The sequence below is a fragment of the Diprion similis genome, chromosome 8, assembly GCF_021155765.1.
Source record: "Diprion similis isolate iyDipSimi1 chromosome 8, iyDipSimi1.1, whole genome shotgun sequence".
In the NCBI taxonomy this organism is placed as follows: Eukaryota; Metazoa; Arthropoda; class Insecta; order Hymenoptera; family Diprionidae; genus Diprion; species Diprion similis.
This window is the reverse complement of record NC_060112.1, coordinates 26,312,669-26,889,384: the sequence shown is the minus strand read 5'-3', so window position 1 is coordinate 26,889,384 and position 576,716 is coordinate 26,312,669. Positions and strand designations below refer to the sequence as shown.

Here is a 576,716-nt window from a genome sequence, read left to right as displayed (position 1 = left end):
TTCAAAAATCCAAATGCAGAATTTCGAAACTGTGGGAAGAGGATTTTCAACGATAGTTATAAGCGCGCCTTTGAGTTCAGATCATTCTTTTTCACACCGAATTTTACGAAGCTGTTCGGTATGCAGTTTTTCGAGAGAACTTCGAGCGAATTCTTACGCAAGGCACTATGGGACACTATTATTCAACGCATGAAAAATGGGATTCACAGGAATGATCTAATAGACACTCTCATCCAGCTAAAAAATGATCAAGCCGAAGCCGGCCTCGACGATGACGATAACAATTCGTTCAGTAAGTTTCTCTCGATGTTAACTTAACCAGTGATCTGGCGTGTTAGTAAATTTTTGAGAATCGTAGAGTTCGATGGCGACAATCTGACCGCCCAAGCAGCCGTTTATTTCACTGGGGGGTCCGAGACGACATCAGTCACAATAGCCTTTACGCTGTACGAGCTCGCTCTGCAACCGGATGTTCAGACAAGACTGCGCGAGGAGATAAATTCGGCTCTCGAGGAAAATGAAGGAAACATCGAGTACGAATGGGTGAGTACTTCCGTAGATATATATATATATATGTTCGACGTTCATCAAACCCCACTACACCGCCATTCAAAAACTGTTCAATTACTCATCCCCGCTACAGGTGATGCAGCTTCCTTACCTCGGCATGGTCGTTTCGGAGACGCTTCGAAAGTATCCTGTAGTCTCGTTCATAGATAGAGTGGTTAACACCGACTACAAGATACCCGGCAGTGATACGGTGCTTGAAAAGCTTACACCAATCTTCATATCTGTCTCTGGATTTCATCACGATCCACAATATTTTCCGGACCCTGAAAAATTCGACCCGGAGAGATTCAGCAACGAGAACAAGCAAACGCGTCCCTCTTGCGTTTACATGCCATTCGGTGATGGTCCCCGTAACTGTATAGGTAATGGACCAAGCTAGTCCTTAGTTTTCATGATTATATGTCATGATGAGAATGTACCATTTAATATTTGTTTTGATAGGCTTCCGTTTCGCACTGGTATCACTCAAGCTCGGCCTCATCAAGATAGTATCAAAATACAAGCTATTTCCGAGCAAGGACACTGTGATTCCACTGCGAGTGAATCCAAGGTGTCTTTTCACAACAATGGATCATGATCTGCTCCTCAAAGTGCAAAAAATTTATGACTGAGTCACGTCATTGAGACTTAACGCAGCCTTTTTATCAGTGTTTGTCCGACTTTGAAGTATCATCAACGAGAATACTGTTAATATTTTGATAAATGCTGATATCTTTGAAGGTGATTCAATTTCGAAGTATTATGAAAACCTTGAATTTCGGAAAAATAAATACATACCGAAGCGACTGTGGCATTGCAATTGAATATTTTCGATATGATAGCTTTGATAATAATTTTTTTGTAATTTAATACAAATTTCATTTATTTACTGAATAATAAATATTTTATTTCTCACCAATAACAATACAAACAATTGATATGGTAGCGCAGTCGTTATTTTTTCGAATTTTTTCACTTCACACCCACTAAGCATAGAATCAAACTTACGTCCGCAAAACATAAACGTTTTCTCAGACCGTACTTTACGCCAACTGTGGTTGAAAAATATTTCAAACAACTGTTAATTGTATTAATTTGACTGTAATTGTATTCTGTAATTATATCCTCCAGTGTTTAGAAAGTATAACTGTCCGAAGACTGTTCTGATTATAAAAGTCACGAGTCGCTATGAAATCGGTATGAAATGAAAGTATGCCGAGACCAATAAAAATGGGACCAATCGTCGCCTTCACCGAATACAGCTGTATCTAGAAAACATCACCTCGGTGCAACCAAGTTAATCAACATGGATTATGGCTGCTGATCAGTTGAGTAGATTCAGGGAAGATGAGCCAAGGATTCCGATTTTTATCGTTATTCTATCAGTAATCACCATTGAAATAACGCAGCTGGAAAATAATCACGGAGTTTTGTTGCGGTCAATTGTGATGATAATAACCCCATTCCATAGCTAACAAGAATTTTCAGACGATGTATGCAAATAATGAGCCCTGGGCAAAAGCTGATTGTGAGTTGAATTTGTTCTAGAATTAATTAGGTTCAAAAAACGAATCATCCCTGCGGTAAATAGTAATTAGTTGGTTTACTTCAAAAGGAAGTTCAACAGTTCAACTTGCTATCCACTCGACGCGACGAGATAATGCGTAATTTAACGTCCCAGATAACAATACAAGACGTGTACAAAGTCGTGTCATATAACATAACGCAAACATAACAATATTATGTAAGTTTGGCTAGAAACGTATAATTATAGTAACCCTTGCTATTAGTTACTATATATTTGGTATCACTCAAAATTTTTATGGTAACAATTTTTCTTATTTCGTATTTAATTAACACAATTATTCACGTATTATTCTTGGAATGAAAACAAACAACGACTATGGAAACGTTGCATATATGCAGTGAAAGAACAGATAACAGCACGCGATTTCACATACTTGGTTTTACTAACACGTACTTGGCAATTATTATTGCAGACTGAAGGACAGCTTCATATATTCCGAGCTCGAAGAGAGGGAACTGCACACTGAAAAGGAACCGGTCCGCTCAATTAATGCAGCTCAAGTAGTACGAAAACTGCTTCTTCCATCTCAGTTTCAAAGCATCAGCTTGGCTCGTTGGAAACTGTCAATTCTGCTCTCGTTTTTACTCAAAACGTGGAATAAACTTACTGTCAATACCAGGTAAGTGCATCTTAAACTTTAGTGCATTTTACGGATGGTAGTGCTACGCCGAGTATTTAGACATTTTCGGGTTTGATAGACGACTTCAATTAGTTGATGATATTTCTCTAATTTTCTACATACAACTAAACAAACACAGCAGACAGAATTTTCAATGCAGTTGTCTAGAAATTAGCGCTAGTATGAGGATCGCATTCCGCTGCTTCGTTAAAAGTTTCACTTCGACGACATGCTTAGAATAGGATGTCAAATAATCTGGTGGTTTGATCGTGATTAGACAGGATTAAAATGGCTCTGCTGACATGGTACTGGGGACTCGACGTTGTCGTGATGTTACTGACGCTGATCGTTACGGCGTACCTTTACATGACCCGGAAGTTCAAATATTGGGAGAAAAGAGGAGTGTTCGAACTACAACCGACGGCTTTCATCGGGAACTTTAAGGACTGCGTGCTCTTCCGGAGATCAGCCGGCGAATTTCTCAAAGATATCTACGACAAGGGCAAGGGCTTGAAGTACTTGGGCTTCTACATTTTCGACAAGCCAGCCCTCCTGATCCGGGACCCTGCGATAATAAAAAATGTGCTCATCAAAGATTTCAATTACTTTTCGGACCGACATGTTGCCGCAGTCGACACCGACACCTTGGGCACCGCAAATCTCTTTACAATAAAGAACCCGCATTGGCGGATTCTACGCAACAAACTGACGCCAGTTTTCAGCTCTGGAAAGATGAAAAAAATGTTTCACTTAATGGTTGCCGTGGCCGAGGATCTGGACACCCACCTTGAGGCCCAGAACTTGCATGGTAGGTTCGAATTCAGATTTCTTCCCTCAGACCTCCACACGTTCGTCCAGCATTCAATGTTTTTCTTTTTCTCATTTTCGCGAAGATGAAGGCCGAGTGATCGAGCTTAAGGAGACTTGTGCCAAGTACACCACAGACGTGGTCGCCTCTTGCGCATACGGCCTTCAGGTTAATTCCCTGAACAATCCGGAGGCAGAGTTCAGAAAATTCGGAAGAAAAGTATTCACCTTCAACTACAGACGCGCCGCGGAGTTATTTGCGTTCTTCTTTATTCCTGGTATCGTCAAGCCATTGGGATTCAAATTCTTTGAGACGAGCTGCTCTAACTTCTTGCGAAAGGCTTTGTGGGGCGCTATCGACGACAGGATGAAAAGTGGCGAGCACAGACACGACCTCATCGACACTCTCATCGAGCTAAAGAAAACCCAGGCCGAGAGTGACGTACAAGATCCTGACGCATTCAGTGAGTTTATTGTCCACCTAGCTATAAGCCAAAGCGTAGTTGATGGTTCTGCTTTCCTCTTACACTCCCTGGCTTTGTCTTGGGAACCAGCACACGAAACTTTAGAACGAAACACCTTCGGCAAAGGTTTAGTAACTTCGTATACCCATTCGTTCTGTTCATAGAATTCGACGGAGACAACCTGGTGGCCCAGGCAGCGGTCTTCTTCACAGCAGGCTTCGAAACATCGTCTACCACGATGTCCTTCTCGATGTACGAACTGGCCTTGCAGCCAAAACTTCAGCGACGGCTTCGCGACGAGATCAGTTCAGCTCTCGATGATAGTGGTGGAAAGCTCAGTTATGAAACGGTGCGTATCATTCCTTGGATTTGCTGACATTTGATGGTTTGAGTGGTTTTATCCATGAACGAATTGTAGGTAATGAGTCTTCCGTACCTGGACATGGTCGTGAAGGAAACCCTCCGCAAATATCCGCCTCTGCCATTCCTCGACAGGGTTGCAATGGATGATTACAAAGTCCCGGGGACTGACCTCGTCATCGAGAAGGGAACACCAACTTACATTCCTATGTTCGGACTCCACTATGACCCGGAATATTTTCCGGAACCTTTTAAGTACGATCCGGAGCGTTTCAACGAGGAAAACAGGCAGAATCGTGCCTCTTGTATCTACATGCCTTTCGGAGAGGGTCCTCACAACTGTATCGGTAAGGAATTAGTGCTAAAAATGGAGAGCTTGGTGTGACGCCGGGCGACACGATATGACATTTATCGGATTAATAACTTTAAGGTCTTCGGTTCGGAACCCTCCAAGCCAAACTCGGTCTCGTCAAGATCCTCTCCAAGTACGAGGTGACGCCCTGTGAGCAAACCCTGATCCCGATGCGCCTCGATCCAAAGGCTCTTATTTTGTCATCGGATGGCGGTCTCTATTTGAACGTGCGAAAAATCACGACCGTTGCTGTATAAATAGAGAAAAATGCAAGCCGATAGTATCAGATGGATTCAGTTGGCATTAAAGAACTTTTCTGTATAAATATTGTATACTTCATATCGACAAATATGATCCGAGAAATAAAACATGTAACTAATGATGATTTAAATCTGTAATTAAGTTATAGTTCGATAGTTCGACATACATTGCAGCGATCATCGTTATGTGCTATCAAATGTACACGACATTCGTCAAATCTGGATTATCATCCCGTTACACTAGTAATTTCATGACTAGGTGTTTCAGTGCCATTATTTTGTGGCAACCCGTGGTTAGATAACATAATGAACAAAATGATTTGACTATAATTTTCACTGTCTTCGGATTACGTGATAACTAATTATTTATTACTGATGAGTGAAATAGTTTCTCGGTACTTAACCATCGTATAGGATTATTTTCAGACACAAATTACACTTGTTACAAGCATTTTCATACCATGGAGAGATAAGTGAATAATGACGCCTTTTAAAAAGTGCACTGATAAGACACGGTTTGCTGTATGTCATCGTCGACACGTTGTGTAATTGCACTTATTACAATCGCCAGTGAAGTAATCTCTGACTTTACGTGATCGACATACTATTCAAGCAAGATATTCGTTAAGACATCTTATTCCATCTTATGAATATCTTGAAACGGAATTCACGCAGAAACTGAACTGCATAACTGCTTATTTCGTTTTTGGATCATTCCAAAAATTTTACCGATAGGATTTTCTTTTCCGATGATTGTCATTGATTTTCAACATTATTGAGAAAAAAAACGGAAAAAAAAGGATAAAAATCAATGAATATATCCGCACAATTAAATGGGTTCTCCATTGTTGATTATTTTGACATTCATACTTCTCGCCGTTTTGAAATCGACACGAAACATTTGTTCAAAGACTTTATTATTCTCTACATTTAATTCATGGGCGAAATGTGAAGAGAAGCCATCAACGACCGCCGGTAAATCTTTCCTATATAATATATATATATATATATATATATATATACTCGTACATATATATATATACCTGTTACGTATTACATATTTAATATTCATACATGTTTTCTACACTCAGTTTTTCATCAATTATAATATGTATGTATATCGATTCATTTCACTCGCCTGCGAGCATATATTACATCCATCAATTTATCTTGCATTCGATTATTTTATCATTTATGTTTGTTTGTTTGCTCATTATTTTTATTTCTTGTCGATATAATTTTCTGTGTTTCCATAATAATATTTGTGATGATAATAATAATAATATTAATATCAATAATAATTAACCGTTACGATTATGCAGTACTCTTACCTGTTATTACAATTAACGTTAAACGTAGGTCATTATAGATGGAAGTTTTAGTATATACGAGTCACGCGTTATTTGCGTAAGTGGAGTATATCGTTAGCTTTGATTTCTTTTTTCATTTTTATCATAAGTTCGCCATCGCGGTTTCCGGAAAGCTGCCATGCGAGTCTGATACTGCAGCAATTGACCGATATAAGCCATGTATTCGATATATATGTATGTACCTAACAGGTACGTGCAGTACTGACGTGAATTAACAACATCTTCAATTGACCGGATATCGAAATCGAAACGCATGTTCAAAGATGCAAATTCAAGATCAATTTTTTTTTGCATTTCACATTTTTTGTATATCCCATCACGTACAAAGTACGCGATGATGTATGAATGACGAGCGCAGAAAAGTAAAGCAAACAAATATTTTAGTGAGAAATTAGTTTTCCAAATTTTAGTGTTTCATCGCGTTTTCAATTTATTTATTTTTGACTGTGATTGAATAAAATTAAATAAAAATAATATGAACTTATATTGTTATCATCATTATCATTATTATGACAACCGTTATCGTCATCAGTTATTCAATGCCGTTTCATTCTTCACTTTATTTCGTTATTTATTCTATTTTATTTGGATAGCATTTTGTTCTTACAAAGTATATCGCCAATTCGACTTATAGGTACGCAGTGTCAGAAATCAGTATTCCGATAATTGGATAACTGGTTTGATTTGAATAAATTTCAAGACTATCGCTACGTAACGTACAGTATATGTATGTATTTATCTATATTATGTAACACGAACATGCATGTGGCAAGCGAAGGATACGGTTCGCCTCTTCTAATTCACTTTTACACTGATAGTGAGAACGAATTCTCTTGGCTTGAATCATGCATGTTCGTGCTCACGTCTGTACCCGCCCAAAGTTCAAATCCCTCGCCTGATATGATCAATTCGCACGTGACGCGTAAAACAATATGAAATTACTGGAAAATTTGATAATTGAAATTTTATAGAAAAATTGTCTAATATAAATTACGGAGTTGTTATTACATTTGAATTTGTCTAATCAGTTTGTTGATCTAAACGTAGAGTTACAGTTATATATACTTATATATAGATAATACATAATTATAGATATACGATGATTTAATTTATTTGATAAAATTGATAATTACCGCAACAAAAATAACGAAACTAACAAGAATAATGATAAATTATTGAATGATGATGATGATTCAACCATGTCCCAAATAAATAATAATTTGGGTGAAAATAACGTAAGACTAGAGATCAACAATACATGCGTTTTGATCGCGCGTAAAGACACATCGATATAGAGTATAAAAATATAAACATCAAAAGACAAAAGCACAGTGATAGTTGTATTTTGTATTTGGGATCGGGTATAATATTAATAAATTAAAATTGGTTCTAAAAGAAATATGATGACAGATTACATCTTGTTGTAGATTTTCTTTCGGTGACTGTAGATGAAAAAAATTGACTCGACCATTTTACAACTTATAATTAATATGCGGTTGATATGCGTTACGAGTGAAACTATTTTCACACGTCTGTCGAAAAATCTTTACTTTCTTGTGCCAATTGTGAAATTCTTTTCTTCTTGCTTACGAATGCTTTATTTATCGATCATGAGGTCGTTCCCGACTCAAAGTAAAATTGATACTCTCTCGACTGGCAATCCAATTCCTTTCCGCGATAAGTTAGAAATTATTACTTGAAAGTAATCGGCGTGAAGATATTTGTTGAGAATTTGAAAGGAGAGTATCGAGTCAAAGAAAGAATGTCACTTATTATAAAACTGTTAAGTCTGACGCAACAGGACGTAACTATAGTAGAAATAAATCTTCCTATTACATAAATAATTTGTAGGAGATTTAATCCTTGATTAGAAAAAATATGTTTCTTTTCAATGAGAGGTATGTTCAATATAAAATTGTAAATATTGACAATTTCATGAAACGAATCTCCTATCGTGTACGTTATATTATATTATAAGGGCTAAATGATGAGAGGAACAACCAAGAATTTATCTAGACTGTGCGCAATGGGTTTCTTATACGTATAACTGACCTGAATAATAGGTCAGGTTCAGGGAATGGAATTCGGAAAGTTTTTCACCTAATGTAACATTTTTCCGAATCACCAGAGAATATACGCATACACTTGTGTATATATATATACATATATATATATATATACATATACATATAGATAGATAGTATGTATACAGATATACATTATACAGGTACCTATACGATGTATACATTGCATATTTGCAGCATCATTATACTTTACATATATTTAACGAACAACATTAATGATGATTATTATTATTATCAATATTATTGTTAATTAGGCTAATTGTCATTATAGGTTTTGGACAATAAATAAAATAGTCTATAATTGTATTATTGTGTTATGTATAATATAATATAATATAATATAATATAATATACTATATTCCGCCAATTAATAAATACCGAAATTACGAGGCGAATTCGGCTGATTTTTTTTTTTTTTTTTTTTCATCATCTTTGTATTTAATGTATGATTTATTCATTGGCATCGAGAGATCGGAATTGACCATTTTTTTAAATATTTTGTTTTGTTTTTGTTTTTTTTTGTAAATTATTCTTTATTCAAGTAAAACTTGATCCGGCAACTTTTAATGAAACATTGAAATTTTTGGCAGCGGCACACGGCCCCCTAATTTACGAGGGATGCTTCGTCAATCGTAAAATAAACTCAATCACGTCTCTCCGCTGCTCTCGATCTCTGATCGTCTAAGTGAAATAAGCATCCCCGTTTCAGGGGACATATGCCACCTCGATATTGGTGTGAAAATCGATTTTCCGACGCTCCCACACTTATAGTCATGATACACATCTATATATGTTTTTGTGATTGCAAAACGTAGGTAATACATTCACTGAATATTCATTTGAACGCTAGCTACAACCATTTATTTTTTAGACACCGTGGCTTTTTCAGTAATCCCTCAGTTTGAGGACAAGTTAAAAGCAAAATAACCGTATTACATGCGCCACGTGATATTTTTGTTCAAAACCTCGTGTTTCTGATAATCTTTATCGTCAATGTCAACTAATATAAGAGGTTTCAGAATACCATAAAGCATTGAGAGAGTAGCTTGAAAATTTTTAAATTTTCATTAACTTTCTCCCTTTCCGGTTTTTTTCACAGTCAAGAATTGTCTGAATACAGTTCCATTTCGAGATGACTGTTTTTTTCTTTACCAGTGAATTGCTATTAAATTACTCTTTGGGAAAATTTAATGTAATTCTTATACACTTTATGTTACTTATCTACTGCAACGACTCGAGCACGCGTTAACGAAAATACGTCATTGAAGAAGTAGGTTGGTGACGTCCAACCGTCGAACACGAGAAGATTTTGAAAAAAAGTTTACGATTTGAATGAAAGAGCAGTCGTACGGTTGCCGGGGGATTTCCATTCCGATATAAAGTTATCGTCTTACGTCTGCACTTGAATAAAATTTTCTCGCGACGTTCAAGACGGCAAATACAATTACGATTACGATTAGAGTATTTTTCCTTCCTTTCTTCTTCTTCTTCTTCTCCATAGAAATGCTCTGATTGAGAGTTTTGCATCGAAACACTTTATCTTTGGTACGAAGTTGAAAAACCTCTTTGAAATTCGGTCTAGAGTAGTTAGCACGAGTGAAAATAAGAGAGAGAGAGAGAGAGAGAGAGAGAGAGAGAGAGAAAGAGAGATAGAAAGTCGAATCGATAATACTCTAGCCAGTTCAGGTTTTCCCATTAATTTCATCTTAAGAGTAATAAATTTATCGAGGGCCATTGCGTATACTCTCTATTGTGTTTTTGTTAACCCTCGGTGAACTGTAATCGTGCGATTGCGTCCCTAGAGCGATAATGATCCGATATAAATTATTCCCTTGAAAAGGAGAACAAATTTTCGTCACCGAACGTACGAGTATATGCATGCATCATCATCAATAGATAAACCTACGTATTTCACGCACGACATCAGGCACACAGCCCACCGTTAAAACCATACCTACCTAGCTTAATTTGTCGTTTTTCTTTACCAAAATTTGATACCAGTCTGTTCACTTGAATCCGTCGTGATTCGGGTAGTGGGAACGCTGGGGTGAGAATTGTGCCTCACTACCCTGTCTCTTAGGCCTGAAGCTAGCTGCAAGTGAAGATATCCAGCCTCCTTGGAGTTGTTGTTGTTGCTGTTGTTGTTGTTGTTGCTGCTGATCGTTGAGAGGACCGCTGTTGCTTCTGGCACTGTCGATGCTCATGCCGGATTTGAATCGTGAAAATATACCGGCGCTGTACTTCTTCGAAGTGCCGGGTGATGAGAAGGCGAGAGTCTTCTTGCAAGCCTTGTCCGTCTCCTTGTGGAGCATTGAGTCGAGGCTTCCGGTGTGCTGAAGCTCCTCCGCATCCTTGCTCTTTTGAGACCCAAGGAATATCGACTCGTTCTGCTTAGTGATCTTCGTTATGTCCTCCATGCTCGCCGAGCTCCGCCGTATCTCCACCTTTCCAATCTCCTTGTCAAGGACGTTCGTACTGATGCTCGGGTTCAGGACGATTTCCGGTTTGGTTCGCACAGCTCCGTCGATTCCCTTGAACTCGGCGTTGAACCCCTTATTCCACTCTTCCTCCTTGGGGTTCGTCTTGACCGTTGCCAGCTTTCCCTCCGGGTTCGAGAAGTTTCTCTTGTGTTTAGCGAGTGCGACGTCAGCGTCGGTTGCCGGTATCGCTTCGAGGGAAACCGAGGGTCGTTTGTCCTTCGCGAACACCGTCTTCCAGCCCTTGTTCCTTCCTTCTTGATTCTTCTTGGCCTTCGGCAGGGTCATAGCGCGCTTGTCCTCCACGGAAAGTTGACTGGCTTCCAATCCCTTCCGCGTGTCCTTCGTCTCTTTGGTTTCCTGAGGCTCCCTCGTCTCCTCGAGGACTTTATCGACCTTGGTGAGGTTGCACCGCTTGCAGAACGCCCCGACGTGTCTCCCCGGACTAGTCCCGGTTACGGAATTGCTCTTGTTCAAGCTCTTTCCGGCACTCTTTCCGGTCTGTTTGACGCTCGGCGATTCCCTCGAGTCAAAGCTGATGCTCAGCCTATCGGTGAACGTCCGCAGCCTTGAAAGGAGCGATTTATGGTGGTTAGGGGTCGACTTGTCGCGCTCCTCACTGCACGAGCAGCTCTCGGGGGTTACGGAAACGTCCAGGAGGACGTTCCCGTTTTCATTTCCGTTCCCTCTTCCTTCCTGGACGACCGTGTCATCCCGTTCGAGTTCCTCGACGATCCTTGAGTCGTCCAAAGACCTCGCGCTGACCGGCGAGCTCATGTCGCTACTGAGGTTGTCGCCTCTGCCGCGATGTGCTTCGTACCTCTCAAGGTCACGGTCGTGCTCCCTCATAGCCTTGGCCAGATCGTGGTGATGGTAGTCGAGGGTGCTCCGCTCCCTGCTGCCCTTCCGGCTGCCCGGGTAGCTCTTCCTCCCGGCGGTGCTGCCCTCCGTCGATATTTTGAACTTAAGTGTCTTCTCGCTGACCTCGACCTCCGTTGCCGTTTCGGGATCCGAACTCTCCCCAGTCTCGACCTCCTCGATCGTCAGATTCTCAGAGGAGTCCTCGATCGAGCGTGACCTCGACCTCAGCGTGCATCCGGACCTTTTCGAGCGCACGCTCTGCGCCGATGAGGACTTAACGACGTACGTCGACAACGATGTCGTATTCGACTCGCCGAGGTCCACTATGCTCTTGCGGTGCATTCGCTCGTCCTTTGCAGCCTCGTTCAATCGACGGTAGTACTCCAGGGCGTCCCGTACCGGGCGGACTATGAATTCCTGAAGGGACAAGCTGGTCGTTAGTTTCCTGGCATTCGCAACCTAGATTAGGAATAAAATGGGTCGAACCTGCAGCTCCGGAAGTAGTTCTCCCAAAGCCTCGAAGAGCGGAAGAAGGACTAGCCCGATAAAGCTGCACTGGGAAGAAGGCTTGGTCACCTTGTCCCGGTCCATAAACGGCGTGACCGGAAGTCCCTCGAGCTTTTCAGCGTCGCTCTGCTTGAAGAACTCTTGGAGAAGCCTATCGAGCCAAGGCTCAGCCACATCCATCGGCCTCGCCTCGTTGCTGATGTCCGCTACCTTGATGAGGATCATTGTCAGCTGCGGAAAACAATGGCGGATCATTTGTTGATAATTATCGCAAGTACACGGTATAAAAATTAATTCTGATCCTCACTAGATTGGTGTGCATTTTGTTGGAGTAATCGAATTCCGGCGTGATATCCCTAAATTGGCCGAGTATCTCGTTGTGTCTAGCCATGTCCGTGGCGAGTATGCATCTTATGATACCCTCGCGAACGGTTCTGAAGGTGGCGGTGTCGAGGGAAGCGAGGATGTTGCACTCCGGTGATTCGAGGACGCGGAAGGCGACCGAACAGTGATGATTTTCGAGAGGAGATATGTCGTTGTACCTGAGCGCCAGCTCCGTGCGAGCATTGATCTGGTAAATATTGTTGTAGCCGGGATGATCGAGGTCGTGGCAAATGCAGGATACCAGCAGGACGAAAACCTCGAGGTCGCCGATCTTCGAGGGAAGGTTCGCAGCCCACGCTATCGCGTACATCTGAAATCAATCGATTGTTACACAGGTATTCGTGTAAAGCGAGGCCCGATTTTACTCTACCGCTAATGTGTCAATGGCAGCAGAGCGTTTCCTACCATTTGAGCAACGCAGAAGCAATGCCTGAAGTTGTGAAACGGCACTTCGTTGTAGTTATTATACACTTCGTAGAGGAAGTTCCTAAGCGTTGACAGCGGTATGGAGAATTTTTGGAGAAGATCAAGCTCGACGAACATCGCCTGGAGCATCAGCAGCAGCTCTTCGTCTTCCCACTGCCGTGCGTCGAATGCCGGAGAACGAAGCCACTGACGAACATTCGACGACACAGACACGTCACTGAAATACATTCGTGAAATAAGTCATAAAGCTAGCCGAGACTTGAATTTTGTGTTGAGACGTAGCTTCATTCTATGAATATGGCAGGATACGAGGGAAGGAGAGAAAATTTAGGTATTCCTAGATCTCTCGTCTCGGACCTTGAAACTTTGAGAGGTTTTCCGGGTGGCAATTGAGGATATGCAGACGCAGAATCCACGTCACGCAGATGCACGTGGAGCCTGAAAGCCACGCATTGCAGTAATTGGAATCCTCCGTATAGTAATGGATCGATCTGTGGCGGCCAGCCTCCAGGTTATATATATATAGCTCGTCGAATTCCGGGAAACATGCTTTACTCCCTGACAAGGGCAAATACGCCTGTCTATGTTTATTGAATCGAATTCGCTTCGGTTTCTCAATTAAAAGCTATGCGCGCATTACACAATTATTGTATGATAAACGTGAAGATTAATTTTATCTTCAGCAAGGCTCCAGCTTCGAGATTGTTACCTGAATGACAAAATTCGTGAATTCATCAGCTGAGATATATAGACGAATGAATAAAATGTGAAAGCAAAAATCTAACAGCTGAAGCAATTTTCATCGAATTTTCGAAGCGATAAGCTTTATAAGGGTATTATTACTTGTTCGAAGTTCGATTATAAATGTGAAATAATGAAGTCAAGTATAGAACTTCTTTGCTTCGTATGTATTATATTGATTCAGTGAGCCGGTGCGTAATTGGTAATCCCTGCTTGAATTTGTGCATTGAATTACGTGAATACATAAAGCCGCCGATAATACCTCTTCGTGGCAGCTTCATAAAGGTATTGTCCACACGTACCTGACAGCGTTGAGATAGCTCGCTATTTGGCCTGATGAAAGATACCATTGAATCGCTCATGACCAGATATTAGACTGGCATACCGAACCGCTATCGTTCACTCGCCAATGAATATTTACAACAAGCTACGGCCTTCAGCTTTTCGTCTTTGCAGATTACGACTCTATAATCAATATATCATCAAATGATGGATTCAGTGGGCACACGTGCACTCGTAGCACGGAATAGAGATTATATGTTTACACGACTGATATTTTTCAGCGACGACGAGTCGCACTCAACTTTTTACGGGAACGGCTTAAAAATAGGTAAAATAAAAAATTAAAATCAAAAAATGCCGCCCGGTCATATAATAATATCAGCGTCCACCGGGATTACCATGCGAAATAGATGGTGTAACAGAATTGAGCTGCAAAGCGTGTGTTGAGCCGGGAACCGGGGCCGCCGGAGCGATACATTCATACATCCCAGCAATAACCGTTTGTAACTATAAACGAAGCTTTATGAGTAAACTAACGCGATGGAGCGCTCTGCTTAACGCACCATGCTGCGATGCCGTGCAAAATTCAACGAGCCAAATGTACCGGAGATAATCATATTGCCTATTATGAGCAAATCGAGTCCATATATATATATATATATTATATATGTATATATATATATATAAATATGTATACAATAATAAAACACGTATATTAAACACAGTATGTGTGCACAGGTTTATATTGCTTCTGTCTGGACAAAATTACATTACTTTTGACGCTGTTGACCTGCACCAAAATACTCCTGCAGTTTATCAAACGGTTCAAACGGTTGATAAAATTTAGTACAGCACTCTGGGATGGTTTACCTTTGCAAAATCGAGATCCATCTCGATTCGACAGACGATTTCGAGACAAATGCGCGGGCTGAGTATTATTCATCACAATAAATGTGTCCTGTGGTCCTGTCGGCGTTATTCTATGCGCGAAACACAAGAGGAAATATATGAGATCCACGTTGCGGCTGTGTTCGTATAGACGGAAAACTACATGTATCAGAACGCCATCAGGAGTGACAGTTAGGAAATAACTTTATCGTTGCTTGGAAATTACCCGCCGTCTATTGAAAGTATTCCGTTCTACTGTATCAATTCCAGTCCGCAATCTCGTCCATTTCTGTCTCCTTGTGCACGGGTTGAAAAGCAACGATTTTCAGTCGGTAACTTGTCGGTAAGAATTTCTATATAAGTATAACGAGAAAATGTCGCTAGAAGATAAAGTCCCGAGGATCTCAGCTTCTTTTCGCCTTTTTTTTCCTTTCCAATTTTCTCCCGACGTCTGCGTCTCCAAGTTCAACGCAGACTAATGAGAGACGCCCTCAATCTTGGCGGGCTTGACTCTGCAGGATCAGGATTTAGGATTTGAGGGCTGTGCTTTTATTCAATTTACATAAGCATCCCCAGCTGAGATGACCTAGTGGGTAGGATTAATTGAATAAGACTGGGTATACAGACGTACACCCACTCGGGTAACCCCAGATTCGGCTAAACCTATCAACCGTAAACCGTGAAAGCTTAGGACTCTCTCGCTCTTCCCTTGCCGAAAGCTGTCGCGTAGCAATCGGTCTGTGGCAAATAGGCGGACGGCCGCATGGCTATGCAGTATTTCGTACACATTTCCATTAGAAATGGGCCTCAAATTTCTTCCTAAATTTATCCACAACTTTTCACAAAAAAATTAAGTTGGGGGTATAAATTTAACCCAATTTTTCAGACTCACCGCGGAAATTTTGAGCAATCATTCGCAAGGTTGACGGATCAGGTTTGGGAAAAAATATGTTATCACCATTAAATTCAGGTGTTTCACTCAAAGTTGAGGATCTACCCCTCAAAAGCAGTTGGATTATAGTTTCAGGATTCTAATCAAAGTTGAGGTTGATTTCCGATATTTCAAGGATGTAACCCCAGCCCTTAGGGCTTAACCCGGGAAGTTCTGCCGTCGAACCCATTTTCAGAGATCTTAAAAAGTACAACCAAAACATCGTAAGATCTTGTGTGAGGTAGTGCTCTACTACTGTTTAGAACAGATGATCGTAGCCAACTTTGTTTTCTCCCGTAAAATTGCGTCAAAATGCAATAAAGGAACAAGTACCATACCTAACCTAAGGATTGGCCGTTAATGTGCCTGAAGGTCCGTACTAAGAATAAATAAGACTTTTATGTCCTCATCTTCACATTAAAATGTATAAGTGTAACAAGTTTCTTGACCACATAACTTGCAGAGCAGCAAACGTGGTGTGGATTTCAGCGTCTATGCCATCCTCAAGGAAAAAATTAATTCTCGAAGCGACTGCGAATCGTAAAATTCTAATGTTTTTCATCCGATCATCTATCCACTCTACCCAGCCATGCATATGTACCCAAGCACAGTAGAAGCTACGTGCGCACTCATGGCGCACCTTGTTCATTTACCTTGACTTTAATTCAGTTTATCGCTGACCCCCGACGGACCCGCAGTGCAGAACCTTGCTGGGCAATACGTTTCGAGGTGTTACTTTGAGGTTAACAGCTCCCTTTAGGAGGAAAGCCTGCATACGGCGCCGTTACCATTTTTACTCATTAGCTTCGTTTTTCTCTGCGTCTCTCGCCCAGTTTCCGTTCTTCTTCTGTTCATTACCGTTGTTATTTACACCACACCAAATAGAGGATAGTCATTAAAGAACCCCGCAGAATCCTTACGGAAATTCACTCTCGGTCAAATTGTCTGGATTTTCAGTAAGTGTATAATAGTACTTACATATTCTTCCGTTTAAAAGTTCTCATGGGCACACATTCCAAGAATCACGAAATCTGACGTCGCACCTTCTTCCGGTAAACCAACGAGTTCGTGGATGGAATCATTGCATAGATAGAATCAATCACAGCTTCCTGCCTATTTTTTTGAATCAACCCCGCAGTTTTTTGACTGATTTGTTTGATATTAAATCCCCTTGAAGCTTCATAATTCATAAAAATCGAGAAACCATAGATGGAAAAAATCTGAACACCTTTCTTCCGAAGCCTCTATCTCAGAAACTACTGATTTTTCGGACCTTCGTCGACGAGAACTTTTCATCGGCAGGATATGTACTATAACATACCGGAAATTGAGCCCATTTCCATGAGGATTCTGCAGGATCCCTTGTCATCAAACCTCTCATACGCTCGTTTACTGGAAATAATGAAATGATCGTCGACGTCGACCTTCTCTACAATACACTTGGCCGATACTGTCGGAATATTTTTCTAATACTGCTAGTTTTACCTCGGAGTCTAGCTACATGGGCATATCTTTGATGATTCAATTTTAACGACAGTTTGTGTTTTCTGCACTAACGAGTCCGGAATAATGTCATTAAGCAAAGTCTCGTCACGGCATTGGTAACACGTTCTAGGTACACGTGCCTGTTCTTCCCGCGTTTAGGCCAACCAACCCACGACCGAATTATGGGACGGATAAATTGAGACAAGACAAACAAACTAGGGGTGGCCATGCGCTCTGATATTTACACGCGGAAATGACGACAGCTTTCACTCCCCCCCCCCCCCCCCCCTCGCCCCTCTCGCTGTATGTACCTTGACATTGATGTTCTCCCTTCCATTCTCACAATATTTTACCGCTCTTCTTCAACTCTCCAATAAAGGTATGATTTTTTTTACCGGAAGAAATTCTTAAAATGTGATGCATTGGATTTTAGTTCATCATTTTACCCGAAAGGTGGAAATAAGCCGATATTCTGGTCTGCTTGCGGAGTTTGAAAACGCTTGGATTAAAACTTTCCAAATGTATGGATGCATGTTTATAATGCAAGCTTTTCTACCTATAGCGCTGAGATTAACTTGAGAAGACGTTGGGATTATAACTGTAGTATGAACGACGGGATGAAAAATCTTCCATCCAGTTATCCAACTGTACTGCTATTCGCAACACGTAACGAATTACGCCGTACTACTTTACAAAAAAAACGTCTTATCTTACTTTTTCATATGTCAGTTCCTGCTTCTACTCTTCCTCTTTAATTCGAATAGTTTTCTCTCGGTTCTCAGCCCGCAGTCGTCTCGTTATTACTTTCAATTTTCTTCTCTCCCGGAGGCTTACAACTCAGTAGGAAATAGGTGACAAGGAATTACCGAGGGAATTACGTATACTTTGTCGGAAGGAGAAGGAAGGACACTTTAAACCGTGCTGTCTGCAACTTTTTGCAATACCACTAAATTGCCCTTCTTCCTCCCTTGTGGAGTTGTTGATCTGTTTCAAGTAACCTGTAGTTTATCCGTTTCTACTCTTCAGATGTTGCAGAAGAAACTTTCCCATATTGAGTCACTCTAGGTAATGGATATGTCGGTTTAGACTTGTCGTTAGATTTTTGTGGAGAACTACAGATTCATCAATTGGTCAGGGATGTGGGACTGGGATAAAGTTCCGAATTTGAAAAGTTCCGAAAGTGCCCAAGTCCGAATTATTTGATGGCGAAACTTGAGTAAAGAAATCAAACTTTTACGAAACACCAAAGTTTCGAATGGTCGGAAACTCGGCAGTTCAAAGTGCCGACACGCAAGATTCCGGAAATTCAAGTTACGGTAGAGCGAAGTTCTGAAAATTAAAACATACTCACGCATGAGTTTTAAGGTGCATATAAAGACGCGTTGTACACCTCGAAAACGCGGAGTTGCAAAACTCCTATATCGCTCAAGCGATCAGAGTGAAACTTGGGCAGTTAATGGTTTATGTTGGCAAAAAGTGGAGTGCCTTTTTACTTTTTCAAAACTTGAAAAAAATATTTACAAATTGGTTACCACCCACAGAAATTGGCCAAATTTTCACAGTTGCGCTGAATGGATCGAACTATCCGGTATGATGCCACTCGGCGGTGATGAAACACACATTTTGAGCCCAGTCCCATGAAATTTGATGGTGAAATGACGAAATGGCAGCTGATCTGGTTTTCGATTACGAAGTACACCGAAATCTCATTTTGGCGACATTTGTTACCGACATTACGCGCATGCCGATAATGTATGGGTGTAATGTCGGTAAAAATTTACTGACATGCGTGGAAGGTCGGTAACAAATGTCGCCAAAATGAGATTTTGGTGTACTTGGTAATCGAAAACCAGATCAGCTGTCATTTCGTCATTTCACCATCAAATTTCATGGGACTGGGCTCAGAATGTGTGTTTCATCACCGCCGAGTGGCATCATCCCGGATAGGTCGATCCATTCAATGCAACTGTTAAAATTTGGCCAATTTCTGTGGGCGGTAACCAATCTGTAAAAATTTTTTCTAAATTTTGAAAAAGTAAAAAGACACTCCACTTTTTGCCAAAATAAGGCATTAACGGCCCAAGTTTCACTCTGAACGCCCGAGCGGTATGGAAGTTTTGCATCCCCGCGTTTTCTAGGTGTACGACGCGTCTTTATAAGCACCTTAATTTCAATTTGCCAAAGCCTCGGGCGTCACGAAGAAAGGAAGGTGAACCAAAGTGAAAAGCAACGCAGAGTATACTACAGGTAGAGATTGGAATTCTACGTGGAACATAAATGTTTACTGCAAGCATTTCGGATTCTAAGATGAAGAGGCGAAGGAAACGGCAGGAGTTAGTTAATAAATGATATTCAAAGATTTCCCCAACCTTGGCCTTCTGGTTTATTGAATTTTCAATCCCGCTCCGCCCCCAATCATTCGATAATCTGTTACTCGATTTGATACCAGCGACTTAATACGATTCGACAAATGTTGCGGATTCCATGGCGTTGATTTTATACGGAAACGCAATTTCAACGCAATCTTGTATCATATTTTCCCTTTTGGCATCGATAATTGAAGCTTGCGTTGGAACTTATGCATCCATGTATATATGTATGTAGTCAATCGGGTCTCACTGATTTTGGTCTCAATCGACGCTGCTTTTCCAAATTTGGAACTGATTGGATTTTGGCTTTGTTCAGTTCAGTACTTTTTTAATTGTTTAAATAACAAATTTCCAAAAAATAAAATAAAAATCATTATATCTTGAGATTGGATGAATGGTTCAAATGAAAATTGATACTGTAAGATTATTTGGGCCATTGATCACGAATCAAAGGTCAGAACCCCATTTGTAATGGTGAATCCATTACAGTGGTTAAAAATAAGAATAATAGTCAAATTATCATGCAATATGGTACCTGAAGGTTTTTAAATTGGTAATCACGGATCTTAATTTGTAGTTCAAAATTTAAATTAAATATTAATATTTTATTCTCCCTGTGAAGTCGGAACCTGCAGTGTGAAGCGGGAAGTTCAAGGACTGGCTTACAGCCAGTCTAAAGCCACTTGTTTTCTCTAAAAACGGAGAACCTCAAGTTAAAAAGGTTTTTGAAGATCGTTATTGAGCGGCGCGCTGCGTCGTGAAAAACGACAGAGATTAGTGTGTAATTAGCTGCCCGAAGGCTTTTCCGGGAAATTAAACCGTGGATACGAGCGGCAGAAGGGAATCGAAGAAAAAAAAAAATACAAGGTGGAAAGGAAGCAGTGAATAGAAGAGGAAAAAGCACACTTCCATTAAAACCATTCCCCTCTAATCCAAAGCAGAACACTGGGGGCACGGAATGGCAGCTTTCTGAATATTTGATATAGGGATTAACAGTGGCTGAGTAAAAAAAAAAAAACTAAATATATCGATGATGGGAAATCAGAAAACGTTTGAATAACAACGGAATATCTCCAATATCACCGATGCATAAAATATTCGTACAAGGAAGACCTGTTGAGGAAGGAAAAAATTCACATTGCAGTGCACTCCACACGCAAAATGTTTATTCCTTAAGAAATAATTGTGTAGAGAAAAAATATATTATATAAGTTTAAAAACTATCTGCAAATTCTTGAGTTTCTTTCAACGGAGTCTGAATTTTCAGCAATACGAAGTGGAGTAAGCAAAGACTACTGCAGTGTCCCGTTTCCGGTTTTTATTTCGACCCCAATGCATGGCTGTTATACAATTTGATCTTAATTTTGCGCAGTGGGAAAGGAAATAAAACTAGGAAGGTTTGAAAAATTGTGGGGAAAAATAATTAATTTGATCGCGTACTCGATCGATCGGACTCACCAGATGTTGAGGAATTTTTCACGGACTGTTCGTTTGACCGTGTCACTTTTCCGCCGGTACTGAAGTCTCCGACACGCCTCGGTCGAAATTGGTTCTGGAAGCTGCTTATAGAACCCTGCGGAAAATCGATAAGAAAAATATATAAAGGTCAAGCTTAAGCTGTGATCATCGACGAGTATAACAAGAGATTATTAAATTCACAGAACTTTGAATAGTGCTACTACGTGTGTCGGTGTAAATCATTCGGACGAATGCGGCAAAGAAGAATAATAAAATAAAAGCGAAGGGACCGGCAACAAGCTTACGCGCCGAGAATATCTTTTGCATGCAAATTCGCTGGGCTTAAATTTGCAAGCTGCAGTCTGGATATGCAATTCTTATGCACGGCACACGTAGCGTAATTTTATCGCCATCGTTCTCAACATATTCAAGTGCGGCTTCGTATTACATTGTAATATAAAATTCTCCTCGCGGTCTCTTTGCGAAACTTACATTTGAGAAAATTCTCCCGGCTCTGAAAGCCGGAATCTTTTTACGTGCAACGTCGCTATGAAAATAGACATTCAGTCTTTTCCGAACAAAATATCACCCTAAACATGTCGAGAAACGTAAGCTCAGCGTTTTTCAAATATCCCACCAATTCATACATCCTTGTTTTATTTAACCCAGTGTTTCCATTTTTTCAGAAGATTCTTCTACGCTCCGGTTAAAGGCGCGTTGGGGTCAAAATGTAATTCGAATCACCCGGAGCGTAAACGGGTAAGAAAAAAAAAGACATTAAAAAAATTATGAAATTATCCCTTCCTCGGTAAAGAAGAGGAAATCCTTGGAGGATTACAGGTGGAAATTAAATTAATTCTCTTGCTTGGTCTCGTTTGCTGTACTTTCGTTGTTACTTTTTCTCCCCTTTTTCGCCCGGATCTTGGCAGAGCTTCGCGATGATACAGAGCTTCAATCCGTCCCGGATTTGGCGCCGACGAATAAGCGGGAAAAAATATCGCCCGACGGTTTGAGCCGTGGTGTATGTGGACAAATATTTATTCACCGGTAGAGCGCATCAACCCCGTATATTTAGGATCGTTGTTGCTATTTACTGACTATCGTATATCTGTCAGATGCCCTCGCGGATCCCCGAAGGATTTCGTCAAGACGCTGAGAAAAACCGGATTCGCTTCTCACGAGTCGTCTACGTCGCGTCGGTGAAAACATTTTTATTGTAATCATGTTTCCATCCCCACAGATGACACGAAGTGTTGACTGAAGTAAAATTTATGGAAATAAAATATTCCTTATTTCCTTCGACAATTTGTGTAATTTTTAATAAATTTGCATAAGAGGCGAAAGGAGCTTGATGTACATGCATAATTCAAACCCTCAACGAGACACCTGTTGATTAAAAATTTTAACGCTTAAAGAACGGGGAATCTTTGATACTCAAAAATATCGTAGCCGATTTTAAAACGTAATAATCTCACGCAAAATAGGGGACAAGGTTTCGACGTGGATATTGTTCCGACTTAAATGCTGGCCCAACTCGACAGCCCTTCGTTTTGAGGGTTTCTCTCGCGATTTAAGGGGGTATTTCCATATTTTTCGGAAGGACGACGAGACCTGCGGGAATTTTTATACACCTCTGGTGCTTTCCTGTATTCGGATATTATACTTATGTACAGTTACACGGTACATATATCGATTTGGCAAACACGCAACATCAACTTTTTTCTCGCATTCCGTTTTTTTCTTACATTTTTTAACTCGGTATACACCAAGCAATAAGCTGTGAACAACGCGTAATTTGATTACGATTCAATTCCCACTTATTGCTATATTTCAAAAAGATAACAAGCTTCCGCTCGGTGAACCAAAAACGCGAACCAAACCGGAGATAAATTGATGCTGGAAGAGAGAAAACGTTTTTACGAGGGGACACGTATATCTTCCTTTTATCGGTTCAAACTAAGGCATGATTGAGTTAACTTCGAGGTAACTCTAACAGTTGGTTAGCTTCCTGAAAACGTGCAGTAAAGCATAAAATATGTGTGGAAATATACCAAAATTCGGCAAATAACGGGTTTAATAACGATCATGAAACGTGTAATTGCAAATTCAATTGCACACGATAGAACAAAGCTCAATTTCTTGTGACTCTGACATTTTTCTATTCAATCACATATCGACGATGAATGGGAAAAATTAATGGCTCTGTCAGTATGCTGTGATTGGAACGGTTTCATAGGTAACAGCTGTGGACCAGTTTTATTTTCATATAAAATATCGCACAATGGCCGTGCAGCAGTACTCGATGCTATAGACTAACCAATTTCAGACCTCGTCAGGCTGCAGCGTGTAATATTCTACTTTAGGGATGAATCCGAGAGGAAATGGTGAAAGTTGCCTGCAGGCTGAGTGACCGAGTCGCGCATGCGCAAGATAATTCAACTTCATTGGTCAGCGAGATCCTACCGTTGCAATATTCGTGTCTATCAGGCAGAGCAGCCAACTTATGAAGAATTGATCGCGAATTGAGGTTATGTTATTACGGTGACTCGTAGCAGTCAGCAGTCAACGGCCAGTTGATAATAAAAGTTCAAAGCCTTTTCGAATGACTACATCAATTATTATTTGAGATCTGCTACGTAACCTGATCTACAAGCTACGTTTGACAGCTGAAGTTTAGACTGGCCAGCTTGCGTAACGCAAAAAAAGAAAAGCTCGCGCATGTGCAGTTAATCGCTCATCCTGTCCGCTTTCACAATTTTCTCTCGGTATTTAGTTCGCGTAATTCGATACGTATCTTAGTCGATTTATAGGTGATCGTTGAGGGTCGAGACTTTCCAAAGTTATCTCGTTACCGGAGGGAGATAACAACCCTCTACGACACACCGGGAGTAAAATACGTTCAGGCGGCTTCGTTCGCATGTAGGTAAATAATTTGAAACAAGAAATAGGGACACTCGTCAAATGATTAATTTAAACTTGTTCGAGCTTCCGTTCAACGGAACAGATCTGTAGACTGTTGTTCTGTAAATTTGTTCAGCTTTGTAGCCGCCAATTCGAAGCCTACGGTTGTACTATTTTTTAAAGGAAACTGTTTTTCCTCGAAATCTGCAATGCATGGAATTTCGCAAGATGCGATCATCACCTCATCGTGTGCGTGTAGAAATATTAGCGCAAGCTCACCCAGCCAGCTGAGGTGCTCGGTAGTTTCGAGCTTTTTCCTGAAGGCGTCGACCTGCCTTTTGAGCTCCCGGAGCGGCAGAAGCGGGGCCGAAACGGCGACCTCCTGGTGTTCCCTGAGCTCGCGTTCGAGGGCGGAAACCCGGCGCTCGAGGGCGCGGAGCAAGTCGGCGTCCAGCATTCCGGTGCTCCCAGGATGAGCCCCGACCACCTTGTTCATAACCGAAACACGCGCGGGGAATTAGGGAGGAAGAGCTTGGTTGGCACTCGAGAAAATTGATCAATAATCCTTCGGGAAGTTACCTGCAGCGAATACGGAGTCTCCGGAGTGTTCGACGGAAGGTGGGGCGAAATGTTCAAGAGCTTCTCTCCCTGGCGAAGCTTCACGATGTCCAGAGGTCCAGCCTCTGCCGCGCTTCGAAAGAGTTCTGCAACATCGACATCGACAATCAGTTTGACAAATTTATCGGCGTTCCACACTGTTTACAGGAAAATCATTCGATTTGCGATTTTAAACGAGGTCAATGAGAGCCAAACGCGCTGTGAGCGCTTCGCGCGTAGCGCCTAGGGCGAAATTAGCTTCCATTCGGTAACGAGTGAGACACTTCAAAGCTCGCAATATCATCGTGTCATTTCCATGCAAAATCAGCAATCGAGTTACGGAATGGAAGAATCCGGTTTTCCTATATATCAAAAACTTGTGTCCCCCATAGGATGATTTATTTTCAATCCAACCTTGGGTTTCAAAAATATATGGTCCTGCAAAAACACCAGACGGGATGTTTTCGGTCCTTATAATACCAGGTACGTGAAATTTATGATGAAAGGAAAAGTAACGGATATTTCTACCTCCGCTGGATGAAAAAAAAAAATAAAAAATTCTCCGCCTCTTTGTCACGGGATTTGTGTGCGGAGTTATGGAGCGGAAAGTATAACGTGTTTTCAATTCAATTTGCAGATCTGTCGACTCACGCCAGCTGTTTTCTCCGCTCAAGGGTTCACCTAATAACGGGCAAAAGTTCAAGGAGCTTAAGGATACGCGAAGCTTGATTAAAAAAATTATCGAGTCACCGCTACCACCGCAGAGCTTGAATACTTTGAATTCTTCGTCGCACCTGCAGTGCGTAAGTGCAATTAGATTTGTCTCGCATTTCTGCGGCTTCAATTCGTTTTATCGAGCCCTGACAGTCGCAAATTCGCATTCTGCATGATCCTGACGAAGTATAAAGTTTCAGCTAAATGACAGTTACGACTGCCACACGAATCCTGCAGTTTCTTGCGAGGAAATCATCTTTCCAAAAATCCTATATAACGCTGGAATCGTTTCAAGTATTATTCATAAGTCATTATCCCTATATACTCGAGAAAAACAGATTCACTGAGTCTTTTGTATTCGAATTACCGTTTCGTTCTTCAATTTCTGGTTGTAAAAATTTTTTTGAGGAGAGACGGTGAAAGGAAATGAAAAATTGCTCGCGCTCACGAGGAGTCAAGATTATCTTCGGAAGGTTCGGTCTATTATACGCAGTTATATGCACATAACGATTATTACCTGCACGTAAATTGTAATGCGGGTGTCCACGTGTAGCGGGTGTCATTGCTCGACGAAATTTAGTATTCCGCAAAAGTATTTCGACGCTACCTTTCAACTGCTTGAAATTCTCTTAAGCCTTATACATGCCGAGCACTAATTCAAGTGAAATGACGCACGTGCCACTGCTAATAAAAGAAAACCTCTACACGTATCTGAGAAAACCGCGATAATCTGACTAATTGAACGCCTCGACATAGATTAAGAAGTACCGCAAACATCGAAGAAGTGCGAGTCGAGAGAATAATTTTCAATGCGTCGTCGCTCCTTGGGTCTAATCAGCTAATTTCACAGACAAGTCCCAACGACGAGAGGAAGAATAGCCATAAGAAGTTGAAAAAATGGTAGCTCGTTTTTCGAGGCATAGTTTTAAGGTCGAAAGCTCTTCACTACGACGAGCTTGCAGAGCGTCTTAAACGTGAAATTTGCGACGAGGTCTTTCCCGCTAATTAGAAGATCGCGTGAATAGGGAAAAGGAAGACGACGATAATCTGATCGAGACAGTTTAATCTATAATTCTCCGGGTGATAAATCACCCCGGCTAAACAGACGATAAATAATCTTATGTAGGTGAGCTTAATTATCATTCCACTCGCGTTTGATCAGATTCTAGTCTAGTCAGTTCCCCTTTGTGTCAGCACGTCGTCGCGGCTACCGCGGCGGGTTGCGGTTACATCGCCTTCAGCTTCGAGGAAATGAGATGTATAATACGTTGCTGGTTTGTACGCGTCGGAGCACGCTGGCGGTAAATCATTGAAAACGCCACCATGGATGCTGAAAGCTCCGCAGGGCATCCCGGGATTATTACCCAATCATCGATCCTTCAACGTTTCCCGAGCTCATCCACGTGTCAGGCTAATCATTTTTAACCAAAGTAATTGCAACAGCTGCGGCCAAGTAATTACGTTACGATAACTAGCGGTCGGAGAAAAAGCGCTCCATTATTCTTCATCCGCAGTATTCCCTATTCATTAATAATTATTCGCCTCTTATTATTCGCCTATTTGTCAGGCCAAATCCTCGCTTTACGGACAAAAACGTGGCGAAGATTCCTGCGTATAATAGATTATACGTGGAGGGTGGATAAGCGGATAATGTGTTATAGTATACTAAAAACTAAGCGACGCGTATTTTTTTTATCTGCCATTACACACTTTGAAGGCTTAAACGACCCTCCACAGTAAGGTGTGTCAAGGGATGATTTGGCGGTTTTACCCGCGAGAACTGGAAATGTTTTTTTTTCATAACAAGTGTTTTCTCAATTAAAGAAAAGAAAAACATAGAAAAAAAAACTTTGGAGGGTGGTTTCACCCACTTACAGTGTTTAATGGCAGGTAAAAAAAAACACGTGTCGTTTAGTTTTTAGTCTACTATAACATAATACAAAAGAAATGCAATCGGAGAGATCGACTTGGGATACCTTCCTCGTGACAGGTTCACCGACCGTTGAATTATAGAGCAATCCTGAAGCATCCGTGAAACTGTATCATCCCTACGGCCAACGACGCCAACTCGACGCCACTCCGTCGCGTCAAGTGTCGCTCATCTACTGCAGATCGATCGCTTTCCCGAGCTTTATATGCAGCTGCCGGTTTTAGTGGTGCATCTGAGCGGCCATTGTCATTCCGGAAAGAACGGCGTTTGGTCTGAGATCTGACTAGCCGTGTTATAGAGCTTGCGAAATTCATTGGGAACACGGTCGACGAGCCATCTAATGCGGAAATCGTGTCTTTATGATCGACTTCACGATCTTTCACGGATAGTTGGTGAGGAAGAAAAGCTTTTATTCATCCTGGAATTTCTGTTCCTCGTTCGTCGGAGTCGGTGAAGAAAGAAGTAAAGCTGTAGTCTGTTCGTCTAGGAATTAGGGGTTTAAGAGCTTTCGAGAATCTAGATCGAGCGTGGAAATAAGTTTAATTTGAGTCTGATGGTTGGATAATCGATTGCGACTAACGTAATCTTGTTCGAACCCGTTTCATCCCACTCTTACAAGCCCCGAGCTTCTAAGCTCTTGCAACCACTCGTGTGTCTCTTTGCGTGTGAAAATGTCGTTCCGATGGGGCTGAAATTCGCACAAATAATAACATGAAATTTATCCTGAACTTCGGATGAGACTTGAATTATCGGCGTGACGCTAGACGCGACTTAAGTACGCGTCAAGTTTTCATTCCCTCCAATTTTCTCGCGGACGTAATCATCGTAATGGCACCGACGGTCCAAGGGAGGGAGTCCATTAATCTTAATACACTCGAATTGTAAATATTTTACGACACGAGACCGACTGGGTGAAGAAACAAAGCGGCGACGACGACGTCGCGACGCTTCCTCGGATGAAACAATGCGCTCAAGCTGCGAGATGGACGCGTAGGAAGCAGCTAGCCGACGACGACGGCAACGTCGTCATTCGGAAGCAATTTGTTGCTGGAAAAATCCGAGACACCGGGTAAAACTCGGTTGCTCTCATTCCTGCTTAGTGCTTATCCCTGGCTCACAAGGTGAGTATCAGAGATCCTTGGATCATGGATTCTGCCCCAACTCCTAGGACCATTTCCTTGGCCAGAAATATGAAACCTGTGATGTGTAATTCCATCTCACAGGCCTCTCTTCACTCTGGTGGTGAAAATTGATAATATCAGCTATTTGACGAGCAAAATGCTGTGACAAACGAAATATGTTGTGTATTTTTACCTCAAACATCAATTTTTGTTTTTTTTTTTGTCAAAGTTTCAATGACGGGATGTTATAGATTCAAGTGTGAACGCATCTTAGAAGTTTCGGTAGGATCAGACGATAAGTATTGAATCGTTTGTGTGTCACAATTTTCGTATAAAAATAAAGATCTTTTGAAGTTGAGAGATCCAATTAAGTTGGGAATGCAGCTCGAACAAGGATGAATGTTGTATGATGAATTCATCAACAGACGACGAATCAATGTAATCAGTCACCTTTTTTGAATCCGTGAAATCTGTTTTCGTCGATGTTTCCTTTCCAGCAGTACAAAGATAACACGCAGACCCGTTTTTCAGGACAAATACTCTCTACACGGTAGAAAATGCCAGTGTTTTGTGTTTCGTTAAATCTTTCGCAAGCTCCGCACATCCCTCTGAATTAAGTCACAATTGAGGGCTCCCCTTACTTGAATTCAAGCCCTACGTTGCGCCGGTACGGCGGAGAGTAGAACGTGAAGAGGGTTTTTTTCATTTCGCGTGGGTCCTCGGTATAATGAAACTTTTATTAGATTCTGCGGTTTTTCGTGCATCCTCACATTTATGCGACCATTTAAACTCAATTTCGGGTGTTTCTTTTATTTCTGCTGTCTTCAAATTATCCAGGGCTACAGCTCTACTAGCTCCGTACATGCCTTGGTTATTATCCTGTATGTTGTTGTTTAATCTATTTGCTGGCAAATTAATAGGCATCTGTAGCAAGTAAAACCGTGAATTTCTTCACAGCCATGCAGGCTATCGAAACGGTTCTCACTGAACTTTCAATCCTCCCCCCCCCCCCCCCCCCCCCAAAAAAAGAAAAACTTATTTTTGCGAATTGGAACAAGCACTTACTTATTTCTTATTTATGCACAGAGAAAAATGATACCCGATTTCTCTCGCAGGTATTCTTTTCTGTTCTTCGTTCATTTCTTTTTTTATGCTGAGTGAGAATTGAAATAATTGATGTCAACTTTTGTCCAGGCGTCGGAAATATTAACAAAGTCTTTTTTATGCTCTTATGAATCCTGCCAGATGCGTAATACCTTTCCGTCCGTCCCCCCCATTTCACTTTCGTATTTTTATTTTTTATTTATTCTTTCTCTTTCTTTGCACTTCCCTGTTTCATTCATTATTGAATTCCCTTGGCCAATGAAACGGGATGATGAAAGAGTGGAGATGAAAGCGGGCAGAACCTCCGGGTGGTATTTTCTTTCGCTGTAAATGGTGATGATCAAGCGGCGGGTGACTTCTCAATTTCTCCCTTTAATTAATTGCATCACGAGGCCGAAGCAAGTAGGTAGATACGTCTCGATCGAAACTACGAGGGATTCCTGATTGATACGGTAATCGATATCGACGACTGAATTTGGCTAATTATTGAAACGCTAGGTATGATTACTAAGATGCGAGGAAGATGGGAGACGGAGGGGGAAGCCAGGCACACGATACCGGATACTGCGCCATTGCAAGCGAATAATTATAATATCGAAATCTTTCCTGACATTCATACGTCGCGAGGAATAAGCGGATGAAAATTAGTGCGGATTGGAAACAATATTCATGATCTTACATAGCGAATGGAAAAGAAATAGAGTACCTAGGTTAAATAGTAATTAAGTAAACATCAAATCGTAGGATGAAATACAAGGTGAAGGTGCAATCCTACGTAAATACATATGAATTTAGGAATCTGTCTACCCCTGATTCTCGTTTACCGGAAGAAAATTTCTTTCAGATGAAATGGAAGGTCGTTCAAGGAGTAAGAAGTGAAGAATCAGCTTGCATCCGAATGGAATAGACCAAAAAATATGATTGCCTTCAATGGAATAACGAGTCTAGAATCACGACGTTCCTCGTCTCGATTTGCTGTGGCTTAATATTTTCTCTATTGTACCGACGCACGTGGTTCACGTACAATAAGCGTGTGCCGCCTTGTCTACGATTAACAAGATTCAAGGATGATACAGCAGTGACTTGAGCGAATCCGGCGTAGAAGTCAGTACGCTGAAAAATTAATGACCATAGCCTGCGTGGCAACACACCATATATACATAATTTACGGTGTTGACGAATCTCCCCCCCTCCCCCCCGAAATCGACTTTAAAAAATTCAGAAACCAATTGTATAATAAGAAACTTGGATCGCAAAGCGAACTATCTTGGAATTGAGGTAAAAAAAAATGCCTGTATTACCGACAAACTTGTCCATGTCAAGCAAGGATGAAATGTTTGAGATGCATTTCGAGATTTTCATCTTATACCTGCCAGGAATTTTTGTAAGTTTCGGAGATTAGTGAAATTAAATCGAAATCGAAAGTCCATTAGGGCCTGGAAAGTTCTTCAGCCCGCTTAGTTGGCTATGACTCGAAATCATACCAAGTTTGGAATGATAGTAACAATTGATGCCTATCTGTGGACGGAAGTTTCGAGTAGCCAACGAGCCGTGGTTCGCCACCCGGCAATTAGAGTAAACAGGACCTAGTGCAGCAGGATCTGGTTCGCTTGCTCCAGGCATTTAATTAAGTGCGACTACACGTATCGCTCTGGCATTACGCCCACGCAAGATTGTTGCCGGATCAAGTAACGGAAGGTGCGATTTGGTGAGGCTGAAGTTCTTAACGTGAACATAGCGAAGCGATTGAACAAAGAAATAGGTATTTTCACGTCCGCAAATTTTTAAACGAACAGAAAACTAAGTCCGACGACTCGAATGTGGTTCAACGTGTTCGATTTAAAATCGCAATCCCTCAAAACTACTCTCACACGTCGAGACGTGTCAGAATCGACGAAAACATTGAATTGATTTATTCGAATTTAAAGTGAAAAGGAATATAAATCTCGAGTGCAATTAAAAAATTTATAAATCTCGAGTGCAACTAAAAAATTTATAAAAATAAAAATAAACGATTTGGCCACCATGAGACCAACACGGAATTGTTTTTCGGATCTACAGAAGCTAAGAAAACAGGATTCAGAAAAATTCACTTTTCGGAAGGGGTTGTTATTTCCGATGTATGCTTATGGCTGTTTCAAGTTTGCACATGGATTTTAATGCCATGTTCGAATGGTGCCGAGTTTCCGAATCTCTCACAGGATCATCACTGTATGTTAATTTTTTATTTTTGTTTTTTTCTTGTATTTTCACTTTCATCCCTGACGCGATAATCAGACAACCAACTGCTACTCAACCTCTGCCGATATTTTCAATCATTTGGTAATCATATGCATGACGCACACGGAATGGTGAATTTTTCAACTTAAAAAGCGAGTACTTATTTCTAAATAAATTAAGAAAAATGTTTATTACACCGAAGTGATGGTATATTTGATGTAGAAAAATTGCGATGCTAATTTTGTGCTATTTTTCTCGAGACTCAGCCGCAAGGAGACCGCGAGGACGTCAAGGTGTTCTTAACCCCGCAGACGGGAGTAGTTACAAACACCGTCTACGATGCCGACTGAAGGTGTGGCACGTCCATTAGGGGACGAGAAATGAGTAAACCGATTAACGATTAACGAGCCCCGAGTCGCCTCAGACTGATCGATTAAATCGACCCCCATAGACGATTCGTCGCGACGTAATAAACATTGATTAAAGCTCGGCCGAACGAAAATGATTGTATTTTTTTCTGAAGAAAAAAAAAATAAATAAATAAATAAATCTCGTCTTTTTTATTGAGACCATATAATTTCGACAGTGATTTCGGTGCTGGAAGACTGACGAAATTTCGCCAGACGTTGAAGGCTCTATCTCTTTGCTAAAAACAACACTTAAGTGCAAATTCTGTTTTCGTGTTTAAACACTTGCAGTCTTTTTCTGCATGGGCTACCAGTGAAATATAATGAAAAATCGTTCGTTCCGGGTAACGTCGCACAGCGTCATATGCAATCGTTGACTAAATCTCTTCGTCAAGCGGAGCAAAGTGAATAAATGAATAAAATATGCGACGCGCCCCGCAGTATCAAGTGTCGGGTTGGACAAACAGAGAAATTTAATTGACCCTTTGGTTCTGCCCTACGCCAGCACAGAATGTTCATCTTTGTACTTACCCGCGACATGACAGTATAATTTCATTCAATCCCCAAAGCGCTGCGTCGAATCAATACGTGTACTTCATATTCTGACATAACCAGTTTTACGGGCAAAGTTTAATTATCAACGGTTTTTGTCGTGTAATATATGCACGGATTGACGACTCATCGCGAAACTTCACTGCGAAGTCAGCGGTTTCCGTTTCCAGATCGAATTTCCATGACTAATAGTTGCGATAAGCAAATAGTGAAACCCTAACTTTTACTCCGGTCGTAGATTTGAAATGTATGACTAAAATGTAGTTAGAAAATTGTTTATCGAGTTCATTTTCAAGAAATTGTGTTTTCAAAAGAAATGTTATAAATAATCAATCAATAAAAAAAAATCAATCTATAGATATTATCGCGAGCTGCTTGGAGATTTATTTTTTCCCGGTATCCTACACCCACGTGGTAAAGCTCTTCGAAATGAGTTCTAAAGACGAAAAAAGTAATCAAAGGTTGACGCAAGTCCGACCATTAAATCAGGGTATTAACAAACGCGATAAAATAATGACGTTAAGTCCAAGTATAAGGTATGAATGGGGATATCATTACGAGATCAAGGGTCTTATATTTTACTAACCTGTTAGAACTTTCCAATATTTTCAATAAAAGCCCGTCTCTCGATCATGATGAGCATTAAAGCTATCAATATAGATTGTCTCAGGGAAATGCCACTCGCATTTCTTCGTCACTCGTGTTACAGTCAGGAGAAAAAAAAAAAAAAATCGTGCAAAACATTACCGAAGATCATTTCCCTGATAAACAGTATAATTTCGATAATGTCATACAAGTGGTGGACACTGGAGACTCCCTTTGTGCCAAACAGATCTGACATTACAATCATCGTGACTGCGCACCTAAATGACAGTCACGTGGATGCATACAAATGCCGCGACGTCAAGGGAACCGTCAACCTTTGGAACCCTTGGCGATGAGCATCGACTCACCCTTGATCTCCTTGTGCGTGACTTGGTCCGGGTGGAAGGAGGCGACCTCGCACCGATCGCCGACGAAGAAGTAGATGCTCGTGAGGTTCGCCTCGCTCTCGGTACTGTCGGTGGTCCCGTTGCGCGGCTCGCGTTCCATGGCCCGAGCTGACATGAGCCCGGTGCTTTCCTCGTCCTAGGAAAAGGTGGGTCAACTTGGGTGACGGGTTGCCCGCCGGTTGTCGGGCTCATCGCATCGCCACCTAGGCACCCCGGGCGCCTCTCGCCTCGGCCGACCTCTCGAGCCCCTCTGATCGACTGTCTCTGAAGCACACCGAAGACCTTGAACCGCGGGCGACCGACGACCCTTCGAAGGAGAGCTTCCAACGGCGCGGAGACCTCATGCCGTCATCACGGGACCTGCAACATTCCAGTGGAAAAAACCTCGTTTCATTTCCAGAAAGGCTCGGATCGGGTGGGGATCGAAAGTTGGTAGATTGGAACCACTAGTGATGACTACTGATCAGTGACATTTTCGAAAATCAAGATCTCGGACAAGTCACTCGATCTTCGTCATTTCATTTTTGTATGTTTGAAATTTTGGTACATCGGTTATTCGGAATATTGACCCTTCCAAGTTTTGACATCAACTTCTCAGATCAGGTTTCTACTTTTTCGGAACACGTCAAGGATATTAATCATTGCTTATACTTTTGTCAGAGGGGTGTGAATTCCTTGCAATTTTAACGAGACTGAAAAGATGATATTCAATGTACGACTTGACCCTTCAAGAGCCTCGTTAGAATTAAGTCAGCGTTGTAGAGTTGACGGAGAGGCATCTGATAAGTTTTCATTCGACGGTACTCGACTCGTCAAATACTCCTCAAGTCTTCTCGAAAGATTATTTGGGAGATTCTTGAATAAAATACCTATCCTGAAATTGTACGCGGGATAAAATATGTGTGAGAATCACTTGAGTCTGATATAACGACAAGCTTCCTCCCTTTACCTTCTCAGTTCGACCCCACGGCGTGATCCAAACGTAAAAAAATGTGTCGGTTACATCTGGTTCGCCCGATTCGACACTTTTTATCAGCAGTTTTGCAATAATTCTCGGTACAACGTCTGAGCTCGCCATCTGCTTACTTTCTCATGATAGTGTTTGTGCAGAGAAATAGAAAAACGATAGAATTGGTGATACGAGAATTGTTAAAATGAATTACTTGTACCGAGTTACCAAGAAGTACCTGCAGATTTAGATGAAGATTGGGGAGGGTTATTTTTATTCTTCCAGCAATGATAACTTTTTCGATACTTTCTTCATCTCAACTACGGAGAAGCAATCGATTTCGTCGAATGTTCACAAGAGAAGGCTTGGTGATTGACGACTTAAGTTTTACCGAAAGAGAATTTCAGGCGTAGCTTGGAGGGAGGAAGATTTTTTTCAAAGACTCCAAGACGCAGCTCGGTTTGACGCTCAGATTGTGTCATTGTGTACTACGGTGATCAATTCTCATCAAGACTAAGCGAGACGCCTTCGCAAAATTAAAATGGACCGAAGGATGGGAATCAGCATCAAAAAGAAAAAAAGATGAAAATATATTCTGGCACGATTATCGACTTGCGAAAATTTCTGGAAGGAATTATTTACGATATCTGTTGTGTATTATGTCGAAGAAAAAGTAGACGAAGAAAGCGAACATCATCTTCGCTTAGATTTTCACTTACTTTTTTCATTCTATTCGCATTTCCCAACCATCTCACGGTGAACAGACTCTACGAAATATCTACGTACGATCTGCGTGCAATTTTCAAGATGCGGAATTTTACTGTCCGCATGGGAGAAAACTGCTGAAAATAAAATAAAAAATCTTCATCCCTCAGCATCAGGTAAACGTTGTGCAAAATTCAAGCGGCAATTTATTATTTGGCACATAGCGATGCACGCTCGATGACTCAACCAAAAATTCGTTGGAATCCTCTGCTTTTTCCTCATCTCATGAAAAATGAAGGACTAATTGCATGCTGTTCATTTCAGAGGCGGTTCCGCGTTCCTGAAAGTGGCGAACATCGTCAGCCCTCCTCGACAAGCAGTCATAGATCACCGTCAAACTTTTTACAGGCTCGTTGAATCCTAAATTATTCATACATACGGAAGGCCCTGACATGAGTTTCAATACGACGAAAGGATTTACTTTTTGCACGTACAAAATTCTTCTCTCTGGTCGATGAAAACCATCGAATTCAGATTTGCGAAGATCAGAATTCGGCAAATAAGCTACGCAAGTAACCAAAAAATAACTTTAAGCACGATTCAAAATTCTGCATCATATTTCTTGCATAAGTTTGGTATGAGGTGAAACAAATGTCACGATTGTTTATTTCCACTCTGTTTGCACGTATAATGTGAGTTTTGTGAGCAATTACCTGTTGGACCCGAATGCATTTGAACATCCTATAAACTAGTTTACCGTACTGACGAATAAATCCCTCACAGTCAGATTTTACTCGGTAATTTTTTAACTCACTAACTATTTTTTCAATACTTATCCTCTTGAGAAACAGTCCAATATAAAAAAAAAAGTTAAACTAACGACTACCTTCTTCTATCAACCTACTACTCAACTCATCATTTTTATGTCCACACCATACCATGATATAAATTCTGACGATTGTTTATCCGATTTAAATTGACGTAAAAAAAATTGAAAATATGCGGCAAAAGAGCAGCCTGTAATTCATGGACTTCTTTTCTGTCAGCATATTATTTCACGCCCAGTACAACGACGATGTCAGGCATTACAAAAGGAACCATTATCGTCCGCGTGAACTGGCAGACGCATAATTCGACCGGCAGCGGCCACGCGAGGCGATCGATTCGAAGAGGCGTCGAGGAGTATCGGCAACCCGGGCCCAGAAGCGTGGTTACGGAGAGTGAGAAGTCGAAAGTAGTACGGAGGGTGTTCGTTCAGGGTGTACAGTCGTGACGGCAAATCCCCAGCCGACAATCGATAAGTCGTGTGCGAGCCTGGGGCTAGTAAGTGACGTAACCTGCCAAGGGGTAGTGGTGTGGAGGAGGGAGGGGGGGGGGGGGGGGGGAGGCGAGAGCCTCTCCAAGAACTGGAATGAAGGTTCGTTAACGGGGAATGATTTCCACAGCTGATTGTAAGCGAAGGTGGAGCAAGTCACCGCGCACCCAAAGGAGGCAGCGTTACGTGTTTTGTCGCGTCCATCGCTCTTTCGTGCTCATCCATTTACCGAAATCGCTCCAACTTGTCCGCCGGTATATACCAAGAGGTTTTCCGGAAATGACTTGATCATCCTCTAGTTTGTATGCGGAGCCAACCTCGTGAAAATGTCACTAACATGGCAGGCAGAGTGATCGATCCGTGGTGGATTATGGTTAAACGTCAACCGGTCGATCTAGGGAATTTATTTTTGTAAGTGAAAGCTTGCTTCAGGCTAAGAGCATGGATGTCAGTCAATCAAAACTTGATTTTCGTTTCCTTAGAATGACTTGATGATCGTCTACTTTATACGTGTAGCCAACTTCGTAAAAATGTCACTAACATGGCAGGCAGAGTGATCGATGCGAATTGGATCACAGCTGTGCCGTGAACCTACCAGCCAACCCTTTTTCAACAAGCGAGAGGTTATGGTCAACCGTCACTTGTCAACCGGTTAATTCTAGGGAATTTGTTCTTGTCAGGTGAAAGTTTGCTTCAGGCTGCGAGCATGGATGTCAACCAATGAAGACTAAGCAAGTCGAATTGCGCGCGCTTCTAGCAGGTCCTTTAAAGAAAACCTCTCGTTACAACTGTGTGTACTTCACGAGCCTGCGAGAAGCACGAGCGGGGAGAATCGACGTGGATCCGCATGTTTCCTCCGCATCTGACTAGGAAAGGGGGAGGGAGTTTCAATTAAATGTGACGAATATATCTGGGGGTTTTTAATCTGATATTGACACCCGGGAGATTTTTGCAGATTGAAACGAGGAACAATTATCCGGCGCGACAGGTGACGCAGGGCATGGAGAAGGCAGAGGCGATTTTATGTCCGGTCGAGTGTAGGCTATTGGCAGCTGTGATTGGTTCACGGATTTTTTTTTTCACACTATTCAATTATACACGTGCCGGAGGCAGCGTGGCAATCACAGGGCCAATAAAACTGGCAAGTGCACCTTTATCAGATTATCAACGTCACGCGTACCTGCCTGCCTAGCAATATTCCATAAATAATTCACGCTTCGGCCAATACCGTATAATGTTTATTGAAAATCAATTTTACGCTGGATAACGCGTAGTTAGGAACGCGAGGAAACTCGTCGGGTGAAGTAACATCCGGAGATGCGTATCGTGCACGAATCAGCTCTGCACTCGTGCCTTTTCCAGGGCTGAATTTAACCCTAAAAAACTAAAATGAACAGGAACCGACGTTAAATTAGCCAATTTACATTGAACCCCGCCTCAACCTAACCAACGCGTGATCAGGGTTTACAAAAAATTTGCAAAAAAAGAGCTGATGGATATGCTGAATGCCGTTACAGGTTGTAAACACATTTCACTTCAATCCTGCGTCAGGGCTCATGACCAGCGGTTCAGTATTATGGCTGGTTTGTGCATTGTATACACGCATCAATATTTGCACTTTGCAACCTGCCGGGAGCCCGGCAATGAATGCACTGCAAATTTGCGCTCAGCTTTAAGGCTCCGAGGGCACAGTAGTAACAGTCAAACCGATGACTGGCGCTATGAATCAACCCCATTTATCAGTATAGACGCGTATCATTGGCGCTGCAGTCTGTTGCCATTAATGCTTGCTGAGCTAGTTGAGAATTGTACGTCATACAAGCAACGAGAATCAGAGCATTGGTCAAAATTTAAACCGAAAAGAGAAGTGGGTATTAAGGATAGTCTGATACATACTAAACATTGGACTGACTATCAGTTCCTTCAACCGTTCATGTGGTTTTGAAAGCGAAACACCGCAAAGTGATCCAGCTTCGTCTAATACGTGATGACATTACGTTGACCACGTCTTCTCCTCTGCCGTCAGGTTTAGAGTTTGTTCAATTTTCTCTTGTAATCGAATCGTTTAATCGCATTTCATCAATTACCGAACAATTATCTCGATAAACTTTCGTTACTTACTTCCAAGGCTCATGGGACCGTTTCCCACATGCTCGCTACAACCACGCAATACCCGGAGCCACCCTTCTGATGCGACCACGGGCTCCACGATCAAGTTATTAAAGTAGCTGCCTCCCCTTTTTCCATTTCTCACCCACCAACCAATAAAGAATTTCGCTTTCATCTATAAGTCTTCATTCTGTTCTCACGACGGCGTCTTGACATTCGAAAGTAATTGGCTGATGATCGTTGTCACCGCTTCCCCCCTTCTCTCTCTCTCTTCCACACATTACCAGTAGAACGACTAACTGTAGAATGAAGCGGCTGTATAAAAAAAGATGTATTCTGCCCAGATTCTTCTATAAGGTGAACAGAGCATTTTGACTTCTTCGAGTTGCAACTGAGGAGGCTCAAGGCACTTAAAACCGAAAGGAACACATGCGGGACATTTAGAGGGACATTTAGAAGGAGAGCCAACGAAGGCGGGAAAATGAAAGGTGTCGGTGCCGTCAGAGGAAGAGGAAGCAGCGCGACTAAACTGGTCTTGGCTCGCCACTAATTGCGACATCCTCTTATGCGGCGTTAAGCACTGGGAACTTCCGTCGCATCAGCGAGCCTCCTCGTCGCGCCGTCACCGAAGGAAGCTGCCAAGACGGTCTCACCCACGCTCATCTCCGGTGTCCGAGCGATTAGGGGTCTTCGCTCCGCGCTTTCATCGACTGCAGGACTCCAATTCTCTCCTCTCCACCTTCCCCTCGACGTACGCACGTCGGTTCGTCAACCCTTTGTCTCGTCCCCAAAGCTTATAATTCTCTCACAACACGTGTGCACACATCGACAAATTCTTTGGACAATTTCCGTGTCACGACGCCAACGCCGCGCTGAGAATTACGAGGATCCACAGAGAGTTTGGGAACAGAGCCTTCGACGATGACGTATATATATCCAAATATCGATGTCCATGTATCTCAAGCACCATCCCGATATCTGGTCGGCTTTTCCGAGGATTCTCAGAGGTTTCAGCATTGCCGGGTAGCATTGGCATGGAATTAACGGGTGTTTGTTAGCTATCACGTGAATGCGAAATGAAGGCGTGTTCGTAAGCCTGTCGAGCACCTGCTACAGCGGTTGGGTGTAATTTATTTAGAGCAAAGGTGCGCGTGGCTCGAGCTTCATTCAATCAACCTGTATTTTCATAATTAATTGGTTATTGTGCTAAGCCTGGTGGTGCGAATTGATTATTCAAACCACGTTCCAACGTTGCGTCCTGGTGTCAGTCGATGTCGTCAATTCGACGAACGCATGCGGGTTGCATACACGGTGAATCGGGATGCAAAAATGGAAGAAATCACAACTAGAGAGTATAATATGCAAACAATATGATGAGAAAATTCTGTGTCCAAATGGAGTCAATTTTACAAGGGGGTTGGATAATTGTTGCTTTTTAAGATATCTCATTGTGGGTAGATGCAAATGAAGTTTCTTGTATTCCGTCTTGACTAGTTGAGTTTTTGCTGGGTGGCACAAAAGATGACAAAAGCGACTGCGGAAAACCTTCGTTGTTAACGTTCATCATGAATGTAGGATATCTGCAAGGTTTCGGAAATCGACGATCCAAAAACTGTTCTATTATGATGTGAGGGCACCTTTACTGTGGCGCCAAAAGCCGCAACCAAGAAAGGAGTTCACTGAAGTTCACCCAGCACAGTGAGATCGATGATTCCACGTCGTGCGAAGAGGTCGGTGCCTTCGTGAATGTTGAAAATAATTCGGATCAGCGTAGGACTAACGATGAAACCAGTATACCAGAAGGGGATGCAGACAGGGTTACATAATTTTAACAATTCAACATCATAAAAGCGTAATGAACCTGCCTTTCGCAAAGTTTTCTGCGATGGTCGGTAACCCGGAAAGTTGAGAGTATATAAGGTATAATAAATTATTGAACTGCCTGCGCCCGAGCAGCCGCTACCCGTTGGTTGTGGGCGCTACACATATTATCGAATCAATGTATCGATTTATTCCTATTTTTCCCCCGGCGGCTTTTCACAGTGCGCCGATTCAAACGAGCTGATGTGAAATAAAAGGTTGCTACGTAGAATTTTAGGTTGACTCTCGTGACAAACCACAACGTTTGAGTCAAGCCACTTTCCCCGTTTAGTTCATCGGGTAACATTATTTCCGTATTACTTTACGTTGATATCATCACTACATTATCATTACATTAGAATTCCTTGTCTGCATTTTATCAACATTAATTTTTTTTTTATTCTGTATAGTATTTTATAGTTGTGGGTGAAATTCTGGGACCATTTTTCTTGCAGCTTATTGTTAGAAGTGCACTAAGTGGCTCGAAGAGGTGGTTGAAATCACGCCAATGAGGATGAAGAGTTCCGTTAAACAGCGAAGCTGACTTCCGTTTCAGGATTTTCGGTTCAAGTTTTACATTTTCTTTGTATACTGCCCGCTTGTTTTCACGCAACTGCGTCTTCGACCGCAAACGACGAATGAAATGAAATGATCCCTAGCAGCCTTGAACGGTCATTTATTACCACTGATATGATAAACGTGGATCGCAAAACAGTAATTACAAGTTTACAAATACTGTTGTTGTTTTTTTTTTGTTTTTGTTTTTGTTTTTGTTTTTGTTTTTTAAACGACGATGTAACCGTAACTTGTGGCTATTAGTTCCCGTCTGACCATCTATACATATATTTCCCCCCGCATAACGGTTTCAGAGGTCAACTGCACGCCGCGATGTAATCTCCGTCGTTATGTTGTTATTAATTATCGTAACATCATTATCTTCACGACGTAATTACGTTGAGTATAATTTCATTCGCAAACATGTTGTACGGGGTGGGCATCAGCGTGTGAGGCAATGGCGCCGACCTCACGCTCCCAGCTTATAGGCATTACTGATTGTTATAGCTGCATGGAGATTGTCTTCCGTCGCTCAAATTCTGAACACACTGCCGTGTGTCGAAGCTATATTACGTGCACCACAATTGGGGGACCCTGCAAGTATACACGTGCAACAGCAGCAGTGTAATCCTGTTCGGATCAGGAATGGATCTGATCATGACGTCAGTCCTGAATCCTGCATTAATTGATCATTAAAATCTGGCTACTTTGCAAAAATTTGGCGAGGAAGATTAACGAGTTACGTATAGAGACGAGTTTGGTTGACGCGAGTCAAACCCAAGCCGCAAGATCAGCGGAGGAATTATTATCGGGATTCTCTTTTAGGTTTCAGAGAGAAGAAGCTCTACCAATAATACGATAGCAGACGGAATATGTAATGAGACTGGTGCCTATGGTGACACCTGCCATCCGAGAAAAGGACACGAAACAAAGTTACCTAGAGACAGCAAGTGTCGAATAACTGCTTATGGGAACAACTGCAGTAATAGATGACGGATTTCCCGAGCTTAGTCTCTTGAGTTATTATAAGTGTTGTCTGTGAGCTACAGATCAAATCTACTCTCATCGTTATATAAAACATGTCACAAATGTCATGATATTAAACATAAATTAACTCCGGATCCTGTGATACAACGGTGAAGACTGTTATCGACAACCATATATCAACTCCGAAGCACGTAGCAGATCGTCAAAGATCTCCACCTGCCATTACAAATTGTAGCTGTATTATGTCACAATTTTTAAGGATCGTCAATTTATTGAGTTAAGTATTATTAATTTACGAATATGTCAATTTCAAATTCCAACTTTACTGAAGCAAATTTAATCACGGGATTTAAACTTTCTAGACCGATCGACGTGTTTTAAAGTATGTGAATGAATGAATGATAGTAAGCTTATCTTTTTGGTACCATTATCGGATTTGGTGTCGAATTGATTAATAGTATCATTCTTTGGATCGAAGAAACCAAATACACATTACATATATTGCAATGTTTTCTTCCTTCTTGTTTAAAAGGTAACTAAATATAAACCTACGTCTGAATTTTAATTATAGTAATTCTCATTCTCTTTCTTCTTTCCTTAACTTCGCCTTAGGCAAGTAATAATACCGTTACAGTAAGCAGAGCTGAGATTGGGGCTTCAATTCGATTTTTCCAACCAATTAGCCGCATGTTCGAAACGGCGTATAATACGTTTCTTGTATGTATATATTACATACATACATCTATACACACGTGTTTCGTATTTTCCCATGCCCACATGCATGTAATGTCAAATCAGCGAAAGACGCCTCAAGATGTGCTCACGAATCATGTATCTCGGGTTTCTTGGGTTCTCGATGTTCCTGTAAGAGGTTTAAGAAGATGAACGGAGTAAAATGGGCTTTTGTTGGCTCGGAAAAAACGGGAGAACTCGTCTCCTGAGACTCTCCGAGTCTGAGAATCGATCATCGCATAGCTGTAGGTTTGATAAGAAAGATAAACGGAAAATTTTACTCAATTATTGCTGGAAGTAGATTGGAAACTCTTCTTGAACTTTGAGGTGTACATCCCACAACATTCAATTTATATTTCATTACAGATCCTTCGTTCCCCCGGGAACGTTTGAAATGTACTGTGTTAGATATCACCCGACTGTTCCTCAATGTCGAAGACAGTCCACAAAGTTTTTCTCAATCCTCTTTTATTTTGTCCATATAAGATACTTGCGATACTTGGACTGATAGTAACTCGGTGTATGGATGTGTCAAGTGACGAAGGTGCAATCTTTTGTGGTTGTGACCTCGAATCGGTACATATCGCATGCAGGTGAGACGACAAAGTAACCCTAAGGCTTTTGGAAAGCCAATATCTTTGTCTGTCACTGTGAAGGCGTTTCAAATATTTAGGGACTCTTAAGTCATGTGACACGTAACCCGAACATTCGCTCGGTTTGAACATTCGTGAATTCTAGGCACACCTACTGTCTCCCTGTCTCTCCGTTAGCGTTCCCTGTGATGTTTTATTTATCGCACTGAGCAGCCCACCATCTTACGAAATTGATGCGACGTACGAATATTGGTATGGAGCTATAGGTTAGAGAGGATAGACGAGCACGTCGTTCATGTTTCTTGACACTTACTCGTCTCAAATTTGGGCAAGTGTCTTCGAATTGCGCATTTCATCTTTCCCGCCAATTCTAAACCCCAGTGGCGAGGCGCTTCAATGCTCAGTTAATAACTCCGCCATTTTGCAACAATTTGACGATAAAAAAATTTTCTTGTACATGTCAAATGTATGTTAAAATTAAAATTTGCATTCAAATCCATAACGAGATTACCTTGACTCAAATCCCTGAACCAGATGTGAATGTATTTTGCACTCGGAACAAACAATTACAATCAATTCAAACAGTTTCGTGGACATTAGTTTCTGGGCTATTGTAACCGCGCTGGTGGATGGCGATGAAAGAGGAATTGAAATTTTTTTCCGAAATAAAAACATACCGTGATGGAGCAGCGATTCACGGTTATTGATGCAACGATGTCAGGTCCGAAATCTATAACACCGTTGAAAATTTCAACTGACAGATGCTTTCATACCGCAGAACGTCGAAGCTCCAACACCGACGGAGCCATTTGCGGAAAATACCATCAGGTGGTAAAAATGAAATCTACTCGTCATGTCCTCTGCATGAATATGACCCTTAAAAGATGAAAACGGAAAAAGTATAAAGAGAAATGGGCCGGCAGGAGAGCGTGAAAGCGTAAAAATACTCGATGCATGCACTTCGCGCGTCACTAGGTTATATCGTCGTTGCATTGCCTGTGGCTACAGCAATATCGCGATACATGCTGTAAAAGCATTTTAACCATCGATTGCCATGGTCTTCGAGTGTAAATTGCTTTTTGCTTTTCACGAGTAATAGTGATTGTGGATAGCGAAACGTATTGTGTACCCTTCATGTATCGCATATCGTCATTTTGAGTCCCGAAGTCTTCAAAGTAACACGATTCACCAAACTAAACTAATGATTACAAATTGAATTTTGAGTAATTGAGTGAGCCGTGATTCACCTAAAGAAAAAAAATGTCCACCATTTGTGATTCATTTTTCACCAACTACCTTTAAAAGGCCACCATTTTCCACAATTGTTATTCATTTTTCACATACTACTTTTGAAAAGTCAACTCTTTGTTACCCTACCTTCGCCTAAGCTTTCGCAACAAAGCGGACGAAACTGGATGAAGATTTTTTTTTATTTTAACATCACTCCTGTACCAAGTTACTTCGCAGTAAAAAATTACTCACAAAATCCGTCAACTCACTCAGTCGCGCCATCCTGCATTCAGAGTCAGTAATGTTAGTGAACGAGATAAGCCATCAACGTCAATTTTCAACATGCACGATCAGTTACATTCTATTCATATGGATGAAGCACGTACACGTGGAGTTGACATAACGGGGCTCGTGGCGTTTTCGATTTGCGATGAATTTTCGCGAGCGAGCTGAGACACATCAAACAGTGAGCGTTGATTCACGCAGGCAGCTGCCTACATGCCTAATCTTCTCAAAATATAATATTCAGTGCTGTTCGAGTCGCGTATACGTCAAGGCACGGGAAAGGCGACTCTTCGGCAAAAGCTGAACGGGAAACCTTTCATCCCTTTAATAAAGGTTGGCTGAACTCCCAATCTTGAAGATTCCTGTAAAGTTGACAAGGAGATTCGTACGGGAGTAACGAATAGACCCGACACGGCGACTGAATCCGTGCTTCGAATACGATGAAACTGCTGAATTTTTACGTCATCCATAAGTCTCGGTCATGACAGTTTTAATACGAGTATAGAATGAGAATACGAGGATCCACGTCGAAATAATTGAGAAAAAGAATGAGCTCCGGAAATTACCAGGTGTTGTGACGGAAGTCACGGTTAAATTGAGTTGAATAAAAGCAGAAGGAAACCCTTTCGCGGTGTAAGCTGCACGCAAAAAACAAAGAACTTTGAAGACTGCTGGGGACGGCGAAAAAGGCTAAAAAATTTTAAGGTGAATGTAGCGGGTCCATGAATCATAATATACCCATCACCAGCCCTTAGCAATAATTGGGACTATCGTAATAGTCAGAGACGAAATGGACATGGTGAGAGAGAAGTTCGTACTTAACTGGGTTACGATGACATTGCATTTGAGGTGAACAAGCACCAATGGTCGATACACTTTTGCCAGAAAAACAAACTCAAACTTTCTAAAACGGACTCAAGCCGTCATAGAGAACCAACGACGCTATTTCGAACGGTTTATGAAATCGGCAAATGCTTTGCAGAGTCAAGTTACTCTCATAATATTTTTAAAGATAGATTTTCGCGGTCATTTTTGTTTCCTTTTCGTCCAGTGTGTTCGGGGTCAAGAATGTGACAGTTGATCATCACTCCCACACGTGATTAATTTGGGAAAATATAATCGGGTTGGCACTAGAAACGAGAAAACGGATGAATCTGCTGTAGCTTTACTGAGTGGTTGGTAAAGTGACAGAGACAGGCGTATCGACACGGAAGAAGAACGGTCTTCGACTATACACATGGCTGGGTTATCCCATGCCTTTTTCCTTTTCTGCTTCTTCGTCTCCTTCTCATTACACCACGTCCTTTATCCCCGCTCAATCCTTTCAGTCTGATGCATCGGTTATGGACTGCACAGAGAGAGGTTCGTTCTTCCGCAAAATTAAATCTAACTAGATACGACGTAGCCAAAAGTTAACGATCGCTTTAGAGACGGTTCAACTGCCCGTGAGGATCAGTATCCCAAAGGACGGAAAACGCATCCGGTATTCGGCCGACATTCGACGAACATTAGACGGAAGACGTTCAAGGAAAGATCGATCACCGTGACGACAGTTGAAATACCGTTCTCCCTGTCTCTGGCTACAACCACGGTATCCATTCAGTCCTCTGCTGCAGGATTTGGATGACGAAAACAAATCGACCTCACGTGTTCAATCGTCGCAAGATTTTTTCTCCAGTCCCTCAACTTTCGCTACGCGGAACGTCCCGAGAGTAGGATTCGACGGTTTTAAAAAATACTCGTTATGGAGACGTCACTTTTCACTTTCAATACGACGACTTTGAGTGCTGTTGTTACACGCGAAACTGTCGTCCTAACACCTCTACACGAAATTAGTTGAACTTTACGAGGTAAAACGTCGAGCTTTACGACGCGTTTTATTGCCTCGAGTCTGGAGGGCCAAATGGTCGAATTTAACTAGCACGTTGCCACTCGTTTGCGCTACTCTATTGTTTTGCCGAAAGTGGCACTATTGGGTATAAAGTCAAGTTCGATTGGATTTCAAAACAGATTTTGATAAATTGTATCTAGTATTCTCTTCCGAAAAATTTTGATACCCATTTAGTTTTACCGGTACGGTAAGTTAGCCGCTAAACAAAGTGTGTTTTCCGAGATAAAATACAGAATTTTACAACAGCTACTCCGTCGAGTGAGTCAGTGTGTTTTTGCCTAAAAAAAGCCGGGGAATTGGATCAGCCGGCATTGTATTGGATTTAACAAGACGCCCGCTTCGGCTGAAAAAGCTGAAGAATACACAGTACAGATCCTAAATCTGAAATCTGGCATAAAAAATTGAAAAAAGCTGCAAAAAAGAGAGTCACGTCTATGGAAGGGGTACCTGCTCCACAAATATTAGTGCACCCATATTTCGGCAAAATGTTCACTTACACGTCTTCCCGTGAAACGAGAAGGGCTGAATGTCACGCAAAGGCGAGGAAGAAGGAGATAAAAGTCAATCCCGTCCCAAAGAAATGGCTTCTGCCACGGTGTGCAGAAACGCCGAGCTCTACTCAGCCCGAGTCAATATTATCACGGTATAATATATCCTGATGGCGATATTATATTTGACTCGTCCCGTCGTAATAAGCCGGGCTTCGTATAACGCGGTATGCTTTAGCGGAGTAAAATGGACCTGGAGGAAAGAGATTGCGAGCCAGATGAGCCGGCATCAGAGAAGCTGCACGCCCGGCAGCTGGGATGCCGGACTCGTGGCTAACCCCCGCACTCTAACGGCTATAGATGCTATATTGGATCAGAAAGAAGACAATAGGATTACTGACAAGGCGCTTCCTACTCAGAGGGACTCAATCATAGACTTAAGGGCCACGCCGCTGCAGCTCAAAGCTGCTGGGCAGAGGCTCGAGCTTTTAAGTTCCATGCCCGAGCTTAGCGCAACATCAACGACCGTTTCGAAAACTTGAAAAAAAGAACCGTCTAGTCTCACTTCCAACTTTGACTAGCAATCTCAGATTGCTCAGGACGTGGAACTTCCACAGGTATAGATATTCATTTCGCAGAAGTAAATTAAAAGCTAATTCCTTCATCCGCGATGACATTCGCAAATTAGACTTTCCATCGTGATTTCTCTCTAATGTAAGGCAATCGGATCTGTCAAAAATTAGCTTTCATTCAAAGAAGATACTAATCTTCAACGGAATCTGGGGTTCGCAGGAAATATTTTGACATATACATCCGAGAAGGAGAAAGCAATTATACTCGGCTTTGATTCAATTAACTGTGATCTTGGTTGTCGAAAGTCTTGGCAACCTGGGATATATTTTCATCAATGTAAAGACACGAAGCTTGTCGAAGATCCGTTCAGCGTAGGTTTCCCGCAGCTGTGCAAAAGCTGTGTGAGACAGAAAAACGCTCGTCCCAACAAGACGGCACTCGCAGCTCGACTGGAAGCTCCAGACGTTAAACAGTGCAAGTATGCCAAGTGCCGTCCAATTAACGCTGTCTTCAGCGACTGAAGTTTGGCACTCGACGAGCTGAAACTTTTGCAATTTCCACAAGAGCCTAAGGCGCAGAGGGGGGCGTGTGTCTAACCATGCGTATTCATAAGAGGTTCCAGCCCAACGCCCGCACGCATATACCTGCAAATACCGTCCTTATCTAATCTGGCGCGAATCAATTAGTTCAAATTTACCCAAAGTTTAACTTCACACATCAGTGAACACCGCAATGAACACAACGTGCTTCCTAATCCACGTCGCGATTCGCGAGCTTGTTTGCCTGCCTCGACATGCGTGGTTATTGAAAAAGCACACGCAGGAAATGAGTCTCACCCACACGTTCAGCTTCTCGCGATTTCATCAAACACGTAGCCACTCTACCCAGCTCAAAATCGAAAGAAACTGATTTCAGGGTTTGCTCAATGAAAGTATATAATCAACTGAACCGGAAACTCGGGAACGTAGTACCTGCGGTATATGGCCATTAAAAGGAAACTACCACCAGGCCATTGGTCTACAACTGACGACGTTCAGTCAAACACGCAACTAAAATAGAAAAGTGTGCTTAAAGTTTGACCAAGCAGCTGCAATTCACGTATCCATAACTCTAATCCGATACAACTATACAATAGTTGGAGAAAAAAAAAAAGAAATCAGGATCGAATTGATCATTTGAAGAAGAATATTGAGCTCTTCATCATATGTCTGTTACGAAGAACAATTTGCAGAGTCAAGGTCAGAATAAGGTGACAAGTTTCTATGAGCATTATACTTGATATGTCAGATAGTGCGCAAAGACGTTAATCCGCTTAATTCAATTCAATTCTCAGCTCAGGCCGCATACGTCGGTGGTTATTCGTCGAGCCGAGATTTAACCGCTTATTAAGATAAATCGCCGCCGAGTGTCGTCGAGGGATGAAGAGGTGGAGAGAGACGAGGGTTGCCTCGAAACGGGGCACTTCGTCCATCGGTTGACCCTAGTTTCGGAGAGCTTCCGACTCCTCTGCAGCCTCGCACATGTATGTCCAGGGACTAGATAGACGACATTTCAGGCATACACCGCGCCATTTCTTCGCCCACGGCCGACATCCAACGAGCAATTAGGGACTGCAGACCTCGGACAATTACGACGAACATGAAGCAATGATACAGCCGAGAGGGAAGACGAGCCAAACGAGTCGAGAGATGGGCTGATAACTTGAAGAGATTTTGTGTGCACAGCCAAGGATCGTAATTCTTACGATGCCTGTACTCTTCGAAGTCCTACCGATGCTTCTGCCACTGTATTCACGGCACTTCACTTTTTCCCTTTTTTCCTTTTTCGCCGACTGTCACTCTTTCAGACTGTCAGCCAGGGCCAGAAGTTAATTGCGCTCAATTAACCGTGGTTCAATTGTGTCATCAGCCAATCTGTGTTCGGTGCTCGGATTGATTTGTGCACTGGTCAAGAAAAATTCAATTTTTCTGTGTTCGTGAACAGTCTTAACTGATTATGTTAGGAACAAGGTTTAATACAATAGAATTGATATTAGAATATTTTAGAGACGAATTGTTTTATTGTAATATGATTTTTTTCGTTTTTCTAAAAAAATAGTTCTTTGGTCAACAAAATTTTGTAACAAGGAAGGTGCTTACTAATTTTGAAATACCTACTTACCCTCGTTATAAAACCATATTCATTTCGATTAGATCAAATCCAGTTTTTGTGTTACAGCTACTACCAGTAAGATTGAATGTTTGTAAATTTTGACTTACGTTTTCGAATCTAAAAAGGTAAGTCAAAACGATAAACATTTAATTTTACTGCTAGTAGCTGTAACCCAAAAACTAGACCTGATCGAATCAAAATAAATATGATTCTGTAACGAAGGTAGATGGGTATTTCAAAATTAGTAAGCACCTTCCTTATCACACAATTTGTTTGACTATTGTTTTAAATCGAAGTTGCTTACGAATCTGGTACTCCAGGGTAATCGCTTTGCTTTCGACGCACAACTGTCCGTCACCTCGCACGTGAACAGATGTCGAATCTATTACAAATCTGCGTAAAACTTCAGATTTCATTTTCTCTTCCTCTTTCTTGTATGTATTCCTGAATTCATGCTATGCAGCTATTACCACAAAGCGTTGTTCTGAAAGTGGAAAAAACTCTCAAGATACTGCAAGGCACTTCGTACTTATTGCTGTTTATACAGCCCATTCCGTCTCGATCGTGTTGTATTTATGAAACTAGCAGCGCCGGTGTCACAGATACACATACACACATAAGCACAAATACACTCAGCTGCCTACGTGCACTGAATTCAATTCCTCCAGCTAACGAAGTTTTAAAAGTTTCTCGTCCCCCAGCTGATTCCAAAGATGCGTGGCGCCTCGCTGAGCCAACAAGCGAGAAAATTTAATCCAAAGACGTTTGGGATTACTAGCGCAGCATAATAACAACCCTCACCACTTTCCGTTCTTAACTCTCTTTTGCTTTTCACTTATTTGCGACTATCTTTCTCATTCCACACTCTTTTTCTCGCCGCGTTACCCATGAGATCTCCGATCTTATTTCCTTGTTCACAGTCCAACACGAAAGCTCGGTATCCATTCATTTCGTCTATACCTATAACAAGTTTTTATATTAGCTTACCGCTAATCACTTAGAAAACTTCGTGATTGGAGAAAAATCAATTTTACAATTTCAAATATGGTTTGGTTTACACATCCATTACTTTGTTTGCAGAACCATAATTTTTCTTTCGACTCTCCGACGGATCCGTTACACCGATCAAACTAATCTCAGGTAATCCAACAATAAATTTATAAATAAGTACAAAAAACCAGAAAATATAGAGAGCATGCTTGTAAATCTTCGTAGGTATTTGAACAGAGAAGTAAGTTTTCTCCAATATTTTTCATTTGAGTCAAGTGAAATTTTTTCAAATGAAAGTAAAGCAGGTTTTAGCATATATTTTACCGTCGTATTTGACCGGTCGTATGAATATTAGTTTCCCGAAACACACACTGTTTCCATTGTGTCTGGCAAATGATAGCAAAATGGAGAGAAATATTTTCTCACGAGAAATCGATGTTCAACCGACACTTAAAAGCTCATGAATCTATGAAGTCTGATTTACTTTTCGTTTGCGGGGAGTTCCAAGAGCGGAGAGGGCGAGAATTTAAATCTGTAAAAGATGCATTCCCTCCCCTTGTCTGCAGTAAAGTGAAAAGTAAGGGGCTGTTAGAATTCGGGTGACGTACGCCTGAAGGCAACGACGTGATAGGAGGTCGCGAAAAGAGGCCCGAAGCCTTTGTAGCGCTGCTCGAAAAGCCAAATGACATTGAAGCAGCATCGACTGTATTTTTGTATTTATTTCAGAGCAACGAATCGATAACACTGGTGTCATCGCTACACACGTTTGGAAATTTCCGCCGAGCAAAAGAAACTGGAAATTCGATTTCGGTGAGAAGACGAATGAGAAGAGGTGAAAGAAAAATTGGAACTAGGTAGAAAGGAAAGGAAAGAAAAGCGAGGCAAGGGGACGGAAATAGAAGGCTACAACAAGTAGGCCGATACGGACATATTTTTTCTCCTTCACCGGCGTTTCCTCCCTTCCGAGTTTCCGTTCCACCACCTATAGATACGGCTTGACTCGCGTCCTGGGTAAATTATGGATCCGTGTATTCGCCTCGTGTGTTCCTGCACGATACCTGCCCTCCTCGCGTGGTAAAACAGCAGTCAATGTCTCGGAAGCAGCGCGTCCGTTCCGTTCCGGCATCACGCGAGGTTCAAGTCTTCGGCTTTAGAATTTAACGGGTCGACTGGGATAGACGAATATTTGATGATACCAAGGAAAATTGTCTCGTTCACTCGCGGACAAATTTAGGAACCGAATATTTCTTCCTTGATTACATAAAGTTGAGAAGATAAAAAGCTTTGGGCGAAGGCTAATCCGACCTGATAAATTACCTGGCAAATAGCTGCTGCACGAGCTTTACTGAGATAAGTATAGTAGTTAATGGCCTCATATCTTAGGACAACAGAAGCAAGGGATGCATTCTGATTGTTAAGAAAGCCGAATCTCTAGGAGATAAGACTTGTGCTTAGACTCTTTGAATTTGTGGTATAAACAAATAGTGGATATGGTTGCTAACTTTTATTTATCGAGTAATAGCGCTTTGCTCGTAGCTAGAATAGAGTCTGAGGACCCACATATGCAACATTTTCACTGTTGTGAGATCGGTGATGTTTTGTATTATTTACTGACGCAGCAGTTTTTCTGAAACGTGAAAATGAAAATTAGTGTCTTCGACGACAATAGATTCCAAACTCGTAGTTTCGATAATTCGAGTTCACGATCGTCGACGAATGAACCTCGTTGTGTGTTTCCACATCGATCTCGACTAAATCCCTAACCTTTTGTAGTTAAAAAATCACAGAAATCGATGAAAAACCGATCAAAATTGAATAAAAAAAAATGATTTTCAATAAAGTATATCAATTTTTATCGGATCGAATGAGATCTGATCAAATTGATAAAATATTTTTGCACAAGAAATGATAGAATCTGATAAAAGTCGACCAATACAATGGTTCAATTCCGATAGCGATTGAATAGTAAATATCGTGGACAGATATCCGATTAAAATTGATTGAAAATATGAATCAGTTTGAATTATTTCTTCGGATCAAAGGTGGTGTGCGAGGATTAAAACGGCTGGATAATTGGTGTATACGGATTAGAGAAACGCTTGTCTATCTCCTGGTCAGCGATATAACCCGGAGAAATGAAATCTCCAAAGCGGATTTCATTCCGTAACCGGAAATCTTTGAATGCTGTGTTTACGTATAGTTTGCAACTGCTAGTCGAAAGCCTTTGGCAAGCTCGTCAATCCCCGCAGCTTCGGAGGGGCTTACAAATCAAAACCCAGCTTTGTGTTTACAGTATAATATATACATAATATAATACGCGGACTGGCACAGCTGTACAGCCTGTTAAATACCGCCAGCTTCTCAGACCTCGAACGGCGCATTTCGTATCCAAAGGACCCTTTGTGCGTAGAAATTGAAATGTCATTGCCACACCGACCCCTGCTTAGATACCCCGCAACATCCCAGTGCGAGGCTACGTGACTGGAATCTGTCCAGTATTTGCGCGACTTATTTCTGGGAGGCACCCACGAGACTTAAAATGCGAATATCATTGGCCAAAAATAGGACGGAAAAAGATATTCTGCAAGGGGATGTTCGATGCAAAACGTCCCCTTGTGACGGATCTGACCCGCGTATCTCGAATTCCTGATCTCTTTTTTACCACCCAGCGAATCCGGGAATTTTTGGAAAATGATCCACTGATTCGTGCTGGTTTATCGGTGATATCGTCGATCCTATTCAGACAGAATAATTGCGACTAGACTGAACCTTCATTGTATCGTGAGATCTGTCGATGACAAACAAGAGGATTTGTCACACAATGGCAGGTCTGCTGAACCCCCTGCAAACTGAAGTACCGAGGGTATATCAAAGTTGGATATGATATCGAGGAAAAAATTGTCAGTACGAAGCACAAAGTGACTTGATAGACGTTCAGAAGTAACAGAGAAGATACGCGTAGAACGACGTTAGGAGAGAGGAAAGCACAGGAAATAGAATATTATATGTGAGGTGCACGCAGAGGCTTGGAGCAATTGCCAAGAGCAACATCGAGTTACTTCCGGGATGATGGTTCTTCGCGTTTGGCTGCCGGAAATTTGCACGTTCAATATGGCGGTCGGTAAATTTTTATGTAGGGCATGTGACGGTGGAAAAAGGTGCGCGATGAGTCGAACTCTACGAAGTAAAAAGAAACGAGAGAAGGATGGTTTATTACTGTACCACGATAGTAGATCTTTTGAAAGACAAAGGGAGGAAGTTAAAGTTTTAATACATCACCGGTTGGACGTCAGAAGTTACTTGGAAGAAGGCAGGCTAGAAAATAAGTGACGAACCGTAGTTGAGAAGCCACGGGGATACAGGCCGAGAAGAAACGAGATTAGAGATCAATTTGCTGGGAATCCACTTACGATTATTCCTGGTATATGGCACGAAGCGTTGATGCTTGCAAGTAGCGACCATCGCATCGGCAAGTTTCCGTGCTAAGCTTCGTAAACTGAAGGAAAAGTTTTCAGTCTCGTATCCGAGACTCGAGCTAGACTGCGCGAAGCTTTTTTCTACAGTTTCGCAACCATCATGGACGAGTAAACTCATTTGAAATATATACGTAAGAAGTTCTGCCGACTGTGAAACTCGAACTTTATCAGCACCCGAGGCGGCGGAGCTTTATGTTTGTGTAAAAAGGAAGGAGAAACGGAAATGAAAATAAAGTTGTATACTCAGTCGGTGCGTATCGCAAAATAACTCTTCAAACTTTTGCTGGCCAAAGAACCGATGGTTTCACAAAGTGTTGTGCTGCCCACACGAGGACTCGACGCTCAAAGTGGAATCTGTTTTGAATCTGAATTTGTATTTTTCAATATTCTGTTTCATATTTACATTAAGTTAAGTTTCAAAGACTTTTTTTCATGCAATACTTGAACGATCCATGCCCTCGGTATCATTTACTTCAAAGAAGCACGGAATTATTTCAAATCACACCTGGCACGAAAGAATAGAAGGTAAATACGTGTAATTGATTATTTTGTAGTAAGTTTCTTGGTAATTTCATTGCCGTAATCCCAGCTGCACGTCCTTGAAATGTTTGAAGATTCTGTCACCGAACCATCGCTGAAGGAATATTAGCGAGTCGTTGTGACCACTTAGCTGCTTAGCTATAATCAAAAATCGTATAAATCAACTCGCACGCGAGGAAATCATGCTCATTCGGTTTACCATTTTATCAAAATCCCATCAATTTGTCGTGCACGATAAGCTATAATAATACCCATTTTCGCCAATTGTTGATCAGAATAAACTTTCGCTGATTTGAAGAATATATGTCCAGAATGTATATCACACGTGTTTTTCTACGACTGATAATGCATTCGAAGAAGTCGTTACGGTAAAAAGAGAAGACGTATCCACAATCAATGCCGTCCGTCAATCGCTAGAGCTATAATGCTTGTATGTCTGTTACGAGTTGCTACACGTCTCCGTCTGGATAAAATTTCAAATTCCGGACCAATTTGCAACGTCACGTTGTCTACGCATTTGGGTATACATATATTGTATATTGTTTATCATACCAATTTACACACACGCATGTACTTCGTTATTGGTTGCCTAAATTTATTCCGAACGATAGTAAAAGCAGCGTTTCGCTTCACGGTTCTCGAATTACAAAGACATACATGCAAAAATATCAACAAGTGAACGATTTGTACGCATCACAGATCGACTGTACAACATAGATGAAAAAAAGAATATACGAATAAAATTGGGTACATTTACCATTTGAAGTGCTGCGGTATGGGAACGCAGGCAGAAAGCAGGTGTACCTGGAAACGAAAATAAAAACAGATTTTTCGTTACTTCCACAGCGTAGCATTTCTCTTTGAAAGTTATTTCGTGTTTCGGAGAGTTAAAAAAAAAAAAAAAATCCCGAATCTAATCACTGTTCATTACTCAATGTATGAACAGAGCGATAAAAGCGCGCAATGTTCAACTCTGTGTCCAAACCCCCACATAACCAGCATTGAAATCCGACACGTAGCAATAGGGCGTAAGTCATGAAAGGGTTCAAAAGTGTAACCTTTAAATTTTAAGCAGGGTCTTGCGGTCCGCGTAGCGAGCGGTTGGCAGTTACGGCTCGCCGGTTAAATTTCGTGGTAGAAAATGAAAAAGGCAGAATAAAAACGGCTGAAGAAAATCTGAATGAAAAGTGGAAAAACGAGTACAACAAAACGAAGAAAGGGGAGGAAAGGTGAAACGCGAACAACTGATTTATCGTTCTCGACACCAGCGCAGTAGAGGGTTGTAGACGAATAATGGCCCCGTTGTTCAATCTTGCAGGGGTTACAGCACCGCCTCAAGTGGTGCTCGCCTTGCAAGAATCGCTTAATTACTACGAAAAAAGTTGCGCTCGACAACATCCATAACCGTGGATTAAGGACTTTTCACTCTGGCGTTTCCCGAGGAAAAGCCGAAAAATCTCAATTACTTCGTAAGGGTGGCTAAGAATTTGCAAAAGCCACCATCGGCGGGGAAAATGTGAGCTCTCAAGCCTGAATTTCGCGGAACCAATCAAGCGTAATTACGCAAAAGTTGAAAATGTAGGTTCAGATGGATACCGAAGACATTGTAATAAAATCGACAAATATCAACGACGCGTTGATGGTTATTACAGGTGTGGATCCTCGTCCAAACTCAGTGTCCTTCCACCCTGCCATTTCCACCAACACTTGGGCGTTCACCCACACGTCGAGAACGTGACGTAGGATCAATATAAAGTAGAGAGCCGGAGAGGAGAACGTACTACAATCGAGAGCTTGCCCAGCTAGACAATTTGTTACTTCCTTATCACTCGTCGGAGAGCTTCACTCGGTTAAACACACGTCAGCTCCATTCACGAGCCTTATATGCTCGCCAACTCATCCGTGAGGACGTAGAAGAAAAAAATATATCAGACGACTAGCGGATAATTCCAAGAAAGAAATATCGTTCACCGTATCTTCATCTTTGCTCTGATTATTTTCCTAATCACTCGCGATGTAGACTCTCATCGTTAACGCGAGAATGAAAGAGTCATAATCAGCGAATCGCCCGTCTCGTTATCTCGATTGATCAATGTCCTCTTTGTCGTCTTTCTCGACGCCTTCTGCTCATAATGTCATCGAGCAAAGGAGACACCTCAGTTCAAGAGCGGGGAACAGCTGTCCTATCCTTCTTCTCCTTACCGCGACTGCTTCCAGACGCTGTTACCAATCGATCAAACGATGTTTACGTCTAGCTCATCGCCGAGCGTTTAGAGCTGCCGCAGACAGACAGACAGACAATCAGCCCCTGGACGATTGAACGAACAGGAGACAAGGGCAGACGATCGAAACCGTTTACCGTGACGTAGGCTCCAGTGGTGTTAATGTGGATTCAATAAACATGCTGCGATTTGTGATGGAATAGGCCACGCGCAGTTCCCTTCTCAAAGTTCTAACCGAAGAAGTTGAGTTTAAACCTTTGACCAATATGGCACAAAAGAAAAAACGGAAGCCATCAACCAGTACCTCCAATCATCGCTCCTGTCGAGATACATATGCGACAAATTCGTGTCCTCTGGAGAACGAGTTGACATAATTAAAAATGTTATTTGGCGCTGATGAATGCTGCGTGAAACTACTCCATCGTACCAATATTTGTGTGGATATACTGTTGGGCTTTATCTCGATTCGAATCTTGGAGCCAGACTGGAAACCAATGAGCATTATCTTGAATATTCGATTTACGACGCATCCTTATGGTCCTTTTCTTACCCTGCGCTCTCCGAGCGAATGGATCTCAGCGAACCATTTTGGATGACCCCGTATGACCCGGGTTGACCCAGGATCGTTTGGGACGTGATCAGACTAGATATCGTAAATTAGCCAGGGTGGCTGACCGACCCGACCTCAGACACATGGCTACATGCCCAACTGACGAAGGAAAATCCCTGTGAAAAGTCGAATTTTCTCTAAACATTCCTAACTTTCCTGATTAACGAGTGGCAGTTGAAATAATCTACTTTCCTTTCGTAGATGTTTATTTATTTTTTAAAACGTTATCGAGCTTGCAGATAAAGGTTCAACTTTTCATACCGCCCCCTTCTGTGCCGGGTGAAAACGTGCAGGAAAATCCAAAGCGCGATATTGATCGGGACGCGAATAGGTCGAGACTGTGCACATCCTTCGTGAAGATAGTTTCCCAACGGTGAGACAGAAATGATCCAATTCTTTTTCACAACAGGGGTGAAAAATAGGCTTGTCTCTTGGCCAGCCGTTACGAATTGCTCGATAAGAGTTTTGCTAATGGTGGAGGCGTTTTTCCCTAGCCCGCGAGTTGTGCTGCGAAGGGAGAAACGCCGAGAAACGATGAGTGCCGTGAGGGTGTGACAGCCCTGACAGCCGGATATATTCGACTTCGCACGGCTGGATTTATAACGGTTTCAATTCACAGCCAACCCCTGGAAAAATTTCCACTCTGTGACGAATCCGTTACGGTCTGCACGAAACTGCAGGTGGTCTTTCCACCAAGAACCTGTGGCCGACACTCCTTATCGCTACTTTTATTGAATCTCGATAAAAAGTAGGTAAATTTCGGTTGATCTGCATGGACGTCCAAAATTTGTTTCACATAGATTTTAGTGGAGCGCCAGACATGACGAAAAGGCAAAAAATTCAATCAACAATGGCTAAAATTCCAAAAATTTGAACAGAAACTCAACGCAAGAGAGACAAAAAGATGAGCTCTGTAGTAGTAGAAAAGATTATTCTTGCCTGGTGAATTGGGTGTAGGTACTCGATCAATACGATACTTCGAACAATTGAGAAGCCTTCTACTCCGTTCGGGTCGAAGATAAATTTCATTTAAGCGAAGGGATGCGGGAGCATGGAGTTGCGGTTCGATGTAAGCCGATTTGAACTTTGACCGGTGTTTGGTGAAGTTGAACAAACAGACGACGTTATTATCAGCGTTCGACAAAGTTTCAGGACTTACATACAGCGGGCATGTGCCGTTGCAGTGAAACCACGGTTTGAGGTGTAGGCTTTTAAGGTCGGACATTACTTCGCTGATTGCGAGCAGCAGGCCAGGTTGTGGCGGCGGGACGAGCGAAACCCGCAACCCGCAGAAGCACCTCGACGACTGAATACAAATGATGCTTTTAGCATCGTATTATAACAAACAGACCAATTGCGGTTAGCGGACCTTCTTCTCTTCCCGACACTTCCAACTACTCGGTCCTTCTTCAGCCTAATTTATTACATCATTTTTTGCATGTCAATGCGCGTGTGCGATGATCGATCGATCGTCGATCGATAAATCGCATTGAAGTGATCAGGTGTAGAGTGGAGTGACTAGGATCCTGTATTTAACGGTGAATTGAACTGCCGGTTAGCTTGCGGCGAATTGGGGACTAACTGGACTCATATTTCTCCCCTGCGAAGTGAGTGGATGAAAGATGAGCTCAATTTGTCCCACGATGTTTATCAAAATACACAAATTTCTGTCGCAGGTTTTTGAGAAACCAAAGTACACAAATTTCTGTCACAGGTGCTTGCCACCTGTTACGGATATCTATACTGGCTCCTTTTGTGGTGAAATTTTTGGGAATCAAACTGAGTGAAACGTAGAGAACGATCAGACAGCTTGGAATATTCTATGGCTGTTAACGATTCACGTAATTAAGGACCAACCACGTTCCATCAGCCCACTGCAAACCATCTGCAAATATGAACATTAGGGTGACGCAAAAAAACCGACTATTTTTTATTAACAAAAATTATATTTTCAGTATTTTGTTTGATTTTTAATTCATGTCGTGGTGTATTGTTGTCGATTCTTTCTTACTAAATTAAAGAAAAAAAATTAATGAAATTTTAATATGAATATTAAAAGGTCGCTCGAAAAGATCTAAAGAAGTCCACCAAAGAATTGAAAAAAAAATTATGAGCGACCTTTCAAAATTCAAATTTTGAACTGAAACTTTCGGAAACTTATTTTTTTTCGTCTATAAAATTATACCGAAACGAGACAAGTATTTAAAAAAAAAAATCGATTTTTGACGATTTCTGACGTTTTAAAAAATGTGGAACGACTTCTTGAAATTTTTTTTTGAACTGTCCTTTGGAGTGGGCTCTTAAAACATCAAAAACTAACATTTTGTCACACGAGACTCAAAAAAAAAAGTAGTCAGTTTTTTTGCGCCACCCTAATGAACACGTATACCTCAAACTGAGCTCGATCAGGGATTTCTTCAATCTGGATTGATCGAGAGACGAATTAAGTAAAAGAGAGTAATATAAATTCAAGAATATCGCCAGCAGTTATATATAACATGGCAAGACAATCATGTGTACTTAGAAGCATTCAAATTACTATGATCTACACTGTGACGTTAATTGTAAATTCCTTGCACATCCATTGTCAGTAATGGACAACAGCTTTATACGAAACGACACATTCTGTCCGACTAGTCGGTGATGTTCGATATTTTTCTCGCTTTTATCTACATTATTATAGTCACTTTCCGTTCTACTTTTTTGTCACTAACTGACCGCTCGGGATTTTCACCGCAGCTGGTTCTGAAATAAACCGGAAATGACCGAACGTACGCCACGCGCTATCGCCTAATAGACTTTTCGTTCAATATTTCCATCCCATCGACTACCGTGCGCTGGTGCTTCAGCCTTCCCTTGGCATCGAGACCAAAATGCAAGATCAAGCGACGTGACTTACAGGGTGAAATGCGATTGCCCTCGTTACAAGGAAGGAAAGTCCTCAAATTCCGAGTAAAGTAGGATCAGCTCCTTGGGACATCGGTTCTAATATTTTTTTCGATTTCGGTAAGGAAAATGAAGGAAATTCGAAATTATATTACGTCAATCGGCAAAAACAATTCTCTTTTAGTATTTCTCTCTTCTTTTTTCCTTCTATATCCTACCTTTTCAATACTCGTGCCCCGATGTGGCAGACTTGGCTGTTTTTTGTAGCTACCACTTTATATTCACGAGAATATGAGAATTGATGAAGACCCGCTACGACGTACACGATAAATCTATACGACCCATCTGTTGCTCGAACAATCTTGGCACTGCGGGACGGCTTGGGCGGTTTGATGGTTCTTCACCATGTGGTGGAAAATTTACATTTCGACTCACTTTGTCAGCCAAATGCTGGCTAACTTCCGTGTCTATAAGGTGTCATTTCAGTCTCACTCGGGATAATTTATTATTCCAAGCTGGGGTCAGAACTTCATTTCTGATTTTCTGCTACTTCCACTTCTCTCTCTCTCTACGCTTCTCTCTTCAACTCCAACAGCTTCGCAGCTCTCTCTCTCTCTCTGCGTTTCAACGATGTGACTAATGTACCTCCATACCGTTGAACGTTGCAAACCGTACTGCAAACAGTCAATTTAACGGCTCGGTACGTACCGTAAATTTCCAGTTCAGTAAAGAAACCCTTAATATCTGCACATAATACGTCGCCCCGGGGATATTCTGCTTCGGAAGTTCGAACTGCCTTAACAAAGAGAGAGAAAAATGCGAGAGGAAGCAGATTAGACTGCGAAACGTCACGTGTATGTCAGGTGAACTGAGGACTGGTAACGTATCGAGTGGACAATATTAGCGAAGAACGAGTGAAATTTGGAATTTCTTCGCTTATTCGAAACTCGACGAAGAAGAAAAGTGTCGCAAAAAACTGTAAGAAAATAAAATATGATCTTCAAATGCAATATAGAACTTCTAGCCGCTAACAGTTTCCAGGTTTCCCAACTCCTGGAGAATTCCAGCCCGTTACACAAGCTGATGAAAATGGTTGGATAAGAAACGCCAACAGGCATCGATCCAGGGAACTTGCAAAAGAATGAAACCTAAAAAAAGCGTTGAAAAATTTACTCGCGCAGAGATTAAGCAATCAAGAGAAGAGTGAGCGGCAGAGAGAAAAAATGAGATGTGCCTCAAGTGGTGCGTCCATTTTCATGTGTAGTGTGGTAGAACTGCAGTGTTACGTGACCCACAATTACAATTAACCAGATTTAATTAAAGGAGGCAGAGAAGAGGGGAAACGCTGTATGTGCTCGACAAAGCAACGAACGCTTTGTGAGTGTGACACGCATTCACACGTGGTCACATGGTGCACGGGTGGAATACCACAGAATGCTCTAGTGTACCCTGGAGCTTGAACTGCAGTCGTTTAGTGCCTGGCTAATTGCGAAATGAACGTCGAAGTGGAAAATTCACAGAAGTACCTACATAGAGAGGCTAGGTGAGTTCTCACTGCGAGCGCAGGCGCTTGGAATCCTTGAATCAATAGCAATAGCAATCCAAAGAACCGGCGGTTACCTGTACGAGACTAGCTTGGACTGTTTCTGAATCAGAATTAAAAAGTTCTTCAATCATTGGTTCTCCGTTGGCAAGAACATGTCGGAAATCACGTTTCGTCCCAACATCAACCTCCCTTCGTGAGTCCTTTTTCACAATAACCCTTTGTCAACTAAAGTGGAACGTCGTCAAGGGCTGACAATGAGCTTCGGGATGATATGAAATCTTGACTGCCCGTTCCAGTTTTGTACTGCTATTATACTCGAAGCCATTCATTGTACCTAGGAAATATCAAAGTTATAAATATATTAATTTCGTGGATAAAAATATCTCCGAAACTAGAAACGATGGGCGAAAGTAACGAGAAAAGCGAGGAACGACCACGTCTAGAGTCTAGACATTCACGCCCTCGCCTCGGCTCAAGGATGCTTCTGTGACGTCAAGAACGTTACTATCACGTGAAGCCCATCTGCTCGGCGTGTTCCACTTCTATGCGGCTCGACGCAATTCGCACATCGGAACCCCCGACGAAGATCTCTCCTTACGAAAAATAATGTTTACACTTTTCATTCCCGGAGACACCCTGCCACGTATGTTTTAACCAATGTCACCATTCGTCAGTAGGGTGAAACCATGAGGGACGGCCATAGCAGGAACTTGGCACGCCCTCTAAATTTTACTGCAGTAAAAAATAACAAGCAATCCGAGGCTTTAAATGTCCGAGTCCAGGTATATATATCCTAGTAATAGACACGCCTCGATCCAATGAGGTAAGTTCAGAAGAAGAGCTTCGACGTGTTACTTTCTACGCAAAGATTTCATCGATTTCCTTCAATTTCCTGGCCTCTTCAAAGACCTACCAATACAAGCTGGAGGCCAAGAGTTGTTTGTAGGATTAGGGGACCCGACCAGAGTCGAGACTAGTTCGGAATTAACTTGGGTGACGACGTGGGTACTCTGCGAGGAAAACAGGGTGAGGGGAGGGGAGGGGGGGGGGGGTAACGCAGGTCGCAATTCCTTTGAGGAATCCTGGGAAGACATCGGGATAAATCTACAGAGAAAAAGTTCCTGTGATACTTTATCAGCCCGAAAAGTCTCTCGGGACGATCGAAGAGCAGCTGACGCCGCATCGTGACGTAAGTGACGCGACGTCGACAAGGTGATGCTGTCGAATGCGCCAAGTTTTGAAAAAAGCTCCAGACTTGATCCGGCGTAATAGACTTCTTTTTGGGTATAGATTTCACGCAGGCAAAGCCACCTTCTCAATGATTAGCATGTTGAAGAAAAATACATTTTTTAAAACGAAGTGTCGTGAATAACCTCGCTTAAGGTGGATTAAATAGGTACAGAAAACCTTTGAGCGGCACGAGTAAGATGGCGACGACTAATACTACTTTCAATATTATCGAGGCTGGGAGAGGCAGCGACGCTACGGTAAACAGGGGTGATAATTTCATGGTGAGTATAATTATTCTTCGAGGGACTTAGCTGTAATGTAATTATTTTTTTACATCCTTTTCTTTCTTATCTCGATAGTGGGTATAACCGTCCTTATCACGTTTTTCCTCACTTTAGTTATAGATCTATGTCTGCATAGGCCAGCTGCGCTAGAAATAGTCACAGCGAACCATTCGGTTCGCCACTTTTTCAATTTCTTTGCATACTCTAGAGGGACAAAAACGACCTGACGGTATGTGCACTGGCGCAGGATATTTGTCGAAGGTGCGGCTGTAGGTTTTTTTTTCTTTTTTTTACCTCCAACTTCACAGTATTCCTCGGGAACTTCACAATGTTAAGACTAAAAAGTCGGGGAAAAAACCTCGAGGTCTTTCTCCCCTTGTTTGGCTTATTTCATAAAGGATATTTTTATGATCGCGGTGAAAATTTATTCACAAGCGTCTGTTTAAGGCACAAAAAATGAAATGAATTATCGTCGAGATAAGGGAACGAAAATACCCACTCGGAGTACGAAAGATATAAGCATCAGCTCCTGTCTTTTCATCGGACTCTTTTTTTCTCCTCACTTTTTTAGCGAGCAGATCCGCTGTTTAGAAAACGTAGGATCCTACGATCCTTTTTCATTGCAAGCTTATGGAAAATCTTCAGATGACTTAAGTTATATTTCGATCAGGAGGAAACGCGATTTTCGAAGCATTTCATACGTGAAGTAAAATATAATCGAACCAAGTCGGCGTACTTTTACTGACTGAACAAATCCGATGGATGGCAGTTACGTAAATCGATAAAACTGTTGAAATTTGGCACTATCTTGTGGTCATTTAATTTGATCAACGCGTGAATCCAACGTGCATTCTCCTGTGTCTAATATTCATCCAAGTGAGCAACGATCAGAATGAATTTAAGAAATTGGATAAAACCTATTTTTTCAACTAGCTCCGATGATCTAGGAAGAAGTGATTTCCAACACCTTCCTGAGCTAGTAATCATATACCTGGTGAATTCGTCTGACTGGTTCTGAGCTCCGGATGTACGCGAAGGAAAAAAGGGTTTTCCACATCCGACATCACTGATCTACCCTATACGTAGATCTCTATCTTCCGATCTCGTAGCTTGTTTCTAGCGCAGTGGTCCAGAGCGAGGAAAGAGGCAACCTGTTGACCCGTGCTCACCAGGTTGGACAATCGTCGAATGACTGCGCCAACTGTGTCAGGGCTGGTTTGGCTCAGGAGGGAATCAATATTCATGTGTCGAGAGAGCCTCTGATGTTGGTGCTGGTGTTGCGCACTAGAACGACGGGATCCCAGATCACCGTCGACGTGCGTAAGTGCGCACATCGTCGACTACAAATCACAGAATTATCTCTTGATGGCTTATTGTTCACCGACACCCGCAGCCTAATGCGATCGATTTGTCAGCGAGAAATAGCGCCGCGCCGTTTCAATCACCTTTGACGAAAAGACCTGTACCGGGTCTGCACAGATCGTCCGGAAGTTGGCCATTTGTTTATTCAACTTCCTGGCCAACGTGCGACAAAACGAGAAATTGATTTAAGACACTCCGATTACTCAGGATTACGTGTAGCAGCGGTTAAGGAGTGAAAAATCAAATTCACGCATCGCACGCGTGTTAGAGAGTTGGAAGTGAAATTAGTAACGGATGGTATGAAAAAAAACAACAAATTCATCTCTTCGTAGATATCAACTTTGTAGAAAACATTGTCACACTTTTCGCAACTTTTAATTGCCAATTATATCATTAGACACTCTTGATAGGCGAGTGAGCACTGATTTGCGTCGCGTCATTGTCGTTTGATAATAAATTAGATCCTACAATTAAAATTATCCATTATCAGCAGACATATTACTGGGCAAGGTCGAGAGTCGTGGATCAGATTAATGAGGGAGTCAAATAGTGGTTAATTAATTTGAACCAATTGAACCCCGCAGCCACGATTAAGACGTTTATAGCCTTTCTCTCCGAATGAGATTGGCTCAACACGCACCTGGATACAGCTCTGCCATGCTTAGAAGTCATAGCCGAATGCTCCTCGGGTGATTGTGAGAAATTGATGAGAAAATCGAGTAATAATTATATACTTTCAGAATTTATTACAGCCAGCATGACCAGGCGTTTTCCGAAAAAATGATTCCGTCTCTTGGCATAAATCAAACTGTAGCGTTATAAGAAATCTGAAAAAGATTTTTTGTTCCTGTGTAAGGTATTATTGAATAATTTTACCCGAAACAACGAGCATTTTTCAACTTTCAGACCGGCGAGAGAAGAGAAATGGATTTGGGAAAATCAAGCCGCCGGCTATGGCCGTCTCCGTAAAAAAAAAGATGAGGATGACAACGGGCAACCCGCAGGGTTGAAAAGAAAGAAGAATATCATCCACGTGAAAACTTTTACATTACAAACATTTCCCAGGCGTGTAAAGCCTCCCCCTTAAATCACCAGCCTGCCAACCAATTTAATTTCTTTTCTCTTATTTGCACCCTTTTTATCAGAATCAAAATTTTTCCAGACATTCCTCAACGCGCTTGGGCTTTTCCCCTTGGGTATGGAAAAAGTAGAAAATTCTTTTCAGGAACTTTCGTCTATGATAATGTGCAGCCTTTCGATACGTTGCGAAGTTCGAAATGGCGTAAAATTTCGGGCTTGAAAACATTCTCGACAAGTATAAAGTCCTTATATGTCTCAAAAATTAAGTCCCTAAAAATTGTCTTGATGGTTGATATAAAAATATGACAGGACGAAGCGTCTGTCTTAAATTAGTTATTGCAGGTAAGTCGTCTTCTGGAATCGTGAATACTGCATAATTTCCGCAAACCTATTAGGGGAAAAAAGAGAAACTTTGGACCGTCATCGTGAAAATATTATACAATCTAATGAATAAATTAGCAGAGTGCGGTGAAGAATGATAGTCGATTACGAGATGGGGTTGAGACAAACAAGAAAGAAGGAGAGAGAGAGAGAGAAAAAGAAAGAGAGAAAGAGAGAGAGAGAGAGGATCAATTAAGGGGAGGAACCGTTTCCCCCAAGGAATAAATTATTCTTGGTACAAAGTTTGCTGGCAGCCGAACGAGTTTCTGGAAGTGTCTCCAGACGTCATGAAATATAATTATGAATTAAGATACTAATTAATAGTTCACTGAACAAACTTTCTCTTATTAGATATTTCCGTTTCGTTTCTCCTCACTCAACAACGTTCGGGTGTAACTAATTATTCTTCCATGTTACCGATTTTAATCACGGGGTTCAATTTTATCATAAGAAGAATATAAAAAAAATAAAAAATCGGAAGCATTTTATACCGTCACGTACGGTAAGTGCTATTATGTTGCAGATGATTACTGTTAATATAATAATTAACTGCGGCTAGGACAATCAGAATTCAGGATGAGCTCGAAAGATATTATCCATAGTAAATATATTGAGCCCTCCGGTATAATAAATACCGGTATAATAAATAATTAATTGTTTGAAAAAGATCGTTAAGCACGCGTGCCAAAGCATACGCACGAACTAATTAACGAACGACTTCGCAGGCGGTCCAGCTTCTTTTCTTATACAATATATCGAACGACGCGTGAGGGTTGCTGGGTATTTACGAGTATTGTTATGATTATTAAAAATTCCTTTTTACGAAGCAATAAGCCGTAGCACGATCGTGCGTCGATAAATAAATAATCGCCAGTATGATCGATAAATTAATAAAACTATTTGTATTATAAACGCGCGTAAACGACGCGCCGATGACGTGATCGCAATAAGAAGTTGTCGTTATGAAGAAACGTTTCTCGTAGTCAAACCGCTATCAGTTTATAATTATTAACTTGAAACGACGTTAATTATTGTCGCCTACGGTTTATTATACAGTCTTACAACTGATGTTCACACATATTTCTTGCTAACCAGAGGCTTTCCACGATTTTATTCAACGCCAAGCTTGAATATATAAATTGTTGCGTTACTTGCAAAACTCCATAACGGAAATTGCATAGAAATTATTCATTTTTATCGTGCTATTTTGCAATCGTGGAATTGCATTGAGGTTAACATATGTGCTCTAGCGACACCAACGAGTGCATGTAACCATGCGTCGAAATGGGAATAGGGGAAATGGAAGTCCAAGGTACAAAGGTTAATCCTAATAACATACATACGTGGGTACCTACAATTACTCGAAATTCTTGTGTACGATATTCGAGAGAATTTCTCCCGCGACCCTGCATTCTGCCAAAATTGAGAATTTGAGGACGGACGCTCGTTCCCGATTCATATATACAGACTGCGAAGAGGAGACGAAGAGCGTGTAATGGAGATGCGTCGTGATAATCTCGCGACAAGCGGGACAAACTCGACTCGCAATCGGTGAGGCCTGAACAATTCCGTGAGCGAAATAAACCACCTTGCCACTCTATCTCTACATAATACGGAGCAAAGTGAGCGAGAGAACTACTAGCGTTGAGTTGAAACGTGATGAGAATATCCGTCCTCCTTTCGGTATACATAAAAGCACGACGTCGGAATTAACTTGTCTATTGTCAGTCATCCGATCGAGGAATCACTCCGACGGTCGCGACGTCAGACGCAGAGAATCGCCGTTTTCCCTTTTTTACTCTCTTTCTTGATGGTCACGTTGCGATTATCGGTATCTACTTGTAAAATGTAAAATGGTTGGGACAGTTTTCTATGAAATACAATGAAATACTATTGAAGTGATATGACAGGTTTGTAAGACGCGTAATGGTGCGTGAAATCGTATTGAAAGCCTGTGAAAGGACCACATAGAATCCTTATGGAAATTCACTCTCGGTCGAATTGGCTGGATTTTCAGTATATTATGGTGCCTATGTATCCTACCGTTCGAAAGTTCTCATCGGCACGAGTTCCAAAAATCAGTCATTTCCGAGATAAAGGATTCGGATGGTTTTTTTTTTTTTTTATCATTTTGAAGGATTCATTTTGGATGCTAACTGAAGTGGCACGTGGACATGAAGCATAGAAAAATATGACCAAAGACGGGAAGAAAGGAAGACAACCCATCACGTTTCACCCACTTTAAGTTGGATCTATTTTCACATCCGGTAATTCATTCAACCCCTGGTCATTCGTTCATTTTTTCAAACGACTTGATGCCACAATCCTGACGAAATGAAGGTGACAGTAAACCTTCGACCGCGGAAGAAAACCGCTCGGTGAAACGATCCTCTGACCCCTCCTCATCCTTCTTCGCAAAGCCTTTTTCCCGCCTGAGTCTGAGCTTGACGTCACTAGACTCGACCACCGCCCATATAACCCACCGAGACTTAAACCAACTGGAGCAACCCTCCTGCTCCTGCTCCTGCTCCTGCTCACCCCCGAGCCGAGTAAGCACGTCACGCCATCCTGGCACGAGATCCAGATCTACAATGCAAGTCTCCCTGGAAAATTTATGATACTACTACTAGCGGGTATTGTGAGGGGTCTGTTAGCTGCGTTGTAAAAATTGCCGAGGGCCGGTAATCTCGTGCCCGTTAAATTCATTACAACGGAGACGCTGGCCTTCTTATTCTTTTTCTTGTCTCGTTATGTCTAAGCGATATTACTCCGTCCAGCAGCTACCTGGTAGCGCATTAAAATTGGTCTCCGTGTTCCGAGTAATTAAAACGTACGTGTAGAGCACGACACGCGATAATGTATACTCACAAGTCTTTTCTAAGCTCTCCTAACCTTCAACCCTTCAGCAAATACTTTTCCTTGCAGCCAAATTCCTCGAGACCGAGTATACAAGGGTTTTCGAGATCTTTGATTTAAGAAATTGGATCAGATCTGAGAAATTTTCGAAATTTTGAATGGCGGACTGAAAATGTAAAAGTTAACGGAATTCCTCGAAAATGCAGACTCAGAGGTTGTTCATCGGATTCGTTTGCAGTGACATTAAAAACCCAAGATTACCGAGTTCCACTTTTCTAGTTCCCATAAGCTTTCCATAACTGCATTTATTTTGTAAAACCAGGCATTTTGAACCCGTTGTTTATTTATAGCGTTCACTATATTCGCGGAATCATCATAATGCCGATTCAAAAAAGTCGTCTCATATGTGAGACGCTGAGCCAGAAAGGGTGGGAAATCCCATTTCCAGAGAACTATTGGAAAGAGCAAACGGGACAGGATATTTCCATACCAAACAACAAAAGTCTAAAATCAGCTGAAGCAAATCGCAAATTGGGAATTGATTTTCCAGCTCATTTTTCCGAAAGGACTGCACAGTTATGCGGCTTTATACTTGACTAGAAACTATTTGATGAAATTTGAGGGCTTGGCCGCAACTATTAGCCACAAGACGTTGCGGGTTAACCGAAAAAGCGACCAGCGTTAGAACCGCAGCTCAATCTGTTACAGTGGTGAGTTGCCTGAGGGATTCCCGAAGCTGCTGGGAGGTGGTTAATTGATCATTATATTATCGTAAAGTAATTAATAAGTACCGAAGGCCTCCGGCAGCACCGTAACGACCAATCCAGCTTTTTCTCAGGTCGTTTCAACGAACGCCATTAATCACCCGAACTCAATGAATCCAGATTTTTCTCTAATTAAACTTTTTCCAAGGACACGCAAGCCGAGATCCGATGCTCACAGTCGTCGGGCTTGAACAATAAAAATTCTGTTTACAAATTCTTCCGATTTCGGTAGGAATTGCGAAATTCTAGATGAGGAATGAAAGAGAAATGAATGTACTGCAAAGCTTTTCGAGACGGGGAAGGTTCTCCGTCGTCATCGTATTACTTCGAGGCCGATACACCTGCTCGTCCGTAACAATACCTTTGCGTGGAGACCTATAGCTGCGTTAGAAAAGGTCATTGAGCGTTTTTGCACTCTCTCGAGTCGAGGCTTACCGAGGAAAGCACGTAAGCCGACAAGAGTGATGAATGGAAGCCAATAGATGTCAGCGCGAGGGGGAGGAGACCGAGGACGAGGATGAGGACGAGGACAAGAGTGAAGATTGATCCAACGGCCGCTATGCGCCTGCAGGTAAAATCTAGGTAACCGTAACCCTTCTCGGCAAGAGGAGCGTAAAAAGCGATCGATGTGGGCGACGATAGTCATGGAAACCATCGGACTCAAAGACTATCGAAGAAATATACAATATATATATATATATATATATATATATTTATAGAGGGGGGAGGGAGGGAGTGAAACGGTACTAAAGATATTTCCGACCAGGGCCTCCGTCAGATCCTTTACACACAATAATTATTAAATCGTTCACGAAATGTGACTGAAAATCAACTGAAACGTTTCTGATCAGACTGCACTTGCAGTTTTTATTTCCAGAAAACTGAATTGTCCCTTTGACCGTGAACACTGGCTGGACCGCTTCTATCGCATGTAAAAATCCACCTGCTTAGAGAAATATTGGATTGCGAACTATTTTGCAATTTTTCATGATGTCACGCACGTGTACTTTTCACTGTAAGAAATCGAAAAGAGTTATAAAGGAGACTGTATCCCATAGTGACACGTCTTTCGTCATAAGCTACAGACATATTGTGAAGATTCTTTACAGAGAAGTTTTGTAGCAGTTGAGTCTGAAACGTGCATACAAGAACCATGTCTACATCGGAATGCCTCAATTCTGGACTCTTTCTACTTGTCGCAACTCTGAAATGAAGGATTCAATATCGAATACTTTGAGCAAAACGAAAAATAGAAGACTTGCATTGGCGCAATGGAAGTGCGTGCAATTGTTGGATTGAAGGTTCCATATCCCATGCTGATATCAGCTCCAACTACTGCAACTACTACACTTTGTACTCGACTAGGTAAACTGAAAACACCAGCTGAATAGGTTAAAAGAAGCAAATGAATAATGAAAGCCGAATGAGATAATGACTAGATACTGAATTCAACCATTTTTCTCTAAGCAACCTTTAGAACAAACCCGAGCTATTGAAAAACCGGCGATCACTATCGCTTGCCGATCAAAAATCCGTCTGATTTATCGTTTCAACCGTCACAGCTAGACCAATAATGTGAGCACGGATTTTCTCGTTCGATTCACGATATCAACTTTTTCTACTCCCCACGGAATTTTCATCTCATTGGATACTTGGGTCTGGTTTCCCTCGAAAGGCTTTGAGGCTCGCTCAACAAAGGATCGAAAAGTGGAAACGATTTCCTGGCAAAGCTCACGCCAAAGTGGCAGATGATCGTTTGGATTTCCCTGCATTTCCATCTTGCTATACACTGACTATTTGTGGAGTGCCGAGTCGCCGGCTCCTGGAGGAGAATTGACATATTTCCGATGGGAATATCTCGATGAAATTTTTCGTGACGTAGTTATTCACCAATTTTTTCAATAGATCATTTATGGACAACCTGAGGATAAAACACTCTGGGACAAGGTTGTACGTTATTGGAGATTGTCAAAAAGAATGATTAAACTGTATTCACGAATATGACAAACAGTATAAATAACGTTTGTGTTTTTTGTCTGGAAGGTGGACATTTCAGAGCACCCGATAATCCGATAAAAATTGATTAGACTTTAAAGAGACTCCGATGCCAAGCACATGCAGGATTGTAAATTTGCCTGCAAACAGACTCTGTGATTTTACAATTAGTATAAAAAACAGATTCCGCAATCTGCACCCCATTTAAGATACAGCTTACTGGATGTAAAAATGTTTTCCTCCCTGCCCTGTAGTCGGAACATTAAAATGCGGGAAAGTTCACAATATTTAGCAGACGAAGCGTAAAAGAAGATAGTCGTCCTTTCGATATGGTAAAAAGAAAGCTTATCTCCACGTGTTCGCGAATTTCATAGCTGTGGGAAAAACGCGTCATACCGTGACAGGCTTATGCTCGGCTATAATTTACTTGTGGATTAGATTAGATAAACAATTACGTGTAATCTGTCGAGTTAAGCTGGATTCGAAGGAAAGGAGTGTTCCAAGTTACCTCATTAAACTACTTCTGAAGCAAATGAATTTCTACGTATAGAAAAAAATATCAGTTAAACGTCAAGAAGTAGCGTGCTTATTTCGTAAATTGGACATGATATCAAGTCGAAGATTTACTGAAAAGAAAATTAGCAAACAGGATGATCGTCATCAAGAGTTTTCACACTACAATCAAAGTTTGAATAAGTATAAAGTGGACGAAAGCGAATTGATACGAAGAAACGATCAAGAATAGAAAGAATGGACGTGTGATTGGTAATGAAAATTTGTACCTACCACAAGTGAGACCGAGATAGAGAGAAAATAGAAATATCACTTGACACAGTCTATCACGAACACTGTTGTATATTATCACGAAAGCACAGAGTCGATTCGATTCGATCGAGCAGATGGTCCACGTCGATTGGATCCACTTGACTGGCAAGCAGCGAGTACCTACACGTTGCGCAGTGTGTTAAACCTTTATCACTTTTATCGCAAGGTGATTGTTCGACGAATTACAGCGTCAAAAACGTCGGGCGAAGCGCAACTGGAAGGCATGTAGCCTGTACTCGCGACGAAACCACGTTGTCAACTGGTTCGACTATTATCGGTTGATTGTTACTCAATCATCGAATCACCTGTACAATTGTAATCTTACATAATCAGTAGTAAACGAGCCATCAAGCGATGTCGAAATATGTAGAGTATCTTTCTGATATCAGGTAAGGAATTCAATTCCAAGGAGACAGAGTCAAGCACGAGAACGTATTTTCGAATAAAAACTCAGCTTCAGCACCGACGAAACGAAATGTAAAATGTAAAGGAATCAATCTCCTGATTTCAGATTGTCTCGTTGAGACGCGCCGAGCAACTACAGAAAGAATTAATCACGGAGAATTTCACTTCGGGCATTTTCCTTCTCCGCCTCACGCTCTTTGCTCTTCAGCTCTCCACTTCCATCAATGCGACGCTCACGTCAGAGTGAACCATTCAGCTCCCTTTTCGCAGAAGAAGGAGCGCCTAAAAGTGCTCGACAATTACGGGAGACTTTGAATCCTCGGCTGAGTTTTTTTTCGTCGCAATATTGTAAAAAAATTAATTTTCGGAAGAAGATGATTTGAAGTTAAAGAATCCAAGACGCAGTCCATCAGACGGCTGACCGCATCGCCGCCGCGTTCGCTTATCGAGATAAGGAAGCGAGTCGAAGTCGGTGGCAACCTTGTTTGAGATACTAGTCGTAAGTATACTTACGTTCAGTATTCGATATCACGGTTCAGTGTCGGGCAAGCGACACGCTCGTTATCCGAGGTATCGACAGGCTTTGCTTTGCTCTGAAGTGGGCGCTAAGCTCGCGTATTGAATGGATTCATGAATTACGCGTCGGACCGTGGCAATAAATATCATCGGACAGCGGAGCGAGGGTGGTTATGGTTGAGTTGGATAAGGAGAAACACACCCGGGAAACCGCGAGGCTGCGGACACCCCATGGGAACCATGACCGAGACCAGACGGCGTTCCACCCGCGGAAACCATCAAGGTTCGTAGAACGCTGTTAAGTCATTCGCTCGCTACTCGCGTAGAATTTTCAATCGTCCAACCCCCGAATAACGAGCTTCGGGGTCTATTCGTGAAACAAATGCGGAAAACTTGATCGAGGCTGGTGTTCCTCCCCGTTGGACACGTGGTTTTTGGACAATCGGCGAGATCTGAGATCCTATCTTTGAACAAACTGCGCGAATCACAATTCAGATTAGATGAACGGTTGTTTGTGTTTCGCTTTCCGAAGTAGATTGATCGGTTTTTAGCCACTGACTGCTGCTCGAGGGCCGGCAGATGTTCGAATTGTAGTAAAATCTTATTACCAATCAGTAGCCACAGCCTGTCTACCTTGATTTTGGAAAGTTTCTGGTTTTTTACCAGTTTTGTCATCATGTACGGTTCAATTATAGATGAAATGTCGTCTGGCATGAGATTACCGTGCTGATTACCGAATTTGGTGATTTTTTAGTGTTGGGGTAAAAACTAGGAAGAGTCAATATTTTGAATACCCGATATATCGAAATTTCAAACATGCGAAAATAAAATCACGAAAGAAGTATTGTTCGAAATCCTTCGTTATTCTATTTTCGCATATTTGAAATTTCGATATATCGGCCACTAGAAATATTAACCGTTCCAAGTTTCTACCTCCCTCCCCCCATTTTTCAATACTTCCAGCGCTTGCAAAAATTCACCATGCCTACATTTTTTTGTTATTGTTTATTTATTGTTGAAAGTCACGCTGACAATTTTTATTTTCATTCATTTTGGAAAGTCACGTCAATGTTAAACGTTTTCATTTTCATTTGACGTAGAAATAAACAAGTGGAATGGATTCTACAAAATCACGATGTTGAATTCCTAAAATGAGCTGTAAGACGCTTTTCGCGTTTGAGATACGTGGAAATTTATATTTAAAGATACATACACGTAACGTCGAAATCGACCAGCGCATCCCTTTAATTTTAAGAAGGAAGCACGAAAAAACAGTTATTATAAGAGGATTTCCTTTTCCCGTCTACTATTAACTCAATGAATTAATGTCGTAGTGTTTATCGGTGATCTTGCGTACACCTGCACGGATACTGAGATGATGAATCGCACCAAATATAGGGAGGCAAAGAGCCGCGCGCTGTATCAAAAAAACTCAATCGCCGGAAGCCGGTAAGTTTGCGACGATGAAAAGAGCAGGAAAAAAGAAATAAATAAATAAAAGTAGAAAAGCAAAGAGGAGGAAGGTAAATGAAAGAAAGAAATGGCAAAAAATCACCGCGACTTATACAGGTTTCAGTACCTTTGCTTGCGCCAACTCCGACAGAAGTACCTGCGTAATTATAGCCTTAAGGATAAATCCGTTTGTCCAACCGCCCTTGCAGGCTCATCGCAAGTTATACTCTCAAAGCTCAAAGGGCGGGAATGTACGAGGGGAGAAAAGGAAGGCAAGAAAAAGTGGGAGGGAAGAAAAAATTGGAAAAGCATGACGCGATATGAGAAAAGGACGAGAGAAATCTCAGCTTTGATGCCTCGATGCTCCGCGAAATATTTGGCAAAACTTTTCAGTAGACGAAATGCAAATATGAAAGGGATTGAAAACTGGTTAGAAAACCCTCCGACTATTCGCGAGACTTGCCAAATTGTTACCGTAGAAAAGGTTTGCGGGACCCTTTCATTTCTCCCGGCCGTTTCGGGACTGGGAACACTCGATTTTCAAGATAATCCGAAACTCCTTCGGGAACTCGATTCCCTCCGAATTGCGCAGGGCAGAGGGAGGCCCGAGATAAAAATGCGACAGGGACAGAGGGATGAATATTCGCTCACGCACCATGGCTCGAGATTAAACCCTGTCTCGGAGAAAAAGGGAGATAAAAATTTTTAGTCGCGGTTGAAATTCGAGTTGCAAAGGCAAATCCAGAGCATTTCACATTCGCGTCCAACAATGCCGTCCGATCATGCTTCGCTGGAATTGAGGTGAACTTTTCACGTCTGTGAAGGGCTCTTCTTTCACTCGAAAGCGAAAATACACGAGAGATAAGCGAGCAGTGCACAGAGTTTTGCGAAAGTTTTGTCTCGATCGGTTGATCGTCGGTCAAACAGATCGGCGTATTACGACTTGATCGCGAACGTTGAACTTGATCTGATAAAACTGTCACATCAAGGACACCGTGGCGCGTTTTACGCGTAACGCGAAGCGTAAATCAGAATTCCAAACCGTAATCGCCATCTTTCTACAGGATAAAAATAACGGATTTTATTTGTGGATTTTATATACTGTTTCTGAGATAAAAATAACAACAATATTACATAGGCAGAGGAAATGGAGAAAAGAATATATACGCCTTTGAACCGGATTGATGAACAGTCCATTGTTATTTTTACAAGTGGAAATGTTTTCGTCTCAGAAGGATCGTATTGTCGGGACAAATTCAAAGACGTGAATGAAGTTTTATTGATGAAATACTCTTCGGAGAAAAAATTTCAACAGTTACGGGCTTTCAAGGTGTACAGCTGTATAGATATATATACAGACTTAAGATATCAAGTATGCATAGAAATTAAACGACGTTTTCCATTTGGGTGGATCGCGAGGCGTAGAGTTGATTTTATCGTGCTTTGCTGGATTAATGTTACACAAAAATACAAATCAATTCAAATTAACCAATTTAAATGATCACTCGATAGAAAGACGGAGAAAGAAGTAACACAGGTTAAAAAAAAGTGGAAAGGGCGGGGTGGGGAGGGGAGGGTGAAAAACAATTACAGCTCTGATGAATTCAAGCTGATTGGCAGCTTTGATTTGCCTTTCAAATGAGTGCCTGATAGGGTCTGCCTTTCCCCGCTTAACTCGCGCTCTCCGACACGGAGCAGGACATCGTCCCGATTGGTCTCTCGATGTCTCTAGGGACGAAAACGTGACTCCGAAGCTTCTGCAGTGCCGTCTGTACGAAATGCCGATTGACGAGGTTTTTCCAACCACACCGCTAATGTCTGTATCAATGAATGAAATCCGTCCCTCGAGTTTCTGGGGAACTTTTCTGTAGAAGTGCGGGTCAATTAGTTTTCGAATAGTCGAAGTTCAAACAACCATGAGACACGTAAAGCGTTTACTAAAGATCTGTTCCATTATTCATCGAATCGCAGTAAAATATTCTGCAGTAAATGTCAGTGTAGCTTTGACTACTCAGTTATCTGCAAATCAAATTTCAAAGCAATCAAAAACACTTTTGTACCGCAATTGTGGCGAGGCATTTTTTTAAAGCACTAAGGATACGAGAAAAAATTTAACATCTAGTCTTCATTCGTGATTTAAACCATTCGAGATCCGAACCATTGGGCGTAATGGTCTGTACAAACATTGGGAATTTGGAAGTTTGGTAAGTAATTTTGCAATGCTAAATAAATCCCTTATTTCTCAAGAATACTCGCATCCGAGTACTTTCGTACCTTCCTGATCCCGCGAGAAGGATCCTCAGGCAACATGGCAGCGCACTCATTACCCACCTAAGTACTACACATACACCTACCTCACTGCACGCCGCGTTGCATGTCGGGTAACCGGTGCGGCAGGTCGAAGGAGGCTGCAGGTAACAACAATTCGAACAACTCTCGAAGCAGCATTAATTAGGTAATTAACGGACTCGAGAATCTCGCGCTGCAGCGCAGTTCTGTGCTTTGAAGTCCTTAGCCTATGAGGGGGGGGGGGGGGGGGGGGGGGGGGGTCTTGAACGATGACCGGGAGCGTCGATCGGCGCATCGATCGAGCCGTGAAATCCATGAAATGTCCAGGAGAAAAGCCACGTATTCGACGCCGGTGGAAGCTCAGCTTTACGGTATCGTAAAAGCCCTTCGATCCCGACATTCGTGCTGCACGCTACACGACATGGATGGAATATCGCGTAAAACAGACACTCCGGCGTCTTACTTATTTTCTGCCACTTTGCCGATCTGTCTCCGTCATGCAATTACGAACGCGACGTGAATCATTACGCAATGGAATGCTACTGTGACGGCAAAGTCCGTTTCTCCGCTTTAAAGCTCGTAAACTTGAACAACAGATTATAATTTGTGGCGAATGGTTTTTATCTTTCTACTTTTACCTTTCAGTGTTGTGAAATAGTTGTAGTTTTGACGCAAGCATCGGTTTTTCAAGGATATCGATTTAAAATCCAAACTCTTCTCGCGTTATCGTTGACTAAAGTTTGGAGGAATAATTCGGGTTCGATTTCCCTATAGATTGGAAATTTTAAATAGAGAGTATTTGTTCATCGAATGCTTCGGGAAGAGTATATTTAAAAAAAAAAAATTGTGGATGATTGAAAAGTCGTGTATGCCTAATGCTCTGGACTTGAATGCCTAACAACGACGGAGGTAGACGAAAATGAATAAAGCGAGAGCAGGATATACAGTAAGTTCCGAAGTATTTGAAATAATCGTAAGGGTTTGTTAGCTGTTTCAAGAGTTTTACCAAGTTCGGATAACTTGGAAAAAAGATTAACGGTAATTGGCTGAGGAAAATATATTTTCAATCTAAGGGAATTAAAAAGCGAAATCATGGATTCAAAAAATTCACATTATATTTCAGTGTCTTGTAATGCTGATTTTAAAATAGAGAAAGAAAATTCGTACACGATCTCTGCAATTCCTACTTTGAGAAAGTTGTCTTGTTATAATTATTAACACCCTGAAATAAAGATCTAATGAAAATTGTCCGTTCGATCGGATCTCAAGCAGAAAACCGAGTGCAATGTTCGGCAAAAAATCTACGACGAGCTTCGGAGGCGTTGAAAGGTTAAGAGGTTCAGTTGAGAGCTCGAGAGGAGCCTTGAACAAGACGATACTGACTGTGAGTTGAAAAATGAAAGGCTCTACGTTGCGTACGGGAATCCACAGCGAACTTATGTGCCGGCGTTAAGATAAGCGTACACACATCGTCGAAAATCTCTTATCGCTAGTCTGTGCAGCCTACTGTTGTAAAAATCAAATATCGTTTGTGCGTATTTGTTCGGTGTCTGTGTCGAACCGCCGCTCTTTTTAAGCAAACCGTGAGACAATGGTAGCCACGTTTAGTATCACCAAGAGAAACCGGTTGAGCATCCGGACCTCGGCTATGCAAATTAAATCGTTTATATGGAAGGAATGAATTCATTCGCAGTTGAGGAACACACATATTCTATCATAAAAGCAATTCAATTCTTATTTCAACTGAGTAAAAAGAAAGCAACGTTTTTTTTTTACCCTTTCAAATGCTTTGTCTCTTTTTTTAATTGATAAAATAATTATACATTCCGTAACTTTAATGGTTGCCGTTCGAAATTTTCAAATCAATTTTAGATTTCAGCTTCTTTTTTTTCTCCGTTTTCATCTCGTCTCTGTCTCTTTTAGCGTGTGAAACTCTTGGAAGTTGAAAGAAGAAAACTAAGGAAGGAGCAAAGAGTAAATGACATGGAATTGCGTTTACAATTCGGGGTTAAGGAGGAAGGGAGAAAGCTGCTGGTGGCGTACTTTCGTCAGTTTGATAGGCATTTTCTTCGCGGCGCACATAGCCTTGGAATAATTACAATAACTTCTTACCGACCGAAGTTTTTCTTTATTTTACTTTAGAAGAAATTTGAATAGCGCCATCCTGCCAGGGCGGCGGAAAACTTTCGGATGACAAATTACTTTCTCAAAATTTCCTGGCAATTAAAATAACATTAAGTAGCTCGATATTATGAACAATACTAGGTAAAACGAGCGTGAAAATATGCAAATAAATAAAAAAAATATAGTCGATCGTAAGACAATTACGATATACGAAAGGCAGAAAAATTTGAAGAACAACGGAAGTGGAGGACATTATTTTTCTAAAATTCATTCCAACTTTAAATAAATAAAAAAATTATTGTTTGCCATTCTATTTGTTTCACTCCAATATTTTTGTGAATAATATCATTCCCTGTTTTTTCATGAGTATAAATCATGTCAAGATCCAGAATTGCTGCGAACTCTGATCATTCAGTTGTGAAATTAATCTTGTTCAGGAAAATACCGTTTTGTACAAATTCGATACAATATTTATACAGAGTAAAATTTAATTTATTATACACGGAGATCTGAAATGTGAATTTTGTTGTACGAGAAGGTTAGGCAGAAATTTGCGAAATCGAAACTTTCAAAACTATTTTAATAACACGAAATCCGTACATCGAATTGAGCACGTGAAGCACATTTTAGGCATCGAACAATACTCGCATCCATCTACCGCATCTGTACAGGTATCCACATCAGCGTGAGAAACGGCGCGTTAATTTTCATCGATTTCCGTTAATTTTCCTCGGTAACTCCGTACCAAACCGACACCATTACCGTTTCAATTATCGCACGAAGCAGCGGATCGTGAATTTGAACAGCAACAGGAACGATATCCCGGCGAACCGCACTCGATGAAACGTAAATCAGTATAATATAGGTATAATATAATGATTGGCGAATCGAGAAAATCGCTGTCGAACAATGTGTGGACGTTTGAAAAATTTAAACGCAAGCTGCAATCGGACTTTGCGGTCGATACTCACGAGGCTGAACTTACAAGGAACATCAGTTTGGTGTCTTCCTCTGATTTCGTTAAGACTCATGTATGTTGTTTTTTTATTTTTTCATCTGCGGAAAAACGGTTTAGACGGGTGAAAACGACTCCCGAAAATAGGTAACCAACGAAGTAATTTCTTGATGCGCTTCATGGATTTGAATGGAACTAACGCTGAAGTTTTATGATTCATTAAAAAAACATTTCAGTATTGGCATCACTCGCGACTTCAAGGGTCGTTTTCACCCCTTTAAACCATTTTTCCACAGGTAAAAAAAAATGCGTGTCTTTTAGTTTTCAATTTTCTTCAACATACACGAGGCTTAACGAAATCAGAGAGGGGCACCAAACTGATGTTCCTGTTTAGAAACGGTGTTGTAATGATTAACTTTTCGAAAAAATCGTTATTTCACAATTACAGAAATGTCTGAAATGCAATAAATTATAATAAGATAAAACGCGTTTATAATTTGGAAACTTTACTGTTTTAAACTCACTGTGAACTTGCAAAATAGTAATCCCCTCCAATGTTTCGTTGCGTTAACGTTACTAACTTCAGTCTCACCTTATATTATCGGTTTCCAATGACGAAAATTCCTTGGATTTTGACTTTTATACACAGGAGTGAGAACAACGATTTTTTACTTCTACAAGGATCCAGCCTTCGCGGTTCTCGTCGCGAGCCTTTTGAAGTGTAAATCTGACCCTTGGGGGCACAGGAAATGAAACTAGAAACTCGTCTTCGTTCTGCAGTCGAAAAATCGTGGCAAGAAAGAAACTTTAGACATTTTCAACCTAGGTTGAAGACGTCTAGGAGACGCGTGAATGGATTGATCGAGATTCGCGAGTTTCCGGAAAATTTCGAATCAGGTACCGCAGTGGTGGCTGTGTCCTATAGACGACCCTTTTCAACGCTGATCTCCTTCCTGCGTGCGGAAACGAGGGGAAAGAACCTCCTGCGAAGCACATCCTTCGCTTATCGATTACTCGGACCACCGCGAATAGTCCATGTGAACAGCAGCGCTGCTAGGAAAGCTAATAATTCCTGACCGGTAAATTACTCCTGCAAAAGCTGAAGTTGACGGCTAAAAATGATGGAAAATAATCGATTTTCGATTAAAACGATTTTATTTTTATTAATCGATTAATCGAGTATAATTGACTATTTTTTAAACTCGATTAATCGACTGATTCAATCGTTTGTCCTCAAAATCGGTTTTTGTTTTTTACTCCAATGAACGATACAATAAAATATGAATTTATGTGACCAGAGTATTAATTATTGTCACTGTCTTACTTACTAAGTAAACCTATTTGATATAATAAGTGAAAGATGAATGAATATTTTCACCTGAAATTGAAAAATATTTTGAATGAAATTATAAATTTTCAAAGACTACGCGCTGAAATTCATGAAAGTTTGGTTTTATATGCACCGTTTCAAATAACTACGGAATAACCGATTAATTTTTACCGATCCAGTCGAATCGTGTTCGATTATTTTTTCGGGCTCGATTAATCGATGCATCGATTATTTTTAGGTTTTCCCTCCTCTTGCAAATTTCATGCGTTTCAAGCACGTCGGAACTTGAACTTTGACTTGATTAGAAATTTCTTCATTCTCGGAGATTGAACATTGTGCTTCTGTGGAGGAATATGGAATTTATAATTTATAAGAAGTACCAGTGCTACTCGCAATTGAGAAGATGAAAGAAACACACACACACACACACGCACAAAGAATATTGAAGATTTGATTACGCGGCAATTGTTTACAACTTTGAAAGCAGACTGTTTGTTTTCGTTTTTTAAACATAACAAGACACTTTCGTTTTTTGGCTAAACGAATTTAATTCGTCCAACGTGAGTTACATTGGAACGATAAAATTCTCGATTACAATAGTCGGAAAATGATTTTGCAAATTATACCATGAACATCTGATATCTCAATTGCAACAAAATTTTTCGTATCTTGTTAAGGACCTTTCCAATCGAAAGTAAAGAAATTCAATTGTTTTATAACCATGAAAGTAGTAGGCGAAGTCCTGGAGGTTGGAAAATAAAAAGTGTAAGTAAAATCGAATTCGCAATTCGATTACAATTTCCAACCCATCACCGCTGCCCGATTATAGTATATAAGGGATGGTGCGGCAAAGTGAGCCCTTCAAGAAAATCATACCTAGAATCAGGATAAAATGTTTAGTTTTCATATCAACAATTATGTTAAATTATTATCTAGCTTTCTCGAGAAAAAGTAATTATTTAAAAAATTCTAGGGGACCCACTTTGCCCCCCTCCCCCCTACATATATATATATATATATATATATATATAATACTCGGCAAGTCGAGCGCTTCCTGGGCGAAAAGCGTCCCATCGACAGTCCGATATCCCTTTATCGGAATGACGAAGCAGCGCGACGTAAGCCGTAAGATTATGTGATCGTAATTCACTTCGCTATCTGCTGAGAAAGAGTCGTTGGCTTGAGGGTGAAGGGCAAGAGGGGCAGCGAAACGAGGCGAGGAGGAAACGATACAGGTACGAATAGAAGGCATGAGAAGCTTTTGGCAAACAGGAAACGCAGCCAGCGTGAGACCCCGGAAAGAAAATTATTATTCCCTTGCAAATGCGCGACCATTTGCGACGAGGACGCTTCCCGCATGTCGTCTGCAGGATAAGGGCTTCGCCTTTGCCTTATTATAAATACACCTGCGCCGTGGCACTTGTGCGAAACTCTCTCGCGTCATGTGTGTGGCTTATTTTTAATGGCGGGTGGTCTGCTGACCCCGTGACGACTTACGATCATGGATCATGCATGACGAGTGGGAAATTATGCGAATTAGGAGATAAGGAAGGCGAAAAAGCGGGCGCGTTACTCCACGTCCTACATTTACAACCTGGCTATTGTCGTACCTCATTCATGTTTAGCTCGCGTCGCGATTTAAAGCTTTGATTAGCGGTCCCCTCGAAACCACGTCATCCTTTGTCGAATGGTGATTCATACGCTTGTTCTTTGGCTGTTTAGCTGTTTTTTTCTCTCCTCTCTTTCTCTCTCTCTTTTTTTTTCTCCTTAGTCGTAAGTTCCTCCGTTACTGTTCCTCCGTCAACTTTAAAGCCGGAGGGGAATTTTCGCGGTTCATTATTTACAGGCAATTTCCTGAGCATCAATTATTACCGAAGTACTATATTTATTAATGTTAGGGTGGTCCTCAGAAAGATCATTTTTGAATTTCGACTAACCCACCCACACCCCCCAAATCAGCTCCAAATAATTGAAAAATAATTCCCTAATTTTTTAATACACGTGTTTCAGACACATTTTCAGTATATATTTTATTGTAAGAGTAATAATGTACAAAGAAATCTGTAACTGCGAGGTTTTGGCAGGGATTGTATAGTGCTGCTACCTGAGAAAAAATTCAGATCATTATACCATGCGATCTTGACGAATCGCACACTCTTGAAATACGAATTTTTTGTTTATTTAAAGGAAGTGAAGTATGTCTCGATTGTCCGGTATGATGATAAAAAAATTTTTCTCAGATAGTACTAATGCCAACTAAAACTTCACAGTTACAGATTTTTTTAAATTGTTTTTTATTTATTAGGGGCCGATTTGGGGGTTAAGACAGTCGAAATTCAAAAATTACCTTATTAAGAACCACCCTAATTTTTATTTTGCCTATTTTTGCAGTCAGATATCTGTGATTGAAATTTTACAAGTATTCGAGACACCTCTCAATGAAAATAATTCTTATGTTCCTATGTCCTTAATTATACTTCTAGCTGGTCTCGCGTCGCTTGCTTTTATTCATTTATATACCGCTACAGTCGCTTGTAAATTGCAACCGTCAAAGTTTTTAGCTCTGTGCACAGTAGGGCAAACGGAAAACGGGTTGCATATGAAGCTCGACCCTTACCCTCAAGAAGATCGCCCTTCAAGTCTTCTGCTTCATCCTCACGATTGTACGGTAATTGCATAAAAATTTGCACGCAAAAATCTAACCAATCCAAAAACTCTGTACCCAGCCAGGGGGTTAGGGGGGGGAGGGGGGGCAAGCGAATATACCTGAATTTTTCCCATTTTTCACAACGAAAAATATTTCGATTGGATCAGGTTATAGACACATCCGAGTATTTTTTTTTTTTTTTTTATCTGCATTGTATACCGGGAATTCCAACGATTCTTCAATATTCTACAGTGAACCAGTTTTCCAGCATATTTTTGGTGTCTCGGGGATTATTTCCCAATTGAATAATTTCCCCGTAGTATTTTCACGACAAGCCTCGAGACGAGATATTTCATTAAACATACTGCTATCTGCATATAAATACACAGTGCAATTGATAAACGTTCGAAGATTCATCTCCATAAATGAATAATAGTTTTAAAAAAAATGTAACCAAAGTTGAAACACTTTTTCAACCTACTAGAATGGACTCTCCGTAAATATTCTGAAGTTTGCCTGATCGGCTCTCCTTCTGTCTTACAATTAGTAGGTACTATCCCGAGAGCGGGGAGTTACAAAGAGTCTCCTGCACGATCAGAAAAATACGCAATGTCTAAATAAAAAAGAAGAAAAAAAAAGAAGAAAGAAAGACGAAAAACTGCCCATGAAATTGAAAAATGAAATTAAATTCGCACCGTGCATCGCAGCCTGGATAAGTGGGATAGGAGGTACATACGTACATACCTACTTATTACCCGAAGTTACAAGGAGAGCGGCGTGCAATCGTCGTAGACGCAGGACTTCCAGGTGTTGGAGATGGTCAGTCGCTGCAGCATCGAGGCGAGTTGCGACGAGGTAATTAGCTCCCTGCCGGCTTAAGGATGCCGAGTGTAAAAATGGTCCGAGTGCGTATCCAGGCTGCGGATGCCCCGAGTTTATGACCAAACCTGGACCGCGGATAGCGGATGGTCGTTTGGCCGTTGGGGATTCATCGCGATGCTGACCCATCGGGAGGAATCCATGCCAATAGCACATTCAAATTACCATCGTATTCGGATTACGACTTCGCCCTCGAGGCTTCCACGAGTACCTAATCTGCATTTTGCCGACAACGCCATCTCCCGGAAGAGGCGACATCGTCGCTGCCGCATCCCAGGGGGCGCCAGTTTTGCGCATGCGGACTTCGAGTCATCGGCACTGATCTATATACCATTTGAATAGAGGATTTCTAAGGTAAGTGTACCGGTTATTTACCCTGTCCCAATTATTTATCTTTTTTGTTTTTATCGGTTTGATCCTTAGTTCTAAAACTACTGAGAAATAGATTTGTAGTGTCTAAACTTCTAGCAATTGGTTTTAGTTATCGAGAAATTCACAATTTCCGCTGTCAATATATAATTTTGTATAATAAAAAGGTCAATAATTGGGTCTAAACGTGTCAATAACTGGTACAATAAGAAGTATTTCGTATGGGTTTTCGACTGAAAAAGTGCTCGCTAAAAAGTAGGAAATAGTGGTGCAACAAGTCACCAAAATGGCGCTCATAGGCAATACGGGAAACAATCTTATGGGCGCTTAGCAATCAGGGTTCAATAGCGTTAAATCTGATCGACGACATTCACAAGGGTGGACTTTTTGCTGCAGCAACGCCATCTTAATTTCCCTCTACTTTACGGACACTTTCTATACACGGAGTTAGTCCTCCTTACCTCTACCCTCCATAACCTAAAATAACGATTCTGTTGCACGACCGAAACCATTAACACGTGGACGTTGCGCAAGCGCAGTAAAACGAAATTTAGTACGCTGTCACTGTGTGGTGGCGCTGATCAGGCCTTCAATTCGAAACAATGGCGTCTCATCTGGCAAACAGGAAGTCTCGGATATGATGAAAACATGAGGAAAATGTGAGGGTAGTGTAAGGCGGTAGTGAAAACTGTCTTGGAATCACATTGCAAGACCATCGATTAGTCGATTTTGGGCATCCCTGCAACCAATGATACTTAGGTGCTGGCCAAAGGAACACTGGCGACACTAGTGGTACAAAAAAATAGACCTACTGTGACAAGTTTTGTTAATTAACCTATCCGAGTTCGTGCTTCTGGTACAATCTCCATTTATCACACTCTCGTAATAATTGTGGTACCGAGATGTGGAAACAGCGGATTTTCTCTCCAACTTAAGTCCGTGTTTTTCAGTAGCTGATAATGGTTCGTGAAAGAAAGACTGATCTTTTCAAGTGCAATCATGTTGACACTCAGGATTGACTAACAAACCTCCCTCATGATAGAGGACAGGGTCAAGCTAAGAGCTGTTTCCTTACGGACCTCGAATCAACGATTTTATTTTCCAAATCCATCGACAATAACTTGGGTTACAGTTATTAATATCACTAATTACACTTCGTGACCATGAATTGGATGATGAATGATGATTCGTCGTTATTGGTGAAAATAATTTATTTAATCGTTGTTAATGACTTTGAACAAAATGTTGACCTACCAGCATTTCCATTACTTTTCAAGCTTCTTACACCCTCTGCAAATTGACTCGTCAAATAAACTCCGTTAAATACTGTTTACTGCATCGTTGCGCAGTATCAAATTTTTGCTGCAAACATAGTGTCATGATCGATGCGTGTGTGTGTATTAAGCATGTAAATAACGAACCGTAAATTGAGTTAGCAGAAACGTAATCTCTGCAGATGGTTATCAATCGCGACAGTTGTACGTACATGTATACCTACGTGTATACTCTTTTACGTTATATCTGATCGTAACTGATTCCTTCTCTAGTCGATGGTTGATCTACGTTCACGGTCGAAAAATTTACGCCGAATTTTCGTCTCGCGATCCTAAATCCACGATCTTCTCATTGCCCACATTTCTCTCTATCTCTCTCTGTCTCCCTCTCACACACACTTCAATTCCGTCGCTTCCTAAGCCTCCGTTCCGACCGTCTAGTTGTTTTTCTCCTGCTGAAATTATCATAAGCCCCGCATGACGGATTTCACCTGCATCGATCAATGACCACCGTCAATAGCCGCTGAGAATTCCAGGCTGATTCAACGTCTGGTCAGCAGCACAAGGCTTATTGTCCTTGCTCCGAGCGAACCGCATAGCGCTAAGAGAGAGATAGATAGAGAGAGAGAGAGAGAGTGAGAGCGAAGTAGCCGGGAAGTTGGAGAGATAAAATAAAACGCGAATGGAAAATAAGGCGAATGACTTTTGCCCGGTCGAAATTAAAGCTATGCATCAAGATGGAGGAGAGAAGGTCCACCATCTCCACTTGGCATGGGCCGAGGGTCGATCCTCGGTGATTGGAGCGGTCGGCAATAAGGTCGAACCAGTCAAAAGTGGTTCTTTGATAAGTACAGGCAATTTCAGCGTGCGCTAATCAAAAGATTTGTCTCCGTGCCCATGGTGGGTAGGTATCTATAGTCGCTGCCCGCAGAAGCGAGCCGAGCTTTTATCTTATTCTATGTTGTGCGACGAACACACTCCCTCACTCATGCATATATGCTTGACGATTAACCTGAAATACAATATGTATACATATATCTATAATATCAGGCTTGCGATTACAGCAGTTTTTTTTTCGGTACCGAAATTTCAAGATTTTCTTACACATATGTCTATATTTAAACGGCGGAATAAGTTTCTTTGTTTTATACATGTATATATACATGATACGATTCTTTGATCAGCTTTTATCTTTAAAGTATCATCGTAAATTTGGTTTATCTGTCTGTTTCTGCTCTGTACCTACGTTCGTGATTACTTATGTACTTCGGAAAGACTTTCAAGGTGACAAATACCCTCTGTAAGATTATAGACGGCCAAGTTAAATTCCCTCGGAAGACTCTTCATTCCGACGATTCGTTCTATCTAATTCCAATCGATTTCACCGATTTTCATAAAGACACCATTCACACTCGTATAGTATATTACAAATATGTGGTGCTAGAGCTTTTCACTGGCTAAAATACAAACAAACTCATCGATTAACTTTTTCCTCGTTTGTATACTTGTTTTTCACAAGCATGTATCGCGTGTCTAATGGTATAAAAAAAATTGATCAACTAACGATAAAAGGTTGTAAGTATACTGTCGGTTATGCCCTTTAATCGCGAACATTATGACAAAATAATCGCGTTCACTAATGATGTGAGTTCGTATGTACCCACATACGACCTTACAACAAAAAAATTTTAAATTCGTTGTGAAACAAATAAATCATTACCTATCGAAGTTTTTATACGTCGTTTGCTGATAAAACAAAAAAACACAAAAATTGTGGATGTGACCTCATAACATTTAAATAAATGTAATAAATGAAAATATATGTTGCGAATGCGACGAGAAAAAAGAAAAAAATTATACACCCTTACACCATGAGGCACGCGGTAGAATTAACCAAGTCTATACGTGTATCCTGCAATCTGCAATTTTGATGATCCTGCAATGCTAAGCGAAGCGGTAAGCGAGGAGCAGCGTGATCGTTGTAACCGATATGTTGCAGCGTATATTCTGCATGCCTGCTATGCATATCCACCAGTAAAATACGTACAGATGAATCGTCCGATGCGAAGGATAGAAGCAAACTGCAGATCCCGGCTGAACTTCACATCGATTTCGAATGGAAACTTGCTTACGCGTCTCTCCGTAATCATATACAGGCATACCTAACTAGATTCGAGAGAATCTCCCACGTAAGCGATACGCTGAGGTTATACCTACTGCTAGAAATATACGATACATCAATATACAATTCAATATTTTTAAACGAGGGGTTGGATATACAGCATGTTGAAGTTTTCTTTTTTCTCGTGTATTTTCTTCTTCTTTTATTTATTTATTTTTATTTTTTTGTTCTTTAAATTCTCTCTTAAAGACGACATTTGCAACATTTATAAACCGATTTAAGGAATAGTAAAACCTGATTGAATGACACGGTAAAATAATAAAATAAATGTTTATTAATTACTCATTTGTATTAATTACACGTTCAATCCGCAGTCTGACTCATAATACGCTGCACAACGGCGATAGTTGAAGTCATACTCCGCGGCATGTCTTCCGACGCAATACATTCTGCGGTCATCCTTAAGAGGACGCGACAGTCCTTAAATGTCTTCAGCTTTGCGGTTAATATCCGCGGCTATGTCTCGCTGCGCAAAAAAGGATATTACAACCGAATTTTACATAATCGATGTGTTTTTGTTAAACATTCAATGCGGAATACACCCGTCAGGCACTTTTTCACGCTGCTATGCGTAGCCTCTGACGTTAGCCAAAGTAGAAGCCATTTAACGCAGTCGGTAAGGACTGACTATAGCATCCCCTTAACGTATTGCGACATTTTCATTGACGTATTCGCCACCTCAGGCACTTGTGCGAAGGTTGGTACCTTTATGGTATTTGCCATAAGTTCGGAAATTATTCCAGTCGTAAAATGATACCGTACCGCATTCTCAGAAACGAATTCAAGGGTTGTTAAGGTCTCGACTCGCAAATCGAAAGACGGGTTGAATATTAATATCGGCTTTCTAATATCTTTCATCACATTCCCGGAGGATTGCACTGCTCCTCGAATTACGTACGGTGAGTGAAGTACGCTGGCGAGTCCCTCCAGATATGTACGAGTATTAAACCCTTATAGCAAATAGGCGTGGGGATGTATAATATTCCGAAACGCGCTTTCATCTTTGTCATATACAGCTCTGACTTACGGTTGTATAAGCGTAGCATTAATCGGGCTGATCTCTAGCTGTGTATACCTATAATACAGGCTTCAAGTACTGTCGATAGCGAATGAAAGCCGCGGCGGTATCTCTTCCTCCATCCACCAGGTATAAATCATTACCCAGAAAGCCGTGCGGGCTATCCAACAGTCACTCACAATCAGACGTACATTTATGTATGTATGTATATAGAAGTCCTCAGCAGCCCCCGATATTCATAACTTTACAACAGTGGATATATACAGAGGTTTCCATCTTTTATACTTCCTCGAATGATCGACATACAAAAACCGTTTAACTTTATCGCAGATGCAAAAAAATTATGATGAGAAAAAGATTAAACATAAGGAATGAAAATATATCAGCTTTGCGTTCATTTGGAGCGCAAGGCAAAGTGGAAAATTTACATGAATACACATTCGTCGACAATCGATGTACGTAGATCCGTACGAGAAAGTGAGAGAGGGAGAGAGAGAGAGAGAGAAGAAAAAAACCACCGAGATCCCACGGTGTGACATGGCGCCGTTTCGCGGCTTCGGTATTAAACCGCTGCGCACAGCTTGCATTGCCAACTGTACAAGTAAGGTTCTGTTTATACCAATTAAAGGCATATAACAAAACATTAGTAAGCGGAACAGATAAGCTTCGATGGATATACGTGTGTAATAATAAATTGAAACAGACGTATTGATACTCGCAGTGATTTATATAAGACACGTGCGTTATCGGCGATAAATAAGGTACTGAAATAGGTGCGTGGGGATGTGAAAAGACGACGTGTGGTTCGTAGGTATTTATTTGATACGTCGAGATGAGATTGACGGACCGAAATTTTCGCGCTTAGATATATATGTATGAAATTTTCTACCGCACAAGATGCCGGTGAAGAGATAAGGAGAGCCTAGGTATTGTCTATATGTATAGGCAATAAACGAAAATAGAACGAATCGGCGGAAAGAAGAAAAATTATTGACCACAACCTGGCGGAAATATTGAATAATACATTCTTGTAAAGGTCAGGCGAGTCAATGACAATTATACATTATACCCCGGTGGGGAAACTTTTATGTGTAACTTTGTAGGGAATTCCATAATTTTTTGCTAAAGTATCTTGCAGTCTGAATTTTTTCATTAATATTGAAGATTCGAACCAAAATCACAAGTAAAATTACGACGATAGTGAGGCCTGTAATTCACTGTGTAAAGAAGTTGAGGAACGTAAACGTAAGTGAAGATTTCTTTGGAAAACTCCGAGACTAAATTTTTGACATACGTATTTCTTCAAATATAAAAGTCGGAACCTATTTCGGAATAGTTGAGAAGTTTTCAGAGAATGAGGTTGAAGTTTGCTACGTTATTGTAATGAAACATGGGAAAAAGTTCATTACTTTCTTATTTTTTCACATCAAGTTTGGAGGAACCTGGGAATTCCAAAGTCGCAAAGTAAACGTTCTTCATCATCATAAATCGTTCCATTAACGTTATTAACTTCAACATGATTTTGGAGAGACAAACTTCTTCCAGAGCCGGGTTATGGGAGACAAACTCGTGACGTTATTCGGCCATTTTCTTTGAAAAAGAAAAATCTTAATTTATCAGAGGAAGAATATCTGGATCAGGTAATTTGACAAGACAATAAATACCTATTTAGTATGCAGAACACATTAATGTCAAGTTATACACCACAGAATACCGCGTTCTGTAAATTTTTCGAAATCATTTTCACAGAATCGACCAATTGTAAGTAACACATCGTTATAGTGTATCTTCCGCGTGCACAGAGAGATATGCAAATACACTGATTATACGTACGATAAATATGTACACAACGGTTAGATTACGCATGTATACAAACGATTCGTCTGCCTACAATAACAATTGAATATCGCGGTAAAGAATCGTAAAGATTGGAATGATATCGAAGAGAGAGAAACGTAAGACCAAGTGCTGCTGGCTTGGCGCTGTGCGTCTGATTCTAGAGCTGCAAGTCACACGAATTTCGGTGTAAAATTCAAACTCACTTCAAACTTTGCTAGATGAAACGGAAATTACGCATCGAGGGTGAAAAAAAAAACAACTTAAAAGTATAAAGATGAGAGAATGCGAAATGAAAGTATATGTTTGCGTAATATCGACAAAACTTACCAATCAATTATCGTTGACGCGTAGAACAAAGCGAGTGGTAGAGAGAAGGAGAAAGATCGTCTCTTTATGCGTATGTGCCTATGTTCAGACAGTTAGTTGTACACGAATAGGTCGATATTGTGCATGCATGCACTATTCGGTCCACCACAAACTTAGGATGCACAAACTTTTACTTGAACGTATACGAATGATTTATTTCGGAACTTATGCTTGGATTTTCTTTGTTATCTTTCTGAAACAATAACGTAAGGCTGGTGTTAAACTTTGAACATTATTGAAAATCAAGATAAACGGGGATCTCGGAGAGGGCGGGAAAGTTTGAAAATAATTTTTTTTTTCTTTTTTTTTTTTATTCCATACAACACACACGAGCACAGAGATCAGGGGGAAAAGTTTTACTACGATAATAACACTATTGAAATATGGGTATAATGTAGGTACTGCACGGGGCGACGCGACGTTCTACGGCTTTGGTAAAAGTTGAACGGATTTTCAAATATATGGCGCGTTTCTCAAACGATTTTAAACGCTACAGCTACCTACGCTCCCGACGTTGTCAATTAGGTTGTTTCGTAGGCAAATATGTATCTTGTACACGCGTACTTCATCGATTACTTCATAATTGGTGCACACACGTCGAGTGGAAGTTTATTTGATTATTTATAATAACATCAGCGTGGTTTACATCGACTTATCACGCGCCTCTGTTGGTTGGAATATTTTTCAAAGAATCGACACGAATTCACACGTTTCTTAGGCAGCTGACAGCTAGGCGAAAAATTGGCGCGTTTGTTCAAATTAATCGATCATCGATTCACTTTCTATCCTCTCCGTCGTTCCTCTCTTTCTTTGTTGAACTTGAATTTTACCTTAACTTTACGATTTGTACTTAACGATTTCTACATTTTAACTTTTTAACTTACACAAGTTTTAATTAATAAATGTTAATTCAGCGAAAATAAAAGCCTCGTGAAATTTTTTTAAAATCCGCACTTACTCCCGACCGAATATCGCACGTATACATGCATATGTGCACAAACGGAGAAGTCGAAGTCGTCGCGGTCTATCAAATAATAATATTCAGAGGCATTCGAGCAAACACAAACGTGATAGCACGCCGCATGCTTGTTTAGAATATACTGAATATATTTTGACCCGAAGCAGCGCCGGTGCTTCGCCTCGGCGAACCTCGGGGACCCTCGGGATCTGTCCCAGGGTCGGCGCGACGCGTTCGACTCGCGGGGGTCGAGGAGGAGGAGGAAGAGGAGGAGGAGGAGAAGGAGGGAGAGAAGAGCCGGAGATACGATTCGACCGCCGTAGGAGCGACTCGAGGGCCAAAATTCATTTTTTGCATTCGGCCTATCAATTTTACCTCGCCAAAAAACGCCCACAACTGGAGATTCGCGCGAAGCAGCGACGTTCTTTCGAGATTTTGAAATCGAACGTAGACAACGGAGAATAAAATCAACGGATAAAAACTGCATGGGTGGAAAAATCGCTATGCGATAGGATAGCCCCCTCGTCACTACAAGTACGAGTTCTATTAAATTCATCCGCATGATCGCGTTCAACAATGAATCGTGATTTGTACATCCCGCTGACTCGCTTCGACCTTATAATACGTTTAATTTTTCACCCATGGACCTGTAAGTGTATTGTAACGGCACCGTTGCGTGTATTCTTCGTTTAGTAACCAGTTTTCTACAAGCTATGCACACAACGTTTTGCATAACAATATTGAGAACCAATGAGTAAGAATGAAAATAGAGGTGAAAATTATTCCCCGAAAGGAGATATATTATATGTATACCGCATTGCGAACAGCCTTCCACGAATACCTTGATCATCGCGATGCTTTGAGTTTTATGCCGAGATACCGGGACCATCTTTTGCGGATCGACACTTTGCGGTTAAAAACTTTTACCTGGGACTCTGGTAGAGATCCAAGCGGTTTGGTTTTTAGGCAAATTTAAACCCTGGATCGGACAAAATTCGGATTAATTCCGATCTAAGATCTAGCGCTGCATTGCAAAGACAGACAGACAAAGGTGTAGGTGGATAGACCAAGAAAGATAGAACAAGATCGATCTGTACAAGGGAGAAGAAATGAGAGATTTCGGCCAGGTGGGGATAAAAGTCGCGTCGTCTTTCCATACTCCTGCATTCCCTTGCAGGCGCTGATCACGGTCCGACGCATGGTGACACGTAGGTACCAAGAAGATGGTAGGTACTCATGATATCAACGTCCACGATGCGTCCGTCGTTGCGGGACACTATATCCAGAGAGTAAAGAGGCTGTGAGGAGTGATCGTCGCTTCGATTCCGGTGAAAACTTACTCTCTTTGTAACATAGATACGGATGTGAGTACCGCGGCAAGGTCATGCCTGATTCCTCATTGGGTATTAGTGAGTTACGCAGAAGTATTGTCGCTCGTGTAATAAGTGTTTAAGGACCAGCGTCACAGCGCCGCGGAGAAACACCAGTCCGACCATAAGGGACTTGACCGGGTCCAGCCACTAATCCACCGTACACGAAACCTCCGGCCTCAACTCAACTCAACCCAACTCCAACGTGTTCGTTATAGTCGTGTGCGACCCCGCCGACACACGCGATGCAGTATGCAGTCTGGATCTACGCATCCACCACACGACCCACACCGACACCCGTGTCTCAGGCTCACGATCAGCAACATACTCGGCGAACGCATCGGAGATGAGAGACAGTATGCGTTAGTTGCCACACGCGTGTCACACGTGTGTCCGTGCGTGGAAGAGGCGGGACGGTGTGTGCCATGCACTTCTGTCAAATGGACCGACCACGGCTGACGACTCCTTCCCGAGAGAACCCACGTTCCCTCTACTACTCGTCCGAGAAACGTTGAACAAAGTTCTCGACTGGCGCATGTTACACTTCTGGTACTCTTTAGCCGGCTAACTTACCGGCTCGGAACTTTTGGATTTCCAAGTACCATTTGTGCGCGCCACCCTGCGTGGGGAGAGGTGCACCTGATCTGCGTAATTTATGCGACACAGCAGCGGTGGGATTCGCCCATCTGACGCTAAAAGTAAGCGAGTACGATGACAAAATCTGTGGTGACTAGGAGACTTGACTTACGTCGGAACTCGGGGTCCGACCTAACAATATAATACGTATAAGTGCAGTACGCCATGCGTGGGGGGAGCGATTGGGGAAAACAATCAAGTCCAGAGGTGCTGTGGAACGATAAACCGACCCAATCGCCCTACGGCTTTGAGGAAGGTGAGGGGGGGAGGGCGAAATCTCCGCCAACCAAAATAGATTATAAGTTATAGTCTCGCCGGCAAACTTCTACGGATATATAGTGCGTCCGATACGCATTATGCAAATCGACCTTATCGATTGGTATGACTTAGCCCGAGCAGAAGTGGTGTTGACCGTTTTTCTAACCCCGGCGTTATCACGCGTGTCGGGTTCGCCCAACTGAACCTAACCTGGCCAGAACTCTTCGGAATTGTGAGAGATAGCGAGATTATACGGCATGCGTAATGGGCAGAGCGTATCTTTGACTTTCAAATATTGTATATACGTTTTGGAAGCTATACGAGACAGGAGATCAATAAAAAACCTTTAACGGCTTGATCTAAGCCCGTGTTGCTTGCTACCCTGTTGCTTTAGACCAATCTCATCATCGAGAATCGTCAACTCTGATTCTGAAGACAATGTCGAAGATAAAGTGAACAAATTGCTACAGCAGTTGAGAGAGAGAGAGAGGAGAGCGATCAGATCGGATCATTGTTACCATCATTATGGAACGAAGCACTCGATAATCACCCTGCAATATTTGTTACGTATAATTATAACGAATGGCAAAGTCCTTTTAACTACCATTGCCCACTGGCTGATGTTTTACGGTAACAAGAGCCGTTACTAACGAGTCGGGTGCCACTATTTGATACGATGCGAACTACGAACTAGGTTTCGTAAACGAGACAGCCAAGAGAAGTCGTAAATCATCTGGGTTTACAGCCCAATAAAATGATTAAGTAATAATGCCGTCAAGTACTAAGTTCATAAAAACTAAATAATTATCACGTGGAAATATGTTCTATAATATCTTTTCATGCATGGAGAGAGATTATCTAGAGCCATAATCCGACATCGATTCTGTCATCATTGACATCGCATCGTGCGGCGGCCAAGGCCCTCCAAATACTACTGCACATAAGTCGTATATCCACTGGAGATATGGCCGTAGTAACATTGGCCACGAATTTAACGAAGGCTACGAGTTGATTATTGGGTCAATTGATAGTGGTAACATGCTTAGCGGCTGTCGTGTTCAAACCATTGCAGAACATCCCTTACTCTCCATGTGGTTAAATTTGTATGGCGAGTCTGGCATGAAATAGCGAATGCACGCCAACCGCAATTTGAGAGAGTGGAGAGGCTTGCGCCTTTTGCTCTTGAAGGTTCAGTATCCAAATACCCGGTGTCGAAAAAAAAGAAAGAAAATAATAGACATCGAGCAGGGTACGATTTTACCAAACGAATAGACAAGTGTGACTGATGATAACTTGATCGGTTACAACGAAATCTTCCTCGTGAAACGACCATAGAGCTCTAAAACCCCAGATCAGGTAAGGAATAACTATGGCATGCACACTACAGCCCGCAAAAAAATGATGGGCTGCGAATCCTGTCCCAAATGGTAATCACATGATCACGAGGAGTCAAAAGTTGAACAATTAAAATGTCCTTTCGAGGACATTGATCCTTCATTAACATTGTAAATTTGTACCGAGAGGCGAATTTGATAAGTGACGAAGAGACTCCCGTTACAGCACGAAGTGAAAAATCCTCGTCGCCTCGAACGGTGACCAAGCGACCAAGCTTTCATCATTGATCTTAATCACAAATTATTTTGCAAAACCATGCACGGAATGCAGACTGCCTTGCCGGCTGCCAGGTGAAAACCGGTGCTGGGCCGGTAGATAATCAGGCCGGAGGTGAAGTACATCGTACGTACGTGCGTGTTGGATTCTGACCCCACTTTTAAACGGCAACGCGTAGTCGGGAGGGTCAGTGTACAAGAGGCTGGGTACCTACACGTCGATGGGCCGTTCAGAGTAATTATTGAGGGTATGGGAGACCATAGCGTTGTGGATATTCTCAAGGCGAGGTGGTTCCCTCAGGAAAATAAAAATCCATACACGACATTCTGCAGGACCTAATGACTACAGAACCATCCATCACCCGATAGAAATAGTCGTATCTGTCGCGTGTACGAGGATTCACAGTTATGCAGAATAAGAGCTGAAGAGGCTTAATAACTTTACACGAGATGTAACGCACGATTTTTCCGACAACGGAAAAGCCCGTAATGATATTATCCGCCATTACATCACGCCAACTACCATGTTTCGTATCGCAGCTCAAGAGCTGTCTACTCTGTAAATGGTACCAAACAAAAGATCTTTCGGAAATAGAGAATTATAGGGAGTTACTTTCGCCACGAAGCGGAGATCCGTCTACTATCCAGAGGTAGTAGTTTTATGATATTGTATTCAATAAACACCACAACGATACGTTCTTAAAGTACCCTCAAATTAGGGTGTACTGTGAAATATTTTGTCAGCCCTGTTGTCGTGCCGAGGAACGACCTTAGACGCGATTAAACGAGATCGAAGTTATGCTTGTTTTCAATATTTATACACAAACATAATACATTATAGGGAAAAAAGTTACATTTGGCATTTATTGAAAAATTAATATTTGATTAATGAATGATCTCAATGAACGTATGCCGCGATTTGGGATGTTGGCCGGGTAAGTGGAATTTAATTAATTGGGTGAGACACAAAATGTCTGCAGAGTTTTTAAGCAAATAGCATAGTTAGTACTGCAGTGATCTTTTGGTCTGAATGTCTTCCAGAATAGTTCTCATTTCGTCATCTTCCAAACGTCCTTCTAGACTTGGTATCAATGCTTTGGCCTCCTCAGGTGTTTCAGGACAAAGATTTGCCAATGAAGCCAGTTCAAATTTATGGAGCTTCTTCTGCATCAGTAAACTGCAAAAACAATTAAACGCATATTAGTAAACCATATTGCTCAAAATGGAAAACGAGATGAATCTATTCTAGTATAATGCTCAATCCGTTAGACGTACTTTCGAACAGCAGCGATAGTCTCCTTATTCCTGAACTTTCGAAATCGATTAGTATACGTCAAACTCTTCATGAAAACCTCGGAGAACTCTTGTTCCTCTTCTGCAGATTCGTTCTGTGCCTTCCTGTGTTCCAGCAGCATGTAAACCTCAGATATCAACAGCGTCTCAGCATTTTCAAATTCTGTCAAATAACGCGATATAGTATTGTAGTGGTTGTACGAAAAAAGAGAATCATTTCCAATTCCTCTTGGAAATGAAAAGAGGGGTTTCTCTAATTGCAAACTCGTTCTATGAGAAACGCGATCAATTATTTCTTCAAAATTAGTTTCTTGCGTGTATTCTTCTTCGTAAACAGATTTCGAAATTAGGTTGAAACTAAGTTACATAATGAAGGAATAGATAAAGACGAATAAATTTTATTGTATGTATGTTTCATTCGTCTTTAACCCATTCAGAATGTAAGAAAACGTGAATCTTCATCCGCTATTAATTCGTTTTCGAATTTTTGTTTGGTTCGGGTTGTTCTTTTGAATCAACAGATTGGACTTTTTATTTGTAAACCCAACTCTAGGTGTCGTAAATAATTGAAATTTGTCGAATTTCTGTCAGTCCTTTTTGTTGGTCATGTTAAAAACTACGGAATTGGAACGTTGGAAGGGTCATGAAGAGTAAGATTTGCATAAATTCACCAAAACAGTAACATTTCTATTCTTCTATAAAAGAACAAGCTAACAAAAGACTTAGACTTGAGTTTGTACATTGTAATAAATAATGAAGACTTAGCCTATGTTAACCAGTAAGTAATCATAAACATTTATTCATTCGCCAAATGGGCCCTTGCAAAGTGTTAATATCACAGTGTCGACAAAGTGTAAAACAATATTCACATATAACTGCAACGGATCAATTGCCCAGTTGCGTGTCTTACTGAGCAGGTTTATTGATGTATCCTTCTTCTGCCAAAAAATCATATATTTTTCTCGTCTTGTTAACATCAATCTTCAGAAGAACTCTGGCTTGAGCAAGCCTCAAGCTCCCACATTTTTTATTCTCTGTTATCAACAGGTTTTTAAAGTCAAAGTAGCTCTCAGGTATAACACGAGCATTTGAGCAAAGGTCCCGTTCAGCCGGAGTTAGGCGGTCGTATCCAGGAAGCCCTTGAATTACAAGGGGTGGTGGTGCTTTACGTTGGGGAACATTTGCTGCAACATGAGGTGTAGTCTTTACAACGCAGCCGGGTAATACAGTCTGCCAGCAATATTCGGTGTTACTCAGATACTGCTTTCTTTCTTTTTCATGTTCCGCGCGCAGCTTGGCCAACTTTTGGAACATCGGTACTGAGTGAAACCTTGTGATACCATTCTGACGAAATTCAAATAATTTTCTAATGTAATTCCTTAGTTCTCCAGCATGGTGAAGACCCTCGATTATGTAATCGAAATCCATCCCACTGACAAGTTGCATCAATGTTAGTAATCTTTCGATCAAAGGCCTGGTAAGAGTCGATTCGTACCTTTGAAGCCACGACATGGTTCTACGGAACGAAATCAGCCCATGATTACGTACAATTTTTCTACGCCTTTGCCTCTCTTTGAGTCTGTGATTGTAGGCATTTACTATGGCAACTTGGAGGTTTTTTCCAAGCTCGAAATGCTTGTCAGCCGGACAAAATTCATCGTACTTTAAATCTGAGACTAACAATTCAGCATAATTGTCAAAGTTTACTTCGAAATCTGACCTAGCTGCATTGTATCCTGCCAATAATTTGTAGTTTATCGTATTACAGGCAAATCTTGGCGGGTCTTCAAGGTCTTGAAGTTTGTAAAGATACGGTACAGCCTCGGATCCGAACAAGCTGATCTCGGTTTCTTTTATGTAGGGTAAACCAGGTAAATTTTGATTGTCTATAAAATTGTGCAGGTAATGCTTCCTGCAATCGTCTGGCGACTTGTTCTGCAACCTCCTCGATATATCGTCCCAATTGCCGAATCCACACTCTTGCAAGACATCCAAAAGTTCGAGTTCCTCTCTGGCAGACCAATTGGAACCAGGTATAAGTGGAAATTCGTTCTTTATTATAATGTAATTATGGTTATTTTTATGCCCCTCGATTTCGGCACCGTTTGAAAAACAGTTGGGACATATTTCAATGTTCAAACACTCGGCGCACTTTATGTATGGCTCGCACAGTGTCGATTTACACACACAACACGCGGGGTCTGAAGTAAGGATTTCTTCCTTCACGACTGATACCTCGAGCTCAATATCGTGTTCCGACTCATTTGCGAAACTCGACGGACAGTCTGAAAGTAAGAAGACCATTACTTGAGACCTTTGTTTAAGGGTTGATTGAATTAGTTGCTTAAAATGGTATTATTTTCCATGTACCATTAAATGCTTTCAATCCCCACCGTTTTAGGTTATGTCTATGACGGGAAATTGTTCGAGAAATTGTAAAAGCAACCGCTAATTTGAACGAAAATTATCCAATTTTCTCACCTTTCGGAAATTGGAGGTCCGCCGCATCCTCTTCAGTCATATCCGTTACAATTGGATTAGCCATTTCTTACGTTTTGTGCCAAATATCGACGAGAGCTACGCTGACTGCACGCGTAACGGTGTTTACACACAATACACATATGCTTGAGCCGCCGATAAGCCCTGAAAAGAGTTTACTGCTTTCCCCACAGAGGGCAGCACTTACCCAAAGCCGTGCGTCTTGCCTGTCAGATTGTGACTTGAAGTTAGCAGCGAATTCGTTAGGCAGAGTCTACCTTACCGGCGGAATTTAACAATTGAATCCAATCGAATATTTGAATATCGAGCAATTTGCATGTTCGTAGACTCGAATTATTGGAACGATTCGAATATTCGGAATATCCACATTATTCGACATCAATTATTCGCATGCCCCTAATAAATTTTTTTGGAAAGATTCTGGCATCAGCAACGTCTACTAAATAAGGTTATATCTGTAAAAATAAAAAGAAACATTATTAGTGAAAATTCATAACATTTCCGAAATCATTAATTTTCCACCTATAATCAATCTATTACAGTTATTTGGTTTCACGCCTTGGTAATGAAACGGGAACAAAGGCAGACAAAGCCTTGACCAAAATGCATCGAAATTATTATTCTGCGTAGGTCGATGTACATGTATAATAGTTGGATATATTATGTATGCAAACAGGTATTTTTTAACATAATGAATAACTGGGATGATCAGATACAAAATTATGCTCACCAGAAGAATTTACAGCGTATAGTAAACCTGATAGCTCGCATCGGTAATATTTTGGCAAATTTTGATTCCAGTGTAGTAAAAGATTTTATTTTTTGAACTCTGTGGGTCATAATTTATACCGTATAATGTATACTTATCCGTGAAAGGTGTAGAGTCTATGGAACGGTTATACTGCCTATAAATACTACGTAAAATGTAGAACGGCCTAAGGTCACATTGTGTGTCGACGGAATATTCGATAAAATGATTCGGCAACTGAATAATTAATACCAGCATACTAAGCCAATTACCATATTCCGAATCAAGCTCACACAAACCCAATGAATTTCTATCTAATATACTTACGCTGTACGATTGTATAATGCAAACATTCAAGTGCAGAATTACTTCATACGAATTTTTGAAAGCGGAGAAGTATTTTTCAATCGTGTGATGCGAAAATAATTGATTGGATTTAAGAATTCGGCATAAATATCGTAGAATGGCTGAATAGTGGTTGTACAGTTATGCAATAAAAATTTGTAAAAACTTTACAGCACCCGGAAAATTTTATTAACGACATGGTTTACGTTGAAATGCCAGCGATTCCAGTTTTGCAATGAAATAATTTCGAATACTTAACCATCATCTAGTAACATTTTATTTCACATAAATTGATATACTCGACAGTTTAATTACGATTTAGAGTCTTGACTGAATGCCTGAAAACTGCATTTGCCTATCAAAATACCTACTTCTTTCAGTTCGGTTATAATCTTTACTCGATATTCATCTCATGTGAAAAAAACAAAGAGTCGATTATAACGTGATCCACGTTTTGCGAATGCAGCATTCGTACACCGTATCCCATACATGCATATTCTTACGATTAGACATCCTACAAGTATGCCATACGTGCCTCGAAATTCGAGGCTGTATATTTTATAATTGTAGTTGCCTTTGTGTTTGACTCCGGTAGCATGAGTAACGAAGTCAAGAGTTAAGACTTTGCTTATATAGGGTGATCAAAAAGGGGAAGGAAAATGATGCGGTTAAGTAATCTTCAAATCCGACCGATTTGCCACATACATCCACCTCAGGTGCGTGAATTATACTTCGCATCCACATACCCACGTCTAGGAGTTAATGACTCTTTTTTTCTTTGCTCTATTATACGCATGAAATTCTTCGTGCCGTAGAACACAGGCTCTAAATTGGATTGAATCAAATAGTAAACGTCCAGGGTAACTCCTTGCAAGCCGGGCAATTAAAAGTCGTTTACTCGCACTCGTGGATAATTATATGTATTCAAGGTGTGGATCGACATGTATGATAGTTGAGAATAAGTCTGATGTATCCAGCTCGCCTAAGTTACTTGCATATTTGTCTCTTTATTACAGGTATTCTTCACTGTACTTATCATTAAATTGAGAGTGTATGAAAGTCAATCGTAAATAATATTGAGGATCGAAGCTGTAGACAACATTTTTTTTTCAATACTTTACATCACTGAACAAATGAGTATATGTAAACGGAGTCATCAAAACTCTCCATCATTTCTTTTACGAATATTACATGAAGGTAAACGCGGAACGTTATCTTTTCAAAATCGATACAAACAACAGAATTGTTATAAAGTCAGATTTCATCGCGGATTCTAAGAACTAGACGTAAATCAAACGTCGGATTTATTCCTCTAGCATCTACGTTGGCTTATTCCATTCATCCATTAGAATAATAAACAACCCTCAGCAAGTCATACAGTGTAATACAAAGTCATGAACATTACGGCGTCGCCTGGGCAGCCAGATTTTTCCAACGCTAGAACTCTTCATTTTCACGAATTCAACGTCGGCGATAGCAAAACAGAAGGACGTCAGGTCTTCGGCTTTGCTAGAAAAAATATGTTCGACACCGTCTACAAGCTGACGACGATCGAGGGGTGAGTGCAGTTTAATAAATAACTAAAACTGCGAAATCCAGCTCAACTGAAACACACGGATCATTCCGAAATTTAGCATAGGTTTCAGGTTAGCTAGAATAAGACGTTTAGAATCAAAAACGTTTCGTTGCGATTTCAGTTTTACCGAAAATAGAATTGTGGGTCTGCAAGAAAATATTTTATTTCAGCTGTATGATTCCAAAAATTACTTCCATTTCCCTCCATCACGTGCAGTATTTTTGCGTTTGCATAACAAAAAGCATAACAATAATGAAAAAACGACCATTTCTTTACAATCGACTAAACAATATTTCTTATAAAATTAAACAAACAATTTCCTCATTAAATGTACTTAACATTCCGTGTTCATTCTTTTTGCCTATGAAACCTTTTCGTCTTTTCTTTCATTTTGCTCCGAACACGTTTCCGCTTTCCATTTTCTGTTTCCCTCTTTGTACTTATTCTTAAGCCTCACTCCAATACATATCAAATAAAAGTAAGAAAGCACTTTGGCATAGGATTTTTTGAATCAAGAACAGTTTCAATCTAAATGAAACTACAAACACGAGTTCAAGAAAAAACCTGACATGATGGAACTATTTGAGAATTTTTCCCGGTGTCAGCGAGTAAAAACCTATGAAAAACAGTTGAAAACCTGTGTAATTCGGATGGAAATCTTCGACATTTCATGCACGCAGGTGCTTCGTAGGTGTGAAGGTAAAACGTAAGGAGCGAAAGAGTTACAGGCGTCCATGCCATGGTTGATGGTTACGCGTGTATTCATGATTCGCTGATCGTCAGAGCCAAGAGTGCGACGACAACTTATTGAACTCACCGGCATCGGGCGGTGCGACGTCGCCGCAGACAATTAATATGCACATACTTATTATGTCTTGTCCTCCCTTCCATCTGATTCTTGAAAGTATAATCAATCAGTCTTCCTGTGAATTAATAATATGGCCTCTGGCCAAAGTCATAGTTTTCTATTCCATATCACAGGTTGAAAAACGATCTTGGACTTTCATTCGTGTATTCGGACAGTCAATTTTGGATTTCGTTCGATTTTCTATCATGAAATTAAAACAACATTTTATACCGTTGCGTTATAATTCCATTGAGAATGACTTTTTTTTCTGCTACATAATTTATCCTTTAAAACCTCGGCCTCTTTTCTGTTGTTGTCTTTCTGTTTTCTCATTATGCACTTTTTTCCATTGTCTTCTTTTATAATGAAACGAGACCCTTTCAAATAAATTTTCGATATTTAGGTGTCAGTTTATAAACAGTTGCGGTTATGGTCGTAAATAAAAGTTATCTCCTAAAATAGTGTTGCAATTCAATTGTCTTTGTGCAGTTGCGTGACTACACATATACCTTATATATATATGTTTTTTTTTAAACTATAGAGAAAGTGGATTTGAAAAAAAATGCTTTTTTCCTCATTTTATTTAACATTCTTACACAATTCCCGGTTTTTTCTCCTTGTACATTTATTGGCACACAATAATTACTAATCTTCGTACTTGTAATTACGAACCGTTCCACGCGATTCTTCGCGACAATTTGTCGCCTGAGGCGGCTAGATGGTCACATGGTTTCCTCTGCCATATTGCATACGTTTTGACACTTTCGTTGCCATCGGCGGTAGTTGATTCCGAATTGCAAATGGACAACGTAATTTTCTGCGCTACAGGAGGCAACAACTCGACTATTTTGTAGTTTTTTGACAGAAAGTAGCGCAGAAAATATGATCTGTGACTGGTACGCATTCCTATAGGAACTTCGTGACTCGCCTTCGGCTCGTGCGGCACTTTACGTTCGTCACGAGATCTTTATTTTATCCAAACTATTGCCACGAAAGTAGCTATTTCAGTCCTGCAATTCGATTCCATCGTTCGAGATCGGAATCCCATACCAGGAATAAGATAGCGATCGTTAGTTCGGATCAAGTTTTGGTCAAATTTCAAATATGTAAATACTTTCAGCGTATTTGGGCATCTCGGAATTTTTATAGATAAGATTCTTAGAAAGCATTGAATAATAAACTACGAAAGTAGAAAAACAAGTGAACTTAACTTTATTTGTACAGGGTGACATTGTGTTCAACGATCGAAATAACAAGCCTGTCAACAGTTGCTCTATTGCAGTTTCATCTAGGCAATTAAAAAATCGGACGGTTCCTACATCCACTTATTACTCACATTGTAATCACGTGTGTGTCCATTTCGGTCGAAGGTAGGTTATAATAAGACATAACAATTACGCGTAATATAAACACCAGCTTACACATATAGGCGTGGCAATGTAGGAGGGATCGAGTTACCCGGTGATAAGTGATAGCATTGCTTCGTACAATATAGGTATACAGAAGGTATCGGCTAATCTGTCATAATGTGTTTTTGTTTTCGCAATCGTGACAAATGAAACTCAAGTATCGAATAATAGGGAGCGACGCTAAACGATATCATGTGAAAGAAAAAACTAAATTATTCTAATGTAAAAAATTTCGTATAAATGAAATCACAGGGTATAACGTCACCACGTCAGTCCGTCGTGATCGACGGATGATATCCCTGATATTCGTCAGCAACAGAAATATACCTTACTTATATATATAGCCTCATCTGCCGTACGATCAGCGTGATCCTAATTCGCATTACTTAGCAAATTATTATTTATTATTATTATCATATAGTATATTCAATGCAGAAAACGGGTGAGTTTGCTCGGTCGGTAAAGGTAGGAGTACTAGATGACCTTAAAGCTATCTAATCATGACTCCACGTTAAAATCTAGTATATCATTCCCTCAAAGCAACTCGATCCTTCCCGCCATTTGTTTACGAAAAATTGGGCTTTAATTGCTTTCAAATTAGCCGTATTCAATCACAGTTCGTTATATTTTCATGGTCGTCGTCCCGCGGTCAACAAACTGTGGATATTACGTATAAAAAAAAACAAAAAAACAATCTGTTCAGCAGTCAGTGAGATGCCTGATTTTTTGCTGCGAATGCAATTGCTTTCGAAAAGACCGGGAATACGCATCGGGTCAGCGTACTCCGAAGGAAATAGTCTGTTTTACACGACGTTCGCTCGATCTTGACACCGTAACCTAAAAGCCATTTATTTGGCAAACCATGAGTTGCCGTTTTATCATAAGATGCCACGACGGTCACTTGCGGCACGGTCGTTACTAATTGTTTCTTACTTTCTGCTTCTCGATTCTCGTTCGCGTTGCAATATCTTTCAACACACCATCGCAACAACAAAAGCATTACCTGATAAATTGAAGTTTCGTAGATTCAAACTAAAATATTGCACGAAGAAAGACTTTGTCCGGCATCAGCTAGACTCAATTTGTTTTGTTCCGAAATACATATTGAAAATTTTGATTCTTTCAATTTGCTCCAATTTTCTCATATTTCTTTCCTCAGGTTGGTATAAGACGCGAACGCGCGAAGAACTTCGAAATTCATAAACGTTGCCCAATCGAAAAATTTTGAATCTCTGCTATCATTCATGCAATAACGTGAAAATAAAGAGCTTCGCGTAATTGGTCATTTTATTTTAAATACCCTCCCTTCATATGCTTGATATGTCTCTGCAGAGTCTGATTCAGTATAATGTATGCATACCGTTTTCCCTAACTGTAAAAGCGGCTAAATTCCGAAGGCCTTTCACATTCAGATTCTCGATCTATTTTTGTATTGCAATTAGCAGCTAACTAAGTCATGCAGTTATTTACGATTGAAATATCTCTCGCGATGCATGCAGCGATGGAATGTTTCAAGAGATTAGATATAACGTACGAATCTCAAACTAAACCTGAAGGTCATATAGTACTCCTACTTTTACAGACCGAGCAAACTCACCCTTTTTCTCTCTATATGTATAGGGCGTAAAGAAGAGGCCTGTACCAATGATCGAGGTAAAGTTTTTATTTTGCGATCTACCGAAGTTGAAGATTAATAGACTTAAATTTCAAAATGAAATCCTTAATTAATTCTGCGCGGACAATATTACCGCTGTATAATCCTTCATGTTCGTCTTCAGGTCTACGAAAGTGTCCGATGTTTTTAAAATCATTAAATTCTGTGACCGATTAAGATAAAAAACAAAGGCTCCGCAAATAAAGTGGGTTTTCGGGTCAAACATGAGTGACCGTAAATCGTCCCCGAAATCTATATGTTGATTAATTGTTGCTGCAGGCTTTCGAGTCGGCTTTCAAAAATCACACATGCTAAAATCGGACACATTATATATGCTTTTGAACTGAGAAAATGCCCGATGGTGCCGCAATGACGGTGTGCCGATTTACCGCAATCACTGACCTGACTTCACATACTCGTTCTCATATCGAATAAGATTCTCGGTATTTGGCCGGTAGTTGCCTGCGATGCAGCTTCATGAACCTTCTCCGATCATTTATGACATCGGCGATATCGCCTTGTCGGTAAATAACTAAAAATGAACAGAATGAAGCCACGAAATGGTTGATCGTCGATAAGCGGCTCGGCCTGGATCGAATGCCTAGAGACTAACGGGATAATCCGGATAATTTTTAACCGTGCATGTTGTAAACGCGAAGGCCACACCTTAAAGACGAGCCTGCAGAAATATCATGCACGGTGCCAAGGTACAACTTGTTATTCTGTAATATAATTCAATCCGCGTTTATACAACGGTCTGCTACCTCGCCAATTTCATGGGCAACAATGCTGCCAGTTTAGTAGAAGCTTAAGTTATGGACTCTCATTTGGCCTTCGTTTTGTCCGGAAATTTATACGAGTGGACTTATGTTAGAGAGTCGAGTATTGGACAGATTCAGCTGTTTTCTAATCTACAATCGATTTTTCCGGCAATTAGATAGTCACTCACGTTTCTTATCGGCATTTATTAGACAGAAAGCAAATATTGGATTCTGGCCTCAAGCATGTCGTATCCATCTACCCACTGTACAAGGTGCATATGTTGGTAAATTATGATAAAACTCCGCACACGGGGAAGCCAAAGGTTCACGATCCCTCGTTCTTGGATTTTACCGTTTCTTGCTCGAGGCCTGTTTAATGGACGAGGGACAAGTGATGCAAAAGGCATTTTACTGGATCTCCTCGAATTCCACCGCAGACCATCTGGTGTAGTAGATATTCCGTCCGTAACTCTCCATGTCATTGCAATTTTCATACAAGCTATTAAAAAAAAGGACAGACATTTTTCCTCGTCACTATACTTATACGTGCGAATTGTCATTGAATTTCTCCGCACACGTATAGACTTGTGTACAATTGCCTCGTGCACAGCGTCATTAGGTGTAATTAACATACTCAATTAAATTTCTGTCGACGGTATGAGGTCCTCGCGTGATCCACTACGTAAGATTCGTAACTAGAAGAAGAAGTGTTGTTGTTGTTGTCCGTTACAACGTTACATATGAAACACAGGCGATGATGGTGCTACGTTTGGAAATAATTGTAGGAACAATTCTCACCCAGTAGCAGCTGGTGTTGAAGGTTCAGAAACATTGGTAGTACAGGGTTGACGACGCAGCGGACTGGGTAATCAATAATTGAAAAAAATGATACCGATACACATTCTCCATGAGAACAATTTACTGGGACAATTAACTGCATCGATTAATTACGCGGTCACGCACGGTAGACTCCAGGGTACGTGGGTCATTTAAAGTGTGTCAGAGCAACAGCACTCGATTACTTTTTATGGGGTTTTGTCAAAGTACGCGTAATGGCGGTGGCACCTACCACGCCTGACGACGTAAAAAAAAGAAATTACACCACAAATGTTGGCAGTATAATGAGACGGTCTTTTAATCAGTGAATTGACAAGTGTTTACAAGTCGAGAGTCATCACTTCGAGCATCTTCTGTAGGTAGACACAAACCAAGGTTAGTAAATCTTTTAAAAGTAATTATTTCGATTTGATTCGATTCTTTAACTATTTTTATACTTTGCGTACCTAGAATGACCTTGTGTTCCAGGTCACTGAACTCATCTGAAAGTCAGTAATAATGTCGTAAAAAAAATATATGTTGTTCCATTTAAAAAAGTGGAGTTAACCTTTACGTAGCTTCAGCTTCTCCACCGAAAAAATAATATTATCGTCCATGAAACATTTTTGAGTATCATCAACGGTTTGAGTGCTATTGCTCTGTCACACTTTAAATTTCCCACCCTTTGTATATATATGTAATGGAAGACTTTGAAAGCAATTTCAAAGAATTAATCTCTTACAGTGTTAACGTGACCAATTTGGCTTCGAGATACATAAAGCGATGTTTCTCCAACTCAATTACGTGAGAATCCCGGCAAGCTTTGCAAGTTGAGGCAAATGCGGAAAGGACTTATCCAATGACTAGCTTGGCTCTTTAAGCGAAAAATACGAAGGTACCATGGAACAGGAATACAAATTTCTATCCCTCCGAGATGACGCATTGTGTAAACTTACGGAAATTGTTGTAATTTACAACGAGCTGCGAATACTATGAAGGAAAAAGCAGCCCATTGATGCCGGAAATTCTAACCGCGTATCTACCGTAGCTTCTGAAACACTTTCAACATTAATAGATGCGAGTTGGAAACATCCTGTACTTTTTCCATGAACCCCTACCTTTGGAAAATCTATGTTTGACTCATCAGAACTACAATAATGTTTTAATTTTTGCGTGTACCCATGTAACTTGACCAGATTTCCCAAGTATCCTTAAAGTACCGAAACGTTCACGAACTGCACAAAGCCGCCATTCACTTGGTTCTCTTGCAGAGAAATTGCATTAATCTTAGCTTGAGAAGAATAATTTTGTCAAATTTGGAATTCTCCAAACTCTTCAACCCCGTGTAAAAGTAACCAAAACACGAGAATCGAGGACTGTTTGAAGATGAAACTTCGGCTCGAGTTTTACGCTACAACCAATCGTAGCATAAAACTGATAAGACAGATAAAAACACGTGGTGCAGACTGGAAACAGAGTAAAAATTGATTTCATTAGCTAATTGGCTTAAAGTCGGACGCATCTTGGAGATTCCGTAAGAAGTTTCCTGCAAGTGAAAAATTCCGCGAATAGAAATGATGCTTCGTATGTTTAGCTACGCGCTATTCCCATAAGAATGAACTATATATAAGTTCCGAGGTACTTGCAGCCTGTGTGCGTTGGCTTAGACACAAGGCTCCGTAAACTGAAACCTCATATAAGTACATAATATGTGGGAGGCTGCAGAGACGCGGACCAACAAGATTACATGAACCGTAGGCATGAATTAAGGAAACGTTAGATTCTCGGGATTATTCGACTGGGTCGTTAGGTGTTTAACTTCTGCTCGAGCACGGAGTGAAGAGGTGAAGCGAATCACCGAGTTCCGTTGGTACGACGCACGATAATAATTACCTAATTGAACACATTGTCTGCAACATGCCCACGAGCCGTGAATCTAGGTAAAATGTCCTTGCCGTTTTCACTCAAATACCGCCAGAAGGACGGCACGACTTTGAAACGGTGTGTGCGATGCATCTGAATACCGGCTATCAGCGTAAAAAGATGTTCCATCATCCGGCTGCACGCGTGACCGGTAAGGCAAATTACTGATAAACCTTCGGTAAAGGTTGACATTCCGGTTGAATGGAAACTATTGGATGATTTTAGAAAAAATCTGATATCGTCTGAACAGTTGCCAATGGATTCAGAACCACCATTCGACGATATTGAGCTACCTAATTACTTTGGCCATTGATTATCAATGGTGCAAATAGTACTAAGATTTAGTAGTAACGTTCAGGTCGTCCATGATTGATCACTGGCGAATGGTGATCCTTGATTTTCAAACTGTAACTCGTAAGTCACCAACGCTGCATTCTATGGTTCGTTACTATCGGCCATCGTTACGTCACACTCCGTTATAATTCTACAATCTAAATAGTGTAATGATCTGGATATTTATAGGAAAATACGTAACCTTTTTTACACTTCCCCAACTATAGACACAAAATTTATCAACCTCGAAAAGGGGAGAATTAGCTGACGCCCCGAGATTCTTCACCGTCGGTGGCATTCACTCGCAAAGTGTCAATTGCAAGGTACAAGGTGATTGAAGAATATGCGAATCGCGCACGTGACTGACGAGAAACGTAAATCCGAAGCGCATGTTCGTCGGAGCGTTTGACGTTGGCGCGTGACGAAAATTATCACCTTTGTTGTTAATCTGCAGTGACCGAGCAGCATGCCCACGTCAGCACGAAGCATCTGACCCCACGACGCTAATTGACCGTTGAAAAAATTGTTAAAACTGGAAACCCTTGTATGGCCAATGATGTAAGCTTGATAGGGGCCGAGATCTTTGACCATCCGATCAATCCGATCTGTAGGTTTCGTTGAACTACACATATCGATCATGTCGCGTTGAAAGAGATCCGAATATGCAGGCAAAGTACTTTTTAACGTGCTTAATCTCGTAAAATGGAATCAGGAAAATCAGAAATATGTTTCTTGAAAGCGCGTGATGCGTTGTAAAGGATATTCTTCGGTCGCGCATCAACTTTATGAATAATCACGTTTGTGAACCACAAGCCTGTGATACACCAGCGTTGTTTCTTCTCAGCTTCCTAGACTTCTTGTCTCTTTGTTCGGCATTGTTAATGAATAATTCTGCGACAATCGTGGTTAGAAAATTTCAGGCTATGAATCACGTCCTGGAATCGGATAAATCGCATGATTACTGAAAAAAATGATGAAGTCCAGCAATTCGGTTGACCGCGGTGTCGCATTTTCTGTACTTTCTGAATAATCGCTATGTCTTACGTATGTAGTTTAGTCAAGCTTTTATTAGGCTGCAAGAAACAATCTCGTGTCTCAGATATCGAATAACTATATAAATAAGAGAGCTTCACGAAGGAATTTAAAGTGTCCAAAGTTCCTCCGGGGAGCATGGGTCGTTGATAAAATCGGACAGGTTTGGCCTACTTGATATGATTTCTGGTTTTCAAGTACAACACAGGTCGTGGAACAGAGCTAAGCTCTAAGCGTGAGGAGTGGGTGTTAAGGAGAGTAAGAGAACGCTAGGGGGGAGAGGGAGAGAGAGAGAGAGGGAGAGAGAGGGAGAGAGTTTATATAGAAGGAGAAGTGCGCGCGCTGGGCCAGTCCGGCAGTCAGAGTCCGATCCGATCCCAACAATCAGTGGATCCAAACCGCGCGAACCAAATAGCCGATAAGAGCCCGAGGACTTCCCGAAGGCTCGAGTGAAAATTTTTGGAAACGGATCGGCTATTTGTTCCGGGGACGATTCACAAGATTTCTTCGTGGTAACTATTTACCTGAAACTAATCGCTGGTGCAGCAAGTGTTATGTACTAGTGCCGCTACAAAATGACAACCAGTATGAAGCAGACAGTTATAAAGTGAGTTAATAATCTCGATTCTCTTATCTTTACTTACACCCCAAATGCATTCGCTGATATGGAGTACCGTATTTTTTTCGGACACCCGGAAGATTCGTTTTCACATACACACTGCGGTGAAGCATATTTTTACAGGTGTCAATTAGCTTCTTAAGTACTTATTGAAAATGCTACGCACATGGTCGGAGATGTCGCACGCTCACCAAACTCGCTTCTGCTTACCTGTTTCAATTTGCACCTTAGTTTACAAATTGCATTTCTGCCATGGTTACCTTGATTTCTTTACATTTAATAATGAAAATCAAGACTGCAGAAGGTGGTGAAACGCAATAATGTTTAATTGTGATAGTTTGAGGATCAACTGTTGGTTTCGTGACCGTGAAATTTTACACACGAAGAAGTAGTCATTTAGCTGAAAATGCGTTTTTGTCGAGCTTATTTACAGCAGCACGTGGGATATTTCGAGATCGTGGTATACTTTCATCCTTTTAAAGACGGAATATTATCGTTTCATGCCATACGACACTTATTTATTTTGTAAAACCATTGTTTTCATGCCTGTCACGTGACCAAAATTCGGAAACGATGCCTCGCATCACTCATTTCGAGTTGAACATTCACCGATTGATGATTTTTCTCGTTTTATCCCCTGAGTATAAAACATCATAGCACAACTGGCTCAGATTATACACTCCGTTACATAATTTGAGAAAAATGGTTGAACTGCTTTCTCTTTTCTCACTATCCATGTTTCATCCGAAAACCGAGAACAGTAAAGAAAAGTCGAATAAAAAACTAAATACTGGCTATAGAAAGTTTTGAGATATTAAAACCTGCTTACAATTCGCATCGTATCTGGTCTAAACTCTGGCGTCTCATGGCTGTAACTTTTTGCTTTTGTTCCGAGCCTTCTAGGTTGTTGTGTTTGATTTTTTTTTTCGTTTATTTTTTGTTCTTCTTTTTTTCACTTCCCAAAGGTTTTGCGTAGCAATTAATGCTGTTATTTGTTCGCGGGTATTACGTTCAGGTAATGATTAACTAAACGTGTACGTAGGTAATGGTCCAAGGTTTTCCATTCCTTGTCCGGTGTATAAGCTCGATAAATACCTAGATAAAGTACCGGTTTGAGCAGTATTACTCGATTAAAGCTCGTATATAGCTTAGCATGTGTTACAGCGACGGGCACGTTTGTCAGTATTTTATAATAGATCTCAAATTACGGATTTAACTTTTGTATTGCTTTGCTAAGGCAAGAGCTGGCCATATTTATACATTGAATACGAATTCCATCTCATATCTGGTTCTTGGACGGTCTGCTGTAGGGGAAAAACGATTAAGGAAGGATTTTCCCCGTCGATTTCTACGCATAATACAAATACGGTCGTTTGAATCGCCCGATGATGATAAATGAAAAATCTACTTCGCGATAAAAATACTACATATTCAAAGCTTTGCTTTATATTGTCGATGATACGACGGAAGACTTTTTGTTTTAAATTTGAAATTCCAAATCAGCGTTACCCAAATATACACACAATTGTCAAGCTACGCCACCCAACGGAAAACGAGTACACTAAATATCAAAACGTACGCACCATCTAACGGTAGGCGAGTTGAAGATGGCGTCGAAAGTTTTGCAATAACGTATGAATGAACGGAAACCAGTGCTAGAGGATGGAATGCGTAACATATAAGTGCGAAAAACGTATGAGCGAAATATTTTCAGCAAGAAAATTTAACGTGTAACCGAGAAAAACGTACAATTTTGAAATTTGTAACTGAGCTTTCATTGTAGTCCAAAATCGACGCTAAGGGGGCTTTGCAAAATTCAATTACGTGTATGCTATACAGAAAGAAAAATTATTATAATATCTGTACAGTATGTAATAATTTGGGTGGAACTTATATTTTCACTAATCCTCGGATCTTAAATATTTGAGAAAATTTCTGGAGTGCTTAATGAACAATTTTTGTGGTATCAAAGTTAAACCAGAGATAATTTCAAATACTTGTCACGAGGAAGAATTGTTTCTTTTTCTTGGTCCAATTAAGATTGAGCGTTGAAGCAATTTTCTATCACCCATGAAAAATTATTGATCAATTTCTATCCGTCGACCCAACGTCATGGTGAATTGATTGCATGACCCTCTGAATTTGATCCGGGTTAATTTGCACGCCGTTTTTGCGATTCATTTAAACAGAAGTTGGTCACATACCAGTGAATAATTGTGACCGAAGGGTTTCTGAAAGCAATCAGATTTCTCAACAATAGATATTTCCTCGGTTGAACAATTCGTCAAATAAACAGTCCAGACCTTGTATTGCCTGAGGTCAGGTGTGGCGAAACTGGCTAGGCTGTTCATGACGAGATAATGAGAGCCACTGGCCACTGTTCAATCTTCCGATTTGCTCGCGTTTTATGACGTCATCGAAGGCTATTTAAACGTTTCAAATCACCTGTATCTGTATTGCCTACCATCTTTCTTCGATACACTGTATCAAGATATCTATACTTCCGTTTGTTTTCTCTCCACCGTATGTGGAACATCAAATTGACGATCCCTATCCATCGAATCTTACGTCCGCAAGAAGGCATATAAATCGTGTTTACGTACCCATTTGAGTACCGTATAGTTAGAAATTTGCGTATGCATAAGGATATAGTGACTGAATTCCTGAGGAGAAACATTTGACCGCACGTGACCGATGGTGCTAAGCTGTTTATTGACTCGTATACATTATACCCGAAGCCCAAATAATATCGGTACATTAGCATCGTCATATTCTCAGCCTTGAGTCAGTTTTGTCATAATTCACAAAACCGTTCCGGCATTCATTGTCTCTTCTTGCGAGACTTCGCTCGACGCGGTTTCGTTTGCTGATTTTTAATGAAAGACGAATTCTCGTTTTTATTTTTACTGTTCGGAATCCGTCTCAGACGATGAAAGGAAGTTTACATAATTGATTAAATACGGAGATGTATTATTTGTTTAAATAATGTTTGACAAAAAGCAGAAGTTGAGGCGCTAAGGTAAACAGATTATTATCAAAAATTTCGTATCTCTGTTTGACGACTGGATATGAGAGTCAAAGTTTCCACCAACGATTACTGAATACTTTCAAGTAGCTACACAAACGATTCCTCGACTAATAATATTAAATCGTCATTCGTCAACAATTTAAAGACCATTTTCATAGAAATCGGATAGTCATGGAGCTCTGGTGAACGATTTATTTATAAAGTCTCGTAGAATAAATATTATTTCAACTGTACTGAGAGTGGAGACCAGTTTCAGATCACACTTTCTGAAATATCAGATTGTATTCGATCTTTCAATACCTACAACAACATTTCTCAAACACGTACGAGTCACACCTACGTCATTAAGCTGTCTTGCCTGGAATTAATTATAAATAATTTTCCCCCATATTTCGTTCATCGCAGTTTCTGAGTGCATCGCTTGACAGGTAAAGCCTCGTACAGGAGTAAGAAATAAACAAATCAATCAAATGCTTACTGCGCAAAACTTGACTCGTGTTGTTGCAGCAGGTATAATTATAAATATAAATAAAGTTCCGGCATTCGCTGATTTAAGGCCTAACGAACGTAAATGAGGTGTAACTTGAACAACGAATGTCACGATTTCGTGCTCACGTTTGTATCCTCGTATGAAATTCGCAGTTATAATCGTAGATTGTCCATTCTATTGACAAGTCCGAAACCCTGATGGTCAACGCTAAATATTGTCATTTCGATATAGTTGCAGGTATCGCTGTGTCAGTGTAATTTCTTCGATTCGTTATACAATGTGTACGTATTGATTGCATATTTATGCACTTCCAATGTGCATTACTATTTCGTTAATGCTCGTGCTGTATGCGAATATTTTGAATGGTTGCATGGACCATAAGACCAATTCTCACTAGCATCGCCTGAAGCTGGATGCAGCGTATAATCCAACAAGTGGGTATAAAATTCGACGTCGCATTTTGTGCAGAGTTGTTGAATTATAAGAAGAATCGATTGTTCTATACAGGCAAGCGCGACTGTGACGGAACAACGTTTATAATTCTAATTCGTAGGAATTTAATCCCACCATGGATGTATAAATTGGCTGATATTGAAATTAGTCTATCGATCTCCGTTACGACAGAACGGCTGAAAAACTGTTCTTTCTTGTGTAAATTTACTAACGCTGATCGCTGTGCAATATTCTCGTTATCGTGTATGCATACATTACGTGTCGTAAAATTTCTATAAAGATTTCAAATTGAAGTAAAAACCAACACTTATACGTGACGTTGAGATATTTACACCATTCGAAGCAACATCGACGACTGGAAATTTTCCTGCAAAACAAACTTTACCTCGAAACGTCATAAGGAGACAAAAAACTGCGTGGCTAATCACTACCGTATACGATGCAAGATATCAGATAAGGCTAGCGAAACAGTTTCGTTTTACAAACTGGCAAATCACCAAATGTTCCTCCATTTCATTCTCAGGATGTGTTGTTTCCAGGAGATAAAATTTCTCGCTGCGATAATCGTCGATACATTTTTTTCGAGAATCAATTTACCTTGTCGATATTTCCTTGTCGCGTCTAATGAGGTTCGAGGAAGCAGGTGACACAGTTACGTGTGTCCACATCAACGTGCGAATACATCTGCGTTACGAGCAGTTTTCTAAAATGCTCTTTTGCCGACAGTCTCCATCTCTGGACAAACTTTCACCGCGTTTCAGTCTTCCGTAGTAATCACGCGGTTGTACGGGTGTTTCTTTTTTTTCTTTCTTTCTTTCTTTTTGCTCAATCTTCATTTTTTGCATCAATCAACGGGTTTCCATTTCCGACAAATACCCGGCGTTAAAGGAACGAATGGACTGACTTGAGAGGTTCGATTTGAAAGCAAGCTGTGCTACGGAAATAAAGTAAATCAACTGCGTGGTAACATGTGTAAATAAAAATTAGATTAAGCGGATGATTGACGTCTTGGCTGAATTCAAACATGTGATCGAAATTTATTTTCCGATATGACGAGACATGGCTTCACACATAACATTAGTCTCAGAAATATGCCGCAACACTTAGGAGCAGGCTTGTACCGGATAGAAATAGTCGAAATAGATCGCGACCACAATAACACAGACCACCAGGCGTGATTTATGTTGAAGAAGAGGATACGCCCCGAGGCAACTGGATGAAATTAACAGATCGATTTCTCAATAATACGCACATCTCGTACTAAATTTTCTTTGATCCGGGTTGCGTCACGTCGCTATCGACCACTTCACCTTCATTTGGTTTAGAAACGGTTTTATCCTTGATTCAATTGAACATTGTGAATTATCGTTGCAGGGGAAAGATTTATTCAACGTTCAAGTTTAGAAGTGGAATCAAAATCTGAATAATATATGTATGTAAACAATGAGGTTGCAATTGTTGCATTGAGGTAATTAAAATAAAAAACGTTGCTTTTCGAGCTTTTCAAATCGACTAACCGAAGAAGGACATTCGGAAATTCTGTCTATGTGCGTAGTAATATCTAAGCTTGAAATATAGATATCCATGTATTCACATAATTTATTTGCGACGTTGTTAACAACTTGTTTTTCTAAATTCCAAAAAATAGTTCAATCATTGTATAACTTCCGGTTATGTTTCAGTACAAACTATAGCGCCAAAATACAGTTTGCGAGGCTAAAAATTCTCGACAATTTATTAGTCACGCGTGTATTTCTGTTTCCAACTTCTAAAGTACTGCTCGGGCCACTTTGAAATTTTTACATTATTTTTCGGGTTGAAAAAAGCGTGCTGCGTAGAAATTTTAGCGAATCGATCGAGGCACTTATCTTTTAAAAATAATTCACGCCGGTATTCGGCAAAAGCCGAACTTTAACGTTAAAGGAATTTCCGTAGAAAATAGCGAAACTTTTGTCATAGATTTCAAGCTATACGTGGATCTGAAAAATCGTTGGATCACTGGAATCCGATTTTTCTGTAGAGTCAAAAAACTACATTTCTTCTTTCGATTCGACGCGGAAAGCCCGATGTGCAAAAGGAGCAAAAAGTATATCACGCAACCGATAGCGTCTTCCGAAGACCTGAATCCCTTGGAAAATTTATGCGAGATGGAAAAAATGCTGATGGTTCAAAGGTATTATTCTGAATTGGAAAACAGTTAGTCAATCGAGGGTTATACCTCTCGGAAATTTTCTTCGGAACTTTAGAATTTCCACGGAGGGGCTCGATGCCGCGGATTAGATTGAGAAGTGAATTCCGGAGTAGCTTCGCTGATCAGTTAGAAATCTTTTTAGAAATTTCGTTCTCACGCCCCTGACTATCAACGTGGTCCAATTTATTTTATTTGACTTTTCCGTCATTATCTATTATTATCCGCTCTCTGTGTGTTGCCAGGCATTAATATTCCCCGCATAAATTGGAGAAAAAAGCAAACTTGGCGCGGTCGTTGATCGGAGTTTATCACTCCGGGATCTTGGCTGGATCGCACATGTATTTGTGCAGTGCTTGTATTAACTTCACATAGTAGGTACGTGGGGCGAACCGCACATACGAGGGTGTCCTCGATGGGATTGGGTCGTTTGGGTATTGGGGCGAGAAATTTGTTCGATCGCTGGCCAATTTGAATATCCTACATAACTCGTCGGCGAGGGTAAATACCGCAAAATTGAGAGCTCCCCTCGTTCTCGTCTTCATCTTCCCGCAAACATGATAAATTTCCACCAGCCATATATCGTCGGTGCAAATGACATCTACTCGTGTGCAATATTACTTCCTGACGTAATTTGAAAAATATCAATTATATCCCCGCTGAGAGCTTGCCACTTTTGTTGATCAGCATAGACTTCAGCATGTACAGGATAGGAAGAACATTGAAGAGAAGGAAAACGTGTTTCTGGTTTTCGAAGTATTTTCAATTCTCTCTGTCTCGTTCCATAGTTTCTTATTCTCACATACTTATTTGGTAACGGAATTTGAAGGAAAAAAGTCAAACTTACTTACGAAACAATAGAGTTTTGGATCAGAATTCAAAAAGTTGAAGTTACGATAGAGCAAAGTTTCGAAAAGTAAAATTCAGGTAGAGAAAAATTTTCAAAATTAAAATATACTCACACAGCGTAGTTTACTCAACGAGTGAGTGTAAAAAATGAAAAAAACCGAAAATTAGAATGACCAGAATTCAGAACGTAAAAATATCTAAAATCCAAAACAAAGGAAGATCAAGGTGGTTAAATTTCACCAAACCATAAATTCACAGAACTGAAAATCGTCGATCGTTCGGAATTTCGATGTTTCAGATTTTTTCATTCTCTCGTTTTCGTACTTTCGAAACTTTGACTTGAAGTTACGTCCTTTCGGCATTTTGTACTTTTGGAACTCTGATGTTTCGTCAAAGTATAATTTCTTTATTTTCAGTTTGGCTACCAAAAAATTCAGAATTGGCGCTTTCGAAACTTTTCAAATTCGAAATTCAACTCCACCCCTCTCACCAAAAGCGAGAATTCACTCAAATCGCACTTGAAATCGCCAACATCGAGAACTTCGTAAATTTTTAAACAAAACTAGATAGCACTTATCGCGCAAAAGTTTTTTTCGACTCTTGTATAGCGCTCCAATTTTCTGTCCGCTTAAAGTGCTGAATTTACAATTCGCGTCAACTATTCAGCACCCAACAGTGCCTGTGCATTCAATGAGTCATTCGTTAGTTCTGCCCGTTATCGGACGTATTCCTATTACCTATATAATAGTTACCAAATCGGCGTTAGGCTGTTGCACCGTCGTCGAAAGCGAAACCTTGCTCGGTGAACTGGCAAAACGTGAGTTTTTGTCGATTTTCTATTTCGCCCGATCAGACGCGTGCAGACAGTCGCTCGCCCACACGTGCTTTGAGAACATTAAATTCTACCGTTTGTCACGCGGGCCCCAAATTGCTGCCATTCCGAAAGTTTTCAATAATTCTTGTCACCCGTTGGCCTGGGTGTATGAATTTTTTGTTCTCTGGCACGTGTCCAATTTTCATAGAATGATTTCCTTCCCCATTCGACGAGTTCTACATGTCGTTACGCGGGCATTTTTTCCGCATTTTATCAACGCAAGACAAGTTCTAAATCATTTGTTTATTTATTTGCTTTCTAGAACAGATACCGCGGCTCGAGAGAGCCTAGATTTTCTTTAAATATCATTTGCGTCTCAAGTTGGGAAGATTGGCATTTGAAGTGATCGCATTGCGCAACATGTGTTTCAAGTTGCTCTTGGAAAAATTATACCAGAGATCGAGTGGTGTTGAACCTTGATAGTGTGCGCATCAATACATGAATTTGCTTGATAAAAGATATACTTTCCACGTTTGGCAGTTGTAAACAAAAACAAAAGATCCTCTTTCACCATTTATCGCAGCAGCCATGTTTCTGTCAGGCAATGTTGCATGCTGGAAATTGAAAATCGGAAGGAAGTTCCTGTTCTTTCGATTACCTTTATCCGTCAAGTCTGAAAACAGAAGTAGAATTAGCCAAATTAGCAATAATGCATTTAGAGGAATGTATTCTCATGACTATAGCCATAATTGAAGAAAGTCAAAAGCTTGTAGCAAGTTAAACTTGACCGCAAGTAAATTTAACGTCGGTGGTTCGGATGGCGAAGGAAATGAGAGCGTAAAAAATAATAAGAGAAAGATTATTATTGAGTACGAGGGTGCAGCAGACGCAGAGTCCCATTGCTGGTAATGACAACAGCGTTGTGCCGCTACCCACCATGGATATCTATGGTTGTACACAGAGAGCGAGTCTATTGACCTCAAGCCAAGCTCATGGATCTCGTATTAGAAAGTTAACCGACCACTCGGCCTTTGAATTGTTACGAACCTGCACCGCCGTAGAACTCCAGCGTAGACGCGGTCTGAAAACGTCTCCTTCTTTAACGGTAAGTCGAAGATAAGGACCACGAGTTCGACGACAAAGGATTCCACGAATATTGTCAACGTAGACTTTCTTTATTTCGCAATATTACAGACGATCCTCCGATGGACATGATCGACACTAGTAGGTACATATGCAAAGTCCGCCATGTCTGTCTCACAATCGCCTAGCCTAGGGCAAAACTAGCCACGCGAGAGTTGAGCCACACTTCCTTTCGATGACTGAAAGTAACGATTACATTATCTTTCCATGTGTATTGTAGTGATCGCAGATTGCCGAATGGTCAGATACTTGCTTGTTGAATGGTTACAATAACGGCAAAGACCGCTTGGCAGAAGACAGCCTCTTGGAGGTTGCAAAACGGTTCAATGGTACCTCAAACTTGGAGCGCAAAATCTATATATACTCTTAATTCCATGACAATCACTTTTACAAACTCGAGTATGATGCAAGAGGGCAAGAGTGGCGCCTGATAGGTGTGATAGCTCGGTCACAACTCAGAGACCTACCTAGACGCAAAGATGCATATGTTGCAATAGAATCGAGTAGTTGTGGATCGCTGCACCTTGCTATACATGCCGTGCATAATCGTTGTCAGCCGTGACGTTAAGCTTTGCATAATCGGAGCACAATTTAAAGGTTTCGCAAGTGCAGGCAACGTGCCGCTGGCATTCAACGTTCGACCTGCCGACAGGCACCGCAAAGACAAACTTTCCCTTCATATTGTTCGTACATTCGTAGGTAGTAAAAAGTTATGACAGTGAATTGATCAGAGGTTATAAAAATGAGATGGAAACTTTCGTTCGTTTCCCAACTTTGATCCTGCAAGTGGTTCATACCTTGCAGAGGATGTACAATCGTGTCCCATTTCACGGCTTTTATCTTTTCTCACCTATTCACTTCTCACCTTCTCATTCCACCTTTCCAAGATTCGCAAGTGAAGTTGTCTTATGGTCGTACTTTTTCATCTTATACCAGACGCGTTAACTACAACCTAAGAGTGCCCATCCAGTGTTAGCGCAGTACCAAGCGTATTGCGCGGTATCTTCATCGATTCCTCTGACAAGCTGTTATGTCTTTTTATGGGTCCATTTGCATCCCGCCGGCCTGCATCTCCTTGCCTCGCCCCTTCAGGGTGACAACGTTCCCTACTCCTTTACGGCATTCCCTTCAATGGCGACTCTCGATGGAACGACGCCTGTTATATACCACCTGCCTGTGCATATTATGCCTGCGTCGTTACAATGCGATTTGATATACCTACACTGGAAACGCTGTATTATTCTTTTACATGCTCAAGGACAGCGCGAAGAAAATCAATGTTTTACTTGCAGCCAAGCGACATAAGTATACGCTGAAGAAATTATTTTACTCAGATCCTTGAGGTGAACACTGCGACAATGTGCGATCATAACCTAACGGCAGTTTTTTCATCCATTTTCAGAAATCCAACATGGTGGAAACGGCGGTCGGCAATGGAACGAGGCCTGACCATCGTGGCCGTGACCGGAGTCCTCCTCTGCGTGGCTCTGGCCGTGGGTCTGGCGGTAGTTGCCACTTCTACAGGTCCCTGCGACATCTCGGCTTCAAATTCTGGTGAGTCGCGAGTCTGACTGTCTCTTGATCTTTATATTCAGTTCAGTGTGTCAAAAACTCAGCACTGCTTGCGTAATCGCACGAAAATGGATAAACTAATCGCTTTTATCGCCTTGGCAGTAATTAAGTCGTGCCTAGAATTTTCAAGCGACTCTACCTGCATTCACTCGCTAGTTCTGCACTCGTTGCAAGCAATCGAATTTTTATCCAGGCTGCAGTTGTTCAGTAATTTGCAGAATCTCTTGCCAAGTTTGCGCGTTCAGAAACGATCCTCTTGTGCTTGGATTGGAAACTAGCCAGGGGCTGAACTCTTGTTGATACGGTAAAGCGACCGCCATACTTGAATTTAAAACGGGCATATGGAGTTGCTTTGACTTGAAACGTCGAGGCACGATCAACTTGTGCGTCAGGAATTAATGGCCTGATACTGCGTGTGCGAACACATCCGCTCGTTTCTACCAGCAAGTTCAGAATGATGATTGTATAAGGATCGTCGTATTGGCCAACCCAAATGCTGTGAATCCTCCTCTCAGAGTTCCATCAAGTCTTCCGTTCCGGCGAAGCGTGTGGAGAAAAATTACTCCTTCCACCAAATTAATACCCAATACTTATCTATCATCGTCACGTAATAAACAGCCTGAGAAAGCGCGTGTTGTAATTGACCATTATATGGATACCACGTAGCGAATATCTGCTAACTTGTTTCCTTGCGTAACTCCAAGTATCATACGCGACAGATCCGAACAGTGCTCATGTGGACACGTGAATTTCGAAGTCCTTTGTACGCAGAGAAGGGATTTGCTGTTTTTACTAAATAATATGATGCCATGTTATTTGTTGAGCAAAAACTGATCAGAATTTACTTGCCATGTTCAGTAAAGTTGGTCAATCTCTTTTTCATTTCTTCTTATTTCGGTTCAATGCCAAAATTTAGTACGTAGTTTGTCTTCTCTTAAATTTTTATCGCGGTAAATCAGGATTTTCAATTTTCTGTGTCATTCTTATAGCCTTGGATAACTGTGGGATTTTGTAATCGTACCTGTTGCATAACCAAACGCTGCGGTTCCCTGATTACAGTCGAATTCTGAAATGACATTGAAACCGGAAAAGCGTTTGAATGAACTGCAGTGAACACCGGGCACTCCTGTGTTCCTATGTTCCATCTGTAATGATCAAACTCAACGTGGTGTCCGTCATTTTAAGCAGAGGAAATGATATCCGGGTTTCATCAGACGCGATCGCGTGATCAGGAAGACGCCATAAAATCCTTGTTTTATGAGAATAGTTGACGCAATTTAATACATCCCGTTAATTATCACTTGCTGAAAGATTTGCGACGATATCCAATATGATGCTGGCCTGCGCAATAAAAACGTTTTAACTAGGCTGCAGCGATTCAGGTCCAACCAGAAACTGGTTTTGGAATCTTTATCATTATTTATCATTATTTATCATACCGATTTGCTTATTCATATATGCATATAGATGATCGAATCATGGCTAATCTGAACTAAGCGTAACAAGTAATAATAATAAAGTAATTTCATTGAGAATTTAATTAGCACACAGTCTACGTGTCTAAAGAGGAGCAAGCAGTATAGAGAGTTCTACTTAGGTCGGTTCGTTTCTACACTCTTTCACCTCATACGACTGTAAATAGAGACGATCTCTAACGCACGCTTTGCATTTTTTTTCACGCTTTTTCTGCACCCGACATCTGCACCTACGCCTGCACCTTATGACTTGAAACAAAAATAGTGGCCGCTAACAGAGAGATGCTACCATCCACAGCATCAGCAGCCCTGGAATATAACCCATCGTCTAGAGAGCCATCGATATTCACCAAAGGAGATGATGAGAACGAAATTATGATATGTTTCTCACCGGAATGCGTTCACACTGGTGAGTTATTTCGTCCAGCTGTTAGCTTTTTAATTAGCATATGCAAAATCGAGGGTTATTTGATTCACGATTCAAATGGTATTCTTCAGCTTCCAAAGTATTGGAGAACATGAACCCAGAGGTCGAGCCCTGTGATAATTTCTATGAGTTTGCTTGTGGAGGATTCGAAGCCTCGACTATAATCCCTGATGACAAAACTAGCGTCAATACATTCTCCGTAATCAGCGATAAACTTCAGGAACAGTTGAGGGCGAGTATAGAAGAACCAATTCGTGATGACGAGCCAAAGCCCTTCAGGCTTGTGAAGAATTTGTACAAGGCTTGCATGAACAAAAGTAAGCACGGTCTAAGTTATATATCAGGTCTTCATTTCGGTAAAAGTAGGAATGAGGACCGAGAAAATTGTTCCAATTTTACTCATCAAGCAATCCGTTTTAGCTGCCATCGAAAAGGTGGGCCTGAAACCACTTCACAGAATTCTGAAACAACTCGGGGGCTGGCCCGTAATCGAGAAAGACAATTGGAACGAGAACGACTTCAATTGGGTGGATAGTGTTTACAGGTTTCGAAAAATCGGCTACTCGGTGGATTACTTTCTCGACTTCAGTATCGGCGTCGATTTAAAGAACAGCACTAAACGTATAATTGACGTGAGTAAAGCTTGACGAATAACTCTTATATCTCAAATGGGACTGTTACATCGGTAAACTAGAATTCCTTTACCATCCACAGTTTGATCAAGCCTCGCTGGGTCTATCTCGTGAATATTTATCCAAAGGTCCAGAAGACAAAATAGTCAAGGCTTACTTCGAGTACATGGTTGACATAGCGGTGATCCTAGGAGCCGATGAAGACAGAGCAAGACGGGAACTGTCCGATTCCCTAGAATTCGAAATCAAGTTGGCAAATGTGAGTATAATAAATCTATATTGAACTGAAACAGAACGCCTTTCGGCGTGAAGTATGATAAAAGCAAAAATCACATAATATCTATTGTGACTTTCAGATTTCGCTGCCTAACGAGAAACGTCGAAACGCTACTCTCCTCTACAACCCCATGACAGTAGCAGAACTGAAAAAGAATTACCCCAGCGTAGATTGGAAGGTTTACATCAACACCTTGATGGCGGGCAGAGTACACGTCGATGACGACGAGATCGTAATCGTAAACGTGCCCAGCTACATCAGCGACCTCGAAACGCTCATGACGGTTACCCCGAAAAGAGTTCAGGCAAATTATGTAATTTGGAGAGCCACGGGAGCTTCCGTCAGTTACCTGAATGAACTCATCAGGAATAGACAGTTAGACTACTCCACGGCACTGAGTGGTAAGACGGAAAGAGAAGCAAGGTGGAAGGAGTGTGTAGACATCGTTTCGAGCAGCTTGGCCGGCAGTACTGGTGCTCTTTACGTGAGGAAGTACTTTAAGGAAGACGCAAAGAAGAATGCGGTTGAAATGGTCGCTGATATTAGGCACGAGTTCACAAAGATCCTTGAAAAGGTTGGTTCACATCTGACCACAGTCCCTGATCGAATCTGCTGCAGAATCTTATAATAAGCCATCTTTTCCTCGCTGTTTCAGGTCGACTGGATGGATGAGAAAACGAGAAAGGCTGCCCTGGAAAAAGCTGCGTCAATGGCAACTCACATCGCTTACCCGGACGAGCTTCTCGACGATAAGAAACTCGAGGAATTCTATGACGGTCTGGAGCTCAGCCCCAATGATTACATGGGCAGCATCCTTAATCTGACTCTTTTTGGAACCGAATATTCCTTCGAAAGGCTAAGAAAACCAGTAAACAAAAGTGACTGGGTCAGCCATGGCCGTCCAGCGATTGTCAACGCATTCTATTCTTCGATTGAAAATAGTATTCGTGAGTATCATAAACAAAGACTACAATTACCATGGTCATTCGCACTCATAAACATTGAGACACATGGTTCTGGTTCTTCCCCACAGAATTTCCGGCTGGTATCCTGCAGGGAGCTTTCTTCAATAACGATCGCCCCCGGTACATGAACTACGGTGCAATTGGTTTCGTTATTGGCCACGAGATAACCCATGGGTTTGATGACCAGGGTAGGCAGTTCGATAAGGAGGGAAATCTGGTGGACTGGTGGGAGTCGGAAACGAAGGAAAGGTACTTGGAAAAAGCAGAATGCATCATCTATCAGTACGGGAATTACACGGTGGAATCTGTTGGACTGAACGTAAGTATTGCCGGTACTCCTTCAGCCCCGCGAAATTTAATTCTATTTAAGAAACGATTCTTAAGGTGCTTATAAAGAATCGTCGTACACCTCGAAAACGAGGGGAAGCAAAACTCCTATACCGCTCAAGCGATCAGAGTGAAACTTGGGCAATTATTGCCTTATTTTTAAAGTGGAGTGTTTGAAGTGGAGCGTCTTTTTACTTTTTCAAAATTTGGAAAAAAAATTTACAGATTGGTTACCACCCACAGAAATTGGCCAAATTTTCAGTTGCACTGAATGGATCGAACTATCCGGTATGATACCACTCGGCGGTGATAAAACACACATTTTGAGCCCAGTCCCGTGAGATTTGATGGTAAAATGACGAAATGGCAGCTGATCTGGTTTTCGATTACGAAGTACACCGAAATCTCATTTTGGCGACATTTGTTACCGACCTTTCATGCCTACCGGTAATTTTTTACCGACATTACACGCATACATTACCGGCATGCGCATAATGTCGGTAAGAAATGTCGCCAAAATGAGATTTCGGTGTACTTCGTAATCGAAAACCAGATCAGCTGCCATTTCGTCATTTCACCATCAAATCTCATGGAACTGGGCTCAAAATGTGTGTTTCATCACCGCCGAGTGGCATCATACCGGATAGGTCGATCTATTCAATGCAACTGTGAAAATTTGGCCAATTTCTATGAGTGATAACCAATCTATAAAATTTTTTTCATAATTTTGAAAAAGTAAAAAGACGTTCCACTTTTTGCCAAAATAAGACATTAATTGCCCAAGTTTCACTCTGATCGCTTGAGCGGTATAGGAGTTTTGCATCCCCGCATTTTCGAGGTGTACAACGAGTCTTTATAAGCACCTTAATTTGCCTTTGCACAAATTCCTTAAATCACCGCGTTCCCCGCAGTTGAACGGGATCAACACCCAAGGTGAGAACATTGCCGACAACGGCGGAATCAAGGAAGCGTACCTGGCCTACAAGGATTGGGTAAAGAGAAACGGCCCCGAGCCCAAGCTGCCAGGTCTTAAGTACACGCCTGAGCAAATGTTCTGGGTTAGCGCTGCCAACACTTGGTGCAGCAAGTACCGACCGGAAGCAATAAAGCTCCGCATCACGACTGGCTTCCATAGTCCGGGAGAGTTTAGGGTTCTTGGACCGTTATCGAACATGAAGGAATTCGCCGCGGATTTCAACTGCCCGATAGGTTCGGCTATGAATCCGGAACGGAAATGTTCAGTTTGGTAGACTTTGACAGTCTAATTCGTTTGCAAGTCACGACGTGTTGTGCGTTGGTTATAGAAAATTACAACTTTCGTCAATTTTCCGATCAACAAGCTTGGGTTTTCCGTCGAAGATTCAAATTTTTGTGCTTGAAGCACTAAAATTGGTTCATTCTTATTTTATACTTTTCATAATTAACTATACAAGACCAAGCCTAGTGATCGGGAGTAGTTATTTATTGTAAAAATGAATATCGACGATTTATTAAACAAAAATAGGATCTAGTTCCAAACAAACTACACTTCGGTGTTGAAATGAACTTATTTGATATGTAAAGAGCGACGGAGCTGTTTAAGGGGTTCAAATTTTTTGCACAAATATCGACACTGTCGCGGAATGGAATGTTGACGGAAGTTTGCACTGTTATCCGTCCTTGTTTGACAATTGACGCACAGTTCGCCGCTTATAATTAGACTCTTGCTGTAAAAATTGTTTTAGACAATCACCGAGTAACCGAGCCCGGTACCTTAAAAAACCGAATGTCAAGTACGTGTAAGGTCGATAAACTCGAAAAGTTTTTGCTTATAAAGTATACAAATTTTATACCAGACTCAAACACTTTGGAATTATTGATAAAATGAATCACTGAATAATCATTTTCATGCTGTAAAATTCTTTAAATCACAATCATTCAAGTCACGGTGTTTCAAGCATGTTCGTATTTAACTTCTGACTATCCCTCGTGAAAAAATAACAAACGAAACGCAATGAGCTCTCCAGTCTTACTTGACAGCATCGCTTTTACCTGTGTATAAACGCAGGTTAGAAAAAATAGCCTAAGAACAATTGTTTTAGAAAAGAAAAAAAAAAAAAAACTACGCAACAACAGATACGAGATGAAAAGCAAAGTTTCTCGGGATAAACATACCAATATACATGTAGAACTGTTTGAATAATTATATATTATAACAAAGCGCCAGGGCTTATTGCCTGATATTCGTAAAGTACAACATGGAAGCATCCGTTTATCTATCCACTAATCATACGAGTTTCAACCAATTAGATTTTCATGACATTAGCAATTCGTGTAAAAGTTTTTTCTTTTTTCCTATAATGAGCGTTGTATTATTACAACCCCTAAAGCAAATAATTGTCGCACATAATTGTTTAGCAACAATTCAAAGTGCTGGATCATGCGAGAAGGATATTCAAGATTAAATGTGCTATTTTAATAAATCATCTAAAGATTCAAACAATTTCCTTTGGTATGTAAGCAGCAGTCTTTGTGATGCTGCAATGATCATGCTGCAGGACATTGCAGGGTGTGATAAGAATCCTGTGGCGACGTGTATGTCCTGCAAATTCTCGAAATATTAATCGACAATCATTTCTATAGTTTCGCTGGTGACATACACGTCAAGTAACGTCGGGATCGAGCACCAAAGGCTCGATACAAGGTTATTTGACAACCAAAAAAAAAAAAAAAAAAATTAGAGGTAAACAATATTTTATGGATGTTCCCACTCTCACTGTAGTCACTGAAAGACTCGATTAAAATATAATACATTTGAATAGTTTATGACTACCGCAGTAATGTTGTCGTTTTTACAAAGTACTTAGTCGACGTAGTATTAATTAGTGTTGTTGTGACTGTAACGTATGACCAACGTAATCTACTGTTATTAACTGCTTTGCGATCCATACATATAATTTCATCAAACTGATTAAAAAATGTGAGATGCAAATCCAGTTAGGTTGATACATTGTTAACAAACCCTTCATGCACCATGGTTTAACATATTTATGACAACTGCTTGTTATTCTACGGTTAAGTTAGTGAAATATTGTACGTATACATAAATATATATTTAATATAATGTGTTTGTTGAATGTCAAATTTTAATATTAAAATTCAAAGATCAAATTTCGACTTTTGTAAGTGTATACTTTCATTGATAGGAATTGATTTGACAACTCTCAAGAACTACTACAAACTGCTTTCAGGTCTTAATCGTTACATTGCCAATGCATGGTGCTTTAGCAACCGAAAAATCGCGATAATTTTTTAACATAATGTTTATCTTGGCGTTGGTAAACGTTCTGTTATTGGTTTAATTTACTCCCGTTCCGCTGATTATTCAAAAACGAATGTTTTTCATCTGGACGATGGCCCAGAAATGTTATTGTGATAACCAATGCCAACCAATTGCTATTGACACCTGCGCAATACTGATTGATTATTTTGTATTTTTTTTTTTTTTTCTTTACGGTGCATAGGAAACCACAATTTCCTGAATTTCAGTACGTAGTCTTAATAGGGGAATAATTTTTTGATAATTTATAGTCTCATTCAAAATATTCTTCAGTTTCAGGTGAAAATACGACTTTAAATAATATTATTTGAGCAGCATCAATTGGAACGAGTGTCGAGTCGCAAAACCCGAATATCTGCAGAGGGAAATTACGGCTCAAGAACTAACTGGCTCAATTTTAATGTGTCGTGTAAAAAAAAGGTTTATTTTTCAATTTGATCTAGCTAATTTAAATTTAATTAACATTTCCAATTTGCATTGAGTTCTTGAAACTTTAAAAACGCTAAAATTATTTGCTCCAGTCGACTTTCTCGTTCAGAATCGATTCCTGTGGGTCTCCTGTCTCTGGAATTGCATTCATGGTATTCTGAATGAAATATTAGAACAGAGAAATTATGCTAAGTAAATATTGGAAAAATCGTAGACCCATTTTTATAGAGTTAAGCTTATGATCTTTCGTTACTGATTACTCTTTGACGAAGAGATTCTCCCCTCGAAACATGGTACCGATGCTTCTTTTACCAAAAGAAAGAACTTAGAAGGAAAGATTTATTATCGACAGTGTGTATAAAAAAAATCCAGGCTTATATTTTGTAGTAATACAAAAAAATTAATCTGGTAAATTGACAAGTTTCTATAAATGAAGATAAGGTATCATACGCCCCTAAACGATTAGTCATTTCTTATTTATACTTGTACATCTATACTACGTCTCAACAAGCATGTGCAATAACAGCGCGTACAGTACTATCGAAGTTTCGTTGAAAAATGAACAATTGAAACATTTACTTAAAATGCCGTATATGTATACTTCATCATCAACAAACTAACGCCACTCAGTTTAATTGTTTCTATTTTATCATATTGTCTTTCTACCACTGCACTGAGAAAAGAATCTTCTTTTAACAGCCATTTAAAGTATTTTCCAACTATTATTAGGAATAACTTGTGACTCAAGTATATTTACAGTAACAATTCCTATTATATATTCGTGCATGTGTTTTAATCATTTATATTTCCCTGAAGAATACGGTTACCCCCTGTGCAATAATCTGGTACCGTTGAAATGTAATTGTATAAATCTGACTAGAACAAAGTCCTACAAACGAGGATTTCTTTCGGGTTCTTGTAATTTATGGGAGATTAATATGGTTCCAGATTTTTTACCATTTCGGAATACAGTATTAATCTACGATTAATCTGAAAATCAGATAGAATCAAAACGATACGATATTTCTCAAACTCCTACAACACGCGCACACCAATTACGCGTTGATTATTGAAAATAAGTTTCTAGTCAGCGGCTAGTAATTTTATATAGCATCTAAGTATAATTTTAAAAATTATTTCGGTAAACATTTGCATAACTGAATAGTTAGAGCAGATAGTAACTGATTGCGGGAATTATCGGAATTATCAACCGCGACATTCTCTCTTCATTCCCCATTCAGGTACAGGTTTGTAATGACCTAAAATACGCCTGTGTACGCGGTCGATTATAGCCATGGTCCACTTCTTGTTGCTTCAAGATTTATTCTCAAAACAAACCATGGAAACCTTTGAATTACGCGATTGTTTCTCATTTGCACAGCGTGTTTAGGCGGTATTTACTTTGTCAGGCTCGATCGTCGTCGCACTTTCTTTCGGCTTTAACGGACTCATAGAGATTTCTTTCTCCGAGGAATAGATTGATTTGGATTCTTGTCTTTCCTGTTCGCTCTGCCATTTCACCTGAAACAGAAAGCACAGAAACGGTTACTAAGACATTCTTGTTTATTTTTAAGGACCTTCGAATTCGTGATCGCGCCTACCTTCTGCTTGTGCTGTCTCACAGCATCCATGCACCTATCGATAACCATCTGTTCTGTCAGAACACCGTCCTCGGAGGCGTACGCAGCAGCCTGCCACGCTACACCAAGCTTGGCCAACTCTCTGCCGGACATTCCTTCGGTGATAGCTGCCATTTTGGTACAAAGAGCGCCGTAATCGAACTGAGCCACCTTAAGCCGCTTCTTGCCTTCGGTAGCTGGCTGAAGAACGAATTTGTCAAAGTATAAACGCACGAGGCGCTCTCGTTCCTCAATGCCAGGCAGATTGAACTCGACCATTTCGTCCAGTCGATCGTTAACTGCCCAGTCGAATTGTTCCGGGGTATTGGAAGCGAGAACAAGCATAAATTTATCGCTCTGCTCTCCGGTTCTGTACAAGAAAGCGTTCAATGTTGCTCTCAGGTCCTCAGATATGCGCTCGCTCGATCTTTTGCGCAGGAAGGCATCAGCCTCGTCGATGAAAAGGAGCAAGCCTTTCCGAGAAGTCGACGCCCAGTCGAAAACTTTGTGAATGGCAGTGACACCATCCCGGCCTAATGGAGCTACGTCACCTCCGGTTAGGATAGCGTAATCCATTCCCGAATGTTTGGCCAGCTTTTTGGCAAACATAGTTTTTCCTGTACCAGGCGGTCCATGCATCAGTATGTTCCTGTACATTCCCTGATTTCGCTTAGTGTTCTTGGTTGCAATCGCAACGTCGCGCAACCTCTCTTCCAACTTTGGTGCTAGGATTACTCCTGACAATGCATCTGACTGCTTTTCCTTAAGCTGTTTAACAGTTTTAATCGGATGTTTCAACGACTCAAGGACTGAGAACCTTGAAGTTTCTCGCACCAGAGATGGTTTTCCTAAACGCGACTCGATGTAACGAGCAGAAACTCCCGTCGCTCCTTTGGCGGTATAAACACCCAGTGCTATAAGCGACAAACCACCAGCGGCTGCTAGGATTTTGTCCCAGTCTTGGAGCAACGCGTTCGCACCTGTCCCAAGTACCGAACCAGCTGTCCTGAAAGTTGTAAAAGCTTACTGACTATGGTGAAAATGTGATATTCATTGGGTTATGGCAATGTGAATGAAGCACCAGTACCGACTATCAGCACCAGATGAAACAGTTATCTAGATTGTAACTCGAGTTAACATTAGATAGCACTGCAACTCTGCAGAGTATTATTCATTTCGATTTTAAGAAAAGTCTCTCTTCCCGCAAATTAAATCATATCTCAAACATACTTACTTAATGGATTCTAGAACTGTAATCCTATTTTCAGAAGCTTTTAGTCTAATCTTTTCCAAATTTAAATCCTGGTTTTCGCGGTCAACTTTTGCCTTCGCTCTAAGTTCAGCATCTAATTTCTTCATTTCATTTTTATGCCTCAATTCCATTTCGTGTTCAATAGTTGCCTTTCTCATCGCTTCCTGTTTTGCTACAGATTCTTCCTGCCGCCTAAGATTCTCATCGTTCATTCTTTGCTGCTGACCCAGCTGATCGTCGTAACGTTTTCTCGCTAGCTGGTCCTGGTACTGAGCTCGCATTTGATGCTGCTTCGTCTCCTCTTGCATTGTTTTTCTCCTTTCATCGCCCTCCACTCTTTTTTGTTCGGCTTTCATCTGCTCAATGTGAGCTTCATACTCTTTCAACTTTGTCTGCATTTCCACCTGCCGCGTCGTTTCTTGAAGCTTCGAGAGGTCGAGAGCATCTTTGGCATGACCTGCAAATGTAGAGTAAAGTCAAAAACACTGTATTTCATTGGCCGTAGCATCGACGGAATAAAATATCTTGAATAAACCTATCCTCAGGAAATACAAGCAAAAAAAAAAGGGCGAACAGATCTTGTAGTAACTCTGGGTATTTGAGCACTTCCTTTTCGCTCCGGACTTTGACATTCGTGCAGTTTTGTAACAATGTTCTCTAGCAGTACTACCGATACTTTGGTCGAAGGAAATATGAACATTATTATAGCAAAAACGGAGGGAAGTGAAACTTCATTAGTGCTTCATTTTGCATACTATTTGCAGAGGTTAAGATTGCAAAGGATTGAATTGCGAGAAGCAATATTGAAATAAAAAATGCATCGAGTGAACGATTTTTCACACGACACAACAGAAGCTCTTTCATCATCCGGACCTTAGCATGGGGGGAGCTGAACGACCGGCATGGCTAACACATAACCACGCTCTGAGAATTACGTAATCTTACATAATGGTGAATATTTTGAATGAAGATTGAGGGGAAAATTACCGTACTTGATCTCTCTAGTTCCTTGGCAGCAGCAGCCGCTCTTTCGAGCGCGCTCGAGTCAAATCTGTAAGCTTCCATTTGTGATTTGGTTAAATTTTTCGGCGGCTGGTCGCCCCCGCCGCCGGATGATCCGCCGCCGGGGGGTCCGCCTCCTAGGGCTGGTGGTTGTGCGAATTGCGAGAAGTCCTGGGGTTGCTGGGGGTTACGGTATCCGAACAACCACGACATGGTTCAGCCGATACGAAACACTACCGAGAGAGTAATTAAAGTCCTTAAACGTGTCTGCGAACAGCTCAGTTCCGCTCTGCTTCCACAATCCACAACCTGAGTCCTCAACTCTACTTCTCAGTTCTCACGTGCGCACGAGGGTCGTGGATACGGAATGCTGATGCACGATTCAATGGCCAATGAGACGAGTTGCATGGACCTTGAACCGGATGTCATTGATAGCAGACGATTTCGCAGAGACAGCGCATGCGCATTTATGCACTTCCGGGTGAAATAGTTCACGCGATGTTCTGCTGATGACGCTAGGAACCCCGACTTGGGATTGCAATACGCTGCGATAATCTTGTTAGGCGCGCTCTACTTTATCTACTGATTTCATGTTACCGACACGTCGCGAAATGAATGAATGCGTAGAATCGGTTAAAAATGAAATGATATGCTGGAGAGTATTTTTGAGCCGGAACACTTCTGTGGCGACATGATGTATTAATTACTTTTTGCCGCAGATGAAACTAGAAAATAAGCCGAAAACGTCACAAGACCCATAAACAACTTAAATGAAATCTACAACTGCGACAGAACACGAAGTAATTTATCTAGTCGTAATTTGGAACTTATAGGTGGAATCGTTTTTTTCGCAGAATATCGGGAGTCAGAATAAAGCTGGTGCCGTATTTTTCAAAATCCACGAGAATTTAGAACTTAAAAAATGTAAACGGGTTAATCCGTTTCCTTTTTTGCAACTTTTGGAGGTAAGAACTTTGTGGTCCTAGAATCGATTTTTATTGACTATTGGACCCTCAGAATTTAAAAAAATACTTCAAAAACAGCGTACGATCAACAGTTGAAATAACACGGTGATGAGTTAAAATTTTTCGTTCATCGGCTGTCAGTTTTCATACCCTTATCATAGTTATTTTAGCTGACTACGCGCACCTGATTTCCGTCGCAAAATCACGTCAGAACAGGATCGGTAAATTAATTCTAGCATTCGGTAAAATCTGAAAATACAGAGTTAAAAAAATACAAATGAGTCTCTTTTTTGCGATTTTTGGAGCAAGCAGTATTCGGCACAAGATCGATTTACAAAACCCTTTTTCTACTAATAGGACCTTAAAGAATTTGAAAAATTCTCCCAAAGTTGGCCAAGTATCCTTTATAGTAGTTTTCATACCTGTGTTCACAGGTCCTAGAGAGTGGCCACATTGACTGTTGTTTTTGCTGTGAATGAATGCAAAGTACAGAATAACCGTATAGAATCTTTGACTAATATATTTATGCTTGATAAAAATTTTAGCTTACCCGTACATCACTATATTAATCACAACAGGCCAAATATATACAACTAATTACTATGGCTACCTCAATGTCATCGTGAGATACACATTGACGATTTTGCATCAAATAAAAGTTCATCCAAATTAAACATGATCTTCCAAGTGAATTGAACATGAATACGGTAAATCTGAGGATGTGTCCTTTTAATATTCCTCTCAACGATGGACATATAGCTAGTCTCTTTTTTTCGTTCAAATGCCTTGCAAACTCATTCATTCCTTTCACATTCGAGTGTTGTAAAACCTTTGCAACTAAAAAAACACCGTAAATATCGCAGAACTGGGTTTTTTGCAAGTGATTGAAATCGTTACTTCAAAGTCAATAGTCTTTTGAGTTTCACAACCATTTCGTAGTACTCATCACATTATCGAGTTCTTGACTTCCTTTACTAATTTAAAGATAGGAAGTCCTTAACTTTCACTTCAGAGCCTAATTTCCACGACGTCAGTTACTGGAGTTGGGTTAGACGCAGACCATTTCTCTTTAATCGGTAGATCTTCTTTTCTCGGTCTAGTTTTCAGATTTTGAGTTCCCGCGTAGTGTTCTTCGATCTCTCTGAGAGTCCGTCCCTCCGTTTCTGGCAAAATGAAGTAGATCACGATGCCTCCCACAAGCCCGACCCCGGAGTAAAACCAAAATGTACCAGCCAGTGTCATTCCTTCCTTCATGTAGAGGTAAACCTTGTTCACGACGAAGTTACTCGCATATCCAAAAGCACTGGCTGCCCCCGCTGCAATACTCCGGACCTGAAACCATTTCATTTTACTAACATAACGTTTAAAAGAAATCTATCCATTTTTATAAATCCGTCGAAGTGGTATGTGACACAAGCATATATGACATTCTCTCTAATAAGATTGGATTTGACAGAAAAACGAATGCCTGATCGAAAAGAAAAGTGTTAGACGAATAATCATCGAGTACCTGTGCTGAGAAAACCTCCCCTATGAGTACCCATGGCAGCAATCTTATCCCCAAATGACTAAAGTAGGCACTGCCAATTAAGGCGTAAGTTGGTATCCAAGCGTAGTCTTCGCCTACGATGAGGCCTTGATTGATCATGCTACCGTAAAGTGCAGCAATAGAAAAGCAAATGGCCGTGCTGAGAACGGAAATCAAGGCGATCTTCCGTTTTCCAGTAAAGTGTATCAGAATGACGCAAGACAACGTGCCGAGCAGTTCAGCAGCGCCCAACATCACCGCGGCTTTGAATTTCTCGATAGGTGCATGAAGATCACTGAAGATAGATACTGCGAACGTCTGCAACGGTGCCATGCCGCCAAAGTGACCGATAAGAAAGACCCAGCTGACCAAGAAGAAGGGCACCCAGAAAGTGCGATCCGTGTAGTGGCTCCAGGCTCTTACTCCACGCTCTGAATCTAAATGTTGCGACTTTTGAATGGCCTCGCAGACGCTGTTGTATTCCGCCCGAACGTGTTCGGCTGGCACCCATCCCCGAAGCCAGCGCAACGCCTTTAAGGCCTCATTCATGCGTCCCTTTCCTGAAAGAGTCCCATAACGTATGAGCGAAAATTATCTCTGATGCATAACTCCAAGATCGAACATGATTTTTCCTATTCCTTACCAATGAGCCAATGAGGACTTTCGGGAATGAGACAAAGTAAAATGAAGCACAATGTCGGAAAAGTTATGTTTATGAGAGCGGCCATCCTCCAGGTGGTCAAGCTGCCCGCTAGCATCTGAATAAAGATGCCGAGGATTACGGACATGGTCGAGGTCGCGGAGAGCATGCCCCGAAGATGTGGTTGCGTCACCTCTGCGACATACGTTAGCACCGGTGCTTCCAAGAGCCCACCGGTCAACCCCGTCATGGCTAAGGCGCAAAACAGCATTGTCGAGTTGTAAGAATAATAGTAGAGAATCCAGGCGGCGATGAACGGAGCATTTGATATCATCATTGTCTTCCTTCTCCCAAGGTAGCCAGATATCAATCCACTCCCCAGACATCCGACAGGGACGAGGATCAAGTTGATGCTACCTGAACAAAGTAACCAAATTTGAAGGGCTAAAAGTTTTCCCTCTTCCTGGTTCAGGTTTTATAACGGTTTGATTGGAGGCAATAAAAAAAATTCTTTGCAACATATGGTTAAAAAACCTATTAAGCGGCTGTAAATGAATCTTTTTTGACCGGCTTGATAAAACGAGCAATAATAAAATATCTTTACTTGCTTATTGAAATTTTATTGCCCTTTACTATTTACGTGTTAAAAAAGGTCACCTTAGTGCCGCTTATAGGCACAAACAACGCAGAAATCAATGTATGCCTTAAAAGAAATATGGTGTGCACCAAGGGCTAAGTGGGCTTTGTGGCCTCGTGTGGTTGCAGTACTCGCCTCCGCCTCGTATATTGCAAACTCCACCCTCGGTCTAGAAAAGCTCACTTTACGCCCTTGGTACACAATATACTATAGCATAATTAGTGCGCTGTTAACAGTGATGGCGTCACTTACTGATCCACGTGATTTCGTCAAGGGTGACATCAATGTCGGGTTCCGCTTTCTGTAGAGCTGGAAGTAGAATGGTGGCAAAGCCAACAGTACAACCATAGCTCAGTAATAAAAGGTTTTTTGCGCCAACAGCCAATACCTGGGGAGCTGCTTGTCTCCACCTTGAGACCGGGATTACTTCTGGTCCCGACATTCTCATATTCTGCTCATTTTGTGGCGATTTCCGGTCGTCACTGAAACATTGGTATCATAATGGTTTAAGGTTTTGTATTCCTCAATTCTTTAAATTACTTCAATCTCAGATGTAAACATTTCTCGGTGCTCGTTAGCGATGAGGAATTCCGGTGAATCTCATTACAGATACCTGATGTTGCAGTCGGTATATTTATTATTGCTCTATGCTCCTACAAGTCATTTAGTGCTAAAACATAGCGCAGTAGCTCTCAGCTCGCACTTGACAAGCGCAACTACAATCATCGCGTAAGGGCCAATAAATTAATTTCCTGCTGAACGAACTGGACGCTTGGATTTGGCCTTCCTAACTGCTTACGACCGTTATGTAATTGTGTTATAAGCAACTACGGCAGTTCGTAGCATACCGGCGAATGACCTCGCAGTGACCTGCAGGCTTAAATCCGCAAACCAAAGCCCGGTAAACTGGTTCTCACAATCGGTGGACCGATTTCCCAAACTTTTAATATGATGAAAAAATTGCACTTCAAACCGGTTTATTGATACAGTAGATTAAGACATCATTTCATTTCGCACCTCTACGTTAACGCTGGTATAATCTTATAGTACAATGACCTAGGCATAAGCTGCGCAATACCATTACAGACTGCAATAATAATATAGGTATAAGAGGATGCATGGATCCAGAGGTATTGCAATTGTAATTAGCTCATAATTTGAATTATATCGGTGCACGGTCAGATGCATTTCTGCAGCTGTAAGAAGGTCATTAGGCTCGCAACACTTTCATAATCCTTGTATAATCATGCTACAGGTGGGAATAATCCGTAATGCAGCCGCTATTCTGCACCTTTAGTCATGATGCACCGACCGGATGTCACACAGTATGATATCGCTAGACGGAAAATTACGATGACAAGATCAAACATCGCATACTCGATGCTGACGATGAGTATCGCACACTTTATCTAACATACGGAGTTGTAGAGATTCAGGTTTTTGACGCGGAGGAATAAAGAGCTGGTGAATATATCCAATTGTTGCATTAAAATATTAAAGGTCTTTACTCAAATTCATGTTTTTTTCAAGACTCAACGTCAGTCTCACGAACTGCAAGTATAGCCGTAAAGTGAAGGATGTGTTTACCTCGGGATAAAAATATTTAAGCGGTTAGGCCGCATGCAGCGAAGCGTCAATTTACTCACAGAATTGTCCCACGTCTTTCACTCTTACTGCAGACAATCAGCTCGAACAACCTTGTCCTATACACTGACTGCATTTCACGGCGATTGCTCAAATAATTACAATTTTACTGCGTTCCAATTTGTAGTATAATAGATTAGTGCATCTATGACACAGGGTGCGTGTACTACATTAATCAGTAGAATTAAAACTCGGTTAAAACATCTATAGTATATCAAAAAAACAACAGATCTTGCTACAATGGAACTACAGGCTGCTTGATGGCCTAAGTGTAAGATGGAAGTCATTCGCCGATATACAGCAATTGTTTAAGGGGGGACACCGGAGTAGATGGCTAGAAAAGTAGACGAATTTCGAGAATTTTCATCTAAAAAACTCTTTATTCGATTTCATCCGTTTGTTTTTTATTTCAAAGTTTATAGATTAAGCTATATTCAGTAATTTTTTCAACAAAGTTTATCCACTCGTAGTGTTGTTACAGTGCTCGGTGTAAAACGTGTTCCGTACTGACACGATTTGCGGTGCCTAGGATTTAGGACAGTCGGTTGATCTAAAATAAAATATTCCAACGGGATCTTGAAATATAATATATTGAGCTGTTCGCTGCGTAGGGTTTTTTTATTAACGAAACGGTGAACGTTTCGACTTCAACGTTCGTTTTCCGGCCTAAATTTAACATCTTTTTTGGACCATAAAAAAATAAATAATTCAAATTAAAAAAAAAATGTACAGAAAAATTTGTCGTGTCATTTCCGAGATATCCTAGGCAAGGACTCGGAAACGTAGTTTCTAAACAATCGAGTTTAAGTTTTGGCTAACGGGCCACAACTTTGACATTTCTTGGAATTTCATCTTGCAATTTCTACACAATATTCTTCATACTTCAAACCATTAGAAACGCGAATAATGCGCGCCTTTCACTCAAGAATCATTGTCAATAGTAGCTTCGATCATCCAGACGACTGAAGGCTTGAATGTTAGCTGCCATATGTGGTTATGAGTACGAATAACTTTTAGAATTATATTCTTCGATCGACGATAACAGCAACTATATATCCCTCGTAGCATTGCCTTCGGTTGCAAAAATTTTAGAAGACTCTGGTAATTCTTTCTACGGAATCAATACAGAATCTTCTCTGACAGTGACTTTTTGAAACCTGACAGCAGACTTATGCAAGCTTTTAAATAATGATGTCAAGATTCTGATGTCAGGCCCGCAGTTAAATGCAAACGTGGACAGACCGTTTCTACAGTTACAGCCAGATTAATTTACAGTAGCCTATATCGTGTAAATACTCCCGATAATTGTCACCGAAAAAATTTTTATCAAGTAGACGACAACACGATCCAGAAATTTATCAGAGGAATTTTCCCAGAGTTAGAGAATTATTCATCTTCTTACGTTTTTTCGGTATTCATTTTAGGGCCACGATCATTTATTGTTTATTTTTGTTCTTTACCAGCCTGGTATCATGCATTGATAATGATTGACATTTGGCTGTTGAGGTCAATTTTAACACGCGCCTAGAGCCATGCACATGCCCATGTGATGAATGTGAACTACTTTTTATTCTAAAAAAATGAGTTTGACATAAAGGCAAAATATTTAAATAAGATAATTATTAGATAAATTTTATAAAAAATAATCATGTGTAGAAATAACGAATTGACAATGCATGAAAGTAATGATAATTAAAACATCAATCAAGTTCAACTCCGGTGTATTGAAGTTATTAATTTTCGTAGCAGCATCGTATATCCTAAATTTTATCACCTCTTGCAAATGAAATTGCCTGCATTTTTTCAGTCTAGTTTAAATTTTTTTTTTTTTAGCTTAAAATACACTATAAAGCGGACTCGTGCATAAGTCAAGGTTTTCCACGCATTCTACAAACAGTCGGTTATCAGAAGAATGAATAACAAAACTACGGCTGCAGTTTTACCTGCCAGTAAAGTGCGATAATACAAACATGCACTTAAAAACAGCTTTGCTTTGTGACAATTGTCACAACTTAATCTTCGTGCAAAAATTGTCACACAACAGTATGTAACACGGATCCTAACATATGCAAGATATAAACTATATTTCAACGCCCATAACAAGAGGACATCGCCAAATTGCAGAATTCGAAATCGATAAAATTGTTTTCACTAAAAATATTTTGCATAGAATTGGCATTCAACGTCAAAGATGATAGAATTGTAATTTATTCTATTGTAAAATTCATCTGCGAAGAAGCATGTCCCTTGAGGCTCACTCTTCTCACCCACCTTACAGTCTGATCCTGGTTCAAGGAAGGTCCCATATTTTTCAAATGGTATAACCGAGGATGATTTCTCCTTTGACAATGTCAGTTGTAAGAGGAGTAAATTCTTACTTCTACGTTGGAATAAAATTTTTCACACGGTTTCCATCACAATAGGCCAAGTCAGATGACTGTTGGGCAATCACACGAGTACAATGCGAAATAAATACGCCTCAAATTACTTCAGAGAGACGAAGAGAACCGAGGAGACTTTGGCTGAATCTTTCGCTCACTTCGTTTACTTCGTTCAGAATCCACGAGCATACTAGCTGTCAATTCGCTACTGTATAACATCGAGTCAACTTCCACCACCTCAACTCACTCCGACTGTACCAGTCTACGAATTTTATTATGATTACTTCTTCCCCACCCCCGTAATCTTCATTTGACTCAATCTTCCATTCCATTCTCAAGGTACGTATAAATCTTCTTCAGCAGCTCGTGGTCAACGACAACGTTGGTTTTCAGCCTATGAGCCGCTCCTTCCAAATCCGGAATCTAGCACGTTTCTTAGGCATGACACCATCTGCCTGCAAAAAATTTATCGCTCCGAGATAGTGGTACCCAATTAAAAAGTAGTTTGTAACCTGTTCTTCGCTTCAAATTAACTTAATATCACAAAATAAAAATCCAAAAATTTACACCAAGTTTTCGGCGACTGGATAGTCGCATAATTTTTTTGAAATTATGAAAGAACCGTGAATTACTATTTAAACGAAGAACAAACAAACGTTTTTTGAACTCACCAACCATCCTTACATAGTGAATTAATAAAAATTTGGGGGTCTCAGAACGATTCTGAAAATCTGGATACGATTCAATTGAAGGAACCTGAAGGAACCCATAAATTCTGACCAGTTTAAAAGATGCGCAGAAATTTTTTAGACACCGCTGTCAGCTGGAGTGTATAATCGTAACATTCATAGTAGAATGAACTGAAGCTGAAGAATTCTTTGTAGACATGATGAGGGATGGGTTACACGCTGCAAAAATTGAGAGACATATGTAACAGGTGTTGTGACCGCTGTGGAATACTACAGGTGAAAGTCACGGCGTCGAAGGTACACGACGATTGGTTTACCTAATTACGACGACGCTAACCTGCCCTGGCAAGTTGGCCAATATATCGAATACGACATACTGCGAGAGCATAATCGCGTAATTCTAACAAAATAATTACAATATAACTGCTGCTAAGAAACGTTAAAGCTAGTCTGTGTCTACATGCTTGTGACTCACGATCAGTTACCGTTTACTTTATGCATTTCGGTTCGTTTTTGGGTCACTCACATACCTACGTGATCTCTGTAAATAATTCGTATCGTACGGAATAATTGTAAAATATTTTATTTTATATCAATGAATAAGAATCTATTATAAGGTGCTATTGTTTACACCTTTTAATTAACCTTGAAGCCCGTCCTTATGCGAAAAAGATCGTTGGACATACTTGATACTCTTAATCAGCGAGGACCGTGAAAATGACTTGTACAGACAGTCGAATGAAGAAAAATAAGTGTGTATTATATACGTAGAGAGCAGTACTTGCAGTAAGAAAATAATTTTACAATTTTTTATTCCATTTATAGAAAGTGTATTTGCAAGCCGAAGAGAAAAGTATTTACCTATTTATATATACACACGTGGTCTGCATGAACTTTGTGTTGGCGATCGAGAAAATATTGCGATAATCCAGCCTCACCGAAGAAAACAAAAACTTTCATTCAAGAACGAATACAGAATTTCTCAATTGAAATGTATTCATTTGTTCTGTATGATTGTTTATTAATAATTGAAACGCTTATCTGAGCACGCGACTAAAACTGACCTTAATTGTTTGCGCTAAACGATGATGATTTTTAATGAGTTATTAATTAATTTACTTGGCAATACGACTCGGAACGCACTCGTTAAATTGATTCGACTCAGCAACTTTGATACGATTGAATTATACACTGAGGTCAACTCGAATTGCTGCAGAATGCATGCAGCGATACAATTCAATTAATTGCACGATGCATGAACCGATAACATTAATCAATGCTCCAAAGTCAAGACGGCACATCCTCGAATTCGTGTCGACGTGATCTACGCATTATCTTGTACGATAAACGTTGTATAGATCGTTGCTCCAAAATAATTACCGTTGTACGCGTATAAATTGCGAGATTTAAGTTGTCAACGTTATCGTGACGAAACATTGGGGAAAAAATTACTGTTTTCTTATTTTTACAATGATTTTGAAGGAACGAAGATTTCATTGCACTTTTCATATTGTATGTATATATATTTTCAACATGGTTGTATAAATTGGTAACGTTATTATCTTTGCCTCTGCCTTCAATTTCACATTCGAGTCATTATCGGTAGTGAAGATTAAATGCAATATGAATTATAAAAAGCGAGCGAGACGTACGCCAAGTGGGCATGGTATTAATATTAATATACTTTTTTTTCATCTACTTCAAACTTTATGGAATATCAGTTATGCTCCGAATTGGTCCCGAGGCAGGTAGGTGATTCGAACAAGGATATGATGGAGGCGAATTACAGGATTAATAGGTATTGATCACGATAATTTATCAATAATCGACTAAGCTGATTGAAAACGTGTTTATATACTATTCAAATAAACTATATGTAATATACATATATATGATATATAGTACAATTTATAAAAATTACGCGCGTTTTTATTAACTTTCGATATTAATGAGCCCTAAATATTAGAAACGCATTTCATTTTATACATTCAGGTTGCACGATTCATTAGAGTGAACGAATTTCACGCAAATGTAATATACTTTGGTTCATTGTCAGACCATCGATGATCGATTAGTCAATCATGGAAAACTTTGACATGTCATTTTAAAATTACATAATTTTACAATCTGGCTTCTGTTTATTTCCATACATATATTGATTCACTAGATAAAAAAAAAATTGCATAATTTAATTATCATTTCTACTATGTTCACAATAAGTACTACTACTATTATTATTATCATAATATTGATTCGGTCTAATGCTACACGTGCCGAGATCTAACTTTGTTTATTTTGTTTTTGTTAATTTCATTGAAAAATAAAATAATATAAATAAACTTCTACGTAAAACAACATTGTCATAATTCACGAAAATTGTTCAGGACATTTGTAATTTAATATACGTACATCTTTACACCAATGTTAAAAACAATTGAGAAATCTCGACATACAAGTAAATATCTTTAATTAATAAATAAATTATAGGTATACTTGGCATTTTGTCATTACATATGCCAATGAAAGAATTACAGCTTTATCGATTATAATGTGTATTAAGCCCAGATTTGATCAATAAGTTAATTTAATTTCAAAATTATCATATTAATGTCTCGAGTTTTGTTTTTATCGAATTCCCTTCTGTATTGTGTAAAATTCTCGACGCCTATATTCTTAGCTTTCTTAATGATTCCTTTATGATGTTTTTATGGCACGATTACGAAAAAGTCGCCTTTCACACCTGTCTTCGATCTTGAAAGTTACACTTCCTATGGCTCAATACGTACATAATTGTAGAAACATGTTTAAAATATTTTTTCATTTCATGGAAAATATTTGAAAAAAAAACAAACACAGTCGTTACTCATACTTAGATCTCTATATAAATATACAGTCGACACGTTAAGACTCAAGGCTTTTGTGACTCTGTGTCTAAGATGCGAGTAACTGGAAAAATACCCCAGGCGTTTGTCTACCCTTAGAGGTTTTTTATGAAAAAAATGAGTGAGGTTCACCTCGAGTACTTTCCTTGTGAACTGACAATAATTTTAATTTTTATCTCTATTCAGGGCCACGTGAATTTTTAAAGGCCAAGATTCCGAGGTGGATCATATCAGAGATCAAAGTATGGTTGCCATCTTACATTTAGAATTTCAAGCATACAGGTCACCCCCGACTCACCACTTATACAGTCATTCTATTGCGTCAAAAGCTAGAAAAATATCGGTAGACCCTATTTTTTAAATCTCGTTTCCAATGTTCCAACTCGTCAAGTAGTATAGGTTTCGGAATGAACTCCACGACTGCTTGAATAGGTTTTTTTTATAAACAAATTTACATTTCATTTTTGTTCCTTCAATTCTCTGTGTACCGAATTTTTCTACAAAAAAAAAATTAACCACATGATATGGAAACTTTTTCGTCTTCAATTTCACAACTTATAATACAAATCCATTCATGTTTGCTTCAATTTGTACCAATACAAAACGCACATGAGACATGATAGGCAGCGAAGACCACAACATTGAATACAGCATAATCGAAGGCACTCATGTAGGTATGCTTGTTATTATATTAATTATCGAAGTAGAGAACAGGACTGGACACTCGTTAATGGCCGTCGTAAAAACCGAATATTTATACTAGGATACTTCAACATTAACATATTTTAACATTCCTTGATTAAGGTCATTGAGAGAACCTTGACAACGTTTAATTTAACATTAACGAAATACCATCCAAATTCCTCCACAAGGACCCGAGGCATTATTTACTTTCAAAATTTGAAACAATTAGGTATTTACTTGACTATGTCAACAACAAACTTATTATAGTTTGTTATGGATGAAATCAAACGACGCTGAAAATATCATTGATCTGTAAAAATATGTTTTTTTTCCTTTCATTCTCAATTTTTTTCCCCTTCTCGCACTCTCTTCCTCTCTCTCTCCCTCTCTTTCTGTTATGAAACAGCACCGGTTTGGCAAATGCAACATACAATATCATGTATATATTAAATTGTTAATTTGTTATTATTTCTAGTTGTACATAAATATATATGATATAACTATATGTGTAAATGTATACATGTATATATCTAGTTTCACTTACTAAAATCAACTACGTAAAACTTTATAAATATACGCACGAATATACCTAAATCGATGTGGTACCGGATACGTAGTGTTACGAACGAATAAAGATTGCGTGAAGAAAAAAAAAAAAAAAAGAAAAAATTTTTCTACTTTAATGCACTTACGACCGAATAGAGATTAGAGAATAAGGAACAAAGATCGCCGATTTCAATTGGTACAACCTGGATCAGTCTTAGTTTTTAGCAGTAATCCAAACGAAAATAATAAGAAATCAACTGCTCAATCCGAATTTATCTACTGCATTTTATTTTTATTTTTATTTTTTTATCTTTTAAAGGACAAATACGTCTTGCAACGCTTTGGGAGGAAATGGAGAAAATATTAACATTAAAAATTACTGTTACCTACCGAGACGCAAAAATTCTTTACACAATCTTTTTGTAATCAAATTTAACAAATGCCAGTCAAGAATCCGTTTTAACAGCAATATAGCCGACAGAAAAAGTTAGACTTTTGAAAATCATAAAACCACCGACTGATTTTATATCTTACTTTGAATGAAGACATTAAGTTCTGTTCTCCTTCGTGTTTTTATGTAAAAATGTTTAAATATTGTCCTTCATAAATTCGGGGAAACATGCAACGACACCACGTCCGTTATTGTCGAAGGAAACGCTTTGTAATATACATCGTTGAAAAAAAAATTAATTAATCACTATGTACAGACCGCGTCGTACCTATCTTAGTCTACCTTATCGTATACCAATGGAAACCTGACTATCCTTAACTGTCGGCTAAAGTCGCAAACCACACTGTCTCTCAGAGCCAGCATTTGTTTTACAAAGATGCAACTGTCTTTGTGACCCAGTCTCACTTCTCGTACGGCTTCTCCAGTCCTCACGTCCCAAACGACCAAACATCCCTGAAAGAGAATATTGTAAGACATATTTTCATCATTTCATTCATCCAAACTCATCTCAGACAGAGTTACAGCAAAGTTGTCGACGCTGCAGGTACCTGGTTACTTGTGATGAGCAAGTGATGGGTCAGCATCACTAATTGGGGACTGTAGGCAGCCCTATGAGCCGGAAGAGCGTGCAACAAGTGCCCTTGGAATCTCTCCCAAACACACAGCCTCTCGTCGGTCCCTATACTAATTACATACGAAGCGGAGCACGTTATCGCTGCGACGGCCCCATCGTGAGCCTGCGTGCTGTACATACACGCGCCTGCAAAGAATTGAATAGACTTTGAGCCTGAGCATGGGTTCAAAATTGGAGCGTCACGTGTTGCTTGGGAAGTGAAATTGAGTAATTACTGTTCGGTTTTAAATAGCAAAGAAGTATTTATAAGTAGTAAATCCTTACTTATGTTTGGATCAACTTCTTACCTGTCAGCAAGTCCCAGACGCACAACAACCCATCCTGAGATCCGCTTCCAGAGGTCATTGGACTGACCCTGTCAATGAAGAGGCACGATATTGGCCCGCAATGACCGTGTAGAGTGTACAAGGGTAATTGATCTTCTAACCTGGACGAAATTGAACGAATATTGTCACAGGGATATTTAAAGGAAGAATGAAAATCCTAAAATAATTTCGAACTTGGTCAAACTCTCCAAGAGGGTCTAAAAAAATGTTCAAAAATGATTGGCTACCACTTCTGAGTGAGCATGGTATGTGGCATGGACTGATATGTCAAAGCATTACGAACCTATATACTTTAAGCGTATGGTCCTGACTACCGGTAAGAACTCTACCGCCTTCACTATCCAGAACTGTAATAGGCTGTTGGTGCGCTCTATGAGAGCCGATTTTCATACAGCGCAGATTATCTTCTGTGGGGATGAAATTATCGATATCCATAGGCGATCCTGCGCTACGTGTTCTAATGTGCGCTGTGAAGAAAATAAACATAGATTAGAATATTTTATTCAGGTTAATGGCGAAGATGAGGAGAAAATATGAAAAATTTACTTACTTCTTCTGTACGAAGTTGTACACCAGTCCATGTGCTGTCCTCTGTTGTATATTTCAAGTTGTAAAAAATCTAAAGATCCGTTTAACTTTGCTGCTACTACCCTGTTGCCGATAAACTTAATTGCAGATATTCCAAGTCCTGATCCGTCGTCAAATATACACTGTAAAAAATGTTCATTGGATTAATAACAGTTTGTAATACAGATAAACTATAATCGGTGCGACTAGCTAATGGAAATCATATCACACAGCCATGTATACCTTGAGCAAACCAGTAGTTCCTTCCCAAAACTCCAAATTTCCATTGGCACAACCCACTACAATCAGGTTTTCTTGATAATCGATACACCAAATTGGCGACACGTTTTGGTATGTAATTTGTACAGTTTTGTCTGTACCCAATGAATTGACGCTACTAATCGATTCGGTATTGTTCAATCGATTGGTGGATAAAGTAAGGCGATCTGAAACTTCGGACTTCTGAATTTCGTCAACTGATTTCCTGTGCTCCTCGAACAGTTGTTTATATTGATCGCCAAAGTCGAAACCTTGTTCGTAATTCTTTTGAACAGGGGAATATTTCATGGCAGAGAAGTTGGTGTTTATGGTCGACCTTAAATCCGGGAAGTCAAAGCTGCAGTCGATACTTCTTCGCATAAGCTCGTTCTGCTTTTCTGGACTATATTCGTTTATTTGATAATCGTAGTCCAGCGAAGAGCCAGGGGAATGCCTGATGTCGTACGACATGCACTCGTTCCTTTTTCTCACCTGAGCGCCGCTCAAGTTTGAGTAAAGTCCGTACGAATTGGCAGTTTCCATCTCACCCCTGGAAGGAGGGGAACCGCTTTCGTAATCTGACATCAACTCCTCAGAGTCTGGAATCGTCTGATTCAAATCTTTCGTGGAGTTACCAAAAAATTGCTTTCTGTCTATGTGAGCCAATTGTTCTCCAGATATCGAATCCCAAACTCTGATATGCCCAGCCAAGCATACGCTGGCTATCGTGTTTCCATCTGTTGCTATACATTCGACTTCTTGGGTGTGACCTTCCAGTACCAAAGGGACGGCTTCCATTACGAGTTGAGTCACGGAATCGTTTGATTTCTCTTGCTGGTGCCAACTAGCCCTCCACTCTGCATAGTTCCTGCTACAGATACAGCGATAGAGAACTACCATTGTATAAGCGACGACTATTACGCTGATCAGGCATAGCAAAGCCGCCAAAAATATTTCCATTGGACTGGACGGCACGAAAGGAGCATTAAAGCCTCGTCCTTCAGATCTGGTTGGTACTTCCATGTCTGCGATAATCAAATTTTAATTAGTAAATTATGGAAGTTGGAGTAATCGGGAATTAGGCAAAACAAAAAAAATTTGAAGGCCAATAAGTACGAGCGATGATTGCCACTTCGAAGATAATTCCAAAAAACATTTTTGCTAAGGTCATAGGCCGTATGATAAGTTAATAACACTATGTTAACGAGCGTATTCTTATCAAAATCAATTTTATTTGGCATTGGAATCTTCGTCCGAAGCATTAGTGATTGTAAAGGCTAGACTAAATATTGAGATAAGTTCTATGAATGATTAGATTCTGTAATATAATGATAAATTAAAATATTGGAGTACCAATAAACATTGTCTAAGACTTGTCTAGAATAAAATTACAGGCTATGATGTGTAGACATGATTAACTATAAAATTCATTGAAGCGTAAAACAAGAATTTCAGTCAAAACGGTATAAGCCTAATCTTTATCTAAATCAATTGGCAGATATAACACATCACGAAAGTTTTGCCAATTGGAGTGATACTGCGACAAAAATAATTAAACAAGTAATTGGGGAATTCAATTTAGAATATTCGATAGAAACTGCTCACCTGAAAAATCCAAAGGATCAAGAGCAGCTGTCGCGAGGCTCTGCCATTGGAACTGCTGTATGTCGTTTGGATTGCTTATTTGCCTAGCCAGCTGAGGGTTTACAGCATGAGCCAGCTTGATAGTGGGAAGTATTGTTATTTGTTCACCAGCCAGCGATATGTTGTACAACGAATGGATCGAAGACCAGTGGTACAACGACAAACGATTCCAGGGTGGAAAATCAACAGGGCATAACTTGTTGAGCTCTTCAGTAATATTGTTTGATAACGGATTCTAAGGAAAATGAAATGACTCTTAGTGGCGAATTATTATATAAAAAAATTTCACCGCTTGGACATATTTTGTCAATTAATTTATTTACCTGATCGTTCAAATGGTTCGGCGGCAGTGTAGAAGACGAGGTGAGTACAGGTTTCACAGTGTTGAATTCGATGTAATTGTTCACCGTCTGTGGCCTGTCTAGCGTATATCCATCGATGTCGGCTTCGTGTTTTGACGGATCGCTCAATCTAATCAGGTGTTCGATGATACCAGAGTTGTATATGATCATGCTGATCCAAACTACCATCCAAACCATGAATGCTCTTTGAAAAATCCTTGTTCTTGCCCAAAAATGAACAAGCCTCAAACGTTTCGGTATCTTTGCAAGTGTGGCAGTATTTTGATTGTTGGGGGCAACGACGTTAGTCGGACCGTTGCTGGCCAGGCCATTCAATCTTGGATGTGATTTGGAACGAAACATGTTGCCTTTTTTGTTTTGAAATGTTGTGAACTGTTGTCTACGCATCGACGGACCATTTGGTAAATGAAACCTTGACGTGTCGTTTGACAGCTCGGTTCTTCTGATGTCTATTGCGAGAATGGTGGAAAAAAATACCATCTGAAGGAAGAAATCGTTGAGTAATCCGACAATGGCGAAAATACAGAATTCTTGAATGGCCGGAACAAACGTGAATAACCCAATGGTCAAGATAGTGACCTCGGTTAATAGATTCTTAGTTATTGACCAGCCTTCCTTCGACAAGCCTTGAGCAACGCGGATTTTCACGTCTAGATGTGCCGGTGTACTAACGACGCTCTTTGTCAGGACGAGTACATTCTCTAGCCCAACGATCAGAACTAAGTATGGAAAGATTTCTTTTCCACTCAGGCTCAGAGTCAGTCCAAAAAAGAAACACAATCCAACGCTCATTGATAGGGAAGCAGCAACGGTAATAGTTGCACTGAATGCCATTCCAATTTTCGACTTAATCAGCTCGATTTTACGAACCGAAAAATAAACGTACAAAAATAAGGAAAAAAATGTCATGACAAGCGGAAAGAAATCGCAGTAATTGAATTCACCAGGGTAAAATATGTGCAACGTCTCGTCAACTGGTAGCGTATACGATGAATTTTTATCTGGCGACTGATGAAGAGGATAGTACGTTGTGAGTCGATGTTTCAATCCTTTTATGAATCTGTAAATTGCCAGTTGTCAACTATTAGTTTAAATCGCAAGCTCAACTCAAACGCTGGATACCAAATGTTTCAAATAATCAACTCCATTACTTACCGAGGATCGTGTTCTTTGAGAACAATTGTCACGGCGTATTGAATTACTCGTTGCCTTACGCGAATAGGATAACGTTTTATACCCGTCTCTTTCAGGCTCATGCCAAACATTATTTCCGCGAGGCTGACCTTGCTCTTTTGCAGATTCTACACAAACATTAAAGAATTATACTTCAAGCATCAATCATTTCAAGCTATAGACTGCAGCAGTATTGTTAGGATATCGGTAAAGATTTGTAAACTTTTCAGAAGTTTCTAAACTCTCGACCTTGTTGGAAAGTGAAGTTCATTCGCTGATATAACATTTATGAACGAGAAAAAGATTCAGTTTTTGATAGTTAGTTACCTGATACGAGTAAATAGTGTTGATAAGATTGGTGTCCTGATTGAAGAGCTCCAAACTTTGCTGCCATAGATTTGCCGGCGACAAAACAAGGCAGTTGTATTCCGGTAGAACATCTGGCTTTTTGGCATTTCTTCGTTTCACAGCCTCGACATGGAGGCAAACCTGACCAAGTGTCTTCAGCCTGAAATCATGAATGCGCATTGAAAGTTGGACAACCAATCCTTTGGGTAGGAAGAATAATTCACTGATAAGGTTGCATCGTTACGTTTCTGGGTCCTGGTAGTTTCGGATGATCTCCAATAAATTGAATATTTCATAAAGTGGTCCTCTGAATGCATCCGTCAAGCTAAGGTCTTCGGTCCATGGGACAACTCCCACTCTCAACGTTACTTGCTGCACGTATAACGCAGGGGTTTCCGAACCATTAACAGGCACTTCTGTTTGGTTTATTATTGTTCGAGGAGCATTTCCTGGCATAGGAAGATTCACTAGAGGATAGCTATAAGAAAATTACATAAATATCAATCACAGTAATGATTTGGTACAAGCAATTGATCATAAATTATTATACACGAGATACGTTTGTTATAAATCAGTTTCTTGATATGCAGTATTTCCAAACATTCAGATATGGTCATCGAAATAAACATTTTTCTGCCCTGAATGCTTGGACTAATCTTTCAACAAACTGTTAATGACATTACGTTACCGATAAGATATACGACGGTGATAAAAATAATGACTAACCAGCATAGCAAAACGACAGATATTGCCAATGAAATTACGGCAACGGGATGCGATGAACAAAATAGGCCATGGGCATAGTAAAGCCCTGCCACTCTGTCCGGCAGGCTGCGGGACATTTCACATTAAAGCCACGTTGCCAACATATCCTGGGCAGAAACAAATTTCCAGTGTCACTTCAATGCTGATAACATATAGGCTTGGATTTAGTGACTTATTGAATATCTGTAATAAAAAAACTACTCGACTTAGCGATAATTTAAAATTGGAAGAAACGAAGAAGGCAAGACTCCAATTCAATCGTCTTACTTTGAATAATCGGATGAATGTCAGTTGAATTAGTGTACTTCAAGATGATATGTTTTGCTTATAAAATACTTTAACTTATATTGATAAAATATATTAAATTTTGAGAGGAGCGTTGCAGCTGATGCTTTGTTTTTTCTTCTTAATTGTGTTTCGATAGAGTGCTAAACACAGTTATGAGATTCTGAGGAACTTGCGGGGCGCAGAGGGTTAGAGAATTGCGTGCTGGTTTGAAACACGCATGCAATAGTTCAAATTCAGGGATATTATACTTGGATCACAGCTCAATTTTGGAATTTAAGTGACTTTAGCAAGAGTATTTTATATATTGAAGCGTGAATTGAAAATCGACTTTTTCCAAAGCCTCTAAAAGTGAAACGTAATAAATATAAATATTAACAAAGATAGAAAACTACAGCGGTTTAATCGATCACACAGCAGAGAACACCGTTTCAACTTGTAGATATTTTTGGAGCTTTTAGCTGAATCTGGGGAACATGTCCTCGACGTACTGCATTCCGGTTAGTGAAGTATTATCTAGAAGCGATTAAAGTAGTCAGGCTTGGTTGTAATCCGTTGGAATTTCGATTTCGTGTAAAACGGAAATATGACGCAATTACATTTGGCCCCGGTGTTCAAAAACGAAATAACGTTGTATTATATACATGTGGAGTGAATCTTAGTCGCTGGGAGCGCGGATAGCTTAGCGACGATAATATTAAATGCGGAGTGAGAATCGGAGGGTTGAAATGTACTCACAGGCGTTAAAAATACCCCTCGACGACTCGGCGACAGCAATACCTATTCTCCAAACTTTTCTGGCAGAGAGAGAGAGAGAGAGAGAGACGTGGTTTTCCGCTTTGAGGTTATGTTCGCAGTGCGGTTATGTTGTGTTATGTTACTAGGTATGCTCGGCGTGCGGTAGGCAGCAAACCGTCCACCGCAAGACTGCGCAACATAAAACGCCCACTATAATAAATTATTTGATAAAATAACCCGCGTGTTCAATTTCCATTCGTAGTAATCCGCACTCTGTCCAAAAATCGAAGACGTCATATTCAATTCGGCAAAACGCAGCTACGACGACGCGACGTTCGTGTCACAAGATTGAAGATGCCCAATTATGTATGTTACTGCGTGTCTGCCCACCCGAATCGGCTCGCTTCAAAGTGCACCGCACAACCAATAAGTCAAGATTCAATGTGAAACAGTGAAACTTCACCAGGGCGAGACACTCACACTAGAGTACAGACACTCGTGCATGCGTAGATCGCGTAGCAGAATACACACGCATACGCATACGTACGTTGTGCATGCACCTGTGTCATACCTACGAGCATACAACTCACCGACAGTCATTTATTTTTAAACCATTTATTAGGCACGAGGAGCCGGATTTCGTCGTGACGAGCACCGTCCGCGCCCAAAGACCGTTAACTTGTCTATAACTCGTCTATGTGGGTATATTCACCGCGTGTAAAGTGCGGAAATATCGAAGAGAAAATCATCGGAGGACGATCTCTTGTCTAGCGGTGACAGACAAATTCGATCGAGTCACTCCTCGTCGCACGCACGCACGTCACGTCACGGTCATGACCGCGTAAATACAGGCGCACGCAACACGCAACAGGCAATCCAACACACGCGTAGACGGTGGAACCTCGATGTGCCCTGAGGATCGGTCGAGGCATGAAAGGCGACTGCACGTTAGTCGTCAACGTCAACGAGCGAATGATAAGATTGGGTAATTATGCGAGCAACTAGCGGGCGCGAAGCGGTACACAAATGCCTGGGATCTCGAGTTTTGCCGATGAATTAGTCGTCGCTGCTAAGCTGCTCCGACAAACCCAACTGACGATTTCTTAACACGCGCGTATTGCCGCCTGTCGCCTTTCACGCTCTCTGCGCCTATTGACGAGAAAATGCGTGTGTGTGCTGCTTGCTTCTGACGTACATTATTTTAATTATGCGTTGTATAGTTATCGATACGCGACCTGCAGCGGTCAAATCTACGTCACGCACATCGATACAGTTGCATACGTACACGTTCGCACACACGGTGCAAGGCAGAATTAGCATACATGCATGCATTCGTACATCGTTATGTTGATGGAATGGGAGCGTTCATGCTCAGTGTGTATTATTATTCATCGCGTAAAAGAGAAAAGAATTCACCGTAGAATGATTAATTTAATCGAGCATGGATCACGCTAGGAGGGGGGGTATGATTTTGGTGATCAATATCAGGGGCTAGGTCAGGCTGCTCGCTTTCATTGATAAAATTTCAATGGTATAATTAGTTCTGCTGTTTTGCCGACTGCCTGCAGGTTCCATTTGTTTGAAAGGTCGTAAATTTATATCCTCTTAGCGCGAAAGATGCGGGAAATAAATTAAACATATATTTGTATTGGTAGGACTGAAATTATGACGTGCATTAAAGACAAGTTTGTCCTCGTGCCTAATTTATAGCTTATTTTCACGGAAAACGGAAATCTCTAAATTTAAATTAGTTAACATTCACTGATTACCAGTTATACGTATACCACTGGACAAAAATTACACTGATTTTTATACATTGCGTACATAAACTGATTTTATTCAATGGTATATACTCATAACTGCGGCCCGGATAAACGTGTGTGTAAAAATTATAAAATATGTTTCGACAATGTAGACTTGAAAAATTGAAGTATGGAAAAAACGTGAAAAATGGAAACTGCTTTTTCTGACTTCAAACACCATACTTTACGTAGAAAAGCAAGTAAGGAATGAAAACCATTTCAATAAAAAATGTGTATTTACATCTTAACATGGGCCCTGCAGTTATAACTGTTTCATATTCAGAGAAAAGCCGAGAAACGGTGAAATACTTCTGCTGTACTTTAAATTTGGAATCACGACGTCTTCTTGCCTCTCGTCTCGTGCGGGATTCAAGATAATTATAGGTATACAGATGAAAATCCTTGTGAATATAGATCTATGTCTGATCTATACGTAAAAAAAAAAACAAAGAAGCAAAATATGTTCATGTTAGGTCTATGTGGTCATGTATCACCTCCATTTTTATAATCTCTTCCATTGGCACCGTACCATATCATTATTGATTTCGGCATAATGTATCAACTATGTTTGTAACATCGTGAAGTCGTAAAATCTAATAAGTATATTGATTTGATCTTCCGAATTGAAACTCAGTTCAGCGTGTGGAACTGATATTTGTTCGTGCCCAGGTGTTTCATGGTCATATGCATGATACATTCTGTTTATAATTTTCAATGGATTCGAATTTTTAGTCTCAAATGAATTTATTCAAGCAAATAGTTTGTTGCTGTATGCTACGAATTAGTGTCGTAATATACTTGAAATTTGTAAAAAAAAATATCAAATATTCATCCTGGGGAAAAATGACGAACGCGTTCAATTTTTTCTTCACAGTGAGTAGGATTTCGTAGATGTAGAGATATTTGAATTTATGAAAACTTTATTCGCGTACGAATAATCAATCCGTATATAACTACTTATGATTTATGCAAGACACTTTGGATTATTTCAAGTATTGACCTATCTCTGAACTGAAAACAATGTTTGTATGAATATTTCGGATCTCTCGAGAGCCCGATCTATCTGCATAATAACCTGATAATCTGGGACCTTATAATTTTACAAAATTACAGTAATTTTGTTATCCTCGTATGGTCCAGAGTGAATCATATCAATTGAATTACGTACGCGGACAGTAAATTTCGGCCTTGATTTTATGAGAATTTGTGCAATCAGTTGCGACTTGCGATGGAAGTCAAGCTTAAGTTACATTACTTACGATTAGGACTCATTCCTAGACTCTAAGTTTCCTATATACACGCACGTTTGGAAGACCCGATGCCGAAGTCCTCCAGGGATAAATAAAGGCCAATTAAGCAATTGCCATTACAACTAATTTTCGACCAACAATCAAAGTGCTATAATTTATAGCCGGGGGCCGTTGTCTTATAGAAATGAACTTATACACATTCTAGGCAACTTACGAGGAATAGTCAAGTGAATGGAAAGTTTAAACGAATTGTGAATGGATTGAATTTCATTGGAAGTGAGCACACCATTGAGCAAATTAAAATTCTTCGGCTCCCCAAAAATGAATGCATAATAGGCTTTACATTCCGTGACGATTTGACTTTGGGTAGAAGTGTTTTATTTTAGTCCAACTCTATTGAACTCGAGTTTCTGCTTGTGGATAATAAGTTCTGACCTGCAGGAAATAAATCAGTTATCTAAATGTAAACAAATTACAAGCAATCGCGCATAATCCAGCCTTGAAAGTTTGCGTTGAATAAAAAAACTGAAAAAAAGGAAAACTGCGGTTACATTTGACACTGGGAAGTGCGTAGGATGAAGGCTTGTAGTATCTGACTTGAAGCCGAATTATATGTATATACCTAACGCCAATTAAACCAGGCGCAGCAATTTGCAAATCACTTCGTTCATTCTTATACGCGTCATGATTCTCACATGCCTTGTGGCTTCAAACTGGTATGAGATGCAAGATAGAAAACCGAGGTATTCGATGCGCGGATCTTGTGCTTGTACCAATACCGATTGACGTATCTAATTGCATCAATTGCGTAATTAATGCTGATTAAGGGGCAGCGGAATTATCAATGAAAATGAGGTCAGGTGCCTCTACTGTGAACGATTGTAAAAATATAAGTCTATGGCTACGGAGTGTAAGAATGGGAGTATTGTTTATAAATAATGCAATTTATATACGTGTGTTTATAACATAGCACGCGAGTAGCGACTCGTGATTTGTATTTATTGTTACAGAGTGCATGGCCATTACGTAATTAAAAATTATGCGTTATTGTTCAAAGACGGTCTCCACGGTCGCTTCCAAGTTTAAAGTCAAGGCCAAACTGTCGTAATGTGTTTAAGGAGATTTTCATGCTGCCATCCTGATGGCGGTACCTATACATATATATATACATATATTATATGTATCGCTGTGAATCACCGCTGATGCCGTAGTGGTTATCACCATCTTAAAAAAAAGTCTATATTAAGCTGAATACATGATTAACACTAATTTGTTGGGAAATAGCTACCTATTAGTTAAAATGTGATGTATAATAACGGTAATTATCCAGTAACAGAATGTCACCTTAGACCGATTGGTTATCTTGCTTGTGGTCAACATTTTCCAAATACGTTATAGAGGTATTAATTATATCGTAAAACAATTGTGCTATAATTATTGTTACTTAATTTGCGAGCAGGGAAACGGTGAATAAGTATCCCTAAGGTACGTGTTGTGAAATATGTTTTGGTGTAATATTGACGTTGCAGAAATGTAAATTCAAACGCACCGCGATTGGTTGTTCCGAAAAAACGCTTCGAAGGTATTTAAACAATGCTTCATCAGCCGCGCGCGAACGTACCTTTCAGACTCCTTTCAGAAAATAAGTCCACAAGTCAAGATAGCGATGACGTAGAAATTCTTGGTTCGATCTCGATGTTTGCGGTTTTTCTCGCTCCAGGACTAATATATTGAATATATTATCGAAAGTTGATCATCGTCATGACTGTCTTGTCGTAAATTCAAAGGTCGAATGCCGTGAAATTGTGAAAAATAAGCCCAAGAAGTCTTCTCTGCAGCCACTTGAAAGCCAATGAGTGTATAATTGTAGGATCAATAATTACTCGAACAAACCCAGGCAAACATAAGTTTGGGAAATTTTTAACGAATCAAAATGAAACATTATTCGGTACAACTCGTACCTTCCTGAAAAAAAAATCAGAAAAAACAAAAGAAAAAGAAATTGTTAGCGCCTAACCAATGCAGACCCGTGATTCTGTCCAAGTAAATACAAGACCATTGCCGCAGATGGCGCCAGCTCTTAACAAAGTGCTGGATGTTCTTACACACACGTAGGTACGAAAGTACTACATCGTAGTATTTGACCACATTACACCACCCAGTGCCCGAGTAAACCTTAAGACTTACCTCAATTGGTTCCGTGTACTTTGAACGCTATTATCTCCCGGGAGTATATAAGGGCTTATCTCCACGCTCATTCATATTACTTTACCTAGCAAAAAAATTATAACACGGATATTATTATTGTTTGAAGTTGAAGAATCTTTGTACACGGTTCATTTCCATGATATCATTCCGGATTCAAGGCTGGTTAAAGAATCGATTGCAACCTGTCAAAAGGGGCGTGTGGACGGGTCTTCTACGTTCTTTCCTTCCGCACTCGTCACGAGGGGGCTGGCAAATTGATGGAATTGGATGTTTAGCCTTGTTCCGGTATTCTCAATACATCGTCACGAAAAACTAAGTTACGGATAGTAACGTTGCTCCGCTAAGACTCGACGTTTTTCATTTTATACAAAATAAGAACCAGCGTCTTTCAGTCAAATGTGTATTTGAAAAGATCTTGCAACCGAAAAAACAAATCTTCTTAGCTTGCCCTGCGTTCGTCTTAAGATTAAGCAATAATAAGTAGTCGGTTAACTGGGCGCTCGATCTTCATTTCCAAATTTTGATAAAAGAAAAAGAAAGGCTCTTCGCGGGTGTCTGGTTACGCAATAGGATCGCCGTCAAAAGAGCAATCGTGGTGGTAATAATTCATCTTGTGGGCTCATGAAGGCATTTAGGGAGCCTCGCCAGACGAACGCCGAGTTCGCATTATATTACACGGCACCCTTGTAGTCGGGGAGAGCCGTTGAAGCGTACAAAAAACATTCGAATGCCCCTAAGCCGATCTCCAGCTCGCCGTCTCCGCTTTTGCCAACCTTTTTCCCTTCTGTTTTTTGTCTTCTCCATTTAATCCGCGTTCGAGACACGCCTTAAGCCCTTATAATTTTGAGCATCCTCCCCCGCGTTTAACGGCTCGATTTTTCGTTCGTTAATAAAAAAACATTGTTACGAATGGAGAGAAAGTTTTTCGGATTTTTCATAGTCAGGTGAAGGTGTCCAGGGATTGAAGATTGGCTGAAGAATATGCCAGCAACGAGCACTCTCTAAAACTTTGAAAAACTTGGCGTGCTCACTTTGCGAAAAGACGCGGCGAGGCAAGTTTATTATTGGTAAACAGTCTTCGCCCCTGACTTTCGAACTCGAAAAACCATTCTAGTCTCAATTTTTTTTTCCACCCTATTTTCTTTGCTGCTTCTTCGTATTTTCCTCGAGTTCTTGCTTTCTCCCATATGCGCAGTCACGAAATCTCAATCCCAACGAGTTGGCGAAAGTTTGAAATTACAATTCATCTCATCCCCCCGAACTTGATAACCACTTTCATCTATCCGACGTATACACTGCGGTATACACACCCAAAGAGTTTCGCATTGTGTTACTCGATTATACCGAATAATAATTTCCGGCGATCGGAGGCAGTTGAGAATTGATAAAGACGGACGAGCATTACATTTTCTGAGAGGGGCACAGATTACACAATACCTTGTTCAAGCACATGTAAATTGACGCGATATTCAAAAAAACAATGGCAAGAGAGAAAACACGGATTTCATTCGAGTCTGTTTGGAAGCGCAAGCAAAACTTTCTGCAGAGACATTTAAATCCACGTCAAGGGCTCATCAGTCGAAGGACTGGTCTAAAATTTATTATACTATCCGAAACTCGGCGTCTTTTCGTTAAAACTTGTAATTAAACTTCGTTTAATATTCGTCTTTAAGTGAAGACACGTATGAATACGCGACTGTACATTTATAGTCTTGTTTCGCAGTTTATTCTTTCTCCTCATTCCCCGTTACGTGTAATTACATCTGTGTACCCAATCGAACCGATTGAATCTCTCTCGAGTGGCACATTAAAGTCTTCAGCAAGTTGAAATATTGTTTTTACGATTATTGTTTAGAATCATATTCCGCATGTGGCCTTGCGTTATTATTTATCATTGGCGTCATAGCAACATATGACTATAATACACGAAAGATAGAAATTATATTGACGAGGTAATGACGTATAATGTGTGTCTGTTTTTTTTTTTTTCTCTAATGTAATTAGTTAATAAATATAATTGTATTACATCGCAACATAAATAACATCATGTGTATAATTAATTATCATACTGTTATAAATAGTTTTGCTCTCTGATCATTTTTCATTCGCGCCTAATTGAGCGTTCATAATAATGTATAAGTCGACGATGATGTACAAGAATTTCAAAATGAATTTGAATTTAAAAATTGCCATGGCGCAAACCATGTTTTATTAATTATTTTACATACCTCACACGCACCTAATATACACAATATATCTATAACATATATATATATATATATATATATATATTTATGTATATATATATCTTCTTTTTTTCTCTAAAGACAGCACAAACATAGAATATATTACAGTATAATCTACCTACCTGTGTAATTAAATAGTTATAATTCTTATACATATACACTTTAGTAATTCAATTTTTTTTTCTATATTACAGATTAAACCTACGTCATGTACCTACCTACGTATATTGTATACGTATAGAAATCCTGATGGAAAATAATATCAAGTAAATTTTCAGTTGTGTCTTGGTACACATGATCATAATTTCAGATGATTATAAATTTTTCGTAGCGGTAGAAAATTTTAAATTCATACATTCACGCTTTTGCGTAATATCGATTCATTGATCAGACAAAAGATGCGAACATTTTAGTTTATCGGTAAATCGAAACTGTGAGGTGTATTAAAAAAATTAAAATTCATAGGACAACAATTGGCTAGTTCTAGAATTCTACGATTCAGTCAATCAAATCAGTCTCTTTCTAGAAGATAATTTAACGAAAAAGCAAACGAATATATCAAGAAATTGGATGTATAAACAAGAAGCTCTTGTGTATACATTAAATATAATCTGACCTAACAATTCTTCTAGACGCACTAAATGTATATTAACCGCACTCATTATAGGGGAATGATTACCGTATCAATACGCATTTTGTTTATTCTTTCGCGAGGTGAGGTTACTCAGTGTTATCCAATTTTTTTCCGACACAACTCATACAAATTACGTATTTTTTGTCTTTCATTTTTATATACTACCAATGACGATCCATTATTAATAATAATCCTCACATTAACAACAGTAATGATAATAATAATAATAATAATAATAATAATAATAATAATAATAATAATAATAATAATAATAATAATAATGTTAATAATAACAACGGGATAGGTTAATTGATCGCCAGTTTTTGTATAAACTGCTGTAACATATAATAGATTCATGTTAAAATCCATTCAAATAAATATCATGCGTAACCCAGGCCGCCAGTGTTTCATCGCATTTTATACCATATGACTTTGGCTTTCGTTTACTGGTAATGTGTTGCTGTAATGTAATTTATCGTTAATCAATATTGTTAAATAAAACCCTAAGCTATGACAAAGTATCCTTTTGCCATTGGTCGGGCGTTAATTATGCGTCGCGGATGCTGGTTTTCCATACGTGCAAAATAATATATCGTAGAATTTAATTATCGTACAGACATTGTTAACGGGAATCTCGAGCCTCTGCCGTGGCTTTCGAATTTAATTGGAAGAACATTTATATGCATTCGCGTTCGTCTTGAAATATAATGGTATACCCGCGTATATATATCGAATTTTCCTGCATTATAATTATTATACACGTCATGTGTACACGAAATATATTTTATATACCAATTTCATTATTGTTTAAATAAACTACTGCTGTTGTTGCTGCTGCGATACACCGTATTAGTGATTCTTTAACCGCGCGTAAATCGGAACAGAATGAAGAAATCTTGGCGCTCGATCATTCCCAAAGCTCTGATTTTTAGAAAACAAAATAAGATCCATTGAGATTCTTTTCATCGAAAATCTGACTTCGTACACGCAGTTTGAAAATGTATTCACAGAAGCGAATCAGATATGTTGTGTGGAAAAAGTCATGATTAATACTTTTTAATTAGCGGTATCAAACCGCGAGAATATCGCATCGTTTTGTGCAGCAATACATCGCTTATGTCTCTCGCCGCGGTTTTAAATACCTGTTATTATACGAAAATACGTTAGTTTTAATACTTGATTTATTTCCCTGTCTTTTCTCGGTTGTGTAGGTATAATATAATCTTCGGAATAGGCAGAGAGTATGATATAAATATAGTCGAGTTAATCAGGCTGATATGTACACGTGAGAATTACAAGTTGCGAGCCCCAACTGGCCGGATGCAACATACCGGAAGACGCCTGCATTCAGTGACAAGAGGTATAATACTTGGAGATAAAACTTATCTACGATGATATTTCTTAGTATTTATACGAAAACCGAATGTAACATAATAATGGTCAGATTGCTTGGCCGGGCCCGAATCATGTTGCATCCCAATCGAGGCAAGCAATCACTCCTCGTTAACGTCCAGACTCTGAATGAATGGTCAGGGAAAGACCATCCGCGGGACCGCGTTGTTACACGAACCGTATACTGTACGTCTCGACATCCATGGGGACGATACCGATCTCTCTGAAACCATCGTTCAGCTGCTTGTGAGCTTTGGTCCCGGTCAGAGAAGTCTTGGTCACGTTAGCGTTGAGGGAGTAGAACGAAGTGGCAGGTGAAAATCGGTCGCCAAGTGGACAGTTCTTGAATACAGTATCGGTACCGACGGCGCAGCTGTAGCCCTGTCGATGGAGAACCATCAGCGCGGTGTTGGTTGGGAAATGGGAGAGTTTTTGGTCATGGTTGGTCCGCAGATTCATCAGATGAACGTCGCACGGAAAGCTATGGCTGACCAGGCGGGTCTCCGGACTGACCTTGACTTCCTGCTCGGTACCGTCTACCGATAAAACGAAGACGTTTACGGGGTAGTTGAGCGCGTTGCTCATGTGATTGGCGAACAACGACGCCCGGGAGTAACTGTCTCCGTTCCCGTTATTGATGTCTTCGAGGAGCAGCCAGTGCTTGACGACGGTCTTCCGATTATCCAGGAGACCCTCGCCCATCCCCCGCGAATCGTCGTAGAGGGTTCTCCTGTCCAGCATCACCTCGAGCCAGCCTGGCTGGTAGCTGGCGGCACCCTGGGCGTGGTTGACCAGCAGGGTAAGCCTGTGGGTCGCGTCTTCGATGTAGGCCATAGTGGTGATGGGGTAGTAGTTCCCTTCTATACCGATCCTCTCGATCTTAGTCCTCTTCAGCATCTGATGGCCGTTTAAGTCGGTGTAAAACTCGGGCGGATCTTCGTTCTGTATGTCGGTCTGTATCCTCATGAACATTTCGGTCTCTCTGTTCTTCGGCGGTGTCTCAAAGTCCACAACGTTCTTGAGGAAGATCGCCTCACCCAGGCTATTGTCCACGTGGTAAATGGACACGTGGTGAACCAGGAGCTTGCCATACTCCACCGTAAGCCGGGAGCTCAGCGGCCCAGAGACGATGTAGATTTTCTGATTAGGAGTGTAAGCCTCGAGGATGTCCTTGTCGGTGTCACGCAGATTCGGATCGGGCATGAAGAGATAGGCACCGCTGTGAAATTGGGCAGAAGGATAGGCAGCGAACTGAATTCCGCACTGCATTATCTTGCCGGAAGTCTTCTTTGTAACGGTCTTCAGGAATCCTGTTTGACCATCGAAGAGCAGCTTCATCCTGATGTTTTCCAGCTGCACGTCCCCCGTCTGCATTGACTTTATCGGAAAGAGCGGATCCTTTCCGCACCGGCTACAGTAAACCATGGACAGAACGTCGGCGGACACCTTCTCGACGTGTTGGAGGTGATAGGCCGCGATCGACAGCGGATGGAGTTCCGCCACAAACAGGACGGTGTATAGATCATGTGTTATGCTGGTGGCGTTCATAACCGGTAGAATTTGATACGGGATGGGATTTTTTTGGGGATCCAAAACCCGGACCAGGTGAGATGTCACCTTTAGGGTCACAACTTCCTGCCGCGTCTGAGCTAGCGGATTGAAAAGAAGGATCTGACGCGTCTCGAGATTGTTGACGACGATCGGAATCTTCTTGGGAAGCTTCTCGTAGCTGTCCCTGTCCGATTCTGGCAAAACGTAAACGGAGTTCCCTTTCGGTGCTGTAACGGCCAGAGACTGTATGACGAAGCTCTGCAAGCTCGTCATGTCGGATATCGACTCGAAGAGCTTAAGAGCGTAGTCTTTCATAACGAAGGATTTCGACGTACCGGTAATGGCGTCGTGGTGCTGGAAGAGGCCCAAGTTTCTTCTGGCCTTGACCAGCTTCTCGAAGTACGTCTCGAAGAGTTTTACGTCCTGACCCGACTGCTTGGCGACATTGAATGCCACCGTGTATAGAATCTCTGCCGACCTCAGATTCGCCTCGAGTTCTCGGTCCAAGATCTTCATGTACGGACGCGTCGTGAAGTATCCGCTCCAGTAGGCGGGCCTGCCTTCGCTGAATATGTCGGAGTAGACGAAAAAGTCACCCTTTAGGGTCGGGAACTGCTGATACCTCTTTTCGATCTCCTGGAAGTACTCCTTCGGCGTTCCGAACACAACCTCGGCATTGTACTCGTCTTTCCTTTCGTTGATGAAGTCGAGGAGCGCCTTGTAGTTGGTATACTGCTGGTCCCACTCGGTCGGATGATCATACCTGAAGTCGTCGCCGAGAGGCATCAGCACGACGTTGTGGGGAAAGAGTGACCCGGTCCTCGAGTACTGCTCGAGAAGAAGTTCAGCCATCTGCTTGACGTTGGTCTTCGTCACGTCCACCGCTCGTACCGAGTACTCGGTGTACTCGCCGTTCACCTTCCGAAAGTCGAAGTTCAGACAGACGTGGGGATGCGGACCGCATGAATGTTTTATGCTGTATATATCGAAGGGCTGATTGTGCGTCAGCATACCCGTCGCTCCGTTCTTGTCCCAAGGTTGTTGCCAGAGGAAATCGCCGTACTGTTTTTTCGCAAACCATTGCTTCCAGGCGTAGTGAATCCGCTGAATCACCATCCCCGAAAGCCCGGAGGACTTGAGAAGGTACGGAACGGTGGCTCCGTGACCGAACGGATCCACTGCCCACCCGGATTCCGGTGCAACACCAAGGTTCGTCTTAAGCCATTGATGACCTGCAAGAAAAGAACAGAATTGATTGAATGCCATGAATGGTCAGGGCGAGATAAGGTTCGAGCTTCCAGTAATCCAGTATAGAGAGGCGACAAGTACTGGCAGCAATGTATGTGGTGTTGCATTCATATCGACGCATATTCCACGTGAATATGAACGATGAATCGACAAGTGTAGTTGCCTCAGCCTGCGATTTTAATATTTCCAACTGTATTTGCCTTTCACTTTCCGCGTGTGATATGGAATTGGCTGTTTACTCGAAGCGATTAGCGAGTCACAGCGAGCGGAGTTGAGTATTTTCATCGCCCGCTGATCAACGTATCGACGCTTCTGTCACGAACAGGGGATGAATGCAGGGTCAAATTAAATGGGCGGGGTCACCGGCCGTTTGTTAGAGACACTGAACCGGTTCAATGCACAAGCACACGCATGGTCTCACATCGAATGCAGGGGTGGATACTGGATTCTCTTGATTTTAGTCCCATTGCTGCACGTTAGGCGAGGCTTGAAGTGAGAGTTGGGCTCAAATAACATTTTCGCTAATTCGATCAAGATGGCGATTCACGATTAGTTATACCCATCTACCTTAAAAAAAAATAAGCGAATTATAAATATACGACGAAGAACATTCTGGCTTATCGTTAGCTTGCGGGGTAGTTTGACCGATTGTTACGGCCCTGGACAGCAATCTATCGAGGTAATATCATAAAGCGTCCGCGTTTATATCTCTCTGTTCTGTTTTATTCATTCGCGAAGCGAGTGTTCCTGGAATAATAGAGCTCAGATCATCGGGCTGATTAGGCGCTTGGACTCGATGTCGTTTCAGGCCATCCTAGCCCCACTCTCTTTTCTCCGATATTATTTTAATCCCCCTTTTTTGTTGTTTGCGGCATAAATTCACGTTTCGAATTGAACCGTCAAGCCTCGATTGGCACTCAAGAAATTTTCGCGCTCCACACCGGCTCGGGCCCTTTGATCAGCTCAATTGTACAAGCAACCCACTTTCGATCCCTAATTCCAAAGCTGGTATTAAGTTTCGCTAAATCGCGTACACGTGAGTATTCGCGTGAGCGTGTGACGTGTGCATGAACCCCACAAACCGTATGTAATTCCAGGCTGGTTGTTCAATGAAATGGGAAACGGGCCTCCACTACTAAGATCCCGCAGAAAGGGAGGGGGGGGGGGGGGGGCAGTGTAGGTAGGGTTGGCGCTGTCATTAGAATTAAGTGCGAGGAAGCCGCAAAATTAATCCTGCGGGATGTCTCGGCAGGTAATAGAATTACCCGAAGTCAGCGCTAGTTAGACGGCGTATCCCGGTTATACCCATCGAACCCAAGGACTCCGACTAGTTCGATCTCTGCGGGGGTGGATAGCGAACGGGTCACTGATCCAGCAGCAATTTGTTCGAAGCTGTCGTCAGAGTTGAGAGATTTGGATTTTTGAAACTCTTGGATGTCGATCTTTAGGGAATTCAACGTCTGCCCGGCTTATCCGATTGAACCCCGGATCCAGTTTTTATACGTATTGAGAAATCGGATGAAGGTTAATCCGGTCGAAGGTCTGCAATGTAGTGCATGTACATTAGGGTGGCGCAAAAAAAAGACCGTTTTTTTTTTTTTGAGTCTGTGTGAGTGTGACAAAATGTTAGTTTTTGATGTTTTAAGAGCCCACTCCAAAGAACAGTTCAAAAAAAAAAATTTTAAGAGGTCGCTCCAACTTTTTTAAAATGTAAAAAATGGTTAAAAAATTTTATTAAAAAAATTATATTCTCAGTATTTTGTTTGATTTTGTATTTTGTGGTGTATTGTTATCGATTCTTTGTTACTAAATTAAAGAAAAAAAATTTATGAAACTTCAATATGAATATGAAAAGGTTGCTCGAAAAGATCTAAAGAAACGCACCAAAAAATTGAAAAAAAAATTATGAGCGACTTGAACTGAAACTTTCGGAAACTTATTTTTTTTTTTCTTTTGTCTATAAAATTATACCGTAACGGGAAAAAGATTAAAAAAAAAAAAAAAAATCGATTTTTGACGATTTCTGACGTTTTTAAAAATGTGGAGCGACTTCTTAAATTTTTTTTTTTTGAACTGTCCTTTGGAGTGGGCTCTTAAAACGTCAAAAACTAACACTTTGTCACATGAAACTCGAAAAAAAAAAAAAAATGGTCGGTTTTTTGCGCCACCCTTTGTACATGTAGTTCAGAAAATGGTATTCTTTCTTTCGAGAGGTGAAAGAATTTTTCGTGTAACCGACCGTTTTCGATTCGATCCAAACCGAACACGGTCACTCATAGCTTCTCCTCGTTTTCATTCACTGCTTGATCCTTGATGCCGACACACGAGTTGTGTCTTGTTGTTGAAAATAGAGTGGAAGATATTATATCTAGATTGGAACGAGAGACACTTCGTTAGACAACAGCCATTGTCAACACCCCGATTGACAACTTAATCTTGGAACAGATTGAGGGTGAAAAAGTTCGAGATTAGATTCATCGTTTTTCGCACTCTTCGGTTAACTTTCGTAACACTATCTCTAGTTTCAATTATCTCCAGGCATGTTGGTCTCGTTTGCGCTGACACACAACCGTATCACTCTAACCTTTCTCACACTGTAGTTGCGAAGATTTCGAGCAAGTTTTTCTTCCTACATTTGGTCCAGCGTCCACCGAAAGTTCCTTCACCCTCGAATGAATCTGATTTACCGAGAACGAAACTTTCCGTCAAGACCACGAGGACACTAAAAATGGATTTAAGGACACGGGCTCAGCCTCAAAATTCCACTTTGCAAATCTAGCTACACTGGCTTTCAGTTTTAGAGGTTGTAAGGGTGAACGTACATTGGATACGTAATCACGGCTGACGATCGGGAAGAGGATTTAGCACACTCATCATACGAGGGTGGATTTTTTCAAGTGTTTCGTCCTCTAGCCCATGCCCTGCGGACAATCCGAGGGATTTCGCGATGCGATAAACCGAGGAGAATAAGGAGGAGGAGCTGGAAAAATCGTGAAATCGCCCTTGTTTATCAGCAAAAAGTCTCCCCCCTACCGTTAATCCGGTAAAACGACATGGCATGGTTACCCGATCGTTCGTTGAAATATATTTCCCGATTACGTGCAACATGGACTCGTGCACCCCGTGTTACTGTAGATCTGTATTGAAAATTCTGCCTCGCCGACGAGGGACCCTTTCGTCAAATCGAACCGAGCTTACGCAGCAAAATTTATTCCGAATTATTGGAGGGTCTAGATAAGAGAGGGTATCGCTGTATGTGGATAAAATTCATAATTGAAACGACCTACCTAAAAGCGTTCGTATTCCGATTACCGAAACGATTGCTAAAAGTATGTTTTAAAGTAGAAGGGTTTTGATGTAACCGATCGTTGATATAGGAAAGTTATGGCGTAGCGTGTGCGTTGAAATTATGGGGAACTTTTAAATTCTTGGTCTTTTCATAGAAGTACTTGAGCATATTGTGTAGGCATAAATGTATTTTATATACATTATAGAAACTATCGTGATGAACGGCCAGAATTCTTCTCTGTCAGTTTGCCCCAAGGAAGCCGCAGACATTTGCATTCAAATGAGATTGCGCAGGATAGGAGAAAAGAAGAGGCGAAACTTTTAAGGACTCTTCGGCGCCAAAACTTTCCTGGGACTGTTTACCGCTTCACTCCCCTAAATCCTCATGTTTACTCGAAACACGTTTCAGATAATTCATTTCAGTTTTAAAGCCGAGCAACTCCTATACCGAAGTGAACTTTTTATTCCCTCAGGAATACCTATGTCTGCTCCATTATACTATATACATATATACGTTTAATTGTCCAATCTAAAGCAATTCGAATGAAGTTATATTATCATCGTGAGTTGCAAGCGATGAAAATTGTTCTCGCATGTTACAGCCGTGAGTTTATAGTTTCGGTTCTTCGAGTTTGGGAACACACGGATTATAATTGGATTTGTAAAGCCGGTTAGATAATTTAACGAGAGCAGAACTTTGATGGCTGCATTAGGTGAATATTTTTTTAATATTTCAAAGTATTTTTCTCGCAGCGAGTGACTCGCGGTTTTTAAAGTGACCATGCGAATAACAGATGGTTCAAAACGTGTTCAGACAATCCTTGAAATCAGTCTCAGGTCTCAGGAGGTTCGAACTGTACACGCGAAAAAAACTGAGGGGCTTTGTAGAAATCGTATAATTGCTTCGAAGCTATAATATGGCGCCGAGGTTGGATAATGGAATCCAATTAACTCTCGTTTTAATTGGCATTTACTAATGCTTAGAAAAGTCGCCACCTCTGTAGAATTTGCAAAGTAGGTGGCAAAAATAGATCGGTATCTAGGAAGTCTGAATTCAAAATCAATAAGTGTACAACTAACGCGAATTGTTCCATCTCACATTCCCTTCGAAAGTTCTTTAAGCTCAATCTTAATTCAAAGTAATCTGAGTGTTCTTGATGTTCAAAAATTTTCAGATCTAGACCTATTCACTTGAAATTTTGCATGCATTGGCTTCTGAAGTCACTGATTACGAATCTGAACTCGAAATTTGAAAATGGATAATAACGGATCCAACATGGACGGACCATTTGTTTCAATATGCTATGTTTCCGATAAATTTTATATTTTTTTTAGACTCAGAAGTATTTCAGGGACCTCACGGAACTAAAAAACTCTGCAGTTGTTACAAAAAACGTAGTTTAATAAATAAAAAGCTGAAAAAAATGAATTCATAGGGGTGAATTAAAGGGTTAGGCAGCCCTAAAAGCTTCAAATTACATGCCACCGGAATGAAATAAGCGTGGGTAGAAAGCAAATACACAATAACATATCCGATAGCGTTTGGGATTGTTTGACGTTGATGACAAAGCTGATAACAAGACATGACGGTGGTTTATGTGGCTCGAAGTTGACCCGATATCGTTTTATTCGCGGTGAACTTTTCATTGTAGGAACAAGTATCGAGGGCACAGCTGCCCGATTCGCGAGGACAATAATTGACATGCACCGTCGTCGCTTGACCGAATTGGGTTTATAACTGCGGCGTTAACTGGAGTTTCCATTGAACGAACTCCCGTCGTCCTCGAGGTTCGTTACACTAACCATAAAGTTCTAGAGGGCATGGCGGAACGAACGCACTCTGCAAAGTTCGAATTCAAGTAAGCGCCGTTTTCCAACTCTCCGAACTTTATGGAGGTTTAAATATTTTATTCCTCGCGAACAATCCCTGCCGGAAAAACTTTGATTATGTCCTGATAATCTGACACTTGATCCATCAAGTTCTGTGCAGAGATGAAGATCCAACTGTTCGAAGTCCCAATTAACCAATTGACGAGTAGAGGAACATATTTCCAACCCTTCTACATACCTAACCTAACCTAACCTAAGTCTTATACATGGGGTGCCGGTGACAGAGCTTGACTTTTTGAATCGGTAGGCAATGATAATAAACGATGCAGTACTGCCAACTTTATTCCGGAATTGTACGCTTCAATGCCGAAAGAATAGCAGCGAAACACGTTAACCCATTTGCATTCTACTGTGCAATATAATCGAAATGCGCAACTGTATTCTTGAACAGAACGTGAGGAACCGAGTCGTTTTGTTATTGTTCAGAGATTCCGAGACTTGTGCGAGTCAATTTCAGATTGAATCCGGCATGCGCGAAATGTCGGTAACAAATGTCGCCAACATGAGATTTCGGTCTACTTCGTAAGCGAAAACCAGATCAGCTGCCATTTCGTCATTTCACCATCAAATCTCATGGTACTGGGCTCAAAATGTGTATTTTATCACCGCCGAGTGGCATCATACCGGATAGTTCGATCCATTCAGTGCAACTGTGAAAATTTGGCCAATTTCTGTGGGTGGTAACCAATCTGTAAAATTTTTTTCCAAATTTTAAAAAAGTAAAAAGACGCTCCACTTTTTGCCAAAATAAGGCATTAACTGTCCAAATTTTACTCTGATCGCTTGAGCGGTATAGGAGTTTTGCATCCCTGCGTTTTCGAGGTGTACAACGGGTCTTTATAAGCACCTTTGTACTTATAAAGTTGACAAAGCCGCGAGTATTTATAAGTCTTCGATGAAATGGACCAATTCTATCATCATAAGAACGAGCTTCGATTTTAGTGAGTTATTATTATCTAAATTATGATCTAAAGATCTTGCCAGTGAGTGTTTTTCGAGAATCTTCAAAAGACGGAGTAAGTATCGGGATTTCAATAAGATGAAATCCATCGGAGTACGGTACTTTCGATGCAAATAATTGTCATTATAGGTATCCGCGTCGTTAAAGGAAGCGTTAAGAGCTCCGTAAGCATCGATGAGTACAGCGCGACTTTGATTGAAAAAAAAAAGTTTCAAGAGCCTGAATTAAAAAAGCTACGTTTACCAGTCGCCGAAACTTATCCCCCGGATCTTTTGCGCCTGATATTCGCACGGATAAGAGCTTGAAAGCAGTCTAGAATCACTGAGGGAGAATTAAATAGTGGAAGAACCGTCAGCCTTGAAGCATCAGGCAACGCAATCGCGAAATTACATTATTTCAAGTTCAACTCAAGGGTAAGGACTAAGAAGAAAGAGAGAGAGAGAGAGAGAAAGTGAAGCGGAGGGTATAAATAATTCAATGAAATTGTCGAATTAGAATTTCGTACTTAATTTAACTCTGCAGTATATTTATATCCATATACATTATATATGTGTATATACTATATATTATGTATATATATATATATGTATATACGCAACTTGTAGAGTAAATTAAGAAGCTCGTTCCCCCCCGTTTCTCCATTCCGTCCAAAGATTCCATCCTCGCAATTCATATCAACGAAATTCTTCTCTCTTTTGGTTATAAAAATATGAATTCTTGCTTTGTTTCTTTATTGTCTGTTTTGCAAATATGTGCGATACTTTCCACATATCATTAACGGGCATTTTGGATATAAATTTCTTGTTTCGTGAGAAAGACGTATAGTTTCTTCGTCCTCTGTAGTATTCTCGGTTTTCCAAGTTCCTTGAGAACCTTAGACTTCGTCAGCGAGAAGAAAGCCAAGTTTTTAGGCATCGTTGTCCCGTGGGGGTCTGTCGAGACACGTCGAGATCGTCGTGTCGCCACGTAATCCGTTTAGGTAATTTAAGATAAACGGCACTCGAGAAATACCTTGTAGGCATAAAACCGGCTCCTCAGAGTCTTACGTTGCTTTTTTTTTCCTTCTTCTTTTTTATTCCGAATGTAAGCAGAAACGGAAAAACCCGTCGCATAATTCGTGAGTATATATGCGGTGTCACGAAAAACATGACGATTTTATATCATTTTCGAGAAATATACATATTCTTTCAGACATGGAAACGAGTGGATCCAATGTAAAGGTTGAAAATTCTTCAGCGTCGTTTTCGGGTTAATGTGTTTCGTACAAAAAAGCTGTAGAATAAATCTGGCAAAGTGATTGCAGATTCCTCGATTCCTTAATTTCTTTCGGTAATATAGATCCTGCGTCTGCAGGCTTCGAGCCAGGAAATGTGGCCAACAATGACCTACGTGCAACGAAGGGTGGAAAATTGTCGAGAGGAGATTTCGTTCGAGGGTCGCTCCAATCTCGTGGTAACGACGCGAGGCCTGATTAACCGCAAATGATATAAAGTAGTTCGCAGTCCTCCTTGTCGCAATCGCGAATCACGTAATTTTTATTGCTGCAGGTTGAAAGAAGACGACAAGGAAGCTGCGGAGGACCGACAATAGAGATTTGCTCGTTTGTATGAAGACCGAGTTTCTCGGCAAATTAATTAAACCGCAGGTATCTAACAATAAATCAATATTCATCTATTAATTAATTATCATCATTTACACGATTGAGTTCGAATTGCACATACGATTGTAATTTTAGTTTCTCCCTCACTTCGATATGAATATTGAGAGAAAATTAATATAAAATACTCGTAATATTAGGATTTTTATGACTGTATAGTGAACGGTAATTTTTTCACCTCTGCACCGTTAAATGTGGTTGAAATTTCGTTATTTTATATTTCTGAAGGGGACTTGAGGCACAGGTTAAGCAAAGTGTCGACTGCCGAGGATTTTTTCAACTTAAATGGATATACCAGAGAAGCGTTAAGGAAGCTGCGAGGAAACCGGCGACTTCTGAATGCAATTCACAAAACTGGAGTGGTATTATGCATATGCATGAGATTCATTGCGATCCTCTTTCACCCGATGAAAAAGGAACTCCGGAATTTAATTAGACTTTGTTATTCTAACGCTACGCTGCTCTCTACCTTTCGAATATAGTTCAGACATGCGTTTTGGTAAATTGCAGCTTTGCATATTTATGCAATATATGTTATGTAAAAAAGTTGAAGATGAAAACCTTTTCTCACACAAAAATACTGAATCGATTTAGAAAATTTATTAATTTTCATGTTTCAAAATGTGAACCGTTCCAATTATCATAGAAATATAAAAATGTATTTTTCAAAGTAAATAATATACCGCCATATTTTTTTCCAAACAATGGACAAGATTTGTACGTTCGATTCTTACTTGTAATTTACAGGTGGAAAATACATAAAATGTCGCTCGATCGAAAGAAAATCATATACGTATGATAGCTTTTATTCTGTCCAATAATTGCTCGGTTCTGGGTTATTCTGGATAAAAAAAAAGATGATGGCAATTAAAAAAAGTTCCATATGGGGCAGTACATCCTATTTCGATGTGCGTTCGACGCTTGACCTCTGGAATTCGACCCGCGATTTTTTGTTTGATTGTTCTGACATCAAAAGGTACAATTTTCATTTTTTGTTTTTCATTTTTCCAACCCGATTTGAATTTTCTACAATTTTTTAAAATGATTTTACTGATCGACATAATTAAAAAATCTGGAAAATTTCTGAAAAATCGGGCGTCAGATATCGAAATTTTTTTTTCCTCTTACTATTTTCAAACTTTTTCCGAAAAAAAAACGTTAAAACAATTAAAAGCGGGAGTCAATCTACTATGGATAGTTGCTGAAACATTTTCACATGCCACACCGGATTACTGAAATTTTTTTCAAATTCTTTGTAAGTTTTTTCATTATTTTTCTAATTAATGTTTTTTTCAATCAAGTGATAAAAAAAAATACTCAAAAATCCGGTGTAATTTTTCAATTTTGTCGTGTTCAGTAAAAAATCAGTTTTAAAAAATTGTAGAGAATTCGAAACATGTCAAAAAAATCTGAAAAAAAATTATGCCTTCTAATGTGAGAATAATCATATGAAAAATCACGGGCTAAATCCGAGAGCTCGAGGGTCGGACGCAGGTCGAAATGGAATGAACTGCCTCATATTCAAGGGATTAAATACATTGGCTGAGGCTCGAGAGAAGCAGCCTGGAAATGAGAGACAGCTAATTACCCTAGCTTTGAAATACATCGAATAACTTCACCTTTGAAATGCTTTATTATTCACCCCCCCCCCCCCATCTCCATCTCTATACTTTCGAAAGTAAAAAAAGTAAAAAATCAGAATCTTCGTAAATTGAAATACACAGGGAAGATACGAAAGAGAGAAGATAGAGAAGAGCGAAGTGCAGGATCATAAAATTCAGGAATAACGCAGTTTAGCGCAGTAATACTTGGCTGAAATGATAACGGCAATTTTACCTTCGATAAGCTGGTCCAGCATCGCATAAATGTGGGATGTCGCCTCGTCAGTCATAACCCAACCGCCGGTAGTCATTTCCAATCTGCCTTCCTTGATCAGCTTCTTCACAGCCCTCTTTTTAGTGGGATGAGCGCTGAAATTAAAATCGTCAAAGGTTTAATCAACCTAGGAAAGTAAAAAATCTCTGTAAACTTGACTCGGTATTCAAGCGCATAAAGTTCTTTTTCGTGCAGCAATATACGTATATATGGTCGATGAAAGAGAATGTTTATAAAATTGAAATCATAAAACCATTAGCGTTATTATTTATATCGTACTGTCGTGGATAAAGTGCAACAACAGCAAACGGATAGAATAGAAGGAGATACGTGAAAAGATTTAGCTCTTTCATTTAATTTTTTTCACCTATTATTATTCTTTTTCTTTTTCTCTTTCTCTTTCTCTTTCTCTGCCGTTATTGCGGTGCGGTAAGATCTTGGCGCAAGATTTGAACGAGAGAAGAGTCTGTCCTTGCGGTACTTTCCTCGTTGTTCTTTTCGCTCGAGTTTTTCCTTCAGTTTTTTTTTTTTTTTCCTCTCTTTCCCAGAAAACAATATAATTCACTCCCGAAAAAGTTTCTCCCCACAGTATCGCCCGTCTAGTCTTTATAAAAGCAGTCCAACACCGAAACGCTGCACTTATATATTACAGACGTACAATACAGTAAACGACAATGCACCGGAAGCTAGAATTCCTCATCCCCGCTCAAATCGGCTGCATTCTGAAAGAAAAAACCGCCTGCGAGGATCAATCAAGCGGCTGCTGCCGTTCTAGGAACGGCAATTTTCTCGTTCTCTCATCCCCCCCCCCCCCCCCCCCACGAATTCCTTATTTTTCTTCAACTTTCTTCATTATACCTACACGTTACAGGTCCCCCTGGCACCTGCAGGGTTATCATGAAACTGACGTTCAACGAAATTCGCAATTTCGCAACACATTCAGCACGACGACGGCTGGTTTCGAGATCCGCGCAGCACCCTGCAACGGTAGAAAAATATCTACAAGCCTGCAAATTGTAATGAATTTTTCACCCCGAGATTCGCGGCCATTTTTCACTCCCGCTATTCGAAATTCCGGAAATTCTTGCACCGAGTAGAAGGAGAATCCACATATCAGTTGGGAAAATAAGACCAATGTCATGCAGAGAGGCATTAGCAGAGGGTCCGAATACGTGAAATGTGGACAAATCGAGGCTCTTTTCTAACCCCTTACTTCCCCAGAGTAAAGCTTCTCTCGAAGACAATATGGCGGCTTGGAATGTTCACTGAAATCAAGACGCGGCTGCAATGCTGCTTATTAATCCATCAACGTACCTGTCCCACCACAGCGACAGAAACGAAACCTCGCTCCATATGAAGGTCATATTCGGCCACTGCTGGAGCTTGGTAACCATGTTGTTGAGGATCCCCCTCGTCGAGCTGTGGAAATACTGCTCGAACGTTTTCAACCATCCGGGATCGGCGTGGCTGTGCGGGACGAGGAATACCTTGAACAGAAAAGTGCATTTTGTTATTTTTTAGACTTCCTTGTATATTTTTCGAAGCTCATTGCCAGCCGGATGGAAGACATTTTTGGAATAATTAAACGGTACTCGTGCGACTAATTCAGACCAAATGGTTTGTCAATTTTTAAGGAAAACGTTACGAAATACGAATGACTTCAGACACAGATAAGAGAGAAGGAGAGGAAAGGATCACAGCCAAGTAGGCAGTCGCCATTAAACGTTCCAAAAGGAGGTCTTTAACTGTCACGCTTGGCCAAGCAATGTATAAAATTTCTACAATATCGTTTTTTTCACACTCATAATTGCTGTATCGATTCACATGTAGACGATGTCTGCTGAGAATATTATAACCTTAAATTTAAAATAGAACGTGGCAGGCTCGACGACGACATCTTTTGAAAAATATGAGTCTTTAATTCAATTGTACTCGTACCAATGTAAAAATAATTCTCCTCTGAACCGTTTAATATAAGTATCACCTGATGTATGCATTGTGCGGATAATGGATGAATGAATGAATGCAACTATCGAAATGATAATGAAATATAAACTGTTACAGGTACATGAATTGTGCATGATTGAATGAAGTTGATGCCAAATAAATAAATAAATAAATAAATATGAACAACACGTAATTTTTCATGCGCATTACTCTTTGGCAAGTAAATAAGTTCTTTACAGGTTTCTGCTAGAAAATATTTCGTTACAGCATGTAGCCCAGCTCTTGGACGAAATTTACTGTTCAACTACTTGCAGCAAGTGCAAGAAGTTTATTCCAAGAGGGGAAAAAGCTCGATGAATTGTGCGGCAATTCCGCGGTGTGTTTCAGCGTCGGATTTTTAGGTGGCGATGAGATTTTATCCGTTTAGTTTTACAAGCTTTTTTCTCTTTTGTTTTTCGCTTTTCTACTTTATTTTTAAAATCTGCCTCCAGCACAACAAGGCTCTCTTGGCAATTACGATAGGGAGTGAGGCGCGCAGGGTTTTATCCCGAGATCCTATGATCCCGATTGTGAGTGTCTGGTGATATTCCGAGATCCCAAGATCCAGAAATCCTGAGATTCCCTAATCCTCGGAATTCTCTCTCGCTCTCTCTTTTTATTGAGAGCCGAAACGCCACTTATCTTTATCGTCATCTTTCCCTGACCATCTTCGAACTTCGGGTTCGATCTTTACTCAAGTATCCAGAAGTTGTAACTCCTCTCGACCCTTCAAATTTTCGCAAAAAAATTCAAATTCCAATTATCTCTGCACGTCATTCGCATACTAAAATTAATATCTGATTACTGCTTGAGATTTTCATAAACGACATTTTGTATCCACGTAACAGGATAAAAAACAAACTGGTTGTTAGAATATCATCCTTGTATTGTATAACCGATATACAAATTACTACCGAGTAATTTGACAATGGTTCAACAGTGGAAAATGACAACAATACGGTATAATGTCTGTTTCCCAACGGCACAATGAGGCACTCGAGTTTTTTTATCGGATAAATCCACTTATCGTTACTTTAGTTGAACATTCGGTGTTTTGATGAAAGTCGTTTATGCAGCAATGCAGGCAGGCAGTGATACGGGCGGATTGTATAGGCGGGATGTTTACTTTTTATTCTGTAATACCCTCGGTGTAGTACAAAGTGTCGTAACCGGAATTAATTTCCTTTCCACATAGTTTCATCAGCTTGTCACGGAACATGTAAAAAAATGTGATACAGCAATTTGTCGGAAAGAGAAAAATAGACAAACGACAGGAAATTCGAAGTTTGAGTTCAAATTTACGCATTCGGTAGCAGAGTAGAATTAACATACCGTAAAACAAATTCGGCAAACTTTTCCTCCGTTTCGTTAAAAATTTAACTGGTATTTTGAAAAATTGAATATGATCATCAGATTTAATATCAGAGCTGTTTTTGTCCATCCAACTTAGAGTTTAATATCTTATTAATATTCAGATTATCTCAACAAGTGTTTTTTACCCTTACAATGATAAAACCGAGAGAAAAATACAGGTAAGGCTCAAGTGGGGGGGGGGCATCGATTTCCGATCATCTCGAATTCGGATCATCCGTTTCTGAATAATAGCAAAAGGACTGAAAGGACGAAAGAAGGGAGAACGAAGAAAAAAATAATCAGAAATTGAGAAGAGGGGATGAAGGAAGAGAGCCGGATAAAAAAAAGGGCAAAGGTAAAACAGACCAACACCATTTCTCCGGAGGAGCCAACCCCTAAAACAAATGCCGCGCGCTCATCCCACCACTCGTAAAGCTTCTTCGCATAGGGATCCACGTCCGGAATCCTTAAGCAGGCAGGCAGGCAGGCAGGCAGGCGCTATACGTCCTTAGATATACCTTTTTGTCGACCCAGCAACGATTCGTTGGGGAGACTGTGCGACTGGGTGAAGTGCTGACTGCCCCCCCCCCTGGCACACCAAGCCACGTCAATTTTCGATACTTTTGTTTTCTCGATCTTCGATCATGAATTGAATACGTTCAAAGAAGTCTGCGCGAAGCGACGAGACGCAATGCAACAAGAATTTAAGAGGCAGTCTACTTTCAGCTACGTGCGCAAAGTGAGGTTAACTCACAGGATGTGTAAAAAGTAACTGACAATGAGCTATAAACTTTTTCCGTGCCAATTATCTCGATGAACTTGTTCTTCCACGGAAACACCGGTGTTGGTCGATTTTCCAAAAATTTCAGACGGAGTTGACATTCCGAATTTAGAAAGTTCCGAAAGCGCCAAATTCTGAATTTTTCGCTGGCGAAACTTGAAGTAAGGAAATTAAACTTTGACGAAATATCAGAGTTTGAATGATCCAAAACCCGAGACTCAAAGTTCCGACAAGTCAAAGTTCCGAAGTTGAGAAAATTAGAAAATTTCAACATCTGAAACGTCGAAATTCCGAAAGATCCAAGATTTTCAGTTCCATGAATTCCAAGCTTGTTGAAATTTCACCATTTTGATCTCTCTTTGTTTTGGATTGTCGATATTTTAAGTTCAAAATGTTGTTCATTCTGATTATCACTATTTCTCATTTTTTGTGTGAGTATATCTTAATTCTCGGAGTATCACTTCATCGAAACTTGATTTATCGGAACTTTGAGCGGTCGAGTTTCCAACCATTCGAAACTCCCTCGTTTCGTAAAAGTTTGATTTCTTTACTTCAATTCTGATTTAAGCTCTTTCGGAACTTTTCAAATTTGGAACTTCAACCCCGCCCCTCAACGCCGTCTCAGAACTTCATCGAATGCCTATAGTGACTAGAAAAAGAATTTGCAGAATAGAATAGAGACAAAGTCGCCTCCCTTTCGCCCCGAGAAAATGCTAGTCTTTTTATACTCATACCTGTATAACGAAACAACACGTATAATATATGAGTATGGAACAGTTGCGTGTTGAAAATGGGTTAAAGGAGGGTTAAAAGCAAATCGTAGGTTAGTGCTCGACTAACGGGCAGCAGTACGGCCATGACGTAAATATTCTTGCGTCTAGCATCCAGGGAGCTTTAGCTCTAGGTGCTCGTAACGGGTTCCCCGGAAGTCACGGCCATAAAGTTGGCGAAAGGATATCTTCCTTTGCCTTTTACGCGATGGAGCAAGAAACGAGTACCTAAAGGTTTTTGTTACACCCGTCAGACGACGACCGCGTTCTGCATTACAGCTCGCCTATCTCCGTTTTCCTCCGTCTCGATCCCTTTGGTCGTTGTCGTCGTACATCAGGGTCGAAAATTGATGAGCGAAAAATAATTCCCGTCTAAAAAAGTTAATTAAAATATCCGCGGCACGATACGTGCCAGGAAATCTTACCTGACACGCAAACGACCGATGTGTCAAACTGTTGGAATGGAATTTTAATCGTTTGCTCCCGGAACTGTTGCGAAAAAAATAAACTACGGATATGCGATATCTAGTGGATCATAAACCTTCAACACGATGCTCCGTCACTTCAACTTGTTTTTGTCGAATGTGTTTTTTAAAAATTGCTCAACTGACTCCATGTTCGGAGCTTTGTTTGAAGTAAACAGTTGAAGTACCCTGAAGACTGCTTCGTGGTCGTGATATTTTTAAAACCATTATACCGAATTTACTATGGAATTTAAAAAATTCCTTGAAAATTTCTTCAGATTTTAGAAATTAGATAGTTTTTTTCTCAAGTTTTTAAATCCTACTTCAGATACGCTGAAGAGAAAAAAATTCTGAAAAAAAGTTGCGGTTGCGTTTTTCGTCACTCACGTAAGTACAACTTTCACACGAATGTCGTCGCCGTAGAATCTTGATCAATATTTCATGGAATGCCCCATATACACGTGTACGCGTATGTATGCGTGTTTACATCTCACAAGTTCCAATATTCAAGTAATTATAATTTGGCAAGATAATGCCTGCGGTTCTACCTCGGCTTCCCGAATACCTTGCGAATTGATCCTTTCGCCGATGGAGCAGCGCGAAAGGCTTCGAGGTTCCTGAACGAAGTTTGTTCGGTGAACTACGAGAGGCACAGCAGGCGAAGCCTCTCGGTTACTACCACAGCCGACTGGCTATCTTGATTACCTTGTTTGATACAAGTTTGGATGTAAAACACCGCCCTTGGCGAAGGTACCGCAAGATAAGCCATCGAAAGCCGATCTCCCCGACTTTCCGAAACCCTTTCGTAAGTCGAGCCTGATTCTAAGCGCAGTCGGCAAGGTGCAGAAGCCATCAATTTCGTCCTGGACTCAAAAATTGGACAAAAGCAGGCTGCAGGACTCTTTGTTTAACGAACCTCAACGGCAACAAAACGTTGTTTTTGGTACTCGATACGCACCCTTAGCGTCGTTTCCTTTTTCACCGGATTCACAGCCAGACCCCATAATCGTATCGTATATTTGTACGAATACACAGCGAGATCCTTGGGGATTATACGGGGTCTGCAGGTGCCCTGACGACGAAAGATTATCTCAAGTTCCTTGAGTCACGCCTGGCAATTAGGGAACCACGATAGCGGAAAATTGCAGACGGAAGCACAGGTATGGCTTATATTAGAAGGAATTAACCGATAACGAGCCTCGATAAATTCTCTCGGAGCTTCCCGCCACGCTCTCGTAGGACAAGATTCGAATGCAAATTTAATCGGGTTAATTGAGATTGAATAGACGCACTTCCGGCTCTTGATCCGTACTTGGTAATTATTTGTCAATTTGCAACGGTACGTACGTGTTATAATAGTAAATGATATTCTCAATTGTTCACTAACAGATTACAGAGGCCTGCGATGCTTTTTCCTCCACAAAACTGAGATCTCAAAAACGCGGGAATGTAAAACTCCTATATCGCTTAACCGATCAGAGTGAAACTTGGGCAATTAATGACTTATTTTGGCAAAAAGTGGAGCGTCTTTTTACTTTTTCAAAATCTGGAAAAAAAATTTATAGATTGGTTACCACCCACAGAAATTGGCCAAATTTTCACAGTTGCGCTAAATGGATCGAACTATCCGGTATGATGACACTCGGGCGGTGATAAAATACACATTTTGAGCCCAGTACCATGAGATGTGATGGTGAAATGACGAAATGGCAGCTAATCTGGTTTTCGCTTACGAAGTACACCGAAATCTCATTTTGGCGACATTTGTTACCGACCTTTCATGCCTGCCGGTAATTTTTTACCGACATTACACGCATACATTACCGGCATGCGCTTAATGTCGGTAAAAAATGTCGCCAAAATGAGATTTCGGTGTTCTTCGTAATCGAAAACCAGATCAGCTGCCATTTCGTCATTTCACCATCAAATCTCATGGGACTGGGCTCAAAATGTGTGTTTCATCACCTCCGAGTGGCATCATACCGGATAGTTCGATCCATTCAGTGCAACTGTGAAAATTTGGCCAATTTCCGTGGGTGGTAACCAATCTGTAAATTTTTTTTTCAAATTTTGAAAAATAAAAAAGACGCCCCACTTTTTGCCAAAATAAGGCATTATCTGCCCAAGTTTCACTCTGATCACTTGAGCGATATAGGAGTTTTGCATCCTCGCGTTTTCAAGGTGTACAACGCGTCTTTACAAGCACCTTAAGGGAAAAATTAAAAGTTATATTTTGCAGACTTAAGTGTTATCGATAACGAATATTTATTCTTTTGTATGGACAGTGAAGTGAGGAGATTTTATATTCTTAGTTGTAAATCGGTGATATATTCCCAGACCCAATTCAAGTGATGTTTGTAAAGTGTTCACGTGATATTGATACCACGTATGCGAGCAACTTCTCGTGGAGTTTAAATATTCTCGCCGGCAGCGAAGGAGCTTTTGCCGCTTTTCATAAGCGCGGCAATATTCTTCAATCTTTCTACAAGAGGATCCCGCCCTCGCTGCAGGAAGGATGACGTTGTGAATCCATGAAAGTGGGAAATGGAAGCAGGCAAGTAACGGCAAGCTGCCTCCTGTACACACACTATGGGTGTAGATAGATTGTTCGATTTGTGTGATCTTGTACTCTTACCACGAATACGCGAAACGTTAGCAAAATTCAATGTTGTACCTGCTGATAATTAATTCGTGACTACGGTAGTAAGTTGGGAGCTTTTGTCCCCACTCAGGAGGCCGAAAACAAGCGATTGATTGTTTACGGATTTTTCATGAAGGGACGTTTCAATTTATTATTTTTAAAATTTATATACATATTGGGGTAAAATTGAACTCCGGTTTGATATTTTTTATTGGGAAAAATAATGAATCATAAAGCTGCTATAGCCGATCTCCAAGTTGCGGCGAGCAAGATATCTCTGAACTAGACCATGCGAAATGGAAAAACAAAACATATTTAGCTATTATAAGGTATTATCTGGTCTTTAATCGGCGAAATAAGCAAAATCTTAATTGATGATAAAACGGCGGCTTCTCAAAAAAAAAAAAAAAAAAAATGTTGACTTTCCATAAAAAATTTCGCCTTAATTTGTTGATAAAATGGAAAATATTTATCGGCGAGAAAACACCTTCGATCAAAGACTGATAAATATATTCATTGAGCTTGGGTAAAAATTTCAGACTGATCGGTACAGCCGTTTTCGAGAAATCTTGCTCACTGACTTTGAAAACACAGTCTTGAGAAAAACGCGTTCAAATTTTTAAAAGCACACACTGCGCGTAACTTCGACAATATTTGTTGGGTCGACGTGAAGTTTTTTGTGTATATACTTGAATATATGGAAATTACGAAAATAAAGTTAAAAAAAAACAAAATCGAATTTTGAAAAAGAACGTTAAATCTCTTGACCCGAAAGCTCGGCCTCCTTATGTGATAACTAAACGGAATAGCTGCCTAGAAGGTCGCAGACTCTATGGCAGAACGGAAAGAAAAGAAAAAGAGATGAAGAAGAAGAAGAAGCTCCGCAGGCTGAAATTTACGGTTATTGTTCGCAGCGAGAAATACAAGTCAGCTGTGCTTAACGGCTAGACATTAGTTACGAGAGATAAGTACCCATTTTGTCTCCATCTGCCTCGTTCCCTATTTCCCTCAAGATACAGACGTTAACCTCCGTTAAGGGTTGCCACGTTTAATGTCAGAATATTCCCCGCTGGGGTTGCAGAACTTCTGGAATCTGACTATTGCAGATGCGTGCAGAACAGATTGCAAATTCAGATGCAAGAAAGCTTTCATCACTTCATTTGTGTAAGAAATTACGGATCTAAACCTGTTAACTTAAGGGTTTGAAAAGTCTTACTCAAGATCATCTCGTCAAATGTAACTGAAAAGTGTCCATAACGTTACGAAATCAAATTTTAAAATATTAAATTTCAATTATAAACATTGGATTATACGTACAACATCAAAGAAATAAAAATATTCTACGATTTTCTACATCGGAATATCGCTACTGTTCGTTAAATTGCAGTAAAAAATGGCCGCGATTTTGTTCGCAAATGGATTTTCCACACAACATCTGATTGTTAGTTAGATCTTGGATGACAATAATGTATTTTTTGTGGTATCGTGAGTTTACCATCATTAAATTGTAACGATTGAAAACGTAGAATTTTTGTAACTGCATACTGCCGAGTTCAGTAGAAAATCTGCTTCAGATTGTTTCCAAGAAATTCATTTACAAATCAGATGAGTCAGTTTCAATTAGAATCAGAATATTTAAAGTACGCTGAGTTTAGGATGAAAAAATCTGACTTTGTTAATAACAAAATGTTCACAGTTGAAATTAGATATTTTGAAACTTGTTCTCTGAATGACAGGAAGTCGTTTAGATCGAACTTAATTAACTTCAGTCGATTTTTTTCAAACCTAGAAGTCTGCCATAAATTTTGAACTAAAATTATCTTACACCAACTGGCTGAACCAGCAACCATTTTCTTTTTTTGTCACAGCTTTTGTAATATCCCGAGACCAAGCCTTTCGGAATGATTTGACTGTTATCATTTCGACGGTTATATTCGGGTCGTTCCGGGGACAGTTAGTGTCGTTATCCTGCTGCTGGGAGCGGTGGTCGTTGGACGAAAGTTGGAATATCTTCTTCGGCGTTAAAAGTTCCACGGGAAAACGGTTATTGTCCAGGTCGTAATGCTCATCGGTTAGGAAAGGCGAAAGCACCAGGCGAACGGTCAAGCTGCAGGACGGCGGGCAGTTAGGGAGAGGGTGAGGGGAGGCGTATTCTAGATGGGTGAAAGGAGCCTCGTAAAAACGACACTTCCTTGCCCTGGGTGTATGATATCGAGCCGAGACCCGAATCGCTTTATTCGCTCCTAAAATCTGACGAGATTTGTGACCTTCCGCAGTGGCGATGTGGAGGACCTGTGGGAGGGACGCGAGAATCAAGGGTCACGAAGGATCGAGTCCAGAATCTGGAGGATCTGGGCCAAGTCCTATCGGACTCGCGTCTTCAGCGAGCCTATCAGGATTTTCGTTTCCAAGATCCCCAGGGGTTTAAATTTTTTGGTAGGCTGACCTGCGACAGCCGTTCCCGCGTCTTATTTTTTTAGTTTCTAAAATTAGTTTCCTAGAAAATAAGAAAATCTAATTTTTAGTCAGCCCAGGTTCGTTCTGACAATAAGAGCTGTTGCTCCGAGTGTAACTGACAAGGTGGATTGGGTTGGATATATAGTTGGCCTAATTTGGAGAAAAATTTCTACGCGAGGGAACAGTCGTCTTAGTTTAATCGGGCGTCTGCAATACGCTCCCTCGAATTTCCTTGGCGCTGCTTTGACGTAGCGCTAAAACGGTACGATGGCAGAATCCATTCCCTGAATGCGAAATACTTGAAAACGCACGGATCAATAATCCCGTTAATGGCATGCTGATATAATAAGGTGAATTATTATCACTACACTAGATCATTAGGATTAAAACTCTGGCGGAAACAGACAAAAATCATGACATCGAACTCGGCGATCTGACAATTAGATACAAACCATACGATTGCAACTGATTGTGAGTGATTTGGTAGTTGGAGCTTCATAAATTCCAACCAATATTTCATACCAATTCGAGTGAGTATATTGATAAATTCTAGGTGATTTATGGGTCCGAATCAGTTCCCGTTTCATTTTTCGAAAGGAAAAGAAAATATGAAAAGATTTAGACAAAAATTTTTTTTCTTGGAATAGTTTTTAAATAGTCAAAAATTTCTTTCATTCTCTTTTGGCTACATTTGTAATTGATGCATTTTTTTGAAAACTTTTGTTAAGCTTAGATTATGTTTATAAAACGATTGGCAAAAAAAAACAAAACAATTAACGCCCTTTTGATTCTGCAAAGGCAAAAGGGCGTATAATTTTCTATACACCCCTTTGGCATTTGGCACGCGGTGTTTTTCGAACCGTAACCTACGTGATTCTGGATCTCGTTTTGTGCGGTGGCAATGATCTGTATATACTTCGGTTAGCCCAACCATATACCTCTTCGCTAATCGCATTACAGAAGCCAAAGCTCGAAAGGGGCAAGAGGCCAAGGCTGCGACTAGGTCAGAAGAGGAAAAGTAAAACGATCCCATAAACTTATGCGAAAACCCATATTTTCCAGTAACCGTGACGGCTATCGAATTACTGCTTTTGATTTAAATTATATTTAATACGCAATTAGTACATATAGAACTAATCAGAAGTTGATAGTTTCTGAGAAATAGCAAGGTGAAACGATTCCTTCAAAGGCCTTATTTTTTTAAATACCTTATATTAACTCAACATTTTTTGTTTATTCATTTCAGATGATCCAGTCAAGAGATTTTAGCCTTTTTTTAGAGGTGCTCTAAGAGATCAGCTAAAACAGCTTTAAACAAGACTATTTTTACAAATAAAAAATATTAGAATGAAGTTCAATGTTACCCCAATATGTACATAAATATTTATTTTTATAAATGAAAATGTCTCTCCGTGAAAAATTGTTGAAAAATCGCTTTCTTTCGGCCTCCTGACTGTGTAAAACCCCTCAAGTTATACCATTTTCTTTGCAATTTTTTTCGAACTCATGAACAGACGCATTTTGTTACCAAACATAAGCCCTGATGGTCAGTTGTTGAATCAGTACTTAGTACGACCATAGAACCATGTATCAAGGATGGGAGAGTTGAGAATTGACTTGACACATAAACCTAGCTTCTGGATGCTCGTGCAAAACTGCAAGTTATTATTAGAATTATCTATCGTCAGAGTCAGGTATGTTTCGCGTAATAGGAGGAGTAGAGTCGTAAATGTGTGACATAAGGGAGAATCGATACGTGAGAAGGTGAAACGCTTTGCGATAAACGTACAGTTTCAAACAATTTTCTGCACGCCCAACATATTGTATTACGAAACGTGTGTAGATCGATGCTTACCTAACGTCGTCACAGCTGATATGGTGATGGATTGGAAGACAAGGAAGCTGAAACTTCGGACACCTATAAGCTCAAGATGGCTTTTCAATAAATTTAATATTCTCGTATCGCGTCGTAGCGTGGCTTTGTTCGCGTTGACCCAGATATACGAGGATGCATTTACTCATATGCGCATGTACTCGTAGCCTCCTAGCGGTATCGAACCATCGTCTTCGGAAATTCTATTCTTATTCATTGACTTTGACGCGTCGATAAAGTACGTCAAAAAATCATTGAATTATTAATGAAAATACTGAGAATTCCGAGTTTATTTCGATAATTTAGTGTATCCAATGCATCAGTAGATTCAAAAATTTCACGAAAACATCCGTGACGTGGTGAAAAAATGGCGGAAACTTGGTGATGTCGTATCTATTCGAGGGACGTTGCAGGTCTTATAACTCGACGAAGCCTCGAAGTCAAAGCATATAGAGCTAGTTTTCTCAGGGGAGTAACTGAAAGGAAAAGTTTCCTTCCGGCGAAATAAAAGTTTCGGACTAATGCGAACGCGACGAGACCCACCAAGGCTGACAAGGATCGTCCTAAATTTACTTATTAGACCTACTTTATTTATCATTGAATACGGGGATCGGCCATAAAGTGAAAGGGTAATTTAAAAAAAAAAATGATGTTTCCAATTTGGATTACCTTCAGTGGAGGGCGACGACTGTCCTTCTTCAACTTTGCATAGCGTTCTTCAAAGGCGTCATCCCAGTACTCTCGACTCCGCATCCAGGAAGGCTGAAAAGAAATGAAAAATAAATTGTTAATCTTTCGTTTTGCGCTATTGAGGCATGACATTTTGGGTGGTAAATTGAGGGCTCGGTTTAGAGATTCATCGTAGAATTTCGTCGTGTTTATTAAAAGCGATCATTTCGTTCAACACTATATAGAGATTCTTTGATCATTGGAATTGGTAAAAAAGTGAAGTATGAGATGATTCAATTGATCACTGATGAAAGTGAGAACTGACGTGGGAGGGAAAAAAATGGGTTAAAAACGAATGATCAGGGAGGGTAAAACCGTTAAACCGAAATTACTCTTTCCATCTTTCGGTGTGGTAGGATGTATTTCAGGCGATTTGTTATCTACAGCCCTCCCGAAACGAGACTGACAACCGATTCGTCTTGCTAATAAGCTTATAACGTGGATTTCGCAAAGGCGAAGACACGAAGAAAAGGCCGAAGCCTGTGGATGGTGACTAATTTCGGAGAGAGAGAAAGAAAGGAGAAAAAAGAAAAAGCGAAAGATTCACCAAGATGGGAAAAGACGGATGACCTTACGTGTAAAAAAAAAACTACGCAACGAAATTTTCCCAAGTCAGTGATAAACGGAGCTTACAGATAGTACTGCAAATACGCAGGACGTACAGAGGAATTCATAACGTAAACGTCGAAATTTGCATGCGAAGTGGAATTGAATTACGGAATAGAGTAAAGCAGAGCTGAGCAGAGTAGGGCAGAGCAAAACGGCGGTTCGTTAATGCCCATTAGTGCCATGTTGCGTAGTGAGAGTGTAGAGGAAAGCACCGATGCGTGAATCGACACTGACGGACACGGTGATCGATCGTCACGCGTGAGGTGCCTGAAAAGTTTGGCAAAATCGAATAAAAGTAAAACACAAAACGGCAGTAGGTGTGTATAATGTAAGAGAAGGCAACAAGCAGCTGAGGACAAATGTAAATAGGGAAGTGTAGGCTCTTCGAACCGGTCAGACTTTATCTCGGTTGCATCTCTTGGCCTTCGAAAACACCTGCCGACTTCCTCGGGCGTCCAAAGCTGTAGAAGTGTCCCTTCGAGTTTTCGATTCTCCTCTGGATAAAAGGAAAGAAAGAGTTCAACATACGTAGGTACATGATTGGGAAAGAGGTGGTTAAGGTGCTTGTAAAGACACGTTGTACACCTCGAAAACGCGGGGATGCAAAACTCCTATACCGCTTAAGCGATCAGAGTGAAACTTGGGCAGTTAATGCCTTATTTTGGCAAAAAGTGAAGCGTCTTTTTACTTTTTCAAAATTTGGAAAAAAATTTTACAGATTGGTTACTACCCACAGAAATTGGCCAAATTTTCACAGTTGCACTGAATGGATCGAACTATCCGGTATGATGCCACTCGGCGGTGATGAAACACACATTTTGAGCCCAGTTCCATGAGATTTGATGGTGAAATGACGAAATGGCAGCTGATCTGGTTTTCGATTATGAAGAACACCAACATCTCATTTTGGCGACATTTGTTACCGACATTACGCGCATGCCGATAATGTATGCGTGTAATGTCGGTAAAAAATTACCGGCAGACGTGAAAGATCGGTAACAAGTGTCGCCAAAATAAGATTTTGGTGTTCTTCATAATCGAAAACCAGATCAGCTGCCATTCCGTCATTTCACCATCAAATCTCATGAAACTGGGCTCAAAATATGTATTTCATTACCGCCGAGTGGCACCATACCGGATAGTTCGATCCATTCAGTGCAACTGTGAAAATTTGGCCAATTTCTGTGGGTAGTAACCAATCTGTAAGATTTTTTTCCAAATTTTGGAAAAGTAAAAAGACGCTCCACTTTTTGCAAAAATAAGGGATTAACTGCCCAAGTTTCACTCTGATGGCTTGAGCAGTATAGGAGTTTTGCATCCCTGCGTTTTCGAGGTGTACAACGCGTCTTTATAAGCACCTTAAAGAAAGAAAGTCAGCTTTCAAGCGCACCAATAGCTTCAAAGTCAGTCTCAAAAAGCACTACAATTATTTCCTGATTTTGTTTTTCCTTTTTAATGGCAAAATCAAGCGACGAGGTTCATCGGCCTTCCTATTCCGACATAGCGAGAGCACCGTGACCAAACATTTCCGTCAAACTTGTGCAGGCCTGTTCCCACCCTGCCACGATGAATGGCCCCACCTCGACGGGTGCCTGATAGATGGGCTCACGGAAGCTCGATTGATGAGCTGACCATAGAAAGAGCCGGAGAGGCAGAGTGGATGTGGAGAGGGTTATGCAGATGGGTGCTGGATAGAGAGACAGGTATCACCGGCAGCGTGTTCCTAATCGATCGGTTCCTCCGGGTGACGTGACGCTACTCACTTCTGGTACTCGTGGTTATCTGGTATTTCCGTTTGTCGACCAATCCTGTGACGCAAATGCATCCGATATGGTATTTCGAATATTCGGTAACAAACGAAAGTGCTGAGAAGAGGTAGCTAAACGGAAGAAATGTTCGTTTGAGAACTGATGTAGTTTGGTGATGAAAGCAGAATGGGTTTGTGGGAGGAACAGTTCGATCAGGAAAATGAATATGTAAATTACAATGATGAACTGATATATTTTACCATATTCGATGAACATCGAATTCCACGGTGAATGGATCGAGTATTAGAGGACATGGAGACGGTGAAAATTAGCGATTCGACAGATTATCCTGATCGACATCCTCAATGAAATAGCTCGATATGTTTATAGACAGGCACGATAATTTTCGAAAGAAATCAATCCACTCCATATATATCAGAGTAGAGAGAAAATGACTGGTTGAGTGACAGTAAGGCCAAAACGGATAGACTTCTATGAAGGAAGAATAGATATTGATATGAATATATGAATATATGATGCAGGAATATTGATAGTGATTGCAGTTTAATTATTTCAAATGAAGATATCAGCAGTGAAACTGTTTCAAGTATCTAGACTGACAGGTGCCAGAAACAACATATATCTAAGTGCGAATGAAATTAAGTATGACAGGTTGGTGACAATAGCGTTCGAGACCTGTCGCTTTACTTGCTGCAACACAGTGCCGAGACTCTTCGAGAGTAAAGTAAATAAGAGGAAGGATGGCGAAAGAAAAATGTTGATACACTAACGAGAGAGTGTCATGCAAGGGAACTTGTTGAGGTGAGTGATCGACAGACGGTGTTGAACAATTGTAGTCATTTGTTCCAGGGTGTATAACAGCACGGCACTTTATCCCACCCATTCTGTCAGGTTCCGGATGTGCGGGCCGTTGGGTTGGGTCCACCAAGTTGAAACAAACAACCCGTAGGGTATTTAACAGCGAAAATGCGGCCGAAAATATACTCGCCATTTTACCGATCCGGAATTATCCGAGCAGCTAGGGGCTGCTACGCTTTGTACAGCCCTTGCGGCGTTTCCTCCTTCCGGATCCGTTCTCCATTCCTCTACCCCAGTCGCCATTACATTCTCACCTCAACGAATCACGTAACAGTATGCTTTCAGATATGCTCCAGTATCGCGTATCCATGAAGAGTAAATAGCAGAAAGCAACCCTTCGGAGTGACTGAATTCGTTGAAATTATTACAGTGTATCCATGCCTTTCGCTGTTCATTGCAAAACACCATATATCGTCGTGCGGAAACGATTGCACCTACGTGAGAGGATTTTTTTGAGGCGACTCTAAGTTTGAAGTTGCATAATTATCGCTCCGATATACGGCCAAAATACTGCAAAGTGTATCCACAAGTATGTATAAACCTACTTGAGGCTTTTTCGTTCACACAATGCAACTCTATCCTCGAGACCTGGTTGTGGTAGATATCTGGATGACACAAAGCAGTTTTTTATGAACTGAACGAATCATAAGACCATAATACAGTCCTTTCCTCAAGATCTGCACCGTGATAAGTGTTCCAAAACACATAGAATCGTTTCTTTGATATAATCATTTTTCTTTCTTCCAGTGTCCTTCATCCGTACTCAATTTCTTCTGAAGCTGGAAGTCATGCTTGTGGCTTGTCTCTTTCAAGTGATCAGCATCGCAATCAGTTTAGGAATTCGCGTTTAGGTATGGAAGGTACTGAACGGCACTCGATACTTAATCTGCACTTAGCGTTAGCAACAAATACCCAAAGGCATCTATAAAACTCGTAACGTTGAACAAGCGAAGCCGTACAAAACCACTCAAGGGGTTCAGAGTCTCAATATTCCGTAACGTCGACACTGCACCTCGATTGACCGGCTTCGGGTGTGCATGTTGGACTCAAACGACGATCCCGTTTCAAATTTTGTACACCTTCTGGTGTTGGTAAGAGGTATTGGGGTGGTCTGAACATACCCGAAAGTACTACTTGCTGGTGGATTGTATGTATGAGTACATACTGGATACGTCACAGGGTACAACTAAAGCCATCCTGTACAGGCACAAACCTGGCGATGGTAGGATCGTACCTATGTGAACCCGGCATCCGACGTTGAAATTTTTTTTTCGCAAATTTATAAACGATTCTGAAGCGATCCCCGTCGGAACAAACGAAATTTTCGAAAATGGGATCCGGGTAATTTTTTGAAAACGTCATATCTCTTTTCCTTTTAGGGTACAAACGAAAAACAAGGTGGTACAAACAAGTAAAAACGAAGGACAATCGATCTCAATTTGAAAAAGAAAAACAATTCCAAAGTCGGGTGCCAGGTTCACATAGGTTACGATCGTGTGTATTTGAATATCGACTATCCATTAGGTCACATATTGTGTTGCTGAAAATACGCGCTCCAATGGCTAGAATTTTCTGGGGCATTTCAGTCACTTTACCAGAAGTAGACCATCGTGAAGTCCCATGTAGAAGCGGAGCTTAATCTTCAACCCAGCATCCTTGAGGAAGAATGATTTCAATTTTCGTCTACAGCCTCTTGAAAGCTCAAGGAGCATTCAAGCAAGCAACGGATTCGTAATCAACTTGCTCTCTCGGTAAGTTCAGTGTTGCTTTTATACCAGAAATCAATTTACTTTCGAATTATATAACTTCACCACTTAAATTTAAGGAACCATAGAAGTCTGCCAGATACGGTCTGGAACTGAAATTCACAGAATTGAGGTTCAAAGCGATTGTCTGGTCAGCGGTGAATGCGGGAAAAAGGATTGAATCTGGAAGGTGAAAGGCAGATTCAGGTTGTTAGAAGAACGGAACCAAAGGAATCGAGGGATCTAAGCGTAGGAACAAAAGCGAGTGATCATCTCACGCCAAGTGCTCACGGCTGTTTGTTTCCAACACTGCAGAATGAATTCACTTGAATGAAAAATCCTACTCGACCACATCCAGCAAGCGATGTCTACGCCGCATAATCCTCTTTAAGATTTCTTAATTGCACTATAATTCAAACGTCGACTCGTGTCTGCTTTTGTTAAGCGTTGTATACCCTATACTTGGTCATGGTCTAAATGGAAAGAAAAACTAATTAAGAAAATGCAATCCACAGTGACAAATACTCAGGTTTTACCCCATTACAGTCTCCCAGCTAATCATATTCGTTCAGAATTGTATCCTACGAAGAGAATCACGTTAAGTACCTATTAACCTCAAGACTGGAATACCTTGACATTTGTTCAAAAATTAGAAGGTGTATAAAAAATAAGAATGTAATATCGAAGCTGAATGGTATGGACTCCATGTTTGTTAATTTGACTCCATTTCGAATAGTTGACACTATTTTCTAATATAGTGGTTAGACTTTATGTATACAGTGCATGTAATGTCCATACGAGCGCAGACTGGCGTGACAGAACTCAGTCCCTCAGCCCTAAGGTCCACTCTCTTGCGATAGGTTGTCCGATATTAAATTTTCATATCAAGACAATATTTCAGTTGCTACTTGTTTTTATTTCGCGTTTCATCCACCCTTTAACCCCCCTCCCCGGTATTTTATGCTCGACGGACGACAGAAAACAAGATAGAGGCGGGTCACATGCATTTGTCACTTTTCTCTCTTTACCCCTGCAAAATAAAGGTATTTGTACAGTCGTGAGTAAATAAAAAATTTCCAACGACATGTCCGTTTGAAAAGACACGGTAAATTGGAAACCAAAAAATGTATCGGATAATTATAAAAATTTTTGGAAAAACGTTATTGAAGTGAGATTGAAATTATTCTTTATCAGGTTTTTACCTGCTACATTACTATACAAAAGACGTGCCAGAGAATGAAGGTAGCGTATTGAAAATACCTGTAAAGCCAAGGCACACAGTACATTCACGTTGCTTATAAATTAATTAGACAACGTTTTGCACTATACGCAGTTCGGTTGTTTTTTCAAACACGATGCTGAGAAAGTTTAATTAATTTGCAACATGCGCGTGGAATCAGGTGAAAATAATATGAATAAAATTTTCATGTATAATAATAGATGTTGTTTCAATGCCGATCTAATTCAATGATTTCATTCCAATTTTGTGCTTTCCATAATACGATTCTATGCAGAGCGAGATAAAAATGAAACATTTTCTATCTGACAGCGTGGTCGAGTAACGTATAAGGTACCTGCAATTTGTCACGGTAATGACGGGACGAAAAAAGTATATAGGCGACACAATTTACGTGGAGGGTTCACAGCCTGGATCCCATGCTCGATATGTTTCACGCTAAGCCGTCAAAACTGTCTGTAACATTATGACAACAATGTCTACCGTCTGTCAAATTAGTGGCAAAATCCGACGAAGGCAAGAGTGCCGGAAAGTTTTTCCCAAATGTTACACACGACGTCGCATTTATTGATAGATATTTTCCGCTTTTCACCCGCCAACAGCTCTTGAAATTCAAGTTTCGTCACACGTGAGTTAACTTCGTTTACATCAAATGTGTAAACAATAAATAAATATGATATCCGGTGATACTATTCCGATTTCCACGTGCGAGTCACACACGCCTTTCCTTCTTTCTCGACATCCGTACAACCAGAATGAATAATTCACGAGCAGCACAAGACAACGGTTTAAGCATAGTGCGTAGGCTGTATCTGTAGGAACGAACCAACTATGGAGAATCACCGTCATCGTGGAGATTCGTGAATTAGTGAAGCGAATATCTGCGTCCCAAACAAGAACGTCAAATTCAGTTTCATTTTATACAATCATATCGTGAATTCTGTTTTGTTGGATAAGCTTCGAAAATCTCCGGTGTAATTGCTAGTCGCTCAAAAACTGACAGAATCCATTCATCACTCGGTTGCCACCGATGTTTCTTTTTTTTATCTTTTCTCTTCTTCATATTTCTACCCCCTGGTATCCGTGCACACGGTTTTTCATCCCTCAAGCACCGCCCCAAGTCAAAGTCGCATGTAATTAGCTCGTCCATTGGGTGAGCAAAGAAAAATAAATTCCAGAACAGAGGATTAAAAAGCTCGATCGATATCGTAATAAAAATGATGGATAATTAATTTCATTTCGTCCGGAGAATTTCCACTAGGGTGAAAGTTTATTCTCGCGCATTAAATTACGAAGAGCGATCCATCACCGTAGTTACAGGAGCAAATCATTGCGTAAACGGGAATCTATACTTGCGTATATATATATAATATTATTTTAAGATGAATTGGCGTGACGTTCCGTGATGGTTCCAATTCTCGTTAACATTGTCTTTTTCGTTTCCCGGTAGATAAACTGTATAGACATCGACAAGAACCTTCCGTGCTTCGAAACTGTTAATATCCACTTGCAAGAGATACTCACACAGGCTGATTAACGTCTGTGCAAGTACTCGAGTTACCGCCTGTAGTTACGTTTTATCTGTGATCGATGTAAGTTTTAACTTTCAAGCAATATTGTACGATTATCTGTGGAAAACTGGCTATAAATTTATTACGGGTAACGTATAACATTGACTCAAATACGTGGGTAGAATATTATGGTGAATTCACATTCGCGACACACGGAGAGAATAAAAGATCAGATTTTACTAAAAATTGCAGGAAAAGCGGGACACATCAGAGATTTTTCGGTAAAATATGTATCACAAAATGCAGAATCTATTGTAGAATCAGTGAAAACCACTGTATGCAGAGTAAAATCTGCTGCATTTGTAGTAAAAAATATAGTTGATATGGATATTTTTTTACTGCAGTTTTAAGTAAAATCCACATCAATCAAACTTTTAAAAAGTCAACTCGATCATTCAGCTGTGTTGGCCTACTATGTTCGAATGAATTCCTTTTACGGCATGTCCTCACAATAGACGGAAGTGGACGGAGAACCGATCCAGAGAGACGATCTATCGGGAAATAAAGATCGGGGGAAAAGAATACGAGCGGAATGGGTGTATTCAAAAAAGAGGTTGGTTGAATGCAGAAATATAACGGAAATTTTACCCATTTATATTAGCCAACGGACGCATGATGAATAATGGATATTTCTGGTGGATGAAGACGAAATTCATCGGTAAAACAGTTTAGTATCTACTGTTGCACCAACGCTGCCGCTGTTACCGATCGAGCAAATCCCCAGCTGCAGCTTAACATCACAATTCCCGCTTTATTGACGAATTATTCAACGCAGTTTTGTCAAGGATTCGAGTTTCACTCAAGTCGAAATATCGGCGACTCGCATCAGCTCTCGAAAACTGTCTGGAACCTTCTGCAAAGTGTTCTTTGCAACGATTCGAAAGTGGAGTTTCCAAGGATACTCAAGAAATTTTCTGAAAAGTCCGGAAAAAAATTTAATTGGTCAAAAGTAAAAGTACTGCAGAAATTTTCTAAAGTATTCTCAAAAAGATTGACCAGGAAAAGTCGGTTATAAATATTAAATTGTATCCAGTGTTTTTTACTCAGACGGCTCACCGGAGTCATAAAAACGTACCTTTATGTCTTGTCTCCCGAAAATTTTTATTGCACCAGAGGGACACTGTGCGCAAACGATCGTGACATTGCATCTCTCGATTTTTAACTTCTGTAACAACGCCGAAGACCATCTGGTCCCAACAACAATAATTTGAAGAACAAAACCCGAGCATCTTTTAAATCCTAGCCATTTTCAGTATGTACCAAGATGCTCGTACAGTTTGTGGGAACTTCTGACTGACCATCATCAGGGTGTAGATATAAAACCACGTAGGTGAAGCATCTTCAGGGTGTCGTAAAAGCCAATTTAGAAGGATTCGCGGGCATTAAAGAACGGTGGAAGAAGCACAGCGGGAGTAAATCTCTCTCGCTGCTTCTCAGAGCTCCCGGAACTTCAATGTCAGGTCTATACAGAGTCGAGAACCAGGATGAATCGCGCCTCAAAAACGCGTCCTTAAACGACCTTGTAGGCCTTAAATTTACTCTGGCTGGCGGAGATTAATCAGGTCCTGGATGTCCGGTTTACAATCGTATATAAGCAGTAGATGGATGAATGAAGGATTCGTTCGCAAGTACCTAATTGGCACGCTCACCGGCCATCCGGACCTCACCACATAGGCTGTAACACCACCCTTAATATTTGAACGGCTCCATTAACCTCGTCTCCCGTTCATTCCACCGGTTCACTCTATAGTGTGGTGAAAGCGTTCGTGTGTACCGTCTATGACAGACGCTTGCAGGACAACCCTTGACTGGAATAAACTCACGATGGGCATAATTTAGGGTTAAAGGATTCTCGAAGGTGGACTCAAACGCTGGATATACCCTATTAGAGTATTCTTATTTAATACGATGTTATAGAGGAACGTTGGAAACTTCTAGTTGGTAATTGTCAAAGCTTATGAAACGACGCAGTTATGGATAGCATTGTCGGGCTTCAGTAGCCTTATAGGTTGAGCATCCCCATCATTTACTCATTTACTTACTCATTTCGTTGTTCATTTATTCATGAGGATATAAAAAGCCTCCTCAGGTTTTATCGAGCAGTTTCTCAAACGCCACTTGAGTATTCTACTATGGCATTTATGAAAATATTATACCTAGAAACTCGACGTACTAAACTATTTATCATTCTCGCAATTGACGGAATTGAAATCCATTTATGACGTATTTAATTGTGCAGCTTTTATTATTCGTTCTTTAATAAGAAACAAAATATCTGAGTTTTCGTATGGAATACATGACCGTTAACCAATTTCAGGAACTAGTTCTGGGGTACCGTTAGGATATCAAACGGTGATTGAAAAAACAGCCAAAAATTGATTTCGATTTTCTTTATCGAATAGCCAAACAGCAAAGGGAAAGAAATGATCGTAGCAACACAAAATTTCGGTGTGTTAGTACAAGGCTGTTGGTTCTCGCACAGTATTGTGTGTCCAAACCCTTCAAGTTACTCCGCATAATTTCGGTCGAACCTCGCTTCAAGCAATAGAGAGAGAAAGCAATTTACTCTCGAGTGATTGATGGTAAGTAATTGGAATGACGTGTTGGGGCGTATACTCGCTTCGCATATATCTCCCTGTGAATTCTATTTTTTGAAAACAGAGAAATTGATTAAACGATAAACAAAAATCCAAGGATCAATGGATTCAATCCACAATCACATCAACGAGGAAATATAAAAATACCAAGTTACATAATGAAGACTGTAATTGCAAAATGCGAGGACTATGTATTATTTATAGGTATTAAACATTCTAAAACGTGGAGGACAGTGCAATTGGATTCGCGCTAACCGTTCTTGATTGGGTTCACAGTTAATTGACGGTTCTCAAGTCCCATAGACGGAGACACTTGATACGTCCCCCTGCAGCGCTGACAAGTAGGATTTGAACGAGGGGAACGATTTGACGCATTGTCAGACCAGACGTCGGAGACACACATATGAAAGGACAAATCGCAGGGGAGGACCAGAGCTAACGATAAGCCGGAATAAATAGGAGAAATAAAGAAATAAAGAAATAAAGAAATAAAGAAATAAAGAAACAACACCGGTTTTGTGATACCAACGTATGAGGTATGGTGCTTTACACGTATACGTACACATAACGCGTGTTGTGGAAGTAGGTATGTGTGGGTGCGAAAATCGGGTGTAAGAGTAAGAGAAAAAAATAGGGGGAGACCTACCCATTAAGCTCTCAGTCGAGTCTAAATTGGCTTGCCAACAATTCCCACCGGGGATGAAGGCGTGAAAATCAAACAAATAGTTACTGGATTCGCCGGCAGTTAGCCGATATACAGAGGCGAAAATAGATTCCATGTTGAAAAAACTGCAATTACTCTTCTCGTTAACTACCTACCCGTAAAACGATAATTAAGAAAAATCAATATTATCACCAAGTATTTAACTGCCAATTGATGCATGTGTGACAAATTCGCGTTGGACTAAAAGTTGTATCTTTTTTTTAATAAGGCCTGTAGAAACTAAACTTTTTTTTTTTTTTTTGTCATTTTTTCGGTATTTTCTATTTAACGAAACATCGCGTCATGACGGATAAGTTCGTTTTGAATCATCTTTGTTCCCTGAACTCTGCAGCAAATCTTTCAATCGTAAAATGTAACATTGACTGTGAATCATGCTCTTTGGTACATTAAACGTATCGCGTCGTCTGCTCGCACAACTTTATTACTTCGCATGTTTCGAATCTATTACTACCACGTAAAATCATGTAAAGTCAGTATATTTTCCCATCCTTGTCGTATGGAACAGCTGTTTTATACGCCTGTCCCTGCCCTGACTTCGTGCCCTTTTATCTCCGTCTTTCTCTGCTTATTTATTCTTCATCTTCCTCTTTCCGCATCTGGCGAGCGAACGAACGTCTCCCTGGATCTGGGGCAAGAAAACGTGATACGCGAGTCGAAAGCATTAGCAAGTGCTTCTTGTCACCGTTCGTGGGATTCGCGTGTCACCGTAACATTCCGTGTCGTGTTTCCATCCTTCCGTACTTCCTGACGGCCAGAGAAACCCCTTGAGGACCCCGACGAAGCGTCGGGGCGAGTTTTATGCAGAGGATATGCGTCCTCCACGTGCCAACTCCCTCGACTCTTCGACTCCTACTGTCACGTATTTTCACTCTCTTCGCTCCACCCAACGTCACCAATGTCGCAATGACGCTTGATGATATATATATATATATATATATACAATAGGGTGGCGCAGAAAAACCGACTATTTGTTTTTGAGTCTCGTGTGACAAAATGTTAGTTTTTGATGTTTTGAGAGCCCACTCCAAAAGACAGCTCAAAAAAAAAAATTTTAAGAGGTCGCTCAATTTTAAAAAAATGTCAAAAATTGTAAAAAAATTGATTTACAAAAATTATATTTTCAGTATTTTGTTTGATTTTTAATTCATGTCGTGGTGTATTGTTATCGATTCTTTCTTACTAAATTAAAGAAAAAAAATTTATGAAATTTTAATATGAATATTAAAAGGTCGCTCGAAAAGATCTAAAGAAATGCACCAAAAAATTGAAGAAAAATTATGAGCGACCCTTCAAAATTCAAATTTTGAACTGAAACTTTCGGAAACTTATTTTTTTTTTGTCTATAAAATTATATCGTAACGAGAAATTTTTTTTTTTTCTTTGGAGTGGGCTCTTCAAACATCAAAAACTAACATTTTGTCACACGAGACTAAAAAAAAAAAAAAAAAAAATAGTCGGTTTTTTGCGCCACCCTAATATATACGTATATCTATATCTATATACACTAGGGCGGTCCTTGAAAAGGTCATTTTTGAATTTCCATCCACCGCGAATGATATTTGTTCAGGCAAATTCTGACGTATACGTACATACTTATGGAAATGGAGTAAGGATATTATAGCTTAGTCTTCGATCATGAAAGGAGCTTTGAGTCTTTCGGTGAAATAAAACGATCAACAGAGTATAAAGTTCGGTGAATTGGAAAGATGAAATTTAACAGAGATTTGAAGAACAAACCCTCTCGCGTGATATTTAATAATCGTCTTCTACCCGGGATTTCTTACACTCTTTCCGCAAATCTCTATTCCATAAAATATTCACTACGAAAAGCTATCGTGATTCTTCGGATATAAAATCACATCCTTTTTTCAGGCCCAGTATAATAAACATATTGAAGTAATTAATAATTAAGCCTTTCAATTTCTGTCTGTGCAATTTTTGTGCTTTTTAGCGAATATATTCTTGAAAAGATAGATGAATGACTCTACGGTGCATAGAACTTTACACTTGAATCACAGATAATGCGTCATTTTGTCCGAGCAAAGGTAGATGCAACCTGTGTTCACCGGTTCCGCTTTGAAGTGCATTGGAACTCGTAAGCCCGGAACGTTCACCGCTCTGTGATTTTTCCCACGAGAACTGGGTCGAGAGCAGAACGGAGGAGAACAGCCTTCAACCACCATCAGTAACAAAATACTTACTCCGATAAAAGCTGGAGGAATCGCGGTTGAATCCTGTTCGAAAAGTTACTTCATCCTATAGAATGTTCGCACAAATTTTACGATATACTTATTACTGCTGATGTAGTTTTAGGATCCTGAAGTTGAATCTTTGACAGTTAGTTGAGACGAGATTACTTAGTTTGCATCATTGGACACGACAAACTCGAATGGCAAAAAGATCGATCTATAATCGCGGTGAACGACAGTGTGACAATCCAGTTTTGAGTGAAAAATTCCATCTCAAAATGTCTAACTGCACTGGAACCGATTGATCGCTAATCGTCAGCGTAAGTGTATAACGTGACGTGAGCAGAATTGATATGGCGTCCTGGCAAATGTCAGTAAGGATTGTTGAGTTGAACTTAACGCTGAACCGTTACTGTCAAGTCCGATTTCAGTGAGGCTTATTTACGGCATAACGAAGGGAGTTCGGCAACATCGCTTAATTAATTTCCTCCCACAGTATTTTTCCTACAAACTTGACAAATTAGGGTCAGCGGCCTGGTAGTTATTTGTAAAGACGCTCTTCTCGACCTAGCGACACAAATTTCCGAGCAACTAATTAGACACGGACTCGGCTGACTACGGATTAGCCAGTGACAAACGGCTCGCGCAAAGTTTGGATACATTTGAAATCGTTTTGGAGTAACAATTAGGATGACAATATGTAAAAATGGAAGCCAGAAACTGAACAGCCAATACGAATTTGTTATTTATTTTTTGTGTGTCTGGAAAATTTTCACAACAAAATTTTTTTTGTGAACTTTACACGAGTATCTGAGATAGATTCTACAAACTTACGAAAGTTTTTTTGGCAATACTTTTTTTTTATATTCAGAAATCATTGATATCGATTAGTACTGCGTGTGTAACAATTATAGTTAACAAAGTATATTGATAAGTTTAAAGTAATACATGGCGGAATTTATCAAATTTGGGAAGAAGAATGTTAAACAAAGTTGCCGCTGCGGCCTTTTGGCTTCTGTAAAATTCATTCGAGATTCGCAGCACGCCGAGACCGCGTAATACTTGCCGAATTTCTTGATTTCAGATATACCAACGCAAGCGAGTTTTTGGCAAGCTTGCGCCAGCAAATATTCCGCTGTCAGCTCTTCGAAAATCAGCAAGCTTCTATTCAAATGAAATACGAATAAACTCGAAGCTTCGTACGCGAAGGTACAAATTGGAAAAGTTCCTTTACGAAGGGTTTAAAAAATTCCAGTTCACTGTTCGATCACGTGTACGTTTCTTCTCGCAAGCTCATATCAAAAATCCCACAACTTGCTGTCACAACTTGCCTCGCCTGTTACGGATAAATGTATAATCGATATATCGGGTGTAACGTGGCATTTTAGAAGAAAATTCGATACAAAATAGGCAACAACATAGTAACTAACGCTTTTGTTTATAAATTCTGCAATTCCGTGGGATCAACAACTACCGGAAACTACCGTTTTCAACTCCGGACGAACAAATGTCTTCTGTATTTCTGATTCACTCTGATTTTGCTGTAATTTTATGTTCGAACTGCATTTGTAATTTCTATCGTCTTCTGGTATCGTTATCTTTTTTTGTATCTTATTGCCTAATGTGTTTTATTTGCTTTTGAGCATGATTTTTGTATCGTAAATCAAGTTCCTTGGAGTACATCCGAGAGTAGATTAAACCGCTAAATAATACCGAACTTTTCTACCGCTTATTACATGTTATATTTTTCGTAAATTATCAATTCAGCTGTTGTAAATAATATTCTCTCGTCTAAGTTACCGATCTGTGAAAACTATTAATCAATATCAATCTCTCTCATTAGTTACCGTCTATCGTAGTAAATTCTTTATTACTTTTTTGCCAATACCGTTCCCAGTTATCGTCAATTCCGTTAACTACCGATTTCCAATAAAGTTTCACTCTTGCTGTAACTTAACAAACTAATAATTCTCGGAACGTCGTCTTTCGAAAACTTGGGTAAAATCACGTCCCCCAGCGACGTGTAATTTTAAGTAGTCGTTTGCATTACATAACTTATCCCGACCTACGCAAAATTTTCTTTGTTAACTATCACCTTCGTTCAAGCTATCGTTCAACTTTATTCTATCAAAAATCTTGTAAGCTATCACTGTTGACTAATTCTTTATTGCTACCTTTTGTAACAAACTGAACTCATCTAACGTCGAGTCTTCTTTGACTCGAGCTCATTTCTTTATTTCTTTACTTTCTCATTCCTTACTTTATTACTATCCCATCTTATCTTTCCTTTTTGTTTAAAAATTGATGCTGAAGGGTCTGGCGTCAAACGAATACCTTTTATTATCGTTTAATAGAATTCCAAATAATTAGTGTCAACGAGTCCTTAGCTGAGGGTGAACAGAAAGTTAGCATTACACTGGAAACAAGCAAAATCGCAACGACATTTTCCTCAATCGGGGTGTTGACTTCCTGCATCTCATTCCCCGGTAAGCTGAAGTGAACTCGCCCCTAATAGTCCACCCTACAGATGTGTACCCCAGACGAATACACAGATACAGTACGTCTCGAGTAACGTCAGACGGTAGACGGAGGATGCAATCATCCGGCAGAAAGCATCTCCCGACAACATTTTCCAGTAACGAAGCGTGACAAATTCCGTATAAATTCGCAAGTGAATTTCACCCAGTCAGCCGATCTGCTCTTCAACCGAAATAATAATCGTTCCATCCTAAAACTGTATTTTTTGCATACAACGTCTTCATTATTCGCTCGATTCTCAAAAATGAGAAAGAAAGAAAGAAAGAAAAAAAGAAAACAATCCGTAAAATAAGATCATAATTTCTCACCTGGAAGTCGAATTTCTTGAATATGTCCTGAGTGTCGATGTCCGTTTCCTTGGGTACGATGACCGGGCAGCTTTCGGATGAGACCTTGGCGTCGGGCACCTCGTTAGGGTCCGACGGCACGGAGGTCGGGCTTCTGTCATAGCGAAGCCCCTCGCCGAGGACATTCGTGGGACCTGCCGGGGGGGTCTGGGCCTGACTGACGTAGTAAATGCAGAGGAGGAGGGAGAGAGCAACCCCGCAGAGCGCGAAGGTTCGCCCTGAGCCACGTCTCAGGAGTTTGTACATCTCGGCACCTTTATCCCGGCTTCATCAGATTTCCCCGGCCAATATCAATAACCAATGATCGACGAAACAGCGTAAGAAAATCACCGGCAAAACGGTTCGGGTATAACATAGGCGAGGAAATTTTGTAGTATTTTTCGTTTGTCGGTGGTTTCTTCGGCCAAAGGCTTCGAGACTTTCGAAATAAACTTTTTGTCTCTGTTTCCAAAATTTAGCTTAATTTCTGTTCCTTTTTCAGTCAATAGTCTAGTTTTTTAGGAGGGAGCTAAATTACACGCGTTTCTTATTCGTCGCCTAAAGATTACATTTTCATAAAAAATAAATTCGACACCTCGAATTCGACGAGGGCTAGTGATGATTCAAATTCCGTTAGTTTCCGTTAGTAAATTCAACCAGACCTCCCCTCACTTCTTTTCCGCCGCCTTTCCTAAGGAAAACTGTTGTGACTGTTTCCTCTAGGATGCACAAGTATTTATTTTTTTTTTTTTTTTCCGAAGATACTACGACGCACATGGATTAACTCCGAGTTTTTTCCGTGCCCTTTTTTTTAACAACGTTCCCACGTCATCTCGCTGGAACAAAAGAAATTAAAAAACCAGATTAGTATAAACGTTGAAGGTTTAGGCATCGATATTTTATTTTTTAAACTTTCAAACACGGATGTGCGTTCATCAACGCTACGAGTAAATAATCTAGAATATTTGAAAAATATCAGCACACAAAAACCACTACATCATTTTCCGGTCGACACGATTCTTGGCAACCACTCGTGTAGAGAAGATGAATTAAATTTATTATCATTGTTAAATTGATACTTGTTGGTGATCTGACACTGTGTCACGTGTAGAGGGTATCACGTTGTCGGTACTTTGAAAAAGACTGCCGCACATCATTTTGTAGAAAATTATACACAATACTTTTTTAAGTATGATATAAAACCAAGCATTGAACTGTCAGAGAATCTTTGTCGACGAATACGAGAAATGTACAGTGACTATATATATATATATATACTGTCACTCCACAATTATCCTTGTGAGATAGTTCTTCGCATTACCTTTTGGAGGAAGAATACACACCGTCAGTTGAGCTCATGACAATGTGTCAGGTAACCGGAATCAATCGCCGATGTCAGAAGGCTTGGTAATAAGAACCCAAAAACACGGAAACGAGACGCAAGACGCAAGACGCAAGACGCGAGACGCTCGACGAGCAGCGTACGACTGAGGCGAGTAACGCCGTCGCCGTGTAGTAGGCGTTGGACCTCGAGGGACGCACGACGAATGCAACGAGGATGGATCCGGAGCGTCCTACCACCAGGCTGCGGGTTCCTGCCCGACGAGAGAGAGAGAGAGAGAGAGAGAGAGAGAGACAGAGACAGAGAGGAGAGAGGAGAGAGAGAGAGATAGTCACGCGGCGCAAACTACCGAGTTTGACACGCCGCCGCCGCCACTCGCGATATCCACCTTTATTTCCACTCGCAGGCGAAGACACACCGAGCCCTGCGCATGTGCCGATAATCCAGAGGCCTCCTCCTGCAGCAGCCTTACCTACCAACCTGATGCCCTTCTGCTATGCTCCATCTATGCCTTGCGTACGCTGTCTGCGGTCGACGACGGAGATAGGGCAACAGGCTTAAAGAATTTCGACAAGGCTGAGGATTCTGCTCTCCGGATTATGAGAATTTTTTTAAAGTGGGGATCAACTGAATTTCAGAAAGAACGGAACTTAAGAGTGGGGGGAGGGGGGGGGGGGGGGTATAGCTTGGATGGTCTAAAATTATACCTTTTTTTTTTTTTTTTTTTGGGCTGAAAATGAAAATACTTAGAACAATTTAAGTTTGAAGACTTAATTATTTATAGTTTAAAGAACATTTTAGAAATTTTTTATCGAAATTAATAACAAAAAGGCGTCGTGGCGCCACGTTTTTAATCCGGTGGCGCAGATTTCTTGGTGAATTTTTATCCGATCGACTTGAAATTTTGTACACAATCTTTGAAACTTGTTTAGCGATTCGAGTTTGTGGCAAGATTTTTTGATTTCAATCCCAAAATTTGCTTAACCATTGTTTGATCGAGAAATTGACTTTTTTGTTCATAATTGTATATATTTGAAATAATTTTTTTGTTTTAATTTTGCCTACGAGTTCTAACCCGATAAGGAGATTTAACTCGAAAAATTTTCGTATCTGATCTGTTACAAGTTGAACGGTGGTGTCAGGAAATGCGCCACAGCAAAAGCCCTCGAATTTTTCAATGAAATAATTGTTAAATGTTCTTGAAACTATAAATAATAAAACCCTCAAACTGAAATTACTACAAGTGTTTTCATTTTGTTTAAGAAAAAACTCATAAAAATAGGTACGATTTTAGACCATCCATGCTGTATCTCTCCTTAAGATTCATGAGTTTGCGTTAAGTACAAGTTCAGGTAGAAACATCAACGGCAAGCTTTTCAGAATGAGCTTTTCTCATGTCCATTGAAACGAAAACTGAAAGAGATACTTTCACTTACCAATTCTATTTGTGGCCCTTAAGACTTGCAGGTGTTCGTTGAAGAATTAACCGCAAGGTGCGTGAGCCTCTCAAAATTCGAACAACAGAATAAATCCTCTCTTCTCTCTTCTCTCAAGTTCGCACCTTTAATGGTAAGAGCAGAGCGAAGATATTATGATTGTATTTTTAGCGTGTGCCACCTATTACAATTGTTAACCGTTCCCTCTTACTCTCAATGCTAATATTTCTACGTGATCCGAATGTTGTTTGAGGTTACCGGACTGTTGCCTAAATACTGTGCTGCCATTGGCGTAGTTAACTTGATACGATAGTTCGTGGGCAGGTAACTACTATTGTGTCATAATGGTAACGGTGTTACATAATAATGAGATGCGAATGCCGTTCGACGATAGTGAAACTAACTGTGGTGATTTGAACTACTTTAGATGGGTGTTTGTGTTCAACACTTTGGCACCATTTTTTTTCTCGTTTCATTCAGCTAGCTTCCCAGTTTTCTGCTATTGTTTGTTTTTCTACATTATTCATTATCCGGCAATATTGGTTTGCCGGAGAAGAAGAAGAAGAAAGAAGGAAATTGAAAAACAATTATTTGAAAAAGATTCTTCGGAGAAGCCTACAAAGGGATCGTAAAAAACGGAAGTAAGAAGCGACGTAGATATACTTTCCATTTCAATCTCCATCGAAACGACCCTACGGTCCAAATCCACTCGAAACTCACGTTTACTCGTCTCTGTGAAATTTCACCGCGGTCGGTTTCAATGAAATTGGATCCACTAGTTCTCGACAAAATGTCTCCGTCCCCAAGGTCCACGTCTGATAAAGCACGTTTCAGGCTCAAGATTGATGTACATCAACCCGGCTGCGAATTCGATTGTTACGAGAAAATCCGTTTCAATTTTGCCTGCCTCTTTCCTACGGTCAATTTCTCAAAGAAATCCTGATTGGAGTTCAGACATATTTTAGGCATTTAATATCGAAGACCAGAACCAACAGAAATGGTGGCAGAAAAAAGCGGGAATTTTTTTTTCATAATAACTCGATATAAAAATTCAGGATATTTTCTTGGAAATTTAATATTCTCGTAAAGTCTCCTCTCCGAGGGCTGCCTGGATGCGTGGGCTTAAAAATGTGAATGCGAACGATTTGACAAAGGTTCTAGTCCATCGCTGCAGGATTGAAGTTCGCAGAAATTTCAATATGGCACACGAAAAGGTAAGGAGAGAATTAAAATGCTGAATAAAAAATGTGGGCCTCGTTAAGATCGATAGAATCAATTTAAGGTATTTGTCGGATTGCTTTGAGGTGGAATGTTCAACTCCAGACGACTGGGCAGAGAAAAAGCTTTGAGAGAAAAGCCCGTTTATAGTCTGCAAAGCGGTGAGAAACGGTAGACGACGTAGGTTCAAATCCACGTAGAAGAATTCGGAAAGCGAGCGTAAAGAAGAAAGGACAACGAAAACGTGCGAAAGACAAAGAAAAAGCACCGGAGTAAAACACTCGGGTGCGCATCTCGGCTCAATGGGGACAAAGAATTCCAGTAATATGACTATCCCATCCAGTATCCATGCGATTACGAAATACCCATCTTCCTCAGAGAGCCTTTGACAATAGCCGTTCCTTCCTTCCGAGCTTCAACGTCCACCCGACAATGGGATATCGAATGTCCAAAGACCCAAGCCGAGTTGGGTTCGTACACACGCACGGTGATATAGACACCACAATCAACTTACACCGATTATTACACCGATTCACGTTCAACGTACCATCATCTTCACAGATACCCTGCTGCACTTGGAGGAGAAGCTGTGACTAACTATGTATAACTATCTTAGTCCCTACGTAGATATAGGATAAAAGCTGGTTCATCAATGTTTGCCAAAATTTGACTGAACATCAAGGCAAATCCGCCACAGTACGATACGTAATTGTTGGAGTGAGTAGAAAGTTGGAACCTTTTGTTGGTGCGATTCTACGCACCAATCAATATCTATGCGTATAACTTATGTACCAAAGTAAAACTTTGGGCAGTAGTGAACAATGGACAATGGAAATAGTTTGGCTTTAGCGAGTTCAATGTACATTGTAGAGAAGCTTCCAGATCTTCTGCATTTCCGTATGGAAGTTTGAAAGACATTATCTCACCATTTCCTTTTCAGATTATACGATCGTATACCTTTGAGAGATCTCGAAAGAGCTGAATAATCCTTTCTCTGCATGGCCCGGAAATTTAAAACTCATTAAGTGTGCCTGACGTCGCGTCGTCGGGTCTGTGGTCAAAACTCCTTCTGTTCTCTGAGAAATAATATCGAAATCTTCACGGCTGGTGAGCGTGCGAAAGAAAAATAACCGTATGAAAGAGTGGTGGAGAAGTAATGGAGACAGAATCACGAGGAAACACAATGGACGAACAATTCACCCCTCGGAGTTACTGACCTTCTGCAGAGCTGCGGTTAACAAAGTTGATCTTTCGTCTCTGGTGTGTCTTAAATTCGAGGTAGGAAACTTTTCCAAGAGTTCTACCAATATTCCCAACTGGGAGATCCGTACTTAACAATTCTGGGCATCCCTTGACCTTATCGAGTTTCCATAAACCCAGCTTTACCTGCTGATAATTGTCTTCAATTCGGAAAGGCAAATCTTGGACGGTACACCTTGGTGGCATATTTTGCTGTTTTGCACCACAGTCAGGTCGAAGGATTTGCCAACTTTTCAGTAGCTCTATGCCCTTACTAAATCGCATAAATAAATCAGTAGCTATATAACCACCCTCAGGCCGGAACCAGAACGCCCTTTACCACTTATCTATAGAGAATCTCTGGTCTCAAACCACAGGCCTCGGGAGCCAAGGGAACCTGATCTTCGTCCTCTACCCTTTGACCTCTGCTCTATGTTATTCGAGTATGCGTAGTAAGAAGCTTGAAATAAGAATAGAAAGTTGGTTATTACGTTCAAACACATAATGTAGCCTCTGATTTACAAGTCGGATGTACATTCCGTTGTGAAAAATTACTCTGAAGCGGTGATAGCGAAACAACCACAGAGTTAGTTAGTAACGCGTGAAGGTTAAAGATGTAACGATTTGAATGGAGAATCCCTCGTCTGGGATCGAGCATTAATTCTACCGCGACTCAATTGTCCCAAGGTAAATAATTAAACTCTTAAGAGTAGAAGGGATCTGTGCGTCAAAATGGAAATTAGAAGGTAAGCCGCAATTGTGTGTATACGCTTGGACTGAATGTTCGTTATACTGTAATGGCATGTACATAACATACAGCTTAGAAATCCAATTCCATCCATTAAACTAATCCGTGTAATTAAGCGTCTATACCTAAATTGTACCATTGAACATTACCAGTATTAGGTATGCGAGAACAACCCTCCAATGCATTCACCATCAGGTTTGTGCATTGTTCCCTTTCAACACTGCATTTGGCTGACGACAATGAGCGATCGCAAACGAGCTTCTCTAATTAAAACCGTCCCAGGATGGATTCGAGGTACGGATCATCTTGGCAAAATGCGTGAGTCCAGCGAATTGATCGTACATCACGCGACTGGGCACGCGACACTCTTGTGACCTAGTCTGACTATTTTAGGCCCAGACGGATAGGACATCGGCCTGAAGATATGAGGGATCCGAGTTTCTCTAAATTACGTCAGAGCTCTCGCGACCTGATCGCATTGGCAAAAGGTTTACTAGCTTTTACTCTGAACTGAAGGCAGAATGGAAGTGATTATAGAGGTTATAGGTACGATCGTGAGTTAATCGGAAAGGTAAGCCGCGACGCGTAACATTGAATGAGGATTGAAGAGAGGTTTAGGAAAGAGCCATTATCCTCTGCACCGGACATTTAAACTGAACTAAAAGTTGAAATGGTCATTTCATGACATTATCCGATCAAAAGAGATGTTCAAACTGATCTTTTCAATACACACATCCGCGATTTTTACAGGACAATATTTGTGCGTTTAAGCATGGTTTGCATGATTCTATTGACATTTCTGTCGCTCTGCTTTACAATAGTTTTGTAACGTACATTGAATATGAATGTGAAACGTCCGATTGAACGGAACATTTCAGAGACAGATGGACCTGCGTTACTGAATTTGAAATTGCGGACTCGGCTGTGGTATAAACTGATGCAGATAATAAATTGGTTGCGATTGATTCTTAATTTTGGTAATGGCTTCTAGGTATTACTCTACGGTGAGTAGGTAAACAACTTTCAAAACTCGCTGACCAATCAGGTTAATGAAACTTGAAAAAATAATCCATGCTTTCCTCTGATTCAATATATCATTCAATCTAATTCGAGATCGGGCCCTAAATGATCCGTTCAGTAGATGGTTATGGTATCATTTGAATTCAAAGTTCGATGAGCGCAGCCATATTGAAAAATGTCCGACATACATACTAGCCAAGAATTTATTCCACGTAAAGAATGTAATGATCATTCAATCAACATAAGTTAGAATGATTTTTCAACTGACGTTGAGACGAATCCAAGGACATTCACAAATTTTGATGGAACCGGAGAGGAGATATTGAACTTGAACGAACGAGAGTAACGGGAAACGCGTGTATGGATTGAAATTTCGTGTTCAATCGATCCAAAACCACGAACTTGAGTTCGCCATATTGTTCTTGAATTTGAAAATTGAAATTCCCATCACTGTGATGTACGAAATGTGGACTAATTCACTAGCCTAGCAGGGCCTGAAGCTTACAGCTCTAGCCCAGGATTAGACGGCGGCGAAGTGAATTAACACGTCTCGACTATTGACCTAGAAAAAGAAGAAACGAGATTCGAAAGTGAAGTGTATAGTAGCCAGACAGGAGACGGAATAACGGTGATATGGAAGTGCATACGTGGTACAGTTTCTGGTTACGCAGCTACTGTTCTGCCTGCGGTGTTCTGCTTGTTGGATAGCTCATTCCACTACTCAGGCTCTCGAAATTTTCGTAATCGAATTACTCGGTGACCCCTCAGGCTGCTCTGTCTGCGGCGTGAATCGAATGGACCGACGGACGTCAACGGAGGAACCTGACTGCAACTACGGACCCTTCGCAATCACTGTAACGAAGCCAACAAGGACTTCCTGTTCACCACTCTCACTCTCCCTTCATATGGGTATAATTTATAGCCTGAGGAATCAGATGCATCTAACGGTAAGGAATTGACCCGTGATTAAAAAGCATTCTACAAAAAAAAAAAAAAGAAAATAGAACGCAACTCGCGAAAGTGAAAAACGTCTTCATGTTTGTCTGAAAATACGATGTTATTTTTTGATGGTGACTGAAAAAGGTTTTATGAAAAAACCGGTGATTTTTCACTAAATCCAGCGTGCCACTCTGGAGAAAATAATATACAAGGGATGAAGGTAAGGAAGCGCGAATTGCAAACAGTGATAAAGCGAGTGACGCTACCGTGCAGATGGAATGGATATAAATGCTGTGTCCGGGGAAAAAAGAGGCTATAGACGATGGTGATACGACACCAGAAGCTGATATACGTATGTGTGTGTGTATAGTCAGTATAAAAGAAAAGAGAGTTGTGAAAAGTTTAAAATTCGAAACTTCGAACTGAGTTATCGTAATTTTGTTCTGGATCTTCGTAGATAGGTATAGAAAATATATACTTACTCCAGGAGGAGATGCTGCGCGCGCGTTATTAAAGTAATTGCACGAAGTGTACGAGAAGCCAAGACGTACGTACGAGAATCGGAGGATGAAAGACAGACGCCTTCCGATCCAATTACTAACGTCATTAAAACTTCTCAGCGTCGAAGACTTTGGTTAAAAATATTTCTCTTCGTTTCATCACACACCGAATGATGTAAAAATCGAGTTTTAGAGCACAAGTCCTTAAGTGAAGATGAAAAATTTTCTACGTAGCTAAGATTTGCTGAATAACTATAGTTATGTCAAAATTATATTATTGACACCTGGAATCAGTGCTTCGTTACCAAATAACGACGTAAGAAATAGGAAATTTTCAAATACTCTATCGATCGATGATCATCAGCTGGGCAATAAACTGAGATAACGTCCTCATTAGATCCGGTACATCGTTCCGCACTCTCGTTCGCGTGAAAGTAAATACAGAGCACTCTCTCTCTCTCTCTCTCTCTCCCTCTGCCCTTCCTAAAAGAAGGAGGGGCAGCTGTCGGTGTAAAAGCCTGAATCTCGAAGAGCGTCAAGCACGCAGAGCATAGCAGAGCGGTGAAAATGAGGGGCGAGAGGAAGGGGAAAGGAAACAAGAGAGGAGACGGCGAGGCCTTAGACAATCGTTAGCTTAATCGAGGCTTAAATTACCGTGTCGTCAACGATAAGTGGCTCAAGTTGGGACTTTTGTGCCAATTGAAAACTGGAGACGACGGAAACGGAGAAGCTTAAATTTCCAGACGCAAGAAGCGCAAGCCTGCACGAGTGTACGTGTGCTTCTACCACAAACACCAAGAACCACCCAACAAATTGAACTAATTAGAAAGGTAACAAGCAGGACAGCTTTTCTTTTTTCTTTTTTCTTTCAATTTAGTTGTTCAGATTTTTTCGAACGCGAAACTCTACCGCTGAAACTAGCGTGCCAGTAGTGGTTTGTCCCACACCGAATTGCCCTCCGTTGCTGTCACTGCAGCTGCACTTCTGAAACCGACTGCACATTTTACCAGCAACAAACTACATCCAACACCGCTAGTTGCACAACTCGTTTTAAATTCATTACCGCTGCTGGCTTATCTCTCCGTTGCAAAATTTCACAGTTTATCCCTCCCCTTAAATTTCGCACCATCTTCCTTCAATCCAATATCAGAATGTCAGGTTTAAAATAAACCCAAGTTCAAAGATAATGGTAATAATAATAATAATAATGTATAATATTTACGATTCTAACTGATCCAAAATAATTCAATCATTTTCTTTACAAGGAGATTACCAAGCTTGTTGTATTTTTCAACAAAAAATTCAAGTCAACACGAGTGAGTGCATCACTTAGGATAACGTTATGGTAACCATTCCTATAACGTGCCATACAGTGTAGCCTCAATTAATTGAAAGAGAAGTTATCGTTCGACACGATTTCGTGAGGATATCAACCAGTTTCCAATCACGGTCATTTTCCTTTTTTGTCATTAGTCGTTGGCGTGCGACGCGCAGATATTTTATGGTATAATTAAGTGTAGAGTGTCACGCGTGTACATCCTGTGATTGCAATGCAAATAGTTGAATGAAAAAAAGAAAGGTTCACTGAAACAGCCTCGATTTCCATCTCCACCTATCATAAACTTCACAACAGCACCTATCCCAGCGGTATCAGTACGCGGTACATTGTTTCCGTCCTAATAGCCCAGCATCGGGCTAACGCAGTGCAATGGACAACATGGTCTATTGGAATTGATGCAACAGGGCTTAAAATGGATCGTAAGAGCCTCCAACTGTTTATATTGCGGTTCGTAGGGGAATTGAACATGAGCATTCTGCAATGCTATGCCCTGCAAGGTGGAAAACTGGTGTGACGAGTAGTGAACAGTTTAGTCCAATGGAGACAATTATAATCGGATCTTTGCCTGAAGAGGGAGAGAAGGCGACGCGGCCAAGCCACGAAGAGACGCGACGTGCGATGAGAGTTGATCCCTCCCTTGAGGATGGAGTAATTTAACTCGATCAACGGCTAAGTGGTCGATGACACTGCATACGCGTAACAGCCAATTGCACGAATCCACGTACTGCAAGGATACGCAAATGTAAAAAATTACTGTACAAGCCTGCAGCCATTTATTTACGTCAAGTTCAGGCGAACTTACATCTCACCGTCATCTCTATACTTGACTTATTTGATCCTTGGTGGTATAGTGGTAAGTATACTTACCACCTTCATATCCTTATGATTTCGTCTTTTCTACACGTCCGTTATTTCCCAAGTTGGCTTTTTTTTTTGCTGCCACCCTCTAAAGTTTTAGTTTTTGCCCTAAAAAAAAATATCGTACCGAAAAAATCCTGCCAGAATCATGTTACATTTCTCATTTAAATAACGGAATTTTTGTACTTTTTGGAATCAATTTTTTATCTTTGAAATAAACAGCAGTAGAGCATTGATCGATACATATTCTTGTAGGAAATTGAACGTTCTACAAAAAAGGTCTCTTATATTTTTTCGATAAATCTACTCGTTTAAAAGTTATTCGAGGTTAAAATAGTGTTTTTGGTAAATTTCATAGTTCTTCTAGTTTTGCCATAATTTTCATTTACATAATCATTAAATTTATAAAGTAATGTTCTAGAAACTATCTGAAACAAGCTTGTACGGTTCCTATTGTACCGGGGTTTTCGAGATCGCTGAAAACGAATCCGACATCAGAATTGTGCAATTTATGAAAAATGCACCAAATGCATTACGGATAATAAATTTAGTAATTCTGACATCAGATTGGTTTCCAGAGACCCCAAAAACCCCCGAGTAACAAATTTCAAGCGAATTAATTAGATCAATTTTCATAATTTCAGTCTACCGTATCAGATCCACCATTTCAAATTTTGAAAATTTTTCAGAACTGATGCGATTTTTGAAATCAGTGACCTCGAGAACCCTTATATCATACCCAGTTTCAAGAAAATTCGACTCCGAGAAAAAATGTATGCTTGAAAGGGTTAACAAAAGATTCTTGGAGAGTATTCTTTCACTATACGCACATCGTCATGCCACTTTGAGAAGAATGCATTCGCACCTGAATTATGGTTGAGCAGAAAGAAAACTGTGAACATAAAGAGTGCGGTTGATGGTTGGTGAAATGTGTCGAAAAATGGTAGGGAGAAATTTCGGAGTGAATCAGTAATGGTGGATGTTCATATGTTGGTTAATAAATAGAAAAAAAATGAACTGCTACAGCGTGTTGTGCCTTGGAACTGATGATGAAAAGCGAGTAAAGAACGAGGCAAAAGCTGGTCTTGGTACGTCACGAGCTTTTTAATATCCAAGGCATGTGCCGTGCTGTGCTGTGAAACTCACCCCCGCCTTATACCCCATTCGAATTCAATCGCGTTCGATATTTGAACTCGATATTGGATGGAACACGTCGGGAGATTATAACCAAGCCGAATCCCAGACATGCAGACCAATAAGATCGAAAATTACGCCGCACCAACATCTCCGACTATTTGCTGGTGTAAGTGAGCTACCCGACTGGAGCTGCAACAGTAATGCAGACCAATTCTTCTCTTTCTGCAGAAAATGGACTTCCAGAAAGAAGAACGTGATTCTCGAAACTCAGACATTGAAAATCTGGACGAGATGGATTGAGACAAAAGACTATACCGGGACCATCTCTAGAAACTAAACAGGAACTGCGCATGCGCCAGATGATTCAATTTCATTGGTCAGCGAAATTGCCCCGCGGAGTAATTTTCGTCAGCTAACCAAGGCGACCAACGTACACGAAATGTGACAAGGCTCTGAATATCTCGCGCGTAAAGTAGCGTATTGAGGTTATGTTGATATTTATTCCTACTTATCGTGAATTTTCTAAGAAAAGTGTCATTCAGCAATACCGTAGTTGATATTAGCAGATATTTAATCGACACAATAAAGGCGTCAATGGAGAAACAAATATCAAAAGCTACAGAAATTGGATCAGTTATTTATTGAAAGAAGAAAACTGAAATTAAATGTGGAACGTCATCAACGAGTGGGAGTCTAGACAAACTGAGGCAGGTAAGTAAAAATATTGTTTATTTCAAACAGATTCTTTATTTACATAAAATTAAAAATAAATGGATTGTTGAAACCCAGTAGAAGGTTGCTCCAGAGTAGATTTGTTACAGTGCAGTGCTCCGGAAGCCAGTAATCAGTGCCGATGAACATGAAATATTAAAATAAAATCAGTAACAAGGAATAAAAGAAATAGTGTATCTTGAAACACAAAGCTTAGGAGTACAAAAAGTAGCAATTCGTTTTTCTGTCGCAATTTATTGAAAATTAGTGGTATCCAAAACAATTAGAAGCTCTTGTCTGATGATAATATCTTTTAATATTTTCAGGTGGGAAACAACCATCATCGAAGCGAGACTAAAGTTGTCAGGCGTTGAAGCGTGTAAGTAAATTTCTGATGCTATGATATTTGCATATTACAATATTTTCACATGTATTCAATGATAAAATTCGTTTGTTCTGACAGACTTAAAGTTTCAAGTTTGGATAATAGGATGAAAATCATACCTTACCTGATGGTCAAAACGTTTTGGTGGCTAGGACCCTAGTTTCTCGATTGGTGCCACCGTTCCAACCATCGAACCTGGTTGTTCCGTTGTTCCATTAGACAACAGGTATCCGAAGGAATTTCTTCTGGTCATCGCCACCTTCTGAACATCAGTCGTGGCAAAATTGAAGAGCACGACACGCTACAGATCATGGTGTTTGAATATTCCATTATTTTAGATCTATCGAGCCAATAGTAATAAGTTTGTTATTCAACAATTGCTGCTAACTAATTTTACAGAGCAATCATTCCGTGCACCATTGTAATCCAAGCAGTATTATTGGTCCACATTATTTTTCAAATTTTATTATCGGCAGTTTTGATATTTTATTTTTCACTCTCTTGGTATTCAATTCAGATGAATAGTGTTTCAAGTGTTAAATCAGATTCCAAGGATGAATTTTGATGGGTAAACTGAACCAATCTCAATCTAAAAATGTTGGATAACTTCAGTTGAAAATGTCTTTAAAGTCAATATTAATCGACAGTATCATCTGACTAGCTAGTTGCAGCTATCATCCGTGCTTGAGCCTCATTCAACCCCAGCAAGGTCTAAGGAATGCATTCACTTACTAGTACACGTTACAAATGATCACTTTGTCTACAATAGGACTTACTTGCTGGCTAACTTTTTTATGATGAATCTTTATCAGGGAGTCATCCGGTAACTTATTGAAAGCTTGAAACCAGATTCAATTTTATACTCTTACAATGGTCCTTCATTGAAACTGAGAGTTTGTGAATCTCCATTTATTACAATTAATTCTGCATCCCATGTTAACACTGTTCGAAACAAAAAATCTCATCCTAAGATTGGAAATGGAATCTGCAATGCAAAAGTTATCTAGTGGCACAAGTTAAAAACAAAGAACCTTATAACGGTTTCTGCGACAGAGGGATTCCTTCCGGACATTCATGTTACTGGATGATGTTCGGAGCACTATGAACAAGATATTGTATTGGATTTAGGTTTGAGTAGATATTTTCATGAACTTCAGTGAAAATTAGATATTCATTTGTTTCAAAGGAACAAGGGGTACAATGTTGAACCCGATAAGTCAATATTTTCATATGAATGTTCTGAACATTACTCTAAAACATGATTATCCTTAAAGTTAATTACTGAGGCACATTTTGAAAATGTTGATTTTTAACTTGTGTCACAGAATGTTTCTGAGTTTTACTCTTGGGATTAGATTTCTTTAGATTAGATTTGAAATTGAAAGAAACCGTAAGATCTACAACTTCCTTTTTCAACCAACAAAAGTGGCCGATGATCTCTGCATGTGTCATGAATTGAATGGGAAGAGAAGACATCAGCTAACAGCAGAGATGCTATTATTTTGGCTGTATTTTCTGTTGAAAGAAAAAAATTTCATTGTTATTCTTAATGTATGAAGTAATGAAAATGATTGAATAAATTGTCCCCACCTACCTGCTTCGTTTCTTCCAAGCACCCAACATTTGAACAGATTTCTTGTTTCAATCGAATAGGACGAATTTTCAAAGAGCATCAGCATTAAATTCCGACCGTTCTTTGAACAATCAATTTTCAATAACAAATGCTTCCCAAGCCTTTCCGAGTGACTATCTGAATGACTTGAGATTCTAACCTCAAAAATGCATGTGAACTACATCGCCGACAGAAACAGAGTTTGACAGCAGGGTCTCGGGGTGGCCAGACTGCACGGACGGCGGATTTAAATTCGCGCATGCGCAGTTCCTGTTTAGTTTCTAGAGATGGTCCCGGTATGATGGGGCTTGCGTGAGTCCCACGTTGAAAAGACAAAGCCAAAGTCACACAGTGTTACCAACTCTCAATAAGCGGGGTCAGCAGACACCTGTTGACCCCCTAACTGCATGATCTTATGCAATATAATAGGAATGAATGCTTCAGGTGAAAAGATGTGTCATTGCAACTCCAAAGCTAACAATAAAGTCATCTGCCTGAAGTGACAAAACGAAATCGATGATGATGAACGACTGATTCATGAATATGAAATGGCGTTTGTATGCATGGGGTTGTTTGGAGAGAAGACGGTGAATTCTTGGCAATTTTAAAAATCGCGGTTGTAAAATTGAGATACCTGTATCACCGTCAACCGTCGACGGTCGACTGCCACGTGGTGATTGTGATTTGCAAATTGGTTTCACATTTTGTACCCAAGAGATGGAAGCCTTGACTGGTTTCGATTGTCTCAGAATATTATCATTATTCGGAATGGAAAAGCAGGGCGCGCCTCTGAAATTGTACATAAGCCAGACACGTGTGTAACGGTATACAGTTACATCGCAGATCGCTAAATTGCTCCTTAATGACGGTGCCCGCAGAAATTTATTGTTTCAACTCGCTTGGGAGCCGGAAAGTGCTCAGGCTTCCTTCCAGCATCCGTTTAAGGTCTGCATCCTATGCGGTCAGTTGCTAATTATTTCATTGTAAACGCAAACCCAGTTTGAGTTTTTCCTTGTTCTTTCCATGCAAAGAATGTGGGCGGGGTCTTCATGCCAACTTCTCTTTCTCCTACTTTGTTAATTGCGGTCAGAAAATGAACTTTCCATTTCTCAGGTTACGGGAACGTATCTCTGCACGACGAAGGAAAGAGAGGGAAGTGGATAGTGAAAGAGAGGAAGGTGAACGTCCTAGTTCCAGTTGCTCAACTTGAACCTTCGCACGATCTCAACTTACATAATGTCCTTTGGAAGTTGCCACCATCTGTATCCTAAGTCGATATGAAAGTCCGTATTTATTACGATTCGATTGAGCACCGATACAATGTGTAAAGTGCTGATAGACATGAACATATGTAGGAAATCAATATCATAATCAACCTCATGCTGGAAATAAGAGGTGAATCCAAAGCTTATCGGAATCCATTTCTTTCGGACTTGGGAAGTCCATTGGGGGAATCGTCCTAAATAATTGATGGAACCCCTTGTTTTGAAAAACCACGCTCACGGTATCCGGTCTAGGAGCATTATGTAATTCTTCCCACCATTCATCTCCAAAGTGTCTACCAGAACTTGCAAAATAATTCTGCTTGAAAGAGGAATCATTTCCTCATCCATCAATATCTGTTATCAGAAGTGGTATAAATGGAAACACCGTGATAGGAAACGATAAATTCAACCGAATCCTTAGTCCAGGACCTGGATCTGGGTACTGATGACTATCAACGGGTAAAGTGATTGTTTGGTGGTACAGCAGCGGTTGTCGAAGGTAATGTTACGTTCCCACAGCCGTCGGACTATGAAATGAGAAAAACGAATCACGACTTGCAAGTAAAATCCAGGTTTTAATTAATATTTCATGCTTCAGATAACAGCAGAGCGGAAAAGAGAAGGAGATGAGTGTAAAGTGAAAAATGGATAGGAAACCGAAGCGTTGACGACACCACCGTCATCGCAACGCGGGTTATAATAGATATTATATCGGCTCCCGACCAACACTTATCCGTTCTCACTGACTGCAGCATCCGAACTGCTCTGTTCGAGCTTTTATTCCCGCTATAACAATGAGAAAATTTCCAATAAAATAACTCTAGTCGTTATCCCCGGCGACTCGATACTGAGAGAGAACTGGATAGGAAGAAAAGAATATTGTTCCCGAAATCTGGGAAAACAAAAAGATTAAGAATGTTGCAGGATGATCTAGATTGAAGATTATTGCGTTTTCTTTTTTCACACATTATCCTTACTACTATATGTTTGGTATTAGTAACGAATACTCGATTCCGGGAAAAATTGACGTCTCCTTGTTTTTCTTTCTTGTTTATTGGGGTTCAATTTTGAGAGATAGAAAAATATTGAGAACTATAACGAGTGAGTGGTGAATAATTGATGAAAGTGGAGCCGATTGCGCGTAACGTTGATATTAAATATTTAGGAGGTTGCCGCATATTGGTATATATGAAACATATCAACGTCTTGCACGTTTTATTTTTTCATTACAGGTCTCACAGAGGAACAGGCGAGAGGTTTCCCACGACTTCAAGGATTTCAATATGTTCAGGCAGCTCCAACGTTTACCGTTTTTACGAGGTCACCGCCACGACGACAAGGGCGTAAAAATGTTGTGATCAACTTCATAAAATTTGTTGTCCGACCGTGACATGTGTTGGATGAAATAAGCGAATAGGAAAATCGAAAAATACAAAACTAAATTTCCAGTGTCGTTAGAATTTCTACAATAAATGGATAAAACTTTGTAAAATTTTTTTATACGTACACAGGTAGTACCTACGTGACTAAATTGAATTCAGTTCTCCTTCTTCTTTGTCGATGAAGCCGATACGAAACGATTTCGATGAATTTCTTTCACCGCAACCTGTTCTCACTATTAGAGTTTGCCAGAAAATTTTAATCTCAAAAATTGAAATAGTATGCTGGTTCGCGTATAATTTCCAAACTTGGTTCAGTTTAATTTCACCTCTTATGACGAAGCCAAATCTGCGATAACGCGCCGAAAAACTGGACATCAGCCAGACTCTCATGTAGCCAATGACATTATACCCACGCACCTAGCTTGATGTACGTTGACATTTATTTACGCAGATTTTTATTATTCCGTCGTGATATGAATTGTCGTTTTCGAAAAGTATTCCTAGGTCCAGGACTCATTGAATGTCCTTGATGCTGCCGCAGGTAGAAATAAGATCAAACTGATCCCTTGCAGGCAGGTAGACCCGAATAAAAACGATTCTAAACCGTAGGTTTAACGGGTCAGGAATAAGATTGGCTACGGAAGCTTCTAGCCAATGGCAGCGTGCCTTATTCAACGGGGGTACGTCAGACGCCAGTGCTGCCAATCTTATTTCTGACAGGCTAAAACGAGGGTGGTCAGAATCGACTTCGCTCGGGTGTACAGAGATATCGAAGTATGTATATGTATACGAGTGGGCACCGTAACATTGTCGGCGTTAAATTTCAAAGACGGTGTCCCGGGGTGGGGGGGAGGGGGGGGGAGGGGGGGGGGGGGGAGACACGAAAGGTGTCGAGAAAAGGGAAGAACGGAAATTCGAGGAAGGAAGAAAGGGGCGGCGGGAAGAGGCCACCAATATGAATACATTACCGCATGTTTGCAGCACTCGTGCAGCCTCGTAATATCTTTTATTAGAATCATGCCGTAGAATTTTAAGACGAGGCACAGATCGAACCGCTCTTTTCTCACCCTGCAGCGCTGTGTGGTCTTTACGTGAGGGTCACCATCCCCCATTAATGCCTCGGTGTGTTATGCGGAAATTTGAAAGGCATTGAGACCTCTGTCAGAATTTTGGACTTTTCGTCTCTTTTTTCTAAATCTATACCTGTATGTATAGCGTATATTAGGGTGGCGCAAAAAAACCGACTATTTTTTTTTGAGTCTCGTGTTACAAAATGTTAGTTTTTGATGTTTTAAGAGCCCACTCCAAAGGACAGTTCAAAAAAAAAATTTTAAGAGGTCGCTCCAAATTTTTTAAAATGTCAAAAATCGTCGAAAAATTAAATTAAAAAAATTATGTTTACAGTATTTTGTTTGATTTTTCATTCATGTTGTGGTGTATTGTTATCGATTCTTTCTTACTAAATTAAAGAAAAGAAATTTATGAAATTTTAATATGAATATCAAAGGTCGCTCGAAAGGATCTAAGGAAATGCACCAAAAAATTGAAAAGAAATTATGAGCGACCTTTCAAAATTCAAATTTTGAACTGAAGCTTTAGGAAACTTATTTTTTTTTTTGTCTATAAAATTATACCGTAACGAGAAATTTTTTTTTTTTGTTTAAATCGATTTTTGACGATTTCTGACGTTTTAAAAAATGTGGAGCGACCTCTTGAAATTTTTTTTTTGAACTATTTTTTGGAGTGGGCTCTTAAAATATCAAAATCTAACATTTTGTCACACGAGACTCAAAAAAAAATAGTCGGTTTTTTAGTACTGCCTGAATAATTTGATGATTAAGTTTAATTGACAAGATCTTGGTGAATTCAGGACTGACAATTGATCGATTCCTCGTCTATCTTGAAGCAAGACTCACCAATTTCGAGACAAAATAAGAGTAACGTAGAAGTTTGTTTGCTTCTGAGTAAAATAAACGAGATGCAGGGAAACATGGCAGATATCAGTTTCAGAATAAAGAATCGAAATAACAACAACGACGACGCTTCCTATTTTGCCAACGACTCGAGAAAGAAAAATTTTGACTTGAGTCACGTGTACTTATTTGCGCGTCGGCCATCGAAATATAATCGTGAGCTATGTGTCGATCAATTAGAAGGACCACTCAGGATGCATTAGGCTGGAGGAGCCGGAGGATGATGGAAAGGATAGATTTCCGTATATTTTCCCGCCCTTGGCACAATTTGCCGAATCCAAGCGACGACGAATTTTTGTTTGCAAATCATTTGTCAACGGAATATCGGTGCGGAATTCTTCCGCGGATTGTTTTTCCGGGGATTCATGGCTGTCGTCGCTACGTTCCACGGCTCGACTATCAGAATCTCGAATACCGTATGTCAGGTTGAATGAAAATTCCGGTTTGAATATTGTACGTATTTCAGTTGAATCGAAATCGATACTTCTTCACCCTGAGGAAAAAAATCGCACATTTTTCAACCGAATTAATCTCGTACGCGAAAGTGGTAGAAAAAGTAGGTGTCAGGAAGGTGAACCACGATGGTAGAGTAAGGAGTGAAACGGTTCCGCAGATACCTTCGATCGAAGAATGAATCGTAAATTCCGGTCTCTCGGAAAGAGCTGCGCCCTGAGGATCACCGGATCCGCTTAAATTTAACGATTTATTTGATCTGCGGTGAGATTTGAAGCGACGCAGACGTGTCACATGACCAGTCTGATCAGTCGCATCCTGCATCCGCCATGTCGAGGTTTTAACTTTGAAGGATGAAGCCGAGGACGATGTCCTTCACGACTGCGCGTTATCTTCGTCACGTTTACTTCAATCTTTTGTGCAAATACGAAAACTTTAGGAACACAAGGAAATTTCGGAGAGCCACAAAGGAGATTTTTCTTTTCTCGTCATCTTCGATTCCCGCAGCAGTATTGATTACAAAGGTTTGAATTTAGCATGCAGCAAAGCAGAGCGCAGAAAGAGAGTTGAAGTCATTCCGAGCTACCTACAGAACGATTTTCTTATACACCTGCTCCAGAGTTCAGGCCTTTTCGCATTACTCTCGGATTTCAAATGCATAGAGAACGGGATTATATCTCTTTTTATATGTAGGTGACAAAACCTGCACAGAAATTGGATTTGATATTTCGGTTCGCAGGCTGTGTGACGACGACGGATTTCGATTGGTAGTTACATAACCTCCTTTCCTCCCGCAGAATTTTCGCTCATCATTTTTCTTGCCAAAAATAAGATGAAACTGTGAACTCGGTTTTTCCTTCTACGACTAATTTTCATACGTATCCGAGTGACTTAGCGATTCAGAATTCGAAATTTAATTCGATCGAACGACGGCCCGCGTACCTATATTTGAATCGCAAATTTTCATCAAAGACAAACACAGAGAGGGGCAAAAGAGGAGCATCGAAAAGAATTTCAAATTCTAATCTAAATCCATTGATTTCATTGTCAGTGAATCTCGTCACATAGCAGCTTTGAGAGATATTCACCGCGATCTGATTTTCATTCAATGAAGAAGTATCGAAAACGCGGCTTTAAATTATTTCATTTCTTATTTTATTTATTATTTGGAAAAAACCTTGTTTAATTTAAATAGTGAATGGAAGGTCGAATATTTTCGTCCATACGCAGAGAATATCAAGCACAGGAGTTTCACACTGGATTACGAGTACGTACGCATAGGTCTGTTAACATCAGCATACCTGTTGCAGATAATGTAATTCGGGTATAGAGATCACGGCTGGGTTTGCCAAAATAATGAGCAAATTTGCCAAAATTAAGCCCTGCGTCGTGATAAAGGAGAGTGACGTTCTCTGTTCTGTCAGTGGAGCATTAGAGACGTTCTAATTTCCCCGAAGTGATTTAGCGAGAACGTACGTGCAGCCCTGCGATGTGCCTTCTCTTCTTTTTCTTCGTCTTCTTGTTGCTCTTCGTCGTCGCGGAGATCCCAGGCGTAGCAGCGAATAGTTGCGCGGCGATTAAATCTTTTTCCATTTTTCTTAGACAGTAATTAAGTGCATCGGGTCAACGACACTTTACTCTTTGCTGCTACTCTTCTCGTACACTGACAATGAGGTTCACGGTAAATTACTATGAAGAAGCATGAATGCATGTCACACGTGTGCCATTAATATACGATATTTACTCGTAACATTTTGAAACCAATTGGAATGTGTTTGTCCGCAGCTTTTCAATCACTAGTATAGTGCGCAATTTGTCTCTTGTGCTTAAGGTGCTTATAAAGACGCGTTGTACACCTCGAAAACGCGGGGATGCAAAACTCCTATACCGCTCAAGCGATCAGAGTGAAACTTGGGCAGTTAATGCCTTATTTTGGCAAAAAGTGGAGCGTCTTTTTACTTTTTCAAAATTTTGAAAAAAAATTTCACAGATTGGTTACCACCCACATAAATTGGCCAAATTTTCACAGTTGCACTGAATAGATCGAAATCTCCCGTATGATGCCACTCGGCGGTGATGAAACACACATTTTGAGCCCAGTCCCATGAGATTTGATGGTGAAATGACGAAATGGCAGCTGATCTGGTTTTCGATTACGAAGTACACCGAAATCTCATTTTGGCGACATTTGTTACCGATATTACGCGCATGCCGGTAATGTATGCGTGCAATGTCGGTAAAAAATTACCGGCAGGCATAAAAGGTCGGTAACAAATGTCGCAAAAATGAGATTCCGGCGTACTTCGTAATCGAAAACCAGATCAGCTGCCATTTCGTCATTTCACCATCAAATTTCATAGGACTGGGCTCAAAATGTGTATTTCATCACCGCCGAGTGGCATCATACCGGATAGTTCAATCCATTCAGTGTAACTGTGAAAATTTGGCCAATTTCTGTGGGTGGTAACCAATCTGAAATTTTTTTTTCCAAATTTTGAAAAAGTAAAAAGACGCTCCACTTTTTGCCAAAATAAGGCATTAACTGCCCAAGTTTCACTCTGATCGCTTAAGCGGTATAGGAGTTTTGCATCCCCGCGTTTTCGAGGTGTACAACGCGTCTTTATAAGCACCCTCAGTACCCTTCATTTCTTATTCATATTTCGAGAACAGCGTCGGTTTGGCGGCTTCTGAAATGGCTTGGTTATAGCCAATCGTAGTACAAACCGTTTCGTAGGATTACCAACCAGCCAAGAATAGCGATATGAATTTGGTTAGGTGTACACAAACAGTAAATCATATTACACGTGGGTACTGCGCGCTGCGGTACACCAGCCAAGAGTATGTTACAAAGAGACACGTAGAAGAATAGCATAATTAATTGCGCGGTTAGCCGTGCAAGACGGTGGTCGGGTAGGCAGGTATAATAAGCAGCACGTGCGCACGCAGAGAAGACAATGCCCTGCGGTGAAAATAATGCTCGATTCAAACACTGAAACACTGTGTGTGCGGGAGAAACGACGCGTGGAAATTTCGCTCAGGAGTCAGCTCAGGGCCTCTTTCAACTGGCACACCACACCACACATCCTCAGAAAAGCCCGCTGACTGACGCGACGCGACGACCGCGAGAAAGCTTTGTCACGATTTATGACGAGCTCTCCAACATCCACTCTAGCGGCTCCGAGATTTGAGCGGAAGGATTTTGAGAATCTCCTTATCTCCTGATTATATCTCTGCTCTCTCTCGCACTGACAGAGTCCTCCATTCTGCCGATGACCGTCATAATCCATGCCCAATTCACGAATCGAGACGTTTCCTATGCGTGTACCTTAGGGTGCCATGGTTCTTGAAATAATTCGAAAATAATTCCCTAATTTTTTCACATTTTTATCTCAACTCTCTGACCCGTGCCCCAAAGAGGGTGGATTTCATCATTCAACTTTTTCAAGGACACGTCAAATCTACAGAACGGATTTGGATGAAATTTGGTATAGGGGTTTTTTTGAGTAGCGATTATACGATTCTGAACTCAAATTTAAAAAATTCTAATTGGTGGATCCAATATGGTCTACGGAAATTCAGAAAGTCATTGGATTTCGAAGAATCTCGGTACTTGGGGATTTTCGAGGCCGCCGATTACCAATCTGAACTCGAAGTTACGGGATTCAAAATGGTGGAACCAATATGGCAATACTAAGTGATTTTTGGGATTTTGAACAACCATATTGGACCCGCCAGTTTGAATTTTCAAATTATGAGTTCAGATTCATAATCAGCGACCCAAAAAAAACCCCTGTACCAAATTTCATCCAAATTCATTTGGTAGAGTTGACGTTCCCTTAAAAGGGTTGAATGGAGAATCCACCCTTTTTGGAGGACGGGTTAGAGTTGATTTAAAATCTAAAAAAAATTAGGGAATTGTTTTTGAATTATGTGGAGTCGATTAGGAAGGCGAGCCACTCAAAATTCAAAAATGAACTTTTTAAGGACCGCTCTGACATACCTAATACGATAACTTCTGGACTGTATTAACCCTGTCACTTCCGGCGAGAAGCTTGATCTTGTAATACGGGTGTAATGAGCCTATTATGTGTAAGGATCACCGTCAACCTTGTGACGTTGGCCATCCTGTGACATCTTGTTAAGGTATGCAATGGCGAAACAGAGGATGTTTGTGACGGTGAAATTGGTGCCACGCGAGATGTGCCAACGTTAAATGGGGTTATAGCGACATGTCTATCGATCGCAGAGCGCGGCTATCGGATTTCGTTGCTAGGCAATGTCTCGATAATATCGGCGTTTACCGAGCTTTCATCATCCGTTTGCAAAGCTTCTGATCCTGTACCTACGCTTTTCCAAATCCATACAATTTTCGACATTTATACTGAGACCGAATCGGGTTTAGGAAATTTCCACGCCGATATGGAGGACAGGGCACCAGAAAAACGCATCGATGGATCCCGCTGCAGGACTACGTGCCGTCTCAAAAACAAAAAACAAACAATTGCACTCTGTTTTGATTATTCAAAATTCCACAACCTCTTTTTGCTTCTCGATCAACAGTACTCGACTGTCTGTTCATAAATCGATGGAATCTTTCTTCGACGTCCTACGATCAGTATAGTCAATAACTGCGGAAGATCTGCTTATCTGTAATGTTCTAGGACATGAGTTAATCGACTCAACATTTTGAAATTATTTGCAGATTTGCATAAAACCATAAAACTCAGGGTGTAAAGACTTGATGCAATTCTACGGAAAATGGATCATCATTTTCACCGATATAATGGAAAACACTCATCACGAACCTTCGGATCATGCCGCATAGGTTCCAAATAAAGAAACTTACTAAAATGATACTCTTCAACTCCTCCCACTAAATCAAAGTCTTGTCTTCCTTGAAGACTCGATGGATCTGCAGAGCTTGCCTCACTGATCCGTTTATTGGGAATATCTTGTCCCGCACATACTAATTGCGCTCCACCAGCTTTCGAATCCAGTCTCGCTCCGCTCCTCACGATTCGAGGACTTCTTCTTACGCGTCTGGCTATCAAGGGAACCATCTGTCACATGCTATTTTGCCGCACCGAAACTCGGCCCTTCCTCTGCATCTGATGCTTCCGAGCCGCGACTGATTTCGTCTCTTCTGCAGGCGAACGTACGTGCTTGTAAGCCTGTCTTCATACTTGTGCGCTTCGTGCATATAGGTGTTTTATAAATTAGTCTCATACAGGGCGGACAGTTTCAAATTATCAACCATGGAGAATTCACTTTTTTGGGTAACTGCAATTTCCGTTTAAGGATGAATTTGATAGATTCAAGATAGAGGATCTATGTTATGAATTTTCAAAAAATGTGATTTGTACGAAAAGTTTTTACAATATTCTTGAAATTCCTCACTCTGAATTCGTTCATGAAAAAAGAGCAAATATACGTACAACAACACTACGGAAGAATTTTTGATTAATTTATATTATTTTCGCACATAAATCGTTTAATTATGTTTCTTTTTTTTTTCTTTTAACAGAAAAAGTATTTCAAGATTCTTTGTCGTGTACAACTTTTCTTTTTCCCAGTGGGCATATAAATATTTGATTGGAGCCGATTATGACGTTTTTGATGTGCAAATTCGATAAAAGCCAAATTTTGTCATTCTAAAATTTCGCCGATGTTTCTTCAAGCCCCAGAGGGTGAATAAGCACAGGAGGATAGTCAAACAAGGGTTGTACCTGCTGCTCTTTTCGACTGATTAGAGGAATGTAAATAATTGACCGAAAAAGAAAAGTTATGTTTCAGAAGAAAAAAAATTCCGCGATATGTAATAAGGATGGAAGAGAGTAAGACTTTCCTCAATATACGAGGCTGAAGTTAGTAACGTTAATATATCGAAACGTTGAAACAAAAATGACTATTTTTCAGCTTTAGAATACCTGCAGAAGTTAATTTCCCAAAATCCAAGTATTTGTTTAACACTGTACTAACAGTTCACCAAATTTCAAGTAATTCTAAAGCTGTAAAACAAAAATCTCTTCCAAAGACGTATGTATCATCACAGTAACAACATCACAAACAAATCGCTTCGAGGAGCGAAGTTATTTCGCGAACACCTTGTGTATAATGGACATACCGACATCGTTGGGGTAAGGAAATACCTCCAACTGCTGTGGTAAGGTATAAGGTATATTATACAGGCCTATGGAGGTAGTCCTGGTTGTAGCGTCGCTACAAGAATGTTGCAGTACGCAACTGATCGCCAAAAGAGTGAGAAGGAAAAAACGCAATATATCACGAGAACCGCGGACAAGGTGTAGGCAAGTATTCCGTCCAATCCCGTGTACATACACGTGACGCGCATGCGTGGAGGTATACGAGGGGGTCCCCCGAGCTTTTTCAAGCGCAGATGTCTCTCGCGTCGCGTATACCTGGAGGTAATACGCCCTCGAAACAAGTACGACTAAATGTTTAATGACGGTATTCATGTCGAATCATGGAGCGTTTTTCTACCAAATTGCTCACCGTTCTCCGCGATTAGATGTGCTGATCCTTGACTGAGGGTACAAAGTATTCGTAATCCTGACGCGGTACTCGATCTGACAATAAGCTGCGTCTTTGAAGGGATGAAAAAATGATAACCCTCCTCCCCTTTTCGCTCAACAATCTGGGAATTGTCAACTAAAGTTCTCCGTTGTACAATAATATTATTCTTCTTCAAAAGATGATGGGTTAACGCAATAAGATTTATTCATAAGAGTCAGTAATTCGTGAAAGGACAGGATTAATCAACTAGAGGTTTGAAAATAAAGGGCTTAATGATTATGCCTAATGCATTACCGCGCATTCTAACACGCACCCGACAGCAGTATCCCGACTGAATCTGAAATCAGCCCCCCCCCCCCCCCCGCCCCGCCCCGCGCGATTCAAACTACACTTTGAGAGGTAAAAATTAACTCAGCGAATAAAGTAACTCGAAAAAGAAAGCAGAAAGGTGAAGAGGGCACAAGGCGAAAGAGCCATTCAAATGCAATTAAGAATTGGATAAATATATTATCTCTGCAGACGTGAATCTTTTCAACGTTTAGAAATTTTTAAGACTCGTCTCTATACTCTCATTTGTTTAATCATAATATCGATAGGATCGAGACGTAAACCAGTTAATCTCCGATTAATACTTAATAATTTACCCTACGTACGTTTTCATATGTTAATTAAGGTCACCACGGTAATATTTTTTAGCTTCTAATTGATTTATGATGCATGCGATACTAATTCTGTTGAATTTTGTTAATTATATCTGTACCGTTATGTTAAGTTATTAATTTTTGTATTATTTTACCTGTATTTATTTATTCATTTATTTTGTTTTCTTTGCCAATGGCTTGCGATGGCGTATGAAAGTTAATCAATCAATTAGTCTACCATGATTGCATATTAACGTTCAATTGAATGGATTAGCCATTCGTATACGTCGTCATAAATACATAGTAGATATCTATCTATAACGGTTTACTGTGTGGGACTCTTTCTCAGCATTAAGCAGAAGTTAATTGGTATGCATCCGTGGTTTGTACTTACTCGTGCCGTATTTCCATGAGTATAACACGCGTATAAACTTGTAGGTAAACGTCTATACGAGACTTTTCAGACAAAGTCTCGTACTCTGGCTAATTAGCTGAGTTATCACCAGACAATTGAACGCGTCGACAGACGCCGCTTAAGCACCGATCAACATCTCAAGTTTCTTTGCATATATTCATGAATTATATCGCCAATTAGGTCCATAATGAAAGTCTCTAAAAACGTGAAAGTATATAAAAGATGCGTTGCTAATTAAACTTTTGGTTAAATGAAACTGGTTATTCTATGGAAAGAAAAATAGAGGAAGAAAAACGAACGTATAGGTAAGTAATATATCCACGAAATTGCGTAGGTTCGAAGAGCAATATGCCAAGCAATGTGCACGAACTCGAATATCGGATGAAAGTACTCGCGGTTACGTATATGTATTATGCATCATGTATGAAAAACCTGAAATGAATCGTTGGAAATTTCTGGAACGGGACTAGAAATATCATTAATTATTCAGCGTATCTGCAACACCGTGGAATGTATCGCACAGTGAAGTTGATGGTGGGAGTTTCCGCTGAATCTAGAACGGAATCGTTGAAGAAATATTCAGAAATCTTTGCGGGGCAAGAAGGCATGCATATGGGACGTTATATTGCTAACAAGGGTGCAGTGTATGCACCATTCGCGTAGTTACCACACTTTCATATAATTAGAAGACACGCGATAGGAAGCTTCGTTAAAATTGAGTGGCCGAGTTTCGATTGCTTTTCTTCGATAAGGTTACACAGCGTTACATAACTGCATACTTGAGCAATATTTACTTCGGAGAGGTATTTATCAACCTTTTGAGTCATAGTGGTTAGTATTTTTTTTCCACCTATTTTACATCCGTGTTTTGAGTTTTTTAAAGTTTTTTGACCGTATTCGATCGAATTCGAAATTTGTGTCCACCATATTGGATCCACCATGTTGAATTTTTGAAGTTTGATTTCAGATTCGTGATCGGCGAACCGATAAACCGCAGAATTCGATCTTGTTATAAAAGTTGACTCAGTACAAGAATGTACGACTCAAAGGGTTAAGTTTTTCGAGCACCGCGAACTCACTCGAGATACTTTATATCTGCGCAACTGTTGCTGAAACGGCGGCTACGCAGATAATAACTACGTATATGAAGACATTTGCCTTGCAAGGACGACTGCACATTGGCGCAGGTGCAACTGCAGGTGCAGATCGAATTACCTGCACGAGAATCACTGTAGCAGTGGAGAAAAAGATCCCGGGAAATTCACGAAACACGCTTAATCGTAACGTGTGCGACCTCGTATTTTATTGCCGGTATTAACGTTACCGAAGAGAAATTAAAAACATACATTTATAGTAAATTACAGCCTCACCTTCCGGTCGCGTAATGTGAACGGTGACGATCGACACGCCACGTTGACTCAAGATTCAGCTTCGATTGCCTCTTTTTCCAGAAAATTGCTTCGCAAATGCGATGGAATTTCCTGTTCTGCGCCATTTTAGTGCAGGGGATGCCTTAACCACAAAGTGAATGCGTCTTTTCTATGTGGGAGTTGATGATCATCGGCGATAATGCGATGCGTGTTTTAACGTTTGCTCAACTTTTTATGAGTGAATAAACGCTAATTTGAAGGTTAAACAAATGCTCGTGAACTAGCTCCTAATTATTATCCTCGTACCCTGAAGAGAATACGCGATAAAGTTGAGGAGAAAATTATAACGCGACCTGCGGACCTGGACTGAATACTAATTATTTGCTTAAGATCGCGTTCGTGTTCCCGTGGGAAAACTGCTGACTAAAAATTTACCAAAAGAATTCGAACCCCAGAACTTTCGGCTCTTTTCTTTCTCGATAAACTTTTCCAACGACCGAGAGAATATAGTCTGTGCAACCCCCTAGAATTGAGCAGTGCTTTCACGGCAGTAGTGAAATATTAATTTATATTTCTCGACGCCAGTCAGGTACCTATATACACCTATATTAGAAGCATCCTAGATTGCGGAACATGAGAAAGGGTATACAGCTTGTGGAAAATGGATCGAGCACGACTCCTTCACGTCGTTGATTACAAAAGTAATTAATCTTGTCTTGTTTGATCTTCTCGTTTGCTTTTAATTCAATTATCCTTCTTCTTGGATTTTTTCGTTCTCTTCCCCCGATTCGATGAATCGAGAAAAATATTAACCGAAACGATTGAAAAACGTTAGTTCATACTGCAGGAATGTTTTGCGTATATAAAACAAGTTATCACCGTTAGATTCGTTGAATATGCATAATAGAAGAGGTAATCAAGATTTTTCATTCCAACGCAGCATTCCAAACAAACCAGATCCCAAATGAAAATGCAACGTAGTACGGACCTGACCGATTCCAACAACAAAAACGCGAGACGGTTCAAACGGCCAACGTAATAAAGACGCTTAGACTTTTCGTGGATTACACAGTTTTTTCGATCGTCAGTCCGGCCGTGGAAACAACCGTCAGTTCACTCCCCACCACGCTGGCAATCGTGGTCAAGAAATGTTAGAATAACAGTAAATGAGAAAAAAATTTCCACGCTAAGCGTAAATGTGACGGCAGAAAAAATGTCCGATTTTTAAGAATTTTTGTCCACAGGGATGACTAATTAATAAAGGGATCGGGTTTTCGGTATTTTATTAAGTATATATTAAACTGTTTTTTAGATAAATTTTTATTAATATATATTTATCATTAACAAAAATAACAAAAATTTTTGATTTAACGACTGATAAAAAAATTTTCTCCATCGTGGCATTGATATCTCGATAAAAAGGGTTAAGGGGCTTCCAGTAATCACGTCATGCTTTTCTAATCAATTTTATACCTCCCCCCCCCCCCCCCCCCTCTCCTTTACCCGTTATCACGTGATTTTTCTCACCAATAGCAATGATGATAAATATATATATTCGGAAAATGTAAATTGGATGGTTATTGACATTGCAATTAGTAACGTGATCTGGATGATAAAAGATTCTATTTTAAGAACTAGATAACTTTCCATAAAATCTATATAAAATATTATATTTTCTTAAGAACGATAAGTATAAGTTTAACATTAATTATCGACTACTCGTGCGTATGGATTAAAATTGTTTTGAAACAAAAAAAGAAAACTCTAAATTGAATAATCGGTGTTTTTAGAAAAATTGCGTCATTTTCAAGTAACCATTCCTCCCATTGTGATTCGAACGTGATTAATGGATGCCCCCTTATCTGAGAATAGAGGGAAAAAATTTATCAATATCCAACAAGTGTAGCTATCGTTGTGGGTAGTCGTTTTATTTTATTTTTTTCTTTGTTATTTACAAGAAGGCAACTGCTTGAATAAAAAAAAAAACTGGCCGAGAGAATAAGGAAACTTTTAATCCGTCGCCATTTAGTAAATAGTAAAAAAAAAGCGGCCACACCCAACGATAGCTGAATTTGTATAGATATTGATGAAATTTTTGTTTTCATTTTCAGATAACCTTTCACCATCTTCGTTAAATTATAGACATTTTTTAGCAAATATTTATATAAAACAAGTTTAATATATACACTTGGTAAAATACCAACGATCATCACGCTTCGTTAATTAGTTATTCTTAAAAATCGGTCATTTTTTCTGTCGTAACAGTGGCCTTCCCCCTTAAGCGCCAAGTTTTTCATTATTTCCCTAATCGGTGTAATCCCTGAGACCAGCTTCGTGAAATTACCCAAAAACTTTCCAGGCGTATACAGATCCTTTCTCTTCTATATATATTACATCTCGAAAATGCATCAAGGATTATTGATAGCTAATTAAAATTTGGCGAGGTGCTAATGCCTGCGGAAGTTATACTTTGCACGAGTTTTTTATTTCACGATGGATGGTAACCGTCAAGTTTAGACTCCCTTGCAATTGAAACATTGAACAGTTCTCTGTTTTTGATAGCTAAAAATTAACAAATTATACTCGTACGTCGAAGCTGTGCCATTTCCGAACCATTCGACGATCATCGACTTTTAAATTAAGGTGCATATAGAGACCCGTTGTACACCTCGAAAACGCGGGGATGCAAAACTCCTATACCGCTCAAGCGATCAGAGTGAAACTTAGGCAGTTAATGTCTTATTTTGGCAAAAAATGGAGCGTCTTTTTACTTTTTCAAAATTTTGAAAAAAAATTTTACAGATTGGTTACCACCCACAGAAATTGGCCAAATTTTCACAGTTGCACTGAATGGATCGAAATCTCCCGTATGTTAACTGTGGGTTAAAATTTTGCCAATTTCTGTGGGTGGTAACTAATCTGTAAAATTTCTTTCAAAATTTTGAAAAAGTAAAAAGACGCTCCACTTTTTGCCAAAATAAGTCATTAACTGCCCAATTTTCACTCTGATCGCTTAAGCGGTATAGGAGTTTTGCATCCCCGCGTTTTCGAGGTGTACAACGGGTCTTTATATGCACCTTAAGGCCAAGGTACGGCTAGGTTTAAATGGAACAACAACAAACCCACCCCGTTTCAAAGGGTGCTAGGGGTGACCGGTGGAGCCAGCGTCGCCGACATCTCGCGGCAAAGCGCCGGTACGCAGCGGCGAAAATTAAAAGATGTCTACCCACCTGTCCGGGGATGATGATGACGATACGATACTACGGACGATAGGATAGGATGTGCTGGTTTTTCGCCGTACGACAAGAGTCGGCTGTGACCCGTCGGACCGCAACCTGCCGCCTTGCGCACTGACTGCCGATGATGTCGTCGAACCACGAGTCCACGACGGTCAACAGACCCACACGTATGCACCCAGTTCAACAACGCGAGCCGACCTCCCCACGCGGAACGAACCAACTACCGACCGTGTCCGTCGTTCCCTTCGTCCAAACTCCCCGCTTCGCAGGAGATCCCGCCAAGCACGACCATCAAGGAGGGGTGGGGGGGGGGGGGGGGGGGGGGGGAGGAGGGACGCCGACTGGAGGAAGACCAGAGAGAAGGGCTCTCCGTGATTTTCCAACGATTCTGCGCACCCGGCGGCCCGCCGATGGGGAAGGCGATGTCGGACGCCTGGCGCCTGCCGCTCCTTGGTTTCTGAAGAACTGCGCTGCTTGTTTACACCCATTGCTTGGGTCGCGACCCGTTCCCGACGTGACGATTTGACCCGGATCACTGGCCTCGCCTAACGTCTTCTTCGCGTCACTCCTTACAGGACGCCGGTGGGGCTAATTGTAAATGACTTGGACGCTGATTGTCAGCGATACCTGCTTACGCCGAACGCCTCACCAAATTCGACCCACATCTTATGGAGTGAATGTACCGCATGTAAATCGGTTGATATTGGGCTCAGCCTGGACTGCGCCTTGGATGCAAGTCGGATCATTGAAAGGTGTGTGAGTGGTATTTCTAGCATTGTCATAGGTCCGAGTTTACTGCCCGCCACGTGTTATCGATTGCAATGAGGATTTCGCTGGCTTTGAAAGTGACTGGTGGTCGAGTGGGGGTTGATATTGGACCATATAGACCAGTCACCAACGAGAGATCTTCCTCTTACCATCAAACAGTTCAAGTCGGTTAGTACCACGGACTGACCGAAGAGGCGCTAATGGACGGGGTCTGCCCGTAACGAGATCACGTTCTCTACTTTATCAAGCCAATTTGTTTACACATCGTTACCAAGAATTTACCATCGTAAGTTTTACTCGAGACAAAATATTAACTGCAGTGATCATTTAATGGAATGTCTTCTCGCAATGCCGAAAATTTTTCCCATCCGAAAAAAAAGAACAAGACGAAATTGCAACACTGCTGTAAATTTTATCCACAAGCCAACGTCGAAATACAAGTTATTGGACTAGAAATCCTGTTGGAACCGTTCAATAAAATTATGTTTGTTACTACGGGGAAGTGATCCCGACAGTTCCTGCATTCCTCTAATGGGTTCCTCTTCGTATTTCATGGCAAAGTCTCTATGTAGAACTATGTCATTTGTTTAACTTCGATTGAAAACGATTATTTACCCGTACCAGACAATCCTATATTAAACTACAGGGGAGAGCGAAACAAACCGAATATTTCTTGATTGGATTGTACAGTACCTAGCATACATTTAAGACTAAAGTTTTCCTTGAATAGTCACCTGGTTAATCCTTGGAATACTACAGTTCCGCTGTATGCTTTGTCGAGTTACGTTCAAACTACATAGCGAATAAGCTGGGTCGAACATACGTACCAAGTTTCCAAAATCCCCTCAAATAGGAGATCAACACACTTAACAACAAATTGCAGAACTTTCTACCCTTGCCCCTTCATACTCATCTCGGTAAGCTTTAAGCAATTGTCAGAGGAGTGAGAAACGTTAGTAAAATCAGACTAAAAATTGACCCATCAACAAAAGAACATAAATATTGCAGGAAATATGTGACCTCTTTCGCACTGTTGACGTTTTTATAAAAGCGAAAATTACACAATTCATTTTTGCTCAAGCTACGGTGAGAACGTTGACTTATTTTTCATTATCATTTATATATTAATGATGCATACTGCATACCATTTATCACACTCTTTCGTACGTGAAGAATCGGAATGTGGAGCACAAAAGTGGAAGCAGAGACAAACCGGAGAAGGAAGAATTACACGGTACTTGTGTGTTGATGAAACTCAAAAGGGAATGTATCGCTCTACCAACTGAATAAGGCGAGACTTGCCTGTCAAAAAGCTCTTCAAAGCTTCCGGCAAGATGTTCAATCATGATTTTCCTTAACGAGAGGTGGAGAGCCAAGGACCTTGAGAGTCGCTATAGGGCTTGTATTGGGAAAGCTGCTACGGGTTATGAAAGCCTTGTCAATAACCGAACCCTGTTCGAAAAGGCACAGTCAATCATTGATCCAATCCACATATATTGGAGGCTATATAGAGGAGAATTCGTTCCTATGCCCTATCCCTCGGATATTACCGAATATTACCCGATATTACCGCCCGAGGGATGGACGTTTATTAAAATAATGATATAACCCTGGGGCTACGAGCGATATCAAATCTCGTTCCTCATTCGTCCAGTTAGTAGAAACGCGGATCGACGCACACCATTTATCAATCATCTTCCATGAAGATGAACTATTTTGCAAAGAATTTCCGTGAAAAATAATTCAAGCAAGGCTCATCAGTGGAGATCACCTATATTCGTCTCAAAACAGCGCTTCCACGATTTACAGAGGACAGAGTTGACCTGAAAACGGAAAGCAGTCAACTTATCGTATTGCCGAAGAGGGATTCGAAATCGCTATTATATTGGTATGCACGAATTGTTGTTTAAATTATATTTTCGTATCACATAGTCGGTGATTTTTTTTTATATGTTTTCCGACCTTTACAAAATCTTAATATTTAAATCACGTATCTCGTTCTAGAACCTTTCTGGATTACCGAGTTGAAATTTTATAACTCTGTTGAACCTTTTTATACTCATTTTGACACTTCAATAAAACCTCGAATCTGCGGAACTAGAGAAAATAAAACTCAAGCGTTAATTGAGATGTAAACCAGGAATATTGCAACTGAGACTTGCGAGGATTGAATAAGTTCCAATTTTTGATATCATTACAGCTTCGGATGTCGGAATCGGGACTGGACACAGTTTTGAGCTTCCAGTGAAACATTTTTTACTCAGAATTTCCGTATCTAAGAAGGTCCTCATACAAAGCTTCAAAATTTTCTTAAGGTCCAAATGAAGTCTAAAATTTCGTCTCGGGTTATCTGTTGACCGTACAATATTATACTTATGCCAATTCTACGTTAAAGTATAAAATTTTCTAATGAGCATAGACTTAGGAATACTATACATATATATGTATATATATATTATATAAGTGTCTCAATACCTAGTAGAAGAATTTCAAGTTGCATAACTGGGAGGAAATGGTGATGACGTGTACGATTCGAATGAAAATCACGTGTTGAGCGAGAGAATTGACTGCCAGGAACTAGGACCAAACAATGGGCGAGAAATTCCACCCATCGTTTATCGAATACCAGAATCAGTCAACTCCTGCTCTTAAACACCCCTTTTACTTATAACTACATATTCCAAAGTTGTACCTTTCATTTCATACTTTCGGAATAAGACACCGTTTGCTGCAGTAAATACTAATTATAATAATAGTAACCCTACTTCCTACTTATCATTATAACAATAATCACCTATACAGTCATCACATTATGAAATTTATGCACCGTCGTCGAGAATATCTAATACCAGAACGTTAATCCAACACGCCTGAATTTTTTTTTAAATTTTATACAAATGTTCAGAATGATAATAACAATCGTCATCATAATGATAGTTGTAACATTGGTGATTAAAATGGACAATGTTATAATAATAACACCAACACCAACAGTATTATTCATATTAATTATCATAACAGTTATAATATCTTTCTACGCTACTCAATTCTAATCACCGTTACACCATGGCAGTGAATAAGAATAACATTACAATAATTAATAGTACTTGAACTTAATAATCGTATAATAATATTAATAACATATGTATAGTGATAGATAAATTACGTATAGTGGTTTGAATTTTCAGTTTGTCAATAATAAAATTACATACAGTGGGACACGTATGCACATGATCTACACACGATCACTGGGATGTTGAGAAGAAGAAAAAGATATTAAGTAATCCCCTTCTTTTTTGCAACTAGTAGCCATCAATCTCTCCAACCCACTTTTGAAAATAATTTAAAATTGGTAAGCATTGGAGCGACAATATTCAAATGATACTGGTTTCGTTGTTTAACACCCAGCTGTACTCGTGCACGTTTGTTATAAATAAAATATATGTGTATCTGATACGTATAAATTTAGATATGTACAGCTTTGGTTACTTTATTTACAAAATGATTAGAAAAAAAGACTAATTGTAAAAGAAAACTAGGACAGTTACAGACAAAACGCACGTTCATCCAGCATAATATTTGGCCGGATGCAAGTGGTTAATTTATACATATTAAATACAACTAATTATTGCCATCGACCTTCTCCTCGTCTCACTTTATCAATATAAAGCAATGAATTCTAATTTCAAATCCAATCTATACTTTACATTTTATAGGTACAGAGCATTCGCACTATCGATTCAATGTATCATCGACTGATTATCGAGGCATTTCTGAATGACACAATTTCACAGAAGTATCACGAAGCCACTTTTCATCGTTTTGAATTGTACGTTATACGTACAAGCGAAATATTCATTTTTCTAAAAAAATACATACGTTCCATATTTGTGATTAGTTTGATCCACGAATGCCTTCGGCATACTTATTACGCCGATAGCATTGGTATTGATTTCATCACTTCGAAGTAACCAGCATACTCTGGTAACCTTGTCCTCTTCTTTATCCTCCTCCTCCATCATCGTTCGCCTTGCATCCCTGAATTCGAAAAATCTTGATACGAATCAGCAGAGTAGCGACGTTTCGTAAGGTTACCAGACGAGTACGAACAATACGAAGGATCTAACTTTCGTATCGCGATCCATCAGAAACTGTTCGGCTATGTAGGACTTCAGTTAATCTGCAAAAGTAAAGGAATACACACATATAAATACCCTATTCGTTATTCATCCAAGTTGAGCAGTGTCAAAGAAAACAATTTACACAAGACAATACTGAATTAGGTTACAAGGTTCAAGAAACTGAGATGGAACGTTTCAGAATTTCACCATTTTTATAACAGGTATAATTTTAACCCACCTCCTGTTTTTCAGTTGCAACGGAGTTGAGCGCTGTAGCCTCTGGAATGTCTTTATCGGCTGATTCCCGTGGCCAAAACAAAGTCTTGTAGGCAAGGGTGGCCAAAATGGACCCAGCTATTGGTCCCAACCAGTATACCCAGTGAGTGGTCCACGCGTTGTTCCAAAGAGCAGGACCCAATGTTCGCGCAGGGTTCATGCTGCACCCGGTGTAAGGCCCAACCGACAACGACAATGTCGTGACAGTCAACCCGAACTTGATCGCAGTTGAGTCACTGTTCCTCGCGTTGCGGGGATCCCAGGAGGCGCAGCAGAGTAGGATCAGAACTCCGGTGGCCACTGTCTCCACTAAAAGACCCTGGATCAGCGATATTTTCGAGTGGATCGAGGTCACGCAAAATGAACTTGCGCTTGTAAGATCACCGTTATGAAGAAGTTCGGCAGGAGTTATCGCCTGTGAAGTGATAATGTTATTAGAAAAGAAACCATCATGGAGCATGAACGACCATTGTGATGATCAAGAAAACGATGCAAACTATCCACTTACAAGAAAGGTATCCCAGGTTCATCTCTCCGATTTGATTTCTTTCGAAGTATGTTGTTGTAGACTAAATACTAAGTGACACGCAGTTTTTTATCTGCCATTAAGCACTTTAAGGAGGTTAAAATGCAGTTTTTGGGCAGACTGGGCAGTTTTTTTTTTTTTTTTTTTCAATTGAGAAAATTACATTCTTCATTTCTCGCTATGAGAAAACTTTTCCAGTTCGATTGGTTAAGAAGTATCATGTTCCTCCGGGTGAAACTGTCAAATCAGCACTTGACATGCCTTACTTTGGAGTGTGGTTTCACCCCCTTAAAGTGTTTAATGATATATAAAAAAAATAAGTGTCGCTCAGTTTTTAGTCTACCACAACATATTAAAAAAGAAATCGAATCGGCGAGATCGACCTAGGATACCTTCTTTGTTAGCGCATGCCTTGAAATCAAGAAAATATGAAACACTGAACGTGTTATTTATGAGGAACTTCACTAACCTTCAGCATTCCGTACCCAATTATAGCACCCAATAATTGCGATACTATGTAGACTGCAGCTGCAGGAAGAGATTTGTGGCCGAGTATGACTGCGCACACCGTCACTGCTGGATTAATGTGGGCGACGCTGATGTGTCCGATGATCTGCCGAGTAGAGAAAAAAAAATCGTTTAGGTTGTAGAATAGGTATCCTGGAATCTGGAGGACTTGTTCATATTCATCGAAACTCTTGAAGGCGATAATCGAATAATTGGTGACAGTTTGCCGAACGCGGTAACAAGTTACATCTCTGATCTCTGATTTGTGAGCGTTCAGTCTTAACAATTTATAGTGCCAATACACGCCTTCTGTCTCTAATAGCTAATATCAAATCTTTGTTCTCTATTGCTGTAAGGTTTCTATTCTATAGTTATTTCTGTACAATGCTGCGATTTAGCTTAAGTCATCTCGCATAATCTCGAGTAACGTGAGTGGAGAACATTTTCACCGCAATATATTATACGATTATAACAACACGTCAGCGATTTGTTCCAGTAAAAAAAACGGTATTACTGATTACGTTGACTGAGTGAACAAATCGCGATAACTTTTCATGTTTTTATTAACATCTCTTCGAAAGCGTGCCTCATTAACGCAGTAATCTTAACTCGAATACTGCGCGAATGTGCTCGTGCGATAACCCAATGAACTTGCGAAGTTTGAACCCCGTTAAAGATCACTTGATATTTCATGAAGTTAGTTCAGGAACAAAAGCTTGTAGAGAGTTGCTATGATTTCTTTACTATCTTGGAAATTAAACAATGACTAAACGATCAATTAAAATCCATAGCTGTAAGCTAGCTTTCGTCATTTTGATTGAACTCAACCGTAATGATGACGCATGGACAGCTTCAGCGATGTCCCTGATGAACTTGTATTACCATAAAACCATGTGATAGCATGTATAGATATTTAAGCAATAAATGAGAGTGAATTGTGGAGGTATGTTGCAAAATAAATATACACACACACACACACAATTCTGATATTCAAGAATAAACAGGTGACCCAGATGCTCTCACAACAATCCAGTAGGATTTTTACTGAACTATTTCTTTCAACCTTCCATTCTTATTATTATTGTTCGTTTATTCCGCTCTTCTACCTCCTACTCTCAGACTTATTTTTATGTACCGCGTTAAAGCTACGGCGTTAAAGCAATAGCTACTAATTTTTTTTCTTTGGGCTACAATCAAGTTGTAACAGTATTTAAATTCCGAATATTCGAAGAACCACGCAAAAATTAAGTCCAGCCATTTAACTCCTGACATTTCTCTTCAGATAAATACTTCAGACGATTATGACAAAATTTCATCATCATCAGAAAATAATAGTGAAATGGTAATCGCAATGTTTAACGAATTATTCAACTCTTCTGTACTGCCAAACAGTAAGCAAAACACGGACGACTTCCTGTTGCAACAGTTGGAACGAAGTTGTCACTCCAGTAGCATGTAATGATAAATATACAACGATTTCCGTACCTGGATGACACATGTGACAGCAAATCCAAAAGTCAGGGCGGTCTGAAGGCTGGTTGGAATTGTCGACAAGGAACCAACGCAGCCCATGCAACCAACGAAGACGAGGATTGCCGTTCCCAGTAGCTCAGCCAGCCCCGTGACCAGAGTTTGCGACCATGATGCCTCATCCTTCAGCAACTGCTTGAACCCTAAGAACAAAATTCACAAGTACACGAGATTAGTAAATGTATTAATTTCATTGGTCACACAAAATTGTATACTTCTATTATTCGTAGGTACCGTTTTATTTGAGAACAAGCCAATCGTTACGAGTTAAACTTAAGACTAAATAAAAAAATAAAAATAAAATGAAATATCCGCACGTGCAGCAGTGCAACACCTTTGATAATTTCTATTCAAACATCGATTCTGGAATTTGGAATCAGTGGTTATTTTTTAGAATTTTTACTCTCACATATTGCAAAATTAATCCAAGTTCCGTTTCTATGTAAAGCCTATGACGCACATTATCGGCTCAAATCCATTAAAATTCAAGTACAGTGCCGTAGAAAATTTCATTACGGTTTTGCGTATACTTTATTCCTGAGCAAGTTTTGGGGTCCCAGTGCGAAGATTGTCCGAAGAACATTGGACAACTCACAACCGGCAAGACCTTGTTTGAGTTGCAGTACCTGATCTTGAAAAAGCACTTAAAACTTGTGACGCAATAAAGTTAAAAGAAGCCACGTGACCAGGGATATTTGCACCGAATCCGCTTGTGGCGCTGATGTATTGACTTATAATACACTATCGGTATGTAAACTTCATGGGCAACGTGACGAAATATTTGAACAAAAGTGACCTCGCGATATGAACGCAGCATCATGTAACCTGGAATTTAACGCATGTGATGCAGTTGCCGCAATTGTATAATCGTTTTGATATTACAATTACAATAATGTCATACCGAACGTTCGCTCGTTTTCAATTCGTACGATTCTTCTTGCGCAGATGTAGGAGTTGTAAACAAAAATTATGATTGTTTATACTGCAAGTGCCGCAACAAGTTAACTGGATAAAAACAATGTGAAAAACGTTACGTCTCCATGTTCAACATCTGTGTCTCTAACTGCACGAACTAAAGTTGAAACCGATAAACTTACGCAACATGTGATGACTATTCTTCGAAATAATTCATATCATAACTTGATTTTCAATCGAGATTCTGGTTTAGGCTGTACAAACAATGTTGATATCACCGCAACATATAAGTGCATGCACTATATAGTGAGGTAACGAATATTCGCATCCGCGTTCGCAAAAATTTTGCGAATGTGATTGTCACAAAAGACTTCATATTTTGGTGATAAAAATTGTCAGAATAATATGAAATACGACAAGAAACATTAGTTTGATAATGAAGTTTTATTATAAAAGTTTGTCTTCACGTTTGAATCACACTCTAACCTCGAAATAAATTTGTTTCTGTTATCAATTTGTTGCTAAATAATCAAACAAACAATCGACTAGGTTCGGATCAGTTCGGCAATTTCCGTAATAAGATGCAAACGGCGCCAATGTGTGTGTCAGTCAATCAATCGTCAACTTTTAGCCATAGAAAAATGGCGCGAGATTTAAAAATGTACATTCGCGTTCGCTAATATCGATGACAAATATTCGCATCGGTTTTCGAATTACCGAATGCTTACAAATTTACATTCGTTACATGTCTAGCATGCGCGTTTCGTTTCCATAGATACGTTGTAATAGCGTAAACACGAATAGCAATGATATCGACATGAAATGTCGGATCTAAATCGGTACAGGACTTATGCCTGAAAAAATCTATTCGGCAAATTAGCGATGACGTTTAATGAGTCGTGTAACGCGTGGCAATTAAGGAGACCATTACTACGTTTGGCCTGGAACGAACCCCTCCGAGTATCGCAGAACTATTAACGACATTTTCCGTACTGGTTCAGTAAAATTCCGACAAAGAGAGAAAAAGCGGAAGAGAGATATCCTTGCTATCTTAGATATTAGGCAGTAGCTGAACCGAAATTGCCGTTGCATCGCCAAAAGGTAATAAGCATAAGTGAACGTCTCGCTGGTTTTTTCCACTCGTCTCTAAGTATCCCCGACCTTTTCCCCATACACCACGGGGACAGAAAAAGAGGGGATAAAATAGAAGCGTGACGCGTCTGTTTGAAGCAGGTACCCCGAATGGTAGGGGTCACCAGGAGAGCCTCGGCATACCTGCAACTAACCTCTGCCGGATGTCCGTGAGACTCGCAGCCTCACAACGACACAAAACCCTCCTTTCCCGTTTGGTGCAGATGCTGCAGTCCTTCAATGCCGATGCAGCTTCGACTCGTGATGAAGCGAGAGGGGAAACGTGGAAAAGTACAGTAAACAGGGGGGCTTGCTAGTTTGGCTGGTCCCTTCATCACCGGCGAAGTATACCTGAACCAGACGACGGATTAGGGCTGTTCGAATTCGACTAGAACCTTCTTTCCGTGGCCGTTACGCGGCGAACGCGCGTCAAGCATGTCGCTCATGAACTTTGAGCCACCCGGCCGAATTCGAAAAGACTGAATCATTCGGGTTGAGGGTAGCCTGTACAGGGATTACTTGTGATGATAAAATTGAACCAATTTCATGGCGAGAGTCGTCAACTTGCGGTAAATTATCTCGGCTAATTTATTTTGCAAAAATTTCACCGTTTACCCGAGTCGAGAAGTGTGTGAGACGGCCTGTCGGTATTAACGGTCTTATCGCATTAGTAATGACACCAAGTGACTGTGCACCATTGTGCATTGCTGCATTTTTAGATGCGTCTTTAATTCCGCTCACGTTATCATGCTGAATGACGTGCGTGTTTGGCGCTCCGAATCGTTTATAGAATCTATCTATTATCTATTAGTACGGAAGCGAGAGAAGAATGATCGCGTCTCTCGCATCGCAGCTTCCTCGAAGAAAATTGCCCAATCGTTTAATTGATCGTTAAATTGCAGAACGTGTAGTGGAGATGCACGTGGCACGATTATTGCGAATCAACGACACGTTGCTTCACTGCGGAACATTAAGCGGCTGATTTTATAACTTGCGGTGAAATCTCGGACAAAAAGAGCCGCGACTTTTTTAATTTCACCTCAAGCCGCGAATTCGCAGCTTCGTTACGTGACGGAGTCTAAAAACGAAATCGCGGGACGGTCCAGCATGATTTTTCACTGGTAGCCCCTCCTCCTTATCATTCGAAGCGCTCTTTCTCTACTCAATGTTACCTTCTCGCTACCTGCATCGGCGAGCGGCACGTGCAGCTTGGCAAGAGGGTAATGCCGGAAGAATCGACAAAGCATGCATAGGCTGGATGGATTGCAGGTGTTTTTTAAATTCGTTAAAATACACATTACTTCACCCTACGTGATTGGGATTCGTCGAGCAAGCTCTGACTGTCAGGTGTTTCCAGTGATCCGAACGTTGTTCGATGATAAGGAGAGCCGTTGTGAACATTCCGCTTCTCTGCCATGCTGTTTTAGTTTTTCACAAAAATTTAAAGGGTGATCCGGTCCAAAGATTTATTTTAATTTTCCTCTCCTGCACTGCAAGTTCAGGGTCAGGGTCGAAATCCTCCGATCTTCAGATGTTTAGTTTTTAAACTTCTTTTCTCAACTTGGCGTCGAGTCAATTCCCACTTTTTCAAACTTTTTATGCTTATGTTTTATTTCTTTCTTTTTTCTCTCGGTTACCAAATGCGCGAAAACCCGGCAAAACCGATTTTGGGCTTTTACCAGAAAGTCGAGACAAGCCAATTTTGCGGCAAGTTTCACCTGCGTGAGAGTCCGCGGTTATTTTTGAACCCACTGGCAATAAAATTTCACTTCTACCGACCGACGACTGCAGACTGACTGATCGACCACCTCGGCTTTGAACACCTACTGCCGAAAGTTCCCACTTTAGACGACGCCGGTAGCGAGTCGCCATTCGCTTCAAGTTCTCGCGGCAAAGGCCGGCCAGAATGCCGGAATGCCGTGCGAATACGAAAAAACTCTACGGTTCGTTTAAAATAAAATTAAAGAGATCCGGGACCTGCTGTGACAACTCGGCAATACCGCTGATATGCAAACACAGGCCGTAAGTCTGGCAATTTCACTTGAAGGGGCCAATTGCAATAATCGAAAACACCACACGTGTGGTGCTGTTTTGATTATACGAATGTAGAGAGCATGTGTGTGTCAGAAACAGTACCTAATAGCGAGATTGAGGTAAAACATACGGCAGCAAGACTCCGAGAATAAATTGCATCTGTATACACAGAAAGAAGAAAAGAAGCTGAATAAGAAAAAAAGTTTTTTTGCTCGATTTAATCAATGTGTCGAAAGAAATATACGGTTGATTCAAGCAAATACGGTTCCCAAAATCATTTCACCGAAATGACATTTGTTTGAATGAAGAAAGAGAAAAAGAAATTCCTTTCACCGCATTTGATAAATTCGACTGATTCTCTCTCCGCGTGTGACGATGAAGAGGAAATATTTACCTTTGGTAGAACCCCGGCGAGGCATGATCGGTTAAACTGTAACCCTCGAATCCGCAGATGCCGACCAAGTATAATTCGATACTGTTAGTTTTTGGCTAACCAATTTCCAATCTTCATTTATTACGCTTCCTGGGTGGGGGATGACAGCCGAGGAACAAACTCTGCTCGCAGTTATTGCTATTCGCTACTGATACCAGCTAGTTCGCACTACCTACTGACGACTACCGCGAGAGTAAGGCCATGCTCCGTCTCTCAGCGAGTGATGATGGGCAAATGGTTGATGCTTTTATCATAACTGCCGCAGCGTACGATAAGCCTCAGTCACCGAGCTCCCCTCCGACGCTTATTTTCAATATGTATAGATATAATAAATGATTTGTGCAATACTTAATACGTGCTGAATTACAGCGCAAGAATCACTCGAGCGTATTCTGAAGCAGAAATTTGTTTTTCGAGAGCAATCACGCCGAGTTTTAAAATGACAAAAAAATTAGATATCTACCACTGAGCTTTTATGTAACATTATAACATATTACTATATGAACGTACATTATATCATCATGTGTATTATTACACACGGAGTCAATCTTCCGATCTTCACTAGGCGAACGATCATCCCCCTCCACAGCTGATTCAAAATCTCAATTGTTTACGCTTTGGTCGGGACCCGCGATTTCAGGTGCAATCTGAACACTTGAGAGCCTTAATCGGGGCAGATTAGATTCTCAGATGTCGACCGGACGTTTGGATCTGATTGGAACAATTCCACACGTCCAATGTGAAGATTTACAACGAATGCATGCTATTTTTGAAACGACGATTATGAGGGGATTAATTTTTTTCATTCTCCCATTCCTGAAGAAAAAGAGTTTAATCCCACGAGCTCGATAGTGCTTGGATTTTACCCATGGAACCGAGTGACGATTATCAGCCGCTGGAGCTCACCTCTAAATTAAAGTAAAGTAAAAGGACTAAATGCATTTTCCTTCCTTGCGGAACCGCAAATAACATGATTTTAGTGATGCTTATTTAAACACGTCTGCATACAAAGAAAGACAAGTCATCAAACCCGCACAAGGAATTTTTTCGTGTTTTTTTAACTGAAATGTTAATTCATTTGAAGTGATACTGATTTTGGCTGCTAGACAGTAAACTTTCTCCCTTGTAAAGCAATTTTAAAAATGTTTGTACCTGAGCTCTTTGCATTTGCTAGATTGCAATTCATACATGCAATGAATCATTAGGATTATCAGGAGATTAAGAAGATTAAGAAGATCTCATCAAGGAGATTAGTCGATGTGATTTCAGTTTGTTTTTTATAACGTCATATTTTCTTTAGTTTAAAAGATGTTGTATTGGACGAACTGAACACACTTGGACTGAAATTTATATTTTTGCAATAAACCAATTAATCAAGTTCTCTATATTCTGACTGAACGACTATTTAAACAATCCAATTTTCCCGTCATAAACTTAAATGCAAAGGTTGTTCTTTTCCGAAAATAGATGAAATATTACTATGTTGCGTAGTTAATAATATTAATACATCGTGATCAAATACTTTTCTTCTATCTCTCTCTCTCTCTCTCTCTCTCTTTTTCTTTTGGATCATTGCTTCATTTTGAAATAAGATAATCCCCGAATTTTATCTTACCAATTCGCCAAGGAGGTGCCGGCAGGTAACAACGTCCAGCCCTTTTATCATATCGAGAAGGCGATAAAAAGTGAAAGTCTCCATTCATCACGATATAAATGTTCTGGCAATGGCTGCGTAACTCTTTTCGAAGCAGGCGCGACACAAATCGAACATTTTGCCAATAATGATAGAGATACGAAGATGAAAATCGTGACCACACGGTTACGTCGATTCAAGATTTATCTGTAACCTTTGAAAATCCATGACTAATTCATGACTTGCTCTTGTCCCTTCAAGCGCTCGGTGATAATTGGACGAAACTGGTTTTCTCTAAACTGTGCTGATGGTTTCGAAGGTTGAAAATATAATTCCCGTACCTACATATGAATATGTAGTCATAATGGAACCTAGCGTGAGTTATAAAATGATAAAAATTTGCGAAAAAGTTTTGCGCGAAACTTCTCGAATTATACAAAAATTGAGTCAATAATTGTTCACGTTTTTTCAGCTAGCACGTAGGAAAAAAGTGTCTAGAAATGAACGTCACTGGCTAATTTAGTTCATTTGGAATTCGACAAACATATTACGTAGAGTAGGAGATTGTTCTTGTTTTTCTTCATCATTCACTCACACGGTTAACCAATCCTTGTCGGTTATTCATTTTTTGTTTCATGGTTTCTCTTTTATTTTTCGTCTTTCTTTCACCATGACACGACCGATTCGAGATAAAATCTGTGAGCATATGCTAATTGTAAGCTTCATTCACTTTGTATGCTTGTGTACCCACATTATACAACCGTCGTCAAGCAGCAATTTTTTGCCTCGCAAATTCAAAATACTGTACATTTGTAATGCGCAGTTGGTACGAAATTCCGTCCCTCTAATCCACTTGCTCAGGCCTTCTAAACCAGCCACGTTGAATTTCCGATCATGTGAAAAATTAAATTAAAATTGTCACGTCTAATGACGTACCTAATAAGAATTTTTCACTCGGTGTCCGAATCACGCAATCATCAATTACGACGCACATGACTGTATTGGGTAATTCATATCGAATCCTGAACCACAGCGCTGTAACGAATCTAAAAACTTGATCGATGTATACGGGTGTCGATAAGATACGAAGAGAGAAAAAAGGGTAATTCTAATTACGTGCCAATTAGTAAGTCATTGACCAGAAAGTCGAAATCAACGAGGAATTTGTTCCTGAGAATTGCACGAGCGAAAACACTGCGAATTCCTGTCCTGCAGATAAAGCAAAAAATTATCGATCGGTGCCGCGGTTTTAATGTACACACATGTGTAACGTACGACATGTTATCTACGGTATATAATACCTAGCGATATCAAGCTAACAGCAACAATTTCGATCAAGCGTAGAATAATACAACAACGCCTGACACGCGTAACAATATAAACCGTCAGTCTTGATGATTGATTCAAATCAACTCTTCAAACGCCGGACAGACATTTCAGTTTGAAGTAATTTGTAGAAAAATGGCATATCGACGCACGACAAGCGGCAAAACCACAACTGATAAGCATTTCCATGCTATATGGCCATCGATTAACGCGTTTGAAATTAACGGACTTATACAGCAACTGTTAAAACAACGTGTATGTTATAAATTAATCTGAACAGAGAAATAAATATTCGGTTTTTTAATATTGAAAATTGATTGAGAAACCGCATTGACAAGCAGTTGAACTGTGTTTAAATTTTGATATTTTTAAGTTAGATCATCCGACCTTTGCTTAGTTTTGAAAATTTCATAGTACCTATCATTTTATCGTGAAATAGATACGAAATTGGCTACGAATGTTGAGAAAAAAACCACGCTTACAAAGAATAAACGAGAACGAACGTTTGATTTTTTGTTTTCGGTAAATTTTGCAAATTTTCACGAAAGACATCTCAAGTTGATATTCGAACAACGTGGGCTTACTCAAGACTAAACTCACTACAAAAAGTCATGCGCAGTTTAATATTACGTATTATTTCAAAGATCAGCATATTTCAAGCTGCAAAAAATTTTACCGACGAATCTGTCCACACGTGAGTTAAACTTTCATACACAGATGTATGCATAATATGTACGTAAACCTACGTACGAAAAGTTGGCGCCGATGCTAGATTTCGCACGTATCTCTGTTTTCGGTACACACACACACACACTCATAAGCGATCACATAACATGCATACGCTAGAAGAGATTGTACAATAATAATAATGAACAGAGGAGGCACGTCGGCTCAGCCAATGAACACCTTCAACGAAATCAGGCGGAGGTTAAGTCGACAGTTTTATTTATAAGTTAGGTAGTCGAACGTCACGAGAACTTGACGCTGTTTCTTTTTATTTAAGTAGTCGTTCCTTTTTTCTTCTTTTCGTCGCCTCGATTCGTTTCTCTCTCTTTCTCTCTCTCTCCCTCCCTCTCTTGTGCGCTTACGGTTTTTTCCTTTCCTTTCTCGTTTTATCCCCATTACGATAAGGTACGAAAAAGACACACGACAAGCCAGGAGGCACGGCACACCGTGACGTTGAATTCCAAGGTTAGTATCCAGCAACGGGAAGATGGGGGCTCGGTTTCATAATTTATTCCATTTTTTCGTGCCTTCAAATGTCATAAACAAATCTATCCACCGTCCCTGAGGCGCCAGCGACCGTATATGATTAATAGAAAATCACTTTTAACCACTTAAAAAAGTTCATCTATTAGCGGAAGACACTTGCTTTGGAAACGTCACATTCTTGCAATAACGTATACGTACACTATACGATACTTACGTACAAATCTGACCATATAATTTACACCACGTTTGTCACCTTTGCGAGAATAATGATAACAAAAAATTTTTCAATCAGTAATTAGATAATTCTTTCCATTTTCAATAAAGCTCCAATCATTTCGCGTGTCAAACATTCAACATTCTAAATTGTTCCGCGTTAATTTAATTGCAACTCGTTTGTTCTCGCTAATAGATTCCGCAACAGAAGTTAGCCGCTCACTTCCGACCGACTGGTTCTTATCTCGAGCTTCCGGCACGTCGACAGATTCGCATATAAGGTATTAAAGTGAACCTACATTTCTGCTAATAAATAGTCGAACAATCTGAGGAAAGAGTCTTTTATAATCTGCTCTCTCCTCCCTCCTCCCTTTCACATCGTAAAAATGTTTCATCTTTCATCTTGGTCTTCGAAATGTCCACGACAGTGCGAAGGTCGTCTACATATTGTAATACGCTTCTGGCCGCAATCGTGCTTCCACATTACGCAACCGTGTTAGAATTCGATCGTTAGGTATCAATAATATTTACACGGTATCGAGCTTGTCAGGAAGTTATCAAGTATCGGCCTCGTGCAATTGGGTCGAGAGCTCAGTGCAGTTCGGTATAAATCGTCGCTGCATCGGTGAGTCAGCTTCGACGATCGTGGAGGAAAAAAAAAAAATGTTCGCGGAGAAGATGCAATTGATACGAAATGCTCTTTTCTCGCATTTTTTGGTACGCACTTCCGGCGCAGAGACTTTTCAGATTGGACTCTGGCCGGATTTTAAGGCCGGCAGAAGTTGCAAGCGATTAAAAATGGCGAAGCAAACTTTTCACACGTTAGATAGTCATACATTATACTAAGATTTTACGGCCAACTGTAATTGAGGGTAATTTAATCACGTTTTACTGAGATTGTAGAAACAAAAGGTGGGGAAAAAAGTGGTGTAATATCGAGATGTTCTATATGAAATGGTATAGTTTTTAAGTTACAGTTGAGTGAATGTGATGCACTTGACAGATAAATAGGACCGTAATATATCGCACAACTCTTCATAGATTAGATTCTAAATCACAACTTGATGTTGTAAATAAATAATTATATTTCCTATCTTGCATGCATTTACGTACTATGCTCATCTTATCTTATCTGTTGCATGTATTTTTTGTCTTTCTCTGTTTTTCTCGATAATGTCGAAATGTCAAAGGGTGAGTTAATGCGTAATAAGACTGTTGCAAAAAAATCACGCATGTAGAAGATAAAGCAAGCAAATTGCACGATTTTGCGAAATGTTATCAATACTTATACTTGTTCGTAGAAAAGTGTCGATCACAGCTGGTCTGAATGTACTTACTGTGACATAATGAAAATTTATCATTTTCATAGATCGTTTCGTTGTTACGAGGAAAAATTCTCCCACAAGTTTACATGCTTTGAGATTTTCAATATCTCTTTGAAAATTATGAACATAAAGAAAATGTAAATCTGCAATATTTAAAAAAATGAAACGGTCTGTTCTAACTGTAAAAGCAAAACAAAGATATCTTATACTATACGCTTGATATACGGGGTAGCTAAAATTTATATGAAGTGCACGAAAAATTTGTATTTGCGTAGCTTTTAATTTCGAGCAGTCAGATTGTTTTTCTGTGAAATCTAGTTCATGTAAATAGGTAAACATTGAATTACACATATAAATGGAATCAACTGAACAAATTTAGGCCAAATAGTATGACAACTTATTGTTCAAGCAAAGTGTGTCGAGAATGTTGAATATTTGTCGGATGGCAGTCCAAATAAATATCATTTCGTGACTTGAAAAATTTCTTCTCTTTGTACAACGTGAATTCATTTTTATCGAGCTGCAGTATATATGTAGCTTTATAATATTGATAACACGGCCCAAAGTTCACAGCTATTTTTAACTTCTTTTCTTCTCGTTTCAATTTGCTGCCAGGGGATTAAAAAGCGATCGCGAAAGCAAAGCAGTTGTCAAAAATTTAGATGTAGTGCAGAATTCTCAATCAACGTGCTATTGATAAATATAAAGGATTGCAATTTCACTTATACATATAGAATGCAGATAGCGAAGTTCATCGTGACCTATATTTACTGTTTTATTGGTTTATAATTACTTTTGCGGTGATGCCCGACGATGTGCACCATGTTAGTAGCCTCTTTGGAACTTCCGGAATGGCGATACCTCCACGCGGGTGAACCTCGAATCTTACTTTTCACCGAGAACAACCCTGCGTACTAAAAATACGACACATTTCCATTTTTAATGCATTGATTGTAAGACGAAACGAAAAGCTGAGAAATATTTCTATCTGTCTTATTTCTCTGAGGAATCTCCTAGTCAATTATCTAACAGGGTCATAACATCGGTCTGATCTAGCAAGCCTAACGGAGTGAGATAGAAATCTTCAAAAAGAAAACTGGGCTGGAACATAAATTTTCATGTTTGAAAGAGGTGCTTTAAATGATTTGTCATTTTAGCAATTTAGATAACATTCGACAACTGTCAAGTCCGAAAGCTTTTTCGACAGTGGCACCTAGCTTTACAGACGATGAAATTATGGTCTGTCATACGGTCGAAGAAATTATCGGCAGAGATTAGAGTGATTGTATATTGCAGACAGTTGCTTTTTTCTTTCGTTCGCAGATTAAAAAAGGGGAACATAGAAAAGATATTACAATCTGGTCGTCGTTAGTCAAGAGCAATGAGGTCGTTGAAGTCGCAAGATATCTTAATTATGAAAGTTTGTTTGGCAAATAAACAAATCCCTGTTCGAAAATTTGAAATTGCGCCAAAGGTGTTTAGTTGCTCTGACAATCAGAATTGAAACTTGTGCGATTAGACCGGAACGTTTTTGTCGAAAGGCGTGAATCGATTATTCGCAAAGATATAAGGAAACTCTGATTTTTTCTTCGACGAAAAAAAAGTTTTTATCAAACAAAAGATTGAATAAATCGAAAGTCAACATTAAAATTGATGACAAAATTGATTGAAATAAATATCTTATCGAAAAAAAGCATTTAGTCAAGTGTAGGCAAACTAGATCAGACGCGGTATAGTAAAAATAGAAAGAAGATTAAAAAAAAGTATTTTGAGAAACAATAACTAAGACTTCCGGTAATAATCACTTTGACGTCTACCTTTCTTCAACACAGTCAGGATGAATAAACATAAAAATGTGAACTCACTTTATCGTAAAATCCACAATGTTTGAAGCGACAGTAGCAGCCGACCTTTGTTATCTCACTTTACATATACAAGCCGTCGACAAGATGAAAAAATTGACAATCTCTCAAATTATTTCGACGAAGCAGATAACGACTAGAGTCTGGTGAAATTTCGCGAGCGAATTAGCAATAACACTCCAAGTAGGAACTGGACAATCCAAAAGCTAAATCGTCTTCGTATCTCTAAGGTAACTTCGTCAGGATGCTAAGGCTGACGAAACTGTGCGCGTTACGGTCCGAAAATTTATGTAAACCTTGGCCTCTAATCACCGGGAGATAGTGCAGCAGATACGGCCAACTGACGCGTGCAAACCTTATCAACTTATACCTTCGTGGGGAAGTGAAATCGCCGGCTAATCCAAGGTGTTAACGTTTTCAGGTTCATCGACTAATTCCCCCCAAATTATCTACCGTCAATACAATGTACGCGTGGATTTAAATCGAGCCTCCAGCAGTGCGAAAATGTGCGAAAATTCGTGGTTCGTGGATTTCATGTTATATATGCGGTGGAAATTTATTGTTTTGAGGTAGGAAGAACTCGATTTGGAATATTAAGAGAGAGTTGGATTAACGAAAGGAAGAAAATACATGACGGTGAAACGCGGATGCCGGAGATAAGAGTCAAAAAGTAGAACGCCTGCGATTATTTTGACTTACCTGGAGGTTATGTAGTACTCCTACCCTTACCGACCGAGTAAACTCGCCATTTCTCTTCCTATATTAAAAAGCAAACGACTGGAAAAAGGTTCAAATTTCGACGGTGCATCGCTCATTCGTAGCGGAATTCAGGAAAGTTACTGATACCCCTAAAATTATCAAAAAAAGCTTAGTTTATTCAGGAAATTATTGTAAATCCTAGTTATCGTCCAGCGATCTCAATATTGCATGAAAACAGTCTCACGATGGCTTATTTTACTCCTTATTCTTTCCGGAATTGTGCAAAGTATCTGACCTATGCACTTTCTGGTCCTTGAAATACACACACACACACGTTCAAAAAACCACCTTTTTTGAAGATTTCCGGTGTGTGAATAACATTCCTGAATTCCGATACAAAAGAGCGATGCACCATCGACGTTTGAACCCCTTCCGTTCGTTTGTTTATTTAATAAAACAGGAAAAAGTGTGAGTTTGCTCGGTCGGTAAAAGTAGGAGTACTACGCGACCTTAACGAAAGGAAGAAAATGCATGACGGTGAAACGCGGATGCCGGAGATAAGAGTGAAAAAATATAACGCTCGTGATTATCTTGACTCACCTTAAGCATATAATTTATACGCAGCTAAATTCGATTCATGGATAAATCGTCAAGTTCCTAGACTCCGTAAGCTATTGAGATGAGGCAACGACAATTAAGCGTCATGTGCCTCGATCATTTAACACGTGTGCAAATTTTCAACCTAAGACCTGCAGGGGAGGGGGGGGGGGGGCGAGGTAGTTTACCGTTTGTGTCAATTGACGATGGTAAACATAACTTCCCATGTACACACGTTGTACTCACTTTGTGTAACTAAATCGTTAGTCAGACCACGCGTGTTACTTTACAAGGTATGTGCCGTTATATGTACCAACGCAGAAAATAGTGCCACAGTTGTACGAATAGGTATTCGTTAAAATAGTGTAAACAGCAAGCGATTACTTGCCCACCATAATCGAGATAAAACGTGATTTTTAGACAGATATTGATCTCATCTTCATCGGTAATGAACTTTATTTTCTCTCTCTCTCTCTCTCTCTCTGTTACGTTGCGTCAGTAAATCCAAAGATTTACGATTACGCAATGAGCTAAGATGTTTACTTCATCTTAATTGACTCTTCGACTCGTTGAAAAAAGAAAATCGTAAAACGTCATTTGCCGCAGATCATGTGTAGAAATAATTCACGTGAATATTAGAAAGTTTACAATTCCTATACACCCTGAAGCATGACTTGTCTAATTCTGGACAGCTGGATACCGGAAAATCCAAAATTATGATTAGATAATTTGACAATCGGAATTATGAACGTTTTGCATTTTTTTTCACTTGAAACTGGTTCCGCAACCATTATAAAGATGCACATTAATTTTTCTATAACATCCAGCGATAACAATTCGTTGATATCGAATTTGCATGCAGTAATCCTCTTCACTAAAGTTTTTTTATGCTAATAACATGCCGAAATTGTTTGGAGAAAATTCAGAAGCTCTGAATGAATGTAAAGCGAGGAACGTAACATTAAATTATTTATCGATGATACTACATATTGAAAAATAAGTCTTACTCATAAATCTCCTGCATTTGGATATGAAATGGACTCAACGACACGTTACCTCGTGCGGCACGTTAGCATCGCGACTTCTCCTCTCATACTGTATTAGCTGTTGCTCGTCGAGAACCTGGCACTTCCGTATTTATCGCATTACATACCTAAGTACTCGCATGATTCGCTATATGTCATTCCTCGGATGATTCAGACCACGATTTAATAATAGTTGGACTTTTTCATGTGCATGTGTACCTGCCTTCATATGCGTAACACATGAATACACGTTTTGTACGTACTCGGAGCGATGAACGTCGTAGATTTTACGACGTTAATATTCGCAGCAACGCGAACTTGAAAATTGAAAAATCAATTTGCAGATTCATCAATGTTTTTCAAAGAATTCACGGAAAGCATGAATTTCCTGAAAAACTAGCATCTTCGTTCGATTGTTCACTTGTTTCACGGTTTGCTTGATATCGATAAGTGATTAACGTCTAAAAGCTGTTATGCACTTCGCAGTGAAACCATCGTGAGTGCAAAAATGATATCACCCTTATTCAAGGCAATATTTGCGTGGGTCGTAATCACGTTTCAAAAATAGAATCACACCACCGTTTTGTTCTAATCCTTTGAAAACAATTTTTGCCTTCGTAATAACTAAATACCTAATCCGATTACAGAAGTAATTGATTCAACGGATTTATGAAATGATTCGCACCCCATCACAATATTTACAGTTTGTTTGCGGAAGTCTACGTCTCATTCCCAGCATTTATTCAATCTATGAGAATTTTTTCTAAGCGGAAATGAAAAAAAAAGAAATCTTCACATAAGCATTGAGAAAGCTTTTACCTTTTGCTAACTGAGGGACAAGATAATGTCTACTAATCAAAAATAAATACAGCGCACTTCTCTTTCTTCGACGATGACTGTTTCTTCGCTGATATCAAGGTCACGAACTATTCTTTTAATCAGGTAACCCATTTTTAGGAGGAAGAGGAAGTAAATCCAAGAATTCTAACGATGAAGATTGAACCTGATAACGAAATCATACGACAAGTTTTCTGTTCTGACACCCAACACGTGTCTTATCTGGCAAGAAGAAACTCTTCCTTCTCACAATCAGCGGCAAATAAAAAAGAGAAAAATCACAGGACATATTTTTCCTACTAAAAAAGCTTGCAGACAAAAACCGCCCTTCAAAGTACAATTTTATCAATTATCCAAGGGACCCCTGACCGTGCAAAAATAGAGGGAACTCTTTTGAATGTTTGCTGCGTTCGTATTTCGCGCGCAAATTCGAAGCTGAGCAGCCGTTGAAAAACGGCACCAGAACTTAGGTGCACGTATACCGATCACTACGTCCGCCGATTCGAGTCGACACCTTCTCCCGAAATGAGGCCGCAACTGGACGCTTATCTCCAGTGATATTTGCACAGTCGGTAATAATCGCAATCGACACCAGCCGTCGGCTCATCCGATCTTGTTGCTCGGTAAATCGATCGATCGTGCAGACGTAGTGGTATGTTCCTATGGTAAAGAAGGTATCTTCATACTCAATAATTACCAAGCGAGCTCCGAGTTTTTCAACACCTCAAACATTAGAACTTATGCAGGTAAGACGGACTTCGTACCGTCTTTATTTGTTCATTTGTCTTTAGTTTATTTGCGAAATTCCACACTTTTTCTATTTACCTTCTCATACCGTATTACACGTTTAAACTGTACAATATACATGTAACATTGTAGAGTATCGGTGAAATTGATTTCTCTTCTCTAAGTTTGATATTTCCGACTCAGTCTACGTTACATGCAGACGTTATATTAAGGTGGACAGTTTTTAAATCTCAAAACAAATCTTGGATTTACTTCTTGGGTTGTAAGTCCGTTTTCAGCGTTATTAAATTAAAGTAATTGTTACATTTTGTTTGCCAAGACGTTACGCGTGCAATAAAGAAACTGTGTTCATTAATGTCAAAATTACTTTCAGCGTTACGTAGTATTTGCGATGTTTTGTGCGTGGGAGTAGTTGATTCGATAAACACAGGATATCGTCTTAAGCATTCAAATTATAGTAGTAAATTTAATTTAACTATTTTTTCAGAGGCACACGTCTCGATCGGTATTAAAAATTGACATTTACTTTTTATTCTTATTTCTTTATCTCTATCACGTCGTACAGGTAACAGCAATCGATGCTGTAATCTTTCGACAAATCAGCGGGCTTCAATTAACTTTATTAGGCAATTTTACTTATTAACGGTCAGGTGAACAACGTATACAAATCGAAATCCGTTAATCTGATAAGATTTAGAATTAGATTACATTGCGTTGTTGGATTTCGAAAATTCCGCATGACTTGAAGTGGGTATCGATTGCAAGAATAAGACGACTTTTCCTCTCGACTATCGAGGTGCTCTTGAAGATAGTTGTTGTAGGTTTATCATTATTATCGACAAATCCTCTGCATCCGAGTTACAATCTAATCTGATATCTCGGATCTTGAATTATGAACCGATCGATCCGTCAGCAATTGTTTCCCCGTAAATATCCAAACAAATCGGTTCACCAGCTGTGTTTTTATAATAAAGACAAAAAGAAATGAGATAAAAATTTCGTCAAGCTTAATGAGACGTATCTATCAAATACGAAAATATATCTAATTAAACTCTGAATGGCTAATGAATTGACTCTGCGTGAGTGATAAGAAGCGTTAATTAAAAGCAGATAAATTTCTCAACGATTTCAGAATAACTTAAACCTACAACACAAATATTGCACATCGACTGCACGCGTGATGCATTTCTTACAATGAGAATTTTTCCATAAATAGAAAAATTTACGCCCTACCGAGGACTGCAAGTTTAAACCGCGTAACGAAGCGAAACCGCTTCGGGGCAGCTGCAGTTCCTTTTCCTTCTTCTGAATTTCCGGGTGGAGGAACTGCAGGCGAAAGTCGTTGAGGAAAGGTAAAATGAGGATAAAAAATCGCTCGCAAGTCTCGTTTCGTCTCGACTCTTGTTGCAAGTCACGCAACGTCTTCCTGCATGTCACGCTGCGTCTCTTTCATTGCTCCAATTACACTGTCATCATATTTTTTGCCCTCCTTCCCGGGTTGTAATTGCAGCAATCGAAACATCGGAACCAGAAACTGCGGCGAGACGATTCATAAAATAATGTCCGTGTGTATCGAAGACCGAGACACACAATGATTGTCAGGGGAAATTATAACGCGTCTTTTCTCCAAAACTTGTAAATCATGTGGGAAAGCCAAGTGCAGCAGCTGGTGAAATGATCTGTTGCAGATACTGCAGAGAGACAATGCAGGAGGCGAGGGGTGAACGACCGGCACACTTTATTACAACTTTCCGTTTTTCATTCTTCACCTATTTGAATTCACCTTTTTGTGTTCATTAAAGTAAAGAAAACTCTTGTATTCCGTCTTGTTGGTTTATTTTTGCAAGAATTCTACCAACGACATTAAACAAGTTGTAGGTATATGCTTGGAATCAGGCCACGAGCGGCAAAAAGTAGAATAATTGGCTGACCTCCGACGAATTTCACGCATACCTAAACTATTTGGCGATTATACTTCTTTTTAACGACATTGTTATACTCCCAGAACAATTGAGTTAACCAGCTTTCGAATGTGATAACTGTGGCTAAAAAATTCGCTGTAACTTTGACGTATGTATAGACAGTGCCTCATTCCATGGAACAACTAACCGTTGAATATGGGCGACAGACGGAAGTGGAGATCAAGGTGACGTCAGAACCGCAGAATTTAGCGAAAAAAAAACTGCAACTGTCGCGGATTTGTACTAGCTATTGTGCAATTGATAGATGATTCGCGAGTCAAGGAGAGAAAAGATCCGATAAACTTCTTCGCGACTTCGCAAATGGGGGGGAACTTTGGCGATCTCTTTTCTCTTCTTTGCTCCGTAACTTGGCGCGAGAGTTTGGCAAGCTTCGTGACGAGAAACGTTGAGTATTTTTCAGTCTGTCAGTGATCGATCTCTTTGCTTTTCCGCAACTCGCGCCGCTCAAACTGAATCATTGAATTTTCACTGACAATATGTTGGAGAGTGAGTAAATTAGAGATCCGAGGAATGGACTATGCATGGCAGGTGCAGGTATATCGTAAGTGTGCCATTAGACTCGTTTCAGGAAACGAAATGACACTGCGACGCTGAGTAAGTCGGGAAAACGACCGAGTGAGTAAAGAAAAGAGCTTTCCATCCAAGAGTGTGACCTTGATTAAAAGAAATATTGGCTATTCCGCAAATTCTGATAGACTATTGAAAGAACTGTCAATAAGCTGTTAATACCTCATGTATTTCGTGATGTTACAATACAGACGAGTCATAAATCGACATCGTGGTACATCAACTTTCAAGATGGCGGATTCAATAGGGTGGATGAAAACTTCGAATTCCATAGAATCGGGAGAAAAACTTTGTTCGGAAGTTTTTGAGGTCGTTTATTACGAATCTGAAATCAGACTTTAGACATTCGGTATGGTGACCGGATTTGATTAAAGCTGAGCTTTTCGTGTGCCATATTGGATCCGCCATCTTGAATTTTTGAAAATTAATATCAGACTCGTAATCAGCAACCTCAAAAATACAGGAAACTGTCTTGTTGTAAAAGTTGACTCAGCAAAATAACGTGTGACTGAAAGGATTAATGAACACCTGAACGTACTGAAAGAACATTATACGTTTGATTAAACAGTCATTTTTCTTTTTCTTCTAATTATGTAGTTACGATTCGTGACTGATTCTCGACTCCCTGGATAACGAATATAAGTTATACTTTCCAGCTGGACTGGAATCATTCTTGATACGCCGTTAACAAGTATGGCTCACATGTCACATCGCAGAAATATGCTTAACATCGCACATCGTTGCGGAATATGGGTTTTATTATTTGACGTCGTTCTTTCATGCCGCGATAATACCGGCACCGTTTCGTTCCGTCCCTCTGATTGTGAGTCGTCGTTTGCCACGTGGTCGAAAGAGAGAGAGAAGGCAGAGGAAGCGAAACAAGTTATATAAATATATGTCATGCACACCGACGGTGGGTCAAGTTCGCGATGCGATGAACGACCGCGAATGCTTGTGGCGTTGGCTGCCGACCAGATGGTTCGTTTCTTCTTTCTCTCTTCTCTGTCTCAACCAAAGTGCGTTTTTCTCACCGCAAATTAAATACGCACTCCGTATATCCTAGTCACCCGATTGCTCGTGTAATCGACGGTGGAAAAATCCGCAATTGAATTTCCTCTCTTTATGAAATATCAGACTTTGTTACAGTACCGTGCGCGATGCATCAAGAGTCCTTTTAATATTTATCGTAGAGTTTTGTTTTCGGGATAATTCACCTGCACGACATGAGTGAAATGTTGTTGACTCCATTTTCTGACTGGCAAAATCCTTGGAAACAAATCCCCGTGCGAAATATACCCAAAGGAGACCAAAAGTGGTTCAACTACTTGATGTCTTATCGGGCCACGTGACCATGTATCATAATATATGACTGTTTTCGTAAAAGGGATTACAATGAAATCAAGTCAACGGTTACAATATGTACACCTTGAGGAAGACTACAACAAGTGTTTCGTGTAAAATATTGCACTTGAGATTTTCGTAACCATCGTCTCAATATTGCATCATTTAACACGATACTTGTTTTTCATTTGATAATTATAAAAGAGCGTCGTGATTACAAGATATTATGGTTATCCTATATACCTTAGGGCGTCGAGACTCTGCGGCACTGATTACACACAAAAGATGTGTATCTCATGTGATTGCGCGATGATCATTACATTGAGGTGAAACGAAATCTCAAATTGTGTGGAAAAACATATTTACCAACGTCGAGTTGTAAGATCTCGTAAAGAATACTGGGACTGTAATGTAACAGTGAGCCGTTACAGAAAATCAGAGTCTCGACTAACGTCAATATAATGTAGTGTCCACTTCATGATAAGACAGAAAAATTATGATAACAGATTTTTGACCGTCATTCTTTTGTTATTTTCGTAATTTTCTTGTATTCACTAACAAGGAAGATATCGATCACTAAGTCGATGTCTCCGATTTAATTTCTTTTGCAATATGTCATAGTAGTCTAAAAACTAAGCGACAGGTGTTTTTTCTTATCTGCCATTAAACACTTCAAGGGGGTGAAAACGACCCCCAAAGATGAGCACCCAACGGGATTCGATGATTACTTCACGCGTTTGATGTATTTGAATAAAACTAAAAGCTGAATTGTTTTATTAATCAATATAAACATTTCAGGGCTGGTTTCATTCAAATCCATCAAGTTCATTAAAAATACACCCCGTTGGGTGCCCGTCTTTGAAAGTAGTTTTCACCCCCTTAAAGTGATTAACGGCAGATGAAAAAAAAACTTGTCACCTAGTTTTTAGTCTACTATAAAATATTACCAAAGAAATCAAATCGAAGGTATCGACTTGGGACACCACCCTTGTGAGACGTAAATCACGTAACGATGTTTGAAAAAATCTTCTATTGCATATCGGTGGTCTTGATTGCGGGATGAATCATCGTAACTGATTTAAGCTTAAATCGAGATGATCGTGATAATAAATATGAAAGTTTGAAGAGCATGCAATTATGACGTCACACTGCCGTGACAAATCTTCATCCCGTCTTGTTTGATCGATACCATCCTTACGATGTATATTCATATCTATGCGTATATAATGAAGGTTTATTCCGGATGGGTCAGCGTTCGGAAACGTGGGGGGTTGATGATCACCGGCGTCACGTCACCAGCCGCAAGGCACGTACACAGTGATTTTCGCACAAGTCTGAAACTCGTAATAAACTCGGCGCCATGCCAGAGCTCGGTAAACTTCGGCAAACGAGCGTTTCCTTTTATATATTCGCGGCTGTCCGATCTCCGATTACACGTTGTGCTTTCCATACGCACCATCGAAACATCAGAATCAGTCTCGTCGCGTCTTTTCCGTCAGAATTGAAATTGACGAACGCGTAGCAGATTCTGGGAACTGGAATAATGAACGTGTTGTTTATTGTCAGTCGAATTCACTTCCATCTAACTTTTACGCCTGACTTGCAAATTCTATCGTGCTGTGTAAAATTATAAGTATAACCACAACGATCGATTTTACGCAGTCGCAGGGGAGAAATGAGAAAATTGATAATTCCTGCGCTCGTTGCATAACGGTTCCTTTCTCATTTTATATGTTGGTAGACGTGGCAAGGGTTCGATTTCGCCAGCGAATGTCGCTTGTTTCGTTCAATCAAATTCGCGATTTGGGTGCCACGACTAAATAATAAATGCTAGATACTGCAGAGAAAGGAAAGCGCGACGCGTTCCATTTTCGAATCGTTCCAAATTCGAAATGCTGCCTCGCGGCGCGCGCATTCAAGATTCAGTTTAGCTGCGAAATTGTATTGAACAAAACCAGCTGATGCAGTTTTATGGCGCAGCAGAAACCGAATATTGTAATAAGTACGGCTTGGATAAACGTGTATTCGAAATTATAAAATATGTGCATATAATATAAGCTTGAAAAAGTAAAATATGGAATAAAAATTAGCAAACACACTTTGGTTTGACATTAATTATTATTAGGTACATATTTATCTGGGACCTAGTAATAAGGTATAGTGACTGCAGGCGTTCGCGAAATGCTATAATATGAGAAATGAATATGAGGATAAATTAGCAAAAATGCGGAAATGACTCGAGCAATGTCAAAAGTAAATCCACCTGGCTCAGCGGTTGTAGACTTGTCACTCCTGCTGTATTTGCCAAAGTATTTAAACTCAGAATCTTATAAAAATCTTATAATCCATCTTGCAAACGCTGAGCAATAATCCGACGATAAGGAAGTTTCGTTTGTGCAAAACAATGGCGAGGTAGCGATAATGTCTTGTCTTCTAAAGAAAATAGCTCATTCAAACTTATGTTGTAAAAAATGTTGGATTTGATATTTACAATTCACTAACTGTTATTGTAAGACTATAATTCGTCGTCGAGTTTTACAGAAAACTCCAAGCAGACAATCGAGTTCAGATAAAATTTCACCAATTGTTTATAATTGTAATCCTGAATTGAAATAGATTCTCACCTTGAAGAAACATTGAGGCTTGCTTCAGAGAAGAAATACCGCAGAGTAAAGAATTGCCATAATCATCTTTTAATATTTATAACCATGACAGCTGTTTGTCATCAGCTTGAAAATATTATTTGTTTATTTGCAGTATGAAATACGAGTGTTTTGTCTCGTTTGAGATAACTCAAATGCACATCGTCGCTTGCGTCTGGCATACTTGGATAATAACGATAAAAATGACAAATTAAACAGTCGTTTATTGTTCACTGTTTATATAATCTGATATTCAATATTGTTTCCCATTCAGATTCCCGACATTGGGTATCAATCAACACCGACGAACTTCTCGAAAGTCATATCTTGTCGTCCAAGGAATTACAAAAGCCTCAGACTTTTCTTCAGTTCTTTAAACAGTCTGGTGAAAATGAATAAAAAATATACACGCTGACTTTATTCAACTGTTTTTCATTGTGCATCGTATTATAAAACGGTTCACCTGTTATAAACGCCCTTGATAAAACTCCAAAAAAAATGAGCTCAGGTATTTTTTGCAGCAGCAGATAAAAATTTTTTCTGCAACATTCTCGTGCGATTGCGTAACTTCATTGCAAAATAAATTATGCACGAAAGAATGCTCGTCGTGAGATACGTGTCGAAAACTTTTTTGACAAATCATTTTCACTCAAAGTATGTTTCGTCGATTGCAAAAATTTTCCTCGTCACAGATGGGACAAAAATTCACTCGGAAAAGTTTGAAACTATTCGAAGAGCATTGGTCACGTGATCTTTGACCGAAACTTGTAATTCACAGAAACGTGAAAACAGTAGTAAATAAAGCGTCGAATACCCGAGTACTTATTTACATCGTGAATGAGATATGGAAGTAAAGATAAGGAGATCCTATGATGTTAGAGTAATTGTCGTTGAAGATCGAGTGCAGGCCTGATGATCTGATGAAAAATCCTTCTAAATCCCGGATCATTAGAAAAGTGACTGATATCATTGATACCCGAGCCGTATAGATAACACGTGAATATTGTACTCGGCGTGCAAATTGTCCGGCAAATTTTACGTGGCCTTCAATTATTCAGCAATTCATTAATCTAAATGCGGCTTATTGTTAGCCTTGTATGGGCGTAATTACAAGATGGCTTAAAATATTTCAGACCGAACTTTATTCTCATCTTGATCGTCTTTGACTTAATCTGCGACTATAATAGCGAATTAATGGATTAATCGGATGGTGTTTGAAAAAACAAAATACGAGTAACAAGGAAAGACATTTATATTATTTCCAACACGTTTGTAATTTCGGTTGAAATATATTTTAGACAATTCTTGATTAAGTTTTGTCTATACTGACTGTGAATCTGGAAATTTGTGTAAGTAATTTAGATTCGATAAAAATACGCGAATTATACGTCCACCAAGATTTCTGAAATTTAGGAAAAAGTAAATACAAGTTGAAATTTTTTTTTTCGAAGTTGCCGATTCGCCCGCCAATTTACTCATTCTCGGTTCTATCGATACGCTGCAGAGTTCAAAGCCGCATAACTATTGACGAAGATAATCAAATAGATAAACCTCAATGATGAGGTTGATAGATAAACCGACAATGGTTGGAAAGCAAGATAATTAATCGTTCAACGTTTTATCAATAGTAATTTCGTAACCCGATTAACCTAAACCAAAGTTCAAAAGCAGAGTTAAAAAGAGAAACGAAATGTACCCTTTGAAACGTAATCATCGACGATTGTTTATATTTACTTATCTAAAATTTGCTAAAAAAAAAAAAAAAAAAAAAACAGAAAAAACTTATTCCGCTAAGAAAGGTTAAAGCGATGAGTTATTTTAGTCAATACGGTTTCAAGCAAATCGAATAAATTAGTTCCAAGCAATCTTCCGATGACGTCAAATCACAAGAACGTGGGACATGGAAAATTTATTGCGATTATTACAACGGATAAACAGAAAGCGATAATATAGTGATAATTCGATTTCGTTATTCGTGTAGCAGTCGTCACTTCCTAAAATTCTGTAACAACGTGTTTTCCTTATTTCTCTCTCATCCCTTATTTCCTCTCTGTCACAAGGCTGCCGATTTTCGAATTGCACAACGATATTCGCAAAAATGGCTTGGTAAAAGTAATTTTTAAAAGTTATAACAACTGTTAAGTCACCCTCAGGATGTCCTTGAAACAGCATCGTAACAATCCGTGTGACATCTAATAAAATGCAGTAGCGTGTCTAATTGCTATCTAATGTCATTAGCGGAATATCGCACTGATCGTGATGCGTGGAAAATTAATAACAAAATCATGAACTGAAGCCTGGCTAACGCGATCAGGAACATTATAACAGTCAACGGATCATGAAATCCGACTTTCTTTTCGGCGCCAAGAGAAATGCTCTCGGGTCGATGAGCCGGACAAGTTCTCCGTTTAGGGTTGCTGTCCACTCGAATATTGCGCGACCAAAATCTTGTATATAACAATCATATCCGCTCTGAGCTGCTGAAAGTTTAATGTCATAGTTGATATATCATTCTGACAGAAGATCTATAGGAAATTCCCCAATTTTGATCCTTCTTGAATTCAATTCGTGATATGCATGTCATGTTTTCTTTTTGGCGAAGCGGTCGAGGGAGGGGGGGGGGGGGGTATAATTACGTTTTAGAGATCCTTCCTTGTATCGGCAAACCGTCACGAGTTTCTAACCACTGTATCACGTGTTCATCGACCGGTTTTCGCGATGAACTTCAACCGTGAATGCTAATCCATTCGGGCTGAATATACGTGTAGAATGACGATTTTTGCAGTTTTTATTTAAGCAGTAGCAAGCTAGTACGAATCGAATGATTTCACTGTTCGATTCGAGAGTTTAAATATCAGAGCGCTAGTGTAATGTTTATCTATTTAATTTTAAAACATCTAATTTAAAAACATTTAACTTTTTTTTTTATTCTTACGTACCTTTCAAAAATTTAGTTTCTAGCCTTAAACAAAGTCTAGTGAAACCGGAAATCAGTAATAAAATGTAGTCAAATTCTAAAAGGTGATTCGATGAGTTTGAATTTTTCAGACGCTCTAACCGAAATATCTCGAAAATTGTGCAATTTGGAAAGCTGTTTTATATTTCAGTTTGTACATAATCAAATTTTCTATAAAAAAAAAAGGCCGAGACACTGCACTATACACCTAAATATTCATCTTGTATTCGATGTAGACGTTTAAAGTTGAGTGCATCAAATAAACGAATAAAGATTGTAGCTTATTACCTTGTAAATTTTTATCTCGCCCGTGTTCTAAGCTGATACAAATACAATCTCGACCTTTTTTTTTTATAGAAAATTTGATTATCTACAAAATAAAACCAAAAACAGCTTTCAGTCTTGTATAGTTTTTGAGACATTTCGGTTAGAGTGTTCGAAAAATTTAAACCGTATAGAATTTCGCCACGGAGTTCCGGTTTCACGAGGCTTCGTTTGAGGCTAAGAACTAAGTCTTCGAAGGGTGCGTAAAAGAGAAAAAAAAAGCTAAAAAGAAAACCGGTCTAGGTATAATAGTGAAAATTTTGCAATGCAAACGAATCGCTATAAATGACCTAGTTAAATTAATTGCGATCAATTTCAGCGAACGAAATTTTTCTTACTACTCGTAATTTCCGAATTGGAAGAAATTCAAGTTGCCGAATCACGGCTAACGTCTGACAATTTAAACCACCAAAAGCTTGAGACACGGCGCCATCTGTCGACGGCGTCCTGCAACTGCGTGACCGTTATAACATTACATTAACCCTGAAAACAAAGACGGGGCAGCGGTGTGCATTGATTTGTAAAATCGACTTGAACTTGGCTATCATTTGTCAAATATAAAAATGTGCTGCCGAAAGTAAACGCAACGAGTCCGAGATTCCATATTGTTTAACAAAAGGCATCATCGACTAAATAAATTGTCTGTGATAATATTTGCTCTCATTGTATTTCATTTTATTGTACTATATAGTGTAGAAAGAACGTTGTAAGTGAAACGTCAGTTTCGCATCGAATACTTTGGAATCAAGACATGCATCATCGTTTCTACTTCTATATTTATAGACAGATTCGCCAAGAAAAATTTCAACACTTTATTTATTGGATGAAAAAAAAACAAAAAAACACGCGTCTCGTTTGACCGACCGCAAAAGAATAATTCTCAACGATGCACGGAAATTATTCGAAGAACGAGAAGAATGTTATCCCACAAATTTACGAATCCTCATCTCTGTGTAAATTATGTAAACAATGATTAGGCGAAAAATGCGTTTTTGAAACCGGTTTTCGACCGTACTGGAAAAAAGAAGACCACGTAGAAACGAATATATTAAAATTTGCAAACACTCCGGAGACGGTGATTCGCTCGATAGATCGTCGACGGTTCCGAGGGTCCGAAAGGTCGGATCATCCGGTTTGATTTGTTAACACATCAGCGTACGTGACGAGCAAATACATATCCATAAATTACGTGTATACCAATGTGCAAAAACGTGCATCTCATTATATTTACTCACAGTTTTTTCTTTCTTTAACAATTTGTTCTTCCGCATGGATCTTGTTCCCCGTAGCTGGATTTTTTCCCATTTTCAGACTCGTCTTCCTCGATCTCCGACTCGGAGAAGCTGCGACATCGGCAAGTGCCGACGGAGAGATGATGGAAATACCGGCAGCTTCCATAGCTCAGATTTTCCCGTACAAAACTGAGTATTCCCAAAGTTCGTTCCCTCTTCTGTTCTATAGAATATTGCAAAAATTGCAATAAAAATAGAAAACCGCAAATTGTTTCCCCGACGTGTATTTCGTGGGATTGATAGTTACCGTTGAGAAGAAAACGGGAAAAAAGAAGCAGAAGAAGAAAGAAAAATCGCAATAAAAACACCAGCAACAACCCCACGACTCGAGCGACGAGCTTATTCGCGTTTCCCGCGCGAAACTCGTCGCGACGACGATCCAAACTGCGGACTGCAGACTCGCTTTGGCTTCCGTCGCGCGGTTTTGCGGTGTTGCAAATTGTTGTTATTGTTGTCGATTGTGTGTGTGCGCCGAGGTATCTGGCTCAATCGGCGATTGTGCTGCACGGTGCGACGCGGGTTCGGCGAGTGACTGATCGCTCGCGAGTAGCAGCTCTGTTATATGATGTCGAGACGACGACGGTGCATGCCGGTCTCGATCCTAGGTAGGTCAGCTTCGCCGGACGTTTGCAAACTCACCGTCGGCCGTCGTTTTCCTCCTTCGCATTTTTACCTTCGCGAATACACCAGCCGGCAGCTGCGAAATTTTATAGGTCGGCATACGTACGTACGTATTCGCAGAAATAAACTTCACCACTGCCGCCGGCGACTCGCGTCTTCAAAACCTCCGCCACTCGAGACCATCCTGATCATCATCTTCGCCGATTTTCTACACTTAACCGGGAATCGAACGGATCGTGCGGTTTTTAATTGCGCAGAGAAATTACTCACTTACGGTTCCGATCTATGCCCTATTCATTTCAACGACAAAATTGAAAATCATTTAAATTCATACCAAGCATGAGCGGATCCCAATACTGCAGGAATCATATTGTTGTTTCAAGCAGTTCACTTTAAAATCAAAATATTAACTTGAAATGATTTTATTTGAGTAAAGAAATACTCTTCGAACGATTTTGAAATGTTTTGGACATATTTCAGAAATTGACATGTTTTTACTTTTTTTCTTCAAAATTTGCGTTTTTTTCACGCAATGTGAGAATTATTCTACAAAATGTATAGCGACAATCGATTTGTCAAAAAAATTCACCTCGGTTTCACATACTTGACAATGATTATTTAATATGCATTATATCTGGAGAAAATCGTGAGAAACGATAGTCAAGATTATACACACTGTGGTGTAAGAAAAAGCGAATGGGTTAATGTACTGTGTATTACATTCAATCTCGCTTATCAGAACGAGTACTGCACAAGCGAAGCGAAACAAAAAAAAGAGATAAATAAAACTGATTACGAGTGACTGCTTATCTCGATTTTAGAAAAGTATTCTGATTACGTCGTTTCCTCATTCATATTTTCTACTGTAAATTCTAAATCCGCAAAACTAATTCAGTTTCTATTACTACAGATAAAATCAAATCGAAACGAAAAAAATAAATAAATAAATAAAGTGAATGTTTGATAATTCCGAACTAATTTGTAACACGGCATTCATCAATTTCTGTATCCATCAAGATGAGAGAAGAAGTCTTTTAAGGGCAGTTTTATGTCACTATTCATCCCTTTATGATGATGGGCGCCTAACGCCATCATTCTACTTGACGTGAGTGATGGTAGAACGTGAAGACTGGCCTTTCGGCACAACCTCGTTACCCGCTTAAAAAATAATTACCGTGAGTATGACGTTTTCTATGACAAACCTCAACTGTTGCCATCGTAAATTTTTTTTGAAAGTCAAAATAACTGATCGCGAGCAGACGCCACGTAGATATAAAGTTCGTTTTGTTGTGTTGACTATAGAAAGAAGAGCTAACCGCAGGTAGCACTGTTGGCCTATCGCGCAAATGTTTCGTGGCGCCTTAGAAAGATATACAATTCAAACAAATAAGGACCCATACATCAATTTCAAATACACCATAGCGATAAGTCAACGTTTATTCAATCAGTTTAAATACGACACATTATCAGAAGGTCGACTTACAGATTCATATCTTTTGTTTGAATTATACAAACTGATATTGAACTTTATTCTTGAACTACGTTTGCTTTGACTGCTTCAATTACAGTCGTGTCATTTCTACCGCATGTCTTTGTTTACCGGAATTTTCATCAACTACGTAAAGGTGTAACGAAAAAGGGACTGATTACTCACGTCAAGCTCATTATTTCGTCAACTGACGCTTGGATATCGAATGAAAATCACCAAATTTTATGATACATGTAGTTGGAGTTATCCTCATCAGTTTGTATAAGGACCAAGAAAAATGCGATTTCATGTTTTGCTTGGACAGTCATCAGATATCTTCGATATTATCTACTAGAATCATAAAACGTGACCCGATAAGTGGAAGAGCTTACTCTAGGATTGTATCACAGACTTGCACTAATTCTACTTTCGAATTTGATTAACCGAGATTTTCATTCCACCAATTAAATTCATCGAGACACTACGACACCATATTGAATTCCACAAACCAGCAAGCATTGAAGAATAAGAATAGCTTACCCGCGAGTGGAATCAAAACTCTTCAAAGCATAAGATATGAAAGTGAGTTGTACTCGGTTATAAAACGAGTGAAAAAGGGCGTGAGGGTCAGACATGAATCCTGGGTCAAGTAGGAAGTCGAGCACTGTTACAGGGTGATATCGTTGCGAAAATAAGATCTTTGTTGGCTTAGGAGTGAATCACGGTTATCGTATAGAAATCGCGGTGTTAAATGCAGTGAATTCATTTTTCCACTCCGCTATACATATGATGAAATGACGTCTGGCACGATCCTCCGTATAGTCGTACAATCCACCAACGTTTCAACGCCAAGAAACAGTGACGATTCTAATTGGGATACGTGATAGCTTGCCATCGACTCCGTGCATTCCGGCCTTAAAATAGTGCAAACAGACGACGCGTGGAAAAGCTTATTCAGTTGCGACCCAAGAAGGACTTCCTCTGCGCTTTCCAAGTACCAGCAGACTAAATGCAACTCTGCATATTCGCAATTCATTGCCGGTGGTAAAGTAGAGTAAATAAGACTATAGATACTACTCGAGTCGTACTAAAGCCGATAACTGCGTAGACCATATGCCAACTGTAACTTGGCGAATTTTTAATGTATAATAAATTATTGTCGATTCACAGTTGGAGATTAAACTGTAATATAAATATAATATAGATAGGTGCATGAATGTTGGACCGCATTGCGATGTTTGACTCGTCGTAATGAAATATACTTCATTCCAAATGAAGCCTTGATGTTTATATATCTACGATAAAAATTGGCAGAAGTTCGCACGAGAATAAATAAAATGAAAATAACAATTTTTAATCGATTCAAGGTCAGTTCAAGATATTTTAATATCGATTAAACACTTTCTCGCCGCCTTTTGAGTACCTACTTGATGCTTCCGGCACTTTCATCACTTTGCAAATCCGCCCCGAAGCTCGGCGTTGTTCCCCGACTCGCGGATGAAGCATGATCTGCAGAGTGAAGAAAAAATTATTACTGATTCCCGGTTAAAATCGACTCGCGGATTCATCGTGCAGTGGATTACGGAGGTGCGATCTGTACTCGACGATGTCGCAGTTGGCAATCCCACCACGCCGGGATGACTGAGGAGAGGAACGGATATTTCGGAACGCAGTACCAGCTGGTCTGGTCCAACCCCAATACAGAGGCGAAATTCCAAGGACATGCGCGACGCGCAATCGCCGACCCGCCGCAACCCTCCGATGACGAAATATCAACCCCTAGGTCCGGATCCCCGGGTAGCCTGACCCGCATCTCGAAGGAACGTCTAACGAAGCCCACGTGGTATCATATGCCTCGGTTCAATCGATTCGACTGTAAACATTTTTCAGGAATAAGTATTGCAGCAGAAGCAACAACAACAACAACGCTTCAATAAATACAACATTCTGTTTTCCCCCTTTTTTCATCCTTTTATATTTCTAAGAATCCAATCTTTCGCATAATATGATTCAGTCAATGAAAACATTATAACCCCAATTTTATTAATTCTTTCGAATGATTGGAGTTAATTAATTTTTCTGTTTACAAGACACACGTGCCTCGATTCTTATAAATATAAATTGACGGTCGATAATCGGTGAACATTTGGCTATCATTCAATAATTTGTTATCGTGATTATGAGGTACAGAGCCAAATACGTTTGAAATTTGACTAGAGGATACGGTAATTTTCTGAAAAATCATTTTAACTTGAGGATAGGTTGAAACTGATGTGATTATTTCGTTATTTGACTATCAAGCGACAAAAGAAAAGACAACCTGAAATATCTGTGATTATTTGAACCTGACAACGCTGTGAGTAAAATGTCACATACTTTGAGTATTTAATAGGTCTATACAAAAATGTGAAAAAAAGTTTTACTTTCTCTCTTTGATATTTAATTTATCTAATCTTGCCCTATTGTGTATGATTCTAAAAACGGGTCGGATGTTCTTTGTTTTAACCACAATTTTCTTACTTTTTAAATTTGGTTTCTCTTCATACTGCCGTAGAGCTCAAACGTTAAAGTATTTAAAACGAAATAGTATTTATTAAAAGTATTAGAAAAAAAAAACACAAGCATATTACTAAAAAAAAATTGAATATGGTTCGAGATTCGCGTTTTTGAATCCGCTAGTTAGTCAATCGTTCAAGTCCTCCAAGGTTAATTCATGGATCGCATCTGTGTAGTAGACAATTTTCCGCACGATGATACAGATGTAATCTAATCACATTTGGACTGACAATAATTACGAATTACCTGGATAAACCTGTAACGATGTTTTCCAAAGCAACCGAAGGGATTAAACGCTGTGTTTATCTTATCCGCGATGTGAGGATATTTCTCATCTAATTGTAAGATGCGATAAAAGTTGCGATTGCTTTAGAACAGATTGCAGAAAACAGATGTTCAAATTTTTCACGGTCCCTCTTACAGTAGACGTTGTATGCACGAAGGTTTAGAAATGAATTTCGTGTTGCATGGTTTCATTTTTATTCGTTTTTTCTTGCCTCTTAAATCGAGGCTATAAACTATCGTTTACATCCGACTACCTTACGGCTCTATTTCAGATATAAATATGACAGCACAAAACAATACAGTTTCTCTACATCAAGCGCGTAATCTTGAGTTATTGGTTATAAAGCTAGATATATTAGAAGCACGAATTCACATTCGTGGTGTACGTATAGCATGTGTTCATAAAAAGTACGATAAGAAATTTATTAAACGATACAATTGGTATAATCTCGGCGAAAAGAAATTCCAAAGATGTTTCGATATTGTAATCAAACAATTTCAAAGATTACGTGTTAGCAAATTTTCTATTCTTCACGATCGTCTGCGGATAAGTTATCAATACACAAGTTATTAATTATATATACTTGGATGCGTCTGATAAGAAAGAAGTGAAATCTTTCTATAATAAAATGGAGAGAAACCAAAGTGACTTTGATCCACAGAGCGATTGGATCCACGGTGCATTCCTCTGAGCGAATCTATATGCAAAGGGATTTCAATTAGATGCAGTGTTTCTGGTTTTACCTTTAATAACGTGAAACAGCTGTGATATATCGGAGTTGTTTCGGCATTCGAATTACACTTGAATTTAATGGTGCAACCTTGCAGCGTGACAAACGTGTGACGTTTAAATGACATATTTCCGTGACGTTCTTAATTTTTGTCACGAAATGGATCGCGTCACCTGGTCAAGTGACCTCGGATACCTACGTGTTTAGTAAATGCCGCACGTTTAACACGTTTACAGCAATTTCATACTTCACGTTTGTCAGCCGAACCACATTCCAGCCTAGTAGATTTTTACACGTGCAATATTTCAAACTCAGATCGGAGGAGGAGAAGCATAAAGTAAAGTGAGGAATAGGAAAAAAAGAAAGAAAAAAAAAGACTGCGAGTAAAGTTCATAAGAAAAAAAAAAAAAAAAAAAAAAAAAAAAACAGTAATGTGTCAAAAGCATCGAGATTTCACGAAACAGGAAATATGTTTAACAATTTCTTCTGCGTAGAATCGAGCATGTCGTAAGGGAAATTAAATTGACGCAAAAGGCTGGAAATTTCCTCAGATTCATGTGGTCGTTTGAACGGTAAAAATTGAAATTACGTAAGAAGAAGAATCCGCAATTTAGAAAGAAATGCGAAATTACGGAAAGATCGGATGAAATTCCGTTAAACCGAGGAAAGTATAAAAGTTACTCCCACGGGAGCTGCAAGGAACCGAGCAAAACCGAAACTGATGATTATTACGCAACTGCGCGGTAGAAATTGCACAACGATTTCGCGAGCTCAAACTTACTCGTAACTCGGTACAGATGAGAATTTATTATAATACCGTGAACCGCAAATCCGGAGAACTCTGATCACAACAAATTTCCACACTCTGTAAAATACAATCGTCAACGACTTTCGCGGCGGAATTTTTGTCTCGCAATTTATACTTAACTATTATAAACTGCGGGTAAACGTTGGTGTACAACATATCGGTTCAATTTACAACGACAATGCGAGAAAAATAAAGAACATAAATTGCCTGATAGGAATTATATAAAATTTATTCAATCTTGCCAACATAAGTGAAATATTTTTTTGATTCTACTAACTTGAATAAACCTTTACAGCATCGAAAGTTAACTGCTTCGGGTTGAATGATTCTGTAAGTTTTAAAACCTACTCCTGAATACTAATCGATAATAATGATAACACCGTGTTACGTGAAAATAACCGATCAAACTCGTGAGGTATAAAAACATTTCCTGCAACGGAGAACCAAGATGCGATGCGATATAAAATCACCGTGTATAATGATAAAGAATGAGAAGAGAATATTTCAAAAGAAAGTGAGTAAATAGCTATTACAGTGACAAAAAATGGGAAAAACGAAAAACAAATAAATTCATCAATAGACGGCCTGATTCCCACTCCGTGTGATCACATCGCTTGTTATAATTTTCTCCGTTCTGCTCCAAATGGAACCTCGTAGTGTAAACTTCTTCAACATTGACACCTGCATTGAGACGTGGGTACGAGATTGAGATAAAAGTACGGGAATGGCTCAAGAAAGTTTCTTGGGACACACCATTAACCAACGAGCAACAATTAATCGATCGATATCGGTAAAGCTTAAACTTTGGAACACCGATCTGCCGGACAACAGCGCCATATTGTAAACCAGTGCACATTGCTGCCGGGATAATTAGACCTGCAAATCACGTAGCTACTGGCGCGATACGAAACTCAAGGAGGAAGGTCGTTTGAAAATAAAATAAGAACCGATCGTCAATGAACGATGGGCGAGCATTTAGGCATGTAACATGACGAGCGTGACATTACAACGATTACATTACCGAAATAAGGCAAGGTGTGCATGGCAAGAGCTCTTCAGCGGACCTTTGCACGCGTCACGCGTGACACGACAGCTATTTCCGGGTCCGTTGATGGTTCGAAAAAAAAAACGATAAACACCGTGCAAATGGCTTATCTAAAGATTTGTCAAACTTCAATTGAACGCCGTTTAATTTCAACGTTGGTTCGGTTTGCCATTACGTAAATGAAAGTTTGAGCGCGGTAATCAGCGCTTCGTTTCACTATAACGCTCATTTACTATACACAAACCGGATCAAATATGTCGAAAACACAGACGATTTGCAACGGCGATGAAAAGTTCGCTTGTTATTGGAAAATGTCCTCATGACGTCAGAGCCTGGTTGGCGGCGCCATTTTCTCACCACATAACCTAAGTTTTTTATTTTAATGAAGGCAAATCGTGAATCTTGGGCTTTCAAATTACTCATGTCACATGAATTAATTGAACACGATCAATAATGTATTTGTTCTCTTATCCAGACGCAAAAAAAGGTCAACGGTCAGCTTTCTGTCTGTTTGCATTAGTTTGCTTTTTTTCAACAGTTGACACATTGCAGTGACGATAAAAATAAATGTTCATCGAGTCCGAATGCCGTTTTGAGAATACGCGCTCTTGCGCCATTCGGTACATCTCTGCAAATTCTTATTCTACCTGTATATAGGGCATTCCATGTCAAATTAGCAGCCCATGTACCTCACCTCCTTTGACTTTGATCATTTTTTAGTACGATGCTCTTACAAACACAAGAGGGTCTCGGGAATTTTCTGTGATTTGAAATGTGATTTTTGAGCACCACTCGATAAAAAGTTCCAATTCTGAAATGAAAAAATAAAAAATTTGGGAACAATATAGTTAATATTGAGATCCGGTTATCGTGTGGTGCTTAAAAATCACATTTCAAGTCATACGAAAAGAAGAAACACCGAAATGATGACGGGAAGGGAGGGCAACTGATGTACTTGAGGTTATTTTGGACAGTCAAAGACACTTAATTAAATGACCGACGTCGAACCCTGCTGAGATACGATGGAGGTCATCTCCATCGGAATAACCTGACGGAGGTACGCCTCGCGGACAGAATTATTAATCCGATGATTGATCAAGGATTAGCGAAGACATGATTTACGGGGAACTTGGCGTACGAGTGGCCACATTACTGCGAATCTTCTTTTTGGCTTCGTCTGTCTGTAGACAGTATGTTCGCTTATTACTCCAGAACATCCGAACCGATTTTGATTACTAATTTTTCTGCGGACTCATGGAATAATTGAAAATCAATGTAACGTGATCATATCGTGAAATTAATTAATTATCGTTCAAAAATGACTCGTTCAATCGGATATTTATTCAACATGAAAGTGTTGAGGTTTATAAAAAATTGTACGGGTGTCGGTTTATCAATATAATCATATAGTCACGCAGGAAAGATCGAAAAAATTTTGCTTATTTTTTTAACCAACTAATTAAGCCTCTAAATATTAAGGCATTAATGATGATAAGAGACGAAGAATAAGCTGCTAATGTGGGATAAATATGTCGATTTCATGACAGTCGCGTTGGTCTCTGACTTTGAAAGTTGACTCGTTCAACCCCCCACAAAGGAAATTATATAAAGTTCTCCCTAATTGATTTGCTGACAAATTCAGACGGTACTTTATAAATCGATTCGCGTGGTCCGTCCTGCATGGCAGAAATGTGTATACCTAATATAATCAGTTTTAATTCTGCCATAAAATGTTTAAAAACTAATGTTACGGATCTAATCTTCCAATTACAGAAAAAAGTTTTAATTAAGCGTAACGTGTAAATCAAAACATCGACGTGGAATTTACAATCACAGTCAAATTGAAAAACAACGATTTTATCTTCCTTCGACTTTTTCTTGGGTGGTTTTTTTTTTTTTTTTTTTTTCTTTTTCTTTGGCATCTCTCAATTGCAATCTTTCGCTGTCGTTTCAAACAATCATTCCACTGATTGATTTATCACTCGTATTTACAAATTTTGCACGTATATTGAAAAAAAAAGTATAGAAATCTAACGTGATGTGTTTGAGTTATCTTGAGGATATTTTATCGTAAATGACGTAACGAGACTTCGCGTTACGTAAATCTTTTGTCAGGCAATTTATTGCCAGCGTAAAAAGCAGAGCGATAATTGATCCGACTAAAGTATTTAAAAATTGGGCAGCCTCATATGTTTGATGCAGATTCATTAGCCGCGATCGTTATCCGAAATTGCAATTATTATATAACTCGAGGGGGATTTTCAGGTTTGATTACCGGAAGTCGGTGCTCGACAAGGGGTTCCATGTTACCTCGTGTGAACCAGATGCCTCACAATAAGCATTCGCTACGCCGTTCGATCGGATAATTGGTATTTGGGTATAAAATGCGTCTTCGACACGGAAAAACTGTACCTGCATGCCCCAGATACGTGAGCAAACACAGGCCACACCTTTTATTCGCTTCGGCTACCCGCCAACAAGGATTCAGAATAATTTGCATGAAGCGTAAAAGCTCTCGTATATTATTATCTAAGTGGGCCCCTTAAAAAAATAATGCCTAAAATCAGAATAAAATGTTTAGTTTTCATATGAACAATCATGTTAAATTGTTATCTAGCTTTCTCGATAATAAGTAATCATAGATTCAAGTTCAGAAAATTATTTGACTTTGACGAGTTGAGAGTAAAGTCCAATTTCAAACGTTTCGCGTTATAAGGTTTGCAATTACTCGACCAAATGATTTCCGAATAATTCATATTTAATAACAAGTTCAGGTGGTTGATTTTATCCTTCGTTATTTAAAAAAAAAATTCGGGAGTCCCACTTTGCCACCAAATTTTTTAACATTTCGAAAATTTTAAGTTGCCCACTTTGCCCCACCCTCTCCTACTTAACAGAGTATAAGAGCTTCGTTCGCGAAAGACTCGAACCTCTTCTCGGTTTTTCGATACAGGCAAAATGCACTCGACACACGCTTGAGGGTATAAAAATCTTATAATTATGGAGAGGATTGATTGAGTCGTTACTGTCATAACCTGCAGCCTTTATTGCAGCATTTACCCAATTCTTAGCCCGGTGCTAATTTTTTTCCCATCAACGTGTCGCCATTTATTACAAATTCAACGATCATGAGTTTCAACGAGAAAATTAATGAAGAAAAAAACGGGAGACTACTTGAAGGTCATTCGCGTAAATCGACTTATCATATATTAAATTACAAGCAAGAATCGCAATACGTATGGACCAAATTTTGCAAATTAAAATGTATTGATTCCTTCTAAATACTGGGTATTAGAAACAGTCCTCGTGACGTCAGAGCCTGGTTGGCGGCGCCATTTTGTCACCACATAACCTAAGTTTTTCATTTTAATGAAGGCAAATCGTGAATCTTGGGCTTTCAAATTACTCATGTCACATAAATTAATTGAACACGATCAATAATATACTTGTTCTCCTATACAGACGCAAAAAGAAAAGGTCAACGGTCAGTCTGTTTTCATTAGTTTGATTTTTGTCCACCAGATGGCGCATTGCAAAGTGAAAATCCCAACGAAGACCGCAATACGCAGGTGCATCGATGCCGCGGCATTTCCTTCACCTCGACACCCGGGGACCACGATTGAAAGCCTTGGAGAAGCCCTGGAGGCTACTCTTTGTAAGGACACACTGTAAGAAGGCCTTTTGACCAAACTGCAGCGCAATTTTCCGAAACAGGACAAGTTTTACCCGTCAGTTTAAATAGGTATACAGATGCTCGAATAACAATTATTATAATTGAAAACAGAGTCATAATATGGTAACTTCAAATTTTTTCAAAGGTATAATGTCGAAGGTATATTTTCGTGATCAATATTAATCGACATCGTTAGTCTGGCTCGGGTTACTTATCCAGGCTCTTATTCGTCTGTAATTTTTAACCACCTGCCACACCCAACCTTCGCACAAAGTGCGAGTCCTGCGATCCTATGCACACAATATTAGCAAGGACATCGATCTGCCTCCGTATAAGAGAGCCCATCAAATCGATACGCGGATTAATTGTAAGAGATTCTATTTCCGGGCTAGTCTGTCAACTGAATTTGAGTGATATAATACCTGGCTGGTTTTGTTACGGTGATCAAATAAACTCGGGATTTCTGTCAGACCTCGCATTCCGTCGTTACGACAATTTTCTGAACAAAAAATTCATGGCCATTACCAGTGAAATTTTTGGTACTGAAAATTTGCACGGTAATCTGACGTAGACGATGACGTAATATCCGGGTACCTGCAACAGTTCTTCAAAAATCATTTATTTGTAAAGTCCTGCACCCACTGAATCTTTGAGGACAGAAATTAGAACGAATTCAAATTTCAATTCCTACGTGAGAGATTATTTGAAAAATTATTTTCCTCGTTAGAAACTGTAACATGTAGTGAAAGTTGACGTAAGTATTCGCAGTGTTAATTTCTCCGATTCTTTTCTTACTTCCCAATGTTTTTCACTCTTCGCCTTTCATTTCTACTTCATACTTTTACCTGCAGCATCTTAATTCGTAGATAGTGATCGGAAAATTTGTACCTGATTGTTTAAAGTACGCAATATCGAAAGTGCATGAAGCAAACAAATTAACACTGAGGTTGACCAACACTGTGGTTTTTAAAAAACTGTCGATGCTTGAACCGTGGTTGATCCGATGCCCACTTTGGCGAATTTTTTTTACACGACATCTCATTTGGCGCCTTGCCATCCGTAGCCCCTAATTACTCGACAGTACATTAGAAGGAAATCTTTGACCGCGAATGGAATTCACGGCTAATTACCGTCGAGCGTATATTGCGCATAAACGGCAGGAAGGTAAAAAATTATTAAAATATGGGTCAAGTATAAGGCGAAACAAATGGAGTAAATTGTTTCTACTTCATCATTCCGACGGTATTTACTCGACGTGATAATTGTCACTGCAATCGTAACCGCGTCTAAGCTACAAACAGCCGTTGATACAAACTCATCTACCGACAGTCGGAACTTGCTCTGAACTCTTAGAAACACTCGACCGAGTAATTAATACCAGTTTAACGAGGGATAATGACCCGTGATCATTCCGAAGGTAACGTGCAGGCATCGAGCTTAGTAATTGATGAACACTTTGCTGCAGGGAAAAGCGTTGGTCTGTAATCCTGCGAAGGAATTAGTCACGACATAGATTAAAGAATGATAAAAGTGCAGATAATTCTCTCGTGAATAAGACGTGAGACACTGAAAAAAATAATGAAGGAAGTACAGGAGAACTGAAGTCTTTCTTTTGATTATCACAGACGCAAAAACCTTTTTTCTCTGTAATGACAATGGAGAAATGAAGCCAACTACGGTAATCGGCAATCATTGAAAGTTTGCAGATTTTGACCTCTGGACTCGGCATTTAATCCTCAGACAGAAACAAAGAAGTGCTGAATCGAAATGGCAAATTGACGACCCCGTGCCCAAAGACAAGGTCGATACGGGTCAAGAGGTGAGAACCCTTTTGCGGCAGGACCCTGATCTTTGCCTGCAGGAGTCGCTTACTGTGTTACTGATGCGTACAAGTCGGATTTGCGGAGGACGACAATGATCGTCCTCGGAGAATTTTTATACCGACGTCTCCAAGTGCCTGGGGAAACGCGAGATGAATTATCGGAGACATCAATTTCATACGAATATCCTTGTGTTTCTATATCTTCTGTACAAGAGAGCAAACATACCTACAGTACATATATTTCTTGTTATTCAGTGATCACGATTTGGATTTGTAATTTCAGCGCGATGCAGTCGGTTGCCTAGAAAGAAATATGTAACATATTATAAATAGATCTGTACCTAAATTAATAGAATCGCAAGATGAACACCCGGAAGCGTTTGAATTGCTGTAGAGGATATGAATAAGCGTAATTGTGATCACTGTTTTCATATCCATATAAGCCAATCGTTGTCATACTTATACGTCGTTCGTTTTATACCATAAAAAAAAACCAGCGAACTTCGCAGGAGGACGAAGTTCAAGAATTTAAAAAACCATAAACTCTAATTCCTTGAGCAGACTGTCTGTAAAATGCCAAGAATTACAAACTCTCGTAAAGGTTAACCTTATTTTTTTTCCTTACAGTGCGGCATGTGCCAATGCGGTAAAGGTATGAGAAAATCTTCAAATGAGAAACTTCCATGAACAAGGACATCGCATGTCGAGAACTTGGAAATGAAAAACAAACAAGAAAAAAAGAAAAATCACTTAGTACAAATACTAGTTATTTGACGTATTTGTCAGACATTCTATCGCGGATCCATAATTAATACAAGAATGTAGAAAATTTCGCAAGAAACATCTATTCGTACCTATAATAAATTCTACAAAGACTGTGTGATATAGGTGTGTTACGATGAATTAATCAGCGGAATGGTTTACGGAAGAAATTCTTTGTACCAATACTCCACACGTAACAGCAGCAATTGTGATGGTAATGTGCCTAGCATTACGACCTGTGAAGTAACTCCGACGAAAGGTAACAATTAACAAATGTAATCTATCGCAAAGAGCATAACCGAATTGCACGCACACGTCAATTCCACAGCAACGACTTACGTACAAAATGGTTGTTCCTTCTTTGCGAATCTATACAATAGGGTAATCAATTTTTTCAAGCTATTCGCCCATGCTGATTGTGAGCCAAGGTGTAACTGTGTGACATAATGAATTGAGGTATGTGCCGAACCGGATACACACGAACCCGTTGCCAAAGTGCTGTCTGATAATATCCTGAATACCGACATGATGAGTTACTATGTTTGATGAACTGTGAAAAGGTGTTTCAGGTTGATGTACACAACAGGTTGATGTGAGGTACAGCGTGTGCGAGACTACTTGAAGCAGACGCTAATTCGACACAAGTACACCGGTCAAGGACATCCGATCAAAAGTGGATACTGTCAGACGATAGCACTAATGTTCGTTGTTTAGCCCGAGGCACCTGATCAGGATGCGATCGGTTAAGCGTTTCAGAATTCCCTGAGGATTCAAGACTCTTCACCAATCACGATTTTCCATTTTTTAGAATAAAGAACTGACCACTCATTCACTGAGAGAAACGGCCTAAATTTTTTTACTATCTCTTTCCTGCAGAATAAGGTCAAGCCCCGCTTCTTCAGTACTTGGTATATTTGTAATTGAGATACCCAAAATCAAAACTGCAGGATAGGACTACACGCTGCGGTTATTATTTTCACGTTCCCGCCAATTTGCCACTTTGAAATAATTTAATCCCACCTATCCATAACATGGAATAACTAGTACGTTCCGTTAAGGAAAAATACCTATAATTTTTTTATCTCGTACAGGGCATAATAATGTTTTTGAAACATTTTAAAAACGTGGGATTCGAACCTGCAAGGATACAATGTTCTCAATGGACTTCTGAAAGTCTTAAAAACCTTTCGATGATATTAAAATATCCGCTTTGAAAACAAAGGACAGAAAATTTCCCGTAATCAGACAAATACTTTTTATGAAGTTTTAACGAATCACTAATTGCCGATGTCCGATCACGATGTCAATGCACCCGTACTGATGAGGATAAATAAGTGACAGATTTAAAAAAAATAATTATGAAAACAGCAACCATAAATTCATAATTGGTTCGAACTTTTTTGATATTGCGGAAAGCCCATTGCATCTTACGTGGCACGTGCTCGTGCTTTAAATTTCACGGTTGTGCATGAAATTAGATGTATATGATCCTGTATTTCTAGGCTGTAGCCATGAATATGTTCGCAAAAACGACGACTGTTTTCTGTATCGTTTATAATATAAAAGTACGGGCGCTAAAAGTGTTTTGTCATTTATGCGATTTATTTATTGGCCTATTCTGGCCTATTCTTTACTTTTGTTAATTAAAAATAATTAATTTGCGCTTTCCTCGTCTAACTATTAAAGTGGTAGAAACTGCCGGTAGGTACTCCAAGACATATGCAAAGTGCAAATATCAATGTATCTTGGGTTGCCAGCTATCTGGCGTTCAACAAATGAGCTATCGATTTGTCATGTTATAGCTGACCCTACCTTACCATCGGAGAAGCAGCAGGTAATGCAGAGCATGGCCATTTGCTATAAAAAAACTACTACTGCAGTCATCAAAAATAAAAATGTCACAGTATTTGCTACGTAGACCTGCCTGGTAAAAATCCATCAAATTTGTCGTGACAACCAGTTTGAAATGGCAACTGAGTTCTAGAACGACAATGTCGTAATCCTTACCATCCGACGGAAATCATGGGCGCAGAGAGGAGCTTATGTGACGCGAAACGGATTTTTACAACTATTTTGTCATATTACTCACACGGTAAATGCAGATCGGTTACCGACCCATACTTCTACCGTACTTAGTGTCACAAAAGCACTAAGTATTACAAGCATATTTTTACCATACACAGATTTCTATACATGGATAGAAATCTGTGTCACCATAGCAAAGTGCAGCAGAGCCTTGAAGCCAGCGAAGCCTAAGCTAGCTATCCTGTGTGCATGGTGAGTGACGTGAAGTGAGCCGTTCGAGTCCCAATCGATTCTGACAAAGTCGACACAGGAAATCGACCTGAAGTCGATATTTTCGATAAGCCGCACGCGCAGGGCCACGACAGCATCCGATGTCGCGTATATTTCCCTTTAACTGAGCAACGGACGCAAATATAGATTCCATTTCGTCAATGTTGTGAATGGTTAATAAAATTACAGTTTTCGCTCCTGTGGATGCTTGGAAACCGTTTTGGTCTTATCAAATAATCGATCTCATTTCGTCAAAAAGTAGAACCGTCTGCTACATGATGCGCCATGTTCGAGCCACGTCCTAACTTCATGGCAGCGGCTTCGTGTTTAGGTTTACAATAAGTATATTTCATTTGACATTTTAATCCCTGTTCTGAAGGCCGAAACGATTACAACAATCATCAAACATGGTAAGTTCAATAATGGTTTAGTTTGTGTCTATAAAATTTATTTGTAACACGTCAAACCAACGCTAGCCGATTATCATCTAACAAACCCTTCACCACAATCTTTTCTGCACTTCACACGTCAAACCTTTCTGACAGCTTTTCTTCTATGAATTTCGTTTGAACACATTCTCGTACTTACTAAAAGATTCCAAAATCCTTCGTCAATCTATGATAAAGACATTAAAACAAAAAAAAATCTCAAATACGAAATTCTCCAAATTTTACGTGTATTACGATTAAGAATCAATTCTCTGTATGCCCTTTTGGCGCTTGAAAGCTTCAAATATTTGTGTTCAATCCCATACTGGCTGTTTTGCAAATGCCGTTCTCATGAATTTTTTTAAATTTTACTTCTCAAATTTTAGCCGCTTCGACTAGACATTAAACGCAAGCTGACGGCGAGATCGGATAGAGTAAAGAGTGTCGATCTTCATCCGTCTGAGCCATGGATGCTGTGTTCATTATACCAGGGAAATGTGAACATCTGGAATCACGAGTCGCAGACGTTGGCCAAGACCTTCGAAGTGTGCGATCTACCTGTCAGAACAGCAAAGTTTGTCGCAAGAAAAAATTGGGTCGTCACTGGCTCTGATGATATGCAAGTTAGAGTTTTTAACTACAACACACTAGAACGTGTTCATGCGTTCGAAGCACACAGCGATTATGTCAGATCCATCGCCGTTCATCCCACGCAACCGTTCATTCTTACCAGCAGTGGTTTGTACTATTTCATGAAGTTCTTTACGTCACTTAAACTGACCAATGAAATCTGTATGAATAAAATAAATAGATGTTCAAAAACACTTTATTGTTTTTTACCACAGACGACATGCTGATAAAATTATGGAACTGGGACAAAGCTTGGCTTGGTCAGCAGGTCTTCGAGGGCCATACCCACTACGTTATGCAGATTGTGTTCAATCCAAAAGACAACAACACATTTGCCAGTGCATCTCTGGATCGCACAGTAAAAGTCTGGCAGCTCGGTTCATCGACGGCAAATTTCACACTCGACGGACATGAGAAAGGTGTAAACTGTGTAGATTATTATCACGGAGGTGATAAGCCTTATCTTATTTCCGGAGCTGACGATAAGTACGTCAAGATATGGGATTACCAAAATAAAACCTGCGTCCAAACCCTCGAAGGGCACACACAGAATATATCTGCAGTGTGCTTTCACCCAGAGTTGCCGATTGTTTTGACTGGTTCAGAAGATGGAACAGTGAGAATTTGGCACGCTGGTACCTACAGGCTAGAGTCGTCGCTTAATTATGGCTTTGAAAGAGTTTGGACGATTTCCTGCATGCGAGGATCTAACAACGTCGCCTTGGGGTATGACGAGGGCAGCGTGATGGTAAAAGTTGGTAGAGAGGAGCCTGCTGTTTCCATGGATTCTTTGGGCGGTAAAATTGTGTGGGCAAGACACAGCGAGGTGCAACAAGTGAACCTAAAAGCACTGGGAGAAGAGGCCCAGGATGGAGAGCGGCTTCCGTTGGCTGTCAAAGACATGGGAGCGTGCGAAATTTACCCACAAACTATACAGCACAATCCAAATGGGAGATTTTTGGTTGTTTGCGGGGATGGTGAATACATTATTTACACTTCGATGGCTCTGAGAAACAAGGCTTTTGGACAGGCATCGGAATTTGTATGGGCTGCTGACTCTAGTCAGTATGCTGTTAGAGAAGGAACAAGCACTGTGAAAATCTTCAAGAATTTCAAAGAAAGGAAAAGCTTCAAACCCGATTTTGGTGCTGATGGTAAGTTTTCGCCGCGATTTATCTATGATTACCAGTGAAACTATAGACAAATGTGGAAAAGGAGAATTGACGAACTGCCTAAGCAATAGATTTTTTGTAGTCACACTGACCTAGAGTAAAGTGCAATCCCACAAATACTCTTATATGTTTAATTTCTTAATGTTTTAGGTATCTTCGGTGGATTTATGCTGGGAGTATCTTCTGGCTCTGGTCTTTCCTTCTTTGATTGGGATTCCCTGAAGCTGATTCGCCGTATTGACATCCAGCCGACGCACGTCTACTGGGCAGAGAATGCATCCCTGGTGGCACTAGCAACTGCCGATCAATACTTTATTTTAAAATTCCATGCAGATGCTGTGAACAACGTGCCAGAAAACACAGAAGATATCGAAGATGCGTTCGAGGTACATTCACACATTTGCTAATTACGTAATACTCCGCCCTCTTGTTACAATAGCATTTATCATATACAATTATAATGATGTTCCAAGTACCGTAATCATCGTCAATTTATTGAAATTAGAATACAAACTTTTCAGATGGTTGCGGAAATGAGTGAGGCGGTAAAAACTGGTCTCTGGGTAGGCGACTGCTTCATTTACACCAACAGCGTAAATAGAATCAATTACTTCGTTGGAGGCGAAGTCGTCACCATATCACATTTGGACAGGCCGATGTACCTGTTGGGCTATGTTCCACGAGATAACAGGCTTTACCTATGTGACAAGGAACTCTCCGTTGTTTCATACTCTCTCTTGCTATCCGTACTGGAATACCAAACGGCAGTTATGAGAAAAGACTTTGAAACCGCTGACAGGGTGCTTCCAACTGTACCAAAAGAGCATCGCACCAGAGTGGCCCACTTTTTGGAAAAACAAGTAATGCTCTCATTCGTTCATTGGTTACTCTTTTTCTCAAACTCAGAAACCCTAATTCACGATTACTGTACACGACGAAGAGAAGCAGTAAAGTTTAGTGTCTCTAATCCTACATTTTTCTACAGGGTTTCAAAGAACAAGCGCTAGCAGTCTCGACAGATCCAGAACATAGATTCGAATTGGCTTTGGCACTAGGCGACCTAAGAACGGCGCATGATTTAGCAAAAGAAGCTAGTAGTCAGCAGAAATGGCGACAACTCGCAGCCCTTGCAACTCAAAAAGGCAAATTGCGTTTAGCTCAAGAATGCTTGCATCATGCGCAAGATTTTGGTGGTCTTCTACTACTAGCTACAAGCACCGGCAACGCTGGAATGATAAGAAAACTTGGCGAAGCTGCGGACGATTCAGGGAAAAACAACATTTCGTTTCTCTCGAATTTTCTCCTTGGAGATATTGACAAGTGTTTAGATATCCTGATAAAAACTGACAGGATTCCCGAGGCTGCATTCTTCGCGAGAGCCTATGCCCCCAGCAAAATATCGTCTGTTGTAAAACTGTGGCGTGAAAAATTATCGGCCGTGAGCGAAAAGGCTGGACAGAGCCTGGCAGACCCGGAACAATACGAGAATCTTTTTCCTGGATTCCGAGAAAGTCTCAAGGTTGAACAGTTCTTGAGGGACGAAGCCAAACAGACCATACCAGCAGCCGCTTACCCGTCGGTCAAGGTAAGCTCTATAATTGTGTCAAATCGGTTGCTTGTAAAACTACAAAAACTTTGAGTTCATACATGTGACCATTGCGACTATAAATAATTTCGCAGCTCCCTAATGTACGTTCTTTAATTTTTTCTGTATCTTTGATTGTAAGCTACTTTGCAGCGAAATGCTTACTGTACGATTCTGATTTCTCTTACAGCCAAATGTTGCCCGCAAACCTCTGGAGGAAATGCAAGCAGCCGAAGAAGCCGGCAAGTTCTTTTATAGAGGTGAACTACTTCCAGGAGCTTCAGATGAACCCGCGCCAAAAGACACAACTGAGCTTTTAGCCAATCGACTTGTAGATCTTGATATTAGCCAACCAACTTTCATCCCTGCCCCAACCACAAACCAACCTTTGACGAGCCTTCCAGCTGGTCCGTTGAAACCCTCTGTAGCTCCTCAACCTCTGGTACCGCAACAAGTTACTAAACCAGCCAGCACAACGAGACCATTAACCATAGATGATGATGATGACATAGATTTCGACCTCGAACTTGACGAAAATATCGATACCACTGTAAGTACTACTATTCGAATATGTGTTAGTTCACCTTGGATTTAATTTTCCGTGAAATCTGGTCTAGTTGAGACTATGCCATGTTCTGTAACAGAGAGAATATAAGTGTTTAATTCTGGTTACTGCAATCAGATTTCCATTTGCATATAGGTATAGGACACAAAAATGTCAAGAATTACAATTTTAGTAATAGAGTGTCTCACTACATGCAGAAATCCATTCAATCACTCAGCCTGCTCGTGTAATAAGACCATCGTAGAAATGGTGAAACAATTGAAACCGCAGATACCCGGTATCGGGTAGGAGAACAAAGTACGAAGGCATTTTACTGAAAAATCTTGTGCGTATACAACACCAGTAGCATAGAGATGAAATCCGATTCCAAGAATTTCAACAATTCACCAAACATTCCCAATAGAAATACCATGATACGTAGTATCGCAAAACTTTTATGATTCTCAAACCCGAAATGAAGGTAGCATTAACACCTGGTATCGTAGCGATCCGAAACGAAACGGATCAATTTCCACCCATTAAAAAACCATTACGGGTAGTTTCATGCGGCGTGGTTGTCAAAACAACGAGTTAACCAGTGCTGAGTTAGCAAGCCGTGGACCTGAAGCAAAACGCATGACTGAAACAATTTGTCCTCTGCCTCACCCCCTTTCATATGAGTTGTAAATGTCACTGAGGTGAATTAGTGACCGGATAAGGTGACGGACTGCCTGCATGCTTATTCCCAGTCCTGAACAGTTCTAGCAACTGGGAGAGAAATCAAAGAGAAAAAGAGTCAGCAATTAGACGATGTTTTAGTGCCTTTAATGCCATTATAGGCCTTGCTGTAACGCTAGAAGGGTATAGAATTACCAAAACAGACTGACTGTACTGACCAGGGGAAGCAGGTCTGCAAACCTATATGAAGCTACTGCCAACCTGCCACGTCAAGGTGAGGTAGAAAGAAAACAAAAATATAAGGGGGTCCAGTGCTACACTCCTTCACCAACACGATGCCCTTTTTTCCAATTTGTTTTGCTTATTTTTTATTTTTTTTTTACTCGCCTAGAGTCAGGATTCATCTTACTCTTGTTTCGTGTTAGCTGAGCAAACTTTTTTTTTACCCCGAGAGTAATAAAAGATTAATTGATTGCAGTTAGCTCCAAGACATTGAGGAAAGAAAGAATGGTGGTGGCTCATTGTCATAAATTGTAATAGAAATCTGCATAGTGTTCTAAACTTCTCTTTTGTTTCTCTCCTATTCTTTATCGTTACCAAATGAAATACAGCCTTAGTTCAAATTAGAAAAGACGATAGAAAAGGTAAGATGATTTTAGCAACTGGAATCTGCGGGGTTCGAAATTATTTTTCTTCAGATTTATTAGACCAGGTGACTACTAGGTGACTCGTGCGTATCGAGAAAACTCGGTATAATACCATGAGGCAGAGCGTGACAAAACATAGGCTAGCAAAGGTAAAGGGAATCTTTGCTTTAAGGGTGCGTTGTTATGGAAACAAGGTTGTAAACAAAATATAGCCTGACTGTCGTGAAGTAAACATGTAGAGGAGAATGAGTCTGGTGCACCTTTACCCTCGTTTAGATCAATTACCGGCTCTGCTATGGTTCTAAGTATCTGATTCTTAGTTGTCATGATCTCCATTTGAGAAGGTGTCTCCAATGAATTTATTCTCTGTAATTCCGATAATTCACTTATATTGCGCTTGTTTTTGTTCATTACTTCATTATCATGCAAGTGTAAAATTTTATTCGTTACTGTTTTTCAGGATGTAAATTTGGACGATGACTTACTAGGAGAAGACTAAAACTAGAAGAAAAGTGAATCCTCTGCAACTGCACATGCTAATCTTCAAATTGTTTTACATCTCTGCCAGAATACCGAGGTGAACTCATCTCATTCATTCCCTGCTACAAGCACTTTGAAGTATTAATTTAGAGAAAATATAATATACTGTACAATAAATGTATGTGAGATATTTTTCACGTAATAATATATGAATAATTATTAAATTTTACCAAAACGGAAGGGAGATAGTTATACGAAAAGATAAAGGGAGAGAGAGAGAGAGTAAGGAATTACAAGAGTCGTATACATGAATTTGTGTTTATTTTGGAAGTTTTCAAGTCTCTTGAGTCTATGTAGTGCCGCTTTTATTTGGAAGAACTGTTCGACTGTCTTCATAAACGCATCATTCGCTGTCTTTAGCCAGAGAAAAACTGAGACTTCCGGTGAGTTGGATAGAAAACAAGGCTAAAGTGTTTTGAATGCATAGGTGCTGTAACAGACACACCTACCTGGCTGTTTATAAAATAATATTAAACAGTACAATACTCTGCATGTCTGTTTAACAAACATTTTCAGTAACTTGGAGGTACAACTTACACCGTAATTTATATGCCTCGTACAATATCTCTTTCCGTTCCCAATAACAATATTCTAGAGGATTGATCGCGAAAAAATGACAATTTTCTCACATGCTTATCGCATCTGGTGTTTTAACACCAGCTTTCGCCCAAATAATATGAAACGGGAAGGAAGCTTGAAATGCTAAAAAAGATGAAACTACCTAACTTGGCCAATCTTAAATATACATAAACTTTAGAATTGAATGCCTCGAAATTTCGAGAAAAAAAATACAGGAAACTACGTAAACACAGTATCGAAATAACAATGCTAATGAAACTACCTGAAGTGAGTCATTTTTTAAACCAATGTTAAGTACATGATAATATTGCAAAACCATGTGATTTCGAATTCTTCCGTTGGACTCAAATGATTTCTCAGCTAAATCATCCGCAACAAAATATTAATGATCTCGAATTGATTTCAGAAGTGAATATCTCCTAATCCTCGCGCGTGACTCGAAGGAGAATTTGTCGAACTACAGCGAGGGTGAAAATTCAAGAAACCTGTAAAACAGAATGAAACGTTCAACGGAGTGAAATGTTCACGCGTGTATCCGTGGCATGCGCAGCGTAGGTTTTGTAATTCGTAAATATAAAACGTAGCATTCACAGGCCCAATACCTACACAAGCTACGTGGATGTATGTACGTGGGCACCTCGGAACGGGAGCCGGTAGTCACACGGCTGGCAAAACAGTGCAGTTAGCACGACGCGTACGTGCTCGATACCCGGGCAAAGCATGCTGGCACGTTATACGGGAGGAGCAAAACTCAAACGGAGCACTGAGGCACGCCTGGTACCCGGGTAAAATATATAAATTAATAGGCAGCCAGAGAGGATTTGTGCGTGCCACGCGAGGTCCCAGGGTGCCGGAGTGCCGGAGTGCTCGTACTGCAGAAATATCCGAACCGTTGGCTGCAGCGACGGTCATCGGGGTGCTCGGCAAGCGTGAGCTGTCACTGCTGATTCTGCGATTTTTATACCTACTGAAACTCTGCATGCTTTCGAAGATCGCGATGCATGCGCTTGAATATTTTTCTTGCACGTCATTGGGACTTATGTGCTTATAAGGCAATCGCAGGACACTGCAAACGACGTTCGATGAATCATAATCTCCGTGCGATGAGACCATCAGAACTGACGAGGCTGAAGTTAGTAACGTTATCGGAATGGAACACTGCTGGGGAAATGTATCATTATTTTTTTAATTTTACAATCATTTTGAAAGAACTGAGTCTTGGAAGTACGAATGTGTTTTGTTTTATTATGGTTTACTGAATTTCAGACAGTTCCAAAATGGCGAAATAACGGCTTTTCCTCAGCATGAATCGCTACGATAACGTTACTAACTTCAACATGATCGAAACTGTGCATTAGAGGTGGTAAAATATTGCAACGACGGCGTTGATTCTCTCAGTGCCCGCACAGTTCGCAATTATACATCTATGTAATATGTATTATAAAAAGTAACCGATGCGATGATTCATGGCGAGCGATATTTTTTCATACATTTTTCTATACCTTTAATTTTGTTTATTTTCTCGCCTATTCTTTGTGGGACTGACAGAGAAGGGATCAAAATCGTCCGTCGTCGGTACGTTCGACAGCGAGCACAATTTGAAGGAATATACGCGTTTGAAGAAATAAACAAAAGGAAAAAGAGATAGAGGGAAAAAAAGCGAAGGCTTCAACGACGATGAAACGAACACGGACGAACGAATGAACGAAGTAACCGTTCGCCCGCACTCAAAAATAGAAATAGCTCCGTTGACACCCCGCTACAAATTGCCCGCGTCATTGCAGCGCCTCGCCTCGTCGACTACCGAGGGAAAGAGATTAATAAGAGAAATTTCGTGCCAGAGGAGATGTCGCTAGTATAATTAACTAATACTACGTGACGTAATGATATGTAGAGGCTTGGCGACGAACGGACGAATGGGACATGCTGCCTGTCTGTTACCCTCCCTTTTCCAATTCCCCAATGTCCTGGTCTTCGTCGTCAGCTTTCTCGCATGTCGCGTCGTTAGACTCTTCTATCGAAGTAAAACACATACGAAAAAATACAAATCCTATCACAACAGCTCACCTTGCTGTAATAATTAACAACACGATGCAAAGCATTAATTTATTCTCACCTTGTCATTTTGTATAATTGCTTCTTGTATTCCGACCAGTGAACGACGGGTGAAACGGAAATTCGTGTAAAACAGAAAAATCACGAATGATTGGATTGTCTGAATCGTCGGAAACAAAGCGGGTGAGGATCAAAACTTGAAAGGGTCGATATTTCGAATGACCGTTGCATCGAAATTTCAAACATGCGAAAATAAAATAACGAAAGATGAAAAATCAAGATTTCGAACAATTCATCTTTCAGTTCGTTTTTTTTTGAAATTTCGCTACATCGGCCATTCGAAATATTGACCCTTCCCAAGTTTTGACCCCACCCACCACCCAACAAAGTTCGAACCATGAGAACGCTTTCATCGCCACATGTAATGTATAATATTCGATTCAGTGTTTATTGATAATTGAAAAGAAACTCAAAAAGTCGGCTCCGGTAGAGTATGATGAAGTGTAAGGAAATCTAATGAGGAGAGAAAATATGACCCACCGATAAAGGGTCGATAAATCGTGAAGCCAATCACATGGCTAAGTGTCCGTGGGGCTCTATACGGCGGTAGTTGCCGTATATGAGACTTAAAAAGAAGAACAAGAAGAAGAAGAAGGAGAAGAAGAAAAAAGTCCCCGCATTTCCGTTAAACGTTCAAGTGCAGCGAGCGTATATTTCGTGCCGTAGTACACCCTGCGTACGGTATACGAGTTCGTAAATATTTAGCCACGCGTTTAGACGCCGGTGTATCGTTATGACATCCCGGCCAGCTCCACAAACAAATCCACTGAGCTAGACTCGTGTATATAATATTGTATGTATACCAATACGTTATATCGAAGCTGGCCGGTCCGAGAGTTATTTATGGTCCCTGTTATGCGCTCAGAGTCAACGAAGGAGCACATATAATATTATATCAGGAACAGTGATTCCTTGTACTACCCTGGAGTCCGAAGACTGCACCAGGCTAACCGGCAGGCAAAAGGTGCGTGACGTGACTTGGGGGAAAAAGTCGGTTTCCTCTCGTCATGCACGAATAATCTATATAAAATTTTTTATAATTTAGCATTTTTTGTTGAGGGGGTGCCCTGGTCCACTTCGACGTTGACAGTATATCTCCAATCCACCGATGTCAACGTGTCTCGAATGTAAAAAGGGCCTAACAGCCCCATTCTATACGCAATTCTGAGCAAAAACATTCCGATACATTTTCATTTGACGTAGAAATAAAAAAATGGCATGGATTCTAGGAAATCGCAATAGTAAATTCCCTTTTAATGGTCAGAATGTCGCACTAAAAAATTCATTCGAATCTGGTTATAAATCTGTATATTTCGCGAGAAATGTATTTGACCTCGAGTGCACTCCGGGCGATCACTAACGAGGGGAAAAGTGACGAGAACCTGGGGTTAATTAATGTCTGCAGATCCCGAAGAAGCGCGGCTCGCATTACACGGCTCATCGAATCCCGGAGCACCCGAGCTTTCGAGGGTGCAGAGTCGAGCGAGTTCTGCAGGCAGCGACACGCGATCCGGATTTGCTTTCGTTCCGTGAGCTCAATTAATTATTATCCTCGACGGCTGGCGACCCTCGATCCCATCGCGTCTTCCCCGAGGCAGTCGAGGTGCTGCACGATCCTGTAATCCAAAACATTTCGAGGATATTCGGTGTAACGGATAGACGGGGGCGAAGGCGGAGGCGGCAGCTAGGCTCCGTCCACCGTCGACACCTCGGGATTCGATGCCGCGAAGAGAAAAATGAAGAAGAGTCCGAGGAAAAAGAGGAAGTGGGTGGAAGAGGGAAGGACGGGGAGGGTGAAGGGCGGATGAAACGAGAATGATCTAGAGAGAGGGACGCGCACGTGCACTGCGTGGAATCCCGTGGCAGCTAATAGTCGCCTAAACGGTCCGCACGCCTGCCTGTCGTCGTACGTCACTCTGCCGTGAGCCTCGTCCTCGTCCTCAGACTCCGCAGCTTCTTCTTCTTCTTCTTCTTTCCTCTCAAACTTCGTTCCGGCGAACGATTATACCACGGACTGAGAGTCGCGATACTCGACACCTCTAGAAATATACCTATATGTCTTCTATTTCATTAATTCCCTGGTGAAAATTTCTTTACTACTACGAATTTTTACAAAAATTGGAACATTTCGTACCATTTCGTATGAGATTGTAAAAAAAATGCATAATTTTTCGTAAATAATTGTTAATTTTCGCTAAAAATTGTAGTATAATCTTGTAGATTTTTTTTATTAAAAGAATTACAAAATTTCATGAAAATCTACAAGTTTTTATGAGAAACTATTTGCATGTTTACAATTTTGTACGAAAGTTTTTTTTTTTTTTTTTTTTGATTTTTCTCAAATTTGTAGAAAATCGTAAAAATCATTTTCACCGGGGTTCTTTCGAATTTTGATGTGCCAAGAATACAAAAGATGCACGTGAAACCAGACGCAGATTTCTCTTCACTTGGTTTCGGCGTTAATTATCCAGCCAACGTTTATACGGTCGTATACCTCGAGAAAGAGCATTTAGAAATCATAATAAATTCTCAAAGTCGCGCGCCCTTTGCCTTCGAAGATAATCAACTCGAAGATTCAGGTCCTTTTCGACCCTCGATTTAACCCGTGGAATATAAATCAGTACAACGAATTTACGAGTGAAAAAAAGTTGACCGCTGCTGGGTTTTTTGTAAAAATTTATTGTTGTAAAATCGAGCACAATTTGTGAGTTGCGATTTTTTAATAATTTTACAATTCAAGTTGAACATCGTGCAAAGCGCGGTTGCAACTGAAAGACAGCGTGCCAATCCCCCCAGCATTTCGGTAGGTTTGAAAAGTTCCAGCAATCGAAAACCGAGTGCAGATCGAGTCAGAGACATTCTTCTCACTCAGCTGTCGGCCGTCTTTCAACGGCTCGGCTCGACCCGATGGCTTCTCTTCCGTTCCTGCAGCGACAGTCGCGACGTGGCTGCAGAGAGTGCGGAAAGGCGAGCAAAAAGAAAGTGAAATAATTCGGTGCATGCCGCTGTTCGTACACGAGCAACAGTAAAAAGCTGAAAATACTGTCACGTCAGATTGGCTATTAGCTACACGTATAGTATTAAGTAACCTGTCTGCCCGTTGAAATATATGGATGAATTCAGGGTAGAATGGAACTGTCAGCTGCACGTACAATGAATTTCAACTGTATTGGTGTATAAATAATTCTGAAGAGTTCGTCGTCAATTCGGATTTTACTGAATGAGAGAAAGCGAGAAAGAATATACAACGGGTTTAAGGATGGAGGAAGATATTTATACCTATGTTTATGGTACAATTTCCAAAGTTCTCTGATTTAAGTTTTGTATGGCTAATATTCACAACTATTATACTATCACAACTAACTACATGATTATTTATTTGAATTATATTCCTCCAATTCAGCCATGAAATCAAACGTTCTTTTAATTACGCAATAAACAATCGTCAGCGAAAGACCCTCAACGTTACTGCAAAAAACAATTAATTCTCCGCATTTCAATTTTCCAATATCCCACTTCGTTTCAAACGATATATGGTCAACATTATTCCTCCTTACATTATTCGCAAATATATGCAATTCGGGGCAAAGCAATCGCATCAAATTTTCCTGCGCGGTTATATGGAAAAACAATTCTAATCAAAACTATCACCGTTAAGTTTAACTCCGGTGCACTGCAAGTAGTTAAATGTAGGCGTACGGTATATGCTTTCAAAGATAAGATAAATTGGCGGTAATGAAGACGAAGGCGTGTGCTTTCAGTGTTTTCTGTTTTTCATATTTAATTTCGCGGTTTTGTTTCTTCATATATTCTTTGAAATTCGCACATCTCACAAGTTTGAAAGTATCCTCAACCCGTTAATCGCAGGGCGGTAGAAGGGAGGAGGGTGAGGAGGGTTATCTAGCCTGGGAGTAGGTCGCACCTCGGAGCGATTCACCATTAACGAGACCTCCTCTCTCTCTCTCTCTCTTTCTCTCTCAAGAGTTTACTTACCTACTTTGTATACACCGTGGAAAGACGTGAGAAGTCGGAACGGATCGAGGCAGGGATCAGGCGTCAAGCTTGAAGCTGAAGGAAGGAAGAGGAGGAGGAGGAGGAGGAGGAGGCGAGTGCAGCGTATATTTGTGTAAGCTTGCACTAAAGCTATCCCATGTTTATCACGTGTTTATGTTCAGAGTGCCGCATAATTATCAAACAATTGGAGGGAAAGTCGGAAATACAATTCCCAGAATCGGAATATGAATTCTTGACCGTGTTCGTTCGTTATGACTTGCAACATATATATATATATATATATACCATACATATATATAAACTCATACACGTGCTCTGAATATTATATATGTACATTGGATCGACGCCCTCTACCGTCCGCGTAAACATGCCACCCATTTAGCTTGATTGCATACACGGCATATCCATTAATAAGCGCGTCCAGCCTCCATATTATGCGCAGGTTTGATATCTTTATACATTCTCCAGCGAGGCTCGAAGCACGAGTTGAAGAGAACGCAGTGACTCTTTTCACTACTGTTTATTCACCTGTGCCTAATTAAAACAGATGCGCTCTACAGAAGCAATTAGAGCTGATCTGTATATCCACATTAGTGCTTCTTCGAGCTTGAGTCCACTGAAAGAGGATGGGCATCAGCCAGCCATTACACCTGGAACTGCAAGTATCTCTTCCTGCGGTGACCACCGCACCAATGAAACACTTTCACCTGCGATGACCCTAAACCTCCGTCTAAGTATACCTGAGTGATTGAGCCAATGGGAAAGTCCATGGAAAGATAGCAATGGAGTCGGCTACTCGTTACTGTTTAGACTACAGACCACCTGATTCGTGAGACGCAATTGAGCTGGTGGTAAAACCGAAAGTTACAATTCAGTAACAATTGTTGCAATACGAAGTACGTATATGGCGGTGAAGAAGAGACAGAAAAAACTAGAAAAGGGAAGACACATCGGGAGGACCCTAGAGCTGATCTCGAGACCTTGATGACAGTCAACGACTTCACCTATATTTGACACGTTATAACGCAATCAGTGTGCAATCGGCGAACGTAGGTATCCACGTGGCGTTGACACAGAGGGCTGGGTGTTGTTCGTTTATTAAGGATATAAATTTTACGAGGCCAAGTGTTTGCTAAACATCGGTTTATAAACAATCCCTGCACCTATTGGCTCAGCGATTCTATACTGAATCAGCCCAACGTACATGTACTCAATCTAATACCGTTCGTGAATTTTGAACTAATCAAGGGAAGGACGGGTCTATTGGTTTCACTTCCTTCCACCACGCTCCTTATTTCCTTCCTCCTGATGCTTTTTTCTTCTCTCTCATCAACTGCTGTGCAGATGTCGGCTTGATTCTGTACAGTTATTCGCATCTATGCTCAGGTAACATTCTCACGTTCTGCACTGTTATACAATTATTCATTAAAAGATGGTCATTAATTCTCCGTTCCTATTTTATAGAAAATCAGTCCAGAGATGTTTGAAGTATACCATAAACAATAGCCGTTCTCTATCAATATTGGTAATTTGATTTATACATATAGGTATATGACCATAACACGATTTTTCAATCAATAAAGTCTTCAATTATACAATCACTGTAACCGAAAGGGTACTTACCCAGTTGGCATGTACTAAATAAGACAATACTTTATCAGGAAAAGCGTAAACTGACCATCTACACGTGTACTTTGTGTATACATTACCTGATAAAACCATGAATCCGTACCACCTCAATAAACGCAGTATCTAATTGTTGGTCCATAGAGAAAAAATAAACAACTGTTGCGAACTATTAAGACGACAATAAGAGAAAATCCAAGGGTAAGAAATAACTTGCAGAATGCATACACGATACAGTTTCGATGCATATAAATTATACAATACCTTCCTATTTACTACATCCATAATGTGGACGAACATGGAACAGGAAAGGGAGAGGGGGAGGGGGGATGAGTTTAAAATAAACACTGAGAGAGCTACTATAATCCTTCCACGATAAATAATCTGAACTTTATTGTATACCCTTATCGCTAATTTATAAATGATTGGTGGTTGCAATATTACATGTCGTATGGAAAATGTTTCCTTTTTTTTCGAATTCATATGTTGAATGTTTATAAGTAACTGCCTCTGATGCAGATAATAAGTATTTAAACGATGAATGATGAGAAGAAACATTTCCTAGCATGCATTTAATGACTCGACTATAACGATAACATAGATGATTGTGTCACGTTTTGCTAATGGTAACCCTTATATACTATAACGATTTCAACTTAATTTAACGTTGACAATCATTTTTGCCGCGTCGTCATCTGCAGTGTCTTCGATATTACAATACAAACGTATATAACAACATCGATATCTCACAGTGTGATTCAGACGATTACGATCCGAATGACGTATATCCTACATTTACATTTATACGCCAACTTATTGTTAATGTAACAGTTTTCTTTTCAGGATATTATATCAGGTATCTGAAATGTGAAATCAGGCAATGTCAAAATCACTGCTTTTGATTTGATGTAATTAAATTTTCCTTGCCTTGCTTCTCGATAATAATACCGACACCCGACGATCCTACGGATCAAAGCCATTCCACTCACATATTATACATTCATATACAATAAATATACACACATTATACGTAAGAGGATGACCGCGCTCGAGTTCCATCTTCTCAACAACTGATTGGCCAAACCCTTGAAATCAGGCTTTGAATCCTTTTACTTTTAAAACATAGGTGCGCCTCTTTGTTTCTTGGGAAATTAAAACTTATCCGTAGTTGGAAGACAATTCGTTCGAACCTATCTATGTCGAAATAAACCAAGAAACTTTTCTTCAATAGAAATGCATCTGTTGATTGACCTTTAATTAATAAAGAAACAAATTTGCCGATCAGTGTTCCCGGTCAAAGTTCCTCAACCGATTATACGAAGGTATAGACTCACCGGGCACCGACTCGATAAGATTCACAGAACTGCAAAGACGCACACTTCCGGAAGAGCATGCATTGAATGCCGCAGGCATAGACGTGATATAAGTAGGCAATGGACCTTTTCTAATCGCTAAGCTATTCTAATTATATACTATCCTACAACTTATTACAATACGGACGAAGTGCATGTGCATACGTAATATCTATTTCTTACGTTATATCTAACTTACATGTGTAGTGCTACGTTGGGCTCTACAAGTTCACATGAAACACTTTTGACGGGACGGGAAGTCGACCCCGGAAAATCCCGAGGATGAGACGCTTGACGACGTCGACGATCCCACCATGCTTCCGCCGACGCCAACCGTCCCGACGCCGCTAGACGTCCCCGTTGTACTGCCAGGTTCCTCCTTGACACAGACTACTGAAACACCATAGGGTGAGAAAATTTACATATTCATTTATTTTTTCATTCCATTTCTGAGTATCGAAAACCGATACCTACTTCAGAGGCGCGGTTTCTTAGTTCGCAGAAGCTGCCATGGCTGTTGTTTAAACAGTTCAGGTCTTGTGTAAAAATTGTAGCAACGTGACGAGGGGATAGATATAAGAGCACTGAATCTAGTACGCTAGGATTTTTCCTAGGATTGATAGGTACCTACCATCCGGCCAATAGGGAGGATATCTGGTGGACATGGGGTTGGAGGTCATCCCCGAGTCGTGCCTCCTGACGCAGGCGGTGAAGCTGCTGCCGAATGAACCGCCGCCAACGGATGATGGAGAGTTTGTCCCGGTGCCTGGAACATCCAGGTAATTACCTTCGAGGATATTTAGTAACAGCTTTCCTTGCGACGGAAGAACAAAGTGAGAGTCAGCTAAAGACTTACTGAGGGACGAACTCAGCTGGCTGTATCCGTTCATCGTCGATATCTGCATTGATTGGACCGGCTGTAGTTGCGGCTGAAGCTACAAAACACGCAATGGGTATCCATTATGGATTTGGAGCAACATGCTGGTGCGCAAATATCATGGTTACAGGTACGACGCAATGATTTTTTCTATCGCCATGGGGTTCATGATATGCCGCTAAGTGGTAATGACGAAGATAAGAAATATCCTACTTACCGCTTGGCAGGGGGAATACGATAGCTGAGGTTGTTGCAGACCCCACGCAGCACTGTAATCAGAGAAACGATATACTCGTAAGAAAAGTTTTCATAATGACAAATCACCGCCACGGCCATAAACAATGATGATCCGAAGCACTGACTCATATTGGCATATATTAACGCCATGCCTCGTCACTTCGGGTGTATGGATTGCACTAAAAACACGTTATCAATGATCTTCGCGAAGTCACCTTAACACTTTTGAATAGAAATATATCAGCATATAGGATATTCTGGCGCATCTTACCTTGGATCATAACGCGTGTAGGCTGGTGGATACGAAGGGGGAGGATGAGCGAAAAGATTTCGCGTTGCATCTCCAACGTGAACGTGAGTAGGTGCGAAGGGTTCTCCAAAAAGGGTTTTATGGTAGGGTGCGCTACGGTAGGGTCGCTTCATTCTTCGCCGACGCCGGTAATTCCCGTTCTCGAACATGTCCTCGTACTGAGGATCTGAAAGACATATTTTATCCTCAAGTATTCCGATTAATGCATAGATCGTAGTTCAAAGCGACCCGCCATGACTTTTAAATTGATTGATTATCAAGATTCCGTTATTGAAGTTTTATAGATATAGACATATGATGCAACTGATTCTTTTCACAAGTCAAGATCTTTGACTTTGAAGTTTGATATATATCGAACAAGTGAAAGAGATAAATTGAGTTATCATTGAAAAAATTAACGTCCGTCTTGAGAGAGAGAGAGAGAGAGAGAGAGAGAGTAGTCGACTTGTGAGAAACGGATGATTTAGTAAATGTCTGAGGAATAAGCTGGTATGAAGCAATTTTTTTGAATAACTAAAACTTGGAAATGACGGAAGATGAAAAAGTGGTTCAAAAGTTGAAATCGACTGTTGCAACATACCCAGGATCCAATAGTTTCCTTTCCGTTCGCCGCCGCCCTCCCTTGGTACCTTGACGAAGCACTCGTTGAGGGATAGATTGTGCCTTATGGAGTTCTGCCAGCCCTTCTTGTTCTTCTCGAAGTACGGAAACTTGGCTGTAATATAAGCGTAAATCTCGCTCAGGGTTGCGCGCTTGTGAGCGCTGTGCTGAATCGCCATGGCAATGAGGGCGACGTAGCTGAATGGGGGTTTCGTGCTGGTAGCGGACGCTGAGCCGTTCGACCCCGAGACCGTCAAGGAAGCTTCGGACCCCGTCGTCGGGGTCGAGGGTGCGCTGGGCGTCGAGACGTTGCTGTTCGTCGAGCTGTGCATGGCCCCGGGGGGCGAGGAACCCTTCTCGTCGAGGTGATGATGGCTGGAGTGCGCCGAACTCGAGTGCATCGCAACCGCCCCCGACGTCGGGCTTGAATGGTTGTGCTGGTTGTGGCTGTGGCTGTGGTGGTGGTTGTGGTGGTGCACGTGGTGCCCGTGGTGCAGGTTGTGACTCCCGGTGTGGTGGTGGTGGGTTTGAAGCCCCGGCAACGTCCGGGACAAACTCGACCCCGAGGAGTCGACCTCTTTTCCCGAACTCCCCATGCAACCGCTTGCCAAGTCCGACACGAAGCTGCTCACTGTTCACGGAGAGGAAAATCATGGTGAGGATCATGTGATATTGTCGATGGTAAGAAACTAGAATTTGCCGATTGATGAAAGGACCGGAATATAGAATTTTTATAGAGGAGAAAATCTTATGGTTCGTTGAATTTGTAGATGGTCTAGAAATGTAGAAAGGTCTGAACGTGGAACAGCAAAATCGAGAATCAGTATACAGTTTAGATTATGTTGGATGTTTATTGAATATTCCCATTAGAATATGTTGGAAAATAAAAAATGAGAGACGAAGCAAAAGTAATACAATGTTCTACAAAGAATAGCTTGTATAAATAATATGATTCTATATTATCGAGAGAAATTCTGACCATTCTACAGTGTGACAATCTGTGTTCTGCCCGTTAAATTTTAATCTTTTTTACTTTCAACATTTTTAGTATCTATAAATTGAGTTTTCGCTTCTTTAAAATCCTGATTATCCTGATCGTCTTTAGAATTATGCATAACAGTCAATTGCCTAAATTTCCTTTAATATTCTTTAATAACCTGGATTCTACCATTTTTTCAAAATTCGTCATGCAGATCACAGTTCTACACAAGTTTTGTTATACAGGCGTATAAAATTACCTACAACTCAGTAATCAAATCCCCAACTATAGCATTCTAAATATGGAGTATCGCCATTCCCATACGATAACGAAGCTTGATAACTTGCAGATTTTTTCGTTTCGGTATCCCGCATCATGACAATAGTATACTCAGCAATTTTCAGTTAGAATGTTTTCGTAATTCCAAGGAAACTTTGGCAAGTTATCAGACTTTTTATTACATGTACCTTGCTTTAAACGGTGTCGCAGCTTTGTTCGCATTTAACGTCAAAAATAAAATTCTATAAAATAAGAATCTTCAGTATAGCTGTAGGTATGACGGAATCCTCGCGTTTCCCGGAACTATTTAAATTTCATGTATAGATACATACATATAAATATATATATATATATACGTAATAAATTGACTTCTTTTATCTTATTTTCGTATATATATATATATCACATCTGCAGGCACAAATGCAGCTGCGGCTGTTCGGAAAACGCGTCTTCGCGGCGCCTCGTCTTCTCGGAGACTGCCGCCATCAACTTCGAAGCTCATCCACCCCCCCTGTCGCGCTGAAATTCAAGGTAGGTTGCTCGAATTCTCACTATATTTTTTTTTTTTTATTCTCTTCAGCCGACTGTAACTTTTCTTCTAAACGGTTCCATTCAACGTTCCCGAGAACATGACAATGGCACCAACTGCGCACTTGTTTACAGCATTGACAACCTATAGATACCTACTACGACTACAATCCACGGTGGCATATAAAACTCAGAAGATTATACCTACAGCCGAGGATGAAAAGCGAATGCGCGTGGATGGAATCGCCCAAATCCTATTTAAAGAACAGGTTCCTGATATTTCAGGAGCTGTCTTCGAACGGGAAGATAATATGTTTCGATTTCTGTCATATGCTGATGTCTTTTTCATTTTTAGAAAGGTGCAAATGTGTGAAGTGACCCGAAATCAATGATTGAGTGCACTTTGAGTGCAATATCGCGAGTGACGTTGCTGGGGTATAAATTCTGGTTGCGTCCAGCTGAATGGAGTGGATTATGATGGTGTCCAGTGGTCCTGGAAACTATTCTTGAATTTTTTTTGTCCCCTGAAAATCATCTATTTTTAATGTCCCTGAATAACATAGAAATGTTAATTTCGTTGGATTTGGACACCATGATTATTTTAGCGGCTTGCATAGCTCGTATAACATGAGCATCGTTTTGAATGATCGATCGCGCGCGGTAGGGATACGGATATACGTTTTGGGACACCGCTTCTGAGAATCTTTCGTACAGCATAAACAATTGGGGTGGCTAACACATGCATAGAGTTTTAGATACCGCGTCTCAGAAGTCGTTGGCGTTCAGGCCCACCGACGGTGTTTGGCGTATTAGGTTTATAAATTAGTCGTTTGATACCTAGCTTCGACGATAAGGAACTCACCGCCGATACTTGAGCCTGATAACAAATGCACACAGACTTGAGCTCGGTAACACGCTGATTAATTTGGACACCAATGATCAGCCTTGAGCTGTTCATCAGGACACGTGCAGGAGTACAGGGAGAAAATTAGTGAAAGAACGACCTTTTGCTTTTTTTGTTTAGTTAATAATCATTAGGTGAACTGTTGTGGATGATGCATATTGATTCGTGATATTGATAAGATCTTCTCCATCACGAAGTTACTATTTTCTTGGATCGTTATTTGTCTGTTTAACTCTCCAAGTGTTCGCTAATTTACAAAATATAGCAAATTCGTGTCCGACTTATAGTGAAATGAGACCGTCGCGTGGCTCATCGTCAGTAGCGTTGCATTGCATAAAACGATTACGTATATTTCTTCAGTGATCCACTTATGGTGCGAACTCAGCAATACATATAATAATCAGTATAATTATAGTTGGCATGTGTATGTGTGTGTGTGTGTGTGTAGATGAGGTGTTGATGTACGTTGTATAATATATATATATAGATATATTTGTAATTTATATAGCGCATATGAATATATCTTCTGAAACTTGATATCGCGCATTCTGCTCGATTTACTTATTGCCGGACCACATGACGAGATCCTGCACCAAAATATAAAGAAGAACCGCACGTCGAGTGCGAAACATTAATTACACAAGTCTACGACCAAAAAACTGCAGTAATTTTATCTACGGTTACTTGTGAACTTTTAGTCAAAGAATCAAAAAGAAGAAGACAAGGTTTTATAGGCAAAAAGAAATGTTGTGTACATTTCACGAAGAAATTGTTTGTTTAATTTTACAGGACATATATTGTTTAGTTGTAATGACATGTCGGTCTTTTCATTATTGTTATGTTGTTTTTGTTTTATGCAAACAGCACGTATTTCGCAAAAATACTGGAGGGTACGTGATGGAGGGAAATGGAAACGACTTTTGGATTCAGCAGACTCGAAAACGTAATATTTAGCAATATTTATAAATATTTCTTTGCAGACTTGTGTTAAACGATTGCGCAGAACATTTCCGCAAATAACAATCGAGGATAAAGATGTTCACCACCTATTATACCTCTTCTATTCACGGATACAAGATGAAGTTAGTAACGTTTATACTTTAACGATAGATGTTTAGGAAAAATCGTTACTTCGAGCCTTTGGATTGTCTGAAAATTAGTCTGGCAGTAAATCATACCAAAAAAAAAATACATGTTGATATTTTGAAAAACCTGCGACTCTTCAGAGAGTCGTTCTAAAATTGTAAAACAGCGATTTTTCCATCGTGTTTCGTTGTCTTAACGTTACTAAATTCAGCCTTGTTCACGTATACCCTATTCCTCTTTACTACATCTACATATGTAGGTAAACCCACACAACTCTTCTTTCTCCTTCTCTAAACTCGTCATCCCAACAATGTTCCGTACGTTTTACGCTTTTACCAGCGTCTAAACAAACGACCGAAGCTACCTTCTTTGTAGTAAACACGACCTGTTCAGTCCAGGACAAAAAAGATACACCAGAAAAAGCAATTACGACTTGCTACTTTTCGTTCATCGTTTCGAACTGGTGTGACATCGATTCCATTATCGCTGTAACACGTCTTCTAAACGGGGCAATTCTGATCCGTATTGCAGTCCGTTCTCTCCTTAAAATCCGAAGAATTAAGACTAATCTAAGAAATTACTAAAAGTGAGGATTAGCGATATTTATGGATCAGATTTAAATACTCCGAAAAATCTGTCTGATCTTGTGTAACGAAAAAGTTAGGACTCGGCAACTTTCGCAAAAAAAAAAAAGACTCGTGAAAATAATTACAAGTTATATAAAAATCGTATTATACATCATGAGTGAATCGTAAATCGAATTAAATAACTCGTATTATAATCTTGATCAATTTGTCGTACATACAGCTGTTACGTACATAATTATACAGTTTAACAAAATCCATTACCGCCGTTAACTTATATTCTTGAAGAATAATATCTCAAAGTTTGGTAAATATGCTTCTTGTTTTTATACTGTATACAAGTTATAATTGTAGAGTTAAAATAATTATGCTATATAAACTCGAGAAGTAAAATCACGGATAAGACTCACGATATGTGCTTATTATATAATCAACATATCATGTTGTTTATGTAAATTTGCTTCAACAGTGAAAGACAATAAACGGAATAACGAAAACAAACAAGTTATCAGTGTTAAAAAATCAACATTTATGTAGCACTTTTTCTTTAAAAGTATACTTAAAGAAAAAAAAAAAAATACAACATGAAGAAGAAAAAAAAACTCCGGCTATCGGTCCCGCAAAGTTCAGGCACAAGTCAACCGAATCGATTCGAGCTGAACTTTAATAACAAGACTTGATGATGAGGTAGGTACCGTTGTGCCGTAAGTATATTTCTTTGGTGAAACAAAGCACCGATCAGCGAAACCTGAGCTCTGCAGCCAGCGTGACGTCATGTCACGTCACGTAAATTCCAGTTGCTGCGGCGAAAAGAGTCAGCTCGGCTTGTTGTAATATTGTATACTACTACGAAAGAGACCTACAACTTGGGGTTTACATCATCGTTCGAAATTCCACGAAACGAAGTCGTAGTTATGCAGCTCATGCAGCTGATGGAGTCCGCAAGAAATCGCTGAAATCGTTGCAATGCTGCAAGTCTATACGTGAATCAACGGTTTTGTCATACAGCTATTCGTATTGCGATTTGAAATCTTCGGTCCTGTGTAAGAAAGCATTCTGAAAACGTTGAGTATTAATATTTAAATCCTGTCGTCATGACGTAAATGCAATTTATTTTAATTTATTTGCAGATTAAAATCGTGAATCGTTTTTCCTGATTTTCTTTTTGGAATCTTTTTCTCTCGGTTTAGGATCTTAGCAATGCAGTAACTTCAAGGCCCTCGAAGGTTGCTCAAGAAATCTCGTTCAACATCCTGAGTTCCTGGATCAAATATGCTGAAATCAGTCAGATCAGACGTGCCCGAATATCCCGAAGTTAAAATTGCGTCGATTTTGCTGGAGTGATCGGCATTGGTTACAAATATTGGAACTAGTATTTATGGTGATTCGTATTCTTCTATTATATTATGTAATTTATTATAGATTTGATCGAATTTGAATACTAAATAATGTAATAAATTGCATGCTGAATTCTTCGAAAATATTTTACGATTTACCACATAAACATTTTCAGTATAAGGGTCGACCTTGGGTTAAACGGTGGAGGATAATGAGATAAACCAACCCAATAGGTGTATAAATATACTTCTATACACAATGCAGTACAACACAATACAAAACAATAAAATCCTACAATAAAATAAAATAAAATAAAATAAAATAATAATCCCCAGATGGATCTCGCCTTCGGCAGCGCGCACGTTGGTGTCGCATGGCGTCTCCGGTTGCGGTCAGGTGTGCGTTTGCAAACCGTTTCGTTCTTGCTATGCGACCAGTACTTACACTGTACAGGGTCCGTACAACAAGTATTCGTACTAGTGTAGCACTGCAGAGGCAAAACACACCCACCATACCTATAATTATACTCATTTGAGATTATTATACGTGTTATCGCGTTACTCGCGGGCTGCTTACTCGACGTCCTAATCGCGAGCAGGAGGAGGAGAAGGAGGAGGAAAAGGAGGAGAAAGATATAATATAAGAGGGCGAAGAGGAAGAGAGAGAAAGCTAAAGAGTGAAGTACCAACGGCCGTAACGCGATAGGGCGCAAGAAGATGGTTCTACGCCCCGCAGCTAGCTCTAATCAATTAAGCACCAAGATCGGATGGCACGTATTTCAGCAGCCGATATAGCTCAGGGGCAGCAAGCCGCGCGTGCGCAATTAGCCTGCAACGATGCAGGGTATGAGCCGTATGAGGTGTTTGTGTAGACGAAGAGAAAACGAAAGAGTAGATTTGAATAGAAACTGCAGTAAAAGAGGGGCACGTCAGGTGGTTTCTTTTTTTGTTTTTTGGTAAAATATACTTCGTAAAAAGCAGAATCTACTCTAGACACAGTACGGAAAACTTGCATCGTATTTATTAAAAAATATAGTTGACATGGGTGGTTTTTTTATGATGAAAACAAAACGAAAAAAAAAAAACAACTTGATGCGTCCTTCTTTTTCTGCAGTTTCGAGAAAAACGTGCTCTTTTCCTTTCCTTCGTGTACTGCATTATTATTTATTATACAGGTATGGGTATAACGTTATTACTGTATAGGTAATATATCTCGCGTTGCGCGTCATGGTACAACGTGATGAAACGAGCCTCGCTCATGGCGATCTCGATTGGAATGCACAGCTGACTGCACCGATCAGTGTATTTCCATCCCTTCGGCATCATCTACATAACTATACAGCATCACTTGCTGCAGAAGAAAATGTCGGGACTACCGCACAGGCTGGGTGTAGGTATTTGAGGAAAGCCTGCAAGCCTATGATAATATAAGATGCGGCGAGAATTGGACAAAAGTACGATTTTCGTGCCGGCAAAATTAAACGTTGAATTTTGGATTCTCGAGTCGAAGTACCTGAGAAAAAATTGAAGAGCGATAAAAGTTGATATTCCGATTAGTTTACGAGATATTTATTTAAATAAGAAGGAGAAAAAAAAAAAAAAATCGTTCAATTCTGGCGGGTTTCCAATTGCCGTTAAAAGCGCTTGTTATCTCCTTAAGGAAGGCAATCAGTGGTGCAAAATTGTCGCCACGGATGTTGTACTGTCATGTCCGTCCCTAGAAATCGTCGTGCACATGCCGGAGAATATCGGGAGGCATAATCGAGGTCGACAAGGCATCGGGAACGCCGTTTCGTATCGATGCTTGTTATACGGAACGCGGCTTTTGCTTCTATACCTGCAACCGCCTCCAGCAGCAGCCTCTTGACGAAGGGACCGAGCTGCATTTGCCCGTAATGCGACACCGTCGCGAAATGCCGGTTCGTTCCTTTGCTCGTGGCTAACTTGAGGCACGGAACAAACAGCAGCACGAGCGAAAAGTTTTTTTCGATTTAATTGCTGACCCGGCGTCAAGATTGTGAAAGTATAGAGAATCGTGTAATCTTTCGATTGAAAAATCGGCTCAGCAATTAATTCAAATTCCGAATATTTTTTACGAACTAATTTTTTATCCTGATTTTTGCTCTTTGTTTGGGAAAACACTTGACATCCAATTTTTCTGTTTATCATTAAAACTTTTCTTGATTATTTTAAGAACAAGGTTTAGTGTGCAAAAATTTATGTTAGAAGATTTTAAATACGAATAGTTTTATTACAATATGATTTTTTTTTTTTTGAGTCTTTACGAAAATATAGTTTTTTGGGAACAAAAATTTGGTTGTATATTGTATCTCACCCCCTTCGATTTTTATCATTTTCGATTATTATGTTCTTACGGGCCCAAAAGAGTCTTGGGAATTTTTCTCAAATTTTTTTCAGCCACTAGTGAAATTTATACAAAATCGCAAAACCAATGACGAAAACGCCACTTTTATAAATCTCTGAAAACTCACAATGATTCTATGGTTGAAAATTTAATTTTTGAGCATCACACGACAATGGGATTCCAATATTTACTATTTTTATTTTATTTTTGCAAGTTTTTAGTTTTGCCATGTCAGAATTGTGTCTTTTTTCCATTTTTTTCTTTATTCTTTTTACATGCCTCGATCTAAATATATCGCAGAATCACATAATTTTCACGATCCCGTGATGTATTTAGATCAGGGAATGGAAAGAAAAATAAAACGAAAAAAAAAAAAACCAAATCTGACATGGAAGAACTAAAAACTTACGAAAAAAACAGTATCATCATCGTGTAGTGCTTGAAAATCACATTTAAAATCATAGAATCTGTGATAATTTTTGTCAGATTTAAAAAAAATGGCGTCTTCCGAATTTGTTTTTGGATTTTTTTATTTTCAAATTAAACCGCTGGTTGAAGTATCTGGAAGACATTCCGAGAGCCTTTTTGGGTTGATACAAACATTATAATGAAAAATGATTAAAATCGAAGAAGGTGAGGTACACGGAGTGCTGATTTGACGTGGAATGCCCCGTATACCGTGTATGTGTAAAATACAAATGCCAATGAGCTATCAACAAATCGCTCCGAAGAGGTAAAAGCGCGGCGTAAATAAAGAGACGAGCGGTAAGCGTCGTCGAGAGCGTTAATAGCGAACGTCTTCGCGGCTATGGGAATAGTAGGGTGATGATCTATTTGCCGGCGAGGCGCCCGGCGTGTAACCCGGGTCATCGGGTGCAGGCGATAGCGTATCTCCGGCACTAGCCAATCACCGTCCGGTATCTCGACCTCGGCGTGACGTCAGTGCAGGGAGGCCACCGCGTCACCGGATTGCCTTAACGCGAACCGCGCAAATTTAAAACCCTACGGCGTAACGTCGCGGGAAAAAACCGCGGCGATAAATCTTAATTCAGTTTTTGTCGCTTCATGTAACTTGTACATACATATATCGTTATCATGTTTACTATAAGTACATCATGCGGATGAGATATAATTATACACTCGGTGTATACGAGTATATCGTCGTTTGCATGCGGTAATGTGCGGAATATAAATAGCCTAGGTAGATGTATAATAAGGAGATGCCGATTTGAATGAAAGGAACAACCCAACAACGATTTCTACAGGTTTTGCAAACCAGATCGACGCTGATAATACACTCTGGAATCACCGTCATGCAGTATTTTCAGTTTTTCACTTTACAAATTTTTGATTATAAAGTCATGTGCATGATTGAGGGGGTTAGTGCAAAAAGGGTATAAACTGGGACGTTTACAATTATTAACCCTTTAAAAATTCCTCGCATGGGTGGGAACACTTTTTTAGATTGGAACTTTGTCTAGAAATATTTTCAAATTGCCTTGCATTTACACCCTTTTTGCAGCAACTTCCTCAATCGCGGTATAACAAAATGAGCTGAGATATTTTTTCAACGTTGTATAACATTCTAATTATTTTTTTACGCATATTTTCAAACATTTGAACAATGGCTTGAAGCATTCAACTCAAATTTGTGTTCTTTAAGCACTGAACGTGGTGCAAAACGATTCGTAAACAACGAAACAAAATTTAAGTATGTTTCTAAAACGACTTGACGACATGCTAATTTTTCATAACAACACAGAAATAGATTCATCAAATAAACAAAACGATGAACAATCGAGTTAATAAATAGATAAATAAATAAGTATAATATCGTGCGATATAATTATTGCGTGTGGCCTGGGGGGGGGGGGGGGGGGGGGGGGGGGGGGGTCACGATCATCTTCTACAGTATGCGCACTCGCGTATCGCGCGATATTTATTACGACGAGAGTGAAATCGTGTGGTAATATCAGGATCCGCCACGAATATATATAAATGGTATCGCGATACTAGTTCGCAGAGTGAATGAATCTCCTAACGATCCTCGACATAAGCAGCTCTTTCCTCCCTCAATCTAGACCTTAAACTGATTATTATCACTTTGCACATGTGTGTGTAAATCTACACATAATCCACTCGAAATGTCATGACTAATCTGAAATTTCATCCTTTTTAGTCTCTTAAGGGTACAATAAAACGGTCAGAGACCTCTGTAATAATTCCGGGATTTTGCATTTTCGAACTTTCAAAAAGTCATTCAACCTGGATCTAAGTTTTCGGAACACATAAAAATAGATCAATTCTTACCCCTGATATGAAGAATTTTTTAACGACGTTCTAAGCACCGAAATGTCGAGCATCAAGCTCATTCACAATAAGTATGTTTGTTCGTGGTATTACGGTTGTTTCTGGATCAGCGCGATAGGAGATGTTTCATATTTTCATAAATCTAATCGTTCAAGAGCCCCAATCCGATTCAGTGTACCTACGTCACAATCAAAATCTTGTTGATTGTAACAGCAATATGCATACATATAAGTCACGTGCGCTGTATCGTATGTAGAAATTCATTCGGAAACTAGCGCATATCTATATGTTCTGTATACATAATACCCACTTGAACTCGCATGAATGTAAATAGTGGTAAACAAGAGCACAGTTTAAGGGCAATCGGATATTACGTCAGGAGATGAGGATGAAATTGTACGAGAGTACTGGGTTATATATAACTCAAATACTTGAATACAGATACCAGTGTAATACATGTTATTATGATCTATGCGACAATTCATGAGTTTTTAGTTCTCCGAACGCAAGAATTGTGAACGAATCGACTATACTGCGGAGCCAGTTGACCCAAATTTACGTAATTTTGTAAACCAAATAGCTGCAGTATGATGCTTGTGCGCATGCAGACCACGATTAGAGGGATCGAGCGAAGAAAGACGAAGAGTAAAAGATGAGAAAAAATAGGCTGTGGTAGGGGGAGAAGGATGCAAAAGGATCACCCTCGAGGCTCTGAAAGCCGGCGCGAGACGATCCGTCAACGTCGCCGGCAAGTCAAAATACTCGAGAAAGTCAGACCGTACAGCCTCCTCCCAGATTAAACCAGACCCAGGTTATAAGAAGCGGGCGTTCTCTTTTACGCAGTTTCACCTACAACCTAGTGCGTAATTGGGCATCCGTGATCATCGCATCTCGTACGTTGTACGTAAATTTAAAAAAATTATGAAGATTTAAAAAAAAAGGAAATAAAAACAAGAAAAATCACGAACGACTTCTCATTACGTTAATAAGTGAGATGATGATACAAAGGTAAGGATTTCTTACGAAATAGAGAGATGCAATGTGCAAGGAACTTCTGGCTTATTTTTGACGACTGGACTCAAACACCTTGTTAATATACCCCCTCATGCATGAAGTAACGTAACGTATTAGGGTTGATTTTGCATCAACGTGCCCCGAAAAGGCGGCACGCACGCCTGGAACAACACGCGGTTCCTCCCTCACAGTTTTGCCCCGATTTCGCAAGGGTTGTATCAACAAACCCGCGGCTCGAAGTCAAAATCTTCGATTTCCTGCACCACAACCCCTCAAGCGAATTTTAAAATAAATTGAAGGAATACAGAACGGATGAGAGGGGTAAGTAGAAAAATAAAGCTCCCAAATAAACGAGGAAAACGTGACCGTCGACTGATTTGAAAATTGTCAAATTAATGCACGTGATATATGTTGTCTTTGCTATTGGAGTGCAGGAAGTCACACTTTTGAAGATTATTGAAGTAGGTAACCGAAGTATCTTAACCCTTTCAATCACACTGGAATTCTTAGTGTCCTGCCTCAAAAATTTTTATTTCCTATTCTGATCACAGTTTATTTCTAATTCTGACTTCAGATTTGTGATCCGTGACCTCAAAAGACCCCGAGTAACAGGTTTCAGCCAGAATCATTGAATTTTGATAGTTTTTTCGATTTTACATCCGCCATCTTGGATTTAGAAACTATCGAATTCTGACTTCAGATTCATGATCAGTGACTCCAAAAACCTCATACGTGTAACAAAATTCAGGGCAAAATATTGAGTTGAAAAATGTGTGACTAAAAGGTTAAACCTGCGGTTTTGCTGCGTATAATAGAACAATTTAATCGACCGATGTAAGAGGATTCTGCTTTTCCCGACGGTGGCTAATTATCGAACTGGCGTGTTGCGATCACGAATCGAGCATGGTCGAAAGGTGTGTACATCACCGTGCTACGCGCGAGGCTCGTATCTCCCGGCATTCTCGTGCAACGATTAGCGAACAATAACACGATGAAACGCGACACCGTCTTCGTCTCGGTTCGTTCTACCTCTCTTTTAATCTCCCGCTTCTATCGCCTCCACTCGTTTTCAATTCATGCGAGATAACTGGGTCTTTGCGTCTCAACCTTGCCGTCAGAACGAAATTCACCTTCGACTGACCTCCGGACCAATAAAGACCCTCCTGTCTCTGACTGCACGTTTGAACCTTGAAATGCGCCAGAGTTGAATTTGAAGAAGACAAAAAAAAGAAAGAGCACATATACGATTGCACAAATGCATTGAATCGCGAAAGTCCTTTATCGAGGATGAATCAATTTTTTTCAACGGACTTTGCCACTCCCCGATCAACCAGGACTCCGAAGGCACGACATTTCCAGAATGAACAAGCTTCAACTTGTATTTTGAGTTCAAGCGAAGAAACACTTGTCGCTGACACGTGTACAACAGCCAGGGTGAGACACTCCAGCACTTCAAAGCTGTGTCGGGGTGTGTCGGCCTGGAATAACTAAAAGGAACGATACATCACGATGGTCATCATTGCAGAGGTGTCATGCAAAAGTCATAGTTTCCATGCGTCATGGTGTCGCTGTGAATAAAGAACAGTGCATGTAACTCGCAGATGTAGAAAAGAACTAGATCTTTGATCCTCAATTGTTTCCGTGAATCTATTTCAAATTCTGAATAATAAATAAATGGATCGGTCTTTTTTAGGGGGAAATGGGCCACATAGTACCACCTGATAACGAAATCCATCGTTCACCCTATTATATCCTATCGATCAGTGATACCATTTACCTGATGGTATGATATTGGAATTGTCATTTTTCGATGCGTCATCTGGTGGAAAAAATTAAAGAAATGCAAACATGCTGACAGCTGACCGTTAACCGTGTTTTTTTGCGTGTGATGGTAGAACAGGTATGTTATTGATTACGTTTGACTAATTTATGTAACATGAGTAATTTAAAACCCAAAGAAATACGATTTTCTTCCATTAAAATTGAAAACTTCTGGTGATAAAATGGCGCCAACAACCAGGCTCTGACGTCATAAGGACATTTTCAAATGCGCAGACTTTTCCCTAAAACGTGGTCCAAGCTTTCGAATGGTTAGTCGAGTCTTCCACGATTTCAGTTTTCCAACCCTTCCAGCCCCGGTATTCTACTTCTCGCGTCCTGTTCCATGATCCTGGATCACCGGGATCGGGGCTCGGGGTTTGATCGAGAGTGTGCTCGTGCAGCTCAACGGTCTGAGAGGCCTGGACCAAGAGCGCAGCCTCCGGCTGTTTATCACCCTCGCCCCGGCGCACCGTATTCCGTATTATTAGAACAGCTTTTACCCGGCTCTTTAGAGCATTGCGACTTAAGAGGCCGCCTCCTTCTCTCCGCAGCCCTTCTTCACGGCGGCGTCGCGCCGTTACCGCCTATAGCTAGAATAACCATCTCCGGAGGAGAGAAAGTGCTACTTCTCCTTACCGAAAGTCATAGTTCTGCACCCCCACTCGAATCTTTGATAGAAAAAAATTTCCTACCCCTTCCGAATCATTCGAATCATGACCGGAGTTTGAGTCCAATCTTCGCAATTACGAGAACACAGCGACACCATCTTGTTGTGACGTTAAGTATGTTTATTTATTATTTATACAATTTAAGTGTAAGCTGATTTCCGGTGCAGGGAAACTTCCTGCATGCGGACCCATTTGTGCCACACATGAGAGGATGATCACCACTCATTTCTCGAAAGAAATATGTGCGGAAACACTTCAAGTCCACTCGAGCCTCTTCAAGTGCTACTCGGATGGCCGTTTTAACCGTTTGTTATTATACGCTGATGGATACAGCGTGATATAATCGAGCGAGCAATGAAGAGAGACTTTTTACCGGCTTACCTTGGTGAAGCGACGGAAGCGCGGAGGTGGGAGACAACTGGAAGGGTTCCTGCTTTATCTTGAGGGAATGCGGGGAATCCTGGCCGTGCAGAACACTCGCGGTGAGACCAGCGCCTCCCAAATTTCCGCCACCCTGTTGCAGCTCCTTGAAAACGAAGAGAAAAGTTAATGGAGGAGACGTTAGACCGTGCAGTAAACGAGCAAGTTTGAGCCTGACACAAACGTGTGAATTATTTAAAATGAAATCGAGAATAAAATCGCGGTTACCAGATTTATTTTCATTTTTGGCGCATGAAAAGATTTGACGATTTCGCGGGGTGAAGAAACTCGATATAATTAACGGCTTTTCTAGTCCATCGGGAAATAAGCAGGATGCAGGTGCAAGGCTGTGTTGAGAGTTTGTGGAAACAGTTTTGGCGGAGCTCGGTATGTTTGAAGTCTCGTCTCGGCGAGCTTACAAACAAAAGCTACGTGTTGTGACAGCGCATTATGCCAACCAAAACTTACGGTCTTGCTAGATCGTTAATTTGCGATCCGCTTTACAGCCGTGGTTCTTCACAGCAAAAATCAAACGGCTGTAAGAATTTGCATAACGATAATTCGAATTCTAAAATCAAACCATAACAAGCAGCTTATACTATAGAAGTGGAAAATCACAATTGTAACGAATCAGTGAAATGTGACCGGGAATTCAACGAGACAGCAAGGCATTGAAATATTCCGGCGATCATTCTCGGCTGATCCTAGCTGGGAATACGATTTGGCTAATCGAGTTCGTTTGCTCGGATCATGGTCAGAATTAGCCGTAATTTGTTGCCGCCGGGAAGCTCTTCGTGCGCTGCGATGCAGCTGGATATTCGCCCGGATTATATACTTCACCGCTTGTATTCGCGTGCTAAGTATTTTTAGCGGCAAGAAATATTAATCGCTTAGCAGTGTGATACGCGAGCTTTTACACGTGCCGCGATCTCGTTTAAACTTTCAAGCATGGCGATCGCTCAGCCTTAAGCACCGGTTTTTCCTGCTGCGATGATACCAAATATTATATACCTGGGAATTTTTTTATGAGAATGAAAAACTTTGAAGCAATTTAAGTTGAAGGCGTTATAGTTTATAGTTGCAAGAAAAGTTAAAAAAAAATTTCATTGAAATTAATAACGAAATGGTGGCATGGCACATATAACTAACCAACAATCAGATTTTCAATCCGGTGGCGCAGATTCCTAAGTCAATTTTTATCCGATCGACTTGAAATTTTGACTCAAGCTTTAAAAGTTATTTATCGAAGTTCGAAGTCGTGCGTTACTTATACGTGCCATGCCACCATTTTGTTATTAATTTCAATAAAAAAATTCTAAAATATTCTTGAAACTATAAATAAGAAAGTCCTAAAACTCAAATTGCTCCAAGTGTTTTCATTTTCTTAAAAAAAAAGAAAAAAAACTCCTAAAAATACGTATGATTTTAGACGGTCCAAGCTGTACCCCCCCTGAAGCTTCACTTTCTCCAGTTCCAACCCTATTCTGCCAACTTAATTTCCAAGGAATCTGGCCAGCTTGTAATTTGAACGTTTCGTTAAACTCTGATAAAATCTGACATAGCCGCATTATAATCAACACACGCGTGTCGGTCCCTGAGATCGTTGTGGATCATTGATAATCAGCCAGTTCTTCGGATATATATATAGTGCGCCTTTCTGAAGTCGACACTTGTTGCCACGGTTTATCATCCGCGTTTATTATATCGCCACTTTATCCTACGTATATTCATACAACGCCGTTGTAACATATATATTAGTATGTACCACGTCCGTATAACTTAATGTAACTTATCGTTATTTTGGCACGCCACATCTCATCCGTACACGGACACATTCGTTATATTAAATATATAAATTTTTTTCCTTTTTTTCACAAGACGATCCAGTAGTTCAATTTGGCCAATTTATCCCGATAGAGTATGATTAACGATTATACGCTGTTTTATAGATGTAGAAATAAAAAAAAAATCTACAACATATTATTTTTAATATAATTGGATGTAATTAATTGCACAATACCAGGATTGTTGCATTTTTTACTCCAAGTTATTTGTTATAAGTTGAAGGGTCAACAGTTAAAAAATTTATTTGCGATAAATACACACTTGCAGATTAGAGCCCCCCCCCCCTCCCCTCTATACTCTAACAAAGTAAAATAAAAAAGTATATCATTTTCAATAATAGAGGTATATCGTAGGGGCAGGTTGTATATACTCGATCGTTGTATTAATAATTACCGATCAATTATTGTACGATACAAGTTTCAAGAATTATTACTTATCGCGCGTTCGACTTTCCCGCTAATCACTACACATCGCGTTACGATTATATTCTGTATCGTGATTGTATTACCTGTAAATACATGAATCGAAAACCACGGAGAACTGAAAAATTGCAAGATATGACCCGATCGATGTTGGACCTGTACAATAATTGGTCATGTATTGTTACATTTATGTCATAAATAAGGTAATTTGTACGTTTATTTCCATAATGAATATTGAATAATACCAGCGATAATAATATTACACTTCAGTAATAGAAAAGTAGTTCAAGGTTCGTTTTTTTCCCCTCCCCACTCATACACGCGATATTTATTCTCCTTTTTTCCCTTTTCTATCATTCCCTCTTATCTTTACCGAAGAGTAACTAGCGTCACTGCAGCGCTCGCTTACACTGCTTAAACCATCGCCATTCATGTCAAGGCTTTACGTTATTCTAACACGACCAAATGGCTGCAAGCTTCGAGTCAGGAATTGGTATGAAAATCGGTAACGCATTGAAGGAAATAATAATTTTAGACGAATTTTCTAGGGTCGAAGAGATAGAGAGAAACGAGAAAATGGAACGAATGGAGTTTCAAACTCACCCCCGACACCGGAATCAGGTGGGACACCATCCTCGTCCTGTCGGCGACCGAATGCAGTCCGTAGTTCATAAATATTGCATTGACGCGGTGCTGATGAACAACGTCGCCCCAGTAAGCAGCCAGGCCCTCCACTGCAACCGATTCCTCTCGCACCCTTGCAGATATGCCTCAAACTATTTTCTCCTCCTTTCCTTTCCTTTCCTTTCCTTTCCTTTCTTTTCCTTCCCTCCTTACTATTTTCACCCTGATAAGTAACGTTTTCACACGCGCACTGAAGTTCTTCTAATTCACACTTTCGAGGAGCGAGGAGTTTATTTGTGCAGAAATTCTACACTTGAAATTTTAATTTTCATCCTTGGCTTTATTAAACACTTGCAAACTTTACACCGCACGTCGTACGATTTAAACAAACAAAAAAGAATTCAGACTAACCGATAATTCGCACGATTTTTCGACAACTACGGTAGAGACAACTAAATATTCTTCTTTGACGACTAATTGTGGAAGAATTATAAGCAATCGCAAGATATTCACACCATTATTTAGATGCGGAATAAAAATAGCCGCACAACTCCGGATCGTTGCTCTGTTCTGACAGATTTGCACCGTTTTCACGTCTCATCCGCAGCACGTGGTGAATTCGGGAATGTATGAAGACCTGTCGATGATCCTTGGGTAGCGATTTCGGCCGGTGGATTAGCTGCTGCCCACGAAAATAGAATCTTCGCATACGTTTCACAGAACGTAGAGATTCGATTCTCTGCGCCGGTTTACGGTTCATTTGCACAATTCGATGTCCTTCGGTGTTCTCCTAGTTTCCTTAAAGTTCGAAGAGGTCTGCAGCTCACGATCAATTGCGATTTTCGCATCCGCGTCGTTCGCCGGTCTGAAACACGAGTACAAAACAAAAATATCCTGTAATTTAGTGGCAAATGAGTGAATCGCCTTTCAGGTCACGTGATATTTTTTATCAAACCAATATCGTGTTTTCGGTATTGAGATTGTCACTTTGCAATGCGTCATCTGGTGGAAAAAAATAAAACTAATGCAACCAGGCTGACGGCTGATCGTTGATCGTGTTTTTTCGCGTATGGATAGTGGAACAGGTATATTATTGATTATGTTTAATTAATTTATGTGACAAACGTAATTTGAAAGCCCACCAAGAATTATAACGGTTGCCTGGATTAAAATTAAAAACTTAGGTTATGTGGTGATAAAATGGCGTCGCCAACCAGGCTCTGACGTCATGAGGACATGTTTCAATATGTGTAATATCAAATTACCATATTTCACGCATAACTTAACTCATGTCTCATGATTTTATACTACACGAGCTGTAATTCCTGCTACGTTTATATATTCTCGTAAAGTTTTTTACAGCTCAACTCTCTGGGTGTAACATTAGGGTGAACGAGACGCTTGAAAAGTTCCAAGCACAATCTCCACGGGGCAGTAATATTTTTACTATCTTTATTACACGTGTTATTCAAATTTGTAAGGCGATGCTTCGGTAAGCTTTGCGCCTGTGTACAACAAACATCATAATTTTATATTACGAATAAATATAACGACGTGTTTCAGCCGCGATTATACCGATTTCATAATGAGGTTTGAAAAAATGGCATGACGCGAAGTTCTTCGAACACGATTCGTACAGTGACAAATTTTTTCAGATTCCTTGTTTCCGGTTAAAAGATGAGAAAAAATAAGACATCTGTCATAGCTTATATGTCAAGTTTGGAGGAAAAATTCACAGAATTGATACCATTTAATAGATATTATAAATATTGAAAGTTGGAAAGAACAGTACAGGCTTCAGTGAAAACCATGAAACGAAACGAAGTCTCCAAATCTACTTACAGCGCATGTGAAAAGGCGGAAAATTTGAAATGCGTGCAGTTAGAAAACAGAGCCTACAAACATTGAGTCATTTTCCTTAATACTTTTTCATAGAACGTGAAATTTGCTACGAGAATCTGTATTTAAATAGTTTATAAGCCGTTTTGCGAGAGCATAAAATTAAAAAAATTTCCATTATTTTTTTTTTTTTTTGCGTGTTCTTTAAATGGAAAATGGAAATAATAAAATAAACACGTCTATGAATCGATATTAAGAGCTCGTATTTTGCTGACGATGAGATATTCCATTTCAGATTCTCACCAAAATTTTGATGCGTGTTCAAAAAAAAAATATATACATATATATAATGTTCCTTTTTGAATATTATCGAAGCTGCGATGAGTTTCTCTGTAAATGAAGTTTATCGGTTCGTACACCACTACATTACATTACTTTTTTACATTATGTACTTATATTCTATTAAATAATATTACCTGTAAATGGAGAAACGACATTTACAGCTTATATTCCTCTCGTTCTGCCGTTTGCGATTCCACTGATAACAGCTTATGTACTGGCTTATCACATGCTCTCGGCATTCTCTCGTCTATATTCGCTCATGTTTACTCGCATGTGCTATTGACCGTGAAGAGGCCAGGAACGTTCATTGTTGAGCGGCGAAATTTTAAATTTGGGAATGGAGAAGAAATATGGTGAGGTGAATATAAGCCTCGTCATATTTCTTTACATGATATATATATACAGAAACCGATGATGGAGTCGAAATGCGATTTCCGAAGGCAGTTACGGCTGTGTCGAACAAATTACAGTCCTTGCGGTATTATAGGTAAAAAAGTATGGTTATAATATGTCTAAGCCATTGGGAGAAGAACACGGGATTCCCCGGGGATTCCTTGTGCAGTCCAACGGGAGGATTCCGTTCCCTGGGAGTTAGAGGGAAAAGAGGAGGGGGAGGAAGGCAGGGACGAAGGTAAGGCGAGACTGCGAAGCTTCAAGCCGTTGCGGCGGGGGTTGAAGGGCGGCAATTCAGACAGCGCGTGTATCGAAACGTGGGTTTAATGTGTTTTAAATGACAGTGACACACGGCTCGGGGCTCCCGGGTTTCTGTCGCTGCTGCACGTCCAAAAAGCGCCGCCGCTGCAATCCCAATGACAAGTATCCAACAGCTGAGCACTTAGACGCTCGAAGGGGAGGAAAGGGGAAGCGAGCTGCTGCTCCCGAGGGAGACGTCGACACTTCCGCCGGCCTGTTGCACCGTCGCGACGCTTTTTGGTCCCGCACCGGGCCGTCGGACTCGTAAATTTCTCCGCAACTAGCCCTGATTATATCCAAAACTCGTTGTTCGATCTGAATCAAGGCGGGGCTAACCTCGACGAGCTTTTCATGCAGCATAATTTTCGACAAATTTTTATTATGCTTGTTGCAAATGTCGAGAGTCGATAATCGATCGTAACTACTTCGACATTTTATCACCGTATATTCTTAGCCTACGACAATTTTCCCAAACCTGCGTAGGCGCCACTGTGAAATTATACTAGAATTAACAGTGTAATTAAACTGATTTTAAATTGTGAATAATCTAAAATATAGTGGATTCGACCCGCATTTCACTCCACGATCGTTTATGTTGTTGAGAAAACTGCTCGCTTAACAAAATCTCTGAAACGAAATTTTTTTCCTATGATAGTTAATTCGATATTCATGCTGTTGTTGTTGATCACGATCAATAACAGGAAAATCTTAAGAAATCGAATATTTAACTCTATCAAAGTTAGTAAAAAAAAAAAAGTATCTTGGTGCAGGTATTGTACAGAATCACGACAGAATTGTATGTTAGTCTTATTCTGAATGAAATAATAATGATTCGCTGCAAAGGGAATTCTCTATTCGACACAAGAATTCAAGTCCGATTTTAACCAAAGTTTCTTTAAACAAATTATTTGACTATAATATCAATCCTCTCGGGTTGAGTATAATATATAATAATACGTATATCGTCCTCGAGGGATATGAGGGCGGACGAATTCTTGTGCCTATACTTCGATATTGGAACAATTTATACAAGCCAATTCATTGACGAACCGCCCGCCAGTAAAACTTTAATTATTATATGCATATAACCATCTAGGTTTTGATTATACATACTTACGAGCATTCGTCATGCAGAGGAGTCATTATCCTCCTCGAGTTCTGTGACATTATCAGCGTTGTATATATATACGTGTTACAGATGTATGTATGTATGTATGTATGTACACCTCGGGTCAGTGATTCTGAGACAGCTAATTTCTGGACAAGTCGGTTACGTTGGTAATGGAGTATATTTACCAACCTATCAGACGGATATTTCTCTAAATGGCGCCAAAACAATTTTTCAGATTTCTGATTTATGTATAATGATAATTACCGGACGAGGTAAGACAGATAGATTTATATCCTACAATCCGAATTGTTACTATAAAGATATTCAAAACCTTTACTTATACAATATCTTTGTATTTTCAATATTTGGGACCACCAACTGGTCAAATAAGTGCGTTTGAAAATTTCAGACGCTATGTAATTTGTGCATATCTTCTTAGGAACCTCACAATAGGTTGATATTTACGCTGTTGTTTTGGTTTCAGAGACGATTATTTTTTAATTTCGCTATCAGTCTTGAGATTTCGTCAAAGATCTTCAGATTTTCTTTAGATTCCTGCTTAATCGACAATTTTTATACTAGCAGGAAAGCAAACATTTCTTTTTTCTTTGAACCGACACCAATTTTTTTAGGTTAGGCAACGTTGCAATGCGAGAATTAGTCCCAGCGTCATTGCCGATTAACAGCAAATCATTGTAAACATAACCTAACCCCTGACCGTCGAATCTAACCCAAAAATACCGAATTTCGCGTTCATAGGTTATCTCATATATTTACAAAGATAATCTGACACAAAAATTCAAAATTGGACAATCATAGGTTATATTATATATTTACAAAGATAATCTGACACAAAAATTCAAAATTGGACAATCATAGGTTATATTATATATTTACAAAGATAATGTGACTGAAAAATACAAAATTCGACGGTCATGGGTTAGGTTATGTTTAAAAAACATTGAACCTGTTTCGCGGCCGGTCGGCTGTGGCGCTACGGGCTGAATCTGCATTGCCAACCTAACGGACTTGTCCAAGAAATTAGCCGTCTCAGAATCAATGACCCCAAGTATACATACATTATGCGCATAGCTTAATTGATGCAAAAAAAAAATAACTTTTATTTCTAAACAATAATTATACATGTCATGTAGCATATCCCAGCAGATATTTATATTTGTGTGATTTGTTACATTTCTGTTAGTAAATATGACAGAAATTCTTGTGATTTTAACATCCAAATTGCCATATCAACGTTTAATATGTAATTTTCAGGTTTTAGACTTAGTAATTAATACGTTAAAAAATGGTTAAATCGACCCAAAAATTTTAGTTGACCTCCTGGGACATTTTTTTTCCAACTTTATACCTAATGGATATTCGTGCATCTAACCACGATACTCGGTCTCATTGAAAGCCTAAATGCTTTCTAACTCACGTGTCGTACGCAGCCTAGACGCGTCATAAACTTTACGACGATAGGTCGAGGCATGGCAGAGATGCCAAAACTAACGCGACCCCGCACCTCTAATAAATTTCTACAAACGACGGAGGCGGAAGCGGAAAAAAGGCGATCGAAAATCAGATCCCGGTTTCGAAAGTTTTCACATTATACGATTTTTTTAGAGTTTATGATATTATAGGTTGAGTTTTACCGGGAGAGAGTGTCTAATCTTATTATTTTATTGAATAGTAGAGGCATCTAATGTTTTTTCAACCTTCTATTCCTATTTTAACTGTCTATAATAATCTAGTTACTAAATGTGATGTAGATTTCTTTCACATGCTGGTCCTATGAACAGGTGTTAAAATTAAATATTTCTTTATGTTCAACAATCGTACTATCTGGCAGAAATAAATAAATAAAATACAAATAAATATAAATTCATCCGATAAGAGCCAAGATTTTAATACCGATCACTCCTTCGATACATATACACCGACAGTAATAAATAACTTTTCTCGCATTTGCCGTGACGAATGAATCGAGAAATCCAATCGATGCGACGGCTCCACTATGCCGCACCAATTAAATCCGACGTACAGAACTGCAGCGTACGCAATATGGATTTAATTATACGCGCGATATGCTTTCTTCGAAAGAAATTGAAATCTTTTCATTTTTCAACGATCGTAATTCTAAAGTTGATCAGACTTGTGAAAATCAACGTAAATCGAGTTGACCAATTTTAGAAGCAGGGAATATATTGTATGCGATGTAAATTAAACGTCACTCTATGCAACTGTGTTGATTCAAATATTATAAATTCTAAGCTCTTGCCAGACATCATAATTAATTATACACGATTGAAATCTGCGTAAGACTATAAAACGTCAAAATATTCCCGTTACAAATTGAATTTTTATTTTTATTGAAATTGTAGGTATACGATGGCGAACTTTGCGGAGCTTTGCAGAATCTCGAACAAAGCAATGCGAATGCATGTGAACCTATAATAAGTATAAATATGCATACGGGGACTCGTGAAAAATTTATTATTGTTATAACGTCATAATTTTAATTTGCATGTACGAAATCGCTGTTGTTTTCACGCTTCTTCGTGCCGGCGAGGCGGCCAGAAAATTGCGGTTGAACAAAAACGGCATTTGCAATTTTCACGATCTCATCACCTGCACTCGGTCGTGGAACGAGAACAGTTCTGTAGTTTGTATAGTGAAAAATAATTTGAAGCTGAGCAAATTTTTGTATAATTACAATACTAATGATAGTAATACCGTCATCTGTAAAATTTTGCCGATTTATAAAGTTCACAATTATAACAAACCGATTGCGTATTATACACGTTGCAGATGGAGTGTCTCACTTCAGAAGGATCAAAAATTTTTCTACGAAAAGAAAATCGTACAGATTGGAGGAAAGCAAAAACTGATCAAATTTGGGACGAAGAATCGTGTCGTATTACAATTAAATTGCAAAGTATGATAATTCCGAATCCTGCCTGCATAGCGGATCGACGCTGATCGACGGTCGCTTCGCGCGATTTTCATGTATAGATCTAAGTTAGATTGTTGAAAAAAAAAATCGACTTTTGCCACATTCGTTAAAGCATTTCGCATATATTTGATGCGTTTAATTAATCCGTTCGATTCGCTTGTTGCATGAGCTATAATGGCGAATACGACGAATGATCGATCGTACGATTTGCGGCCGTCGCATGGCGCGCGAGAAATCAGATCACGCACGCACGTCTCGATCTTTAGCCTCGCATGGCTCTCGATCGGCGATCGGTATAATCAAGGGCGGTAAAATTTGAGTCACTATAGATCATGAATTTATTACCTCGGTATAAAATATCCGGCGAGTCATAGCCAGAAAATCCTCGATCCTTTTTTCAGCCGTGATTAACTTGGAGAATAGAAGAGGATAATTCTTGTCCCGCGAGGCACTAAAAATCCACTCGAAAAATCCCTCTTCCCAAAACTTTTCTCCCCCTCCCAGCACGAATTATAACAATAATAATAACAACAAAGCGCACTGTTGCGCACCAACTACGAGCACAATATTTAAGTGCATAAAAACTTTGTCTACACTACGAGGCGTTGGAATTCCATTATCGTACGAAGATTACCGCAGGTGTGAACCGGAAGTCTTCGCTGCAGCGACGGCGGCGCGCGGATTCAAAAAACGCGGCCAACAACTCGAGAGTGCGAGAAAAAGCTCGGAGCGACGCAAACAACCGACGTCAATTCTAACTCGGCGAAGATTGCGAGTCGACGTCTCGGCAGCCGCAAGCATCGAGACCCGGTGGAACAGCGTGGGGGAATTTACGAGGTGGAGGAGAGGATGCCTTCGGGGGCGGAGCTTCATTCTTCGACATCTCGTCCCCACCGAGAGGAGAAGCCGACGCGTGCAGCTTTGGCCTCTCGTTTCTCCGGTGAAAATAATTCGGTTAATTTCGATAATAATTTCGACGAATTATATAGGTAACAGAAATTTTCGTGCAAAAGTGTAGGGTTTGGGCAGATTCGTTATGGATTTTCAACTTAGATTTCGAAATTCGTTTTTTTCGTGGATTATAATATTTAAGATTTAATAGAATATAAATAATATTTTCTATAATTTAATTTAATTTAATCATGTTGTACTTACAGATCTATTTTTGCAACGCGTTAAATGATTTGTCAATATTCGTGTATAATTTGTTTATAATAATGTAATCTTAAATGGTCTGCTACTTTGCAGAGAAATTAGGTATATATGGGAGAAAAAAAAAACGGAACTTGTCAAACATTTATTGGGCCAATTATGTTGGACTGATGTGCGAAATATAAATATCTGAGGATTTCTCGACGTTTTGGGTATAATGAATCTTCTTGAGAAAAAAAAAATTGTTATTGACGTACTAATACGGAAAATGTATAATCGGATACTCTTAAAATATATATATATAAATATATAATATAAAAAATTCAGAAAAAAGCTTTAAATACATATGATAAGTAGGTATTTTAATTGACCTGATAAACCTAGCTACATAGGTACATTCGTAAAATCCTAATCTTATGCTTCATATTTACCTAAAAAGTAGAGAAATATAGTCGCTGAATGGACTTTCAGGAAGTATTAATCTTTTTGAAATTCAGGTGATCGGAATATTTTGCAATCGGAAATGCAGAGGATATTATATGTTTGAACAGGTTAATATACAAACAGAAAATTTCATGCGAATCGGTGAGGAAATTTTCTTGCACATACTATGTATGTACGTATAATATGAGTATTCAGGTAAATATTATATATACGGAGGTTATTTCCTTGAAAATCTTTAAATTAGGTGCTAAAAGAGGAAGCGAATTTTATTTGAAAAGATAATCGCTATTTTTGCATTGCAAAAAATCCCGAAGCATGATCGGGATGCAATACAAAATTATACAGACCTACGTAATCCTTCGCAGTTCAAAATTGTGCATCAAAACTTAAATTAGCTACGCGATGAATGAAAGTGAAGAAAACGAATGAAATCTAGATCAGTGGAACAATTAGCTCGAACAAGCCACGGTGACCGATATATAATTAGGTAATATAATAAATTGTTGTACGTATAGTAATAATGTATTGCAGAAGTATATCATGTATGTAGATAAAAGTCAACGCCTGCAATATTATAACGACTAGCTGCTTTCGCGTTACGTCAGAAATCGTTACATAGAAACCTGTACATACATATACATATATATATATATTATTTAACACTGAGGAATCCACGTGTCTGCCGTATATATGTATATATACGTCCTACACTATATTAAAAACTTTTGCATGGAACTTCATTATACATTGTATTTCAAGTTTTATTCGGATACGTAACAAGGAATTCACAATACATTTACCGTTTATTCAATTTACAAACCAAATAAATTTAGTACACATTTGAATAAATTGAAATTACTTGTTTGTTTTTTTTTCTATAAATTTTCGTAAAATCAAAAATTGTCATTGTAAATGTTTACGTCGTTGTACCGAATTTGTAAATTTTCAACCTGATATACATCGTAAATTGACAACTTCTTTTTGTACATTAAATTGACAATAATTTTTTACCGCGTACATACCTTATATTCTATACATACTTATATGATGTAATTAAGTTGCGTTTGATACAATGATATGTAAGCCGCAAGCGGGTTATATTTTTTGTATGTATATATATATACTAAATATATTATAATATATGTAATATTGCTTACGGACGCAGCGCTTACACGGCAGTTGGCGCATAAAATTCCCGGGAATTCAAGCTGCGCTTGTGCAACGAGTGTTTTCTTTGGCAAATATACCTACGCGGCGTTGTACTCAGAATTTTGCAGAAAATTATTCAGGTCAAGAACGATCCGATCCGCTTCAGACTTTTACGTATTATACTCCTGCAATTACTTTATTACATACCTACACCCATGCCTATGGAGTATAATATATTGCGCAACAAAAACCAGAGCAGCTCGTGTTGTTTGATTTGCAATATAAGGAGGAATGACGTTAAGCCGATGCGATTGAACCACGTAAAGTATTGCATTTTATTTCGACAGAATTCGATCTTTCCTCCAAATTCCTGCACGAACTTGAAAGGAGCCTTTAAACCCTTCCGGTTTTTCGTATAAGGGTGAAAAAGTTTCCTATAAATTATGCAAATTATCAACAATCACCAGGGTAAGTGAAATAAGAGATTCGGAGCTACGGGGGTTGCGGAATTACAATCGAGAGCGTAAACCAGGGGGGCGGCGGCTCCGGTGGAGAAAGTGGGGAACGGAAACAGCCGCCATGATGGGGCGGCAGCAAACTTGCGTCGGTAACCAGGATTGGACGCACCTCCGGCGCCCTCGACGACGGATTCGAAGCGACGCCTGCCTGCCCGCTACAGCAAAACGACGCGACGCCCCCGCGACGCTCGGCGTCCAACTTTTCCCGATCAAGTTTGCCTGGGTTCATCTGTAAATTTTTTGTGCATTTACCTCTAGGGTGGTCCTTGGTTAGGGAGTTGACGACCTTTTTCTGCTCTACCTACCCCCCAAATCAACGTCAAATAATTGTTTATAAATTATTTTAAGTCGATTTAGGGGGTGGGGCGGAAAAAATTCATCAACACTCTAAAGTTCCAGTATTTTTTTGTCATCGTCAACGTATTCTTTTGAGAAAAAGTCATTTATATATATGTAACGCATTTTGAAGGTACATTACGCTGACAGAAAACAGAGAAATTTTTTGCAGTAGATCCTGTGATGTTCTGATGATTGTGCTTTACGAGTTCCGTGAGACCCAAATTCGTCAAATAAGATCCAGAAAATTCATTCTACGAGTTGAAGGTTGTTTTTCAACAGCATTACTAACGAAACACGCCGATCAGGTGCCCCCTAACTCCGATCTACGAAACTTTATTGCACCACCGTTTTGGATCAATTTAATTTCGACGCATGTTTCTGTCCGAGAGGGTAAAATCTGTCCCTAAAACATCTCGATGAGCCGCCTTGCCAACGAGTGTTTATAGAATTTGTGTAGAAAAGATACATAAAACGTCTAATTACTGACGTGCATTGCTTTCAGAAATCAAGTGGGTTTAATGGGTTCTGATTCGGAAATGGGAAGATAATTGACCGTGAGGAAGTCATTAATATTCTGCGATTCGAAAAATTACGAATCGGACCGAAATCTATAAATTCCTCTAAATTATTAGCCGATTCCTCGATCATTAATCAGCTGCGTAAACGATCCGATGGCTAATTGTTCTTTTTTTTTCAGATAATTTTCGGTATTCAAAAACAATATTTAACATGCGCAATGAGCACTATTCCGATAATTCGGTTATTCATACATCGTCTAAACTTTTATCCATGAGGTAGTGTTTGTTGGTATTGAGATAGCAATGAGCGGAAGTCACGCAGCTCGAAAGGCCAAAATTTGTCATTGGTTTAAAAATCCGGACTGCAAAAAGCGGCGATCAGCTGAGGATCTAATTACTTCTATACCTGCGGAGTACAATCGTTACACACATTCCCCGTGAAAGAAAAAATAATAAGAGTGCAGATCGACAAGCGTCGAGAGAAGGAAGGTATACAATCGATATCATCTTATACCACGTATTCTTGGAAATGTTTTCAAAATATGTTATCCGGTACCGTGTCGCGGGAGGCGAGCTTGTTGATTCGGCATCGCGGATTGTAAGTAGCTTGATGATCGAACTACGAAACGAAGCTACAGATGGTTGACATAAGACACCGACATCCCACACCGTGTTTACTATACCTACTAGAGTCCGATTTCTTTCTTCTGACAACGTCATTGTAGTAAACTTTCTCGAATTGAACCCTGGCGTATTCTGCCGGTATAAGACAGTTTTTCCGAAATCAACGGAAATATATATCGCAGTTATATCTCTCCGGAATTCTCTTAAAATTTCTTCTCTTTCGCAGAAGCTTATTGGGAAATTGTTTTTATTCATTTTTTTAATGTACAGTATACAAATCTTGCAGATTACGAATCTCTAACCTCACTTTTTTTGGAACAGCGGATCGGAGAGGGGGGGGGGGGGGGGGAGGCATCAAATAACTACGATTTTTTTTATACAATATAAATTGTCTTTTATTAATTGTTTAAAGTAAACGTAGTAGGTATATGCATGTATAGGTAGGGAAATTTCGATTCGTCATTTGATATACGTAAATATTATGCGCTGGTACAATATGGCGAGAGGCAGCAAGTCAGCGGCCCAGCCGGATATTTTTCAACACAGTCGGATAACTTGAGAGCTCGCAGATTGTTGACCAAATGCTGCAGTTACCCTGCTCGGCAATGTTGCCAACAACGAGGCGCATTGTTAGTCTCGCACAATGACCGTGTTTTCCAACATGGCCACTCGATTGTTCAATTGTTTCTCTCCACCTTATATTTAGCTTTATTGTTTATACGCTTCTGCACTCTCGGTTCATGCTCGCACTATTGTGTTTTACCTACCTACGGCAGCTTCAATACGAACCTCTCATCTTTCTTGCCCACTTCTTATTACTTACCTATATACTTCTTCACCCCTTATTGCCTGCCTTTTTTATCTCTATTTTTCGTTACAAGAATATTATACATTCACTGACGATTGACACACGTGTATCTCCTCTTTTAAAAAGATATTCCATAGGGTATGTATAAGATGGAATTGAAAACAATTTCGCAAGGAATCCACGCTACTTTCGACTTGATTGTTTTACGATGAATTTTGGAAAGTGATGGAAATGATTGGATTTCCACACCTTCTGATATATTAGGTATCCTTAAAAATTAATTACGCCCGAGCGTTATTCATTCCTCCAGACTGAACCATTTGCTGGTCAGCTATAATAACCACGAAACGAAAGACGATAAATAAACGCTGACAAAAATTTGCCAGTGTTTAATACGCTGTTTAAAAACTCGCCTAAAGTGTTATTATTGCAATGCATTAGCTTGGCATATCGTTCAAACATACAACCGCAAATTTCATAACATACTACATGTATCCCAACTTGATAAATCATTCAGCGGTGTTCAAATATATTTTCACCCGTACATAATTTGTTCCATCAATTCTACCGCAATTTTGTAAATGCTCGCAGCCCCATCTCGGAATTTGTTTTGACTTACATTTTAACGCGCATTATTTTCACAGAAACGTCGGTATATTGATTGAAATCAAAGCATCAAATTATTCTCGGTTAGGTACTCATTAAAAAATTGACGAAATCGCATAATACTTCCGCACGTTTCTTTCGAAATTTGATATAAATTATACGTCGTCGGGTATAATGGATTTGATACCCTTTAGAATACTGCACATTTGGTGTAGATCCAAGACTAAGAGCTATACTGCATGAGTTTGAAAGTTGACGTGCAAGGTAATATTGTTCGATGGGTGGTCATTCGAGGCGAACCAAGAGCAGAAGCATTGTTCGCTACTCGTATGCTCGATATTCTGGTGTGGGTTTCATAAACGTGGCGACCTAAACAGCGGCGCACGCCTTAATTTACGAGCGTTTTTAGCTAAGGCGGTCGTGCCGTATTAAGTTTTCGGTTTTAACTGCGGCATGCTGCGACTCGGGAGTTCAACGGAGACGGGATTAAGAATAGAGTATAAAACGTGTATGTTACAAGAAAAATAATATAATGTATAATGCGTGTACAGTATAATGCTCTATAGGTATAAGAAACGTTTTCAGAGTTACAAATTTATTCTTTGGACTTGACAACACAGTCTTGAATTGTTTTGGTAGTTTGTCTTGGCTCATAGCGCTCAACCAAACGAAGACTTCTATAAAAAATTTTACATTTCGGGGTTCCTAGTATCTAGTAGAATGGATTCCCAAATCATGTGACGGTTCGATGGTCGTAAAATAATTCGGAAGGATCTGCATTTAAAACCTTTCGCTGCACTGAACACTCCAGTGAATTTATCCTCTTGTATAATCGCGTCTTAATACTGTAAAGACAAATGAACAGCCGTAAAATAACGATAAAACATAATAAAGGGCACAGAACCAAGAGGAAGATGAAGACGGAGTGAAGTAGAGAAGAAACGTACGAAGTGAAAAAGGACAAAGAAAGAACTCAGGACTCGGAAACGAAAGGAGAGCTGCTGGACTGCGGGATTGCTGTAACATTTTGAAATCAAAACGATCCTTTTTCCGTGTGCGTGAACTCTGATCAGACGCGTACATTTTACTCTCCCCCTGAAGTGTCTTCCCAGCTTTTAGGTGGCAAACTTTTTTTCTTGTTTCAGTTGTGCAGATCTAATAGAGGAGAGTTTCTAAAATAATTATTATATCTAGTGTCGTTTCTGACATGGACAGTCCGGCAAACTAAAAATCTCAGGGAAGTCTAGAAATACGTATCGGATATAGACTTCGTGATGAGTATCTTTGAAGATATTGATTCCAATATATAATAAACTATAGATTGTATCAATATTGAAATCACGGTTTTCTTAGGATTTCAAGCACCGCCATTGCCAATTTTTTTTTAGTATCGTCAATTCAGCGGCATTGAGGGCTAAACGAGAAACGCTAACTTTGGTAATTCCCAAGTTTTGGACTATGAAGATGTCAGCCGAGATTGGTGCAGTAAATCATTACTGTCGGTATGGTAGTTGATGATGTCGGTATTCCAGAATGCATACTAACTGGCTCTTCGCACAAATCCATTAATGAGACTACTTAAGCTCTGTAAAGCTGCAGTTACCGAATGAATGCAGTCATCGGTAACTGACGAGTAACTGTCGTTGCAGGACAGATTCCGCATAAATCGAAAACGCAAATGCCAAATAAATTTTTTTTTATCGTTTTGCCGCGATTCATCAAATCGATAGCTTAGGGGCCATGGAACTCACCCAACTTGAGAAAGGGTACACAAAAGTCAACTGTTTTATCATCGGGGTCCGTAGAGTTACTTGAATTATAATCGTCACGCCGGAGTTAGGTAGTTTTTAATCGGCCTCACTAAAGTTAAGTGAATTTTATTAGGGGCCATCGAAATGATGATCAGATGCATTCATTCGAGAAAAATTGTCGGAACCTGTTTTATCTTCAAGTCTGTCAGCATTGGAGTTATTCAGTAGCGCCACCTGTGCAGAAATCGTGAAACTCGGTGTACCCGGCAGGCCCGGTCTCCGAATATTTCCGATTTCGTAACCTACGAAACTCAGCAGAAGACCTGAAGAGAGAAAATATTCCTATAGTGTCGAAGGGAATACTTAAGTTAATTGTAATTTTGAAAAGTTCGGAATGGATGACGACGGTGATCAAGATAATGTGATCGAAGAAGACTTTTACACTTTTCTCAACGTACCAAGAAATGTAAGTATTGATCATTTTACGTATCCCAAGTTCTCGCTGGAGGCGAATCAATCTCTGATCGCACCCCCACGTGATTTTTAGATTTATTGCATCAACCCGGGTAGTTCTTTGATTTTTGACTGGAATTAACATTTCAAATTGCAATAAAAGCAGCCCTGATATCTTTTGGTGTTAATATGTAATTAGGAATGTTCTTTGAAACTTTTAATCGTTTGACCGTTTTTTTATTCAAACAATTCAGGCATTCCAAGCACCTACGAGAAAAAACCATAAGGATATTGAAAAAGAAATATCTTAAAGCTTAAGATTTTCTCTATGGGATAAATGTTTTGCATTGTTTCTACAGAATTTGGTGTATAACAAAAATAGTCACTTAAATTTTAACCTTTCGTGGACAGTGTTTTTTTTCGTCCCATAAGAAATACGTTAATTTCTAGGGTCGTATCGACCTCAGGTAACCGCTGAGGGTTAATTCGTTAATGAGCAGATCTTGACACCTGATTATAATCGTTCTTGAACAAGGAATGCCTTTTTTCATTTTCTCAGACATATCGTGCCATGTTTTCAGGCAACTGCCGAGGAGATCAATAATGCATATCGCAGACAGAGCAGGCTTTATCATCCCGACAAGCACATCGACCCAGTCCTCAAAAAAGAAGCGGAAACCCTATTTACTCGTACGAAAAAAGCGTACGAAGGTCAGTGTTGCATTTTATGATATTCATAAATCACAAACAATTCAAGAGAAGCAGTGGATAAAATTCTAACTATGTATAATGAATATAAAATTGATATTTGAAAATATTTTACATTTTTAAAATAGTCCTGAGTGATGCGCATCAAAGAGCAATTTACGATTCCCTTGGTACCCGTGGCCTGGAAACTGAAGGTTGGGAAATAGTCCAAAGGGCAAAAACGCCCCAAGAAATAAGAGAAGAGTATGAGCGTTTGGCACGAGAAAGAGAGGAGAGGAGGCTTCAAGAACGGACAAACCCAAAAGGAAATGTCACAGTCAACATCAATGCTACGGATATATTTAACAGATATGACGATGAATACGACGACATGTTTGTACTTACTTGAATATTCTCTTTACATGTCATCATTCATTTCACTTAATATCATTCCATTTTCAACAGCAGTGACCGAGTGTTTCCAACAATTGAGGTCAGTGGGATGTCGTTCAGTCAGTCTATCGAGGCTCCTCTCACCCTTAGAGATACGATGACTATGTCGGGCCAGTTGGGTACACACAATGGGACAGGTACTGGGTCCGTGAATGTTTCCGCAAGACGATTTTTGTCAAAGGGTTGGCTTGAGTTGGATGTTGGTGCGGGTAATGGACCAATGTTATCTCTGAAGGGGTTCAGAACGTTAACAAAAAGGCTGTTCTGCAATGGCGCGACTATTCTTGAGTTCACGGCTGATAGGATAAGGCCTGGTCTTGTAGGAAGTGAGTCAATCAACTAGCGATACCTCTTCTATTTCACCCATGGTATTTTCGATAATTCCGCATAAGAATGAGTTTATTGTATGAGAATTTTTGTTTACTCACAGCCTTGGCAATGCAATTGGATAAGCATGCAGTTGGATATCTCACATATAGAGCTGGAACACAAAGCTCGATGAGTACTGTAATTGTGAGGAACACCTCTACGTCTCATACATCATTAACGATGCAATTTGGGATGGTCCACTCTTACATCAGCCTTAGTTATGCTTATAAAATGGAAGAAAGACAGCTCAAACTACGTGGATGTGTTAAGTAAATGTCTATTCCCATCGTTTATTGATACACTATATTCATTACGTGTGATCCTTTTTTTTGATAATGATGTAATGATGTAATGATACGATCAGTAAAATATTGATAATTTTACAGAGCTGGTACCTTTGGGGCTTTCTTTGAGTATGGTGCTGAAAAAAAAGTGTCCAAGCACAGCTCTCTGTCGGCAGCTGTCTCCGTTGGTGTACCAACTGGAGTGATATTAAAAATAAAGCTGAGTCGAGCGTCGCAAACATATTCATTTCCCATACATTTGTGCGAGGAAGTTGTACCTGCCCCGGTTTTTTACGCAACTGTCGTCCCATTGATAACTTGGACTGTGATTAAAAAGCTAATTATAGATCCTGTTGTACGAGAACAAAAAGAACGAGACAAAGAGAAGCAGAAGGAATTAAATAAGACTAGAATGCTCGAAAAGCAACGCGAAGCCAAATCAGCTATAGATCTCATGAAGGCAACTTTCAGTAGAATTAGATCAGAGGAGGAAGCCAAAAGGGGGCTTGTTATTACTAAAGCACTTTATGGAAGATTTGTCTACCCGCAAGAACGTGCTTCAAGGGATGAAGACAATGGGCCCAGAGACGAAGTCATAGATGTTACTATTCCTCTTCAATGCTTGGTCAAAGACTCTAAACTTGTACTACACAACGCGTCCAAGGTAACATTTCAGTTTACTTATTTGCCCGACAAATTTCCATGAGAAAAGAACAAACTGTGATAAAAATTAAGCCTGAAATTGGAATATAAGGCTCATAAGCAAGCTAACAAAAAATATCATTGCTACAGAGTCAGCTACCAGGATTTTACGATCCTTGTGTCGGAGAGGACAAACAGCTCTTGTTGCAATACTTATTCCACGCTCAAACACATGAGTGTATTATAAAAGATGCTGAGCCTCTCAGAATACCCAAACAATGTGAGTTAAAATAAATTATGTTAATATGAAAGTTTTTCTCTTCTTTGTCCTACATACATAAGTATTGCCACTCAAAAAACTAACAATTTTTTTTTTTACAGCACACAGAGTGAACACCACATGACGCAAAAGACTCCAACACAGAGTCAGAAAGTGACTGTAAAGCTGGTTGGTAATGCGCCTTAGTTTCTTGACATTTAGTTGATACTGGCAGTTCAATTTGTGAGAAGCAGAGTAGCGTCATTGAAGAATATTTAGTAATTATTCATTAGTAACGCTTTGTATTATAATTCAGCGTTCTTTTATTCAATTCGAAGATCTTTTATCTGACGTTTACAAGCCTGGAAGATAAATTTCTAGTTTCGTCAGAGACAACCAACTTTGTTCACTGGCATATGAGGCGATAACATAATACAAATTGTAGTTCCACGAATGAATTGATCTTTCATCAAATTTTTATGTACATTTTACATAGTCATCACTTTTTTCCAAGTAAATGCGTATGAAAATATTTTCAGAAACTACTAGCTTTAAATTCATACCAATGTGTGACAATTGCAGTGCTGTATAGTTGATCAATGACGCACAAGAGTATTGGACAGAAACTTCAGTTCTCGTCGCAGTACATTGGTGTGTAAAATCAACAAATAATTATTTAGAGCAGGTTATTATGCAAACGTTGTTAGATTGCCACCAGGCAAAATGATATGAAAGGAACACTTGTTACTGTACAAAAATGACTGTTTCTTTAAACGAAAATACATCATTGTTAAAACATCATTTGATGCTGCATTGATGCCATATGGGCGATGAGTGCATGATATATTTATAGACAAGTCAATATATTACCGGCATATTTCATTGGTAATCTAAATTGTAATAAATAATTAAGTAGTCATTGTACCGAATTGCGCAAAGGTCTATGCTTGTGCCAGGTACTGGAATATTCTCAAAGACAAACTCCCAGACTAAAAGTTTTTCTCTGTTAAAGTATCAGGATAAAAAGATTACCTTTAATATTTCTTACTTGAGGTTAATTTTGCTAGAGGGGCACGTTTCTCCAAAATCAATTATCTACGTTCATTCTATTAGGATCATCAGTTATTGAAAAAGCCTGGTTTGCATCTAAAATTTTATGAATCATGTGCAGCTCGTCATCCTTGCTGTCCATCTTTGAGACCGGTGTCCATGACTGATCATGCTCCAATCTGTAGGATCCTTTGTAGGAATGTGGCGGACCATCTCCACCCCATTCCTGTGAAAAACTTTAATTTAAACTGCCGAATTCAATGAAACACAAACAATTGGTAGAACCACAGTGCTGAGAAAAATGCCATAAATCTTTAACGTGAGGAAATTTATCCTACCTCTGGACTCAGCATGGAGAAGTATGTCTGCCCAGATTCTCTCAGGTAAACGTGGTAAATGTGTCCTGGTTGCTTTCGAAAATTGCAAGCTGCATGATGCAAGTATGTATGCTGTTTCGCCTCCAACAAAACATTCTCGGCTTGCTTTTGAAGAAACTTCATTTGCTCAGCGATTATTTGCAACTTGTTGCAGGCATTTGCCTTGACAAAATTGTCCGCCTGTCAACGACGTAGATAAATTATTACATAGAATCCTGGCTGTATTCTAATTAGCATGTTTTTTTGTTTATGATCGCAGAATCAACACCGTTTTAAAATGATAATTTTTCTTTCACATTGATTTGAAATGAAATAGATATTCACTATTCTAATACCAGACATATTTTGCGAAGCAAGATGATGAAACAACAAATTGTGATATCACACATATAGATCAAATTACCTTTTGTATCTCCAGAGCGAGCATCACTAAGTCATTTGGTGCTTTTTTTGCAATAGCCGATGGATTGACCAGCGTAACTCCTTGAGGTGTAACATTTCGTTCCACAAGGCGAACTGCACAGTAAAGAAGGACGCAGCTATACAAAATATGATCCCCCTGACTTGAGAAATCATATTTTGATATTATATATTACTAATGAAATTGATGTAATGTAAATACTTGCATACCTTTGGACGATGGAATGTTGCTATAATTTTCTAGCTCCATCGCGATGTGACCACGTTTCATGCGTTCAGCAGAGTATAAAAATAGAAGAGGTCATACGGAGTGATAATAACTATTGTGATTATTGTTTACGAAGTATATATAAAAAAAAGGGCCTCGCGATAAATACGCGAACCAAAATTCAGCATTAAAATGTGTTCGAATTTCCGGCCGCAAATTCTCTGCGACTGATTTTTTCCGCATTTGCTAAATACCATAACCTCAAATAAAAATGTTTTTACTGAAATTACTCGCGTATTTCAGGCGTTTCATAAAATTTCGAGGCTTTCCAACTGAGAAATGACAAATCTTATTCACGGATTCGTCGTACAACTTTTATGTCCGCTTATTTACTACGGAGGAGTAATTATTTATTAAATAAATTAACTCGGCAGAGTCACCGGTAATGTCGTGGTCGTCTTTACCGACCGAAGTGCTTCGAGATATTCGAGGTGCGTTGATACGCCGCCAACTTCACTCACTAGTCACTAGCGACACTAGCATGTTTTGGGTTTTGGCCTGTTTACTGCACTGATTGCACTGCAGGACATAGACTGAAATATTTATTTACGTGTAAAATAAGTTAACCTTTTTCACCTGTCCAAGGTAATCTTACACTCTAGTAATAATTTGATGCTACGAAAGCTACAACTCGTAATCGTTTTTACGAATAATCGGAACATCTTTCGTTGACAGAAAAATTTCTACGGCTCCGATTTATCCTAACCTAAATTTCGGAGATGGCAGAAGGTTACGGACGAGACACACCTCCGATATATTCAGGAAGTAACGAAGAACCTCGATCAGCTGGGCAACCTTTATCCGATTTTCTACTGCAACTTGAAGATTATACTCCGACTGTAAGTAAGTCGATTTATGCTATTGGAAGAAGTTATATCTTTCTAACACGAGTCGTTTATTTCAGGTTCCAGATGCGATCAGTGCTCACTATCTCCACACAGCTGGTTTCAACACAACTGATCCAAGAATGTAAGAGTAAAGCGAGTAAAATATTTTATTATTTGTCAGGTTGTAACTGTTCACGGAACAATCCTATTCTCTTTGTTTCAGTGTCAGGCTAGTTTCGCTAGCGGCTCAAAAGTTCATCTCTGAAATAGCTAATGATGCATTACAGCACTGTAAGACGAGAGGGGCAAATCAGAATACTAAAACGAAAGGAAAGGATCGTCGCTATACGTTAACAATGGAAGACTTGACACCGGCTGTTGCTGAATATGGCATAGTGGTCAAGAAGCCCCACTACTTTGTCTGATTTAAAATAATGAGTCTCCCCTTTGTTGGAGAGAAGAATAATTCTATTGTATTTGAACGACGCCACAAAGCTGTGGATAGATGAAGCTTTTTCTAAAAAAATCCTTTCATGCAGTTTACCTATGCTCCAATTATTTACTCACAAATATTCGGTTGCACAGATCTGGAAAGAACAACTTTTCATCGTTATTGGTTCTTGTAACGACGTTAAAATGCCTTCGAATAAACTGTCCTAAAATATAAGTCTCTTTGTTATCCTGCAAATCACCACATTGCGTTGAAAATAATGGCTGTTGTTTTTACTTTCAAAACGTGTTCCGTAAATCTTTCGGTATCAGTTGAAACCTTCCTAAATTTTGAGTAACTTTTCATAGTCAAAAGTCAGTCAAGACAAAGAGTTGGAACGGTAACATGACTTGGTCAATTTACACAAATGTCTATGTTCGAAATCGATACAGCAGACTGATACATTCGTCACAGTTGTAACGTATATTACGACATAAGTAACTGGAAGGATTAAAATTGGTGGTATAATGTGTAAAAAAAAATTGTTACGTTGAATCGAGTTCCTATTTTTTGGGTTTGTTTTATTTGCCACATTTGGAAAATGGAAGAGTTGAAAGATTCGTAATATCGGTCAGTATTCAAAAGTCAGCCAATCTGCAGTTTCTTTGAAAATTTTCGTCTCCAAAATGGGAAAAATAAAACGCACTTTTCGAATGCAGGAAGCAGATCGAGGCTTCCACTTTCGTACAAGTGGCGCCTTGAACGGTGATTTGGGTTTGGCTTTAAATCTCTGATCACGTGACGTAAAACACTACGCATGCGTCTAGCGTTCTATCTCAAAAAACCCATCGGCCATATTGGTGTGTTGTTTCATTCGCCCAATAATTCCGAACTTAAATAAGGTATTTCAATAATTTATATAGCAAACTAGACGCTACTGTCGATGAAATATATGAACGAAATTATCGGTGACAAACTTTTATCAAAGAATATGATGATCCGGTGTCATATCGTGATTTCTACAATAGAAAAAAGTTTGGTTAATATTGCCACCTTGGCTGCTGTGGGATACTACATGCATACATACCTACGTAGATTCTGCTCCGTCAAAAAATATGTCGTAAATAAACGGGAAGAATATTTCTGGTCTCGCGTGTTTCAATTCTGGTATTCATTCCTTTCCGCGCAACAATATCGCGCTTTTATTTTCCGCTGCTCAACACTTTCGGGACGCTAATTTCGGCTCCTCTACGTTCTCCAGTCTGTTGCATCTATTGTATATTCTAGGTATATTCTAAATCATCTGTGCCGTGTTCTAATTCATCAATCCGTTTAAACACCAAATTATACCAATACATGAATTATTCGAGTTTTAACCGCGTTATCGAATCTCCAGAATGTGAATAAAACAAAAATTGAATGAAAATTTTCAAAACGTGAACTAACAGTAAAATATTATATTTTTATAATCCGAACAAAGACTGTTTTTTAATTTTTACTGTTGTATTTTCTCATTGTTGACACTTTATACCACACAAATACATGTATTCATACTATTTTATCTCATTTTTCAGCTTACTTTGCGAGATGACGGATTCAATGAAATTTGGTCCAGAATGGTAAGTTATTCCCTAAAAAAATTTTCACCGTTACCATTTGGCAGCAGATTATATTATGGAGATTCTAAATCTTTGTTAACAATTGGAGATACTATCTTTTATACAATTTTACTCTGGCTTATTACAGCAATAATTTGGTTACTTAATAAATAAATTCTGCACACAGATTCCTTGGAATTTAAAAAATTTTGGTAAATTAGAAATTGGTATCTGAAAAATCCAAGTGAAAAATTTCATTTTGAAGTGACAGTTTTATAACTAAATGAATCTTTTATTCAACCATTGTCTGACATTTGCTTTTATTTATAAACCAAAATCAAAAAAATCTACTCAGCTAAAGGGATTCTACTTCAAACTCAATATTTCCACTACGTAAAATCAGTTAAGGATCCGAAAAGTACTTTTAAACCCACTTCTGGCTCCTAAAAACTCTTGAAATACAAAAAATTCATAAGATACTCCATTACAATTGAAAATATTTACAATCCAAATTTTTCTATACCGTAAAAGACTATACATTTGAATCAGAAAGTATATTCCATCATTTGCATAAAAAAACGAGTTCCTTTTTTTACTTTTAATCTCACCATTATGAGCAAGTGAATCTCAAAAATAATAAATAAAGTAGCTGAGGGATTACAAGGTGAAGAAAGAATCGAATCTGGCACAATTTTATAATATATGTAGCGTATAAGTTATTGTTATCACGTTAGTATGGTAGGGTATTCCTTATTTCTCTTTGTTTCCTCCTTTCCGGCTATTTCTCTGACAAAACTTTGCCGCTGTACAGGTTGCGCAACTTGTCAGGAGACGGTTGCAATACCGGCGGGGGAGGGGGAGGACCTAGTATCCTGACCACCCCTCGCTACCAGCTGGCCGAGCATAGATACGGTCGAGAAGAGATGCTAGCTCTGTTTGACCGAAATTATAAAGCACCCGAACCTCTTGTCTCTTTCCCTGCCCTCTACATTATACAAGCTCAACAACCTCTGGCACTCACACCAATGACAGAAGAAGAGGCGGTAAATATGGTTGTTATTACTATCATTATATTTGTCAAAATTACTGTCCGTCCCAAATATATGCCTAACTTATTTCCTGCTCATAATTTTTGTCCCAACGACTCGTTGTTTCCTCTCGGAATCTGATCTCAAAATTGGAAAACAAAAGTGAAATAAAAATAAGAGCTAAGAGTATGCAACGTGCGATTGCATCTTATTGTAATTTGCTTACTAGGAATATTTGCTTTGTTATTGTATTTGTTACAAGAACAACTTGAAATCGTTCTGATGGTTATAATTTTAGTAAAAATTATACAAGTAAACAACAAAACTTTACGTGTAAATAGCAGAATCTTCGTGTAACTTTGACTTATGTTTCATTCGGAGTAAAACCTGAATTTATTAGTATCAAAAAAAGTAGATGTATCTACTTTTTGTATTGCAGAAAAATGGTTCTAAATATGGAAAATGTGTATACGTATATGTATTATTCAAATATACAGAAAACATTGGAATGAATTTTTGGAAAAATAAAAAAAAGTAACATAAGTTAATGAACATTGAATTGAATTTAGCGATCTAATGTAATTCGCAATGAGATTAGATTTTCTAAAAAGAATTCTTCTAATGCACATAATAATGCATGACGTAATGTTTAACATTCCATTCGCATATGTATACGATGCTAAATATTTTCAAACTCGACACAACCTTGAACTTTGAATCACAGTGTTTGTATTCGCGTAGAGAACATGTAGGTCGGACAAAATTAAAATTGCGATTTTATGAATATTACTACGTGTCTTAGAAGATGTAAGAAGATTTTCATTTTGAATAAATCGATGTTTGACTAAAATGTAAGTAGGGATAGAATGCGATCCAATATGTGTACATACATATATTTTTGTATCATCTTGTATTAGTGTCGTATCTTATATTGGGAACTGTGTCATTCTTGGTCGTGTTCTAAAAATATACAGCCACTCTCTGGAGCCCTTGCGCCAAACTTCCTGGCTTGTATAAGCCTCTGCACTTCAATTGCTCGGTCTTCCCTTGTCGTGAACAAAGATTCGTCTCTATAGCGGTAATCGATATGTCTGTAGCCGAAGTTGATCAATTTTTATTCTGTAGCAACGAAGCGTTTGTAAGTTTATTACATAAAATCAGTGATAATGTGATTGTGAATCGCACCTGGCTGCTACCGTTAAAGAGTTCACAGTTCTATATCGAAGAATCAGTATTATTAGATGCTACTGCAGCATACAGAGCTATATGAAAAAATATCCGAATCCACTTTTTGAGATTATTCTATTTAAAAACTTCATTGAAACGAAATTCTACCCAGTTTTGCTCGGCCCCTTGTCACTACTGGATCATGTTTCTGGATTAAAGAGTTTGGAAAAAATAGGAACAATACAAAAGTATATAGTCACTTTCTCAATATTAAAAAAAAATATTGCGTACATTCAACTCAACTCTGGTAAACTATCATGCAGCTAAGAAAACCAATACCGAAAGTAAACCCTTTCGTTATTCCCAAATTCTCTACCTGATTACCAAAATAGTCTCAGAATAATCTGATGGACTGTATCTGTCATTTCAGCGCTCCTGGAATAGTGGTTTAACAAACAATGTGGGCAGAGGAAGAGGGGGCAGCGTTGACCGAGGAGGACGAGGCAGAGGCGGGAGAGGTGGGATTTATCCATCTCACTACTCCCGAGGAGTCATTTTCGACGAGCCAGGCGATGGACCGAGAACTGAGCCACAACCTTTTCCGGTAGATCTTAGTTACTTTTAATGGAATAAATAGATATGTGTGACAAATGGGTAGTCGTGAACACCGCAAGTGCACAAATGCCAGTGATTTTCATAGAAGAATTTGATATCGAGTGCTTGCAGCCTTCTAAGCTTCGAAGTAGTTTCATTCCATCGTTGATTTCAATTCTCAGGGGAGAACTAGACCGTTCGACAGATCACAGAGTGAACGAGGTTGGTCGGAGAGAAATGGCGGACCCGAACCTGGAGACTGGAACGGTTCTACTAGTCCCAGAAAGGAATTGGGACGAGGTGGAAGCGGCGGGTCGTTCATGGAAGGGAACTGGCGACGGCATCGTGCTGGCGAAGACGACGATGGATGGAGAGTGGCTCCTAGTAGTCGTGGTGAAAGATGGGGTCAGTAAATATCTTATGCGTTCAATAGATTCCTGCACTTCAAAATCTTTTTCAATTTGATATACATGTTTGTATACACCTGCACTTGAACGAAACTGTTGTACATCTGAAGTTATCTAATTATTTTCAACATATTTCATAACAGATGATAACAGTATTCGTGTCTTATCTAATTTCGTTATCAGTTTTTCGATGATAATCTCTATGCAACTGTGTCATACTGACACCTTTGAACCTAATTTCAGTACAAAAAATAACATAGATCACACAAGGCTCGAACTTTGTCAGTTTGACTCACTTATTATTTACCGATGATAATATTTTACTGCTTTTTCTTTCCAGTAACAAAGTAACTTTACTTTTTTTTGCTATTACTTACTACCATACTTATCGTTTTAAAATTTTATACTTTTACTAATTATACTGAAACTGGCAAATTATACTCATACAATATACAATAATACTCTCTATTTAAATATCAAATTTAAGCTTACCACTTTCTGAACACTGATTACTCAAATTTTAGTATCTACCTTTTTTTGTAACAACCAGCTGAGAGTTCTGTGTCTGTAAGTATCATTCAATTCATAGCACTTGACAGACCAGAATACTGTGCTGAAAAAGAAATCCTGCTTTTGATTGCGTGATCTTGAAAGTTTGTTGAATAAACTATACTCGAAATTTGTACTCTTAAGCGTAATGCTTTCTTTTTAAATGTCCTGGAGGATCTTGGTAGAGGATTAGAATAGACCGAAACAATTCTGGCTTACAGGTCGATTTGTGATTGTGTGAATAAAGTGAACTTAGCATATCTGGATAAAAATAGACCATCTACTTACAATTTCAGGTAGAGGCAGTTGGCGTGATGGCGGTGGTTCCGAGAGGGGCGATCGATTGGATCGACCTGAGGGTGTGGAGGGAGAAGAAGTGAAAAGTGGTACACGTTGGGAGCCCAGGGCTAGCCATAGGTCCTCTCACGACTTGTCTCATCATCCACCGACTCGAACTCTTCGAACTTGGGAGCCTAACCATCACGATAACCATGACAACCTACCTGAGTGGTAATTATCAAGTTATTCAAAATTATTCAGCGATTTGTTTCTGTATGACACCAGCCAAGTATTTTTCAAAAAAAGCTCCTATCTGTGATGACTATTAGCCAAAACTTAACATTCGGTTCCCAGTTTGCAGTTCTGCAAACTCAGTGCCTTGAGTGTTATGACTATAAAAGTATACGAGAGCGATTCAATCTGTCTGAGATTATGGAACTTGGCAGTTATAAATCCAATATGATATAAATACAATATGATATAAAAATAACTCACAATTTGCATGGTTTACTTCGTTCTGAAGCAAAATGTCAACATTTTTCTTCAGAACGTTTGATGAAACGACTGTTGTACAAAATGTACAATTACAATGTACATTGTATTTGAAGGTTTTCACATCGTACAGATCAAAGAGTAAAATTTACGAGAGCGTTGTGATAGCAATTTGCCCTTATTAAATCGGTCCTAATGCAGCCTCATTTGGAAATGATGAAGGTCTTACTCTTGCAGGGCAACGGAGAATCCTAGCGAGAGTGGGGGCAGCTTCGACGCATCGGGAGCATTTCACGGAGGGATGTATTCAGATGATGACGAAGATGGGATAATTAGCGCGGGCGGTAATCGAGAATCTAGGATCCGCCACATGTCAGAAGGAAATAATTTAAGCAACTCTAAACCACCCTCGAAACCCTTGCCTATTAACCATGGACAAACTCCCCAAAATTCCAATCGTCGTGCTAACATAACTGCCAGTAGTACTGGGATTAGAGAGCGACCAAAATCCCTTCAACCCTTTGAGGACAAAGAGAGTCCCGAAGAGCAGGATAAACGTAGCGTATCACCCTCGAAACCACTGCCTACTCAAAGTAATACTCCGTTGAAAGGTTCACCACCTGTGGTTAACTCGTTACCAAGAAAAGTTCAAAGTGCCACCAATTTAGACAAAGTTTCGGACAAGAATCCAGTTATTCAAAATACACGAAACTCTAATAAAATTCCTGGGGATATGTCACTGGCCGAAGCGGTCAGAGCCGACAATACGGTAAACGAATCATCCCCTGCGGATAACAATGACAAGCCAGTCTTACATTCCGGTTTGAAAAAGAGTAAAAGTACTTTAGGAATGATGTCTGTCACTAACGTCAGACAAAAGTCTGAAGATGATTTAGACAGGATGAAGGAAGAGGCGGACGCGTTAGTGGCAAAACTAATGGCTGATGAAGAAACCCACAAAGATCAACGATCCAGTGTTCCACCTTCAGCAAACAACCCAGTTCCCAGTATCGCGTCATCCACTCAGGAGAAATGGTTCTACCGAGACCCTCAAGGCGAAGTTCAGGGACCATTTTTGGCTAGCGAAATGTCAGAATGGTTCAAAGCTGGATACTTCAACGTTAATCTACTTGTAAGAAGAGCTTGCGATGAAAGGTATTCCATGCTTGGTGATCTCATCAAAATGTGGGGCAGAGTACCGTTCATGCCTGGTCCACCCGTACCACCTTTAAAGGTATTTAGAGCTGGCTTTACAAATTTTTGCTCTAATACACGACATGTGATAGAGGCAGTATTAACCATTGATAGCGTGTGATGTTGGACTTTCGCCATTGCAATTTACTTTGAATTTAACGCAGGTAACGGAACCAGTCGGAATTCCAGTGCCCGTCGCCATTCCTGGTGCCCTTCCAAAAGCTGGAATGGAGGATCCGTCGGTCTTGTATCAATACCAACAAATGTGTCTGCTTCAAAATCAACTTCTTTTCCGACATGTGCGTTTGGCAGTTATCAATAAGTTATCACAGTCTGAACAATGGGCTTCCATGAGTCCTGCAGACCAAAACCAATTAATACTCCAACACATGCTGCAGCAACCTGAGATGGCAGAAATATCCCGAATGACTGTCAATCCTTTTGTATCTACGCTCACTGCCCAACCAGCAAATCCTATAATGCAATTATTTACACAGATGCAACAGGTAACAATGATTTATTTTCCAAATGGCGATAAAAATTTAGAAAACTTGATGAATTCACAAATGCTAACGTTGCGAATGATCAGGCAAAAACTCAAACGGAGAATCATCTCCCGCCAACTATGCATCCGACGACGCCAACCCATCCTGGTACGATAGACCCCGTCCAACAACTTATGCAACAAATGAGAGGCATACAAAATTTACACGGCGTTCAGCAGCCCAACATGACACCTACCCCTGCCACCACGCCCGAAGACAATCCCATCAAATCGTTGCTGCGACAGCTCAGTGTTAACGGACACCCACAAGCCACACAAATCGAGTCTGTTTGGCCTCATCCCCCACCTCAAATGGCACCGCCTCAATTCGGCAATCCGAATTGGCAATCCCAGGTGAGGAAACAGCTATAATCACAAGCTACTTCGCTAAGTGGAATTCGAATTTTTGTCTGCTAAAGGAAATGGACGTTTCTTTATGGCTGTAATGCATTTCAGATGGGCCCTATTCCTGCCATGCCCCCTGGCCAATTGCCTAATTCACTTTGGGATCTACATACTAAAGAAATGAAGACTGAACAACAGATACTAGTGAGTATAGTCTACATAAGTTGATGAAAATTGATAGCAAAAACTTCCCTGGTTAAATCGTATCATTCCACATGTGGTTTTTTTTTTATTTCCGTAAACTATTGAGGATTTGGCATTTGTGTCAATGCATCGAACGAATTATATGAATTTTTAGGTAGGTCAGTTTTTAAACAGACTCTATGAATGTGTACATAATGAAAAGTGTTGTCTTTGGTTAGTGATTTGCAGTGAGGATCTGCCGGAGTTGACGTCAATTTATTGTTTTGCATAACGATCTTTATTTTTGAAATGTGCTGTCAAACTGAGGTCACAGTAAGTGTAACCTCTGCGTGTTTTAGGAGGAGCAAAAACTTAAAATACAAGAGGAGAAAAAGAAAGAGCAACTCAAGAAACAGGAAGAATTGAAAAGACAAGCGGAAGAAGAAAGCGCTAAGAGGAAACAAGATGAAGAGACGGAGAAAGCAAGATTGGCTGAAGAGGCCGCAAAGCGTACGGAGGAGGAGAGAAAAAAGAAAGAAGAAGAGAAAAAACGAAAGGAGGAAGAGAAGCGCAAGCAAGAGGAAGAACTAAAGAAGAAGGAGGAGAAAAAGCGTAAAGAGGAGGAGAGAAAGCGGGAGGAAAAAAGAAAACAAGATGAGGAAAATAACCGTAAAAAACAAGAGGAAGAGAAGAGAAAGAGGGAAGAGGCTAAAAGACAAGAAGAGAAACAAAGAAAAGAAGAAGAGAAGAGAAAAAAGTTGGAAGAAGAACAAAAACGTGAAGAAGAAGAACGAATTAGGTATGACAGTTGGTTGTACTCGTAACTAGATTTAATTAGAAGTCCTAACGTATGCGAACACCCGAATGAAATCGACTTGCCAGTTACTCAATTCAAGTGGTTGTGATTATTGCAGGAAAGAAGAGGAGGCGCGCAGAAAGACAGAAGCCGAAGAGCAAGCAAAGCGAGCCGAGCAACGGAGACGGGAGGCAGAGGCACTTAGGAAATTGCAAGAACGCAGCAAGGCTCCTTGGGCTCAGACACCTCACGCTCCAGCTCCGTCTTCTCACGCGTCCCTTGCTGAGATACAAAGGCTTGAACGAGAAAAGAAGGCTGTAAGCTTTTTTATTTTTTTTTCTCACAAACTCTTTACTACATAATTCGTTAGAAGTAGTGATTATGATTTGTACGAATATGCATTTGTATTATTTTTTTTAATTTCGGATGCTTACAGGAAGAATTAAGAGTACAGCAACTGTTGCAACAACAAATGGCACAGCAAAGAGCTGCAGAAGTGGCCCAGGATGCGGCAACGGCAGAAATATCAAAAGGTCTGCAACTGAAATGGGCAGAGAAAGCAGCGCCGGTCTCAAAACCAGTTGTCAAGAGTCTAGCTCAGATTCAACAAGAAGAGCAAGAGCGTCTCGCGAAGGTAAAAGTAGCTGTTGATGCAGCGTATTGTTTTTTTTTTTTTTTTTTTTTTTTTTTAAACAGCTCCCATTACGCACCAAACTGTTTAAATTTAAAATATTTTGAAACTCTACAGCAATCTATGAATCACGGCATTTAGATCTCCCAGACCGAGCCAAGCTTGGGAAGTTTAAGTTCTCTTGATTTTTCGAAGCATTGCATAGAATTAAGTCATCTCTGTATTTCAGCAGCAAGAAAGGGAAAGGCAAGAAAAGGCTGCACAAAAGGAACCGGTAGTGCCACTACAAAGCGCCGGCATTTGGGGCACAGCTGCCCAGTCTTTGAACTGGACCAGTGCTACGAACGCTAACAACCAGGCCTGGTCTAATAGCACGGCTACCACTACTGGCGGTTTCTGGGATGATCCCATATCAGCAAAGACGAATCCAACGCCGAAACACTCTGCTAAACAATCGGCAACTAGCAAAGCCCCTGTAAATCCCGTTCAACCTCAACAACAACAACAACAGCAGCAGCAGCAGCAGCAGCAGCAGCAGCAACAACAACAACAACAACAAAATAACAAACCCACCAAAAGTAAAAACAAAAAAGAAGGGGAATTGGTGAAGAAACTCTTTGAACAAAATACTGCCAAGCCAGACGACTTCACTCAGTGGTGTAACAAAGCTTTGGGCGGCCTCCAAGCTTCTGTCGATAGTAAGTTATCTAACAGGATTACTAATTCCGTAGTTATATTGCTTGTTCATAAACCCCCAAATACCATGTGTATTATAATTGTCGTCGTCATTCTAGTGAAAATCTGTAACAGGGATGTTGCAACATGGCGATATATTGAAAATTGTACCAAAACCAGGAACCTGGCGAACTTTCAGATTTACACAGTATATTAGTGGTTTGATGGTGTGAGTAGAAAACAACCCGTTACTTTTGCTAGCTGGGAAAAGTCAGGAAAATTTCAAAATAAACCTTTGTAACAACCCTGTGAATTTTATATGGATAAATACCTTTTCACAGATCTCATTTGCGTTAGCATTGCGTAGATGAGACTTATACAGTGAAACGAAAAATTTGTTTATTTTTATGGACTGATGTGTATCGAGTGAATTTTTCAGCGATGTGCAATTGCAATGCCCTCCAGTAAAAACTTTGTACTTGAGAAACTTTGCCTTACTAAAAATTTTTCGAAAGCAAATTAAACTGCCATATCTTGTCAATACGTACGACCTTCAGCAAAAATTCTATCGAAAGACACCAGCGAATAAGAAATATCCCTGTTTAAAATATCTCGCTACGACTAAACACGGTACTTAATCGAAAAAAATTAAGGTGCAAAAAGCAAGCAGTATTGAACATTATTAACTCCCCCAATTTTGAATCACTAATAGCAATGGGCTGTCCTGGAAATAAGAATCGGTAATCTGTGTAAGGTTCACCATGAGAGTGTTCGTTCTGTTCGGAAGCAGTTTCGTCTCACAGATACTTCATCTTAGAAGTCTTTATCCCAGGTGAAATACGAAGTTCCTTCACATGAATTATCGCGAGAATTGGACCGTTTTATACGTCTTACTCAACCTCACCATCAGGCAATCCAGCCGTTAAAACTTCAGACACAAAACCCAGATTCGAAGTTTGGATTGCATTTTATTTGCACTTACTTTTAGAGAATGAGAAAAAATTTAGTATACCATTTACTCTAGGTGAATCCAAGAACTAATGAGTACCTAATAACAATTCAAAACATGATGTAAATTCCGGAATTATTCTGGTTTATTGATCTTGACATTGATTTTAACAACGTTAATGAATAAGAAGGGGAGACAAAAATTTTCAAATAATGATCTGATTTGTTTAATAACTCACGAATTGTGAAGTTTATTCTTACTGATTGTTTTAATACATGTATTTAAAAGACAAACCTTTTTGAACATGCTTAGTTCCGACATTCGTTGGCTTCTTACGAGACATTGAGTCGGCTTACGAGGTGAAGGAATACGTTAGATTGTACCTGGGTGACAATAAGCAGTGCAGCGAATTTGCGAAGCAATTTCTCGAAAAACGTAGCAAGTGGAGATCTGCTCAACGTCCGCATCCTCAAGCCGATGATCTATGCAAGCCTGCTCCTGCTGTCAACCCTAACGCGACAACGACCGAATTTCAGGAAGTCAAGGTATATTCTTGGCTCATTGATTAGTATAAAAAATTACTTAAAAATTAACCATACAATTCTATTTCAATTCAATGTTTCCCTGTTTCAAACTAATTTTCGCTGCTCGTTTCTGTTTTAACTCCGTGTTAATTTGTCCACAAGTGTATGAAATTGTGCACATATATTTTGTAGGGAAAAGCGAAAAAGCCAAAAAAAGGAAAAATGTACAAAGTGGACAGCACGATCCTTGGTTTCAGCGTCACTGCTGCACCAGATCGCATCAATGTTGGCGATCGCGACTACGGAGAGGGCGTTTGAATACGACGTCGTCTGAAATCTGCTAATTATCAACGTTATCCAACTTGAGAGAAAATTATGCTGCACCTACAATTGTTCAACAGACCGTTATTTATTTATTAAGTCCACCCACTCGGCTTCTAGAACATTCGTTAAAAAATATTTTGATTTTTGTATAAATTAAAAGGAAAAATTTTCTACGAAATTGATGTGAGATATTTGGAAAACATCTCGAGAGATTTCACTTTTTTAACGAAAGTTTTAGAAACAATTCATTCAATGTTGTGCAGCCTCGTTTCCTCTGTAGTGGATGTATTCAGCTTGTACGAAAAATACTTCTTGGGACAAAAATGAAGGTTATAAAAACTGAGGAAAGTAAAGAAAAAAGAGGTAGTGTGAAATTATGTCTTCTCAAAATATTGTAATCTTATGCAAACAGTTTTCTAAATCTATCAGTTCTTACTCATTGTACACTTGACGATTTGGATTTAACTCTTGGATACGATTATTCCATCAAATATCGTATACAGATATATAAATATATCGGGTTTTTTTTCCACTTTATAGTGTGAAGCTCAGAATAAGAACGATTTTTTCGGTTTTCATAATATTCTTCTGATCTTTGATACCTATAATTTTAGAATCGCTGAATTATTTCGTCTACTTGAACTTTTATCGTACATTTCATTATAAGCATGGATTGGCCCATTCAAATGTATGAAAACCTACTCCATTTTTCGACATTCTCATTTTCCAATAGTAGAGTTTTCGTCTTTTGAAAATGCTACGATTTTAGGCAATCTCTTAAAGAGCGCCTCGCAGGTTTTTCAGTTCCCACAAACTTGATGACTCATCAAATTGCGTTCCCAAAAATAATTTCTTTCCAGATTTTCTATGCTCGTTTAAGATGTGATTCCCAAAATTGCAAATTTTTCTAAACGTATGTTCTGTGTACGAAATTCATTTAGACAAATATGCCCCAGTTGAGAATTTCACTGCTGCCAAATCGGAGTATACCCATTTTGTTAAATAACTTGGAAATGGTTGAAAACTCTTCATATCTGTAAATTAAAAGATGTGATTTTGTTTGACTATGATGCTTGATTGATACACATGAAAAATACAGTAAAATATATTGACTACAGTGTATTGTAATATATATGTATTCGTGACCTTTTCTATATGCATAATATTTTCACATTAAATTCCCGACTGTCCGTGCTTATTTTCGTATCAGAGACACACAGAAGCAGTCTTGGATTGCAGAAATTTCAACAGATTGAAAAGGATTCAATACCGGATTTGACCGATGTCATTAAGAGTATGAAACACAACTCTGACAAGCTTTGATAAGAATAATCGCGCCGTCAGTTTTGATCGTTCATAATAATGTAAAGGTTGTTAACCGAGGGTCGACGGACTCCAACTAACGTGAGAAATAGTGGGAAAAAAATCGCTTTAGAAGGAAGTCCGATGGCTCTTATCTGAAAGATTTATATGTAACTAGGAATTGTAAAATAATACAGTGATGATTGAAGAAGCGAAAAAAAACCAGAATTATTGATATTGTATTATTACTATTACAATTGTATCTAACGTACAACATAATAAAATAAACATTATTATATTTTCAATTCAGACTTTTTATTTTTTTTTCGGATAATTATTTTAATTTTGTACTAGAAAATTCGGATTAAATTGGATTCTGTTCCTTTCATATCAATTCGTTTATTTTTCAATGGCTCAAACTCTTTTACACAATATCAAATGTTACTTTTAGAATCATCAAATGATTAAATTGTAAAATAAGTCATTAATCATAGCTAGGAGTGCTAAAAATCTTGTTATGTTATGTAGATCTACATATATTGTAAAGACTTGTGAATATTCTTACTGTGTTTAGAAGTTTTCTTAGGCAATTCTTTTCGACATAGGTGACTATTCCATCATATAGCTTGAATGTGTAAATACGCGATTCACGATTTGCTTATAGCACATTGTTAGAAGTTGATTTTAGAGAGGATGTTTTTGTACTAAATTATGCAAACGCACTGTAACCGATTAGCGTTTCAACTGGTGTATAGTAAGAGAGAATATAAGCTTGTCTAGAAGTATGAGGGAAATTGTCTTGAATCGATTATTATTTTCCATAAAAAAAAAATTATTTGGAAAAAGTGACATGATGGATTGAACTAACATTATAGTGTTCTTGATACGAATTACAGAATTTTAAAATTTTTTAAAAACTTTTTACACACGAAAATTTGTAAGTGTTACGAAACAATACTACGTCTTATTACTGATAGTATTACTAATATTACTATTACGTACATAGTACACGTATGATAATCTGCAATAAATGTGACATGATTTGTGAAACATACTTCGATACGTTATGGTGAATTTTTGTGCAACTACTATATCTTGTAAGAAATATCCTCTCCCAAAATTCATTACAATTCACATTATCTGTTCGGATTGTTGACAGCAAAATTTTTATAAATTCCAACAATGAATTGAAAATAATGATTGGAAATAGTAGTAATGTGTGGAATAGATTAGAAATTAAATACACAATAAGAAGTTTTTAGTACGTACATAAAATTTTTTTAGCATTTTCGATGTCCAGTATATTTCAGTGGTAGATATGTACTTTCAAATGTACTTATAAAGGTGATAATTCAAGTTTATTAGAATCACAAATGAACAGTGACAATGTAATGCTGATGAACAGAGAGGCTATTTCAGTGAACCCAGTGTCGAATGTATTTCTAATTTCGTATGAATTCTTGTGATTTATAATTCATCATCCATTGTTATGCATAAAGTGTTATATCGAGTTGTGAGTGTTCAGAAGAGGTTTACTCACCGCCAGCTGTTACGTACGTCTGAAACACATGTGGGTAATTGATGATCCAAAGATATGCCCATTTATATTTAATTCATCGTTGACCTGTTCTCCTCAAGTGACCAATTAATCATATCGAAGATGCAAGTCTACTGTTACACAAGACAAAGGTGGAGGAAAGAATATCTTTGATACTTGCATCTATCTCGAAAGGTCTCAGGAGGTAAAAAGAAAAAGGGGAAGAAAAATTGTATTCGATACAGGACAATTTTTTTTATTTAGATATTAAATGTTATGTTATAGTAGCCTGAAAGGTATAAATTACCGATTTGTAAGATATAAAGTAATAATAATAATAATAATAACAATATGCAATGAAATTGCATACACCAGAGAGCAAGTATCAATAGAACTGTGAGTTGATTCGTGTGAGAGTCTGAGATGTTGATGCTGTGCATGTTATAAATATTATAAATAATTGCTGATTCTCATGACTTGTATATAATAATAAAAACACAAAAAAAAAAAATAATATCCAAATCAATGTAAATGGTTTCAAGTAATCTGTTATACCAGTGATGGAATAAAGTTCACGTTTCCTCAAATATATTTCAATAACAATCCGGGTTAAGCGTGGAAAAAATTCACACTTTGAGAAGAAGTTATCTGGTTTCGATAGAGAGCTGAAACATAAAAAATATTCTAGTTTTTGTAAGGGGTGATAAGCAATAATTAAGTATTTAGGTTTCGATTAAAATATTGCTTTTAATTATAATTACATGACATACACATGTATTTATTATTTGTACCTTAGAATCTAACGAATTTTGAAAACTCGCAGAGACTTTATAGATTTCTTAACATGTTAACAAAGTTATTTGTCTCTTACAGTAAAAATAAGCTATCATTAATTGTACGTAGAATACCCAGAGATCATAAAATTATATTCATGTATCATATTCATCTCACTCATTGTCATGTTGTTACATAATAATACCATCCCTATGTATAAACCTTTACACTAGAAGCTGGTTGTCAAGTTATCAGTAAAACTGTAATGCACTATTCTCTCGGTATTGTAAATGCTAAACCCAAGTGAAAGTCAACAATGAGCTTCTACTGTATAAAGAAATTGAGTTTGAGAATCTTTAGTTGCTTTATATTTATATAAAGAATTTCTCTGTTTTTCCTAATAATTCAGATTATCTGATGATTAAGAATATCGTATTAGAGGGTTTGGTATCAAAACGCCAGAAATCATATTTCACAATACATTGTCTGGCTCGTATTCTGTATTTGCCGAATTTCATGGTATTCTGGGAAACTTCGGACATTGTACGTTTCGGCTACTCATAAGCTAACTTTATTCGATATGATATGATCGTGAAAGCGCATAGACATGCATGCATGCCGTGTTCACATTCATGACATATCACAAAATAGTAATACAGAATGTTATAATACTGAGACTACCATATGCACACAGTTGATTTAAGTTTGGAGAAAATTATTCAAAGTTTGATCCCTTCATTGACTGATAGTCGAACTTTATATTTTGTTTAGACAATTACCAGAATAAACATGTGTTTAAATAAATATTTGAATGAGAAATACTGAAAATCAATGAGCGTCACACACAAGTGACTATTAAATGTCACACATAATATGGTCTTACGAATAATTTGTTCGAGAAAAACTTTGTATCTTCACTTCAATAATTATTGGTAAATATTAACAGCATAGACACTATGCATTATTCAACATCTTGTATTATAATTACAAAAGTTGCAAACATTCTTGTTACGACACATTCTGCCTAAAAAAAGGGAGGGCAAGAAACTTTTAATTATATATTCCCGTTTCTGAATTCTTCCGCAAATGCTCAAAATCATAACTTGACTCACTATACAAAATAATTTTCTGTAGTTCACTCATTCACTACAATTAACAGAAACTAGAATCAATCTTTAAACTTTTAATTGAAGCAATGCCTCCAATATTCCAAAATCTAGCTACAAATTTCCCTGTATTAAAATTCACTGTAGCCTACATTATTCGAACATGCATTATCAAAATGACCGTAAGATGGAAAGAATGATTAGCACCCTTCAAATTTGCTATAAAAAAAAAAAAAAAGAAAACGAACGGTAAATATATTCCTTGTTATTTGTCAGACTTGTTTTTCAACATAATTTAAGTGAAAACAGGGTTGCAAGATACAAAAAGTCCAATTCCATAAAGCGAGTAACTTTTGAAAATCAAATTCAAGAACTCCTATGCAATCCTTCGAACGACTACCAAAGCTTTTTTCGCAATGAGCTAAAAATATCGAATATAAAATTGGAAAGAAATATGCAAAATCATGCAGGCAATAGGAACTTTGCTTCGTTTTTTTTTTTTTTCCCCCAAGTTAAAGATGGTTCTGGATTCTGGTTACCTAGATAATGAACTTCACTATCAAAAAGGCGAACGTTTACAAGTATAGAAATTTGTAATTTCTTTGGTAAAAATTAGACACAGCTATCACTGTAACCGTACTGGTTTCAAAAAGCAGAACAGAATACTAGCATCATGAATTGCTGCCCCTTTGTTTTCTTGACACTCTGGTGTGAACATGTGGTTCGCTCTGTGATTGTCCGTAGTCTCTTGCCAAGTCGATGTACTAAAAAGAATGTACGGATAGATATGGTGATTGATACTTTATTAGCACATATTAAATGACTGATGAACATACCTTTTTAGGTACGAGATACTCGAGAATGTAGAGAATAATATAGCACAATGAAACAACTAGCAAATATGGCAAGACGCCAGTTGGAATGTAGCTGCTCAGCTGTTGTCCAAGATTTTTCTGCTCCTCTTTCTCAACGCGCTTGTATACAACTTCCGTCCGTTTGGTAACGTCAATCCAGTTATAAAAGGAAGCTATTTGCTCGTGCGCTTTGAAAGGACACATCTGTTTGCCAACGACATAATCCGCTATTGCAGAATCAATGCCTTGTACCAAAGCAGGCACCGTTGGGTCCACCAAATATATTAAATCTGGTGGTAAAACTTCAGGGATTCCTCCCACGCGTGTCGAAACAACTTGTAATCTTGAAGAAACGAAAGAATACGTTAACTTCTAATCTGAAAACTTTTCTCAGGTAAATCTCTTGAAGGTTGCTTTACCCGCAAGAAGCAGCTTCCACAATTGCCATACAGTAGGCTTCCGTTAAGCTGGTGTTCAAAAATATGTGCCCCTTATTTAGAACATGTCTCACTTGCGAATGTTCGAGACTACCAAGCAGCGTGACTCGATGTTGAAGTAAATTTCTTTCTCTAATCTCTTCTATCAACCACCGTTTCGGCCCGTCGCCTCCAATCAGAAACTGTACATTTTTATACTTTGCACAAACTTCAGGAATAATACGGGCTAGGAGATCCACTCCTTTCCGATAGACTAGCCGAGATACTATAACTATTGTAACTGAAAAAAAAAGCTTTGACTCACTGTTATGTGCAAGAAATTAAAAGATTCAAACAACCACCTTGCATAAAAGCATCTTGCATATCGTATGAAGCTAAAGTGTTTTCATCTCTCATGTGAAGTACTTGACAGCAAAGCGGACTAATGAATCAAGCAGCTAAACATTGCTTGTTATAATATCGGAAAATATATTCACTAAAATCATTGTTCCTCTTGCTAACATCAGGTGTAAATAGCGCAGTGTCAACTGCGTTTGGAATGACTGACACCCTCTCTATTTGTACTTTTGCTCTTAAGACGGTATTTTCTTTTCCAGTGTGCGATACACATATGCAGTGATTGCAATCCGACAGTGATATCTCTATGAATTTGTTGGTCAGGATAGCAGATGCGTCGGCAAAACCAAATAGCGAATGGTCTGTGAATACAGTCTAGAACAGAATCGGTAGAAGAAATTCAACGTAATTCAAACTGTTTTCACTGCTAATGTCATGTATTGTTTTTCCAGGCCTCTCAGTTTCGTTTCATATAATGTTTTACGAATATCTTAAGATACCTGGAAATGCGAATGCACTTTACCTTTAGTCCCATCAGTCTTCCTATCAACATTCCTTCATGGGCTAAGGCAGAGAATGCCGAATGCCCATGAATTATCTGGATCTGTTCCCGAATGAAGATGTATCTGATCAATGGAAGAGAACAAATCATGGTGGGCAGCACGCATTGATTATAAAATACTTTTATTGGCAAATAGTAAACCTGTAACGTATAAAAAATAATATATTCAAAAATTCAATAATAATACATTCAACGGTAATGGTGAGTGGTAACACGAAAAGCTGGTTTAACACTACTGTAAGAAATTATTGATAAGAAGTTTGCTGAACTGAGTAACTCATAAGTGTTTTTTCTATATTTTTGCAGAAGAATTAAACCCTGAAAAAGCATCTACAATTAAAAACTAAGAGTTTGATCACAGGGTATAGAAGATTATGTACTTTCAAGCCATTCGTCATGTACCGTATTCCTACTCTGTCATCATACGAGTGCGTCAGGACTACAACTTTGTGTCCTCGACCCAATAGGCATTGGGACAAATTGAATATGTGCTCTTCCACCCCACCCATGTTTGGATAAAAGAAGTCAGAGACCATGCTGAAAGAAAATAACAAGATATAGCAGCGTAACCTGCTAAAATATGAATAGGTAAGCTCATTCCAAGAGTTATCACTGCTTGGTATAGTCAAGGTAGGCCAGCTTGCAAAAACAAGACAGATAACAAAATAAAATAAAGGAAACACATGTCATTTCGTAATTACAAGTTGTTTGCAAGCCATTGATATATTTCAGCTTCACAATATTCTGCCTGTCGTTTCTGCAGCCATAAGTGAGACTGTCTGTTATGACTGTTAATATCACTGCAGAGCCTCGATGCTAAATGATTTCCTGAGAATTCAAACGCAACTATCCCTGATTCTTCGTCAGTGGATTTGTATCGGCAGTTTATAGGTTAGAATAATTCAGAAGTAGCGGGCAACGATATAAGAATATTTTTACAAGTAGAATCAATGCTCACCATATCTTATGCCGGGTCTGTCCCATCTTAACATTTGAAACCGAGCTGTTGTCTTTATAAAATTACCTCGATTTGGCCTATCTCGCCACTCCCGTGTTTATCAACCATTGTCATCGTGGGTTACCAGATTATTGCAGACGCCAACCGTCAGACAGAACTCTCTCAATTGGCTGATGATACAATGACGTTCGGTGCGATAGATGAAATGGAGCCTTTTTATTGGCTAGAAATGAAAAATTCCTCTCGCCAGGCGGGAGCTGGTGCATCAGAGCCAATCATTCGTCCGTATTTTTCTCATCAGTAGCATCGAGTGTCAGCCTAGTTGGTGAGAATTGTGGTTAGTTTGGACCTTTTGAACTGTGGTCATCGAGCTAATCAAGTTAAAAATCCCTCAGTCAACGTTAACAATAATCGATACACTATTTAATCGATTCAAAAAAATAACTATACACGACTCAATTGAACCGGTAAAAATTAATCGATCAATTGATTATTTCGTATTTTTTTGACACGCCGCATGCGGAAACCTTTCGTAAATTTCATTATGTATAGTCTTGCGGAAAAGTTTTTGGATAATTTATAATTTCATTGAAAATATCTTTCGATTTCAGGTGAAAATATTCATTTATCTTTCACTTATTATATCAAATCAGTACTTAGTAAGTAAGACAATGATAATAATTGATACTTTAATCGCAACGCTTGATATCAAGTATTACGGATCGTTCAAAAACCAATTTTGAGGAAAAATAATCGAGTCGGTCGATCAATCGAGTTTGAAAGATAATCGATTATTCTCGATTAATCGGGAAAAAATAATCGATTATTTTTGGTCATTCTCACTCGATGGTTTTGGTTGGTTTGGTGCGCGAGACGACGTGATTCGGATATCGGATACGGGGAACTCGGGGTACGAGGCCCTGCTGCTGCTGTGTTGTGTATATTGTGTATACATACACAAATGGCCGAAATGTTTCACCAAAGATGCGGAGAGCGTGTTAATTTAATAAATGACAACTGTACCGCCGTCCGAAATTTCTCTGTATATAATTACGGACTCGTACTAAGCTCCGAACCGCTCAAGGATGACGAACTTTTCGAGGTTCGCATCGATAAAAAGGTAACGAATGTGCACCATTCGACACGTTATGCTGCAGTTCTGCATGCTCTTATCTGTCGCCCACTGCATCGACTCGCCGAACTGTCAAATCTCCGGGATTTTCAGGTTTTCATCCCTTGATTTTTATGGACAAACCTCGTTTTTCCAATCTACACCTTTCACGCAGTTTCTCAATTATATTACTGTTTACTGCATGCCTCATGCTTGCATAATGTCCTTCTTAATTATACGGGACAATATTCTTCTCTATTAAGCATTGTTACTTGTCTTTTAACATCACTTCTACTCTTCCTTTGACTATTTGTTTCTTCACGCTAATATCTTCCAGATGGTATCGTGGAGCGGAAGCATTGAAATCGGAGTGACATCATGTGATCCAGAGAGTATGGAGTTACCGGCATGTGCCAATAAGCTCAGACTTGGATCATGGATAATGTCAGGTTCTGGGATTATTCGTGACGGACAACCAATTGTAGAACTGTATGGAACAGATCTCGACACTTTAGAGGAAGGAGATTTTCTTGGAGTGATGAGGACCTCGAATGTTAGTTCCAACTGTGTATTTCGTTCGTTCATCTTTTTCTTGTCAATGAATTTTTTAGGGAAAAATGTAGGATCATTTAACTCTTTGAACTAATTTTTCTTCACCTAATGAGTTTGATGAATAAATTTAAAAAAGTCTTGGAATGAAAGAAGCATATTCCAATTAGAAATTAATAAAGTAATGAAAATAATACAATATTTCTTCAACACTTTCTCTTTTAGTTTTAACAATCGTTCAATAATAAACTCTCAATCGTCAATGCTTGTCGATAATTGGTCAGAGAAGATTAATGAATTTCATTATTTTGTGTTATTCATAATTAAGTCACTGAAATTATGACAACACATTTTAAAATTGAATGAATTTAAATTCATGTATTGGATGCAATAATTATTCAAATAAATAATTTGTTTCACTTTCAGAGCGAGCTAGTGTTCTATATAAATGGAATGTCTCAAGGTGTAGCAGCTACAAATATACCTTCACGGGTATTTGCAGTAATTGATATGTACGGTAACTGTGTCCAAGTAAGCGTGTCTCAGCCGAGGCCAACGCTTTCCATAACAGACGTAACAAATGAGACAGAAATCAACAATGATCACGCACTTGCGCAAACGTCAAATTCATCAACGACAAACTTAGTTACCAATCTGAACGTTAACGTTAATGTAAATATCAATCTACCGAAGAATCCAAGTGCAGCTGCTATAAGGGAGGACAGATTAAGGTTCCACGAGCGGGTTGGAACTCTCATTAAATTGTCTAACAATGCTAGAACGGCAGAGAGACGAAGACCACTCGACGAATTCAATAACGGTGTTGTAATGACGCACAGAGCATTAAGAGATAATGAACTGTTCGAGGTAAGATTTGGCTAACCATGCGTCTGACATTTAAAATGTTCAATTTAAAAAAGTACTTGATGCGTCATAGACTGTGTTGAGCTATACTTCGGCTCAGGGAAGAAACTGATTCATTATCTTAAATTTTGTAATACGGAGTGTTTGCAATCTAAACAAGTTTCTTAATTTTGATCCAGATTCGAATAGACAGATTAGTGGACAAATGGTCAGGAAGTATCGAAGTAGGTGTTACTACTCACAGTCCAACAGCACTAGAATTTCCCGCAACGATGACAAACATGCGATCTGGAACAACCATGATGTCTGGTTGTGGAATTTTGACCAATGGCAAGGGTACTCAGCGTGAGTACGGAGAGTTCAATTTAGACGAGTTGAGGGTAAGTTTAAGTGCATAGTATAAAATGAATTCAGTGAATTAAGATATTATTGTAAGGCTAACATGAATTCGATTTGCAGGAAGGTGACAGAGTAGGAATGATTAGGCGAAGCAACGGGAACCTTCATTACCTTATAAATGGCTTGGATCAAGGTATCGCCGCCAAGGTTCCCTCAGGTATTTGGGGTGTGATAGATCTTTATGGGATGACTGTTAAAGTAACCATCGTCGATCGGGATGAAAGAGAAGAACAAAACCTAGTGACTAGACGAAACACGTTACATCTACAAGGATTAAATGGTGAAGGTAAAGCTTTTCTATTTATCAGTATACTTTTTCCATCGACTGCTTCGCCATTGTGTACTTTAATGCTAATTAAACTATATCCAGTTTTCTTTGTTACAAACTAAATCTACTTTTTCATTTATCTGTAGAAATGATAGACGATGATGTGATAGATAGACTGATGTTTCACGTATGTTGTGGTACACATGCGGATGTAATTAATAATGGAAGAACTGCTCATAGGCCCAAGTAAGCATATAAAATGAGCAATTGTATGATATCTCAGTGATATTACAAAAAAAAAAAAAAAAAGAAAGAAAATGGAAAGGAAAAGAAAAATTTATTAATCTATACCTGTAGTGACATGACAACAGACCATCATATTAATAAAAATATGTTCGTAGCGCTCTGGATGATTTCAACAATGGTGTTGTACTGACTTCTCGACCATTGCGTCCAAATGAATTATTTGAAGTTAAATTAGACAAGATAGTTACAAAGTGGGCTGGATCAATTGAAATTGGCGTTACTACTCATTCTCCGACTGAATTAGAATTTCCTTTTACAATGACTAATGTAAGGTATGTTGTCAGTAAAGGGCATTAAGTTCTACATACTAATTATTATAGTCTATTCTTTTACTACCAGGAGTGAAAAGTGTACCACCTTTTATCGAATGTATAAACTTGTCACTTGATGGTGCGAAATCATTACTTTCAGGTCTGGTACATGGATGATGACAGGACAAGGTGTGATGCATAATGGCACAATGATCATAGATAAATATGGACAAAATCTGGATCAGTTACAAGTTGGCGATCGAGTAGGAGTAATGAGAAACGATGATGGTTTGTTACACTTTTATATAAATGGAGCTGATCTTGGCGCAGCTGCCACAGGAGTGCCGGATAGAGTTTACGGGGTTATAGATTTATACGGGCAGGCAGCTCAAGCAACCATAGTTGATGGCACAGATTTTTACAGCCCGACAACAAACAATTCTAGTTTCAGCAATACGACATTGTACAGGTTTGTTCAAGCTACCATATTACCTAATTGTAGGCATCTTTGTCATTTACGAAAATGCTTAAAGTAAACTTAACTTTAATACATTCAGAATAAAACAGTGTTGAGGTTTTTGAACTCATTATTTGCATTTATTACATTAATGATTAATAATTTATCTTCTAACAGTGATCTACGATTTCATCATATACATGGAAAAAATGCACGAATAATGAACAATGGCTTGACAGCTGCTAGGCCTCGGGCTTTAGGGGAGTTTAATGAAGCAATTGTAATTGCTAATAGGGCGTTACGCGATGGTGAAATGTTCGAAGTCTCTATTGATAAAATGGTCGATAGATGGTCAGGTGCGATTGAAGCAGGTATGCAAAACTAAGAGTCTGTCTGTAATCCTTCATGAACTCCTTACGCATCCCCAATAAATATTTGTTCACGTTCTGATCAAATTTTCAAATTTATAGGTGTAACTGCAATAAGACCAGATGAGCTTGAGTTTCCTTCAACAATGACAGACATAGATCACGATACGTGGATGTTATCAGGTGCAAACGTAATGCGAGACGGTGTAACATTGCGCAATAATTATGCTTGCAATTTAGATACACTCGTAGAAGGAAATCGGATCGGTATAATGAGGCATGCCGACACAAGCTTACGCTACTACTTGGATGGTGTAGATCAGGGAATCGCATGCACCGGACTACCGCTACATGTATATCCGGTTATCGATCTCTATGGTCGATGTGCGCAAGTAAGTAATCCAAGTATTCTAAGATAAGTTTTACAATTGCAATGTTATATGTGAAATTTGTTTTGTAACAGCAGTAAAAAATTTTAGGTAACTATCGTCTTGCCTGAGCGCAGAGACACGGCGACGCAGCAATATTTACCATCCGAGAATAGCACAAGCCAGCAACCTACCTCGGTAATTCAGCCCCAGGCCCAGGTCGAGATAACTCATAAATTTCACGAGTCTGTCGGTGCAAATATTCAGCTGGGTTCAGATAGAACCGTCGCCATTCGTTGCCGAGAATATTCTAATGCAATATTGATCAGCGAATGTCCCTTGGAAAGTAATGAAGTGTTCGAAATTTCTATACAAGAAGTTGCTCAAGAGTGGTGCGGCTCATTGAGAATCGGTGTAATGACCAACAACAACGGGAATTGGTTTACTTCAATGAATTTAGTTCCTGGCATGACTTCTATACCGGAGGATTCTTGGTATTTAATCGGTGAGTGTGAGAAACTTGTACCGCATCTTGATGGAATTCAACACTATCGTTAAATTTCTCAAATTATTATCAAAGGGAACCAAGTTCGACACAAGGGATACGTTCTGTCTTCAAATTACTGTCCGAGTCTGGACTGGCTTCGAGTGGATGATAAAATTGGTGTGAAACGAACACATGAGGGGAACTTGAAGTTTTATATAAATGGCGAAGACATGGGAGTAGCTGCTACAAATATTCCCGAGGCAGTATACGTCGTCATGGAATTATTTGGTAGCACTCTAGGCATCTGTGCAACGAGTAGTAAACAGCAAAACATAGTCATATCACCAAATGCTAGCCTCAGACTACAAGACTCTTTAGAATTACTCTTGGATCCAATGCCGCCAATTATGAGAAAGTGAGTAGACAAATATATTTCAACTGAATCTGTTCGATAGTCGGAGTGTTTTTGAATCTGGTAGATATCAGAGTATTTATTTCATGCAAGTACATATTTCCTACCAACTGTTCAATGTATTCAAATAGTGATGCTGGGATGGATACCTCAATTGATGTTTCGGAGGGAAAACTATTGAACGAAATGGTACTCACGCCAACACAGCCGATTACTACATCCACGGGCGATCCGAATTGGAATTATGAGTTCCACGAAAATCGAGGAAGAAATATCGAACTTGAAAAAAAAACTACAGCTCGAAGAGTCGCCAGCTATAATCAAGGTAATATTAAACGAAATAGATCTATTATTTGTACCGACATGCAAACCTCGATCAGCTCTGTTAATCAACTGTTCAATTATTGTCTTGTAAATATTCAGGTGTGGTGATGTCACATCGCCCGCTAGTCAAAGGAAAACCGTTTCAAGTGAAGGTTGAAAAATTGAATGATCGCTGGGTATCGGGTATGCTATGTGGAGTGACTTGTATCTCTCCAGACAAAGTCAGCTTTCCATTAACTGCTTTAGGCTTCAAAAAACATTCCTGGATCATGTGTGGTGATTGGATATCGCATAATGGTGTGAAAGTAAGAGTCAGGTTCAGAAGTTGAGCTTAATCAAACTTGCAATTTTTTTTCATAAATTAATTGAACAGCTTTCCGTTTCAGGTAATAACGAGGTATGGAATGAATTTAGAAAACCTTCAAGTAGGAAGTATCGTAAGTTTATTGATAGACGAAGACTCAAGACTGCACTTATACATAAATGGCTCCGATCAAGGCATTGCAGCTACAGATTTGCCTCCTTACGTTTACGCTGTCATAGACTTGTACGGCCAGTGTGAACAAGTTTCTATAGTTGGGCCAATTTCAGAGACAGCATCGTATGGTAATAACAATACGAATAACATGGCTGTTTTAACATCTGTTGAACAACCGGAAACGGAGATAGAGGACATAGAGAATTCCAGAGAAAAGGCTGACTTGGAATGCCATGAAAAAGAAAATGCCATTCCTGCGACACCTTCGAACTTGTCGTTGAATATTCCGAGTCAGAGTAATATTCATCCGGCAGAGAACGAGAGTGCTGTCAACATACTCAGTCCGATTTCATCTCAGAGCAACAACGTTTCGAGTTTAGGGAGTAACGCGATTCAGAGTAAAGCAGGAATGTCGAGTAGCATCAACTCGGAAAGTAATAACTTAGAATCCTGTCCAGAAATAAGCAGCGACACGAGGACCAATCAGTTAGAAAATAGTAAGGGAAAGCATAACGTCGTTAATGCAAATAATGCAAATGAAAATAATGCAGCGCCGAATCACTGTGTTCAAAGTATCGAGAATCTCACAAATGATGAAAATAATGATGATGAAAGTAATGGCGTTACGAATATGCTCAGTATTACTAACGAATGTACAAACGTAGAAATAAACAATGCAACGAATATTAATATTAAAAATGGATGCGCCGCAAACTGCAGCCATATGTCTAATTTAAGCACCGCCATCACTTCTACAAATGCCAATAACGCAATAAATGAAAGCATTGCTTCCAACAGTTCGAACCAGAATAACGTGTCCAACAATGCCTTGAGTATGTCACAGAACAGCGTTACATCAACCTCTCAAAACCATCTCTCCTCGAGTTCGCAAGTTAACGTGTCGATGAGTTCTCAAGACAGTAACACAAATCAAAATCGTAATAATCAAACGCAAAACAATACTGTAACAAATTCATTTGTCGCTAACATGCATAACGAAAGTCATCACGTTGTTCACAATTCATCTTCATTTTCATCCTTACCAATCACATCTCTGCCGTCCACTCCACTAGCAGTGCACATCACTTCGGCGAAGAAATGCGAGTACTTGAAGGCCTGCCTTAGGTTTAAAAAATCCCTCGTATTACCAGAGGAATTTTTTACTGGCGAAGACATTTCATGCTATTGCAGTTCATGTTTTAAAGCCGAAGGCGACAGTGTGATATGCAGGAAAGGAGAACCGCCTTCCGAATTTGCCTTTCCAGTTGGATGGGTCAGATTTCCACTAAAGCCAACCATCAATGCCATCCAAATACCACAGAACACTCTAGACAAATGGCATGTAGCCTTCTACGGGACACGATTAGATGCTATTAGGTGAGAAGCACATCCCAATCTATTCATTCGGCTGTAGTACTTTTCACGATCCATCAAAAGCCTGTGATTCCTGTACAATATCGCCAGTCGTGGCCTGTTTTTCTAATGTTTTTTTTTAAACTTGCGTTTTGAAAATTGCAACAAATTTCAGATATGCGAAAAAAGTTCTTTTGTAACGTAAATGGAATTCTTTTTAGGTGGATACTGGATAGGGGAGAGCTGCTGACCAAAGAGCAATTAGACACAAGCAATCTAACTACAACTATAAATAGCGATGATCAAAATCCTCAAGTTGTTTTTTCACCAAATATTAAATACGCCGCTTCCAAGGAATTTGCAAGCAAATATGCGTGAGTATACAGGATTACTTGCACGAATACTACGGGAAAATTCAATTCCACAGAGAAAGATATCCGCATCATGTTGATTTATTGTAGGTACATTGATACGCAATCGAATAAAAAACTGAACGCAACCACTGCGTTCCAACTACTTGTCAGGCCTGGTTCCTACACAATGGGCCCAGGGAAAGATTGTCCCGAGCCACACTTGGAATCGACAGAATGGGCAACCAAGGAGGGAGGTGCTACAGTGATCATAGCATTTCTTGTACACCTTGACGGATTTTAGAAACGGAACGAATACTTCTATTTGATTTGTTATCATTAATTTATTTGGTTTTCTGTCAATTTACGTTTGTTGTATATATATCATATATCTCCTACGCTTCTGCATTTTATTCACTGTATTAATTTTGTGATTAAAGGGCTGTGCGTTGCTCTTGATCCTTTTGCAAAATGGACGGTCTATTTTGATACTCGCAGCTAAACTATTACACTTTCAAAAATTCATATGAAAAACTATAATCAGCTAATTTATCCGCATGTCACCCATTGATCGACGATAAAAACGAAAAATTGTAAAATATTTAACAGTTGCGAAACTGAAAATCTCTTTTTGAAGAAATTCAGACAAAACTTCTGTTAACTTTTGATGATTTTCTGGGAGAAGTAAACATTTTCGGTTTTTTCTTTTCGAACTTTTTATAAAGTTATTGTTGTTCTGAATTTCTTGGCGAAATGCCAGATGTAGTACATAATTGTACATTAAAAATTTCGTTATCGATATATGCAAGCATTGTATGTACCACAGTAATAATTTTTACTGATTTATTATGTTGATATTGACAGAAACTATACATATAATACTGATGCTTGAAAACATTGTACATAATATAATATAATACGTCTTTTGGAGTTCTGAGAAGCCTACTTATCTGTTAATATTTACGCATTTTCTGTGATACCTATATACGTTACTTACAGTATATACATAAATTTTACTGCATTTTAGCACAACATGTTGGCCATCTTGTGTTATCATCATACTATCGAGTTACTTAAAGCTGTATTTTTACTCATGACTGCGATAGGAATACCGTGTTTTCTGTCTACTTGTTTAATTACTATTATTTTGTGACTTTATTACCGATATTCATTTCTACAGTTTGCTAGAGCGATTCTTTCACATTTCTTTTTACACTTTATCATTATGTGTATACGCATGTAAGATTTTCTCTTCAGTTCAGATGGCCTGCAAATTTTTTAGATTTTAATTCAAAGACTTATACAAGTTAATTAGCGATAGACTTAGACATTATACTAATTTGAACAGACTTGTAAAATGAAAGATATTGGTATGTAGCATAGATCACATCTAGTCATTACAAGTATGTATCGGAATTTGAAAAATTCATTCAAGCCATGGCAATTGCATGCACGTTTACATATTTTTCAAGGGATGCAGTTAGATTGAAGAACAAAAACGCAAATTAGCATAAAGTTGGTCGTCATGTGTCTGTTTTTTTTTTTTTTTTTTTTCCCTTCAATATTTAATGGGCATACGCAATTGCCTTGGCTAGATCCGCCCTTACGTGTATTTATGTGTAGCGATTAGAAAAAATACTATGCAAGAGAAGAAAATTAATAATTTATAGGATAGATACACACACACATTGCCGATTTCTGTGCATAAAATTAGTGCCGGAGTGCATTTAACATGTGTTTACAGTATGTCTATTCGATTTCGGCACAGGGCTATTATTTCATATGGTGACGCAACATCGGAAATAAATTTGGAGTTGAAAATGTTTTTAGTTTGATATTAAAAATTAGGTTCTGGTAATCTTCATGAATTTAACTTAATTTTAACAGACTATGCCTAAATCGGATTGACAGTTACAGTAGAACCTCGATCATCCAAACCACAGCTCACTTTATTCCAACGTTATGTTATCCGAACGAAGACTCGAAATTTTTTGATAAACAATGACTGTTAAGAAAAAAACAAAATAAAATAACGGAAAAGTCTAGTCACAGTCTAATGTCGAAATTAATAATATTTTATTTAACTTTGCACGTGAAGGTAGTTGGAATGATGTGACGTGTGTTAAAGTAACACATTATGTGTATGAAAGTAACATAAAAGTATTTGCGTTATGTTTATAACATTCTTTATCATGCAGGATCATTTCATATAACATTAATGTTCTATTATCTGAACTAGGCTCGGTCCTAATAGATTAGGAATCATCAAAGTTCTACTGTAACAATATAAACACAAAATACTTTGAACAAGCCGTTTTATGGTCCAAATATAAAAAGTAATATTTTTCGGAATGAAATGAATAGTTGTTACATTTACCGGCTACTAGAAAAGTACTAGAAGAAAATACATCGGTCAACATTACTGACATAAAATATGAAACATCAGAGTTATTGTTTTAGTTAGATGATCCTTTTTCAGCAAATAACAATTCAATTTATAAAGTAGTGCAAATGCTTAATCCGATATTGTTTCTAATATTGGAATCGAAAATACGTTCAGCTCGCATTGATTTATATTATAGATAAAAAATTGTGGGTACACTGCTACGGGGAATATATAAATTATTGTTCACCGTTATAGTGATTATGTGATATTATTGCACAATATTATACCATTCGCATAGAACTCACGGCATTTATGTATATATGCTGAATAGACTATATGTATACATAAAATTATTTAAACTCAACTTTTGGAATATCGCTGATGGGGAGAAAAAGGTAAAGATAAGCAAAGGCGGGGATATTTTTCCATAAACCGACTAAACACAGAGTTCTATTATTATACGTGTCAGAAAATATTAGTTCGCGACTATGTCACGACAGTATAAGATATATATTATGGTCGATATTAAAGACGGAACTAGGAATATAATACAATTTTATAAATGAACGTATGATTTGTAAAAAGTACATACGGATTGTATTTCAATATACTCGGGTCGTGTTAAGTTTAAGATTTATTGATAAAAAAAAAAGTATCCCCAAGTAGAAATTTGATGATTATTAAATGGTTTGCAAATTGGGAACATTATATAGTCTTAATTTGTTGTTGTTATACTTATATATTGTTAATGAAATGTGATCGTTAATGTAAAAGCTATGTCTTATGATTATTATCATCATTATTATTATTTTTATTATCATCTTCGAAAAAGAAAACGACTCTGCTACCGATGTAAAGGTCAATGGATTATTATATTAATTTGAACAGCGCATTTGCATCGCTACATAGGTAAACCTAGTTCATAATTCTATAAACAGCACTTATGTAACAATCTGACACAATGATAGCTGGTATTCAGTAATAGTGACGACCATTTCATCAATAACAAATTGTATAATAAAAAAATTATTACAACGGATACCGTAAAATATTAAATCCGTCGTCGTATTTAGTGGGATTACCTCAAGTCTGATGTACGAGTAGGTATAAAAAAATCAAATTCAGCCGCCTGCATGCTTGTTTAGAAAAAGTAGTAGGTTTTACGTAAATTATTATATCATAAATGTATAACGCTAATCGATCAAATGCTCGCTATTTATTTTCCGTTATTTGTAGAAATTTTTTTTTCCTATTGCCGTATAACAATCACATTGAAATATGCTACAATTGAACGCAAAGTTAATAATTCAAAACTTATTTATCTCGGATCGAGAAAACAGTTTAATATTTCGGTCATATTATGACAAATAATTTTGACTTTCTTAGTTTATATACAATATATTCCTACTAATTATGTAATGATCGGAAACCCGTTGATATAATTGATCTGACTCAAAATACTGACTACGAAATATCCTTTCAGGGTGAAGATCAGGGGATGATGCGGTAGTAAAAATACACGGAAATAAGAACGTGTCATCTTTGGTATCGAAGATCGTGATGTGGGTGAAAGTCGTTCGGATCGAAATTTCGTTACACCCAAACTCTGACGTGCTGATCCCAAGAGCAGCTTGCTATGGCCATTCCACTTCCGGCAACGCTGAGGGAAGTCACTCTGTTATCGTGTCCCGCCATAACGCCTGTGAATATTCATTCATATTATGATTATTTTTTATTTACAACGATGCTAATTTCAAATTCTGTTTGAATCGTTCGAATCCAACGTACGGGAAAACGCTATCTGGTGGCAAGATGCACTATTCCAAGAGTCGTATTTAATAATGAAACTCGTGTTTTTGAATATTTGTCACTCCACATCAGCTCAATGACACAAAATACACGATTAACAGCTTGCACGAGTTAGTCTGTACCTCGATATTTATGTGATATAGTTAAAATGATCAGCTGGGTACTCTCTTGGGCACCATTTTTTTTTTTTTTGTCCACTTCCATATACGTCGGAACGTATATTTTCTTTTATCTATACTTTTTCACTTGAATGTATGTTTTCTTTATTTGAAACTCATTCAATTATTACGTGTAATATTGTTATTACCGTTGTGTTGAACCTTCAGGGTGTCCCATATGTGAATGGAATTGTCGTCACTACCGCAGAATATGAACCGGCCACTCAGCGATAATCCGCAAGACGTGAAACCGGGATTAGTGTTTGGCGGTTTGAACGTTGCTAATTGTTGGTCCGAACGGAAGTCCCAAAGACGTGCAGTCTTGTCCTCTGATGCCGTCGCGAAGGCCTGGCCAGAGGGATGGTACTGAAAATTCATCATATGTTGAAGTATTTTAAGTGAAAAAAAACATCAGACTTAATAATTAATTCAACGTCCCATCCCTTAAGAATTTATATTCATAGTTTGTTATTTATCAATTTTCTTTTCTTCACAAGCTGCACTTATTATTGCAAATGGTATAGTATACTTACGCAAACGGAATTAACGTCAGCCTCGTGACCGAAGAAAGTTTGTCTCGCTTTTTCTTCCCGCATATCCCATAACTTGCAAGTTTTATCGACAGACCCGGTCACGTATGTCTGACCGTCGGGTGCCAGGCTTATGCTCACCACGTCGCCGTTATGGGCATTGAAATCTGTTGTTTTCTTTCCTGCTTCTAGATCCCACATACATCTGTAAAATAAAGTATCACATCAGTGTTGTGTAATATGATTAATTGGAAATATTTAGTTGTGTGATTACATTTTCATGTCCCCTGATCCAGTGATGATGGTTTTGTCGTCGAGGAATCTACAGGATGAAAGAAAACCTTCGTAGCCGAGAAGCTCACGAACGATTTTCGCGGCCCCGGTTGCGTCGCGGTTGTTAACGTCGTAAACGGTGCACATGTTGTCCATTCCTCCACAGGCGACGTAGTTACCCGAGGGTGCAAAAGCCACGGACATCACCCACGCAGATCGCAACGGAATTACCTGCACCTTGTTTCCGGTCCAAGTATCCCATATTATCAATTTTCCATCCAACGATCCCGTCACGCAATGTCTGAGCGTAGCAATTAAGGTGAGTTGTGAAATCATAATAGAAGAAACATTTACAAAAAAATTACAACGTACGTTTATACTGATGGAAAAAGCAGCAATTTGCTGTTATGATATTGAGTCAACTTATAACTATACCCGTAATATTTGCAGAGACATTTTTTCCACCGACTGACCTGCTGTCTCCACTGAAGTGGACAGAATTGACTTTGTTGATGTGACCTTTGAGCAGCTTCTTTGTGGTCAGCTTTACTTTTGGAGCGTCCGCCAGTCCGCTGCAGCTTTCTTCGAGGGTTGCGTCTTGCTGCTTTTTTTGGTCTTCCTGCAGCGTATGAGAGGATAAAGAACCGTAATTTTGAAGTGTCCAATTGACGAAGTAAAGGGTGAGTGACTAATTTTTTTTCTCCTTTGCTATCGTCTATTCGTTTTCGACCTCTACCTACTACGCACAACCTACTTTGCATTTGTTGATCAAGTCTTCGAGTTCTTGCTTCAGTTTTGTGGTCTCTGCGTCATCCTTGCCCATTTTGTTAACCTTTCACAAATCAACTTTATATTCCGTGACTTTTCTAAAGCACGTAAAAACTCGACGCTCAGTTTGGCAATGGATTCGAAGAAATTGAAGAAGTATGGACTAATGACTGCCAGAGACTGACCCACAGTTTTTGCTGGAATGCGAAAGAAACCTCAGCAGAACTGCTGCTCTAGTAATCACATTAAACCTCCGGCTTGATCTTGTTTGCTTGGCATTAGCCCGATACCAGCTAGTATTCTTAACTTAATTATTCTCTTATATTATAAAAATTCTATAACGTGAAACCGTGATTCGGGCAAACAGCAAATCGGAAATGGGCCAGATTCCCCTGTGCAGCTCCAACGAGAAACCCAAATTTCGATTTCTACCGACCTTCAATATTGAAAATAGGGCAAATGGAAGCCATGCTGCACCCTTCGATACCCCTCACTTAAGTTTCCTTACGTCAGTATTAGGGAAAAATTATCTCACGATGTTTTTGCGATTTACACAGTTTGGCTAAACATCGCTTGTCTAATGCACTGATCAATTTTTAACTTTGATAAACATCTATGCAACTAAAAAAATCGTCTTATTGTACATAGAAGAGAAGGGGAGGGTATAGAATTTGCTGAAATTTTCACCACCGAATCAAATGCATCGTGCTCTGATGGAGCGTCGATTGTACGCATTGATCCGTGAAGTCTTCGCCGTTTAACGACGTTTGGTTTTGGTCTTGCTACGATTTTAGCGAAAACCTGGTACGGCATTTCTTGCATTATTAAGAAAACGTTTCCTTCCACCCATTCTATTACAACTTTCACGTGCTCGATTCTTGGCGTTTATACGATCGAATTTCTCTGGAACGCTGTTATTGTTGGTTCGGGTTTCGACGGGTGCGCTGCGTCTAGAAACAAGTTTAAGCGTGGCAATGGTTTGAGTCTAGTTTAAAAAACGAATGATACATTTACCGTGTAAAAATTTCAAAGTATTTTTGAGAAAGAATCTACAGATCAAGGGCGTTTGATTTTGCCAACATTCGTACCCATAGTTGTTTCTAATCTCCGTTTGCTTCTACTCGCTGTACTGTAAAATATGGAGGAAACCTTAAGAAAAATATTGCAACCAACAAAATGTAGGTGCAACTTCAGCGTCTATTTTAGCCTTTATTTTTTACTACTGGGATTCACGGTTCTGTGGGTTGATGGCAAAGATCCTGAAGTATATACTGACGCCTGTGCGAGTAAAGTGCAACGTTCGCGAAACATGTTCCTGAGCAACTACTTGGAACATCCTGGCTGTGAATGTGATGTCAGTTCAAAAATTGCCGCCCGAATGTACACCGAAAACCAAAGCTGCAGAAGCACGGCGGACGTCGATCTCAATGGTATGCGTGCAATCCGTTGTGTTTTTCAATTCCCTACAATATTATATGGCGGGGGGGGGGGGGGGGGGGGTCAACTTAAACCAATATATCATTAGGATATTTTATTAACCGTCACTTACATGCTAAATTCGTACAATTGATGTACGCCTAAAGTATCGCAACTTATTCGATAAACATGCTGATCTGGTTCAACCCTAATTCAGTTATATATTCGCTTTTATGCACAAAACTGTATACCTTAAGGGCATGCGCGATGGACTGCGTCTACCTATGCGTCTTAACGTCTATTGTAAACCAGACTTCAAGCTGAACACTTCGTGGCGAATGTTTGTGAAACGAGTAATAGTTTTGTTGCCTGAGATGCGTGGTGCTGTGGTTCTTCGTGCATGGAGTAAACACGGCACACAAGGAAACCAGCTGAAGTCAGAGATGAATCTGATTGTAGCAAGTAGTCGCTCGTGGTACGTGAATCCCAGTCGGAGCTACATGCCGGTCGAATTCGCAGTGTAGGCCCGGTGTTCGTTGTGAACTAAAACTTATTGTATGCACGCTTCTCGAAAAAGCCCGTGCAATTTAAAGGACAATGACTACCACGCTACTCCAGTTCGTATTCCTATTTTATTTCCTCCTGGGTGCGGTCAGCTCGGCCGAAAAAGACGACGGTAAATTAATCGCACTTTCATTTGTATCGAATATTAATAATTGCAATGCAACTATCGAATCGCGATTATTCCATCACTCCTAATCCCATTTCAAAAAAGTTAGGCGGCCTGGATTCTTGATCTGTGAAACTCCAACACAAACACAATTTTATAACCAGTTTCGAAAAATTTAGGTCTAAACAGTATAAGCACTAACTTGCACATAATTATTTTGATTCATCTGTCGCAGTTAACTCAAAAACTTGCGACTCTTGTAACAATCAGCGCTTATTGTGGGCTCAGAAAATTTGAATAGTTTATACCAACGAGGATCATCGTTTTTTTTTTCGAAAATTCCATGTTTACAGTATCGTACTTTGTTATACATGCATCAAACTCCATACCGTTTGACGCGAAAGTATCTCGACGCAGTCATCTAGAACCCGAATTTTCTCGCCGTTTTTGCGATCGATCACCGAGAAATTTGTTTAGCCACACAATGAACCAGTAATTCGTCGCGCGCTACCTACTCGTTTCCGGATTAAGAAAGTGAAATCGAAAGCGAGGAAACCAATTTCTAATACATGACAGGACAATCGAACGAGCGCGAAGTCAGTTTTTTGTCCAAAAAGAAAAATAGCTTTTTTGCGAATCTGCAGGTGTTCGTAACTCTCTCACTCTCATCGTTCGCAAGTTTTGAACTCCTTGCGGGTATCTACGTGAATTAAAATATACAAGTATTCCTTATTTCCTGTTCTTGTACTCTGTAGCCGAATCATTCTTCTGATCATTATCTTGAGCCTAGTTCAAAAGTCGACACTATTTGATTACTAATGACCGGAATACTGAAACGCGTGTAGATTAGTAATCGGCCCGTGAAGTTGCTTGAACTTTCCTGAACTAATATTATGGTGGTTTCTTTAAATGGCTCATTTACTATGTTATTCTTCAATAATATCTCTTTCTTATTTGCGGTTTTATCATTCAGAATCACGATTATCGTGCCTTGATATTTTGCCTCATAAGTATACACCGTGCGCTTCGAGCAAGAAATGATTGCCGAAACGATTTTATGCATTACTCGACTCGAGCTTCGATTCCCCTAGTATTAAATCAAGTTTCAGAAAATTATGGAATGCCAGAAAAGTGATGCTGGAACGTTCTCTCGCCATTCACGAACATCTTCTTGCCTTCGACGTGTACACCAGACACAGCATAATATAATCTTTCAATTCTTCCGGTCGTGATGCGCGATGCACAAGACATAAAGATATACACGCGGGGTGCAGATAAGTCGATTCATTCGAGAAGGATCTCCCTCGGATAACCAAAATCTGAATAATTCCGGTATTTGTATCCTTACCGCTAATTATAAAAGAAATTAAATTCAATTTTTGCTTCGGTTTGCAATCCATCGTAAACAATATCCTCAGCTCTGCAAGCCCTATCAATTCGCTTCACCATTGACTGCATTCTTTTGTTACAAATTATTTTCGCTGACTCGTAAATCGTAGGCGTAGTAATCTGCATTCTCATTATACGTGGTTGAAGTTAGTAACAGTATCGTAACGAAACATTAGGGAAAAAATTACTATTTTCTTGTTTTTAGAATGCTTTTGAAGGAACTAAGATTTCGAATTTCAAATAGTTCCAAAATTGCGAAACAACGTTACTAACTTCAATATGACCACGTTATAGCTTCCAGCTCAGGGCAGCGTGCCTCGTAGTCGGAATTAAGATGCGTGTCAGTTTAAGGAATCATAATAGGTATTATATGTAGAAGGAAAGCGCCGGGACGCAGAACGGCGCTGAGTCGTTCGGCGTTTGAACCGAGTCAAGAGCCGCTGTATTCTTTCGCGGGATGACATAACGTTAACCACGTTTACAATTATTCCTCCGCGCCTCGGTGTCCGGATGACGTCAGGATGCATTCTGGTCTTCACATTAAGAATTAACTGTTGTACCCTTTATGATGTGTACTTCTTACAGCTCTTCGATTACCGCCATGCAGTTGATTGATGTAATAAACAGAATATAGTTTATCCCCTGCATATATGATATATAATTGTACAATTTCGGTTTAACCCTGTACCTGTATAACATATTATCCACATTACCTATAATTGTTACAGACACTAATCGTACAATTGTTGTAATCCTATATACCCCTAGTTAATTTAAAATTACCTCTAAATTCGAATGGCGAAAACAGACAACGATATTGAAACGTAAAGAAGCATACACAATTTCAATGCAAATTTGTACGTTTCGATAGCGTTTTTCATATAGTTTCTGTCCGAGTCTATGTACGAAATTTTATAAATAGATATGGCTAGTTCTGTCAAAGCACAGGGTAGATTACAGTAACGTATCTGGGACACTTTTATCAATCATACATACTTTGCTCGTATTGCGTAATACATACATGCAAGCACGACATATCCGACAAATATACGTGAACCATTTGAATATACAGTAATAATTACTGTAATCATGTTATACATATGATAACGTATTCATAAACTATAACAACGTCTGTCGGCCAAGTTTTTCAACGCAAGTTCTTATCCTTAATATCAGAATAAATATCCGTGCGTGGACTTACATCTTATACTCTCATATTAATGTCCTCCTACACAACTTGCACGTGGGTTTATTGCTATATCTTGTTGCATGTGCAATGCTTATTATTATTATTGTTGTTGTTGTTATTATTATTATTATTATTATAACTTTCATACTAGGTAGTATGCACAAAACTGAATTTACCACACTGAGGAGTTTTTTTAACTTAATATATTTTAATCTTTTCTTTCAGATGTCCTTGTATTTACTGTGGCAACTAATGAGACTGATGGTTACAAGAGGTACATTCGATCAGCCGTTGTCAATGGCTTTCGAGACAAGGTCCATGTGCTTGGATTAGGTGAAAAATGGAAAGGAGGCGATGTACATCGCACTATTGGTGGAGGGTTTAAGGTTAATTTGTTTAAGGAACAGCTGCGCCCTTACAAGGATGATAAGAATAAAATAATTTTATTTACGGACGGGTAATTATCAATGAAATTAAACAACAATTTTCTCACTTTCTTGAGACAAAAACGAAACGATTAGCCAGCATATTATTTCCAGGTATGACGTACTCTTTCTCAACAGTCTTGAGGCTATTGTAGCAAAATTCAAGACATTTAACGCCAGAGTTCTCTTTTCTGCGGAGGGGTATTGCTGGCCTGATAGATCCGCTGAGTCAAAATATCCAAGTGTGGGTCGTGGTAAACGGTACTTAAATTCTGGTGGATTTATTGGCTACGCATCAAATATTTATGCAATTTTAACAACATCCGAGCTCAATGACGGAGATGACGATCAAAGATTTTATACTGAGTTGTACCTAGATCCTGACTTCAGGGAAAAACATAACATGAAATTAGATCACAGATCGGAAATATTCCAGAATCTTAACGGTGCAGTTGGTGAGCATCTAATGTAGCAATGTAACATTAGCAATCATGAGAAACAAGCAAAAGACAGAATAATTGAATTGTTGAAAAAGTATTCATCAATATTATATTTCAGCTGACGTTGAGTTGAGATTCAAAGGAAATGACGCGTATCTACAGAACATAGCTTACAACACTGTGCCGCTTATTCTTCATGGGAATGGTCACAGCAAATTGGTATTAAATGCCCTTGGTAATTACTTAGCAAAGGCTTGGAGCCCTGAAGAAGGGTGTTTAAACTGTTGGGATGAAACGATCGAATTAGGTGTGGTGAAAGTTGAGAATTATCCTGTGATACTGATCTCTATATTCCTGGTCAACCCAACACCGTTTTTAGAGGAGTTTTTTGAGAAAATTTATAAGCAGGGCTACCCTAAGTCTAAGCTTCATTTGTTCATATACAACAATGTTCCTTATCATTCCGAACTTATTAACGAGTTCGTTGAATCTTACGCACACGAGTACAAAAGCATAAAACAAATATTACCACAGGACGATATATCCGAAGTCAGAGCTAGAGATTTCGCTTTGTAAGTATGCATGAAATATTTAATTTCAAATCTACACTACTTGTTACTATCTTTTTATTCACCTTATGGATATTACTTATTGGTGAATCTAGGGGAATCACAAATTTAATTTACATTTAAATTATTTTTTGGAGAACCCGATTTTTCGAATGGTCGAAAACAACCAGTGATATTATCGAGACTCAATTTAAAATCTTACCAAATCATTTCTAATAAACTGACATGAGCTTATGAAAACGTCATCTTCATTCACACTGGATCGCTTTAAATTGATATACAGAACACAAATTTTGATAGGAACAGATCATCTATACTGCCATTTATCTGAAGAGATACACATCATTAAATGCAATTTATTTTCTCAAATAGTGATCACTGTCTGCTAAAAAAATGTTCCGGATTACTTTCAATCGACTCGGAAGCTCATTTGGACAACAAGAATACAATCAAATTATTGGTAGAACAACAGCGAGGAATAGTAGCTCCACTACTCGTCAGGCCTTACAAAGCTTGGAGCAACTTTTGGGGCGCTCTTACAAACGATGGCTTTTACGCCAGAAGTTCGGATTACATGGAAATCGTACAGAACGAACGAAGGTAAGATTCAAAATCTGCACACGTTGGATTACAGATGTGATGGACGAAAAGAATTGTGTTAATAGGAAATAAAATTTGATTGATGGGACAAGGGATGAAAATTAATCCTCGCATGTTAATATTGTTAAAAACTACGATACATTTGTGTTTTCCACGTCCTGCATACTGGTGAAGATCATTGAAAACGGTTTCTTTAACGTCAAACGTGACGAGCAAATGATACATTATCTGATTCCACCTTACCCAAAACTTTAATCAAAGGCAATAGAAAAGTCAGTCTTGAAGGATCGCCTGTCGATACTGTACATGTTATCTGCTGTGCATTCGTAAACCCCGGCATCCATTTGTGTTGCTGGATCAATTTCCAGTTTCGATTTTACTCTGTCAGTTCCTGTTCGCCATTCATGTATCTAAAAGTAGAAAAGTCTTGAATGAACATTAATTTTCATCTAACTTCATTCCTCGTATTACTGTACACAACTTCTTTGTACTAACGTTCATGTAGAGGTGAGTGTAAATTTCTGTACCATCCTTGAACCATGTAATGTGAGGGCGCGGAGTACCTCGAGCGGAGCATACAAATGCGATTTTATGCCCCAAAACATATTCATAGTCAAAATGGGATGACGATAAGATTTTGGCACCCTGAAATAATGACATTATGGTTAATTCTTACCGCTGACATCGAATAACTGACCGTAGAGTATACATTGATCCGTTCGCTGCTGTGTTCGAGAGTCTGTCAATTGTAGTGTGGATATTTTCTAATACGCACATTGTTGTTGTTGTAATATTGATCACTTTCTTGATCTCGATATTTTCCGGTGATTGGCAGGCCAATTTGAACTCGCGATTTATTTCTGCTTCTTCCTCGACCTCTTCTTGCAGATATTTCATAACAATGTAGAAAAATGATTGCTAGTAATATTACAGCTTTTGAATAATTCATTGTATCCTGTAAAGTAATAATCGTAAGTTGGATAATTTATCCGTGGCGCATTGCCAAATAAATTAACAAGATAAAGGAAATGGTAAATTACAAGGGACAAAAAGCAATTTAAAAATGCTCTAGGAAGAGAGTAATTAATCTTTAGAGTTACAATGTTGCAATATTTTTTATATCGTTTTGGAACAAATAGTTAAGTCGGTTGGTAAATATCTACTCACTGTGCAAAAGAAACGTTTAGCGATGGTACAGAACAGCAATGCAACTGACAGCCACTCACCTCCTCATTACTCCCCCAGTGTCCACTCCTATCTATTACATACTTATTCCAGATAGTATCTAACTATATTATGTGCATAATCTCTGCTTTGGTCTTACATAACATTCTTCTCAATTAATAATCACGGTAAAATTGAATGCGGCAACGAAATTGACTACGCCGATTAATTCAGGGTTGGTGAAACGATCTCTCGTTACTATGGGAAGAAAACTTTCATCTACCCTAACTTTGAATCGCTCGATATCACTCTAGGACATATCATTTTTCCATTACATATTTCACAACATTGTATTTTATGATAATTTTGATTACTTTGTACGGATCATTTGTCGCGGATTAAAAAATTGCTCTGGAAAATAACTGAAACAAATCGTAGGCAGCTATACTCGCGCAACTGTTCAAGTCATAATGATATCACCCTCATCCAGGCCAATTATTTGTTAATAACACGGGAATAGGGGGACCTATCGAGCAACAGGAATTGGTACGTCCTATAGCTACCGTTCGTAGAACTTGGAATGTGAGAATAAATATTTCTAGAATTGTTTTTATTTTTTCTGTAACTGTTTGCATTCACAATGGCAATAAGGTCAAGAGAATAAATTAACAATTGTTTAATTACAGTTTTAATTATTTAAAAGTAAACAAATGTAGCTGGTTTATAGTTATAGTATTTGCAGTACCATATTTTTGAATTGTTTCAATTACGTACATTACATATTATTTCTGAATTTGAATAATGTTGACAGAGTTTTTAATTACATTAATCATAGTAAATACAAATCAACTGTAAATCAGATGAAACACTTTAAACACGAATAATCTAGTAATTGGAACGAATCAGTCTTACAAAATTCAATCATTCTCCACACGTCGCAATTCTGTATGCGCGTCTATCTCACGTAGGGCAAATTTTCTTCATTGTGCGAATTTTGAAACAATATGTATTTTGCCTCTTGGGTCACTGTAATGCAGAAATAATTTATTTTCTTCTCTTATACATAAATGTACTATTTTTGAATATAAGCCAAGATGTACGTACAGAGACATGAACTGAATGGAATATCGTCATTTGTACATATGCATATATATAATATATATAATTAAAATGACTTGGTTCAAAGAAATATTGAAGTAAGCTACAAATTTGGAAAAGCTTTGTCTCACAAGCGATATTCACAAATCTTTTTCACATAAACTGGCTTATACTCAATAAATAAATATATTTAGTAGGTGATCATAACATAGTCTGTTCTGAATCCACGTCTGTCAACGGCATACTGATTATCCGCTTGGCATTCGTAGTAACCGGCATCTTTCTGTGTCGTAGGATCAATTTCCATTTTTGACTTCATCGTGTCATTCCCCATCGGCCATTCGTGCACCTCAAACAGAACGCAAAAACAAATTAATATATTAAAATATTAGAGTGTAAGATTATTCATGCTACTGGGAAGAAAAAAGGTTCAAGTTACCTGGAAGAATTTGTGGTGGTAGAGCTCAATACCATCTTTGAACCAAGTTATTTCTGGTCTCGGGAAACCCCTTGCCATGCAAAAGAAAGTTATTTTTCTTCCCAGCATGTAGTCCAGCTCAAAATGCGAAGCTTTCACAATTTTTGCCCCCTAAAAATCCAGCAGATTACTACTGTTCAAGATATTACAACTTAATACTAGAAAATACCCACATCTTTGTTCTCGTAATAATTAGTACTGGCGGTGTTTTGGTGTGGAATTAGGATTGGCATACGGGAACCATACAATCTTCCACGTCCCCTGCCACCCCTTCTTCCACCACCACCTTTCGCCGCGTTCAAGCCTACAGTACAGACTGTCATCAATAGGAATAAATGGATGAACCACCATTGCCTCATTTGAGTGCTGTAATTTAAATTACATAACTAAGTCATTCATTATGTTAACCGATGTAAACATATTTTGCCACCTTGACCAGTAATTGTACTTGAAAATATTATTATTAATTACATACACTCTTCAACTTCAAGTTCATGAAGTTTTATTTATTTAGCAGCAAGCTTGATCGCATTTCAAACGGAATATCCTTTCATCATAACAAGATATGAAAATTATGAAAATTAATAGAATCGAGGGAACAATTAACTGTGTGTTAATAATAATTAGATATATTGGAGATTTTCTTACCAGAATATTTTGTCGACCTTTAAGCAGCTTGTATGTTAATCCTTTTGGAGAAAGGTTCTCTCCGCCTCTCCAGCCAAAAATATGAATGAGCGACAGGCGCGATAGACTCGCGGTCACCAGAGTGTCAAGAGTTATGAATCTCAATTGGATAATTATGTATTAGTTATCACCAGTAACTCCATTGGCCAATCATGATATCAGGGCTGCTGCCCGCCAAAACATTAAATAACGTCCTGTGAAAAACAGCGTAATAGCTGTCTGTACTTCTCCATATAAAAGCACTCTATGATCGCATACACACACTGTTTACGGCTATTTCTATTTTTAAATCATGGCAAGCAATCTCGGATCTTCAGAATTTATGTCACGAGCAGCGCACATTGCCAACAAATCTGTTGCCAGATTTTTTGAAGAACGATTACAAAAATAAATACTTTCAATGGCTTTTTTTCTATATTTTCAGAGGCTTGTGGAACGTACCATTTGTCAGCAACTGCTATCTCATTAATGCTTCTCTTATAAATAATAAGGAGACCAGGCCATCGTACTCCGTGGGAGACTTGGACGTGAGCATGTCCTTCGCTTACAGCAACAGGGAGAAAGATATCTTCATGTATGTCAGTAACAGGGTTGAATTTGGGCATCTCGTTAGCTCTGATAGCTTTGATACCAAGCTAACGAACCCAGAGATGTATGAAATATTCGAGAACAAATTAGACTGGCAAAAGAGATACATTCACGAGAATTACACGGAAAATTTCAATCCCAATAAGACTCCAATTCAGGTAACACTCAAGTTCTTCATGCTAGTATTTTTCGATAAATTGGAATTAAGATTAAAGGATATTTTATATAAACGGCTGTTAAATTTGCTCTTTGAATGAATAACTTGTACTCTTTCATACTATTCAATTCTGTTCGTTTCAAACAGCCCTGTCCAGACGTATTCTGGTTTCCAATTGTTACAACTCGATTTACAAAGGAACTGATCGAGATAATGGAAGCATTCGGTCAATGGTCAGATGGTACAAATTCTGTAAGTTAAACAGGCAATTTATTTTACAATTACCTAAGTATTATATTTACAAAACAAAATTTATTCAATTTCCAGTATGCGAAGGCTAAGTCTACTTTCATTTTCAACTGATTATTGTTCTTGTACGAAATTTAGGATCCCAGATTATCAGGTGGTTATGAAAATGTACCTACGAGGGACATTCACACAAATCAAGTCAACCTTGAACCTCAATGGCTGTACTTCCTTAAGGAATATGTCAGGCCGTTACAGGAACTCGTCTTTACAGGATACTTTCACGACGTAAGAACACATTTAACATGTTACATATTTTTAGGACCCACGACTCGATGGGGGTTACGAGGCTGTGCCGACGCGTGACATTCATGCAAATCAAGTTGGTCTTGACGAGACGTGGCTAGAATTTCTTAAGGAATATGTCAGTCCCCTCCAGACAATGGTTTATCTGGGATATGAGGATTACGTAAGCGATAGGATATTAGGGACTTGCGGTTTTGGTTGTACTGGTGAAATGGACTCTGGGCTTCTCTGTTAATTGCGATTTAATACTTAGTTCCACATAGAACTCGAAGATTTTACTTTGTAGGCACTTGTAGGATTAGTGAAAAACCTGGCACATGCACTCAGTTGAAGCTCTACTTCCTCTTCGGCAAATCTAATTACATTTTATCATCTAATATACAGCCACCAAGGTCCCTGATGAATTTCATGGTCAGATATCGTCCCGATGAGCAGCCGTCACTACGTCCTCATCACGATTCTTCAACTTATACAATAAACATTGCTCTGAACAGAGCAGGAATCGACTACGAGGGAGGAGGCTGCAGATTCATTCGTTACAACTGTTCCGTAACAGATACAAAGCCTGGGTGGATGTTAATGCATCCTGGAAGACTCACTCATTATCACGAAGGTTTACTGGTTACTAAAGGTACAAGATATATTATGATATCTTTCGTCGATCCTTGAACATATCGAATTTCTGTCATTATCAATTACGAAGTCTGATTGTTAAACACTTATATAAAAGATCTGGGAAGCGATAATATTAAGTGAAAACTTTTTTTTATTCGTGATAGTAACTAATCAATCCTTCGATTCTCAAGTATATCATTCTGGATGAGCAATCAATGGTATAGAAGAATATTCGATTAATTATTTGATATCTAAATAGAACGTGAAGAAAATACTCCACTTATGAATTGATATTATGGTAATAATATCAAATATAAACTTGACCGGTCCCAATATATTATTTTTATATTTATATGCATTTTGTATCAAAATCTACAAATCTATTTACCCAAATAATTATACAATACAGACTTATATTGTAAATATTAAATACACAAATAAAACTAACCAGAAAAATACGAAATTTTGTTTTTTACAGTTTTAATTGGGTGTCTGTTGAACCTACTTTTGTCGAAGAAATGAATACACTAGTTAGTATAAATAATCGTTTATATTTTCGGAAATCCTAGTATGATACAATTATCACTAAAGATTTTCAATCGTTATAGTAGACACAGCAATGCAATACCAATGTGAAGCACAACACGTCTTTGAAGAATGCACATTTTTCAGCTCAACATACCCTGCAGACAGTCAACTAGTGTTGAAAATTTTATTACTTTTGAAGTATCAACAGATATGCAGTGCTGTTTGAAGTTCAGGTAAATAACTGAATACTATCAAATCTTTCGGATGATCATTATCAATTCGATGTAAGTAATGAAGGAATGAGTCACTTGTGTTACAAGTTGATTAATTTCTCTCACCTAACTTCACTTGATACACTAGATATGAAATGAGTATATTGAACGAATGAATGCTGATATCAGAGCTCTGTTTCTGCTTTATTTCTCGTCTTGACATTTATCAAAGCGAAGTTCAAGTTGTTCCGACCTACGTGTTTTAACATCCTTTCGCATTAGCTAATACTATTGCAATATTAGGAACATGTACAAAACCAAACGACATAGCTTGCAATGCAATAAAATTGACTGTCGTATTTCGTGATATTTATGTAGTAAAAAACACATTGCAAGCCATCGCAAAATTACGTTTCAAATTAATTTGATGCTCAAATCGATGATTATAAATTTTTTTTCACCATACTTATTTTTCATGTTCTGTGTAAATACTGTGAAAAAATTGTTCTTGCAAAGAAATAACTTGCAGCAGCGATTAGCTTATCATTGTCGAACATGTAGACTTAGCTTACTTATAAGCTTACGCAGTGATATATTGCTTGCGACGTTGAATCAAATTAATTTGAAATCTATCACATAACATGGTAACGTTCCTTCCATAGCACATGGTGTGTGTGATAATTTTAGAATTCTTTTAGCTGATCGTAGCAGCAGTGACAAGTATGATTTATAGTATGTAAATGCACAGGCAATTTCAAATTTGCAATTATCATTTAATTTAACTAAATATTATGTACAGTTCATTCGGTTAGATAGAAAACGGAATTTTACACTTTTGTCAATAGCATTATTAGTAACCAGCCCGTTTCAGTTCGTTCAATTGGTGAGCTAACTTTTCTTCCTTAGTTCGGCGCGCCTGACCAAGCTTTCGACATTCTACGTAAGTGCTCAAAAAACGTTCGACGTCAATTTTTCTGTTCAAAAAATCTTCAGCAATCGCTTCACTCTTTTCATGGCTTTCGTCAGCCGCATGTTTTAAGCAGTTCTTTATGTGGTCTGGCGTGAACACTTCTGACAATTTATTGTAGTTCTGATTAAGCTGGTCATATCTAGCTTTTAGAATCGTTACTCTTTCAGCTTTCTCCGCTACTTGATTTCTAAGTTCTTCGAGTTCAGATTCCTTTAGCAGGTTTGCCCCTGAGAAAAAATTCGGCAGGTTATTAATATTCACAGTCTACGATGCAAATACCTATGAGATATACCATTAACTGTATTATTCATTTCAACTTACTAGCTGTATTTTCAACCCAATCGATGGCGTCTTCTACTGTGGTATTGAGATCCTTTATCTGGGAATGCTTCTCCAAAAATTCGTCTAATCTATCGACATCATCACCGAGTTTTTGCAATTCCTCTGTACTCATATCATTCAATTCTGGAAATTCTGAGCACTGAGGTGTTTTGGACCTGACGTTAGTCTGTGTCGTTTGTCCATAATTTGTACCACCATAATGCGAATTGAGATAAGGGGTATTGGCATATTGATTGGAGGAACAACACGGAGCTTTAGTACTGTGTAAAGAATTACTGGTTGAACTTGGTGAGTAAGTAGAAAGATGGGAAGTCGAAGCAAAGGACTTAGCTTGACTCTCTATCGCATATGTGTTACCCGAGTTTGTGTAGTTATAATTGTAAACCGTGTTGTTCGTATTTGTACTTGACGACGAATATTGTGGGTAGTGGGTGTTGTAATAAGAATTATACGAAGTCGACGGTATCTCGGGGTACTGTTGTTGTAGGGCATAGGACGGCGATACTCTATCATTCAAATCTGCAACAGCATTGTTATTAAAGTTTCACAATTTATCATTGCCATTGAAGATATTAAACTACTTGATTTATTCCTGGCCTCTTTGTGCACTATAAACAGAAACCTTTATCATGCATGCATTGTTTGTTAATCTAATCAGTGCTGTAACGCTATTGTTTTTGATTAGGTACCAAATAGAAAAACCGAAAGGGTAACAGTGGTGACTGGATTTATGCAAAGCAAATTCATGACTTAGATTCCAAATTGATGATAAGCGATGAGCACAAACCTCTGTGGCATACGGAAGAGACCGGCGGTGGACTATCTTCTATAAGTTTCGGTGGGTTTTTGCTGAACTCTCTAATGATGGCTTGGACCACCCTGCCAAGGTCGCTGTGTACCGTAAACTGGATAAAAGATAGAAATAGTTTAATTCTATTCAATGCTAAATTCCTAATGGATTAGATATAAAAATTGCAGTTTATAATTTACATTTAGTAGTCCCGGAGCACTGATGATTTCATTGTGCTCATTGCACCATGGATGATTAATCGGAGGAGATACTCTGAGAACAGGTTTTTCTAGGGGAAATTCAGGCGAGAGGGAGACCATGATAGCCATTCGCCTATCCCCTGCATCAAACTGAACTTGGTACTCCACATCCTCTCTTAGCTCGACTACACTGAAAATTCACAATCCCAACAGTTATCCCAAGAACTTCAACCAAGGTTAATATATATATATATATAGACTTTTATTCAGTGAACTGAACTCAGTATGTGCTAATAAGTGAACTGATTACTCTAAGTAAACATTGTTTTTTACTTAGGTTTAAACAATACAAGCTTTCTGCACACAAAAAGATAGTGATGATAAAATTCAATTATTCCAGACACGAGTTTTTCGAAAGAACAGGGGCTAGAATTGAGAAAGTAGGTTCCATTGTATGATAGACTTTCTTAATCTAAAAGCAGAATTCAATGGTTTGACATTACCTTTTGTTTGGGTTTCGTTTATTTTTTACTTATTTATTTTTAAACCATTTTTCATAGGAGGTATATCTATCAGGATTGGATTATTTTACAAAGAATCGGAATTAGAATAAGTTTAGCTAGATGCTGTGATATATATCATAGTTGAAATCGATTGATAAATTGAAAATGTTTGAGCCAATTACTGGAACAATGAGTCAATTGAAATGACGACTAGGAGGTAAGTGGGGATATGAAATATTACGGGAATTTAGCGATACTCGGAAAATGAAATGACGGAGGAAATGCAAATGTTGAAATAAAGCTCTTTGAGTAATGATGACAATATATCGTAATAAAAGGTTAAGCATTATATTGTTAACGAATCGCAGCGGATGATAAGAAAATAATAGATGAGGTTAACCCGAGGTTACGTTATTTATCTAGTCAAGTTTCCTCTTACTTATCGTTAAAGATTTTCAGGGTGTCAATTTGCCGCTTTCTCTTAACAGAGGCATTCTCATTTTCTCCACGGAATATTCGCGATAACATTTAAATGCCTTGATATCGGATAAATCATTCGCTTATCCGTCAATCCCACTGTCAAACCGTCAAACCAACCATCCGGAACATATGTTTTGCAATGGTGACCAACTTCACCCTGCGAGAGTCTGTCGAATATCGATATGCACGTTTCGAGTTCCTTGACATTACGAGGCATAGTTGACGGCATAAGAACGTAAGCTCTGTTCCTCCGGCAGGCGCATCTTCGTTTCATTTTGCGCCGACCGTGCGAAAGCCATTTTTTAGATGACCCTGAATGCGATTGGTTCAAAATCCAAGATGACTTTCACATGGTCGGCACTTAAGGATTGGTCCATAGAGGCGGCTGCGCAGAAACACATGTTATGTTCTCAAAATCATTGTTGACGGATTTGACGGCGTTCAAACATCAAAGTAAACATAACCTCACAACGAGGTGTTCGTAATTATCGAATGAACCTTTTGCAATACATATACAGAAATTATATTCCGTGTATGGACAACATTGATCTAGCACTATACAGCAGTTATGCCAGTTTTCCAGGAATCATGTGCCGAGGTAACTCGTCGATATGACCATTTACGTATTCGAATGTGCATTACGATTTTATTATGGATCTATTATTCCTTAAGAGAGAAGCGTAAAATTGATCGTTATATCAGTAGATTTTTTTAGTTATATAATTGAGAAAATACTGACAACCCGTTTTTTATTACCATAGCAAATACAGGCGCAGACGATAATAATTATACATCCAGGATCGATGAATCTTCGCATGGGTCGAGCCTCTGATCTAAATCCCAATGTTCTCCTTAATGCCGTCGCAAGGAAGAGGCTGCAAGGAGGATTGGCATATAAAGATCCCTTCTTTCCATCTCAGGTTCCTAAAGTAAGTTATCAGTTTGGAAACGGATTCCTAGAGTTAAGCTTATTTGTGCAAATTAAAATTTCGCCTTGATCATTCCAAAAAAAAAGGCTGTTTACATTCAAAAAAGCTGCATTTTGTTCCTCCTGGTTTTATAACATTTTCTGTGACTTCAATCAAGATTTTGCCCATCAACGTTAAATTAGAAATAAATTGATCGAATTTACATTATTGATATTCTATTCATTTCTTGTAGACCAAGGAGCTCACGCAAGCAATGGAGGAATCTCGTCTTCAAGTTTCTCACACTCTACAATCCTGTCTGCAGTCTGACGGAAGAAGAAGATACGCAACACCTCCACAGCAAATAGCTGCTTTCAATCGAAGATCGAATCCAGAAACCCTTTCACCGTCCGGCGGAGAATGGATAAAAACCGATGAAGAAGTGGTTGTGGGTGATGATATTCTATCCCTCAATCCAGAGGCAGATTTCAATATTCATTTCCCATACAAGAGAGGGGAATTGAATGTTCACTCGGGACCCGGAGGAAGCCTTAGAGCTGTTTTAGCAAATCTAAAGATAATCTGGGAACATGTTTTAACAAAAAAAATGAACGTCCCCTTGAAAGATCTACGCCATTATCGAGCAGTGCTTGTTGTCCCCGATATTTACAACAGACATTACTTGAAAGAGTTGACAACCCTTCTTTTGTGTGAAATGGGCTTCGGAGGATGTTTTCTGTTACAGGTTTCTATAATTTCAGTTTGGCATACAATATGAAAACCCATTTATGTACAATTTTACGATTCATCGGAAATCCATCTTTTAAGAGCATTCAAATGTTCCTAGGATCACGTTGCAGCTACGTTTGGTGCTGGTTTAGGATATGCCTGCGTTGTTGATGTTGGAGATCAAAAAACGTCAGTTTCCTGTGTAGAAGATGGAATTTCTCACAGAAATACGCGAGTACGGATGGACTTTGGAGGCGCAGATATTACACAAACGTTTTTCTGGCTCTTACAAAAGTGTGCATTTCCCTATAAAACTTGCAATGCATCCAACAGGCTCGATGCATTGCTTCTAGACCAATTGAAGAGGGATTTTTGTCACGTCGATTTGAATGTCTGTGGATCCCAAGAAAAGACATTCATTGTTCGACAACCTAAAATCCCAACCGAGAAGTACACATTGCAGGTAATATGCAAAAAATGTTGAAAGAATGTACGCATGATGTTATTGTAGTGTACATGGATAAAATTTGTTTTAAACAAATATTCAATCTTTCCATAAATCCCATTGCAGGTTGGCGATGAATGCCTAGTGGCACCTCTGAGTTTATTTCAACCAGAGTTGTTTAAAGTTACTGGAATGCACACTGTCCATACACAAAAACGCTCGATGGGAGATTCAGAAGATCCACATGATGAAAATTATTTACGAGAGACAAGCGTAAGCAAGTTGAACCGTCCTATATTATTCTGATTTGCTTGCAACGAATTGTAAGATTGTTCGAAGATGAGAGACAATTTTTACATAAAGTATAGAATAATAGCATCCATTTACAAAATGTCTGTTTCAACATGTTCATCTTCTCTAGAGACGTGGAGCAAAGGAGAATTTGGAGCAGACATTAGAAATGCCCGAGGAAGTTGCTACGCCAGCTGTGACAGGCGAGGAAGAGGTCGTCGTTGATGCCGTTGATTCGGCGCCGATTAGTTTGGGGATTCGCGACTTAGATACCCCACGAGATTTCGTTGTTGGTCCCCAGCAACTTTTGGGGCTCGATCATGCTGTTCTACAAAGTATCGATCGATGCCGTAAGTCTACAACCACTTGCCATAAAGCATATCTGGCAATTGATTTCTTTCAAAATAATACTAATGTCGTTAATTTACCGGAAAATTTCATTTGCAGCAACTGATGATTTGAAACGTAAAATGTACAGTTGCATATTGGTAGTTGGATCTGGAATGAAGTTCCAGGGAATAGGAATGTGGCTGCACAATAGAATATCCTTGCAAATTCCGTACATGTACAGGGCTGGTGCGTTGCATGACAAATATTCGTCATCGAATTTAAATATTCGGTTTTAATAGTTGTTATCTCTTTATAGAGCAACTCGACATTATAACACAACCCAAGGAAATGGACCCAGGGATGACAGCTTGGAAGGGTGCTGCGATATTGAGTTGTTTAGAATCAGCACAAGAGTTGTGGATTGGTCGTCAAGAATGGGAGCAAATTGGTGTCAGAATTTTAAGAGAGAGAGCCCCATTTATGTGGTGAAAACTTGTAACTGACTGACAGAGTTCGTTCTGGTCAACACAGCACCCATAGATCAGTTGAACAATTATTCTGCTTGGATTCAAATAATTTTATTGAGTCTGTGATAAGCATATTCGTTTTTATAAAACGTTGTACATATTTACGATAAGTTTATGTAAGCTTTCCACTTCTTACTGACCACACGTTGTGTATAAATACTTGACATGCTAGGTTTTTGCCAAACTACTTTTTTTGTTGGAATACGTAGGGATCGCAGTTCTTCATAATTATAACTACTGTAATATTCGTTAAATCTAAGAAGTGAATGTTACTGGCTATTTGCATTGAGCGAAGATTTTGTATTTACCCCTTAGTGTTAAGTTGGGATATACATTTGTCGACGATGACGAAAGAATGGAGTTGTCGTTGCTTTATATGTATTAGGGGGTTAAAGGAAGGTGAAAATAATTTGAGATCACATACAGATCAACAAGTCTAACTTTATTTTCATCATATCGATGACGTACAATTAAATCTGCTTCAAGTAGAAAATTGGCAGCATCTGTAACTTCGGGTAATAAATCTACATATATGTCGTCACCGCTGGAGAAATACGCGGAACACAATTCCTGGAACGTACAAAATCAGCATTATTCTTTAAGGTTAGATAATAAAGGAGATCTATATTATTTGATAAAGATGAGAATATTACTGCTAAAAAATTCTTCACATGGTCGTTATCTGGAAAGATCTCTGATACGACTCTTTGCTGAAAAACAAAAAAAATCATCATTACTTGACAATATATCTTTAAGAATTACAGAATGACAAATCTATTGGAAATTATATTCACCGTTTCTTGTTTAACTTCCTTAAATATCTCATGTGTTATACGAAGTTCTTCTGCCCAAGTTTTACTGGCTATGATGTTATTGGCTGCTAAACAGGATTCTTTCATTTTTTCAATACCCTGCTTCTTTTCCTTCAATCTACAATTAATTGATATTCTGTCTAATGTATTTTATACATATATATGATACCCTATGTAAATATGGAAAACTTGAGTGAAATTGAAGACTGTAAAGGAGTATACCGGCTGATTTCTTTCTCTGTACGTTCAAGGTCCTCAGTGAGAATTTCAACTTGCTCTTGCGCATTTTGAACTTCTTCAGTCAACACTGCAACAGTGGTTGAAAACATATCCAGAGTACGTGGTATGGGATAATCGTCAGGTTTATCATTGGATATCTGTTTTAAGAAACTCGATACGTATTGATGGTGTCTTTCTGAGATTCTCGATGCATCGATCGAACAGAAAAACTTGTTATTTATTTGTACATCGTACAATTGTTCTAGTTCTTGATCTCGTTCCGATTTCAAATCCGTCAATACTCCCAACGTATCTTCCAAAGTAAAATCCTGGGGGTTTGCATTGTGTATCGAGAAATCCGAGCTACCTGAATCATCCTGCGGCAATGTAAGTAAATTGGTATTAATAAGTATATAATTCCTCTTTGCATTAAAGTTGTCGGTACTTATACACAGAACCACTTCGAAGGTACTCAATTATCATAATTCAATATCAAGTGGATATGGTGAAAATATAGAATTGTATTGTTTCATTTTGTGTTGCTGTGCGATTACACTCTGAAATTACACACTCTAGTGCACTACTATGTGGTTAGTAAGGTTATTCAATGACTAATTTCTTACCATGGCTTTCTATGTATTCCTGTGAATCTAACGATTAATCTGGCGTATTAAATAATTTAACAATATGAAAATTGGAGTAGCGTTATACAGTTTGCGTTCAGCTTCTGCTCTGTTCCCGCCAAATATACACCATATACGCATGGCACTCACATTAGAACGGAAGTAAGTTTCTTTCTGTCAGATCTCTGGGTTAAGCTCTGCCCGACTTCGTAGCGCTCTCTAACCAAAATTGATTTTTGGAATTAATTTTCGACATGCACGCATGGCGAGTCAACGTTGGGTTCATGGGTTAACGCATGTCGGTAATCGACAGCTGACAATGAGCAATCAGTTGATGTCGTAAATTTCGTTAATAAAACGTTTGACTGAATCATTTCTAGGATTTTGAAAAATCCGTAGAAAGTGAGCCGCAAAATTTTTAAGGGATTAACCCTCCTTTCTTTGTAATTTCTAGAGCCTAAAACAAATCATTGGAATCGACTTTCAGGGGCCGCGTGTTCCATTAATTGTAGACTGAAGAATTCAGACAAGTATCTAGAACGACCTAGCATCAATGGTTGGCAAAATACTACGAAATATTTCTAACTTTTTTCTGTCTAGTTGTATTCCGATGCAGTGGTGAATAAATTGGTGCTATCGTTTTCCAAAGTCGGTTAAAATTTTGGTAAACAGTGTAAAAATGAAACAAAAAAAACTGTGAACACTTTTGAACACGATACGCCATGAAACGATAGTTGTGGCGATAGGTCGCAATAGGTCGCTGTTCGGCCGATCTTTGCGAGCACGCTTGCAAGTGACAAAAAAAATAAGATAAAATAGTGCTTTTGAATCGAAAGAGGAGGAAGCAGATTTTTCCAAGCATTATTAACGGTTTTTCTTAATTATGGCTACACCTAAAGTGGACTGGGCGAAATATACCGACGAGCAAGAAAGCCTCGCCTCCAAGGTAACGTAGGAATATTTTCAACTCCGGCATAACCTAAAAACCTTACTTGCTTGACAAAGATATCGCAACAAATTTTATTTTGATACACAGCATCTGTCAATAAACTTTCACAATCAACATTTTTCTCCTGTAAATACTTTTGATACTATTGTCTAATATACAAAATAGTTTCACTCTGGGTATTTGCAAATATTACATTTGAATATTTTTTGTCACTCTGTTCTAAATCCGTATACTCTGCTTATTCTTTCACCAAGTATTGAATTTCTGACCACTAATGTTCACCATGATTCTAAATACCTCAACTAGTAGATAAGCAGGTCCGACGCACAAACTTTAACTAGTATCTAATGACAATCTAGCAGATCAGTTGCCAGGTTCAGTGTCATACGAATATGCAAACTAAAGCAGTAAATGTTAGAGGAACTGGCAACTTTGCTATATGAATAATTAATGAATAATTTTTTTTTCTTGCCAGTTATTTGGAATAAAATACTTTCTTTCTCTTTGTTTTATTTTATACATTACTCTTATTTTTACTTATCATCAAGGTGACAAATTTGGGTATATCTCAACCTACAACACCACCACAAGAAGGAAGCGAATCGTCGAAAAGCGATGAAACTGATGATCAGATATCACCTGCAGAAAAATCATTGCTGCAGAAGATTATCAGAAAAGGGCTAGTTGAGACCACTAAGGATATAGAGATTCAACGAAAAGATCCCACATCCCCTTTGTACAGCATTAAGACCTTCGAAGCACTCCATTTGTTAGTATTGTTTGGTATCAATCTTTTACATGTTGCAGTTGAGAATATGTACTATGTAGTAAAGTTGATCCCTGTCATTAGAGTACGTATTATAGTACATGCCACAACTACCATGTGCAATAGTTATAGTTACATATATGATAACGCAAATAACCGGTAACTTGTGGTTTTTTAGGAAGCCAGCACTCTTGAAAGGAGTTTATGCAATGGGGTTCAATGCGCCTTCAAAAATTCAGGAGACTGCTCTTCCAACCCTACTTGCAGATCCGTAAGTTTCGATAAGAAGCCTAAACATGCAATCTGATTTTTTGATGGTACAAAGAATTGATCAAGTTTTTTATGTGTTTTAGACCACAAAATATGATTGCGCAATCGCAGTCTGGTACCGGAAAGACTGCAGCCTTTGTTTTAGCTATGCTGAGCCGAGTAGACCCCAACAAGGACTATCCCCAAGTTCTTTGTCTATCACCTACGTACGAATTGGCCATTCAAACGGGCGAAGTTGCGGCAAAAATGTCTCAATTTTGTCCAGAAATTAAGCTGAAATATGCTGTTCGAGGAGAAGAAAGTAATTAGGAATTTAATATATTCTCTTTTCAACTTGGTCACTGACTCTGCTAGTTACATCAAATCTATGAATTTTCATTTCAGTTGCTCGAGGATCGAAAATCACTAACCATATAATAATTGGAACTCCAGGAAAAGTTCTGGATTGGGCTATAAAGTTCAGATTTTTTGATCTGAGAAAAATCTCGGTCTTTGTTTTGGATGAGGCAGATGTAATGATTGCCACTCAAGGACACCAGGATCAGTGCATACGGATCCACAAGTAAGATCACAAGCCAAACCTGAAAGACATTTCTTCTATTATTTTGACCAAGTGCAATAGCGTCATAGCAGAATTCTCTCTCATATATTTCAGAATGTTGCCTCGTACTTGTCAGATGATGTTTTTTTCTGCAACGTATGAAACGGCAGTGATGGAATTTGCTGAGATAATCGTGAGCAATCCGTTGATAATACGTTTGCTAAAAGAGGAGGAAAGTTTGGAGAACATCAAACAGTACTACGTCAAGTGCAAGAACATGGATGAAAAGTACACAGCTATCACCAATATTTATGGCGTGATCACCATTGGACAAGCTATCATTTTCTGTCATGTAAATACATTGTGCACACAATTGCATTTTACTTTTTTTTACTTTAGTTTCGTACTATCTTTTCTAATCATGTTCCTCTTTTATCAAGAAATTTCTGACTCGTCAGTTAAGTCCAGCTCAGACATCCTATATAAATATTCTCAAATTGAAATATATACTTATATAACATTGTATTTTATACAGACAAGAAAAACAGCCAGCTGGCTAGCAGAAAAGATGAGCAAAGACGGTCACGCTGTGGCAGTTTTATCTGGTGACCTGACCGTCGAGCAACGCATTGCTGTTTTAGACAGATTTCGAGCAGGTCTTGAAAAGGTCTTAATTACCACAAATGTCTTGGCTCGAGGTAAGAGAATAGAACCGCCCGTTTAGTCATCATATCGCTTTTGAGTTCGGCAAGACTTTGTTTCATGTGAGTAACCGGTTTTCAATGTTCAGGAATTGATGTCGAGCAAGTAACAATCGTTGTGAACTTCGACCTGCCAGTTGACCAAGAACGGCAAGCAGATTGTGCAACTTATCTGCACAGGATCGGGCGAACGGGCAGATTTGGAAAATCTGGTATCGCTATCAATCTAGTCGATTCATCGCATGCGATGCAAGTCTGTCAAGATATAGAAAAACATTTCGGGAAGAAGATACACTATCTCGATGCAGAAGATGCGGAGGAGATTGAAAAAATCGGCGCATAAAATATAGAATTAGTATATACGGTATAATAGATCATAAATGTTATCCTACTTGAAAGACTATGGTCGAAACTTTTACACTTTGATATCAGGACTGTACTTTGTTATAAGTTGAGATTATTGAATGATGACGTATGTTTCAATTTTACCATTATAACAAAACTATCGGTTACAAAAGATTTTCTACACGGTAAATATTTACGATACGGCGATGTAACATTTCGGGCAACGTTTAGTTTTGTGATAAGTTAGTTACACTATAATTCTAACAGCCGATTCAGTTGGGTGTGTGATATGTTGTGCGATACGAATAATATAGGTGTATTGCACATACGTACGGAACATTACGTTTATACTATTTATTTTTTTTTCATGTTATTACCTGATGTGATAAAACTTTTAAAAAGAGCTGTGCTCTGGAATTATAGTTTTGTACAATTTATTCCAGCTTTACCATGTCGGATCTTGCAAGCGGTATCATAAATTTATTTACATGGAGTGTGAATTCTGAATAAATGAATAAAGATATGTTTCGTAAAAAATGTGTACTCATGTGTTTTTTGAACAACAAGTCAGATACGATGATCAATGGGTTCACTACCTGCAAGTAGATTCCGATCAAGTTTGATAGCACTAACGATTTCTAAGTTTCACGTCGGAATTCGGAATGCAATAGATTCATATTCACTGTACCACACGTTTACGTGGATACGCAAATTAGCGACGGTAATTTCTCGCGGAAACGTCACTCCGTTGGCGGAAAAAATAGCTGATGAAAACGGGTGCTGACGCAACGGCAAAATGACGCGTGTCGAGTCCCACGTGGTGAGATCAATTGATCCTACAATCGATTGATTACATTTTTATTCAAATAATTTGGAAAACTAGCATTGTCGATTAAATATACGAAAATACATAGAAAATGAAGAAGCGAAATGAAGCAGCTAAAGGTGTATTCATACTGCGCGTAATCGATTCCTCTCGCAAAATTACTTCGATACAATGCAGGCAAGTATTGCGGCTGAATTTAGACCGAAAAAATCCAAAGGGATTTGTAGTCTTCCTTTATTACGATTTGCTGAGCTCGAAAACTTTTTGCCTCGGAATCGTTTGACAGGACTCTAGGCTATTTCCACTAATTCGACCCTCAGGAATACGAAAGAGACATCAAAAAGAGCGTGGCACCAACAGCAGAGAAATGACGATGAAAATCTTCAGTTTTTGGCTGTAACTTTTGATGCGTTGCTCGCAGCGTATTGGGACTGCGCTCAATCGATTTCTCTCCCAAAATTACGTCGGAATAGTGCCTCAAAGAATTGATTGCAGCACTTTTCGGAATCGTCGAAATTTTCGCCAAAAATCCAAAGGGGTTAGCCTTACTTTTTTGATCATTTTCGGAGCCAAAAATTTCTCGTCTCGGAATCGATTTGAATGACCATCTCTAGGGTAATTGGACCCCCAGGAACTCAGAAAACACATGAAAAAGAGCGTCGGACCAACAGGAGAGAAATGACGATGAAAATCTGCAGTTTTTCGGCTGTGACTTTTGATGCGTTGCTCGCAGCGTATTGGGATTGCGCTCAATCGATTTCTCTCCAAAAATTACGTCGGAATAGTGCCTCAAAGAATTGATTGCAGCACTTTTCGGAATCGTCGAAATTTTCGCCAAAAATCCAAAGGGGTTAGCCTTACTTTTCTGGTCATTTTCGGAGCTGAAAATTTTTCGTCTCGGAATCGATTTGTATGACCATCTCTAGGGTAATTGGACCCCCAGGAACTCAGGAAACACATAAAAAAGAGCGTCGGACCAACAGGAGAGAAATGACGGTGAAAATCTGCAGTTTTTCGGCTGTAACTTTTGATGCGTTGCTCGCAGCGTATTAGGACTGCGCTCAATCGATTTCTCTCGCAAAATTACGTCGGAATAGTGCCTCAAAGAATTGATTGCAGCACTTTTCGGAATCGTCGAACTTTTCGCCAAAAATCCAAAGGGGTTAGCCTTACTTTTTTGGTAATTTTCGGAGCCAAAAATTTTTCGTTCCGGAATCGATTTGTATGACCATCCCTAGGGTAATTGGACCCCCAGGAACTCAGAAAAAACATGAAAAAGAGCGTCGGACCAACAGGAGAGAAATGACGATGAAAATCTTCAGTTTTTCAGCTGTAACTTTTGATGCGTTGCTCGCAGCGTATTGGGACTGCGCTCAATCGATTTCTCTCGCAAAATTACGTCGGAATAGTGCCTCAAAGAATTGATTGCAGCACTTTTCGGAATCGTCGAACTTTTCGCCAAAAATCCAAAGGGGTTAGCCTTACTTTTTTGGTAATTTTCGGAGCCAAAAATTTTTCGTTCCGGAATCGATTTGTATGACCATCCCTAGGGTAATTGGACCCCCAGGAACTCAGAAAAAACATGAAAAAGAGCGTCGGACCAACAGGAGAGAAATGACGATGAAAATCTTCAGTTTTTCAGCTGTAACTTTTGATGCGTTGCTCGCAGCGTATTGGGACTGCGCTCAATCGATTTCTCTCGCAAAATTACGTCGGAATAGTGCCTCAAAGAATTGATTGCAGCACTTTTCGGAATCGTCGAAATTTTCGCCAAAAATCCAAAGGGGTTAGCCTTACTGTTTTGGTCATTTTCGGAGCCAAAAATTTTCTGTCTCGGAATCGATTTGTATGACCATCACTAGGGTAATTGGACCCCCAGGAACTCAGAAAACACATGAAAAAGAGCGTCGGACCCACAGGAGAGAAATGACGATGAAAATTTTCAGTTTTTTGGGTGTAACTTTTGATGCGTTGCTCGCAGCGTATTGGGACTGCGCTCAATCGATTTCTCTCGAAAAATTACGTCGGAATAGTGCCTCAAAGAATTGATTGTAGCACTTTTCGAAATCGTCGAAATTTTCGCCAAAAATCCAAAGGGGTTAGCCTCACTTTTTTGGTCATTTTCGGAGCCAAAAATTTTTCGTCTCGGAATCGATTTGTGTGACCATCTCTAGGGTTATTGGACCCCCAGGAACTCAGAAAAAACATGAAAAAGAGCGTCGGACCAACAGGAGAGAAATGACGATGAAAATCTTCAGTTTTTCAGCTGTAACTTTTGATGCGTTGCTCGCAGCGTATTGGGACTGCGCTCAATCGATTTCTCTCGCAAAATTACGTCGGAATAGTGCCTCAAAGAATTGATTGCAGCACTTTTCGGAATCGTCGAACTTTTCGCTAAAAATCCAAAGGGGTTAGCCTTACTTTTTTGGTCATTTTCGGAGTCAAAAATTTTTCGTTTTGGAATCGATTTGTATGACCATCCCTAGGGTAATTGGACCCCCAGGAACTCAGAAAACACATGAAAAAGAGCGTCGGACCCACAGGAGAGAAATGACGATGAAAATCTTCAGTTTTTTGGCTGTAACTTTTGATGCGTTGCTCGCAGCGTATTGGGACTGCGCTCAATCGATTTCTCTCCCAAAATTACGTCGGATTAGTGCCTCAAAGAATTGATTGCAGCACTTTTCGGAATCGTCGAAATTTTCGCCAAAAATCCAAAGGGGTTAGCCTCACTTTTTTGGTCATTTTCGGAGCCAAAAATTTTTCGTTTCGGAATCGATTTGTATGACCATCCCTAGGGTAATTGGACCCCCAGGAACTCAGAAAAAACATGAAAAAGAGCGTCGGACCAACAGGAGAGAAATGACGATGAAAATCTTCAGTTTTTCAGCTGTAACTTTTGATGCGTTGCTCGCAGCGTATTGGGACTGCGCTCAATCGATTTCTCTCGCAAAATTACGTCGGAATAGTGCCTCAAAGAATTGATTGTAGCACTTTTCGGAATCGTCGAAATTTTCGCCAAAAATCCAAAGGGGTTAGCCTCACTTTTTTGGTCATTTTCGGAGCTTAAAATTTTCTGTCTCGGAATCGATTTGTATGACCATCTCTAGGGTAATTGGACCCCCAGGAACTCAAAAAAAAACAAGAAAAAGAGCGTCGGACCCACAGGAGAGAAATGACGATGAAAATCTTCAGTTTTTTGGCTGTAACTTTTGATGCGTTGCTCGCAGCGTATTGGGACTGCGCTCAATCGATTTCTCTCGCAAAATTACGTCGGAATAGTGCCTCAAAGAATTGATTGCAGCACTTTTCGGAATCGTCGAAATTTTCGCCAAAAATCCAAAGGGGTTAGCCTTACTGTTTTGGTCATTTTCGGAGCCAAAAATTTTCTGTCTCGGAATCGATTTGTATGACCATCACTAGGGTAATTGGACCCCCAGGAACTCAGAAAACACATGAAAAAGAGCGTCGGACCCACAGGAGAGAAATGACGATGAAAATTTTCAGTTTTTTGGGTGTAACTTTTGATGCGTTGCTCGCAGCGTATTGGGACTGCGCTCAATCGATTTCTCTCGAAAAATTACGTCGGAATAGTGCCTCAAAGAATTGATTGTAGCACTTTTCGAAATCGTCGAAATTTTCGCCAAAAATCCAAAGGGGTTAGCCTCACTTTTTTGGTCATTTTCGGAGCCAAAAATTTTTCGTCTCGGAATCGATTTGTGTGACCATCTCTAGGGTTATTGGACCCCCAGGAACTCAGAAAAAACATGAAAAAGAGCGTCGGACCAACAGGAGAGAAATGACGATGAAAATCTTCAGTTTTTCAGCTGTAACTTTTGATGCGTTGCTCGCAGCGTATTGGGACTGCGCTCAATCGATTTCTCTCGCAAAATTACGTCGGAATAGTGCCTCAAAGAATTGATTGCAGCACTTTTCGGAATCGTCGAACTTTTCGCCAAAAATCCAAAGGGGTTAGCCTTACTTTTTTGGTCATTTTCGGAGCCAAAAATTTTTCGTTTTGGAATCGATTTGTATGACCATCTCTAGGGTAATTGGACCCCCAGGAACTCAAAAAAAAACAAGAAAAAGAGCGTCGGACCCACAGGAGAGAAATGACGATGAAAATCTTCAGTTTTTTGGCTGTAACTTTTGATGCGTTGCTCGCAGCGTATTGGGACTGCGCTCAATCGATTTCTCTCGCAAAATTACGTCGGAATAGTGCCTCAAAGAATTGATTGTAGCACTTTTCGAAATCGTCGAAATTTTCGCCAAAAATCCAAAGGGGTTAGCCTCACTTTTTTGGTCATTTTCGGAGCCAAAAATTTTTCGTCTCGGAATCGATTTGTGTGACCATCTCTAGGGTTATTGGACCCCCAGGAACTCAGAAAAAACATGAAAAAGAGCTTCGGACCAACAGGAGAGAAATGACGATGAAAATCTTCAGTTTTTCAGCTGTAACTTTTGATGCGTTGCTCGCAGCGTATTGGGACTGCGCTCAATCGATTTCTCTCGCAAAATTACGTCGGAATAGTGCCTCAAAGAATTGATTGCAGCACTTTTCGGAATCGTCGAACTTTTCGCTAAAAATCCAAAGGGGTTAGCCTTACTTTTTTGGTCATTTTCGGAGTCAAAAATTTTTCGTTTTGGAATCGATTTGTATGACCATCCCTAGGGTAATTGGACCCCCAGGAACTCAGAAAACACATGAAAAAGAGCGTCGGACCCACAGGAGAGAAATGACGATGAAAATCTTCAGTTTTTTGGCTGTAACTTTTGATGCGTTGCTCGCAGCGTATTGGGACTGCGCTCAATCGATTTCTCTCCCAAAATTACGTCGGATTAGTGCCTCAAAGAATTGATTGCAGCACTTTTCGGAATCGTCGAAATTTTCGCCAAAAATCCAAAGGGGTTAGCCTCACTTTTTTGGTCATTTTCGGAGCCAAAAATTTTTCGTTTCGGAATCGATTTGTATGACCATCCCTAGGGTAATTGGACCCCCAGGAACTCAGAAAACACATGAAAAAGAGCGTCGGACCCACAGGAGAGAAATGACGATGAAAATCTTCATTTTTTTGGCTGTAACTTTTGATGCGTTGCTCGCAGCGTATTGGGACTGCGCTCAATCGATTTCTCTCGCAAAATTACGTCGGAATAGTGCCTCAAAGAATTGATTGTAGCACTTTTCGAAATCGTCGAAATTTTCGCCAAAAATCCAAAGGGGTTAGCCTTACTTTTTTGGTCATTTTCGGAGCTAAAAATTTTTTGTTTCGGAATCGATTTGTATGACTATCTCTAGGGTAATTGGACCCCCAGGAACTCAGAAAACTCATGAAAAAGAGCGTCGGACCAACAGGAGAGAAATGACGATGAAAATCTGCAGTTTTTCGGCTGTAACTCTCGATGCGTTGCTCGCAGCGTATTGGGACTGCGCCCAATCGATTTCTCTCGCAAAATTACGTCGGAGTAGTGCCTCAAAGAATTGATTGCATTATTTTTTAAAGTCTACCATATCTTCACCGAAAATACAAAAGGGTTAGCCTGATTTTTTATTTGGTTAAAAATCGCTTGTCCGGCAATCGATCTGTACTACCTGTTCTTGACTAATCGGAACGCAAAAAATCCATAAAACAGAGCCTATAACCAACAGCAGAGGAATTCACGAACGAAACTTTACTTCAATAAGGAAGGAATGAGAACATCATTGTTAAATTGACAATGACACGATTTTCTTTATTCGTTGTATGTAAGGTGTGTTTCAGTATTGATGACAGATACGCATCAACAATGCAATGTAGTGGTTATTACTTGATTATTTTATTATATATTACTTACAAACATTTACAAATGTAACAAGTCAATTCATATTTGGCGTATATGATAGTCGGAAAAAATTACAATGCATATAATGATTATTAATTATACGATAGAAAGAAAAAATCAATTCGAATATGAACAACATAAGGGGAAAGAAAAAACTTCTCTGTTCATTACATAACGTTTAATTGCTTATTAATATTTAGCTAATTACTTGAAACTCACAAATTCATGTGAATACCTACACTGATCTTCCGATAGCCGGATGTCTCTGTATAAATTGTTTACCAATAAATAAACGGAATATAATTAAATATAATGGTTGGGTATTAGCCCTGTTTCGAGGAGCAAACAGGCCTGCACCAGAAATTATCTTTGTACAAGGTAAATATCAATGAATAACAAGTTTCTAAATTGAAATATTTTACAATTTTCATACAGAGAACCAAATTACCTATATTATACATATTAATACGCCGGATTTGTTCATAAATATTTGTTACAACTGCAGTCAACTTCTTCAAGTTGATGATTATGTTATCAACGATCTTAACGATTGAACGTCGATTGATACAGAGGGAAATTTGTGATAACGACGAATAACGATCATAGAAACATGAAACATAAAATGTTCAGCTATGATTCTCAAAGTAAGAATTATTATTATTGTGCATTAGGTATAGGCCTTTCAAATCAAATGAATCTTGCTATGCTTGTACATACGTATAATACGATATTATAAGTTCAGTGACGGTGTTTGATTATTCAAAAGGAAATAAGTTCAATGTTCTGCCAATGTCAAATACAAATCAATTGTAAATAATATAAGTCTCGGGACTTGGACAGCTTTGGATTCTGTCCTTTGTTCGATTCATCGTCATTTAAGCTCAAGAGCTTTTGCGTTGCTCAGGATTTATAATGGCAAATACGTATTGTACGTATAATAATTTGACAATTCCATGTAACGAAATCGAAGTGATTAACATTGCTAATAGTATTATAAATGCAAAAAATTAATAACGGGTGCAACAAATACTTCAAATCGTTAAAGGATGTTTAAAAATGTAAAATATGAATTTTCATTCGAATTAAACTTCTTACCTAAAAACGTTTTTAAATTCTGTAACCATCAGTATACTTGATTATATATATTATCATGCGATTCATTGCATGTAATTAAAATGGCCTTTGAGAATTGAGCTAAAAATTTGTCTACATATATTTCTTATCAGGTTTTTTTTTTTTGTTTTTTTTTTGCGTGTGTGTGTGTGTGTGTGTTTGTTTTTTTTACGTTTTTTTCAATCAATTTTTCTTTTATTTTGCTAAAAATGAATTACGAGTAATTAATTGTTCTATGAAAATTTCATTCATATACATATGTGTGTGTTTTTTTTTTTTTTTCTTTTTTTTTTCTTTATTAATGTATAATACAAATTAGTGCATTCAACGACAGTTAATAATTCTGTATATTCATGATACGTGATACTTGCGACTTCGCGGTGTGAAACTCCGATGTATACACAGTATAACTATACTTAATTCCCGGAAATGACGAAAGTTCATCCGGGCAATCCGCTGCAGAGTTCACACACACATATATTAATTCGTTATTAAACATACATAATCAATAAATTCGACGAGCGATCTCAATCATACATACGTGTAGGGTAATTATATATTATTATAATACTTGCTGCGTTTCGGTTGTTACTTTTATTGAGCAAATGCAGTTTGCCTATTATACGCAATTTATTGTTTGACGCTTGCAGGATGACTCAATATGAATTATAGATATCGTGTGATCGATCATGGTTTGTAATAGAAGTGTACGTGCTGGATGACAAATGGTACTCAAGTCTAGCAATTGAAGAAAAAAAAAAAAAAAATATACATATATATATATATATATATATATATAAAAGAAACAGAAAAGAAAAAATAAATTATACGTATACAATATTATTATTGTTTAAAAAGTATTTACAAGCTTTACTAGCCATGACAAAACCATCATGAATAAATTGTTAGTTACTTATCCCACGTGTTCGTACAATTTCCATGCCCCATTCAACGTTTGACAACTGTTATTAAAACGAAGACAACGCCTATCTTTATATTACGGTACAGTTAAAGCTAAATTTTCACTTTCTTTACTCATCCAATTTATTTCTTAGCTAGGAAAATTTTCTTCTTTATTGCCTTTTGAGTAGATCCAACAGCATTAGTAATTAAGCTCATCGCCAACATACTTGGGTGTAGACAACGTTATTAAATAGTTGGAATTGATGTCCTTGATGATGCATTCTTTCTCAGAGTTCTTCTGTTGCGTAAGATAGATTTTCACCTCCAGGTGTAATAATTGGCCAGGTGAATTTTACTGATATAATTTTCCGTAGAAACGCTGAGAAAGATTTTATACTATCTGTGTGTATACAATATAAGTTCGGTTTGGCAAAATTTTCCTCAAACGACGCATCCACAACGGTTTTCACGTAGTAGTCGTAAGTCTTTTAAAACAATCAATAAACCACAAGTGAATAATATATTTAATTTACATGAAAAATGCATTTGTAAACCTAAAGCGCGCTCAGTCATCAATTTTAATATGTAAATGTATATTATAAAGTCGCGATTTTGACATTGTAATCTATATAAGTATATATGTATAATTTGTTTTTATATCATATTTATAATATTTATCTTAATTGTCCTTAATTTATTATAATTATCTTCTCTATAACATAATAAAAAAAAAAAAAAATCGCGAAAGAATCAGCAGTTTGTGATAACAGCTATAGAAGACCTTCGATAAAGAAAAGAACAAAATTAAAACAGTAATATAGAATAATATTCTTGGCACAATAGGACTAACAAATGACAGGAAATATAATTGAGTGTATATGTTTTTCATAAAACTGCTAAATAATTCTTTTCGATACATCGAAAGTGTGGTGTGTATAGATTTATAGGTATATATAATATATATATATGCCTATTGCGAGTTCACTGATCTATACTTGTTTTTTATTACCTAAATAAATATTTTTTTCAAGTATTACCTAACCGTGGATCAATTTTTTTTCGTTTCTCTTTCATTTTCTTCTCTCGAATTTACTCAAGTCAGTGGTTTTACTTTATCAAATATCTTTTCATTTTTTTTCTTCTTTTTCAATAACTTTTAATAAATGTATAGAGTAATAATTGTAAACTTTTAATAAAATCTGTATATGTTTTTTTCTCTCATATTTTTTTTTCTTTTACTCCTACTCAAGTGAGACTGTTGTTGAAATTAAATTTTGACTGTAGACAAAGTTTTTTTCTGTTCTTTTAAATGTTTCTCATTATCTCGCGGCTCAGGTTGCGCAGTTGTTACTTTTATACATTAACAAATACAATGAAGTCATTAAGTATTAGCAACTTGTAAATGTTCGATCCTTAATCTTAAATCATAATTAAGAAATGTACGAAAATTATACGCGGTTACGAGATTTGTTGCAATTTTTATTCATTTAGAGGCTGAACAAAGTGTAATCTTTTTTTTGATGCATCAGTGTGAAGAGTAAGTCCATTCTCGCATTAGCGTCTGGAGGGAAATATTCTTGTAAGTATCCTCGTTGATATTAAGACACGGTATTACGAACTCATGTGGGTTAATTTTTTAAAAGAATTAACTTGTTAATACGAAATACGTTCTTTTCTGTTTATGACATATATTGTATTATATGTACCTAATAATATAACAGCCAAAACCGAGCAATATCTCTTTGCGATGGTTTACACTAAACACCTTACGTTTTTTTTTTTTTCATTCTTTTTCTTCTTCTTTTAAATTCGTTATTTAGAGTTACGATTACTGTGTATATTAAATATTTCTAACTTGTTTCAATTTCATTACCAAGCATGATCTGCTAATTTCTAGGGTATTATAGAATTCTTGTGTATAACGTATGTGCTTTTATTATTTACGTGAGGAGTGTTTTACATCATTAACATCAATATCAATTTGATATCGGAAATATTTTATCGCGTATTTCAACGTGTTGGCTCATTATATATGTATAATATAATATATATATGTATATATTTATATATCATTGCATCAATTCCAAATCTTGAATCTCAATATCCAGTCATCTCTTTCAATTTTAATAATACTTCGCAATATCAGCTCGATCGCTCTGTAATGTATACGCTTATTTCGTTTTATATATTTAAAATACTCGTGCACAATTTCAATGTTTTATATATATGTATACTAGTAATAAAAATCGCAAATCGATCATTTGGCATTCACCAAACTGTCAATATAATATTGCCTCATTCATTTCCACTCGAATTTTCACACATAAGTTTTACGCTTCATTGTCAGTTTGAACAGCATACAACGATATTTCTCAACAGCGCGATGCCAACGTAATAAGCACATGAGATATTTACATGTAAGTAAAAAATCAACTAATCATCGTTCCATAAATTTGAAAATTTACCTTCATGTACCACAGTGTTCTGAATTAAAACCTTGGCACGGTAATATATTCAGTCATTGCTTCCGCGGTACGGTTACCTGACGAAGATAACGGATACAGAGCGTTCAAGTTATCAATTTTCACCATTTCACATCACCATGTCAAAGAATATCTGAGATAAGAGTGCAGATTACGCTGCCATTATTTCACCGCTCAAGACACTTGGAACCCAGTGTTGAGAAATAGTTTCAACCGATATTTAGAACACGTATACATATTCCACGTACGTGTACATAAATACATATATATATATATATATATATATATAAATTTATATAAATAAATAAATAAGGACAACCATACACTACAAAGTTGTTTTCCTTAAGAGATAAACTCAATATTATCAGCGCGATGAGAGAATTATTTCGTATTGAAAAATGTCCTCATGACGTCAGAGACTGGTTGTCGGCGCCATTTTATCACCACATAACCTAAGTATTTCATTTTAATAGAGGCAAATGGTAATTCTTGGGTTTTCAAATTACTCGTGTCACATAAATTAATGAAACATAATGAATAATATACCTGCTGAAAAAACACGGTTAATGGTCAGCTGTCAGCCTGGTTACATTAGTTTGATTTTTTTCCACCAGATGACGCATTGCAAAGTGACAATCCCAGTAGCGACGTTAACTCGCAGCTGCTCCTCCCGAGAATATACATTCAAGACTTTTTTCGAACGGTAATATCATATTTCTCGGTCACAGAATGTCCGTCTCGTAAATCTTATTCGTTGTTGTCTGATTGGCAGATGCATTCGGTGCCGGAGCGGTGCTCAATTCTGGTCTGGTCGCCAGACTGGTTAGCGAGCCAGAACTGGCCGTGCTTAATCCAAGACCCATCTTAGCTAACAGATTACTTTCAGAGCCAGTTTTCTTGAGAAGATCAGGCGGCGCTGGTGGGACCGTCGTTAATCCTGATGCGTTTCTCTGCAGCTGTTGGAGCCTGGCGTACTGTTCCTGAAGCGCTTTTTGTTTTCTAAGGAGCTCTTGATGGCGTTGTTCCAACTGTTCCTGCCGCCCCTTTTTGTTCTGCAGACCCTCCTGGGAATTAATACTTTCGCAAGAGCTGGAATTGCTCGCTGATAATATGTTGTTGGGTGCCATTGGCGGAGGCTGTTCAACTTCATTCGCATTCGAGGGCAACGCCATGGGTGGTTTCCCGCTTTCCTTCAAGTTGCCCCGTCCTCTGCGCAATGTACCTGTAGGATTTCTCGGTGGTAGTTGAGGACTCGTCGGACTTGCCAAAGGGGATCTGGAACTCGTCCTCGGCGGTGGGGGTGGAGGAACTCGTCTCGCTGTAGCCAGCTGAAGTAATTCGGCGTTTCTTTCCGGTACTGGGGGCTTCTGTGGGGGTGGCATCGAGCTGTCGGATACTTGCAGCCTCGCTATGGGTGGAGAAGTATCCGTGTCGGAGCTGGAAGGATAGGAGTGCAGCCTCCTGAGGGTACTCGTGTGTCCAGGGGTTGTAGCGATGGATAAATTCGTCGATGAATCTATGCTGCCTTTCCTACCGATGTCCGACATGCTGGGGGTGTGGCTCATCTGCGACATCTGGCTCGTCGATCGTCCAATATCGGTTAAATTTGGGGTATAGCCGATGCTGGACGTTTGACTGAGCTGCGACGCGGGCCTCGAAAATGTCTGGAGTTCATCTAGCAGAGCGTCGAGTGCGTTCTCCGGACGCTGCTGATAGGAGGCGGATGAGTCGAGAGCGTTGGACCCTCCCCCGACGACGCCCGCTGCCCCCATGACAGTGCGCTCCGCTGGCGTAGGGGTAGTTGTCTGTTTTACAAAAATCCAAAAAGTTTTCCAATTTTTTCATACAAAAACTTGTTGTAACGATAAATCTGCATTAGCCTTCATTTTATTTCATCAATTTTATTTACCATCGTTAGAGGCAAAACATTTCAACATTTTATCAGGTTCGTTATACGTATCGATAATATCTTTCTGTAATTTTATCCTTCTATGATAGATTTAATTGTTACTTTAAACTAGCGAAAGACATGATATTGAAGATTTTTTTATTATACATATTTTGCCCCTGAGGTAATTTGTATTTGCGATAAATAAAAGAGTATATTATATGAAAATTAGTACAGTCTTTACTTTTAGCATAGGTTTCACAAATATCTTTGGCTCCGCAAAGTGAAGTATCGACAACACCTTTTATGTATCGCGGATTTTTTTTTTTTTTTTGTTATATGACAACATTTTAATGACCATGCGAAAACGAATTGTGTGCAAACGCACATGCATCAAAAACGGAGGCATAGTTAGAGAAATTAGATAAATTGTGAAATTAATGGTTTGCTTAAATCGAAAAGGATGAGAAAAAAAAAATCTAAAAAAAAGATATGCATGGAAAAAAAACATCGGTTAGATAGTTACCTGTGGTACGTTATCATGTTTTGTGTGTTGTGCGTGTTACAAGTCAGTACTCATATGGTGCTCTTTTACTTTTGGCATCGATTGTTGTCCGGTATTAGTCAACTTAAAAAATGAAAAACCAAAAAACCAAAATTAGAATAACTCAAGTCGTTTCTAAAATATAATTGTAAATCCCAAATTTTCTATTTTCAGTCTTATTAAATTCAGCCCTATGATATTGTCAGTCGGTAGTTTTGTGAGGAATTATGGGTTTTCGTTTACAGGGCATTAATGAAAGACGCACAACAGTAATTAGCACACTCGTTAAATTTGCTTGGATTGAATCTTTTCAACTGAGCAGATTACTAAATTCGTCTTCATCCTGACCTGCAATCTATAATTAAAACACGAGGTCAGAGATTAGATGACATAATATTATGTTAACAATTTGGATACTATAATCTCGCTGATCTTATAAGAAAACTTTTAGCAGATAAGAAGTGAATTTGAAAAGACGTATTGTATTAGTAGCAAAGAAGTCTGACAGATGAAACTTGTTAATTACAAATAGATAGAAATTGTCAAAAAGTGCGACAAATTGGATATTTGAAAATGCCTTCATTGACGTACCCTGTAAACTTTGTTAAAAAGAAAACAATATTCCTCTCATTAACTCTTACATGCTTTTGGTACAAAAGATTTGCTTGAAAAACAGAATGATAGATATTATATTATACGTTCATGCCGAGGTAATAACGTTCTATCACTTTTTCACAACACAATACAGAATACTAAATCTAGGTTGAAAATACGACATGCTGTAACAGACGTGCGCAAAGTTCATCAATAACCGAATGAAATTTGAAGAAAATTAATTAAAAAAAAAAAAAAAAAAACATTCGAAAAAAAATTTGCCAACAAAAAATACATAGACAAAACCTTCAGTCCAATCCTTATAGTAAGGCAGTAGTTATGGAATTAGAGAGAGAAAAAAAAGAGTATATAGTACATATTAATCCAAATGAAAGTGTTACGATATATAAGTACATATGCATATGTGAAATAAATATTACTTATGTTGTTTGCAATAGTTACTCGAAAGACGAAAAAGTTTATACATATATATATGTACTGCAAAAATGAAAACTGACAAACTAATATACAGGTAGGTATAAATGTAATTATACGTAAGAGCAAAATATACACACGAGTTACGAGGAAAATTAAGTGACAGTATAGTAGTACATACATACTAACTGTAAATTAATATATTATAGACAGTGGATTATGGTGAAGTAACTGAGAGACATGAGAAGCTATAAAAGAAACTTAAATAAATAATAAAAATCATACAGGGAAATCAATCGATGAATAAACTTTACAAGATCAATTAAATTATTAATCATTAATCACAATAATTTATACTATTACTCTACAGCTTTACAGTATTTATTCGTATAATAATATAGAATAGTTAGATACGTTTTCTTTTTGTAACAATTAGGGTGTGAACAGCAAGAAACATCATCGTTGTCAACTTTTCTACGTGAAAGCTTACCCGATGGTAAACGACGATATTTCTATTAGCCACCCATTTGATACTCTCATATTAATCATGAAGGTTGTACAATAGGTGTTAAATAATGCCAATTTTTTTGATTCTTTCTTATTATTGTTTTTTTTTTTTTCGTTTGTCAATGAGAGCACAGAGATACAGAATGGATAGAAGAGAAGGAGGAATACGTAGTATCGGTATGACAGGTTAAAACGCATCAATAATAATTGATAATGTAATAATAATAATGGGATTTTTGCCATTAATTTGGGAAATCCAATGTAAACCTTTAACGTCCCGGAACCTTACTATAAGAAGTGGATTGGAGCGTGTGTCTTAGTGAAAGAGAATAGTATAATGTATACTGATTTGGTGGAGGTTCTTCTGGATTGTTAAAAGTTATGACGTTATGAGAGATGTAACGGATAATGGATATGTGCAGAGAACTGCACACTTCATTATCCAAGTTCCAGCGATCAGTAACTGCAATCCAGAAAGACCCGATTTTCGGTTGATCGATAGCAGTGTTAGGTAATAAAAATTAGGTAAAGAATCGCCAACTAGCAAATTAATATCATAGAAGTAATAAGGTGTGTGTGTATGTGTGTAAAAAAGTGTTGCAAAACGTGAATAATTGCACGATTGATCAAGATATAATAGTTGACAGCGAAATGGAAGAGATAATGCAATTTTTTTTTTTTTTTTTCATGGAAAACAGGCGAACCAAGAGAGATAGCAAAAAATTGAAGATGTGGCAAAGAATATAGAATTACTGTTTCTTTTTCTTATATAAACATATATAAAGTATTGCGTGAAAGTAGATTATATATATAGAGTGAAGATTTTTATTAAGAAATTTTATTTATAACACATTGGTGAAAAACTTTGAATCCAAAGAATCAGCACAAATGTTGCCGTTTAACAAATGGTATCGGTAAATTGGAGAAGTAGCTCCACAGTTCGACTGTTCTATTATGCAATTTGATATTATTATTATAGTTATTACACAGATTTAATTAAAAAACGGCAACATTCGTCGCTGCAGCGAAACGTTAAAATGCTCGTGATCAGTAAACGAACTTTTCAGTAAATATATATATATATATATTATATATGTAGCAAAGCGATATCGAGAGGATATTAATTGATACAAAAGTTAAAAAATTATTCGATTATTGGATAAATTGAGAGAAAAATAAAGACCTTTAGAAAAGAAATTTCGGAACAAGCAGGAATAAAAAATGTAAAGATATGAAAATAACTGCAGCATGTGTAATGTACAATTTATTGTAAAAAATGACTCAAATCATTCTGTTAAATGGGAGAAGATGCTTAATTAAGTTGATATTTTTTTACTTTGACACTCCAACTTCAATTTCGGACTTGATATGATATTCACAGCATTATTTAGTGGTGAAGGAAATCGTGACTATGGTTCATTTGTATTTCAAGCATACATTTTGTGTTTTTTTTTCCATTGGAAACAATGACGAAAGCTGACACTGATATAGTTTTTTCTTTTTTCTCTTATTAAGTAACAAAAATGAGACAACTACAAGCGCAACTAATATTTGTTTGCAATTTGAGACGAAGTAATGAAATTGAAGATGTTTCAAATCTTTGAAGACAATTCTGTAGCATATATAATTGCAAACTGGATTCAACCCATTAACCAGAATGGTTTGTATATATGAGCTTACGAACGATGAATCATGATTTTGTATATGATTTATGAATCAGACATATCGAATGATGAGAAGTATATATATAATATATATAAAGAGTAGTATAGAGTAATAATAATAAATTAATATGAATTATTAAAGATTACTCGTGACTGGTCTGTATGGCCTCCTTGAAGTTAGTACTCCACATCCAGCCATACTACAAAAATTAACAAACGTTCATGTACCTCGTTTGTCTGCCATAATTGGATTGATTCGAGTTTATTAAATTATTATACACGTTCAGGTTTCTCTAACAATGTGATATATGTATATATATAATATTGTTTCATTATATCTCTGCATCATATAATTGTCATATTATACTGTAGTACAGGCTGATCGACGATCAGCAAAAGTGATTTTGCGATATACAAAAGCACTGCTGCTGTTGTTTTTGCTGCTGCTGACGATTAGGTCTTAGAATGTATTACATAGATTAAATTTCCAGGGGCGGGGGGACGGGGGGGGGGGGGGCACAACTAACACAGATTGATTTGACAAAACATCCGGTTTGCTACTACGTAGTTACTGCGTAGTAATTAGCAATTACTTAAAATCGCTGTCAATGTAATCGAATATGTATTTTCAACTTTGATTGATCTGAACAAATAATAGTTTTCTCAATAAATTTGATACATAAGTACTCGGATAAAAATATTCTCTCTTGCATTCAGATTTATCAATGTTACAAAACACTTGATACAATAATTGACGATGAATACCGTTCGTTCATTTCAAATAATACTGAATTTGATTGATAAAATATTTTGTCAAATCGTAGGCTTTCAGATAGCAAAAGCGGCCCCGTTACAGGTACGATGTCCAAGAACTTTGCACGACTTTACGATGTCTCTGAGACATGAAATATGTTTTATTTTCTGACATTTTGCTATCTGGGCCAGGCGTAACATGTCTATTCTATCAGGGAGACAGCAAACACTGAAACTGGTAGTCAGAGGTACGGGGGTGGGAAAGTTGACCGAGACACAAGTTGCAGGAATTCGAGACACCAACTCCACTGGGTAATAATGAAAAAACAAGGTCTTGTATATGCTCTTTTGATATGTGGAGGTTTGAAAAAAAATCCCTAGATAGTATAACTGATGCAGAAAAGGTGTGAACGTTCATCGCAAGTGTCATTTGTGAATAACTTCTTGACCTATAGTCAAGTATACTACAATGAAAAATATAAACAAGAACGGCTTCATCGAATGAAATTAGTCACCTGTAGATGAAACGTCAGTAATTTCTGGATTTTCAATTTCAATTGTGTATTCTACAGGGTTCGTTCATCTGCTGCAGATTAGAAATTAGGTGGTAGCAGGTTCATATTTATTTAACGCTAATTTTCAGGATAGGCTTTACATAGATTTAGTGGCGGGGCTAAGCGGCAGCCAGATAATTAAATAAGATCTGAAGAAAAACATAATGTTAAAATCTAAATTTCAATGTAACGGATAATATAACTGTGCGTAAAGTGCCCAACCTTTGCGATTTATTCTAATGGGGAAGGAAATGAAAATAAAAAATTCTTTATCACAGGGGATTTCATCTAAAAAGGTTTACATTAGATTTCGTATTTATGTATTATTTATGTTAAATAAGATAAGGTGCTGAATAATGCATGGGATAAAATTAAACTCAATTAATCAATACGCTATGAAGTTACTCGTCGTTTTGTTTTTAATTAACCAAGTATGAGGTAATAAATGTTTTATCAGAATTGTAATGAAAATATTATAACCGAATGTTTAATAAAAATTATTCGTGTACATATACATCTGATCCTAGACTCTGATTGAATTATTATCATTACAGATTGCAGAGGTTCGATATTTACTTTCTGCTTTTATATGCATCGCTTATTCATACCATAGTTAATTTACACGCTTTGTCTAATTGCATAGAATAACAGTATCTTCAATATAAACCAAGCATTTCTTCTTTTTTGTACTTCATTCCCTTTCGACATGAAGGATTTGAGCTTGTAATGATAAACATTACAGGAAAATTCGCCTTCAACTATTTATTTTATGAGTTACACGTTCGAGAAACTAGCAAGAGCTTATGAAATTTGTAATATTTGTAAATGCCAGGTGTTACATTGAGTTCATAATTTGGTTAAGAATTGTCGCGTAGTATTCAGTAAGATATCATGCCAAAATAATCGGGGATCTCCTCATGATTACATTACGAAGGTTTATCTTGTGTACGATTGTTGGAACTAGAAACGTTTAATTATGGATTCTGATGTATTGTACTCACAAAGATAAAGAACACATGTACAAAACGAAAATGTGGTTCCATTATTAATACTTTGTTTCAGGCTTCTTATTATAATATGATCAACAGCTAAGCAGGGTGAAACAATCAGTGCTTCAGGCGGACTACTTCGGAAATGAAATGAAATCTGCGATTATGGATATTATTGTAAAATTTTTAAGATTTGGGATATGTAATAAGAAAAAAATTATGCGTGAGAAAATTTTTCCAACTTTCCTCATAATTTTTTTACTTGGATCTTCATAATTTTCCTTTCAATGATTTTAAAGAGACAAATTTCGTATTTTTTATTACTGCGAAAATAGCCTTTATAAAATTGTTGCAAAATTTCATGATCCAGAGTATGATATTAATTACAGCTACGTGCAGCATTTTTGGCCGATACTTTGATAATATACAATAACTATAACACTGATAAAAAGAGTATAATATACCGCTGCGGTTTGTACGGTTAAATTTTGATTGACGTAACGAGAATAATCCCAAGTGTAACAATGACGATAAAAATATATTTTACGACATGTGAGAAACCTAGTATTACGTGTGTATAAAAGTTATGCATGTAAGACGAAACGTAAAACATATACTTTAAGAATAATTACTTACGTATTCATTACTGTTTTAAAATACGCGATAATAATTATTGTTTCGTAGCATTATTTTTTAGGTGATGATCACAAAACACGGTGACAATATACTTATTTACAATATAATATAATGTGTCTACATAACTTTATCTGAAGCATCTTCATATTAGATAATTATTAGTGAATAATTAAGTGTTACGCAAGCTATCGGAGACAGGATAATCGTCATGCAACAAGGTTCTTGCACACAAGGAATCAGCGAGGCGTTGGGTGTGAATCGTGGGTTTCTAGGATAGCAAGCAGGGCTTTCGATTACCTTAGAGTGTTGCCCCGATGTTGGTGTTATCGGCGGGGTTTCTTCAGCCTCCGCGCTCGCTGCGTTCGGTAATCGCTGCTCCTGCACCGACGCCAAGCTGGAGGGAAATGCAAGACATTCATTTTCACTCTGAAATTTCACCCTCAAGTATCCCTCAATTATTCTGCAGTACCACGAAGAAGTGTATTAAATGGAAGAAATGCAAATAGATTCGTAGAAAACATGGCCACATGAGGTGGGGATAAAAATATAGAAAGATCAAAAAATCTAAGGGACACAATATCGAATTTTTATAGAAGTCGAAACGCGATTTATAGAATTTCAAAATGTTCAAAGTCAGAGTATGGAATAGTAAAAGCCTAGAAAGCCGAACTCTAGAATCACCAGGATTCTTCTCGATAATATAGAATTATATACAGATTCTCGATTTTGTAATTCTATATTTTGAACTTTCTATATTTTCTCCTTCCGTATTCCGACTTTCAATATTTTCAATTTTCTATGCTTAGACTTCCCACATTTTCAAATTCTACGACTAAGATTTTCGTGTCTATGAAAATTCGATATTCTCATACTTCTTTCAATCGTTAAATTAAAATATAAAATATAAAAATAAAGATCCAGTTTTTTACCCCCACCCGAGAACGTGGGTTTAAACAATTGTTGTACCGTTTGAGCGTGACGAGGGTTCCCGTAAGCTTCTTACAGCGTCTCAGTGCAGATTCTAGTCGTTCTGGTTCTTCCTTAAGGAACTTTTCTTCGCGTACAACTTTTTCCATTTCGGAACTCAGGAGGCCCTTCATGCCTTCCTGGAGACTCGGGAAGCGGACTTTTAGATCTGCCACTGTTTTACTACAGCATTGCAATCAAAGAAAACATACATGACATCTCAGTCCAGCTGTCTCTGTTACGTCATAATTAGACACAAAAACTTTGTAAGACAAAAAAAAAAAAAAAAAAAAAAAAAAAGCTTCAGGAATATTATAAATATTTCTGAGTAAACTCTGTTCAAAAAAATTATTGAAGAGATTTCGATGAATCTTCCATGTAAGATTACACTCAGAAAAAATATCACGATAGAATATCTGAAGAATGATTACCTTCGTCCTAATTTATATTCAATAAATGTAGAACAGTACCTGGATTTGTTCAGTATAAGCGCCATATTTTCTACATCGGACATGTTTACTCTAGTTTTTCGGTTTATGACATTGCCCCGGAGCTCCTCTACTGTGCTCTCTAGCTCGCTGTGAACATTTAATTCAATTGAATGCATTTTTTACCAGCGTGAATTCAAAGGTAGGAAAGGGTGGGGCAAAGTGGTCCTCTTAAGAAAATAATGTCTATAATCAGAATAAAATTTTTAGTTTTCAAACGAAAAATTATGTTAAATTATGATCTAGTTTTCTCGAGAAAAAATAATCATAAATTCAAGTTGTAACAATTATTTCACTTTGACGAATTGAGACTAAAGCATAACTTCAAACATTTTGCGTTATGAGCTGTGCAATTACTCGAGTAAACGATTTCCGAATAATTCATATTCAATATAAATTTCAGGTGGTTAATTCTGTCCCTTGTTATTTAAAAAATTTTTGGAGGCCCGCTTTACCTCCAAATTTTTTGAGGTATCAAAAATTTTAAGGTGCCCACTTTGCCCCACCATTCCCTACATATATTTGTAGCCAATTATACGTATGATATTGATCTCACTCACGTGAGATCTTTTTCCAGCCTAATCATTTCCTGCTTGTAGAGGTCTTCTTCTCGGTTCAATCTGGCTTTTTCTGTGTCTCCAGCAGCCCAGGCGGCGTCCCCACCAGACAGCAGTACAGCCCTGGAAAAAGCGAGGCATTTGTAACGTAAAGAAAGTAAATTCGCACGAATTGAAATCAATAACCAATTACCTGATGGTGATAAATGTATCCCTGATAGTTTCTCTGACTGTGTGCGCTTGAGCTTGCGACATGCGTCTAAGGTTCCGAACTTCTTGGCGTAGATCCTTTGCTTTTTTCTGCAGACCTCTAAGCTGGTTATACATTTCTGGAGTGAGAGTCAAGTCTCTGTAAACGTATTGACCAGCGGCCAAAGCTGCTGGTTTTGGTGGTGGCGTTGGCTTATGCCTTTCCCTTTCTGTAAATATATTTTTAAAAACCAGTGAGATAAGGGAACGGTGTAAATTTCAATGCGCTACAAGGACAAATTGTTGTTCCGTAAATTGTTCGCATTGCAACCCGTTACGAAGTGCAGTGAATGCACCTAATCATCAATTGACCGTTATTGACTATTTGTAAGATTCAAGTAAAAGTCCAAAGCATCCACGAAGCATAAGAGAGTGAATATGCATCCGTCCGTTTGTACCGGAGTCATAATTTATACATCAATTTACACGAATCGATTTTTTACACATTCAAACTATTCCAATGGGTAATCGGTACCATTTGTATCTCTATAGCTGTGAATTCTCTGGAACTATTAAATTGAGAGCAAAAAAGTCTAATCACAGATTTCTCTGTAGTCTTGGCGCAAGTCCCTGACAGTTTAATTATCGTTTGACGACGAGCAGCGATAAGTGTTGATGCAAAATGTTGAGTGACGATAAATGAAAATGAGGCGGTAACAAATTTGGTAAATACATGTTACCTTGTGATGACATCCTTGGCAGTGTGGATGATTTTATAGCTGGTTTTGTAGGCTTTGTGTCCGCTAGTGTGGTAGCATTGCACACAATCATACAACAGCGTGTTAAATATAAAATACAATTTACAAATTGGCCGCGCGCAGTGCCACAAAAAACGTAAATATATTTTGTAAGATTTTTTACATAGCCATTTATAGAACTCAATACCACTTGGGTTACTACGGTTATCGAACAAGTGGAAAGTAGCAGAAATTTGGAGAAATGAACCCATCCTCTTTGGTTGAAGGGAAAATACCATAACTTGATCATAAGTTTTAAATAATAATTTGCTTATTGCTACTTTCCCATTGAAATGAAGGTGATTTAGACTAGTTAGCAGTGAGAAGCCGGCCAGTTTTTTTACCTGCGTGTTGCGGGGAGTGTTGTTTAGGAGAGTTCATATCTGGTGGCTCGTCACTGAAGGAGACTGACTTTTCAAATGACACCGACTTGTCTGGAATAAATTTTGAATACTATTTTCTTTGGGAATCTTTCTCTTTCGCATTTTGCGATGGTTGATTATTCGATATAAAATCAACAACATCCATATTGTGCTTTTGAATAATGTGCCATAACATTATGAATCAAAGAAAAAAATCAAGTGTATGTCGACGTCGATAAGCCGCAATATGATCATGCCAAAAAGAAAAAATTGTATATCGAAATAAAATCGATAATGATTAATGAAAATGTCGAATTGTGCATTGTTCACATTGATGGTACGACAATTAGTCTGTAGTAACAGGATTTTTCAATCGTGGACTATAAGTCGGTAAGAATAAATCGATGCAAAGAAAAATCAGCTTTTGTATTATTGCGTAGAAATAATATTAACTGGAAGGAAGAAAAAAAGTTTAAACACTGTCTGAAATTATACCATCGTCATGCTCAAGTAAGGGGCGTAATTCAATCAGTTTGGTAACATATTGAAACACGAAGACATATATTTAAGCTGAAAAAATCGGAGGGGGAGGAGAGTAAAAAAAGTTGAAAAAAAGGTTTGTATTTGGAAGAATAATCATGCTTACGCAGAAAATTTTTATAAGCGAACCTTTGCCTAATTTTGGCGGCTTAACATCAGTCCTTAAGTATGAGTCATCTGTAATGCGATGTGAGACACACTTATTGACAAAGATACATGACGGTGATACTAATAATACGTATAATGTAATAAGGTAGCGATGATAATGATAAAGATATGGTGACAGAACAGAGTTTTAGAGATTAGAGACACACCTGGCAATGAGGCTGAGCTGGAGCTAGAATGTTTGTCGAACTCGTCTCCTGCGCCTGGTGTGCGTTAGTGGGAATAATAAAGCAGTTGTACAGCAGGGTATTAAGAAGATTTCGCCGAAAGAGCCACACTATCGTACGCTGGGCAGTTATGAAGTAAGAATAAATCAAAATATACGGTAAATTAATGCCTCAGCTTAGTTAAGTTCAGCTCTTGGGAAGTCGAATATTTTATAGTGAGGAATTTTCGTGTCAATTATTATGGACTGTAAAAATATCTATGATATGCTATTAGACTAAATTGTCAATGTCTCATATTATTTAGTTTTTATTTCTAACATCCTCATGTGCGTGGTAAACTATGTTCGCATATTTTATAGTCAATAGCTAATTTGTGCTCAAGATGAGTGGAAGCGGCTATTGTCATTTTAAAATGCAAGCCAGGAGATATCATCTTACTAATTGTGAGCTACGAGTGTCTAATTTTGATATGGAAAATGAGTGAGGTAGTTTCAAATTATACGACATGCTAGTAACAACTTTATCGTCAGCATCTTTCACTTCGACGATTAGTTTGAAAGGATCATGAGACCCGTGAGAAATTATCTTAACTTTGTAATCAGTTTTTTTAGCATGTACTGATATCAAATGATACTGAATGGAGCCATACCTGGTGTTCTGTAGGGATCACGAGGTGCAGGAACCTGCAAATAATCCCTCGGCGAAGGGCTGGCATGAGGAGCATGAGTTAAAGCTTTCTGCACAAGTCCAGTTAAATTAGCGAGTTGTCGTTCCATGTGCTCCACCCTTATCCTGTTAAAAATCAGACGTTGAATTACAATTGCCTTAACGGAAAACCTATTTTGTACATGCGTTCTCAAGACACGTTGAGGCATCATCTATGGTTATTTTTCAACAATAAATTGTAAAATTGTAGCAAATTTAAGGCATCGATCCAGGCAGTCATTATCACATTACATTACATGTACAATGTACATATATAAATATATTTTTGCAAGCTGGCTAAGCAGACACTAAGATGCAAACTCCCTCCTTTTCTATCTAGGCTAGAAAAGGTTTCACTAAACTTTCATACGTTTCCATCCATTGATAGTCGACGATGCACCTACACTTCGGAAGCTTCCAAATGATTTTGCCAATTAATTTTACGCAATTTGGGCAAAGAACAACGTCCACAATGCACAACAGGCAAAGTTAAAAAAGTAAAGTAGCTATGGAGTTACATTTCTTCGTTATAGTTTCACGATCTTTTTTTCCATGTTACGTGTATGCATATATAGTCATATATTACGATTAACAAGGAAAAATAAATCGCATGCCGTCCTCAAAACGGAGAAAAGAAAAAACAAAAAAAAAAAAAAAAACAAACAAACACAAGAGCCAAGCAAGACTATGCATTTTTGGACGTAATAGAATAAGTAGAGGTATGTTAATATTATGCAACAGGCACAGGCATCATAGGCATCGCATAAAATGAGGTCATTTTTAATTATCATTGTACCGGGTAGCGTCGTAAGGCTGTCCACCGGGGGTCAGAGCAGGTGCCCCGGGGGGAAATGGGGATCGTGGGGGGCCAGTCGGAGGGCGACCAGGTGGCTTCACACCGTAAAGGCTGTAAGATTCCTCCAATAGCTCCGTATCGCTGCACCACCCACAACAAACACACACCCATACTATCAGCTATCCAGAGTTCCAAAAGTAATCCGTTTTCCCTAATACTATAGTTTCATCCAAGGTGATGCAGAATACTATACGGAGGTTGTTTGTTCGTTTGTTTTTGTTGTTTGTTTTTCTTTTTTCTTTTTTACCATCCCGATTACGTGAAGGATGTTATTCGTCGATGATCTACTCGATTATTGGATAAAAAGAATTTTTTAATTCTGCCAGAATCATTCCTCGTGTCTGTTTACTTTTTTTCTTTCCGAATACGTGGAACCAAGAGTAATAACACTGTGGCTAACTTGGAACGTGCAATTTTTGGGTGAAGCGAAAGCGAGGAGGTATGTGCATATGCATGCCTCGTATAGCCATACCAGACAGTTTTAATCAATTATAAACTTTAATGCTAAAACAATGCGTCTGATATCGATTGTTGATTAAACATTTAAAGCCACTCGGCACGGTGTGTTGTGCATTATATGATGATAATGCTCTTTACTCTTAATAGAATTCATGTGAAAAGTGGAAATTCGCTTCAGCCTACCTAGCTTCTTCGTCAATAACTGGTGTTACGGTTCCTGAGTATTGGGAGTAGTATGGATCCTCATAGCTGCTACCTGTGCTGTACGGCCCTGCCGAATACCTTCCGGATCCAGCACCGACTACACCCGTCCTCTCTGGACTGCTCATGTATCCGCTTTCTCCGTGGAGTCGATCTGCAGAAAGGTTTCATAGTAGTAGTGAGACAATGTTTTTTGTTTCCTGCTGAATTGTTCCTATTAATTTATTTTTATCCACGTTTGTCGAAAACTTCCAGTTAGGTACCAATTTTTGGAACTGTGATATTGATTTGAAATCTTTTGGAAGGTTTCAGACACTAGTTGTTCAAGTATCGATGACTTTTACCTGTATCCCATTTGTCTTTTGATGGGTGTACGTACATGTTTAATGAAAGAATAATATGTTTGTTCGATTACGTGTGTTGAGTATATAATTATAGCTAGGTATCGAATTATCTAAGCGAAAAGCTTGTACAGGAATTTTGGAAGACTTGTAAAAAAATCTACTGTAACAAAAGTTGAACATCACTACTGTCTATATTTATATATTTTTACCGACACCAAAACAATAATAATCATGATGATAATAATAATATCCATTGTGAACGTGCACAAAAATTAATAATGAATAAATTCCAATTATCACACAGTGATATACAATATACCAACAAAATCATGAAGAATCAATTGAATGTATGAATTTTTTATACGTGTCCTGATCCTTGAAGATGATTGTATAAGACGTACGCACTGTATTAAATTTCGAATCTAATTTCGAATCTAATTTCTCATTCTTAGCCAGATAGCGTCTTCTCATTTGAGCAAAAGTCAAATAAAGCAATTATACATAATCTTACATCCTATATTATAGTCGTTCGAAAATATCTCTTGGCAATATAAATTATACCATGTTTTATGAGATGAAACTGGTTTTGAGATTGTATTGAATCAAGTTGATTGCAACCTTTCCTTTGCCATCGGGATAGAAATAAAAACTATAAGATAATATCAATTCAGTATGGTTGCATACAGCTATCACCAATTTCCAATGCCGAGCTTTGATTATGGACTATAATAGTGATCTGGGTCTGGAATAGCATGTTGGTAATTGAAATTATAATGTTAATGGGCGTTAAGTCATAGGCACACCTCAAGCCAGTCGCTGTCCTAGGCTAGGGATTTCACTGACCTGGTATACTATAGAGGGAGACCGAGCTGTCTCTAGAGAAGCGTGCTGAGCCCCCAAGGCTGCCGAGGGGACTCTTACCACATTGGTAGCTGCGAAGCGGCTTTGCAGGTGGCACCCCGCCTCCACCTAGCCAACCCATCAAAACCAAAACCATTGTATCCAATAACCGTCACCCAAAGCTCAGTTATTCTCATTGTCAGGATGGCTACACTCTGGTTAGTCAAGGGTTTGTTACATCACAATCTGCTTTCCTTGTAAGCATGTACACTTCTGAATGAATATTATCATCGCCAAAAAAATGTCTGATGTGGGCATAGATATATTGAAATTATGAACCTGGCAGAACGGTTTTCGCAATAAATTTTATCCAAGGATTCTGTAACGTGTACTAGAATTGAAAAAAATATGAAGCCTTAGAGAAGAATTTGGTACTTGAAATGTTGAGGATAAAATGTTTACAAAGAAAATTTGTTTTAGGCTCGGTGATATTATAGTATTTAAAAATAATCTGCTAAAGTCATGGATTAGATGTATGCAAATTCGAAACTCAAAATCATAATATGCACCTCAATGTGAGGGAAACAGCGGTGTCTAAGGATAATTTTAAACCAGTATTGTTGATTCTTTATCCCTGACGTTGGGAGTGAACCATAGGCAACACCTACACACACGTACGAGAGAATTTTGAAGGTTGAATTCTCATTTTTTTTATTTTTTTTGAAGTTAGAATTTTGATGAAATCATCCTTGCCGCAATTTTTTTGCGCGTAAAATTTCGTTCATTAACTGTTGAGAGCTGATAATAAAATAATAGTTAAAATATAACCCCAAGCGGATCGCGATGGCGGCCATATTGACTTTTGCGCCAGTATTTGAGTTCGTTTTTGAAATATTTGATGAAATTTTCATCTTGTTCATAACTTTCGTCAAGTTTTCATTTAAATATTTAATTTCACTTTGAGTCATCAACTTTTGAATAAGGCGTATTTGTGTTTGTGGGAAATTGGGTACATGGTTCACTCTAAATGAACCGATTGGGTTCAGAATTCAGGTTTAACATTACTATACGATGGTCATTGATAATTCTAAAACCGACTTGTCAGGTGATGCTTTCATGTCGCGGTTAATGGCCTGCAAATTATGATGTAAGTATGGGACATATGAACGAGAAGAAAAAAAATGGCAATAAAACTGAAAATATGTTCAACATCGCACGGTAGAAACTACAAAAAGATGAAAAATAAAATAAAAACAAGCGGGTCTATTCCTCATATTTCTTTTTATTTCTATAGATTTCTAGAGAACCTGTTCAACGTAAGGTTATAACATTCGATTACCAGGCATGCGTTTTGGGTAACTCCATGCAAAACTGACTAGAATTAATTAACCAACTCGATATACATAGGCACAAGACAGTAATTAGCAGTAATAAAATGTTACAACTAATTTAGTTGCATCGTTTGGTATACATATAACGGCGTTATTCGTGTTGGAACAAATCATGTAGCTATGGGCATTCACGCATTTTAAAAGTTAGTTGAAAACGTTGTGAAATTTTGCTGAAAGGTGTTAAAAACTGGCGAATACTGCTTTTAATTATGTATGTACCTACATCATCTTTACGTAAGTGCAGAAGTAGGTAACTTCAACTTGACTTACGCGTCATAACGAACAGAGTTTATTATACTCGACGCATTGGGGTCAACATCAAAACCGACGGAACATCAATCACTTAAATTTTGTGCTCTAATTGCACAGTGGACTTTATAATATCGCAGTCTAAATGGCGTATATAGTATTAACTCGAATTCGAAATCGTCTGGAAATTTCGCAATACTTACCACAGACGCGATAATGTGAATCATCATGCAATGCAGGTTAGAATAAAAAAATTGTACCATGCATTACTAAGCCTAAATAAACTTTTTCCATATCTATGTTAATAGCTCTGCAGGACATTAAAAAATTTGAATGTTTGAATTTTTTTTACAAACAATTAAAGTGAAGGAATTGCACTGCAGATAGTGTTTTGGGTATTTCAGCGCGTATAAGGTGACAGTATAATATCCTCGTTTTCAAATGAAACCGCAGTAAAAGTGATTGATAACATCATGCGTGACGTAAATTCGTACGGAATTAACAGGGTGTAATAAGTGCCGGGGCATTAATTGCGTCACGAGTCTACATTTCTCACCACCGCAATATAAATTGCCTTACATGATCAGTCTCCGTAATTTTCGTCTGAATAAAAATTGTGTTTGTATAACACGTCATGCACACCGAATTGTTACCTTACACGCGGGTTTAGGAACCCGCAATGAAACGATCAACGCCATCACTTGATCATTGCGTAGACTAAAATACCGAGCGGTCTAATTAGATCTTTCATTGAAAGTCTCAACAATCATTCCACTTGCCAGGATCTAATAAATTAGCGTAACGACGCTGGTGAACCATCAATCTTTCCCATGGTTAGTCAACGGTTAATTATATCGTGCATTTCAGTTTAGTTTAACTAATTGGCCATTTGCCGGCGTTAGCAAGGCCGAAGAATCATTAAATGTATAGCGTGTTACACCAACAATAAGATTGTTCATAACCTACCATCAAACATAACTGTCAAGAAAAAATATCCGTTCAATTACGCAAAACTAGTTCAACACCATTGTAGAACGAATTTTCAGTGAAAGTCAACGCTCAACTGCGCATGCGTAGGATGATGAAGTCCCGTTGGTGGTTCGGCGGACCAACGGGATGCGAGAAATGTGGCGACTGCGCACTAGAATGGTTTACTCGACCACTGATAGGAGGTTCTTCCGGTGGTTAGTTACATCAATTTTTAAAGTAAACATGATTGCATGATGTATCGAGAGGTTTTCTTTGTTTTTTTTTTTTGGTTAAAAAAGAGCTGCAAGAGATGAAACTGGGTTGGATATTATAATTGCTACACGTCATGGCAAATGTCATACAACCCGCATGCACGCAGTACGGTTATATTAATAACAAAAATGTGTAAATAATAAAAATAATAAAACAATAAAATAGCATAATATGTACGTCCAAGCTTGTCAGCTGCCAACAACACGGTCACAAACGGCTTGTAATTTAATCGAAAATACGAGGATGTCTATACCTGGAGTTCCTAGGGCTTTTGACTGCGTTGAATTCACATTTGGGCCTGAGACAGCTGAAGAAGCAGCAGGGCTGTAGGCCCTGAGCAAGGGCCCCCCTCGAGGCAGAGTGCTGCTACCCCCCATGTAGTAACCCCCGTTACCGGAAGTAGAATTTTTCGCAGTCTGAAACAAAGGAGGACTGTGTAAGTAAGTGACAGGTTAACATAAAAATATCTATTTCCAATGTGATCGAGGAATGGAATGTAGCGTTTCCTTCCCGCAAGGCTGCATGCATATGCATATAGATATGTGTACAACAACACGTTGTAAACAAATTATCATTCCAGATGTGATTATCGAAACAGAACTAATTTGGTATCAGGATCTGGAGTTTCGAAGGTGTGGTTCGTGTTCCTGCAATTTCGTGCGTATAGACCTTGCCGAATAATAAATATAGTTAAATACCCAGTTAATTTTCCACTAATTTCATAATTGTCACTTCTGACAGGTCAAGGATTAATATCACGGATTGTGATTTGACTTTATTGATCGGTTAATCATCAAGATTCAAGGTTAGACTTGTCATTAGTTACTGAAACAGACTTACTCCCACCTTATTCAGTCAGTACTCAGTATGTGTGCATCCAACTGTAGGTAGTTTGCAATTGTTTCAACTTATTATGAAAAAAGAATCATTATACCTTCAACCAATCAATAATCTGTTACATAATTTGTTCAGTGATATCGGCATTATTTTAATGGGCGGTATAAGAGCGATGATTAAAAAAGTAATCCAGGAAACTTTCCATGCTTTGAGTATATGCGCATTAATTTACAATGTTTGCGTTACTGGTCTTATTGTTAAGCGTCAGACACGCGACTTGCGTTCATTTGTTGCACGATGTGTTACTTAACTAATATGTAGTCAGGGTCAGGGAGCAATTTATTACGATAAAATCACGGCTGTGTATCAATGATAATGTGTCAATGTTAACAGCTCAAGCATGTGATCGTTGTCGATGCTCCTTAACGATATATCATATATAAATATTAATCCAACGGAGATTGGAGGGTAAGAATTTATGTTCTGAAGGATTGATGTAAATAAATATGCGTGGGTGTATGAATTATTGGTTTGCGTTATTTAATCCCTCGCAGCGTACATGCTGTTAGTTAATTTAAATTACGTAAGAGTACGGAGTTCTAGTATCTACTGTATTATTCACCGTACTTTCTAACGTCCAAATTGAATAACTCCGAATCGCTATAACGAATTTGTTGTAGAATAAAACACACGTAGTGTAAATCCGGGTAAAAAACTCTTCTGAAATTTTCTTATTATTCATTGACGTCTTGCTTCTGTTGCATAGTTTGTGATCATATCGCGTGGGCCTGAGACAATTTCTCACACCAATGACAAACGCCGTTTCTATTTAGATGAAATCTCAACTATTGTCCACATCGGTTGAATTTTGCAATGAATCAGAGACAGCATAATACGTGTTTCTGAATAATGATCTGATGGTTCGTTGCGTAAAAATCAGTAAATCTAGTGATTAGTTGCGAGTCGATGATCTCCGGGAGCGAAACGATTTCTTCTTTTCTAATGCGACGATTTTTGGCGAGTTCAGAATCGAGATACTGAGTAACCGTTGAACTTGATAATGAAATGAACTTCGAAAGGCACGTTCAAAAATTTTATGGAAAACAGGTCTAGTATTTCACAGTTGGATCTGCAGGCTCGTCAGCACTCTCGCCTCTTATTCGAAGTTTGACCAATTGGTTTCTCCCCTTCTGTAATTTCGTCAATCCTTCGCACTATAACCGAGTTCATACTTCGATCTTTTGAGCACGTCACTGCACAGCTCAAAGGATATTTTGTTTGGCCAAGACTGCGATAATGCGCAGAACAAAAGGATTACGAAATGGAATATCATGTTCAGTGACGTTGAGAGCAACAACCGGCATGCATGCACCCATCGGCATAATGATTACTCTATAACTTCATAAAATGCGGTTTCTCCAGAGTCACGCTGTTGGAGTTCGGAGACCATTTAATTTTCTGGTTAATGACAGGACCATGGGCAAGAGCTGGTCGAGCTTGGCTTACAACCAGAGTTGCCCACTTGACAAGCTCTCAAAGTCACTTGTCACTCGTTAGTTTCGTTATGAGTTGTTGTTATTATCAGCAAATATCATTTCGTTCAAATTTTTTCATTTTTTTCCACCAGAGCAGGTTTTCAAAGCCAAGTGGGCGAACCCCACCACTGAAGCTGCCGGTCATCCCCGGCAAGATAGCCTCGGCTAATCCACGAAGTCTCGAACCTTGGAGTGTCAGACATGGCCTAGACTGTCGAGGCTGAACCAGTCCTGCCTTAAATTTGTGCCGTTTAGTTGAAGAATAGCTCCGTGATTCGACGGAGGTGAAAATCGAGTGCTCCGAGCTAGTGCGTTCACGTGATCACATACTTGCGGCTTGTACTCGTCGCTTGAACGAACACACCCATTCGTCGTGTCCGTTTCCTCGCCGAGAAGAAAGCTGCACTCCATATACTCTATTGAGATTTGAAAGGTGAGATTACCCGGGCAAATTGCATACCATTTGGAATCGGGATCTACGATTATTGGTCAATATTTAATGGAGTTCAGTGTCATTGTCCTGGGGTCGGATATCTTTCTATCTGCATTCGATCGCGACACCTCTCGATTCCACTGCCAATGTTCTTCGGTCGTTGATACTACAAGTAGGTATCGTATATAATACTTTCATTATTATTGTTAAAAGTTACACAGTTTTCGGAGAATTACAGAGTGTAGAGAGATGATTTCGATCTTATCAGACAAGTCAACTGAACGTGAACAAAAATTAAAATATAAAATTTAACGGCTGATTGATGCGTACGATGTGACGCGTGATGTTTCGACGATTCGGCGAGTTTAAAACTCCCGCCGAATCGGCATGCAGGGTCAATTTTTGGCGCAAAGTTGATTTTACCGACGGAGGGGAGTAATATTATTGGAAGTACGAAAGGGGCGGGAAGTTGAGAATTTTAAATAGTATTCGAAAAAACACACTCGATTACAACAGAAGTTATTTACTCGGCTAGGCGGTAACGTCGTCATAGTTATACTATACTTTATATCCGTATAACAGAGCTCACAACGCTGCGTGAGTACATAATTTTTTTTCGAGAGCAAGAGCAAGGCTCGTTTAATTCAAGGACGAAGAGCAAAGTTTCGGAAGAGCGTATAATTCAGGGTATTATGCTTAAGCGGATGCCCGGATCGATTTCGACGTTGACGTTTATATCTCGAAATATCGAAATCCACGTATCTCAAACACAAAAAAGAGCCTAAGAGCGCCATTTTATACGCAATTCTGAACAAAAACACTCCGATACATTTTCAGTTGTTGCAGAAATAAAAAAAATGGCACGAAACCCACGAAATCACTATAAAAAATTCGTAGTTTTTGTTCAGAATTTCGTAGACTTAAGCCCTTTTTCGAATTTGAAATACGTGGGCTTCGATATACACGTCATCGTCGAAATCGAGCAGGGCACTCCATTAAGAGATCAATCGGATAAAATTTCACTTTTTTCACGCTAATATGAGCTCCGCGGCGCACTCGAGTTCCATATAATTATACAATAACGGCTCGCTGCATGCGGTCCCAGATTATAGGTTAGGAGAACTTTACGTAGGTATGAAGGTACGTACGTATATAGGAACGAGTTGTTTATACGATCAACGCGGCCTGCCAATTTGACGCTCTTGTTAGGAAGGCGTAATTACGATCGGCTGGCTCACTCGTGACGGAGAACCGAAGCAAGTTGCGATCGGTGCCAATTATCAAATGGTATGTATACACTATTATTCGCAAGAATGAAACCCTTTGAGGATATACCGCCGTTTTAGAATTTCGTCACTCACTTCGATTACAGCGTTATAAACAGTTTTCGACATAATTATGTACCCTGGTTTTGATCACCGAAACACGGTCATCTGAAATAATACGAGACTGCAAAAAAATTTTTTTGTATCACCCGCATGGAATGGATTTTCGTAAATGTTATGTTTTGGAGTCTGCTGAATCCAAAAATGATTCCATTTCCCTCCATCACGCAGAGTTTTTGTTGCAAAATGGCGTTTGCATGAAAACAATAGTGAAAAAACCACCGTTTTATTACAATAAACTAAAGAATATTTCTTGTAAAATTGCACAAACAATTTCTTCATGAAAAGTATTTCACATTCCATGTTCATTCTTGTTGATATTTCTCCAAACACGTTTCCGCTTTCCATTTTCTGTTTCCCTGTTTGTATTTATTCTTGAGTTTTTCTCTAATACATATTAAATGAAAATAGGAAATCACTTTTGCATAAGATTTTTGAATCAAGAATAGCATACCTACCAGATTTCCATTTAAACGGGAGTTTCATTCTAAATGAGCCAATGAAGAAAAACCCTGACGCGGTGAAATTTTTTTAGTATTCTCCCCGATTTCAGTGAATAAAAATCTGTAGAAACAGTAGGATAAAAAACTTGTGCAGTTTGTCACTTCCTCCGAGACTTGGAGAGTTCCGATTACTGAGAACCTCGTGATCAAGGGTCACTGCGCGTATTCACATACTGCCAAGGCGTTATGGGTATGCGCAGATTATTGCAAATCGATCACTTCCGTCCACTGATCTGTTCTGCCAGGCCGATATTGCAATCTGGTCGAATCGATCACCGTTTATAGGCATGTAATCACGCGCCGGCTGCAGCAAGTCTCGATTCCACTGCCTCCGGCACTTTAGCCGCGAGTTATCGATTACGGCTTGGGACACGTCCCGCTTAAGTGGCTAGTTTGCGATTAGAACACCGTGATCCTGCCCTAGTCGATATACGCGTACTTTTTTTTCTTCATTCAACATTCTTTTGGCAAGTATTTTCCATCGAAATCGAAAACCGATCGAATCGGGTGACACGAATCATTTGCGTAATGAGGATTCTGTAATATAAATATACAAACACAGAGAGGGATGTGTAGGTATGTATTGGTATGCCTACGTCGTTTGGTTTTACTAGAATCGAACGTGCAAGTAAACAAACGGTGAAGAGTGGACTCATTTGAGATGCAGTGTGAAACCGTATCTCGTTAAAGTAGGTAAACTTTCATTTTGGGAGACGATTGAGTAACGTAATTTAAAAAATTTAAAAGCATTCATTCAATTTGTCTACCAATGTAATATTATTCTGAACATATAAGTTTGATTTTTGGCGAAAGAATTTATAATATTCGTAAATATTTACACGCGTTAAACTATAGACGATATTTCATCATCGCTAAAGACTGGGTCGAGGTGTTTAAGAGAGAGATTTAGAAAAATGTTTCGTAATCTAGCCAAGGGTCGCGGCTTTATTAAACTGGGAAGGAAACCACGCAATATCATAAGCGTGAATCGAGCAAGAGGAAATAGCAATACTGAGTTGTTTTGCACTCGCATTGCGCGAGCAGCAATCGACTTTTCCGTCTGCCAAAACTAGCCTAGAATATACTTGCCTCAATTTTGCCAACTCGGGCTAATCCGCTAAGCTGTCTCCAAAGTTTGGAGAATTTGAAAATTGGTAAGAAGTATAAGTCACCAGTTTTCACTCATTTCAACCCAATAAATCCTGACTATAATAATACATCATAAGATTTGGAAAGTTTAGGCAATTCGGTCAGGTTCCAAGAATTATCCGCTGTGTAATACGTCGACTTTCTTTTTCTCTTTTATGTCAATTCATTTCACTGCTCGTTCATTTCTTTGTGAAAAAAATATCACCGCGAATTTTGGGTGTCCAAAGAATTTCACCTGCAGCGCGTTTCACAAAAATATGATAACGATAGATTTATTGTATTGGTTAAAAAATTTTCTCTAGATTCCAAATCGTATTCCAATAACATTGGCTCTAATTTTGGCCCCCAATGACATGGTCACGAATTTCGACATCAGTTTAGGGCCAACGATTTGACTTACGACTCCTGTCCACCTTTTCCCAGTTCTCACGACCCCGATTCGGCCACGCCTTATAAAATTGCTCAATTTTCTAATCGATGGGAGATTATCGAAAATCAAGGCGTCGTGATCTAATCCCGTTGATCGGTTTCTTAGCACGGGTCATTTTTCAGGGTCCAATAGTAAATGGTCCGAGGACCGTCCCAGCATCAGATGAGCTCTTTAGAGCTCAATTTACCTTAGAAATATGATCCCACGCCAAAGAATAGTTAGCTTCGCAATTCGTTGGAGAATTGTCGATCTCCTCAGTAACCCGTGAGACCGGAAACCGGCGCCTTGAGTTGCCACAATTGACAAATCGGCCAACATCCGATCCCGATTCGTAAAATCGCGCACCTCCATACCGTCCGTCACTCTAGACGTATTTAGCATATCGTAACCGTGTTTCAGTTTCCAACTCTGTGTTCTGACAGGTGATCAACGCGTCTGATATTTTCATCCTGAAGTATCGCAGCGAGAGACGACGGAGCTTCGAATCGAATGATGGAAAGCGGAAATAATTGGTTGGCCTGACATATCGTTTTGGAAAAGCAATCGACGTGCCTCGAGAGTGAAACGAGAATATCAACGGAGGATAAACAAGGCTTGGTTCGTGCGTCGTATACGTAAAAAAATAAATAAATAAATAAATAACGGACGTGAATCTGACTTAAAGAGGACTAAAACAAAACAAGGACATTGGATCCTGATCGCGAAACGTGACTGACTGAGATAAATTGCATCGATTATTTTATAAATCCATCAACGAGGTGGACGATGACCACTGGCGAGTGAATATAATATTAATATATCGCCGTTGGTTTATGCAAATACAAATGTTCGAATCTGACGAAAATATAATGTCATAAATAAGTCGGCGTGTTTGAATAAGAAGAGAATAAAAAAAAAAAACAAAAAAAAAAAAAAAATCAATTATTTTCACTATAGACTTTCTATGCCATAGCTGGAAATTGGTGAGATATTTGGACACGTTGGGAGTTCCGGCCGCGATTATAACTGCCGACTTTCGAGTTCAGTTTTAGTCCAAACTTGATTGGCCACGAGTCGAAACACCGGGTGTTTCGTGTCGTCATCGAGTCGGAATATTGAAGAGTAGACAAAGGATCAAAGCGGTGTAAAGATGCGAAAGTTTCGTCTCGCCAGTTGGCTCCTGGTATTGCAGACCTTGATCGTGATCGTCTGCTACCCAGTCGAGGGACAATTCGACCACCTTTACAGTCCGTCGACTTTAATCACCGACGTTTTCACGGTTGGCGTCCCGAAGCGAGAAACGCCGATGCACAAGGTGCTCTTCACCCAGAGGGGATACATACAGGTGAGCTGATTGATCTTCGACCGGCGGAAAAAAAATGTGGGAAATCCGTTTATATGCAGATTATATTGAGAGTAACTGCGGTGAGATTTTACGATTACGAGACGATTTTAACGGAGTTGTGAAATCTGAATGACACCCACGTGTACCTTCTCATAAACGGGGAATGCAGGTGCAGATTTTTATCTTTATAGATGTAGACACCTGGTCTTTTCGAAATCCATTACTTGATCGTGTGAGGGCGTTTATCTGATTCAAAATACGCAACGGGTTGGCCTATTCATATCTCCAGTCGATCAGAAACGTTCATTACTCTCGTGTAATGAATTTTTTAGTAGAACAAAAGAAGTCATTCGTTTCGTGACGCGATATGGAGGCACAAAAAACAAACAAGTCAAATAATTTCATTTAGTAATAATTATCTCCATCTAACATTCACTGTATATATATATATGTTGACGATTTTATGTACTTGGATTGTAGAAGATAAAAAACCAAACACGAAGATCGGTGTGTTTCTTTTTTTCAAGCCTGTTCGTATAATAATAAATTGATTGTAATGTAATTGCAGTTCTTACGATGGGAGCTTCCGGTGCCAGAAATCGAAGAATTTACCTTCTGCTTGTGGATCAAGTCCTTCAACTTGACATACGCTCATTCGATATTTTCGTACTCAAGTGAGTGATAAAATATATAACACATGTATTATCGATTACTGTGAGTCACGAATTGCAAAGCAAGGAAAACGCGCCGTCACAAGAGGAGAAGAAAAATGAATTATAGTATCAGGACTTAACGGTGCTTAATTAGATCTCCTTTTGTTCCATTGCTACTTCAAAAAGAGCTATTTGCCAGTTAGACAACTGAGCTCATGAGCTTAGCGAGGAAATAGTGGGGTCCAAATATAGATGACAAGATTTGCTTTAAGGTGATTAACGAGAAGTAACTTGCGCTCTGTTTCCAAGCCCTGACCTCGCGTGGGTGTCGGCCAGTATGTAGTAAGAGTGCCTTTTAAGTCCGGCTCTAAATTGCTTAATATAGCACAGCCTTGACTGAGAATGGGCTGGAACAATAGACCAGTCAAACATTTTCGGAGCACGGAGTTTGCGTTGCTGCAATGTCGTGAATCACTGACAAGGGAGGTGTCCCAGGTCGATCTCTTTGATTTGATTTCTTTTGTAATATATTATAGTGGACTAAAAACTAAGCAACACGTATTGTTTTTTAACTGCCATTAAACACTTAACAGGGTGAAACTGCATCTCCAAAGTAAGGCGTTCTTTTGTTTCTTTATTGAAAAGACATCATTTTTCATTTTTCGTTATAAGAAAACTTTTGTACTTGGATTAGTTGACAAGTACCGTGTTCTTGTGGATGAAACCGCCAAATCGTCTCTATTGACACTTATGATACTTTGGAGTGCGGTTTCACCCCCTTAAAGTGTTTAATGGCAGATAAAAAAAAATACGTGTCGCTTAGTTTTTAGTCTACTATAAGATGTTAAAAAAGAAATTAAATCGGAGATGTCGATCTGAAACACCTTCCTCGTGAGAAGCATATTTGTCTCCTCACTGTCTACACCTTGTATTTTCTCTGTAAAAACAGAGGACGAGACTGATCGTCTGGTGCGCTCTTGGATATCGCCGTTTGGCCGCAGCCTCCATCTCGAGATCGGTGGACTCGAGATAATGGCGCATCCCATCCGCCTCGAGGAACATCGATGGTACCACGTCTGTCAGAGCTGGGATAACCAGATCGGACGGTACGCGGCCTGGATCGATGGACAGAAGGCGACCGAGGGCCAAGCCGTTCAGGTCAGCATACTCTCCGTCCATTGGGGTTAAGCTATTCCTCTTCCTCCTCTTCCTCTTCCTCCTTCGAGACGTCGTTTCAGAACCCAGCGAACTTAGATCCTCGCAGACCAAGGATCAAAGGATCAGTGGCCTGCGATGGTGCACTTTAGATCCGAAACTTTGACGTTGAGGTGCTGCTAGAAAAGCTTCACCCCGCAGTTCCAAAAGGTTCAGTTAACCGTCTCAAGATGCTTTTCGTCCTGATCTATGGAGGTGTAAAGGTTCGTCGGGTTCGCAGACGTTCTCAAGAAACAATCGCTCGCTCAGCTGGTTGGTAAACTGTAACTTGCATGTCTTGGCAGTGTTTAGTGCGAGACCACGATTGAAAGTTCCATTATCAGATGGCCTGGAGGTATAATACTTCCTGGCTTTTCTCATTCGCATTTTTTCTGTTCTTGTAGTTGGCGGGCCACGTGATTCCGGGTGGAGGTGACATAGTCGTGGGTCAGGAGTACACCGACTTCGACAAGGGACTCGAAGAGGGAATCGAGGGCGCGGTGGTGGGCTTCAACCTTCTCCTGGTCTCAGCCTTCGAGAGATCGAAGAATTTTTATAACCAGCGAGACTCGATTCTGTCCTCTTTGGGTTACGGGACTGAAGCAGGATCGTTGAACTCGAATTTCGCGTTCAAGAGAAGTCCGGAAGTCGGTCACTTCCGGAGGAGGACAGACGAAACCAGTCAGAGGCTGACCGCAAAACCGGTAGCAAACCGGTTCATCGACTATCCCATGAAAATTGTCAACGCAAGACGGGAGGGGGCTTTCGAAAGCACCTTGAGGGAGTATCTCGGAGATGACGGAGGGCTTCCTGGGACCCTGATGAAGACGAGCGACAGGCAACGGCCAGTTCTGGCAGTGAAATTTGTTCACAAGAGTAAAAGGGAGGCGAGGCAAACGATGCGGGATCGAACAAAGCGACGTGGAGGAAAAGAGCCTCTCGGCTTACAGCTGATGCACTTGACTTACAGTCACTGCGAGATCGGTAGGGGCAGTCCTTTCATCGGAGGATCAAAGATGCTGATATCCTGGACCAGGACTCCGGTCAAAGTTTTCGGAGGGGCGATTCTGAAGGACGCGAAGAGCTCCTGCGGGAACTTTTGAGCGGACACGTCCAAAGTTGTTTTTACAAGTACCTCAAGGACTCGCGGTAATCATTTTCAGTGAATGTAGTATTTATACCAATGAACATAAGTTTCTTTGTTTCTTTTTGCATAGATTTTCGTATTTTATTTCGTAATTTATTCTACCTCGTTATATGCAAAATAATATATTAAATATTTGACGAATTGTTGTAAATAGTTGATTAAGGTGTATAATTAGTCTAGTATCTAATTGTCAAACAGTTCTCGTTTCTTAGCTGTAATAAATGATTTTATACAAAGTATAAAAGGTTGTTGGTGGTAGTTAATTAAAACAATCCACAAAATCCGCTTCCTCTTATCACACTCAGCGTCGAATATGTAAAAAAATTTTATCCAACATCGATTTTCCGGGAAACAAGAAAAACTGTGGAGTCTTCTTGATAGCTGGAAGTCGAGAAAGTGTAAAGCGTGCACTTGGAGGATTTTCCTCTATACACTTTTACAACGACACCGACAATTTGGATTGTTCATGACATGTAAAAAGTACTCGAGTCGCTCTAGTTCCCTTGAATTCCTCGATCCACATCGTACTTATAATCATCACAGTGGTACACGTATCGTTATCCAATTAAAGACGGTTTGATATTTACTGGTTCAACGTCGAGTTTCATGAACCAACGACTTAAGCTGATGTAATCGACGTATAAGCGTCAGTGACAGTTGGCTGTAAAGAAAGTGTTTTATTTACGGAACAGGCAGGCATTGTCCTTATATCATTGCTCGATCATCGCTTTCGTGTTACTTTACCAATACTTTTCACTCACGCTCGTTATTTTCGTAACTACAAACTGATTGCTTGGCGTTTATGGCTCATCTCAAGTTGGTTGGTTGCGAGTTATATTTGAATATCGTTACGCGGACAATTGTGCAATCACTGTAATTAAGAAAGTTTCTTCATTACTTATACTGATTTGATTTTTTCTGGATTTTCATGAATTTATAGGTTATCCCATTTTTTATTCCTGTAGTTGGATCAGTTTAGAATCAGTCTGTTAGTGACACAATGATTTTTCGAGTTAAAACATTTTAAATTCAATCGGATAATTCAACTTAATCATATTATTTCGAATTACTTTTTTTTTCTTATTCACATAAATTTTTTTTCTTCAATTTAAGTCAATTTATTCCGATTCGAGAATTTCTATCTTTTTTTTTTAACAATTCTCGACAATTCACTCTAATTCAAGTGATTTCAAAAGAATATAAATTCATTCTCTTGTATTCTTTGTTAATTTAAATTAATTTCTTACAATTCGACTAATTATTTTTCAATTCAATTCAATTTTTTTTTCTCTGTAAATAGACAATTACGACCCACGAGCCCAACGCGAGGCTAGCGTGCAATGCATCGAACTCAGCTACACTAGCCTCGCGCGTGGCTCGCGTGCTCGGTCCCATCTGCGCCTTGATTGGTGGACTTCAAACGGTTTTAACTCAAAAACCGTTGCTTTAAAAAAAAATTGTCAAGAGTAATTTTAGTCTTATTATTTTGTGAGGAAATCATCAGTGCTCGGTGGATCTTATTGATATAAGACTTGAATGAAAGCTCTTAAAATTTGTAGACCTATAAAAGTTTTGAAACGTAGAATCTTATCGTGAGAGGAGAGAAATGAGAAAGCTTCTCATTGCAGCTCGCGTGCTTTCATGTTTTTAACGAACTTGGCGCGATCGGTAACAGCCGATCTTGATTTCTACAGTTCATAAGGTAAGTGTACCAGTTGTTGATACGTTTAGAGCCAATTACTGACTCTTTAATTTGACAAACTTATAAATCGACGGTAAAAATATTGAATTTTTCGATGAGTAAAACCAATTGCTAGAGGTTTAGATACTTACAAATTTATTTTTTTCTCATTTTAGAAATAAGTATCAAACTTATTAAAGCAAGAAAGGTCAGTAATAGAGACATTGTCAACAACTTGCACATTCACCTTACCGAATCTTGAAGCGACGAATTATTTTACACTTCGACCGATTACCGCTTCGATAAAACAAAAGCAAAAAGTTATTCACGATTTATTGAGCCGGATCGCATAGTCATAACAAAAACTGTGAACTAGAATCTCGATTTCTGTGGCTAAAGTTTTTAAACCCGTAGTAACGAGTGGATCGTCATCAATATAAATCGAGGCAAAAAGTTACGACAGAATTCCGCAAAGTCATGAAAATTCTTTGTGGGTCAAGTCCGTTGAGTCACTAGCGTGAACCATACTTCTGGACGTTGCAAAATTCCGTCAGTTTTTTTACTCAAAGCTTTTTTCACGCGTTTTTTTCGGGTTGAATATTCATTTCAGAATTTAAAACACCTTTCAACTCCGGGATTAGATCGGCTAATCACACGAACCTTGGCTATTCTTTCCATGTTCTAACCTGACCATCTAAACTTTCCACAACCGATCCAAGATCACGGTAAAGGTCAACGTCGAATCTCGACTTGGCGAAAGATCGGAAGTTGAAATGATCGGAAGCATGTAGTGATGCTATTAGTTTCGTAATGGATTAAGAAGCCATGAAGAAGTCGTGAGAAAGGTCTTCCACACGCGAAATGCTTGTTACCGTCAAGATCGTTGCCCAAAGACCCGGTTTCGCTTTTGCGTGAAATAGTTTTTATCGAGGAAAATGATAAACGGATACATACTTAAATCCCTTCAACTGAAGTCTGTAGTCTGCAGAGCGGAAGCGGGAGTGAAAATTCGTTCAAGAGATGCTAATCGACCGGTGAGAAAGTCCTCGTAGATCGTATAAATAAAGATAAATGATACAAGCAGGAATATTAATACCTGTAACGCTTGTTGGCATCGGTTGCCTGCATAAAGCAGTCAGCTTACCTCACAACTATGAGTTGCAACGTCTTTAACGGTCGACTTGCTGTTCAGACTTCACGCTGTTCTGCATTTGCCCCAAGAAGTTTGTCGTCAATTTCCGCTCAACGCGTTATTCCATTGGAAAGAAATTTACTGACCACAGACGATTTCGCAGATACTTATATTTTTTTATTCGGGCCAAGGTCGGGGAAAGTTTTGCTTTTTGTTTTCTCTTTTTTATTCTACTCTCCGGACTACGTACATATATATATATATACCTTATACGCTTGAAAACTTTTTTTTTTAATCACTAATCCTTGAAAAATTGATCGATTATGTTGGACGTTGGATGCGTTGGTTGTTACGTAATATTCGCCAAAGAAGAGTTCCTCGATTTTTCGAGTCACTTTGATTTCGAACAAAGTGAAGGAAGGAGAAACGACTTTGGGATATCCGGGGGAGAATCGAGTAATCTGAAGCAGCCAATGAATTTCTCGAAAAGACAAAAGGTGCTCGGTTTCGTTCAAAGACCGAGGGTAGGTATGCCTTTGAGAAAACTAGACGGTTGCTTCGACGTTCTCGTCGCGACGATCATGTCGTCGACGAATAAGGATGGAGTGGAATTTGCACGACAAAGACAACGAGAGAGAGAAAGGTGGGGGAGAGTAAATTGAAAATAGCTGAAACAGCCGGATCTGATTGTGAAATATATCTATATATATATAATATTTGGAATCGGTGAATAAAAACGAGTTTAGAACGGATCGTTGGGTCTCTGGATGCCGCGAGATTAAACTTCGATCAATATACGGCGAGTGGGAACGGATGATCGAGCGATCGATTAATTCCGTGGAAAAAGTCAAAAGATCCACTTTCTCCCGACGCTATGTTCTGTGATTATTGCTTTGCTATTTTCAATCAGTGTTAGAAGGAAATCCCATGGCGACTTACTTTTCGCTCATTGTCCTTGAGGATATATCCTGGCGCGATAAAGAGCTTATTGCATTATTGCTGGGGTCGAAATTACGTTTTATGGAGGAATGGTCCACCATGGGTGATGACCCGTTGACCTTTTGTTATATGGTCATGCGGATACGCCTTAATTTCACTACAAGATGTTATAGTCGGGTGCTCGGATGACTTTCACCAAAACATAAACGCTTCCAGTTTATGGCTCTTCTTTCCATACCGAACGTGCAATTTTGTTTTCGTACCGATGGTTTGCGTCGAATGATTTGAAACGTGAATCGTCGCGTCGGTGAGATTCCTTTGGGATCTTGGAAATGGAACATTAATTATCATCATACTTATGGCTGTTAGGTGTTTCCTGAATATCCATTCACGATACATGAATCTCTGAAATAATCGTTTAGGAATTGAAGAATTGAGAGACGATCAGTGGTTATAAGTATTATATGTGAAATCGTTTCGTCGATCGGTCAAACGCGTTTTTTTTCTCTTTTTTTTTTGCTTCTTTCAGCCGATAACGGATAACAAGAATTTAGAAATCATCGCGTATGCGAATGACACTAAATTCCATTTGCACGATTATAGAGTTTCACCAATTTTTGAATGCAGCCTTTTTAACGATTGGTTATTATTAATCGCAGATATCTTCAGGAAGGTTGTTATTTGTGATGAAATCGTTAACGAACGTGAATAATTCAGTTACTAAAACTCACTGGGTACGTTTCCAATTCTACTTTCAGATCAGGAATACCATTTCCAACATCACGATCCACCTATTCTCACCTTGTCTTATCGGGATTTGAATTTCCGAGATCGGTAAATTGTGAGAAGCTTAACTCGATTGCATCCTTACTGTCTCATCTCGAGCCTTTGAACGAATCCCTTAAGACTGGAAATAAAATCGAAGCTATAAATGTATCAAGATGAAGTTAGGGACTAATCGTCAGGTTCGCAGGCCTACAAACGTCGAAACATCGTTAATAATAATCAGGTTACACTCGTAGATAATAATACTTTGCATAATCCGTCGTTACGGGGTAATTTAACTGCCCCGTAAACCGATCTGAGCGATAAAATCGTCGCAGAGAAATTAATCGTCGTTGTTTTTTCCACCTCCAAACTCTATTATCTAGATCTAACGATCTCGAAACGATTCGACGGTTGTCACGACGAGCTCATCGCGCGACACGTGCGAATATTGAAATTAACCTCAAATAAATTTGACCGAAAGCTGGCCGAGCTATATGTATAGTCGAGTCTCGTGTTAGTCGCAGGTGTTCCTGCGTATAAAGCGTAAATATCGATTATCAAAGTGTCAAGCATTTGACTGCAGGCGGTTAGACCGTGTCGGCAGCAGCAGACATACATGCGAGAACGAATATAAATCGATATAGGCAACCACGCGGTTTCAGTCGGTGTTATGCAACACAAAGAAAGTTATGCGTGCACGAAACCGGGTTAAAAACGAACGGTTTGTCCGCGGGGTTTCGAGTTGTGAAACAAACTCACCGCGAGCCAAGTGCATAATTTGACAGGTGCATTTAACGCGAGTCAATGCACGAAGGAACGGAGTCGAAGCACCTAAGGTTTCCTGACAACGACGTGGTGTTCACAGTTTCGAATTACGACGAGGGGTCGAAAAATTCTTTCCGTGGTGGGGAAATCTGACGAAACATTGCAGCTTTGAAAAGTCAGAGCAGCCACACTGCTGGCTGCCGTGGTTAGATATAGTGAAAAGAGAGAAAACTGGAAACTGAGGTTTTTGTATTTATAAACTGAATTAATTATAATTATTGAACGATTGATTAAAAAGCCAATTAAGAGTGATTTTAGACTATAGGTACTTAGATTAAAAAAGGAAGTACAGTTTTTACTTTGGAAAATGAATTTACTTGATTTTATACTTAAGAAATTTGAAGTATGTGAGAAATTTTTCAAAATTATTATCTCGTTAAAATTTAACATTCTTGATTATTAATTTTATAATTGAATTTTATAAAAATCAATAAAAGGGAGTAGAGTTTTTTTTATCTAATCATGGCAGTAGAGTCGTGTCTTAATTGCATGAGAAAGGAATTTTTATGGTAGATATTAATCGGTTCGCTAGAATAGCAGATTTTCAAATGACGATAATCGTGTAGGTACTCGAGTCATGATTAATGATTAATACTGGATCGTACGGTAGGAATTGAACTAGTTCAGATCTCGGTGTTCTCAACGTCGTGCAGTTTGTGCCAAGGATAAAGAGGAGCGAGTCGTGTAAAGGCGATCGATCAAACGTGGCTGAAATGTTTAATCGGTGAACCGTGAGTCAGACCAACTAGTATAGAAGTTTTTCCGTAAAAGGGATATAAAAGCTGAAACTTTTTCAACGATCGTCGCAAACTCTTTTATCAAAGCAATTCGGAGATCGGCGGACTACGTGGGATGAAAATATTAAGAGATTGCCGCTAAGTTCAGGGATAATCTGAGAAGGAAAAATTGAAAATTTTGAAATTCGCGCCTTCAGCTTGCGACGAATTTCAAGGGGGGTCTTAAGTGAGAACTTACAAGGCGTTTAAGACGAGATACGACTTGAAGGAGATAAATGATCTTACTTTTTCACAACGTATATCCCCTCTGGCGAAAGGGACAGTATTTCTGCGGAGGCGTAACGAAGCTGAAGCCTTTCTCATTCGGTGGCCTGAGAAACCGGTAATTGAAATGTTTGGAGCTCGGAGTGAGAATGAAGCAATTAAACTAGGAGCCGGATGAAATAATTGTGATCATTTTTCACCGACCCTTTTCCGGATGCCTGAGGGTAAATGAAAATTTTTCAGCAATTGACGAGATTCGAGTCGAGATAGGTAAAATGTGTCGAATGATTTTGCTAAAAATTTACAGATTACAAGCTTCTTCCGATTTTATAACCGGCTTTCGTTCACCGTTTGGCATTTTAATGCCCGGTGGTTTTATATTTTTTTACGACTTAAGCCTCGGGGAAATGAGAGTTTTTATTAAATTATATGGACAGAGTGTTGTGCGGCGATTGTGTTTCGTAAAAAGAGTAAATCAAGCCTGAATTGAGTCAATGTGAGAAGTGAATCCGGAGCGAGATGCTTACGGTTGTGAGTTTGGCAAAAAGTGAAAGCCTCTTGGGACTTCGAGGTGTTTGCGTACGCTTGCGTTTACGCACAGTATAGATACAGCGAGTGGATGATCGGCTAATCCGATCAACGAGTGAATGTAGCTCGAATTAATACAATTTCGTTATCTAATCGTAGAATAAAAATAGAACAGTGCCTTAAAAGAAAGAAAGAAAGAAAAAAAAAGAGAGAAACACGCAGAGAAGTAATTTGAACCCAAAGCGTTGCGCAATCTTGGCAAAGTTTGAATGAAATTTTTTTCTAACGGATTAATAATGTGGTTTGAATATCGAGAATCGCGATAAAACTGGTTTCAGCGACCCGTTTGCCGGCCAGTTCAGAGCTCCGTTGCGTTTCTGGTGCATGAATATCAAGTGCAAGGTAATGCCAAGGTGCGGAATTATGTATATGTAGAGACAAATGTAAGCAAATCTCGATCGCAGTTAAACTCAATTTTGTTAAGACGTTGCGTCTTCTGATAAGAAAATGAACAGAAACGTGATATCGTCGCTTCGACGTACAATAAAATTATAAGTAATCGTCGAAAGTACGTTTTAGATGAGTTGTTCACGTTCTCGGTAATCGACTCGCGGAAATCCGACTTTCGATCTCACCAAGTCAGTTTAAACTTCAACCAATTACGCGTGTTTTAAGCGCAGAAATTGCAACAGCCGCAGGCTCCTGGATCGCGATGCGAGAGATCGAAATTCCGCGTACATATTTGCGATATTTTTACCGTTATAAATATCTCGTAAGACTTGTAGCAAAACTACATTTGCAGACTGGATTTTAATCTTAATTAATTAGTCTTCGTCGGCTCTGCGTTACTCAACAATTTATAGTTAAACCTGCGCAGCTCGAACTAGGAAACCGATTTACGACCAAAGTTAAGATGTAATATCGAAAATCAATCTTTTTAGCACGAAGCTAAAAATAATCGATGCGTCGATCAACTGAGTTCAAAAAAATAATGATGAGATAAAAATACGCTGTAATGGGATATCAACTTTGATTTTCAGTTGTAATTAGCGATCGAGTTTGTGAAAAAGGTGATTAAACGAGAGAGGAAAAGTAACTTGAGAAAAATACTCACCGTGTCTTCATAAGTGGAACAGAAATATCGACATTTGGTTGATAAGACTCACCTGAAATAAAGAGAGAAAGAAAAATGAGAATTTTGATTATTTTAATTGAACTAAAGTGAGGTTTTTCGTGATACTGCGCGGTGCATTGGCCAATGGTGTACAATGACACGCGAAGCAAAAACGGGTAAAAAATTTGTAGATATTTTTGACACACGTCAGTTCACGTAATCGACGAAATTATGTATTCCTCGGGCCTGGATATTGAGGCCCGATAAATCTGCTCTGTTACGTGATCGTCTCGTGATACAATTTAAATATTATTTTCCACATCGATTAGATAACAATAATAGTGAGGCGAGCGAGTTACGATATACGTAAGAATTTCAAGCATTGCGTAAAGAACTGCGACTATATATATATATATTAGACTGTATCAAAAAAATGGACTATTTTTTTTTTAATGGTATTCTCAAAATATTGTTCAAGATGACGAAAAAAAAATACCATAAAAATTTCAGATTTTATTATTGATATTTAGAGGTGACTCATCGCGATTTTCTACTTTCCATAAGAATAACATGGCAAAAATGGTTCTTGCTCCTTGCGATTTTTATAACTAGATAACGACGCGTCGTACAGAAAATTCATAAACATGTTTTTGTAGGAAATTGAACGTTCTACAGAAAAGGTCTGTTGTCATTTTACGATAAATCCACTCCTTCAAAGGTTATTTGAGGTCCTTTGTTGATGTTTGACCTCAAATAACTTTTGAAAGAATAGATTTATCGTAAAATGACAAGAGACCTTTTTTGTAGAATGTTCAATTTCCTACAAAAACATGTTTATGAAATTTTGATGATATTTTTTTTTTTCGTCATCTTGAATAATATTTTCAGTATACTATTAAAAAAAAAAATAGTCAATTTTTTGATACAGTCTAATATACATATAAATGGACGAAAAATTGACGTGAGATTTAAAAAAACGTATTTTATTCCATCGGGAGAATCGATGGAATACCCATGAAAACTTCGTACCCATTGGTTCCTCGTCTTGCCTTCAAGTTTGCGAGCCTAACTCGAAATCACAATCGGTTTATCATAATCAGCCTTGCAATTGACAAGGCTATTCAATCCTCGAGGGGAATTTCGCCGACGGGCTAATTTAGCCGTCTACATGCCGTTCGATAAAGGAAACGAAAATCTGGTTAATAGCCACGTGCGTCGTCCACTTGAAGGACAATGCAAAGCAGTGAAAAAATCGCTATCGGAACTCGCGGAATCGAATAAATTCAGAAATCAGAAACAGAATCGTTAGATCCTAAGTGGAATTGATCCAATAGTTTGATCAGTACTATGTTAAGAGAACGTTTAATTCTTGGGTTAAGCAACAATCCTCGATGCAGGTCAGCATCATTCTGAGCTACGACAATGGTGTCGAGATATTATGGGCACGTCGTAATTCAGAAATGGTTCAGGTATCTCAAAATCCATGAATGGTTTCTTTTCATTCGCTGTATGGTTACGCCAAGTGCCAATCGCAGCGAGTATAATCCGTTCCAACGTAAGGACGAAGAATTTTTCTACCTCGTTAATTACCGATCGAGTTCGATCGTTCGATCATGCAATCCATCAACTTGCAGATCAATGCCGAAGAGCTTCCAAGGAAAAGACGTAACTTGATGGAATATCGAAGAATTTTATTATTCGCTGAAGTCGTTTCAGATCATTACTGTAATAATAATTAATCAGATAATACGAGACAAAGCTTTCCGTGTCTATTCCGTCAGCCAATTACCGATCCTCATGGTAATCGAATCACCTTCACAAGGCTATCCTGGCCAATTTGACGCCTCGGGTGAAAAAGGCACTCAAAACTTTTAAAAGCGAATCGAGGCGGAACCGTGCGAACCGTGACGTAATAACGAAATAGATCAGATCCTAGTATCGTCGACGAAGCTGTGAATTAGTTTACACGGGTCTGTATTTGACTAATCATAAATCAGCCATGTGCGAGCTGTTGTTTAACCTTCACCCGAAAAACAGGAACGCAACTCTTTCATTCCGCCTTCCGTGGTCGGGGTGGATAAAAAACGAAACTACGAGCACCAACGAGAATGAAAAATGCGTCTGGGAGCGCCTTTTTTCGTCACGGACATTCCCGCGAGGCGTTGATGACCTCGAGGCGAGCTTTTTCCTTTCGAGGTGAGAATTAAATGCAAATTTTTGAAAAACAAAAAAAAAGAAAAAAATTCCATGACATTTCCAAGTTTGCCCTAAACCCAAGATCTAGTTCTCCCTGAAATTTTCCCAGTTCTAGTAACTTACTAAAACCTAAATCGGTCAGCTTATTAACTCTGTATTCGTTTCAAATTTGATTCGAATTGAAAAAAAATATATAAACATAAACGAAAAAACGTTTCACGACGAATAGAAGTACCTCAAAGAATGATTTTCAATTCCCATGATAAAAAACAGATATTTTCGCAGTTTTTTCCATGCCCAACCAAATTAAAAATCCTCTGAAATTTACAGCTTTTCCAGCTTTTTCAAGTCTCTGTTCGCCTTCGATTATGATCGATTGCCATCGATTTTCCCAGGGTTGGATGAACCGGTATAATATTATACGGAATGAGACCTTCCAACGGCTCTCGCTTTCGTTCGGCGTGCCGAGAGACTTTCAGTAGCTCAAGAACTCGGCATCGCGAAGTTTGCGAAACGCTGATCTTATAACGGCGTTAATTCCGCTCCAATTTAATCTCGATTATATCGCATGTCTCTCAGCCGTTGTCATCAGCGGTTCGCCTTCGCCTTCGAGACTCTCCGAGCACGAGTTGACGCGAAGTGAAAGCATTTGCTTGGGTTTGGAGTCATTCGGCGGAACTTCACGCATATATGAGACCAACTTCCATCCGATCGAATCATCAGCCCGCGTGTTCGATCTAAAGTCTCGAACGTGTGTTGACACCGATTTTTTTTCGATTTTTTTCTTTCTTCTTCTTCTTTATGAAATATCGATCAATCGTCAGGTGCAAGTATTATGCGGATGGAATGCCGTTTTCACCCGAGGCTTTTTTTATGAGGATTAATTTAGTCACGTTACCGTAACGATACTTGTTTGAAGTAAAAAAAAAAAAAACGAAAAGAAAAGAAACCGCTACTTCTTCGCCTCTTCAGGGAATATTCGATATTTATTACACCGTTACAAAAACAAAATATACATGAATTTTGAAAAGCCAATAACGACGATCTTTTTTTTTTTATCTCAACTTTCGTTGACCGTTAACGTTCGTAATTTAAGTCCGATGCTTTTTTTACACTTTCAGAAGAGAGTAATTCACGTAGGGAAGAAGATGTCCACAGTTTTTTGGCTTCGTAGAAGCGATCGTTGGTTTTATCCTGTTCACTCCTGAAAACCGTGAACGTTAACCGAATAATCAATTCACAGTAATAAAAAAAAAATCCCAGTTTTACTATAGCCAACGGATAATGCAAGTGAAAATTGCAGCCCGCTGCTGGACTCCAAGGGTGGTTGGTAGGAGTAAAGGAGCAAAGGAGCAAAGGAGCAAAGGAGTAAAATGAGAAAGGAGGGTGGAGTGGAGTGAAGTCGAGTGGAGTGGGCCGCTCGAAAGGAGGAGGGAGAAAGAAGTGTTCTCTGCTCTCCGAAGGAGCTTACGAGGTGTATGCCTAGCGAGGTGAATAGACAGTTGTATTTTCGTCCGGACATCGCGAGGACGTATGTCTTAATATCGTATCGTGCTTACACCTTCTCTTCGACGTGGGTCTTGCGCCAAATTTCAACCCGTGGTAAGTCGAAAGCCTATTTTGACATTCCAAGACAAAAAAATTTTCCCTCCCTTCGTTGGGGTCTGTTTATTTATTATTTTTTCAGTTTTTTTTTTTTTTTTTTTTTTTTTCAAATTTCGTGGTAAGGATATACGAATCGAAAGTTTTTATAAATAATAATTGGAGCAATTCTGAATGGGTTAATTTGTTCCTTAGGGATAATAATAATAATAATAATAATGGTAACAACAATAGTCATTGGTTTGGGTAACTCCACTTGTAACTCCACGCGTGTATGGCGACTATATATGGAAGAGTTATGGTGATTTTGTTTTTGGTTTGGTTAACGTTTTTCTTTTTTATCGGATTTCATACGCGGTGAAAGACGATCTTGATTTTGTTACAAAACGGCAAAGTGAGAGCGGAACAATACATAGGTAATCAGGATACTTGATACCAAAACCTCCGGGTATCCGGTGTACTAATTAACGATTGAATAAATTAGAACCGCGTGTGAACAACAGGAATATATAAGCAAGCGGAGAAGGATTTTTTGTCCTATATTGTATTTTTGTTGTTTTGTTTTTCCAAAGTGTAGGAAAAATATTTGTTGACCAGAATTTCGATTTTCAAATTCAGATTGGAAGATCTGAAAATTCTGCGGTACTTTCGAATGAGAAATGTAATAATCTATGAATAATTATGAAGATGGATAGAAAAACGGCAAAAATAACGGCTAGAATCTGTATATAAAAATGGAAAATTTGAAGGTAATAATTCGACTTGCGAAGCAATTATAAAACAGTTTGATCAACCGTTGCGATGTTTATTCGAGTGGCCGGCCGATAACCGGGTGGAGGAAATTTGCTTTGTACATCGACTATTGATTTGTACGAGTTACCGGATGTTCGACCTCTCGAACAGCCAGCAGGTATGTATATATTGATGTACATTGTTGTACATATGAAATCACGTTCCTTCAATCGATCGGAGCGCCATTTCACCTCTGACAATAAATACGAGCTTCAGAGTGAGTGTAAAGTAAATTCCAAACAATTATTTGCTAAGGAAATACCAACCAGGGGTCTTCATCCCCTCTAAATTCACACACGGAATCGCGCAAGCATTCAAAGACAATGGAGGAGATCTTTGAAGAGGGTGGAAACGAGATGTAGTTCTGCGACAACTTTGCATTAGATCTGAAGAATCTTAATTAGCAAATATTCCGCTCGACAGGAAACTGGCTTAAGGAAAATATTATTCCTGTCGTCTTTGTTCACCATTCGCACATTTTTCATTTGGTTTGTTATTATTATACTGTGCGATTACAGACCGAGTAATATATATATATATCTATACTAAATCGAGCGTGAGATGCGCGAGTAAAGAAAGGAAAAGTAAATGGTGGGAAAAGAGAAGAGACACCTACAGTTATACACGTACGTGTATGTACGGCAAAAAACAGTACAAAAAGGAAAAAAAAAAAATAAAAAAAATAAAAAGCCGGGTTCGGTTATCTTCTCGAATATCAGGACTGCGCGCCGAAAGTCACTCGGGCATCGTTACTCGAATCTTTAACTTTTGGTTATGCAATACTTAAGTGTCCTTTTGCGAAAATGAAAGTCAAGTGTTATTCGTTGTTTCTCGTAGTGGGAAAAAAAAAAAAAAAAAAAAAAAAAAATTAAACACCGTGAAGTTGGTGTAAAAATTTTTTTGTCGTTGTTGTTTGTTTTCTTTCTTACAGAATTTCACTGTAGCTTATCGACGACGTTCCAAATTTTTTTTTGTTTTTTTTATTCTACATTTTTTTATAAATTCTTTGACATATATATATATATATAGTTAGTATTTTAAAATCGTCGAGTTTCTCTCAGCACCTACACACAGAAGAAGAAGAAGAAGAAGAGCCGAATAAGAATCGCGTAGAAACGATCGTCTACATATCTATATATATATGTAAATTATCTGAACGGTGTTGTGAATATACAGAGAAAGTGGTGTGTTGAGTTATACGCAACGTCGACGAGAAATTTATAACGCGTTTCAAGATTTGATTATCTCGATATAGCTCGTATTATATATATATACAGCAATGCTTTTTCAAAATACTATTTTTCGTAAACTCAAGATGCTTCGATAACCTTTCGACCGTTTATAACAATAACAACAATTTACGCAAGTATAAAATGAATCTTTGAAACTTTTTGCCTTACTCATGAATATTTTCATCATGAATGCCGCAGTTTTATAGTATACTTACGTATTACTCGTGTATCCCGAAGGTGAAATTCATCCGGGAAAATAAATCTACGGATACACGTATTCCCGAAATAAAATATCTGACCTAATCTTAAAGTTAATGGTTATCACGCGTGTAATTAGCGCGAGGCAATTTGGCGTGGCTATAAACTGAGAGTAAAGGACAGGATGCGAGAAGAAAGGTGGAGAGACTGCGGAAGAAAAAGCGTTATAATCACTGACTGATTAGATTGGTGAAAAGTAAGTGACAACTCGAATACACCGTAGAAAAAAAAGAAAGGAAATATCCATTAGAATGAGAATAAAAGTAGAGTGAGAGAGAGAGAGAGAGACGGAAATTAGAAGAGGGAAAGCACGATAGCGGAGTCTTAGGTATGATGCAAATGACGCAAGTAATCAAGCAGGCGAGTCGGTCGGCCGACTTGTAGATGGAATTTTAGTTCGTTCATGCCTTATAAGTGGTTTATATGTATATATATAGACGCTAAATTGAATGAGCAACGTTCGGTTTGGTACTATAACTCAAGTTTTTCCTTACGGTTACGATACGACACGACAACGACAACGACAACGACGACGACGTTGCGTTAAGTGAGATTTCACGCACCCCGAAGCAATTGCGTAATAATACCTTTGACTGTTTCAATTTATATTGCGTGTGAACTGCATAGTTGCAAACGCTTGCCTCTGTCTTTGCGTGAGATATCTATGCGTTTCGCAAATGCTGCACGATTGTGATACGGTGCGAAGGCGAGGGAACGAGGAAAGGAGGAAGAAACTTGGAAAGAGACATGCGTTTGAAATGTCATGTGTTTTCTTTTACAAGTTGTGGAAATTCCCGATGAAAATTTCCGATTCTGTATGTGCTGTGAGTTACGATTAGCGAGCGAATCGGCAGTTTACTTTATTTACGGATCGATTTCCACGCAACTTAGAACGTAACATCTTGCAGACATACCTGCAGGTTTTCAAAGATGGAAAGCGATCGTCGATACCCGATCAACAAGAAGGTTATCCAGTTGTTGCATGATCCGAGTAAAGACTTGTTTTATTCTGTAACAGGAGCTAACGTGGCGAATTTTCTAATCGCGAAACTGGCCGCTTTGCCAATACGTATAATAATAAGATAATAAGAATTTTTTGAAAGTATACTCGAAACGGATTATAACTGTGAAGAAAAATGCAACCCTGATTTTTAAAGTCTGGAATTTTGGGTCAATCCAACTTCCGAATTAACGATTTTTTAAAATTTAAAGGCGACAAATTTTTACCGCCTTGTCTGACAAAGAGAATTCAAAGGTTTGTAAGAATCTGTTTTTCTTTATTAGACTTTGCGGACACGGCCAGGTCCAGAAATTCATCATTAACCCTCAATATTTCCTACTCAATTTTGTTTCTCGGGGAATTTTTGGATCAGTGATCGCGAATCTGAAGTTAGAATTTGATAATTTATATATCCAAGATGGCCGATCCAACATGGCGTCTTAAAATCGGATAATTCTGGCAGAAATTTATGTTAGTCGGTGGTTCCTAGGATCGCTGATAACGAATCTGAAGTCGGAATTTGATAATATCTGAATTCAAGATGGCGGATCCAATATGGCGGGTGAAAAATCGAAAAAACTACAAAAGTTCGATGATTCTGAGTGAAACTTGTTGCTCGGGGGTTTTTGGGATCACTGATGATGAATCTGGAGTCAGAATTAACAATAAACTGTGACTGAAAGGGTTAATACGTGTCACGTGTACGCCTTTCAGATCCGCCCTGCACCTGGATCAACATGAAAAGGAACAGGATGCTGTTTTTCCTGTGCACCCTCTTTTCCGGCACGATGGCCATCTCCAATTCCTGGACTCCCGTCCTCCCGTCTCACGCAGGCACAGGCATCCTGCAACAGGAGGCTGCGATCTACAACAACGAGTCACCCTTGCAACAATATCCCTCGAGCCAGGACTCTGAGCCAGTTGCGCATCCCTTGGCCCAGCAGGAACAGGATCAGTGCGCCTTGTACAAGGTTTCGATGAATCAACAGCTCTACTTCGAGGTAAGCATGACTTTGCCGACTGAAACTGCTTCAACTTATTTTTTGTGGATGAAAAGAGCTGATTTTCACGATAAACTAATTCATTTTCCTATATCAGCAGGTAAAGAACAAGTTCAGAGTTGTTTCTTTAATTATTTAATTTGCGGTTGGTTCAACGTCAGGGTGGCGATGCAACGCTTTCATTCAAAAACTTATAATGACAGAATTGTCGAGACGCGACGATAAACTCCGTATGAAGTTTGCTGCGAGAATTCTTCCATCAGCATTTCGCAAGGGTTTAATAAATATGCTTACGTTTGCCGCGTGATATCGACTCGCCGTAAGGATCATTGAAGGAAAATGATCGATGATACGTCAGGCGTAGGTATTCGATTCTCGGTGCGTCGAAGAGGAGATTGTCCGAAGAAACAAATTGCAGTATAATGAATACGTGCAGTCGATATTACCTCTTGATCTAACGTACACACGCAATACTTACATGCATTTTTCCATCGTTCCATCTTGCGTAACGAAATTCCGTGATTCACACGAGCTCGTAGATCCTGGTAATACAGCCCACGCAAAACGAGACCTCTTTTTATCCTCGTATCTCGATTTAGGTCAGGCTTTTGCTCTCTTGCTTGCCCGGTTTCGCCACACCCGTTATTCAGACAAAGGATTAGGACCATGCGCACTTCAGACTCATAATCAATTTTCCAAATAAGAGTATTTCGTATTTTTCAAACAACGCGCCACCGTTTTTCGGACACTGTTTTGCACCGAAGTGATTTAAACAATCTGAACAGCCGTTATAGCAAGTTACCTTATTACCTACTCTTTTTACTGTCCTCGTATTTTACTACCATATAAATATAACGACTCGATAGGGACAAGAAATATACTTCATTGAGCTAAAAATGACAATGACTTGCATGGTCTTCCTGAAGGATATGAAGTTAGTTGATTTTGCAAACCAATCTGCATTTTTGATAGTCTTTTTCAGGGTGTGAAAATTATTCGACAAGAAACTTGAGCGACACTTTTCAGCGGGGATAATAATAAGCATAATCTGCACATCGAAAACCCGAAAGTAAAACAACATTGTGTTTGAAATGCTGTCGTGAATTTACGTTCGTTTCAGATGTTTGTCTCCGATACTTATTTCGATGTGACTTTAAGTGCATTCACCACAGCTGTAGGTACTGCAAAAGTAAGAGTTTGGAAGTAAGGCATTTGTGCTTTGTGTGTTCGGCTTGGAATCAGTGATGATTCGAAGAGCTCGACGTGAAACAGATGGCAAAAGGCCAGCTGTTAATGAAAGTCGGAGAAAACAGAGACCATCGCAGACCTATGCGGTCGCTTTGCAAAACGATAAATATATCTGACTACCTGGTTCCTACATGTATAATGCATCAGCGTGCGTGTCCGTTGCGTTAAACGTGGCGGTGAAAACCGTCATTTAGTTTACTACGGAGTGAAACACGACGCCTTCAAAGTGTTCGACGAATGCAAACTGTCGTACAGAGTGTGAGGCAGGATTTGTGAAACGAGAAAATTCATGGCGTAGGTAATTGAACATCGATATAAAACGTATATTTCGTCACAGCTGAGAAGATTTTTTTTTTTGATTTTTTTTCATTTAATTGCAAACCAATCATGACTGCAAATTTACCAAAATATAAAACATTGCAACAAAGGAAATCGTGTCACTTGTCGTAAAGAATGATCTACACCAATTAGCCAATTTGTTAATGCGACCGAATGTACACGGTGTTGTTACAGTTAACGACGAAACACTTGTGCAAGCAGATTAAGAATGCTATTTTTAGATATTATACTTAAAACATGCGATATGCAGGTTGGCTAACCACCACCACCACCACCACCATCATCATCATCATCATCCTCGAAAGAGTCTTTTTTTAGAGAGGCACCGTGTGCGATCTACGTTCCGTTTAACCTTATACGAAATCGTTGTCCATCAATCACTCGGTGCTGGCACGCGTGAAACGTGAACGCGAACGATCGTAAATAATCCGAACATAGCTACCCAGGCGCCTGAAATATGAGACTAACGGAATGAAGTATGAAGTAGGATCCAAGCGGAGTAAGCGTGAAGGCTATGGTGTCGTAAATTCGGATAATCGTTTGGGTTACACTGGTTATTCACAAGGATTTTTCATAAATTTTTATCCGATTCTGAAGAGTATATATAAGATTATTGCCAAGGCTAAATCCTTGTGTGTCACGATATAGCGTGACGGGACATCAACCGGGCTCTTATAGAATCAGCGGTGAAAACGTTCTCAATTATATATAGAGAGGAGAAAAAGTTGGCCCTCAATAAAAGAGAGAGAGAGAGAGAGAGAGAGAGAGAGAGAGAGAGAGAGATAAAAAGTAAATAAATAAGAAGCAAGAAAAAACATAAAAAATACAGCGACAGACAACGGCAGGCTTAAGAGTCTGAGTGTTCGTGTGAAAGTCAGTTCCCGGCTAGATCATCGATAGTAAATCAGGGAAATTCGAGTAGAATTTACCAAGCGTATTTCTGACCGTGGGACGAGAAGCTAACGATAAGTATTAATGTACACACAGAGCGTGTATCGCGTGTGTATAGACTGCAAGGAAGAAATTACAGGAGTTCCAGAATAAGCAGGTAGCCACGTCGTAATTTGCGCTGACGTGATTCTCTCCTTGTGCGGGAAGGCATAAAGGTATGTACGTTGCACGCTGCCGGGCATCACGCGTGTTCGCGTAATCACAAGTCTCACTTTCTTTCTCAAGTTCAACGTTCGCTTCCGGAATTCACGAGGCTTCTTCATTTTTTTTTTTTAAATTACTTCCCACAGCCCGTCGATGTTTCTAAATGAAATATGCGATAATTAAGCGTTAGTGGAGCCATAATTAATAACAATCGTTGATATACGAAACAGTCGATTAATTATAGGCGTTGGATTAACGATAATTACTTAAAAACCAAACATTCGTCAAATTGATTTGACGCTTTTCGATGACTTCATGATATGTATATATGTGTTAGATATTTATACTTAATGACCGTGCACACGAACATTATGCAAAAGACACAAGGAGCTCTCGACCCTCGCGGCAGTTTAAGCACTCGCCTTGCAATTACACAATCATCTGTGTAAAAAAAAAAAAAAATTATACCGGAATACAACATATTATAAACTCGGCCAACCGAACGATTATAATCACGCGATCCTCAGCGGCATGGGCATGCTGATTACGAGTAGTAGGAGAAATGTTCATTACACACTTGAATATAACAAAATGAAATACAACACGCGACATTTTCTTGTTTTTTTTTTTCCTTCCTTCATTTTTCAATTCTTTTTTTCAACACCATTTCTTAGCCAATGAACAACGTTAATGCTAATCGGAATAATAGGCACAAGCCGTCTCATAAACTCGTAAAACACGCACACAGGAACGACAATGCGCAACGTTAACGATACGGTTTTACAATCAACGAACGAACCGTGGCAATAAGTCACGTGAGCACGTGCGGCCAGTCAATTTCACAAGGTGGATTCTCGGTTCTCTGAATGTTTGACGAAACTGAAATCACAGTTGAATTGTTCGTGCCGTAATTATCTGCGGCGTGTTGTATAACTCGATTACTAGAAAATGCCGAAACGAACTGTACGGTGAAAATAAAATGCGAAGCGCGCAAAAGGCGGCCATGTTGATTTCGAACCCGTATTGAAGTTCAGATTTTTGAACGACGGAATTGAAACTTGGAACAAAGAGATTTGTTTGAATTCTAATAATTTTCTTTCATCATCTGTTTACAGTATGTCCACTACAAAATCGACCTACCGGATATGAAAGAGTTCACGTTGTGCGCATGGACGAAATTCCACAACCACACCAACGACCATCCGCTATTTTCATACGCAGGTAAGATTATCGTCTAACAATAAGAAACATCGTAAACCATTCAGTCGTAAACTATTTGCATGTTCGTAGTGTCAGAATTTCATCTGTCTAAAAAAAAACGTCCGAGCATCAATTGAAACGGTTTTTTCTTCTCCCTTCTAAGTATACATGTGAAAGGATTTTACGAGAGAAACGTTCTGAATTGACAGAAGATTTAACGGGACGCGTCGCATTTGCAGTGCGTAGGCATATACACGTTAATACATACCTGAGCGTGTAATGAAATGCGGTTTGTTGCCACTGGAAAGTGTTTCCTCTTAGGTAAACGTTACGGCCGAGAGACACGTGCTTGATACTCATAAACGCGTCAAGTTACTCGCACGGTTCCCGACAGTTACAGCAGCAGCAGCAGCAAGCAAGCTGCCTAAAATAGTGAGTACAGAGTAAACACGGCACGCAAATGGCACGAGTCGGTATTCTCGTATGGGACAAATCTCCATAATGTGTTATACAACGTTATCCTAACAGTTTCTGCAATCCGTGCACATGCGTCATGTAAGTACTTGTTACGATACGTTTGCGCGTGAAGGAAAAAACAAGAAAAAGAAAAAAAAAAAAAAAAACACGGAAGGAAGAAGGGATATCAGAATGAACGAAGAGAAAAGCGATAAGTAGAAAAATTGAAAGCTCGTTAAGGCCGCGTTTCAACTGTGATACTATACAACTTGTCGAATCGGCTGGTCATTCTCGGGGTAGACCGGCAACGAGGGATTTTCTACTTCGTCGTGAGTCGTTAGACCTTATAACGTTATATTACACGTGTGTCCGGGTCCTTTTGAAATTAATCGTTTCGGTCGATTTATTTTGAGATTAATGGTAACGGCCAAGTGGGGGAAAAAAGGTTCGGACACAACTCACAACTGCCGGGTTTCAGAAAAGGGATGACCATCCTGTACGGAGATATGACAGAAATAAATGATTGAATTTAGAGACTATTAGGCAAACTGCGGCGGGGTAGTTAAATGATGAAAAAATGTATATATATATTAGGGTGGCGCAAAAAAATCGCCTATTTTTTTTTCCGAGTCTCGTGTGACAAAATGTTAGTTTTTGATGTTTTAAGAGCCCACTCCAAAGGACAGCTCAAAAAAAAAATTTTAACTGGTCGCTCCAAATTTAAAAAAATGTCAAAAATCGTCAAAAAATTATATTTTCAGTATTTTGTTTGATTTTTAATTCATGTCGTGGTGTATTGTTATCGATTCTTTCTTACTAAATTAAAGAAAAAAAATTTATGAAATTTTAATGCGAATATCAAAAGGTCGCTCGAAAAGATCTAAAGAAATGAACCAAAAAATTGAAAAAAAATTATGAGCGACCTTTCAAAATTCAAATTTTGAACTGAAACTTTCGGAAACTTATTTTTTTATTTCTCTATAAAATTATACCGTAACGAGAAAAATTTAAAAAAAAAAATCGATTTTTGACGATTTCTGACGTTTTAAAAAATGTGGAGCAACCTCTTAAAATTTTTTTTTTGAACTGTCCTTTGGAGTGGGCTCTTAAAACATCAAAAACTAACATTTTGTCACACAAGACTCAAAAAAAAAAAATATTCGGTTTTTTTGCGCCACTCTAATATATATATATACATATGCAGGCCAATATTCACGCAATTGCAATTTAATTATACGTAGATAGTCGTGTTCCGATATCTGGTTAACTATCGATCGTTAATCTAGTTAGACACCAGACGTGTGTAATTAACGATTAAACGTCGACGTTGCAGTCTGCGACCTCCTTCGAGATTATCGTCGGAGGGAAATTGAACGTATGTAGGTGCCAGAGAGACATATAGTAAGCGGTTGTATCCATGGGCTGAAACTAACTAACTAACGAGTGAAATTGTATCCGGATTTTTTCCATCGCTTGTTATTTTCATTTTATTTAATAAATTGGCGAGTATTGTTTTGCTTCTTTTTTATTTTTAGAAATTCTCGTTTAACCGAGAATTTTGTCCACCACACTCGTGCCTACACTGCGGCACATACGTGATGCGTTGATAGGTAGCAGAGCGAGAATAAAATAGAAGAAAGCAAGTCTAGCAATTAGATTCCATGGAATGTTGAATATGAATATATGTGCAGGAAAGAAACCGATATTAAATACCGGAAACTAATATCCGTGAAACGTGAATTTGGTACTGAGAGAGCGGCGAGTCTTGAAACTTGTCACTGAGAACTTCGCTTCAATTTCGTACTCATACTTCGCCCAAAAATCTGCCAAGATGAATAATCGCGGGTCTTTTCATTTCTCCGGATCACAAATGGCTGTTGCGACCAGTGTAAGAACGAACTGCACGAAGCCAAACATGCATCATTCGGTTCACTCGAGAGTTAATAAATACGGCATACAAAGTACTCGGAGAGTTTTTGCGCGACAGTAGAAAGTTGTTCACTTTGAACGGTCCATTATATATCCACTCTTTGTCGCAGCAATTTTTTTCCATCCAATATATCTATTTTTTTCATCGTAACACTTGGACGCTGGGAGTTTTCGTATAAAAATGATTGATACCTAGATCATCTAGGTGTATACACGGGTATTACGAGCGGTCGAATGAAAGTTCGTTATAAATTACAGTCGATGGTCAGCCACGCGGTATACTGATCTGGATAGCGAACACCGCGAGGAGTTCCTACTTCATGATGAACATAGACGGTCACAATTTGTTCCGACTGAACTATCCCCTCAGACTGAACAAGTGGTACCACAGCTGCCAGAGCTGGAACGGAGTGACCGGCGAATGGCAAATATGGGTGAACGACGAACGCGTTGGACGAGGATTCAACAACAGGGTAAGTCGTAAGGGTAGTTGACTTTGTTTAACGCAATTAGAAACTGACGAAAGTTTTGCCCGTAAAGTTGGTAGGGCACGTGATCAAGGGAGGTGGAATCGCTATTTCTGGGCAAGAACAGCGTCAACTTGGTGGCGGATTTCTGGAGGGCGCTGATGCACCGGAAGGTTGGTTGAGAGGACATCGTTTTGACATAATTGAACATAACTAACCCAAGTCGCACTTGTTCGGTCTTTATTTGCCAATCATTTCGTTTGGACTGACATTGAGGGTTCGAACGAAAAATGTATTCCTTGGAAAATATTTTTTCTCAATAGTCTCAAAACCAGAGCGTTGAACGGGCTTAAGGTGCTTATAAAGACCCGTTGTACACCTCGAAAACGCGGGGATGCAAAACTCCTATACCGCTCAAGCGATCAGAGTGAAACTTGGGCAATTAATGCCTTATTTTGGCAAAAAGTGGAGCGTCTTTTTGCTTTTTCAAAATTTGGAAAAAAATTTTACAGATTGGTTACCACTTACAGAAATTGGACAAATTTTCACAGTCGCACTGAACGGATCAAATTATCCGGTATGATGCCACTCGGCGGTGATAAAACACACATTTTGAGCCCAGTCCCATGAGATTTGATGGTGAAATGATGGTGAAATGATGAAATGGCAGCTGATCTGGTTTTCGATTACGAAGTACACCGGAATCTCATTTTGGCGACATTTGTTACCGACATTACGCGCATGCCGATAATGTATGTGTGTAATGTCGGTAAAAAATGATCAGCCTGCGTGAAAGGTCGGTAACAAATATTGCCAAAATGAGATTTCGGTGTTGTTCGTAATCGAAAACCAGATCAGCTGCCATTTCGTCATTTCGCCATCAAATCTCATGGAAGTGGGCTCAAAATGTGTGTTCCATCACCGCCGAGTGGCATCATACCGGATAGTTCGATCCATTCAGTGCGACTGTGAAAATTTGGCCAATTTCTGTGGGTGGTAACGAATCTGTAAATTTTTTTTCCAAATTTTGAAAAAGTAAACAGACGCTCCACTTTCTGCCAAAATAAGTCATTAATTACCCAAGTTTCACTGTGATCGCTTGAGCGGTATAGGAGTCCTGCTTCCCCGCGTTTTCGAGGTGTACGACGCTTCTTTCTAAGCACCTTAATGATTTGACCATTCGCAGGGTCCGGTGGGTTTTTGGGTGAGCTGACGATGCTTCAGCTTTACGGAGTCGCTTTGACGGCCGGAAAAGCGCACAAGGATCACAAGCACCATCATGCCCATCACTGGGAGCACGATACCAGCAACAACACCCCGAGACCGACGACTCAGGCGCCGGTTACTGGACGGCCGCTTCCCCAAAACCCGTTCCTCACTGCAGGGCAAATAAACCACCAGGTAGGGGATTGATTTTAGACTTTAGACAGGGAGGCCTGGTGGCTGGACTCCCTTATCAACTCTGGCTAAAGTGCAGGTAGTATAAAGGCGTCGACTTTAATTGACAGGTGAAAATCAATACCGGAACGCCACTTCAGCTCAGTCAGAACGGAGTGACATTGAGGCACCCGAGCATCGTTCAGCCGCAGACATCCTTCCAGCCACTTCCTCCCGTGAATCAGGATGCGGCTGGAGTTTCCGGCGGGTTCGCTTCCGCCCTGGACGCATCTTCGCTACGTAGGACCACTCAGTATTTCGGTAATCAAATCCCGCAGGTCTCCCAACTTTCCCAAATTCAGGGACAACCGGAAGCTGGATTTTCATACGTCGCCGAACAGTATCCGACGATTTATAAACGAGCGGCTAAAGTGAGCAACGAGGAATCGGAAGGAACGAATTTTGAGGATATTCAAAAGACCGTCGCCAAGAGGGAGACTGAAATCCCCGACGACAAGGTAAGGAAATAATTTTTTTTGTATGAGAGGGAAAACGTTCGATCAAAAACGACTTTATTCGGTTTTTTTTAACGCTGCACCGAAGTGCGCGATAAATTTTGATTTAGATTTAAACCTGCGAAGGGTTTTTATACACGACCTAAAATGACAATATTGTAGGAGCTTGAATTACGAGACGAGAGAGAGAGAAAAAAGAAAACACAACTTCCGTTCGCCTAACGGATAACAAGATTCGTTGGTGAATTCAGAGCCACGTTAATGAAGTCTTTTTTTCCTCCCTCCCTTTTGAAAGGTCTCCTTTGTCGCGGGAGAAGGTGACGCGAGTTCCTCTCCGTCATCGACGTCGACGGTTCGAAAGGCGCTACGAAAACGAGATTCCGAGAAGAGGAAGCGAGGTCTGGTTCAGCTGGCTGACGGATCGATTTTGGACGATGCTTTGCTCGGCGATCAGGGATTGGAGAATAATTATTTCTCGGGATTAACGAGCTTTGGGCTTCAGCTCCCGGTTCACCAGACCAAAGACGAGGAGCGCGAACCCGCCGAAGGTGAAGTCAGACAAGTGATGAACGTTTGCGACGGTTGTGCCGACGATCCCTTCGAGAAGGTCCTGATCCTTGGCTGGAGATCGGTGCCGAAAAAGCTCTACTCCGGCGCTCTCTATCTACCCGCTGCCCAAACGTGCAAAGCGTTTTAGATGCTTTCAAAATTTGACGACGGTTCTTCCCTAGCTTTTCTTATTCTCATCGTCAGAAGGTGAATACAGGAGGAGAAGAAAGGAAGAAGGTGATAAAACGGGGTACGAATAATGGAAAAGGAAGTCGGAATATATTAGATACTTCTCAATGGCGGGCGGGCGGGGGGGGGGGGGGGGGGGGGAAGCTTGGAAAGGTCGATATTTCGAAATTTCGAACACGTTAAAATAAAATAGCGAAAGATGAATTCCCCAAAAACTTCATTCTATTTTATTTTCGCATGTTTGAAAATTTCATATATCAGCCATTGAAATATTGACCCTTCCAATAAAGTCTCTCGATTGATTTCCATTGAAAACCTCGAGATAAAGACAGACGAAAAAGGTAATTAATAAATTGATACTTTGGCTAAAAACTTCCCGTTATACCGTTATACAACGAGTGACTTTTTGACGTAGAGAATATATTTTAATACTCATAATAGTCCGCGACGACGTTTTATTTATTAATTTTTACAGGTTTTTTTTTGTTTTTTTTTCCAAGCACTGTTATCGATTTTCCTCACTGATATAGAGAAAAAAAAAAGAAAAGAAAAAAAAAAAAGAAAACATGAGACGTCACCGCGGACCTCAAGCTCAGAAATCAATAGTTATTATTTATACGAATTATATATTATCGTTCATCATGCGCCGTTTTTTATATTGTGTAAAGATAATTATATCATACTTCGATTCATGCGCACGATTAATCATCCATCTATGCAATTGTAACCAGTGTAATATATAAGATACTTCATGAATAAATTTATATGTACATGTTACGAGTGCCTCTAAAATAAGTAGAACTTCCACGCGAACTAATTTTTGTTGAACGACTCAATTCCCGGGTGACTTTCGTGTCTCTGAGCTGACACTTTGACGAAAATCAAGACGCTTCGTTGCGTTTTCATTCAGTATCATCAATACCGTCTCGAAGAGCAAGCACGTCACACCGGATGACCGATTAGCGAGTCAAGAGTTCTCTTAATTTAAAGTAACTACTCAACATCGAAGAGAGTCCCTGAAATTGGGCGTCTTTGGCCAGAGTTTCCGACGAGTAAAACTTTGTCTTCCCGAAAAGCTTCGTTTTCCCACTTACCTAGTTTAAACAACGAATAAATAATCTTCGAAAAGACAATTTTATTATCCTAATTACCACCCACCTTGCTTTTGTGGATGTGCTGATGCTGGTACTCGCTGTCAAACTCCGGCTCACTAAAGTAGCTCTGATCCTCCCAGTGGGGCGGAAGTCCTCCCCCTCCTCCGGGAGCTCCCAGAGGTCCTGGCATCCCGGCGACGCCATCGGTGCTCTCGAAGAGTCGAAGAACGCTTCTGTCTCTGATGTCTCTGAGGTGTGACCTGGAGGAATGAATGCGTCCCGACGTTCAGACGATGGTTTCATTATCCCGTACGAATTTCGAAATCACATCGAATCACAACTACTCACCGCATGTCTTCCAGCTCGTAGAACATGTCCTTGTTACTGTCGTGGATGTAGACCTTGACCAACGGACTGTCGAGATACTCCATCGTCAGCTGCTTAGGAAAGCTCCTGACGAATAGAGCTTTCACTGTATCTATGCTCGTTATCTCGTTCGGAAGCAGGGCTCGCTTTGTCTCGTTCCTGTACTGCAGGAAGACCAGTCCTAGGGATGCGCCCACAGAAATTCATTGTTTTGTCAGAGATCAAACATCTCGGTATCGCTTCGGGTCACTACGAATACTCAAGGGACTATAAACTACGACCGGAAGTCAGGGGAAATCAAGACTTTGAATGTGCAGTGGTTCGATTTTAGGGGGGGGGGGGGGGGGGCAACGAGGGAGGCAATAGTTTAATGAAATCGAGACCTTGGTTGATCCGTACAAACCCGCTCCCTCAGCGAGCCACGAAGCTTTCCAAAATTTCACTTTCAACGTATCGCGTTAATGAAAGAACGCACGAATAATACGATCGATCGTAAGTTACCTAGTGGACGCTCCAGGGTCTTGCTTGGTGTTCTGACGACCGGAAGGCTGCTTCGCTGTTTGCCACCGCGACGGAATCCTGTGCTCGACGTCTCCACTTCGGACATGATGCCCGGATCGTCGTCGAAGAGCATGGCCGTTGAGGGTGGAGGATATCCTCGTGGCAGAGGTGACTGAAAGCCGATCGTCGGGAAATAGAAATGCTTTATCAACTTCTAATAACATTTGCACGGTATTCAATCAATTGGCAACAATTCTCTGACAAGTGTTACATGCACAGTTTCTTCCAAAAATATTTGACTCAAGAAAATAAAATAAGACATTCTATAAGTAGTAAAACGATCGTAGAACCTCAGGGTTACCTTTCTCTGGCGCGACTTGGTCCCCATCTGTTAGCGTGGATCACAAAAACACACACAAATAATTTGGTTAGAGTTTGCATTAGCAGGGAGAAGGTGAAGAAGTGAGAAAAAAATAAATAAAAATATAAAAACATACGCGAAGGTGAGAAGTGAGTCTGAAGAAACCTCAAGCGATGGTTAAATCGAACGCAGATTATTGCTCGTATTATTATCATCGTCAACTTAGTGTTATTTATTTAAAAGAAATGTTAAAGATGTTTCAACGACTGTCGTACCTTAAAAATATTTATACAACTATCGCAATTGAGACGAAGAAAAGTGTTCACGAATTTACGAGTCTACGAACGTGACGATATCATCATAAAACTGGGCCATTCTCGTATTCGCTGGTGTGAAATATTTCATCCGTTGAATAATTGCATAATTGCTGAATTGTGTCATCCGTGTAATTTCAGACTTCGTTCAGGGATTCGAGTTGACATATGTTACGATACGCTGTAGAGAAATTTTCTAAAAATTGTCTAAATGGAAACTAGAAGTTATAGAAAGTGCAGGGTGACTCTTCTAACTTCTTTCCACACCGTACAAGATGACGTCGGAGTGTGCAGAGTATCACAGATGGTTTACGTTTGTTTAGGTTTAACGAGTAAACGTTCTACCTCCTCGAAGCGTCGACTTGTCCATGAAAAGTATTTAAATCAGCCCTGCAAGTCTCTCGTCTCAGCCCTCCAGGACGCACCGTGCACACCCTGCATTCCACGGGGTTGCAGGTAACGAGATTTCCACCCAGCCTCACTTTTCCTCGACCAACAGCAATTTGACCCACTTAACATGCTCGATTGCTCGATTATCGACGAGCGATGGTTATACCTGGAGGGCTGAGCCAATCACCAAGCGAACGATCGCTTCTCGCCTTATTTTATACGCATACTTTTGATCGCAGATCGTATAGTTGATGGCAACTAATGGACGCCGATGAGGACTTTAAACGAGGATAAAACGAAATAATGAAATATTATTTGAAAATAGGTTGTCGTGGTAGAAAAATTTGATATATGCCAAATCCACAGCGATAATGCCAATTCTATACGAAGTAATATCAACGAGTGAAAAATTGCAAAGTGGAGGCAAAAAAGAAAGAAAAAAAAAGAACTGATGGGAATAAATTTAGAGCTGAAAGTGCCTTTCGTGTGGCTTCTTTTCGCTTTGTAAATGAATGCGAGGGTGAACGGTAACCCGGTTTTCCTTCCTTGAATTTCATTTATACGAGTAAAGTAGTATAGAAATGAGAAGAGAAAAAGAGAGACGTGTGTATAAATTTTTTTTCTTCGTCACAGTTTTCTCGATAAGGTGTGGAGACGAGTGAATCGAGGTATCAACGCGAGAGAAAAAATGTCTGTTTATTTTTCTTCAGCCATCAGATACGATCGAAGTTTGACTAATGAAAAAAAGAATTTTAAACAAATAATGTAACCCCCTGAGGAAAACTTTTAACGAGAATGAAACGAAGTAACGAAATATTATGATAAAACGATTTTTATATACGGAGGAAATATCGCAGTGGGTACGGAAAAAGAGTTTAATGACGTAAATTAAAATATATAGCTATATCTACGACTATTAATTACATGAAGTTTGTTCAACAGTTTTTTCAGTTTAATTAAGGGAACTCGCGCGGAAAGATGCGATGGAATCTATTGGTTCAAATTTCGAAATTCTGAAAACACTTTTACACACTTTAGCGTATGTTCGAAATCAGGATTAATATGATTAATTTCTGTCTTTATTTATTCCACTTTATATTGGCTACAACAGCTTACGAATAGAAAATGAATATCCAGTTCTTGCTGAGATACATAGAGACCCGAAAGAATGAAATAAAGATGGCGTGTCGTTTTCGGTTGTAACATTTCAAGACCAGAAGGTCGGAGCTTACGCATCAAGCGAAAACGCAAATGTTTTCCCAGAATGATTTATTTATTGATCTACACGTAGGTACTGATCCAAGAAGCATCTCAAACCTACGTCACGTGGTTAGAATGTCTAAACGCGAGTTTTTTGTAATTCCGTCAGTTATATTATTATGTCAAATAAATTTAGTCATGCTATTTCATTTTCTAAAAATTACGGATATTCTAATTGTACTACCTAAATAAAAACACAGTCTTGTACTTAAAGAGAATTAAAAAATAGTGAATATTGTAAATGATTCATTAGGTTAAACAGTGGGGGGGGGGGCAGCTTGGACGGTCTGAAATCATACCTATTTTTACGTTTTATTCTGTTTTCTTTTCTTTCTTTTTTTTAAGAAAATGAAAACGTAAGAGCAATGTGAGTTAGAGGGATTTATTATTTAAGGTTTCGAGAACATTTTAGAATTTTTTCATTGAAGTTAATAACAATAATAATTATAAGTAACGTACGACCACGTTTTCAATCCGATGTGGCGCAGATTCCTCGGTTAATTTTTATCCGATCGAATTGAAAAAATTTAGACACAATCCTCAAGACTTGATAATCGATTTGATTTCGTGGTTAAATTTTTTAATTTCAATCCCCAAATTGTTTTAAATACTAATATTTCTTAACAATTTTTAGGTCGAAAAATTAAATTTCTCGTTGTGTTTGAAAACAAATTTTTTTTTTATAACATTTCAGTTACGAGCTCGAAACCGAAAAGGTGTTTTCAAAATCAAAAACCTTTGTATCTTTTACAAGTTGAACAGTAATGACAAGAGATGCGCCACCGCAAAAACTCTCGACTTCGGAGTTATTTGCTACTTATAAGCGTCTCACCGCCATTTTTTTTTATTAATTTCATCGAAAAAATTCTAAAATGTTCTCAAAACTATAAATAATAAAACCTTCAAACTCAAATTGCCCCAAGTGTTTTTATTCTCTTGTAAAAAAAAGAAAAAAGGCTCCTAAAAATAAGTATGACCATATCTTAGACCATCCAACCTCTACCCCTCCCCCCCCTCCCCCAGATGTTTCCTATTGCCGGGTGTTTTAGTTTGTGAACTAAGATAAGGGATGTAAATTGTGTTTGTCGAATTGATCGTACCTCGAGGTCCATGGTGGTCGCGTGGCGATTCGAAGGCCCGTATTGGCCGTGAGGTGGAGGCAGATGATGAGGATGAAGCGGGTGAAGCTGAGAATTAAACTGCTGGTGATGGAGGGACGGCTGATGGTCGCCGCTGAGAGTGTGGCGACGGGGTTCGTCTCGCGAGCGGCCGCCGCCTCCGCCGGTCCCTCGTGCGACGCCTCCGCCCACCCCGGCGACGCCGAGACGCCTGCCGCCGCCTCCGGAACCCGGAAGGTCACCGGCGCCTCCCTCACCTTCGCCCCTTCCGGAGCCACCTGCAAAATCATGACGGGGTAAGTTCGGAGGACTGTGAGGTGAGAAGAAAGCAAATGAGAATCGACGCTTAGACAAATTTTTGGTGCGATTTACGATTCCTGATCATTTATTTTGTTTTTCGTTTTTATGAGGAAATTTTTCAGGAATTTCGTGCGTTGAAAAGGTTCGAGATCAGGAATGTATGAAGGTTGTTCGTTTATACGGCTGCAAGAATTTGGAAGATCGAATTTTGGAAAACTGTAATTATTGCTAAGATTTTGGGGTTGGGAAAACAAGTTTGTTAACAATATTAGTTTTTTACTTATGTAGGAAACCAATTTCGTAGAATTCGTTTCTAACATCTTTGGTTTTGTACCAAAGTTGTGTTATACCATAAGACTAAAGAGATGAAAGCTCGTATGCAATGTATACTAGAGTGTTTAGAATATTCGCGAATCCTTCCACGTATGAAAACAATTCAAAGGAGAATTTTAAAAATGATGGTGGTACAACTGCATCGGCACTTCCGGTTCCAAAACCACCGCAGAATGAAACCACGCATTGGTTCCACTGACAGTAAGCTGCACTTTAGCTGACTTATGGAAGAGAGACTTTAGGTTGGTGAGCGGCTCGGCCTATTTGGCAGAAGGCTTACCTAGTCGTCCAGAAATAAACCCTTCGCGGAAGGAAAATACTGAAATAGGTTTGTCGATGGTATGTTGACTTGGTTTGTTTACGCGTTTACTACATTTACTGGTAATGCTCTGCCGGGTTGTAGATACCTACGTACCTAAGTTCAACCTCCGGAAACTGAAAAGAGCAATAAAGCAATCGAGCAGACAGAAACAAGGAAGAAAGAAAATAATAATAACTCAGCAAAGATTAGTTTGCTCAAGGAAGTTGATCGTGGTCAGGGTAACTAAAAGGACAAAACTTTTTCGGGAACTTTCTGTTTCCAAGGATATTTTCTCGAGGCTTAAAACAACTACGCTTCAATATTTTCAGAGTTTGACGTCTGATCAGTTTCGCTAAAAACTTTTGGAACTTGGACTGAATCTAGACTTGACAGAGTCGGTGTCAGTAAAGAAGAGCAGCCACCACAGATTCTGGTTCTAAAAATAAGCGACTTACTTCGCTCTTGACGTCTATACGGTTCGGATGATAGCATTCGGGTTAAACACACCAAGAGGCACTGGATCCATGGGTTTGGTGGCAGAGTATCCAGCAACAACTTCCAAAACCCTCCCAAATTCAAGACATAAATGCGCAAATGATGGCAATTGACCTCTCAAGGTATGGAAAACAAGTGAGATTCATAAGTTGGGAGGATGTTCAGTAAGCGGGAAGGAATCCATTCCCAGCAGAATAGAAGTTCCTGATAATTGCACGAGGGAAGACGATCTCGATCGATTAGCCTGACCAAGAAGCTGTCTCCTTGGCGAATGAAATGAAACTGTTTGAAGAATCGATGAGCGACTCTCAAGTGTATCTCTTTTACAGTTGCCATACGTCGATCAGTCGTTGACCCCAATAGCTGTCAACGATTGCTTCGTTTGATTGCTTGGAATGAAAAAAGAGCTCTGGAAAAAAGCGGCAATTCCAGAAACATAATCATGGTCCAAGGTTGTTGCATATCGAGGCACTTTTTCCTCGGCGATTCCATTTTAAATCCTTCCGTTTCACCAGCAAATGAACACCCCTAAAATTCCGAAACTCTAATCCGGGCCTCGAAATGCGTCTGGTCATTGGTCATTTCCTGGTATCAAGTCCCCCCCATGGTTTGGGCTTCTGTTTTAGCGAGGAACACGTCAAGTCAAAGGTTGGAAATTTGACTCTACAAAGAGTACATCGAGTCCTCAATGGACTCTACCAAATTCGGCCAACCTATTTCGGGGCTAATTCCAGCCAGGCGTTAGCCGATAATTTCCGGTGCTCATCTCGTTAAAAATGAGCGTTAATTAAACGAGCATGTGCCAGCTATTCATGCAGGCGGGGATACAACAATGCAAGAGAATAGAAGACCCGAGTCGACTTGCGTTGATATCGGGGCTGCTGACCTACTTCTGACAGCGCATTCAGGGTAATATTAGATCGCATAGATCCAGTATCATCAAGCCATTGAAAATACTCTGGTCAGCGTAGCAGCTGATCCGACTGTTCTAATAATAGAGAAGACAGTGTGACGTGAAACCCGCCCGTCGTACTAAAATATGAAACTCGAATCGCCGGAAAATCATTGCCAAGCCGTCGCAGCACTTTTGTGAGGAGTGAAAAATGTTTCAGAGAGAAAGATTTTGACCCGACTGTCTCAGGTTCTTCGGAGTTCTCCTCTTCGTAGTCGGGGTATGGATTAACCAGTCCAAGAAAAGTAATCGCGGCTTGGTTTTCGGTTTCTTTTTTTTTTTTTTTTTTTACCTCTGCATTGCCTGCAACGTTTTAATCTTTCAAGTCCCACCAGGGCAGAAGCCGAGGATCGAGGATCGAGGGCGCATTCCGCACGGTGCCTGAAGGGTGTGAAAAATATAAATATACCTACATCGTTCTTTTTTCATCTCGCTCTCTGGGTGGAAAGCCTCTCTCTCTCCAGCAGCTCTTCTCGCGTTTTTCACTTGAGATAAGGCGATGGAAAATTGATTGCGTTTTACGAGCCACAATTCCTCATCCCCCCCCCCCCCCCCCCCCCCCCCCCGCCCCTCCATCTTCTCCCCAGAAAGTTCCGCGGGTCTGCGTCAGCTCTGTTCCAAATAATGATTCTCGGCTCGAATCAAGTTCAGTGTGTGGATTCTTAAAACCTATTTACGATACTCTTGCGTCATCGTCGTACGTTTCGTTATCGATTACCAAATTACAAGAGAATTCCTTCAACCCACCACGTACCGTTTTAAATATTGTAACGGACTAGGCGTTACAGAATAAATAATCAGGTTCGTGAGCATTGTAAGCGAATTACCATGGAACGAAATTAAATGTTTCGAGAAACGCTTTAATGGCAAAATGCGTGCTCAGCAGTTTTTAAGTCTGCAACTTTTAAGACTGTTTTTAGAATAACGTTGGTTGACGCAGCAACCTTATTCAGTTTGTAATACATGACAGGTCTTATATGTCTTTTGTCTATGATCACTACTAGATCATAAAGGGTGATTTCATCCTTTATAACAATATTCTACTTTCCGACCACGGCAAAATCGGTTCCATCTTTTCACAGAAAGTATAACCGATGTGTTGCGGTGAGCGATTAAACGCCTGGTAATATCAAAAAAGCGGTGGTGGAGGATTAAACTAACAGCTTTCGCATCATGGTGGGTCAACATCTGCTCAAGTGATTTAAAAATATCGTTCACGCTTGTAAGTATCTGGTAATTGTTCTATGAAAACAACTTCCTGGATTATATATTAGTGTGAAAAACCAGCGAAAACTTTTTTTCCTCTGAAACCACCACGCCTTCGAGATTTAGCTATAAGCAAAGGAATGAATCACAAGTCATAAGGTATTTTCGTTCGATGGTTGAGTTTATTTAAGTTTTAAGAACGGACGGAGGTAGAGTGTAGAATGCAGGGTATTCACGCGTATTTAGAAATAGTTCGCAACGTATGGTTACTTACATCTATGGTTCTACACATGTGTAACACGAGGTAAAAATGCTAAAGGTGGAATTCCAGGACTCAGGCACGAGCCGGACGAAGCTCTCTTTGAGCTCGTGGCTTCTTGTCAGATTGAATTTCTTTCCCATGCAAGTCGTAGGTCGAGCGGTAATTACACTCTCCACTTTCATCTCAATTCGAGTATACTTTTCGCCCTCACTCGACTTGAGAGGGATGATTCTCCAAGGTGGATCCGCAGTGCAGTACGTATCCTCGAGTTCGTCGAACCATGACTAACGCCAATTCGAATAATTGCTGTGCTAAGAAGGTTAACGGATTAACAGCCGGCAAAGACAAACGCAAAATCCCGAAGGCAAATCCCAATCAACCCGGGCCAGCAGCTACACCGAGTCAATCAAGCTACCGTCGTAATGAACCCCATGTTTGCACTTACCGCCACAATTCCGCACATACGTGTATGTCATTTGCTGCGTTCACGTGTGATATGGATCAAACTGATTGTGAGCCCAGACACTGCTGGAAATATAATAATCAGCGAAGGTAAATCCTGTCAAGAGGATCAAAAATTATCCGGGACTTTTATCGATCAGATTGCCACTGTGGGATGAGTTCTTCTTAATTCATAAGTTCGTGGCTTCGTCTCTCTCAATGAGAGTTGAAATGTAAGTATGTTTAGTCTTGGAATTTTTTACTTTCGGTGTGCAAAGTTGAATTTGATTTGACTTGATTTCATGCCAACGAAATATTTCTGAGGATCGTTTAACCGAAGCATAGTCACATTTCTATGTACATATGAGAAGAACCGTTTGGACCTTTCGAAGAATGAATTCCACGCTTGGCTTCCTTTCTCATGGGGGGAAGATAAGACGTAACCGTTAAGGTGTACACATACGAAGGTGTACATAACCATCGATAGTGCTTATCCAACCAGCTTTACGGCACAGGCTTTTCACTATTCTATTTCATGCGAGTGATCGAACAAGCGATACAAGATAAAGACGAGAGTTGAAAAGTGGTTCGGTTCATGATGTACGTAGGTATAGTGAAACGCTCTTCAGAAATCGGCCCATTACAACATGATCGAAGCCACACGTAGAAAAGTATATGCAAGTAAATATCCGCGGAGTTTACTGTTTCTGAAAAAATTGTCTGATATTCCTGCGCGTCTATGATTTGAACTACTCAGCCCAACTCAGCCTAGTCAGAGGGTCGATGATACGAGTAGAAGAATTGTAACGATGAAGGGTCAGGTGCTCTAGAGTTAAACTCAGTTTGCCAGCTTGTTCTCGTTCTTTTTATCACATTTAACGGGAAGCATCTCGGGCAGCTTTGCACTATTCGAAACTGCACAAGACGTTGGGTGTTGAAGATATGTCGAAACTCGCACCACTGTCAAGGTCATGACAGAATTTTTCTTCTGCACCTGTTCAAGCCGCATGCATTGCCAACTACGCGAATTCATCATCTGGATGACAACGAGTCTAAACAAGCCTGTTTTAGCTTATGGTCCATGGCTAGAAATTAGATACAGTACGACCTCGTTATAAGAGAGCGTTGGGGCTGTTAGGACAATATGAATCCAAGAAAATCATCACCGTAGCGTTTCCCCACTAGTACTTGGACGAAGGTGTTTTTTTCTTCGATCACATTTTTTTTTTACAAGGCTTTTAAAACCAGTTCTGAACGTCTAGGTTTTAGAAATTTTTGATGGAAATTCGATATAATGTCGTTCAAATCAAATAATTAGAGAAAATTAAAGAAAATGTGCTCTTTTGAACCTTCGAACTCAATGTAACCCCTTAAATCAACGTCGACGCCATGCGTCGGATGGTAGGAAAACCGGTTTGAAATTGGCTTGGTACCCGCAAAAATTCTAATGAGCAATACGATCGACGGCCCGTTTTCCTGCAGGATATAAATATTGGCATTAGATGTAGAACGCACGTCTTCCAGCAGTAATTTCCGATTCTTTCCGCTATTTGCAGTGCCGTTGGTAGCAGAGCGTTAAGCTGGGCTGTGTAACGCGCTGGCAAAGCGAGTATGTACGCGGTTTTTACTCGTTTGCCAAATTGTCGTTAAAGGTGCTATAATTAGATGGGCAATCCACCACCACCAACAAGACGTTGCGACCAACGCTGCGCTCGGTTTTCGAAGCACTCAGAGCAACAAGCAACAACGAAGAAAGGTCACTGGCACGATGAGTCAGGCAATTACACATGCATGATGCTTCGCTGTGAATCCCGGTTAATATTCGTCCATTTAAACGATCCTAAACTTATACCACTTACTCTCGAACCTACAGCTGCTCTCCCACTGGAGCTTTACGGACATCAAGTTTCAAGCTGGATGAGACTTTATCTCCAACGATAAGATATGTCCCGATTCAATTCACCATGGGCACCGAATCGCGGCCCAATTCTCCTCGTCATCGACCTTTGAGCATCACCATCAGCCGCGCATTTTTCATCCTGACACTTAGGGGGTCACCACAGTTGGAGTTCAAGAGAGAGAAAGAGAGCTCCGCCGATAAAGATGATAAAAACGTAAGAAAGTGGAAGAAACACTTCCTCCTGTCCTGTTCCTCGTTCACGGTTGGTTACCGTCTCATCTATCCTGTCCGTTTCTCTTCTTCGTCACGACGATTGGACTCGAAAGACGTTCAGGGTAATTTAACAATCTGCACCAGACGTTTTACCAAACCAGTGAAAACCTGTCTCTTCGACTTTCTCGCTGCTGTTGCTGTTGTGGAAAAGGACGACGTCCTTTCTTTCTTCATTCGAAGAAGGGATCCCTTCATCCTGGCGAGAGTTGATGTTGGGTAGGTATCACATATGGTGATGGCCTAGGTACAAGTGTTGGGTCCACACGCGGTACAGAGGTCGAGTTGTCGTGGGGCAGTCGGTCTGCGACAAAGCGAGGCTAGCACCCTCTGTGCAAACGCGGTGCTCCGGAAGATTGCTTTTCCGGATGCCACTAGGGCTCAATAGAATTATAATAACAACAATCATACTCTCAAGCATCATCCAGATACTTTATTCATGGAGGAGTCCGCGTCTCGCCGACGTTGTAGGTATGCTTACTCGCTCTGTGAGAAAAACGTGGCATATGGTTGATGCTGCGTATTAATCGACGTAACAAGCTTCACCGCCTCATCGGCGAGGGCGCGGTCGACGTTAAAGAATTGTCCGAATCCCCCGTCGAAAGTGATGCTGGGTCTCTTGTCTGGCGACAGTTGCTGCCGCGTTCATTCGATCGTTTAAGTATTGTCGAATTCGGGCGGGATCTCGGGGGATTCTAATTGGACTATTGTTTTCGAACTGACACTAAATTGTCTCAATGGGACTTGCAGCGCGCTTATCGATTCGGTTGATACAGTGCAGCAGCCTTTGCAGCCTTCCTGCCACCTCCGATTTTGCTTTGGCAAAATTTGTTTACACCTCTACAACAACATATTATTATTGACTATTGTTCTGGTGTGTTTATGAAAAATCTCGATTATGAAGTGTAGAAAAATGATACTCCATTTAAAACTTCATTTTATACTGTAATTTATGTTGTAACCGTTATATACATACGCTTTAGGCTTTGGAACGAATTCATAATTATAATTTTTTCAGACCATGAGGTGGGACGACAATTTGAATGCGCAAGAAGAAAGGGACATCCAGGGACTGACGAATTATTCATGTATATGTAAAATGTATATGTAAAATGGTTCTTTTCAGTGGAATACATTTTTACCACCGAGGGCTGAAAAGAGTCGTGTTTTTCTTTTATCATTCTCCCGAGATTCGCCGAGTGGCTGAACTAAACCCACTCACATCTCTTTTTCACAATCCTTTCATAATTCCCCAGGATTTTGGGATTCTGATAAAAAAACGTTTTCTTTCTTCTCTTTTCTTTTCTCTTACTCTTTCCTCGCGTCAAATCAAGTTCCGAAGGACCGAAGAAGGAAGGCCGGAAAACAGTAATGTTAGGCGGAAGACGGAGCTGGACGTGACTGAAATCTGGGGAGAAAATTAAGAGCCTAGAACGAACCGGAAGGTTGGCACCACTTGCAACGAAACGAATCAATTTGTCGGAGGTTTGAAAATACACTCGGTCGTATGAAAGACCGGTTAAAGTGGCGAATGACATATAGAGTTCAATTGTTCACACCGAATAATAGTTTTCGCTGCACCGGCACGAAATTTCCGGAGTAAAACCGTTGGGGGAAATAAATTGCAAGATACGAGAGGGAAACCGGGGTTGCGCAACGGGAGCCAAGGGGGGGGGGGGAGAGAAATAAATCCATTCGCGTTAAAGTGGTTGCCGAATCTTTTGAAATGCAACGTAAAAGGTATAAAAAATGTTTATAAAAAGCAATTTTTTTATTAGCTTTAATTTTTCTTGCGCAGTATTCGACAGTTTCATTTTCGCAGACTTTTGATTCGGGGGTAAAAGCAGCACGTGACGACGGGAGAATTTTCACTGCCTTGTAGAATCTGAGGAAGCTTGTTTTTACTCGAATTTTTGAAAAGTCGAGAAATTCGATGGAGTGAAAAAAGCAAACATAAAACATGAAATATCCGGGCTGACATTTGAGAGCGAAAACCTTGTACGTCGAGCCAAACGAGGCGAGAGACGAATTTGTTGGTTCGACAGGGTAGAGAGGCGTCTGCAGGCAAGGGAGGGAAACTTGAAGGGACCGAATTATTGGATGAAAATCAAGGGTGAAGCCGCGGGTTCACTGGTGAATTGAAATGACGAGAGAGAGAGAGAGAGAGAGAGAAGGAGGTAGCTGTTACTGGTACGATTTAGAAGCCTCGATAGCGGAGGAACTTAGTTCGGATGCTTTGTCAAAGTCGTCGAAGGAAGCTGAGATGTTTGATCACAACTGAAGTTCCAGAGGCTTCGTAAAATACGTGTGATTTTTGAAAAGGTGGTTTTTTTTTACAGGGTAGCGGTAATTGTTAAAACCAAAAATATAAAACAATGCAATTACTTCCGCTTATACTTTACTGATAATATTTATTCCGAGTTCTCTCTTTTCATTTGATATAAATATATAATCGATTTGTACGTAGTTGATTATAAATTGACGAGAAGAGCAATCAGCATATCGTCACTTCATAATTTAAGAAAAATTAATCCTTTGACCAATGATAAAACGAGAATCGAAGTAAATTTATATATTTATTTGAAAATTTGTATTCATTTATGACGTAAAATTGACATTTTGAATTTTAATCGCGCGTCGATTTCAACTAAAAAAAAAAATCATGTATCATCTATATACTTTCGACAGAGCGAGTCTCTAAGGTAGAAAAATCGTTACGAAGAAGACGCTTCTTATGAAATATTTATACACACATTTATATATCGCAGTGAGTAAAAGCGGAGGGTATAGACAAGATTCTATCAATACTTATAGGTCAGTAGCACCGTTAGAAGTGTAGACACATATAACGTAATCGATCGCTGTGTGATAGATCATCAGTAATTCAAACGGTTTCGACGAAAAAGGCGAACGCAGCTACGACTCGTCGGCTCTAAGCTACGCTGTACTCGTACAAATTAAAACTCGCAAAGTATACAAGGAAGAGAAAATCGAACCTACATTAATGTTCATTGGTTCTGAAATTGGATTGAATTGATTTTACTTAGGATTGAAGGAAGCACCATTTTCGAAAAGAAATTCGAACCAAAAATATAATATAATATGAAAGTTTGACTATCAACAATATTTGAAATCATATAACGAAGACGATGAATTAATTAGTAAAACTGTGACGTAAGTTTGAATTTATATATACACCATAATCAAATTCGATAATGTAAAGTGGAAAATTAGCTGACGTCATAGTCTTACAAGTCTGACAATTTCTGTACATCTTCATACATGTGAAAAATGACGGTCTAAAAAAAGGGGCAAGAAACGAAAAGTAAGCAAGTCAGCAAACAGACAAACAAACACGCCACGCAAGTACTATGGGGATACCAACAAGCAGACAAAAATAAGCGGGAAGAATGAAAGTATGAGGAGAATAAAAAAAAGCGTAGAACACAAGAAAGAAGGCGAAAGAAGAAAAGAATCGGTCCTCGATTGGCAGTTCGCCACCCTCGGCTTTGCCACCCTTCACCCCCGCGAAATCGGGATGTGAATTACGACCCCGAGGGAGGAGAGATGGAGGGCCTGACGTATCGCTGAGCGAAGGACGATCAGCACGAGGAATTCGGATCAGTCAGACCATAGCCACAACCATAGCCACAGCCACAGCCACAGCTCCTCGCAAATTATCGGTTGTAACAATCCGGCGAGTCCCCTTTTCCCGTTGCGAGAAAAATCCGCTCTCGAAGCCTTGGGAACGTTTCCGAATTATTTTGCCCCCCTGTCCCCGGGGGTTGCAGGAGGCCTGGGTCGAAATCGGAGCGGGTCGTCACCCTTAGCGCTGCACGCATCCATATCCACGCGCGAGAAAGAAGACCGCGAAATTCCATCGAAGAAATTGTAGGATAGTGAGCAAATTTTTTTCCCCTCTTTCCCGCAACTTCTACCTTACCAAGTGTTTTTTCTTTTCTTTTTTTTTCTGTTTTTCTTTCTTCATTGCCGAATAACAAGAGAAAGATATAGACTGTACGATTTATGTCAGACGACTGTAAAATTTTCGATTTTACAAATCACGGAATTCATTGGTAAGTCTGATTGGAGACTGCAACGTTCACCCCGTTCGATATAACAATCGATTAATCGCATTAACGATTCGTACAGGGATTGATTAAACGTAGTTTCTAAATATATATGAAATATGTATAGTAAAGTTATTTATATACTCACATTTAGAGGGTAGAGGGTGGTTTATTCCAGTGATAAGAAGCGGTAGGTAATACGATAGTGCGGCCGTGAAATAGAAGCCGTCGAAACGAATCGACGAATTCAAACAAACAAACAAACAAACAATCAATCAATCAAACAAACAACTTCGAGTACGAATGGGGATCGAGGTTCAAACGAGCGACACTTGTACCCTATACAGTGGTGATCCGCTGACCGGAAGCACGATTATAATTCGACCGAGGAGAATACCGAGAGAAGAACGAACTACCGAGCTGAAAGCAGCCGCGTGCACTGCCGGCGGCGGCGGGTGGAGAGTGAAAAAAAAGCACCGCACGGTTTTATAATCAATATTAGTCAGGCGAAGATCCGTCTGGTGTCGCTGCCGGTATCGGGAAAATAACGTCTGCTGTCGAACGAAGCTCTCTCGACGCACGATAGCCGAGAGAGCGAGCGGCGCCGCGGCGCGTTAAGCTCGTTAATTTATTTAACAATAATTCAAACCACCCTCGAGATCCCCCGAGACGTTGTTTGCCGCACCGCGTTTTTCGCTTCCATTATTTTCTGCGATTTTCTGTTCTACTTTGTTCCGGTCTGATCTTCGGCCCGAGCTTTTCCCTCTTGGAATCGTTTCCGCGTTTCTCAGGGCGACGCCGACGCTGCTGGGTGTGGCGGCCTCGGACTTTAAAAACACACCCGAGTACCGCCAGCGTCCACCAGAGGCGGCTTTCACGAGGCGCTGGCGACATCTGACACCGGAGCTTTCAACGAACGTCGCCCTTCGGTACTAACGGATTAAATATTGACCAATCGGACGAGACTCTCGCCCTTCGTTGACCGGCCGGGTTCACAATTCGCGACAAAACATGTTCGGACCAGTCCGAGCTTTTCACTTCCTTGCACGCGAATCTCGAAGGTTGTTCCGCGCTGTGCGACACCGTCGAGTAGTTAAGGACTGTGCGAGTCGGCCGGCTCGTAGAGTGGATACGGTCATAGAGGGTGGATGGTTTATTGCAGGGTGTTTAATTATCGATCGAGAGTTAAGCGGGTTGCCCCGTTAGAATTTAGTTCGAACGGTAGTTTGTCAAATTTTATTTGCACGAAATTGTCGCATATTTAGCCTTAGACAAGCCTCAGTAACGTTACTATGTTTTATAGTTATTCTGGTAACGTAGGGTGAAAAAACGCCCCAATCTTTTAAATTTCATCGCTCGGGTACGTCGCACGGTCAAGTGTCTTACAGGGTTTTATTTATTTTTTTTTATAGTTTTTTTTAATCAAAAATCACCTGGATCTAGAAATTTTTTAAATTTCGATAAAGCGGTTTTCTTGCGGCGTGTTTTTCACATCTCCGTCCCTGTTACCGATCTGGAGTTTAGTACTTAATAATATAAATATATTCGTAATCTATAATAGTTCTTCTAAGAATGCATGAAAAAACAACAAAATATGCAAATAAAAATAACCAGAGGAAAAATATTGATTTATCGTTTCAAATTGCTTTAAAATGGTTTAAAATCTAGCAGATTTGTTTGACTGAACTCTATGGTGGGTTCTTTCGTCGAGGAAACTATTGTTAGCCAGTTTATTGAAATTGTTTTTTTTTTCTTCAATAGTTGATTCAATTTCACGAAATATTGATCAAAACAAATATCATGTAGAAAATTCTGGTCTTCTGAATAAAACGAGTAATTGCAAAACGAAATTGAACAAGCATATAGAACTATATTTTTTGTTATTTTGGAACGAACTCAAAATTACATATAATGGATATCTAAGCTCTTGTGTAATTTTATATAATTTTTCTGTTTTTTTTTTGTGTATTTTTATAAGGACGAACGTGCTTCACGATCACATTATTTTGACAAATTGCATTATTTCATAACTTTACGGGTCTGAATGAAAAACAAAGGAAAAATTAGAATTCAGCAAAGATTCAGCACAATTGAAGCTTCAAATATCTCCGGTACCAAAACGTTCATCCATCAAAATTTTTTGACAATCGATTGATTAATTTTTGATCAATATCAATATAATTCTTTTTCAAGTTATAGAATTTATCTTTCTACTTAAAACAAGAAATAAACGTTTTGCAAAATGCTTTCATTTCAGGTTATATGCTGAAATTTAATATATCGAAGTAACAAGTTGGCAATTTTTCATGCAAATTTTTTTCAAAATCTGTGTGAAATATACCTAAAAGCTACTCCATTGTTTCAAAAAATTCAAAATTATCCATCATATTATGCAATAAGGATAGTCTGCGATCGAGGATTAGAAAAAGTGAATCTCTCCCCAAGTAACAATAAGCTGCTTCCGCGGCATGTGCTGCCAGGGTCAGAGTATAAATAATGCTATCGCTCGTATTCGCGAGAGTAAAAAGAGGGACAAGCAATCCGTGGCACGTGTACATTTACCATATATAACGCACATGCGGTGCGTTGTGAGTAATACAAAAAATTTATAGGTCACGCGTCATACGCAGCATCCACATATTTCGAAGTATTAAGCATCCATAAATTGAATAAAATTTCGGGATAAGCTTGACAATATTGTCTTATTTGTAACCGGTGTGAGAAAACTAATAGGAAAGAAGAACAGCGCCGCATAGATCATCGTGTGAGAAAAGTTTTTACTTCTTACACCGACGTATATTTTATATAAATATGTATAAAGGTAGTGCGAAGAAAAGTTGTTTTGACAAACAACTTTAATCTAGTATAAATTTTATTCAAACAAACTGGATGTATAAAATTGAGATGTAAAAAATTGGCTGAAATCGTTCTATTCTCATCACTTTTTTCCTTTTCGTCAATTTTCGTCCGTACAAAAAAAATAAAAACGAAAAAAAACGTAGAACAGTAGTAAGTCTGTAAGGTTGTTCGTCAAAGTTCGTTGAATTTTTATATTTCTTTAGATTTTGGGAGCGCTGCTTTGATACCATTTAATTTTACGAACCGAAGTTTAATTCTTTTAGTATCAATCGTGCGATTCTTTCCTTCGAGCATTGCTCCGACTGGACTTTAAGGATAGCGAAAGTAAGCAAGTTCCCTTCTAGACCTGTCAAAACCCGAGATGGTAAGGAAGTCCGTATCCTCTCGAGGTACACACGCGTCATATCGACAGAGCACGCGGAGTGGAAAAGCTCAACGAGAGATGGCAGCACGCTGTCATTCATTCATCATCCCTAAAGCCGGATAACGAGTCCGAATATTACGCTACTTTGTGCCCCAGGGCCTCGGGTCGCGATCCCGTCTCTGATTGTGAGATGCGAATGGATAGATTCTAATTGAGCAGAGTTCCAGAACTCGAAGAATAATTGGAGGGTCCAAGGTGATCAAGAGAGCTAAAAAATACCGAAGAAACTGGAAGGAATAGCGGGGATACAGATGTGGGAAACGATTTTCTTTACCATCCGACGGTAAGGCGTGATACGGTCTGATCGATAATCAACATAAATTTCTGCTCACGGTGTCGAGTGAATTCCGAGCTGCTGCCGGAATTGCGAGCACGCGAATGCGCCGTGAATACATAAAAAGCTCGAAGGAATTGCCGATATTCCGATGTAGAAAACGATTTTCTTTACCATCAGACGGTAATGAGCATAAATTTTCTTCTCACGGCGAGTGAAATTTGAGCTGATGCCGGAATTGTGAGCACACGAATGTACCGTGAGTATATGAAATCTGCTGTATACAAGGGCAGGTTAACCCCCGTGCCGGAAATTACATGCCAAAAGGTAAATCACGGGGATGATGTTATTGATTGCAACGGCGAGAGACAATTTCGGGATGGTGGTAACAGAAGCGAGTAGAAGTGGAAGTGGACGTGTAAGAGGAGAGTGGCCGTGTGCAGGTTTGAGGAACAGTTTGAACTCCGGATTCTCTCGTGATTTACATCGCGCGGTGTAGGTATAAACTTCCCAAGGGTCGTGATACACAGCCCTGTCAAATCAGCTTGACTTTGAGGCGAGATCAGCCCACCGTGATATAACGTATTATGCGGAACGGCCGAAAAACTCGCTCGACATTTTTCATCAATATCCGACAAGACCGAGAACCCAGCATAGTTTTCTTATTCTTTTCTTCAAATTTCGGCTGCTTCTACCGTCAAGTCGTTTTCACCCAACGCGAGGCTTGGAACTTTAAGGATTCAAATCAGGCTCCAAGTCAGTCATGGAAAAACTTGTAGAATTCTTTGCGAGAGTGAAGTTTATCGTGAAAAGTTTATCTTGTAAGATGCATCCGAGACCAAATGAAATTGCTTGATTAAAAAGATTGTTTAAATCTTTTTTATAATGAAATTCAATTTTCTGATTTATAAAAAGAGTTCCTCTCTCACTCTCTCTCTTTCTCCTTATTTTCCAAAGGAATTTCAACTGCCCCTATCATTGATACCGACGAGTTCTAGATTTTTCATCTTCAAAGGAGAAAATTCCGCGACAAAGCAAAAGCGAGGCGACGTGCGACACAGAGGCCAGAGTGCAGGGAGGAATTTATAGCCTCTAGAGGAAGGGATTATCGAAGGGGATGTAAGGGCTCGTGGATGTCGCACGGTATCAATTACCTACCTGTGAGATGGGGGGAAATTTATCCCTTGAAACCCTGCAACGACCTCGCTGATTCGAGGGGTTAAGTTAAGCTTGTAATAAGTGACTTCCTATGCATACGTCTATACATATACGCATGTAATATGTATATGTTTACTTTAAAAGTAAAAAAAAACTAAAACAAAAAAAATAAGGAGAAGGGTAGCCGTATAGTTGTTAGTCACACTAAACATTGCGACATTCGACGTACCCTGCAGACGACTCGACGACTTATCCTCACTTTTCGTCGTGACGATATCGATAAAATATTCCTACTCCGTTTCACTGACGAGCTTCATTTGATAATTGTTATGACTTGAATATTTGAAAGGGTTTGAAAAGTTTTATTCAAATTTTCGATTAGGTTCTAATTCATGGTTCATTACTCGGATGAAATGGAGAGAAAGAAATGGAAGAGGCACAAAGTGAAAGGAGCGGGAAAAATCAATCGGCCTAAAAGCACCTTTGCTTCGTGCTTTTTGCTATCACCCTCATTTGCAAAATTTTCATCATTATTCGAAAAAATGTATCAATATTATCGCGAAAAACTCGGACATTTTTCTCAAAATCTGACCAGCTTTGAGTCGAATGAAGCCAATTAAAGTGGATATAGTTATAGAATGTAAATAAATAAACATTCTTATAAATAATTCAGGAACAAGCATCCCGTAGCAAAATTCATTAAAAATGAAAAAAGTCCGTTAATAAACTCAGTGAAAATGACCGGAGATGGTGATTCTCCGTACCTTAAAACGTAGAGATCCAGCGAAAGCTTAACTTTTAATTTCCGGAGTGATTAACTACGGCAACTTCCCGTCTCGTCCGAATACAGATCAGAAGCGATAAGTTAACAGGCATGTAAGTTGAGAACGTTGAACGACTACGCGCAGGAAGTGAAACGGTAATTTTCGAAGTTAATAACGAAGCTTCTCCGGCGGTTTTAGCCCGCGAGGTTTTACGACGAAAAGTCGACGGAGGAGATGATAAAAAAAAACAAAACAAAAAAATAAAAAAATGCGGAGATAAGTGAAAGACATCAAAAAACCCGGAAGCGGGAGCTTCCTTTCCTGACAGTGAAAACGACCAAGGCTATAAAAATCAATAGTCGATTAAATTCGCGTGGCGAAAAAGACCAACAAAATCTACCGACTTGTTTTTTCCCTCCTCTCCTTGCATCTCTCTCTATCCCTATATTCATTCTTCTCACAAGAGTTTACACAGCTGCGTTCCCGTTGGATAAAACGTCAGCGTTTCACCTGCGGATTTCGTCCAGCGTTGCTGGTGGTGCAAACCCGGTCGGTTTTTGCGTAAATTCCAAACCATTTGCGATTGAATTAGTTCCAACTGAACGGTGAAAACTGTTTATTCTATAAAACGCGCCTCGGTAGATTTGAAAAGCCTGTAATTTACGTTGACGATAAATTAATCAAAAGAGTGTAAGTGAAACGAGCATAATAGCTTTTGTGAATCGTGCTAGCTGTGTGTACTAAAATCGCAAGTTGAATAATATCGAAGATGATTATCTCGTATTAGACCTGAAGCGAACGAATGTAATCAACAATTTTTTCTCAATGATTCTTTGAAATGAACGATAGAAAAGGAGATAAAAGGCGAGTATATATAGTAAATTAGGAAGTCGTAAATGCCTGAAATCAAAGCGATAAGGTAAACGCGGCAACAAGCCGACGAAGGGATCCAGAAGCCTGACTGGAGCTCGTTCCGCGGTAAGATCGACGGGATGATAAATCAGCGATCGATTTGCGGTGGAAGGAGCAGAAATCGAATCACGAATCGGGTAGGTATACGAGTCGAGTCGCAGACGTGATTCACGTCGTCGTCTTATATTTATTACATACATATGTAAATATATATATATATATATTATATATATACACGAAGAAACGCGAAAAGGCAGAAAGCGGCAAATATTCTCCGACGAGGGATGCGGGCTCGAGAAATTGATTAAAATTATCAGGCGTAATAAACGGCGTGGCATGGCGCCCAATAATTTTTACGCCTCGTACCCCCGAGTCCCTCAATTCCCCGGCTGACGTGCAGGTTCGCCGATTTCCCGTTTTTAATTATAATTTTCACCCTTTTCCATCTTCTCCCTTCGCCCCGTGTGATTAGGACTTTCATCTTACAGCCCTGCGGCCTTAGCGATAAGCAGATGTTCCTCCGTCTCGCCCTCACTTCCGGATTAACCGCGAATGCTTTATCTAAGGTAGTGAGAAAACGGCGTTCGCCATAATCTTACCGTCAGGGCCGTAAAACGAGAACAGCCGTGGAGGAGGTAGATGAAGAAAAATAACTGCGCGAGAAAAGGGAGACGAAAAATAAAGAGGGAATAATCGCCACATGGAGTCTAGACGACGTTTCTGCAGTCTAACGAGCTCAAATTTCTCACACGCCTAATCCCCCCATGGATCAAGCCCAGACTCTCGTAATCGCGATGCGTCTGCGGTTCTATGAATTTCTTAAAACCCATGAAATGTTGGTACCTGCACTTTAATGCGAGAGAAGAGAAGAAGGACGGAATCGCGAAATATGTAAAAAATACTTCGATTTTATTCTCTTCACGTTTAATATAATTAACCCTTTCAAGCATATATTTTTCTTGCCAAATTCTCGAAACTCAAAATGCCCGATCTAATATGGCGGGCTGAAAATGTGAAAGTGATCGGAATGGCAAGAAAATGGACACTCAGGGGTTTTTTGGGGCACCAAATACGACCCCGAAAACCGCAGAGTAACAAATTTCAAGCGAATAGCATCAATTATTGTATTTTCAGTTGACCGTATTGGATCCGCCATCTTGAATTTGGGAATTCTGACGTCGGATTCATCGTTAGCGACCCCAAAATCCAGAAATTACAGAGTCCAATTTTTTTAGTCCCCACAACCTTCCCACAATTAAATTTAATCCTTCAAGACAGGCATTTTCAACACTTTGTTCATTTATAGCGTTCATTATATTCGCGTAATCATTATAATCCCTTTCAAAACATCAACATTGATATCTAAAAAGTGCAATTGCGTAAAAAAAATTACGGCGATATTTCAAAAATTGAATGTAAATCTTGAATAATCGATTGAAAATTTCGTCAAGAGGTAAATAAAATCTTTCAATTTTGTATTGAGAGTTTTTTTTTCATCACTTTTTTACTCACCCGTCTCGTTTGATTGCCGTCCTTTGCCATCAGGGTTCCACTCTTCTTCTGTAACAGAAAGAGACAGAAAATAAATATTTAGAGATAATTGAGATATATATTTCTGGATGTAGATGGTAAATTGAGATAAATGTTGGTTGTCTTTTTTTTTTTACTCTACTGCACGTCTTTTACACCGTAAGAACTCCAACTTCGAGTCTCCGACTTTTTCTTCGTCGTTCTCTCCCCTTCACCAAGATCTTTTCTCACGAAGTGGGTGAGCAAACGATTCAATTCACAAGCAGAAAATCGTGAAACTTTGGTGCAGGACGCGGGTGCAATGCACACGCTTGAGATAAATTAAACGCTGCTAATTGTCGGTTTGCAAAGACACTGCGTAGCTCGTTTTCAGAGTTACTTTTTTCCCTGGTGAAAGAAAAATTAGCGGATTCAACCGTCTGGAAGGTACTTTACAAACGGGCATGTTTAATTAAAAAACGAAGGAGCACCGTCGGTAAGGTAGAAGGGGGGGGGGGGGGGGGGGGGGGACAAAACGAGGTACTTAAGGAAATGCTTAGTTTTCGAAGACTCAAATACGCTAAATATTTTCTTTTTAATTGTAACCAAAGAAAATAAACATGATTTTCGGATGTCAGGGGCACAAAAAATTTTTTGAAAATCGTAAAAAAAATTCAAAATAATGCTCAATAATGTTTATAGAATTCATTTTTGGCTATTTAAAAAACATTTCGAAGAAGAAAATTTTTTTATATAATCCTAAGGGTATCCCATTTGCCCCGCTTACTCCCCCCCCCCCCCCTCCCTATACCGTTTCAAAAACAGTGAAAAATATCGGGAGTAAATTTTTTCCAGCTCTGCATAAGACGAAAAAGAAGAAATGGATTCTTCACCGGTTGACGTTTTCAATTACTCGACCCTGGCTTTGGTGTTTTCTCGGTTTATAAATCGTTCCCAAATCCCCCTAAAAAATTGTCCGATTTGTTAAGTTTGTTGCGTCGCTGTACGAAAGATGTTGAAAAATTTGGGTTCTGATCGAGCGAATGAATCGAAATCAGGACAGTCTCTCTGGTCCGCTCTACAACTGCTTCAAAATCTGAGGATTCCTCGATATTCAACCGATCCGAGTAAATTCCCACGGGAAATTTCCCGCGTTCGGTATGAAGCGCGTAATTTGCAGCAGCACTATTCCGGAAAGCGTTAAAACTTGCGATTCTCGCACGAGGGAAATCCGAACGAATAATTTTTCAAAATTATACAGTTTCGATTACTGTATACACATGTATGTAAACATGCATGCATATATCTATAAGGTGAAAATATTTTTGGATTGTAGAAAAAAAAATTGGTACAAGTAACTCATCGTTCTGATTACAGTTGTGAATACTAAATTTTTTTTGGCTATTACAACAAGTTAATTATCCGTTTGTTCAGTTTATATTTTCCCAATTAAATAGAATCTCAATGTCGCTTTGTCGTGGAACAAACGTCGATTTTATCCCAACATTTGTTCAAAAAGAAATAAAAAAACAAAACATTAGTATAACCAAATACGTATCACCATATAAATTTTCTGATAACAGTTACAAAACTGATTTTCATTTCGTACCTTAAAAAAAACGTATTTCTTTAGGTTATGAGGAAGGAAATGAATAATTATAAAAGTCTGTATCTAGTAACTTGTACAAGTAAAAATGATTCTCAGCGTAGAACGGAGAAGCGCTGAAATTAAAAGATTATCGAGGCGTGCACCTTGTATGGGTTCATTAATGGGCTCGTCGTGATTATCGGACGTGAAGGCGAAGGGCTCGGAGGGAAATCGGCTCCGTCAAAGGACGAAATAGGCACAGAGTGACGGTGCATCGAACGTGTGTGTGTGTGGGAAAAGTGATGCGTTACAGAGAAAGAGGGGATAAAAATGACGAATCGTAGGTGAAAATTTCCGGTTTCTTTCTCGGTCCCGAAAACTTCGACAAAGGAAAATCTCTCTAATGGCGGATATCTGCCGCGCGTCTTTTGTAAAGGATCAATTTGGTTCCCGCGGGACTAAATTCCTCGAAAAAAGATATTACCACGTTTTACTCGCTATTGACGTAAATCTGAGTTCTCGTTATTCCGGCGCAAGTTCCTCTCTCAAATTCTACAAGGTAAAAGCTGAAACATCGGTAGTCGCAGTGCACCAGCTGGAAAAATATCTGCTTCCTGATCACCTTGAAGATGATGAACTGGAATGATTCACAGACTTGAGACGATCTTTTTATAATTGAGTTCGTAGAAATGAAGAAAAAATTATATGCATTGCAAAAAATCTAAGATATAAACTTACAGATTCCTCTTTTGATATAGCTATCACTAACGATCTGCCGATAAACAAATGACATTGAAAGGTATCTTACAGAGATCAAGAGATCGAACTTTCGAATAATTCAACAACGATTTTATTTTTCAGAAAAGTTCTCTGAAGACTCCAGAAAGCATTTAAAAACTTTTGAAATCATGTGGATTATTTTTTCCATCTACACTGCGAATCCTCCGATCGACTCACCAAAGTCACTAATCAACTGTACAATCAAATATTCCATAAATAATTATATCGCATGACGACATTCGGTGAATACATATAACACATCATATGCTTGAACAAAAATTCATAGACCAAACAATTTTCTAATATGAAATGAAAATTTGCTCAATACTGCAACTTGCTTGACAAGTGATAAAAATTTTAACCTCCTGGACCAAAATTTTTCCATATCTGTTCATTCTACGCTCTCGACGGTCTCGTTCTCGTTCCCATTAACCGTTACGAAACCGAGCCGAAGAGGCAAACAGGAAAGGGTTTACTCAGAGCTCCGTGGAGAATAACTTGATACAAGTGAATAGAAGGAGAGGTTGCGTGAAGCTGGGTGGTTCCCCGATATGCGAGGAAGGCAGGCAGGCAAGCAGGCAGACAGAGGAACGTGATCCGGTTAAATAACTGGAATCAAGTTACAGGAACGCGGCGTGTCGCAGCGATTGTTTCGTATTAATTACCTGAAGGGTCAGAATCGGAGCCGGGCGTAGGACTGGCGTCCACGCTATGCCTAGAGCCTTGGCAACACTCGCTGCACTTGCTGCACATGTTATTTTCAGCCTACACACAGGCCGGGGATTTTCTCACCTCACGGTAAAAATCAGCTCGACGTTTGATCTCAGCAGAGTTTCACCGCCAGAAATGTATTTTTTCTTTCGACTTTAGACCGTTGAATAAATACAGTTATTTTAATTTTATACCACAAATTTACCACCAGGGTATTACATTCAATTAGACGAATAACTTTTCTCACTACTTTCTTGTCACTTCATTACTTTCTTAGTTTTTTATTATAATATTTATTAATGTTACATTAGTTTTTACAATAATTTATTGCTTTTATTCAATCATACACAACCGCTGCATCTGCATGGAGAAATTTTGCCTGAAAATGAGAGAATAGTATCGAAAGAAGCGAGAGAAGATCTTCTGGAATTGCAGATGCACAAATAATTATCACCATGCACTGGCGCACAAAGTATGCAGTGGCTAATTGGACTAGAAGAAGAAAGAAGAGTCGAGTTCGCCCGCAGCGTGATGTGGAATGGAAATGGGAGAGGGAATGATCACAGCCGTGTTGACGTGAAACGTCATAGAAAAGTAATACACACAATCCCCCGAGGATAGCAGCCTGCGAATACGGCCTTTTATTTTTGCATGCATGCACGAATGGATGCAGCTGCTGTTTTTTCTCGGGAAAAATAAGGAAGTGCCGGTTGCGGTGAAACAACGGAAGCGAAAAAGCCTCGTGTTTGTCTTTAATTGAACTTCAAGTTGTGCATAACGCAAGGTTCTCCAGGGCTTCCGGTTAGTTTTACGGAAAAATCGTTCCCGCATTTTGGGGAACGAAAAAAGGTAAATCGTGTCGATGAAAATATACTCCCACTTATAGTTAGATGGAAAAGATTTGGCATGTCGAGATCAAGGGATGAATGGGGACTGATTTAGATCGGCGGTGAAAAGGCACGGAGTGATCGTTTGGTAAAATTAACTGTACCTAGGTAATGGCGGTTAGATATTTTCCGATTAGGGTATTTTCCTCGATATTCAGCGTTGACGTTACAACGCCTGCACGAAAATGTGGAACGCTGCTACGTGAGTTGTCCGATACTCTTTGAACGGTGGTGGCTAAAGCGTCGTCGAATCGCTGTATGATGAGAACTGACCACTTTGAACAGAATCATGGAGAATCCGTAAAAATTCCAGAAAGGATATTCTAACCGAGGGTGAAAATGCCGAGCGTCTTCCGTGCTCGAACGAGAAACTGACTGAGTCGTCGAGCAAGGCCAGGGCCAGGGCCAGCAGAGGGCTTGAACTAATTGCAATTACGCCTAAGCGAAGAGTCACGCGGCATTAGACCACGGTCAACGGGCTTCTGACCCACGGGTGGAAGGATACCCAGCCTGACCTGAAAACACCGAATGGACGAAGGAAGGAATGGATGAAGGAACGAACGAGGAACGAGGGAACAAAGAAACGAACGAAGAGTGAAGGAACAAAGGAATGAACAAAGAACGAAGGAATGAACCAGGAACGAAGGAATGAAACAGGAACGACGGAACGAACAAGGAACGAACGGACGAGGGAACGAAGGAACAGAGGAAACGAACAAGGAACGAAGGAAAGAACAAGAAAGGAAGGAACGAAGCCCCGCTTCAGCTACAGGGTTCGCAATTCCCTTATTCATTCGCCGTATATCCGCAGGGTCGGAATCTCGATTGTTCGCCGTTGACGATAAGCGAGCTTTTGCCCACCCAACGATCCCCAAATGAAACGTACTTTATATGCGTTGACTAGTCTAGCAGTCCGTTGAGGCTCCGCCCGCGAATATATTCAAATGCTTTTTGTGGAAAAACTATTTTAGACACAGCCATATGCTTCCGGGAACTTTTTTGCAGAGTTCATCGATATCTTGGAAACTCTTGAAAATAACTTTTCTCTATCTGTAAGAGTTTAGTTAGCGTTCGCTTAAGTGTGTCATCCCGTTCTGACTTGGTTTATATATATCGTTATATCTCCAAAACTATTCATCTGGTTGTAAAGAAATATAACCTAAAACGTGGCGAAACGTTTTTTTTAGCTATACACAGAAAAAAAATAATCAAAATTGATTCAGTAGTTCTGGAGTTATAAGGTAACATATGGACGTTTTATATAAGTATGTGTAATAGAGAAGAGAAAATAAAGAAAGGATAAATGTAATCGATACCAATAGAGAAATGCCCGACGGTTAAATTTCTATGTATTGTTGGGATGCATAATAATTAATTAATTAATTAGTTAATTAATTACTCTCAGTAACCGCGCGTCGGAGTCGCGACTGCCGAATCCAATGATCGCCTTGAAGTTGGCCTCCCACGTTTGAAATCTCCCTTGGCTGCGGTTATCCTAAATGCGAATTACATACATATATATTATACCAATCCTAGATTTCCAAATTTCTAAAGCTTCGATTTAAGCGCCTCCAGGGATGCTTCAACGATTCTGCCCCACCCGACTGCAGAACTGTTAACTAAACGCTTGATAGCCGGAATTCGGGGGTCGATAAAGCTCCCGTTCAACCCACGCCTATTTGAATCTATCAGCGAACGTTCATCTGCCAATTCGGTCAGTCCATCTACCCATCAGACTTTGGCGAGCTGGTCAATTGTACGGATTTTATGAGATCTTTCCGGAGCATCTGGAATCTTGTAATTGAAAAAAATTTGCATCTCAACGCAATCGTCGGTGAAAATCGGAAAAGGGACTTACATAAATGGGGTGTTGAAATTGTTTAAAAAAATATATACGGAGTTAATGGGTTTTCGGCATTAGTATTCGTCGCAAATCGCAACGCGGAAACGTCGCTTCGAATGAAGAGATGAGGACAAGTTTGTAATGGACAAAAAAAAGAAAAAAGAAAAAAAAAATGCTCACACGTCAACAAGGGGGTTGATGTTATTATGCGCAGAGATAACTTGTCTTGTCTAAACTTTGCCTAATAAAAGTATTTTTTCATGTTTCGCGACCAGACAGCAGAAAGAGCTTGAATTGAAACAAATCGAGGGATCCTCTTGCGGAAATTTTCTCCCATGATGGGAATTCCAAAAGTCTGATTAAAGCGAATATTTCAGGTTGGATACTTCGAGTCCTGGATCAGCGGCAGTTTTAATCCTGATCCGATAATGCAGCTCGTTCTTCGACTGAAAAAGGAGCGGCCAAGTTATTCGGGGGCTGCAGCTCGATACGGCTCGTTTCTATGATCCTTTTGTCGAAGAGAACTCGGATGACAGGACCAGAGAGAATTAATTAAACTTTCCGAGTCGAACTGTTTGACACCGAGCCTTTCAATATAATTCACGCCGCGAATGAACAGCGTATTGGCTTCGCGGCCCAGGAACGTTCAACATTATTGCAGAGAGCGAAACGAAGCGAAATTGAACCACTCTCGCAAATTGTTCATTTTCCGATCCCCCCTTCTCCCGTTTTCAGTTTTATTCCACACTTTTCCGGCAGTTTTGTCCTCAATTTTTCGACAGCTACCTCGGCAAAACCTTAATAACTAGTAAATTGCAAATAGACTATCTAACTCGTATTTTCTTTATTTACTAATTCAGTTGATTCGCGATGAATCGATGGGCTCAATCCATCAAAATAATCGGGTTTCAACAGCCACAGAAAAATCTCCTATTCCGCCGTCTTACAGGCCTGAAACATTGGAATCGGACCAACTTCTGATCTTGAAATGCCATTTTGCTAAATGAGAAAAACAAAAAACATTCACGCACGATACTGTAATTAATTCGAGCTTTAAAAGTCCGCAAATCTTGGTTAAATTGGTAGGAATTCTCGTAGCAAAAGGGACTGGAAGGGCGGTTAAAACGAAGAAAAAGCTCGAGCTAAGGCAGTGAAATCTTTTCCAGCGGAACTGCGCTGAAGTGAGCGCAGCTTGATTCAAAAGTCGTAGAAAATCGCGCACAATGTGCCGCCGCACGGCGAGCGGCGCGCGGCGGGTTATTTGAACGGGTGTAAGTAGGTTAAGTCCGCCGAGGCCGTCCCGTCGCGAATTGAGGTTTAATTAACATTATTAAAGCATTTCTAATTAGAGAACCCTGCAAGATTGCCCCCCTCCCCGCTCTATCCTCCGACGTCAAGCTCTGCCGAGCTAATATTTACTATCATAACGAAACGGGGGACGAACTTTTGTTGCTTCTCGACAACAGCTTATATGTGTGTACCATCTATGCATAGGTATGTATTCGCGTGTTTTCCTGAACATTAGCTTACGGGAGGCGGTGGATCCGCAGGTGCGCAACGCCTTGGAGGCGGGAGGGGAGGAGGACGCATCTTCCTTGAGGAACTTGGCAAACAAGACGCGTATGAATATATGAATATATGTATATGTGTACCTCGGTTATTATACATTATGTATTATGCCCCACGGACTTCTCCAAGTTTCTCTTCATGCCGAGGAAAAGGAAAACGTCTGCAAGTCTGGTTACGCGTCGTGTGGATCATCGCTCTTCCCGTTTACCGATCGCTGTTCCATTACAGTCGGTAAAGCAGACCGCGAACTTACTCGTGTCGTCGCATTCCCAGCGGGGCGAGAAATCTTTCGGAATACTTGATGGAATAATGTTAATCATCAATCAAATTTTGTGTAGGTTGGTTTCTTGACTCACTGGTTACGAATCTGAACTCGAAATTACAAGATTCGAAACGTTGGAACCAATATAGCAATACCAAGTGATTTTTGGGGTATTGGTCTACCATACCATCATCCGCCGATTTGAATTTTCAAATCTTGAGTTCAGATTCGAAATAAGCGAACCAAAAAAAACTCCCATACCAAATGTCGTCTAAATCCGTTTAGTAGATTCGATATACCCCTGAAGGGGTTGAAGGGGTAAAAAAGTGAAAACATTAGGGAATTATGTGGAGCCGATTTAGGGGGCAAGTCGATCGCAATTCGCAAATTACTTTTTTAAGGACCACTCTAACGGATATACATAGATCATGGCGTCATAGACGGCGTTACCTACGTGCTACGAGTGCAGAGAGAGAGAGAGGCAGTGTAAATGGAAGATGCATCGGCCGTCGTAGAGCGTACGACGTACGTGCCTTGAGCCCGGCTTCCTATCCTCCCTCACGAACACACGCCTTTATGGGAAGCGGGTGGCTTCGAGCACGTGTGTGTAGGTATACATATTGTACGTGGTATGTATCTGTGGTGTGTATATGTATACATTTTGGTTAACACGGCGTACATTCTACGGCCACATCCAGGGTCGTAATTTCTCGAGCGAGAACCCATACCGACGTTATACGTATACCTATGGGTACCTACGTACAGGCTACGTGCGTATAACTTCTACACTTTGCGCCTCACCTACTTAGCTCGACTTCCCAAGCTTTTCACTCAATTTTACAACGAAATTTACCACCACGCTGCATGCTGCACACATGTCGTTATGTAGGTATACATGACCGTAATCATCTGCCTGCATTTGCTGCCGGAATTGTTTACAGGCATGTGTACAATAACGTTTTGTACCTAAAACGTACCGGGATTAATGATCGGGTAAAATTCTACTCTCGTTATTAATTTCCCTCATGGTTTGTAATTGTGTAATTACCGGGACATTCACGATGAAAATGATGAGGTATATGTATAATGTATATGCTTTGGAGCGATCAATTTTTTTCTTGTCAACGTTTCCGAGGAGATCTTGTATTATGTGTAAACCTGACCTACAGCTGCGAAATTTCTGGCATTTTCAACTCGAAGGTGTTGACACATCGAAGCGAGCAAACTTGGTGACGATGGATCGAGGTGCATTGGCTTGTCGTCATTTATTTGCGGTGGCGTGGCTTTCTACGTGATCTAGATTTCGGGATAATGTTCGAAATTTATTCAACGTCACGGTTTCGTCCGGGTTACATCAAAATAGCATCCCTTTCAAGTTGCAGAGTACTGGACGCAGCTGCTTCACTCGGCTATTCGTCCATGATCAAACATCGTAGAGCAGAGATTCAAAAATTGAAGGGTCACAACATCGAGAATTTGCAGAGAAATTCAAAACTTTTTGTTCTGTATTTTTACTTTTCTTTTTGTTTAACGTCGTACGATTGAAGATCCAAAACACGTAACCGCAAATAAATTGAAAGATGATTTCTTCGGTCCAATGTTTTTCTATACTTCACTACCGTTATACCTCCACGTTTCGATTTTGGATAATTTGAATTTGAATTTACGAATTCAATGTCCGCGTTTTTTAAAATTCCCCCTTACTACCAATCCACTTTTCAATATCCGTTCACAATCCGGCTCTTCAACAACTTCAAGCAGCAGAACAACGCATCACTGATCGCTGTTCAATTTTTTCCTCAAACAAAGTTTCGAAGTATTTCAAACACCATTTGGCTCAGCTGGAGAGTCCGAGGAAGAAAAACCTTCATTAAGCTTGCACGAATTGATCGCTGAACCGACCGACGTCTATTCATTCCTTCTCCCCGCGGCGCGAAGTTTGTAAAAATGGAGAATATAATAAACAAAAAGAATTCAATCCGAGCTCTGAATGGGAAAGTTAATCCGAATCTGATTTTGAAAGGCTGATGTAGTAGGGTGGCGCAAAAAATCAGACTATTTTTTTTTTGAGTCTCGTGTGACAAAATGTTAGTTTTTGATGTTTTAAGAGCCCACTCGAAAGGACAGTTCAAAAAAAAAATTTTAAGAGGTCACTCCACATTTTTTAAAACGTCAGAAATCGTCAAAAATCGATTTATAAAAAAAAAAAAATTTCTCGTTACGGTATAATTTTACAGACGAAAGAAAAATAAGTTTCCGAAAGTTTCAGTTCAAAATTTGAATTGAACAATGACCTCTTAATATTCATATTAAAATTTCATAAATATTTTTTCTTCAATTTAGTAAGAAAGAATCGATAACAATACACCGCGACATGAATTAAAAATCAAACAAAATATTGAAAATACAATTTTTTTAATTTAATTTCATGACGATTTTTGACATTTTTTAAAATTTGGACCGACCTCCTAAAATTTTTTTTTTGAGCTGTCCTTTGGGTGGGATCTTAAAACATCAAAAACTAAAATTTTGTCACACGAGACTCAAGAGAAAAAAAAAAAAAATAGTCGGTTTTTTTGCGCCACCCTGCTGATGTAGGTATAATACACAACATTCGAATGCAGCGTAAATCAGACGTCAGTCAATCTCGTTGTTGGGGTTCCATGCCAACGTAAGCAGCGTCTTCCTCGTCGGAATTAGAGAGTATCGGAAGCTGCTGGGCGGTTTCGGGGTTATTCGAAAAGCTCAAAATGGGCGGTAATGCACGGCGTTCGAGGGGCTGACAGACGCGGATGGATTTCGCCCCGGCGTCTCCTTCTCGTCCCCGGGGATTCGGGGAGGATGGCGCGTGGACCGCTGCATTATTTACCAGGTTCACCCAAGCGAAAGCTCCGCGCAAGCTCTCAGGTAACCCGGAAGCAACGGTTCGCTACCGCCATGGAGCACTCCGCTATTTCGAACTGTGTTTCAAACTGTTTCCTATTCGACGCTCGACCCCGCGTCAACATTCGGCTAAAGTGTAAATGTTTAACTAGCGCCTGATGACCCAGTCGTGGCAAACCCGCCTCGGGATCGTAGGAGAGCCAACTTACGTAGCTATAATATAATACGATATTTCCGCGAGGCCAAGGATTTTCGAAACAGGGAAAACCACGTAACGTGGAAACATTTTTTTCGACGAAGAAACCGATGCTGCAAGGTCAATATAAAAGCGAATTATTTTCAACATGGAAGAATGACAGACAATGAATTCGATAACGAGTATAACGTCGCGTAAAAAATAAAAAAAAATTGTTTTCAAACAAAAATAAATTGAAATTTATACTCATATTTTTCATCCTCTACATATATTTGACCAATATGCGGGAATCGGTGAAAATTTGCTTGAGTATTATATATATTAGGCGGCTGCTTATCAAGCAATGTTTAATTTATACATTTATCTCTTTTTACTTCTCGTCATTCCGTAACTCGAGATTTACTGTTCAATTTCCGAGTTATATTTTCACCTTAGATCCCTGACTCGGAGAATGAATGAATTTGCGACAATTTTCACCGGCGTATCCGCGACTTTTTTCTTTTTTTGGAAGTCTTTCCTCCTTAAATGGGGATTATAAAACGCGAAGCAATTCAGTTATTCGAGTCAGCAGTACCGGCGGCATTTCCCGACGTCTAAGAAGCTTCACGCGGTCGTCTCATTGGCTGGGAAATCTGACGGAGATCAACGGCAAAATCAGCCAACGGAGTTTCGACAAGGACCAAGTCCTTGGAACCCTCGAAACTCCCAAGAGATATGGTTGGTTGTATCGACTGAACAATCCTTCGGTGAAAGAGTAGAGAAGAGGAGAGAAAAGAAGAAGATAAAAAAAAAAAACAGTTAAGAGGTGAAGAAGACAAACAATTGGCTTACGGTTTGCGAGGAGCAATGAATATAGCTTACAGGACATCGGTATACAAAAAACGCGCACAATGTATGCCGCAGGAATACGCCGACGAAGATCCAATTAAAAGTTTTCTTTTTTGATGGATTTAAGTCTGCCTACATACTATATACCGAGATATTAAGAAGAAGAAAAACTCCCGTCATGCAACGGTTGACGGCGGAGAAGAATGGACGAAATAATCCTGTCATATCGGATAATTTTAACAAGATTTTGTTTGAAAGGAATATCCTAATTCGAATCGGTTTTCTAGACGAACACGCGCACCGCATTACAAAAAGGTAGACAAGCAGCGAGTGATCCTTTCACTCGGTAAAATTAACGCATCCAAAGTAACAAGTTTCAATACCGAATCCTGCCGGCAGCACGTTAAAGGTAAAAAGCCGAAAAGCAGTGAAAGAAAAAAAAAAAAATTATGGAAATGAAGAAAGAAAAAAGAAAAAAGAAATTCAAAAAAAAAAAGCAAAAGCCCGGAGTGAGAGAAGGAGAGACAGAAAGAGAGCACTTTGATCCGGACGTTTTTCACACCCCTGAAGCAAACTTCCCAGCACTTCTGGCTAAATGAGGTTTTACTGACTCGGGTGAATCCGAGGCGTTGTGCAAAGATAAAACGAGCAAGATTATTCCACGGGGGTGTTTTTTAACCTCCCCCCCTCCCTCCATCCACCCCGAAAGTTTTTTTCACCCCTAATCCTTTTCTCCGGCCGGCGCGCGTTACTTCGTTATTATGTATAATCCTCGACTGTAATGGCTGCGGTTATTCAATACATGATGTCGACGATAAAGGTTGACGAAAGCCGTTTTTCACTCTGCAGGGTATTCTAGCTTACCCCTCTCCGCAGATATTTCTCTACATGAGGGAGGAAAGGCTAAATCGGCCCGGACTTGGGGCGTAAATGGTATCTGTTTGAAGACCATTAGTCGAGCACAACTTTGAGGATGAAGGACTGCGCACAACCAGCCTTGTTCCTCTTTTTTCTCTTTTCACATCACACACATCTAGGCTCCCAGAAAGCACATCTCGAGCGACTTCTAACCATGAAATCATCCTGCTATGCATACCATTGCACGAGACACTGTGCTACATTCGTTTATAATTAGCAACGAGGTGATAATCGTTGTAACAACGATCCGCAAAGTGTGACGGTATCGCAAAACATACTAAATTTCGCAATGGAATAGACAAGTGCGATTTTAACGACCTGAATGATGAAGCGGGTAGAAAATCGTGGGGGTAAAAGTCTCGAACTGCATGTCTTCGCGCTTTGAGCATGCAATCAGTCTTCATCAACGTTGGTCTCCCTCCAACCGATGATGGTGAAAAGAGACGACGACGAAGAAGCTCCTGTATATCCATCCCATCGGTTTTCGAAACGTGTAAATTGGTTGGAACGTTCTCGATGTTACGGTTGCCCGAAGACGTCTGACCATTCGGTTCGCCAGTTGGGGTGGCCTCCCCAAAAACCGAGCGAAGATAAGCAAACTGGGTTGCCGAGAGGCGTGTGTGCGAAGAGCAAAGGAAACTCCCCCTTCCATTCCAAAGTAACCGCATCGTCTCTCTCCCATAGAGTGGGTCCTAAAGAAACATCGATCAGGTTCTAGCCTTCGCTAAACTCGAGGCAGCAAAAATCGACGAAAAATCGTCCTCTTCGTCTTCGACTAAGGACACAGGATGAGAGGCATATTGTGGGCCAAGTAATAGCCGTGTATCTGTTCTGCCTGGATCACGCTGATGTCTCAGGAATAATCCCCCCCCCCCCCCCCCCCCAACCATTTTAGCGGTTATCGTTTACCCGGAAATACGATCCAGCGATTCAGACGGAATACAAGAGGAGTGACTTTATGGTGTATCCGAATTCGGAAATGACTCTGGTCTTTCAACACTAATTTGGCACAACGACCTGAATTAAGGTAAGTGTACCAGTAATTGACCTGTTTTATCCTTCGTTCTAAAATGAGCAAAAAATGAATTCGCAGTGTTTAAACCTCTAGGAATTGGTTTTAGTATAGAAAAATTCAAAATTTGTGCCGTAAATTTATAATATTTTGTAAGATAAAATGGTCAGTAATTGGGTCTGAAGGTGTCATTAACAGGTACACTGACCTTATACATTATCTCATAAAAAGTGCGATCGCGTTATCAGTGTGGGTGTATCGATGTTCACTCGTTTTTATTTCGGGGCATTCCCCGTTTCTCCGGAAGTCAATGAAGGAGGGAAAAAGGTCTGGGAAAGCCCTGACCTATTTTCGCGGTAGGAGAGGAAGTTTGAGGTTAGGTTTGCCTCGCCTGTCGTCGAATAGCGGAGCGTCATTTTACTTGGTGATTTCGTCGACGAGTGACAAACAGAGAAGAAGAAGAAGAGGAGGAGGTAAAAGGAAATGAGAATAAGAGGAACGATCTCTTTTCGCAACATTTGCGTCCTCCTACGTGGAACTTCCGGTCCATTTAGCCCGACGCGGTATCAAATCTGGATGAACCGTGATAATCGAGGCTCGACTATTCCACCGCAGGCTGCAGGGCTAATTCTCGTAGGAACCTGAGTCACGTTACTTACTCTTCGTTACTTAATGCGTGAATCTTACAACTTAACCTTAAGTCCTTACGCATCACGCCATGCCGTTAGAAAAAGAGCACGATTCGCTCGATTCTATAAGCTCGAGACAAATTGGTCGCGTAATTTCAAGAGAAACAAGAAAAAAAAAAGAGAGGAGGAGAACAGCAAACAAGAAGCGTCACTATAAACAGGCTAAATAAAAGCGTTTCTTCACCAAATACGGCACACGTGTCGCACGCTTTTATTTTTGTTTTTTACTGTTTTGTCTAACGTACGTAAAGAATGTCTAAATAAACAGGGAGAATGAATGAAAAAAAAAATCTAATCACGCATATATTCATGATATATAAAACATTCAAATCTCGAGAGCTTTAATGCGAGACTAAATATTTAAAAGCTCAATTAGGAAGTGAGGCAAACAATTCCACCAAAGTGGACAATTACTTCTTGTACCGTTAACGTTTCTTTCTTTCTTTCTTTTTTTTCTTTGGTTCTTGTTTCCTTCCTTTCCTTCTTTCTCGTCGACTCTTTTTGAATAATTTTCTTTCTCTTGTTGATTCTTACAACAATTTTTCTCCTTTTTCATCATCCTGTACCTGAAAACGACCGGAAGAACAGGTGAATCGTCCAACTAAAGCGAGCAACCGTTTCTTTTCGAGGAAAAAGAAGCCGTAGGTCAGTGTTGCAACGGAAGCTATTACCGAGCTTACATGTCGTCGTTCTGTTCTAGTTGTACATACGAAGGTATATATGTATAAATGGTTTATACCTTAGGTATATAAGTCTATACACATATAAATACATATATACATATATATAGAGTTTAGAGGAGAGTTGGAACCCGCGTAGCATGAGTAATTGCCCGAGGGGTCAAAGGTCACCGGTTGTTCTACCCCCGTTGACATGGGTATGGTATGATACGTTTACCAGCTTGCTTCACTGCACTTTCGATGCAAGCAATATTACTCTACGTGGTATACGGAGTTTTAATTTAGGTCATTGTAGAATAAAAATATCGAATAATTTGCAGTTATGTTAGGTCTGTAATCGCACGTGTTGCGTATAATTAATAGCTAATGTATACCGAAGAACTCGATATTCGGATGGTTTAAAGATATTTTTTAGTAATCGTTACTGGTTTTTTTTTTTTTTTTTTTTTTTTTTTTCACGAATCAAGGTAACTATCGTCGGACATTAGAAAAACGGTATATTATACCATATAGATGTATGATTAAGTATTTGATATTTTTGAGAAATAGTTCTGAGGATAAAAACTTATTTTTCACTCTCACGATGGGAAATTTATAGCACGAAACTGTTTTGTCCGAGAGAAAAATCAATCGGATAATTTGACAATCGGTTTATATAGATGAACTTCTAAACGTCATTCACAACCTGGTAAAAATCTTTCAAGATCTTTTAGGCTTCCTCGGTTGGATTCTGAATGAAACTTTACTCCATTCCGGAAGCCAAGTTTTATTCAGAAAAAAATTTCCTTCCAGATGAGAGAATTTACTTCCATATATAATGATTAATGATTAAAATAGGACATTAAATCGAAGACAATTATTCCCGACAAGTACACGTACAAAAAACCCTCTCAAAAAAACAATCTATTATTTTTTTTTTAAATGCACACGTGCAATAATAATATGCATATATAATGACGCGTGCAAAAAGTGACGCGTTATCATATCATCTCGTCATCTCGATAATTTTCCGAGTCTAATTTTTAGGATTTTTATTCCTAATTCTTGGCAAGGCTTAAATAAAGGAATTACGGAAAACACTGGGACGAACACTAGCTCCACACTTAAATAACGAATCGTTCACTTTTAGGCACGATGATATATCGACGACCGTCCTTATTATCTGCAGGCGACCAGCGCCCCTCGTCACCTTCGACGCGTCGCGACGTCGAGTCTTCCTAGCAGACTGCCCGCCCTTTTGGTCTCGGCGAGCACTGCGGCTCCCCCCCCCACCCCGACCCGGTGCTCTTGACGTTGCACGCCAGCGCCGTAAAGCGGGAACCGACGGCGAGTGGCGTAAGTTGGGGATTCCGCGGAATATACGCGACACCTGCACGGGGGTTGCCTCTTCTGCCCCCCCCCCCCGCCCCCTTTCACCATCGCCGATCTCCTCGCCCCTCTTATGGCTTCTGCTCGTTTTATCCTTTGCACTGGGTTCGTTAATTTCCTGGTTTCAGAGTGGTGAATTTCATTTTATTATCATGCACGCACGGAGACTCTCTTGTTTCGACTTGGGTTCTACTTCGGTGTGAAAAATGTATTTTTAGGATTCTAACCTGATAATCGCAACTTCGTTGCGATTCCATTGGTTTGTGTGACAAAAATTAAGGGTCGAAACTCGTGTGGATATGATTTTTTGACTCGTGTGTTAAAGCACGTCACAAAACCGTATCCGTACTCGTTGAGAAATGTATTATTATGTGAGGCGAATATGTTTTACGCGTCTTGTAGAGTGAGTCTGCGATTGCGCATGCGTGGAGTACTGAAGAGACCACTTTTCAGTCCTGGGAGTGAAAAGTGGTCTTTTCTGTACTGCGCGCATGCGCAGTCGCGAATGAATCTGACGTTACGCGATCCTAACCTTAATTTCGTGCTTTGTGAAAAAACGCGTAACGTACTCTTGTTGTATAAAGAATCGCGTGCAACAAGGAGCCAACGGTCTTTTCGGCTCGCGTATTTGCAATATTTGTCTTCGGCTCACCAACGACTCGTATTGCAAACTTATGCTCGGTCCGAAAAGACCGAGTTTAATTACCTACTTGCTACAAAATGTGTATTATTTACACAGATCAAGAGTTCTATGCAGTTTACAACAATGCTCGGATTAATGAATGAACATATCTTGCTCCAGTTTATTTGGCTGAGTTGAATAAAAACAATATAATATTGTATAATAAAAAAAAAAAAATACGAATAAAAATAATTGATTTTGACGGAAATAGCTTAGCTGGCAATTACTTTTTATACCTTGGAACTAATAACGGAAAAATTAACTTGTGTAACATCGGTACAGATTGCATGTAACAATCAACTAATCCTTCGTTGCAAAATAGGTAGGTACATTCATTTTTATCAACAATTCATGTCTGGTGATTTCTACAGAATTAATTTACGAATAAAATGAGCTCCAGTGATCATTCCAACTGAAAGAAGCTAATTACTTTTAACCTTCTGTTTCGTGATTTCTTTTTACACCTGGTAACTTCCACTTAAATCTATCTACTTAGCCAGTCACTGTAACTGATCGCGAAAAGAATTGAAGATGAATTTCTATCAGAATCGTTTAGTGGATGAATAATTGAGATTAGTTTCTTCGAGGGTTGTTTACCCAGAGGTTTTTTTACTTCCACCTTTTCACCATTCTAATCTTCTTTCTCTGTTATTTTTATCCCCAGGCTTGAGATTTCACGGAATATAATATAAAGGTTCTCAATAAAGATCAAAGAATATAGAGAACGAGGGCTTATCCATTACCGAAAGTCTTTGTCAGTGTAAACCAGAGTCAGCGTAACGCTTCTGACGTCATTTCGCACCCCGAAATTTTTTTAAATCGTTTAACCTTTTGCCAGAAATCATCCACAATTTGGTTGGGAACCTTTTGAAATCACCTAATAATATCGTCCTTAGCTGCAGCAGATATCGCATTGCGGAAGCGATTCTGCGACGATAAAAATAAATATAGAGCAATAATAATAATATTAATGATCGAACACCATAAAGTCGAACGAACTTTGACCGTTAAAAAAAAATCGAGGACTTCATTAACTGATAATAGCTGAAAAGCTGAAGGCTTTTCGACCACGCTGCGGAAATCAGGAGTTTTCATCGACGCGATTCATATTACTTTCGTAGTTAACGAATGTCGTTTTTCCTCAATTCAGTTTTCCCCTCAATCCACAACTGGTACTCGATGATAGGATCCCGACGATTTTTGAAATCGCAGGCTGGTGATCGGGGCGAGCAATTAGATCGATTTAATTGAAATCCGCCCGAGGGGTTGACTCGCAGGATCTGCGGATTCACCCTCGAAAATCATCCGAGGTAACTTTGGTGCCATTCGTAGTTTCGCCACTTTGAAACCCGCGAGTTGACCACGTTATTCTGGCATCCAATAAACAATCTATATTTAATTTCGTTGAAATGGAAATATCGAAAAATCACTTTGCGCCAATGTGCTTTGCAGCATTGCCAGAGAAGTTGAGAAGAATCGCAAAAGTGCGGTAGTCTAAAGTTGGATTGCAAATTCTGGTGCCTAATAAGCGTCAAGAGACCCGCACAGCTCGTGCAAATGTCTGGTGTAAACGATAATCGATCAGGAGATCGATCGTCGAATGGTAATATACAATAATATAGGTCTTCTGGGTGAGAAGGAGTTCGGGTCCATTTTATTCTCGAGCCCTGCACGTACATCGGAGCTTAAAAAATCATCCCCTGCACCGATAGAGTGTCTTAATTACCGGGGTGGGAGTGAAATGTAGAAATATCAAAGCATGCATATAACATCGATTTAATTTTGTTTTTGTAGTCTTGAGAGTAATAATAACGATCCAATACTTTCGCTGGAACAAGTTTACAGATATTTTGAGTGCCACTGATTATTATACGTTAATTGATATTAAACAGATGAAAGTTACTATTTTTTAAAAAAGTTTCATTCCACAGCCAGCATAGTGTTATTTAAAAATTGAAGAAAATCTATGATTTCAATTATTCATGTAATAAAAAACTGAAACAATATTAGTTTTTAATAAAAGTGATTCGACTGCGAAATGAATTTCGTTTATTTGTTACTTACAATGAATGTTTTGATAATACAGATAATTTTTATTCGAATCCTAAATATCGATCTGGCTTCTATAGAAGTAAACTTTATCTGGTAAGAAATCGAAATTTGACATATATCTAGAATCCAGACTCAAAGTTCGTGTTGACCGATGTAATAGAAAGTCATAACATGAAAACGTAAGAGAGACTTAGAATACAGCAGAATTCTTACGATCCTACGTTTTTTATTATCCATACTTCACCATTCTACATTCCGTCTGTTCAATAACATTCCAATATCGTATATTTGAAACGTTCCATAAAACAGATTCTCAGCTTTTCGAAAATCCAACAATGCGACGCTTGTACTCGTAAATATTTCCACATTCTTACCCCTGCGTGATAAATTTTTCCACACGAGTGATACAAAGTACAGATTACAATACGTGCCAAAAAAGGCAAACTAAACTTTCGTATTTTTCGACTTCTCGATCAGTTTTTGCTGCGAGCTTTTTTTTTTTTTTTGCTCAGCTCAATTTGCCCAGGCGGGGTAATAATTGGGAATTCGCCTCAGTGACAGACTCGTCGACGTCGACGATGTCGACGTTCTTGCCTGGGAAGGAGGAGGAGGAGGAGGAGGCGGCGAGATCCTCGAGACGTCGAGACTCACTTCCTGGGGAATGCGCCGTCACTCACCTCTGCATTTCCCGCCTACCCAGCAGCCCCTCTTGCAGCTTGTAGAACTTTATACGAACGTTATAACATTTTTTACGCTTAATAAAAACTCCCAGCAAGAGACGAGGAAGCCGACAATTACATACGCGTGAATTAACGTCGCGTATAACAGACGACGACGACGACGACGACGACGATTTTGTACTTAAACGACGAAAGTATTGTAACCATGTGTAACGAATTGAAATATTTGCTATTTTATATTACGTATATACTTTGAAAAATGTAATCCGGTAAAAAAAAAAAAACTCTTTAACTCCACACGTTGAATTTCGCTTGGACAAGTTGTAATCGGTTAATTTATTAGCGGTGTTGATATATATCGTCAGCGCTAAACGGGCTTTCTTTTTTTGTTTTTTTTTTTACACAGCGCAGAAATTTTTCGTGTTCGGTAATTATCGGTGTAACGAGACACGGACAAACTGTTTCGGTGAATAAATTTCTACACAGGATATTTCTTTCCCCGGTACGCTGCGCAGAAGGTTGAAATAGAAGAACGAGCATGAACAAATAACAAGAATAATAAAGGTAAAAAACCTGTTTCAACTGTGGCAGATAGACATCTATATACCCAGGTGAAATCCAGTTGGAAGAATAAACCGGGAAAAAGGATGAAGAAGATAGGAAGGGATGAAAAAATAAGAAAAGAAAGGGGCGAGCTTTTTCCCGTCTCGGTCTGATTTTAGCCTCAACTTACTCTCACATCGGCGTTGCACTTCGCGCTCGTAAATTTTATCGCTGAGGGGAATATAGTAATAGTAGTAGTTGTAGTAGTAGTAGTAGTAGTAGTAGTAGTGGATGCGGAGGAAGAGGAAGAGGAGAATGATGATGAGGAGGGGGTGAAGGAAGAGGCGCGGAATGGGGTGTCGGTGCGTGAGTGTCGCTGTGACGTCACTATGCGTATAAGGATTCCATTACGCCTGGAGGCAGACGAGGGATGAAACACAGAAAACCGAGGCTGTAGAATTTTTTGCGAGATAAGGAGAAAAGGCAAACACGTTATACGTACGTGAGAAGAAGAAGGAGAGAAGGAAAAATGAAAAAAGAAACGTTGAAGATTTGAATTTCGAAACAAAATTTATCACTTCATTTTTTCTCTCTTTTTCCCTAAAGTGCAGGAAACGAATTTATGGCTCAGGCTGTATTGGAGAATTCTCTCATTTTTTGTAAAATATGATAGAGAGAAGGAAAAGAAAAACGAAAAAAAAACAACGCCAGTGTAATTTTCAAAAAATCAAAGAAGTTGTAAATCAATTTCGAAACTATCGAGATAAATAAGATTCGACAACAATTTCATGTGAGGTTGATTATGTTTTGGTTTAGTTAAAAGTTTCATTAGTAGAAATTCATTCGATTCGATAGAATACTGGGGAGGAAATGTAGAAAGGATCTTCGATATGTAGGTCATCAAAGCAACATTTTCAATTTGCGTCAACGTTTCGATCCCAATTTTGGGTCATCCTTAACAACTTGCTAGCAAGATGGAGACAATTGCAGAAAAGGAAAATCACAATATGAATTGACTAACCTTAAAAGCATTCGTTAATACGTGGGATCTGAGTTCTTCTTAAATTTACATAATATAAAAAAAACAACATGAGAGGATAATAATGGCCATGCCCATCATTATAACTGTAAAAAAAGAAACAACAAAGAAAAATGTAATACAATTTATAGCTAATATACAGCAAATAAGATGAAGTGGTAAGCTAACCTCAAAAAAACACATCTAGAAAATCTGCAGGAAACTGGGGTTAAAAATTTGTTTTCGAAAAAAGTGGGGGAAATAGACGTTCATCGACGTTAAACAATCTACGAAAAGCTCTGCGCTTTGCGAATTTCGAAAAATGAAGGGCGGCATTAGAGTTTTCGAATTTCGGCGTCAGCCATTCTACGCCAGGACATGAAAACTCGCGGGTTGTCCCTGATCCGGGGAATAAGGAAAACTAACAACGCTATGGGCAGAGAGATTTCCAGAGTGATTCCTACGGCTGCAGAGATTCTCGAACGCGTTTGGTATTAACTCGAAAGTTGGATGCGGGCCAACTTCCGCCGTTGGATTGGGTCTCTCCTTCTTCTCCCTCCCCCGTTTCTCTCTCTCTTCGTCTTCCGCCTACTTTTGTCCGATTCTTTGCTTCTTGGTCCGCGCCCAACGCGTGCAGCCGACAACGCAGAGAATGAACAAACGCAACGAACGTAAAATATGAAATGTTCCATACGTGTTTAGTACCGTGTATATAAGTTCAGAGGAAACGCGGACGCGGAACGGTTCCCTGGCACGACACCCTGTTTAAGGATGTATAACGCGATGAACAGTCAGCTCAAAAAACTCCAAAAACCGAATATGATTAAAAAAAATCCAAAACCAAATCCAAATCAAAAGAATCCAAATTTTTCAAAACCCGACTGCCTGAAAGTCATTCTAAAACTGCAAATTAGTGAATTTTTCTCTGACATTTTTCGTGACGCTAACGTTACTTTCTTCAAGCTCGTAAAACCGAAACGTAATTGAATAATCCTACGAAAAGTTTCACGAAGCTTATCTAGTTACGTTCAAAATTCAACTTGCTTATCTTCACTGGCGCAAGTTTTGAACTTCTGTTTCCCCTTTGTTTTTTTTGTTTTTACAAATTTTTGGCTCGACTGTACGTCCCCTGCATCCTTAATGCTCGGATACCCGGCGCCAACGAAGGACGTCGATTCTTTCTCTTTTTCAGTAAAATCGTAATACTGAGTGGATGTTAAATTTGTCAAGCTAGAAAACGTTGCTAATTGGTGTACAAAAAAAAAAAAAAACAGCGTCTCGTCGACTTGTAAACACGTTTGTTTATCATCATTAAACCATCTTCAAAAACACGTGTTACACGTCAACAAAATTTTCGTACACTAGTGAAATTAGCGAAAAGCGTCCTTGTGACGCTAAAAGGCTGACAAAAGGACAACGATCGAGTAAATTTCCCCGCCTTTTATCCCCGCATTTTCGATATCACTCCGGAAGTTTCGACCGGCGTCAAAACTAGTAAGAATCGAACCAAGACTGGAGTCACGTCTTGGGGCACCGACTTTCTGCGTTTGGAAGTCAGGGGTGGAGGGGTGGAAGGCTTAGGGTCTGCGTCATCGTAACTTTTATCGCGATTTGTCAAGCGACCAGCAGCAGCCAAGCTCCGTTGTAACTTGAACGAAACTTCGGTGAAATAAATCCTCACACCCTCGGCGAAAATCGTCCTGTTAAATCGGCCGCAATGATGTAGACATACAACGTCTTACGGACTCAAGTGACTCGGCGTCTGGTAATAGGCACGCAAATTGCCGATAAATTTACTGTCTATATACTCTCGGCTGTTTCGCGTTCCTGACAAAATAATCAGAGATGAATCGTGTTGTTACAGATTTCATAAATTTGACAAGCGGTGGTGATCATTATCCAAAACAATTGAAGATCAACTTCCAAGTACACTTGACAAATTTTGTTCCGATAAGTTGAAGAAGAATACAATTTTATCGAGACGCTTGATCATTCAGATTTCTGCTAGATTATCGAGGTTAAAGTAACGTTTTTCTCAACGGATTGTAGGATGGATGGTTTATACTCGAGAGCAATAGCGCTTAAAATAGGGTGAAGTGACGGTGACCGTAAGTAACCGAATCACCCTGAATGTCGAGTGAACGCGCCTTTTTCCGGATTTTTATTCCTGTCCGTTGGTAGATAACACGGGTTGTTTCCGGTTCGGCAAGCAACGATAATTGGAAGATGGGTTTCCGTATCTATTTGGGTCTGCAGTGTCCCTCCACCTCCAGCGCAGCTGCAGAAATCGCAGCGATTGTTATCGGCTCTCTTCTTTCTTCTGATTTTTTTTTCTGATACATATCCGTTCGGGCGAATAAGAAATGTAGTCAGAAATCATACACAGATGAAAGTAGAGAAGTGTACGAGGCATTGCATGCCTAATCGACCAGGTTTGAGCCTCGTGTCATTTTTAGTTTGATATGAAAGAGTTTTTTGAAATCCGATTGAAAAAAAGTGACAAATTTCTTCTCTCCTTTTACGTAATATTATGATGCTGGATTACGTGAATATTAGAATATCTGGTGAAACTGTGAAAGATATTATATATATATGAAAAAATGAAAAACAAAATAATCGGAGATTTTGTGACTTGTTGACATTTCAACCGATACAAAAATGGTGAGGTTGAGACTTGGTGGACTTGGCACGGAACGCCTCATACACAGAGGAAAACCGTCGTCGTTTCGTCCCGCAAAACTAGGGATTCACTGAAGCCCCGAGCCTTGCGAGAATTGCAACCAGAAATTGGTAATCCTCGTGGAAATTCGCGGAGATTAATCAATCCTCCGACTCATCTGCACCTCCTGCACGTGTATACACGTGTATATGAAATATATATATATAGATGTTTACTGGCTTCGGCGTATCGAGCTTTTTGTATCCAACGAAAATTTCAGTTTGTTATATTTACATACGTGAAGCGTCAACGATGACGAGGACGAATAAAACTTCCGGAGTAAAGTTTCGTCAAAGTTTTATAACCGAATAAACCTTATATAAGTATGTAGGTATGAGACAGGCGGTTGTAGTCATAATGTAGGCGGGAAAGTGTAGGTAACGCAAGTGAGAGAGCCGGAACGCGGAAATAATGCAAAGTTGAAATTAAGTTCCTCGACTTGCAGCGAGAGAAAAATACGTAGATATACAAGACTCTCTGTAATTTCTTGCTCGCCAACTTCGTTCCCTATCGCAGTTTTCGCAGACGAATAAAAATATTATACGATTATAATTGTGAATGAACGGGAGAACTGCAGTGATATGGATTGGTTTCAGAAATATCAAACGATTTGAAATGAGGACCGATGTCATAAGGAAGTTAAGAAGCACGTCAAAAGTACTGTGGCTGACAATCGAGGCTAAAGTTTATGAAACCAGAGTCTATAGAGAACTTCGGGAAATTTATCTGCACAGAGTCAGACTTAGAAGTCGGTTCGAGGATGGCTCGTATGCACCGAGGCAAGAAGAACAGAACCGAGAAGCATTCAACTCGGTAGACAAAAGTTCGTTTTATGCCGGGCTGTAGCAGCTGAGTGAGAATAGATATAACGGGTTGAACCTCGCGGGTAAGGCTAGTAAAAATTTTCCCGCGTCTCGAACTGCGCAGCAACGAAAAATTGACAATAGCGGCAAAGAAAGCCGCAGTTAATCTCCTGAGCAGCCTGCAGGGAGGAAAGAGGGAATCAAAGCGTACCAACTGCACCACAGACTGAATGAGTACTCCCGAGGGATTTGAAGAATGTGGACGTGAAAAAGTCGCCAAGTAATTTCGCGGAATTAAAAACTGTACAAATTGAACCGTCGTTCGAGAGCCGATCCCCTCCTGACCTCCATCGCTGTACCGAAATGGAACCTGGGTTTATCTAGGATGAGGGGCTCGTCTCGAAACAAACCGACGTCACGGGCTGTGGCTTGTCATTTGCACCGGTGACCCAGTTCTTTCACAATGCGGAAAAGCTTGGAGATCAGTTCTTGGCTACGGCAGGCAATAAGACGACAGGTATACTCGTTCGTATTCGAAAAGCGAGATGGGATCGTGAAACTTGGTGTGGATTTTGAGAATTATAGAAATTTAGAATGGGTTTGGGTTAGTCCTACTGGAACTTGAGGAACATAAGTAATCAATCAAAACTTAGCCTGATTCTTAAATGTGTGGAATTATCATCGAAATGCTTGACCATTTGTTGATTCGTAATCTGCAAAATTGACGTGAAAGAAAGATGAAATCGTGTCTTTTTTTAGACACCCTTGTCGGAAGTCACGGATCTGATTAGAGTGGAGTTAAAAGACCCGCAGGACACCTCTGCGTCAGTTTAACAGGTGGCCGGATCGGGGTCAGGAACAATAAGCTTCGGAGAATATAGAGTGATGAAAAAGCATTGAAATTGACGAGGGTCAAGACGTTTGTACTGCAGTAAAGAAGTGAGCTTTTTTCTACACGATGCGACAGTTTGAGTGGTTGAATAAAAAAAGGGTACCTAAACGAAAACGCGAGAAAAGCCATTATTTCGCAGCATAAAATCAAGGAAACGAACCAAAGTAGAAAAAGGAAAGACGCAGACGCCGCACTTCCGCCAATTACAGCTGTTCGAATGAGAGCCTGAACAAAAGCATCCGACTGACTCTTCTGCAGTACGAGAATTATCGTGTCGTGCCGGGATTCTGGATGACGCCTACTTCTGCACGGCCGTGTCCCATATAGCGAGCGGGCGCATCGACGCCGAACTCGCGACTCCGGGTTCCTGGATGGCAGGCCGGGAGGTCGATAGCTGGTGGGCGTGGCTCGGCCGCGAGCCTCAACGTCACGTGACCGCCGGAGATCGCCGAGCGCCGGCGAGCGGACCCGAGTCTGCGCCGAGTTGGTTGCGCACACGTTGAACGCGCACGATATGTGCATTCCGGGAGCAGCGCGGGGTAGACTGCAGGTACAAACTTCGCGACGGCGAGGTTACAAACTGACAAATCAAGATGCTCCGACGAGATATTTGCGATTAAGTTCAGGCGTCTTAATTAAATTTGAAGAAACTGAACGCCTTGAAATTAGACTTATTTTCTCACCTTTTGGAAAAAAATGTTGAACTTTGTCCTCTCATATATTCAACTCATTTCAAATATCGTAGATTAAAAACTTAGGATTTACTACACGTGATAGCAAAAGCACTTCATTTACGGTCGTTGTTGCTATGAATGCAAACGAATGTTTTATGAGTTTGAATCGAACTTTCCGCATGTTTTGCCCTTTGGATTTTTATGTAATCCACACTTTGTCTAGAGTTTGAAATGGAGCCTTGATAGTTTAAACTCCACATGGACGAGTGGGTTTGGTTCGTTGAGAATAGAGTTTAAATGGCGAAATAATGGAAAAGAAAAAGGTTGGAAAAAGTAGTCGGATACAGGCGCACATGCACAACCTACAGGTGTGCAATTCCCGGCAGGTAATATAACGCTTTGAATGCGTTTTAACTGGGTCAGAATTTTGCATATACGTATGTATGTATAGTTACGTTTGTGTCATGCACACTTGAAAACTGAAGCGGATGCGTTGTATCACTGCGCTTGACGTTTTTTTTTATTCTCTCAGAGCAAATGTGCACAACGATCCGTCGAGCCGATGGATTTAACCCGTCCAAATAGCTTTTCGTGTCAATACCAGTTATATGCAGTATGGCCACTGAAGTTTCATTTGATATATGTCGGTTTTGATTTTTCAGAGCAATTGCGCTTATAAAGTAAATAAAGTGGAGGTGCATCAAGTCTGTGTAGAACCTAATCCAAAATCAATACTTCGAGTACATTTGATTGGATGATAATCCCACGGTGGGTATTTGTCAAATTGATTTAATCGTCAGCAAGAAGAATATAAATACTGAATTAACGAACAAAAGCTAGGACGTAGAATGTCATCTCTAATCGCTTTTGATGGTAAAAAATCTAGTAGCTTCGATTGAATTCAGACTTACTAACCCAATTTTTCATTTTTAATACACCCAATTTCAAAATCAATACCAGGACAATCTTTAAATATTGAAGATATCAACGAGATAAAGTATAAGTGTGTCAGTGGGATTGCGACAAATAGTTTTCTGAACATAATTAGTCGTTGCAAAGTGAAATAAAACAAATATATTACACTTACAAGTACTTTATATCGATTGAAATAGGAAAATCGACATCTGAGCTTTTGTATAACATTTTTAAATTTTCTTATTGCTAAATTTTCTAGAAAATTTATCGTACTTTAAGAATATATAAATTCGATGTATACCTAATCAATGTACACCAATGTCATAATGAAATTAACAAAAAAGTCCTGATTCATGACTCTCCATCTTCCTTAATCTGAAACTACTATACATACAACAGACGCAATTTTATAAAGAAGGTAAAACTTTTTTTGCAGATATCGTTCGCTCACTCCAAAGGTGAGCCTTAGCTCCGTGAAAACGCCACGGTCTGTTCGGCCAAGTAGAATATTCAGCACCAGACAGACCCGCGTGGCCGTGCGGATCCGCTGAATCTAGTGAAAAATGATGATCCGTATTTGGACGGCAGTAGTAGCGGCAAGCTGTCAGACAGATGAACACTAGCAGAGGCACGCGTGTCAGACTTGAGTAGTTGCGTTCAGTAGGAATCAGACGAGAATTGCAGCCGGCAAGCGGGCGCCCACAGCCTGTTTACGTCATTTTATATGGCGTATCCAATCCCCTGACATTTATGGTTTTCAATTTTCCACGATACTTTTCAAAAGCTTAAATCCAACAACTTTTATACGTACATATCAATCAAGATAATCGAAGTTTCATATGTTTTTTTTTTCTTAAAGAGTAAGTGAAAATATTCTCTTTGCAGGTATTGAACGTTATGACTTTGAACTGGTTAATTCCAAAACAAAAATGCATTCTCTTTTTATTGTCCATCAGTAATGAATCACAATAGTACAAACTATGAAATGTATTAAAGAAATTTGACTTTCTAGGGTACCCTAAATTTTGAGATGTTCCAATTCATTTTTATCTTCCCCGATAAGAAATAAATTCATAAAAAAGATTGACACATAATGATTTTTACTTCTCTATACATGAAACTTCCCTTTCTTCATAGTAGAATATTCTTCAACTTTTTCATGATTCTAACTCTCAAGGCCCCCAATGATTTTATTCAGCGACGTGTGTGGTGAAATATGAAAATTCGCAACAAGCCAAGAATCAGTAGTGAGAGCAGAGTTTGGTCAGCCGTTCACCTCGCGACACGCTGAAAGCTGTTCTTCGACCTACCGGCACGTGGCAGCAGCGCCGTCGGTAATGTAGATGCCCTGTGTTGAAAACCAGAGGCGTCTGCCTTACCGATCTGCCTGCCAGAAGTTTCTAATGCCTACCTACTTGTTCTTGCGGTATTTCGTCGCGACAGCGAAGCGACTCCTCTGGGGATTCGTTGTTTATTACCATTGGGGTGATCCTCGGCTTCTTCCCATCGTGCACCAGTACTGTTCCGCGTAAAATATTCAACCGGAAAAACGATGCGCGCACCTTTCCTGACCCCAGTTTGCCGCAATGCTTTTTCGTGGGAATGACGGGACAAGTCTAAGCTTTTTTGAAACATTTTTGTGTCCGTCAATGTCTCAACGACCGGACAATGTACAAAAGAATTTTATGGATTTGAGGATTTAATTTACAAGGGTAAATCCACCGCGAGTGAACCGCCAGGGGCTGAATGCGAGGAAATTCACCATGAAAAGGGATTATATAGTTCGGATACCGTAATTGTTCCAGGACACGCAGCGTCTGAATCTCCGCGTTAATTCTCATTGTTAGGAAATAAAAACGATGAACAAATAGAGTATATATAAGAATAGAAAGGCGAAACACAAAAGAAAAGACGACCCAGCAGAATGCGGTTGGATTCTTTTTTCCTGCAACTTGTGATGTATCAACGGAGATAATAAATATTTTCCTTCGTATTTCATTCTCTCGCACTGTTTTGGGAGATCCTACAATTGCTATTCATTCTTCAAGGAAAAAGTTTCGGTAAATTCACCACAGATAATCATGTTATGCTGGCTAACTACATTTTTCGATTTGGTACATACATGAGTCACAGTGAAATTAAATTTGAAAAGGGGTTGCACACAATGGATCTAAAATTGAAAGGTGTTCTTCGAAGATCGAAATGGTTCTTGAAAATTCTGAATCGACTTTGTTCATCGCAATCATGGCATGCACAGGGCTCAGTTTCGTTCAAATTCAATCCTCGGCACTATCAGCAGTTTCTAAAGTTTCATTCAAGGATTTCATTCAGTCAACAGCATTATTAATCATTGCGGAGAAGGCAAAAACGTGTCAGGTTAGGTTAGGTTAGGTTAGATTAATTACCTACAGTCTGAAACTAGAGGCGTTGTCGTCGCGCTGGATTCGCAGGCAGTCAGGTTAGCAGACGCACTCGAATCTACGTATAACCTGCAAACTGACTGGGATTAGGACAACAAGCTTACCGCCTCCATAACAGGCAGCTGTGTTCTGATGCGGAAATGTTTTCGTGAAGCTGGAAGCTTCTGCTTCAGGGGCGGATTGCCTCGCTCCTTAATCTCGTGACTTCTGGCCCCGCCTAACTTCCTATTCATCCTAATTGAAAATGTTCATCGAAACTTTCCTCCTATACCCTCGTCGTTTTCACCCTTGAGTTAGTTTCACTGTCACTCGTTGTTTCGTCGAATATAATATATGTATGCGGGATTTCATCAAGGATCGGTAAATATCGGTCGATGATCTTTCAGATTTTATTCAACATTTTTTATGACATTTCACTCTTTGAACGATAGAGTCTCAATATTTTTGAGGATTTTCTTTTACCCTGCGTATTTGAGATGTAATGAAATTTTATATACCTTGAAAACAAACGATCGTTTTAGAAAAATATTTGTTCTATATGTATATTATTCTCGAAATTGACATTTCACGTCTATGAATTTTCTATTCTCTAATAGCGCTGCAGTATTTAGTTCTATTTTATTGGATTCGATGAAATTCTTCTGATTTTACATAATACACGTTTTCGACTCAACAATTTTAATTTTATTTCAAATCCACTTGATGTCAAGAATCTAAAAAAAATATTATCTTCGGTTTTAAACAGTCATTTTCCTGCAAAAATTTTTAGAGGAATCTAAACCAAAATCAACCCATCTTGATCATCATATCATGGAATACAACCCTATATATCATGTACATTGAAACAAGTTAAAGGAAATCGGCGAAATTTTACTTACCAACTAAATTCCATTACCTCATTCTTTTCCACGGAAAATCCCCCCGAAGGCTGCGCGAGTTTCATCACCCTAATTGAATAAAAATCGATACTCTTCCGCGTTCCTTCATTAGTGCCCTGAAAAACTCATCCCTATATTCACCCCGTGACCCGCAAACTCCTCTTTGAAGACTATGGGGTGAGTCTACGCTGACAAATGGGTAAAATCGGACAACCATTTGTTTATTTTCCATTTATTCCCAGGCGAAACTATCGTCGTAAATGAAAAATTAAGGGCGGCCACAAATTCTTAGGAAAAAAAAGTTCCATCACGTATCCAGTTTTTCCAAATCGTTCAGTTTATCAACTCTGTATTATAACTGTTTTATTATATTCGGTCAAAATTTACTTCGAATTGAAGAAAAATATAGCGTATACAAAAAATGAGTTTAAGACAATTTTTTTTCTCGACGGAAAACTGAATTCGTTGCCTTAAAAAAAAAATCACTTCTAAATCCCATGATAAAAAACTGATGAGAAAAATCCTTGCGTTTCTCAATCCGCAATGCGTGGCCATTTTTCCTCATATTCCGCCAATGCCGTTTCCCTACACCGCGATATTCCCTTCCCGATATTCTGTTCACCCCGTGAGGCAAGCAGGTTGCGAAATGGAGCAGAAACTGAGTGCGGGATGTAAAAGAGGGAGAAACGAGCGTCGATGCTCCGCAGGACTTCATACGCCGACAACCTTGTGACCCACGAGTGAAGAGGAGCTTCGGGAAGCCGAGGATCATGGAGGGGGACGCGGTCCGTATCCTGTTTCAGGTGCGCCAGGATACGCGAAAGCAAACCGGAAGTGTAGTGTAATTTTCTCGGCTGCTACTTCCGCGTGTTTGCAACCTGATCACCCGTTACTATAAACATCCGACGTCTGCTTAACGAGCTCAGTGAATTCCACTTAAGATTTCTCACATGATGCCGAAGTTAGTAATGTTGGAGTAACGAGAAATTGGGGTGGAAAAAAGTTGCTGTTTTTTTTTGTTTTTTTCAATTTTTACTGACTTTGAAGTGGCCATTTTTTTTCAAAATTAGAATTACCGCTTTGATTTATTTTAATTCACAGCGTTTCGGAGATTTCTAAAATTAATCAGGCTTGAGTTTGCATCCTTGGAAAAATTCGTTATTTTGCAGCTTAAGATTACTTGAAATTTCAACGAATTCAGACTTTGTAAGTTCGACTTCGTGAGTTATTCTAAAGTTGAAAAATAGTCAGCCTCATGTTCTTACTCTTATCTTCTCTCCACTTGGCCCCGATTCATTTACAGCCTTGTGCTTCTCTTGTGCTCGAAGCATCGAGGGTAATTCTTTTGCTGGATATTTTTTAATGACCGGGTCGTTTCAGCGCATCGATTCGTCGTTTCGTTTCAGTGATAAATCTTGTTGTCAGCATACAAATGAATATTCGCGCGTTATAATCTCGGGGATAAAAATGTTTCTCTCGTTGTCGAGGATTTGAAATTTCACAAAGCCTGTTACTGTTATAATATATACATATATTTACATATATATATATTACATTATTACATACATATATATTGCGCCGTACAGCAGCAACGCAGCGGCGAAGAGGTGTATGAAACATTTACCGGGAAGAAAGCACTTTGGAAAATTATATCCCCAGGGAGAAAAACGTTTAAATATTTAGGCAGATTTCACTCCTTCTTCTCCTCACCCGCGGCAACGGCCGCACACTCCAGGTGAGGCGGAAAAAATATTTCGCAAATATATCCGCAAGAATTAATTACCGAATATGTATATATAAATATATATAAATAAACACGGTCGTATTATAGCCACGCGTTGTACGATGATGAAAAAAAAAACGAAAACAAAAAAAATTACGTATGCATATTATTCATACTCACGATTAAAGACAAATATATGTATATATATATATATACGATACGAAGGAGAACAATCATATCCAGATGAAGCGAGGTTTTCCTTTTTATTCCTACTTTTCATCCAATTCCCTTAAAAGAATCATTTCCGTATATTCTTTGTAAGTTTCGATCTCGTAACGTTGTGAAAGCTAACAATTCAACTTGTCCAAGTTTGCTTAATGAAACACGGCGCACGAGTTTCTTTTTAAATCGTTACCTACAAGCCGGCTTCTCCTTTTCCTCTCCCTCACCCTCCTCCTCCTCATCCCCTATTGTACCGAGGGTCTTTCGATGGCAAAATGAGAAGAAAAGAAACGAGGAAAAAACGGGACATTCTTTGTTTAAGAATTTAAATAATGTAGCCTTACAGCATTCAACGAGGAATCTTCATTATTCGAAACTATATACCGGGTACAAAACTTCGTGGAGTTTGTTCGAGTTTCGTAGAAATTTTCATCGTCTAACTATCAGTAAGATTGTATTTGTTAAAAAGTATAAGGTTAAAAGATTCGCGATCGAAATATTCGACAAGTGAAATTGTAACACAATATATGCATTGTAATTCGAGTCAAAGGAAGACGAGATAAAAAAAAAAAATAAATAAATAAAGCAAGAAAAATCAAATTGCCTTATTCTCGTTAATTCACGAAGGTAAGAATATTTTCTCCATAAAGATTTTCATTGTGGAAAAAAATGACCGATTTCCCTCAAAATTTCTTACGAAGCCACACTCTGCAAAGTTCGAATAAGTTTCGCCTGAATTGGTTGGTTAATTATAATTACCGACTTGATTGTCGGACAAAAAAGTTCAAATTCTTGGAAACAACTCGGTAATAGCTCAGCCAATTTTGAGGGTGATAGAAATCTATTGATCCGTTGTCCAGCCACCGTAGGGCAATAAATTCAAATCACACGTCGAAACGCTGATGCTAAAATGGCGATCCGCTATAACTGTTAGTAAAAATTGATGCTGGCAACGATGCAGGTGAAAGCCCATTGTGGTCAGGAACATCCATTGAATCATAACATTTCGCCCATGCAGGGTGCGAGGAAGTTTTGAAGCTGCAAAATGGGGCGTCTACTCCGCGAAAATAGAACGAGCTTCACGCCACGTGGGCATTATGGGTAGGTACCGCGTCATTGTGGAGTGGAGCTTCATTAGTCTCTTGTTTTGAACATCCCTCAAAAACTTTGCTCCGACGCACCAGGAAGGGTGCGTCTCACTTTTAGGGTTAAATTTAACACCCGACTAATTTTCAACACCATCGTCACGCCATGGAAAAAATCGGTTATACGAATTCCGGAATCTGGAGGGTTGGTACTCTGCTGGTAATTTGCGGGTTCATAGAAAAACATCATCTGGGACACAAAAAACCGAGGGTAGGAAGTTACGGAGAGTTTGTCGCAATCGCTTTATCGTCGAAGGATTCCGAGGTTTCAGGACATCAAGAACAGGACAGGCGATGCTGATTGATATCTCATTCTCAAAGGGAAACTTTATTGATGGGTTTGTTCGATTTATTCCTTTCATGTAACCTTCGAACGATCTGATTCCGTAATCAACGAGTGACTGGCGTTACTCGCTTTGCGTTATAACGACAGTTCAAAGGCCGATCATCGAGTATCCGTCAGAAGCAGATCGCAGATTTTGTTTGACCGTTGGAATCGCATCGATGTTCATGTCTGTCTCACACTAATATTTCACATTTTTTAGAAATTGAAGTAGGTGGCTTATAGTCAGAATTGTCCTTAGTAGGGTTGTTTTTTGATGTTTATACTTTCAGAGGGTTAAACGCTTTCAAATATATTAAAGAAAAAAAGATTCCCTAAAAATTTTAGCTCTCTACGTAAACTCTAAGATAGTTCGCTTTGTGATCGAAGTATTTTAGATGGAAATAACGCGGGAAAGCTTTTTTTGTTCTTTGAAATTTTATAAATCGTTGACGAATATACGGAAAATAATAGAAAATATATATTTTCCTAGAAAATTGAAGGTACTGCATAAAAAAAAGGTCTGATACAAAAAAATTTGTAAATGAAAGCGTTCACGTATTAATTAACGTTCAAAGGATTGTTCTCGACCAAAACAATTCGACTAAAGCAATTCGACTGAAAATTAATTCAGCTAAAAACAACTCGACTAAAATCAATTCGACTGACAATGAGTTTTATAACAAAATCCGGGTAAAATAAAAGTTTCTTTTTTGCTTCCTCTAAAAGCTTTGTTTTGTTAAACTTTTTATAAAATTCCTATGATTGATGTATCCACGATTTTTTAGATATCTGGCTGGAATTCGTTACATGGACTAATCATCAAGTTGAAATACACATGATTAAACAAAAAATATCTTATCAATTGGAAGTAGTTTTCAAAGTTCATCTTCCTTTTTTATAAATCTCTGCTCTCAATCAGACCCGGAGTTAACGAACGAGGATGTGACGGATTCCTGACCGAATTTTGTTATAAAACTCATTGTTAGTCGAATTTATTTTAGTTAAATCGTTCTAGTCGAATTGTTTTTTAGTCGAATTTTCCGTACACACAAATTTTCTGGAATTTTTTTCTTTTTCTTCATCGATTTGAAACCCATTAAGCCCGTGAAAGTATAGAAATTCAAAAACAACTCTATTAAGAACCACCCTACTCATAATATAAACCTAAAGACTGTGAATAAGACAAAATGAACAAAATACAGAAGGAAATGAACAAGAACGAGCGATAACTGATCGCTAATTCCTCTTTTTCTTCTTCCTGTTTCGTTTAATTGGCTCCGTTTGAAAGGGTAAATTAAAGTAAGCATCTAACGGATAACGCAGTAGGTACACATTAAGGTGTTCGAAGTCTAAAGGAGCGAAATCTATGAATAAAATAAGGAAAGGTGGCGCGTTGCTGGAATTCAGCTATAACGATCCTTTTATTTCTCCGTACGAGGCAATGGAAGAGAAGGGGAGGTTTTCGTAATTAACTCGGCATTTCACCCGGTTTTTCCACGTGCTCAGAGGGTGCAAGTCCCATGACGTTATGCCTTTACCTTCGTAAATCTTTTAATCATTTAATTCCGCAGGACTTTCTTGCAGGGGTTGTTTTCCAGCTCTCACCCTCCCACATCCCCGATTGCACTTTCTCTTTGCGTGAGCTTTCACCACCCTTCGTATATCTACGTTTACACATCAGAGCTTGAGAATTTGAGGAACTATCGAGTGATAAAAATTTTTTCTCACTTTTAATGACTAATTCTATTCCGATAAAAATTATCACTTCATTTATTCACAACAGCCCGAAAGTGGGGAAAAAAAAGAAAAAGAAATCGAGCTATTTCGATTTTCAATGAGTCAGTCGTCCTTGTTTTTCATCCCCTGACATCAAGGTTCATCCTACGCCCTTTATTTTCCTTTCACTTTCACTACATATTCGTGGAAATTCTGGCCGTGTAGGATTTGACTGTGAAAATTCAGCCAGTGTTTTGTTTCATCTCTTTCTCTCATCTCCATTCGGTATAGAAATAAAGGACCAAAAAAAAAAAAAAAGAAAACGAAAAAACGAAAGAAAAAATCTCCAAACCGTGACGGGGTGAAAAGCGTGGGACTGAAAAAATAAAAGGTGGAAAGAGATCAAGTAAAAGATGAAAAACAAAAAAAAAAAAATAAAACAAAATCAAATAAAATGGACAATTGAATTGTAAAGGAGACGTTGCTCCGCGTCATGTTACCCGAGGCATCGCATCGAGGGCTTAACTCGGGTTATTTTCGCGGAAGCGTGAGGCGAGGCTGGAGTGAAAGAAATTTCGGGCAAAAATACCGGTGTAACGTAAGAAAATAGACCTGTAGCCAATTCAGGGAAGGAGAGTCGTGGGCATAAAATATTTAAGACAGGTGGCATCCCCATCCCCCTCTTCTCTTTCGTTCCCAGGGGAGAAGCTCGTGCCGAAAACGACTGGTCGTCGAAAGTATCTATTCTCCATGTTTCGACCCGGCTTCTTTTTTTTTTTTTCTTTTTATTCCCACTCCCACCGCGTCTCTTGTACAAATACGTGTACGTAGGCGGGTAAATATAGGTATACACACACATAAATATATGGGCTATGGCCGTATAAAACGCGAGTGTAATATGTATTACTCAAAGGGCAAACGCCCACCGCAGCAGGTATAGGTTACCTTATACTTTCGGTAAAAGAGAGATCAGCACGATTCCTTCCCTAAGATTTTGTGTACATTTTTGGGTCCATCGATAGGTTCGATTTTGCATTTAGAAGCAGCGAGCGAGTTTCGTATTAATTTTGGATGAAGAATATTCGTCGATACTTGTAAGAGCAAGAAAAAAAAAAAAACACATATATGTATATATTTTTTTTCGTTCACCATATTGTCAAAGTTATTGTTACTTTCTTTTTTATATAATTTATTGTGTTTTTTTTTTTTATAAAACGTAAAAAAGATCGTTCGAAGTGTATATACTATAATGTTCTTAGGATTTTATTTTAAACCTTTAAATAAGAATCTCGACGAATATCAAAATAATTTTTTCTTTTTTTTTTTCTTTTTTTTTCGAAAATTCACAATTTCTTCATTATTTACGTAAATATACCATATAATATAGATATTGTAGGACAATTTCTCTTACCGTCTAGCGAAACGCAGTGTCTCCACACAAACATTCGCATTGTTATTATTATTGTTATTATTATTATATTATCAATTCTCTTGCAGGATATAAATACGTGTGTATAAATTTTTCTAAGCGGTATACACGTGTGTGATAATTTTTATTAGGTATATTTGAATTCTAACAACGCGTCAAAAAACCATTTATAACAGGTCAACTTATATCACAGTATTTATGTACATATAGGCATACGTATATTAAACAATTAATCGATTTAGGCTGTTATTAGACAGTACGTGTGTTAAACGGCAAAGCTTTGATACTATTATTATTATTATTATTATTGTTGTTGTTATTATCACTATTATTTGATTTGTCAATTATTATATATATCATGTATTAATAGATCATTTGATTAATTATAAATTGGTCCCCGCAACGAAATTTGCACCATTTATACGATATTATACGTATTATTTAATGTATACTTATTTGTATATATATATATATTAATTATTTACACGGATTGAGCATTTATTCAGGCATGTGTGTTTTCGGAGAATCTTAAGCTTTATATATACATGTACATATATATATATATATATATTTATTTATGATACAATCTCAATTATTATTGTATTATCTATCAAGTTAAATTATTACGCGTTAACGATTAATTATTATACACAACTGATCCGCGATGAATATATTTAGACATATATTTATGATAAAATAAACGTTTTTATCATTACTGGCAAAATATAGATGTATTATAAATATATATATATATATATACATACACAGATATAATTATATAATATACGAATTAAATTTGCAATATTACTTTAGTTACGTTACACGAATATGTGTAATTTTCTTATCACTTTAACGTTCGTTTCCTTTTCCTTTTCCTTGCATATTGTTATTTTATTTAAATTCATTATTCACCAAAATTTCATGGGACTCACTGCGGGCTGAACGACGATATCGCACTTCTACAATACACAATTTGACAATTTGCATTCCTAGTTTACACGCATCACACTTTCTCGCATTATATATGTACATCAACTTCCCACCGGACACGAATTACGTCCAAAGCAATGCGCGCGCGAATTCTATAGTTATCGAAATCAAAATTATCGATACGTGTAATAGGAGCAAAATGTCCACAAAGCGTTGTTGGAAGATAAAAGGAACAAGGAAGACAACAACAAGAATAATAACAATAATAATAATAATAATAATAATAATAATAATCAAATAACGACGATCGTCGATGCTGAAACGAGGCCGATTGAACAGGCAGAGAGAGATTTACTCACGGATTTCGCGCAGTACGAACAATATAACTAATTAATCACAAATTGCACCACAGCTTCTGCACAACAACAACTTACTCGACGCGTTTAATTTTTTTTCTTTTTTTCTTTTTGTTTGTTTGTTTGTTTTTTACATACTTCGGAAAAATATAAATAAATCCTTACTACGTGTACAAATTGGCATCGTTCTTCACAAAACTTTATTATTCAATTAGCCCACTTCGTATACGTATTTGTTTATAATAATACGTACTTTATATCGTATAGTTCAAAATCCCTAATCACGCAAGTGTAAAAGAAAGGATTGAAAGTTGATACATTGAAAATATATCTTTCGTTTAATCATTTCATTTTTTATCCGTCTATTTTTTTTTCTTTTTTTTCTCTTTTTTATACTTTTTCTTCGTCTCTCTTCGCCACCGTGCAAAACGGTCGACTCGAAAACGTTGCGCGTACGAGAGGAAAAAAAAAGAAGAAGAAAAAAAAATATTAAAAATAAAATTGTCAAACAGGAGCGAGAAAGAGAGAGTGAAAACGAAAAAAAAAAAAAAAAAAAAAAAAAAAAAAAACCGCAGAACTTCCGCGTTTATAGAAAGTAAAAATCTTACGACAAATGAGGCAGGCGGGAAAATACTTTCACCGATGCACTTCGTGTTCCGAGATGACGTAGATTAGGATGTGGAATAGGAGTGTACCTACGGGGATGACGTACAGGGGGGGGGGGGGGGGGGGGATGATGATACCGATGCGGATTACTAAAAAAGTCTGGAACTGTAGCCACGCGTTAAAATTGATAGTAAAAAACTCACGCACACACATATGTAACATATACATATATATATATAATATATGCACGATATACATACATAGATAGACAAACGTCTATATCTATATATCTATATATCTACATATATACTATGCATTTATGTGCAGTATGTGTGAAGGTGCGCAGGTATGTGATGTTGTACGTACAAGCTAATGCACGAGGGTGTTTTTCGCGATAATGATCTGTCGTGGTGGGGAGTTTTGTTGGTACTGTGTGTCCCAACAGAAGGTTGGTTATGCCACGGTGTCACGGCGTCGCGCCGGCCGCGATTCCAGCCCCGAAGGTGCCCGCGCATGCCTCGAGGAGGACTCGCAGCTCAGGTCGTGATGCCCTGGTCCCTGGCCGCCCCATCCACGCCCTCCTCCGACGCGACACCCTTTCCGCCAACCTGCACCCCCACACACAGCGACACCCTCGCTCTCCGCATCCCTCTGCGCCTCTCTCAGCCGCGCGGTCTATCATCGAAATGCATTTTTTGCCCCCGAACTGGTCTGGGTTGGGTTAAGTGGGTAGGTACCCTGTATACCTATGGTGCATGCCTACCCACTCTGCAGCTGAGTTCAGTCAAGTTTATAACCGGCCCCGAACCGGGTACGAAGGTCGACTTTTTGCTCCTTTCCAATTACCTATACCGATCAACATTCTTCTCATCATCGTCATTCAAACACCCTCAGGGGTGATTTTCGTCTCCTCTGTTATTATTGTTGTTGTTTTTATTGTACGGATGTTATTATTGAACGAGGATTCAGACACGAGTTGTACCTACCTTTTTTATTGGTGAAAGTACAGATTGAAGAGAAAAAAAAAAATGGGGATCTGGTTGACATTCGTATAACGGTAATTAATATGACATAATGTTCCAAGAAAATCACCTTTCGCAACTTCGGAATGAATTTGATAAGCAATTTCATTTTTAATGTATAACAAGTTTGCTTACACTTTTTTTAAGGGGATTTTTCTCGATCTCGTCGAGTCAATAAGTACAAAGTTAAATATAAATTGACGTCTCGGCCTTGATGGCGGCGGCGGCGGCGGGGGGGGGGGGGGGGGGGGGGGGGGGCTCCTCGGAAGTACAAACAATTTATTCAAGAAACTATTTTACAAGTGGAAATTTTTTTTTATCCCACGTAAGACTAATAATTACATGAGAGAAAGGAAAGAGAAATAGGGGAGGGTGGGGCAAAGTGGGCATCTTAAAATTTTTGATATTTCAAAAAATGTTGGGCCAAAGTGGGGCCCCTGAAATTTTTTAAATAACCAGGGATGAAATTAATTCTTAAACATTTTATTCTGATTTCAGGCATTATTTTTTTAAGAGACCCACTTTGCCCCCCCCCCCCCTACGTTCAAATTCATCAATAACGAACAAGAAATCACTTTGTTTACACTGTTGTATTGCAGTTTATCAAATTTCATACCCAGTATTCTACAAGCGAAGGACAAAAGTTTTTCAGTCAATTTACAAAAATCAAATATAGATAAATGTGGTTTGATCACTAGATAAAACGATTTGTAGTTGATCTAGACAATTTTTTTCTCGTCAAAACCAATGTCTGATTAAAAAGAAGAAAGCTACAAAATTTTTGGATGAGTCAATGAATCCGTTCTATGTGCGTAAAGTCTAGAATAAGGAATTTTCATGAAATGTATCGTTATAACAAGGTTCGAGAGTTTAACATCTTGAAGGAATATGCTGAGACCACTGAATTACTAAGAAAAATGGAAACTGACTTATGAAAATTGAGCACCTGAATTTAATGTCGCAATGATTCGAAATTAGAGAGGATAAAAGTTTAACGAATTTTTCCTATTATTTTTCCATTTTTTGAACAAATTCTGGTACAAATTTTGAAAGTACTTTTTAAGATCTTAGAAGATTCTTCACAATATTTTGATGAATGTGAATTGACGATATTTAGAAAAATCAATATAAATGATAGAATGCCCACTTATCGACAGAATTATTTCAACTTGATGATTCCTTCAAAGGATCAAAAATATTCTATATGTATAACAACGAGACAAATGTCGTAGTAATCGAATAAGATAACTTAGCAATTCCTTTCATTGACGTTTCAGTTTTCACAATCCGCATGAATTTTAGTGTTTTAATATCTCAATTCTTTAAATCGACACACTTTTACAAACCTCTCTGCAGAAATTTTCCGGAAATTTTGTCAGAAACGTGACCGTGTACCCTAAACACCCCATAATTCCAGCGGCCCCAACCCAAAGGCTGTCCCATGAGTGTTGAACACAATGTCCGTAGCGTTAACACAGAAAGCACATTAGCAGTGTGATTAGCAGATTTATAAATAAACATTCTGCGACGTCCCGAGATTCAAACTCCATCGTCAAGGGTCATTCAATTCGATAATAAATACCTAAACAGGCAGTGCAAGATTAATTGATGAGAAAAAAAGGAAGTTGAGAATCCCGGGCGTTTTATTGTTGGTTCGCGTATAAAGTTCGAGGTTAGAAATGTCTTCTGGCCTGGCCAGAAGAGTCAGTTTTAATTACCGAGTCGTCAGACTTCCACCAACTCCGTGGAATCCTGGCTTTGGAAAGCGTGTCGAAAATTTATAGAGTGACCCATTGCCAATAACAAACGGAGAAAAGTCATTAGACGGATAACGAGGCGGTCCGAGGAGGAAGTTGATCGCGAACCTGGGCTCGACGATGGGGTTTAAAAAATATACGAGACTTTTCTCCACTCGTTGTTCTTCTCGCGATGCTCTCGAGCCCAGCGGTGGGCAACTCGCCCATGCTTCTCCTTTTCTTTTCTTTTCTTACTTTCTACCCTGGAATCGACTTCAAGAAGCAGGCGCCCTCTCCTGCGATTCCAAATCAACGGGGGAAATAATGGTCTCTGCAGGTATTAGACCCGGCTGTAGAAGCACTGGGACAGAAGAAGGTGATCCTTGACACTTAAGATTTGTCGAATGATTTTCAACCTTTGAACTTTTAAAGTACAGATTTTCATTTGCATTTCCTTTTTTCCTTACGCTTTTTCGACGGAGGGTTGAATTTGGCTTCAATATAAGCTCAGGATGTTCCTGGGCTATGTGGGGTAGTCCAAATCAACGTGAACAAGGTTTGACCCCGACCCCCGTTGAATCGGTCGCCGATTTATTTCCTACCTCTAATCAATCAAATATGCAGTTTCTAATTTTTTAGATTTTTTCCACTTGCCGCTTGAGAATAAGGATATTAGATCTCATCTTCCATAACTCAAAAACTGTGCATTTGGGAAAAAAGATGTAAGAAAGTTTTGATGAAAATTCACAGACGGCTTCAAATTTTTCGAGAACATTGTTTTTGAGAAAAATCGATCTTGGTGTGTTTTTGTTGAAAACGATGACTTGCAATTTCCAAAAAATTCTGAAAGAAATATTATCGATCAATTTAGAGAAAACAAAATTTGTTTCACTACATAACTTTTTCCCAAATGCACAGTTTTTGAGTTATGAAAGATGAGGTTTAAAATACTTATTCCTAAACAGCAGGTGGAAAAAATCTATAAAAATTAGAAAATGTATATTTGGTGGATTCGAAGTAGGAAATATGGAATGGGTGATCAATTCGGTGGGGGTCGGGGTCAAATCTTGTTGACGTTCATTTGGGCTACTCCATGTGTCAATCGAATAGCATCTGTTATTGATCAATTCGTTGTTTCTACTTTTGCTGCTTGAATGAATTTTATTTTCTAATACGTAAATCTTGTAGAACTCTAAGCAGCTATCGCTAGACTTTCTACAGTGCAAATTTTGCAAGACCCGCAGTTTGATCAAGCACGTGAAGTAATTATGCATGAAGCTTTCAAGCGTTAATTTCAATTTCATCCCCTAAACTCGGGTAAAAAATTCTCTGGTCAACAGATGCAGGTGTTGTTTTCGAGATTTCACAAGATTTGTGTTCATTCCATAATTTTTTTATCAGCTTAAAAATATAAGAAAAAAGGAAGAAAGTGATGTAACAAGCTGTTTATGTGGTTTATAACCACGCATTTGATATCCTGGCAATACCAAACGATTCGGAAATGAAACTTCAAGAATTTGGTTTTCTGTATTGCCGACAGGGATCTGGGAATATCTGCCATTAACAACCGATATCGGTAAAACAGGGCGATACGGGACGATCATTTTCTCCAGACGATAAAAACGTTTGGGAGCGTCAAGGTAAGAAGCAATTAAAATGAAATTGTGCTACCCTGAGGGAGTTACCGTGACTTCTTGAACGAATTTCAACTACGTCTTCATAAAAAACTCGGATAATATGCGCCGGTTGACTTTCAGGTAAATCGGTATTTGAGTAGAAAAAATTAAACTTTGACAGTTTTATAATTGATGGAAAATTAATCACTGTTTCATTGGACGGTGTATGAATTATGCCAGCAAAATGGAGGGGGTGGTTCAAGGTAGCATTCATTGTTTTATCCCCGTTTCTACAAACTGGGGAAGATTAAAACACCGGAGAATGGTGTGTTAGTCCTTGCCTAACTGTAGGCGCGGCACTTGTTCCACATTATTGTGATCCAGTCCATTGTTTGAACTGCATCGGCGCAAATCGTCAACAAAAAGATGGTTAAATCAGCGGTAATGACGTCTTTTTCAAGAAGGCGTTACACCGTTCTTAAAAATGGTGAATTTTCTCCAACCTCTGTATTTATTCCTCGACTGAAGCTAAGGAAGTTTCCACCGGAACCGACCGTGTCGAGGGTAACCAGAAGGCTAATAAACGTGCATATATTCGTTTCCTGCAGATACAAGTGTGTAAACAATTGTCGATCAAAGATATTGACTGTTGTCTTCTCACCTTCTCGGCCAAACTTCCGCTTCTTTTTGCTGCCACTTCCGCTGCCAGACGAACTCTTGCTGGAACTTTTGTCCTTGCTTTTCCACCGGATAAGCATCTTTCGATTAAAATTCGTTGATCAATATCCCTACCGTATCATTTCAGCGAGATTTTTAGACGACGATAATCGTTTTTATAACACCTTTTTCAACCCTGATCCCGCACGCTGTTTTGAAACACTTTCATAATATCGTCGGTGTGACAATTGTCCTAACGGAAGCGATCATCGTATAATTAGTGTCGAGCTAGAAATCAAAATTCACGTTTCGATCATCTTTATGGACAAGAAATTTTGCTCTTGGAATCAAGTAGGGATGAAAGCATAAGGGATGGAAAACTGTTGAAAACTGTCAATCATCCACCGGAGAGCACAATTGCGTCGTTGATGCTCTCGTAACAAAAATGACAAATGGGGTCAAGCGGGAGATGGATAAGGAGAATAAACCCTTGGAGTCACCGTAAGGAGATTAGCTGGTACCAGGATAACCTTAACACCGTTAACGGGTTAAGAATGTTCAAATTTTGTTTCGTTGAGGGATAGAATGGAATCCGCGGACAGAATAGCGCAGCGCTGACACCGCCATCTCCCAGCCGTGGCCTCAACGAACGCCTCGCCCCTCGAGGAAGGACTGAATGAAGGTGGATCAGGACTGAATGGGGGCTCAAATCGACCTCAAGCATCCGCACGAAGTCTCGGAATAAAAACTCGCTCGAGGAGATGTAATTAGATGATTTTTTTTTTGAAATAGAGAAACGAGGTTTCAAGTTCCGGAGGATTCATCCCTTCTGATCAGATGGCGAGGAATATGCCCGAATCGTTATTGCCACGTGTAACAACAATCCGTTGTAGTAACACAAGCAAGTTTAAGAGTATTCATAAATTTTCATCTATTTTTGAGTTTACAACCAGCATCCACGAAACCGATGCATAGCAACTTTCGGTGACAACAATGTATTTAATTGATGGATGAAAATACGTGTGAATATAAAATCGCTGCCCTTTTTCGCGAGGCAATTTCCTCTGATTGTACACCGTTTCGTTGATTAGCAGGAAGTGAAAAACAGGGCGTGATGCTCGATTCCTTGAAGTAATCAGCTTTCGATTAATCGATATCTTCGAATCTGAGATTTTGTGGATGTTGTAACTGACCGTCGACTGAATCACTCATCGCCACTTACTGCAATCAGTCCTTGAACTCAGGCAATAACGTTTGAGTCGCTCAAATCACCCTGTAAAATATAACCGTGAGGATACAAAGGGTGAGTGTGAGAGATGAAAGGGCGGGAGTTGGGTTGTGGTTTGGGGTGGGATGGAGGTCGGTGATTGTTCTAGGGAGAGATATAGCGGGGTGGAAACATTGCGCGTAATCCTTTGATCCTAATTTATAGCTTTCAATGTCCGCGGTTAATACATATCGTATCAAAAGAAACAATTATAAGCAGCCAGAGTTTTTATTAATCCTGACGACTCTCTCTCTCCAATCGGTTCAGCTTCAGTCTATTCCAATTAACCTTACAGGGCAATGATCGAAATCAAACTTGTTAAACGCAGCTAATTTTTCCAGGAACTATTTACGATTCTATGACCTTGGCCACAAAATCTCGATTATCTGTTTTGATCTTCGATGTGATAATGAGATTGGACTTCAACACAAACCATTAATCATAGAAAGGTAATTCAAGCACTAGTTCTAACAGTGTTTTTTAACGCAAATGCGACTGCCAAAACAAAAGCAAAGAAAGGTGAAGACCAATTCCAAAATAAACTCGTCACAGAATGCACTGTCAATAGGTGAATCAAAAATTGGAATGAACATCGTCTGGTCAGCTGTTACCATTTGTCAAAGTGAATACGAATCCTGATGCGAGTGACCGTGAAGCGAAGCGACTCGAGACACTCGACAAAGATAACATCTCGAGAGAGTGACACTCGACCCCGGAAATCAGGATGCAAATCTCACTGCGTTGGGTGGTGGTTGGAGGTTTCTCATCAAGTAGTGATTCCTACTTGAATTGATTGGCACTTTAAACAGCAAGGGGATGGGAAAAAAGCCAAACAAGATGCACAAGCATAAAAGGGAAAGTAAATCCTTAACGATGCTACACGAGTTAGGTCGTACGGGACGCGAAAATTGAACGAAGACACCGGAATGGACGGATTTACGTAGGTGCGGAATTACCCCGTCTATAAAGAAGTCACGCGTCATTCTCGGATCCTCTCACTTATAGTTTTTCACCACTGAGCGCGAGACCGAGGAATCCTAACGCTTCTTCGGACTCGATCGTCGCTTCTAACGAGTAAAAATATCGCGGCCGTTTCACAGACATTTCGCGGTAAGGTTTACGATGACTGGAGTACAGCGGCACCGGGTCCAAGAGGAACTTTTCGAGAGCGCGAGGTGCGCACCGCGTCGTGCCGGTGCTTGTAGAAGCCGTGTCCCGGCCCGTGACGTCACGGGAGTCGGGGATCGATCCCCGAACATCCTCATGCCTACTAACCGTTCGCCAGACATAGCCTCTTCTACCTGGACCAACCTATTCTCTCCTCGGATAACATTTGCTCTATAAGATTCGCGCGGGCGCGGACCAAAGCGACGATGCCTTCTCTATACCGAGTGATTTTTACCCCTTTTTACACACCGCAATATTCCTGCCTTGTGTCGCTAATATATATATATATATATTAGGGTGGCGCAAAAAAACCGACAATTTCTTTTTTTTTTTTTTTTTTTTTGAGCCTCATGTGACAAAATGTTAGTTTTTGATGTTTTGAGAGCCCACTCCAAAGAAAAGCTCAAAAAAAAAATTTAAGAGGTCGGTCCAAATTTTTAAAAATATCAAAAATCGTCGTTTTTCCGTCTACCGAATGGTGCAATTTACTACAACAGCGTAAATACTACAATAGATGAACGGATAAACCTGCATAAGTCGTTTGCAAGTGTGTATCCACTATGCAAAAGCGCATGATTCGATGGTGTGAGTATTGGATGTTACATAAGCAAACTGCAAAGGTTCTTTGAAGGAAAAGGTATATCTACTGTGCAGGCTCTTCGCGCCTAGCTTTCCTTCGAGCCCCCTTTTTCTCCACCCCAGAAGCCGCCAAGTGGAGGAAAATACATTGGCGTAGGCATCTTCGAGTTTCAACATTGCAGTTATACCGGTATAGGATTTTTGATTCGTCATTTTATCTAGCCGATTGACTGTTAATCAACAATCGGTAGTCAGAATCATGATTCAAAGAGAATCAGAATTGTTTAAAAGAAAAAAATTAGCACTGCATGCAGTAATATAAACAAAAACTTTTAGGTGATAGAGCTTTTTGAAGTTCACAGCTAATCGAACAAGTCTTATGTAGAATATATCGCATGTCGAATGTCTCGAAGTTCGATCTGAACAGTGATCGAAATTTCTTGTCAACTCATGGTCGAGAGGGTGGTGTTTTTCACCGTGCTCTCGAAAACCAGGTTGACCTTTCTCTAGAGACGCTCAGAAGGATGAGTGAGTTGCCAAGTGGGAAGATCCAAGAGGCAAGCGCTGTGTATCTAGATACTTTCAACTATATTGGAAATGCTTTCGAGATGCGGTGTAAAGAATGCCCGTTAAGAGTCGAGCTTACACTTGGAACCACGGCAAAAAAGTATTCATGAAAAAAATAAGTACAAAACTGCTATTTGCACGAGATCAATTTTCACATCACTAACCAAAAAGTTGCGATACTGTTTGTTTGCAACGGTAGCCAATGTCCAATGTCGAATGATCAAAGATGTGTGAATCAGCAGGAACGAATTGCGATGTGAATCCGAGAGAAACGACAAATGGAAGCTGGACGAACCGCAGAACAAATATTTACCATAGAAAGGTGCGGTCGTCAGTGTTCATCCTAAGGACCAAGTCGCTCGTAAATGTTTGGAGCAGGGCCATCCGGTTGTTAGGTGAGGCGTTGCTCATTGCTATGGTTTACTTGTATGTCTAGGCAGGCTGTTGAAGGTGATGAAGCGAGGCAAAAAGAAGCGAGTGCATGTGATGCCTCGAGGTACGATGAAGGAAAGTACAGCGACAGTATGTTTGCGCCTTGTTTAGCTTGCAAGGTGCAAGAGGAGCTTCCACCAGACGCTTGGGCAAGAAGCTCATTGGAATGCGGTAGCATACGCTGCCACCTTGTTTGCACAGCGGTACGTAAATTGTACGGGGAAACATGAGGTAAATACTGGATGAAACGATATTACGATATCGACTTTATTTCCCGCTGATTCTACACTGGTTCAATGTTTCAAGCAGAGAGTCGACTGCTCATCGTTCTGCGCATACAGCCACTTTCTGACTGCTTTTTTGAATGTGCAAATTTTTCAAAAAACGAATAAAACTCCATCATGGTTCGAATTCGAATTTGAATTTGTAATTTTCAAGTAGACCCAATATCCGAATGGTGCAATAATCAAAGATGAAAGAAAACTCACCATTTCGACGTCTGAGTATCCGCTGAATTTCGCTGGCTTCACTTCCGCTTTCGCTTTCGCTGACAGCTGGCCATCTGCGTTGATTAATACCGTATTTACCACGAGTATCTGGAGGATAGTCGACCTTCGAGTTAGCTGGGCTTCCTCTGGGTTGATCTCTGACGCTGTTGCTCCGCCGTAGAAATCTCAGCGGTTCTCGTGGCGGGGGTGGCAAAGGTCTGTCGGCGTCGTATTCTCCTGCATTTGTGTCTAAGGAGGCACGCGTTTTGGAATTGGGATAAAACGGTTCTCCAGTCTGAGATACCGATCGAGCCAAGACGTTTCCGTATACGTTCGCGTTCGAGTTGTTCTGATTCTCCACGTCGTGAAGAAACACCGAGTCACTTTCCGAGGTGGTGGAAACTCTATCGAGCCGGTGCTGTCTCGTCGGAGGTTCGGGTGCCATACCATGTTTCGTGGGCCAGATACCAGTGCCGATATCAGTGTTAGCGGGTTGGTTCGAAAAGCTGACTCTTTTCTGCCCGGTTCCATAGTCGACAGAATTGCTGGAATTGCTGATTAGGCTTCCCCTTTTGAAAATCGGGGGCGGTTTTTTGTCACCTTCGTTATCTTCTTCGTATATCGGCGGTGTCTCGGGCTTGCGCAAAGCAGCAACGCTGCTTCTCTCCCTGCCCCCTCTCAAAAAGCCGCCATCATCAGTCTCCGACTTTCTGGGAAGGCTGAGACTACGTCGTTCATCACCCCTCGTGAACAGGGACGAGGTGCTCCTTGACCTGGGCGGTGGATCTCGCTTCAAATCTGTATGTCCAGGGTAAATTTCGCGGTTATCGAAGTCCTTTTCTTGGTGAACAGGCTGTGGTCTGACAACGAGAACTGGCTGATTCTGACCCTTTTGCCCCATTATCGGCGGCTTGTTAATTACTGCCGTTTTTGGTTGCTGAATTTTACTCCGCCAGTAGATATTCTCCGACATCTCAGCGGGGGAGGTTCGAGAATCTTCATTTGGATGATTCGGGCTAGGACTACTCTTGGATGGAGCTAGAACAGTCGTAGGCGAGGTCGGTGGACTTTGGAGTTTCCTACGCCAGTAAAGGGGGTCGTTCCTTTCGTCGCGAACATTTTGCTGATATATTTTCCGCTGCTGTTCTTCATCCAGCTTCTTAAGCTGCTGCCAGTAGATTGCCTCTCGCATTTCGGGATGATCGATTCTGGGCTCGGCTTGTCGCGAGCCAGTCGACGGAGACGAGTTTGACTTCCTTTGAGACTCAAGGGCTTTTTGCTGCCAATAAAATGCTTCCAGATGCTGCATAGTCTGTTTCTTCGAAGGCGAAGGTTGCCTGTTACTTCCTTGGGAATAAACAGGCTCTGAACTCGACGTTTGCCTAGCCGAATATATGGACTGTTGACTCTCTGACAGACTCTCTGATGCAGTCGAATACATAGGTAGCTGGGATCTTGGCACAGACCTGTGCTCGGGAGTACCTTGCCTCGAACTTTGAATTGGAGATATGGATTGATTCTCCGGAGTCTTCGGCGAAGAAATCCCGATTTTCCGGTCATCTCCGTCGCCATAAGCTTCCTGTCTCCTGGCAGGCGATAGAGCACGTTGTCCGTAAATGTGCTCCTGCGTTCTAGACGGCGAAACTGTTCTCTGCCCGTAAACCGGCTCCGGTCTTTGAATTCTGACAGTTTGGCCCAGAGTTTTTACCTGATTATCACTCGGCGATTCGCCAGGAATCGCTCTAGGTGAAGCTGTCCTACTACCAGCTGCATCGTAGACTGCCAAACCCGGGACTCCGGATGTAACAGAGGCTTGTATTATCGTGGTTGGAGAGTCAGTCATGGGCACGGGGGACGCTGGGTAATCAGTAATCCTAGCATTGGTCGGACGCCGGATTTGGGGTTCGTAGAAAGCGTCTCTCTTCGGGGAGGCAATAAGAATCTGCTCACTAGGTTGGGAGCGTCGTGAAGCCATTGGGACGTATGGTCCGCTTATGGGACCCCGTTGCCTAGTCTCGTTCATACGAGGTGAGGTCGTCGGTGTCCTGCGTTGGTCAGAGTCTTTGCCAACAGACAAGGCGCTCGGAGACATGGGCCTGGCAAGAGGAGAAATCGGTGGTCTGATTTGGACGGCGGGAGAATTTGGTGCTGATGAGGAACTGGATTTGTTCAACGGCAGGACGTTAAGAGGTGAGGTCATCCTGTGCGTTGGCGAAACCGCGGCTTGGTCGGATCCGCAGTAGGATCGTGTAGCGGTTGACTGGGGTGAAATCGGGGAATGATTTCGCACCGGAGACATGGTCCGGTTCCTGGGAGACGAGTCCAAGCTTCTAGCCGGCGAATTTGGACTCGGTGACGTTGAGGTTGGCGTGTTTTCTGCGTAAGCGTTGAGCTTGGCAAGATTGGCTGATAATGGAATGTTAGGTGAGCCTCTCTGCACGTAGATTGGCTCTGGAGTGTTACGAGTGGCATGTAGTGGAAGGACGGTGAGAGACCCTGGTTTTAAGTTTCTGGGAATCGTTGGCGTAGGATCGTCGTACGTCACTGGAGACCTGGCTCTGTCAAGCGGGTTCCTTGCGCGCTCTGGCGTCGAGGTGACGTCGTAGGCCGTGTCTATCAGGTTGGCAGTTTTAACGCCAGGTGAGACAGCTGGGTAAGGAATTTGCGGGGACTGGTGATTGTTTTCGTAGATCTGTTCCCTCTTCTCGGTCAAGCTGTCGTTCGGAGACGTCTGCACGCTGGTTTGTGGCGAGCTCAGGTAGTACTCGCCACTTTTTGAACTGCTCGGTGAGAACTCACTCTTCTGGCTGGAGTTCGGCGTGTAACTCGAGTCCGCGTAGTCGCCAGACTTCTGACTCGAGTTCGGTGAGTACTTTGGCGAACGTCCCACCAGCGGAGCTTTTTGATTTTGGTTTATCACCGGCTGACGAGTGATCTTGACCTGCGCCGATACTGGGGTCAGATTGAAACCTGAGTCAATGCTATGATTTCTTTTCTGCTCAAATTTATCCGCGTTGTTTGTATCGTCGTAGAGCCGGCCGACGTCCTCCGGATGGTTTTGCACTTGGTGAGGATACTGCGCACGCGAGTAACTTTCAGCGTCAGGATGCTGTCCGGGATAATTTTGAGGTCCGTGGTGATTTTCGTAGTCCGAAAACTCGACCTTTTGAGGTATCGCCGGAAGCGGTCTGTCCACCGGGTGTACCGCTCTTGGTCTGATGAGAAACCTCTCATTCGGTGGTGCTGAGATTCTTCCGGATGGTCCATGGTTCCTGAAGAATTTAGCTTGATTCGCGGGCTCCTGAAGACTATGTTTTCTCTCCAGGTTGCATTTCGGGTCGGTTGTTTGCCTTTGCTTGAGTTTTCGCATGTCCGGGGAACCGCTTATGATATTTTGATCGATCCATTTGTCCTCAGGTGCAATCGAACTCAATGATGAATTGGTAGTGTAAGATCGTTGGTTCTTGCAGTTTCGTGGCATATTGGTTCGCTCGGCTTGGAGAAAATGGTCTGGAGTGCTCGTCGTTAGGCCCTGGACCGGAAATAATTCCTGCTTTATTTCGTTCAATCGTTCCTCGATTATCGAACTGTTCAAACTTGTGTTTAGCTTCACGTTTCGTTTGATATCTTCGTTGAGGTTCATCGTGTCGGGGGATCGCGTGTAGTTTCCGTTTTGCTGGTACTGGCCAAATTGTTTCTCCTCTCGTTTCTTCCGCTCCTTTTGCTCCTTCTTGTACTCCTTGCGTGAGTCCTTCGGCGAGAAGAGACCCGGAAGTAGCCGACGCAACCCTTTACGTTTTTTCTCATCTTTGGGGGGTTTCGACGTACCAGCGTCCATTGTGAAGGTTTTGATGAAGTCCGCGTAGCCGTCTTTATCGGAAATTTGATGATCGAGAGTTGTGACTCTATGGGGTGGTCGATTTTGCACGCACTTTTCGGTTACTTCTTCGTGCGCAGCCTTTTTAGTGATAGGTTCATCTACTTTGGGATGTTGCTGCGAATTGACATTGTGATTCTCATTGTCTTTAAGCTCTTCAACGGTCTCAGAGACGTTGTCGTTTTTAAAATCTTCTAAGATTCTGCCGCTGGTCGTGTCCTTGATGTTTAATGGTACCAGCCTTTCTGAAGCAGTAATCTTCGGGGTGCTGGAGTGGTTGCTCGTAACTGTCGATGAAGAGGAATTCTTAAGCGTGCTATCTTTCGATTCGTTGGACTCTTCGTTCTTCGCTATCGCCGCATCGACATCACCGTCGATGTCCTTTATCCTGTCCTCAACACAAGAGTTCGTGCCAACAGTACTATTGGTATCATCGATAACCTCCTCGGAGTTTGATTTAACTGAAGATTTTTTAAGCCCCCCGGGAAGTTCCTCCGATCGTTTTCTTATCTCCTCGATAAACTTTGCATTGCTGTCGTCTACCAGGTCTTCGTGTGAAGATATGCTGCCGATTTCTTCGATGTACGAAGACTTAGACGATTCCGACGAATCAAGGTCGAGATGATCCTCGAGAAATTCACCTGACCATCTCTTCTCAATTTCTGAGACAGTTTTACTGTATCGTCGTTTTTCCGTTTTGTATTCCTCTTGAGTTGTTTCAGACTTCGAGCACAGTTCAGCTTTATCAGTGTCAGAAACGTAGTCCAAATCTGTTTCCAACACCCGTTTTTCCTCGATCTTAAGCTGCTTGTCAAAATTATGCTTCTTTAAAAATTCCTCGTCAAACTTTTCTCGGGTCACGTTTTCATTCAAGTCCAAGCTTTTTACTAGACGACTTTTAACCCCGGAAGATTGCGAGTTCGAAAGTCGTTGCTTGTAGGTTTCAGCGGTCGCGGCGTTTATCTTTGTTCGCAAGCCTTGTTGCAGTTCTTCGATTTTTGACTGACTCCTTCGCAGGTGGGCCTGCGCTGCTAAATTTGCCGCGTTAGCGTCAGCGGTATCAGACGACGAACATACTTCCTTGACAAGTCCATCAACCAACTTGGGCCTCTGGAGTAGAGCCGAGTCTACGCCTGAGGTAGATTTCGGATTAGAAAGTTTCGAACCTTTCGAGTTCCTGGCGGCAACTGATTTCGCGGCATCTGCAATCGCGACTCGAGTTCCTGAGCTCAAAACTTTCGTCACTGGTGAAGTGGGGGCCGAAGAAAAAGATCCTGAAGAGGCTCCAGAGCCGGCGGCAGACGCTTGCCGCTTCACTTTGGGTTTCGCCGGCACCTTGGGTGGAACCTTGGAAACTTTTGGCGGGCTCGAGAGCCTCGAGTTTTTGGTTTCTTTGTTAATACTAGTAATAGAAGAACTTTTAGTCAGCTTTACCGGGTTGATTCGCTTCTCCACTAGCGACGAGACGCTGCCGCTTTTTTTTGCCTTCAACACTGGCAATTGAGAATTCCTCTGCCCGGAATTCTGCTTCGATTTCGAACTCGAAATACCATTAAGATTCGACCTTTTAGCTGTGGTCTTCGACTTGTCAGACTTTTCCCCTTTTACATTGGTGTTTTCCAATATCACCTTAGCCCCAATCACAGCCTCATTCTCGCCCTTGGAGGAAGAAATTTTTCCTGTACTTGCGATTTTCGTTAATAGAACTTCTTTCGAGCCATCTTCCACCAGCACGATCTTTTCGGTGGTCACTTTATCCAAGGACACAGTTCTAACCTCGTCATTCGGCTGAACTATCTCGTCCCGGTTATAAATTGACACTATTCTCTCTTCTGTGCTCGTCGTTGAGGTTTCCTTACCCTCAGGCATAGGCGAATCCTCCATACTCCCAGCGTGGCGTTTTCCTCAGGGTTGCCTGTGAAATAAAGAAAGAAGAAAGATGACATTATTGTACGACAAGTTCTTTGGTTTCTCTATCGGTTACACCGGTCAACACAAATTTTCTGTCTGAATTTCTACATGTCAAATTTCGATTTCTTTCATGTAACTAACAATAGAAAAAATACTCAATTTCACAAAGTTTGCTTTTTATTTCAACCTGCTGCTTAAACTATCAACCAAAACCATCAAGAATTAACTTTTTAAGTAATAAATGAAGATTTTGGTTAATATCCGATGTATAGAATCGAAATATAAACTCAAGAAATCTTTTTCATCCTTATTTCCGACCTGTAAATTATCAAAAAAAAATAAAGCTTCTACTTTATAATTTTACACGCGATCTTTTGTTAGGTTATTCGTGATGCTGCAGCGAGCTGCAGTACCGACAGCGTTCTTAGAACCAAGCAGGCGAACGAACGGGTCAGGGCCACGTTAGCAAGTTCAGGACCGAAATGAGTAAAAATATAAACACGCATGTATCGTATAAAGTAAAAGTATGTTTCGCGGAGAGTTGAAAGTAGGCATGTGGTATCGAGGCCAAGATAAGCATTGGCCCGTTCTATCCTGCCTGACAAAGCGGCGTCGAGCGAAACCGACATTCGAACATTCGATCCATCCATCCGTCGGGTTCCGTGCTGCATGTGCCGATGCGGATACGTTTGTAGGTTGTACCTACACGAAATTGCGCAGTAGAAGGTAAACGACCCCTGCATGATCTCAGACACTCTTGCGTGGCTCCATCTGTGGGAACAACTGCGAAGTCCGTTGGTCTCTAGCAGCGAATCACCGGTACAAATCAGACACGTGAAATAAATACGAGAGTGCAATTACGCTTAATTGACCTTGCGTCAGCGATGATCGGCCTTTGTCTCTTCGTTGGTAATTAACTCCAGTTGCTCCAGCTTGCCATATCGCATGATTCGAAATCCGATTGTAGATCAGTCTTGATAACACAGGCCTGCGACGCTTTTCCCCCCACAAAATTGTGATGATGAGTAGTAATTTCGGTAGGTATTAGGTACGAAACTGTGATAAAAAATATTTAAAAAATTCTATCACGTAAATTTTCTGAGATTTTTTTTCTGTTTTTTTTTTTTTAGTACTGCTAGAGTGAACTTCCAATTTCTGTGTTAATTATATGTATTAATGATAGTGCTGCTATTTCAATATTCGGATGAATATCTACCCTCACTTGTATAGTTGTTGTTTATGGTGATTTTGAAGGTATATTTAGAGCTGCGTGAGTACAAAAGATAAAGATTGAACAGGAGTTTTGAAGAAAGCAGAAAAAGATATCACAAGTTTGTTTGATTATCTAGTTTCTTAAGTATTGTTTAAAATAATGCTGTTCGTTTTATACCTAAACATTCAGTTTTATATGAATTGTATATTTTTATTTAATAAAAATTGTTAAAAAATCTGTAAATATGCGCATCTTGCAAAAAATAAATCTCGATATGGTGTAAAGAAAATAACGTTATATTTTAATTCGATATACCTAAATACCTAAAAAAAAGCATTATTACTTAAGGGGGAAATTGAAAGTTATATTTCGCAGGCCTGTGTATATAATAATTAGAATTTTGCTACTTTAACTCCAAGAACTTTCCCCTCCTCCCGCACCAATTTCTGTTTTTGTCAATATCTGAAATCTACCGCGACCCGATTCAGACTTTATCGTCGTTAAACTTTCGATGTTATCGAATCATTGTTGACTCATCATCTTAAACGCAATCGTGGCATTCAACGGTGGAGGACGGATTTCGAGTGTCAATTGACTAGTCGTTAAAAGATTGATTTTTTCAAGAACGACGCTCATTAATTTATCGTTCTTCGGTTAAATGGACTCTACTAATAAGTTTCGTTATAAAAATTTTCTCCACAATCTCATCTCGCGAACGTTTTATAATTACAGACCTTTTGTCCTCCTCAGCGTGATATTCGTTGCAAGCCTGTATGCTGTTTCGTGTTGACATAAGCACACGTGTGTAAATGCCTAGATACATATGCATGCGTGTGTGTATTCTTCGTGAACGTGTTATCTGTCGTGCGTGGTTTCTGTCAGCCTTTTTCTGAACTCGGATTATTGCCGTATATTTATATTCCTCAGAAAATAAGGAAAATAAAGAAAGATATGTGTTATAAAATACTGCAGCGTATCTCCTACGATTCAAGAACTCAACGTTATACCGCAATATCGAATCCAATGATCTGATAATCCTCATTAATAAAACCCAGTGGCACAACGGAGAGTTTGTTCAATTCCTCGAAATCGACCCACTGCCACTTGGTGCATTACACGCTGATTACTGTTAATCTGATTAAATTCTACCAAGCTGAGCTAACCATCGAGTAAATAAGCCTTACGCACAATACGAGGCTCCATTTCTCTTACGTACGAGCCAGCGTCGTTTTCATCAGCTAAATTTCTCTACTTTAAACCGGAATTATCACGGCACTGAGCCTCTTCTAACACGACAGTTGAACCGCACTCTCGGTAGCACCTCACTTTCTGTAAGAGTATACAAGTATTAGGTATACACCCAAGCATGTTTGAAGACGATTGTAAATCTATTCTCAGAAAAGAAAAGATTAGGAATAATGAATTGTTAGCACTCGTACGACCACAGATATGGATTCGAAATATTTTTTCCGGGAATCATTTCAGTTCTACGCCTACATAGAGACACAACTTACGTTTTATTTGCATTTATCATTCATTTTCAGGAATATATTTCAATACGAGATATTCTTCGAACTTGAAGGATGTAGTTGGGAAAGAATCTGCCGTCTCTGTCTCTCTCTCTCTCTCTTTCTCTCATTTCCTCTTTCATCATAACGATGAGCTTATAAAGTGCGGTCAGTAGTTTTACGTCCAGTGAAGCACTACCATTCGCTCATAGTCGGATCGCAATTAAGTACGAGTCTCGGACGATTGCTTCTGAAAAAGTCCTTAGATATAGAATGAAGCTGTGCTACACCGACAAAGGTTTAAAAAAAAAATTGACCACTGTTCGACGATCACAGTCATGCAATTCTTTGTGACAATTGCACAACACAAACTGTGGGTATTTGTAGAAATGATGTTCGTTTCCTTCAAGAGAACGCTAATCTTATTCATACTTGCGACACTTGCAGAGGACGCGATATGCCTGCGTCCAGTGTATTAAAGCACTATGCTTCAGACAAAGGATCCACAGTTCCTTGAATAAATCAAATCATTATCGGATTATACGACGTACCTATACCTACAGCCCACAGACTGTGCGTATAAATCAGTCGGTATTAATAATAATTCACGTTGTCACGTAGCCAAACTCGTAGCGGTGCGATTGAACTTGATCTCGAAGTTTGCAGCTAGGCAGCATAGCTGAAATACCTGTGAAGCTGCGATGCGAAGGTCTGAATTTATTTCTCACAATCAACCTCTTCTTATTCTCTCTCGTCCTCACCGGTCGACGTTATTTTAGACAGGAACGCAATCACGAATAAGAAAGGAGGCGTGCGATTAACGGTACATCGCGTATTGCAGACGCTGCTCGGTCAGTCCACGTGTATGAGACGCGTTACGATCGAGGATCTGATGAAGGTGAACAAAAGGCGAGATGCATGGATACAGAGAGACAGACGCGGCGTGGACAGATTAGAAAGCATTGCGTCACCGCCAGCGTATAACGTAGCTTTACTATACATATAGCCATCGCCCGACGACGACGTTCTGCAGCGTTACATCTCATACCGTATGGTCGTGACGGTGACGGTGACATTGCCAGCGCAGGTTACTTTGTTTGCTTGGAGACGATCTGATCGCGACAAGACGAGACTGGTTTCAATTTTCAATTTCAATAAGGTAAATAGTTATAGCGATGAGGTCCGTTTTTCTCTCTGTTTCTTTTTTTTTCGTCGGCTTTTCTCGTAGAGGGATAAAATCGCGACTGTTGGAAGAAACGGAGAAAAAGATGGAGAGCGAGAGAAAAAGAGAGAAAGAGAGAGAGAATAAAGTGGCTGGAAACTGGATATCTACTGTGATATATAGGTATACACACATGCATACGGTGCCAGCGACCGAACGATCACCCCAAAAACCGAGAATCGTTTTGACGGAACCGTTGCGCCTGTTTTACACAGCCACCGAAGCTGGTACGTGACTTTTAAACGGTGCAAGAGACCGAGCATGTATGATTCATCGGTAAAAAAATAAAAACAGCATCGATTTTACGGACTACAGTGAGCCGTGGTAAAATTTTAACTTCGACAAAAAACTTGATTGTTGTTATACTGGGAAGAAATTTATCGAGGTTGTTTACAAGCAAGTTTCGTTTCACCTTCTAACATTACCCATATAACTCGAATTATTTCTAATAATTCCCTTTCGACAGTCAGCAGCAATGCGTCCACCTAAATCTTGATAGAGAAAAAAAAAAAATCCGAGGCTATCTATAATCTACTTTATAAGTCATCGAAACAAAGATTGCATTGCTTTTGAAATGATTTTTGTCCAAGAGTCCAGCACAGGAGTTCTCCAAGAAGTGGGAAATCAAAAGACTGATTACCTTCCGACTAGAATCTGTTCAAGCCGATCAATCGTAGGTACTGTTCAAGGTTATAACGTAAAGTACTTGCGGAGGATCAAAGGAATTGTGACAGTATAAGCTTCAACATGCTTTTTCGAATGAGTTCTTCATTCCTAACAAGTGTAATAAAAATTTACTTCCATAATTACACCGAAATTCAAAAATTGGAACTCAACAATCAATAATATTCTAAGCGCAATTTGCAGATGTTTTAGTTCAAACCTCATGGATTGCTTCACTGTTAGAGCACACTCGATGTACGTTACCGCTATGATGAATATCATTGCTCCAACTGACAGCACTATGACGTACAGTTAATCCATAGCTAAATGTTTTTTTTTTTTAACTGGGTTAGACAACTTCGCAGAGTGAAAGAAAGAACTGACCGTAGAATGCCAAAGTGAAGCCTGAAGCAATATGTCAGTTATCAGGTTGACGGATCATCAAAGAGTTGAGAAAAAAACCTCAGTGTAAATGATTACGACGCGTCATAAGTGTAATCACGTATGTTTACCAAAGTTTCATCGCCACGGCGTATCACCAAGGTTTCCAAAAGTGTTAAGGATAATAGGATAGACCGACTGCTCAGACGGTGTAGCAAAGAAATGAATAATCTGACTTCAATACCTCGTCGATCGAGATCTATAGCAGGACGACGATGTCAGTCGATATTAATCCTCAACAGCATTATCTTCAGGAGTGATAAAATCTACACCACAGCACTCGAAACAGAAACTCTGAAAACTAGCACAATAGAAACTCTCGTTCTGCTACCGATTTCACGGTCTTGGCTAACCGCCCATCATCCAACGTTATATCACAGCACACCACTGTACGTAGCGAGGAACCCGAACACAATACCGCAACTTAAGGCACGCACGCACGCACGAGAGAATGAGAGCCGAGTCTCCTCTCTCGAGTATCCTCACTCCTGCTGCAAGTCAGCTAGTCAGTCAGTCAGTCAGTTAGTTAGTCAGTCAGTCAGTAGGCATGGATGGATGCATGGGCGGACGTAGACTCTCACCAAACCTCCAACGCAAATGAGCCCACATGCACACACGCACACACACACACATACACACACCAAAAGCGCATCGGTAGCAGAGCTTCGTCTCCGCCGCGATGCATGAGACAAAGTTACACGCGATGAACAGAACCGCGAGTAGTGCTGGTCCCGCGTCGGGTTGAATAAGACTGATAAGAACTGGCGTCGTCACAGGTGAACCCCCACCTCTCCATGCCCCCTTCCAGAGATTCCAGCTCCCTCCAATCGCGTTCACTCGCCTCTCACCTCTCAGGTGGCTTGATGCAGGCATAGATGAATCCGTATCAATCCGTGGGGCTGTTGCTGTTGCTGATGCTGTTGCTGCACGCATGCTCTTCTACTATCGTGAACATCGTGTAAGTGGCATATATTTATAGTCTGGCTATGTTTATGTTCTCGCGTCTGGTTCGTTACTTCATTGTCCATGTGCCGGTGCATCGTTGAAGAATTACACAATGCGTCAAGCTGACTGACTCTGTGCCGAATGGGGTGGAGAAACGATAGCAGGCAACCTTGCTCGTCTTCCATTTTTTATGATCAAAATTATCTTTTCTGATTCTATCCAGATACGATCTATCACCAGTTTCGTTAACGTGTTGTTTTCTAACGATTCCCGAAACTCTCGTTGTCTAATGAACTCCTGAAATAACATCGAGGGAAAAATTCTTTCGATGCAGATTGAGAGGTGGGTGACCCTGCTGTAAGGAAGTGGAAATGAGGTGGACTTTATTTCTAACGTGATTCGTAGATTCAAAAAACGATGCTATATATTTTACGCATCTACTATTTGTAACAGGGAACGATGCAGTTGTCTTGTGCGGTGCTCATCATCTCGTCTCCGGCTTTATTGTATAATACCTTGTGTCGACTATCACGGTTATCATGGTAAAAGGCAGAATTGTTTCGTTAGTTGTAATTGGTCCGAAGGTGATAAAAAGCGTCGTGAGCGATAAAGATAAGTCGAATACGACGTAAAAAAATTCTTTTCCCTGTACTTTTCAACTGTGATGATCGATGTTGGCTATGGAATGACTATAATTTGAATGAATTGTAGGCAAGAAACTCACAATTCATGTTCCCGCGTTACACCGATGTTTGCTGATTATACGGTTGGAAAAGGGAATGATATAAAAAATACTACAATAAGTATATTACAAGGTAAACTGCTTATTGTGTAACGAAGTGAAATTGAAGTTGATGAGTCCTGTGCATAAAAATCCACGAGTGGAATTCTGGACTACATGAGCAAAGCACGGCGGGAAAGTCTCAGGCCAGATTATAGAGGTTAATTATGAAAGAAGGCATATCGACGTTCTGCGCGTCGATCTGTATCAGGAATTCCGGGTTGATTTAGAACCGATTAAACTGAAAGATACCGTGTTGTCGGAATTACATCAATGGACGCGGTAATCATAATTGCGATCGATATGAAGTAGATATCGCCAAGGAATCTAACCTCGTTCAACGAATGTTACATTCTCGGTCTAATCGTAACACTTTTTTCTCGTCCCATTAATCCGATGCAATTGATGAAGATGTAAACATCAAATAAATGTTTCAAGAATGCAAGAAAAATTCATCAAAAAAAAAAAAAAAATATGAAAAGTTACAGAGTGGTAAAGTGGGGACTACAAAAAAAAAGGCGCGTCCTGGTCGACATGTTTTTGACTCTTGTAGTGTTCCAAAATAGAAAAAACAAAGAAATTCTTTATTAGTAAAGACGTTTCGATAGCCCGGAGCACGGAAAGAGAAGAAAAAATTTATTTCACGAAATCCGACGATTTGGAAATTTTGTTTTTTTGTGCCCCTGGTTTTTGACCTTTCCAAATTTTAAAAAAATAACGACAATATTTTTTTTAAATCGTGCTTCCTACCATAGAGGGATATACAAAGAACATTTCCACCAAATTTCAAGTAAATCGGTCGATCAGAACTTGAGATATCATGTCAACCGTATCGAAAAAAGTAGTTTCGAGAAAAACGCGTTTAAAGATTCGTTCCAACCGGACCGGTTTAGTTGGCACGTCACAGAAATAACTTTAACTTCGAAAATGATTTGAGTTTCCAAAAATCCTCTTAGAGGCTTATTCTTAAAGGTCTGAGCTTTGAAAATATGGAGGAAAAAACGATTTTTTCAAATTTCTAGACCAGAATACCCCCTTAAGGTAAACATCATGTTGAGATAAGGAGGTATGCGCCTCATTCTATCTGGCTAGCGTAACGTGATTGTATAGGCACAAACGCACACACGATACGGATGGCTTTTGATAACGATAACTTATCGGAATGAAACGAAGGTAGGCATCTGTTATTCGAACTGTGACGTATACTTGGTGAAAATAAATACATGAATCGTGAGTACAATAATGGTTAACGTAAGAAGAGTTCGTCAACGACGAAGCCAAAAGTCGAGAAAAGTCTTATCTAATCAACAAATTAGAAAACATTGAGATGTTTGTGTTCGTCGAGCTTCTAATTTATAGAGAGGAGGAAGATTTTGAACATGTAAGCTTCCAAAGTAAAAAACATAATTTTAAAAGAAGGAAAAGCTAAAGGAATATTGAACAGATTTTTTCTGAAGTTGAATACTGCAGGCAAATATTTTTTAATAATCGCACAACCAGCAGCTAAAATTTTATCATCATTCCTTCTAAAAGTTGCAAAGCACAATTACAGCAGCGTGGTATATCATATGCGCGGATTATTCATGCATTGACTGCCCAAAAATTGAGGTTAAATAGGTGTCGATACAATAATTACAGCTCACGCCCACGGAGATTTCATTCAATCTTAGCATCGCTAGCAGTTGGTTTTTTTCAATTTTTGTTATAAGGCTGAAGTTGATAACGTTAATGTAACAAAACATCGTGGAAAAATAGTTATTGCCAAATTTTAAAACGACTTTCAAAATATGAACATGTTTGCTTTTCTTATTATTTACTAACTGAATTTCCGAAAATCCTAAGAGTCCATGTAACGATTTTTCTAAACATGTATCGATAAAGTGACGTTAATAACTTCAACGTCGTTATTTTTTCCGAACGCACTGCAAATACCCACTGGATTAAATTAACGTTAGAACAGTATCAACATGGAATAGTAAAAATTGAAAGTTCTATCGGTTTGAGAAACTATCAAGTAAGTAAGAAGACGTGAAAGAGAGAAGTCGATATATTTTTCTGTTCAAACATCGGGTGTGATGATATGTCGAAGAGACGGCTTTAATTTCGGAGCAGGCATTAGTATGCATGTAGGACGCAGTCACAGTTGGATGGATCAGAGTCTGGCTACACAACGAAGCCCCTTTTCTCTCTTCTTCTCTTCTGGGTCATCGCATGAAGCTTTGTAGCTCGTTTTTGAGTGGTGCAGTTTTTCATTAAGTCACGATTCAGGGGAGCCACAAATCACGCCATCTCTTGTACCGATCTTTCGGCTCGACGCTGAATACACGGGACCGACGTCCGGTCGCATCGTCAGGGAACAAAAGGTAATCAAGAAAGTGAAAAACGGTGACGCCAGGAACGCGTGACCTTTGCTACCAATGAGCACGAAAAACGGAGAGAGAGATAGAGATGCAAAATGGTTTCAACGATTGGTGAAATGCAGATAACTGTATGCATGGACATTGAGAACAAGGTGCAACACCAGGGTTTCTATGTTACACACAAGTGTCGGATTTCGTAAGCCCAAGAGATCTCGATTTCTACAAGATTCATTCTATATTCCATCATATTACAGCTTTGATCGCGTGACTGACGCATGACGGCTGCAGTCTGTTACGTAACCATAACCTCTCGATTCCTCATAATCATCAGGTTTCAACAGATTTTGTGAACAACCCATAGTGGAGAAAAATTTTTATGAACCTTCAGTCTCTGGCTATTCTATGTATGAATACAACTGGAGTTCGTAGGTGATCGTTGAACGCTGGAGTAGAGCAGCAAGATGTTCTTGAACGACGGTCGCCTCTTCTTCTTCCTCTTACTTCGAACCAAGAAGAGAGCGCAAGCAGGAAGCTTTGAGTTTGTAGACGGAACGGGTTAACCTGACTTGAACTTCTCCGCAGTGCGTTTCTTCGTCCCTCAGTGTTCTTTCGCTGAGTCATCGGAGGAGCTGAAAGAGCCGCGGTATACAACTCGTGATTGAAACTATATTTTTCGTTCATCGTCGTGGTACATAGAACAGGAGGACTGGAAAGCGGTTCCAGCATCTAACAAGGAAGAAACCCCGGTGAATGAAGAATAAGAAGAAGAAGAAGTATAAAATCCATCAAAGAATAAAAAGATAATATTTTAATAACTTCCGGCCAAGTTCACGGCTATGATATAACAAGCCAGACAGACGTTCATTCTTCTTCGCTTTAATCAACGGAATTTCACGTCCGATCGTTGCATTCAATTAATTAATTTTTGTCTGCTTTGTTCTGGTTCAAAACGGTAGTCGTTGTATAAAGCATAATTTGCGCCTCTCCATTTGCCGGTGAATTTGAAATTTGTATTTACATTTCTTTCTTCTTCGATTTAAAAGTTATTCAACTTCTTTCACGATCAGAGTAGAATAGCGATATCAAAATAGTGATTTCCAAACTTGTCTCAGTTGAACTTGTTCGGGATCAATAAAGAATGCTTCAATCCAGCAACTCCAAGGCGTTCAAATTTGAATTCTGCAGGTCGCTTTGAAACTCGATACTTCAAAAGCCGTCAGAGTCGTGCGGCAGAGTGGTTTGGATCTCTGGTGGTGTGCATGCGGTCAGAATGAGCGATACCTGATACTGTAGAACCAAATTTGAAATTGTCCACGTCTGTAGGTGGTATACCGAGTCGAAACGATCGGCTTTATTTGAATTTTATCCTACATCGCATCAATCTATCGATTCATATCTTATACGTATACTACGTGGCATGAAACTCTTCCGCATCGGGGGGCGTGCAAGAAATATTTTCCACAAGCGTTCTTCTCATGCTGGTTGGTATTCCGACCACGGCTGGTCTTTGTGCAGTGTTGATGGCACGTGAAGTTACGAGAATGTTAGGTTAGAAAGGCTTACCTACCAACAGAAGTTCGGCTGGAGAAGTTTCGTTGTGGCTCACATGTAGGAGCACAAAGAGAGACAAACGCGATGACACCGAATGCCATGAAGCATTACATGCTTTATAGTGCAGCCACAATGTTGACCGCCATTGTTAGCGATACTTGGTCAAATAACGAAGAACAACTGGCAGAGTATAAAATTATAACAATCGAAGCAAAACTGGTTCTATACTAAATGGGAAAATCTATGGGATATTCGTAAAAAGACACGATACATGGAAGATGAAAAACCACATATATACTGTATTGAAAGGAAGAAAAGAATGAGTTTCCTTCGGAGAAGAAACTCGGCGGAAAAAGAGTAGAGAAATAAATCAACGATCGAGATTAGTTCGCAGACGAGAGATATTCGAGATGTTTGTTCAATTATTCATTAGACCTGACCCTGAACTTGGTTGCTCTTTAGTTACGCCTGACCTCGATGACAGAATGGCTCTTTTTTCTGAACAAAGCTTCGTAGAAGAAAAGGAAAAAGAAGAGTGAATGTGGAGATAGTATTACAACTGCCACGTGGCTTGAAGAAGAAAAGAGGCCTCGGGTTCACGCAGCGATTCTAATCTACGATACGAGGTTGGAAGTAAAATACATTTCACACATACTTTGCATATTTTGTTTACGGTTCTACAACGAGAAAAATGGTTAACAGGATTGTAGAGATTAATCTTGCGCCTAAACTAGCAATCGCGTATGGATCCTCGAGATTAATACAGCTGTCTTCAATTTCTTATCTTTCCTTACATCTCCATTGCTAGTTTTATTTCCGTCTCTGCGGGAGGTGAAGAAATCAACTGACAGACCGACAGTGATAACGAAACTGAGCATTCACGGTTACGAGTCGTTGGTAAAGTAGAACAGATCATCGAGCTTTGAAGATCGTTGATTCTGACAGTCAGTTAGGGGGTAAAACTAATCTAGAACGAACATAGAGAGTCTAAACAACGTCTGTGATACGATGTAGAATTCATCGGAGACACAATAGCACTGGCATAATGCGTAGTAAGCATTTTATTTTTCAATAAAAGGCTTTTTAATCAATAGTCTTTTGGAAATTGATATTCAAAAACTGGAAAGTGGAATTCACTGCAGGGTTTCAGCTGTCTTTTTAAATACCCTTAGATTTAAAAATTGGATATTCGATTAAACGAGCGTGTATTCGAAAGAAGGGCGTTTCCAAGGTCGTAAAACTAGAGGCAGCGAAAGAATCAATTTGCGTTTTTAAAAAATCTAACTGCGGTGCTTCGGTCCCGTTATTCTTGCTGTAGGCCGAGTATAATACTCCCTGCAGGGAGTGACTATCCTTATCGACGCAGTTCTGCATGAATTGGCTCTTCAGTCGGTCGTTGCAGCGAGCTGGCGTGCACTGAATGGACGTCATAAACACGACGTTTACGACATATACCTACGTATGTTGTGTGTGCACTCTGCATGAGAGTTAAATGGTTCATAGAAACTGCTCGACAGTTTCACGATACACGGAATAATCATGCAGCAACGCGCTCTACTTTTCGAACAAGAAATCGACGATAACAAATCCAAGAACTTTATATATACGCTCACTGTAATCCTCTGAACTATACACAAATTCGAATGGTGGTGCAAGTGCGGAAATAATAATAGCGTATAGTAAATAGTGTTGTGTTTTATAAACATAACAATTTCACAACATCGTTTTGCAGTGATATTCAAAACACAGAGCATTGTTTACACAATGGTAAGATCAGATGTAGTAATGTGTCATTACGCAAGATCATGCAGATTGAATCAGAGAGACATTCCGAGAAGCGATTGCGTTTTAAGTGATTTTTAGCTATCGCGGAATATTCATAAGCAGATTAATTAATAGATCTCGCGTTACGACCTGGTTGACTTCGGAATATCGTAAATTTTTAACGCTGGGTCTTTCCAATGCGATAATAAATTATCTTCGTTCGCCGTTTCTCTTCTCTTCGCTTATCTTGATATTCTTATTTATCAGTACTTGGGCTGAAATTGCTTTGTTCGAAGAGTTTCCAAGAAGTTTGTCGGGTTTCACACGTGAACCAAGACCTAATACCTACACAAGCGGTTTGTTCCTTTCTCTCAGACGCGGGCTGACGTCATAATTGTCAAGACAACAATTGGGGCTCGGTCGTTTGAAGGGGTTCTGTATAAGCGAGTCAACCAGTCAAAATCCCGGTTAATATTCATGGGCCAAGACACCGTGAAATGGATGCAAACAAGTCTCTTAAAATATGCCAAAACACCTCTCGATCATTGTACTTCCAAGAAACTGAAAGGCGAAGAAGGAACGCGACGGCGACGCGACGCTTCCATCGAAGAAACACTTGCGGGTGGATCCGAAGCCTGCAACATCCGGTAGCAGCTGAACGGTTGTGACATTTCAAAGTCTGAGTTTGGTGACTCGTTTATTCTGTGTATAAATTACAAGTTGTCACGCGTTCGATTGTTGGCGCTCTTGTGGAGCGCCAGACTTCCACGGAAATATACGCAATCCTGTCGCCTCAGTTACCGTCTAGATAAACTTAGAATACCTACTATTGATACAGTTGGCCGATAATTGGTTGTTCGGTGTTTGTTCATTAGGAATGGAAGACTCGATTGATCAGGATGAATTGTCGAGAATATCGTGATACTATTCGATTAGTCAGAGACGAAAATTGTTATCAAGTACATATATATAGAGACTATTGTTTAGAACTTGTCGATGGTTTAGATTATACCTATAAGGATCTTCGAAAGGGATCCTCTTCTATCATATACAAGGGATGCGAACCCGTCTCGTTAAAAACCTAAAAAGTGCACAATTTTTTATTTTTTTTTTTATTTCTTCAGATGGAAGAAAAGATAATAAAATAATAATATTTGAGAAAGTTAAACATATATTCAAGTATGATACAAAAAATTGTTATCAACACATATTCGAAAAATGCTACATTCTCGCGAAACATGTTGAATTCTGCGGCGATCGGTATAACGGGAGCAAATTTTTATCTAGAAAAAAAAAAACAACTTAATCTACATTTCTACAGCTAAAGAAATGCGTAGGGTATTTTCGATAAGTTAATTTAAACATTATTTATTGACAAGTAAGTGCCTTTTCTTTGGTCGAAACTTGAAGATTTTTATTCAAATACTCGGCAATTACACAAAAATTTAACATTTTTTCAAAATCCCCTGCGTATTTCTCTAACTATAAACATGTACATGACGTATTTCTATTTTTTTTTTTTTTTTTTTTTATAGAATTAAATTTGCACCAAGTACACTGCGTGCCGCAGAATTCGATATGACTTGTGAGTATGGCTCCAGTGTCATCATTTTTTAATATTTTTTGCATTACACTTAAACATATGCTTAATAACTTTCTCAAATATTATTATCTTCTTACCTTGTTTTTCAAAAAAAAAAAATGTGTGCATTTGTGAGGTTATTATAGTGATGTTACCCCTTAAATACCCAAATACCAGCACCGGGAGTATCGAACGAACCTGAACTACCTGACATATCTCTACCTTGGTCACAAAGAAGGTCAAGAACCTAACTAGAATATAACAATCCAATTCCTCGAGGTAGGTGAATTTTCTTAGAAATGTTTACTTAAAAATGACGTTTCGGTCGAGCACTGGCCTAACATCTTCACGTTAATTTTAACAACCTTTTGGCTGAGGTGTTGTTAGTTACGCCATTTGGGAAGAAAATCTTATTATTAAACTAACTCATGAACAATAACTTGAAAATATTAAAACCCTCCAACAACTGCGAACTGCGCTCGTCAAGGAAGAAAGCCCAAGCTCGTCGTTTGAATACATCCATTAATGCGAACCGCAGCTATCGATTCTCGATTCCATGGGTGAAACTCTATGAATCTCGACTATCTTGTCCGAGGTTGAATAACTTTATGTTGCAGAAGAGGTGCTGCAGATGATGCCTGTCTTCTCCAGTAAAAAGTCATCACCGACTTTAATTTGGGTCTCAATTAATCCTTGGTCAGGATCAGGACCATCTTGGTCAGGAGGTTTGGTCAAGAAACGACTCGGATTAGGCAAATTGAATGAAAATTCACATCCAAGTGATTCGCGTGGGAAGTTGGTTGGAAGCTGGGATCTCGATGAAATTTTCCGGCGTGGTGGACAGGTCTCGTCCTGCCTCTCCGCTCCTTCGTGATCCTTTGTCCGCAAGGATTTGTCCTGCATACCACTCGCCAGATGTTTCATTGGTTCGTTCTTTTCCTTTTTCCCAGTTTTCGTTCCAAGAAAATTGCCCGAACCGATTCTCGGAAATTCGTGCAAGGTTTTGTCCCGTTCACACAAGATGTCTTGGATAACGTGCTATATACATCGATCTGCAGGTCATTTTTCATTCTTCCCACTTCATTCACCATTTTGAGAGTCGGTCATTGGTTTATTTTTTGGATTCTCAGTAATTCTGTCCCAGGCTCTCATTTGTATGAGGAATAATTCATGTATGTTGTAAAAAAAAAATGTCAATTTCTGAATTTGCCAAAACTGGAAATTTAGAATTTGTTTATCTGCAAATTCAATTCATGTACTTCCGCTTCGGTGCATGTAAATATCGTGATTTATTTTCAACTGACGCAGGGTATAAAATCGACTAGCGGTGGCTTTAATACGCAGTGATGAGATGGTTTGATTTAAATCCACCGAACAGAAGAACCGGCGTAAAGAAGCGCACGTGCACGCTGAGCGCGCTGCGCGTTGTTGGTATATGAAAATCACTGCGCAGCAAAACGGTGACTATTTTTGGCCGCCCTTTCCCGACTTCTCCCATATGGCAGTCATGTCACGATTTATGTAAACGCAGCTTCCGCGCGCTTCCATCTTCACTTCGCTGCCTTCTTTTATACCCTCGTGCAGCAAACTTCCGATACCTTTAAAAAATCCATCTAACCAAGCTACGAAATTAAACGACTCACGTTATAAATCACGTATTAATCCTTTACAAAAGGTCAGAAATCAGAAAGAGAAAACTTATAACCACAGATCAATTTTTCCTATCCTGAAATCATCATGTTTAAATAGACTTTCATCAACATGTAAAATCACTTCGCATACCTTCCAGTAGAAAAGCTCAAACTAATTTTCAGTCAAAACTTAATAATGTATTCTTACTCACACTGCATTTATTTATCAAAATGGTAAAAAATCTTTCGAAATATCCGCGTGTCAAAATTGACCACGTTACACTAAAAGGAGAAGTGTAATAACCGCATTTACCGAATGAAGACGGAGACGGCAAGGCTTTTCATTTTCAGTCCAATATGGGGGCTCAGTGTGAGTGCAGTTATGGGAAAGGAAGGGTCGTGTTATGGCCTCGTATACCCTGCGGCATGCTTGCCCGCCCAACACCTGCCGGGTAGTTGTTCCAAAATTCCACCACCCGAATTATGTCACGAGGCTAATGGTGCCGGAGAATTGGGGGGGAAGGTTGTTACCTCCATATATGGCCAGGGTCCTTAGGGAGCGACGAAAGTGCGGCCATTAGACCTTGGTGGCTCGGTTTATGAAAGAGTTAACACGTTATTTACGCAAGTAGTCAGTGGATAATTAACGCATATGATCTGTATGGCATGGTCAGTCGTGGCGTTGAATTCAGACAGCGCGACGGCCTGCCGTCAGATTTTACACAAGGAACGTTAGTTTGGTGTCCATCTCTGATTTCGTTGAGACTTATGTGTGTTGGAGAATGTTGAATACTAAAAGACACATTTTTTTTGTCTGCGGAAAAACGGTTTAGAGGGGTGAAAACGACCTCCAAAGATAGCACCCAATGAGGTGATTTCTTGATGAGATTGATGGATTTGAATGGAACTAATGATGGAGTTTTCCTATTCATTAAAAAAATATTTCAGTGTTGGTTTCATTCAAATACATGAAGAGCGCAAGAAATCACCCCGTTGAGTTCTCATCTTTGAGAATCGTTTTCAGCTCTTTAAACCATTTTTCTGTAGATAAAAAAAAAATACGTGTCTCTTAGTTTTCAATGGTCTACAACACACATGGGTCTCGACGAAATCGGAAGAGGACACTAAACTGATGTTCCTTGTTAGATTCTGGGGACAACCGTCGTGTATCGCAGGTGGCAAGACATTAGGCACGGGGTGACAGAATACGAGATAATTATTGTAGGTATCATACCTGACCTAGTGCAGGTATAAATGTCCAACGGCGTCGAGCATAATATGACACAAGTGAGAAGAATCGACTCGGCGAAGAGGATCATTCCCAGGATCTTATTACGAGGAATATGGAAGCCGATTGCAGTAAAAATTTAATAATTTTTTATTCAGGCATTGCCGGAATAATCAAAACGTAAATAAGATGAATGAAATAAAATTAAAATTGATAAATTGGTCAGATGCCTAGAAGAAAAGTTGGATTTTGAATTTAGGGGTAGTTATAATAACCACAGAGAAACGGGGAGTTGAGAAGAGACTCCGGATCAAATTCTCTAAATCAAAAACTCTCTACAGATTCACAATCAAAATTATTGTTGAAAAGTGTAATTTTTCATATCGACGAAAATAATTTCATTTCATTTCATCAGCGGGCGTTATAAAATTTGATGATAATGAGTTGTAGAAATATGAAGAGAACAAATCGCCAAACACTTTTCATCACAATTCCTCGTTTCGATATCATAATTGATCTTGTTTCAAAAGATGTTAGAATCTTCTTATAAAAAAGAAGCATCAACATCTATTGCATCCTCGACAAGTGATAGATCATAAGAAGTTGTTCACGAGGCGTGGATGAGCCTCCAGCACCTCTTCTTCTATGGAGATCTCTTTGTGAATGGGGGAAGCGAGGAGTCGATCCCTAGGGAACCCTGAAGGGAGCAAAAGCTTGCGAGGAGTTGCGCCGATCTTCTTAGTTCGCTATTTCGGGCTACGTGTAAGTCGACGCCGTTTTCCTAGGCTGCAGACGTCGAATTGTTCCCTTTACCCGCCATTGCTTTGCCGTCTCCACGTCTTAGTCTCCAGCCTCCAGCGTCCAGACCCGACCGGGGAGAAAGCATTATTTCCGTCGTAGGTGGCGGAGGCCCGAATTCTTTTATTAACGATTTTGTCCCTGCCTTGGCTCTCGGAAAAGCTGCGGTACGGACTATTGGATACACGCAGTGTTTAGAGTTTAGTATTTGCAGCACGAAACTGACAGATAAATAGATAATAATTGGTACAATACGGAGGGTCGAGGAGTTATAAATTCGAAAAAAACGCGAAATTTTTTTCTTCCTGAGAACTTGTTTTTTCCACCGAGACAACATTCTTTTTTCTGTCATGATGAAGTATTATTAGTGATGAGCAAATGTTGTGAGACAACGTTTCGGTACTGGAAGAAGAAGAAAGATTGCGGTTCTGTTTGTTGATTACCTCGTTCTCTTTCCTGAGATGAAAAACGAGCCTCGTTCACTGCTATCATATTATAACATATAACATCACATGCGGGCATTACGAGAATATATGTGTAGGATGGAAATACAGAGGCTCGCATCGTTTGGTAATTCCCGCCAACGCTATCGTGAAGCCAAATGCGAATACGTGGCGGACATCAATCACCTATAGGTACTCGACTCGATAGAAATTCTCGTACAGAAAAATGCTCCGGCAGGATGTTCGAACGTGTAAAAAAAATGACAGTACCGTATCTATATATAATTACATCTCAGAAATGTGTTGTAATAAACTCGTAGGACACAAAACCGGCCGAAATGCTTCAGGATATACCGGACGTACAGTCAGGTTAAAAATGTGTGACAGAAATAATATTCGAAAGCTGCAATTGAAGCCAAGTTCAATCTGATAACAAAAGTATCAAAAAGATTTTAAAACGTAAAATTTAAATTGTAAACACCTAGTTAGCATCTAATGAAAGTATTGCATAATTTATTGGTAAATGTACGGATATCCTGCGAAATGTCTTACAAGGAGACTGATTTTTAGTTGATCGAGCGGGGAATTGAATTTCAGGGTTTTTTCCAAATTTTTCTTGTGTCACGTTTTTTTTTCAATTACTGACGCAACAACGGATTAGCCTCATCGGTCTACTTTTCAAACCTTCATTTCACTATACGTGGTGTCCAGTAAAAAATCCGTCTAAAATTCAAGGATATTTTCAGGATATTCAAGGGCATTAAAAACAGAATATTTCTAGGATACACGAACAATTTAAGGATAGTTCCCAAGACTTTTTGAGAACAAACAAAATTCAACGACATTTCCAGGGGACCACTGGACACCCTGCACGTTTGATCTTCCACAGATTTTTGTAAATCTTTGTACCGACTGTACCACACGAGGACTGTACAGAATTGGCGAAGTGTAGGTCTCGATACAGGCACTACAACACGTCGGAAGGTCAGGTACGAACCGGAGAGCAAAGAGGGCCTCTTGGAACTGGGAAGCAGCCTTCGACCCTGCGGCCTCCGCCTACGGACGACGAAGACTCGAAGAATCGCATTGTGCTGCGTGGGCATAAAAAAAAAAAAAAAAATGAGCCTGACGAGTCTCATTTTTGCGCTTTAACGCAGGTGACGATATTTCTCTGTCGATGAATCGATTCGTCGTTCCGCAAGTTGACGATCAAAAGTTGATAGCGTATAAAACTGACAACGAATGTCCGAAACGTCGAAGCCTTCGGCTCTTGCTGTGATCCTACAGCTGTGAGATGTATTATAATGTGGCTTTTTTTCTCGCGATGCTTTCGCTTTTGGTTTTTGGTTCATTCGTCAATTGTTGCTGTGAGATAAAATAAAGGACAGGATGTTGTTACACATGTGCGACGAGTAGGTACTTGTGTACACTTCTCATTTACGTTTCGGCGTATAGACACACCACCCACTGTCTATATGCTTGACAGACATTGTTTGATCAGGTTTGTACCGTTGAATGGTCGTTAATTATTCAGCCTCTGTTTGTTTTTCATTATTTCGACAATTATCGAGCTATAAGGCCAGTTTCTGTAAACCTTGATGTTATAACGCAAACAACCGTCACCCTTTGCTTATTTCGTAGCAACTCTTATTGTTTTACCCCAATACTCATCCTCTTTTTCGACTGTTACTTATTTTTTTACGCTCTAATTTCTCTACCAGCGATCAACCCATCGCTACGCGCCTGATGCCTCTTATAACCTTATAAGGATTTATACATAGCGCCAAATAATAATAAATAATCAGAGTAATCGTTTGATCAAATCTCATTTTAGATAGTTTGGACGGTCATTAAATCACATGTGAGGTTCATATTCGTAGGAAGAATTATTTTTCGAAAATTTTGCAAGCTGGATTCTGTAAAAATCATCCTAATAGCTGCAAAGTAGTATTTTTTCCATGAATGTTTCGTCTATTCAATATTACTAACTTCAATCTTGTATTGACTAGATGATCGAAACATCGGAGGGCGAGGATCGAGTTCCATTTTTTGCCAATTCCTTGATATTGGGGATCGAAGAGAAGCTTAGAAACCTCGATGCTTGTAGCACGTGACCCGAGCTTGACGCATCCGTATGTTTATTTACAAATCAAGTCGTGTAGCGTAGCTCCGATAAGAGATTGAAACTGACCACCGTCAACCGGCTCGCATATCAATTCATTAATGAGCGATACATGCAACGCGTCATCGACTTCCCGATGCCACGACTGTTTTTGTATTCTTTAAATGAGTATCTTTTTATCCCTTGACTTTCTTATCACCACACGCGAAGTGATCTTCCTTCTTTCTTGTCTTCCTTATGTCTATAATATTTCATTCTTGCTTTATCGAGAGTGAGATACTTAATCACATCTCCTCCATGGGTTTTCTAATTAAAATATTACCCCACGACGACATTTTTATGCTTAAATAAAAAAAGTGTCCAGACCACCGTGCGTGCAGGTCAATTCGAAGTTCAAAACTACTTCGTACAAAAGAAGCATGGATTGATGGGATGTGAAAAAGTAGCCCTAAGGATCAAGAGAGACAAACAACGAGACATACCAAAGCAGAGAAGGACGAACTTACTGCCAGACGTTTTTCACGCCAATACAATTAACACCCGGTATCATCATTCCTAACGGGATGCATCAACCCCAGGGGGTTATACCTGAGGGTATATAAACGAGACCCAACAGTAACTTATAGGGGTCTAAATTGTGAGTCGGGATAAGTAAATCACGAATCTACTGGTAGTTGGATGCGAAGAGCAGCTAGCTCACCATTGTTCTGCCGGCGGCGTCGATCCGATGAAGATGAAGAAAACAAATCTCTGTCAAGGTAAGAAGATTGGAGTGGGGAAGAGGGGAGGGAGGGTATATCCTGGCTCACAAAACTCCGGTTAACAATCACAGAAATCACAGGACACACGCGACATCCTGGAGCGCGATTCGTCGTCGGCCGTTTAGCATGAGTTCGGGCCGCGGCGAGGCAACGCTGCGCTGACTTCCGACATTCGAACTTCGAACGCGGCCGGACCGTTGCGTGAACTCAAAGAGCGTAGCTTCTTGGCGCGCGGTTCCACCGAGCCGAGCGACTGCTGCTACACGGCGACGCAACAAGTGACTGACGACGTCACGAACAGCTTTGTAGTTCCTCGATTTCCCGCCGGCGCCACTCGCCGACACTTCCTTTGTCGCATTCTGTGCACCGCTGCTCCAACCTCCAACTCCTCCAGCCTCGGATTCGACGAATGCTTCCTGCTGTTGCTCGTGCCGTTGAGATTCCTCTCGATCCTCTCTCTAACCGGCTGGCTGCGGATGAGAAGATTCCGAGGCTCAAGGTGCTGGACCAGTTATGCTGGGCTGCTCAGAGATCTCGACACTGACGCTGATTTTTATCCACTCTCAGCTCTCAGCTTTATCGTCTGATGCGATAAATGGAATTATAATGTAGCGCTAGTTTTTTTACACTACATAGAGATTTATTTCCATACAAGATTTATAGTTTTTGTTTAACAATTTTTTATGAAATAAATATGTAATTAATATTAAATAGAATGTTTAGGTATGAGATGAAATAAAATTTCTCAGAAAATTTTGGAATAATTTCCCATATTATTTCTCAAAAGAATTTTTTAGATACATTTTTTCATAGATTTGTACCTAATACCTAACGAAATTACTACTCAGTTTTGTGGGGGGAAAACCATCGCAGGTCTGTGTTATTAGATTCGATTTCATTTATTTGACTTTTATGAGCAATCCAAAGTTGTTGTTCAGATTTTCATCATTCTGTCGATTCAAATTGAGTTGTTGATAATTCTGTGCCATTTTATTGTAGCAACTAGAAAGTTTTTTTCAAACCAATTATGTCAAGTCTGCTGTCTTACATCATTCTTCTTCAACTTCACGATATAACGAAACGAGAATAAATGCATATTTTATAGTCAGAATCCGAAAACAGTATTCGTTCTATTTTTCTTCGAGTTCCATTTATTTAGTACTTTTCGAACCCCTAAACTGGCTTGTTTCAAAACAGGATTCAATTCCTTATTTTCCGGCACCGTTCGACCAATGAATAACCGTGTGTTAAAAACAATTTGACGATCTTATAAATTGGCTGAGAGAAGAGTCGGGTTGGGATCTAATTTGAAATTGTGCCTTTTTGAAAATGTTTCCAAATATTATATCATAATCTACATTAGTGGAATATCATTTTAAATCAATTATTTATACATTAATTAAAATTATTCTCGACTTCTCTCCGTTCATCTGCTTTCGATTCTCAACGAAATGTGACCCAAGCGTGTATATAGTAATACGCAATGATTTGAATGAGAGATATTACCTTCATCATGCTCGGATATCGATATCGATCACCTTTCTTTCAAATAAACAAACTTGAAATCAATTCCATCGCCTGTGATATGAGTTGTTATGCAAGTTCTTACGCGTTAATCGAATATCAATACAGACTGCACATGTATTATACAACACTGCTCTGTGTGGCTTGTACATATATATGTATATAAATAAATAAGTAAATAAATAAATACATACATGCATACATACCCTCAAGATACTATCGTTATATACACTTCAGTTTTATAGCCATATTGTATTATACGTATACAGTAACTTTCGCTGCAAGCTGTGCGTATAGGCGTAACATATCAATACTGTTAGGCTCGACTGACTGTATTTACCGAACGATTCCCGTCAATTTCACTCGACCCTAATACTCATAATCAACCCTTCATCGGCTCTCAAGAACTTGCACTTCACTGCATGTAATCAGGATTCATACTTTGTTAAAAGGAATAAACTATTCAAGAACATTTTACTAGAGAATCGAACCATCTTCATTGTTACGGAATAAATACTCGTGATATGAAATTGATCAGGGTTTAGAAAATGTCAGTGTAAGTGCATAATTCAATCCTCGGAAACAATCAACAGGAATGAATATAGCAACAACTTCTTTTATAAAAAAGTTGTAAGTTATTTACCGTGGAATTTTTTTTAAATTGAAAACTGAATTCTAAATTCTTAAGAATCTTGAGAAGATGTCCGAACCATATACGACCAACTTTGACCAACGACATCGCTTGGTCACTGCTGGATCAAACGTGTCCATGTCTGATTATCTGTAAATATTGAAATCCCCCCAAAAAAAAAGATATCTGACAAAGAAGATTGTCGATAATCATTTAGAATCTCGATAAATTTGGCGTTTGTTTGTAGCCCTCGCTACTTGGCCAGAGAAATTGAACCTGACCTTATTGAAGTACCGTGTGTGTGGACCAGCCACTCCCTGGCACACGGAGAGACTTACGGACAGCTGGACAGGACGAATTAAACAAGGAGAGCCGGAATTGCTCGCGCTTTCTTTTCGGGGCCCGCAGATAAATCTGATGTGAGGAGAAGAATTCCGGCGATCATTACTGTACGCATGTCAGACTTGCGGTAATAACGATTCGTGTTACACGGATGATAACTTAAATCTTTCCATCTTTCCAAGTTGTGGTTCAATTGGTCGTGGCCAATCGGGCCCCGTAGGAAGCAATGGCGCCTGGGACCTGAGAGGTCCACCTCGACAGGAATGCGGTCCGGTTGAATTTAAGGCAAAGCAACCCAGAGGCTGTTCTACTAAGGATTACGCAACGGTGTCGTGGCGTATCTAAGAGCCATGCACGTGTGACACAGGCCAGCCAGCATTCCCGACCAAAAGACGCCTTGCATCATGTAGAGCAATTAAATAGGTATAAAATGGGTTTATTGGCTACGCCCAGAGCTGATGACCCCGTCATCCCTCGCCTTTGGACCTTTTTCTACAACGAATGATTCCACTTGGTTGTTGGAGGTGCTCCGATGAGTTTTAGCCCGGATCGTCCACGGCTGGAGAAAAGCTTTGCAAGAAGAAGACGCCAAGATCTTTGAAAAGGTTTTCAGAACTACTCCGGTTTGATGAATTCAAATAAATTCAAGAACTCGAGTCACTTTCGATCTTCCGAAAGTGTGGAGAATCGGATAGTTACAACTGGATTACCTGCGCTTTGACATTAAACGGCTGACGACTCGAGGAGATAAATTAACAAAAGAAAGTCGCGTGCAGCGCGTTATCGTAATTTGCGAAACCACGCGCTCTGTAGAATGCCAGGTTTGGGGAAAAGGTCATAATCGGGAGGCAGGATTGAACCGTCCGATGCACGGAACGTCGCTTGACTCGTAACATATGCACGCACTTTCACACAACGCTTCTTGCGTTCATACAAGTTACTTTGTCTCTGTTTAGCTGAAAGATTTTGCGGTCCGCGCTATCGAGCTTCATTATTGGCAAAAGTAAACGTTCGACGAGGTGCATGAACACGCAGCCAGAATGTAATATCGCTAATTATCACTTGGACATTAATATCTAGTGAAGAAAGCGATGCATTATATTCCTTCGCTGTGCTTCTTCGGGACATCTTACATCAAGGGCTTAATCACTCGTGAAATCTGATGTAAACTCATCAGGAAATTTTCTGTAATATTTGAAATCATCCGAAATCTTTTGAAATCTCTGAAGTGTTTTGTAATCTTTTGAAATCTTCTGAAACCATCTCTAATCTTTTAAAGTCTTTTGAAATCGTTGTAATCTCGATATCAGGTGTACATCAACACGATGAGTGATTAATCCCTTCTTTGACAACTTCTAATACGCCAGTGTCGAGTAACTAACTTGAGGTTCAGACTCGAGAGTGGAATTTTTCGTTTTTAAAGTTATGCCATCCATTTAACTAACGTTGATCGTTAGTTGATTTCTTACTCACAGAGTAGCAGCACAGATACGTCATCGAGAAGGATAATGCATCTTGTCTGACAACCTGCGTTGAAAAAATCCAAGAACAGATAATGTACGCCGATCCACCTCAAATTTATAATTCCAAAAATACATTTCGGCACTTTTTAAGCTGTTTAATTAAGTATCACCAATATATGAATGGTATAAATTATAAGCTTGGAAACGAAGAACTCCAAAGTAATAATTTCCGGAGAGTAATTGTCAGTAAAACGATTAACTGATATGATCGAATCATGCTCGAACGGATAACGTAAGTCGAGACGTGCGCGGGGGGAAAAATGTTGAAATTTAAATAATGTGAATATGTGTATAATATCTAAGGTGTAACGAAACGAGAGACACGATCAGCATTCACACCACCGGCATTCTTGCCTTCAGCTAGGTGCGAGGTCGCAGCATTACTTTCACTGCCCGTCGTCGATCCAAGACCCTCGTTGTCCAGTTGGATAATTTATTTCAGTTACAAAGAAGCACGATGAAAAAAAAAAAAAAAAGAAAAAAGAAGGAACAAAAATAGAGAAAAGAATAGAAACAAACCACGAACGATGATTATCCTACAGTATGTCTGTTGAAATGTCAAGGTTTTCCATCGCTCGACTCCGTTGTTGTACCTACAACCTCCATGTTGTCGTTACATCGACCACCACGCTGTAAAAACGACAATAATCCGCCGCTATGCGCACTTGGGCCATGAATACTTTCGCTTTTTTCCACAACAAATATGGCTGGAATTTGAATCCTGACTCTGACAATGATGAGTGCTGTACTTTCGAGAGTATTACTCACGCCTTGATCCGATTGGGGAACGACGTAACAGCAGCACGAATGCTGCGGCCCCCTTTGTTTTCGCTTTTCACCTATCATCCTGAAGCAGTCACACTTACTTTCGTTTCGCATTCGTACTTTTTCATTATTATTCTCTCCTGATATTGCAGGTATTACGATAATTTTTCCGGTATTTAAATAAATCGTATCAGACAATTAGAGACGCTGTAATTTTTTCTGGCTCTTGTAACATGACCAAGTCGTCGTTGTCACATTCTCATCAAAACTAATTAACTCACTACCTACCTTCCTTTTGTCTTTGGACAGCTTGCCTCTGGGTTGAGGCAGGTCGAAGTAGCTCCGCTTAATTGCTAAAGGAATTTTTAGCGATGGGTACAAACAAGGGTAGAACGATCAAGATCAAAAACTGAGTTTTAAAGGCATAAATTCCAGCGTAAATAAATTTACCAAGTCAGGGAACGTTTTTTACTGAAAGTGCTGCAAAATTGAACAATTTTTGTCTGTTGCTTAACGGTATATACTCATGACGTGAGAAGTGATTCGGAATAGTTTTTATTAATATCGTGAAGAAGAGAGAGGGAGAAAGTATTTGGAAAAGCAATATATGCTCAGCATCGCTAATAAAACGGCTTTTAGATTGTGGCCAGGGTCGTAAAGAATCGTAAAAAGACACTGTCGCGTTAATTATTGTTGGATTAGGGGAAAGCTTGCGTAATTAAAAGCTGATTGTTGGTGCAGTAGAAATAAATGGGTTTTTGTTTATTTTACGAAACAGCTTATCTCACCTAATAGACGATGTGCCCGATTGGTAACTGCCAAATGTCGGAGACACGGAAGCCCCTCACAATCTATTGGCACAAACGATTACGTTGCTTCGACGCATATGACAAAGTGCAAACTGAACATAAAACAAAAATTGCCAAATGCGTAGTTCGGGTGTTTAGCTTGTATTTACCGCTTGCAGGTTATGCATAGCCAAGCTATTTATATTCGGTGAAATTTCAGTTTTGTTTTTCACCCAGGCATAGATCGACTACGTACGATTATAGATTAGTGAAGTTTTCAGAATCCACAGGATAAAATTTTTCCACTCAAACCACGAACAATTCATGAGTGGGATTGTCATTGAGATTGAATTTAGAATAAAATATAGATTGAAAAAAATCGAATAGAAAACTTTGACCCAGTTCAATTATTCATCACATGTAACTTAAGGACATGATCTGAATGGAAGGCTAGCGCTTGATCACACCTCCTAATTTCGCATTCGCTTCCGC

At 39.5% G+C, this 576,716-nt stretch overlaps 28 protein-coding genes and 3 long non-coding RNA genes across 73 annotated transcripts in view; 14 read left to right on the top strand and 17 right to left on the bottom strand.

Annotated features, from left to right (window-relative positions):
- Window positions 1-5,019, top strand: part of LOC124409146 — a 5,718-nt gene extending 699 nt beyond the window's left edge. The window contains exons 2-14 of the mRNA XM_046886564.1: window positions 1-292; window positions 359-543; window positions 644-932; window positions 1,012-1,180; window positions 1,238-1,290; window positions 1,681-1,746; window positions 1,936-1,994; window positions 2,642-2,756; window positions 3,034-3,567; window positions 3,653-4,027; window positions 4,192-4,376; window positions 4,446-4,734; window positions 4,818-5,019. The exon at window positions 1-292 is cut by the window's left edge and continues 92 nt beyond it. Of these exons, the coding sequence (XP_046742520.1) occupies window positions 1-292; window positions 359-543; window positions 644-932; window positions 1,012-1,180; window positions 1,238-1,290; window positions 1,681-1,746; window positions 1,936-1,994; window positions 2,642-2,756; window positions 3,034-3,567; window positions 3,653-4,027; window positions 4,192-4,376; window positions 4,446-4,734; window positions 4,818-4,996 (2,790 nt within the window). The 3' untranslated portion in view covers window positions 4,997-5,019. The remainder of the gene's footprint in view (window positions 293-358; window positions 544-643; window positions 933-1,011; window positions 1,181-1,237; window positions 1,291-1,680; window positions 1,747-1,935; window positions 1,995-2,641; window positions 2,757-3,033; window positions 3,568-3,652; window positions 4,028-4,191; window positions 4,377-4,445; window positions 4,735-4,817) is intronic.
- Window positions 5,020-8,976: 3,957 nt separating this feature from the next.
- LOC124409003 lies at window positions 8,977-93,993 on the bottom strand. Its single transcript, XM_046886391.1, has 11 exons — window positions 93,874-93,993; window positions 92,877-93,108; window positions 55,987-56,033; window positions 33,762-34,160; window positions 24,743-24,867; window positions 24,443-24,650; window positions 21,263-21,377; window positions 13,088-13,325; window positions 12,606-12,992; window positions 12,278-12,529; window positions 8,977-12,208 (listed from the first exon to the last, which is right to left on the bottom strand). Exons 4-11 carry the CDS (start codon window positions 33,913-33,915, stop codon window positions 10,460-10,462), a joined length of 3,228 nt encoding a protein of 1,075 aa, XP_046742347.1. The 5' UTR covers window positions 33,916-34,160; window positions 55,987-56,033; window positions 92,877-93,108; window positions 93,874-93,993; the 3' UTR covers window positions 8,977-10,459.
- LOC124409004 lies at window positions 27,330-43,616 on the top strand. Its single transcript, XR_006929489.1, has 4 exons — window positions 27,330-27,464; window positions 30,374-30,386; window positions 41,261-41,264; window positions 43,606-43,616. It is a non-coding gene; the product is annotated as an uncharacterized LOC124409004 (long non-coding RNA).
- Window positions 93,994-98,543: 4,550 nt separating the features above from the next.
- LOC124409304 (DNA-directed RNA polymerase II subunit Rpb4-like) lies at window positions 98,544-101,654 on the bottom strand. 2 transcript variants are annotated; one of them, XM_046886843.1, is made up of 3 exons: window positions 101,522-101,654; window positions 99,023-99,203; window positions 98,544-98,924 (listed from the first exon to the last, which is right to left on the bottom strand). In XM_046886843.1, exons 1-3 carry the CDS (start codon window positions 101,583-101,585, stop codon window positions 98,750-98,752), a joined length of 420 nt encoding a protein of 139 aa, XP_046742799.1. In that variant the 5' UTR covers window positions 101,586-101,654; the 3' UTR covers window positions 98,544-98,749. The 2 variants fall into 2 exon arrangements, with proteins under 2 accessions (XP_046742799.1, XP_046742798.1); XM_046886842.1 differs by lacking the exons at window positions 98,544-98,924; window positions 99,023-99,203 and adding an exon at window positions 99,666-101,325.
- An 11,671-nt stretch (window positions 101,655-113,325) lies between these two features.
- On the top strand, window positions 113,326-129,603 carry LOC124409433 (neprilysin-2). 2 transcript variants are annotated; one of them, XM_046887036.1, is made up of 10 exons: window positions 113,326-113,590; window positions 123,970-124,121; window positions 125,913-126,023; window positions 126,113-126,358; window positions 126,462-126,673; window positions 126,756-126,932; window positions 127,030-127,524; window positions 127,606-127,897; window positions 127,984-128,234; window positions 129,154-129,603. In XM_046887036.1, the coding sequence occupies exons 1-10, from the start codon at window positions 113,559-113,561 to the stop codon at window positions 129,490-129,492; spliced, it is 2,307 nt and encodes a 768-aa protein (XP_046742992.1). In that variant the 5' UTR covers window positions 113,326-113,558; the 3' UTR covers window positions 129,493-129,603. The 2 variants fall into 2 exon arrangements, with proteins under 2 accessions (XP_046742992.1, XP_046742991.1); XM_046887035.1 differs by having other exon boundaries at window positions 125,880-126,023.
- A 452-nt stretch (window positions 129,604-130,055) lies between these two features.
- Window positions 130,056-131,396, top strand: LOC124409436. The gene is made up of 2 exons (XR_006929515.1): window positions 130,056-130,467; window positions 130,532-131,396. It is a non-coding gene; the product is annotated as an uncharacterized LOC124409436 (long non-coding RNA).
- Window positions 131,397-132,473: 1,077 nt separating this feature from the next.
- On the bottom strand, window positions 132,474-136,287 carry LOC124409434 (ATPase family AAA domain-containing protein 3A homolog). Its single transcript, XM_046887037.1, has 5 exons — window positions 136,205-136,287; window positions 135,854-136,096; window positions 134,844-135,318; window positions 133,592-134,615; window positions 132,474-133,511 (listed from the first exon to the last, which is right to left on the bottom strand). The coding sequence occupies exons 2-5, from the start codon at window positions 136,074-136,076 to the stop codon at window positions 133,377-133,379; spliced, it is 1,857 nt and encodes a 618-aa protein (XP_046742993.1). The 5' UTR covers window positions 136,077-136,096; window positions 136,205-136,287; the 3' UTR covers window positions 132,474-133,376.
- Window positions 136,288-137,773: 1,486 nt separating this feature from the next.
- On the bottom strand, window positions 137,774-143,886 carry LOC124409435 (facilitated trehalose transporter Tret1-like). The gene is made up of 5 exons (XM_046887038.1): window positions 143,549-143,886; window positions 139,886-140,115; window positions 139,000-139,413; window positions 138,339-138,916; window positions 137,774-138,160 (listed from the first exon to the last, which is right to left on the bottom strand). The coding sequence occupies exons 1-5, from the start codon at window positions 143,581-143,583 to the stop codon at window positions 137,837-137,839; spliced, it is 1,581 nt and encodes a 526-aa protein (XP_046742994.1). The 5' UTR covers window positions 143,584-143,886; the 3' UTR covers window positions 137,774-137,836.
- Window positions 143,887-148,245: 4,359 nt separating this feature from the next.
- On the bottom strand, window positions 148,246-156,310 carry LOC124409431 (sterol regulatory element-binding protein cleavage-activating protein). Of its 2 annotated transcripts, XM_046887032.1 has the most exons (13): window positions 156,011-156,305; window positions 154,949-155,170; window positions 154,467-154,700; window positions 154,202-154,382; window positions 153,857-154,002; window positions 152,663-153,761; window positions 152,301-152,574; window positions 150,681-151,720; window positions 150,421-150,580; window positions 150,154-150,337; window positions 149,832-149,971; window positions 149,459-149,670; window positions 148,246-149,363 (listed from the first exon to the last, which is right to left on the bottom strand). In XM_046887032.1, the coding sequence occupies exons 2-13, from the start codon at window positions 155,062-155,064 to the stop codon at window positions 149,184-149,186; spliced, it is 3,966 nt and encodes a 1,321-aa protein (XP_046742988.1). In that variant the 5' UTR covers window positions 155,065-155,170; window positions 156,011-156,305; the 3' UTR covers window positions 148,246-149,183. The 2 variants fall into 2 exon arrangements, with proteins under 2 accessions (XP_046742988.1, XP_046742989.1); XM_046887033.1 differs by lacking the exon at window positions 148,246-149,363 and having other exon boundaries at window positions 149,458-149,594; window positions 156,011-156,310.
- An 8,793-nt stretch (window positions 156,311-165,103) lies between these two features.
- On the bottom strand, window positions 165,104-207,774 carry LOC124409432 (alpha-mannosidase 2). Its single transcript, XM_046887034.1, has 5 exons — window positions 207,212-207,774; window positions 191,007-191,099; window positions 179,327-179,499; window positions 177,974-178,107; window positions 165,104-168,325 (listed from the first exon to the last, which is right to left on the bottom strand). The coding sequence occupies exons 1-5, from the start codon at window positions 207,494-207,496 to the stop codon at window positions 165,711-165,713; spliced, it is 3,300 nt and encodes a 1,099-aa protein (XP_046742990.1). The 5' UTR covers window positions 207,497-207,774; the 3' UTR covers window positions 165,104-165,710.
- Window positions 207,775-242,503: 34,729 nt separating this feature from the next.
- On the bottom strand, window positions 242,504-277,522 carry LOC124408823 (aquaporin AQPcic-like). Of its 5 annotated transcripts, none has more exons than XM_046886050.1 (5): window positions 277,323-277,522; window positions 246,669-246,856; window positions 245,146-245,289; window positions 244,113-244,565; window positions 242,504-243,933 (listed from the first exon to the last, which is right to left on the bottom strand). In XM_046886050.1, exons 1-5 carry the CDS (start codon window positions 277,399-277,401, stop codon window positions 243,925-243,927), a joined length of 873 nt encoding a protein of 290 aa, XP_046742006.1. In that variant the 5' UTR covers window positions 277,402-277,522; the 3' UTR covers window positions 242,504-243,924. The 5 variants fall into 5 exon arrangements, with proteins under 5 accessions (XP_046742006.1, XP_046742004.1, XP_046742008.1 ...); XM_046886048.1 differs by lacking the exon at window positions 277,323-277,522 and adding an exon at window positions 273,750-273,950; XM_046886052.1 differs by lacking the exon at window positions 277,323-277,522 and adding an exon at window positions 257,729-257,820.
- Window positions 277,523-289,969: 12,447 nt separating this feature from the next.
- LOC124408542 (coatomer subunit beta') lies at window positions 289,970-296,271 on the top strand. The gene is made up of 8 exons (XM_046885534.1): window positions 289,970-290,282; window positions 290,687-291,038; window positions 291,146-292,084; window positions 292,253-292,488; window positions 292,624-292,962; window positions 293,088-293,687; window positions 293,878-294,237; window positions 296,017-296,271. The coding sequence occupies exons 1-8, from the start codon at window positions 290,280-290,282 to the stop codon at window positions 296,053-296,055; spliced, it is 2,868 nt and encodes a 955-aa protein (XP_046741490.1). The 5' UTR covers window positions 289,970-290,279; the 3' UTR covers window positions 296,056-296,271.
- Window positions 296,272-305,868: 9,597 nt separating this feature from the next.
- LOC124408543 (fork head domain transcription factor slp1-like) lies at window positions 305,869-325,169 on the bottom strand. 5 transcript variants are annotated; one of them, XM_046885535.1, is made up of 8 exons: window positions 324,972-325,169; window positions 322,063-322,207; window positions 307,787-308,437; window positions 307,168-307,372; window positions 306,877-306,928; window positions 306,639-306,717; window positions 306,414-306,569; window positions 305,869-306,175 (listed from the first exon to the last, which is right to left on the bottom strand). In XM_046885535.1, the coding sequence occupies exons 1-8, from the start codon at window positions 325,038-325,040 to the stop codon at window positions 306,012-306,014; spliced, it is 1,521 nt and encodes a 506-aa protein (XP_046741491.1). In that variant the 5' UTR covers window positions 325,041-325,169; the 3' UTR covers window positions 305,869-306,011. The 5 variants fall into 5 exon arrangements, with proteins under 5 accessions (XP_046741491.1, XP_046741492.1, XP_046741493.1 ...); XM_046885536.1 differs by having other exon boundaries at window positions 305,869-306,172; XM_046885537.1 differs by having other exon boundaries at window positions 306,414-306,548.
- A 14,948-nt stretch (window positions 325,170-340,117) lies between these two features.
- LOC124408745 (dnaJ homolog subfamily C member 11) lies at window positions 340,118-343,159 on the top strand. 2 transcript variants are annotated; one of them, XM_046885901.1, is made up of 8 exons: window positions 340,118-340,308; window positions 340,877-341,006; window positions 341,132-341,375; window positions 341,451-341,761; window positions 341,866-342,073; window positions 342,191-342,752; window positions 342,881-343,010; window positions 343,112-343,159. In XM_046885901.1, the coding sequence occupies exons 1-8, from the start codon at window positions 340,237-340,239 to the stop codon at window positions 343,132-343,134; spliced, it is 1,680 nt and encodes a 559-aa protein (XP_046741857.1). In that variant the 5' UTR covers window positions 340,118-340,236; the 3' UTR covers window positions 343,135-343,159. The 2 variants fall into 2 exon arrangements, with proteins under 2 accessions (XP_046741857.1, XP_046741855.1); XM_046885899.1 differs by having other exon boundaries at window positions 341,448-341,761.
- A 218-nt stretch (window positions 343,160-343,377) lies between these two features.
- LOC124408746 (uncharacterized protein C1orf50 homolog) lies at window positions 343,378-345,228 on the bottom strand. The gene is made up of 4 exons (XM_046885902.1): window positions 345,047-345,228; window positions 344,820-344,932; window positions 344,378-344,596; window positions 343,378-344,265 (listed from the first exon to the last, which is right to left on the bottom strand). Exons 1-4 carry the CDS (start codon window positions 345,105-345,107, stop codon window positions 344,077-344,079), a joined length of 582 nt encoding a protein of 193 aa, XP_046741858.1. The 5' UTR covers window positions 345,108-345,228; the 3' UTR covers window positions 343,378-344,076.
- Window positions 345,229-345,573: 345 nt separating this feature from the next.
- On the top strand, window positions 345,574-346,595 carry LOC124408747 (transcription initiation factor TFIID subunit 10-like). Of its 2 annotated transcripts, XM_046885904.1 has the most exons (4): window positions 345,574-345,689; window positions 345,780-345,943; window positions 346,009-346,073; window positions 346,155-346,595. In XM_046885904.1, the coding sequence occupies exons 2-4, from the start codon at window positions 345,824-345,826 to the stop codon at window positions 346,354-346,356; spliced, it is 387 nt and encodes a 128-aa protein (XP_046741860.1). In that variant the 5' UTR covers window positions 345,574-345,689; window positions 345,780-345,823; the 3' UTR covers window positions 346,357-346,595. The 2 variants fall into 2 exon arrangements, with proteins under 2 accessions (XP_046741860.1, XP_046741859.1); XM_046885903.1 differs by lacking the exon at window positions 345,574-345,689 and having other exon boundaries at window positions 345,697-345,943.
- A 493-nt stretch (window positions 346,596-347,088) lies between these two features.
- LOC124408440 (GRB10-interacting GYF protein 2) lies at window positions 347,089-359,043 on the top strand. 11 transcript variants are annotated; one of them, XR_006929441.1, is made up of 17 exons: window positions 347,089-347,263; window positions 347,936-347,980; window positions 348,771-349,011; window positions 350,585-350,758; window positions 350,931-351,153; window positions 352,001-352,214; window positions 352,698-353,709; window positions 353,834-354,175; window positions 354,259-354,567; window positions 354,670-354,762; window positions 355,101-355,540; window positions 355,656-355,854; window positions 355,974-356,171; window positions 356,398-356,688; window positions 356,722-356,866; window positions 357,556-357,675; window positions 358,105-358,240. XR_006929441.1 is itself a non-coding variant. In XM_046885334.1 (17 exons), the coding sequence occupies exons 2-17, from the start codon at window positions 347,949-347,951 to the stop codon at window positions 358,632-358,634; spliced, it is 4,269 nt and encodes a 1,422-aa protein (XP_046741290.1). In that variant the 5' UTR covers window positions 347,093-347,263; window positions 347,936-347,948; the 3' UTR covers window positions 358,635-359,043. The 11 variants fall into 11 exon arrangements, 10 of the variants coding, with proteins under 10 accessions (XP_046741286.1, XP_046741290.1, XP_046741291.1 ...); XM_046885334.1 differs by lacking the exon at window positions 357,556-357,675 and adding an exon at window positions 358,509-359,043 and having other exon boundaries at window positions 347,093-347,263; window positions 356,401-356,688; window positions 358,105-358,337; XM_046885335.1 differs by lacking the exon at window positions 357,556-357,675 and adding an exon at window positions 358,509-359,043 and having other exon boundaries at window positions 347,093-347,263; window positions 356,398-356,685; window positions 358,105-358,337.
- LOC124408442 lies at window positions 347,905-363,747 on the bottom strand. Its single transcript, XR_006929442.1, has 4 exons — window positions 363,638-363,747; window positions 361,657-361,662; window positions 355,882-355,891; window positions 347,905-347,914 (listed from the first exon to the last, which is right to left on the bottom strand). It is a non-coding gene; the product is annotated as an uncharacterized LOC124408442 (long non-coding RNA).
- Window positions 363,748-363,883: 136 nt separating this feature from the next.
- On the bottom strand, window positions 363,884-366,640 carry LOC124409392 (phosphatidylinositol N-acetylglucosaminyltransferase subunit A). Of its 2 annotated transcripts, XM_046886978.1 has the most exons (7): window positions 366,507-366,640; window positions 365,929-366,085; window positions 365,510-365,689; window positions 365,127-365,361; window positions 364,633-364,930; window positions 364,196-364,556; window positions 363,884-364,123 (listed from the first exon to the last, which is right to left on the bottom strand). In XM_046886978.1, the coding sequence occupies exons 1-7, from the start codon at window positions 366,530-366,532 to the stop codon at window positions 364,031-364,033; spliced, it is 1,350 nt and encodes a 449-aa protein (XP_046742934.1). In that variant the 5' UTR covers window positions 366,533-366,640; the 3' UTR covers window positions 363,884-364,030. The 2 variants fall into 2 exon arrangements, with proteins under 2 accessions (XP_046742934.1, XP_046742935.1); XM_046886979.1 differs by lacking the exon at window positions 366,507-366,640 and having other exon boundaries at window positions 365,951-366,058.
- Window positions 366,641-367,362: 722 nt separating this feature from the next.
- On the top strand, window positions 367,363-375,487 carry LOC124408917 (neuralized-like protein 4). The gene is made up of 17 exons (XM_046886220.1): window positions 367,363-367,626; window positions 367,955-368,170; window positions 368,593-369,033; window positions 369,210-369,410; window positions 369,490-369,715; window positions 369,844-369,943; window positions 370,099-370,275; window positions 370,415-370,723; window positions 370,889-371,082; window positions 371,182-371,471; window positions 371,559-371,952; window positions 372,028-372,349; window positions 372,478-372,671; window positions 372,770-372,975; window positions 373,057-374,525; window positions 374,723-374,875; window positions 374,963-375,487. Exons 1-17 carry the CDS (start codon window positions 367,468-367,470, stop codon window positions 375,153-375,155), a joined length of 5,244 nt encoding a protein of 1,747 aa, XP_046742176.1. The 5' UTR covers window positions 367,363-367,467; the 3' UTR covers window positions 375,156-375,487.
- A 2,002-nt stretch (window positions 375,488-377,489) lies between these two features.
- Window positions 377,490-380,979, bottom strand: LOC124409005 (guanine nucleotide-binding protein subunit beta-2). Its single transcript, XM_046886392.1, has 6 exons — window positions 380,762-380,979; window positions 380,481-380,626; window positions 380,009-380,308; window positions 379,738-379,939; window positions 379,354-379,570; window positions 377,490-378,937 (listed from the first exon to the last, which is right to left on the bottom strand). The coding sequence occupies exons 1-6, from the start codon at window positions 380,828-380,830 to the stop codon at window positions 378,831-378,833; spliced, it is 1,041 nt and encodes a 346-aa protein (XP_046742348.1). The 5' UTR covers window positions 380,831-380,979; the 3' UTR covers window positions 377,490-378,830.
- Window positions 380,980-381,542: 563 nt separating this feature from the next.
- Window positions 381,543-393,275, top strand: LOC124409192 (procollagen-lysine,2-oxoglutarate 5-dioxygenase). Of its 4 annotated transcripts, XM_046886644.1 has the most exons (10): window positions 381,543-381,579; window positions 381,958-382,205; window positions 385,665-385,896; window positions 385,979-386,319; window positions 386,423-386,876; window positions 387,246-387,473; window positions 391,325-391,646; window positions 391,793-391,897; window positions 392,033-392,179; window positions 392,582-393,275. In XM_046886644.1, the coding sequence occupies exons 2-10, from the start codon at window positions 382,085-382,087 to the stop codon at window positions 392,864-392,866; spliced, it is 2,235 nt and encodes a 744-aa protein (XP_046742600.1). In that variant the 5' UTR covers window positions 381,543-381,579; window positions 381,958-382,084; the 3' UTR covers window positions 392,867-393,275. The 4 variants fall into 4 exon arrangements, with proteins under 4 accessions (XP_046742600.1, XP_046742599.1, XP_046742598.1 ...); XM_046886643.1 differs by lacking the exons at window positions 381,543-381,579; window positions 392,033-392,179 and adding an exon at window positions 392,214-392,360 and having other exon boundaries at window positions 381,900-382,205; XM_046886642.1 differs by lacking the exon at window positions 381,543-381,579 and having other exon boundaries at window positions 381,900-382,205.
- On the bottom strand, window positions 387,625-388,777 carry LOC124409201 (immunoglobulin domain-containing protein oig-4-like). Its single transcript, XM_046886656.1, has 4 exons — window positions 388,641-388,777; window positions 388,249-388,428; window positions 387,969-388,118; window positions 387,625-387,883 (listed from the first exon to the last, which is right to left on the bottom strand). The coding sequence occupies exons 2-4, from the start codon at window positions 388,420-388,422 to the stop codon at window positions 387,725-387,727; spliced, it is 483 nt and encodes a 160-aa protein (XP_046742612.1). The 5' UTR covers window positions 388,423-388,428; window positions 388,641-388,777; the 3' UTR covers window positions 387,625-387,724.
- LOC124409199 (immunoglobulin domain-containing protein oig-4-like) lies at window positions 389,310-390,998 on the bottom strand. 3 transcript variants are annotated; one of them, XM_046886655.1, is made up of 5 exons: window positions 390,862-390,996; window positions 390,387-390,579; window positions 390,175-390,324; window positions 389,944-390,084; window positions 389,310-389,663 (listed from the first exon to the last, which is right to left on the bottom strand). In XM_046886655.1, the coding sequence occupies exons 2-5, from the start codon at window positions 390,570-390,572 to the stop codon at window positions 389,661-389,663; spliced, it is 480 nt and encodes a 159-aa protein (XP_046742611.1). In that variant the 5' UTR covers window positions 390,573-390,579; window positions 390,862-390,996; the 3' UTR covers window positions 389,310-389,660. The 3 variants fall into 3 exon arrangements, with proteins under 3 accessions (XP_046742611.1, XP_046742609.1, XP_046742610.1); XM_046886653.1 differs by lacking the exon at window positions 389,310-389,663 and having other exon boundaries at window positions 389,670-390,084; window positions 390,862-390,998; XM_046886654.1 differs by lacking the exon at window positions 389,310-389,663 and having other exon boundaries at window positions 389,670-390,084; window positions 390,387-390,581; window positions 390,865-390,983.
- A 1,029-nt stretch (window positions 393,276-394,304) lies between the features above and the next one.
- Window positions 394,305-397,067, bottom strand: LOC124409196 (vacuolar protein sorting-associated protein 37A). Its single transcript, XM_046886650.1, has 5 exons — window positions 396,797-397,067; window positions 395,855-396,044; window positions 395,652-395,769; window positions 394,844-395,383; window positions 394,305-394,749 (listed from the first exon to the last, which is right to left on the bottom strand). The coding sequence occupies exons 1-5, from the start codon at window positions 396,883-396,885 to the stop codon at window positions 394,403-394,405; spliced, it is 1,284 nt and encodes a 427-aa protein (XP_046742606.1). The 5' UTR covers window positions 396,886-397,067; the 3' UTR covers window positions 394,305-394,402.
- A 218-nt stretch (window positions 397,068-397,285) lies between these two features.
- LOC124409194 (actin-related protein 8) lies at window positions 397,286-400,063 on the top strand. The gene is made up of 8 exons (XM_046886648.1): window positions 397,286-397,435; window positions 397,599-397,766; window positions 397,999-398,490; window positions 398,593-398,937; window positions 399,046-399,192; window positions 399,341-399,560; window positions 399,658-399,786; window positions 399,857-400,063. Exons 1-8 carry the CDS (start codon window positions 397,406-397,408, stop codon window positions 400,027-400,029), a joined length of 1,704 nt encoding a protein of 567 aa, XP_046742604.1. The 5' UTR covers window positions 397,286-397,405; the 3' UTR covers window positions 400,030-400,063.
- A 364-nt stretch (window positions 400,064-400,427) lies between these two features.
- Window positions 400,428-401,896, bottom strand: LOC124409198. Its single transcript, XM_046886652.1, has 5 exons — window positions 401,722-401,896; window positions 401,102-401,475; window positions 400,862-400,997; window positions 400,721-400,777; window positions 400,428-400,637 (listed from the first exon to the last, which is right to left on the bottom strand). The coding sequence occupies exons 1-5, from the start codon at window positions 401,722-401,724 to the stop codon at window positions 400,449-400,451; spliced, it is 759 nt and encodes a 252-aa protein (XP_046742608.1). The 5' UTR covers window positions 401,725-401,896; the 3' UTR covers window positions 400,428-400,448.
- Window positions 401,897-402,418: 522 nt separating this feature from the next.
- Window positions 402,419-405,830, top strand: LOC124409195 (DEAD-box helicase Dbp80). The gene is made up of 8 exons (XM_046886649.1): window positions 402,419-402,667; window positions 403,219-403,439; window positions 403,615-403,707; window positions 403,790-404,007; window positions 404,091-404,270; window positions 404,364-404,599; window positions 404,783-404,945; window positions 405,038-405,830. Exons 1-8 carry the CDS (start codon window positions 402,605-402,607, stop codon window positions 405,289-405,291), a joined length of 1,428 nt encoding a protein of 475 aa, XP_046742605.1. The 5' UTR covers window positions 402,419-402,604; the 3' UTR covers window positions 405,292-405,830.
- Window positions 405,831-416,779: 10,949 nt separating this feature from the next.
- LOC124409190 (serine/arginine repetitive matrix protein 2) lies at window positions 416,780-570,654 on the bottom strand. Of its 14 annotated transcripts, none has more exons than XM_046886628.1 (24): window positions 570,591-570,654; window positions 543,851-549,642; window positions 495,381-495,428; window positions 476,930-477,225; window positions 473,866-473,892; window positions 473,505-473,676; window positions 472,986-473,196; window positions 472,702-472,897; window positions 435,774-435,936; window positions 432,642-432,767; window positions 431,437-431,608; window positions 430,735-430,884; window positions 429,883-430,025; window positions 429,216-429,269; window positions 429,031-429,078; window positions 428,344-428,433; window positions 427,943-428,005; window positions 427,207-427,432; window positions 427,017-427,136; window positions 426,439-426,546; window positions 425,969-426,151; window positions 425,300-425,396; window positions 417,082-418,243; window positions 416,780-416,830 (listed from the first exon to the last, which is right to left on the bottom strand). In XM_046886628.1, exons 2-23 carry the CDS (start codon window positions 549,609-549,611, stop codon window positions 417,161-417,163), a joined length of 9,537 nt encoding a protein of 3,178 aa, XP_046742584.1. In that variant the 5' UTR covers window positions 549,612-549,642; window positions 570,591-570,654; the 3' UTR covers window positions 416,780-416,830; window positions 417,082-417,160. The 14 variants fall into 14 exon arrangements, with proteins under 14 accessions (XP_046742584.1, XP_046742583.1, XP_046742585.1 ...); XM_046886627.1 differs by lacking the exon at window positions 570,591-570,654 and adding an exon at window positions 554,870-555,198; XM_046886629.1 differs by lacking the exon at window positions 570,591-570,654 and adding an exon at window positions 554,870-555,198 and having other exon boundaries at window positions 430,735-430,875.
- On the top strand, window positions 442,702-446,125 carry LOC124409197. The gene is made up of 4 exons (XM_046886651.1): window positions 442,702-443,116; window positions 443,685-443,790; window positions 444,719-444,927; window positions 445,368-446,125. The coding sequence occupies exons 1-4, from the start codon at window positions 442,922-442,924 to the stop codon at window positions 446,064-446,066; spliced, it is 1,209 nt and encodes a 402-aa protein (XP_046742607.1). The 5' UTR covers window positions 442,702-442,921; the 3' UTR covers window positions 446,067-446,125.
- On the top strand, window positions 457,758-471,646 carry LOC124409193. Its single transcript, XM_046886647.1, has 8 exons — window positions 457,758-457,896; window positions 461,893-462,179; window positions 465,977-466,082; window positions 468,705-468,919; window positions 468,987-469,086; window positions 470,100-470,314; window positions 470,422-470,808; window positions 471,101-471,646. The coding sequence occupies exons 1-8, from the start codon at window positions 457,773-457,775 to the stop codon at window positions 471,500-471,502; spliced, it is 1,836 nt and encodes a 611-aa protein (XP_046742603.1). The 5' UTR covers window positions 457,758-457,772; the 3' UTR covers window positions 471,503-471,646.
- Window positions 570,655-576,716: the final 6,062 nt, after the last annotated feature.

What these genes read in the sequence shown, in the direction of transcription:
- LOC124409003 (XM_046886391.1), bottom strand. Translation starts at nt 33,915, where the DNA reads ATGTCAGCTCGGGCCATGGAACGCGAGCCGCGCAACGGGACCACCGAC. An exon ending in GAAAAATTCCTCAACATCTG is followed by an intron (nt 13,326 to 21,262) that starts GTGAGTCCGATC and finishes AATGTATTTCAG; the next exon opens with TGACGTGTCTGTGTCGTCGA. An exon ending in AACTACTTCCGGAGCTGCAG is followed by an intron (nt 12,209 to 12,277) that starts GTTCGACCCATT and finishes TTGTCCCTTCAG; the next exon opens with GAATTCATAGTCCGCCCGGT.
- LOC124409304 (XM_046886842.1), bottom strand. Translation starts at nt 101,585, where the DNA reads ATGGCTAATCCAATTGTAACGGATATGACTGAAGAGGATGCGGCGGAC. An exon ending in GGACCTCCAATTTCCGAAAG is followed by an intron (nt 101,326 to 101,521) that starts GTGAGAAAATTG and finishes TCTTACTTTCAG; the next exon opens with ACTGTCCGTCGAGTTTCGCA.
- LOC124409433 (XM_046887035.1), top strand. Translation starts at nt 113,559, where the DNA reads ATGACAACCAGTATGAAGCAGACAGTTATAAA. An exon ending in CAAGGCTTGCATGAACAAAA is followed by an intron (nt 126,359 to 126,461) that starts GTAAGCACGGTC and finishes AATCCGTTTTAG; the next exon opens with CTGCCATCGAAAAGGTGGGC. An exon ending in TCACAAAGATCCTTGAAAAG is followed by an intron (nt 127,525 to 127,605) that starts GTTGGTTCACAT and finishes TCGCTGTTTCAG; the next exon opens with GTCGACTGGATGGATGAGAA.
- LOC124409434 (XM_046887037.1), bottom strand. Translation starts at nt 136,076, where the DNA reads ATGTCGTGGTTGTTCGGATACCGTAACCCCCAGCAACCCCAGGACTTC. An exon ending in ACAGTTCTAGAATCCATTAA is followed by an intron (nt 134,616 to 134,843) that starts GTAAGTATGTTT and finishes TACAACTTTCAG; the next exon opens with GACAGCTGGTTCGGTACTTG. An exon ending in TGAGACAGCACAAGCAGAAG is followed by an intron (nt 133,512 to 133,591) that starts GTAGGCGCGATC and finishes TTTCTGTTTCAG; the next exon opens with GTGAAATGGCAGAGCGAACA.
- LOC124409435 (XM_046887038.1), bottom strand. Translation starts at nt 143,583, where the DNA reads ATGGGACCTTCCTTGAACCAGGATCAGACTGTAAG. An exon ending in TGACGAAATCACGTGGATCA is followed by an intron (nt 139,414 to 139,885) that starts GTAAGTGACGCC and finishes TACTTTGTTCAG; the next exon opens with GTAGCATCAACTTGATCCTC. An exon ending in AAGTCCTCATTGGCTCATTG is followed by an intron (nt 138,917 to 138,999) that starts GTAAGGAATAGG and finishes GGACTCTTTCAG; the next exon opens with GAAAGGGACGCATGAATGAG.
- LOC124409431 (XM_046887032.1), bottom strand. Translation starts at nt 155,064, where the DNA reads ATGTCCCGCAGCCTGCCGGACAGAGTGGCAGGGCTTTACTATGCCCAT. An exon ending in AACTACCAGGACCCAGAAAC is followed by an intron (nt 154,383 to 154,466) that starts GTAACGATGCAA and finishes TCATGATTTCAG; the next exon opens with GCTGAAGACACTTGGTCAGG. An exon ending in CGTCTGGGACTTGCTGACAG is followed by an intron (nt 149,671 to 149,831) that starts GTAAGAAGTTGA and finishes AATTCTTTGCAG; the next exon opens with GCGCGTGTATGTACAGCACG.
- LOC124409432 (XM_046887034.1), bottom strand. Translation starts at nt 207,496, where the DNA reads ATGTACAAACTCCTGAGACGTGGCTCAGGGCGAACCTTCGCGCTCTGC. An exon ending in TCAAGAAATTCGACTTCCAG is followed by an intron (nt 191,100 to 207,211) that starts GTGAGAAATTAT and finishes ATTTCTTTTCAG; the next exon opens with CCTTCCTGGATGCGGAGTCG. An exon ending in GTCGTCGCCCTCCACTGAAG is followed by an intron (nt 179,500 to 191,006) that starts GTAATCCAAATT and finishes TTTCTGTTCAAG; the next exon opens with GTATTCCTCGTCCCGCACAG.
- LOC124408823 (XM_046886048.1), bottom strand. Translation starts at nt 273,912, where the DNA reads ATGGAAGCTGCCGGTATTTCCATCATCTCTCCGTCGGCACTTGCCGAT. An exon ending in TGTTAAAGAAAGAAAAAACT is followed by an intron (nt 246,857 to 273,749) that starts GTGAGTAAATAT and finishes TTTTGTTCTTAG; the next exon opens with GGTTCAAGCAGTTGCTGAAG. An exon ending in CTGTCACATGTGTCATCCAG is followed by an intron (nt 245,290 to 246,668) that starts GTACGGAAATCG and finishes TCTACTCGGCAG; the next exon opens with ATCATCGGACACATCAGCGT.
- LOC124408542 (XM_046885534.1), top strand. An exon ending in ACCCGATTTTGGTGCTGATG is followed by an intron (nt 292,085 to 292,252) that starts GTAAGTTTTCGC and finishes TTAATGTTTTAG; the next exon opens with GTATCTTCGGTGGATTTATG. An exon ending in CCCACTTTTTGGAAAAACAA is followed by an intron (nt 292,963 to 293,087) that starts GTAATGCTCTCA and finishes ATTTTTCTACAG; the next exon opens with GGTTTCAAAGAACAAGCGCT.
- LOC124408543 (XM_046885535.1), bottom strand. Translation starts at nt 325,040, where the DNA reads ATGAACTACGGACTGCATTCGGTCGCCGACAGGACGAGGATGGTGTCC. An exon ending in AGGAAACTATTGGATCCTGG is followed by an intron (nt 307,373 to 307,786) that starts GTATGTTGCAAC and finishes TATGTCTTTCAG; the next exon opens with ATCCTCAGTACGAGGACATG. An exon ending in CGTATTCCCCCTGCCAAGCG is followed by an intron (nt 306,718 to 306,876) that starts GTAAGTAGGATA and finishes CGTGTTTTGTAG; the next exon opens with CTTCAGCCGCAACTACAGCC.
- LOC124408745 (XM_046885899.1), top strand. Translation starts at nt 340,237, where the DNA reads ATGGATGACGACGGTGATCAAGATAATGTGATCGAAGAAGACTTTTAC. An exon ending in TTCTCAACGTACCAAGAAAT is followed by an intron (nt 340,309 to 340,876) that starts GTAAGTATTGAT and finishes CCATGTTTTCAG; the next exon opens with GCAACTGCCGAGGAGATCAA. An exon ending in GACGATGAATACGACGACAT is followed by an intron (nt 341,376 to 341,447) that starts GTTTGTACTTAC and finishes CATTTTCAACAG; the next exon opens with CAGTGACCGAGTGTTTCCAA.
- LOC124408746 (XM_046885902.1), bottom strand. Translation starts at nt 345,107, where the DNA reads ATGAAACGTGGTCACATCGCGATGGAGCTAGAAAATTATAGCAACATT. An exon ending in TCGCTCTGGAGATACAAAAG is followed by an intron (nt 344,597 to 344,819) that starts GTAATTTGATCT and finishes CGTCGTTGACAG; the next exon opens with GCGGACAATTTTGTCAAGGC. An exon ending in TCTCCATGCTGAGTCCAGAG is followed by an intron (nt 344,266 to 344,377) that starts GTAGGATAAATT and finishes AGTTTTTCACAG; the next exon opens with GAATGGGGTGGAGATGGTCC.
- LOC124408747 (XM_046885904.1), top strand. Translation starts at nt 345,824, where the DNA reads ATGGCAGAAGGTTACGGACGAGACACACCTCCGATATATTCAGGAAGT. An exon ending in TTGAAGATTATACTCCGACT is followed by an intron (nt 345,944 to 346,008) that starts GTAAGTAAGTCG and finishes CGTTTATTTCAG; the next exon opens with GTTCCAGATGCGATCAGTGC. An exon ending in AACACAACTGATCCAAGAAT is followed by an intron (nt 346,074 to 346,154) that starts GTAAGAGTAAAG and finishes TCTTTGTTTCAG; the next exon opens with TGTCAGGCTAGTTTCGCTAG.
- LOC124408440 (XM_046885330.1), top strand. Translation starts at nt 347,949, where the DNA reads ATGACGGATTCAATGAAATTTGGTCCAGAATG. An exon ending in AAGAAGAGGCGGTAAATATG is followed by an intron (nt 349,012 to 350,584) that starts GTTGTTATTACT and finishes CTGTCATTTCAG; the next exon opens with CGCTCCTGGAATAGTGGTTT. An exon ending in GAAGAAGAAGAACGAATTAG is followed by an intron (nt 355,541 to 355,655) that starts GTATGACAGTTG and finishes TGATTATTGCAG; the next exon opens with GAAAGAAGAGGAGGCGCGCA.
- LOC124409392 (XM_046886978.1), bottom strand. Translation starts at nt 366,532, where the DNA reads ATGGGACAGACCCGGCATAAGATATG. An exon ending in ACATGACGAATGGCTTGAAA is followed by an intron (nt 365,690 to 365,928) that starts GTACATAATCTT and finishes TATACGTTACAG; the next exon opens with GTTTACTATTTGCCAATAAA. An exon ending in CAAGAGGAACAATGATTTTA is followed by an intron (nt 364,931 to 365,126) that starts GTGAATATATTT and finishes TTTTTTTTTCAG; the next exon opens with TTACAATAGTTATAGTATCT.
- LOC124408917 (XM_046886220.1), top strand. Translation starts at nt 367,468, where the DNA reads ATGGCCGAAATGTTTCACCAAAGATGCGGAGAGCGTGTTAATTTAATA. An exon ending in AGAACTGCTCATAGGCCCAA is followed by an intron (nt 369,944 to 370,098) that starts GTAAGCATATAA and finishes ATATGTTCGTAG; the next exon opens with CGCTCTGGATGATTTCAACA. An exon ending in GGATTCTTGGTATTTAATCG is followed by an intron (nt 371,953 to 372,027) that starts GTGAGTGTGAGA and finishes TTATTATCAAAG; the next exon opens with GGAACCAAGTTCGACACAAG.
- LOC124409005 (XM_046886392.1), bottom strand. Translation starts at nt 380,830, where the DNA reads ATGGGCAAGGATGACGCAGAGACCACAAAACTGAAGCAAGAACTCGAA. An exon ending in CTGACGTTAATTCCGTTTGC is followed by an intron (nt 379,571 to 379,737) that starts GTAAGTATACTA and finishes ATGAATTTTCAG; the next exon opens with TACCATCCCTCTGGCCAGGC. An exon ending in CCTGAAGGTTCAACACAACG is followed by an intron (nt 378,938 to 379,353) that starts GTAATAACAATA and finishes GAATATTCACAG; the next exon opens with GCGTTATGGCGGGACACGAT.
- LOC124409192 (XM_046886643.1), top strand. Translation starts at nt 381,914, where the DNA reads ATGGAGGAAACCTTAAGAAAAATATTGCAACCAACAAAATGTAGGTGC. An exon ending in GGCGGACGTCGATCTCAATG is followed by an intron (nt 382,206 to 385,664) that starts GTATGCGTGCAA and finishes CTTTTCTTTCAG; the next exon opens with ATGTCCTTGTATTTACTGTG. An exon ending in ATCGTACAGAACGAACGAAG is followed by an intron (nt 387,474 to 391,324) that starts GTAAGATTCAAA and finishes CTATATTTTCAG; the next exon opens with AGGCTTGTGGAACGTACCAT.
- LOC124409201 (XM_046886656.1), bottom strand. Translation starts at nt 388,422, where the DNA reads ATGAATTATTCAAAAGCTGTAATATTACTAGCAATCATTTTTCTACAT. An exon ending in AATATTACAACAACAACAAT is followed by an intron (nt 388,119 to 388,248) that starts GTGCGTATTAGA and finishes TCATTATTTCAG; the next exon opens with GGTGCCAAAATCTTATCGTC. An exon ending in ACACTCACCTCTACATGAAC is followed by an intron (nt 387,884 to 387,968) that starts GTTAGTACAAAG and finishes TTCTACTTTTAG; the next exon opens with ATACATGAATGGCGAACAGG.
- LOC124409199 (XM_046886653.1), bottom strand. Translation starts at nt 390,572, where the DNA reads ATGAGGCAATGGTGGTTCATCCATTTATTCCTATTGATGACAGTCTGT. An exon ending in ATTATTACGAGAACAAAGAT is followed by an intron (nt 390,325 to 390,386) that starts GTGGGTATTTTC and finishes CTGGATTTTTAG; the next exon opens with GGGGCAAAAATTGTGAAAGC. An exon ending in ACCACCACAAATTCTTCCAG is followed by an intron (nt 390,085 to 390,174) that starts GTAACTTGAACC and finishes GTTCTGTTTGAG; the next exon opens with GTGCACGAATGGCCGATGGG.
- LOC124409196 (XM_046886650.1), bottom strand. Translation starts at nt 396,885, where the DNA reads ATGTTATCGCGAATATTCCGTGGAGAAAATGAGAATGCCTCTGTTAAG. An exon ending in GTGCTCCGGGACTACTAAAT is followed by an intron (nt 395,770 to 395,854) that starts GTAAATTATAAA and finishes TCTTTTATCCAG; the next exon opens with TTTACGGTACACAGCGACCT. An exon ending in TTGGGTTGAAAATACAGCTA is followed by an intron (nt 394,750 to 394,843) that starts GTAAGTTGAAAT and finishes ATTTTTTCTCAG; the next exon opens with GGGCAAACCTGCTAAAGGAA.
- LOC124409194 (XM_046886648.1), top strand. Translation starts at nt 397,406, where the DNA reads ATGCCAGTTTTCCAGGAATCATGTGCCGAG. An exon ending in ACAAAGTATCGATCGATGCC is followed by an intron (nt 399,561 to 399,657) that starts GTAAGTCTACAA and finishes TTTCATTTGCAG; the next exon opens with CAACTGATGATTTGAAACGT. An exon ending in TCCGTACATGTACAGGGCTG is followed by an intron (nt 399,787 to 399,856) that starts GTGCGTTGCATG and finishes ATCTCTTTATAG; the next exon opens with AGCAACTCGACATTATAACA.
- LOC124409198 (XM_046886652.1), bottom strand. An exon ending in ACAGAGAAAGAAATCAGCCG is followed by an intron (nt 400,998 to 401,101) that starts GTATACTCCTTT and finishes AATTAATTGTAG; the next exon opens with ATTGAAGGAAAAGAAGCAGG. An exon ending in ATGTGAAGAATTTTTTAGCA is followed by an intron (nt 400,638 to 400,720) that starts GTAATATTCTCA and finishes TGTACGTTCCAG; the next exon opens with GAATTGTGTTCCGCGTATTT.
- LOC124409195 (XM_046886649.1), top strand. Translation starts at nt 402,605, where the DNA reads ATGGCTACACCTAAAGTGGACTGGGCGAAATATACCGACGAGCAAGAA. An exon ending in AAGCTATCATTTTCTGTCAT is followed by an intron (nt 404,600 to 404,782) that starts GTAAATACATTG and finishes TATTTTATACAG; the next exon opens with ACAAGAAAAACAGCCAGCTG. An exon ending in CACAAATGTCTTGGCTCGAG is followed by an intron (nt 404,946 to 405,037) that starts GTAAGAGAATAG and finishes TTCAATGTTCAG; the next exon opens with GAATTGATGTCGAGCAAGTA.
- LOC124409197 (XM_046886651.1), top strand. Translation starts at nt 442,922, where the DNA reads ATGCGAAAGTTTCGTCTCGCCAGTTGGCTCCTGGTATTGCAGACCTTG. An exon ending in CCCAGAGGGGATACATACAG is followed by an intron (nt 443,117 to 443,684) that starts GTGAGCTGATTG and finishes ATGTAATTGCAG; the next exon opens with TTCTTACGATGGGAGCTTCC. An exon ending in CCGAGGGCCAAGCCGTTCAG is followed by an intron (nt 444,928 to 445,367) that starts GTCAGCATACTC and finishes CTGTTCTTGTAG; the next exon opens with TTGGCGGGCCACGTGATTCC.
- LOC124409193 (XM_046886647.1), top strand. Translation starts at nt 457,773, where the DNA reads ATGCCTAGCGAGGTGAATAGACAGTTGTATTTTCGTCCGGACATCGCG. An exon ending in TCCGCTATTTTCATACGCAG is followed by an intron (nt 466,083 to 468,704) that starts GTAAGATTATCG and finishes TATAAATTACAG; the next exon opens with TCGATGGTCAGCCACGCGGT. An exon ending in GACGAGGATTCAACAACAGG is followed by an intron (nt 468,920 to 468,986) that starts GTAAGTCGTAAG and finishes TTGCCCGTAAAG; the next exon opens with TTGGTAGGGCACGTGATCAA.
- LOC124409190 (XM_046886628.1), bottom strand. Translation starts at nt 549,611, where the DNA reads ATGGAGGATTCGCCTATGCCTGAGGGTAAGGAAACCTCAACGACGAGC. An exon ending in AAAAGCCCTAGGAACTCCAG is followed by an intron (nt 432,768 to 435,773) that starts GTATAGACATCC and finishes TGGGTTGGCTAG; the next exon opens with GTGGAGGCGGGGTGCCACCT. An exon ending in CTCCCTCTATAGTATACCAG is followed by an intron (nt 431,609 to 432,641) that starts GTCAGTGAAATC and finishes ACCTTTCTGCAG; the next exon opens with ATCGACTCCACGGAGAAAGC.